Genomic DNA, 495,110 nt, shown 5'->3' on the forward strand with positions numbered 1-495,110 from the left:
ATAATTAAGGGGTTAACCTCGAAACGTTGCTATTTTTAAAGATATGGGTCTACAATAAAGATAACTTTTATACCTAACTGTACTGGTATCTTCGTATTTTGGACATTGCTATATGTGGATGGGTGTCTTCAGGTAAGTATGTTTTCATTACTTAAGACACTCTCAGCTATGGTTTGGCACTTTATGTATTTATATAAAGTTTTAAATATATGTATTCTACTTATATTTGCCATGATTCAGGTTTCAGTATATTTCCTTTTGCAGACTTTCATTTTCATATTTGTGAAATGCATTTTTTAGAAATGTATTTCTTACCTGGGGTGTAGTCTTTTTTCAATTGACTGTCATTTTTCTAAATTGCGGGCAGAATTAGGCTCGCGAGGGCGCAAAATGCTAAAGTTTATTGCGTCATTCTTGGCGCAAGATTTTTTTGGTGCGAAGTTACATTCGTTGATGCAAATTCGTAATTTCACAAGGTTGCGTCATCTATGACTCGAGTGTGTCGTTTCCTGACTTTTTTGGCGCCAAAACTTTTTTTGCTGTTTGTTGTGCGTCAGCCCCCAAATCCGCATGAAGGTGCGTCCCTCATTCCAGCTCATCTGGTAGGGGGGCAGATTAAATTTTTTTCAAAGATGTTTGGATTCGGTCCAAAATTATTGGATTCAGAGTATTGTCTCTCAGGGGTACAGAATAGGATTCAGAGTAAGACTGCCTGTGAGAAGATTTTTTCTCTCACACATTCCGGTAAACCCAGTAAAGGCTCAGGCTTTTCTGAAGTGTGTTTCAGACCTGGAGTTATCAGGGGTAATCATGCCAGTTCTGTTTCAGGAACAGGGTCTGGGGTTTTATTCAAATCTATTCATTGTCCCAAAGAAAGAGAATTCATTCAGACCAGTTTTGGATCTAAATATTTTGAATCGATATGTAAGAGTACCAACTTTCAAAATGGTGACTATAAGGACTATTTTGCCTTTTGTTTAGCAAGGGCATTATATGTCCACAATAGACTTACAGGATGCATATCATCATATTCCGATTCTTTCAGATCATTATCAGTTCCTGAGATTCTCTTTTCTAGACAAGCATTACCAATTTGTTGCTCTTCCTTTTGGCCTACCGACAGCTCCAAGAATCTTTTCAAAGGTTCTAGGTGCCCTACTCTCTGTAATCAGAGAGCGGGGTATTGCGGTGTTTCCTTATTTGGACGATATCTTGGTACTCGCTCAGTCTTTACGTTCTGCAGAATCTCACACAAATCAACTAGTGTTGTTTCTTCGAAGACATGGTTGGAGGATCAATTTACCAAAAAGTTCTTTGAATCTATGTGGAAACCTAAAAAGGTTACCCTTGTCTGAGTAATCAGTGTCCATGACTTTGTCTCTAACAGACAAGAGACATTTGAAATTGGTTGCAGCCTGTCAGAACCTTCAGTCTCAGTCATTCCCTTCAGTAGCTATGTGCATGGAAGTTTTAGGTCTCATGACTGCAGCATCGGACGCAATCCCCTTTGCTCGTTTTCATATGAGACCTCTCCAGCTTTGTATGCTGAACCAATGGTGCAGGGATTATACAAGGATATCACAAATAATGTTCGACTTTCTCTGACTTGGTGGTTAGATCACCATCGTATAATTTTAGGGGCCTCTTTCGTCCATCCAACCTGGATGGACGAAAGAGGTGAGATTACCAATCAAAATTTTGGAACTCCGTGCGATTCTTAGGACTCTTCAATTTTGGCCTCTGTTGAAGTGAGAACCGTTCATTTGTTTTCAGACAGACAATGTCACAACTGTGGCATATGTCAATCATCAGGGTGGGACTCACAGTCCTCAAGCTATGAAAGAAGTATCTTGGATACTTGTTTGGGCGGAATCCAGCCCCTGTCTAATTTCTGCAGTTCATATCCCAGGTATAGACAATTGGGAAGCGGATTATCTCAGTCGTCAGACTTTACATCCGGGAGAATGGTCTCTCCAGCCAGATGTGTTTTCTCATATTGTTCAGATGTGGGGGCTTCCAGAAGTAGATCTGATGGCATCTCATCAAAACAAAAAACTTCCCAGGTACCTGTCCAGGTCTAGGGATCCTCAGGCGGAAGCAGTAGATGCATTGATACTTCCTTGGTGTTATCAACCTGCTTATATTTTCCCGCCTCTAGTTCTTCTTCCAAGAGTGATCTCCAAGATCATCATGGAGCAATTGTTTGTGCTGCTGGTAGCTCCAGCATGGCCTCACAGGTTTTGGTATGTGGATCTTGTCTGGATGTCCAGTTGCCAACCTTGGCCACTTCCACTAAGGCCAGACCTTCTATCTCAAGGTCCGTTTTTCTATCAGGATCTCAAATCATTATATTTGAAGGTATGGAGATTGAACGCTTAGTGCTTAGTCATAGAGGTTTCTCTGATTCAGTGATAATTACTATGTTGCAGGCTAGTAAATCTGTTTCTAGAAAGATTTATTATTGTCAGGGTTTGCTGAAAACAAGTTTCCCTATCTTTTGATAATAGATAAAAAGTTAAGGACCACAACTGCTGAGAGAATGACTGTAGGCAATAGTTTGTTTTGCATGTGTGATAAGTTTGAATAATATATGAATAAACCTTGGCAACAATCATAAACTGGCAATCACTATGCAATGTTTAATATACAGGTAGGGATTACACATACACCCTATGGCTGCCACATGTATCAGGATTGACACTGTGATGGAAAAAATAATAGCAGCAGGGGTAGATGTTAATCTGTCCTGAGATACAGAGATTCATAACTGAGTGTATAGTAGCAGTAATATAAACCAAGACATACTCAGGGGATCACTGTGGAAATATAAAATACAGAGCAAAACAAAAATAAAACTGTCTCAGCTGATAAAGTAAAAAATAAAGTCTCAGTGCGGCAAAAAGAAGAAGGCAGGAAAATCGATTGATGCAATGAACTGAATAATTACTCACGAACTCCTAGATAAAGTACTGACTGGGAAGGTAGGAGGCAAAAGGAAACTCCGGAGTACTAGTAGGCTTCAGGCCTCCGGCGAGATGCAGAGTGAGTCGCAGCCGGCGATGACGTCACCGCGTTGCAATGTAGAGCAGAGGAGGAAGCAGGTATGGAGAGCGGGAGGCTTAAAGAGATATGCAGGGAACGGAGCAACAAGATCGTAAGACCTAGACAAAGTAATAACGGTTGAGCAGAGATTACAGGTTAAGGTACAAACGGTTATCATGTAGGATAAAAGGATATTAAATGCAGAAGCTGGTAGATGGAAACAGGACCAGGTAAAAATCCTTGTATGTAGTTTTCCAGGCAAGGCTCACAGAATTGAACAACTTCAGAACTGCAATACTAAGCAATGAGCTTTGCAAGGAGGAGCCTTAAATAGGCAGAGGAAGAGGTTATTGCAGATGTTAAAGGGACATTGAACTGTGAGCTAGATTCCTGACAGAATCCCCCCTTCAAGGAGCCACTCCGAGGCTCAAGGTTTAGGACGATCCGGATGGCGCTGGTGGAAAGAAGAGAGTAAACGCGGGGCCGAAATGTTGCCAGCAGGCTCCCAGGAATCTTCATCAGGAGTATACCCCTTCCAACGAACGAGATATTCTAGACGACCACGGCGGAAGCGGGAATCCAAAACGGAATGCACCTCATATTCCAAAGCAGGATCGATGGAGATCGGGGGAGTAGCAGCAAGGCTTCCAGAGTCCCTGAGAACCCGATAGGGTTTAAGGAGGGAGACGTGGAAGGTGGGATGAATTCTGAAGGTGTCAGGCAGTTTGAGACGTACAGTGTTGGCATTGATAACTGCTGAAACAGGATAAGGACCAATAAACAGGGGAGACATCTTTCTGGAGGGGGTGTTCAGATGTAAGTGTTTGGTAGAGAGCCAAACAAGATCACCTTCCTTATAGGTAGGAGGAGGACGTCTATGTCTGTCATAATACTTCTTATATACCTCCTTTGCGCTGTTTATTGCAGATTCAATGGCTTGGAAGTTAGATGAGATGTTATTCGATAGTTCTGATATTGTGGGTGAGAAGGTTTCAGACGGTTCAAACAAGTGGAAAACTGGATGGAAACCGTAGTTAGCAAAGAATGGGGAGATACCAGTGGCGGAATGAATAGTATTGTTATAACAGAATTCTGCATAAGGAAGAAAGTCTGACCAAGAATTCTGATTAGCAGAGCAAAAAAGTCTTAGAAATTGTTCCAGCCACTGGTTACATCTCTCAGTCTGACCATTACATTGAGGGTGGTAAGCAGTAGTCAGTTTCCTTTCTACAGAGAAAGTTTTGCAGAATTGGGACCAAAGTTTACTAGAGAATTGCGTCCCTCTGTCACTGAGTATGGACATGGGTAGACCATGAAGTTTAATGACATGATTAATGAGTAACTTTACGGTTTCCAATGCAGTAGGGAGTTTGGGGTAGGCAATGAAGTGACACATCTTTGTGAAAAGGTCAACAACAACTAAGATGGTATTATTCTTGGATGAGAGAGGTAAGTCAACTATAAAGTCTAGGGCGATCTCCGACCAGGGCTTCTTTGGTGTTGGTAAGGGTAGCAGAAGACCGTAGGGTGGTTGTTTGCCCTTTTTGGAAATAGTGCAGGTAGGACAAGAGGAAACATAATTCTTAACATCAGATGTAATGGTTGGCCACCAATGGTTCCGTTTCGCTAACTCTTGGGTCTTACGGAGACCTGGATGGCCAGCGAAAAGAGAGTCATGAACAGATCGTAGAAAAGGAGATCTGAGCGTAGGTGGGACATATAATTTTGTGTCATGAGAAAAGAGTCCCTGTGCATTTACTTGTAGGAGTTCTGTGGGTTTTGTCAGATCCTTCATTTGTTCTCTTTTTAAAACAGCAGTGGAATCTGTTACAAAAGATATGAAATTATCATCTGGCAAGAGAGAACTAACTGTCGGTGGACAAGAAGAATGACTGCTAAGTCTTGAAAGAGCGTCCGCCTTTTTGTTCTTACCAGCTGGTCGGTATGTGATCAAAAAATTAAAACGGGAAAAAAAAAAGATTCCACCGAACCTGTCTGGCTGATAAAGTACGAGTGGATTTTAAGTACTGGAGGTTTCTATGATCCGTGTATATGAGAGTTGGTAATGTAGTGCCCTCCAGGAGGTGACGCCAATGCTCCAAAGAAAGTTTGATGGCTAACAATTCTTTGTCACCGATAGGATAATTTTGTTCTGCTGAATTTAAAGTCTTCGAGTAATATGCCACAGGATGAAGTGGTTTTGTCAAACTCTCTCTTTGTGACAGGACTGCACCAATTGCATGATTGGATGCATCAACCTCCAAAATGAACTGTAACTTGGAGTCTGGGAAACGGAGTATGGGTGCAGAGGTAAACATTTGTTTGAATAAATCAAAAGCATACTGAGCTTGTTGTGTCCACTTAAAAGGAGTATGACCTTTAGTGAGGGAAGTGAGGGGTATTGCTATCTTAGAAAAGTTTTTTATAAATTTGCGGTAAAAATTTGCAAACCCCAAAAATGATTGAACTTGTCTAACATTTTTGGGTGTAGGCCAATTCAAGACTGCTTCAACCTTTTTGTTTTCCATTGAAATACCCGTGGGAGAAATTTCATACCCCAAAAAAGTGATAGACTGTGTGTTAAAAAGACATTTTTCTGCTTTAGCATATAAGTGGTTACCCCTGAGTCTAGATAGTACTTGTCTAACGTGAGAAATGTGTTGTTGGTATGTTTTGGAGTATATCAAGATATCGTCAAGATAAATGACAACGAAAATATCGAGTATATCTCTAAAAATGTCATTTATGAGGTGCTGAAACGTCGCGGGGGCATTACATAACCCAAAAGGCATTACGACATATTCGAACAACCCATAACGGGTTCGAAATGCCGTAAGCCACTCATCGCCAGATTTAATTCGGATGAGGTTATAGGCACCCCTTAAATCCAGTTTGGTGAAAAACTGTGCACCCTCCAGCCTCTCTATGAGCTCAGGAATAAGAGGTAACGGGTAACGGTTTTTAATCGTTATCTTGTTTAATTGTCGATAATCGACAATGGGTCTAAGTGAACCGTCTTTATTCTTTACGAAGAAAATCCCTGCACTAGCAGGTGAGGTAGATGGTCGGATGAAACCTTTTTTCAGATTTTCCTCTAAGTAAGACTTCAGGTGTGATAACTCTGGGTTGGAAAGTGGGTATATATGCCCTGTAGGGATTTCTGAACCAGGTATGATCTCTATAGGGCAATCATACTTCCTATGGGGCGGTAAGTTTTCAGATTCTGCTTTACTAAAAACGTCAGCAAAGTCCTGGTAAACCTCAGGAATCTTGGCAACGGGAGGAAGTTCAGTTGTATGTAAAGCAGTAGCTGGAAAACAAGTAGTAAGACAATACTTTGAATTAAAGGAAAGAGTGAAATTAGTCCAATCTATATTTGGGTTATGTGTGTGGAGCCAATTTATCCCTAGTACGATAGGTGAGATAGGGGAAGGGATAATATCAAATGTGATGTACTCCCTATGATGATCAGTGGAAGAAATAAGTAAGGGAATGGTCTGATATTCTACTGGACCATCTGGAATAGGATTACCATCAATTCCCCGTAATAACACAGGAGATTTTTTTTTGACTATAGGTATTTTATTTGTATGGGTAAACACACTATCAATGTATGATGCTGTAGCTCCAGAATCAATGATCGCGGAACCCATGACCCGGTGAGACTCCCACTGTAAGAGAAGAGAGAGTTGTAAATAAGGAGTGGGTGAATGTTGGGTGGTACAACAAAAAGGCTGAATATAAGTCTTACCCTTATTTTGTTTCTGCAAGGAAGGGCAATCTCTAACAGTATGTGACTCAGAAGCACAATAGAGACATAAGTTATTTGCTCTTCTTCTATTCTTTTCCTCTGTTGTGAGTGGGCCTTTAGTGAAACCTATGTCCATAGGTTCAGGAGTGGACTTAGTCACAGGAGGTGTGTAATGTTTTTTAGGATAATTTTCATGATAAGAGCGCTCCTGTTGTCTCTCCCTGAGACGCCTATCAATGGTGATGCTTAATGACATCAATTCCTCAAGGGTTTGGGGTAACTCAGAACGGGAAAGCTCATCCTTTATACCTTCTGAGAGGCCCAACCGAAACTGGTTTCTTAGTGACAGATTATTCCACTGTGTGTCCTTAGCCCATTTTTTAAACTCAGTGATATAATCTTCGACTAATCTTTTCCTTTGTTTAAGGTTTCTCATTGCATTCTCTGCTGTAATTTGCTTGTAGGGATCCTCATACAGGTTTCCCATGGCAAGAAAAAAATTGTCCAGAGAGTTTAGTATCTCATCGTTGTTTTCAAAGTAAGAGTTAGCCCAGGTACGGGGTTCACCTCTTAAATAGGAGATAACTGTGAGAACTCTAGCTCTGTCATTTGGATATGTATGAGGTTTTAAAGAAAATAGAAGAAGACAGGCATTCTTGAAATCTCTGTATTGAGACCTATCACCACTGAATTTCTCTGGGGTGCTAACCTGGGGCTCTAGTATGGGAACCCTCTTATCCACCACATCTCTAATGTACGCCTTCATGGTGTCATTTTCAACTTTCAGGGTGTTTAAAGCTTCAGTGAGTAAATCAACCCTCTGTGTGAGGTTCTGTAAATGGGTATTCATCCCAGCTGGATCCATGAGGAAGGCTTAGTATTATGTCAGGGTTTGCTGAAAACAAGTTTCCCTATCTTTTGATAATAGATAAAAAGTTAAGGACCACAACTGCTGAGAGAATGACTGCAGGCAATAGTTTGTTTTGCATGTGTGATAAGTTTGAATAATATATGAATAAACCTTGGCAACAATCATAAACTGGCAATCACTATGCAATGTTTAATATACAGGTAGGGATTACACATACACCCTATGGCTGCCACATGTATCAGGATTGACACTGTGATGGAAAAAATAATAGCAGCAGGGGTAGATGTTAATCTGTCCTGAGATACAGAGATTCATAACTGAGTGTATAGTAGCAGTAATATAAACCAAGACATACTCAGGGGATCACTGTGGAAATATAAAATACAGAGCAAAACAAAAATAAAACTGTATCAGCTGATAAAGTAAAAAATAAAGTCTCAGTGCGGCAAAAAGAAGAAGGCAGGAAAATCGATTGATGCAATGAACTGAATAGTTACTCACGAACTCCTAGATAAAGTACTGACTGGGAAGGTAGGAGGCAAAAGGAAACTCCGGAGTACTAGTAGGCTTCAGGCCTCCGGCGAGATGCAGAGTGAGTCGCAGCCGGCGATGACGTCACCGCGTTGCAATGTAGAGCAGAGGAGGAAGCAGGTATGGAGAGCGGGAGGCTTAAAGAGATATGCAGGGAACGGAGCAACAAGATCGTAAGACCTAGACAAAGTAATAACGGTTGAGCAGAGATTACAGGTTAAGGTACAAACGGTTATCATGTAGGATAAAAGGATATTAAATGCAGAAGCTGGTAGATGGAAACAGGACCAGGTAAAAATCCTTGTATGTAGTTTTCCAGGCAAGGCTCACAGAATTGAACAACTTCAGAACTGCAATACTAAGCAATGAGCTTAGCAAGGAGGAGCCTTAAATAGGCAGAGGAAGAGGTTATTGCAGATGTTAAAGGGACATTGAACTGTGAGCTAGATTCCTGACAATTATCGAGTTTGGAAGACTTACATTTCATGGTGTTCTCATAAATTCTCTTGGCATTCTTTTAGAATTCCTAGAATTTTACAGTTTCTTCAGGATGGTTTGGATAAAGGTTTGTCTGCAAGTTCCTTGAAAGGACAAATATCTGCTCTGTTTTATTTCACAGAAAGATTGCTAAACGTCCTGATATTCATTGTTTTGTGCAGGCTCGGGTTTGTACCAAGTCATTAAATCAATCCCTGGAGTCTTAATTTAGTTTTGAAGGCTTTGCAGGCTCCTCCGTTTGAGCCTATGCATACTTTGGACATTAAACTACTTTCTTGGAAAGTGTTGTTTCTTTTGGCCATCTCTTCTGCTAGAAGAGTTTCTGAATTATCCGCTCTCTCTTGTGAATCTCCTTTTCTGATTTTTCATCAGGATTAGGTGGTTTTGCGGAATTCATTTAAATTCTTACCTAAGGTTGCGAATTCTAACAACATTAATAGAGAAAGTGTTGTCCCTTCCTTGTTTCCTAATCCTAAGAATTCTTTGGAGAGATCCTTACATTCTTTGGATGTGGTAAGAGCTTTGAAATATTATGTTGAAGCTACTAAAGATTTCAGGAAGACTTCTACAGGCCCATTTATCAAGCTCCGTACGGAGCTTGAAGGGCCGTTTTTCTGGCGAGTCTTCAGACTCGCCAGAAACACAAGTTATGAAGCAGCGGTCTAAAGACCGCTGCTCCATAACCCTGTCCGCCTGCTCTGAGCAGGCGGACAGGAATCACCGGAAATCAACCCGATCGAATACGATCGGGTTGATTGACAGCTCCCTGCTGGCGGCCGATTGGCCGCGAGTCAGCAGGGGGCGGCGTTGCACCAGCAGCTCTTGTGAGCTGCTGGTGCAATGTTAAATGTGGAGAGCGTATTGCTCTCCGCATTTAGCGAGGTCTTGCGGACCTGATCCGCAGTGTCGGATCAGGTCCGCAAGCCCTTTGATAAATGGGCCCCCTAGTCTATTTGTTATATTTTCTGGTTCTAGGAAAGGTCAGAAGGCTTCTGCTGTTTCCTTGGCTTCGTGGTTAAAGTTTTTGATTCTTCAAGCTTATTTGGAGTCGGGTCAAGCCCCGCCTCAGAGAATTACAGCTCATTCTACAAGATCAGTCTCTACTTCATGGGCTTTTCAAAATGAAGCTTCAGTTGATCAGATTTGCAAAGCAACAACTTGGTCTTCTTTGCATACATTTACTAAATTCTACCGTTTTGATGTATTTGCTTCTTCAGGAGCAGTTTTTGGTAGAAAAGTTCTTCAGGCAGCTGTTTCAGTTTGATTCTTCTTCTTTTGATTTAATTTTTTTCCTTTCATTTATGAGGATAAATTTATTTTTTGGGTTGTGGATTAATTTTTTCAGCGGAAAATGGCTGTCTTTATTTTTATCCCTCCCTCTCTAGTGACTCTTGCGTGGAGTTCCACATCTTGGGTATTGCTTTCCCATACATCACTAGCTCATGGACTCTTGCCAATTACATGAAAGAAAATATAACTTATGTAAGAAATTACCTGATAAATTAATTTCTTTTATATTGGCAAGAGTCCATGAGGCCCACCCTTTTTATGGTGGTTATGATTTTTTTTTTTTATAAAGCACAATTATTTCCAAATTCCTTTGTTGATGCTTTTTACTCCTTTCTTAATCACCCCACTACTTGGCTATTCATTAAACTGAATTGTGGGTGTGGTGAGGGGTGTATTTATAGGCATTTTGAGGTTTGGGAAACTTTGCCCCTCCTGGTAGGATTGTATATCCCATACGTCACTAGCTCATGGGCTCTTGCCAATATGAAAGAAATGAATTTATTAGGTAAGTTCTTACATAAATTATGTTTTTCCACTGACATTTACAGATGCCCTGACAAGGTGTCCAAGACCCTAAAACTATTGAAAACAAATCAATTAACAACTTGATTATTAACTTTCTGCTAAGCCCTCCAGATGTATTCCTCTTTCTAAAGCCATTCTGGAAATTTCCATGGCATGGGTATAACAGGGATTCTTTGTTACTTCATCTTATAAGCTAATCAGGATGTTTCCTTTATCAGCTTCTCTTATAGATCTTTGGAAGTTTATTCCAAAGGTGGACGGAGTTATCTCCATGTTAGCTTGGAATTTGAACAGATAGAAAAACCTCTTTGCCAAAGAACTGAGTCTGTTTTTAATTCTCTTCTTCAGGCTAGGAAACCTGTTTCCAGACAGATCTTTTACAAAGTTTGGAAAGATTTTATTTGTTGTTGTTCTGATCATAATTTTGTTGGCATTCTTTTAGGATTCCCAGAATTCTTGAGTTTCTTCAGGATGGTTTGCAGGAAGGTCCTTCTGCCAGTTCCTTTAAGGGACACTGAACCAATTTTTTTTCTTTCATGATTCAGATAGAGCATGCAATTTTAAGCAACTTTCTAATTTACTCCTGTTATCAATTTTTCTTCATTCTCTTGGTATCTTTGAAAAGCAGGGATGTAAGCTTATGAGCCGGCCCATCTTTGGTTAGCACCTGGGTACAGCTTGCTGATTGGTAGCTAAATGTAGCTGCCAATCAGCAAGCGCTATCCAGGGTGCTGAACAAAATTTCCTTTACTTTTTAAAAATTTCCACATTTCCTTTACTTCCTCAGATGGCAAGGGTTGCACCAAAGCATATTGGGCAATTCTAATCCTCTGTTTAGCACCAATGGCGCAATAAAAGAGGTGAGATAAACCCTTTTTGTGATGCTTCTAAATATGCTTTACGATAGTGTAGGCCACCCTGTGTGCATAAAACGCCTTAAGGTTTAACCTTCTGGGAAATGAGTGCTCTACCAGCTTTGTTGTAGTTTAGGTAGGAGGGTTTAAGACCTTTCCTTAGATAAAAGTATCAAACTTTGCAGCTTCCTCTTTGTTCCTGATTCCAGTTCGAGTTTCCCTCCCTCCCTTCCGCCTTTTTCTCTGTTTCAGGTGAGGTGGCAGCACCAAGTTTTTTATGGCTTCCATAGGATTGCTACAGTTGCTGATTGCAGGGACTTGTTTAGTTGAATTGGCTTTGAGCTAGTACATAGCCTTTAATTTTTTCTGTTCCCTCCAGGATTGCTTGTTGGAAGCTTTTCCATGATGGGGTCCCTTTTGACTTGGAGTGTCTGTTTCCCCTTGATTGCAGGCAGAGGTCACAGCCTAAAACCTGGGTCTAGAGGGGGTGAGTTTGGGCCAATGGGGTGGTGAGCATGATACTTCAGGTTGGAGTCTGGGGTGCCTCCCCTGCAGGTCCGTTGTCCTGTGACCTCATAACGTAGCTGATCGTTGAAGGGCTGTGCACAGCAGGTGCTCAGCATTTACACCTAACTCGCAAAGAGTATCAGAGTTACATAGAAAACATAATTTATGTAAGAACTTACCTGATGAATTAATTTATTTCATGAAGGCAAGAGTCCACGAGCTGTTACTTAAGAGATATACATTCCTACCAGGAGAAGGCAAAGTTTCCCAAACCTCAAAAGCCTATAAATACACATCCTACCTCACACATAACTTAGTTTTATGAATAGCCAAGTGATGAGGTGTTTAAGGCGTAAAAGCCAAAAAGAGGATCAGAAAAAAAGATTCGCTTTAAACAAAAAAAATACAACCCCAAATGGGTGGGGCCTCTTGAACTCTCGCCACGATGAAAGAAATTAATTTATCAGGTAAGTTCTTACATATTTTGTTGGTCAGTACATATATTACTAGTAGAAGGTAACATATGAGCTGACCTTTTGCATTTATTTGAAGGGGGTAGTGCAGTGAGGGCCTTCTCAATGGCGGCAGCAATACACTTTTTAATTGCTGGGGGTAAGCCATCTGCCTGTGAGTGAGAAACAGGAGGTGCATTTGAACACATAGAAACATCATTATTATGTGATAAAAAATCTAAGCATGCGCCACATAAATGAGCTGAAGAAGCTACTTCAGTTGTTTTACATTAAGCACACTTAGCTTTGGTAGAAAGGTGTTCAACCAGCTCATTTCCTATGGTAACTTCAGGGACAGGTTCGGGCTGCTCCATTATGACAAACAAAACAAAAATTTAAAGTTGCAATTATACACTATTATACACCCCCAACATTGCGTGCAGCAGCAACCACAGCCTCCCAGACACTGTTCAGAGAGGTGTACTGTTTTCCCTCCTTGTAAATCTCACATTTGATGATGGGCCACAGGTTCTCAATGGGGTTCAGATCAGGTGAACAAGGAGGCCATGTCATTAGATTTTCTTCTTTTATACCCTTTCTTGCCAGCCACGCTGTGGAGTACTTGGACGCATGTGATGGAGCATTGTCCTGCATGAAAATCATGTTTTTCTTGAAGGATGCAGACTTCTTCCTGTACCACTGCTTGAAGAAGGTATCTTCCAGAAACTGTCAGTAGGACTGGGAGTTGAGCTTGACTCCATCCTCAACCCGAAAAGGCCCCACAAGCTCATCTTTGATGATACCAGCCCAAACCAGTACTCCACCTCCACCTTGCTGGCATCTGAGTCGGACTAGAGCTCTCTGCCCTTTACCAATCCAGCCACGGGCCCATCCATCTGGCCCATCAAGACTCACTCTCATTTCATCAGTCCATAAAACCTTAGAAAAATCAGTCTTGAGATATTTCTTGGCCCAGTCTTGACGTTTCAGCTTGTGTGTCTTGTTCAGTGGTGGTCGTCTTTCAGCCTTTCTTACCTTGGCCATGTCACTGAGTATTGCACACCTTGTGCTTTTGGGCACTCCAGTGATGTTGCAGCTCTGAAATATGGCCAAACTGGTGGCAAGTGGCATCTTGGCAGCTGCACGCTTGACTTTTCTCAGTTCATGGGCAATTATTTTGCGCCTTGGTTTTTCCACACGCTTCTTGCGACCCTGTTGACTATTTTGAATGAAACGCTTGATTGTTCGGTGATCACGCTTCAGAGTGCTGCATCCCTCTGCAAGATATCTCACTATTTTTTACTTTTCTGAGCCTGTCAAGTCCTTCTTTTGACCCATTTTGCCAAAGGAAAGGAAGTTGCCTAATAATTATGCACACCTGATATAGGGTGTTGATGTCATTAGACCACACCCCTTCTCATTACAGAGATGCACATCACCTAATATGCTTAATTGGTAGTAGGCTTTCGAGCCTATACAGCTTGGAGTAAGACAACATGCATAAAGAGGATGATGTGGTCAAAATACTCATTTGCCTAATAATTCTGCACTCCCTGTATAAGGTAGGTAAAATATTGTATTGCGATTTGCACCTTTACATAAAAAGGATGCACGTATAGCCCTATTATTGCGATACAGGGCAAGATATGTAGAGGGAGCAGGCCTTTTATAGGGATAAAATTGTAGCGAAAAAATGTGCGCTAAACAGTGCAAAATTACGACGGGTTATCCTATGTTTTAAAAGGATGCACATGCGCTAAGTAAGAAAAATACATTTTAAAGTATGCCTCACTGAGGCGGAGTCCAAGCTCTGCTAAAATGTTTGAGGAGTCTCTAAAAAAACTGTAAGGCCATAGATGATAACAATAACTGTGCCCAGTACATATTAAAAGAAGCCCTCTGATCGCTAATGATAGTAAAAAGATCTGATAAAAAAAAACTGCCTTATAATACTAGTTTAAAATTAAAAATGATTATGTACCCTGGCCCAGACTCTCCCATTAGATCGCTACAGAGACCCGACAACTCACTTAACCCCTAGTCCTATTCCGGGCACCAAAAAAAAGACTATTCTCATCTCGACAAATATAAATATTATTGATCTATGGCATTCTCGCAATCCCCTGGTTCGTGACTACACTTGTTTATCCAAAACATACCGGACTGTCTCGGATAGATTATTTTCTAGTATTCCCCTATTTGACTGTTAAAATTCCAAAAATAGGGATTACTCCTGTGACTATATCAGATCACGCCCCCATTTGGTTGCTGCTCCAACCCACCCCTCAAGATTCCTCACAAAAAAGTTAGAGATATCCTATATACCTATCACATAACATAGATTTTCAGAAACACACTTCCAGCCCCTATGGGCAGACAATATAATTAATAATGCACAACACAAAGAAAACATGGACCTATTTTGGCACGCCTCCAAGGTGGTTATGCAGGGCTAGGTCACTTCCTACGCACCTTAGTACAATAAGACTCGACTGCGCAACCCATCTCTATTTTTGACCAGATTAACTGACGCCTACAACACCTATTTGCAATCCCCGTGATCCAATCTCCTTCTGGTCTAAAATCAGATACTGAGACTATCCTGTCCGAATTTGCATCGTATTACCAATCTCTCTATAAAAAGCAGCCGATAGATAGAGTCTAACAGCAAAGATTTTGGGGAAAAATTTGTGTCCCTAAGTTGACTGATGACCACCGCAATCTTTTGAATGCCCCAAATTTGCCACTGGAAGTTTTCAGAGCCATTCAATTCTCTAAATCGGGTAAGGCGGCAGGGCCTGATAAGATACCCATTGAGTATTATAAATCTCTTAAAGCTGAGGTCTCCCCAGTGCTAGCCACCTTATTTACAGATTACCTGACAGGGTCTTCTACCCCCAGCAACACCTTCACTGAGGCTCACATATGTGTTATCCCTAAACCTGACCGAGACCCTACCCTCCTCCTATCGACCCATCTCGCTATTAAATAGCGACTACAAACTATATACCAAGATCCTAGCAGATCACTTAATCAAATTAATGGGACATATCATTGGAGAAGACCAAACGGGCTTCATAAAATCTCGTACTTCTGTTAGAAACATAAGAAGGACGTTGGCTGTAATATCCCACTTTTGGCAAAACCGACAGGGTACCCCATCACAGCCCCTGCCAGAAGCCTGCCTGTTAGCAGTAGACGCTGAGAAGGCGTTTTAATAGGATAGAGTGGGAACATTTATACACCTCTTTCGGAATCATAGGCAATTTCCTCCAATCTATCCGCAATTTATACAACCGTCCAACAGCATCTCTACTCATCAATAGAAGGATTTCCCCCACATTTATACTAGAAAGGGGAACCAGACAGGGCTGTCCCCTCTCCCCCCCTGTTGTTCGACGTGGCCATAGAACCCCTGGCATGTTATGTTAGGCAAAACTCTTCTAGTCTCAAGGTAGGAGACCATAGACTGCCCCTTTCCCTATATGCAGACAAACTCCTTCTTTAGTTGTCTGACCCAGACATAGGGATTCCCTCATCTCTTGAACATTTTTCTTGCATTCGGATCCTTTTCGGGATACAAGATCAATGTCGACAAGTCGGAGGTGACCTGGCTCAGCAACGCCCAGAACCTTAATATAGATTAATTATGTCTTAGAGTCACGGAAGGCTCTTTTAAATATCTAGGCATCACCTTACATACAAATCCAAACCTCATTTACCACTTAAATTTTCCCCAGAGTATAAAAGTTATCACAAACTTACTCAAAAACTGGAACAGCCTCCCCATTTCCCTTACAGGAAGGATAGGTCTAATGAAAATGATAGCCCTTACCAAGATCCTATACCCCCTTCAAATGCTTCCCCTCCTGCTTACTCATTGTGACATACACATAATTACATCTAGCATAACTCACTTCATATGGAAGGAGAAAAAAAAGAATTAGTGCTCTCAAACTGGCGCTACCTACAAACCGGGGTGGACTGAGATTACCACATATAGTGTGGTACAACTGGGCAAACTACCTAAATTGGTCATTGACTGGCTAGTGGGCACCAATTTATTTAGGGATTCACATCTGGAAAACCAACTTTTACCACATTACCACCCTGCTTTTCTCCCACACAGTAAACTTTCTTCTCTACCGTCATTTATAAGTCAAAATATACTATTCAGGGACCCTCTGAGAGCCTGGGTCAGGCTGTGCAGACTATGGAACACATCACAACATTTTAGCATTTACTTGCCTTTAACGGGAAATCCAGACTTCATACCGGGACATTCCACCCAAGTCTTTTTCCAGTGGAAAACCAGGGGTATTCTTAATATCTTGCACCTATTAAATCGCACCACTCGTCAACTACTCTCTTTCCAAGAACTTAGAGATAAATATAACCTGCCCACTAGAGATGCCTTTGCTTATTTTCAGAGTAGACATTACATCCGAGCACTCACAGCACAGGGCTTAGACTGCTGGGCCAACACGAATATAACCTCACTATGTACACTAGCCCGTCAAGGGACACATTCTATCACTCCTATATACTCCCTCATTATGGCACACTTTGAACCTACTGTTATGTCCCAAATGGAGGGCAAATGGAAAAACATTTTTAAAACTGACAATGCTGTTGAGAATCTACAGGAAAGTTTTTCTAGGGTTCATAGAGCAACAATTTCAGCAAGCTTGAGAGAGTCCCATTTTAAACTAATGCACTTAGCATATATCATTTCAAAACTGTGTAGTAAGTGGGTTCCCAATGCTCGGGGCATTTGGAATAAGGGTCAATTCATTTTACCTGACATCATACACCTAATATGACGTTGCCCTAAATTACAGAGATACTGGGGGAGAGTATCCTTCTGGCCCTCCAAGATATGTAGATATCGCATAACATTCATGTTAAACCAAATTCTATTTTTAGAACAAGAATGCACGCAGAAAACCCCTTCATACAGATGGTAATTTTACTGACGAGACAACTAATATTCAGATTTTGGATACATAACAAACCTCCACCATTCTCCCTTGTCCGGACTACTGTGCATTCATAATAATTGATTGAGCAGGCAGATGTAAAGGGGGATGTAGACAGAAGAATTACCAGATTCTTAAAGAGACACTGAACCCAAATTTTTTCATTCGTGATTCAGACAGAGCATGCAATTTTAAGCAACTTTCTAATTTACTCCTATTATCAAATTTTCTTCATTCTCTTGGTATGTTTATTTGAAAAGCAACCTGGGTTGTCCTTGCTGAATGGACAGCACCAATAAACAAGCACTGTCCATGGTTCTGAACCACAAATGTGCTGGCTCCTTAGCTTAGATGCCTTCTTTTTCAAATAAAGATAGCAAGAGAATGAAGAAAAATTGCTAATAGAAGTAAAATTGCATGCTCTATCTGAATCACGAAAAAGAAAAATATTGGGTTCAGTGTCCTTTTAACTAAATGGGAACCTTATCTACTAAGCCTGCCTGTTAATGTCAGAAACACGATCCTGGCCCCCTTCCGCAATAGTACATTCCTTATGTCGGAGAGTCTAAAGGGCAAGTAGTATACAGATTTGTGGCAATAAGGCAACAAGGAGAGAGAGGAGTGGCCCGCACAGAGCGCATTATACTGTACAATTGCCAGGTGCCCTCATAAGGTTGGGGCATTTGAGTTCTTTGCTATGTAGCTACTCTGTTTTATTTTTATGCATGTTTGTTGAGATGTGGGATGGCATCAGATGGCACAGAGGATGCCTTTCCACTGTTGTCTAGCAGGGTAAACGTCACCACCTTGCAAGCTTTCTCACTATTGTACTCACTTGTATCGAGGCTGGTCCACATTTTGGTATGGAAGCATGCTGTCTGATTGTCATTGCAATATCTCTGTTGCTTCCTTTTGATTTTTATTATTTTAGGTTATTATGTTTGACTGTTTAAAACTTTACAAAATGGCATCGGGCGGCAAATGAGACTATTCCGCATTATTTCCTAACCACATATTTGCTACTGTTATGTAATCTTGAATCTCTGTAATCACCTTGCTTGTGGAGAACTACTGTTTTTTTTCTTGGAACTTCATGTTAACTGCCTGTATGCTATTTAAATAAAGAATTAAAAAAAAAAAAAATATTATGTGCATGAATGGGAAAAGTGCCTGTCCCAGGGCTCTTATATATAATTAAATACATAGGAAGAACTTTTCTGAAAAGTGCCCAATCCATAGCTGTAAGTGTCTGATATAAAAGTAATTTAAATAAACTTACCCTTTAGACACTCGTCCACTGATAGCAGACAGTCAATACCAGTACTGATGTAGCACTTATGTGCCTCTCGGAGAGTTAACAGGTCATAATCTGGTTTATTATTGATGGTAAAATATTCAATAAGAGATTCTGTAATTTTTTAAGAATAATTGGATCAGATAGTAAAAAGTCATCCAAACACCATATTAAAGGGTGATTTTGCAGAATGGTCTGACCATGCTGTACGACTAATAATGGATTTAAAGACATTTTGGAGGCCAGTTTGATTGGTGAAAATATAATCAAGGCGGTAGTATGTATTATTTAAATGGAAAAAATGAGTAATTTTTTTTAAAGCCTTGAGGTATCATGCAGTGCCATATTGTGAATGAATGAATTTAATGTGACATGTGTGAGGATGAGTTAGAAGAGTCCAAGACTGTGTTAAAAGGGAAGTTCAGGTCTCTGCCTAAAATAATGGTACCTTGAGCAAAATACAGAATTCTAGTACAAATAGTTTTGAAAAAAAACCAGTAGTCTGCTTTGGGGCATAACTATTAACTATGAATAGGCATCCATTTAATAGACCCATGACTGCCAGATACATGCCCTCTCTTTCTCTATCAATCTTTTTTTCCAGAATGGGTATCCCTATTTTTTAAACTAATTTACTTATTTTATCAATTTCTTTGTTCTTTTGGTATCTTTAGTTGAAAAGCAGGGATGTAAGCTTAGGAGCCTGCCCATTTCTGGAGCACTACATGACAGCTGTTTTGCAAGAATGTTATTCATTTGCAAGAGCACTAGAGGGCAGCACTATTTTCTGCCATGTAATGCACCAAACACCTACCTAGATATCTCTTCAACAAAGAATATCATGGGAATGAAGTAAATTTGATAAATTAAGTAAATTGGAAACTTTTTAAAAATTGTATGCGGTCTGAATCATAAAGGAAACTTTGGGGGTTTCATAACCCTTTAATATCATATTACGTTTTCCCTTCTCTCCTGTAAGCATTACAGATTTAGGTCATTGAGCATTTCCAGGTAAAGTTTTATTTTTTAGGCCCTGTACCATTTTAGCACAGATTCCAGTTTGTGTTTATATCGTTCTGAAGATATGGCCTCCAAAACTACACCTAAATAGTGATTTGTAAAGTGGCATAAGAACCTAACTATTTCTGCTGCTAATACATCTACCTTTACAACCTAGCATTCTACTGGCCTTACTCTCTGTAATACTTCTTGTTTACTAACTTTTAAATCATCTGAAATTCCCAAGTCCTATTCCTCTTTTGTAATTAAGGTTTGGATTTTTTTTCCTAAATGCATAATTTTGCACTTTGCAATGTTAAGCTTTATTTCCTAGTCATTTGTTTAATTCTCCAATTTTCTTATATCACTTCTCATTTGAATCACCCCACCCAAAATTTTGGATCATCTGCAAACAGGCCTACTTCTTTCCACTGAAACCCTTTGCTGATATCACTGATAAATTTTAAATATGTGAAACAAAACAGCCCCCAGAACTAATGCCTGAGGAATACCAATTGTAACTGCCCCTCTACTGAATTCACTCCATTTACTAAGACACTCTGTTGTCTATCTTTAAGCCAGTATTCTACCAAGATCACAATTTTTAATTCCAAGGAGATACAGTTTATGAATTAGTTTGTTGTTTGGGACTATGCAAATGCTTTTATGAAATCTAAAAGAAGTAATTTAGATTAGGCTGGCTTTATCTTCCTGAAGTAAACCCACGCTGATTTTGGTCCTCTAAATTGTTTATCTTTATTCATAATTATTTTTTTAAGAGAGTTTATATTAATTTCCCTACTACCGAAGTTAAACTGACTGGCCTGTAGTTACCAAAGCCTACCCTACTGCAACTAGCACAGACCAAAGTTCCCTTTAAACTCTTGAATGAATATTATCAGGACCCACTGATTTTTTTATGTGTATTTTTGATAATGCCAATAAAAGAGTTGGGAACACTACTTTGTAATCTCTTATTTAGATAAATTATCAGTATAAAGCGTTAAAGCATATCTGTGAACTGTTTCATAGGTGGTAAATACTCAGAATATAATTTAGGCAATAGTTTTTTTTACATACATAACAGATCTTAAATACTACCTAGATATTCATTACCTGAATCAAGTTGGGAATCTTCAAAGAAAATGGATCAGTTCTACAACCATAATACCATTAATATCTATTAATAAGAGCTTTTCTTTCCTATGGCATGGAGAGTCCACAAAACATTCAAATTACTAGTGGGATATTCACTCCTGGCCAGCAGGAGGAGGCAAAGAGCACCCAAGCAGAGCTGTTACGTATCACTTCCCTTACCCATAACCCCCAGTCATTCTCTTTGCCTTGATCACATGAAGATGGAGAAGATGGTGTCTGAAGATTTTTTTAATCCTTTTATGGGTACTTCTCCCGGCAAGCAAGGATTGGGGTCTAGCTGTGTCCATGTCAATCTCTTTAGTAAGAGTAATGGTGGCTATTAGCAGTTAGAAGACGGCAAGGTGGTCTTTGCTTAAATTTTAACATTATTGCTACCCCTATTATAGAAAGCCAGGGTTGGTTACTCTGTTCTTTCCTTTCTAAAGGTACTGGTAGAAGTGGAGAAGCAAAAGTGCTTTCCCTTCTAGGTTAGAAGGTACCGGCACTATAGGGGTTAAATCCTTGTGGAAAGCATTTGAATACTGTTTTAGGGGCACTGCTTATATGTGAAGGAGGCATCATATTTTATTGGGTCACAGAGATGGAGAGTGTATGAAGTGTTTGATTTAAACTTGTTTGTGGGCAATCACTTTTCAGCTCAGCTTATTGGCCCAATCACTTTTTGCTGTGGATGCTGGTTTTCGTGCCGTTTTTGTTTGACGCAATTTGTTATCCTATTGCAGTCACATGACCGCTCCTCGCACTTCGTTTTTTTCTGCTTCTCTGTTCAGATCAGAGTTTGCCGCGGCGAGTGCGGAGGTTGGTTTCCTCTGCCTGCAGTTGTTTTTCAAGTGGATTTGGACTGTTCTGGTAACAAGGTGATCTTTGCTCCGGGTGTGTCCGGTTTTCTGTGCTAGTGGAATAGCAACTTCTGAGGGGTAAGACCTCAGCAGAACTGAGGGTTTTAGGTGTTTAATTATTAGGTATGTTTTTTTTTACTGCTTCCCATAAATAAACCTAATTTTTTCTTTTTGGCCTTTAAATTTTTGTTAATTGCTAGGAACGGATACCTAATTATGGACACTAATGCTGAAGTTGATTCTTTTGAAAAATGCTTATTGTGTTTGGAGGCTAAGATAATTCCTCCTGTACAGTTTTGCTCTTCATGTCTAAATAAAACTTTCATGTTTAAAGAAAAGATGTCTCTCCCTGAGCCTCCTGTCCTGACTCTCAGGATAGAGTTATCCTACAATGCCTCAGCTCTCCCCTCAAGTTTCCCAAGCTTCACATGCATTGCCCTGCAGTTCCTCTCAACAACCTCCTGGGGGTGTTTTTTACCTGGGGATTTCGCTGCGCAGATTACTTCTGCTCTTTCTGCAGCTTTATCAGCTTTTCCAAAGGTTACTAGTAAGCGTAAGAGGAAATCTAAACATATTGATGTTAGTAAAGCTGACTCCGCTAAGGCTGTGTTAGTCAGTTTGTTTCAGTTATCTGATGAGGATGATTCTTCAGTGGCTTCTGAGGGGGAATTGTCAGATTCTGATACTGTAGTGACCAATTCTGCAGATTCAGAGGAGATTAATTTCAGATTTAAGTTAGAACACCGAGTTCTTTTGAAGGAGGTTCTTGCTACTTTGGAAGAATCTGACACTTCTGTTGCAGAGAATCCAAAGATGTCAGGGTGCCAGGAATCAGACTGAGACGAAAAATGCAAAAATAATCACACCTTTATTAATAGCAAAAAATAATAAAAAGTCCACAAGTCAAATAACAAGCCAGGAATCAAAACCAGAGCTGGTAGTCAGACGAGCCGAGTCAGGAACCAAAGCAAGTAGTCAGACGAGCCGGAATCAGGAACAAGGAGAACAGCAGAGTAAGGAACAAGCCAGGGATCAGGAACCAGGAGGGACGTCAGACAGCCAGGTAATACACAGGAGCTCTCACAAACAGGCCTGAGACAACGCAAGGGCAAAGCATACTGAACAGAGGCCCTTTAAATAATAAGTGATGACATCACAATTCTGAGACTGCATCCTGTCTCACACCAGTCTGGCCATAAAAGGAAGTGCAGGAAATGAGCTGCATCACACAGTATGCACCAGAGTCAGCAAGAGAGGTGAGTAAAATGGCTGCCAGCAGCACATGGCAAACAAAACAGGGAAAAACCCTGACAGTACCCTCCCCTCAACGACCCCTCCCCTGCGGGAGGACAAAAGGCTTATTGGGGAAACGGGCATGGAAGGCACGGAGGAGGGCGGGAGCATGAACATCAGAGGAGGGAACCCATGAACGCTCCTCCGGACCGTAGCCCCTCCAGTGAACCAAATACTGTACGTGGCCCCTGGACATACGAGAGTCAATAATGCTGCTGATCTCATACTCCTCATGGTTGTCAACAAAGATAGGATGGGGACGAGGCAACACAATAGTAAACCGATTACAAACCAATGGTTTCAAGAGAGAGACATGAAAAACATTGAAGATGCGCATTTCAGGAGGAAGGTCAAGAGCGTAGGCCACAGGATTGACCTGTCGGAGTATTCGAAAAGGACCAACATAATGGGGAGCCAGTTTATTGGAAGGCACACGAAGATTCAATTTGCGGGAGAACAGCCAAACTCTCTCACCAACCTGGTAGGAAGGCGTTGGCAGACGCCTACGATCAGCCTGGAACTTTTGGCGCTGCATAGAATGATGAAGGCAATCCTGAATCTGCACCAACGTGGAACAGAGTTGCCGGAGATGCTCTTCCAAAGCCGGAATAACCTGAGACATGAATGAATCGGGCAACAAGGATGGTTGAAACCCATAATTCGCCATAAATGGGGATAACTTGGAGGAAGCATTAATAGCACTATTACAAGCAAACTCTGTCCAAGGTAACAGTTCAGACCAATTATTGTGGTGATCTGAGACATAGCAATGGAGGAACTGTTCCCCATTGGATTGAGGGTGATATGCAGAGGAGAAGGAAAGCTGGATCCCCATTTGAGCACAAAAGGAACGCCAAAATCTGAAAACAAACTGACTACCCCGGTCCAACACTATCTCCTTGGGTAACCCATGTAAACGGAAGACCTCCCGGGCAAAAATTTAAGCAAGCTCCTGAGTGGTAGGCAACTTCTTCAAGGGAATGCAATGTGACATTTTAGAAAAAAGTCCATGGAAAGATGTGTCCAAGGACGCTCACCATTAGCAATAGGTTGAAGAAGACCCACAGGAAGACGTTGAGGAGTCTTATTCTGTGCACAAACTGAGCAGAAGGCAACATACGCAGCAACATCAGAACGAAGACCTGGCCACCAGAATTGTTGAGTGACAGACCAAATCAATTGGTTCTTGCCTGGGTGACCTGCGGCTTTAGGATAGTGGTGTGTGCAAAAGTTTAGTTCGATGACACTTACCACTAGGTTTCTCAGGAGGTGCATTGGTTTGTGCAGCCAGGATCTCCTCCCCAAGGGAGAAGTCAAATTAGTATGTATGGTAGCCAAAATATGGTCAGGAGGTATAACTAGAGTAGGTACAGACTCCTCCTTGGACAGAGGTGAACATTTTTGAGAGGGCATCAGCCCTAACATTCTTACTACCAGGCAGGTAGGAGACCACATAATTAAACCGAGACAAAAATAGAGCCCATCTGGCTAGTAGGAGCGACAAACGTTTTGCTTCCGATAGATAAGTTAAATTCTTGAGGTCAGTAAGAATGAGCACTGGCACGCTAGTACCCTCGAGAAGATGCCTCCATTCCTTGAGTGCCAAAATTATGGCCAGTAATTCCCTGTCTGGGAGACAATTTCTTAGAGAACAAACCACACGGATGCAAGGAACCGTCAGGCATAGGACATTGAGACAAGAGGGCACCTACTCCAGTCTCAGATGCATCGACCTCAAGAACGAAAGGCAGGACAGGGTTAGGATGAGCCAGAACTGGAGCATCAGCAAAGGCAGTCTTAAGACTATCAAAGGCCTTAATGGCAGTAGGTGTTCAATGGAGTGGATCATTCTCTTTACGGGTCATGTCTGTGATAGGTTTGACCAAGGAAAAAAAGTTTTTAATAAACTTTCTATAGTAATTGGCGAACCCGAAAAAATGTTGAATAGACCGAAGACCCACTGGGCGAGGCCACTGCAAAACTGCAGATAACTTGTCAGGATCCAGGGAAAACCCTGCAATTGAGATAACATAACCTAGGAAGGTTACTTGAGTCTGATGGAACTCACATTTCTCGAGTTTACAAAACAGGCCGTTCTCACGTAGTCTCTGAAGAACCCATGTAACATCAGAACAATGAGCCTTAAGTGTGGGTGAGTGTATGAGGATGTTGTCCAAGTAAACCACAACACACTGTTGCAACAAATCTCGTAGGAAATCATTAATAAATTCCTGGAAAACAGCAGGAGCATTACATAGGCCAAAGGGCATTACAAGATACTCATAATGCCCGCTCCTGGTGTTAAATGCTGTTTTCCATTCGTGGCCCTCCTTGATCCTAACAAGATTGTACGCTCCTCTCAAATCAAGTTTAGTAAAGACCGTAGCTCCCTTGAGGCGGTCAAAGAGTTCCGTAATGAGCGGAATAGGGTAAGCATTCTTAATGGTAAGACGATTAAGACCCCTATAATCGATGCATGGTCTTTACTCGCCACCATTTTTCTTCACAAAGAAGAAGCCAGCCCCTGCAGGAGAGCAGGATTTGTGGATGATCCCCTGTGACAGAGCATCGGCTACATAATCCTCCATAGCACAATTCTCCGCAACAGACAGAGGGTAAACCCGGCCCCGAGGAGGAATGGCTCCGGGTTGCAGGTCTATGGCACAATCGTAAGACCGGTGAGGAGGCAACGTACCGGCACGCACCTTGTCAAAAAAGTCTACTCCTCTGGCACTTGAGATACCAAAGAAGTGCACAAGACTTTAACTGGTTTCCAAAGACAAGTGGAAATACGACAAAATTTCGGACCTGCGCCAGTCGAGACTGGGATTGTGCTTTTGGTGCCAGGGATAACCCAGAACAACCAGAAAATGCGGAGAGTTTATCACCTGGAACTGGAGGGTTTCAAAATGGAGAACCCCAACAGCCATGGATAACGGAGCAGTTTTGTGCGAGCTAAACGGGCCTGCCATCAATGGCCTCAATAGCAAGTGGAATGGACCGAGGCAAAACAGGAATTGAGTGCTTTGATACAAAAGCACTGTCAATGAAATAACCCGCAGCACCGGAGTCAACAAGAGCCTGGGTGCCTATGGAGGAGTCCACCCAGGAAAGGACAACCATGACCAAAGGTTTCTCCTTTAGCGGTTCCAGGGACAAGGATAAACCACCCAAGGTCTGCCCCCGACAGGACCTTAGGTGTGAGCTTTATCGGCCGTGTAGGACAAGACTTCAAAAGGTGGCCCTGTAACCCACAATAGAGGCAGAGCCCCTCCCTCCTCCTAAAGGCCCTCTCCGCAGCGGAGAAACGCATGAATCCCAACTGCATCAGCTCAGCAGTACCTGGTGACTCGGGACCAGGGGGCATGGGAGGAGAGGGAGGCATGGGTGGGAACGAACATGTAGGAGACAACGGAACAGGAGGCTTCCGCAAGTGCTCCTTGAAAGAGGGCCTCTCCCTTAGTCTGATGTCAATTAGGATAAAAAAAAAAAAAGACACCAATGCCTCGAGATCTTCTGGTAAATCTCTGGCAGCAACTTCATCTTTAATTGCATCAGAGAGCCCATGAAAGAAAGCGGCAACAAGGGCTTCATTGTTCCAACCTACCTGTGCAGCAAGCGTACGGAACTCAATGGCATACTGAGCAACAGATTTTGTACCTTGCTGAATGGACATGAGTCGTTTAGCAGCAGAGGAAGAGCGAGACAGGACATCAAATACCCTTCGAAAGGAGGCCACAAATTCATGGTAATTTGAAATCACAGGTTTATTAGTCTCCCATAAGGGATTAGCCCAGGCAAGAGCTGTGTTAGAGAGTAATGAGATGAGAAATCCCACCTTAGCTCTGTCAGAGGGAAACGCCTGAGGTAACATCTCAAAGTAAATGCCCACCTGGTTCAAAAACCCTCTGCACTGATTAGGATCACCTCCATAACGCTGAGGTAGAGATGCAGAACCGGACATGCTCCTGGTAGGACTAGGTGCAGCAGCGGAAACAGGAGCAGCCATAACTTGCGGGACACTTTGGTCCAAATGTGCAGTGCGAGTCAGCAGGGCCAGTGCAAATTGATCCAAGCGGTGATCCTGTTCATCCATCCTGGAAATTATGGCAAAGGTGGATTATTATTACCATCAGGATTCATGGCCCTTGTGTAATGTCAGGGTACCAGGAATCAGACTGAGACGAAAAGTGCAAAAATAATCACACCTTTATTAATAGCAAAAAATAATAAAAAGTCAAATAACAAGCCAGGAATCAAAACCAGAGCTAGAATCAGATGAGCCGAGTCAGGAGCCAAAGCGAGTAGTCGAATCAGGAACAAGGAGAACAGCAGAGTCAGGAACAAGCCAGGGATCAGGAACCAGGAGGGACGTCAGACAGCCAGGTAATACACAGGAGCTCTTACAAGCAGGTCTGAGACAACGCAAGGGCAAAGCATACTGAACAGAGGCCCTTTAAATAATAAGTGATGACATCACAATTCTGAGACTGCATCCTGTCTCACACGGATGATGTACACTAGTCTGGCCATAAAAGGAAGTGCAGGAAATGAGCAGCATCACACAGAATGCACCAGTCAGCAAGAGAGGTGAGTAAAATGGCTGCCAGCAGCACATGGCAAACAAAACAGGGAAAAACCCTGACAAAAGAGGTCTAGTAAGCATAAAAGGATATATAATGTACCCTCATCTGTGGAAGTGTTTCCAGTTCCAGACTACATGGGAAATATCACTCAAGAATGGGATAAACCAGGGATTCCTTTTTCCCCATCCCGTTTTTAAAAAGATGTTTCCTGTTGCTGATGCTATTCGTGACTCGTGGCGCATGGTGCCCAAAGTAGAGGGAGCTATCACTACTCTGGCTAAGAGAACTACTATTCCTATTAAATATAGTTGTTCTTTCAAGGATCCCATGGATAAGAAACTTGAGGCTTTTTTGAAGATGTACATTCATCAGGGATTTCAGTGGCAACCTGTTGCTAGTATTGCTACAGTTGCGAGAGCAGCATCTTATTGGTGCGATGACTTATCTAATCTTATCCTAGAGGGGACTACTATAGAAAAGATCCAAGACAGGATCAAGGCTCTCAAGTTAGCCAATACCTTTATTTGTGATGCCAACCTGCAAGTTGGCTGGGTGCTAAAATTTCTGGTTTTACTGTTTTAGCTCGCAGAGCTCTGTGGTTAAAATCTTGGTCTGCAGATGTCCAAGTCCAAGCTTTTATCTTTGAATTATAAGGGTAAGACCTTGTTTGGTCCAGGTCTGGCAGAAATAATATCTGACATTACAGGTGGAAAGGGGTTGTTTCCTACCTCAGGATGAAAAGAATAGACCTAAGGGTCGCAGATTTCTAATTTTAGTTCCTTTCTTAACTTTAAGGGAGAGAAGTCTTTCTTTTCCAAGTCGAATCAATCCAAGTCTTCATGGAGGTCCAGTCAGCCTTGGAAAAGGGGGAAGCGAGCCAAGAAGCCTTCTGTAGGTTCTAAATCAACATGAAGGGACCGCATCAGATCCTGTAGTGGATCAAGTGGGGGGCAGGCTATCTTTTTTTCGGCAGGCTTGGATATGCGATGTTCCAGATCCTTGGGCCATAGATATAGTTTCCCACGTTTACAGAATACGATTCAAATCTTGTCTTCCCAGGGGCAGATTCCACTTGTCAAGGTTATCTGCAAACCAGATAAAGAGAGATGCCTTCTTAAACTGCGTAAAGGACCTTTCATCCCTGGGAGTGATTGTTTCAGTTCCTCTAGAGGAGCAGGGTCTAAGATTCTATTCAAATCTATTTGTAGTTCCCAAAAAGGAGGCACTTTTCATCCTATTCTGGACCTAAAGTGTCTCAACCAATTCCTCAGGGTTCACTCCTTCAAGATGGAGACCATCCGTTCTATTCTTCTTTGGCTCAAGAGGGTCAGTTCATGACAACCATAGATTCGAAGGACGCATATCTTCATGTTCCCATTTACAGGGATCATTACCAGTATCTAAGGTTTTCCTTCCAGGACAAACATTTTCAGTTTGTTGCCCTTCCTTTTGGCCTTGCTACAGCTCGCAGAATTTTTACAAAGGTTCTAGGGGCTCTTCTGGCAGTGGTAAGATCCCAGGGTATTGCTGTGGCGCCTTATCTAGACGACATCCTAGTTCAAGGGCCATCTTTTCATCTAGCAAAATCTCATACCGAGATGTTGTTGTCTATACTACGTTCCCATGGGTGGAAAGTGAATCTGGGAAAGAGTTCCCTTGTACCAGAGACAAGGGTGTGTTTCTTGGGAACAATCAGATTCCCTCTCCATGGATATTTTTCTGACGGACATCAGAAAATCCAAACGTCATGTTTTTTGCCTCTCTCTCCAGTCTGCTATTCGTCCATCTGTGGCTCAATGCACTGATGGTTGCCTCCATGGACATCTTTCCTTTTGCTCAGTTCCATCTAAGACCTCTGCAACTATGCATGATCAGTCAATGGAAAGGGGACCATTCAGATCTCTCGCAGAAGATAAATTTGGATTACCCAACAAGAGTCCCTCTCTCCTGGTGGATTTCACAGGACCATCTGTCTCGGGGCACATGCTTCCTGAGGCCTTCCTGGGTGATTGTGACCACGGAAGCCAGCCTGTTGGGCTGGGGAGCGGTTTGGGGCTTCTTAAAAGCACAGGGTCTGTGGACTCCGGCGGAGTCGTCTCTTCCAATAAACATCTTGGAGTTGAGAGCAATTTTCTATGCTTTAATAGCTTGGCCTCAAACTAGCTTTGGGCCGATTTATCAAATTTCAGTAAGACAACATCACCTTGGTGGCCTACATCAACCAACTGGGAGGAACTTGGAGTTCCATGGCAATGAAGGAGGTGACTCACATTCTCCAGTGGGCGGAATCTCACGATTGCCATCTCTCTGCCATCCACATACCAGGGGTGGACAACTGGGAGGCAGATTTTCTGAGCAGGAAAACTTTCATCCTGGAGAGTGGGCTCCCCACCCAGAGGTTTTCACAATGATAACTCTCAGGTGGGGGGATCCAGAGTTGGATCTGAAGGCGTCTCGACAAAACGCCAAGCTTCCAAAGTACGGTTTAAGGTCAAGAGATCCTCAAGCCGTTCTGGTAGATGCTCTGGCAGGTTCATTGAAGTTTCAATCTAGCATACCTGTTTCCTTTGTTTACGTTGCTTCCATGAGTAATTGCTTGCATCAAACAGGAGAGAGCTTCTGTGATTCTAATAGCTCCTGCATGGCCCCACAGGATCTGATTCGCGGATCTGGTGAAAATGTCATCTCTTCCACCATGGAGGTTACCTTTCAGGAATGACCTTCTACTTCAGGGTCCCTTTCTTCATCCAAATCTAGTTTCTCTGAAGCTGACTGCTTGGAGATTGAATGTCTAAGTTTGGCTAGACGTGGCTTCTCTGAGAAAGTCATAGATACTATGCTTCAGGCTCGTAAACTGGTTACTCGAAGAATTTACCATAGGGTATGGTGTAAATATCTTCACTGGTGTGATTCAAGAGGTTTTACTTGAAACAAAGTAAGGGTTCCTCGAATTTTGGCTTTTTTCAGGAGGACCTGGAGAAGGGTTTGTCAGTACTTTGAAGGGTCAGATTTCTGCACTGTCTATTCTTCTGCATAAATGTCTGGCAGTTCTGCCAGATGTTCAGTCTTTTGTTCAGGCCTTGGTTAGAATTGGGCCTGTGTTTAAATCTGTTGCTCCCTTTGGAGCCTTAACCTTGTTCTTAGAGTTTTGCAGCAGACTCCGTTTGAGCCAAAGCATTCTGTTAATATTAAATTACTATTTTGGAAGGTTTTGTTTCTTCTTGCTATTTCTTCTGCTCGCAGAGTTTCCGAACTTTTGGCTCTGCAGTGTGATTCTCCTTACCTTATTTTTCATGCTGATAAGGCTTAGGGTTTCTCCCTAAAGTAGTGTTGGTTCGCAATATTAATCAGGAAATTGTTGTTCCCTCTTTTTGTCCTAACCCTTCTTCCCAGAAGGAAAGTCTTTTGCATAACTTGGATGTTGTGCGTGCTCTTAAATTTTATCTTCAAGCAACTAAGGATTTTCGGCAGTCTTCTGCCGTGTTTGTTGTTTTCTCTTTGTAAACGTAGGGGCCAGAAGGCCACTTCTACTTCTCTTTCTCTCTGGTTGAGAAGTGTTTTCCATTTAGCTTATGAGACAGCTGGGCAGCAGCGTCCTGAGAGAATTACGGCTCATTCCACTAGAGCCGTTTCATCTTCATAGGCTTTAATAAAATAAAGCTTCTGTGGAGCAAATCTGCAAGGCGGCCACTTGGTCCTCCATACATACTTTTTCTAAATCAGACAAATTTGATACTTTTGCCTCACCTGAGGCTTCTTCTGGAAGAAAAGTTCTTTAAGCGGTTGTGCCTTCAGTTTAGGTCCATCTATCTTGTTCTCCCTCCCTATTCATTCTGTGTCCTCTAGCTTGGGTATTGGTTCCCACTAGTAATTATGTTTCGTGGACTTTCCATGCCATAGGAAAGAAAACAAAATTTATGCTTTCCTGATAAATTTCTTTCATCTTTTCATGAAGAGTCCACGACCCGCCCTTATTCAAATTAAGACAGTTTTTTTTGTATAGTCCTCAGGCACCTCTATACCCTTGTGTTATCTTCTTTATTCATTTCCCTTTGGCCAAATTACTGGGGGTTTTGGGTAAGGGAAGTGTTACTTAACAGCTCTGCTGGGGTGCTCTTTGCCTCCTCCTGCTGGCCAGGAGTGAATATCCCACTAGTAATTAGAATGTTTCGTGGACTCAACATGCCCGGAAATAAATACATTTATCAGGTAAGCATACATTTTGTTTGTTTTTTATGATAATTAACAACATGCAGGATAAAGTTGTATTAGTGTTTACTTCACTACAACTTAAGAAAACAATTTCCACCCCCAGTCTATGCTTTTTCTGGTTTTGCTCGGATGCCGAAAATGCTGTTGCAAAACATGAGAAAAATGTTATTTATAATTCTGGTAAATCAATTTCCTACACAATTAGCAGCCCACAAATGATTATATATATCCTAGTGCCCACCGCTGTTGAGGTCTCATGTTCTTTACTCCCTTGTTTTCTTTCTCTCTGCCCATACAGTTTCTGTGCAACACATTGTATGCAATTATAGATACAATATCATTCAAGTGGATGGGCACCAGGGCCCTCTTCCAAGTAGGTCCACTACTGCTGTATACTTTAGATATTGGTCTCCATTTATAAAGCATTGTTTCAGGCTCGTAAGAGTTTCATGCTGCTGACACTTGCAATGCAAATCATGTCTGTGCAAGCATCCCTGTATAGTGGACCTGTGCACCACTACTCCAGTGTCAGTTAATTTTCCTGCAAGTCTATTGCATGAGATTTTCTTTTGGAAGACCAAGAAAAACCTCATATATAACAAGTCAAATGCATTAGGGGAAAATTAATTTTACAGTATACTGTCCATTTAAGGCCAGATCTAAACTGATTCTCCAGCACTCCAAAGCCCTACACAAGATTTTAGAAAGGCAAGTTTTGCTGTATCGTTCATAGGGCCCAAATCTCTAAAACTCTCTGGTATGGCAAAATTGTATAAAATGCCTTGTCAGTATAGTAAGGCCTTCTGGGATTGTTTTAGGCAATTTTCATCTTGTATCTCATTAAAAGGACAGTAAACACACTGATTTTTTTATATAAATTGTTTAGTTATGGATAATCAAACAACTTTACTTTATACTCTAACTGTTGATCCCTTTTCATGTAATTTAGCACTGAAAACTGAGAATTTCCTAATTCTTAGAACTTGAAAGCCACTCGGCTGACTTCTTGTCGCTAACCCTGCTACATATATTTCCCTAATTGGCTTTAACTGATATCATTTACAAAGCAATGTACTTTATACTAGCTAGCTTTGTCATCTGCAGACTAAACCTCAGATTGGCTTCTCCAAAAAAGGCCCAATGTTGGTTGACTTTGGCTATCGAAAAAACAATGGCAGTAAAAAGGATGTTAATCTGTATTAAAAGTGTTTAGACTTGGGTGATATGTTATTCTATAACAACACAAAAAATATCTTGCAATTACAGGTGTTTACTGTCACTTTAATAGTAGTTCACTAATACTCTTTATTTAAAGGAGACACTTACTTTGCAATATAGTGATCAGTAAAATAAGGGGTGTTCCCTATCTTCCTTTATGTGCTTTGTATTTCAATCAACTTTAGACTTTTCTTTGTTTTAATACATTTAAACATTATTTTGTGTTTTAATGCATTTATATACTGTTATATACAGTAGTGCTTTGAATGTTTGTATTTAACAAATATGAATTACATTCCAACTTCCTCTATTCACTTTGCTGCTCTCAAAGAGTTAAGTATTATATTTGCTATAAACTATCTTTTGATTAGCTTTATAGTTATTGGAATAAAGATTTTTTCCCCTGCAGTCTCTATTTATTCTTTATTATTATTCTTTTTTATTCATATATTTCCTCCTCATTATATATTTTACTAATTTCTGCTATTTCTCTATTGTCTATTTTTTCCTGTCAGTCATTTCTTATACTTGCTTATCCTGTCCCCCTTATCACCTACTTACTTAGCTTGCTAAATGTTTTCATTTTTCCTCCTCTTGCCTGTCTGGCTCCGTTTTTGTTATACATAAGCCTCCATTTCACACTTCTGTTTTAGCCACGCCCACTTTTGTCAGGTTTCCTCCCTGCTTGTGTCTGTGAGGTGCTGGTCTTCCCTCCCTCTCTTCCTGTCAGCACTTTACCTCAGAACGGTTTTGCTACATATTTGCTATCCCTATTGTGTTTAAATATTGTTACTGTGTATTTAGGACTTAATTTATTTAATATTGTTCTAGTAATTTTAAATTAATATTGTTTTTTTTGTTTAGTGCAAGGTTTAATCTTTCTGGGATAAAAATCTTATTCTGTCAGGCTAAGGTTTATTGTAATTTTGATAGTTTCAAGTTCTGTCAGCTTTATGTTTACATTTATCCCCAAACACCTTATGCTATCTGACAATTCAGACTCTTTTTCTGAGGAGTCTTTTATAGATAATATGGATAATACAATTAAAGATTATAGAAATAAATTGTAGACAGTTCCCAACACTGTCACTGAGAATGCTTATTCTCCTAGGAAAGTCAAAGCAAAGAAAAAAAATTAAATAAAAGATACAGAAATGTACTTTTGCAAAGAAAAATTAAAAAAGGAGTTTTCAGTCTGGACACCCCAGACATCAGAGTTAAGTCTCGTGTTAAAAAGAATAAAATTATCTCTTCTGATTCATTTAGAAGAAGCTACTCCTTCTAAAAAAGTTAATAAAAGAAAAGTAGATTTAATATCTACATCCGAGTCTTCGGACTCCATTATATCTAATGATGAGGATAACTCATGGCAATTCATTTATACTCAGGAATTGTCAGACAGCTCTTCTGACTATACCCCTAAAAAGAAAAAGTACAGAAGGTCTAATAAAAAAAGAGATTAATTGATAATGAAGGTCAAGAATATCTAGACCCTGAGGATTTACTACACCCTCGCTCCTCTAACTGGAGACCCTCTAAACGAGTGGCTAGATTTTTAGACCATTACTTAAGAAAGTCTTTATCGGCTAAAGCCAGATCCACTCTTAGGGCCGAATGCCTCAGACCTGATTTACCACACAAATCCTCCGCTACACCTGAAGTAGATGCTAATATTATTAAATTTGTTAGCACTAAGAACTTTAACATTAAGAGAGGTCCTGATAAATTTCTTAAGGCATGTCAGGATAGGTTTTTAGACACTCTAGGCCCTATTACCAGGATGTTTGAGCTTACTGAGGAAGCCATAGTTAATAAAGTTTTGCTTGATCCATATATAATTAAGACAATGGATTCAGAGGTCCATTTATTTGATGGGCGATGCTTATACAGCGTTGTCTACCCAGCGTAGAAGGATTATTTTACGCAGAATCGATCCGAAAATTTTGGATTTTGCCTCTACCGAAATGGGTCCCCAGGCTGGGGACTTATTATTTGGAGACTTAGGTTTAAAGGAGCTAAGTACTTATGTTAATACCTTTAACTCATTAAATAAGGCTAAAATTACTTCCAAGAAAATTTTTTACCCCTCTAATAACCGTGTTTTTGAATGGGCTGGGAAAGGAAGAGGTTGTTTTCCCGGCCGTCCTTACTCATCAAACAGACCTCAATTCCAAGCCTTCCCACCTTCAAACCCCTCCCTTACTAACTTCTACCCATCAAGAAGTCAGCCATGGAACCCAAGATTCTCCAGGGCTAGAGATCACATTCAAGACGCTTCTCAGGTAAGCTCCCTATTTTTACTCAACACAAATTTTTTCCCATACAAAGTTGGGGGACGATTATCCCTTTTCATAAAAAATTGGGAATCCATAACTTCAGACGTTTGGGTCATTCAGACTGTCTGCGGTCTCCTTCTAGACTTTGTCTCTCCTACATTTCAGACTCATTTCCCAAATCCGATAGTTTTCTCAAAAACAGATTCAAATCTCTTAGACACAGAGATAAATCTCCTTCTCTCCAAACAGGCTATAGAACTTGCCCTACACAACGAAAATTCTTTTTTCAGCAACATTTTTTTGTGAGGAAAAAAGAGGGTTCTCTTCGACCTGTTATAAATCTAAGGAATTTGAATGCCTTCCTGTCTTACAACCATTTCAAGATGGAGGGGATTCATCTTCTAAGAGATTGCCTTATGGACAAAGACTGGTTAGTAAGACTAGACCTTACAGACGCTTACCTGACAGTTCCCATCCATCAGTCTCATCACAATTTTCTCAGGTTCCTTTGGAGAAACAAAATTTGGCAGTTTACCTGTCTCCCTTTTGGACTCTCTTCAGCCCCTTGGGTATTCACAAAAATTTTAAAACCGGCAGTAGCCTGGTTGAGATTGAGGGGTGTTCGTCTAATTATTTATCTGGACAACATTCTTATAATGAATTAAGACCAATCTCTTCTTCTCTCTCATCTGAATCTAACTATGGATATGTTAAAAAACCTGGGTTTTCTTATCAATTCCAAGAAATCGGTTCTCACTCCTTCACAAAAAATAATATTTTTGGGTTTTCAAATAGACACCTCTCTTTCTACTTTGAGTCTTCCCTTGGAGAAGGTGAACAAAATCAAATTAGAAATTTCTCAATTGTTAAAGAAAAAGTTCTTTCCTATCAGAACTTTCGCTCGATTTGCGGGTCTTCTTTCGGCCTCAATTCAGGCAATTTTCCCAGCTCCCCATTACAGGGCTTTACAGAGATTAAAAATGTCTTATTTGAGGAAGGGTTTTTCCTATTCTCACAAAATCTCTTTGTCAGAAGATGCTCGGACAGAATTGACTTGGTGGCTTTCCAATATAGAAGCTTGGAATGGCAAAGCTATATTCGGAAAAGCTCCAGATATTATTATCGAATCGGATGCAAGCAATTTGGGCTGGGGTGCCAGATGTGGTTCCCAGATAACGGGAGGCAAATGGTCTCATTGGGAACGCAAACTGCATATGAATTGTCTAGAACTGATGGCAGGTTCCTTTGCGATAAAGAGCTTTATAAAGCAGCAATCTCCAATTTCGATTCTTTTACGCATGGACAATATTTCTGCAGTCATATATTCGAAATCGTTTGGGTGGCACTCAGTCCAAACAATTATCAGATATAACAAAAAATTTTGTTCATCAATGTCTCCACAACAATATCTCTGTTCGAGCAGAGTATATCCCAGGTCTCTCCAACATTGCAGCAGACTGGGGTTCTCAATATATTTCGGACTCAAGCAATTGGAGACTACACCCAGATATCTTTCACAAATTACAATCTATTAGAGGTCCCTTCTCGATAGATTTATTTGCTTTATGTCTGAATTACAACATTCTCCCTTTTTTCAGTTGGCGTCCAGATCCAGAGGCATTAGCAGTGGATGCCTTCTTTCAACCTTGGCCTACTCAGGGAGCCTACGCTTTTCCTCCTTTTTCAATGATCCCTTGAATACTGAATGTGATCAGGAGGAACAAGATCTCTCTGGTTTTGATATCCCCATTTTGGTCGACCCAATCGTGGTACCCATCTCTTCTGGAGATGTCTTTTCTCTTCCCAGTCCTTCTTCCACTTGTTCCCCATCTCCTATTAGACCCCTTAGGAGGGTTTCACGATCTTGTTCTTCAAGGATTGCTCCAGCTTATTGCTTGGACAATTTCCAGGGATCCTGGACTTCATGCATCAGCTAAATCTTTATTACAGGACGCCTGGGCTCCAGGAACCAAAGAAATGTTATCTATCCTCCTGGTCTAGATAGGCTAGCTGGTGCGATCAAAGACACTTGGATCCCATTTCAGCTTCTCTAGCTGAGATCTTGAATTTTCTCACTTCTTTATTTGATGACGGCTTAGCTTATAGATCTATCATTGTTTGTAGATCTGCTATTTCTGCCGGTCATGAATTAATCAACAATTTACCAATCGGCCAACATATTTCTATTTCCAGACTTATGAAATCTATCAAACTTAAAAGACCCCTTCTTCTAAATATTCTTCTTTTTGGGATGTTAACCTAATTTTTTTCTCTTTTCCAATTTTGTCCGGTTAACCAGTCTCTTTCTTTAAAACAGCTTTCTTGCAAATTAGATACTCTTCTTTGCCTTTTATCTTGTAGAAGAGTATCAGATGTGAAAGCTATCGATTTTTCTTCCAAAATGTTCTCTCCAAAAGGAGTCATTTTTAACATTTCTAGAACTAAATCCATGTCCTCTTCCATGTTTTACCTTTATTTTTCAGATTGGCCGTCCTTGTGTGTGGTTCTTTGCCTAAAAGAATACGAGAATCATACCTTACCCTTTAGAAATTCTGATTCTAATCAACTTTTAATTTATTTTTCTCCTCCTCATGCTCCTGTTTCTTCCACTTCTATTAGTAGATGTATTAAATGGGTCATGGACGAAGCAGGTATAAGATAAATCTTTTTATTCTCATTCAGTAAGGGGAGCTGCTGCTTCTAAAGCTTTCTGTAAATCAGCCTCCCTTCAAGAAATTCTAAATGCAGCAGACTGGTCATCCGATTCAGTCTTTAGACAGTTTTATGTCAAACCTATCAATTCTTTGCCTCAACGCCTTCTGGATTAAATTTATATATAGCTTTAAACTTGCAAAATAGGAGTCTCTGTCCTTGTAATAAAATTCCGATTATCCTAGCCTTGGTGAAGGAATAATCTAGATTTTATTAAAGAGACAGAGATGAGTATTTTCCCTCCCTTCCCATACCCTTGGGCAATTTTATTTAGTTACATAATTATAATTTATTTTCTGTTAAGTAATGTATTTGTATCTTTTCAGCTCCTGGTCCCTCTCATACATGATTTCAACCTTCTATATGAATATGAGGATAATCTTCGTGATCAAGATTCTCTCAGTCAAGCCTCTTCATTTTCTGCAGGACTTCAACCTCAGACTTCGTTTCTCCCAGATGATCTACGCGGAAAATGTTGTTTTCTTTTATTCCTATGGTTCCTGTTCATGTTTTTTCTGTTAACTTTTGGTCTTATTTCCAAAGATCCTTACAATATTTTTTCCAGCACCAAAGTTCAAAGAGGAAGTTGGAATGTAATTGGGACTGTTTATAACAGAATTAACTTCTCTGATTAGTCTGCCTTTGATCATACCATTCAAGCTTGTTTCTGATTGGTTACCATATTCATTTATTTTATTTCTATGTTAAACTTTTAATGTGTTTTTTGTTACTTTAAATAGCTGTTGAGCAGTAAAGGAAAAGGTTTTGCAAAATAGGAGTCTCTGTCTCTTTAATAAAATCTAGATTATTCCTTCACCAAGGCTAGGATAATCGGAATTATACTCCGTATATTTCTGTGCATCTTTTACAAACTACAATCTCTGTAAGTCTGTCAGGTTCAGAAAGTGGGAGGGACAAAGGAGTTACCTGGGTATGTTTGAAGTTACTTCACAGCCCTTAAATTCTCTAAACATTTTACACCTGCAGTTCTCACTGATTTATCTAACCAGTTGTATGCAAGTAAAGTCTGCTTAAAATACACATACTCAAGAGGCAATAACAGTCTTTATTTAAAAAGCAGGAATTTAAAGCTTATGAGCCAGCCCATTTTAGGTTCAGAATCATGGATAGTGCTTGCTTATTGGTGGCTACATTTAGCCATCAATAAAGCAAGCATAACCCAGGTTCTGAACCAAAAATGGGCTGGCTCCTAAGCTTTACATTCCTGCTTTTTAAGTAAAGATAGCAAGAGAACGAAGAAAGATTGCTAATAGGAGTAAAATTTGAAAGTTGCTTAAAACTGCTGCTCTATATGAATCATTAAAGAAAACATTTGGGTTTAGTATCCCTTTAAGCAACTTCTCTTGATGATGCCTGTGGAAGAAAGTTTTTGAGTGACTGTGGATGTCTGGGGAGCTTTGTCTGTGCATGTGGATGTCTGTGTTTTTTCTCTCGAATAGTGCAGCTTATGTGTGATGACAAGTGCTCAGTCTTGTCTGCTATTTTGAGTGATTGTGACTACACAGGCTAATGAGCAATAAGTGCTTATTCTTTATTAAAATGTGAACTTTTTTTATTATTTAATGACAACAAATTTACAAAATACAGTAACAGAGGGGTGTTACAAACTTTTAATGTTTTTGTAAATCAAACTAGCAGTTTTGGAGATATTGTTAAATAACAAAAAGGGGAGGGGAGCAGACTGCTCTGCTTTAAAATGTTCGAACCTATTTTTGGTCCTAGTCCATCCCTGGTTGGACAAATGCACAGCAATAATAAAAAAAAATCTTTACATTTTAGAATTCCTGAACTATCCTGCCTAATTTACAATTAATTAAACTTCTTTCTTATAAATAAAAAACCTAAATCAGGGCCTTTTCTTGAATTATTACTATATTGAAAAAATGTATAATTAGTGCAAAAATAAATATAAATAAAGTATTGCCAAAAGCAGTAAGGGTCAGAACCATAATATTACTATGTTAAAGACAATGATACTCTAGTACTCAAGGGTCCCAGATAGGACAAGAATTCTACAAAAGTACAGGAAAGTAAAATGGACTCAAACTATTCTTCAAAAATAGAACTCTGTCAAACATATTTTCTGGAGGATTGTAGCTGTACACTCCTTTTGTAAGTCTTCAACTCCTAAATAATAATAATAATCCAAAAAAGCCCTAGAAAGTGCAGGCAGCCAATCACAAACTACACCAATTAAATCTAATGTAAGAATATATGTAGTGTTTTTTCCTGGGGTTGCAAAACAGCTTTCACTAATGTAATGTAATGACAATACATACAGAAGTTGATCCATGCTCGTATATGTCAATTCACATAAACATACTTAGTGCCCCTGATTACATTAGAGTCCATTTATAATTCCATGCACACTTCTGTTCCATATCATTATTCCACACACATAACAGATGTTTTAAAAGTATAACCTAAAATTGGCAGCATAAGCCTACATTGCCCATGATGTGTGTATCTGAAGAATTTTAAAAAACAAACAAACCCCCCCCCCCAAAAAAAAAACCCAAACAGGTTTATGCCGATTCTTCTTCAAAAAGAATCTTGATTAACCCTTTGGCTGCTAAGCCATTTCCCACCTGGGTGCTAAGCTGGATTTTAGCTTTTTATTTTTTTTAATATATTTATTTTTAACTTAAATATTTTTTTTTCCAGATCCCCAAGACTTATATCCTTTAAAAGTTTAGACAATTACCATTCCAATGGTGGGTCTTGGGGGTCTGTAGCTGCTTAGATGCCTGAGATACAGGCTTCTAAGCAGCATGCCCCCATTTCCCTATATTGTCCATTGTTAATTTTAAATAAAGTTGTGCGGTGACGTCATCACGTCATTGTGCATGATGTCACTGCACGAATCGTGAAGCCCCCAGGTGGGAGCCCCCAGATTGCCCTCAAGGTGGGTGAGTGCTAGCGACGGTTCTGAGCCGTCGTCAGCACCTGACTGGGACAATTTGCGAATGGCTCAGTCGTTAGCACTCAAAGGGTTAACATACAATACAATATTCCATTTCCATTTCATTTAAATGAATTGGACATTGTAAAAAAAATAATAATTCTGAAATATATTTCAAGAGCGCATTTTGTATAGGTTACACTGTTTAAAACGTAGTGAGCACTGTGATTAAAAGCATAACAACTGTTATAAAAAATTCCCTTGCAGTGGAAGCACACATAATGAGAAAACAAAACACACTTTTGGAGCCAACTCAAATTTATGTAGTCCACAGTCTCACAGATAAAGTAGCCCTGTCAGTTTATTGTGTTTGGGGGAATGATACATGTGTGGCATCACAAGACTGCATGGAATAAGGATCCTTTCCTATTCCTTTTGTTAAATCTGTAGTGCCGGGATGATGTCGCTGTATGTGTTTTACTACTTGGAATTTTTGTTTGGCCCGGTAGGAGCAGTATTGGCAGAAGAAGGGTTGCTGGTTGGTATGGGTGAGGTAGTGATGACGCAGGCCAGCTGGCCAGCGAAACCCACGCTGGCACACAGTGCAGACATATGGCTTCTCCTCACTGTGCTTCTTCAGATGAGTTTTGAGAAGGAAGCGAGTTTTAAAGGCCTTGCCACACTGCTCACATATAAAGGCTCGTACATCCCTATGACGTGTCTCCCTGTGAACGCGAAGAGCATCAGCACGATTTGTACAGTAATCACACTCCTCACACTGATATGGCTTCAGACCTAGATGAAAACATACAAAAAACCCATAAAATTATACTTAACTGAATTTCATTTCCATCTGTACGAGGAGAGTCCATGGCTTCATTCAATACAGAACCTGGCCACCAGGAGGAGGGAAAGACACCCCAGCCAAACGCTTAAATACCTCCCCCACTCCCCTCATCCCCCAGTCATTCTGCCGAGGTAACAAGGAAAAGTAGGAGAAATATCAGGGTATAAATGGTGTCAGAAGAAAAACAAAAGAAATGGAGAACTAGGCGGGAGCCGTGGACTCTCCTCGTACAGATGGAAATGAAATTATCAGGTAAGCATAATTTATGTTTTCCATCTTAATACGAGGAGAGTCCACGGCTTCATTCATTACTTGTGGGAATACTCAAGCTTTAGAGGACACTGAATGAAAACGGGAGGGTAAAATAGAGGTGGACCCTAATCTGAGGGCACCACAGCCTGCAAAACCTGTCTCCCGAAAGCTGCTTCAGCCAAAGCAAAAAAGTCAAATTTGTAAAACTTTGCAAAAATTTGTAAGGAGGACCAAGTAGCCCCCTTACAAATCTGCTCCATAGAGGCCTCATTCTTGAAGGCCCAAGAAGAAGCTACAGCTCTAGTTGAGTGAGCCGTAATCCTCTGAGGAGGCTTATGTCCCGCTGTCTCATAAGCCAAGCGAATCATGCTCCTCAGCCAAAAAGATAGGGAAGTGGAAGAAGTCTTCTGCCCTCTACCCTTCCCTGAATAGACAACAAACAAAGCTGAAGTCTGTCTGAAATCCTTCGTAGCCTGAAGATAACATTTCAAAGCTCGAACCACATCCAAGTCATGAAGTAACCGTTCCTTTGAAGAAGAAGGGTTAGGACAGAAGGAAGGAACTACAATCTCCTGATTAATGTTGCATTCAAACACAACCTTAGGGAGAAATCCAAACCCAGTGCAAAGGACAGCCTTATCTGCATGAAAAACCAGGTAAGGAGGCTCACATTGCAAGGCCGCCAACTCAGAGACTCTGCGTGCCGAAGCAATAGCCAGTAGAAAAAGAACCTTCCAGTACAGTATCCTAACGTCAAGAGAATGCATAGGTTTAAACGGAGCCCTCTGTAAAACCCTAAGAACCAGATTCAAACTCCAAGGAGAAGCAGAATGTCTGTCTAAATACAGGCCTGATTCTGGATAGAGCCTGAACAAAAGACTGTATATCAGGAAGCACAGCAAGCTTCTTGTGTAGCAACACAGTAAGAGCCGAAATCTGTCCCTTTAAGGAACTGGTGGCAAGTCCTTTTTCCAAGCCGTCCGGGAGGAAGGAAAGTATACTGGATACCCTGACCTTGGGCCAGGAATATCCACGAGACTCACACCAGAGTAAGTAGGTTCTCCACACCTTATGATAGATGCGTCGGGTGACCGGCTTCCTGGCTTGAATGAGAGTATCAACCACACTCTAAGAAAACCCTCTCCTGGCTAAGACTAAGTGTTCAATCTCCACGCAGTGAGCCTCATAGAACCTAGATTTTGATGCACAAAGGGGCCCTGTACCAGCAGATCCCGGCCACAGGGCAACCTCCATGGAGAAGACAACGACATCCCCACCAGATCCGCAGACCACATACTCCGCGGCCACGACAGAGCAATCAGAATAGTTGATGCTTGATGTGCCACTACTCAAGGTAGAAGAGGTAACGGTGGATATATGAAGACTAGGTTGAATCCCCAAGGCACTGCTAAGGCATATATCAGTTCTGCCTGGGGATCCCTGGACTGTGAACCGTATCTGGGTAGCTTGAAGTTGAGTCTGGACGCCATAAGATCTATCTCCAGAGTCCCCCATCTGTTGCAAATCTCCGCAAACACTTCAGGATGAAGAGACAATCACCCCGGATGAAACTATTGTCTGCTGAGAAAATCTGCTTCCCAGTTGTCCACACCGGGGATGTGGATGCCGACAGCGAGCAGTTGTGGGTCTCCGCCCACTCCAGAATCTGAGATACTTCCCTCATGGCTAGGGAGCTTCTCGTTCCCCCCTAATGGTTGATGTAAGCCACCAAGGTAATGTTGTCGAACTGGAATCTGATGAACTGGGACAAACCCAGGAGGGGCCAAGCCCTCAGAGCATTGAAGATCGCTTAAACTTCCAGGATGTTGATCTGAAGAAGTGACTCCGTAGTCATAATCTCCCAGGATGGTCTCAGGAAGGATGTCCCCTGGGAGAGCTGATCTGGACGGATCAACCAAGAGAGGGATTCCGTCAACCGGATGTCCAGAGAGATAGATTGCCGTTCCATTGCACAACTGAAGAGGTCGTAGATGGAACCTGGCAAATAGAATGACATCTATACTGGATACCATGAGCCCAATCACCTCCATACACCGGACCACAGATGGCCTTGAGGAGGTCTGAAGGGCAAGACAGCTGGAGGCAATTTTGCAACGTCTCTGGTCTGTCAGGAATATCTTAATGGATATGGAGTCTATTATCGTGCCCAGGAACTCCACTCTGGTACTGAGAACCAGAGAACTCTTTCCTGAGTTTATCTTCCATCCATGAGACTGAAGAAGTAGAAGAGCTCTCGAATGGTCCTCTGCCAGCCGGCAGGACAGAGCCTGGACCAGGATGCCATCCAGATAAGGTGCTACTGCAAAACCTCTGGATCTGCCACCGTGAGCAAAGCTCCCAGAACCTTTGTAAAGACTCTTGGAGCAATTGCCAGACCAAAGGGGAGAGCTACAAACTGGAAGTGCTGGTCCAGAAAAGCGAATCTCAGGAAATTGAAGTGAACCATGTGCATTGGCACATGAAGGTAAGCATCCTTCAAGTCTATTGTAGTCATGAACTGACCCTCTTGAACTAAGCGCAGAATACACCTTATCGTCTCCATCTTGAACGATAGGACCGACAGAAACCTGTTTAACTTTAGGTCTAGAATTGGGTGAAACGTGCCCTCCTTCTTTGGGACCACAAAAAGGTTTGAATAGTACCCTAGACCTCTTTCTGCTAGAGGTACTGGTACAATTACTCCTAGAGAGGAAAGATCCCTCACGCACTCTAGGAAGGCATCTCGTTTCTCTGGTCTTGACGATATATTTGACAAGAGGAATCTGCCCCTGGGAGGGTGAGTTTTGAAACATATCCTGTAACCCTGGACAATAACCTCCAAAACCCAAGGATCTTGCACGTCTTTCATCCAAGCCTCCGTGAAAAGAGATAGGTCTGCCCCCTCCAAGATCCAGAAACGGATCGGGGCTGCCCCTTTATGACGATTTTGTCTCAGCGGGCTTCTTGCTCTGCTTGGCTTTATTCCAGGACTGAGATGGTCTCCAAGATCCCTTGGACTGCTCGGGCATCGTGGCAGGCTGCTGTTGTTGGGACTTGTCTAAACGAAAGGGACGAAAATTAGGACCTTTAGGTTTATTCTTCTTATCCTACGGAAGAAAGGCACCCTTGCCCCCCGTGACCGTGGATATGATAGAGACCAGGCCTGGACCGAAAAGAACCTTTCCCTTAGATGGAAGGGAAAGTAATCTAGATTTGGACGTCATGTCAGCGGACCACGACTTCAACCACAGGGCCCTCCGGGCCAGAACAGAAAAGCCTGATGTCTTGGCCTTCAAGCGAATAATCTGCATATTTGCATCACAGATAAACGAATTAGCTATGCTCAGGGCCTTAATTCTTTCCTGTATCTCATCAAGGTGAGTCTCCACTTCGATCATCTCTGACAGAGAGTCACACCAATAGGTAGAGGCTCCCGCCACCGCAGTGACCGCCGCTGCAGGCTGCAATACGAACCCATGTGCTGAAACATCTTTCTTAACAGGGTCTCTAATTTCTTATCCATGGGTTCCTTAAATGACGAACTATCCTCGAGTGGGATAATGGTGTGCTTAGCGAGTGTCACCTTAGGGACAGATCCCCACAATTCTAGCTGAGAATCAGGAACAATTTTTTTAAACGAAGAGGAAGGGGAGAAAGATGAACCAAGTCTCTCCCATTCATTCTTTATAATATTCGCCATCTTTACGGGAACTGGGAAAGTCTGGGGCACCACCCTGTCCTCATAGACTTTATCAAGCTTAGGAATAGATGGTTCCTCCGGTAACTTCAGTTCCGGAACCTCTAGAGTAGCTAACACCTCCTTTAATAAAAAGCCTAAGTGCTCCATCCTAAACCTAATGTCTGGTTCCTCCGCAGCCGGAGATTCCGACCCAGAGAAAGAGTCCTCCGAAGTATCGGAGTCCTCTGCATCAGCGGATAATCTAGTCTCAGATACATCCAACTGAGTAGATGACCCCTGGGAAGGATAGCATTGTTTAACCTTTCGCTTAGCAGTGCGAGGTAAAGCACTGAAGGCCGCAGACACCGTCATTTGCAACTGTTAGTAGTGCACTGGGGAGCTGCATGTGTAAACGGAGATCATTGTAGGTAACGCACCTCGCGGGACGGAGACCCCTCAGAGGTGGACGGCTCAGTGGTACTAAAACATCTTGTTCTTTTTAGATATCACTATTTTTTAAGGCATGTGGAACAGAGTTTAGCAGGCGGATATACCGTAGCCTCCTCACAATAAACACAGGCATTAGATTTTGGCAAAGAGGGAGTACCCTCTAACGCCTCAATGTCCTCCATAGCTTGCGCCTTTAATACGGACTATAGAAAAAAAAATGGCACCTTTATACCCCAATGGCCGGGGCACTCACCACTTCCTATGACACAGGCCCACAGAGAAACCTCTTTCGTCTCCTGCAATCGATGGTCAGGAAAAGGAAGATAATAAGGCCCCACAAGGTCATATGGAGTGCCATGCAGGACCGCCCCCTGCAGCTGAGAAAAAGTGTGCCAAACTAAACAGGCTGCACAGTAATCAAATGAAGTTAGAACTTGACTGTTCACACATTGCCAGAGCCACATCTCACACATGTCGCAGCAAAAAAAACACAAAGTTTTATATAAATCCCCCCCTGTTCAATAATCACCTTCCGGAGAAATTAACCCTTGATTCTATACATATAAAAGGAGTCACACTGTGACCCTGTCTTCTTGCGTTATCATTAGAGGTATAAAAAAATGAAACTATCTTACCAGAATCTATGCCGTGGAACAGGAACACGGCCTCTCAAGTTTGACAGTGTTGTAGCATCGCTCCTGACATTGACTTGAGTGATAGAAAGCAGGCAGTGAAACTCGGCAACACTGATTGCTTAAGGAGCTAATAATACGAGTCTGGATGGTTTCCCAGAAAGACTCTCCCTGCATATCCAGACCCTAACATTCGTCAATGCTCTCACTAAGAGGCTGACAAGACTACTTAAAACTCCAGTCCCATCCTGAAGGGTACTACCCTTCATAAGAGACGACCCTGAATCTTCCAACACTTCTCTGCTATCCTCCTGTGACAAAAGGCAAAGAATGACTGGGGGATGAGGGGAGTGGGGGAGGTATTCAAGCCTTTGGTTAGGGTGTCTTTGCCTCCTCCTGGTGGCCAGGTTCCGTATTCCCACAAGTAATGAATGAAGTCGTGGACTCTCCTCGTATTAAGATGGAATATATATATATATATATATATATATATATATATATATATATATATATATACACACACACACACACACATATAAAATAAAATTTGATTATATTTTTTTTTTTACTTGCAATGCTCTTAACACTACAAATGACTCATATTTTTAATATTTGGTACAAATAAATTATTAAATTTTACCTAATGACAAGTCTGTAACAGCTTTTTCTATAACAAATAACGGATGTCTATTTGCTTCTAAGTGGTGCTGAAGGCCACATCAAACCCCTTGGAAGACTGGATGTGGCGCCAAAACAAAAAACATAAGCATGTAATTTTCACTAAAAACTCTCTACACCTCTCCAATTCCTAGGTTATTCTATAAAGCTAAAACTCATATCTCTCAATTCTTTACTAAATTAGCTGCCTAGAATAATCTATAAAGTTGGTGAGACCAGTGGGAGCTTTCTGGTGATTCTGAAGAGCTTTGTTCAAAAGAACAATAAGCTGCGAGTACAAGATCATTAAATAGTTTCATCTAACTGCCATTACTGTTTATTTACCTGTGTGTTTGGTCATGTGATACTTTAGCTGGTTAACCCATTTGCATTTGTATCCACATTCGGGACACAGGTATTTCTTCTCATCCTTGTGGATACGCATGTGATGCTTATGGAGAGAACACAAAACATTTGTCAAATATTTAAAAAAACTGCACAATTTTTATTTATTTTCTAATATGCCTAACAATATTAAAAACACATAAGAGCAATGTTATAATGCAATGCTCAGTACAATCCTTTATCATTTCTAGACCCTATATGTGACTGTAAAGCAACTTCCAAAACACAACATTCACAATTTAAAAATCATGTCAAAATACTACAGCACACAAAGCAAATAACGGGGCAATGTTAAAAAGTAATGAAACTGTGCACATTTACTTTTAAACTAGTGTGAATGAATATTAACTGCATTATTCTCCCACTATGAAGCAAACAAACAAACTATGGAAATGCTGCTCTGTATTATGCACTTAAAGGACTATTAAATAAAGCAGAATTGCGCAAAACAGCTTACTTCTATTCTAGCGCAATTAGACTGTCACGCAAAAGAAAACCTATTCCCCCATAGAAGTGAATGGAGAAAAAAAAGTGCAAATAAACACCAGATTTGCGCGCTAACCCGAACTCATATTCTCATATGCGCTAACCCGACAAGAAAATATGAATATTTCACATTCCAATGTTCTGCACATAGCATATTATGTTCTATTTATTCTAAAATACACACACACATATATATATATATATATATATATATATATATGTGTGTGTGTGTGTACATATGTAGAATTGCATTGGAGCCTTTTGCAATTAAGTAGATGAAAACATGAAAAAAAAAAAAACATTTCTGCAATATACATTTTTAATAAAGCGTTAGTGTGTATTTACTGTAAATATTTTACATTCCAATGTTCTGAACATAGCAGAATATGTTCTATGTATTTATAAAGAGAAATTCCAATATTTGCATATGTCTACACACACACACACATATATATATATATATATATATATATATATATATATATATATATATATATATATACACACATACACACTGTATATATACACACACATATATATATATATATATATATATATATATATATATATATATACATACACACACACACATACATCTTTAGACTTGTATATGTATGTATCTCTATGTTAAAGCCCTTTGTCTGCGTTTATCTTTGAGCACTTAACTTTTGTGTGCAATATTTTAATTTTAATAAAAAACGGAAAACAGTTAACCACAGCTATGAGATTGCGTTTATCATTCTAGCGTAAATTGCGATTTTACTCAAGCGATTATGCTCAACTTGTAATATGAGCGCAATTTAACGTGCGCACAAACGTTTGCGAAAAAACCTGAGCAAAAACTTTTTCGCCTTAGTTGTAATCTAGCTCTTAATGTTTAACTTATATGTTGTAAAAAACAAAATTTATGCTTACCTGATAAATTTATTTCTCTTGTGGTGTATCCAATCCACGGGTTCATCCATTACTTGTGGGATATTCTCCTTCCCAACAGGAAGCTGCAAGAGGACACCCACAGCAGAGCTGTCTATATAGCTCCTCCCCTAACTGCCACCCCCAGTCATTCGACCGAAGACAAGCAAGAAAAAAAAGGAGAAACTATAGGGTGCAGTGGTGACTGTAGTTTAAAAATAAAAAAAAAAACACCTGCCTTAAAATGACAGGGCGGGCCGTGGACTGGATACACCACAAGAGAAATAAATTTATCAGGTAAGCATAAATTTTGTTTTCTCTTGTAACGGTGTATCCAGTCCACGGGTTCATCCATTACTTGTGGGATACCAATACCAAAGCTTTAGGACACGGATGAAGCCCTATTCTGCCCTTAATCTCCACAAGCAACCCTACTTCTCTACTCTTATCTCTAATCTTTCTTCAAACCCAAAACGTCTGTTCTCCACTTTCAATACTCTGCTCTGCCCTCCCCCACTTCCTAATACAACTTCTCTGTCAGCTCAAGACTTTGCCAGTCACTTCATTAACAAAATTGACTCCATCAGACATGAAATCAGCTCTCAACATAATTCCATTCTCTCCCCCCTCAAATGTTCTCACTCAACCACAACCCTCATAACCTGAAACTTAGTTCATTCTCCCCTGTTACTGATGAAGAAGTTTCGGCACTTATACTGCGCTCTCACCTCACTACCTGTCACCTTGACCCTATCCCCTCACAGCTACTCCCCTCCCTCTCTGCTACCCTTACCCCCTATACTAACACATATTTTCAACCTCTCCCTCAGCACTGGTACATTTCCCTCATCGATGAAACATGCACTGGTCACACCTATCCTCAAAAAACCTACCTCCCCATCCAACTACCGCCCTATTTCCCTCCTCCCTCTTGCTTCAAAGCTTCTCGAAAAACTAGTATATGCACGCCTATCCCATTTCCTTACGTTAAACTCCCTTCTTGAGCCGCTGCAATCTGGATTTTGTCCCTATCACTCCACAGAGACAGCTATTGTTAAGGTCACCAACGACCTACTTACAGCAAAATCAAAAGGTCACTTCTCTCTGCTTATCCTCCTTGATCTGTCTGCAGCCTTTGACACTGTCGACCACCCTCTTTTGCTCCAAACCCTGCAATTCTTCGGCATCTGTGACACAGCCCTTTCGTGGCTCTCTTCCTACCTATCAAACCGTACCTTCAGTGTAGCCTTCTCTGAGGCCTCCTCTGCCCCGTCACCACTTTCTGTCGGAGTACCGCAAGGCTCTGTCCTTGGTCCCCTTCTCTTTTCAATCTATACATCATCACTAGGCTCCCTAATTAAGTCCCACGGTTTCCAATATCATTTGTATGCCAATGACACCCAAATCTACTTCTCTGCACCAGACCTATCTCCTTCCTTGCTAACCAGTGTCACCAACTGTCTTTCTCACATCTCTTCCTGGATGTCCTCCCACTACCTCAAGCTAAATCTCTCCAAAACTGAGCTCCTCATTTTCCCCCCTTCTTCCAAAATCTCCACCCACAATATCTCTATAACTGTCGACAACTCCATCATTACCCCTACCCCGCATGCCCGATGTCTCGGGGTCACATTTGACTCCGATCTTTCCTTCACTCCTCACATTCAGTCCTTGGCTAAAGCCTGCTGCTTCCACCTTAAAAACATCTCCAAAATTAGACACTTCCTTACACAAGACACAACTAAGATTTTAATCCACTCTCTCATTCTTTCCCACCTTGATTACTGCAACTCCGTCCTCTCTGGTCTCCCCACCTGCCGCATAGCTCCCTTACAATCCATACTGAATGCCTCTGCCAGACTCATCTTCCTTACACGTCGCTCTTCATCTGCTGCTCCTCTCTGCCAATCCCTTCACTGGCTTCCTCTTATCTCTAGGATCAAACACAAAATTCTCCCTCTGACATACAAAGCCCTCAACTGCACTGCTCCCCCCTACATCTCAGACCTTGTCTCCAGATACTCTCCCTCCCGTCCCTTTCGCTCTGCTCATGACCTCCTACACTCCTCCTCTCTGGTTACCTCATCGCACTCCCGTTTACAGCACTTCTCCAGACTGGCTCCCATCTTGTGGAACTCTCTGCCTTGCCCCACAAGACTCTCCCCTAGTTTTGAAAGCTTCAAGCGCTCCCTAAAGACTCTGCTGTTCAAGGATGCATACAACCTATGCTAACCTTACTTTATACCAGTTCCACTCCTCCATTGCTATCCCCTGAACCCCCTTAGCATGTAAGCCTAAGAGCCCAGCTGTTTGTAGATCACCTTCTTAAGAGTGGATTACAACAGTGCAACTCTTGGCAGGGCCCTCTACCCACTTTATCCCTTAATTGTTTTATACTCCCCTTTGTTTATAGCGCTGCGGAATCTGTTGGCACTCTACAAATAACCGATAATAATAAAAAAAAAAAGGGAGGGACAAGGCAGGAACTTAAACGGAAGGCACCACTGCCTGTAAGACCTTTCTCCCAAAAATAGCCTCCAAAGAAGCAAAAGTATCAAATTTATAGAATTTAGAAAAGGTATGAAACGAAGACCAAGTCGCCGCCTTACAAATCTGTTCAACAGAGGCCTCATGTTTAAAAGCCCATGTGGAAGCTACTGCTCTAGTAGAATGAGCTGTAATTCTTTCAGGAGGCTGCTGGCCAGCAGTCTCATAAGCTAAGCGTATTATACTTCTTAGCCAAAAAGAAAGAGAAGTGCCCTCTCCTCTGTCCAGAGTAGACAACAAACAAAGCAGATGTTTGACGAAAATCCTTTGTAGCTTGTACATAAAATTTTAAAGCACGAACCACATCAAGATTGTGTAATAGACGTTCCTTCTTTGAAGAAGGATTAGGACATAGTGAAGGAACAACAATCTCCTGATTGATATTCTTATTAGATACCATCTTAGGAAGAAACCCAGGTTTGGTATGTAACACTACCTTATCTGCATGGAAAATCAGATAAGGGGAATCACATTGTAAAGCAACTAACTCCGAAACTCTTCGAGCCGAGGTAAAAGCTTAATTACTATGGAATGCAAAGGTTCAAACGGAACCCCTTGAAGAACCTTAAGAACTAAATTTAAACTCCATGGCGGAGCAACAGGTTTAAACACAGGCTTGATTCTAACTAAAGCCTGACAAAACGCCTGAACGTCTGGAACCTCAGCCAGACGTTTGTGCAAAAGAATAGACAGAGCAGAAATCTGTCCCATTAAGGAACGAGCTGACAAACCCTTCTCCAATCCTTCTTGGAGAAAAGATAATATCCTAGGAATCCTGACCTTACTCCTTGAGTAACCCTTGGATTCACACCAATGAAGATATTTACACCATATCTTATGATAGATTTTCCTGGTGACAGGCTTTCGAGCCTGAATTAAGGTATCAATGACCGATTCGGAAAAACCACGCTTTGATAGAATCAAGCGTTCAATCTCCAAGCAGTCAGACGTAGAGAAATTAGATTTGGATGTTTGAAGGGACCTTGAAGTAGAAGGTCCTGCCTTAGCGGCAGAGTCCATGGTGGAAAGGATGACATGTCCACCAGATCTGCATACCAAGTCCTGAGTGGCCACGCAGGGGCTATCAAGATCACCGAATCTCTCTCCTGCTTGATCTTGGCAATCAGACGAGGGAGCAGAGGAAACGGTGGAAACACATAAGCCATGCTGAAGGACCAGGGCGCTGCTAGAGCATCTATCAGCGCTGCCTTGGGAACCCTGGACCTGGACCCGTATCAAGGAAGCTTGGCGTTCTCACGAGACGCCATGAGATCCAGTTCTGGTTTGCCCCAAAGTTGGATCAACTGGGCAAATACCTCCGGATGGAGCTCCCACTCCCCAGGATGAAAAGTCTGCCGACTTAGAAAATCCACCTCCCAGTTCTCTACTCCTGGGATATGGATAGCTGAGAGATGGCAAGAGTGAACCTCTGCCCATAGAATTATCTTTGAAACCTCCAACATTGCCAGGGGGCTCCTTGTTCTCCCCTGATGGTTGATATAGGCTACAGTCGTGATGTTGTCCGACTGATATCTGATGAACCTGACCGCAGCTAGCTGAGGCCAAGCCTGAAGAGCATTGAATATCGCTCTTAGTTCCAGAATGTTTATCGGAAGGAAGGCCTCCTCCTGAGTCCACGAACCCTGAGAGCCTTCAGGGAATTCCAAACTGCACCCCAGCCCAGAAGGCTGGCATCTGTCGTTATTATAGTCCATTCTGGCCTGCGGAAACTCATTCCCTTGGACAGATGGACCTGAGACAGCCACCAGAGAAGAGAATCCCTGGTCTCTTGATCCAGATTTACTAGAGGGGACAAATCTGTGTAATCCCCATTCCACTGATTGAGCATGCAAAGTTGCAGTGGTCTGAGATGTAGGCGGGCAAAAGGAACAATGTCCATTGCCGCTACCATTAATCCGATTACCTCCATACACTGAGCCACTGACGGACTAGAAATGGAATAAAGAGCACGGCAGGAAGTTAGAAGTTTTGACAACCTGACCTCTGTCAGATAAATCTTCATTTCTACTGAATCTATAAGAGTTCCTAGGAAGGAAACTCTTGTGAGAGGTGAGAGAGAACTCTTTCCTTTGTTCACCTTCCACCCCTTAGGAATGCCAGAACAATGTCCGTATGGGACCTGGCGATTTGAAAAGTGGACGCCTGTATCAGGATGTCGTCTAGGTAAGGGGCTACTGCTATACCCTGCGGTCTTAGAACCGCCAGAAGGGACCCTAGAACCTTCGTAAAGATTCTTGGTGCCGTGGCTAACCCAAAGGGAAGAGCCACAAACTGGTAATGCCTGTCTAGGAAGGCGAAACTGAGAAACTGATGATGATCCCTGTGTATCGGAATATGTAGATAAGCATCCTTTAAATCCACGGTAGTCATATATTGACCCTCCTGGATCATAGGTAGGATGGTTCGAATAGTCTCCATCTTGAAGGATGGGACCCTGAGAAATTTGTTTAGGATCTTGAGATCCAAGATTGGTCTGAAAGTTCCCTCTTTCTTGGGAACTATAAACAGATTTGAATAGAAGCCCTGCCCCTGTTCCTCCTTTGGAACTGGGTGGATCACTCCCATAACTAGTAGGTCTTGAACGCAATGTAAGAATGCCTCTCTCTTTATCTGGTTTGCAGATAATTGTGAGAGATGAAATCTCCCCTTTGGAGATGAAGCTTTGAAATCCAGAAGATATCCCTGGGAAATAATCTCCAGAGCCCAGGGATCCTGGACGTCTCTTGCCCAAGCCTGGGTGAAGAGAGAAAGTCTGCCCCCCACTAGATCCGGTCCCGGATCGGGGGATACTCCTTCATGCTGTCTTAGAGGCAGCAGCAGGCTTTTTGGCCTTGTTTCCCCTTGTTCCAAGCCTGGTTAGGTCTCCAGACTAGCTTGGACTGGGCAAAATTTCCCTCTTGTTTTGTAGAAGAGGAAGATGAAGCTGCGCCACTCTTGAAGTTTCGAAAGGAACGAAAATTAGTCTGTTTGGTCCTTAACTTGTTGGACCTATCCTGGGGAAGGGCGTGGCCTTTTCCTCCAGTAATATCAGAAATGATCTCCTTCAGTCCTTTGAAGGGGATATTAGAGAAGTTTAGACTTTGAAGTGACATCAGATGACCAGGATTTAAGCCATAGCGCCCTATGTGCCTGAATGGCAAAACCTGAATTTTTAGCCGTTAGCTTGGTTAAATGAAAAACGGCGTCAGAAATAAATGAATTGGCTAACTTAAGAGCTTTAAGCCTGTCAAGGATATCATCCAACGGGGTCTCTACCTGTAAAGCCTCCTCCAGAGACTCAAACCAGAAAGCCGCTGCAGCAGTGACTGGGGCAATGCATGCAAGAGGCTGGAGAATAAAACCTTGTTGTATAAAGATTTTCTTAAGGAAACCCACTAATTTCTTATCCATAGGATCTAGGAAAGCACAACTGTCCTCGACAGGAATAGTTGTACGCTTAGCTAGGGTAGAGACTGCTCCCTCCACCTTAGGGACCGTCTGCCACAAGTCCCTGTAGCGGCATCTATAGGAAACATTTTCTTAAAAGCAGGAGGGGAGAGAATGGCACACCTGGTCTATCCCATTCCTTAGTAATAATTTCTGAAAACCTCTTAGGGATTGGAAAAACATCAGTGTAAACAGGCACTGCAAAGTATTTGTCCATTTTACACAATTTCTCTGGGACTACAATGGTGTCACAGTCATCCAGAGTCGCTAAAACTCCCTGAGCAACACGCGGAGGTGTTCAAGCTAAAATTTAAATGCTGTCATTTCAGAGTCAGACTGAAGTAACGCCTTCCCTGAATCAGAGAAGTCACCCACAGATAGAAGCTCTCCTGCTTCAACTTCTGCACATTGTGAGGGTATATCAGACATAGCTACTAAAGCGTCAGAGAGCTCTGTATTTGTTCTAGCCCCACAGCTGTCTCGCTTTCCTTGTAACCCTGGCAGTTTGGACAATACCTCAGTGAGGGTATGATTCATAACTGCCGCCATGTCTTGTAAAGTAAACGCAATGGACGCGCTAGATGTACTTGGCGTCCCTTAAGCGGGAGTTATAGGTTCTGACACAAGGGGAGAGCTAGATGGCATAACCTCCCTTTTGTCAGTCTCAGAAACCTCAGGTGATAAATCTTTAAAAGCCATAATATGGTCTTTATAACTTATAGAAAGGTCAGTGCATTTGGTACACTTTCTAAGAGGGGGTTCCACAATGGCTTCTAAACATAATGAACAGGGAGTTTCCTCTATGTCAGACATGTTTAACAGACTAGTAATGAGACCAGCAATCTTGGAAAACACTTTAATAAATGTGAAAAAGCAATAATAAAAAACGGTACTGTGCCTTTAAGACAAAAAAACTACCACATAAACTGCAAAACAGTGAAAAAAAGTAGTAAACTCTACGAAATTTTTACAGTGTGTATAAGGGACTAAAGCAGCATTGCACCCACTTGCAAATGGATGATTAACCCCTCAGGCCCAAAAAGGAATTAGAAAAACTTAAAACCTGTTAACAAACAGTCAAACACACTGCCACAGCCCTGCTGTGGCTCCTACCTGCCCTTAAAAATGATTTTTGCAGGAACAAAACCCTCTATAGAGGTCCTATAAGCCAGAGGACTACTTCAGGGAAGCTGGATGTCTCAGACGGAAAATGAAAATAGGCCCCTCCCACCATGCACTCAAAGTCAGAGGGCCTTAAAAAAGTACTCCTAGGAGTAATCTAACAAGCCATGTGGAAATTAGGCCCCAAATAAAGATTTATCACCCTTATTTATAAATCATGCAAACGTTTTTACACTAAGTAATATAGGTTTTAACATGAATATTATCCCTTTTTGCAAGCATGATCCCAGTTGTTGTTAAATCACTGTATCAGGCTTACCTTAAATATAACAGGCACTGTCAGCATTTTCTAGACCTTATCATCTCTCTCTATATATATATATATATACTGAACATACCTCAAAGCAGGCAATCTGCAGACCGTCCCCCCAACTGAAGTTTTCTTTCCATACTCTTCAGTTATGTGTGAGAACAGCAATGGACCTTAGTTACAAACCGCTAAGATCATCAAACCTCCAGGCAGAAGTCTTCTTCCAATTTCTGCCTGAGAGTAAAAACAGTACCACGCCGGTACCGATGAAAAATAACAAACTTTTGATTGAAGGTAAAAACTACACTAAGTCACCACATCTCTCTTGATACTTCCTTTCTTGTTGAGAGCTGCAAGAGAATGACTGGGGGTGGCAGTTAGGGGAGGAGCTATATAGACAGCTCTGCTGTGGGTGTCCTCTTGCAGCTTCCTGTTGGGAAGGAGAATATCCCACAAGTAATGGATGAACCCGTGGACTGGATACACCTTTACAAGAGAAATGTTGCACTTGCAGAACTTATTTTGTCCCCTTTTACTGTACATTAATTCTGAAAATTCCTGTTTAGTGTATAATGTCCCTATAAAAAGGCAAGAGCGGCCACTCATTTATTTGTCATAAAAATTAATTCACTTTTATGCGCTGTAGTTATTACAGGGCAACACACATTTTTATTTCTCTGATTAAATAACTACTGATTTTACAGTATTTAATTATCATTCGAGACAATATTTTGAAAAATCTGGCATAGTATGGGAAAACAGTTCAGACTTAAAATGTCCAAATACAATATTCATTAACTGAAAAATATAACCAAGGTTTACTAGTCAGGCGGAGAGGGAATACATTTTAATTTTGTTTACATGCATCTAGTTTTCATTATAACAATATTGTTCTATGTTCTTACTTTGAGACGTGAAGGGTCTGCGCAGGCATATGTGCAGAGGTGACACTTGTATGGCTTCTCACCAGTGTGGATGCGGCTATGCCAGGTGATTTTCTGTTTATTTCGGGTGCTGTATGCACAGTCTGAACACTTGTAAACACGTGTACCCCCGTGGCCTTTAACATGATGATCATACACAAGTTGGTGATGACAAGAAAAAGAGCAAAAAGGGCAGCGTAAAGGACCCTCTTCTCCCTCTGTGCCAGGCAGTGTTGATATTTCATGCTCCTCGGAGTAGTGGCGCACAAGCTGCTGCCTATCTTTAGCTGCATACTGGCACTGTTGACAGTGGTGGGCAAAATGTGACTTGCGATGTTCGTCCAATTGCTGACGTCGAGAGAAAATTTCTTTGCAGATGCCGCACTCAAGTTGAAGATGCTCCTTCTGGAGGTGGCACTTGAGGGTGGACAGGCTATGGCAGGAAAACTGGCATTGTGAGCATTCATGAGTGGCTTTCTCTTGATGCTTTCTCAAACTGTGTTGTTTCAGGGCAGCCTCAGAGCTGAAACTTGCTTGGCAGACTGAACATGGGAAAGAAAGCTCACCACTATGGCAACTTCCCATATGGCGGGCAATGTCATTTTGACTGTACCCACTATAATCACAGAGTCCACAGAAATGAGAAGGCTTCTTTTCATGTACGCGAAGTTGGTGTAGTCGCAGTTTAGAGTTTGTACCAAATGTGCGGGTGCAGGAATTGCAGGAGATGCGGCCAACCCCTGTGTGTAGAGACTCATGGGCATCAAGTCTATAGCGACGAGTAGTACTAAATTCACAGTATCGACAGCGGTGAGGTTTAACACCCTCATGACGTATCCGCACATGCTGTTTCATGCATCTTGGTTGTTTACAGGTAAAGTCACATTGCTTGCATTGAAGATGTACTCTATTTCGAGAATACTTCTTATGGAGATCCTGATGATGTTTTAAAGTTACTGTAGTCATACATCGAAATGAACACAAGGAGCACTGAAGCTCTCCAGGCCTTAAACACCCTTTCTTTTTGTGGGTTCTCATTGCTCGGTCCTGGGAACATGTAAAAGGACAGGTGGAACATGAAAGTCTGCAGCCACTAGACGTGACATTATTTGATTTGCAGGTGGTTTCAACTTCATCTCTGTTTCTGTCTTCGTCCTCTTCTGTATTCTGACTTTCCTCATCCACAGAGCTTTCAGAACATTTGTCACTTGTAAACAGCTCTCCATGCTGCTCCTGCTGATGCTTCCTCAAAGCTGCCTTGGAAGTTAAAACTGTTGAGCACAGAGCACAAAGGATTGTTTTTAACCCACGACAGCCTTCCTTTACATGGTTACTAATGGTGCATTCTCTGGAACATGAGAATGAACAGAACAGACAATGAAACTTTCCCTGTTCCAATTTGTATTTCTCACTGTGATCAACTGGCATCAAAGCAGCATCAGGGGGTTCTACAAATGGAAGAGATGAAAAGATTGTGCCAGCTTCTCCCTTATCTAGCGTAACCATTTTTTCTTTATATTCCTCACTAAGAAGGTCCTGACATGATGTTAGGTGTCCTACATCATTTAAAGAACTGCTTTCTAATATGTTAGGATCATGTGTTTCCAAAATCAGAACTTCATTAGAAATATTGTTTTCTTGATCATTCTCTCCAGTCTTCTCAAGAAGCAAATTCTTATTTGCTGTCTCTAAATCAACCGATGGCTCAGAAGAGGAAGCTGACCTGACAGCAACTATTTTTTTCTTACGGGTGGCAGGGCACTTCTTTAGTTGATGAGTATTCAATCCCCTCTGCTGTTTGAAGCTAGCTCCACAATCCATGCACACCAAAGAGGCTTTGCGCATTAGGCAGCCAGTCTTAGAGTGCTGAAGCATACAACCCTCTTTCCTGGTGATATATGAACACTTTTCACACTTGTAAACTTGCGCATTTGACTGGACTACCAACATCTGTACTCTGCCTTCCAGAACAAGAGTTTCTGCTTGCTCCTTGTCTTGTTTTCTTAAAGCTCTAAGAACAGATTCTGCTTGACCACTATCGTCTGGTTCTCCTTGATACACAGGTGAATTTTCTTCTTCAGGATGATCAGCATGAAGAAGGTCATTTGATTCACACACAATGGTTAACTGCAAACCCTCTTTCAATACACCTGTCCATGACTCCTGCATCTCCACAGGTAGATCATCAGCCTGGAGAGTCAGACTAGCACCAACATGTACAGGTAGTTCTTTTGATTTGTCATTAAGATTGCATAATATTGGCTCTTGATTGTACTCTTCTTCAGTAGAACAAAATGCATTTTCAAGTTTATCCTGATCTTTTGAAAGGGAGCTATGCTCATCTACAAAGTTTTGTTCACATATAACATTGTTCTCTACTGCTAAGGTCTCTGAAAAACAAAGCATTTCACCAGTCGTGGAAAGGGGCTCTTCGCATGTACCCTGTGGATCTATGGAAGATTCTTTAGATAACTCAGTGGGTGCAGACAGCTGGAGTTGAACAGGAAAGCCTTCCATTTCTATGCTGCAGGTCTCAACAGGCTCCAATGTTATAGTTGCCAAAAGAGATTCATCTGCCACTGAAATATTCTCATGTCCACCTGGCTCAGTAATCCCATCATGGAAGCTGTCGGCAACTGATCCATCCAAGTTGCTTTGCGTCTGAGAGTCTAACTCCACATGTTTAAGCATTTCAACAGGGCTACCATCAGATTCAAATTTTTCTGCACCAGAACTTGTACAACCTTTAGTTTTGTAGAGCAACAGTAGATCAGTCTCAAGCTCATGTTGTTTGTTGGCATATTTCTCCAGCCAATCTTTATCACCTGGAACATACCCATGTGACTTGCGCTTATGAAAAAAGAGGCTTGTGTTACTGAAGGTGCGATAGGGGCAGAGTGCACAGCAGAATTCTTTGTGCTTTGTATGCTTGCAATTCTCATGGTTTAAAAGAGATTGTTTATATTTTGTCTGGTAGCTGCAGTGTTGACACTGGTAAATTGTCATTTGAAAAGACTGGGAATGCTTAATTTTCATGTGTTTCTGGAGCTCATACTTGCGTTTGCAGCCAAATCCACAGACTTCACATATTATGTTCTTCCCCTGGTGCCTCAGCTTATGACTAGTAAGCTGGTCTGCACGGTGGCATCGATAAGAACATTGATTACACTGAAATCTAAGAGAAAAAGATTGATTTTATCTCATGGCAACTGACATCACGCAAACCAAATACTCTGGAAATTGTATAAGAATTTCATTAATTTAAAATGCAGAAATTTAAATTATCAGTTGATATTAAAAAGAAATACAGTTGGTCTATTGAACACAAGCCAGACAATATACAAACATTGAAAATCTGCATTTAAAGGGATAGTCTAGTCAAAAATAAACTTTCATGATTCAGATAGGGTATGCAATTTTAAACAAATTTCCAATTTACTTTTATCATCAATTTTTAGGTCATATGACAATTTCTTAGCCCTTGAAGGCCGCCTCTTATCTGAATGCATTTGACATTTTTCACAACTAGAGGACGCTAGTTCATGTGTGCCGTATAGATAACATTGTGCTCACACCCGTGGAGTTACCTAGGAGTCAGCACCGATTGGCTAAATGCAAGTCTGTCAAAAGAGTTGAAATAAGGGTGCAGTCTGCAGAGGCTTAGATACAAGTTAATCACAGTGGTAAAAGTATATTAATATAACTGTGTTGGTTATGCAAAACAGGATTGGGCAATAAAGAGATTATCTATCTTTCAGACATAGCGCTTAGGTTAAAAAGTCAAAACTTTATTCGTTACATATAAAATATGCTTAAAATCCACAATTTAGTCACAGCTCATCCCATTAGCTGTCTAACGCGTTTCGGCCCCCCTGGCCTTATTCATAGACATAAAAATACATTATAAATTCCCTCCTTATATACATGATAGCCAAAATGGCTCCTGGGATTTGCTGTGATTTCATTTGCCCGGATATTGATTGCTCTATTTAAAACACTTGTGTAGGATTAACCTTTTCACTTCTAGCTATCAAAAGAATTGCTATTAATTATGATTAAATTTACATATATTTGTCTACAAAGGATACTCTTGTTTAGCATCTGACAATTTAATCCTGTATCCAGACTATATGTATTCACATTAAGTTTCAATTTCGAAATCTAATTATTTAATGTGATGTATATTTGATTTAGAAATAGATTAGCTTTACTTGCTTTTCTAGTGTGCTGGTCCTCATTTTCAAAGCATTTATGAATGTTTAGGGAGTAAGACACTAATAACTTAAGCTCTTCACTCATTTAGACCCTTATCTATAATAGACAGTTAGCTAGCAGATTTTTTTTTAAAAAAAAAGTATTTACATAGCTGCTCAAATGATGATGTTTAGCAATGCAATTTTAATCCCAAAATATGTTGGGCTAGCTTGTTAATTATATTCTAGTAGTTAAAGTAAAGAGCTTGAAAGTAGTGAGCGACATTTTCCAGTAGCCTGACAGTAAAAAAAAATAGGACCCTTATTAGTATTAAAGGACAACGCATAGCCATATCATTGTTGGATCAAAGTCTACAATCAACTATCCATCTCCAATACTAACACAGTAAAACTCTATTCTGTTATTTGAGAAAGATCAAATTTGGGAAGCAGAATTTATGCTTACCTGATAAATTACTTTCTCCAACGGTGTGTCCGGTCCACGGCGTCATCCTTACTTGTGGGAAATATCTCTTCCCCAACAGGAAATGGCAAAGAGTCCCAGCAAAGCTGGCCATATAGTCCCTCCTAGGCTCCGCCCACCCCAGTCATTTGACCGACGGACAGGAGGAAATATATAGGAGAAACCATATGGTACCGTGGTGACTGTAGTTAGAGAAAATAATTCATCAGACCCGATTAAAAAACCAGGGCGGGCCGTGGACCGGACACACCGTTGGAGAAAGTAATTTATCAGGTAAGCATAAATTCTGTTTTCTCCAACATTGGTGTGTCCGGTCCACGGCGTCATCCTTACTTGTGGGAACCAATACCAAAGCTTTAGGACACGGATGAAGGGAGGGAGCAAATCAGGTTACCTAAACGGAAGGCACCACGGCTTGCAAAACCTTTCTCCCAAAAATAGCCTCCGAAGAAGCAAAAGTATCAAATTTGTAAAATTTGGCAAAAGTGTGCAGTGAAGACCAAGTCGCTGCCTTACATATCTGGTCAACAGAAGCCTCGTTCTTGAAGGCCCATGTGGAAGCCACAGCCCTAGTGGAGTGAGCTGTGATTCTTTCAGGAGGCTGCCATCCGGCAGTCTCATAAGCCAATCGGATGATGCTTTTAAGCCAAAAGGAAAGAGAGGTAGAAGTCGCTTTGTGACCTCTCCTTTTACCAGAATAAACAACAAACAAAGAAGATGTTTGTCTGAAATCTTTTGTAGCCTCTAAATAGAATTTTAGAGCACGGACTACGTCCAAATTGTGTAACAAACGTTCCTTCTTTGAAACTGGATTCGGACATAAAGAAGGTACAAATATCTCCTGGTTAATATTTTTGTTAGAAACAACCTTTGGAAGAAAACCAGGCTTAGTACGCAAAACCACCTTATCTGCATGGAACACCAGATAGGGCGGAGAACACTGCAGAGCAGATAACTCTGAAACTCTTCTAGCAGAAGAAATTGCAACCAAAAACAAAACTTTCCAAGATAGTAACTTAATATCTATGGAATGTAAAGGTTCAAACGGAACCCCTTGAAGAACTGAAAGAACTAGATTTAGACTCCAGGGAGGAGTCAAAGGTCTGTAAACAGGCTTGATCCTAACCAGAGCCTGAACAAATGCTTGAACATCTGGCACAGCTGCCAGTCTTTTGTGTAGTAAGACAGATAAAGCAGAGATCTGTCCCTTTAGAGAACTAGCAGATAATCCTTTCTCCAAACCTTCTTGTAGAAAGGAGAGAATCTTAGGAATTTTTATCTTATTCCATGGGAATCCTTTGGATTCACACCAACAGATATATCTTTTCCATATTTTATGGTAAATCTTTCTAGTTACCGGTTTTCTGGCCTGAACCAGAGTATCTATCACAGAATCTGAAAACCCACGCTTCGATAGAATCAAGCGTTCAATCTCCAAGCCGTCAGCTGGAGGGAGACCAGATTTGGATGTTCGAATGGACCCTGAACAAGAAGGTCCTGTCTCAAAGGTAGCTTCCATGGTGGAACCGATGACATATTCACCAGGTCTGCATACCAAGTCCTGCGTGGCCACGCAGGAGCTATCAAGATCACCAAGGCCCTCTCCTGATTGATCCTGGCTACCAGCCTGGGAATGAGAGGAAACGGTGGAAATACATAAGCTAGGTTGAAGGTCCAAGGTGCTACTAGTGCATCTACTAGAGTCGCCTTGGGATCCCTGGATCTGGACCCGTAGCAAGGAACCTTGAAGTTCTGACGAGACGCCATCAGATCCATGTCTGGAATGCCCCATAATTGAGTTATTTGGGCAAAGATCTCCGGGTGGAGTTCCCACTCCCCCGGATGGAATGTCTGACGACTCAGAAAATCCGCCTCCCAGTTTTCCACACCTGGGATGTAGATCGCAGACAGGTGGCAGGAGTGATCCTCCGCCCATTGAATTATTTTGGTCACTTCTTTCATCGCCAGGGAACTCCTTGTTCCCCCCTGATGATTGATATACGCAACGGTCGTCATGTTGTCTGATTGGAATCTTATGAATCTGGCCTTTGCTAGTTGAGGCCAAGCCCTGAGAGCATTGAATATCGCTCTCAGTTCCAGAATGTTTATCGGGAGAAGAGACTCTTCCCGAGACCATAGACCCTGAGCTTTCAGGGATTCCCAGACCGCGCCCCAGCCCACTAGACTGGCGTCGGTCGTGACAATGACCCACTCTGGTCTGCGGAAGCTCATTCCCTGGGACAGATGGTCCAGGGTCAGCCACCAACGGAGTGAATCTCTGGTCTCTGATCTACTTGAATCATTGGAGACAAGTCTGTATAGTCCCCATTCCACTGTTTGAGCATGCACAGTTGTAATGGTCTTAGATGAATTCGTGCAAAAGGAACTATGTCCATTGCTGCAACCATCAACCCTACTACTTCCATGCACTGCGCTATGGAAGGACGTGGAACAGAATGAAGAACTTGACAAGTGCTTAGAAGTTTTGACTTTCTGACCTCTGTCAGAAAAATCCTCATTTCTAAGGAATCTATTATTGTTCCCAAGAAGGGAACTCTTGTTGACGGAGACAGAGAACTCTTTTCTATGTTCACCTTCCATCCGTGTGATCTGAGAAAGGCCAGAACGATGTCTGTATGAGCCTTTGCTTTTGACAGGGACGACGCTTGTATTAGAATGTCGTCCAAGTAAGGTACTACTGCAATGCCCCTCGGTCTTAGAACCACTAGAAGGGAACCTAGTACCTTTGTGAAAATCCTTGGAGCAGTGGCTAACCCGAATGGGAGGGCCACAAACTGGTAATGTTTGTCCAGAAAGGCGAACCTTAGGAACTGATGATGTTCTTTGTGGATAGGAATATGTAGGTACGCATCCTTTAGATCCACGGTAGTCATAAATTGACCTTCCTGGATAGTGGGTAGAATCGTTCGAATGGTTTCCATCTTGAACGATGGTACCCTGAGAAATTTGTTTAGGATCTTCAAATCCAAAATTGGTCTGAAAGTTCCCTCTTTTTTGGGAACTACGAACAGATTGGAATAAAATCCCATTCCCTGTTCCTTTATTGGAACTGGGTGAATCACTCCCATCTTTAACAGGTCTTCTACGCAATGTAAGAACGCCTGTCTCTTTATTTGGTTTGAGGATAAGTGAGACATGTGGAACCTTCCCCTTGGGGGTAGTTCCCTGAATTCCAGGAGATAACCCTGAGAAACTATTTCTAGCGCCCAGGGATCCTGAACATCTCTTGCCCAAGCCTGAGCAAAGAGAGAGAGTCTGCCCCCTACTAGATCCGGTCCCGGATCGGGGGCTACTCCTTCATGCTGTTTTGTTAGCAGCAGCAGGCTTCTTGGCCTGCTTACCCTTGTTCCAGCCTTGCATCGGTTTCCAGGCTGGTTTGGGTTGTGAGGCATTACCCTCTTGCTTAGAGGATGCAGAATTAGAGGCCGGTCCGTTCCTGAAATTGCGAAAGGAACGAAAAACAGAATTTATGTTTACCTGATAAATTACTTTCTCCAACGGTGTGTCCGGTCCACGGCGTCATCCTTACTTGTGGGATATTCTCTTCCCCAACAGGAAATGGCAAAGAGCCCAGCAAAGCTGGTCACATGATCCCTCCTAGGCTCCGCCTTCCCCAGTCATTCGACCGACGTAAAGGAGGAATATTTGCATAGGAGAAATCATATGATACCGTGGTGACTGTAGTTAAAGAAAATAAATCATCAGACCTGATTAAAAAACCAGGGCGGGCCGTGGACCGGACACACCGTTGGAGAAAGTAATTTATCAGGTAAACATAAATTCTGTTTTCTCCAACATAGGTGTGTCCGGTCCACGGCGTCATCCTTACTTGTGGGAACCAATACCAAAGCTTTAGGACACGGATGATGGGAGGGAGCAAATCAGGTCACCTAGATGGAAGGCACCACGGTTTGCAAAACCTTTCTCCCAAAAATAGCCTCAGAAGAAGCAAAAGTATCAAATTTGTAAAATTTGGTAAAAGTGTGCAGTGAAGACCAAGTCGCTGCCTTACATATCTGATCAACAGAAGCCTCGTTCTTAAAGGCCCATGTGGAAGCCACGGCCCTAGTGGAATGAGCTGTGATTCTTTCAGGAGGCTGCCGTCCGGCAGTCTCATAAGCCAATCTGATGATGCTTTTAAGCCAAAAAGATAGAGAGGTAGAAGTTGCTTTTTGACCTCTCCTTTTACCAGAATAAACAACAAACAAGGAAGATGTTTGTCTGAAATCCTTTGTAGCATCTAAATAGAATTTTAGAGCACGAACTACATCCAAATTGTGCAACAAACGTTCCTTCTTTGAAACTGGATTCGGACACAAAGAAGGCACGACTATCTCCTGGTTAATGTTTTTGTTAGAAACAACTTTCGGAAGAAAACCAGGTTTAGTACGCAAAACCACCTTATCTGCATGGAACACCAGATAAGGAGGAGAACACTGCAGAGCAGATAACTCTGAAACTCTTCTAGCAGAAGAAATTGCAACCAAAAACAAAACTTTCCAAGATAATAACTTGATATCAACGGAATGTAGGGGCTCAAACGGAACCCCCTGAAGAACTGAAAGAACTAAATTGAGACTCCAAGGAGGAGTCAAAGGTTTGTAAACAGGCTTGATTCTAACCAGAGCCTGAACAAAAGCCTGAACATCTGGCACAGCCGCCAGCTTTTTGTGAAGTAAAACAGATAAAGCAGAAATCTGTCCCTTCAAAGAACTTGCAGATAATCCTTTCTCCAAACCTTCTTGAAGAAAGGATAGAATCTTAGGAATTTTTATCTTGTTCCATGGTAATCCTTTAGATTCACACCAACAGATATATTTTTTCCATATTTTATGGTAGATTTTTCTAGTTACAGGCTTTCTGGCCTGAACAAGAGTATCAATGACAGAATCTGAGAACCCTCGCTTTGATAAAATCAAGCGTTCAATCTCCAAGCAGTCAGTTGGAGTGAAACCAGATTCGGATGTTCGAACGGACCTTGAACAAGAAGGTCCTGTCTCAAAGGTAGCTTCCATGGTGGAGCCGATGACATATTCACCAGGTCTGCATACCAAGTCCTGCGTGGCCACGCAGGAGCTATCAAGATCACCGATGCCCTCTCCTGATTGATCCTGGCTACCAGCCTGGGGATGAGAGGAAACGGTGGGAATACATAAGCTAGGTTGAAGGTCCAAGGTGCTACTAGTGCATCTACTAGAGTCGCCTTGGGATCCCTGGATCTGGACCCGTAGCAAGGAACCTTGAAGTTCTGACGAGAGGCCATCAGATCCATGTCTGGAATGCCCCACAATTGAGTTATTTGGGCAAAGATTTCCGGATGGAGTTCCCACTCCCCCGGATGAAATGTCTGACGACTCAGAAAATCCGCTTCCCAATTTTCCACGCCTGGGATGTGGATTGCAGACAAGTGGCAGGAGTGAGTCTCCGCCCATTGAATGATTTTGGTCACTTCTTCCATCGCCAGGGAACTCCTTGTTCCCCCCTGATGGTTGATATACGCAACAGTCGTCATGTTGTCTGATTGAAACCGTATGAATTTGGCCTTTGCTAGCTGAGGCCAAGCCTTGAGAGCATTGAATATCGCTCTCAGTTCCAGAATGTTTATCGGGAGAAGAGATTCTTCCCGAGACCAAAGACCCTGAGCTTTCAGGGGTTCCCAGACCGCGCCCCAGCCTACCAGACTGGCGTCGGTCGTGACAATGACCCACTCTGGTCTGCGGAAGCTCATCCCCTGTGACAGGTTGTCCAGGGTTAGCCACCAACGGAGTGAATCTCTGGTCCTCTGATCTACTTGTATCGTCGGAGACAAGTCTGTATAATCCCCATTCCACTGACTGAGCATGCACAGTTGTAATGGTCTCAGATGAATTCGCGCAAAAGGAACTATGTCCATTGCCGCGACCATCAAACCTATTACTTCCATGCACTGTGCTATGGAAGGAAGAAGAACAGAATGAAGTACTTGACAAGAGCTTAGAAGTTTTGATTTTCTGGCCTCTGTCAGAAAAATCCTCATTTCTAAGGAGTCTATTATTGTTCCCAAGAAGGTAACTCTTGTTGACGGAGATAGAGAACTTTTTTCTACGTTCACTTTCCACCCGTGAGATCTGAGAAAGGCCAGGACAATGTCCGTATGAGCCTTTGCTTGTGGTAGGGACGACGCTTGAATCAGTATGTCGTCCAAGTAAGGTACTACTGCAATGTCCCTTGGTCGTAGCACCACTAGAAGGGACCCTAGTACCTTTGTGAAAATTCTTGGAGCAGTGGCTAATCCGAATGGAAGTGCCACAAACTGGTAATGCTTGTCCAGAAAGGCGAACCTTAGGAACCGATGATGTTCCTTGTGGATAGGAATATGTAGATACGCATCCTTTAAATCCACCGTGGTCATGAATTGACCTTCCTGGATGGAAGGAAGAATTGTCCGAATGGTTTCCATTTTGAACGATGGAACCTTGAGAAACTTGTTTAGGATCTTGAGATCTAAGATTGGTCTGAATGTTCCCTCTTTTTTGGGAACTATGAACAGATTGGAGTAGAATCCCATCCCTTGTTCTCCTAATGGAACAGGATGAATCACTCCCATTTTTAACAGGTCTTCTACACAATGTAAGAATGCCTGTCTTTTTATGTGGTCTGAAGACAATTGAGACCTGTGGAACCTCCCCCTTGGGGGAAGCTCCTTGAATTCCAGAAGATAACCTTGGGAGACTATTTCTAGCGCCCAAGGATCCAGAACATCTCTTGCCCAAGCCTGAGCGAAGAGAAAAAGTCTGCCCCCCACCAGATCCGGTCCCGGATCGGGGGCCAACATCTCATGCTGTCTTGGTAGCAGTGGCAGGTTTCTTGGCCTGCTTACCTTTGTTCCAGCCTTGCATTGGCCTCCAGGCTGGCTTGGTTTGAGAAGTATTACCCTCTTGCTTAGAGGATGTAGCACTTGGGGCTGGTCCGTTTCTGCGAAAGGGACGAAAATTTGGTTTATTTTTAGCCTTGAAAGACCTATCCTGAGGAAGGGCGTGGCCCTTACCCCCAGTGATATCAGAAATAATCTCTTTCAAGTCAGGGCCAAACAGCGTTTTCCCCTTGAAAGGTATGTTAAGCAATTTGTTCTTGGAAGACGCATCCGCTGACCAAGATTTTAGCCAAAGCGCTCTGCGCGCCACAATAGCAAACCCTGAATTTTTCGCCGCTAATCTAGCCAATTGCAAAGTGGCGTCTAAAGTAAAAGAGTTAGCCAATTTGAGAGCATGAATTCTGTCCATAATCTCCTCATAAGAAGAATCTTTATTGAGCGACTTTTCTAGTTCATCGAACCAGAAACACGCTGCTGTAGTGACAGGAACAATGCATGAAATTGGTTGTAGAAGGTAACCTTGCTGAACAAACATCTTTTTAAGCAAACCCTCTAATTTTTTATCCATAGGATCTTTGAAAGCACAACTATCTTCTATAGGGATAGTAGTGCGTCTGTTTAGAGTAGAAACCGCCCCCTCGACCTTGGGGACTGTCTGCCATAAGTCCTTTCTGGGGTCGACCATAGGAAACAATTTCTTAAATATAGGGGGAGGGACAAAAGGTATGCCGGGCCTTTCCCATTCTTTGTTTACAATGTCCGCCACCCGCTTGGGTATAGGAAAAGCTTCGGGGGGCCCCGGGACCTCTAGGAACTTGTCCATCTTACATAATTTCTCTGGAATGACCAAATTCTCACAATCATCCAGAGTAGATAACACCTCCTTAAGCAGAGCGCGGAGATGTAGCCATCTCCGTGGAGATGTTGCCTGTACAACGGCAAAGAGAATGACTGGGGAAGGCGGAGCCTAGGAGGGATCATGTGACCAGCTTTGCTGGGCTCTTTGCCATTTCCTGTTGGGGAAGAGAATATCCCACAAGTAAGGATGACGCCGTGGACCGGACACACCTATGTTGGAGAAATTAGACTTATTCTTGGCCTTGAAAGGCCTATCTTGTGGAAGGGCGTGGCCCTTTCCCCCAGTGATGTCTGAGATAATCTCTTTCAATTCTGGTCCAAATAGAGTTTTACCTTTGAAAGGGATGTTAAGCAATTTTGTCTTGGATGACACATCCGCTGACCAAGACTTTAGCCAAAGCGCTCTGCGCGCCACGATTGCAAACCCTGAATTTTTCGCCGCTAATCTAGCTAATTGCAAAGCGGCATCTAAAATAAAAGAGTTAGCCAACTTAAGTGCGTGAACTCTGTCCATAACCTCCTCATATGGAGTCTCTCTACTAAGCGAGTTTTCTAGTTCCTCGAACCAGAACCACGCTGCTGTAGTGACAGGAACAATGCACGAAATGGGTTGTAGAAGGTAACCTTGCTGTACAAAAATCTTTTTAAGCAAACCCTCCAATTTTATATCCATAGGATCTTTGAAAGCACAACTATCCTCGATAGGAATAGTAGTGCGTTTGTTTAGAGTAGAAACTGCCCCCTCGACCTTAGGGACTGTCTGCCACAAGTCCTTTCTGGGGTCGACCATAGGAAATAATTTCTTAAATATAGGGGGGGGGGAACAAAAGGTATGCCGGGCTTTTCCCACTCCTTATTCACTATGTCCGCCACCCGCTTGGGTATAGGAAAAGCGTCGGGGTGCACTGGAACCTCTAGGAACTTGTCCATCTTGCATAATTTCTCTGGAATGACCAAGTTGTCACAATCATCCAGAGTAGATAACACCTCCTTAAGCACTGCGCGGAGATGTTCTAATTTAAATTTAAATGTCACAACATCAGGTTCAGCTTGTTGAGAAATTTTTCCTGAATCTGAAATTTCCCCATCTGACAAAACCTCCCTCATGGCCACTTCAGATTGGTGTGAGGGTATGACAGAACAATTATCATCAGCGCCCTCCTGCTCTTCAGTGTTTAAAACAGAGTAATCGCGCTTTCTCTGATATGTAGGCATTTTGGATAAAATATTTGCTATGGAGTTATCCATTACAGCCGTTAATTGTTGCATGGTAATAAGCATTGGCGCGCTAGATGTACTAGGGGCCTCCTGCGTGGGCAAAACTGGTGTAGACACAGTAGGGGATGATGCAGTATCATGTTTACTCCCCTCATCTGAGGAATCATCTTGGGCAATTTCATTATCTGTGACAGTACTGTCCTTACTTTGTTTGGACGCTATGGCACAATTATCACACAAATTTAATTGGGGAGACACATTGGCTTTCATACATATAGAACATAGCTTATCTGAAGGCACAGACATGTTAAACAGGCTTAAACTTGTCAATAAAGCACAAAAAACCGTTTTAAAACAAAACCGTTACTGTCTCTTTAAATTTTAAACAGAAAACACTTTATTACTGAATATGTGAAAAAGTATGAAGGAAGTGTTCAAAAATTTCACCACAGTGTCTTAAAGCATTAAGAGTATTGCACACCAAATTTCAGAGCTTTAACCCTTAAAATAACGGAACCGGAGCCGTTTACAAATTTAACCCCTATACAGTCCCAGCTATAGCCTTTGCTGAGACCTAATCAAGCCCAGAGGGGAATACGATACCAAGTGACGCCTTCTAGAAACTTTTCCAGCAACTTTCAGATCCTCACACATGCATCTGCATGTCCTGCTCTCAAAAAACAACTGCGCAGTAATGGCGCGAAAATGAGGCTCAGCCTACAACTAGGAAGGTCCCCTGACTGGAAAAGGTGTCTAACATAGTGCCTGCCGTTTAATAAACGTTCCCCAAGTTTATAAATGTGAATTATCAGCATAAACATGAATAAAATGCCCAAATAAAGCAATCGATTTAGCCCATAAAAGTGTCTACCAGTTTTATAGCCCATATTAAGCCCTTTATTCTGTTTGTTAGACTAAGAAAATGGCTTACCGGTCCCCATGAGGGGAAATGACAGCCTTCCAGCATTACACAGTCTTGTTAGAAATATGGCTAGTCATACCTTAAGCAGAAAAGTCTGCTAACTGTTTCCCCCAACTGAAGTTACTTCATCTCAACAGTCCTATGTGGAAACAGCAATCGATTTTAGTTACTGTCTGCTAAAATCATCTTCCTCTCACAAACAGAAATCTTCATCCTTTTCTGTTTCAGAGTAAATAGTACATACCAGCACTATTTTAAAATAACAAACACTTGATAGAAGAATAAAAAACTACATTTAAACACCAAAAAACTCTTAACCATCTCCGTGGAGATGTTGCCTGTGCAACGGCAAAGAGAATGACTGGGGTGGGCGGAGCCTAGGAGGGACTATATGGCCAGCTTTGCTGGGACTCTTTGCCATTTCCTGTTGGGGAAGAGATATTTCCCACAAGTAAGGATGACGCCGTGGACCGGACACACCAATGTTGGAGAAATTATATTTAATTTCTTTTCCAGAAATTAATGACACCCCCCTCAATATTCAAGCCCAATGGTCTTCTAGTTTGTAACTGGAAGATCCAGAAAGCTTCTCTGTATAGGAGGTGACTATTTCTATCACCTCCTCTGGAGTTAGGTTTCACTATCTCTATAATTTGCCAACTAAATGAAGTGACGTCCTGATTGTGGCAATTAATAAAATGCCTTGACAAATCTGAACATTCAATCTTATTTTTAATATCATTTAGATGTTCCCTTACTCTTGTTCTGGCCTCCCTAGTGGTGCACCCTGTGTATTGCAACCTACAAAAGGTGCATTCAATGAGGTAAATAGCATACGTGCTGCGACAAGTACTGCAACTTTCATGGGTATAAACCTCATTGATTTAACCCGTTTGTTTATTGGGGTATAGTGTATTGAATGTATTTTAACCCCTTATTTATTAATTTAGATGTTATAGTATTATCTTCAATAACATGTTCTGTCACTTTAAGAAGCGGTTGCTGCTAATAAGCTAGAATAACATAATTTATGCTTACCTGATAAATTCCTTTCTTCTGTTGTGTGATCAGTCCACGGGTCATCATTACTTCTGGGATATAACTCCTCCCCAACAGGAAATGCAAGAGGATTCACCCAGCAGAGCTGCATATAGCTCCTCCCCTCTACGTCAGTCCCAGTCATTCGACCAAGAATCAACGAGAAAGGAGAAACCAAGGGTGAAGTGGTGACTGGAGTATAATTTAAAAGATATTTACCTGCCTTAAAAAACAGGGCGGGCCGTGGACTGATCACACAACAGAAGAAAGGAATTTATCAGGTAAGCATAAATTATGTTTTCTTCTGTTATGTGTGATCAGTCCACGGGTCATCATTACTTCTGGGATACCAATACCAAAGCAAAAGTACACGGATGACGGGAGGGATAGGCAGGCTCATTATACAGAAGGAACCACTGCCTGAAGAACCTTTCTCCCAAAAATAGCCTCAGAAGAAGCAAAAGTGTCAAATTTGTAAAATTTGGAAAAAGTATGAAGCGAAGACCAAGTTGCAGCCTTGCAAATCTGTTCAACAGAGGCCTCATTCTTAAAGGCCCAAGTGGAAGCCACAGCTCTAGTAGAATGAGCTGTAATTCTTTCAGGAGGCTGCTGTTCAGCAGTCTCATAGGCTAAACGAATTATGCTACGAAGCCAGAAGGAGAGAGAGGTAGCCGAAGCCCTATGACCTCTCCTCTGACCAGAGTACACGACAAACAGGGAAGACGTTTGTCGAAAATCCTTAGTTGCCTGCAAGTAGAACTTGAGGGCACGAACTACATCCAGATTGTGTAGAAGACGTTCCTTCTTTGAAGAAGGATTCGGGCACAGGGAAGGAACCACGATCTCTTGATTGATGTTCCTGTTAGTGACTACCTTAGGTAAGAACCCAGGTTTAGTACGCAGAACTACCTTATCTGAATGAAAAATCAAATAAGGAGAATCACAATGTAAAGCTGATAACTCAGAGACTCTCCGAGCCGAAGAAATAGCCATTAAAAATAACACTTTCCAAGATAACAACTTTATATCAATGGAATGAAGGGGTTCAAACGGAACTCCTTGTAGAACTTTAAGAACAAGGTTTAAACTCCATGGCGGAGCAACAGTTTTAAACACAGGCTTGATTCTAGCTAAAGCCTGACAAAAGGCCTGGACGTCTGGATTTTCTGACAGACGCCTGTGCAACAAGATGGACAGAGCTGAGATCTGTCCCTTTAATGAACTAGCCGATAAACCCTTTTCTAAACCTTCTTGTAGAAAGGACAATATCCTAGGAATCCTAACCTTACTCCAGGAGTAACCTTTGGATTCGCACCAGTATAGGTATTTACGCCATATCTTATGGTAAATCCTTCTGGTAACAGGCTTCCTAGCCTGTATCAGGGTATCAATAACCGACTCAGAAAAACCACGTTTTGATAAAATCAAGCGTTCAATTTCCAAGCAGTCAGCTTCAGAGAAGTTAGATTTTGATGTTTGAATGGACCCTGTATCAGAAGGTCCTGTCTTAGAGGTAGAGACCAAGGCGGACAGGATGACATGTCCACTAGATCTGCATACCAAGTCCTGCGTGGCCATGCAGGCGCTATTAGAATCACTGATGCTCTCTCCTGTTTGATTTTGGCAATCAATCGAGGAAGCAGCGGGAAGGGTGGAAACACATAAGCCATCCCGAAGTTCCAAGGTGCTGTCAAAGCATCTATCAGAACCGCTCCCGGATCCCTGGATCTGGACCCGTAGCGAGGAAGTTTGGCGTTCTGGCGAGACGCCATGAGATCTATCTCTGGTTTGCCCCAACGTCGAAGTATTTGGGCAAAGACCTCCGGATGAAGTTCCCACTCCCCCGGATGAAAAGTCTGGCGACTCAAGAAATCCGCCTCCCAGTTCTCCACTCCCGGGATGTGGATTGCTGACAGATGGCAAGAGTGAGACTCTGCCCAGCGAATTATCTTTGATACTTCCATCATTGCTAGGGAGCTTCTTGTCCCTCCTTGATGGTTGATGTAAGCTACAGTCGTGATGTTGTCCGACTGAAACCTGATGAACCCCCGAGTTTTTAACTGGGGCCAAGCCAGAAGGGCATTGAGAACTGCTCTCAATTCCAGAATGTTTATTGGTAGGAGACTTTCCTCCTGATTCCATAGTCCCTGAGCCTTCAGAGAATTCCAGACAGCGCCCCAACCTAGTAGGCTGGCGTCTGTTGTTACAATTGTCCAGTCCGGCCTGCTGAATGGCATCCCCCTGGACAGATGTGGCCGAGAAAGCCACCATAGAAGAGAGTTTCTGGTCTCTTGATCCAGATTCAGAGTAGGGGACAAGTCTGAGTAATCCCCATTCCACTGACTCAGCATGCACAATTGCAGCGGTCTGAGATGTAGACGTGCAAAGGGTACTATGTCCATTGCTGCTACCATTAAGCCGATCACCTCCATGCATTGAGCTACTGACGGGAGTTGAATGGAATGAAGGACACGGCATGCATTTAGAAGCTTTGTTAATCTGTCTTCTGTCAGATAAATCTTCATTTCTACAGAATCTATAAGAGTCCCCAAGAATGGAACTCTTGTGAGAGGAAAGAGAGAACTCTTCTTTTCGTTCACTTTCCATCCATGCGACCTTAGAAATGCCAGAACTAACTCTGTATGAGACTTGGCAGTTTGAAAGCTTGAAGCTTGTATCAGAATGTCGTCTAGGTACGGAGCTACCGAAATTCCTCGCGGTCTTAGTACCGCCAGAAGGGCACCCAGAACCTTTGTGAAGATTCTTGGAGCCGTAGCCAATCCGAATGGAAGAGCTACAAACTGGTAATGCCTGTCTAAGAAGGCAAACCTTAGATACCGGTAATGATCTTTGTGAATCGGTATGTGAAGGTAAGCATCCTTTAAATCCACTGTGGTCATGTACTGACCTTTTTGGATCATGGGTAAGATTGTCCGAATAGTTTCCATTTTGAACGATGGAACTCTTAGGAATTTGTTTAGGATCTTTAAATCCAAGATTGGCCTGAAAGTTCCCTCTTTTTTGGGAACCACAAACAGGTTTGAGTAAAACCCTTGTCCTTGTTCCGACCGCGGAACCGGATGGATCACTCCCATTAATAACAGATCTTGTACACAGCGTAGAAACGCTTCTTTCTTTATCTGGTTTGTTGACAACCTTGACAGATGAAATCTCCCTCTTGGGGGAGAGAATTTGAAGTCTAGAAGGTATCCCTGAGATATGATCTCTAGCGCCCAGGGATCCTGAACATCTCTTGCCCAAGCCTGGGCGAAGAGAGAGAGTCTGCCCCCCACTAGATCCGGTCCCGGATCGGGGGCCCTCGATTCATGCTGTCTTAGGGGCAGCAGCAGGTTTCCTGGCCTGCTTGCCCTTGTTCCAGGACTGGTTAGGTTTCCAGCCTTGTCTGTAACGAGCAACAGCTCCTTCCTGTTTTGGTGCAGTGGAAGTTGGTGCTGCTCCTGCTTTGAAATTCCGAAAGGGACGAAAATTAGACTGTCTAGCCTTAGCTTTGACTTTGTCTTGAGGCAGGGCGTGGCCCTTACCTCCTGTAATGTCAGCGATAATTTCTTTCAAACCGGGCCCAAATAAAGTTTGCCCCTTGAAAGGTATATTAAGTAATTTGGACTTAGAAGTTACATCAGCTGACCAGGATTTTAGCCACAGCGCCCTACGTGCCTGAATGGCGAATCCTGAGTTCTTAGCCGTAAGTTTGGTTAAATGTACTACGGCCTCCGAAATGAATGAATTAGCTAGTTTAAGGACTCTAAGCCTGTCCGTAATGTCGTCCAGCGTAGCTGAACTAAGGTTCTCTTCCAGAGACTCAATCCAAAATGCTGCCGCAGCCGTAATCGGCGCGATGCATGCAAGGGGTTGCAATATAAAACCTTGTTGAACAAACATTTTCTTAAGGTAACCCTCTAATTTTTTATCCATTGGATCTGAAAAAGCACAGCTATCCTCCACCGGGATAGTGGTACGCTTAGCTAAAGTAGAAACTGCTCCCTCCACCTTAGGGACCGTTTGCCATAAGTCCCGTGTGGTGGCGTCTATTGGAAACATCTTTCTAAATATTGGAGGGGGTGAGAACGGCACACCGGGTCTATCCCACTCCTTAGTAACAATTTCAGTTAGTCTCTTAGGTATAGGAAAAACGTCAGTACTCGCCGGTACCGCAAAGTATTTATCCAACCTACACAATTTCTCTGGTATTGCAACAGTGTTACAATCATTAAGAGCCGCTAAAACCTCCCCTAGTAATACACGGAGGTTCTCCAATTTAAATTTAAAATTTGAAATATCTGAATCCAATCTGTTTGGATCAGAACCGTCACCCACAGAATGAAGCTCTCCGTCCTCATGCTCTGCAAGCTGTGACGCAGTATCAGACATGGCTCTAGTATTATCAGCGCACTCTGTTCTCACCCCAGAGTGATCACGCTTGCCTCTTAGTTCTGGTAATTTAGCCAAAACTTCAGTCATAACAGTAGCCATATCTTGTAATGTTATCTGTAATGGCCGCCCAGATGTACTAGGCGCCACAATATCACGCACCTCCCGGGCGGGAGATGCAGGTACTGACACGTGAGGCGAGTTAGTCGGCATAACTCTCCCCTCGCTGTTTGGTGAAATTTGTTCAATTTGTACAGATTGGCTTTTATTTAAAGTAGCATCAATACAGTTAGTACATAAATTTCTATTGGGCTCCACCTTGGCATTGGAACAAATGACACAGGTATCTTCCTCTGAATCAGACATGTTTAACACACTAGCAAATAAACTTGCAACTTGGTTACAATCTTATTTAACAAAAACGTACTGTGCCTCAAAGAAGCACTAAACGATTAAATGACAGTTGAAATAATGAACTGAAAAACAGTTATAGCATCAATCCTTGAAAACAACACAACTTTTAGCAAAGGTTTGTTCCCATTAGTAAAGTTGAATTTGAAACATAAAAATTACAGAGCAACGTTTTTAATCACAGTCAATATATAAGTCTCACAGCTCTGCTGAGAGAATCTACCTCCCTTCAAAGAAGTTTGAAGACCCCTGAGTTCTGTTAGAGATGAACCGGATCATGCAGGAAATACAAGAGTAACTGACTGGAAATTCTTGATGCGTAGCAAAGAGCGCCAAAAACGGCCCCTCCCCCTCACACACAGCAGTGAGAGAGAAACGAAACTGTCACAGTTAAAACAAGCAACTGCCAAGTGGAAAAATAATGCCCAAACATTTATTCACTCAGTACCTCAGAAAATGCAAACGATTCTACATTCCAGCAAAAACGTTTAACATAATAAATACCTATTAAAAGGTTTAATGTACTTTTTACAGAGTAATTCCAGTGAAGTACCATCCCCAGAATACTGAAGTGTAGAGTATACATACATGTCATTATAACGGTATGGCAGGATTTTCTCATCAATTCCATTCAGAAAATAAAAACTGCTACATACCTCAATGCAGATTCATCTGCCCGCTGTCCCCTGATCTGAAGCTTTTACCTCCCTCAGATGGCCGAGAAACAGCAATATGATCTTAACTACTCCGGTTAAAATCATAGTAAAAACTCTGGTAGATTCTTCTTCAAACTCTGCCAGAGAGGCAATAACACGCTCCGGTGCTATTGTAAAATAACAAACTTTTGATTGAAGTTATAAAAACTAAGTATAATCACCATAGTCCTCTCACACATCCTATCTAGTCGTTGGGTGCAAGAGAATGACTGGGACTGACGTAGAGGGGAGGAGCTATATGCAGCTCTGCTGGGTGAATCCTCTTGCATTTCCTGTTGGGGAGGAGTTATATCCCAGAAGTAATGATGACCCGTGGACTGATCACACATAACAGAAGAAAGATAGTTTATTTATAGGAGCAGTTATCAACAATGTGGAAAATGTTGATCTCTATTCAAGATATGTACAAATCTAAAAAATCAAGAAGAAAAAAGTAAAGATCGAATTACGTAAAGTGAAGGAAGGGTTAACGAACAACCCTATATAGAGGAGGAGCTGGAAAAGAGGATCATCTTGACAAAGGCTCTGAGTAGCTGAAACGCGTAGACGTTCCATTTTCCAGCTCCACATTATCTGCATAACAACCTCGGATGAACTCCCATAACCACTTCATTGCAGTTGCCAAAGAATGAAGCGGTAGGAGTTTGAAGAAAAGACAAGGTATATTTGAATGAGTGTGCGCACTTCACTTCTTCGCATTGATTGGACAAAAGACACACAAATCAGTAACTGACTTTAGAGAGGTATTGTTCTTGCGAGGACGCCAAAGAAAAAGTGAGTACAATTTGTGTGAACGCAAGCAACATCGCTTATACCCAGAGGGGAGACTGCAACAATTGCAATACTTCTAAAGAAACACTTGCGGTTAATAACAATTGTATATCACTGACTTTGTATCCATCCATTTATATAGGATATCTGCACTGGTCATACTGGATGTTTTTATGATCATTAACAGTTTAACAGATATTGGAATAGACAACGATTTGCACTAAAGTCGCTTTGTAATCAATGCATAGCCGATTAAACAAATATTCTTAACATCAAGGGAAAGCCTAAACTAAAGGTTTATGAAATAGAAGAGAAATATACACTTGCTCATTGTGACTCCAACCAATGAACTCAATTTACAAATTGTGCACATAAGAGACTTTTTAACACAGCGTAATTAACTGCTCCTTAATCTAGTTTAGGTATATTCAGTTGTCATCCAGGATTTGATTACAAATCGATAATACATCTATAAATTGTGGATATATAGTCATTGCTAGAAATTTGATGTTTTTTTTATATATTAGCATATATAGATTTATTTTTTATATCTCAATTCATGTTTTTAAATAGTTAGAATATATTAAGACACTGGTGTCGAAATTTAAACTTAGCCAAGTTCAGCATATATTTTACCAAATTCGTAATAATTTTTTATTATCAATACATTTTTACGTTATATTTCCACATCACTATTTGCCTGTTATCTTGAAGGGGTTGAGATAAATATCTTATATAGATCTCTCATTTATAATACAAAATAAATAAGCAATATTTTAACAGAGGCCAAGAGGCGTCACCCACATCCTTACCTACAACTATTTTCTTGTTTTGATCGCACTCGGTGAGAAGTACGATCAATGGGAAGGCCAAGTACTGTGATCTTTTAGTTCAGCAGACACCACCGTTTTCACTTATCCAAATAAAACAGCTTTAACTTTGCCTTATTTTAATGCAAACAATATTTTAAATAGGATTTCTTTAAATAGTTCTTTTTCACATGAGTTTACTATACCTTTATTATTATGTATTATTATCCAAAAATAAGCAAATGAATCAGAAAAAAAAATATGTTCTCTGTTATTCAATATGAGTAACAAACAAATAATACAGTAAGATCATTTTCAGCTATATACAATATTGCATCCAATTTGAAAGAACTTTCCAATTTACTTCTATTATTGACTTTGCTTCATTCTCTTGTTATTCTTTATTAGAAGCATACCTAGGTAAGCACATACGCACCAATGCACTTCTGGGAGCTAGCGTCTGACTGGTGACTAAACATATATGCTTTTTGTCATTGGCTCGCCTAATGAATTCAGCTAGCTCCCAGTAGTGAGTAATGCATTGCTGATCCTTTAACAAAAGGATACAAAGACTAAAGCAAATTTGATAACAGAAGTAAATTGGAAAGTTGTTTAAAATTGTATTATCTGAATCATGAAAGGGGAAAAAAAAAAAAAAAAAAAAAAAAAAAAGGGTTTTGTGTTGCTTTAATCCCAAAAAGGATGCTGAAGTGTAAGGCAAAATAAAAGGCTTTATACCAAGTTTTCACTGGGTAAGACAATAGTAATAGGTGAGTTGGATGACGGTTATTTCCTTTCATATATTACAATCCAAAAGAGCACACACACAACAGGAGAAAATTAAATCAATCCTATATTATGTACAAAATAAATTAAATTTGTGTTTATAAATATTTTAGCTTTTTATGCAATTTCAATAGAATAACAATACATAGACATTTAAAAACCTCTCTGGCAAAAGGTTTTTTGTTTTTTTAACAAAAGAAAAATGATCAGAAATACAAATTTAGATGACATTGCTGTGTGCCTAGTGGAATCTTTATTGTACAGACCTGAGATCCCCACTGTGCTTGCGCATGTGCACGCTTAGATAATGCTTCCACTTGGTAACATAACCACATTCAGTACACATGTAGTTCTTGTCGGTGGAATGGGTCAGCATGTGTTTGGAGAGATAGCTGATGTCCCGGCATGTAAAATCACAAAGATTACATTTGTGAGGTTTCTCCCCTGGTGAAATTAGTGACATAAAAAGAGAAATCCCATAAGTTATCAAAGTCCACAAAATTTCTTAAAGTATATCATCATATAGTGTTGGTGGTGTGCACAGAGATTGCAGACCTTGTGGGGCGCAGTAATACATTGAAATGTTTTATTCTTTTAAAAATTATAATTAAAGATGAAAATTGGGCAACTGGTGTCATCAAAGCACTAAAAAAAAAAAGAAAATCTGCAACACAATGCAAATATCCATTTAAATGTGACAAAATGTACCCGTAAACAAACCAAACATAAATATACGTCTTTAAAAACAAGATGGTTTAGCAGAATGTATCTATTGTTTCTACAACATAAATAGATATCCGGTCTTTCCAAAGTATTCAATCCACTTTCACCACTTGGTGTCACTCCGCTCCAAAATGTGTTAAAGTGATGGTAAATCCTAGCGTTTCAGAAACGCAAGGATTTACCATCGCTTTTGGGAACTGTTTACAGGCGTTTTCAGTCTTAAATATGCTAAGTCAGTTAGCTCTAAATACTCTGCAGACACTATGAAACCTTATCCACATCGTTTGGTTTAGCACACCTTACAAAAAGAGTTTAACTACATCTTAGGGAGTGCAGCGAATGATACCAATTAGTTACACAAAACAGAGGGTATTGGCGCATATCCACTTGCAAATTAACAAAACATTTTTAAATGCTGCAAAAATACCTATGGTATTAAATTAAAATTGGGATCTTAGTCACACATATGGCCATATTGTGCGTAGCCAGTCACCAACTTAAACAATGTACCAATGTTTGAAAAAAAGAGGATAGGGTCCAATGGCACTACTTTCAATGTAATAAAATTATCCCCTTTATTCTTAATTAACTTATGTGCATACAGCACATTAGTATAGTAAAGGAAAACGGTGCTATGTAGTAGAGCAGAATTTAAGCAAAAAACTGACAGATAGGATATGTCACCCTATCTGAGATAGACTACATTTGTAGCACTCAGGGGATTGTTTAATTAAATAACTTGTGGTAACAGAGATAGACGTGCAAAGATGTGCAGAGAACAAAGACAAAACTGTCTGAGTAAACTAAATACCATTAAAAATTAACTTTTATTAAGGCTTGGTTAAAATTGGAAAACACACACTTAAAAACACTCTTAGGAGCCAAGATAATATTACTTGTTAATCGTATATTGGTTGGTGTGGTGGGTAAGAAATTATCTATGAATAGATAACTTGTAAGGTATGGGGGCTAGTAACAATTCTATATATTCAATATATACCGGAGGTGGCAACTCAAAATATGATTGATCAGTATGTTGTTGCTGGTAATTTATTGAATAGTTTTATACTTAGGTTCACTGCAGTTAAATTTTGTGAATTTGCTGTGGGATTAACTCAATACGTTACAGTACACTTGTACATATATAATTAAGAGGCTTAAGTAATTATACTCTTATATTCATTGTGCGTACAGTCAGGGACTTTATATATGATCCCTTTAGCTTTCACTTAATTTTCTATACGTATCTTGTATATGAGGCTATGTTCAAGCCTACACTACAAAAATAAAGGCTCAATGCTTTATATTTAATAATGTCTTTTATATTAGATATACAAAGTCCGGCGGGTATATACTTTGTTATATAGAGTATCTGTGATATTGGAGATCACCCCTTATTGTGGTGTTATCACCGTTAGTAGTAAGGTATTTCGATATTAATGTTTATTGCAGGGTGATAGACACTGGGTAAATAGCGTTCCTGTTCTTATATAGAGCAGACAGATCTAGTAACTTAGTTCAAGATATGCCTTTAAATAAATGGCAAATTATCAACTGCTCTAAGTGGTAACAAAAATGACCGCTATTTTATAAGCTGCACGGTACCTGCGTAATGTTATAACACTACAGACATATTTGGTAAAAAATATATATAAGATTTCAATTTAGCATAACAAAATGAGACATTATTAGTGCGGTATTGAGCCCTGTGTAGTCACAATTTACTACAAGTGGTGTGAGTACTGCTAACGGTTAAATTCTCCAGCAGCTTATGTGAACGTCAGCGTTCTGCCCCCATTAACCACTCACAACTGTTAAGGTATATAGCGGTTAAATTTATCTTAATCTATCGAGGTTCCTAAGGCTAGCTAAAAATACATGAGCTCCAAGGGCTCATCACCAGTACCCTAGCGTCCCTAACGTCCCTAACATGTTTCGCCTCGCGGCTTTTTCAAAAAGCCGCGAGGCGAAACATGTTAGGGACGTTAGGGACGCTAGGGTACTGGTGATGAGCCCTTGGAGCTCATGTATTTTTAGCTAGCCTTAGGAACCTCGATAGATTAAGATAAATTTAACCGCTATATACCTTAACAGTTGTGAGTGGTTAATGGGGGCAGAACGCTGACGTTCACATAAGCTGCTGGAGAATTTAACCGTTAGCAGTACTCACACCACTTGTAGTAAATTGTGACTACACAGGGCTCAATACCGCACTAATAATGTCTCATTTTGTTATGCTAAATTGAAATCTTATATATATTTTTTACCAAATATGTCTGTAGTGTTATAACATTACGCAGGTACCGTGCAGCTTATAAAATAGCGGTCATTTTTGTTACCACTTAGAGCAGTTGATAATTTGCCATTTACTTAAAGGCATATCTTGAACTAAGTTACTAGATCTGTCTGCTCTATATAAGAACAGGAACGCTATTTACCCAGTGTCTATCACCCTGCAATAAACATTAATATCGAAATACCTTACTACTAACGGTGATAACACCACAATAAGGGGTGATCTCCAATATCACAGACACTCTATATAACAAAGTATATACCCGCCGGACTTTGTATATCTAATATAAAAGACATTATTAAATATAAAGCATTGAGCCTTTATTTTTGTAGTGTAGGCTTGAACATAGCCTCATATACAAGATACGTATAGAAAATTAAGTGAAAGCTAAAGGGATCATATATAAAGTCCCTGACTGTACGCACAATGAATATAAGAGTATAATTACTTAAGCCTCTTAATTATATATGTACAAGTGTACTGTAACGTATTGAGTTAATCCCACAGCAAATTCACAAAATTTAACTGCAGTGAACCTAAGTATAAAACTATTCAATAAATTACCAGCAACAACATACTGATCAATCATATTTTGAGTTGCCACCTCCGGTATATATTGAATATATAGAATTGTTACTAGCCCCCATACCTTACAAGTTATCTATTCATAGATAATTTCTTACCCACCACACCAACCAATATACGATTAACAAGTAATATTATCTTGGCTCCTAAGAGTGTTTTTAAGTGTGTGTTTTCCAATTTTAACCAAGCCTTAATAAAAGTTAATTTTTAATGGTATTTAGTTTACTCAGACAGTTTTGTCTTTGTTCTCTGCACATCTTTGCACGTCTATCTCTGTTACCACAAGTTATTTAATTAAACAATCCCCTGAGTGCTACAAATGTACCAATGTTGACTGGTCCTAACACTACAGTACTTTGCAGTAGTAGCAAACAAGAGAACAGTCGCACCACCTCGATCCTATATTCCATCAATGAAACAGGAGCAGGTACAAAAATAACTATGTTTCGGGTTATACACCCTTAATCATGTTCAATACATTGTGTGTTCAATTTGCTTACTTATATACCTGTAGCCAGTTAAACCACTCCCCCTTAATTAACACATGAGAAGCACCTAGGTGTCCAAATCTTATACAATAGTGCCACCTTGTGGACAATCTCTAAAATTACAGAAAATTATCTAAACAAACAATGTAAAATACAGCAATACAGACAAGGAGGCAGTCCTTGTCCAAGCAGGATGAATACAGGCATGGCATATACATATCTCCTAACAACATTATATCCTCACAAATGTAATAAGTCTAAGCCACAAACTATTAGATGAACACATTCCACTATAATTCCCTATTAATTCCCTTTGGTAAAGGGACTCTAATCTATAAATCCAAAATGCCTCACATTTTTTCAGGATTGGCTCTCTAATGCAACCACGTCTAGGAATTGGAATATAATCTATAACCTGATACCTCAATTGTGAGATTGTATGACCATCTCCAAAAAAATGATGTGCAACCAGGGCATTTATATCCTTTGTTCTAATGTTGGATTTAGGTTGCAGGGTCCTGTCACGAACCCTATGTGTCGTCTCTCCTATATAAATTATGCCACACGGGCACTTAAATAAATAAATAACAAATGTGGCATTACAATTAAAATATCCCTTAGTTTTAAATTTCTGTCCTGTTTGTGGGTGCAAAAAAGTATCCCCTTTGATCATGTTATTGCAGTTTGAACAATTCAAACATGGTAAGCAACCCTTGTTTTTAGAGCTAATAAAACCCTGTTTAATGTTAGAGTTGGTAATCTAGTATAGGCTGGCATTGGTAACTGTTTAAATGCTTCAACTCCAGGGTTACACTCTCTTTGAATGTGCAAGTGTGTTCTCATTATTTTCTATATTCCTGGACTACAAACATTATACTCAGAGACAAAAAAACATTCTATTAGGGTCCCTTTTATCAGATATTTTCTTGTTAACAATCCTATTACTGGGCATACCTAAAATCTCCTTGATTACCTGTTCAATCATAGTACGTAGATAAGCCCCTCTCCATTAATCTATCACCCATTTCCTGTAGTCTGAGTTTTGCCAGTTTGTCATCCTTCACAATTCTTTTTACTCTTAACATTTAACTAAATGGAAGTGACCTGATCAAAGATGGAGAATGCGCACTTGTGTAGTGTATCAAATTGTTTCTCTCTGTTTCCTTTCTGTATAAATCAGTTTTAAGTAGACCACCAACTTTATACACCTTGGTGTCCAAGAAATTAATGGATTCCTCACTCCAGGACAACATAAAATTAATACTTTTAGATGCAGAGTTGAGTTCTTGCACAAACTCTTCAAGTGTACCAATGTCGCCCCACCAAATGCCAAAAATATAATCTGCCGCACAGAAGAAAGCATCTATTTTCAAACACAAATCTTTCTTCAAAGAAATTCATATACATATTTGCATATGTGGGTGCAAAGTTGGACCCCATAGCTGTTCCCTGTTTCTGTACAAAAAAAGTGTCCTGAAATAAAAAAAGTAGTTACAATATAAAATAATCTATAATAATTAAAGTATAAACTTTTGTTGCTGCACTGAAAACACTTTACTTTTGGCTAATGTATAACCAATAACATCAAGGCCACTAGTGTGGGGGATGAAGTATAAAGACTGACTATATCCAAACTATACAAAATACATTTCTCCATATAACCAGATAAATCATCCAATTTTTTTTAAAAAAAATTCATTGGTATCCTTTATAAATGACATGGACTGTGATACAAATGGTCTCAATAATTTATCAAGGTATATGGAGATATTTGTAAAGATGGAGTCTGTGCCTGCCACTATAGGACGTCCAGGGGGGGCTCTAAGTTTTTATGGACCTTTGGAAGTGTATAGAACGATGCAATTATAAATTCATCCTTAATTAAAAAATTCTTTGTCTCAGTATCAATTATCCCATGTATGAAGGATCTCTGTACACACCTCTTAAAATCAACCGTAATCTTTTTAGTTGGATAATATGGAAGGGGCATATATACCTCTAAATAAGACAGTTGTTCCTAAATTATATATAATATTTCTTGTCTAAAACTACTGTGACCCCTACTACAATACTTTGCCTTTATGGGCTGAATCATTCCTGCTTTTTTTCTTAATAATATAAATAAGACTCCCTGGCTTTATATACACAACTCCATTTTACGGTCATGAGTACACCTGAGCTTGGGTGGGGGGCTTTAACCAATAGAATAGGATGCACAAAACAGGGGGTATTAAATACTTGCAAATACACAACACACCTATGCTTTTATAATTAGTGCAGGCAGAAAACCTTTGTTCCAAACTGCTTTGGACCAGAAAAGGTTTGGATTTTGGAATATTTGCATCTATAAAATGGGACAGTCATATCATTTAGGCAATATTTACCTGTCATAATAAAGCTTATACATGTAACCTAAAGGTAGTTTTATATCATTTTTATTGCTTTTGTAGACATAGTACAGTACCGTAATCAGAAGGGCAATAGTTGTTTTAATTAAATAAAGACTATTTGCATTTTAGAACACAAAAAACAAACCAAAGACGTGCAGGAGTGTATAAGCTTCATTTATGCAACTCTGTTGGAGGGCAGTATATTGCGGTTTTATCCCACCCACCTGAGATGATTGTCCCATTACCACCTCCCACCCCATCCAGTGCATTTAACATTGCATAGGACAATGTGTACGGCACCCCATTCAACCAATAACATGTAAGCATGGGACTGATAGTCAGTGCAAGCAGGATGGTTACTGCTAGTAAAAAAGGTGGAGAGACTGAAAAAGCAGACATGCTTCCAGGTTAACTTTGTGGGCTCATTGCTTTAAGGCAAGTAAAGCTGCATGTATGTATAGATGAGCGAGTGTCCAGGAAAGCTTCAAACTTATGACAGTGTGACAATCTCTTCCCCTTGGAAAGAAACCCATACTACATTTATAAATAAATCTTATATCACACCCCAGGTGAAGGCTAGATGGGATAAAACAAGGGCACGCTGCCAGAAATGCAAGACTGAAAAAGCAGATTTATACCACTGTTTTTGCAATTGTATAAAAATCTAAAAGTTTTGATATAAAATAAATAATTGGGTCAAGAAAATTAATCAAAGTAATATACAAATAATTGATAAACATGTTTTTTTTTTATGTTGGTCAAAAAGAAATTCTGTTTAAAAATATTCGCCAGTTAAATATTATAATTATAACAAGTAGACTTTGATCCTGAAATATTGGAAATCTAGCAAAACACCAGGCCAGAGGGAGCTCATTCAGAAACTTAAAAAACAACTGATATTGGAACAACTTGATACTTCAGTAAGTTCAGATGCTCAAGTCAAACGCTTTTTTTTTTAAATTGAAAACTATAATTTTGAGTTTTCCCAGAGGAAATACAAGCACAACTAATTGCACCTTTTAGAGGTACTACCTACCTCAAATTGGCTATCGCAAATAATGAATATCCAGCGTAATAGAGGGATAGGGAGGGGGAGAGGTTTTTTTTTTTTTTTTGCTTTTGCATTTGTTGTATTTATTTTATGTTATTAGAAAAGCTACCATACAATATACAAATTATTCAATTGAGTTTAAGGTATAAAGGGAATTTTATAATGCAGTGTCAAAATATGCAAAAACTTACAAATGTTATTAATGTTATTATAATTATTATTGTTTTCTTCCCCTTGAAAGGGGTTACTAGTTGGCACGATAAGAGATACATGTTGTATATTTATCTAGCTAATACCAATGATGACAATTGTAAACAATTTTTCTTTCCTTTTCTTGATTGGATTGTCATGGAATTGTATTTTGTTATGGTACAGAAATAGTTGAGCGAGTGTGATACTGTATGCGAGAAAGTTCGTGTCATCATTTATTTGTAGAATGCCAACAGATTCCATAGCACTAAAAGTAAGTGGTGATGAGAATGTGTGGAGGTACATTTGCACAAACAGCAACATTTGAATTTGCCACAAGACTGCAGCTTTACATTTAAACTTTTCTTTTTATTATTTTTTTATTCAAAGCAAAGTGTGATTTTTTTTTTTTTTTTTTTTTAAATGTGGCACATTAGGACATACTGGCCTAGATTACAAGTGGAATTCAATTGACTGTGCTGAATTTTTGTGCTCCGTTATTGCTTAAAACTTGCACACAGTTACAAATAGTGCTTCCCAAATGCCATGACCCACTAATGGCAGTCATTTACGTTCTAAGTGTCTATTAGCATGCATGTTATAAATGGATGGCTATCCACTGCATGGGAACAACATAGGACATATGGGCAATTTCCACTGGATGGTTTCAAAATCCAAACCAAGCAAAACAAAAGAAAAAAAAAATGGGTCATTCTAATTGGATTTTTCAAAATCAGCAAATTCTACGAAAACAGGGCCCCTGTATAAGAAGAGACCAGAGCAAAGTCGTTCTGGTGCATGGGACAGTTCGAAGAAGATCCTGTTGAGCAGCGTGTCAATATGGCTGGAGCATTGGAGACAAAGGCAGCATTGAACAAGAATACCTGTTCAGAAGTAGAGACCCTACTCTATCTATCTATCTATCTATCTATCTATCTATCTATCTATCAAACACTATAGGTGCACTCTCACAAACAAATGTTCAATATACCAGGATGCCAGAGTAACAGCAATATCATATTAAAAAAATCTGTACTCACTGGATTTTACCAACTACAATATAGGTTGGCACTGTTTTTTATGAAATCTGTTCTAGCATCTGTATGATGATATTATTTTACCAACTACAATATAAGTTATACTATGGCTTGATGGTTTTGACTGCAACAGTTTTCATATTTTTGAGTTGGGATATAGTGCTTAATGTGTTTTTTTCCCTTTGATCCACATATATATTTAGACCTTTTCATTAATTAATATCTTATAAATCTAGCTATCTTTAAGCTCTAGTCTCTTCATTTATTGTACACTATATATTTATATTTTTTTAGATCTACAATCTAATAATTGTTTAGATCTACACTCTACTTTTTGGATCTAGACTATATATATATATATATATTATGTTCTTGAATAATAATCAGATGTAGCCCCTATGCTTTAAATCTAGCTCTGTACCTTTTGCCAGGATAGATAATGTCACTCAATCTTGGCTTCCCCCAGTTTACTTAATTTCTTTACATATATTTATCCCATAGGTCCTACATCCTCACTAAGTTTTGCTATGCTTATCAGTGGTTAACATGTCCCTTATATTTATGTTTTTTGCATATTCCTATGATATAAAGTTGTAAGTTTTAATAAGTCATCTAATGTGCAATAACAACAAGCATGTTTTACTGTAAAAAAATGAAAAATGAATATAATACACACAACAAATGATATGTAGTGTGAGGTAGGAGGTGTATTTTAAGTCGAAGATGACGTATACAGTGGCAACCTGGGAAGCTCTGGTGAACTCCATGCCCAAGAGGGTTAAGGCAGTGCTGGAAACTAATGGTGGCCACACAAAATATTGACACTTTGGGCCCACACCGTCCCCAGCAGTGCGTCTCCAAAAACACACCCCTTACTAAAGAAAGGGAACAAACTACCGTATTCTTCCACAAAGAAGAAAAGGAACGGAGAAAACATGATTGTACTTGTAAAGCGCGGCTAATCACCCTTAAAGTGAAGGTCAATTTTGATGAATTAGTGCCCGGTTTGTAATAATCCTATTAAAAACAAGGGCCTTTTAATTCATCAAAATTGACATTTCACTCTTTCTTCAAAAACTTACCTTTTCATTCTGGCAGTCGCTCCAGCGATTCCCATGGCCGTCGGAAGCCTCGGCAGACGTCAGAAATGATGAATCCGGCTTCCTCCAATCACGGCTCCCCCCCGGGGGGAATCTTGGCCTGATGCAACGCCGTGATTGGAGGAAGCCAGATTCGCCATTTTGGACCCGCAAAGACGGCTTGCGATGGGCGGAGGAAGTGCTGGAGCGGCTGCCAGAATGAAAAGGTAGGTTTTTGAAGAAAACGAGTGAAATGTCAATTTTGATGAATTAAAGTGCCCTTGCAGGATTCCGGCTAGCATAAGAAACTCCAGAAAAAAAACCCTATAAAGGGCACAACGAGTCCTAAATAAAAACAGAGCAAAAACCTGAGAAACCGGGTCAGGCAAACAGAGACCCAACCAGTCTCATAGAAACAAGGGGAGTCAATGCCCAGACCCCAGAAATACAGAAACCACGGGATAAGGCCGGAGTCTGAAACTGAGAGAAGATCTTCCCCTAACACAGTGCAACCGCACTCTAGAAAACAACTGAAGACGAAGGCCCCCAAGTCGCAAAAAGGTATCTCAGAATACAGAAATATTCAGAACGAAACCACGTGCAGCAAACTCAGATAGGTCTGACGAACAACACCTGAAGCAAAAACACTGCACGCTGCAGTCATCTAAAAGTGACTCTGAAACTTAAATACTTGCATGGCAAGTAAAAAGCAGCTGCAGATAGGATCCTTCAGATTGCCAAGTATCCACTAACCCGCGGATAAAGTCGCAGGCTATCTAAGAGCCGCCAGTCCTTCCCACATATCTTGAATGTGGATAAAGGAGAAACCTCAAAAAGGCTTACTGTACCTCGAATGTGCAGAGGACGAAATAGCAGAGCAACAGATCTCAGATCCTGCTCCAACACCAGACCAGCCCAAGCGACAGACATGTCTGATAGACAGGGGGACAGAAAGACCCCAACCACAAGCCCCCAGGGAATGGAAGAAAAAAAAGAAGGGACTCACCCACCCAAACAGAGCTCGGGTGCCAACCCAATTCGCTCCTCAAAATAAGGCACTCCCAAGGAAAACCCCCTATGACCTGAAACAGAGAAAAGTGCAATAGATCCGTAGAAAGACCTGTCACAACTCTCTTAGACAGTCTCTACGTAGAGAGATTAATTTCCAACAGGTGGAACAGAGCGTACAGAGCAGCAGATGCTGTCCCTTACAGAAATAAGCCACATGATCCAACCTCCAACACATAGGGCAGGACAAAGACCCTCCAGAGAGAGAAAACCCCAACTCATAAGGAAGATAAACTATCCCCTCCAAAGGAAAGGGCACAGATAAGAACAGCGTACATGTCCACAAGACATGAAGCCATAGTATGATCAAAACATGGACCGAATGAAAAATCATCCAGACACCACTGTTGACCCAACAGAGAGAAAAAAAAAACTCCCCATAGAGGAGCACACTCCGTCCGAAGGACAAGTCAGGCCTTAAAGTTTATAACCAGTACCCGAAGGTGGATAAGAACTGCTTGCAAGCCCAATGAATATGCAACAAAGTTTCACAGTTCAGTCAATAGGATTTTAGAGAGAGAGAGAGAGATGATTGTATAAATTAAAATATCATTTTATTGAATTCGTTAAAACAGACCTGGCACAGCACATAGAAATCCCCACTGCTGACGCGTTTCCTGCCTCACGGGCAGTTCATCAGAGCATACAGAGATCACCTGAAGCTGCTGTTTTAAACACACAGGTACACCAAAAAAGTCCAATCACATAGAAGCTAGGTAAGTGCAGAAAACACCCACCCTTTAACTCATTCCATCCCATTAACATATTATACATTATTTAAATGTGACTGAACCAATTGGGTTCCTAAAAGATAACAGCACAAAAAATAAAAATACAAAATAAAAAACAAAGTATGATTCAAAATATAAAATTCGAATGTTTAGAATAAACTCTTATTTGGGAACATTTTAAATCGTAACAATTTATCTAAAAGAGTTATGCCTATAATCTGATGTTAAAAATTGCTAAAGTTTAATAATAATAATAATGAAATAAAGGTGAGTTAACCCATTGCCGTTAGAGTATATAAGATAAATGCAAAATGTAGTATAAGGGTCATCACCAGGACTGTGTCAGTCAAAAAATGAACAAAGAAAAAGATGGATAAATAACTTTAAGCAAATAATTGAGCCAACAATTCAATGTTTGATGACATATTCCTGAAAAGGCACATACGAAGGAAGCATTAATTTTGAATTAGAAAGACACTAAATTCTGAAATTGCATAAATTGTAAAATGTTTGCAAGGGGTCAGACTGGCCAAAATAACACCTATCTTTCTGCAGTGTGTAATCGATAAATATAAATCAGCTCCTATCTATGAAAAGTTTGACATCGCTAATTTTATTTATTCCCAGTGGATTTTGTGATTTTGTCTTTGTTGAGAACCCAAGAGTACCGGTTTTCAAATGTTTACCAAAGATACATAAATCTTTGGTGAATCCCCCAGGGAGACCAATCATTTCTGCGATTGGCTCCCTGGGGGAGAAGTTAGGCCAATGGGTAGATGCCCAGTTGCAACCGATTGTGCAATCGCTACCTGGGTTTCTAAGAGATACCAAACATCTGATCAGGTTGATTCAAAATTTTGAATGGAAAAAGAGTTTTCTTTTTGTCACCATAGATGTAATCTCTTTATACTCATGTATTCCGCATAATTTGGGGCTAAATGCCATGAAAAAAATGCTGGAGAGATATTCTGGATATGATGCTGATTTGATAGAATTTATTCTAATGGCTACATCTTTTCTATTGAACAGAAACTTTTTCATTTTCAATGGAGAATTTTTCATTCAACTTAGGGGCACTGCGATGGGGGCAAAATTTGCCCCCTCGTATGCAAATCTCTATTTGGCAAATTTTAAAATTCTAAAGATTTTTAGTGAGAGTAACATCTTTCATAATAATATTAAGATGTATACCAGGTATATAGACGATATTTTGCTAGTGTGGGATGGCACTGAGGGAGAACTAAATCATTTCATAGACTATCTCAATTGCAATGATGGTAATCTCAGGTTCACCTTCAGTGCATCCCACAACAGCATTCCTTACCTTGATATATATCTTAGGAATGATGGTCAAACAATATTTACAGAATCATATAGGAAAGAAATAAGTGGTAACACTATCCTTAGGGCAGACTCCTCCCATCCCAAACATTTAAAAAAGGGGATACCAAAGGGCCAATATATTAGACTCAGACGCAACTGTACTAATCTAAGTGATTATTGGAAACATGCCAATGATTTAACAGAGCGCTTGGTAGCCAGAGGTTATGATTTAGAGGATTTAAAAAAACAGTCTAATTTGGTGTCAAGCTTTGATAGAAATAATTTACTAAAAGATCGCATTATTTCAAATTCTGATCAGGGAATGAAACAAAAAAAAGGTATTAATTTTGTCACCAAATACAGTAGACAGTTTGGAGACATCTGCAATATAATCAAAACAAGATTGCCATTGCTGGAGAGAGATGCTGATCTCAGGTTGATATCTGGTAATTGTAATTTTGTTGCTAGCAGATCTGATACTATAGGTGACAAAATAAGAAAGAATTTCTCTTCCAAAATCAAAACCAGGGAGAATACAAAAAATAACTGGCTACCAACTAATATTGGCTTTCATAAATGTAATACTAAACCTTGCAAGTGCTGTGACTATGCACTTGTAGGCAATAGCTTCATATCTATGCAGACTGGGATTTCCTATAAAATAAGAGAATCTATTAATTGTAATTCTGTGTATGTAATTTATCTTATAACTTGCTCATTTTGCAATTTTCAATACGTTGGCCTTACTTCAAGGAATCTCAAAGATCGAATAAGAGAGCATCTTTTGTCATTGGAAGCAGAGGTTCCAAAGACTCCAGTTGCAAAACATTTCTTTACACATACCAATGGACTCGCTCACTTTCTTTTTCAGGGGATTGAGCAAGTCACATTGGGAGCTAGAGGAGGAGATAGATATCAGGCCTTATCAAAAAGAGAAATTTTTTGGATTCACACTTTAAAAACGGGTCATCCACTGGGAATAAATAAAATTAGCGATGTCAAACTTTTCATAGATAGGAGCTGATTTATATTTATAGATTACACACTGCAGAAAGATAGGTGTTATTTTGGCCAGTCTGACCCCTTGCAAACATTTTACAATGTATGCAATTTCAGAATTTAGTGTCTTTCTAATTCAAAATTAATGCTTCCTTCGTATGTGCCTTTTCAGGAATATGTAATCAAACATTGAATTGTTGGCTCAATTATTTGCTTAGTTATTTATCCATCTTTTTCTTTGTTCATTTTTTGACTGACACAGTCCTGGTGATGACCCTTAGACTACATTTTGCATTTATCTTATATACTCTAACGGCAATGGGTTAACTCACCTTTATTTCATTATTATTATTATTAAACTTTAGCAATTTTTAACATCAGATTATAGGCGTAACTCTTTTAGATAAATTGTTACGATTTAAAATGTTCCCAAATAAGAGTTTATTCTAAACATTCGAATTTTATATTTTGAATCATACTTTGTTTTTTATTTTGTATTTTTATTTTTTGTGCTGTTATCTTTTAGGAACCCAATTGGTTCAGTCACATTTAAATAATGTATAATATGTTAATGGAATGGAATGAGTTAAAGGGTGGGTGTTTTCTGCACTTACCTAGCTTCTATGTGATTGGACTTTTTTGGTGTACCTGTGTGTTTAAAACAGCAGCTTCAGGTGATCTCTGTATGCTCTGATGAACTGCCCGTGAGGCAGGAAACGCGTCAGCAGTGGGGATTTCTATGTGCTGTGCCAGGTCTGTTTTAACGAATTCAATAAAATGATATTTTAATTTATACAATCATCTCTCTCTCTCTCTAAAATCCTATTGACTGAACTGTGAAACTTTGTTGCATATTTGTTGATATTTAATACGAGTTCAGGAGAGCTCTAACAGTTCTAGCATAGGACAGCATACGTCACAGGCACTCACCTGTTGAAATTAACAGTGAAGTATACACAGCGTTCATGCCGGAGCGCAGACGGTTTACTAACAAGCACATCTGAGTCATTTGTATCCGCTACCAAGCTGAAACTGTCTGAAACATACAGCTATCGATTGACACCGGAGTGGTAAGCACGCTGTTTATGCATTATATAAGTCTAAAGTGTATATTATAGGAACGGTTCCTTTACCTGTAAACTCTGTGATTTCCGCACTTGTTGGGGCCTCTAATGAGGGGTTGTTCACAAGAGTTATATGGATACTACTATTACACTGTACTAGTCGAACACAACACCTTGAAATATTGTTGCAAGCCCAATGAGCAAGCCCCTATGTCGCAACATAGGGTCCCTGAAAAAAACTGGGTTTGTTCCCGAACCAGTCCACCAGATCATAAGTCTCCAGACATCCAAGAAGGATCCAAGACAAGAACTCCGGACCCGGGACCCAGAATCGTCCTAGAACGAACAACACCCTCAGGAAACACAAGATACCCCGTCTGAAGCAATCAGACCTCACAGGGGATGAGAACCGGGAAACCAGGAGAACGGGTACAGGACTTACTCATAATTTCCATAGGCAAGAGAACACCCTTAGCCGGAGGTCAACACCCCCCAGCAAGGTACTAGGCCGCAACAAAGTCACACAATTTCTCTAGAGCCCAAAGGCCCCAAGGGAAGCACTAAGGGAAATGAAAACGAGACCAGAGTCATCCGAAAGAGAGTAGAAAGAAAGGCTAGTCTACATAATCCTTTCAGATTAACGTTCCAGAGGACCACAATGCAAAGCATCCCAAACCCAGGCAGAAAAACATCCCCTAAGCAAAAAGTTTGGAAAAAGAGACAACACCTCCTATCACCCCTGATATGAAGACGACTAACTCCCGAAGGAAGACAGAGCCTCAAGGCCTTCACTTACTATTTAAGCGGCCAAAGCTGCCAGAAAAACTGGATGAAGTCCAGAAAGTCTCAACCCAAAAGAAGAGAATCTCTAAAAGGAACAAGTCCTAAAAGTACACTTCCAAAGAGACCATGAAAGGCAAAACCGCAAGAATGGCGGTATGAAGGACCTAAATCCTCTAAGCCGGAGGAAACGACTGAGCATGTTGCCGCGGATCTCAACGGAGTCCCGACCCACTAGATTGAAAGGCGAATGAGGACTGAACCAATCCCCCATGCCCCTAAGCAACCACGGACCGTCGAGTCCTCTCAGGATGCTAGTTGAAGCTTGTAAAACAAGACAATCACACAAATCATATTGTGATCACTAGGCACCCTCACCGTACCAACCGGACATAAAAAGGTGCCACGTGTCTGAACTAGGCCTCAGAGGCAGAAGGATTTGTACCCAGTCAGGACCAGCCTACAACAAGGGCCCCAGCACTGTCAAGGCCACATAGAGTCTACCCCGATGATGGAGGGATAAAGAACAGTCAGACAGATTTTTGTAAACAGAGCGACCACAAAATCACAAGAATTAATTCCAGAGAGGAAAGTTCCCGAAGGAAACATCACACCACAACATGAGCTTTAAACCAAATAAAAATCATCCTCACAAGATGAAAATAAAAGATAAGTCTACCCGTAGGTTATCGCCCAGGCAGAACGGACAGACCCGCAGGACCAGCCTAACAGAGACTTCCAAGCTCAGAACTGGAAAAGGATACACAAATAACAAAGACTATAAGAAGATTACTTCATCCCCTTATGTCTATGTATGCAAGCCAGTCGAAGAGTAAGATTGAGAATCCCCAGATCCTCCAGCAACGCCAAATACGTACCTTAGTAGGACACGAAAGTGCGCCAGTCTATAAAGAAAGGCGCAACATACCTCCGCCGGGACAAAAGGAAACACCGGCCCTGAAGGTTGACCCCCTGAGGCCTCAGGGGCAGTCGCTCCCCCGGAAGGCTGAACTGAACCAGGCGATCCTGCGCCTGACGAGCACCGGGTTAACAAACATGGACAATATCGGGAGTACACTCCCGGAAGGTGCAGATGTGCCAGCGCCAAAGATATGGCAAAGCGGAACCGTGTCGTAACCTCCGGTGGGAACAGGCCACTCTCCCTAGAAAGAATAAGTAGCGTTTGGGTTACCTGCATGCGTAGTAAGAGTTGATGGTAGGGAACTCGTCTCGTGAGAAATAGAATCCCCCGAGACGGATGGCTCAGTGGGCACCCGATTCCCCGATCCCGAGCAACAGACCACTCTAAAACGGCATTCGGAACATAACTGATGGGCATGTATCACCCGGGCCAATTCATATTCTTCGCAAGAAGTAGAGTCTGAATCAGAGACATCCGCCTCCAAGAATCCTCCATAACTGGGACCCTGTCGCCTCCAGAGAACCAGAACACCAGCGGACCAGGATTTCTCCATTACCACGCTGTCTGAAAAACGGAAATGGGGTCACAAGGTAAACCGTGCAGTCCATGCGAAAGCGTGCCAGACCGAAAAGGCTGCGTCACTAGACATAGGCCTTTATGTTCCAAAATAGCCACGAGCCAAAGCAACACTACACACAGGCAGACAGAATCACATAACAAACATGATCATAAACCCCTCTGTTCAATAATCCCCCTCAGGAGCTATTAACCCTTGATTTCTAGATACAAAAAGAAGCCTCAGAGACCCTATGTTAAAGTTATCCCGAAAGGTTGTAGCCTCTCTCGGATAAACAGTTGAAATTATAATACATCCACGATGAAAGTAAAATGAAACTATCTTACCGGAATCTATGCCGTGGAACAGGAAAGCAGCCCTTCAAGTGTGGCAGATAGTAGCGTCGCCTCTGCCATGGACTTGAGAGAAAAAAGCAGGCAGCGAAACTCGTCAACACTGATTGCTTGTGGAGCTGTTAATATGAGTCGGGATGGTTTAGCAGAAAGACTCTCCCTGCATCTCCGGGCTCTAACTTTCATCCATGCTCTTACTAATAGGCTGACAGGACTACTTAAAACTCCAGTTCCATGCCGAAGAGTACTACCCTCCATAAGAGAATATCGAAAACTTCTGACATTTCTCTGCCAACCTCCTGGGACGAAAGGCAAAGAATGACTGGGGGATGAGGGAAGTGGGAGGAGTATTTAAGCCTTTGGCTGGGGTTTCTTTGCCTCCTCCTGGTGGCCAAGTTCTATTTTCCCAAAAGTAATGAATTCAGCTGTGGACTCTTTCCATTTATAAAGAAAATACTATTAAAAACAGGGGCACTTTCATTTATTAAAATTTACATTGAAGCATTTTTTTTTTTTTTTTTTAAATACTTACCAGACCGGCGAACCTCCGCCCGCAGATCCTCTGTATTTCCTGGCTTCCTCCAATCGTTGCGAGCACCCCAAGGCGTCCAGCTTGTGAGGCCACACAACGATTGGAGGAAGCCGGTTTCGTCATCGATATTTAAAGAAAAAAAAAAAGTCTTCAATGTAAATTTTAATGAATGAAAGTGCCACAGTTCTTAACAGTATTTTTAAAAAAAACTTTACATTCACTTTAAGTACAGGGCTGTTACTACAGACCTGTTCATTATTATCTAGTGTGTCTTTAAACTAATACAATATGACTGAATACAGACATATACAGCACATTTTACCTGTATGTAGCAACATATGACGTATCAGAACCCTCTTGTGTGCAGTGGCAAATTCACAGTCCTCACAGCGATGTATCTTCTCACTAGCATGCATTTTACTTAAATGATCTGAGAACTCCACTGGGTTAAAGCTTTTATACGGACAGAAGAGGCAGAACAGCTCCTCGGAACCTGGATGCCCACACTTCTTGTGCTTACGGAAGGCGTGCTTGTTGGAGCAGACAAAGTCACATTCCTGGCAGTGAAAGGCATAATGATTCTTACGGTGCTTTTCCATCTCCTCACGGTTTCTGAAGAGAAGAGAACAGGCATGGTATCGGCACTCTACAGCCCTGATTCCATGAGATTCCTTAAGATGCTTAAGAAATTCCTTGCGGTCTGATAAGGACTTGTTACATCCCTGATGAAAACAGGACAACATCTTCTGCTCTTCTCTGTGTCCTTTCAAATGTTCTTTAAGAGCTTGACTCAGTTTAAAAGTTTCCTGGCACACAGGGCATGAGTAAGTATCAGAGTATAAGTTAGACACACCCTCATGTATACTTGCCATGTGTCGATTGAGAGCATTCCTCTCCACAGAGCTGTACTCACAAAGTGGGCACTGGTGGGTCTTCTGACCAGACTCCCTCATCAAATGGATCTTTAACTTGCTGCGGCTGGTGAAGTATTTATCACAGTTTGGACACTGAAGGTTAGGGTCAGGAAAGTGCAAGTTGAGATGTTCAGCAAGGTGAGTCCGCTTTTTGAAGCAACGTTTGCACTCCGGGCACATATGGGTCTTGTACAAGTGCTCCTTGCCCATTTCTACTTTCCCTTAAATGAGAGTATTATTAACAGAAAACACCATTAAATACCAAGGAATTTAAACAGCAAGTCATGGTCCTAGTCTGAGCATTTAAAAACTAAAAAAACAAACAAACAATAAAACTGGCTGAAAAATTACTTAAATGGACAATAAAATAACGAAGGATAGCATTAAAAAAAAAAGTATGGTTTTCTTTTAAATTTATGCTCCTGTGCCTAGTAAAACTTCTTTTTGTTTGTATGCTTTCAGGTATGTCACTGCCAACCAACAAATACGTGGGAGTTGTCATCAGCCACAGAGAAATCTATCCCTAGGAATGAGTTACAATGGCCTTTGAAAACTTAAAAAGGGACATTAATGTCAAAATAACATTTTGATGATTCAGATTGAGCATGCAATTTTAAACAACTCTTCAATTTACTTTTATTCTCTATTTTGCTTAATTATTTTCATATCACATGTAGGGTCAGGAGTCCAGAGGCAGAATTGTGTTCACTTTCAGAAATGAGATTTTATTTTGTGAGATATTTACGTCTTTTTAAAATGAAATTCAATATTAAATTAGTCAGTTACACCAACACAATTGCAATGGAGATTAAAGCAATTTTTTAAGTCCATGATCCATTACTCATGTGAATTACCCTTCTCTACCACTAGGAGGAAGCAAAGAGTTCCAAACCCCAAGAGCTCTTTAACACCCCCTCCACCTCACACATACCTCAGTCCAAAGTATAGCCAAGCAAGCGAGGTAAGAAAAAGGAATAAGAACCAAAAAAAAAAAAAAAAAAAAAAAAAAAAAAGGAGCAGGGAAAAAAAGATGTGCTTGAGAAATAAAACTAACCACAGGAAAAAAAAAAAACACATAAGGTTGGGGTCTTGTGGACTCTCACTACCATGAAAGAAATGAATGTATCAGGTAAATATGAAATGATGTTCTGGGGTTGCTATGTTCCTTGTTCAGAAAAAGGAATTGCCTCGTATTTCAGTGCTGGACTGACCGTAATAGGCGGGATCAGACTGATATAATACAGGAAAGTTCTACACTGTGAAAAGTATTACTGGGCTAAAAGAAGCTGCACCCAGGTGGTAAATCAATGGTATTGAGCCGGTTGTTCGTTCCTGTGAGTGTGCTTCTCTCTGTGTTTGTGTATATATACAGTATATTAGGGCTGCACGATTAATCGAGGATGCGGTTTTAAACCGTGATTAATCGCTGAGGTTTTAAAACCGCAAGAGTACGCGATTTAAAAAAATAAATAAAAAAATAAAAAAAATCTTCAGATGTGTCTGTACTGCATTAATTTGTATGTGGTTTCTTGCAAACCAGCTCCATCTAGTGGTTGCTTTTAGCACACATTTGTAAAATGGCTGTTTCACTTTCACTTTCTGTTTGATCTCAGTAGCAGCCGATCAATCTAAAGAAGTCTAAAAGCAGAGCCCATGCAGGAGAGTGAAGAGGAAGGAAAGCCACTTACTTTTGAGTTTCATAATACATTATTAACTGGAAAGAACGTAACTAGGTATAAACATAGTTTAAATAATTATATTGGACAACCACTGTACTCTGAGGGGAAACAGGCCTCAACATAGAATGAAAACCCATTTCTCTAAAGATCACACGCACATCTTCATTCTTCAACCACCTTCAGTGGGGGCAAAATAAAGACTAAGGTATGTGTGAAGGGTTTTATAGAGCTCTTGGGGTTTGTGACCCTTTTTCTCCTTCATAGTGGTAGAAAAAGGTAATTCCCATGAGTAATGGATCGTTGACTCTCACCACCTGTATGAGAAATGATAATAGAAGTAAATTGGAAAGTTGTTTAAAATTGTATGCTATATCCAAATCATGAAAGAAAAATGTTGGGTTTTACATTCCTTAAAAAGGGATAGAAAGGTCAAAAATGAAATGTGCGTAATTTGAACTTGAAATATATATATATAAAAATTCAATATACTTCCATTAGCAAAAATGCTTCTAGTAAAAGTTATTACTGTTTTTCTGCAGCATTCACACATATCCTGTGAGCGCTGTGCACCAGTATTTGTACACCACACCTTCTCAGAGAGTCAACAGTGGCTTGTATGACACAATTTGGGCTAGATTACAAGTGGAGCTCAAATTAATCGCACTCCTGCAAACTGTTTGCTGGTGCGCGATAAATAACCAAACATTACAAGTGACTGATTATTGTTACCGCAAGCTCGGGGTAGCAAATAGCGCTTATAAAATTAACCGGAGATCAGATCCCTGGTTAAATTTTATAAATCATCCCCAAATGCCCCCAAAATACAGTGTAGTGTATTTTAATAAAATATAAAAATTGTAGCATTTTTACTTTTTAATAAAATAACTGCATTAGACAGTATTTTGGGGGAAGAATTGACAGGAGTGAAGTGTTAGTTAGAAAAAAAAAACGGCACTGAAAAGTGCCCTTTATAGTGCAGTATATATAATATCATATACGTATATATTTAATATTGCTACACTACTTACCCCCTTCGCTACGCTTAGGTTCTGTGCCGGCATCAGAACAAGGCTCCAATTGGAGGCTATGGAAGCACACTCTTGTGCTAGCGTGCGCTGGTATAACAGTGGAGAGCTGTCATGATCCCGCCTCTTGTGGGTGTATTATTCCAGCCAGCCTATAAAGACGCTCACTGTCACTCTTTGCTTGGTAACTTTCCCCTTCACTCTTAAGTGGAAACACTATGGCCATTTGATCCTATATAACCTTAATCAAGAAGTTGTAACTTACTTGATATTATTTAACTTTAATACTTATTCGTTGGTTGTTCGCATTATTGCCATTCCCCAGTCACTGTTATCCTGGAGTCTGTGTTTAGACTTTGCCTCTGCTGCGAGTATTCTGCTATCTAAAATCAGCTCCGTGATTGAGAACGTCTCTGCTGATGTTCTGACGTCATCAGCTACGGACGGACATCTCCTCTCACCTGGACGCATACAGCGGGACCCTCTTCCACATGCTGAACTTGTTACTATTCACTCGGACAGCCTGCACCAACAGGACCGTTTACTCTACTTGCCTACAGGCAGACATCAGACCTCCGCTCCACACGCTGCACATCAAAATTTTAACTTGAAGTGCCTGCAGGTAATTTCTAACCGGTTTTCCTAATTGACTCACAAGCTTCAGAAACCAGTTACTTTGTGCACATATAAAGTGAAGTTCTTAATTTCAAGCCTTAAGTTTATTCAGAATTCAGGTACCTATTTTTTTATTTTAAGTTGACAGATTCACTTGGGGTTGTGTTTGCAAACCGTTCACCTATTTACTGATAACATCTGTTAATCAGATTAATTACAGATTTCTGGATACCTGTGAATCAGTTTGTTCACAAGGTATAGACATCTGTTACATTTACAAATAATACTGTTCTTTAGAGTTTAGCAGCTGAGTTGTCCACACTTTGTTAAAATTGGTATTAACCCTTTCAGATACGTGACAAGCGCAAATAACGCTTTCAAAAAACCAATATTTAGAGCTCCACTTGTAATCTGGCCCATTATGTATTCAGAAGCAAAACACACCAGCGGCTGCACTCTAAAAAGGCGTGGTGTTTGAATGCTTGGGCCTTCACAGGATATGTGCGTACGCTGCAGAAAATCAGCAATACTTATTGGAAGTATTTTTGCTAATGTAAGTATACTGACATTTTTTTATATTTCAAATTGAAATTCACATTTCAATTTGAACCTTTCTATCCCTTTAAGTCCAAACATGGTAGCACCCATTACATTATAGAAACTCTGTGAAATTTAGAAAACAAACTAAATTACAGGAAAAGGGAACAACATCAAAATTTAAAAAAAAAATAAAAAAAATCAAAGTATCTTTTATAACTAAACATAAATTAAACATTTTATTACAACCCGATTACAACTATGTGAACATACATAGCAAGCATAGCAGCTCCCCATCAGGAAACCAGGCAGCCAATCAGTTGCACAACCCACCAATTATCTACCCTGTTCTGCTTGGGAGCTGTAAAAGTTTGCAACTAAAAAGGACTTCATTTTTGTGTGGCTTTGTGAGAGTTAGATGAATTTTTAAACACTAAATACATTTCCCTCTGATTATGGATGCCGAAATTTTAGAACCTTTGTTTCATTGCAGAAATCTGAAGGAGAGTTGCTGCACATGTGCAAACACATCTGCACTTGAATGAAGTAAAAGCTAGCTTTCAACATGGTGGCACCCATGACTACATTAGCTACAAAAAAAAAAAAATATTTTAAAGGATTGTGAATGACCTCATGATTAGACATGGTCAGTAATCTAAAGATTATTTTATTGTTTCCTTGGCAGTAAATCATACCAACAAAATAATGTTCTACCATTTTAATGAATAAACTGAAAAATACATTTGATTAGGGCTGCAATTAAAGGGGACAGTCTACTCTAGAATGTAGATTGTTTAAAAAGATAGCTAATCCCTTTATTACCCATTCCCCAGTTTTTGCATAACCAACACGGTTATATTAAAAGAATAGTCTAGTCAAAATTAAACTTTCATGATTCAGATAGAGCATGCAATTTTAAGCAACTTTCTAATTAACTCCTATTACCATTTTTTCGTTCTCTTGGTATCGCTATTTGAAAAAGCAATAATGTAAGCTTAGGAGCTGGCCCATTTTTGTTTCAGCACCTAGGTATTGCTTGCTGATTGGTGTATAAATTTAGACACCAATCAGCAAGCGCTACCCAGGGCGTTTATATTCTTGATTTTTCAAATAAAGATACCAAGAGAACAAAGACAATTTGATAATAGGAGTAAACTAGAAAGTTGCTTAAAATTGCCTGCTCTATCAGAATCATGAAAGTTTAATTTTGACTAGACTATCCCTTTAATATACTTTTTACCTCCATGATTACCTTGTATGTAAGCTTCTGCAGGCTGCCCGCTTATTTCAGTTCTTTTGACAGACTTGCATTTAAGCCAATCAGTGCAGACTCATAAATAACTCCACGGGAGTGAGCCCAATGTTATCTATATGGTACACATGAACTAGTGATGTCTAGCTTAAAAAAAAAAACTATCAGAATGCACTGAGATAAGATGCAACCTTCAAGGGCTTAAAATTTAACATATGAGCCTACCTAGGTTTAGATTTCAACAAAGCAAATTTGATGATAAGAGTAAATTGGAAAGTTTAAAATTGCATGCCATATCTGAATCATGAACGTTTAAACTTTTACTAAACTGTTCCTTTAAACCTGTATAAGAAACGTATAGGGCTGATACTGCTATGTCATCCGAATTGTTCTAACAAGGGATATATTAATTGGTATGGGTATAACAGCATGTATATTGTTTATGGAAACACTTGCCTGGCGGCTGCTGGCTCTCAGTTGCTTCCTCTCTAGCAGATTCACTTCTAGGCTGTTTGGATTCAAGGGCCTCTGTAGTTGATCGCTCTTCCTCAGAATGATCCTTCTTATGTTGACTGAACTGCTTAGTATTGGAGCTAACAAAATCACAGCGATTACAATGAAAAGGAAAGTGGCTGCGGAAGTGTACAGACATCTCGTTCTGACTCGCAAACAGTAAACGACAAGCACGCTGCGAACAAGCCACTGGCGTCACACTGTGTGTTCTTTTCAAGTGAGCTTGGAATTGCTTGCGGTCCTGTGACATAAAGGAACAGCCACTTTCCCAGCAGATAAATTCCTGATTATTGGGCCCATGATTTTTAAAATGTTCCTTTAATTCACTTGGTGACCTGTATTCATTATGGCAGATAGGGCAGGCAATGCTGTTTTCATCTTCCTGACAGGTTGTAGCTGACGCACTCATGCTGCAGTGCTGAGAATTGCTGTGCGTTTCCCGAGTCTTTCTATCATGAAGCAACAGGCAGGGTTCATTGGCAGAAATGGCTGAGGAGGGATAAAGCAAAATGTGAAGACTAGTACAGACAATAGTCATTGGTTTTGGTCAAAAATATAAAAACAGAATAAAGATAACGCTACCGTTATTATGAGAGGAATAAAGTAACAGAAAATGGTTTTATTCAGTACAGAAATACCCCCTTTACTATGCAATAAAAAAAATCTTTAATATCATGAGTTTTCTGAATATCTGTAATTCTTAAACTTATTACTATATTGGGTAAACATGTTCCTGATATTTGCATGCAGTATGACATTGACCTAATTTAGCTTTCAGTACTTCACGTCTCTCATTAAAGGAATATAAAACACATTTGTATGTATATGTGTAGTAAATATCAACAATTAAAAAACACTACAAAATATCTGCATTTAAACTGTCATTTTGTTAGAAAAAATGTACAGTGTTTTGCAACCCAGGAACAACCCCTTTCAAACAGCTATTACAGTACATTAAAAAGGGACACTCAAGTCAATTCATGATTCAGATAGAGCAGCAATTTTTAACAACTTTCCAGTTTACTTTCATTAACAAAATGATCAGTCTTTTTATGTTTACACTGAGCTCCTACTGAGTATGCCCAATTAGACAAAAAATATACATATATTTGTGATTGGTTAAAGACTTTGACATGATACAGAGGGAGTGGAAATAGACATAACAAATTTGTCAAAAAAAAAAAAATCTACTACTCATTTGAAGTTTAGACTAAGGCCTATTACGTTGTCTTTTTATCATTCTTTTGTTGATTATGCAAATCTACGGCATTTAATGTTCCTTTAAAACACCAATAATGTTCTTTAAATTACCAGCTGTAATTTAACTGTAGCAACAAAATACCTTTGATTTAAATATTCAAAATATAGAGCAGCCATATATACATTACCACATAACCAAATGAGTGTTCCGCTTCCAGAATTTCTTGTGGGTCATCTAAGAAGGATTTATCCACTATGCGCAAAGGTACAGGCCTCAAAATGTTATCTTCCTTTGTTCAAGAAAGTGTCCAAAAATGGCAGAGAATATACTTGGCACCAAAACCTGTGTATGTTTCTCTCCAAAAGTTATGCTTCTTTGAGTCTGTGTCCTTGTCTACTGTGTGTGGGTCTTTAGTCAAAATAAAGAATCCCTCCTCATTTTATTTAATCATTCCCACAAGAATTGGATAGGCCCTTACAAATGCTTGTCCCTGATTCGTCCTTGGATCTGTACATATTATTGATTATTTGGGAAACGCCTCCCTGATTCTAAATACCTTTTGGCTGTGATACCATTTTTGAACTATAGGTGGCAGCAGACAACCAGAAATGCAGTTTTACCATCAAATATTGCTGCAGTTAAAATATCTAAAAGAAAATGTTTATCAAAATACACTATTCCTTGATATTAATAAACCTGTCTGGTCACATATTTGTCCCATCTAATATAATCTAGCATGCATTCATACATACCAGACATGAGTATACTTCAATCCTATAATATTTTAGAAAATGCCTTTAAAAGTTGCATTTGGTTATTATCCCATATTAATACAAATACAGCACATTTCACATTCAATACATCTCTTGACAGTATCATTTTGAGTGCATGAAAAAACACAAATTTATATATAAATTTATATATAATTTCTGGGACAATTTACTGTTTTCTCCTCGGTCTGAAATTAAAGAAATAATGTTGTTATTCTGAAGTAAGTTGGTTAAACACTTAAAATATACAGTTATATATTCACTTTAGATTTAAAGGTATTTATGCGTTAGACACATCTCCCAGGTTTATATATATATATATATATATATGAGTATTTTAAATAGATTTGAAAATTATAGACAAATCATTTATATGACTTTTTAAGTATATATTCTGCTATTTTAAATCTAAGTTTTCACCACGTCTGGTAAACAGGAGATCCTGCGTGTCTAACTTAGCAGGGGATAATCAACTCTTGCATGCAAAGTGGTTCTCCCTGATGAAAAACCTGTTTCTTTTGCATATAGTTAGGCCTCAAAGAGTTCAGTCCCAGAGCCAGCGACTGTATATCTCCACATGGGGTCATTAATTTTATTACCCATCTTGGGCAGGATACCCATATATGGACATACACATCTGAGGGCTCCATAATGCTAATTTTTACTTTGAAGTTGCTCATTGGTCTTATCTATACAAAAGTCTAAATCCTTTGTTCTTGACTTGTCTTACGCATGAGAAGGCAGGGGCTACAGTGAGACCAATTCGTATCAAACTAGATATTAGCAAAAAATGAAATATAAGATTATGTGATACATCTGTAGTTTATTTAAAGGGACACTGAACCCAAATTTTTTCTTTCGTGGTTCAGATAGAGCATGCAATTTTAAGTAACTTTCTAATTTACTCATATTATTTTGGTTCAGCACTTGTTATTGGTCAGTTAAATCAATCCACAAATCAGCAAGAACAACCCAGGTTGTTCACCAAAAATGGGCCGGCATCTAAACTTACATTCTTGGTTTTCAATTACAGACACCAAGAGAATGAAGACAATTTGATAATCGGAGTAAATTAGAAAGTTGCTTAAAATTGCATGCTCGGTCTGAATCATGAAAGAAGAAATTTGGGTTCAGTGTCCCTTTAATGCTATTTCACAGGTACCATGACAGCATAAACCAACAACTCTCAGAATTAAATTTCAGGAAAGGAGGGGATACATTCTAAAAGTATAATCAGTCATGCAAAAAAAACCCATAATTTAAGTAAGAACTTACCTGATAAATTCATTTCTTTCATATTAGCAAGAGTCCATGAGCTAGTGACGTATGGGATATACATTCCTACCAGGAGGGGCAAAGTTTCCTAAACCTTAAAATGCCTATAAATACACCCCTCACCACACCCACAATTCAGTTTAACGAATAGCCAAGAAGTGGGGAGATAAAAAAGGAGCGAAAGCATAAAAAAAATAAGGAATTGGAATAATTGTGCTTTATACAAAAAAATCATAACCACCACAAAAAAGGGTGGGTCTCATGGACTCTTGCTAATATGAAAGAAATGAATTTATCAGGTAAGTTCTTACATAAATTATGTTTTCTTTCATGTAATTAGCAAGAGTCCATGAGCTAGTGACGTATGGGATAGCAGATACCCAAGATGTGGAACTTCCACGCAAGAGTCAGTAGAGAGGGAGGGATAAAATAAAGACAGCCAATTCCACTGAAAAAATAATCCACAACCCAAATCAAAAAGTTTTAATCTTTATAATGAAAAAAACTGAAATTATAAGCAGACGAATCAAACAGAAACAGCTGCCTGAAGTACTTTTCTACCAAAAACTGCTTCAGAAGAAGAAAACACATCAAAATGGTAGAATTTTGTAAAAGTATGCAAAGAAGACCAAGTCGCTGCTTTGCAAATCTGATCAACAGAAGCTTCATTCCTAAAAGCCCAGGAAGTAGAAACTGACCTAGTAGAATGAGCCGTAATCCTTTGAGGCGGGGACTTACCCGACTCCACATAAGCATGATGAATCAAAGACTTTAACCAAGATGCCAAAAAAATGGCGGAAGCCTTCTGACCTTTCCTGGAACCAGAAAAGATAACAAATAGACTGGAAGTCTTCCTAAAATCTTTAGTAGCTTCAATATAGTATTTCAAAGCTCTCACGACATCCAAAGAATGTAACGATCTTTCCTTAGAATTCTTAGGATTAGGACACAATGAAGGAACAACAATTTCTCTACTAATGTTAGAATTCACAACCTTAGGTAAAAATTGAAAAGAAGTCCGTAACACCGCCTTATCCTGATGAAAAATCTGAAAAGGAGATTCACAAGAAAGAGCAGATAACTCAGAAACTCTTCTAGCAGAAGAGATAGCCAAAAGGAACAATACTTTCCAGGAAAGTAATTTAATGTCCAGAGAATGCATAGGCTCAAACGGAGGAGCCTGCAAAGCTTTCAAAACCAAATTAAGACTCCAAGGAGGAGAGATCGACTTAATGACAGGTTTGATACGAGACAAAGCCTGTACAAAACAATGAATATCAGGAAGATTAGCAATCTTTCTGTGAAAAAGAACAGAAAGAGCAGAGATTTGTCCCTTCAAAGAACTTGCAGACAAACCTTTATCCAAACCATCCTGAAGAAATTGTAAAATTCTAGGAATTCTGAAAGAATGCCAGGAGAATTTATGAGAAGAACACCAAGAGATGTAAGTCTTCCAAACTCGATAATAAATCTTTCTAGAGACAGATTTACGAGCCTGTAACATAGTGTTAATCTGAGAAACCTCTATGACTGAAGATCAAGCGTTCAATCTCCATTCCTTCAAATTTAATGATTTGAGATCCTGATGGAAAAACGGGCCTTGAGATAGAAGGTCTGGTCTTAATGGAAGTGTCCAAGGATGGCAACTGGCCATCCGAATGAGATCCGCAAACCAAAACCTGTGTGGCCATGCTGGAGCCACCAGCAGTACGAATGAACGTTCCAATAGAATTTTGGAGATTACTTTTGGAAGAAGAACTAGAGGCGGAAAGATATAAGCAGGATGATAATTCCAAGGAAGTGACAACGCATCCACTGCTTCCGCCTGAGGATCCCGGGATCTGGACAGATACCTGGGAAGTTTCTTGTTCAGATGAGAGGCCATCAGATCTATTTCTGGAAGACCCCAGATTCGAACAATCTGAATAAAAACCTCTGGATGAAGAGACCATTCGCCCGGATGTAACGTCTTGCGACTGAGATAATCCGCTTCACAATTGTCTACACCTGGGATGTGAACCGCAGAAATTTTGCCCCTCCTGGTAGGAATGTATATCCCATACGTCACTAGCTCATGGACTCTTGCTAATTACATGAAAGAAAAAAAAATTATATTGTCTTTGAAATCTACACACAGTGCTTGACAAATGTGTTTAAGAATTAGGAGCCAGTAAGATAATTTCGGAGCCAGGTATATTTTAAGGAGCCAGACCATTGGATTTGTATATAGACATATGGAGAATAACCCAAAAAGATAGGAGCCAGGGGTAAAATTCTAGGAGCCAGTGGCTACCAGGCTCCTGGGTTTGTCGAGCCCTGTTAATTAACTCTCCAACTGTCCTTAATTCAAAATTTCTTCATATAAAATATTTCACTAATTCAAGTGGGGAACTCACATTGTAAATATTGCATAAAAATAACTTGTTATTTGGCAACTTTGCATGTAAATATTTAGGCTACAATTTTACCCGGGCGCAAATGTACAAAAAGGAGGAGGAGTTTTTAGGTAGATAAAGTATCATGACCTCTACAACCTATCACAACTCAGCCAGAAGAAGCCAGCTTACCCACGGGTGAAACGCGCATAGCTGTTTGCTTTGGATAGTCAGAGGGGTTACAGCTGTCCATCTCCAGACTAATCTTGGAGCTCCAAGGAGAAAATTACCCGATCCGATATTAAACCTGAAACTTGATCAAAGGCGATCCACGGACTTTACGCAGCCCTAAGCAATTTCTTGTGAGAGTTGCCCCTAACACATACTTAAGCCAACATCTGAACTTGAAGTAAATAAACCTCTATCCTGCACACCCAGTTTCTCTCCAGGATCACTGAACTTGGATATTACAATTTTCAATTCACGGATCTTTGCGCCTAATGAATGGGTTTAATCATGGCGTGTTCTCGCCCCACATTATATTTATGAACTAACGTTCTAGGTTGAAAACCGAACTGTGACCCCACATTTAGAGGCTATTTAGGGTATATTAACATATAGGATCATCCTCTTATATATGATCCTTATCTATTGGGACTCCAAAAACCATTTATATGTTGCCATTTAATGTATTATTTTTTTTAGTCTAAATTTATTTTCTTTATACCCCTATGTTGGTTAAGAATAGCTAATTTGTTCTTTTTTCACACACACACGTATATAGCGGTGACAAAGGTCCGAAACGTTGACTGACTGAATTGATGAACTATCAATACATTTTGTGTTAACTAAGTCCTGTGAGTGCCTCTTCTTTTCATGAAAGTTTCTGCCTATCTACCATAGAGTGCACCCAGGCAACACAACCTACAGTGAGTGTGTATATATATATATATATATATATATATATATATATATACACACATACACACACACACACACACACACACACACATCCATAAAGGGTCAGCACACAAGTTTTTTTTGTGTGAAACAGTTAACCAGAGCTCCAAGGATGCGGTAATCATTCTAGCGTAAATCACTATTGTGCTCAAGTGATCGCAATTATTTTCAGCTCGTGATACAAGCGGTAAGCCCGACGACCGCATACACCTGCGATAAACACCTTATCTTTGAGCTCCACTCGTAATCTGGCCCAATATCATTGAAATAACCGACTGTGCATATGCTGCACAATTATAGTGAAAAATATTGTGCCTTTAACCCTTTGAGTGCTAACGACGGCTCTGAACCGTCGCAGAGTTTCCAACTCTGGTGCTAGAGACGGCTCAGAGCCATCGCTAGCACTCTCCCACCTTGAGGGAGATCTGGGGTCTTCGCCCCCGACGATCGTGCCTGTATAGTGACAGGCATCGCCGGGGGTTCATGTTTTGCGTGGTGACGTCACTGCGCAACTTTATTAACAAAATGACAATGTTAAGTATAGGAAAAGGGGGCATGCTGCTTAGAAGCCTGTATCTCAGGCATCTAAGCAGCTACAGACCCCCAAGGCCCACTGTTGGAAAGGTAATCGCATAACCTTTCTAACAGTGTAAGTCTTGAAAAAAAAGAAAAAAAAAAAAAAAAAATTAAAACAGCTTAGCACCCAGGTGGGAAAGTGCTTAGCACTCACAGGGTTAAGAAACTATTTTACTTATGTATTTCTTAAAGAACCAGAATTGCATAATCAACAAATGCATTATAAAGAGACAATGTAATATAATTTCCTCTGAGCAGCAGAATTTTTTTTCTGTCTAATTTCAAAACCCTTTCATCATGTGACAGCCATCAACAAATCAGACTATACAGTGTATATTCAAAGATAAAAAAAACGAAAAAAAAAAACACAATTTTATTTAAATTAATTGCGTGCTCTATATGAATCATGAAAAATATAATTTATGCTTACCTGATAAATTCATTTCTCCTGTAGTGTAGTCAGTCCACAGGTCATCCATTACTTATGGGATTATAACTCCTCCCTAACAGGAAGTGCAAGAGGATCACCCAAGCAGAGCTGCTATATAGCTCCTCCCCTCTACGTCATATCCAGTCATTCGACCGAAACCATACGAGAAAGGAGAAACTATAGGGTGCAGTGGTGACTGGAGTTTAATTAAAATTTAGACCTGCCGTAAAAAACAGGGCGGGCCGTGGACTGACTACACTACAGGAGAAATGAATTTATCAGGTAAGCATAAATTATATTTTCTCCTGTTAAGTGTAGTCAGTCCACGGGTCATCCATTACTTATGGGATACCAATACCAAAGCTAAAAGTACACGGATGACGGGAGGGACAGGCAGGATCTTTACACGGAAGGAACCACTGCCTGTAGAACCTGTCTCCCAAAAACAGCCTCCGAAGAAGCAAAAGTGTCAAATTTGTAAAATTTTGAAAAAGTGTGAAGTGAAGACCAAGTTGCAGCCTTGCAAATCTGTTCAACAGAGGCCTCATTCTTAAAGGCCCAAGTGGAAGCCACAGCTCTAGTAGAATGAGCTGTAATCCTTTCAGGAGGCTGCTGTCCAGCAGTTTCATAGGTTAAACGTATTATGCTACGAAGCCAAAAAGAGAGAGAGGTAGCCGAAGCTTTTTGACCTCTCCTCTGTCCAGAATAAACGACAAACAGGGAAGAAGTTTGACGAAAATCTTTAGTTGCCTGCAAATAAAATTTCAGGGCACGGACGACGTCCAGATTGTGCAAAAGTCGTTCCTTCTTTGAAGAAGGGTTAGGGCACAATGATGGAACAACAATCTCTTGATTGATATTCTTGTTAGTGACTACCTTAGGTAAGAACCCAGGTTTAGTACGCAGAACTACCTTGTCTGAATGAAAAATCAGATAAGGAGAATCACAATGTAAGGCCGATAACTCAGAGACTCTTCGAGCCGAGGAAATAGCCATTAAAAACAGAACTTTCCAAGATAACAGCTTGATATCGATGGAATGAAGGGGTTCAAACGGAACACCTTGCAGAACCTTAAGAACTAAGTTTAAGCTCCACGGCGGAGCAACAGTCTTAAACACAGGCTTAATCCTAGCCAAAGCCTGACAAAAAGCCTGAACGTCTGGAACTTCTGCCATACGTTTGTGTAAAAGGATAGACAGAGCTGAAATCTGTCCCTTTAACGAACTAGCAGATATACCCTTTTCTAAACCCTCTTGTAGAAAAGACAATATCCTAGGAATCCTAACCTTACTCCATGAGTAACTCTTGGATTCGCACCAATATAAGTATTTACGCCATATTTTATGGTAAATTTTCCTGGTAACAGGTTTCCTAGCCTGTATTAAGGTATCAATCACTGACTCCGAGAATCCACGCATTGATAGAATCAAGCGTTCAATCTCCATGCAGTCAGCCTCAGAGAAATTAGATTTGGATGTTTGAAAGGACCCTGAATCAGAAGGTCCTGTCTCAGAGGCAGAGACCATGGTGGACAGGACGACATGTCCACTAGATCTGCATACCAGGTCCTGCGTGGCCACACAGGCGCTATTAGAATCACCGATGCTCTCTCCTGTTTGATCCTGGCAATCAATCGAGGAAGCATCGGGAAAGGTGGAAACACATAAGCCATGTTGAAGACCCAAGGTGCTGTCAGAGCATCTATCAGCACCGCTCCCGGGTCCCTGGACCTGGATCCGTAACAAGGAAGCTTTGCGTTCTGGCGAGACGCCATGAGATCCAGATCTGGTTTGCCCCAATGATGAAGCAGTTGGGCAAACACCTCCGGATGAAGTTCCCACTCCCCCGGATGAAAGGTCTGGCGACTTAGAAAATCCGCCTCCCAGTTCTCCACGCCTGGGATGTGGATCGCTGACAGGTGGCAAGAGTGAGACTCTGCCCAGCGAATTATCTTTGAGACTTCCATCATCGCTAGGGAACTCCTTGTTCCTCCTTGATGGTTGATGTAAGCCACAGTCGTGATGTTGTCCGACTGAAACCTGATGAACCTCAGAGTTGCTAACTGAGGCCAAGCCAGAAGAGCATTGAAAATTGCTCTTAATTCCAGAATGTTTATTGGAAGGAGCCTCTCCTCCTGAGTCCATGATCCCTGAGCCTTCAGGGAATTCCAGACTGCGCCCCAACCTAGAAGGCTGGCGTCTGTTGTTACAATCGTCCAATCTGGCCTGCGGAAGGGCATCCCCTTGGACAGATGTGGCCGAGAAAGCCACCATAGAAGAGAATCTCTGGTCTCTGGATCCAGATTTAGCAGAGGGGACAAATCTGAGTAATCCCCATTCCACTGACTTAGCATGCACAATTGCAGCGGTCTGAGATGCAGGCGCGCAAATGGTACTATGTCCATTGCCGCTACCATTAAGCCGATTACCTCCATGCACTGAGCCACTGACGGATGTTGAATGGAATGAAGGACACGGCAAGCATTTAGAAGTTTTGATAACCTGTCCTCCGTCAGGTAAATTTTCATTTCTACAGAATCTATAAGAGTCCCTAGAAAGGGAACTCTTGTGAGTGGCAATAGAGAACTCTTTTCTACGTTCACCTTCCACCCATGCGACCTTAGAAATGCCAGAACTAACTCTGTATGAGACTTGGCAGTTTGGAAACTTGACGCTTGTATCAGAATGTCGTCTAGGTACGGAGCTACCGCTATGCCTCGCGGTCTTAGTACCGCCAGAAGAGAGCCCAGAACCTTTGTAAAGATTCTTGGAGCCATAGCTAACCCGAAGGGAAGAGCTACAAACTGGTAATGCCTGTTTAGGAAGGCAAATCTTAGATACCGGTAATGATCCTTGTGAATCGGTATGTGAAGGTAGGCATCCTTTAAATCCACTGTGGTCATGTACTGACCCTCTTGGATCATGGGTAAGATGGTTCGAATAGTTTCCATTTTGAACGATGGAACTCTTAGGAATTTGTTTAGGATCTTTAAGTCCAAGATTGGTCTGAAGGTTCCCTCTTTTTTGGGAACCACAAACAGATTTGAATAGAATCCTTGCCCGTGTTCCGACCGCGGAACTGGGTGGATCACTCCCATTAGTAAGAGGTCTTGTACACAGCGTAGAAACGCCTCTTTCTTTATCTGGTTTGCTGATAACCTTGAAAGATGAAATCTCCCTTGTGGAGGAGAAGCTTTGAAGTCCAGAAGATATCCCTGAGATATGATTTCCAACGCCCAGGGATCCTGGACATCTCTTGCCCAAGCCTGGGCAAAGAGAGAAAGTCTGCCCCCCACTATATCCGTTTCCGGATCGGGGGCCCTCACTTCATGCTGTCTTAGGGGCAGCAGCAGGTTTTCTGGCCTGCTTGCCCTTGTTCCAGGACTGGCTAGGTTTCCAGCCCTGTCTGTAGCGAGCAACAGTTCCTTCCTGTTGATGCTGCTCCTGCCTTGAAAGTTACGAAAGGCACGAAAATTAGACTGTTTAGCCTTTGGTTTGGCCCTGTCTTAAGGCAGGGCATGGCCCTTACCTCCAGTAATGTCAGCGATAATTTCTTTCAAGCCGGGCCCGAATAATGTCTGCCCTTTGAAAGGAATATTAAGCAATTTAGATTTAGAAGTCACATCAGCTGACCAGGATTTAAGCCACAGCGCTCTGCGCGCTTGAATGGCGAATCCGGAGTTCTTAGCCGTAAGTTTGGTTAAGTGTACTACGGCATCAGAAATAAATGAATTAGCTAGCTTAAGGGCTTTAAGCTTGTTCATAATCTCATCCAATGGAGCTGTGCTAAGGGTCTCTTCCAGAGACTCAAACCAGAATGCCGCCGCAGCAGTGACAGGCGCGATGCATGCAAGGGGTTGTAATATAAAACCTTGCTGAACCAACATTTTCTTAAGGTAACCCTCTAACTTTTTATCCATTGGATCTGAAAAAGCACAGCTATCCTCCACCGGGATAGTGGTGCGCTTAGCCAGAGTAGAAACTGCTCCCTCCACCTTAGGGACCGTCTGCCATAGGTCCCGTGTGGTGGTGTCTATTGGAAACATTTTTCTAAATATAGGAGGGGGTGAAAAGGGCACACCGGGTCTATCCCACTCCTTGTTAACAATTTCTGTAAGCCTTTTAGGTACAGGAAAAACGTCAGTACACGCCGGTACCGCAAAATATTTATCTAGCCTACATACTTTCTCTGGAATTGCAACCGTGTTACAATCATTCAGAGCCGCTAATACCTCCCCTAGTAATACACAGAGGTTCTCAAGCTTAAATTTAAAATTTGAAATCTCTGAATCCAGTTTACTTGGATCAGATCCGTCACCCACAGAATGAAGCTCTCCGTTCTCATGTTCTGCAAATTGTGACGCAGTATCAGACATGGCTCTACTATTATCAGCGCACTCTGTTCTTACCCCAGAGTGATCGCGTTTACCTCTTAATTCTGGCAATTTAGATAGTACTTCAGTCATAACATTAGCCATGTCTTGCAAAGTGATTTGTATGGGCCGCCCTGATGTACTTGGCGCCACAATATCACGCACCTCCTGAGCGGGAGGCGAAGGTACTGACACGTGAGGAGAGTTAGACGGCATAACTTCCCCCTCGTTGTCTGGTGATATTTTTTTAACATATAAAGTTTGACTTTTATTCAAAGTAACATCTATACATTGAGTGCACAAATTTCTATTGGGCTCCACATTGGCCTTTAAACATAGTGAACAAACAGATTCATCTGTGTCAGACATGTTTAAACAGACTAGCAATAACACTAGCAAGCTTGGAAAAAACTTTTAAATAAATTTACAAGCTATATAAAAAACGCTACTGCGCCTTTAAGAAACATAAAAATGTGACACAGTTGAATTAACAATGAACCAAATATGTTAAAACAACCAAATTTTAACAGAAAATGTATAAAGTTAGCAGAGGATTGCACCCACCAGCAAAAGGATGATTAACCCCTTAATACCCAAAACGGATAACAGTTGAAATAATAAACGTTTTTATCACAGTCAAACACACTGTCACAGGTCTGCTGTGACTGATTACCTCCCTCAAAACTAGTTTTGGAGACCCCTGGGCTCTGTAGAGACGTCCTGGATCATGGAGGAAGAAATAGGAAGACTAAGACTAAATTTTTACTGCGCAATAAAGCGCTAAAATAGGCCCCTCCCACTCATATTACAACAGTGGGGAAGCTCAGTAAACTGTTTTTATGCAGAAAAAAACGACAGCCATGTGGTAAAAATCATGCCCATAAAGTTTTATCACCAAGTACCTCAGAAAAAAACGATTAACATGCCAGTAAACGTTTTAAAATTGAAAATTATGAAGTGTTATTAATAAGCCTGCTGCTAGTCGCTTTCACTGCAGTGCAGGCTCAAATATTACTTTAATATTGACAGTATTTTCTTAGTGAAATTCCATTCCCCAGAAATACCTCAGAGTATACATACATACATATCAGCCTGATACCAGTCGCTACTACTGCATTTAAGGCTGCACTTACATTACATCGGTATTAGCAGTATTTTCTCAGTCAATTCCATTCCTTAGAAAATAATTTACTGCACATACCTCCTTGCAGGTGGGCCCTGCATGCTATCCCCTGTTCTGAAGTTACCTCACTCCTCAGAATGGCCGAGAACAGCAAGTGGATCTTAGTTACGACCGCTAAGATCATAGAAAACTCAGGCAGATTCTTCTTCTAATGCTGCCTGAGAACAAACAACACACTCCGGTGCCGTTTAAAATAACAAACTTTTGATTGAAGAAATAAAAACTAAGTTTAACACACCACAGTCCTCTCACACGTCCTATCTTTAGTTAGGTGCAAGAGAATGACTGGATATGATGTAGAGGGGAGGAGCTATATAGCAGCTCTGCTTGGGTGATCCTCTTGCACTTCCTGTTAGGGAGGAGTTATAATCCCATAAGTAATGGATGACCCGTGGACTGACTACACTTAACAGGAGAAATGTTCTTTTAATGGACTGATGACAAATTATTACAAAATTTTCATTCTGTCATTAGCTCCATATCATACAATACACTGCTCTTTTTTTTTTAATTGATATTTTTTGTTGATGAACAGAGGCTGTAATTATATATATATATATATATATATATATATATATATATATATACACACACACACAAACATATATATATATATATATATAATGACTATGTGTTTAGCACACACAAAGGGGTTGAACGAATAAGTAAGTCCTGCTCTGGATACAATCTCTGAGCCAATCTAGACTAGCAATCACACGTCCCTGCAAAACACAGGTTGTATCCTGCTTGCAGCTCTGGAGTGGGACTTACCTATATATGTTTAAAGAGAACCACAATACCTGCTTGAAATATTTTAAAACAACTTTTTCTCATTATGCAAAATATACTGACTTTAATTCGGTATGCAGTTTTCATCTTACTGCATTCTGTTGTAGGTAAAAGCTTTATCATTTAAACATTGCTCTGCAGCCTTGTACTTGCAAAGTAAGCTGCCATATTGCAACGCACGTTCCACAACAGTGGGTCACGTGATGCACACGGCACCTTCTATTTCTAAAGGAAGCAGATTGAGCCCTGCAGTGTCTTAGAAGAACGCTTCAGGCAGACAGGCACTGTTATGTTTATAAATAGCACACGCAGGGAAGGAAGGGGGAGGAGAGGAATGCACAGGGGGAGGAGAGGAATGTACAGGGGGAAGAAAGTCTCCGGAGTAAATATGTAATGTAGATGAATGCAAATGTCTCCTTACAATCTTATATGCAGAGTGTTTGCTTTCTTTCCTCCCTCTCCTCCCCCTCACAATTGCTTCCCTGCTCGTGCTATTTTTAACTATAACAGTGCCTGTCTGCCTGAAGCCGTTCTTCTTAGACACTGCAGATCTCAATCTGCTTCCTCAGCTTTAGAAGTAGAAAGTGCCGTGTGCATCACGTGACCCACTGTTGTGGAACCAACTTTGCAATATGGCAGCTTACTTTGCAGGTACAAGGCTGAAGAGCAACGTTTAAATGATAAAGCTTTTATCTACAACAGAATGCAGTAAGATGAAAATACTGCATACAGAATAGTTTGTTAGTTTATTTTGCACAATTAATAAAAGTCAGTTTAAAACATGTCAAGCAGGTGTTGTGGTTCCCTTTAAACCTGTTGCAGATGTAGTAATCTACAAACAGGTGTTGACTACCATAGGTGATAGAGAACAGAGTTTGTATGTGCTTAGCAAACAGTAAGAACATGAGAGTATATATGCCCCTGAATCACTGTTCTGTGCTTTTAAGAACACTTCAAAATGTGCAGTTAATAATTCTCATTTGTTTCTGGCTTTTTAATCACTGAACAGAAAATTTAGACTAATAGTGTAGTTACATTTGCTAAATAGCTGTTTTGAGCCACTAAAAAGATCTTCCAAACCAACTACTGTATAAATATTTGTTTAATTGCTGTATTGTATTAATGTGAACATTATTAGACTAAAAGACAACCTTCAGGAACAGTACATTCTTTTTGTGAAGTTCTCTCAAGCATATGTTCTGTGCTTTGGTATCCAATGTCAGATTGTGAATGCAATAGCAACAATTGCCCAGATGGCTCATCTATCCAAGACCCTTGGAGCTCTTCATTTGCCATGTCCTAGACAGCAGCATGCCTGTCATCATCCCACAACTTGATGAGAACTCCTATAAACAGAAAAAGTAACATTACCTTAAACGGACATGAAACCCAATATTTTTCTTTCATGATTCAGATAAAAGCAAGCACATGCAATGTTGAACTTTCCAATGTACTTATATTTTTTAAAATCTGCATTATTCTCTTGGTATCCTTTGTTGAAGGATCGGCAATTCACTACTGTGAGCTAGCTTAACACATTGGTGAGCCAATGACAGGATACATTTATGTGCAAATCAGCAGCTAAATCCCAGTAGTGTGTTGTGCTCCTGGGCCTACCTAAATTTGCTTTTCAGCCAAGACAGTGGTTTTCAAAGTGTGATGCAGGCCTTCTTAGGGGGGCGCTAGAGCATATAAGGGGAGGCGCAGGAACAGTGACACTTTGCACTGTCTTACGGAAACCACAAGCAGCAGTTGACTTTGGCAAAATAGAGAACATTTGCCATGTTGTGATGGAATAAGCAAAAGTAACTTGCGTTTAACACACGAGTAACAAAATGCAAATTGAAACATGAATGAAGCACTCTTTTGGTTGAGCAGAATAAGTTCTTAAAGTGGAAGTCAACCCAAGCTTTTCACAAACTCTAGGATTGACTATTGAAACAAATAAAGGGGACTTTCATTCAAGAAGTATAAAATACTTCATGTAGAAAGCTCCTTTATTTATTTCAAGCGATCGCTTGCTTCTCTGAGCTGCCACGACAGCCCACGGCAGATTGCGGTTTTGCTGAGAAGTGATGTTTTCCCCTCCTAGTCAATAGCGTGTAGGAAATCCGGCGCCCACCCGGATTTACTGCACAGCTATTGGCTAAGAGATGAAAACGTCACCTCTCAAGCAAAACAGCGATCTGCTGTGGGCTGTCGTAGCAGCTCAGAGAAGCGATCGCTTTAAATAATAAAGTAAAGGAGCTTTCTAAGTATTTTATACTTCTTGAATGAAAGTCCCCTTTATTTGTTTCAATAGTCAATCCTAGAGTTTGTGAAACGCTAGGGTTGACTTTAACTTTAAGAGCTGTGTGTAAACCCTGGACGAGAAGTAAATTCCCCAAATTAAAACTAAATATTACAATTTTCTTTAAAGAGAAAAATAAATAAAAGTAGAGGCCCAGCACTTAAAGGGACATAAAACCCTAACATGTTCCTTCATGGTTCCGATAGACTAGGGCACTGGTTTTCAAACCTGTCCGCAGGCCTCCCTAATAGGCCAGATTTTGAGGATATATGAACTAGAGCACATGTGAAATAATCAGCTGATTTGTAAACATAGTTATTTTAACTGCTTTCACCCAAGGTAATCCTGAAAATCTGGCCTTTTAGGGAGGCCTGAGGACAGGTTTCAAAACCAGTGGACCAGAGCATACAATTTTAAACAACTTTTCAATTTACTTCTATTATCTAATTTTATAATTTGCTTAGTTCTCTTGGCATTCTTTGTTCAAAAGCACACCTAGGTAGGCTCGGGACCTGGGAGCTGCACATATTTACCTTTTGCCATTGACGTACCAATATGTACAGCTAGCTCCCAGTAGTGCATTGTTAATCCATCAACAACAGATCCCAAGAGAATGCAGCAAATTTGACAATAGAAGTACATTGGAAAGTTGTTTTAAAAATTAGTGCAGGTTTTATCTGAATTGTGAAATTTTAATGACTTTAGTTCCCCAACAGTTAGATAATTATTAATAGAGGGTCATCCCTGCCACAGGCATTTGCTAGTCATAGAATCAGTGTAAAACTTTGGATTAGTTGTATTTATTTTGAAAGCTACTTGGCAATCCTTTGTATAGTTTGTTCCTAAACTGCAATCTCCTTTAGTCTCAATATATTGTGGCATCAGTAATTGATAGGAAGCTGAAACCATAACTCCCTTGAGCATCATAACTGACTCACAAACTGATTCAATGCCCAAATCCTGTAATAAATGGGAGCATCTGAAATATGCACTAACCAGGCATTATCAATGTTTTTCCCCTGATTAGCATTGTACCCACTGACTCTTCATAAGAGTGTTGTAAAAATAACAGCTGTATCCTAATAACAGATGCTGGAAGTGTCCGTTATGTTTATGGCCATTTTTATTATTATTATTATTTTTTTTAAAGATTACAAATGGAAGCTTTTTGTGCAAGCCACAAAATCACCTTTTTGATGCATACATCGTAGTTGCCTCATGCTATATTAAAAAGATTAAAGGGACACTGAACCCAAGTTTTTTCTTTCATGATTCAGATAGAGCATGCAATTTGAAGCAACTTTCTAATTTACTCCTATTATCAATTTTTTTCGTTCTCTTGGTAGCTTTATTTGAAAAAGCAGGAATGTAACCTTACGAGCCGGCCCATCTTTGGTTCAGCACCTGGCTAGTGCTTTCGGATTGGTGGCTAAATGTAACCACCAATCAGCAACCGCTATCCAGAGTGCTGAACCAAAAATGGGCCAGCTTGTAAGCTTACATGTCTGTTTTTTTTTAAATAAAGATACCAAAAAGAATGAAGAAAAATTGATTAAAGGAATAAATTATAAAGTTGTGTAAAATTGCATGCAAAATCTGAATCATGAATTAAAAAAATCTGGGTTCAGTATCCCTTTAAGTATTTGTAAGAATTTTATCAGTAATTCTGAACATCAAGTGGCAGACAAATAATAAATCTATATTTCCGGGGAAAAAGCTTAAATAATTACATAATTTGTATTTATCTGGAGCCATAATTGTGGAAATATACAATTACTAAGCCCTGATAAAGCTTTCATTTCCCTAGTAGTTACTGAGCTATCCAAAAATATTTATATATTGGCTGTTATAGCAGATTATATAGTTTTGTCTATTTCTAGCTTTTCATTGATGCTACGTGTATATAGCACTATATTCTATCTTGAATCTAGTTGGATCTTGGGAGTTGTTTTCCAACCTGCAGGTTAACATCAGTTCATAGAACCTAATGGTGAAATTAAGTTTCAAGGTGTCCGTAACAATATTTGTATTTATTTTGTATAGTGCTATGTATACCAACAATGATAGAATGTATCATATTTACTCTAAATAGGAATTTTAGGCTTCATTATCTATTTCAGTGGTCGCCAACCAAAATCTCTCTTATATTTCATTTATTTTCTTCCCTTTACTTGTATCTGTAGTAGTTTTCCTAATACCTTCAGATGGACTGACATTACTGTCTGTCATCCTACCCTCCATCTTTTTTTTTTTTTTTAAATTAAATATTAATTGTTTTTTATTCTAATAATTTTATTCCACCTGAATTCCGGTAATTGACATCCAGCAAATCAGCCATATCCCACCAGTATTATAGTAATTGCCAGTAACATCAGTCATGGTTAGCTCACATCCATATTGAGGGCTTTCTGATATAAACTTAATGTCTGTCCATGATCATAAGTAGTTTTGAATAATTCCTAACTGGGGTGGTAACTTGGAAGTCTTGTGGTCCTTTTAAACATAATTATTTTTGTCCCACTTTCTGCCTCTCTGTTTCCAGCTTGCTTAAAAAAGTTGGTACTCACCCTTCATCTGTCATTTGGAAGTATTCTCACAGTTCTGTCATTCAATTAGTTAATTCCAAAAAATAATTCTTAAAAATGTGTAAATATATACATAATGTAAACTTAGCTATGGTTATACTAGTTATGTACAGTATATATATATATATATATATATATATATATATATTTTGTTAGTGATCCATGGGATTCAAAATTGTAAGTTTAGTAGTCCCTGAGGTTCTAAAGCTTGGCGACCCCTTATCTATTCTATTGCAATGCATTAATTACAAAATGCATTTGCTTCTATAGTTTGGGCTTGCCCAACATATTTGATGCATGCTCGAGTAACTAAAGCAGAGTGCCAAAATGAGCTCTGCTTAGTTTCAATATTTAATAGGGCATCTAACCTACTGTAGTGCCTGCTGGATCAGAAGAGGGGAAAAGGGAAAAAAAACTGGGGTGAGAGACCAGGCTTGGAAGTAAAACAGCACCCACAGAGGAGCTAAAAAGGCATTTAAATGTGATTTCACAAGCCTGGTTCTCTTCTAAAGGGTAGATGTACTTTACTATCATAGTACACAATGTTTACTGCCCATTTGAACAAACTAATAATATAACACTATGTATATACAAAAGTACTTCTTAAATAAGTTAACAATAAATATGTATGCAGTTTATTAGACTATTAATCGACCAATGGCTAATAATGGCAAATTCCACAAATATATTCAAGGACAGAGGCCTGCAATAATACACTTCTTATTCAGCACAGGAACATCTTTAAAGGAATAGTCTAGTTAAAATTAAACTTTCATGATTCAGATAGAGCATGCAATTTTAAGCAATTTCTAATTTAATCCTGTTATCAGTTATTCTTCGTTCTCTTGGTATCTTTATTTAAATGTAAGCTTAGAAGCTGGACCATTTATGGTTCAACACTTGGGAAGTGCTTGCTGATTGTTGGCTACATTTAGACAACAATCAGAAAGTGCTACCCAGGTGCTGAGCCAAAAATGGGCCGGCTCCTATGCTTACATTCTTACTTTTTCAAATAAAGATAGCAAGAGAACAAAGAAAATTGATAATATGAGTAAATTAGAACGTTGCTTAAAATTGCCAGCTCTATCTGAATCATGAAAGTTTAATTCTGAATAGACTATTCCTTTAATACATTTAAAATATATTCTAATGCAACAAAGAAACAATTACTTTAACATCCTCCTTTTAAACGACATGAAAAGCAATTTGTGACATCAGAACAACTGCATAAGGTGTTACATTTTTCTTTTTAAAACGGAGTTGCCCAATCCACTAATACAGCTGCAACAGCTGTTCCATCACTACACATAAATATTATTACTTTATGTTTTATGCATTTGATGCTAATTTCAGCATTAATATATAAAGAAGCTAATCTATCAACACGATCTGCAAACTTTGAGGTAAATACAATGTATTTCCTGTTTAGAATTAGAGCACATGATAATTCCGAGTATTGCACCTTTTCTTTGATAGGCAAATTAAATTAGATCGCTTAACCCCTGGGATACTACAGAGCCATGATAACTCAATGCCCTATCCAACTGGTTTGCTGGGCTTACATATTTATTATAAGGGAGAATGTGCTGATTAGCTTACCCATTGCCAATACGTCTCTGTAGTGTATGGGTGACTGAGTGTATAGGTGAATGACTTACTCCAGTGGCTGTATCAAAACATGTTACCTGAAAAGCCAACAGTACCTGCAGTACGAAGACCTCATCTCCATGTTTCCCGCGTTGGTGAAGATGACGGACGAATAACCAGCGGCACCCACCAGTTGTTGCTATATACTTACTGTATATTGTTGTCTAAATTTAACATCCTGACAAATAAGCCAAGGAAGGGTACCATGGGAACTTGGAACGCAACCGGAAGTGATGTATGGACCGCACAACTCCAATTCCATTCTTGAGGGGCGCATGCGCCGTATGCATTTGTTATCAGAATACGACGTCATTCGCTAGACTGAGGAATTCGCTCTTCTGACAAGACAATATTCATATTCACTTACAACATTAGTTTGAAATAGAGACATGGAACGCATATTTTTTGAAAACGAGACGTGATACGCACTAACTTCCTGTGCTAATGAGAGGTTTGGAACGCATTGAAAATGTAGTGGTTTAGGCATAGGAACGGGATTTAGCGGACAGCGTGTCCTCTGCAGCTTCGGTAACGTGCATTAATATGTTCAAATGCATTTGTTGTAGTGTATTTTTTCTGTAAGGAAAATAAGTAATACATTATCAGAAATATATGGCAACGTTTTAAATGCTTTGTGATTTTTTTCTTTTAATCTAGTATTCAAGAGATTTGCTCTAAGCATGTTTCAGTTAAAGTGTAAAGAACATTATGATTCTACTGGCGGTGAACAATGTGAATATTTGGCCGTAACATAGGAATCTATTACAATTCTTTATTGGAAAAACTTAAATGATTTCTAAAAAAATCCCTATATACTTTAATGGTGAGTTTCTGCAGAAAATTTATCAGGTGTTTTTTTTTTTTTGTAAAATATTTTAATCGACCCCACAATTGCACCGTTTTTATTAATGTTTTGTGAAGTCCAAAATTAGCTTTATTTGTAGAGAAAGCTGATTTGTGACGTATGCACACTTGAGCGACAGATTTATGTTTACAGAGTTTAGGTTTGTTAAACTAAGGTCAAATGTCACTGTAATGAAATACTTTTGAAATGTGACCCCTAACATATATTTTTCTTTATCTATTTTTTTTCTAGATTCAATTTAATACAATCCTATAGTAGTTTTATCTCAACTTAAAAATTAAGTAAATTAGAAACACAGTACTGCAGGTATAGAATCACTAATTTAGCCTTTTTGTATGTTCTAATATTGAGATGGTTTCTGGAGCATGTTGTATATAGAGCTGCTAAACCTGCACCGCCATCTGCCTTTAAGTGATAAACTTACCCCTTTATATAAACAGATCTGGAAAATTAGCAATATTTTAGGTGGAGTTTAATTCATCAGTTATAATGAAGATACGTTTTAACTTATATTTTTTAATGTAGCACTGAAATTCAAATCCCCCTACGCTCCGGCCGCCCAATTCAAAGAATTTGAATGGTTTGAATTTTCTTCCAGTTGGCTCTCTAGCCACACGACACTCGCACAATTTTTTTAAAATTTTATTTTGTAGCTAAAACACTAATTGGAGAAAAATTAAAACCATTAGCTCACAAAAAAATTACTTTTGAAGTGGGCCGCTGGAGCACAGGGTATTTGAATTTCAGTGCTACATTAAAAAGTAAGTTAAAGTGTTTTTAAATTACAACTGATTAATTAAACTCCATGTAAAATATGGCTAACATTCTGGATCTGTTTATACAAAGTGAAACGTTTACCATCACTTTAAAGGTGATGTCAGTGGGTTTATAATCCTTTTTCTCAATGTGGGTTTAGCTTGATGTGTATAGTCAATTCCGCAGAACTTTGACCAACAGGACCTCTCCACCTCAAAACTCCAGGTCACACTGCTCCTAGGTAGCTTCTATTGAGGTGTGGAGTGACTAAGGATGAGAGCTTTAGAGTGTGGAAAATCTTAGTATTGTACCTGTGAGTTTGCAGAAGATGGATCTATGTGGGATCTTCTGTATACTTCAGTCTCTTGTGGGGCGATGCTTTATAACAGACTCCTTTTGTGACAGAACATGCATTGGCTAGGGCATGTTCAGTGCCAGAGGAGTAGGTGAAGACAATAACTGCATGGAGTAGGGAAGCAGACAATATACAGGACACGTTGGTGCTTTCCCAAGGTTAGCGTTGTTAAAATGTCACCATAAACGGCACCTAATTAAACTTATTCCAGCACTACTGCATTTTTAGGTCACTATTTTGATGTTGCCATTATTATGGAATGTAACCTACATGTAGATTTTAGAAAATGCATTTGCCAAACAGTTGATAATTAGCAAGATGTATGTTTTTTTTCTGTTTGATCTAATTTAGTGCAGGGGCCATAGCATAATAATTGAACACACACGTTATAAATACATTCAATTGAACATGAAATGATCAATACAGCACAGGTGCTCTTGCATTGTTATAAACATTCCTATTTGGTATTAACACTTTTTGTAGTAATCTGGATATTTTTTTACAATTATGTTCCTTCATTAATCTGCAAAAAATTTGATATGAGGCACAGTATTCTCTATAGAACATTGAATACTAATATAAGGTGGCGCACACTAATGCCGACTTCCACTCAAATAAACCTGAGAGTGTTGTATATAAAAGTTTGGATGCCCTCTAGGGTAGATATCAAGGTATAAGGCAAGATGTATAATATATGACACCTTTTAGATAAAAAGGTTAACAATGTATGTTCCAAAATAACATTGGTATTAGATCGCTATATTGTTGTAGAATGTTTACTTTGTTGGTTATTCCTAATATGAAATATGCAGTGAGTTAAAGGGACAGTCAACACCAGAATTTTTATTGTTTTAAAAGATAGATAATCGCTTTATTACCCATTCCCCAGTTTTGCATAACCAACACAGTTATAATAATATACTTTTAACCTCTGATTATCTTGTATCTAAGCCTCTGCAAACTGCCCCTTTATTTCAGTTCTTTTGACATACTTGCAATTTAGCCAATCAGTGCCTGCTCTCAGATAACTTCACGTGCACGAGCACAGTGTTATCTATATGAAATACATGAACTAACACCCTCTAGTGGTGAAAAACTGTTAAAATGCATTCTGAAAAGAGGTGGCCTTCAAGGTTTAAGAAATTAGCATATGAACCTCCTAGGTTAAGCTTTCAACTAAGTATACCAAGAGAACAAAGCAAAATTGGTGATAAAACTAAATTGGAAAATTGTTTAAAATGACATGCTCTATCTGAATCATGAAAGTTTATTTTGGCCTAGACTGTCCCTTTATGGGTGAACTGTGATAATTTTATTATACAATATACTGCTTATTAAAAGATACAATACTAAAATGTATATATTATATATTATGTTGAATGGTATCACTCTAAATTAGATTTATATTACAATTGCTAATTATATCTCAAGCATACACACTTCCTTATAAAACATGTATGTCTTTGATACAATAAAAAAACATAAGAGTCCTTGATACAATAATGTTACTAAACGAGTAAATGTCTCTTGAAAAAACTCTCGTTTCGAGTGAACCCTCTGTTGATTAAGGTTAATATTGTCAAGGCTAAATTGCAATTCTTTTTAGGGCTTTAGTTAAAATCTTCACTTATAAATTATAAATTATCTTGTCATATTTAGGTAAGCGCTTTGACAAGAATAGCGGTTTACGGCTGAGCTGTACACATTTACGTGAAGCTGCCTATAGTATCCAATCTTCTTTGTTAAAGGCTTTGTAAAAAGGTTCAGCTGGACAATTGTGAATAGCTTGCTTTAGCTAATGGTATGTACATACGATTTTATTTGGCTTTTCGCGTTCCGTAAGGTCCCCTCTGGTTCAACAGTGCACTGTTTTGATGTTCTCCATTGTCGAACAGATGAATCCGGTGAAGTGCTGTGGCTTCCAGCCTCCATTTACCGGATGTTCCGATGGTTCTCCTCTTCAAGTGTTTACCACTTCTTGATTGCAGGAATCCGCTGCAATACACCTTCAGGGTTTTCCGAGTTTTCTGTTTGGAAGTCCCGGATTTATTTTCGGCTCGCTGGTGCTTTGCAGGTGCTCCAACTCGGCTAGTGCTTTCACTGGTTATTTGTCAGGAACCTCGTGTCTTTTGGACGATACTTTTCCTCTTTAGAGCCTCCTTGGATAGCAGGCTTTCACTGTCCTCCTTCGTATTAGTGGTTAGTAGTTTAGAATCAAGTTTCTATTTTTATTTATAGTTTGAGTGGAAGTCGGCATTAGTTTGCGCCACCTTATATTAGTATTTTATTTTATAAACCTATTGGGAAAGTTTTATAGGTGAGCAGTATTTACAAACATACCAGATTTGATAATCAACCCCAGACTTTTACATATTCTCTATAGAACATTTGTGAAGTGGCCAGGTGGGGAATAGTGTACTGCTTTGTAATATTATAACATTTTCTGTTATTTATAAATGTCAGTTAAAGGGATACTGAACCCAAATTATTTTTCATTATTCAGATAGCGCATGCAATTTTAAGCAACTTTCTAATTTACTCCTATTAATTTTTCTTCGTTGTCTTGCTATCTTTATTTGAAAAAGAAGGCATCTAGGCTAAGGAGCCAGCCATTTTTTGGTTCAGTTGGACAGCAATTGTTTGTTGGTGGGTGAATTTATCCACCAATCAGCAAGAACAACCCAGTTTGTTCACCAAAAATGGGCCGGCTTCTAAACTTACATTCTTGCTTTTCAAATAAAGCTACAAAGAGAATGAAGAAAATGTGATAATAGGAGTCAATTTAAAAGCCACTTAAAACTGCATGCTCTATCTGAATCACGAAAGAAAAAATGTGGGTTCAGTGTCCCTTTTAAGCTATCCAAAGTACAAATTCATTGCACAACTTATCATAAATTGATGCAAACACTAAAAAATAATTATTCGCAAATTTTGACTTAAAGGGACAGTCAACACCAGAATTTTTGTTGTTTTAAAAGATAGATAATCCCTTTATTACCCATTCCCCAGTTTTACATAAACACTATTATAATAATACACGTTTTACCTCTGTGATTACCTTGTATCTAAGCGTCTGCAGGTTGCCCCTTATTTCAGTTCTTTTGACAGACTTGCATTTTAGCCAATCAATGCTCACTCCTCTGTAAATTCACGTGCATAAGCTCAATGTTATCTATGTGAAACACATGAACTAACACCCTCTAGTGGTGAAAAACTGTCAACGGCAAAGGCGGCCTTCAAGGTCTAAGAAATTAACGTAAGAACCTCCTAGGTTTAGCTTTCAACTAAGAATACCAAGGGAACAAAGCAAAATTGGGGATAAAAGTAAATTGGAAAGTTGTTTAAAATTACATGCCCTATTTGAATCATGAAAGTGGGTTTTTTTTTGGACTTGACTGTCCCTTTAATAGTGGCTTAAATTTTAGCTGGGTCGTAAGTAAAATCAGCCTGGTTTTGTGCCCATTAAGTGTGTCCTGGGGAGAACACTGAAAAATGTATTTGCTTTATATATAACGTAGAAAAATAGCAGCATCTTTGTAATATTATTTGCATGCTTGCGTTTCCATTTTTTTTAATACTAAAGCACATGTGCTTGTTACATATTGATCTGTTGGCTTATATTTGTTATCATTTTGAAGTTTAAATTCTGCTTTAATTTCTCCCTGGAAGATTTTTGTCAGCAGTAAATTAAATGTTTTTCTTTGCGTTTACAGAATGGTTTCTTGGTTCCTTGTGTGCTTTATTCTCATATGCGCAGTGCTTGAATTAAACATCACTTCCTGGAGACAAACTAGCTGCAGCAATGCCATTTACAGACTTTGTTGCAGCTCTCAAAGACAATCCCTACTTTGGTGCCGGATTCGGTCTGGTTGGTATTGGCACAGCATTGGCTTTGGCCCGTAAAGGAGCACAATTTGGTATGATTGCATTTAGGAGGCACTGCATGATTACTCTGGAGGTTCCAAGTAAAGATAAAAGCTACCAGTGGCTACTCAGCTGGATTTCCCACCATGCTAAACATACTCAGCACTTGAGCGTAGAGACATCATATCTGCAGCATGAGAGTGGACGAATCAGTACTAAGTTTGACTTTGTTCCAAGTCCAGGAAACCATTTCATTTGGTAGGTGCAACAATGTTAAATATGGATTCAGATATGAGTTTCAATATTTTATTGAATTAAATATATTTTCATATTTTGTTTTTGTTTTCCTATGTCATGTAGTTCTTTGTGTGTGTGTGTGTATATCTATGCCGTAGCTTTAATGATTCCTGGGTGTCTCCTCCATAAAATTCAAATTTACTTCCACAAATGAGGGATCTCACAGTACTTGATTCTGTTCATATAAATATTCTTTATTTCATCAAAAATTCATCACCATGTAGTCGATGTTTAGACTAACTCCATTAGCTGTTGTCAAGACAATCTAAAATCATATACAAAATTTGTATCAATAATACACAACCATTTATAAAAAAAAAACCTTCCAAACCCTTTCTGTATCCCTCCACACTTAACACTGTGTACAATATATACAATGTGTCAAACAATGAACCGAATGCTCATTCATACATCTTATCACCAGAGTTTCCATTTGGAGGACACAAAATATCCAGTCATTCATATAATTGAAGTTCAAATATGGGTATGTGTGGATACTGCGCCTGGACCCTGTTACCTATAGCTTTGAACAGAGGCTACCTAGCTAGCCAGTAATTAGATAAAGATATATATTGATGTTCAAAGTGCCAATAAGGCAAGGTGTTGCTAATCTGTGTAGTGGGATAGAAACCTTATGGTCAGTTTGAATAAAATGTATTATAAAATACCTTATAATCTCTAGTGTGTAGCCATACTTGGCTAATAAAATAATGGATAAAAAACTTTCATACAGCTGCTGAAACAATATTATGTGGAACAATACGGTATGATGTTTAACAATGCCCCACTTAAAAATCACAAATAGAAATACAATTAGATGGACTTCTCAGATGAATGCACGTGCATTAAATTGAAAAAATAATAGGGAAAAAATTGTGAAAAAAGTGAAAAATTTAATGAATAAAAAATGAAAAAAATATCAAATTAAGGTATGTGTCTCTAAACAATAAAAAACAGTGATCCGTGCACAAATGTAATGGAATCCAGAAGTGTAAAAGCAAAGTCACAACTCTAATACATAAAATCCCATTGATGTTTAACAAAGGATAATAAAACAAACTTGTTTCCTGATGGTGAGAAATCCAGTGATAGTGATCCTGGGACAGTGCAAATTAAAGATGCTTTCCTAGTGGTGAGAATCCATGAGTCCTATTTAGACCATGATGAAATCTTCTTAAATTTCAATGTAAAGTCCTGTGAATGTATAAAAACAAATAGTGCAGAACGTCCAAATTCAATTATAAAGAGTGAAATTATGCTTACCAGCTGCTTGTCAACGCGTTTCGGCCAATAACTTGGCCTTTATCAAGACTGGTTTTTATTAGTGGCTGGCAGCTTTATATACCCCTTATAAAAGGTTGTTTGATTCCAAATGTCACAAGAAACCGGATGTTAAAAACACTCAATCTTTTATACATTTCATATCTCTTAGGTATTGAATCTATTTATAGGTTATATCTATTTCAGAATGTTGTACTATTAGCTTGATATGTTGTACTATATAAAATATATTCATATGTTAAGGAACTCGCTTAAGCCTCCTGCCGTAATTCAGCCTGTTTCCATTCCTCTCATTGGTTGGAGGACTTAAGCTGGCACATATTCTATTGGTTATCGGTGCATGGTGTGCAAACATATTTTAGACAGCTGATCGCCCAGCTTGTTTACTAAACCATGCTTGACGATACCACATCGTGATTGGTTGAAATGATTCACAATGTCACCGGTTTGTTAAACCCGTTCTTAATTTCGTGCTACACACTCTACAATTACCGATCTTTATTTAAGCTTGATTCAACTCGTAATTGCCAACTCCGGAGTTTAACATATATTTATGCTGTTGCTCCTGTATTTCTAAAGGATAAGATTCCTTACAACCTATGGTTTATCTCATTATTGGATGATTTGTCTAACATTTCCATTTCAATATGTGTTTAAACTTTTTTATTAAACCTATTTTACATATTCTACTAAAGATCTCTAGTATATATAACAACTTATATAGATCTTTCCTAAGAGAAGAAGTGATTTATAGAATCAACCTATTTGATAGTTATGGGATCTATATGTTAGAATCTGCTAGAGAGGAGGTCATTTCATATGTTCTATTAAAAAATCTTTAATAGATATGACAGTTTTAAGATTTAAGGAGGGGGTCTTTTCACATATTTGGTTAAAAATCTTTAGTATATAAGGCGACTTTAAATCTATGTATATGTGGATCTTGCTTAAGAAATTATGCAATTTATAGAATCAACCTATCTAATAATTATAGGTTATATATGCTAAAATCCCATAACTATCAAATAGGTTGATTCTATAAATCACATATTCTCTTAGGAAAGATCTATATAAGTTGTTATATATACTAGAGATCTTTAATAGAATATGTAAAATAGGTTTAATAACCAGTTTAAACACATATCGAAATGGACATGTTAGACAAATCATGCAATAATGCCAGATAAACCATAGGTTGTAAGGAATCTTATCCTTTAGTAATACAGTAGCAACAGCATAAATATATGTTAACAAACTCCGGAGTTTGCAATTACGAGTTGAATCAAGCTTAAAAAAGATCGCTAATTGTAGAGTGTGTAGCACGACATTAAGAACAGGTTTAACAAACCGGTGACATTGTGAATCATTTCAACCAATCACGATGCGGTATCGGCAAGCATGGTTTAGTAAACAAGCCGGGCGATCATCTGTCTAAGCTATGTTTGCACACCATGCGCCGATAACCAATAGAATATGTGCCAGCTTAAGTCCTCCAACCAATGAGAGGAATAGAAACAGGCTGAATTACGGCAGGAGGCTTAAAGGGACAGTATACACTCATTTTCATATAACTGCATGTAATAGACACTACTATAAAGAATAAGATGCACAGATACTGATATAAAAATCCAGTATAAAACTGTTTAAAAACGTACTTAGAAGCTTTCAGTTTAGCTCTGTTGAAAAGGCAGTTGGAAAGCCCACTGCAAGTGGGAAATAAGACACTCCCCCCTCCCCCTTCTTTTGCATATGAAAAGACCCTTTACACAAACAGGAGCAAGCTGGAGAAGGTAGCTGACGGTATTCAAATAAAACTTTGGGGCTTGGTTAGGAGTCTGAAAATCAGAGCAATGTTATTTAAAAATAAGCAAAATTATACATTTTTAAAAAAAAAAAAAACTTTATGGGCTTTTATAAATAGATCTACAAAACATTTATGCAAAGAAAAAATGAGTGTATAATGGCCTTTTAAGCGAGTTCCTTAACATATGAATATATTTAATATAGTACAACATATCAAGCTAATGGTACAACATTCTGAAATAGATATAACCTAAAAATAGATTATATACCTAAGAGATATGAAATGTATAAAAGATTGAGTGTTATTGACAATAAGCCAGTTTTTAACATCCGGTTTCTTGTGACATTTGGAATCAAACAACCTTTTAGAAGGGGTATATATAGCTGCCAGCCACTAATAAAAACCAGTCTTGATAAACGCCAAGTTATTGGCCGAAACGCGTTGACAAGCAGCTGGTAAGCATAATTTCACTCTTTATAATTGAATTTGGACGTTCCACACTATTTGTTTTTATACATTCACAGGACTTTACATTGAAATTTAAGAAGAATTCATAATGGTCTAAATAGGACTCATGGATTCTCACCACTAGGAAAGCATCTTTAATTTGCACTGTCCCAGGATCACCATCACTGGATTTCTCACCATCAGGAAACAAGTTTGTTTTATTATCCTTTTCACTATCCTTTGTTGAACATCAATGGGATTTTATGTATTAGAGTTGTAACTTTGCTTTTACACTTCTGGATTCCATTACATTTGTGCACGGATCACTGTTTTTTATTGTTTAGAGACACATACCCTTTTATATTTTTTATTTTTTTTTCATTAAATTTTTCATCTTTTCACAATTTTTTCCCTATTTTTTCAATTTAATGCACGTGCATTCATCTGTGACGTCCATCTAATTGTATTTCTATTTGTGATTTTGAAGTGGGGCATTGTTAAACACCATACCCTATTGTTTCAGCAGCTGTATGAAATTTTTTTTAACCATTATTTTATTAGCTACGGCTACACACTAGAGATTATAAGGTATTTTATAATAAATTTTATTCAAACTGACCATAAGGTTTCTATCCCACTACACAGATTAGCAACACCTTGCCTTATTGGCACTTTGAACATCAATATATATCTTTATATAATCTAAGTTCCCAGGCATAATAACTCATTAACATAGCAGCACATACTTTTGTTATAATCCTATATACTCAGCTTGTTAAACCGACATTCTGTAGTAGTGCATGTGCATATAACGCTTACGGTTTGTTTAAAACCACCCGCTACAACCTTATTGGTTCTGACATCACACCGGACGTAACAGGGGGCGTGTTATAAGATAACAAAGGTATGTGCTGCCATGTTAATGTGTTGTTATGCCTGGGAACTTAGATTATATGATGGTGAGAGTGCTTTTCCCTGGAGATATATATATATATATATATATATATATATATATATATATATATATATATATATATATATATATATATATATATATATATATATATATATATATATATATATATATATATATATATATATATAGATATATATAGATATAGATATAGATATATACAGATATAGATATAGATATAGATATAGATATAGATATAGATATAGATATAGATATAGATATAGATATAGATATAGATATAGATATAGATATAGATATAGATATAGATATAGATATAGATATAGATATAGATAGATATAGATATATATAGATATATATATAGAGAGAGAGATATATATATATATATATATATAGAGATATATATATATATATATATATATTATAGATATATATATATTATAGATATATATATATATAGATATATATATATATAATTTTATCAACTATGCAATGTTATCATATTAAAAATAAATGTCTGTCATATTATCTGTGATCTTAGCTTTTAAAAATGGTACAGATTTATCATTTTAGCATAGCTTTGTAAAATCAGTTCAATAAAACCATTTCTGCTGAGCAACACCTTTCTAATTTGAATTCAATGTATATTGTAAGAAATTTATGCAGTATGAAGTCTGAAAGAACAATAAAAATAACAATCCTTAAAAAATACATGCTGTAATTTTAAGACTATCAAACTTGTTCTACTGTGTGTTTTAATCCCTCAGATTAACTTCTGCTAACAACTGTCGTTCTATTCCTTGAATCTGAAGTTTTATGTCTACTGGCTAGTTCTATGTTTAGTTTCATTTTCTGATTGGGCCATGTTTTGTGATTTAGGTACAAAAGGAAATGGATCCGCATTGAAAGAAATAGAGAGAAGCAGATGATTGATCTACACACAGGAACCCCTTGGGAATCTGTCACCTTCACAGCAGTGGGGACCAAACGTGACATTTTCTTTAGCATTTTACAGGAAGGTATATCTGGATGTTCCAAGAAGTAAAATTGTTAATTTTAAGGGACAGTCTACTTGTTTTTATTATTGTTTTAAAAAAAAAAAAAAAAAAAAAAAAAAAAAAATATATATATATATATTTATATATATATATAATATACCTTTTTACTATCCATTCTCTAGATTTGCATAAACAACATTGTTATATTAATATACTTTATAGCCTCTAAGCTTCCCTGTTTCTAAGGCCCTTCAAAGCCACTCTTATCTCAGTGCTTTTTATTAGTTTTTTAAATCTTGCACAACAACCAGACAGTGCTAGTTCATGTGTGCCATATAGATTTCATTGTGCTCACTCTCCTGGAGAATAATGGTTGTACAAGAACCAGCACTGATAGGCTAAAATGCAAGATTTAAAAAAAAAAAAACACTTGAGATAAGGGGGCAGTCTGCAGGGGCTTAGAATACAGGTAATCACAGAGGTAAAAAGTAAGTAAGGGGTAATAAAGGGACTTATCTATCTTTTTAAACAATAACAATTTTCAAGTCGACTGTCCCTTTAAGTATTTTTTTAAATAAAATAAAAAATAAGTACAAGTAACTGGACAGTCAAAAAGCTGCACTGTATCAGTACATTAATTTATTTTTGATGATCCACCCCCTGCCAAATGTGTCTAGCTGCTGGTAAAGGATGTAGAAAATGATGTAATCGGGGCATGTGGGTGTTTTCCTCACAAAGAGATAAAGGGACATTAAACACAAATTGTAAACTACATAAATATGAACCTTCATATATAATAATAATTTTGCAATGAAAACTGTTGCTTTTGTCAGATGAGTATATTGTTTTATGTTTGTTCTTTTCACTGATTTACCTTTTTCCCAGAACAAAAGAACCCCTGCTAACCAATCAGAAACTAATATTTAGATATAGCACAAACTCTGTTTGCACTTGTGCAGACTGGGGTATCCTGTCTTTTAGCACTAGTTACCTTTGCAAAGAATGTGATTGCTGATGCAAAACTGATAATCCACATTTTTAATGCAAATGACACCACAGAAGCTTAGGAAGGGAGGGAAAAGTAAACAAAAGCTCACATAAATTGCCAAAAAGTATTAACCCAAGCCTCCCTGTTAGAAAGTCAAACAAACACAATTTTCAGATGTATTTAACAGCAAAAACCTGCAAAATAAATAATGTATATTGCAATAATGTTTCACTTGCAATAATGAAACATTTTATGCGTTGTTGAAATATCAAGTTTAAATGTCCTATATGACTGATTAAACCTTATAGGGGCTGCAGCAAATTTAATTTAGAATCCAAAGAATGGTTTGACAAAGGGTCTCTCTATGAGAAGACTGGCAGCACATGCACTATGGTTACTGCTCTCTGCTATGCCACCGGCGCAGAAACTGAGCATGTGTGACTCCTAAATGTCTTAATGGCTTCATATGGCTTATATGTAGAGTGCACTGTTTCTGTCTTCTCAAAAGTGAAAAATACACATACACTCAAAACTTTAATAATTAATGATATGCACAAAGACCAGTAACAAACAGAGGTATACATGCTCATACTCGCACAAACTAACACATTATTATTTTGTTTAAAGCTAGAGAGCTAGCTTTACGCCAGCAGGAAGGGAAAACTGTCATGTACACGGCAATGGGTGCAGAATGGAGGCTATTTGGATTCCCACGACGGAGACGGCCGTTGAGTTCTGTTGTTTTGGAAGAGGGGGTCTCTGAGAAAATTGTGCAAGATGTAAAAGATTTCATTGACAACCCCAAGTGGTACAGTGAAAGAGGTAAGGATGGCATCTTGTTTGATACTTCTGGTTCTTTGCCTTGTTCAGAAGTTGTTAGTACATTGCACTAGATACTGTATATTCTAAACATTAATTTATTGTCAGTACATGTACTAAAAATAATATATAAAGCATAAAATAAAGGCACATTTGTTTTCATGGTTGAGATCATTCGGTGTGCATGTTTAAAATTTTAATTTAGTAACTTTTTTTCAATTTCTGTTTTGCAGGAATCCCATACAGAAGAGGTTACCTTTTATATGGACCCCCTGGCTGTGGAAAGAGTAGTTTTATGTAAGAACTGAAATAATTTGTCATTTATTTTTATAATTACATTCTTGCTAAAGTAGCATTAAGTCGGATGCATACTTTTATGCATTGACTGGGCTACAATATCATTACTATTAAATTATATTGCTTAAATGTTCAATGCATAAGTGAAATGCAGCATAACTTTCAATGAAAGTGTCAATGCAGTACTACTTTTAGAATATGCTGCTATTCTTAAATTATTAAGTAAAATAATTGGTGAAATATTTATATACTAAATAGAAATTAATTATTCTGATAAAAGGTCTTTTGTCAAATTTGTTTCTCTGCCATAGAAGCAAGTGATAAAAAAATTATTATAAATCGCAGAATAAAGGACATTTTATTGTAAAATAGTCAAAGCATTTGCAGATTTCTACCAATCTTTATATACAGTACAAAAGAGCAGTTTAGGGGATGTCGATAGATTCTGGGCGAAAATTAACTTACCAAAAATAACAGATTCTCAATTAGAACTATTAAATAAACCTATAAACTCGGAAGAGATAAGACATAATTTTCTGCTGTTAGGAAAAGCAGCTGGTCCGGATGGCCTACCGGCTGAATTTTGTAAAATACTAATAAATAAAACTGTTCCTTCTCTATTTCAATTATTTCAATAATATTATATAAATGGAGACTTACCATCCCAAAACTTCAAATCAGCTAATATAATTGTAATTCCAAAACCAAATAAAGATGCTTCCCTATCCCAATCCTATAGGCCCATTTCACATGAATTACAAAATCCTAATGAAAATTCTATCACACAAATTAAAAACAATAATACCAAATCTTCTTGCAGTGGATCAAACGGGATTTGTCTCTGGAAGATCCTCCGTTACGAATTTAAGGAAAATGTTATTTGCTACAGAAAAATATGGCGAAAGAGATCAAGAAGATGGGTGCAGTAATCTGTCGGAGGCCTTTTTACAGAGAAGGCCTTCAACGGAATTGAATGACCCCATCTCTTTACCTCACTAGAGAATTTTGGTTTTAAGGGTGTGTTTTCTTTAGAATTTATTTAAAAAAATATATATATACAATTTCTGTAGAATACGTTTAATAAACGGAGAATCTTTAGAGCCAATACAGTTACAAGGCATTCAACAGGGATGCCCCCTTTCTCCACTGCTATTTTTAATATTTCTTTAGAACCCTTATTATTCTAAACCAGATTATTCCATGTATCTAAATTAGGAAGTGTAAAATGAAACTAGTATCTTATGCAGATGATTAATTGTTAGTAATTTCGGACCAAAAAAAAATTTAGAAAATATTTATTTTTTATGACGCGATGAGTCCACTGATCATCTTAATTACTAATAGGATATTCACCTCCTGGCCAGCAGGAGGCAGAAAAGAGCACCACAGCAGAGCTGTTAAATAGATCCTCCCTTCCCTCCCACCCCAGTCATTCTCTTTGCCTACGTTAGTGATAGGAAGTGGTAAAGTGAGGTGTTAGATTACATTCTTCAATCAAGAGTTTATTATTTTTAAAGTAGTGCAAGATTGTACTGCTTTGTCCTAGGGTGTAGCTGTAGTCCATATCAGTCTGTTCAGTAGAGCATTGGTGGCTTTAGAGCAATGGGAACTTGTGGGACATAATTTTCACTGCGCCTCCCATATTTCATGCTGCCCTAATCTTCTATAGTCTGAGTAATATGACTCAGTCTTTTGTTTTTCTACAGGTCGATGTGAGGAAGAGGACCTCTCAAACCTGTGCACTGCCTTGCTGTCAGGCAGTAATGTGAGGTAAGTGCTACTTTTATTTTCTGGGGCAGGAGAAACAACTCAGAAGGAAGTAAGCACATCATAGGTACCTTTCACACATTATAAAGTGACAAGATAAAAGGGGCACTTTATTATGGCTCATAAACTCTCCTAGTCTGGAGAGGACTGTGGACAGCATTATTAGCAGGCACTGGGGCTGGTAATACCGACAAGGGGAAGAGCAGAGATTGTTTTATTCATGGCTCTGGTGGTGTTTTTCTACTGTTGGGGTTAAAAATTCCCGGGAGAAATATTAGGCTTTTGGCTACGCCCACGATGGGCTTACCTCACTTACTGCGCACCACTTCTCTGCGCCTCAGTCTGGAGATCATATCGTAAAAGAGTTGGTCTATATTTGCTAGGAACGCATGGTCCGTGCTAGACATGCGTTCCTAGAACTAGGCTGTGTCTAAAATTCTCTGCAGCATTAACGGATCGTCTGCTGCGTAGGGGACAGATTCTCTTCTGTTTGTCAGTGAGGTAGGCGCCTTAGCAGCATAGCTGAGGTGTTTGTATTCTCATTTATCACTAATCTTCACACTCTGCAGTAAAAAAGTTAATGTTTAAATTTAAAGAAACAGTAACGTTTTTTTTTTTAAATGTGATATTTTTATTTGTCAATTGGGAACCAGTATGGATCAAGGGGCCCTGCAAAATGTTCTTTGCTCCTTGTGTTTTAATGTCATTGTGGAACCACCAATCCCTTTCTGTCCCTCATGTATTGAGAGGACCTTAAGTTATAAAGAAAAGATTTTTTCTGAGCCAACCTCTTCTAAAGCGGATGTTGTCCAGGAGTCTAATGTTGAGGTGAAATATATGCCGCAGCTTTCCCCTCAAGCGTCCCAGATTTTACCGCCCTCACAAGCAGTGCCCTGCGCCTTCTCTCTAACTCCTGCTGGAGTTACTTTAAGGGACATCGCATCTCTCAGGTCTTCTACAATTTCTGATGCGCTGTCTGCTTTTCCAATGTTACAGGGAAAGCGTAAGAGAAAAATCAGACACTCAGTAAGCGAGGTTTCTGATGCAATTGTTGCAGTTTCAGAGGTCCCCTCTCAGAAACCTGAGGAGGAGGAGACCGGTGTACCATCTGAAGGTAAAATTTCAGATTCAGAAAGTGTAATTCCTCTTGCTGATACTGAGGTTGTAACTTTTAGTTTTAAGCTAGAGCACCTCCGTCTATTACTTAAGGAGGTTTTAGCTACTTTAGATGACAGCGACTCCACTGTAGTTGTTGTTCCTAAGAAGTCCAGTAAACTGAACAGATATTTCGAGGTTCCTTCCTCGACAGACGTGTTTCTGGTCCCTGACAGAGCTTCTGAGATTATTACTAAGGAGTGGGAGAGACCTGGTATTCCTTTTTCTCCCTCTCCTATTTAAAAAAAAAATGTTTCCTGTAGCAGTTTCCATCAGGGAGGCTTGGCAAACAGTGCCCAAGGTGGAAGGGGCCATTTCCACCCTAACTAAGAGATCTACTATTACCATAGAGGATAGTTGTGCCTTAAAGATCCCATGGACAAGAAGTTAGAGGGTCTAATCAAAAGGTTGTATGTACACCAGGACCTGCTATAGCAGCCAGCTGTGTGCATTGCTACCGTCACTAGTGCGGCGGCATACTGGTTTGATGCGCTGTCTGATGCTATCAGGACAGAGACTTCTTTGGATGAGGTCCAAGATAGGATAAATGCTCTTAAGTTAGCTAATTCCTTTATTACGGATGTTTCCCTTCAAGTTATCAAACTGGGAGCCAAGATTTCGGGGTTTTCTATTCTGGCCCGCAGAGCCTTATGGTTGAAGCCTGAAGGTCTGCAGTTGTGTCCTCCTAAGTCTAAGCTTCTAGCTATTTCTTACAAGGGGAAGACCTTGTTTGGACCTGACCTGGCCGAAATTATCTCTGACATCACGGGAGGTAAAGGTCATCTTCTCCCTCAGGATAAGAGAAACAAACAAAAGGGACGACAAAGTAATTTTCGTTCCTTTCGAAATTTCAAGGGAAATTCTTCCTCTACTGCCTCCAAGCAGGAACAGTCCAAACCAGCATGGAGACCCAATCAGTCTTGGAATAAGGGAAAAACAATCCAAGAAGCCTGCTAGTGAATCCAAGACAGCATGAAGGGCATGCCCCCGATCCGTGACCGGATCTGGTAGGGGGCAGACTTTCCTTCTTCGATCAAACTTGGGTTCGGGATGTTCAGGATCCCTGGGCAATAGAAATAGTGTCTCAGGGATACAAACTGGAGTTCGAAAGTTTTCCTCCCAGAGGCAGGTTTTTACTTTCAAGATTATCTGCAGACCAGACAAAGAGAGAGGCGTTCTTACGCTGCGTAGGAGACATCTCCGCCCTGGGAGTGATTGTTCCCGTTCCAGTACAGGAACAGGGTCTGTGGTTTTATTCCATTCTGTTTGTGGTTCCCAAAAAAGGAGGGAACCTTCAGACCTCATGGCATCTCGACAGAATGCCAAGCTCCCGAGATACGGGTCGAGGTCCAGGAACCCCCAGGCGGAACTGATAGATGCTCTGGCGGTCCCTTGGACCTTCAGTCTAGCATACCTATTTCCTCCGTTTTGCTCTTCTTCCTCGGGTAATTGCTCGAATCAAACAGGAGAGGGCCTCAGTGATTCTCATAGCAACGGCCTGGCCTCGCAGGATTTGGTATGCAGATCTGGTGGAGATGGCATCTCTGCCACCTTGGAGACTTCCGTTGAGGAAGGACCTTCTGATTCAGGGGCCCTTCCTTCACCCAAATCTAGTTTCTCTGAAGCTGACTGCTTGGAGATTGAACGCCTAATTTTATCCAAGCGGGGGTTTTCTGACTCAGTCATAGAGACCATGATTCAGGCTTGTAAGCCTGTAACTAGGATTTACTATAAGATTTGGCGTAAATATCTCTTGGTGTGAATCCAAGGGCTACTCATGGAGTAGAGTTAGGATTCCTAGAATTTTGTCTTTTCTCCAAGAAGGTTTTTTAGAAAGGCTTATCGACTAGTTCCCTAAAGGGTCAAATATCGGCCTTATCTATTTTGTTGCACAAACGTCTGGCGGATGTCCCAGATGTACAATCTTTTTGTCAGGCCTTGGTCAGGATTAGGCCTGTGTTCAAACAAGTTACTCCTCCATGGTGTCTTAATTTAGTTCTCAGAGTTCAAGGTGCTCCGTTTGAGCCTATGCATTCCTTAGATACTAAGTTGTTATCTTGGAAGGTTTTATTTATTGTTGCTATTTCTTCTGCTCATAGAGTGTCAGAGCTCTCGGCATTGCAGTATGAGTCTCCTTACCTCATTTTCCATTCAGATAAGGTAGTTTTACGTACTAAATTAGGATTTCTTCCTAAGGTTGTTTCTGATAGGAACATTAATCAGGAGATTGTTGTTCCTTCTTTGTGTCCTAATCCTCCTCCTCAGAAAGAACGACTTCTGCACAATTTGGACGTGGTCCTTGCTTTAAAGTTTTACCTGCAGACGACTAAGGACTTTCGTCAGTCTTCCTCTTTGTTTGTGATTTTCTCTTCATACTTTTTCAAAGTTTTACAAATTTGACACTTTTGCATCGGCTGAGGCCGCTTTTGGGAGAAAGGTTCTTCAAGCAGTAGTGCCTTCCGTTTAGGTTCCCTGTCTTGTCCCTCCCGTATCATCTGTGTACTCTAGCTTGGGTATTAAATCCCATTAGTAATTAAGATGATCCGTGGACTCATTGTGTCATAAAAAAGTAAAGAAAATTTATGCTTACCTGATAAATTTTATTTCTTTTTTGTAAGACAGGTTGTGGGTTATTGTAAACTTGACACCTCTGCACCTTGGTTTTTCCTTTCTTTCCTTAACTTCGGTCGAATGACTGGAGTGGGAGGGAAGGGAGGAGCTATTTAACAGCTCTGCTGTGGTGCTCTTTGCCGCCTCCTGCTGACCAGGAGGTGAATATCCCATTAGTAATTAAGATGATCCGTGGACTCATCGTGCCAAAAAAAGAAATAAATTTATCAGGTAAGCATAAATTTTCTTTTTTAAAAACTATAGATCAATATAGTTATCTATCTTGGGTATAAGATCAACCTAGCAAAATCACAAATACTATGGTTATAAAAATCCTCTAAGGACTTAAACCTTCCCTTTCAGGATCTAGATTTACCTTTTGAAATATCTAGGTATTAAAATTGATTGTAAAATTCAAAATCTCTTATAAATTAAATGTTAAACCAGCTATGTACCATTATTTCTTCATGGAAAGATCCATCTAATAAAAACGATAATACTTCCAAGCATAATATATACTTTGCAGATGCTGCCATTAAAAATCTCTAAACTGGATATATTTCAAATAGAAAAATAAGAAAACAAGAATCAGCTTAAAAAAACTGTACTTGCCATATAAAAATGGGGGCATGGCTCTTCCAAATTTAGATTATTACAATACAGCAATACTAATGAAATATTGCCTAGACTAGCTTCTAGATAAAAAAACAAAATAATACTTACGACCTAGATCAAGAGAGGATAGGGAACATGAGTTTGATGTATATTGCATAAAATTACCGCAAAGGGTAAGATCAAGCCTTCTTTTTCAAGCTATATGCAGTGCTTGGTATAAAGATATATATATATATAGGGGCCGATTTTTCAAGGCCTGGATGGGTCCCAAATACATCTCTTTTCGCGTGAGCCTTCTTGCCTGAAACAGGAGTTAAGAAGCAGCGGTCTTAAGACCACTGCTCCTTTACTCGTCTGCCGTCTCTGAGGTGGCGGACAGCAATCCGCCTGACCGCATATGATCAGGTTGATTGACACCCCCTGCTAGCGGTCGGTTGGCCGCAAATCTGCAGGGGGCGGCATGGCACAAGCAGTTCACCAGAACTACAATGATAAATGCCGACAGCGTATTCTGTTGGTATTTATCGATGTCTGGCGGACATGATCGCTACAGCGGGAATTCTACACTGCATATATTAAACTCTTATATTATGGATGTATCTCAGTCATATTGTTTGTCTTGGATCTGGAATGTTCTTTGAATTTACTTCTGAAACTCTTGTGAATTGTGTTATTTTTATGTTGAAAGGTGTGTACATACACCTGCTTCTATGTTTGTTACGGATTAGTTTGTTCCAAACTTAATTAATTAATTAGCGTGTACACTTGTAATATACATTTTGATAATCAGTAAATATTCTATGCCACAAGATGGTGCTGTTATGTTATTACTATAAATACCTATCTTATAGTGCAACTCCCTTTTTGTTTTTATTGTGAATAATTTGAAGTAAGCATTCCAACCTTGTTTTCTCTCATAGTTTTCCCATAGATATATTGCCATCTGGGTTTTTACCTTTGACACTTGACTTGTGAAATCATATGTAGTCATTGGTAGATAGAAATATAACTTTGCATCAAAAGTAATGGATTCAATGTTTACATGTTATAAAAAAAAGTCTCAATGTAAGGTTCGGATAATAACATTCTGATATATATATATATATATATATATATATATATATAATTTCACAATGCATGCACCCACGTATATGTATAATAAAGAAATCTGTGTATACATTTATATAATGAAAAAACAATCATTTTGTTTATAAACATAATGCCGTGGAGCATGTTTACCTGCATAGAGTAAAAGCTATGATCACTTTTACTAGGAGTTTTGCTAAGACAACTGTATCACAGACATTCTATATTCATTTTATTTTTGTCTACCATCTCCCTTAATCTTTTTTTTTTTTTTTTTTTTTTATATAATATTTTTATTGAAAGATTATGCAAAGATACAGAAATTAATGCATAAGAAAACATAACATTATGTGAGGTACAGTTCAATGCAAAGTTAGGGCTTGTTTGCTCCTTCGGGCTATTTGCATTATTTTGTAAAGTGTCCAGGACAAAACATCTCAGCCCAGTGTCTTTATCAGTCTATTGTATGGTCCTGCCGACTCTGGGAGAGTGACGGACTTTTGCGATATATCCGGGGGGAAAGAAGAAGCAAAATAAAAAAGAAACAACCAAAAAAATTCTGTAGACCTAAATGTCATAAGATGCAAGCTTATTTTACAGTGCTTTTGTGTAATGACAGTTAAGTATATGTTCGTCCTCTCAACCTGTTTAATAATTGCTATTCAAATTGACTATATTCATCTATATTATTAATCTGTATTTAACTCTCTGGGTGTCGCCTGCTTGCGGTCCATCTCTCTTATCATGAGCTCATGTATGTCAACTGTTCCCTGTTGAACATGGTGGTATCTTTCTAAGTTGAGAAGTGTGTCTACTTGTCCTCTCCATTCCGCAACAGTAGGGACTACTCTAGATTTCCAATGTTTTGGTATCAATAGCTTGGCGCTATTTAGCATGAGCAACAGTAAGGCTTTGTTTGCTTTACATTCTAGTTTGGGTAATGTTAAGTATAGCAATGTTGTTATGCTATTTTGCAGTGGTTTTCCTATGGTGCGTTCCATGTGGCTAAGTATTCCCACCCAATAGTTGTCTAGTTTGTTGCAGTCCCACCATATGTGTGTTTTGGCGATCCCTCACCTCCGCAATCTCTCCAATATTTGCCCGAGGCAAGTTTGTATATACGCTGCAGTCTGCTCGGTGTCAGATACCATTGTGCAAGAAATTTTTAGCTTGATTCCTGCACTCAGTGAGATTGAAGTTGTTTTAGTTATTTGAAAGGCTAGTTGCCATTGTTTGAAGGAGATCTCTTTATGTAGTTCTTTTTCCCATTGTTTTGTATATGTAGGGAGTGTCTGAGGGTTTCCTTCAAGTAGGAGATTATATATTAGGGAGATTGCATGTGCTGTAGGTGAGTTCAGTGTGCACAGCTTTTCGAATGTTGTTAGTTGTCTCATTAAGCTAACTTTGTGTTTGTGTCGCTAGATAATGGCTTAATTGAGTATAAGTGAACCAATTCATGCTTTTATCAGGTAATTCTTCCGTGATGTCACAGGGTGCATTCTACAAAAGGTGTGTTGTAATCTGTCTCTTTATCCAAGCGGTTCCAGGGTATTGCAGCGTTTTGGTATATTGGTGTCAATGGGGAATATCTCGAGGACATGTTCGTGGAGGTGTTGATTATGTTGTCCCATTGTGTGTAAAAGTCTATTAACAAAGGGTATGTTGTCGTAATTACTGATCTATCTTTCTCATGGGTCCAGGCCTCCAAACCTGCATTTTTAGTATTCATAACATCACAGTCCAGTTGCACCCATACTTTGTTTGGGTCTTTGAGGCACCAGTCAAGGAGTCTGTGTAAAGTGATCGCTTGCTTGTATATTTGAATATTAGGTACCCCGAGGCCTCCTTTATCCCTGGGCATGTAGAGTGTTTTTCGGCTACTCTGGGTCTAATTCCTCCCCATATGTACTGTTCTATTAGGTTTTGTATCTTGTGTATATAGTTGCTAGGGAGTGGAATTTGTGTGGTTTGAAGTAGGTACAGCAACCTGGGGAGCACATTCATTTTGATTACATTAATTCTCCCCACCCATGAGATTGACTTGTTTTTCCATCTGGACAGATCAGCAATTAGTGTGTTTTCGAGTACTTTGTAATTTTCTTGGAATAAGACTTGGTGGTCTGGGGAGAGATTTATCCCTAAGTATTTCCTTTTTTCCTTTTGCTGTCTCAGTGTACAATCCTTTAGTGTCTCCTCTAGCTCCTGCGGGTTATATGTGATGTTCAGTAGCTCTGATTTAGTAATATTGAGGTGGAAGTTGGAGAAATACTCGTATTCCCCAAAGGTGGTCAGTGCTTTGTCAAGTGATTTGTCTACTTTGGTTAGTGTTAAGAGTACGTTGTCCGCATATAGTGCCAATTTGTGTTCGCATGTTTTAGTGGTTATCCCTGTGATAAACCTATCTTCGCGGATCCTCTGTTCCAAGACTTAAATTGTCATAGCAAAGAGGAGCGGCGACAGAGGGCAACCTTGTCTGGTACCGTTTCTTATTGTCAATTTATTGGACAGCAGGCCGTTCACTTTTACTCTGGCTGTGGGTTTTCTGTATAATGCAAAAATTCGTTCTGTAAAGGTATTGCTAAATTTCATTTTGGTCAGGACCGCTTTTAGAAATGGCCAATGTACCCGATCAAAAGCTTTTTCAGCGTCGGTCGAGACGAACACTGAGGTGATGTGTTGATGTTGTGCATATGCCATCAGCTGCAGCGCCTTTAGCGTATTGTCTCGCGCTTCCCTTCCCGGTATGAACCCCACCTGATCTGGATGTATTAATTTGGGTAAATATCTGTTGATTCTGTTGGCCAAAATTTTGGCGTATATTTTGATGTCCGAATTTAAAAGTGATATAGGACGGAAATCTGGTTTTTTTCCTGGCTTGGGAAGTACAGTGATGTTTGCCTCTATCATTTGGTCGGTAAACCCACCCTCCTTCAGCAGCGAGTTATAAAGGGATGTCAAGGGAACCAACAGCCGATGGATATAGGTTTTATAATCTTTTATTCCTAGACCGTCTGGGCCAGGGCTTTTGCCGTTTGGCATGCTTTTTATGGCTATTTTAATTTCCTCACTCGTGATTGGCCTATCCAAAGATTCAGTTTCTTCTGCCGTAAGCATGTGCAATCTGACTTCCTCTAAGTATTTGTCCAAGTCTGTCTGTGAACTGTCATTTCTAATGTTGTATAGTTTCTCATAATATAGTCTGAACGTCTCTGCTATTTTCTTACTGTCATTCTGCTTATCCCCTGCTGCGTCCGTTAGTGTGTATATGTGAGTGTTCAGATTTTTCCGTTTCAGTGCTTTAGCTAGCGAGGGCCCTATTTTGTCATTCACGTCAAAGTACTTTTGCTGTAATATTGAGGCCTTTCGTTGGTATTCTTTGATGAGGTGTTTAAGTCAGTCTTGATCTTGGTTAGTGCTTGCAGTGTGGCAGTGGAGGTGATTTTTTTTTTTTTTTTTTTTTTAAACTCTGTTTCCCAGTATCTAATTTGAGATAACGAGGAGTTTGTAAACTGGCGGTGCTCTTTAATCTCTCTTGCCTTATATTTGATGAATTCTCCTCGGACCACACATTTGTGGGCCTCCCAAATTGTGGTGTTGGGCATATTGTCTGAAGTATTTTCCTCAAAATAGTGTCCCAGTACTGAGTCTACTGCTATTTTTACTAAGGGGTATTCTAGGGTATGTTCGTCCAGTCTCCATGTGAAGGGGCGTGTGGGTATGTCAGGCCATGCTATTATGCATTGTACTGGTGCATGATCAGACCATGTAATGGGAAGTATGTTAGAGCTTTCTATCAATGATAGCCTTATCTGGTCTGCTATCAGGTAATCTATCCTGGTGTATACCTGGTGCGGGTGGGAATAGAAGGTGTAATCCTGTGTGTCTGGATTCAATGTCCTCCAGATATCGTATAATTTAAGGAATGGAGTTGTGTATTTATGGTTTTTATAACCTTTTGTGGTGTACTTGTTTTTCCAGTGGAGGTGTCTCGTGCGGGGTTAAAGTCCCCTGCTAGATATAGTATGCCAATTGTGTGCTCTAGTAGTAATTGCGCTATTTGTTTGAATTTCATTTGTTGCCCCTGATTAGGTAGGTAAATGTTAGCTAGCGTCACTTGCGAGTTGTACAAAGTACCCCTGATCAGTATGTAAGAGCCGTCAGGATTTCTCAGTATGAAGGTTGGTTTAAAAGGGATAGAGTTCTTGACAAAAATGCCTACCCCTCCTTTCTTAGCATTTCCAGACGCCAAATAGAAAGTTTTGTATCTATGGTTTATGAATCTAGGTTCCTTGCCTCTCTTGAAGTGTGTTTCTTGTATGCATAGAATATCACCTCCTTCTTTATACAATTGGGTGAATGCAATTGATCTCTTTTCTGGGTTTTTGAGGCCCTTTGCATTGATAGATATCAACTTAAGAGTGTGTGTTGGCATCTTGTCTGTTGGTGTTCAGCCTTAATGATATTGTTTTGAGTCTCTCGTTTTTGTGTGGTTTGGTTATCTAGGGGTGCTCACTGTTTTCTCATGTGCTAGATGTTTGTTGCCTTCTTTGTGTTGGTTTATGGGTAATCTATGTACCTGTCAAGCTTATCTAATCAGGTGAGAGGTACGAACTGCAAATGGTAATTCAAAATACAATAGACACGGTCTAAAAGCTGTGTGGTGAGTATAAACAGTATGATCAATAATAATACAGTATTAACAATCTTACAGAAAAAATAAACGGTGTGCAGGGTAATATCCCCGCTACCTAATCCAACATTTGAAATATCAACATTTTAGTTATTTATACGACCTGTTCTCCCAGTTCATTTGTTAGTGTCCCTTTGCTCCTGTGCCTGTGGGCTACCAAGTGCCCAAAGTGAGCTTTCCTGTTCGGCAGAAGTGTTTGTTGTATTGGATTGTGTTGCTGGTTCTTGTCTGGCATTCTTCCCCGATGTGGGTCGAATCCTGTCTTTGGTTATTTGCGGTGCAGGGTTGCTATCTTTCAGCTGCTCCCGTGACTTTATGCTGATCTGCAGTGTTTCGCAGAAATGTGAGAAGTCGTCCTGATTTTTATAAATTGCAGTGGTGTCTCCTCTAGTCGCAATGATGCTTACCGGAAAGCCCCACCTGTAGGGTATGTTGTTTTCTCTTAAACAAAAGGGAAAAAAAGAGGACAAATCCGGATAGATAGCCAGTGCAATAGAGTTTTATTCATCAGTAGGGTAGTTTAGCAAGGACGGCTTAAACTAACTGACATGTTTCGCGCATGTCTCATGCGCTTCTTCAGAGATGTTTTCTCTTAAGGCAGAAGTGATGTGACTTAGCTCCCATCGCTTCTGAAGTGTTGCGGGGCTGAGATCTGTAAAAATCTGAATGCCGTTCCCTGCGTGGGTTAAATCTTATTTTTGCCTTGAATGTTTTAGGATTTCTTTCTTATCTTTAAAATGGAGTAACTTTAGTATCACGTCACAAGGTGGTGCTTTGGATGTGGGTTTGGATCTTAAGGCGCGATGCGCTCGCTCTATAGATACTTCTGGTGCGCTGTTGTTCCCTTTTATTGTGCGAAATAAGTCCTGTAGGCAGCCTTCAAGGGCTCCTGGTTGTATAGATTCAGGAATTCCTCGCACCCTGAGATTGTTCCTCCTCCCCCTGTTGTCCAAATCTTCCACTTTTTCCAGTAAATTGTATATGGTTTCCTCCTGGTCGTATACCAAACGTGACGTGTTGTATGTCCTTGTAGGTTGTATTGTGATTTTCTTCTAAATTCGTGACTCATTGCGTCACACTTGACAAATCTCTCTTTAAGTCACCATACCAGTTTTTGAATTCAGATATTATTTCTTTGAGATCATCTTTAGTGCACAGTGATTTTAGGTCTTCTTTTGTTATGTTAGTGGTCTCGGGCAGCATAGGCGGTGGGTCTTGTGGCCTTTCTATTGGGGCTTGAGTCCCGTGGTCAGGGTTTGCAGGTGTTGGGCAACCTTTTTTTGGTTTTAGAAATTGCTGCATCGTTTTGGATTGTGAATTGTTATCTGGTTTTGCAGATCTGCGTCCAGGCATATTTGTGTGTATATATAGAAAGGGTAAATTTGTTTGCTAGCTCCTCGATTTTTCTTGTTTATTATTCTTTTAGTCCCTTTCTGTTGTATGCTTTATTTTAAGATGCTGTCTGCTGTTTGTTGAGGCAGGAGAGCTGTTGCTTTGCTTCTGAAGGGTTAATATTGCAGGAGCTGTTTATTGTGGATACACTGCCTTCTGACTGTGCGGAGCTATGTACTGTGTGCTTCGGTCAGTGTCAAGGCGTGTAGGCCGTGTTGCAGTTAGGCCTCTATTTATTTTCTTATATTACCTGCATTGTCCGTTTTTGCTGCGTATATCTTAACTACAGTGAGGATCCGGATGGATGTTTGTGTGCGTTGTGGTATTGCCCTGCGGCTTGAATGCGCTGCTTATTGCTCCGCCTGCCTTATCCTCCTGAGCCGTTTGTTTGTAGGCCCTGCTCGTGTTTTGCGTGCGGTGTGAGGCGCCCATTATTGCAGTAGAGCTGCTTACCCTTCAGTGAGTCTGCTGATGTGTTGTTCAGTCTGTGTGCAAGTCCTAGCTCTTTTACTTGTGTCTTCTTTCACCTCTGGACTGCAAGTGCCTAGGCCTTCACTCTGAGTCTGATGTGCGTTGCGCTTGCGGTGACTGCAATTTCGGCTGTCCGTTTTGGTACTCGGGAGCTTCGGTGACGTTCTGCTGGGTGTTAATGTGGTTTTTGGGACCTTGGTCTGTGATAGCTGCTGGTATTAGGTAGCGTGGGCCTAGGAGCTGTTTCTCTACACGGCCATGTTCTTGAACGGCCAAGCTCCGCCCCCCCCAACTCCCTTAATCTTATCATCTACATAGCGTGTAAAAAGTTATTTTAAAAAAAGGAATGAAATTACAATTTATATTAGTGACTTGAAATATTACCCATGGTCTTGTTACAATCACAGCCTAAGGATATTCTTAATATAATAAAAGCTAAATTCCACTTGTTTAAATCTATTAAAGTGAGGGTGTTGTTGATGGGTCAAATATATATTCAGCTGTATTTTTGTTTTATGCATTGAAATGTTTCATGCTCAACTAGAAATTATTGCATTTTTGGAAATGTTAATAGAACATAACAGCCTTCAGGCACTGTTAGGTTCACAATTCAGTAATTCCAAATGTTATGCTTATTTTGTTTATACATGTTTAATAGTATCGTCAAGTTATGATTTCTCAGACCAATGTTTGGATGGATGTACCTTGATGAATTTGCAGCCTCAAATATTCTCTTTTTCTTTTCTTTAAATAGCACAGCTCTTGCAGGAGAACTGGAATACAGCATATGCCTTATGAGTCTCAGTGATAGCAGCCTCTCTGATGATCGACTCAACCACCTCCTGAGTGTGGCTCCGCAGCAGAGCATAATCCTCCTGGAAGATGTAGATGCTGCATTCGTCAGCCGTGATCTAGCTAAGCAGAGTATGTATTGTATACCATGCCGGCACATTAGCTAGAGATTACTGCACCCAGGCCTATTTTTTTTTTTTTTTTTTTAAATATATATATAAACAGTGTAAATTTGCTGTCCCCTCAAAATAACTCAACACACAGCCATTAATGTTTAAACTGTTGGCAACAAAAGTGAGTACACCCCTAAGTGGAAATATCCAAATTGGACTCAATTAGCCATTTTTCCTCCTTGGTGTCATGTGACTCGTTAGTGTTACAAGGTCTCAGGTGTGAATGGGGAGCAGGTGTGTTAAATTTGGTGTTATCGCTCTCACACACTCTCCTACTGGTCACTGGAAGTTCAACATGGCACCTCATGGCAAAGAACTCTGAGGATCTGAAAAAAAGAATTGTTCCTCTACATAAAGATGGCCTAGGCTATAAGAAGATTGCCAAAACCCTGAAACTGAGCTGCAGCATGGTGGGCAAGACCATACAGCGGTTTCACAGGACAGGTTCCACTCAGGACAGACTTCGCCATGGTCGACCAAAGAAGTTGAGTGCACATGCTCAGCGTCATATCCAGAGGTTGTCTTTGGGAAATAGACGTATTAGTGCTGCTAGCATTGCTGCAGAGGTTGAAGGGGTGGGGGGTCAGCCTGTCAGTGCTCAGACCATACGCCGCACACTGCATCAAATTGGTCTGCATGGCTGTCGTCCCAGAAGGAAACCTCTTCTAAAGATGATGCACAAGAAAGCCCGCAAACCGTTTGCTGAAGACAAGCAGACTAAGGACATGGATTACTGGAACCATGTCCTGTGGTCCAGTGAGACCAAGATAAACTTGTTTGGTTCAGATGGTGTCAAGCGTGTGTGGCGGCAACCAGGTGAGGACTACAAAGACAAGTGTGTCTTGCCTACAGTCAAGCATGGTGGTGGAAGTTTCATGGTCTAGGTCTGCATGAGTGCTGCTGGCACTGGGGAGCTACAGTTCATTGAGGGAACCATGAATGCCAACATGTACTGTGACATACTGATGCAAAGCATGATCACCTCCCTTCTGAGACTGGGCCGCAGGTCAGTATTCCAACATAACGACCCCAAACACACCTCCAAGACGACCACTGCCATGCTGAAGAAGCTCAGGGTAAAGGTGATGGACTGGCCAAGCATGTCTCCAGACCTAACCCCTATTGAGCATCTGTGGGGCATCCTCAAACGGAAGGTGGGGGAACACAAGGTCTCTAACATCCACCAGCTCTGTGATGTTGTCATGGAGGAGTGGAAGAGGACTTCAGTGGCAACCTGTGAAGCTCTGGTGAACTCCATGTCCAAGATGGTTAAGGCAGTGCTGGAAAATAATGGTGGCCACACAAAATATTGACACTTTGTGCCCAATTTGGACATTTCCACTTAGGGGTGTACTCACTTTTGTTGCCAACGGTTTAGACATTAATGGCTGTGTGTTGAGTTATTTTGAGGGGACAGCAAATTTACACTGTTATACAGGTTGTACACTCACTACTTTACATTGTAGCAAAGTGTCATTTCTTCAGTGTTGTCACATGAAAACATAATAAAATATTTACAAAAATGTGAGGGGTGTACTCACTTTTGTGAGATACTGTGTATGTGTGTGTGTATGTGTATATATGTGCGCAGCATATCTGTTTAGAAAATTTAGATATTAATCACTTGATGACAGGGTTTTTTTTTTTTTTTTTTTAAATGTGATACATTATAAAATACCCTTTATTAAAGAACCAGTAAATGCAGTAGATTTGCATAATCAACAAATGCATGATAACAAGACATTGCAATAGCACTTAGTCTGAACTTCAAATAAGTAGTAGATTTTTTTTTTTTTCTATCAAATTTTAAAGTTAAGTCTATTTCTACTCCCTCTGTGTATCTTTTGACAGCCATCAGCCAATCACAAAGGCATGTACGTATATTCTGTAAATTCTTGCACAAGCTCAGTAGGAACTTGTGACTCAAAAAGTGTAAATATTAAGACTGTGCATATTTTGTTAATGGAAGTAAATTGGAAAGTGGTTTAAAACTGCATGCTCTTATCTGAATCATGAAAGTTTTAATTTTGACTTGGTAAATATTTAAACAACTAAGATAACTTTAAAAAAAATGCTTCTACGTATTTTCAATGTGTAAGTTTCTAATTTCTATAATTAGTTGCTATAAAGTAATGGGTGCTGTTAAAAACCTAGGTTTTCCTTACCTATTCTACTAGAACAATTAGCGCTAGCTAAAACGTGCAAATGGCTACTGTGTGTGGACTAAACTAATCTTAATGTATCTATATAACAGGGTTTGCACACTTTTGCTATTCCTAGCTGTCCTGACAATAATAGATAAGGGAAACCTGCGTGTCAGTATGGCAGCAACCATTGCTTTATAACTCGGGATTTAAATGCCCACAATTTTCAGCATTAAATTACAAAAAAGGGGGTAAAATAATTAATGCAAGTATAGTGCAGAGTATTTCTACTACACATAATTGAATATTTTATGTAATATAATGTCAGTGTTTTATGTCCCTTTTTAAAGGGACATGAAACCCAAAAAATGTATTTCATGATTCAGATAGAACATACAACTTTCCAATTTTTTCATATTGTCTATTTTGCTTCATTCTCTTGATAGCCTTTGTTGTGGAACAGTAATGCACTACTAGGAGCTAGCTGAAAGCTAATGAGAAGAGGGATATATGTGCAGCCACCAATCAGCAACCTCTAGGTATACATTTCAAAAAAAGATTCAAAGAAAATGAAACAAATTAGACAATAGAAATACATTGGAAAGTTATTTAAAATTGCATGCTCTATCTGAATCATAAAAGAAAAATGTGGGTTTCTTGTCCCTTTTAAGTGTTAAACAACTAATTGGATTTTCTTCTAAGTTAGATTATATTTTTTAGCATTGGCTAACACTAGGGTTGCCACCTCGGCCTTGTTTTCCTGGACACTTATGAGTTACACATGTTGCAGGGTGTGCAGGGAGGAACATGAATAGTGCGGTCCAGGGTCACTATTTTTATGCTGTCCAGCACCACAATGCTTGTTTCTCTCTGCACACCCTGCAGCATGTGTAACTCATAAGTGTCCAGGAAAACATGGCTGAGGTGGCAACCCTAGCTGACACGGAGATCTCAGAACGTTCAGTTTTCATATGTAGTGGTTTTATCCCACACTGCAATTGAATTAAATAAATTAGTGTTTCAAATCAGTCTTTTATTTGTACATGTTCTTACTATGAGATGTTATCAGTATTTTATTTAGTTAAAGCTTACTATCTTCTTTGAATAATCATTGTATTTTCATTTCAGTTCTTAAAATGCTTTATCTGCTATTTTCTTCTGTTTTTGGGTGTAAAAGGGTATTCTGTAACAGTTTTTCAACCTTTTCAGACCCCACTGCATATCAAGGCATGGGGCGTTTGACGTTCAGTGGCCTTTTAAATGCATTGGATGGTGTTGCTTCCACTGAGGCTCGAATAGTGTTCATGACAACCAATCACATTGACAGGTAATACTAAAAAGTAGCCTTTAAATTATTTTATTGCGCAGAAAACAGTTGCTGTTCAAGTCCATACTTATTGATAAATGATAAGATTCGTAAATGATCAACCATGTTTTTCTTTTTAACCAAATAGTCGAATGATAATATTGGTCAATTTTTTGTTTTCTCTTTATATGTATTAATAACACCATGTAAAGCTTTAAATTTCAATCTATTCACCAAATAGTTTTTTTCTTTATTAACCTCCCATTCACAACTTTAAAATCCTTTCATGAATATACCAACAACGTTTGTCCTAGGACTGCAACAAACATTAAACATTCTCACAACTCCAGATGCATCAGGTGAAAAATTAGATACACATACACATCCTACGTCCCAAATCCAACACAAGTATTCAAAACTCTATAATACAGATACTCTGCCGGCCAGCAAAATTTCACTGCAACACAGTGTTCGACATAGAACATAAGTAATCCAAATCACTGATGCAAGTAAGATTAATGTTAACATTAATCTGTAAGAGCTCAAATAGCGAATACGATAAACAGTACCTGTTGGAAGCGAGCATATGATATCTTATAAAGCTCAAACCATGCCTCATATGTGTAAGTGTGGCATCTGAAATACTATCCTGTGTCGTCAGAAGTGAGCAAGCATATCACATGATATAATAAACGCCAGACTATTAGGCCATGTTTCATCCAGTGTGGGCTGTATTAAATGTGAGACAGAAAGTTATCATACACCTAGCACTTTGCTTATTTCATGGATGACCATGTCAATTGGGTTTATGCAAGGTCCAATATTTTAGAACTGTGTGTATATTACTATATGTGTATATTACTATATATATTACTATATATATATATATATATATATATATATATATATATATAATCAATTTTAAATAACATTCCAATTTAATTATATTAGATTTTCTTTAATGAAAATCTAAACTTAGGAAGGATGATAGGAGCTTAGGATTGTGCACGTTTATAGACATTTCTCCAACATTGGTGTGTCCGGTCCACGGCGTCATCCTTACTTGTGGGATATTCTCTTCCCCAACAGGAAATGGCAAAGAGTCCCAGCAAAGCTGGCCATATAGTCCCTCCTAGGCTCCGCCCACCCCAGTCATTCTCTTTGCCGTTGCACAGGCAACATCTCCACGGAGATGGTTAAGAGTTTTTTTGGTGTTTAAATGTAGTTTTTATTCTTCTATCAAGTGTTTGTTATTTTAAAATAGTGCTGGTATGTACTATTTACTCTGAAACAGAAAAGGATGAAGATTTCTGTTTGTGAGAGGAAGATGATTTTAGCAGACAGTAACTAAAATCGATTGCTGTTTCCACATAGGACTGTTGAGATGAAGTAACTTCAGTTGGGGGAAACAGTTAGCAGACTTTTCTGCTTAAGGTATGACTAGCCATATTTCTAACAAGACGATGTAATGCTGGAAGGCTGTCATTTCCCCTCATGGGGACCGGTAAGCCATTTTCTTAGTCAAACAAACAGAATAAAGGGCTTATTATGGGCTAAAAAACTGGTAGACATTTTTATGGGCTAAATCGATTGCTTTATTTGGGCATTTTATTCATATTTATGCTGACAATTTGCATTTATAAACTTGGGGAACGTTTATTAAACGGCAGGCACTGTGTTAGACACCTTTTCCAGTCAGGGGGCCTTCCTAGTTGTAGACTGAGCCTCATTTTCGCGCCATTACTGAGCAGTTGTTTTTTGAGAACAGGGCATGCAGATGCATGTGTGAGGATCTAAAAATTGCTGGAAAAGCTTCTAGAAGGCGTCAATTGGTATCGTATTCCCCTCTGGGCTTGGTTGGGTCTCAGCAAAGACTATAGCTGGGACTGTATAGGGGTTAAATTTATAAACGGCTCCGGTTCCGTTATTTTAAGGGTTAAAGCTCTGAAATTTGGTGTGCAATACTATTAATGCTTTAAGACACTATCGTGAAATTTTGGTAATTTTTGAACAATTCCTTCATACTTTTTCACATATTCAGCAATAAAGTGTTTTCTGTTTAAAATTTAAAGAGACAGTAACGGTTTTGTTTTAAAACGTTTTTTGTGCTTTGTTGACAAGTTTAAGCCTGTTTAACATGTCTGTACCTTCAGATAAGCTATGTTCTATATGTATGAAAGCCAATGTGTCTCCCCATTTAAATTTATGTGATAATTGTGCCATAGCGTCCAAACAAAGTAAGGACAGTACTGCCACAGATAATGAAATTGCCCAAGATGATTCCTCAGATGAGGGGAGTAAACATGATACTACATCATCTCCTACTGTGTCTACACCAGTTTTGCCCACGCAGGAGGCCCCTAGTACATCTAGTGCGCCAATGCTTATTACCATGCAACAATTAACGGCTGTAATGGATAACTCCATAGCAAATATTTTATCCAAAATGCCTACTTATCAGAGAAAGCGCGATTGCTCTATTTTAAACACTGAAGAGCAGGAGGGCGCTGATGATAATTGTTCTGTCATACCCTCACACCAATCTGAAGGGGCCATGAGGGAGGTTTTGTCAGATGGAGAAATTTCAGATTCAGGAAAAATTTCTCAACAAGCTGAACCTGATGTTGTGACATTTAAATTTAAATTAGAACATCTCCGCGCACTGCTTAAGGAGGTGTTATCTACTCTGGATGATTGTGACAACTTGGTCATTCCAGAGAAATTATGCAAGATGGACAAGTTCCTAGAGGTTCCGGTGCACCCCAACGCTTTTCCTATACCCAAGCGGGTGGCGGACATAGTAAATAAGGAGTGGGAAAAGCCCAGCATACCTTTTGTTCCCCCCCCCCCTATATTTAAGAAATTATTTCCTATGGTCGACCCCAGAAAGGACTTATGGCAGACAGTCCCTAAGGTCGAGGGGGCAGTTTCTACTCTAAACAAACGCACTACTATTCCTATCGAAGATAGTTGTGCTTTCAAAGATCCTATGGATAAAAAATTGGAAGGTTTGCTTAAAAAGATTTTTGAACAGCAAGGTTACCTTCTACAACCAATTTCGTGCATTGTTCCTGTCACTACAGCAGCGTGGTTCTGGTTCGAGGAACTAGAAAAGTCGCTCAGTAGAGAGACTCCATATGAGGAGGTTATGGACAGAGTTCACACACTTAAATTGGCTAACTCTTTTATTTTAGATGCCGCTTTGCAATTAGCTAGATTAGTGGCGAAAAATTCAGGGTTTGCTATCGTGGCGCGCAGAGCGCTTTGGCTAAAGTCTTGGTCAGCGGATGTGTCATCCAAGACAAAATTGCTTAACATCCCTATCAAAGGTAAAACTCTATTTGGACCAGAATTGAAAGAGATTATTTCAGACATCACTGGGGGAAAGGGCACGCCCTTCCACAAGATAGGTCTTTCAAGGCTAAAAATAAGTCTAATTTTTGTTCCTTTCGCAATTTCAGGAACGGACCGGCCTCTAATTCTGCATCCTCTAAGCAAGAGGGTAATGCCTCACAACCCAAACCAGCCTGGAAACCGATGCAAGGCTGGAACAAGGGTAAGCAGGCCAAGAAGCCTGCCGCTGCTAACAAAACAGCATGAAGGAGTAGCCCCCGATCCGGGACCGGATCTAGTGAGGGGCAGACTCTCTCTCTTTGCTCAGGCTTGGGCAAGAGATGTTCAGGATCCCTTGGCGCTAGAAATAGTTTCTCAAGGTTATCTCCTGGAATTCAAGGAACTACCCCCAAGGGGAAGGTTCCACATGTCTCACTTATCCTCAAACCAAATAAAGAGACAGGCATTCTTACATTGTGTAGAAGACCTGTTAAAGATGGGAGTGATACACCCAGTTCCAATAAAGGAACAAGGAATGGGATTTTATTCCAATCTGTTCGTAGTTCCCAAAAAAGAGGGAACTTTCAGACCAATTTTGGATTTGAAGATCCTAAACAAATTTCTCAGGGTACCATCGTTCAAGATGGAAACCATTCGAATGATTCTACCCACTATCCAGGAAAGTCAATTTATGACTACCGTGGATCTAAAGGATGCGTACCTACATATTCCTATCCACAAAGAACATCATCAGTTCCTAAGGTTCGCTTTTCTGGACAAGCATTACCAGTTTGTGGCCCTCCCATTCGGGTTAGCCACTGCTCCAAGGATTTTCACAAAGGTGCTAGGGTCCCTTCTAGCGGTTCTAAGACCGAGGGGCATTGCAGTAGTACCTTACTTGGACGACATTCTAATACAAGCGTCGTTACTGTCAAAAGCAAAGGCTCATACAGACATCGTTCTAGCCTTTCTCAGATCACACGGATGGAAGGTGAACATAGAAAAAAGTTCTCTGTCTCCGTCAACAAGAGTTCCCTTCTTGGGAACAATAATAGATTCCTTAGAAATGAGGATTTTTCTGACAGAGGTCAGAAAATCAAAACTTCTAAGCTCTTGTCAAGTGCTTCATTCTGTTCCTCGTCCTTCCATAGCGCAGTGCATGGAAGTAGTAGGGTTGATGGTTGCAGCAATGGACATAGTTCCTTTTGCACGAATTCATCTAAGACCATTACAACTGTGCATGCTCAAACAGTGGAATGGGGACTATACAGACTTGTCTCCAATGATTCAAGTAGATCAGAAGACCAGAGATTCACTCCGTTGGTGGCTGACCCTGGACCATCTGTCCCAGGGAATGAGCTTCCGCAGACCAGAGTGGGTCATTGTCACGACCGACGCCAGTCTAGTGGGCTGGGGCGCGGTGTGGGAATCCCTGAAAGCTCAGGGTCTATGGTCTCGGGAAGAGTCTCTTCTCCCGATAAACATTCTGGAACTGAGAGCGATATTCAATGCTCTCAGGGCTTGGCCTCAGCTAGCAAAGGCCAGATTCATAAGGTTCCAATCAGACAACATGACGACCGTTGCGTATATCAATCATCAGGGGGGAACAAGGAGTTCCCTGGCGATGAAAGAAGTGACCAAAATAATTCAATGGGCGGAGGATCACTCCTGCCACCTGTCTGCGATCCACATCCCAGGTGTGGAAAACTGGGAGGCGGATTTTCTGAGTCGTCAGACATTCCATCCGGGGGAGTGGGAACTCCATCTGGAGATCTTTGCCCAAATAACTCAATTATGGGGCATTCCAGACATGGATCTGATGGCGTCTCGTCAGAACTTCAAGGTTCCTTGCTACGGGTCCAGATCCAGGGATCCCAAAGCGACTCTAATAGATGCACTAGTAGCACCTTGGACCTTCAACCTAGCTTATGTATTTCCACCGTTTCCTCTCATTCCCAGGCTGGTAGCCAGGATCAATCAGGAGAGGGCCTCGGTGATCTTGATAGCTCCTGCGTAGCCACGCAGGACTTGGTATGCAGACCTGGTGAATATGTCATCGGCTCCACCATTGAAGCTACCTTTGAGACAGGACCTTCTTGTTCAGGGTCCATTCGAACATCCAAATCTGGTCTCCCTCCAGCTGACGGCTTGGAGATTGAACGCTTGATTCTATTGAAGCGTGGGTTTTCAGATTCTGTGATAGATACTCTTTCAACACTTGTGGAAAGTCCTATACCGAGGACTCTCACTAATAATGTCCAGTAGCAAAAAGGTACGTCAACCGAGTGACAGGCAGCTGTCTCCAAAGTGTGTACGAAATATCTGGATGTCCTAGAAGACAAGAAAAAAGAGAGGCGCCCTTGGTGCAGCAAGTCCTAAACAGCATATAACAACTTCCAGCAATAGTGATTGAATACTCACAAATGTGCACATGCAGTGCAATAGTGTGCGGACCGAAACTTCAGAGCCGTTCGGCTGACTCCCCAATGGCTATATATATATATATATATATATATATATATATATATATATATATATATATATATATATATATATATATATATATATATATATATATATTCCACAGACTACAACGGATAAAGACAATTCGGTAAGATGTGAGATCTGTGATGCAGGTAGGAGCGGACAAAGTGTTTAGCTGTAGTGGCTCTGGCTGAGTGAAGAGGCAGCATGATGAGTTCTCATAAAAGCCTAATTTCACCACTATGCTTTGCTTGGTATTTTAGAATTCAGCAGGTTACGCTCCTGCATCCTCCTGAGTTACTTACTTCCTGTAACTCTTTGAGCCTCATCTAATCTCTGACAGTTACTTGCAGCGGACTTCATTGTGAGCATTCCCTCTGCTAACTACTGACCTTCTACTCAGAAATGAGCGTATCGGCTGTACTCCATTCTCAGCCGCATCTTCTTCCTGCTTGTGTCCGTTGCCGCCTCTTCAATCAGCCAGAGCCACTACAGCTAACCACTTTGTCTGCTCCTACCTGCATCACAGATCTCACATCTTACCGAATTGTCTTTATCTGTTGTAGTCTGTGGACTATATATATATCTCTCAGCTGAATGGCTCTGAAGTTTCGGTCCGCACACTATTGCACTGCATGTGCACGTTTGTGAGTATTCAATCACTATTGCTGGAAGTTGTTATATGCTGTTTAGGACTTGCTGCACCAAGGGTGCCTCTCTTTTTTCTTGTCTTCTAGGACATCCAGATATTTCATATTGTAACTTAAAGGGACAGTCAACACCAGCATTTTTGTGGTTTAAAAAAAATAGATAATCCCTTTATTAACCATTCCCCAGTTTTGCATAACCAACACAGTTATAATACACTTTTAACCTCTGTGATTACCTTGCATCTAAGCCTCTGCAAACTGCCCCCTTATTTCAGTTCTTTCAACACTTTCATTTTAGCCAACCAGTGCTTACTCCTAGGTAGCTTCACTTGCATGAGCTCAATGTTATCTTTATGACCCTCTAGTGGTGAAAAACTGTAAAAATGCATTCACATAAGCGGCGGCGGTGGCCTTCAAGGTCTAAGAAATTAGCATATGAGCCTACCTAGGTTTAGCTTTCAACTAAGAATACCAACAGAACAAAGCAAAATTGGTGATAAAAGTAAATTGGAAAGTTGAAAATGACATGCCTTATATCTGAATCATGAATATTTATTTGGGACTCGACTGTCCCTTTAAGTTACCTATTCTGCTGAGGCCAATTTGGAATGGTTATAAATGGCTTACTAGAGTGTGGAATATAGCTTTTTCTGTACTTAAAGGATTACTTTCTGTTATAATTTTTAAGCTAAACAACTAACATATTAAAGTTAATAAACATTAATTAAAACCTACTGACCTATATTTTCTCCAAAACGAAGTTTCATAACGTTCTAAAAGTTATATCTTTTATTCGCCGATGATGTCACGTTATCCTGCCCACTATTTTCAGCACTGCATGTTCTAAATACTTCAACCAATAACTTTGTGTTTAAAGCGCCATTTTGAAACCTAGGTATTGTAAACGGATTGGTACAGAGCAAAGGATACCCACGGAGTGGTTTTGGAAAACAATTAAATTTGCAGACAAGATTTCTGATATACGGTAGAGATATGTTAATGAAATGCTATTGATAAAAAGCGTATTTGGGGTATTTAGTTTGTAACAGGCATAGAAAATATTTACTTACAGTGGCCCTTTAACTGTGTCATGTTTAACATGAATTGGAAAAGCCCACAATATTCAGAATCAAATTACAGGAAAGGAGAAAAAAATTATAATGAAAGAATATTGCAAAGTTGTTTTAATACATGTAATAAAACAATTAAATTTATATCTTAAGGTGTTTAATGTCCCTTTAAGAGATATGACGAAGGCTGCCATGACTATTTTTTAGAAATGTTTTTTTGTATTCTGCAAAAAATATGCTTTAAAATGAGTTTAAAATGCACTTATTTGTGATGCCTATCTTTTCTTTGTCTTTTAATAGCAAACTTTTACATGTAACCTATTTAAACTAAAAATATTGGTTTGTGATTATAGTGAGAATTTTAAAGCTCATTGATACAGATCTGATGATGTACTCATCGTCACCTGTTAGATAGTATTTCTGTGCTGACACTATCTTTTGTTGCAGGTTAGACCCAGCTTTAGTTCGTCCAGGCCGTGTGGATTTGAAGCAGTATGTGGGACACTGTAGTCGGTGGCAGTTAGCGCAGATGTTCTTGCGCTTCTATCCTGAACAACCACTGGCAGCAGCAGAGGAATTTGCAGATGCAGCCCGAGCTTTCTCTGATAAACTCAGTGCTGCACAGGTGCAGGGACACTTCATGATGCATAAAACAGACCCTGAGGGGGCCATTCATAATATCAGCTCTGTGAGTGTCTAACTCCCAAAAGAAACAAAACTGTACGTCTGTGCTGCCACCTCTACCTACAGCACAAGGGTCCTTTCACAATCGGGAGGCCGTCCAAAATAAAGGGACATGATGATGAGCTTTGTCAAATAATCTTATTCAGATAAAGTTGTACTTTGGACAAAAACGTTATTGCCTCATACTGAGGTTATTTTTAAAAGGTAAAAAAAGTTCATGCTGCGTAAATGAAAGGCACGGTGTTAAGGTCACTACAATCTGTTTTTCTACCCAAAGTTTTAGTCAGCTGCAAATTGTTAAATTGAAATGATTAAAAAATATTAGTACAGCTCGGAATAAAGGAACAAACTTAAATATGGTGCTGTGTTTCCAGTATAATATTTACACTGCTTTGTACTCCTTGATGTCCTGCAGAATCCAAACTTTCTTTTAATACAATTAATGTGTTTTTAGAAGTACTTCTGCTTTTTATTTGCAGTTTATTACATACTAAATTTTTAGTATCAAAAGAAATTCTGTGATGCTAATTTTTCATTTTAAACCAGAAAGCTTTGTTCCTTTGAATAAAAATGATTTAATGGATAGCAGGTGTTATAGAACTGTATTATTTGCTAGAATTGTAGCAGCAGGTGTTGTAATGTCTACAAAGGATTAGGAAATAATAGACATCAAGGTGTTACTGTCACATGTACTGCATGTTTTGCAATAAATTAAAGGGACATAAAACCCTCCCCCCCCCATGATTCAGATAGAGAATACCATTTTAAACAACTTTCCTTTAAAAGAATCAAACGGTACACAAAAACACAGAGCTGCGCTCATGCCTAGCACTAACAATAACAGCTGAGCTGGGGTGATGCTGCTAAGCAAATCTATAAGAATAAATTAATTGATAAATCTAAGAATAATGAAAATTTAAAAAAGTATCTATAAATAAAGTCGTAATCACAATTAGTGTAATCCCTATGTGATGTGTAACGCTCCCCTATAGATGTCTCACATAAGATTCCAGGAATAATCATCACTTGTTGGTTCAGTTTGGAATGTCACAATCCTTAATGGATATTCCGTGAAAGAATCCAGGTTCAGCTCTCTGATTCACTCAGTAATGTAAGAAGCACTTGTCCAAAGAGAAGAAATTAAAAGATAAAAACACAAAGCGCACCTCGATTCAAAGTATATTAGATCCAATGTATTAGAGCACAAAAACAAATGCACTTACCAGACGATCCGTTTGTCTTGACAGTCGGCATAAGGACACACGGGATTTGTGAGTTAAGCTGTACCCCAATATCATGCAGTGTGGTACTTACGCAACAATGGATTGCTTTGAACGCTCAGACTGTGGACAGAGGGGCGGTGTTGTGAGAGCCACTTGTCTATTGAAGTCGAGTGAGACCGTATAGGAACAGTGGTTCCTGTGTTTGAGCCTTTTTATTACTATTATCTAGTAAGTGCATTTGTTTTTGTGCTCTAATAAATTGTATCTACTTTACATTGAGCTGCGCTGTGTTTTTATCTTAACTTTTCTTTGTACTTATCTACTTTGCTTAATTCTGCTGGTATCCTTTGTTGAAGAAGCAGCAGTGCACTACTGGGAGCCTATAACATGAGGCATACATGTGCAACCACCAATCTGCAGCCCCTGAGCCTACGTATCCTTTTTTTTAACAAAGGATACCAAGAGTACAAAATAAATTAGATAATAGAAATAAATTACATATTTTAAATCATATGCTGAATCATGAAAGAAAAAAATGGGTTTTATGTCCCTTTTAAGATCTCATCCTTGAGTTAAAATAAAAACGCAGAAGGTATAAAGTAAATTTCAGTGCAAACCAGACTTGTGAAAACGTAAGGAACTTATAAAAATTATTCTGTATCTTATTAAAATTTATTGTTTTTCCCAAAGGGGCCTTAATATATTGTAGACTACCAAATGAAAGCAATTTACAATGAAGACAAAACAATATAAACTTGGTACAACAGGATTCTGTAAAGAAACAAAGGTTGAATTTAAAATGCACAGCTGGGTGTTTCAGATATACATAGTGCTACAGATATGGCTCTAGGGTGTGTGCATATATTTTTGCCTCCTGCACAAGCATCTAGTGCTTCATGTGACGTCACTCGTGTGATGACACAAAGGTAGATGCATGAGCCCTACAGTTAACATATTTTACTCTAGCACTAATAACTTTTAATTTAAGCAATTTTTGTTCAGAAAAGCAAGTATATTCCAACAATGTTTCTACTAGTATTATGCACTGTATGCATAAATAGAATGTCTGTAAACACTACCAGGAGCATCATTTCGCTTGTGTTTGAGCAGGGATACCAATAATATTGCTTCATGTAAAATTGGTCACAACCCAAAGGTGTATGGCACAGGATTGTATGTACTTTGTGTATCACTTATGCATCTTAAGTGACACTCATCTATGTAATAAAGAGTACTTTCAGATAGCCAATATCCTGATCAAGCATTACTTTGTATTTTATCACACTATACTTTAGAGTATTTCACAAGAAGCAGAAATGGATCACAGTACATGAAGATGTCAGAAGGCAGTAAGAATTTTTGGTTTTAAAGACATTGGAATATATGAAGTGTACCACCAAAAAAAACCTAGATCGTCGTTATACAGTAAAAGTTACTTTATTAATCCATATTAGCAAGCTACAAAAGAAAGCGCTTATTATATTAATCTAATCAAACGGCTTTCAATATTACTTTACTTCTTTACAAGGAAGAAACCCCACCATAGAATATGTAAATCTGACTGTTACCCTTCTGTGTAAAGATCAGTGTCCTTAAACCCGTGGCATTTGTAGCTGAATATTTATTTGAGGGTCATCACTATGGGCAAGTAGTTATCTGGAGCAAATTCCTATTTGTTGTCTACAAAAATTATAAGAAGACTTTTTTTATTTTTTTACAAGCATGATATGAATCCGCTAGATCCAGCCTTCAAGCTCTCTCTGGAATATCCCCACTCCTAGCCAGAGATCTGTTTAGTGCCAGTTCCGCCCACTAATTAGAACTACAGCTATGATAAGGATTCGGTCAGCTGATCACTGCCGGTCTATAAACTGCAAGTTGACTGGACGATTTGCTACTAGGATCACTCTGTTTTTAGCTATTACTTCTCCCAGGTTGGGGTCAGGAATCACATGGAACAGCTTTATCATCTGCAGGATTAAATAAGAAGACAGGTGAAAACATTATTGCACAAATGTGCATGGTTGATGAAAATCATACATCATAAGAAACCGATTGGCTCACAATAATTTTGATACCTAGATACCTTTGTAATTTTAAGGGACATGAAAGTGAAAATTAAACATGCATTGTTCAGATAGAAAATGCAATTTTAAAAGTTTTCAAAATACTTCTATTATTAAATGTATTTAGTTATTGTGGTAGCATTTGTTGAAAATCATACCTACATAGGCTTAGGAGCTGCAATGCACTATTGGGATCTAGCTAGTGATTGCTGGCTACACACGTCTCTTGCCATTGGCTCACAAGATGTGTTTAGCTAGCTCCCAATAGTCCGTTGCTGCTCTGGAATTGAATAATGGTCTAATTTCCACTGCTGTTAAAGTGTAAACTGGTGGAATCATAAAACATTTCCATAGACTTTAATGGAGATACTTATTGTTACCAGCAGTTTACAACAGCGATGGAAACTGGGCCTATGCGTTTACAGGGATTAAACACACAGTTATATGCAAGCAACAATGCAATAATATAACACTAACTTTTTTTTTGTGTTTTTATGTCCCTTTAAGGAGCTTTGAGATTGATCAATATTGCCCAAAACTGCATTCAATATATATGGGAAATTTCAAACTTTGAATATTGTTCCGTGTCAAAGCTCAGAAAGTAGATGTCTATGTTGAGAAATAATGGTATTAGCTCATCTTTACAAGAAATAATAAATAATAATAATGCACTTATTTTACCTGAGAAAGTGCCAGGTGCATTTCCAGCTCAGCAATCCGACGACCCACACAGGATCGAACCCCAAATCCAAAAGGGATGGAGCTAAATGGGTGATGCTTCATTCCTGTATCCCGCAGCCAACGCTGAGGCAAGAACCTATCTGGCTCTGAGAAGCTGTTCTCATCTCGTGACATCACATAGTGACAAAGAATAAATGCAGTCTGAAATAAAGATGGGACATTTGTTATCTTCATGCCTGGTTATGTAGGTCACAATTGTTACAAATAGTTATTAGAATGTTGTTAAACAGTAAAGAGGTTGGAAAGTGTTTTGTAATATTGTTCAGAAGGATTTTAGTAGGAAGTCAGCAGTACTTTCTATAGGTCTTAAAGGCCATTTAACATTATCAAGCACCTCAATATGTAAGGCGAATACATCAAAAACATTTTATGTGTAACGCAATTTGTCTTTCATGATTCAGACAGAACATGCAATTTTAAACAACTTTCCAATTTACTTCTATTATAAAATGTTCTTTGTTTTCTTGTTATCCTTTGTTGATTAGCAGGGGAAGTTCAGGAGTGTGCACGTGTCTGCGGCACTATATGGCCGCAGTTTTGCAAAAATGTTCTACATTAGCAAGCGCACTAGATGGCAGCACTGTTATGTGTCGCGTATTTCTCCAGATGTGTGCACGCTATGTAACTAGATATCTCTTCAACAAAGAATAACAAAGCAAATTTGATAAGAGTAAATAGAAAACTTTTTTTAAAAATAGTTTTCTCTATCTGAATCATGAAAGAAAAAGTTGGGGTTTCATGTCCCTTCAAACTATAATAATTCAGATAGAGCATTGCATTTTTATCAACTTTCCAATTTACTTCTCTTATCTGTTTTGCCTAGTTCCCTTGGTATCATTTGTTAAAGAGTAATTCTAGGTAAGCTCAGGAGCGTGCATGTATCCTTAGCCATCTGGCAGCAGAGTTTTAAACAATGTTTATCATAGGGATTTGCATTCGGGCAGCCGCTGGCAGCATTTGGCTCTTTTCAGAGCTGGATTTTTTCTTGTGAAAGTACAACCCACTAAGATCTGGATTTGCACATATTTTAGTGTGTTGCACTTTTACTAGAAGAAATCTGAGTCCAAAAAAGAGACAAATGCTGCAAGCTTCTGCTTTCTTCTGCACTCGGCAGCTGATGAAAGTAGTTTATAGTAATGTTCTACATAGTTGCAAACTCTGCTGCTGCTGAGTGTCTGTATCATTCTATGGCAGCAGTGTTTGTAACTATGTAGAACATTACTATAAACATTGTTGCAACACTGCTGCCAGATGATGATACACATGCGTCTGAGCTCACTTATGTTTACTGTCTAGCAAAGTATACCAAGAGAACTAACCAAAATACAGTAAGATAATGTGAAATAAGTTTAGAATTTTGTTTACATTTATTAAAAGGACACTAAACCCAAATTTTTTCTTTAATGATTCAGATAGAGCGTGCAATTTTAAGCAATTTTCTAATTTACTCCTATTATCAATTTTTCTTCATTCTCTTGGTATCTTTAGTTAAAAAGCAGGAATGTAAAGCTTAAGAGACGGCCCATTTTTGGTTCAGAACCTGGGTTACGCTTGCTTATTGGTTTGCTAAATGTAGCCACCAATAAGCCAGCACTATCCAAGGTGCTGAACCTAAAATGGGCTGGCTCCTAAACTTTAAATTCCTGCTTTTTAAATAAAGATAGCAAGAGAACAAAGAAAAATTGATAGGAGTAAATTAAAAAGTTGCTTAAAATAGCATGCTCTATCTAAATTATGAAAGAAAAAAATTGGGTTTAGTATCCCTTTAATGTATTAAAATATGTGCAAATCATCATTTAATTAAAATCCTATGCAAAACTATTAGAACATTTGTGGGTTATATATATATAATATATGATTTATGAAGAAAAGATCACATCTGGACACAAATCATTGAACATTGCAACAGTAAAAACTCCATTTGCTAAAATTGTATCCCACATTTCATAGAGAATATAACATTATCTGCTCCCACAAAGGGTATATCTGTTTTTTTCAAAAATCAATGGGATAGCTAGGAAGACCTTCATAGTTTTCACACCTATTGTATTTTATTAAACAAAAGCACACGTTTCTGGTTGGCCATTGTACACCCTTGGGATATAAATGGAGACTAAGGACTTGCTTCCATTTAGGTGGTAAAGTTTGGAAACTGGTAATAAAAATATTTATCTCTATTAAAGTCTATGGAGAATTTTTATGTTACCACCAGTTTCCAAACTTTACCAACTTAATGGAAACTTGCCCTTAGCTGGCTAGGAAGAGTACTTCAAAGTATTCACACTCATGTGCTTATCTGACTGATCATTGTCTGGCTAGAATAAGAGACACGTTCCTTTTTTAGATTTGAGACTTTGGAATTACAAAGTAGGATAAACCCTTGTAATAATGACACTATCAATATTGCAGTTATGATTACCATTTTCTATCAGTGTCTTATAAAACACTACACATACTGGGTACACTCATAATCTGAAGAGAGTATTTATAACAGAGATGGTTTATGTATATAATTGGGTATATCTAAAAAAAATTCAGCCAGTATTAAATAAATAAATATATATATATATATATATATATATATATATATATTAATATATATATATTAATTAAAATTATTAGCAAGTATTAAAAATGTTATCAAATTATCATTAAATACATTTGTTAAATTATGCAAATAATTTGTGCTTTAGATAGCTAAAATGATATAATATTAGAACATATTTACCCCCATCCAGCTACTTAATGCCACCCAGCTGACAAATTATTTGTGGAGAATACTGCATCCCTATACCCATTGAACGTCCTACTTAAACAGAGACCTTTTTCCCTACTACAACTTTACTATTGGGTAAAGTATAAAGCAATTGCATATTATTATTTGTGTAATTGTTATATTTAAAATTTCTTCTAAAATAAGTATTAGACTTTTGAGAGAATTTCCATACTGGTATTACAAAACATTACAAATGCTAAATTCCAGCTGCAGAAGGAATTAAAAGTTTATTTGAATTTGGGCATACATTATTTATACTTAGGGTAGGAATTCTTATTATTGATAATTTTATACAATGTCTGGAATATAATTATTTGTATCAAGATAGTTAACTGACCAAACTCTTTTTTTTTAATCCATTAGTGGATTTATAATTAATGGGGTTTTTTTAATCCAATCTGATCTAGGAGGTTAAGAAGGTACATTGGTATATGTATACTGGACAGGTTCTTAAATCATTATAGTGGCCAACGAGGTGTGATTTAAAATTTCAGCATAATGGTGTGTGAAGTATTTTACATGTGGCTATTCTGATAATAATTCAAATATCTGTTTTATTGAACTAGTCTAATATCATAGAGTAAACTTGTTTATCTGTTGAGACTGAGGGGGTTCACATTGTTATAAAACTTTTTAATTGTTGTATTTGGTTTATAATTACTTGGTAATCATGACTTGGTAATAAGAATAATCATATTGTGTTTGTGAAATATAGTGTAACTGATAAATGGATTGAGATAAATATAATTTGAATTATTTGTAATTTGTCTGTATATTATTAATGTTTTATGAAACTTGTTATATTTTATTATAATCGAGTCCTTTAATTGCACAAACACTTCTGTTTTTATAGCACCATCTACCGAAAAGGACTTAAGAATTTGTTTTAAAGGGTTAAATTCTAATGTATATTTATTAATCATATTTTATTACTAATTATTACATTAATAACCCCTACAACACCAACCAATATTTAGATAAAGTTAAATATTTTTATTATTGGCCAATAAATCTATATTTAAAAAAAAAAAAAAAAAAAAAAGATTAACGCTGCACAGTTTTATTTTTATTTAACACAAACACATTTACAGGTATACTATCACATTAAATATTATTCATAAATTAAACAAATATACATACATTGACAAATTATTCTTTATTTTATATAAACACATGTGCACACATGTCAATGTAGAATGTACTTCCAGCAAAGGTGGTAAATGCTATAACAAAAAATAAAACCAACGTGTTTCTAAATATATATTACAGTTGTACTTATTACCATCTTTACTAGAAGTACATTCTATTGATCAACTGTACTTCTCATAAATAAATGCTTACACAAATTATCACATTTTCTTTGTTCTATTGAAATCTTTAATTGAAAAAGCAGGCATGTAAGCTTAGGAGCCGGCCCATTTTTGGTTCAGTATGCCGGGTAGCACTTGCTGATTGGTGGCTACATTTGGGGAGATTGTGAAGTAGCAGTATATAAGGGTCTTTTGGAACACTAACCTCTAGAATCCCGTCCGTAACCCCTAGTACATCGGACCAAAACTTTTTAATCTTTGGACATTGCCACCAGATATGCAGGACCAAACCCTCACACCCACAGCTCCGCCAACATTTGCTGTTTCATTTGATTGAGGAAATACATGGAAACCTTTCTAGCCATTAAACATACAGTTTTTCAAATGCAATAGTGTCTCTATAGAAGTGTATAAGATGTGTAGTTACATAGTGTTGTAGTTGTTAGTATTTATACTAGGAAGAAGAGATTTCAACAAGACAATCTGGCAAATATTCATGTGACACAATTTTGTCCCGCTCCAAAATAGTATACACAATACCTTGTTTCAGGTGGTAGCTACTATTCAGGCCCATCTTCTTATAGAAGAAGGGCAGATCTGGGTTTTCCAGGATTGGGGAAAAAATGTAGGAGCTAATGGATATCAGTTTGTCCCATTCTTTGTACAATGCTGTAACAATGGGCATCCCAATATTATGTTTGGTCTGGATCTAGCTGGCAGCCATACCAGTGATCCAACATTTCAATAGCCCAGTCTTTTTAGACTGAGTTGTGACTCAAATCAACTAAGCATTGTAGTATTATTGCTTGTCTATAGAGGGCAAGATTAGGAAGGCTTAGGTGACCCCTGTCACGCGGTAAATACAATGTTTGTCTGCTTACTCTAGGTTTTATCCCCAGCTATATCAAATTCTAAATTAGCCTTTGGTCTGGAACAGATAAAGGAGCCTGGGAAGGACATTCATTTTAAAAATCCCTATTCATCCTGGCCAGGAGATGGGTTTGTTTTTCCAAAGGAAAAAAATCAGGAGTAATTTATTTTTTATGAGTATAATTAAGGGTAAACATATCTGTTGATTTTTTTTACTAGGCTTTTGTCTTGCGCTGAACCAGATATGGCTGTATACAACGATCAGCTAAATCTACTTTTCCCATTTATTTGCTGTACTGAACAATGCACATTGTTTTTTGGATTTGTGCATCCTTTCCCCTGACAGGCACTGACATTGTACTTTCATCATACATTGTGGACAGCAAGTGCAGTGCACATCTTTTTATCCATGTACTGAAGGGCCAGCACTTCATCATATTGTGCCTCTACTGTTTTTGCTGTATATCAGCTAAGCAATTTTTGCACACTGTATGTAGCACAGGCTAGGGTTTTAAAATAAAATATTTTTTTAAATAAATCTATGCTGGTATAGTAGTTGTCCAGTAAAATATGGTAGCCTTTATTCTGCAAGGATAGGAGGAGATCCTACACAATCTTGCCCTTTATGCCAATAGAATCTGGGTAACCAGATGGATCAATATAGCTATCTTTCCTTTTATAAATCTGAAATGCTCAGGTTTAACCTGTAGTGCATTTGCACAATTTATAACATTTAATTCCATAGCATAAAAGCTTAGATGGGATATATTGCTTAAAAAGCAATCTTCCCTTAAATTTCATCAGAAATTCATCTACACAGATGTTCTTGTCAGGGATGTAATTTTCAGAAAACTTTTCAAACAGATGTTTAATTAGGGTTTGTATGTTGTATAGCCTGTAATGCAAAGGGTCATTTCTAGGGGGGGCACTGGGCCCCCCCTAGCTGTTCATATCTATCCCTCTTCATAATCCTTGAAAAAAGAGGGGTAGCCAGGAGGGGATGCTGGTGCCAATAGGAACGTATTTCACTATAATCTTTACCAAGGTCAGTGCCCAAAACATTTTAATTTCGGTTAGGTCAATGGGGTGCCAAGTGTTTTTTTTAATGTGGTGAGAGTTTGGATTAGCCAAAAGATTTTGGCTGGCATATAAATTTGTTTGAGTAGCTATATTCTCAAACATGTTGTCAGTGAGAAACAGGTTAAAATAATCTATTGGCTCACAAACTGAAAGGAGTTGCTGTAAATTGAGGTATTTCATGGGCAGTTAAATTTTAGGGTACACAATTTTCATCCAAAATTGTTGGATGCCTCCTTTTTAATGGTGGTAGGATGGGAGCACCATCACTAGAAGTCTCACTTAGGGGCTCTATATCTGATGCTGTTAAAGTGTCACTATAAGATAAAGCAAAGGTGTCACTCTCTGAATCCTGTGCGAGAATAGCATAAGCCTCTTCTGCGGAATAGTATGATGCCATGATGCAAAAGAGGAATTTTTTTTTTACTTCTAACTAACACTACCTCCTTCAACCCACCCACCAATTCCCACTTCCACTTTCAACAACATAAACCCTAAAACCACCTAAAAAAATAAAACAGTACTGATCACCGTAAAAAATACTGCCACCAGATGTAACTGAAAGGGTTATTTTGTTTTAACTCCCACCTATTAATAAATCCCTCAACCTTCCCCCAATTCCCCTTTCATCCCCCAATTCCCACTTCCACCAAACAAATTAAATCCTACACACCACTCAAAAAATAATCTAAAGGGCGGTGATCACAAACTGCAGGAAAGGGTTAAAAACTTAAACATTAATAAAAATGGCAAAAAGGGTTACATTTGAATAAAAAACAAAAATCAGGGGGCGGAGCCAGCACTCAAGAGAGATGGCTGCACCCGAGTGAGCTCTGGAGTACCAAGAGGGCTAGAAGCTTTAATTCCAGCAATAAAATCTCCAAGGCAAGCAGGAGATGTTGGGCTTTGGCTGAAGTCACAAACCGCAAGCTTATTATTCCCATATTGGCCTAGGAGGAAAGAGGAGAAGACCGAACACCGCCACTTCTCACATAAAGTGTGCACATACAGACATGGCATGCATGTAGGCCTCATCTGACCACAGATTAATAATAACAACGGCTAGTAATGACCCTATAACAGAGCACTAATGTTCAGGGGATAAGCCCTATACACATCAGCAGGGGCCAGAATCATAGCCAGCGGAGCATATATATTGATAAAGCGGATGTGGGGCTGCATACACTGAATACAGGCTATTAACAAATATAAAGTGCATCACAACTTTTAGACAGCATGCTAAAGCCGGATCCAGTATCAATGTACACCATCTTTAATATGTTGGCGAATCCTAACAGGACAGCTCCTTGAGAAATAAATCACATCTCGGATATATATAACGCGCACACAGAAGCGTACAAGAGGCATCTTATGAACTAATCAGATTCTAAGGACTCTAAATATAATGGACTGTGCGAGCAGATATATAGGTCTCACAGTTTGCAGGGCTGTATTGACAACTGTTAGAGACCTTAGGAGACTGGAGTATTTATTCCTACTACAATTTCTTCTATTTGAAAGTTACTACATATAATCTCTCTCCCCACTCAGGACTTTCAGACTGATATGCTTCAGGAAAGTTCTTCTCTGTGAAAGGCACATGTTGAGCAAAAAGAGGCTAGGGTGGTAACTAGCCATAGAACAAACTATTATGCTATTGTTTGTTCCCAGGTTGAGCGCTTCTCTCTTTTTATTTATGCAAATTATGACACTTAGTGAAGTCTCTCTAAGTGTGATGCGGGAATCCAGACGTGGACCCATTGCTCAGTGTGTCTAGAGGCTGCACCTCACTGACGAGGCCCACACTAGGCCGAAACGTACGTCTGGGGTTTTGCTGTTTCTCTCGTTAAGAGAGGTATTGCCTGGTATTTCGGGGCTGGACTGTACTGTTAAGTCAGGATCAGACTGATATGCTTCAGGAAAGTTCTTCTCTGTGAAAGGCACATGTTGAGCAAAAAGAGGCTGCTTCTTTGGTGGTAACTAGCTATAGAACAAGCTATTATGCTATTGTTCGTTCCCAGGTTGAGCGCTTCTCTCTTATTATTTATTATACATAACTCCAAAATCGCCATGTCTCCAAAGAAAGCTAATAAGGCGGACTGTTCAGCAAAGAAAAAGACAAACGCAGTGCCTTCTGTGAATAATTTTTTTAAATGCCTGGAGCCATCACAGAATTCTGTTGCACAAGACAAAGAAACAAGAACAAGAAATTATTCAATTTTATCAGAATATGAATATGATGGCCCAGCATCTGCCATGCCTATTCCCAAAGCGCTTCTGGACTTATTGTCTTCAAAAAAAGATTTATCCATGTTAATCCAACAGGTTAAACAATGCATCCGGGCGGAAATCTCAGAAATAAAGAAGAATCTGACAGAAGTGGGTCAGAGAGTGGAAAAATTGGAGGAAGATACAGCTCATCAAACTGCAACTATTGCAAGTTTTAATGACCAACTAGCCCAAAAAGAAAATACTATTCTGCTATTGGAAAATAAAATTGATGACCTGGAAAACAGGAGCTGCCAACACAACATTAGAATACATTGTATATCAGAAGCAGTGGCCCCAGAAGAATTAGAAAAATATGTTCAAAGTTTATTTGCCTATCAGATGAAGTGGAAGATACAACATTTGCACTAGACAGAGTTCATCGGGCCTTGAGGGCTAAACCCTCCGAAGATCAACCTCCTAGAAATGTGATAATAAAAGTCACAAGCTATCCAATCAAAGAAAAATCTAATGAAAAAAAGCGAGGCAAAAGCACCCAATAAAATTCAAAGGTACGGATTTACAACTTTTTGAAGAGCTGTCTCCAAGAACCCTTCAAAAAAGAAGAGACCTGAGGCTTTTAACAAATAAATTACACCAGCAAAACATTCCCTATAGATGGGGACATCCATTCAACCTACAAATACAATGGAGAGGCAAAAGAATATCATGTCATTCCCCAGAAACCACCACCTTTAGATGGCAACACTTCTGCTTCAAATAACAACAACTCCAAGATAATCCCACTTCCTCAAAGGCCAGAATGGCAAAGAGTGTCATCTAGAAGAAGTGATAAACCAACCCTCAGGCAGGCTACCCAGGTCGCTGAAGGACAAGAAGCCGCATAGTCAATGCATAAGTATCTTGTTTTTTCTTGAGTTATATGAGACATTTTGCTTCATGTTACAATGATTAGTCTCACCAAGTATGTTTCTCTAACCTGAAGTTGGGATAGTTAAAAGTCTAAAAAGTTACTTAGGGCAATTTACAGCCCACAAGTATGTCCTTCCCAACTCGAAATGCTGAAATGTTTACATTTTTTTCTCTCTATGTCTAGTCTAATGACAGTTTAGGCAAATTAGAGATGTGTGATTTATATCTGACAGTTAGCATATAATAACTTAAGTTGTTAATTGCTATATACTTCCCTTCCTTTTTTTAAAAGTTTTATGCTTTTGAATTACTGTTATTTAAATATTTTGAATGCTGTTTATTTGTTATGCCTAAGGATTGTAAATGTATGTTCTGAAGCCAATGTAGATCTGTCATCCATCTACAACAAGTTGTGTTTTTTAAATTGCTATGTCCACACACACTAATGTACAACACATATAATCACATAAAATGTGAAAGGGTTTAATTGCCTAAATAAAAGAGCTATTGCTCTGCAGGACTTACATAGGAGAGGAGGTAAAGTCCTACTTTTGCAGGAAACTCATTTTAAAGCCACTAAACTACCAAAGTATTTTACTACCCATTTTACACAACACTTCCATAGCACAAACCAACAAAAAAGGTAAATGGAGTGAGCATTCTCATTCACAAGTCTATTCCATTTAAAGTACTGCAAATAGATAAAGATAAGGAAGGAAGTTACTTGTGTATTTCAGGCTTACTATTCGGCAAACCCATCACATTTGTCAACCTTTACGTGCCTAATAAACACTAAGACTTTTTCATAAATAATATCACTCCTAGAATACTGGTTAATACTAAGGGCCCTTTGATTCTGGGAGGTGATCTAAACATTCCACTAGACCCCCCAATTGACAGTTCAAATCCCAAAACCCAAACAACACATAAAGCTCTTCAATCCATATCTCAAAACTCTTACCCTACATGACATGTGGTGTTACTTAAACCCCCTTAAGAAAAATTATACTTTCTTCTCCTATCCACATAAAAAAGTTATTCAAGACTTGATTATATTCTAGCAGATCACAATACACTTTCTTATATCAGACAATCCAATATAAAGCATACAACATGGTCTGACCATTCATTGGTAGAATTTTTTTAAACTGGCCATCTATGCCAATCTGTTGGAGCTTAGATGATACAGTATTATTGAATCCAAAAGAATTTTACTAAGCAGATGGAAACTTACTTCACAATAAATGCCACCCCAGACTCGAACCCAGATATAATTTGGGAAGCACACAAGGCCTATATGAGAGGCAAATTTATAAAATCCAGAGCTAACAAGCACAGAATAGACAGGAAAACATACACTTTATTAGCTCAAGAAATAGCTGAGCTATATTTTCTAGTAAAGATGACTTCCAATGACGAATCTCTCCAAAAAATGCTATGTGATAAGAGAAATAAACTAAATGAACACGTGCAAATTGAAACTCAACGAAAACAATTATTCTTGCAACAAAAATTTTATGGTGAGAGCAACAAAACAGGTAAACTATTAGCGAGGGAGCTTAAAAAACAACAATTAGGGGGGCGGAGCCAGCAGCCAACACAGAAAGACGTGCCATACCAGAGCTCCTGAGGTGTGAGCACAAAACTTTCATAAGTCTAGCATGTTAAAACTATGTATGCTTCTATATTCGATCATTCACATGGCATAAAGCCAGAGGACTCTTATTAGGGGACAATACTTGGCGATTCAATAAAGATAAAGACATTTGTGTCTACTGAGATCGTGACCGGGTGTGAGTCCGGAGCCGCCATCTTTGAGCCATCTTAGATACCTCCCTACTGCTCAAAGATATACTTCTGCTCTATAATAGCCTTGGCAGCTACAATATGGAGAGACAAATCGCTTTGGCATTTCTCCAATTGGAGCTTTTGCTGGACGATCACAAGCAGGCACTCATTAAAGAACTAAGAGATGCTATGGGCTCGCAACTGTCAGAGCCGCCACCGGTGGAAATAGAGGAGACTATCAACCACCATGACCCCAAAGAGTTACTTCGGAGAGTGATTTCAAATTGGGAAACAGAGGGAACCAGCGTCGCTACAACTAGAAATCCCAGCCCTGCGAAATCAATACGGCTAAGTAATGGCGGTCGATGCAGTAATACGCAGATCTCAGATGTACACACGGAATCTAAGCAGCATTATGTGAACCAGCTAGAGGTGACCCGGTATCCAGATAGTTATACCTGCGGATCGAGTGACAAGTCATATGCGGCAGTCAGCGGTCTTGGGCTCACCAAGTCTCCAGTTTGTGATGGCACAGCTAGAGCTCAGAACAGGAGACAACAGACTATGCAAGCTTTACAGAGATCCAGAGCCGTTGGAAAAGTAACGGCACAGCCCGCCACACAGCACAGATCACCATTCATGTTGAGCCACAGAGATAGACAGCTTATCGTGTCCCCTATAGTGGAATCTCAGAGATGTGGAGTAGGAGAAGGACTCCGAGTTGGAGTGGGGTAATTTTACACTGACTATGTTACTACCGCAGGTCCCCAACTCTTGCTGGTTCGTTATGGGACTTACAGCAATAATATGGTCTCCTCTGGGACTGTTGCTATATACCTGCGAGAATCCTTTTTCTTTATCATTATTTTATTTAACGTTTTACTGCTAGTCCTTTAGTACCTATATGTGTGTTTACACCATAACGTTTAACCTCACTTTGTATAATTTTCGTGATGTTCTTCCCCTTCAATAAATAGTTTCCAGGTTGTTTATCGCCACATAGGAGCTCAGTGCAGAGAGATTCCCTCACCCCATTCGAAAGGTTTAAATGGTTAGATAGTTATATTTAGTTACTCAGTGGCTCTGGAAACACAAATTTATGCCTATCTCATTATGGCACCTATAACCACTTTAGTTTACACTCAAGATCCCATACCCAGAGCCATAATCTTAACAATGATACTCTGCCTGAGCTATAGCTGTGTTATTATGGTTTTCTACTAACACCTTTGAGGGATAGTTCATAAAGGTGACTCTGTTGTTATTTAGTCCAGGACTGTCTAGTTTGTTTGCCATTTTTTAATTTGAGTTATGTACTCGCTACATTACATACTGTCTATCTACTGCAGTCTCTCCATACATGTATTTATAGATGCTGCTGGGCCGTGTCCACTGGGAAAGCACGGTCCAGCATATAAGTTCTTTGAGTTTGTTGTCATTACTTAACTATATCTCATAGATGCAGATAGCCCCCTACATCATGACCTAATCCTGCCTTACCCCACAGGCCTAACAAATTTTCCCATGTCATGCATGTTACACTAAGCTTTAGTTTGAGGTTTCTTAGTGTTTGGGTATCCTTTCCCTCACTTTGCAACTCTCTTTTCCTGAGTTAAAAGACCTAGTTAGATTCACTCCATTTTACTTCTTCTAGACAGATAGTTCACACGGCGCATATACACTATATCCCACTAGCATATCCGTGGTTTATCTTCCCTCATTAACATATCTTGGTCTTCCTATTTTCCGTAGTAATGTCAGTGAGCATACATGTAATCTAGACTCTCCCTAGTATATTCCGTTTTTTTATAATGTGTTTAATAACTATTGTTGTCTATGTGGATGCACGTGACCTCTCTTTTACCTAAGTGTTGTGTTATATTTATATGTGTTATTGACTATAATTCTCTGTGACTATACAACTGTAATCCCTAGTTTATCTATGTTCTCATTCACATCTCTAGCACATAATAGTTTTCTTGATTGAGCCTCTCTCCTCCCTTTCCCGCCGGTACTTATGCCTGCGGGTCATATCCCTTTTCCCTCTCCAACATCGCCTAGAGGTGGCACTTCCCCAGGAGAGGGGCTCACCCAGAAGTCCCCCAAGCCCCCTAATCTCTAATCTCCAATTAATATACCGCCCCCCCTCCATCTGACAATATATTATATGAATATGGTAATATTCATATTGAGTAATTATTCTCTAGTTCCAACTAAACTGGCTTCTGGGGCCGACATTCTAGCTGGCTCCACTCTCCATCCCCCTCCCTCCACCCTCCCCCTATTACATATTGAGCGGCTCTTGCCCGCTGCATCCCCCTCCCTTATAAATCTATAGAGTAACCTCCTCCCTAGTCTCACCCTTATCCGAATAGATATCTTACTTTTTTCTTTTTGTATATAGCTAGGAGAGGACCTTTTTGCTTGTATCACGTTTATGACACTCTATAACAAAACTGAAGTCTTTCTATGTGACAGCCCACATTTTCTGGTAATATTTGAGATGCTAGAATGCAACACTCTCACAACTATGCTATGTATACATTTATTTGTAAATGTTTTGGGGCATACCTTATACTCTGTATGTGCTTATGACTTCAATAAAAAATTATTTAAAAAAAACCCCAAAAAAAAACAACAATTAAAATCATATATTCACTCAATTATCTCAAAAAATGGAACCCAAGTAGAAGACACTTAACATATAGCTAAAATATTTCAAGAGTTCTACCACAAATTATATAATATACATATAGAGAGACCCTCAGAAACACATAAAGAAGCGTGTGACAGATATCTACACAATATCACTCTTCCCAGTCTATATGCAGATGAAGCCCAATCCTTAGAGACTCCAATATCTGCTGAGGAAATCTCAGAAACTATATCTAACATGAAACCTAGTAAGGCCCCAGGCCTGGACGGTTTTACTAATCTTTATTATAAAACCTTTAAAAACCAACTGATCCCACACTTGACATCTTTATTCAATTATATATCAGATTGCCACTTATACCCCTACATCATGCTTCAAGCACACAACAGTTTTACCAAAACCTGGGAACACCCCGGCCAACTTCAGACCTATATGTCTGCTAAATGCCAATCTAAAATATACGCTAAAGTCTTGGCTACTAGATTAAATAAATTATTGCCTTCCCTTTTAGATGGCAACCAAGTGGGTTTTGTACCAAAGCGAGAGGCTAAGGATAATATAAGTAAAGTCATCACCCTTTTAGACCACATTAAACACACCAAAATTCCTACAGTATTCCTATCAACGGATGCTGAAAAAGCCTTCGATAGATTAGACTGGACTTTTTTTACAATCTACACTAACTAAATTCGACTTCCCATCTAAATTTATTGCTCAAATTTTAGCTCTAAATTCTAACCCCTCAGTACGAATTCGGATTAACGGTACTCTGTTGGATGCTTTTAAAATCTGCAACGGTATGAGACAGAGGTACCCTTTATCTCCCCTCCTATTTGTTCTATCTTTAGAGCCTTTGGCAACTAAAATACAAAACAACCCTGAAATAATCGGAATTAATATCCAAGACTAAACACACAAAACTTGCAATGTTTGTAGATGACATCCTGTTAACTTTGTAATCTCCTCTAGAATCTCTGAAGTCAGTGCAGATTGAATTCCAAGAATACAGCAAGGTATCTAAACTTTTTAGTAAATCCGACCAAGTCAGAACTATATCCTATAAATATCACAACAGAAACCCTCAACACAATTAAATTAAACTGTCCCTTTAAAATTAACCTAAAAGCCTTGAAATACTTGGGTATCCATTTGTCCTTTAGCCTAGATGAACTTTGTAGACTAAACTATGGAAAACATTTGACTGAGTTTTAACTTTTAATGGCTGCCCAAGAATAATATCTCCTGGTTGGGAAGAATAGCAGCCGCAAAAATGACCTTATTGCCTAAGGTACTATATATTATGCAAGCACTCCCTATAACCGGAGTCTTTAGGGATATTCAAAAATTACAAACGGTAATAAACACATACATCTGGCAAAGGAAACAACCTAGATTATCTAAAAATATTATCTCTGCCCCTAGAGAGAAAGAAGGATTGGGGGTCCCTAATCTGAGTTGGTATAAACTGGCTATTTCAATGAGTAGAGTGGTAGACTGGTGCAGACAGGGTGAGCAATCATATAAGAAGGTAGTACAGTTGGAATCACGCTTGCTAAATGTTCCACATCTGTGGGGATTGTGCTGGGCCCCTTTGGACTCCACATTGAATATTGGTAAACCGTACCTTATTTTTAGTGAAACCTGGTCTGACTGGGTATCTCTTAGAAACAAATTCCCCGCACTCCCTACTAATGACCCTGCTCATGATCATGAATAGAGAGTTTGAGATAGGTAGAACACCCATGCATTTCATGTTCCATGTAAATTTCATGACCTAATCCCTATACATAATTTATTAGATAGGGGAAAGCTTCTTAATAGGGAAGAGTTACAGGAAATAGGCTACTCGCACTTCACATCTTGGTTTAAGTACCAACAGACGAGCCACTATTGTTAAGAAGGGTTAAACTGACAGATTGGAAGGGAAAAAGCTCACCTTTAAAAACGTTATCCCAAAGTTTCTAAAATGTATGCAGTATAAGGTGGCGCAACAGAAGTTGCTATTCCCAATTTTAGATAATTTTAAATGTTGTCACAATACTCAATAATTGCTATTATATATGAGAGGTGTTGGATATTATACATATACCAAAAATCTATATACTCCCATTGGGAAGAAAATAAATGTATATACAGTGATCATAGTATAAATTAATATTTATTAGTAAATATTTAAAACCTAACTTTACACAGAATCAATAAAAACATTCACTAATGTACTCTCATGTAAAATTAGACACCGGTGTCGGCTAAAATAGATCACTACGTAGTGTTAATGCGTTCTATTAGATAACCCGAATAAACAATAAGTTATACTTATAGATAACGACAATAAGTTATATTTGTATAACATCAATGGTTCATCAACATTACAATATGTAACCATGCATGTAATATTAGTTTTGAAAATACAGCTCAAATGAATTTCCAGCTTAATTTGCAACAATTATAATGTTAAGGTGCTAAAAAAGATATATACATATATAAGCCGCTCATGTAAATGTTAATATGTAACAATATTATAGCTGCTAAACATTGCTGATTGCACTAAGATCCTATCAAACAGTAACCATCAGTAATGTTTAGCAGCAACAACATTTAAAATTATCTAAAATTGGGAATAGCAACTTCTGTTGCGCCACCTTATACTGCAGACGAGCCACTATATAGTATCCCATAAAAATATTGGAGACTTTTTTAGACCTCTAACAGCCTTTGAAACATTATGTACTAACCAAAACTTCAAGAAAGGGACAGTGTCCTTCCTGTACCAACATCTTATGGAGTTATATCTTCCATCGAGGCCTACCTATGTTCATAAATGGGAAGTAGAAATGAATAGGCAGATAACACCTAAACAATGGAAACTTTGGTCATATGCTACTACAAAATCAGCACATTCCTCTTCTTTTCTTGAAACGAACATGAAAATTCTTACACGATGGTATTTGACACCCAACAAATTAAAACATATGTTTAGGAATGCAAGTAACAAATGTTGGAGAGGTTGCAACCAGGAAGGCACAATGTTGCATATATGGTGGGAATGTGGCAATCTAACTCCATTTGGAGAGATATCCACTCAGCAATTGATGAGGTCTTGGGCTTTGTCCCCAGATTCACCTCAGAGTGTTTCCTCTTTAATGATCTTTCGGACATTACCTGTAAACTCAGACGTAGTATTACCCAAATTATGATTAACGCTGCTAAAAAATGAATCCCTAAACTATGGAAAGTCATGCAAATACCTTCTCTTGATAGTTGGATACAGCAAGTAGATTATATGTTGAAAATGGTGAGATATTATTTCACCACAGGGAAATTAAATACATATCATGATATAATTTACCTGCGGAACAATACAAATATGCAAAAGCAATTTAAGATATATATTAGCCCCCTGGCCTCACTAATCAAGCTGTTACTTATATGTATCCCTATGAATCTTTGGAGGAGCGGGATCTAAATGTATGTACATGGACGGTTGGAAGTCATGACTTTGGATTATACAAATAGCTAGCTCATAAAACAAAACCATACCCTTAGGCAAGTTTGTTTAATTTTTGTTTCTGTTTAAATTACCAAACTTATCCTAGTTTTCCCCCAATCCCCTCCCCTTTCCCCCCCTATGAATACTATGAATATTAAAGAAAAGACTGTGTAGCCATGTGAAAAAGATGTATGTGTCATAGCTGAGGAATAGTCTGCTTACAACATGGAAAGAAAGACTCAAATGGAGAAAGACTCATTCCTTGTTTATCAAAGAATTTACTTTGTAGTCGTTATGTATTTCCTCTGGAACACAGTATTGTAAGACTATTGCATGAATATGTATGTTTTTGAATTTTTTCTCAATAAAGAAATAATAAAAAAATAAATAAAAAATAAATAATCATACCCCAAAAGTACTGAACAGTGACACTGTACTGATCAGAGTCAGAGTCATCACAGCAATAACACTGGGTTCAGCACTGAATGGGTTATTATTATTATTTTTTTTTAAATATATATTTTTTTTAATTATTACTACTGTATAGAACTGTGGGACATGAGATACTATGTAGCACTGATCTGATCGCGTGAGAGAGGAAGCAGAGACAGCCAATGATTCCACTCATTAGCTGTGACATTGTATCCGTGACTCATTATCACTGTGTCTATGCACTCATAAGTAAAAATAAATAAATAATAGAAACCAAAACTTACATTTTTTGGGAAAAAATATCCATCTAAGATCACATCATTTTCTACTGCAACTCTGCCATTTTCTGGAACGACTGGATACATACTTAAAAAGATTTTAAAAAAACAAAACACTACAATATTATTTCATTCATACAAAATCAATATTAAAGGAAACTTTAAACTTATAACCTACAAAGTAAAAAAAAAAAAGAACAATTTACTAGTACATTCTGCATATTTTTCTGTGCTTTGACCTTTCCTCTGCCCTGATATTCTCTTGGTAGTACCTATTTAATAACACAAATTGCACTAAGTTGAGATCAGGATAGATCAACATATTGCTTAATAGCACCGGATATCATTAATTCCTGTTGCTGGTCATTGACCCCTTATCTGTCATTAGCTGGAACAAATACAGAGATAAAAGTCAACATAGAGAGTTAGCTGTTCTGAAATGATGATGATTATTACCTTATTTGTCTGATAAAATATAAATGTAGTTACTCACCGAAGGGCTTCCTTAATCACAGCTCTTAATAAAGGCATTTGTGAAATATCAGCACTGCTTGGAATCTTTTCCCCTGGAACAACACTGATAACCTCCTGATACAGAGAGTCCTGTATTTCCGGGTTCTTTGCCAGTTCGTATAGTGCCCAGGTCAATGTGTTTGATGTCTGCAGATAGAAGATGATGAAGTAGATTGGCTTTATAAGGCAATCATGTTTATAGTCATTTAGATGTTAAACTACAATTTTTTTTTTAGTTTATGTGTGAGTCAGTGGTACAGACAGCAAATTATAGCTTCAGTGCATAAAGGCACATTAAATGGGCTGTTTCTGTGTTATTGACATGTACTTTGGGTAAGATTACAAGTGGAAACTAATGATAACGCAGGAGGTGATAAGCAGTATCACTGGACTGCGCTAAAATTAGAGCACAACTTGATATTACAAGTAAATAGTATATTAGATTTACCAGTGAATGTTTAGTGCATCCAAGATCGCTATAGCACACCCATTCCTTTCAATGGATATCTCGACCATGCTAAATAGCGTTGATATCACCAGTTGAAAATTATGGGTTGTGCTCGAGCGAAAGTCCAAATAGCGCTCAAAGAATTAGAGAGACTTGAGACCTGAAGTAAAAGTATATGGATTAAAGAAAAGTTTCCCAAAACATTTAAAAAACATATTAAAATAAAGCATTCCACTCATATACACTTTTTTATTGAGAAAATATCAGTTTAATACAGATAAAAAGATTTAAAAAGGGATATTGTATATGGCAAGGTGTTTGACTAGAAAGGGCTCCAATATGTCTATACATGAGTATTTATATGTTTATATGTGCACACATACATACATATATACACACATAAACACACATATACACATATATATATATATATATATATATATATATATACAGTATCTCACAAATGTGAGTACACCCCTCACATTTTTGTAAATATTTTATTATGGCCTAGATTTGGAGTTCGGCGGTAGCCGTCAAAACCAGCGTTAGAGGCTCCTAAGGCTGGTTTTGGCCGCCCGCTGGTATTTGGAGTCAGTGATTAAAGGGTCTAACGCTCACTTTTCAGCCGCGACTTTTCCATACCGCAGATCCCCCTACGCCATTTGCGTAGCCTATATTTTCAATGGGATCTTTCTAACGCTGGTATTTAGAGTCGTTTCTGAAGTGAGCGTTAGAGCTCTAACGACAAGATTCCAGCCGCCTGAAAATAGCAGGAGTTAAGAGCTTTCTGGCTAACGCCGGTTCATAAAGCTCTTAACTACTGTACCCTAAAGTACACTAACACCCATAAACTACCTATGTACCCCTAAACCGAGGTCCCCCCACACCGCCGCCACTCGATTAAAATTTTTAACCCCTAATCTGCCGACCGCCACCTACGTTATACTTATGTACCCCTAATCTGCTGCCCCTAACCCCGCCGACCCCTGTATTACATTTATTAACCCCTAACTTGCCCCCCACAACGTCGCCGCCAGCTACTTAAAATAATTAACCCCTAATCTTCCGACCGCAAATCGCCGCCACCTACGTTATCCCTATGTACCCCTAATCTGCTGCCCTAACATCGCCGACCCCTATATTATATTTATTAACCCCTAATCTGCCCCCCTCAACGTCGCCGACACCTGCCTACACTTATTAACCCCTAATCTGCCGAGCGGACTTGAGCGCTACTATAATAAAGTTATTAACCCCTAATCCGCCTCACTAACCCTATCATAAATAGTATTAACCCCTAATCTGCCCTCCCTAACATCGCCGACACCTAACTTCAATTATTAACCCCTAATCTGCCGACCGGAGCTCACCGCTATTCTAATAAATGTATTAACCCCTAAAGCTAAGTCTAACCCTAACACTAACACCCCCCTAAATTAAATATAATTTACATCTAACGAAATAAATTAACTCTTATTAAATAAATTATTCCTATTTAAAGCTAAATACTTACCTGTAAAATAAATCATAATATAGCTACAATATAAATTATAATTATATTATAGCTATTTTAGGATTAATATTTATTTTACAGGCAACTTTGTTATTATTTTAACCAGGTAAAATAGCTATTAAATAGTTAAGAACTATTTAATAGTTACCTAGTTAAAATAATAACAAATTTACCTGTAAAATAAATCCTAACCTAAGTTATAATTAAACCTAACACTACCCTATCAATAAAATAATTAAATAAACTACCTACAATTACCTACAATTAACCTAACACTACACTATCAATAAATTAATTAAACACAATTCCTACAAATAAATACAATTAAATAAACTAGCTAAAGTACAAAAAATAAAAAAGAACTAAGTTACAGAAAATAAAAAAATATTTACAAACATAAGAAAAATATTACAACAATTTTAAACTAATTACACCTACTCTAAGCCCCCTAATAAAATAACAAAGCCCCCCAAAATAAAAAATTCCCTACCCTATTCTAAATTAAAAAAGTTACAAGCTCTTTTACCTTACCAGCCCTGAACAGGGCCCTTTGCGGGGCATGCCCCAAGAATTTCAGCTCTTTTGCCTGTAAAAAAAAACATACAATACCCCCCCCCCCCCAACATTACAACCCACCACCCACATACCCCTAATCTAATCCGGATGGATGTTCCGCGCTGGAGGTCTTCAGGATCCTGCCGCTTCGCTCCGGATGGAAGAAGATAGAAGACGCCGCTTGGAGAAGATGTTTGCCGGTCCGGATGTCCTCTTCTTGCTGGATAGGAGGAAGACTTTGGAGCCTCTTCTGGACCGGATTATGGATCGCCAACCCCCGCTTGGGTTGGATGAAGATCTTGGAGCCAGGACGGATCGGTGATACCTGGATGGTGAAGACAAGGTAAGAAGATCTTCAGGGGCTTAGTTTTAGGTTTATTTAAGGGGGGTTTGGGTTAGATTAGGGGTATGTGGGTGGTGGGTTGTAATGTTGGGGGGGGGGGGGGTATTGTATGTTTTTTTTTACAGGCAAAAGAGCTGAAATTCTTGGGGCATGCCCCGCAAAGGGCCCTGTTCAGGGCTGGTAAGGTAAAAGAGCTTGTAACTTTTTTAATTTAGAATAGGGTAGGGAATTTTTTATTTTGGGGGGCTTTGTTATTTTATTAGGGGGCTTAGAGTAGGTGTAATTAGTTTAAAATTGTTGTAATATTTTTCTTATGTTTGTAAATATTTTTTTATTTTCTGTAACTTAGTTCTTTTTTATTTTTTGTACTTTAGCTAGTTTATTTAATTGTATTTATTTGTAGGAATTGTGTTTAATTAATTTATTGATAGTGTAGTGTTAGGTTAATTGTAGGTAATTGTAGGTAGTTTATTTAATTATTTTATTGATAGGGTAGTGTTAGGTTTAATTATAACTTAGGTTAGGATTTATTTTACAGGTAAATTTGTAATTATTTTAACTAGGTAACTATTAAATAGTTCTTAACTATTTAATAGCTATTGTACCTGGATAAAATAATTACAAAGTTGCCTGTAAAATAAATATTAATCCTAAAATAGCTATAATATAATTATAATTTATATTGTAGCTATATTAGGATTTATTTTACAGGTAAGTATTTAGCTTTAAATAGGAATAAGTTATTTAATAAGAGTTAATTTATTTCGTTAGATAAATATTATATTTAACTTAGGGGGGTGTTAGTGTTAGGGTTAGACTTAGCTTTAGGGGTTAATCCATTTATTAGAATAGCGGTGAGCTCCGATCGGAAGATTAGGGGTTAATAATTGAAGTTAGGTGTCGGCGATGTTAGGGAGGGCAGATTAGGGGTTAATACTATTTATGATAGGGTTAGTGAGGCGGATTAGGGGTTAATAACTTTATTATAGTAGCGCTCAGGTCCGCTCGGCAGATTAGGGGTTAATAAGTGTAGGCAGGTGTCGGCGATGTTGTGGGGGGCAGGTTAGGGGTTAATAAATATAATATAGGGGTCGGCGGTGTTAGGGGTAGCAGATTAGGGGTACATAGGGATAACGTAGGTGGCAGCGGTTTACGGAGCGGCAGATTAGGGGTTTAAAAAAATATGCAGGGGTCAGCGATAGCGGGGGCGGCAGATTAGGGGTTAATAAGTGTAAGGCTAGGGGTGTTTAGACTCGGGGTACATGTTAGAGTGTTAGGTGCAGACGTAGGAAGTGTTTCCCCATAGGAAACAATGGGGCTGCGTTAGGAGCTGAACGCTGCTTTTTTGCAGGTGTTAGGTTTTTTTTCAGCTCAAACAGCCCCATTGTTTCCTATGGGAGAATCGTGCACGAGCACGTTTTAGAGGCCGGCCGCGTCCGTAAGCAACTCTGGTATCGAGAGTTGCATTTGCGGTAAAAATGCTCTACGCTCCTTTTTTGGAGCCTAACGCAGCATTTGTTTGAACTCTCGATACCAGAGTTAATATTATGGTGCGGCCAGAAAAAAGCCCGCGGAGCGTTAACAGCCCTTTTACCGCCGAACTCCAAATCTAGGCCTTAATCTTTTGATGTGACAACAGTGAAGAAATGACACTTTGCTACAATGCAAAGTAGTGAGTGTACAATATGTATAACAGTGTAAATTTGCTGTTCCCTCAAAATAACTCATCACACAGCCATTAATGTCTAAACCATTGACAAAAAAAGTGAGTACACCCCTAAGTGGAAATGTCCAAATTGGGCACAAAGTGTCAATATTTTGTGTGTACCACCATTGTTTTCCAGCACTGCCTTAACCCTCTTGGGCATGGAGTTCACCAGAGCTTCACAGGTTGCCACTGGAGTCCTCTTCAACTCCTCCATGATGACATGCTTGGCCAGTCCATCACCTTTACCCTCAGCTTCTTTAGCAAGGCAGTGGTCATCTTGGAGGTGTGTTTGGGGTCGTTATCATGTTGGAATACTGCCCTGTGGCCCAGTCTACGAAAGGGAGGGGATCATGCTCCTGCTTCAGTATGTCACAGTACATGTTGGCATTCATGGTTCCCTCAATGAACTGTAGCTCCCCAGTGCTGGCAGCACTCATGCAGGCCCAGACCATGACACTCCCACCACCATGCTTGACTGTAGGCAAGACACACTTGTCTTTGTACTCCTCACCTGGTTGCGCCACGCATGCTTGACACCATCTGAACCAAATAAGTTTATCTTGGTCTCATCGGACCACAGGACATGGTTCCAGTAATCCATGTCCTTAGTCTGCTTGTCTTCAGCAAACTATTTGCAGGCTTTCTTGTGCATCATCTTTAGAAGAGGCTTCCTTCTGGGACGACAGCCATGCAGACCAACTTGATGCAGTGTGCGGCGTGTGGTCTGAGCACCGACAGGCTGACCCCCCACCCCTTCAACCTTTGCAACAATGCTGGCAGCACTCATATGTCTATTTCCCAAAGACAATCTCTGGATATGACGCTGAGCATGTGCACTCAACTTCTTTGGTCGACCATTGCAAGCCCTTTTTTAAGTGGAACCTGTCCTGTGAAACTACTGTATGGTCTTGCCCACTGTGCTTCAGCTCAGTTTCAGTGTCTTGGCAATCTTCTTATAGCCTAGGCCATCTTTATGTAGAGCAGCAATTCTTTTTTTCAGATCCTCAAAGAGTTCTTTGCCATGAGGTGCCAACTTCCAGTGACCAGGATGAGAGAGTGTGAGAGAGATAACATCAAATTTAACACACCTGCTCCCCATTCACACCTGAGACCTTGTAACACTAACGAGTCACATGACAGCCGGAAGGGAAAATGGCTAATTGGGCCCAATTTGGACATTTCCACTTAGGGTGTACTCACTTTTGTTGCTAACGGTTTAGACATTAATGGCTGTGTGTTGAGTTATTTTGAGGGGACAATAAATTTACACTGTTATACAGACTGTACACTCACTACGTTACATTGTAGCAAAGTTTCATTTCTTAAGTGTTATCACATGAAAAGATATAATAAAATATTTACAAAAATATGAGGGGTGTACTCATTTTTGTGAGATACTGTGTATATACATGCTTTTGAGCCGTTCCTAGTCAAATACTTTGAAATATGGAATATAATTTTTAATGTTTTTTAATAGAAATACTTGAAATTCCTATGTTTTTAACTTAGAAAAAACATGTTATTTTCATTTTTAAATATATATTGGTATATTAACCTGTATGTATATATATATATATATATACACACACACACACAGGTATACATATATATATATATATATATATATTTCACATATATATGTTACGTGCAAGTGATAAGGGGTTTATCATGGCTGATTGCACTCATCCGGTTTTTCATTTGTATTTAAAGTTGAAAGTAACTGCAATCGCTTGAGCGCCATTGAAGTTTAGGATTAGCGTGACCTCAGAGCTATGGTTAACTGTTTCGAGAAATAAAAAAGTCTCACAAAACACATCAAAAATACATTACAAAGTACAGCAACACTAAAAAAAACACCACCTAATAAAAATAATTAAAAAAAAAAAAAACATACTGGAGAAAAGAGTGCAACGCCACTCTAAGTGTAGTAAACAAGACACCAATTTAATTCATAAGTTTAAAAATACTCACACTCCGTCTAAGTAGTCCACAAATTATTATCTGGGGTATTAACCCAGTGTATGCTTTATTTAGCAATATTTATACCTCATAAACTGTTTTAGAGTGTTTTTATTCTTATGAATTAAATTGGTGACTTTTTAACTACATTTTTTTCTTCTGTATGTTTTTTTTCAAGAAGCAGTGATGGACTTGTTTTCTCTAACAGGACATGTTAAAGACAAACTACAGAACATTGCACAAGATTCACACCTGTATATCCTTGCTAAATTGTACTTTTAAATCATACAGATACTAATAAGTTGTCATTTGTAACTAGATTGACTGAAAAGGTTTGAATGAGATACATACTTTAAATGTGTACCATTTATTGTGACACTTTCTGTAACTATTTTTGATACATAGATTAAAAAAAATTACACAAAAAAGTTATAAGGCTCAAACATATGAGGTCTCAAGTGTTAGAAAAAACGGCAGACAAAGGGCTTTGATATTGAGCTATATACAGTACATGTCTAAAGATGTATATATACACTCACTGGCCACTTTATTAGGTACACCTTGCTAGTACCGGGTTGGACCCCCTTTTGCCTTCAGAACTGCCTTAATTCTTTGTGGCATAGTTTCAACAAGGTGTTGGAAACATTCCTTAAAAATGTTGGTCCATATTGACATGATAGCATCACCCAGTTGCTGCAGATTTGTTGGCTGCATCCATGATATAAATCTCCCATTCCGCCACATCCCAAAGGTGCTCTATTGGATTGAGATCTGGTGACTGTGGAGGCCATTGGAGTACAGTGAACTCATTGTCATGTTAAAAAAAAAAACAATTTGAGATGATTTGAGCTTTGTGACATAGTGCATTATCCTGCAAGAAGTATCAGAAGATGGGTACACTGTAGTCATAAAGGGATGGACATGGTCAGCAACACTACTCAGGTAGGCCATGGCATTTAAATGATGCTCAATTGGCACTAAGGGGCCCAAAGTGTGCCAAGAAAATATCCTCCACACTACACCACCACCACTAGCTTGAACGGTTGATACAAGGCAGGATGGATCCATGTTTTCATGTTGTTTACACCAAATTCTAATTCCACCATCTGAAAGTCGCAGCTGAAATCGAGACTCATCAGACCAGGCGACGTTTTTTCCAATCTTCTATCGTCCAATTTTGGTGAGCCTGTGCGAATTGTAGCCTCAGTTTCCTGTTCTTAGCTGACAGGAGTGGCACCCGGTGTGTCCTTCTGCTGCTGTAGCCCATCTGCTCCAAGGTTTGATGTGTTGTATGTTCAGAGATGGTATTCGGCATATCTTGGTTTTAACAAGTGGTTATTTGAGTTACTGTTGCCCTTCTATCATCTCAAACCAGTCTGCCCATTCTCCTCTGACCTCTGACATCAACAAGGCATTGTCTTCCACACAACTGCCGCTCACTGGGTATTTTCTCTTTTTCTGACCATTCTTTGTAAACCCTAAAGATAGTTATGCGTGAAAATCCAAGTAGTTTAGTAGTTTTTTAAATATTCAGGCCAGCCCGTCTGGCACCAACAACCATGCTACATTCAAAGTCACTTAAATCCCCTTTCTTCCCCATTCTAATGCTCGGTTTGAACTTCAGCAAGTCGTCTTCACCACGTCTAGATGCCTAAATGCATTGAGTTGCTGAAATGTGATTGGCTAATTAGCAATTTGTGTTACCAACCAATTGTACCTAATAAAGTGGCAGGTGAGTGTATATATATATATATATATATATATATATATGTATATATGTGTGTACATACTGTGTGTACATACTGTGTGTACTGTATGTATGTATTTAAATGTGTATATTTGTATTTACAGACATATATATATATATATATATATATATATATATATATATACACATAAAACATAAATACATATGTACACATATATAGACATATATAGAAGTGCATTGGAGCCCTTTGCAATTAAGCAGAGGAATACATGTAAAAACATATGTATGCAATATTCATATTTAGTAAAGTGTTATACTTTGTATTTACTGTACATATGTTACATTCCAATGTTTTAAACGTAGCACTATATGTTCTAAGTATTTATAAAAAGATAGTCCTCTATATCTCTGTATATATCTATACCTATATATAATCATCTATATATATATATATATATATATATATACTATATATATATATATATATATATATATATATGTATAGATATATAATGTACAAAAACAATTTTATATATATATATATATATATGTATTTATTGATAAACAAAACATATGCTTCTATGTGAAGGACATTGGAATGTGAAATATGTACAGTAAATAAAAAGTATAACACTTTATTAAATATGAATTCACATTTTCATGTCTGGTTAGCGCACTTGAGAAAATGTGATCGGGTTTGCGCGCGAGTAGGGTGTTAGTTTTTTTCCACTTGTTTTGCTCTATTGAGATCAGGATAAATCAACATGTTGCTTAATAGCTCCGGATATCATTAATTCCCTTTGCTGGTCAATGATCCCTTATCTGTCATTAGCTGTTACAAATATAGAGATAAAAGTCAACATAAAGAGTTAGCTGTTCTAAAATGAACTGCAAGGTATGATGATGATTATTACATTACTAGTCCTAAAGTCCATGTACACGGGCCATTATCCCCATCCACTTGGATCCCCTCTCCATCCCTCTTTCCCCTTTCTTGCCACTCTCAACATTTTTTTTATGCAGTGCAGTAGTTCCCTGCTTGCTCCCACCCCCTCCCTCTCTGCTGTCTGCTCCTTACGGCCTTTTGAAGTCTCGCTCAGACTTGTGCGCATTCACTGACTGATCCTTGCTTATGAGCAGGTATGTTTGTCTTGCGCTGCAGTTTCTACTGCGCATGACTGCATCGGACAAACATACCTGGCCTTTTATAATAACATAATTTATGCTTACCTGATAAATTTATTTCTCTTGTGATGTATCCAGTCCACGGATCATCCATTACTTGTGGGATATTCTCCTTCCCAACAGGAAGCTGCAAGAGGATCACCCACAGCAGAGCTGTCTATATAGCTCCTCCCCTAACTGCCACTACCATTTATTCGACCGAAGACAAGCAAGAGAAAGGAGAAACTATAGGGTGCAGTGGTGACTGTAGTTTAAAAATAAAAAACACCTGCCTTAAAATGACAGGGCGGGCCGTGGACTGGATACACCACAAGAGAAATAAATTGTGAGAGGGGATAGAGAACTCTTCTTTTCGTTCACTTTCCACCCATGAGACCTCAGGAATGCCAGAACAATGTCCGTATGGGACTTGGCAATTTGGAAATTCGACGCCTGTATCAGAATGTCGTCTAAGTAAGGGGCTACTGCTATGCCCCGCGGCCTTAGGACCGCCAGAAGTGACCCCAGAACCTTCGTAAAGATTCTTGGTGCCGTAGCTAACCCAAAGGGAAGAGCCACAAACTGGTAATGCCTGTCTAGGAAGGCGAACCTGAGAAACCGATGATGATCTTTGTGTATCGGAATGTGTAGATAAGCATCCTTTAAGTCCACGGTAGTCATGTATTGACCCTCCTGGATCATAGGTAGGATGGTTCGAATAGTCTCCATCTTGAAAGATGGGACCCTGAGAAATTTGTTTAGTATCTTGAGATCTAAGATTGGTCTGAAGGTTCCCTCTTTCTTGGGAACCACAAAGAGATTTGAATAGAAGCCTTGCCCCTGTTCCTCCTTTGGAACTGGGTGGATCACTCCCATAACTAGGAGGTCTTGAACACAATGTAAGAATGCCTCTCTCTTTATCTGGTCTGCAGATAATTGTGAGAGGTGAAATCTTCCTTTTGGGGAAGAAGCTTTGAAGTCCAGAAGATATCCCTGGGACACAAATTCCAACGCCCAGGGATCCTGGACATCTCTTGCCCAAGCCTGGGCGAAGAGAGAAAGTCTGCCCCCTACTAGATCCGTTACCGGATCAGGGGCTGATTTTTCATGCTGTCTTAGAGGCAGCAGCAGGCTTCTTGTCCTGCTTACCTTTATTCCAGGCCTGGTTAGGTCTCCAGACCGGCTTGGACTGGGCAAAATTTCCCTCTTGTTTTGCATTAGAGGGAGTTGATGCCGCGCTCATCTTAAAGTTTCGAAAGGCACGAAAATTAGTTTGTTTGGTCCTTAATTTATTAGACCTATCCTGAGGAAGGGCATGACCTTTTCCTCCAGTAATATCAGAAATGATCTCCTTCAGTCCAGGCCCGAATAGGGTCTGCCCCTTGAAGGGAATGTTGAGAAGCTTAGACTTTGAAGTAAAGTCAGCTGACCAGGATTTAAGCCATAGCGCCCTACGCGCCTGTATAGCAAAACCTGAGTTCTTAGCCGTTAGTTTGGTTAAATAAACAACGGCGTCAGAAACAAATGAATTGGCTAGCTTAAGCGCTTTAAGCTTGTCAAGTATATCATCTAATGGAGTTTCTACCTGTAAAGCCTCTTCCAGAGACTCAAACCAGAAGGCCGCAGCAGCAGTGACCGGGGCAATGCATGCAAGAGGCTGGAGAATAAAATCTTGTTGAATAAACATTTTCTTAAGGTAACCCTCTAACTTTTTATCCATTGGATCTAGGAAAGCACAACTGTCCTCGACGGGAATAGTTGTACGCTTAGCTAGGGTAGAAACTGCTCCCTCCACCTTAGGGACCTTTTGCCATAAGTCCTGTGTAGCGGCATCTATTGGAAACATTTTCTTAAAAATAGGAGGGGGAGAGAACGGTACACCTGGTCTATCCCATTCCTTAGTAATAATTTCTGAAAACCTTTTAGGTATTGGAAAAACATCAGTGTAAACAGGCACTGCATAGTATTTATCCAATCTACACAATTTCTCTGGCACTATAATGGTGTCACAGTCATCCAGAGTAGCTAAAACCTCCCTGAGCAACATGCGGAGGTGTTCAAGCTTAAATTTAAATGTAGACATATCAGAATCAGGTTGAAGCATCTTCCCTCAGTCAGAAAAATCACCCACAGAAAGAAGCTCTCCTGCCTCAGCTTCTGCATATTGTGAGGGGATATCAGACATAGCTACTAAAGCGTCAGAGAGCTCTGTATTTTGTCTAGTCCCAGAGCTGTCTCCCTTTCCTTGTAACCCTGGTAGTTTGGACAATACCGCTGTAAAGGGTATGATCCATAACTGCCGCCATGTTTTGTAAAGTAAATGCCATAAGCGCTAGATGTACTTGGCGCCACTTGAGCGGGAGTCCCTTAAGTGGGAGTCAAAGGTTCTGACACGTGGGGCGAGTTAGTCGGCATAACTTCCCCCTTTTTACTTTCCTCTGGTGATAAATCTTTTAAAGACAGAATATGATCTTTATAACTTAAAGTAAAATCAGTACATTTGATACACATTCTAAGAGGGGGTTCCACAATGGCTTCTAAACATAATGAACAAGGAGTTTCCTCTATGTCAGACATGTTTAAACAGACTAGCAATGAGACCAGCAAGCTTGGAAAACACTTTGATAAATGTAAACAAGCAAAAAATAAAAACGGTACTGTGCCTTTAAGAGAAACAAATTTTGTCAGAAATTGAAAAACAGTGATAAAAAGCAGTAAATCTTACGAAATTTTTACAGTGTGTATAATAGACTAACAGAGAATTGCACCCACTTGTAAATGGATGATTAACCCCTTAGTTTCAAAACCGGATAAAAAAACCCCGATATAAACGTTTTTTAACACTCACAACAAACTGCCACAACTCTGCTGTGGCCCTACCTGCCCATACAACAACTTTTGAAGGCACAAAAACCCTTTGTAGAGGTCCTAAGTCTCAAGCTGCAAAAACTACTGCACGATTTAGGCCTGAAATTAGGCCCCTCCCAACCTGTACTCACAGTGAGAGGGCCATAAAAAAACTATCCCTAGGCAAAATCTAGCCAGCCATGTGGAAAAAACTGGGCCCCAATAAAGTTTTATCACCAATATGTAGAAAAAAACGTTTAAACACTTCCAGCAAACGTTATCTTATTTTCAGTAATGTGAGAAAGTAATAAGAATATTACCTTTTACAGCAAGCATGATACTAGTCGTTATTAAATCACTGTAATCAGGCTTACCTTACATAAATCCGGTATTAACAGCATTTTCTAGCATATTCATTTCTCTAGAAAAATTTAAACTGCACATACCTCATAGCAGGAGACCCTGCACGCTATTCCCCCAGCTGAAGTTACCTCATCTCTTCAGTTATGTGTGAGAACAGCAATGGATCTTAGTTACAACCTGCTAAGATCATCAAAAACCACAGGCAGACTCTTCTTCAAATTTCTGCCTGAGACTAAAACAGTACAACTCCGGTACCATTTGAAAATAACAAACTTTTGATTGAAGATAAACTAAATAAACACCACATAGGATTTATTATTTAGAAAGGTTATGGGGATGATACTAACAGATGGGTAAATTACTATGGGTGCTAGTACAAGTGGTTGATGATTTCATTATCTATAGTTCATCATCCGTAGATGGCAAATACAAATAATACTCATACCAATTGTGTGAGTTGCAAAAGAAAAGGAAGTTGCACTTCACAGAAAAAAATGTCTTTTACCCATGGTAAATCACTGTGTTAGTGTTATTGCCATTGATGCTTCATTCATTTTGAATTTAATCTCATTTCTATCAAACCAACACACATACTAAGTTAAAATCACTTAGGTTAAACAGTTGCACTGGAAGGAATAATAGGGGGATATCCCTGAGACTGGAAATAAAGCTATCTGTGACCTGAGCGGCTAAACTTATTCTATAGCTGGAGTTGCATTATTTTTACCTTGCTCTGTTATAAATATATTTTCTGGCAATGTAGAGGATACAATTAACCAAACAAAATATTTTATGGTAAGTAAATCCCTCTTAATACAGAAGGTATGAGCTACTGTCAACTAAATAAGGTGATAGCCTCTGATCCAAAATATCATTTTTAACTGTTATCAGCAAGCTCATTAAAAATTGAGAGACACAGCTCTCTACAAAGACCCCTGAAGCGCGTTTTATGCTTCTTCAGAGGGGGTGCGCAACGGTTTAGAATCCTTTGATTTAAAGGTTTGCAAATTCCTCCTTCTGTTTTTGATTGGCATTTTTTTTTGGTAGGTGATTGGTTGTCAGATCGTTCAATCAGATAAAGATATAAATTGTCTGATCAGTGACATCTTAAGGTCCCGTGATCGCATATCACACCAATCCGATTTAACATCCACTTCCTGCTATAGTCTTATTAGCTGATCATTGTTTACCTGCCATCGTACAATAATTTGTTGCAATACCGATACTTATGTTTAATAAGTATCATCTAACTGTGACATTTTATACTTTCTGTAACAATTAGTTGAATAAAGAATGTAAGGTATATGTATCAGGATGCGGTTTGTGTGCAGTATACTGGTTTATCTTGTGTATCGTACTGGATTATGTGATGTTATTTATGCTGGATATCTTATTCAAGTTGAAAATGCACCTCTCATGTTCTTGTTAGAATTATTTATTATGTACTTTAGTGAAGCTCACAAATATAGTTATGCTTCTTGGGCATATTATTTTGGCAGATTGATGTTTTTATTATTATACCACTGTTATGCTTGTTCTTCTTAGATTTTAATGCTCTTGGACGTCTGCTTGTTTAATACTAGATGATGCAAGTAGACATTTTATATGTGAAAGCTAAATAATGTGTAATAGGCTTAAAACACTGAATGTGAGGTGAATGAAAGTGCTTATCTTAAGTTTTGGAAATAATTAAGGATAATAATAAATAGTGCTAAAACATAAATGTATTTATTTTAAATAAGTGATTTAGAGGTGATCATTTATATATATATGTTATCCTTATCTAATACAATAGTGACAAGACTTCTTTTGATTTGTCAGTGAGGATTTCTTATAAATAAAACAGATGGAAAAGCATATAAGAGTGAAGAAATTAAACATACAAATGTGAAAAATAGTGGCTAAAAATGTCATGTGATTTGTTGTATTTAGATTAAGTGTCATTTTTAGAGATATACAGAATAGTTGTTGTTGTCATTTAGACCATGAGGTTTGACTGCATTTAGTAGGTATATCCACTTGCATTCTGCTTGGAGGAGTAATTTTTCAATGTTGACACCTTTTATGCCAACATGCATTTTTTGGATTAGTGAATATTTGTAATATTTAGGTGAGCTATTATGATGTTGTTGGAAATGCTTAGATACAGTGGTAATTGTTTTACCATTTCTTTAATCTTTAGAGTCTGCTTTTTTAGGGATATGGACATAATGGCTCTGTACTAGCTGATCCTTTAGGTTTCTAGGTCTTTTATACCCTATTGTCATTTTAATACCGATCTGTTTGGCAAGGATTGGGTCACTTTGTAGAATGTGCCAATTGTTATTGATTATACTTCTTATCTGATACATTCGGGGGTTATAAGTTGCTATCAGTCTTGGGTATTGTTCTTCTGTCTTTTTAAATTTGGGCTGCAATAATGTATCTCTCTTAAGTTGTAATGCTTTCATTCTGGCTCTTTTAACCATCCTTTTACTGTAGCCCCTTTGGTACAAGTCTTTCTGTTAGTGCATGGTTTTCTTGTAAATAAATTTGCTGGAACAATTTCGACGCAATCTTAAAAATGATCTGTGTGCTATGGCTCTTATTGTTCTTTGGGGATGGGCACTTGTGCTGTGTAGCAGTGTGTTAGTCACTGTTGGTTTGTGATACATATTGGTACTAATCATACCTGTCTGATCTTTGGTAATGGTCAAATCCAGAAAATCAATTGTTGTTAAGTTAGCGTGATATGTTAATCTTATGTTTTTAGCATTGGTGTTCAGCTCAGAAATTAAGGTATCTAATTTTTCTCTTGTGCCTTCCCATATAAACAGGACATCGTCAATGTACCTGACCCACAATGGTATTAGATCAATAAATATTTCCATATAAGATGTTAATACATTTTTAGCTTCCCACAATCCAAGGAACTAATTGGCATATGTTCGGGCACACGCTGTGCCCATTGCCGTTCCTTGGATTTGCTGGTAGTATTGGTCTTTGAAGGTGAAAATAGTCAATACAAATCTTAACAGTTGGATAATGAAGGAATTATGTTCTTGGTTGTTACTTGAATTAGTGGATAGGTAGTACTGTACCGTAGTGACTCTACATCCATGGTTACCAACCAGGTGTTGTCTGATATTTGTAGATTCCTGAGTACTTTACGTTATTCTCTCAGTCTGAGATCAATATATTTGCTTGCTGCCTCAGCGAGTTTTTTATTGCCGGAGACTATGGGTCTACCCAGTGGATCAGTTTTTTTTTTTTGTATTTTAGGTATGAAGCATATTGTGGCCATTTTTATATTAGTTTGTAATAGAAATTCTTTTTTGGAGTTTTTCCACATCTCAGACTTCCTCTCAATTAGCAAACACCACCAGGAGGAACAAACGCAAGCAAACAGGCCCTGCCAGTCAATCCAACAGAAAGAGGGAAATTAGTCAATTTTCCAAGATCTGGGTCAAAAATTAAGAATGATAAATTTAATCTCATACATTAAATTATGAACATTAAGATGTATTATAAAAAGGGTAAATTTTCTGTCCCACTAATACTCTTAATAAATGTGAAGTAACAAAAGATATAAACCTATTCTGTAGGAAATTACTCCTTAAATTGAAAGTGTTAACCCTCTGGGTGATAGATTTTTGATCTTGATCTTTGTAAACTTGAATCTAAATACAAGGAATATGATGGCATTCTCAAAGACACTATTGCAGCACAAAAAAAAAAAGGATCTAATTAAAAACAAACAAGAAAAGTTTGCCTGTGACATGTCAGATTTCAATCAAGACAGAGTTTATATTTGGCAAAAAAGATCTAGGAGTAGATCTAAGAATAGAATCACTGGTCGTAGGTGGCAGAATAGGAACAATAAAGACAATACAAGCACTGTAGATGCAAATTTGTCTGGGCACACGGACTCGGTACAATTCAGATAACACTGATAATGAACTGCCAGAAAGAGTTGCACAAGACACTAGTGACAACACTGTTAAATCTATATTAAAACCTCAGCGACAACCAAAAAAGACAGTAGCCTTTAACAAGGGACTTGACAGCGTAAAAATAAACCCCAAAATATGTACCAGTAAACTAGGTCCAATACAAGGGACTAACCTTAATAATGCTGAAAGTAATATAAATGAAATAGAACAGGTTTTTCAGCTTCCCCTAGGAAACCCCGTAACCAACAAGCAGAGCAAATACCATCGGTAGAGTTGGGTAATAATGTCATCAATTTGACCGAATATGCTCTTAGTGACACTCAGAAGAGAGTCTTAAGCTTGGGCTTTATTCCGTCATCAAGATTCAACTTGTTTGAAACTCTTGTTGATGTTAAAAAACTTTTCTGACAGTTTACTTTAAGAAAACATTATTCCACTGATGGTGGTCCGGAAATAAGTCCATGCAGTGATGATCAGTTACAAAGTGTCAACTATCCCTTTTTGAAATTTTCAGAAGAGAGAGACCTGCATACTTTGGGCTTATTGGAACACGATAGCTCTCTTGAACAAGGTGGAATTAATTCTCACGTAGGTTTTAGACCTAAATAGGTCTTTTATCTGGTACAAAGCAGAGGTGACATATTGGTTCATTTCCAGAGGAGAATATAAGAAGACTGGGTCAATTTGTCTACTCAGCCAAAAAAAAGGTTTCCCTAATCTTTCCAAAGAGGATGCACTTAGAAGCAATGATGACTTGGTGATCAAGGCAGCGGATAAGGGGGGAAGTCTGGTTGTTTGGGATGTCAACTCCTATAGTAGAGACATTTTAAGACAAATATGCAATAGTGAGGATTATAGGATCCTAACGGGTAACCCTACACGTAGATTTCATGAGTTTAATTTCACAATATGAGTGACAGGTTAGTGAACATATACAGTTAAAGATTCACATAGTTTATGTCAGAAATTTCCTCCCTGAATTGAGATATTATGTGGTTGCAATAGGGTTTTTTCTTTGACAGCCCACTGTTTTTTTTATGTAATAACACAGACTGTGTGTAATAACACAGACTGTTACAAAAGACTGATCTTCAATCAGCATGCATCCTATATAGAACAGTACAACAAACTTATAACTAATGCATGGCAAAATAATATAATTACTAAGACTGAAAAACAATTTCTATTACAAACTAATCAAAAAATGGCTACAATATACTTCATACCTAAAATACATAATAACGAAACTGATCAACCCGGTAGACCCATAGAGGCATATTTAACAAAGGTCTGTCGGACCTGATCCGACAGTGCGGATCAAGTCCGACAGACATCACTGAATGCGGAGAGCAATACGCTCTCCGTATTCAGCATTGCACCAGCAGCTCACAAGAGCTGCTGGTGCAACGCCGCCCCCTGAAGACTCGCGGCCAATGGGCCACCAGCAGGGGGTGTAAATCAACACGATCGGGTTAAATTCCGGCGATTCCTGTCCGCCTGCTCAGAGCTGGGGGACAGGGATATGGAGCAGCGGTCTTTGTGACCGCTGCTTCATAACTGCTGTTTCTGGTGAGTCTGAAGACTCGCCAGAAACACGGGCCCTCAAGCTTTATTCGGAGCTTGATAGATAGGCCCCATAGTCTCTGGGAATGAAAATCTCACTGAGGCAGGAAGCAAATATATAGATCTCAGACTGATAGAATATCTATATACAAAGAGAGAAGCGCTCTACCAGGAACGAACAACAGCTCAGTGGCTTGTTCTATGGCGATTTACCACCCGGAAGCAGCCTCTTTTAGACCAGTGTGCTTTTCACAGAAGAAAACTTTCCTGAAGTATATCAGTCTGATCCTGCCAAGTAAGGTCAGTCCAGCCCCGAAATACCAGGCAATTCTCCTCTGAACAAGGAACATGACAACCCCAGACGATCGTTTCGGCCTCCTATGGGCCTCGTCAGTGAGGTGCAGCCACATTCCTCTAAGCACACTGGGCAAGGAGTCCACATCTGGTTTCCCCCATCACCCATAGGGAGACTTCCCCAGGGTCATAATAATTTGCATACAAAGAGAGAAGCGCTCTACCAGGAACGAACAACAGCTCAGTGGCTTGTTCTATGGCGATTTACCACCCGGAAGCAGCCTCTTTTAGACCAGTGTGCTTTTCACAGAAGAAAACTTTCCTGAAGTATATCAGTCTGATCCCGCCAAGTAAGGTCAGTCCAGCCCCGAAATACCAGGCAATTCTCCTCTGAACAAGGAACATGACAACCCCAGACGATTGTTTCGGCCTCCTATGGGCCTCGTCAGTGAGGTGCAGCCACATTCCTCTAAGCACACTGGGCAAGGAGTCCACGTCTGGTTTCCCCCATCACCCATAGGGAGACTTCCCCAGGGTCATAATAATTTGCATACAAAGAGAGAAGCGCTCTACCAGGAACGAACAACAGCTCAGTGGCTTGTTCTATGGCGATTTACCACCCGGAAGCAGCCTCTTTTAGACCAGTGTGCTTTTCACAGAAGAAAACTTTCCTGAAGTATATCAGTCTGATCCCGCCAAGTAAGGTCAGTCCAGCCCCGAAATACCAGGCAATTCTCCTCTGAACAAGGAACATGACAACCCCAGACGATCGTTTCGGCCTCCTATGGGCCTCGTCAGTGAGGTGCAGCCACATTCCTCTAAGCACACTGGGCAAGGAGTCCACGTCTGGTTTCCCCCATCACCCATAGGGAGACTTCCCCAGGGTCATAATAATTTGCATACAAAGAGAGAAGCGCTCTACCAGGAACGAACAACAGCTCAGTGGCTTGTTCTATGGCGATTTACCACCCGGAAGCAGCCTCTTTTAGACCAGTGTGCTTTTCACAGAAGAAAACTTTCCTGAAGTATATCAGTCTGATCCCGCCAAGTAAGGTCAGTCCAGCCCCGAAATACCAGGCAATTCTCCTCTGAACAAGGAACATGACAACCCCAGACGATCGTTTCGGCCTCCTATGGGCCTCGTCAGTGAGGTGCAGCCACATTCCTCTAAGCACACTGGGCAAGGAGTCCACGTCTGGTTTCCCCCATCACCCATAGGGAGACTTCCCCAGGGTCATAATAATTTGCATACAAAGAGAGAAGCGCTCTACCAGGAACGAACAACAGCTCAGTGGCTTGTTCTATGGCGATTTACCACCCGGAAGCAGCCTCTTTTAGACCAGTGTGCTTTTCACAGAAGAAAACTTTCCTGAAGTATATCAGTCTGATCCCGCCAAGTAAGGTCAGTCCAGCCCCGAAATACCAGGCAATTCTCCTCTGAACAAGGAACATGACAACCCCAGACGATCGTTTCGGCCTCCTATGGGCCTCGTCAGTGAGGTGCAGCCACATTCCTCTAAGCACACTGGGCAAGGAGTCCACGTCTGGTTTCCCCCATCACCCATAGGGAGACTTCCCCAGGGTCATAATAATTTGCATACAAAGAGAGAAGCGCTCTACCAGGAACGAACAACAGCTCAGTGGCTTGTTCTATGGCGATTTACCACCCGGAAGCAGCCTCTTTTAGACCAGTGTGCTTTTCACAGAAGAAAACTTTCCTGAAGTATATCAGTCTGATCCCGCCAAGTAAGGTCAGTCCAGCCCCGAAATTCCAGGCAATTCTCCTCTGAACAAGGAACATGACAACCCCAGATGATCGTTTCGGCCTCCTATGGGCCTCGTCAGTGAGGTGCAGCCACATTCCTCTAAGCACACTGGGCAAGGAGTCCACGTCTGGTTTCCCCCATCACCCATAGGGAGACTTCCCCAGGGTCATAATAATTTGCATACAAAGAGAGAAGCGCTCTACCAGGAACGAACAACAGCTCAGTGGCTTGTTCTATGGCGATATACCACCCGGAAGCAGCCTCTTTTAGACCAGTGTGCTTTTCACAGAAGAAAACTTTCCTGAAGTATATCAGTCTGATCCCGCCAAGTAAGGTCAGTCCAGCCCCGAAATACCAGGCAATTCTCCTCTGAACAAGGAACATGACAACCCCAGACGATCGTTTCGTAATTCTTTTATTAGAAAAATAATCATATATGCATATATACAAAATAAAATCATAATAACAAATGCAAACAATATATCTCTTGTTACAAAACTGAAATATTGACCCAAATTTTTGTCATCAGAAAAAAATCAAAATGCAAATATTAAACTTAAATAATCACACAAAATAAAATTAAACATATTTCAAATACAGACAAAAAAAAAACAAAAAAAAAAAAACTAAATAATCCAATCCTTCCACTTCTTTGTCTTCCAGATGCCTTCAGAATCTAATTCCCCATATCGCCTCCTATCAAAAGAAAAATACAAAAACAACTTCCCACGGATCATACCCACACAATTACCTACAGTAACTACCTCTTTCTTAAAAATCAAAATATTACGCACATCCCACAACACCTCCTTCACACAACATGCCAACAACCATATCAATCTTGCTTTCTCCTTTTCCACACCACTTCCACACAAACCATACATCATCATATTAAAAGTAAAAAACTGCACTCCAGTCAAACCCTTAATCATCCTTTTCAAACTTCTCCAAACATCCCTAGCATACTCACAATTCCAAAACAAATGAATAACACTCTCGCTTTGAAAACAACCATCTCTAGGACACACTTCTGAAGCCACTAAACGACGCATTCTCTGAAAATCCCTTGTTGGCAAACACTTATGCACACTCATCCAACTAATATCTTTCTGCCTATTCATCAAATACTTATTACACACATTTTTCCATACCAACACACATTCATTTTCATTCAAACCCCCAATCAACTCAAGACCTTCCTTCTTCTCCAACATTTTCAACACCATTCTGTTTGCACACCACATCTCCCTACTAACATTCTCCAAACCATATTTTTTAATCCAACATTCCACCCTTACATAAAACCACGGAACAGCAAAACATACCGGTTTCTTTCTATCAATCTCAAATAAACCATATCGTCTTAAAACATTTCCACAAGCATACTTTACCATACAACCAGCCATGCTATCCTTACCACTCAGAACCACACACCTACTAACATATTTCACAGCCAAAAATCTCTCCACATTTGGAAAACCCTTACCACCAACATTCTTACTCTTAACAACAACATCTCTTTTCAAACGCTCCATACCAGAACTCCAGAAAAAAGAAAACAACACTCTCAAAATTCTCCGAAAAATCCTCTCAGGTGGCGGAAAAACTAAAGCCAAATATAACATAATAGGAATCAAAACCGATTTAATAACTAACATTTTTCCTTCCAAAGATAAAGTCCTTAAAGACCAAAACTGAAGTTTTCTACTCACTTTATCAAAAACATTCTCCCAACTTTCCAAGCCTTTCAAATCCACATCAAATTTCACACCCAACACCTCAATTGCACCTTCAGTCACAGGCCATCCACAGGAATCAATCTCCCTATCATTACCAAAAACTTTAACTTTACACTTATTCCAATTAACTCTGAAACCACTTGCCATACAAAAACATTCAACTAAAGTTTTCACCCTCCTCAAACCAGCCTGAGTCTCACATACCACACTCACATCATCCATATACCCAATCACTTTTAAACACCTTCCATTACTACCAGGAACACTCACACCTCTAACTAATTTATCCTTCCTCAAACTAGTTAATAATGGCTCAATGACACATACAAATAACACAGGAGACAAAGGACATCCTTGACGCACTCCAGATTTAACACAAAATTCCTCAGTCAAAAAACCATTAACCTGGACTTGACTCACAATATCACTATACAAACATTTAAACCATCCAATAATCTTACCAGAAAAACCTAAACGTTCTAAAACATGAAACATAAAATCATGCACTACCCTATCATACGCTTTTTCAAAATCCACAATAGCAACAGCAACAGACCTCATCCTCTCCCTCACATACCACAGTACATCACGTAGTAACAACAAACTTTCAGAAATCTGACGCCCAGGAACAGCACACACTTGCTCTTCACCCACAACCTTACCAATCACTCCACGCATTCTATTTGCCAACACCTTTGCAATAACCTTATAGTCAACATTCAACAACGTAATCGGCCTCCAATTCCTCAAATCTCTCTTATCACCCTTTTTAAATAACAAAACAATCAAACCTTTCCTCATTGAAACAGGCAAAACATTCATTCTAAAAACAAACTTACAAACATCCAACATATCCACCCCAATCAAATTCCAAAAACAAGTATAAAATTCAACAGGCAAACCATCACAACCAGGTACCTTCCCATTCTTAAAACTCCTAACAACCTCTGCAATCTCATCCAAACTTAGATCCCTTTCTAACAAATCATTATCATATTTTTCCAACTTAACCTCAATGTTTTCCAACAACTCATTTTCCAATAAAACATCTCTTGTTTTTTCTTTATACAGCTCACTGTAAAACTCATGAACTTCACGCAAAACACCATCCGTACCATTAACTTCACACTCAACCTTATCAAAAACACTAACAAAACCAGTCTTTCCTTCAAAAGCTTTCTTAAAAAAATATTTACTACAAGACTCATCCTTTTCCATTTTCTCCAATCTTGCCATAAAAACAATTTTCTTTCCTTTTTCATGCATACACTTTTTAATTATCTTTCTTGCTTCAGCAATTTCCTCATGCACATCAATACCACAATTTCTCAATTCATACAAATACAACAACCTCAGATACCATTTATCATACAACTCCCTTTCCATTCTAGCTTTCTCACAGCCTTTCTTAATAAAAAACCTCTTTATTTCCACCTTCAACCATTCCCACCACATAAGCACATTACTAAAATCACATTTTCTTTCACGCCACCTTTCATACATCCAAACAAACTGACGCTTAAACTTCTCATCTTTTAACAAATCCACATTCAGTTTCCAAACACCCTTACCATACTTAATCTTCAAATCACAATTCACCTTACACATCAAAAGGGCATGATCCGTAAAGGGCATCCGCTTTAAAGAAAAATCATCAACACATAAAAATTTAGATAAAAAACAAAAATCAATTCGAGATTTTATCCCACCACTATCACTAAAGAAAGTAAAACCCTCCCCTGAAAAAGAAACAGACCCGAAGGCATCCTTCAAACCGAAAGATTTAAGCAAATCAAGTAAAAACTTCCCTGAGCTATCCACCCTACAATCACTCCCACCCTCTCTGTCCCCATTCTTAATAATACAATTAAAATCCCCAACCAAAAAAGTTGGCTCTCGACCTGGCAGAAAAAACTTTAAAGTTTCAAAATTAAGCAAACGTTCTACCCTATTTGGAGAAGCATATACATTAAACAAACGAAAAACAGTCCCACAAAAACTAAAACTAACCAAAAGTACCCGACCTGGGACAATATGAACTACATTAAGGATAGAAAAACTAAACCCCTTAAACAAAACTCCCACCCCCCCATTCCTATCAGAAGAACAAGACCATACTTTAGGACCATATTCCCAGTCAGCACATTTAGGATGTTCAGAGAGACCACATTCCTGCAAACAAAAAATATTAGCAGAACATACAGATAATAATTTAAAAATTGCAGCTCTCCTTGCTAAAGTTGTCATACACCTGACATTAAGGGAAGAAATGGTCAGAAACATCACAAAAATAAATTAAAGAAAAACAAAAAAAGAAATAACATCAGGACTTCTTCTTTCCTTTCTTTTTCTTAGGACTCAAAGGAGATCCTTTAAATCTGCCTCTGTGACGTTCCGACCTCCTAGGCTCCCCCTTGCCAGCCTCATAACCAGTAACTTCAGCAAGTTGGTTCACATCTCTTTTATCTAGATAACCAACAGAAGAGGCATCAGAAAAGTCACCTATACACTGGCTCGAGTCAGAAGGAACGTCTTTAGTAGAGACAGAAGGAAACTCTGAAATTAAAGAGTCAGCATCACTTGTAGTATCTGGATCTGCACCCTTAACTACTGGAAGATTCAAATCAGGACTCTCCCATCCATCAGAATCCGGATCTATTTTTCGCTTGGAGGCAGATTTTTTCCCTTCAGTGTCCATATCCTCCTCAGAACTAGAGGACACAACAGCAGACCAATCAATGTTCTCCCCTTCACCAAGAACAGCATCAGGAGCAACATCACAAGATGACTCAGTGAAGGAAACATTCTCTGTCCCAGGAACAGCAACAGTATCATCCACATTGGGCAACAGGGCTTCAAGAACATCTGAAGCAGCTATCACATTAGATGTAGCAAGATCCACTTCCTGAAGATGAGATTGGGCTTCCTCCACCTTCTCAGCCACAGGAACCACCACAGGAGCATCAGACACCTCTCCGACAGGGACCCCAAATGCAGATTTCTTGCACAAAAGAGGTAATATAGAGTTCAATGCCTCATCAGAGACCTCCTCCTCATTCACAGATGGCTCAACTGCAACTGAAGATGGTTTTTTTGCAACATCAGCATAGGAAGGCTTCACTCTATCAAGCCCCTGCAACATCATCAAAGGACACATCCTGCACAGATGACTTGAAGAACCACACAGGTCACAGGTCCGGCGTTTACTACAGTGGGCAACAAGATGATCCTCCTCACCGCAATTTCGACATCTGGCACCTGGGCAATTTTCAGCAATGTGACCAAACAGGTTGCAACTACGGCAAAAAAGAGGCATGTCATCATAGTATAGGAAACCTCTATTTCCACCAATGGCGAAAGTCTGTGGAGGGTGTTTCTTTCCACCAATACCTAATTCATCAGGCACAAACCGCACCCAGAACCTGCGCTTTCCATTGAAAGTCCCAAACTGATTCTTCAGCTTGCTACCTCCTTGAACATCATCAAAGTAGCGACAAAGAAACAGACGAATTTCCACATCAGTGACCCAAGGGTTGTACATATGTACTGTCACCGGGATTCTTCTCTCCCTCTGCACACAGGCAACAAATTTCATGCCAACCAACTCTGGAGCAGCAGCCATATCAATAGTCCGTTGATAGCAGGTCTGTAAATAATGCTCATCGGTGAAAGCCACATCAAAAATCCCTCTTGAAGGGAATGACTGAACACAATGCAAACTTGCTCTTGGCATCTTCAAAACACCCTCCAAAACCACCTGCTGGACATGAGCCAAACCAATCTTCTCTCGAAAGTCCTCAGAAATCAACACCCGAAGTGTATGGGGAACATTTGGCACATTGGTAGCCATATTTGCCCTATTGCCTCTTTAGGCTGGATTTCAGAGCGTCCCCCCAAAAGCAGCATGTGGCTGAAGTCCAGGGACGATGCCACAAGGCCAAGGGGACGGCCCTACTACCCAGTTGCTCTACGCCTAAGGAGTAGCCACCCCCCCAATAGCAGCAGGAGCCCAAACCCCAAAGGGAAAGGACCCCAGGCCGAAGGAGCAGGTCTCCAGGCAGCAAACCAAGACCAAGACCAAGCACAGAAAACTGCACTTGATCCAAGCCAAAGGCCCGAGAAGCAACCTCAGCTGATCGTTTCGGCCTTCTGTGGGCCTCGTCAGTGAGGTGCAGCCACATTCCTCTAAGCACACTGGGCAAGGAGTCCACGTCTGGTTTCCCCCATAACCCATAGGGAGACTTCCCCAGGGTCATAATAATTTGCATACAAAGAGAGAAGCGCTCTACCAGGAACGAACAACAGCTCAGTGGCTTGTTCTATGGCGATTTACCACCCGGAAGCAGCCTCTTTTAGACCAGTGTGCTTTTCACAGAAGAAAACTTTCCTGAAGTATATCAGTCTGATCCCGCCAAGTAAGGTCAGTCCAGCCCCGAAATACCAGGCAATTCTCCTCTGAACAAGGAACATGACAACCCCAGACGATTGTTTCGGCCTCCTATGGGCCTCGTCAGTGAGGTGCAGCCACATTCCTCTAAGCACACTGGGCAAGGAGTCCACGTCTGGTTTCCCCCATCACCCATAGGGAGACTTCCCCAGGGTCATAATAATTTGCATACAAAGAGAGAAGCGCTCTACCAGGAACGAACAACAGCTCAGTGGCTTGTTCTATGGCGATTTACCACCCGGAAGCAGCCTCTTTTAGACCAGTGTGCTTTTCACAGAAGAAAACTTTCCTGAAGTATATCAGTCTGATCCCGCCAAGTAAGGTCAGTCCAGCCCCGAAATACCAGGCAATTCTCCTCTGAACAAGGAACATGACAACCCCAGACGATCGTTTCGGCCTCCTATGGGCCTCGTCAGTGAGGTGCAGCCACATTCCTCTAAGCACACTGGGCAAGGAGTCCACGTCTGGTTTCCCCCATCACCCATAGGGAGACTTCCCCAGGGTCATAATAATTTGCATACAAAGAGAGAAGCGCTCTACCAGGAACGAACAACAGCTCAGTGGCTTGTTCTATGGCGATTTACCACCCGGAAGCAGCCTCTTTTAGACCAGTGTGCTTTTCACAGAAGAAAACTTTCCTGAAGTATATCAGTCTGATCCCGCCAAGTAAGGTCAGTCCAGCCCCGAAATACCAGGCAATTCTCCTCTGAACAAGGAACATGACAACCCCAGACGATCGTTTCGGCCTCCTATGGGCCTCGTCAGTGAGGTGCAGCCACATTCCTCTAAGCACACTGGGCAAGGAGTCCACGTCTGGTTTCCCCCATCACCCATAGGGAGACTTCCCCAGGGTCATAATAATTTGCATACAAAGAGAGAAGCGCTCTACCAGGAACGAACAACAGCTCAGTGGCTTGTTCTATGGCGATTTACCACCCGGAAGCAGCCTCTTTTAGACCAGTGTGCTTTTCACAGAAGAAAACTTTCCTGAAGTATATCAGTCTGATCCCGCCAAGTAAGGTCAGTCCAGCCCCGAAATACCAGGCAATTCTCCTCTGAACAAGGAACATGACAACCCCAGACGATCGTTTCGGCCTCCTATGGGCCTCGTCAGTGAGGTGCAGCCACATTCCTCTAAGCACACTGGGCAAGGAGTCCACGTCTGGTTTCCCCCATCACCCATAGGGAGACTTCCCCAGGGTCATAATAATTTGCATACAAAGAGAGAAGCGCTCTACCAGGAACGAACAACAGCTCAGTGGCTTGTTCTATGGCGATTTACCACCCGGAAGCAGCCTCTTTTAGACCAGTGTGCTTTTCACAGAAGAAAACTTTCCTGAAGTATATCAGTCTGATCCCGCCAAGTAAGGTCAGTCCAGCCCCGAAATACCAGGCAATTCTCCTCTGAACAAGGAACATGACAACCCCAGACGATCGTTTTGGCCTCCTATGGGCCTCGTCAGTGAGGTGCAGCCACATTCCTCTAAGCACACTGGGCAAGGAGTCCACGTCTGGTTTCCCCCATCACCCATAGGGAGACTTCCCCAGGGTCATAATAATTTGCATACAAAGAGAGAAGCGCTCTACCAGGAACGAACAACAGCTCAGTGGCTTGTTCTATGGCGATTTACCACCCGGAAGCAGCCTCTTTTAGACCAGTGTGCTTTTCACAGAAGAAAACTTTCCTGAAGTATATCAGTCTGATCCCGCCAAGTAAGGTCAGTCCAGCCCCGAAATACCAGGCAATTCTCCTCTGAACAAGGAACATGACAACCCCAGACGATCGTTTCGGCCTCCTATGGGCCTCGTCAGTGAGGTGCAGCCACATTCCTCTAAGCACACTGGGCAAGGAGTCCACGTCTGGTTTCCCCCATCACCCATAGGGAGACTTCCCCAGGGTCATAATAATTTGCATACAAAGAGAGAAGCGCTCTACCAGGAACGAACAACAGCTCAGTGGCTTGTTCTATGGCGATTTACCACCCGGAAGCAGCCTCTTTTAGACCAGTGTGCTTTTCACAGAAGAAAACTTTCCTGAAGTATATCAGTCTGATCCCGCCAAGTAAGGTCAGTCCAGCCCCGAAATACCAGGCAATTCTCCTCTGAACAAGGAACATGACAACCCCAGACGATCGTTTCGGCCTCCTATGGGCCTCGTCAGTGAGGTGCAGCCACATTCCTCTAAGCACACTGGGCAAGGAGTCCACGTCTGGTTTCCCCCATCACCCATAGGGAGACTTCCCCAGGGTCATAATAATTTGCATACAAAGAGAGAAGCGCTCTACCAGGAACGAACAACAGCTCAGTGGCTTGTTCTATGGCGATTTACCACCCAGAAGCAGCCTCTTTTAGACCAGTGTGCTTTTCACAGAAGAAGACTTTCCTGAAGTATATCAGTCTGATCCCGCCAAGTAAGGTCAGTCCAGCCCCGAAATACCAGGCAATTCTCCTCTGAACAAGGAACATGACAACCCCAGACGATCGTTTTGGCCTCCTATGGGCCTCGTCAGTGAGGTGCAGCCACATTCCTCTAAGCACACTGGGCAAGGAGTCCACGTCTGGTTTCCCCCATCACCCATAGGGAGACTTCCCCAGGGTCATAATAATTTGCATACAAAGAGAGATATTTGCACATATTGAGCAAAAAGAGGCTGCTTCTTGGGTGGTAACTAGCCATAGAACAAGCTATTATGCTATTGTTCGTTTCCAGGTTGAGCGCTTCTCTCTTTTTATTTATGCAAATTATGACATTTTGGGAAGTCTCCCTAAGTGTGATGCGGGAATCCAGACGTGGACCCGTTGCTCAGTGTGCCTAGAGGGATATGGCTGCACCTCACTGTCGAGGCCCACAATAGGCCGAAACGTACGTCTGGGGTTTTGCTGTTTCTCTTGTTCAGAGAAGAATTGCCTGGTATTTCGGGGCTGGACTGTACTGTGAAGTCAGGATCAGACTGATATGCTTCAGGAAAGTTTTTCTCTGTGAAAGGCACATATTGAGCAAAAAGAGGCTGCTTCTTGGGTGGTAACTAGCCATAGAACAAGCTATTATGCTATTGTTCGTTTCCAGGTTGAGCGCTTCTCTCTTTTTATTTATGCAAATTATGACATTTTGGGAAGTCTCCCTAAGTGTGATGCGGGAATCCAGACGTGGACCCGTTGCTCAGTGTGCCTAGAGGGATATGGCTGCACCTCACTGACGAGGCCCACAATAGGCCGAAACGTACGTCTGGGGTTTTGCTGTTTCTCTTGTTCAGAGAAGAATTGCCTGGTATTTCGGGGCTGGACTGTACTGTGAAGTCAGGATCAGACTGATATGCTTCAGGAAAGTTTTTCTCTGTGAAAGGCACATATTGAGCAAAAAGAGGCTGCTTCTTGGGTGGTAACTAGCCATAGAACAAGCTATTATGCTATTGTTCGTTTCCAGGTTGAGTGCTTCTCTCTTTTTATTTATGCATATTATGACATTTTGGGAAGTCTCCCTAAGTGTGATGCGGGAATCCAGACGTGGACCCGTTGCTCAGTGTGCCTAGAGGGATATGGCTGCACCTCACTGACGAGGCCCACAATAGGCCGAAACGTACGTCTGGGGTTTTGCTGTTTCTCTTGTTCAGAGAAGAATTGCCTGGTATTTCGGGGCTGGACTGTACTGTGAAGTCAGGATCAGACTGATATGCTTCAGGAAAGTTTTTCTCTGTGAAAGGCACATATTGAGCAAAAAGAGGCTGCTTCTTGGGTGGTAACTAGCCATAGAACAAGCTATTATGCTATTGTTCGTTTCCAGGTTGAGCGCTTCTCTCTTTTTATTTATGCAAATTATGACATTTTGGGAAGTCTCCCTAAGTGTGATGCGGGAATCCAGACGTGGACCCGTTGCTCAGTGTGCCTAGAGGGATATGGCTGCAGCTCACTGACGAGGCCCACAATAGGCCGAAACGTACGTCTGGGGTTTTGCTGTTTCTCTTGTTCAGAGAAGAATTGCCTGGTATTTCGGGGCTGGACTGTACTGTGAAGTCAGGATCAGACTGATATGCTTCAGGAAAGTTTTTCTCTGTGAAAGGCACATATTGAGCAAAAAGAGGCTGCTTCTTGGGTGGTAACTAGCCATAGAACAAGCTATTATGCTATTGTTCGTTTCCAGGTTGAGCGCTTCTCTCTTTTTATTTATGCAAATTATGACATTTTGGGAAGTCTCCCTAAGTGTGATGCGGGAATCCAGACGTGGACCCGTTGCTCAGTGTGCCTAGAGGGATATGGCTGCACCTCACTGACGAGGCCCACAATAGGCCGAAACGTACGTCTGGGGTTTTGCTGTTTCTCTTGTTCAGAGAAGAATTGCCTGGTATTTCGGGGCTGGACTGTACTGTGAAGTCAGGATCAGACTGATATGCTTCAGGAAAGTTTTTCTCTGTGAAAGGCACATATTGAGCAAAAAGAGGCTGCTTCTTGGGTGGTAACTAGCCATAGAACAAGCTATTATGCTATTGTTCGTTTCCAGGTTGAGCGCTTCTCTCTTTTTATTTATGCAAATTATGACATTTTGGGAAGTCTCCCTAAGTGTGATGCGGGAATCCAGACGTGGACCCGTTGCTCAGTGTGCCTAGAGGGATATGGCTGCACCTCACTGACGAGGCCCACAATAGGCCGAAACGTACGTCTGGGGTTTTGCTGTTTCTCTTGTTCAGAGAAGAATTGCCTGGTATTTCGGGGCTGGACTGTACTGTGAAGTCAGGATCAGACTGATATGCTTCAGGAAAGTTTTTCTCTGTGAAAGGCACATATTGAGCAAAAAGAGGCTGCTTCTTGGGTGGTAACTAGCCATAGAACAAGCTATTATGCTATTGTTCGTTTCCAGGTTGAGCGCTTCTCTCTTTTTATTTATGCAAATTATGACATTTTGGGAAGTCTCCCTAAGTGTGATGCGGGAATCCAGACGTGGACCCGTTGCTCAGTGTGCCTAGAGGGATATGGCTGCAGCTCACTGACGAGGCCCACAATAGGCCGAAACGTACGTCTGGGGTTTTGCTGTTTCTCTTGTTCAGAGAAGAATTGCCTGGTATTTCGGGGCTGGACTGTACTGTGAAGTCAGGATCAGACTGATATGCTTCAGGAAAGTTTTTCTCTGTGAAAGGCACATATTGAGCAAAAAGAGGCTGCTTCTTGGGTGGTAACTAGCCATAGAACAAGCTATTATGCTATTGTTCGTTTCCAGGTTGAGCGCTTCTCTCTTTTTATTTATGATAGAATATCTAACTTGCCTACCATCTTATATTTGCGACACCATGGAAATCTTACAAGTACTCAGGAATCTACAAATATCAGACAACACCTGGTTGGTAACCATGGATGTAGAGTCACTGTACACCAGCATTCAATATTCTGATGGTATTAAAGTGGTACAGTACTACCTATCCACTAATTCAAGTAACAACCAAGAACATAATTCCTTCATTATCCAACTGTTAAGATTTGTATTGACTCACAATATTTTTACCTTCAAAGACCAATACTACCTGCAAATCCAAGGAATGACAATGGGCACAGCGTGTGCCACAACATATGCCAATTTGTTCCTTGGATTGTGGGAAGCTAAAAATGTATTTACAACTGATATGGAAATATTTACTGATGTAATACCATTGTGGTTCTGGTACATTAATGATGTACTGTTCATATGGGAAGGCACAAGAGAAAAATGAGATACCTTCATTTCTGAGCTGAACACCAATGCTAAAAACATCAGATTAACATATCACGCTAACTTAACAAAAATTTATTTTTCGGATTTGACCATTACCAAAGATCAGACAGGTATGATTAGTACCAATATGTATTGCAAAACAACAGCAACTAACACACTGCTACATAGAACAAGCGCCCATCCTCAAAGTACAATAAGAGCCATACCTCAGGCAGAATTTTTAAGATTGCGACAAAATTGTTCCAGCAAACAAATTTATTTACAAGAAAGCCATGCACTAACAGAAAGACTTGTACCAAAGGGGCTATGGTAAAAGGATGGTTAAAAGAGCCAAAATGAAAGCATTACAACTAAACAGAGATACATTATTGCAGACCAAATTTAAAGAGACAGAAGAACAATACCAAAGACTGATAACAACTTATAACCCTCAAATGTATCAGATAAGAAGGATAATTAATGACAATTGGCACATTCTACAAAGTGACTCAATCCTTGCCAAACAGATCAGTACTACAATGACAGTAGGGTATAAAAAACCTAGAAACCTGAAGGATCAGCTAGTACTGAGCCATTATGTCCATATCCCTAAAAAAGCAGACTCTGACCCAGGAATGTATCTATGCGGCACCTGTTCTGCCTATCAATATGTAAATAAAATCAAAGAAATTCCTGACAACACAGGTAAAATACACAAACTTAAACAACACTATACATGCAGATCTTCAGGGGTTATATATACATTGAAATGCACTTGTCCCAGAGTCTATGTAGGAATGACGACAAGGGAAGCACAAACACAAATTTTAGAACATGCAAATAACATCAGGAATGCAGATAAAGATAAAAGAAATGGTAAAACAATTACCACTGTATCTAAGCATTTCCAACAACATCATCATAGCTCACATAAATATTTAAAATATTCACTAATCCCAAAAAGACATGTTGGCATAGGAGGTGGCAACATTGAAAAATTACTCCTCCAAGAAGAATGCAAATAGATATACCTACTAAATGCAGTCAAACCTCATGGTCTGAATGACAACAACAATTACTCCGTATATCTGTAAAAATGACACTTAATCTAAATACAACAAATCACATGACATTCTTTAGCCACTATTTTTTCACATTTTTATAAGAAATCCTCACTGACAAATCAAGAGAAGTCTTGTAGCTATTGTATTAGATAAGGATAACATAGATATCAGTGACGTGCGGTGACATCAGAGGCTGGTGAGGCATTGGCTATGATATGCCCAAGAAACACATATATATATACATACAAATAGTGAACTATGTACAGCCAGCTTCTTAAAATGACATAACCATATTATCAATTTTTCATCTTTCTCTTGATATCTTTATTTGAAAAAGCAGGAATGTAAGCTTAGGAGCTTGCCCACTTTTGGTTTAGTATCCCTTTAAGGGCAGCCCCTGCCCCTGTCAGTTTCTTACGCCATGTCCATTACACAAATGGAAAAAAACACATGCATATACATATACATTATATGTGTGCACACACCTGAGAGGGAAGAGTGCTTGAAGGAGCACAGGGGAGCTCTAGAGGTTAGTCACTTTGAAATTACACTGCTCAAAACCAGGGCAAAAAAATAAATAAATCCCTAATTGACCCCTGGCACAGCGGGCGGTTAGCCCAAGTCCAGCCCTATATTCTGCCATGCACATCGTACAAATATGTAAAGAAATACTCATTTAATATAATTAAATAATAGAAATATATAATAATAATTAAAATTCATTATGTACACAATGAACAGCACCTATTATTTCAACTGATAAAATTAAATTAAAAAGTGTAGCAACATGCATTAGTTCACATCTTATACTACTGCTTTTTATGAGAAACTAACTATGTACAATAGTCATGCTAATAATGCACTGCTGACACTGACATATTTTTGAGAATTCATAACCATGGGTGTGTTTAGCTACCTGCAATCTAGAGCATAACTTATCAGAAACCGTTAAAACAGACCTGCCGTATTTACCTGATCAAACAGCACGGGTCTACAACATGCCTATATTCTTTTCCAGATATCCTATAAATCTTTTTTTCCTTTGTGTGCAATCAGCTTAAAGTGAAGGTCAATTTTCATGTGAAAGTGCCCGTTTTTTAAAAAAACAGAATTTATGCTTACCTGATAAATTACTTTCTCCAACGGTGTGTCCGGTCCACGGCGTCATCCATAACTTGTGGGAATATTCTCTTCCCCAACAGGAAATGGCAAAGAGCACAGCAAAAGCTGTCCATATAGTCCCTCCCAGGCTCCGCCCCCCAGTCATTCGACTGACGGTTAGGAGAAAAAAAGGAGAAACTATAGGGTGCCGTGGTGACTGTAGTGTATAAAGAAAGACATTTTTCAAACCTGATTAAAAAACCAGGGCGGGCCGTGGACCGGACACACCGTAATTTATCAGGTAAGCATAAATTCTGTTTTCTCCAACATTGGTGTGTCCGGTCCACGGCATCATCCATAACTTGTGGGAACCAATACCAAAGCTTTAGGACACAGATGAAGGGAGGGAGCCAATCAGGTTACCTAAACAGAAGGCACCACGGCTTGCAAAACCTTTCTCCCAAAAACAGCCTCAGAAGAAGCAAAAGTATCAAATTTGTAGAATTTGGCAAAAGTGTGCAGAGAAGACCAAGTCGCTGCCTTACATATCTGATCAACAGAAGCCTCGTTCTTGAAGGCCCATGTGGAAGCCACAGCCCTAGTAGAGTGAGCTGTGATTCTTTCAGGAGGCTGCCGTCCGGCAGTCTCATAAGCCAATCGGATAATGCTTTTCAGCCAGAAAGAAAGAGAGGTAGCAGTAGCTTTTTGTCCTCTCCTCTTACCAGAATAAACGACAAACAAAGATGAAATTTGTCTAAAATCCTTTGTTGCTTCTAAATAGAACTTCAAAGCACGGACTACATCTAAATTGTGTAACAAACGTTCCTTCTTTGAAACTGGTTTCGGACCCAGAGAAGGAACAACTATTTCCTGGTTAATATTCTTGTTGGAAACAACTTTTGGAAGAAAAACAGGCTTGGTACGCAAAACAACCTTATCTGAATGGAACACCAGATAGGGTGGGTCACACTGCAAAGCAGATAATTCAGAAACTCTTCTAGCAGAAGAAATAGCAACCAAAAACAGAACTTTCCAAGATAATAACTTGATATCTATGGAATGTAAGGGTTCAAACGGAACCCCTTGAAGAACTGAAAGAACTAAATTTAGACTCCAGGGAGGAGTCAAAGGTCTGTAAACAGGCTTGATCCTGACCAAAGCCTGTACAAAAGCTTGAACATCTGGCACAGCTACCAGTCGTTTGTGTAACAAGACAGATAGAGCAGAAATCTGTCCCTTTAGAGAACTCGCTGACAATCCCTTATCCAAACCTTCTTGGAGAAAGGAGAGGATCCTGGGAATTTTAATCTTACTCCATGAGAATCCCTTGGATTCACACCAACAGATATATCTTTTCCATATTTTATGGTAAATCTTTCTAGTCACGGGTTTTCTGGCTTGGACCAAAGTATCTATCACTGAATCCGAAAACCCGCGCTTGGATAAAATCAAGCGTTCAATTTCCAAGCAGTCAGCTGGAGAGAAATTAGATTTGGATGTTCGAATGGACCTTGCACTAGAAGATCCTGTCTCAAAGGTAGCTTCCATGGTGGAGCCGATGACATATTCACCAGGTCTGCATACCAAGTCCTGCGTGGCCACGCAGGAGCTATCAGAATCACCGAGGCCTTCTCCTGTTTGATCCTGGCTACCAGCCTGGGAAGGAGAGGGAACGGTGGAAACGCATAAGCTAGGTTGAAGGACCAAGGCGCCACTAATGCATCCACTAGAGTCACCTTGGGATCCCTGGATCTGGACCCGTAGCAAGGAACCTTGAAAGTTCTGACGAGACACCAACAGATCCATGTCTGGAATTCCCCATAGTTGAGTTAACTGGGCAAAGACCTCCGGGTGAAGTTCCCACTCCCCCGGATGGAAAGTCTGATGACTCAGATAATCCGCCTCCCAGTTGTCTACACCTGGGATGTGGATCGCAGATAGATGGCAGGAGTGATCCTCCGCCCATTTGATGATTTTGGACACCTCTCTCATCGCCAGGGAACTCCTTGTTCCCCCCTGATGGTTGATGTAAGCAACAGTCGTCATGTTGTCTGACTGGAATCTTATGAATCTGGCCTTCGCTAGTTGAGGCCAAGCCCGGAGAGCATTGAATATCGCTCTCAGTTCCAGAATGTTTATCGGGAGAAGAGACTCTTCCCGAGACCATAGACCCTGAGCTTTCAGGGAATCCCAGACCGCACCTCAGCCTAATAGACTGGCGTCGGTCGTGATGATGACCCACTCTGGTCTGCGGAAGCTCATTCCCTGGGACAGGTGATCCTGGGTCAGCCACCAACGGAGTGAGTCTCTGGTCATCTGGTCTACTTGAATCCTTGGAGACAAGTCTGTATAGTCCCCATTCCACTGCTTGAGCATGCACAGTTGTAATGGTCTTAGATGAATTCGAGCAAAAGGAACTATGTCCATTGCTGCAACCATCAACCCTACAACTTCCATGCACTGAGCTATGGAAGGCTGCAGAATAGAGTGAAGAACTTGACAAGCGTTTAGAAGCTTTGACTTTCTGACATCTGTCAGGAAAATCTTAATTTCTAAAGAATCTATTATTGTTCCCAAGAAGGGAACTCTTGTCGACGGAGACAGAGAACTCTTTTCTACGTTCACCTTCCACCCGTGAGATCTGAGAAAGGCTAGAACAATGTCTGTATGAGCCTTTGCTTTGGAAAGGGACGACGCTTGGATTAGGATGTCGTCCAGGTAAGGTGCCACTGCAATACCCCTTGGTCTTAGAACCGCTAGAAGGAACCCGAGCACCTTTGTGAAAATCCTTGGAGCAGTGGCTAACCCGAATGGAAGAGCCACGAACTGGTAATGCTTGTCCAGAAAGGCGAACCTTAGGAACTGAAAATGATCTTTGTGGATAGGAATATGTAGATACGCATCCTTTTAAATCCACGGTAGTCATAAATTGACCCTCCTGGATTGTAGGTAAAATCGTTCGAATAGTTTCCATTTTGAACGATGGAACTCTGAGAAATTTGTTTAGAATCTTTAAATCCAGAATTGGTCTGAAAGTTCCCTCTTTTTTTGGGAACCACAAACAGATTTGAGTAAAACCCCTGACCTTGTTCCACATTTGGAACTGGGTGTATCACTCCCATCTTTAACAGGTCTTCTACACAATGTAAGAATGCCTGTCTCTTTATTTGGTTTGAAGATAAGTGAGACATGTGGAACCTTCCCTTTGGGGGTAGTTCCTTGAATTCTAGAAGATAACCCTGAGAGACTATTTCTAGTGCCCAGGGATCCTGAACATCTCTTGCCCAAGCCTGAGCAAAGAGAGAGAGTCTGCCCCCTACTAGATCCGGTCCCAGATCGGGGGCTACCCCTTCATGCTGTCTTGGTAGCAGCAACAGGATTCTTGGCCTGTTTACCCTTGTTCCAGCCTTGCATCGGTTTCCAAGCTGGTTTAGTCTGGGAAGCGTTACCCTCTTGTCTAAAGGCTGCAGAGTTGGAAGCCAGTCCGTTTCTGAAATTGCGAAAGGAACGAAAATTAGACTTATTCTTAGCCTTGAAAGGCCTATCTTGTGGGAGGGCATGGCCCTTACCCCCAGTGATGTCTGAAATAATTTCTTTCAATTCTGGCCCAAAAATGGTCTTACCTTTGAAAGGGATATTAAGTAATTTTGTCTTGGAAGATACATCCCCCGACCAAGACTTTAGCCAGAGCGCTCTGTGCGCCACAATTGCAAACCCTGAATTTTTCGCCGCTAATCTTGCTAACTGCAAAGCAGCATCTAAAATAAAGGAATTAGCTAACTTAAGTGCGTGAATTCTGTCCATAACTTCCTCATACGGAGTTTCCCTACTGAGCGATTTTTCTAGTTCTTCGAACCAGAACCATGCTGCTGTAGTGACAGGAATAATACACGAAATAGGTTGAAGGAGGTAACCTTGCTGTACAAAAATCTTTTTAAGCAAACGCTCCAATTTTTTATCCATAGGATCTTTGAAAGCACAATTGTCCTCAATAGGAATGGTCGTGCGTTTGGCTAGTGTAGAAACCGCCCCCTCGACCTTAGGGACTGTTTGCCATAAGTCCTTTCTGGGGTCGACCATAGGGAATAATTTCTTAAATATAGGAGGAGGGACAAAAGGTATGCCTGGCTTCTCCCACTCCTTATTCACTATGTCCGCCACCCGCTTGGGTATTGGAAAAGCGTCAGGGTGCACCGGGACCTCTAGGAACTTGTCCATCTTGCACAATTTTTCTGGGATGACCAGATTGTCACAGTCATCAAAAGTAGATAGCACCTCTTTAAGCAATGCTCGGAGATGCTCTAATTTAAATTTAAATGTCACAACATCAGGTTCTGCCTGCTGAGAAATTCTTCCTGTATCAGAAATTTCCCCATCTGACAAAACCTCCCTCATTGCCACTTCAGATTGGTGTGAGGGTATGACAGAAAAATTATCATCAGCGCACTCCTGCTCTACAGTGTTTAAAACAGAGCAATCGCGCTTTCTCTGAAATGCTGGCATTTTGGATAAAATATTTGCTATGGAGTTATCCATTACTGCCGTCAATTGTTGCATAGTAACAAGCATTGGCGCGCTAGAAGTACTAGGGGTCTCCTGCGTGGGCAAAACTGGTGTAGACACAGAAGGAGATGATGTAGAACTATGTCTACTTCCTTCATCTGAGGAATCATCTTGGGCAACTTTATTATCTGTGACAGTACTGTCCTTACTTTGTTTGGGCGCTATGGCACAATTATCACACATACTAGAAGGGGGAATCACATTGGCCTCCATACATACAGAACATGATCTATCTGAAGGCACAGACATGTTAAACAGGCTTAAACTGGTTAATAAAGCACACAAACCGTTTTAAAACAAAACCGTTACTGTCTCTTTAAATGTTAAACAGTGCACACTTTATTACTGAATATGTGAAAAACTATGAAGGAATTATCCAATCTTTACCACAGTGTCTTAAAGCATTCAAAGCATTGCACCCCAAATTTCAGGCTGTTAACCCTTAAAATGTGGAAACCGGATCCGTTTACAACTTTAACCCCCTTACAGTCCCAGCCCCAGCCTTTGCTGCGACTTCACCAATCCCAAGGGGGTATACGATACCAAATGAAGCCTTCCAGGAACCTTTTCAGTGAATTCCAGACCCACACACATGCAGCTGCATGTACTGTTCTCAAAAGTAACTGCGCAGTAATGGCGCAAAAATGAGGCTCTGCCTACTACAGAGAAAGGCCCTTCCTGACTGGGAAGGTGTCTAAATAAGTGCCTGGAGTAAAAAACGTTTCCCAAAGTTATAAAAGTGTGAAATTCAACTTCAAACTGTATATAATACCTAAATAAAGCAATCGATTTAGCCCATAAAAGTGTCTACCAGTTTATAGCCCATAATAAGCCCTTTATTCTGTTTGAGACTAAGAAAATGGCTTACCGGTCCCCATGAGGGGAAAAATGACAGCCTTCCAGCATTACACAGTCTTGTTAGAAAAATGGCTAGTCATACCTTAAGCAGAAAAGTCTGCAGACTGTTCCCCCCAACTGAAGTTCTCTCAGCTCAACAGTCCTGTGTGGGAACAGCAATCGATTTTAGTTACTGCTGCTAAAATCATCCTCCTCTTATAAACAGAACTCTTCATCTCTTTCTGTTTCAGAGTAAATAGTACATACCAGCACTATTTTAAAATAACAAACTCTTGATAGAAGAATAAAAAACTACAACTAAACACCACATACTCTTCACCATCTCTGTGAAGATGCTACTTGTTCAGAGCGGCAAAGAGAATGACTGGGGGGGGCGGAGCCTGGGAGGGACTATATGGACAGCTTTTGCTGTGCTCTTTGCCATTTCCTGTTGGGAAAGAGAATATTCCCACAAGTTATGGATGACGCAGTGGACCGGACACACCAATGTTGGAGAAAAACTATTAAAAACAGGAGCACTTTCATTCATGAAAATTGACATAGCACCGTATTTTAAAAATACTTACCTTGTTCTTCTGAAACACCCGATCGCCGTTCTGAAATGATGCCCCGCCTGCTTCTTCCTGGTTTACTTACACAGCAATAACGAAACCGGCTTCCTCCAATCACGGCGTTACCTCAGGCAATGATTACCCCGGGGGGAAGCCGTGATTGGATGCCGGAATCGTTATTGCTGACGTATGAAGAGGCTTGCTATGGGCTGGTGAAGCACTGGAGCGACTTCAAGAAGAAAAGGTAAGTATATTTTAAAAAAACGGCTGAAATGTCAATCTTTATCAATGAAGGTGCCCTTGTTTTTAATAGTTTTTTTAAAAATCGGGCACTTTCACATGAAAATTGACCTTCACTTTAACAAATGATCTTAGAGCACTAAAACACAAGCAAGCCATCACATAATTTTTCCCCCACAGCAGCAGTACTTACTAGTACAGTGTCAAAAGAATTTGATTGGGTTTTCATCTGCATTTTACTACTGGTCGTTCTCTGCCTGAAAATTAATAACCTGCCACTTCCTCTGTGATTACGTTCCTGTGAGTGTGCAATTTAGAGTGACCAAAAGATCACAATTTTCAAGTGAGGGGGAAGGCAATTTCTAGAAGTAACAGATAAGAGTAAAAGGTGTAAATCGCACACGGGTCAGACTTAGAGTAGAGAGAGGGAGGAGGGGTGTGAGTCAGAGGAGACAGTGCCAAGCACATTTACATATTTAATATATATATTAAATAACACATAGGCTAGTTTCCACTGAATCCACCTACTCAGGCTTTTGGCAATCTCCGGGGATCTGACACTACTAGGCAAAGTAGTCAGCACTGCTGTAGCACACTCAACTGGGGTACAAGCAGACAGAGGCACATAAGACAATGTGTGTGATTCTCAAAATGTATTTCCTGCAGCCTGCCCGAAACATAAATGAGCTAGCAGTTTCAGGCAGGCTGCGGGAAGTACATTTTGAGAATCACATACATTGTCCAACGTGCCTCTGCAACTTACAGCCCTGTTGAGTGTGTTAGAGGAGCGCTGACTACTTCACTAGTAGTGTCAGGAAAGGCATAGAAGGTCTTTAATTTTTTACTATTGACTGTGAATCACACAACTGTCCTAGCCCTACAAAGTAACTCATGCAGCTCTGCTATACCCATCTGTCTCGGGGCCACCTCTTGCGCTCACTGACACTCAGATATCCCAGATCCTAGCCGTCAGAATGTCAACTAACTTAGGGGGCTGGAGTTTAACACCGCTAATTCTAACATGCTGACAGTCAGTGCCACCCATGTGCCTGCTTGTCTGCCGGGCTATCTAAAACAAATTCACACAGACACACAGCCCTTCTTAATGCTCAATCTAACATTTGGAATTAGAGAAGCAGATGAAAGTAGGTTACACGTTCCAGTCCAGTGTAATAAATAGCATGCACAATCGGAAAAATATTTTACACTGGACTGGAACTTGTAACCTACTTTCATCTGCTTCTCTAATTCCAAATGTTAGATTGAGCATTAAGAAAGGCTGTGTGTCTGTGTGAATTTGTTTTAGATAGCCCGGCAGACAAGCAGGCTGATAGATTACATAATACATAATGCACAATCTATCAGTTGGAATAGGGGAGCAGATGAGTAGGTTAAAGTTTTACAACACAAGCTGAAGCTGCAAAGCACATAAGTGACTGTCAAATATTTTCTTCTCCTATCAGTTACTTACTGCTTTGTAGAATGTAACTGTAGGCAGTGTTGTGTAGGATGAGGGCTCAAGTGTATCAGGCAGGGCATCCGGGAAGCAGTCAGATGATGATTGCAAGATTTGAGCTCAGGAAGCAGATGTAGACACACTTCCCACAAGGCAGTTCCTCGCTATTTCTTTCTGGTGCTCCCTTGCACATGCGCAAGGAGCCCATCAGCGCCGGTCATGTTCTCCTGGTGCTGTCAATCACCAGGAGAACATGACCTTCTCTGATTGGCTCGAGACAGCATGAGGGATGCCTCCTATTGGTCAGTAATTTACTGCAAATAGTTTTAGGGTTGTTTTACAACCAGTGGGTGGTGCTGCTGCTATTGAAGAAATATATCCATGTTTCGCTATGGAGAGATGCAGTCCTGTATGATGCCTCTCCATAGCGTTACATGGATGGGGAAAAAAATAATTTATTTTTTTTTACAATTTTTTTTTTTTAATTCAAATTAATTTAATTCAACTTTGCCCCATATGCCTCCTATGACTGCACATACCTGATATATATATAAATTATCACCTCTAAGTCACTTATTTAAAATTAATACATTTATTTTTTAGCACTATTTATTATCCTTAATTCTTTCCAAAACTTAAGATAAGCCCTTTCATTCACCTCACATTCAGTGTTTTAAGCCTATTACACATTATTTAACTTTCACATATAAAATGTCTACTGGCATCATCTAAGAAGTCCAAGTGCATTAAAATCTAAGAAGAACAAGCATAACAGTGGTATAATCATAAAAACATCAATCTGCCGAAATAATATGCCCAGCATATTTAGTGAGCTTCACTAAAGTACATAATAAATAATTCTAACAAGAACAAGAGAGGTGCATTTTCAACTTGAATAAGATATCCAGCATAAATAACATCACATAATCCAGTACGATACACAAGATAAATCAGTATATTGCACACAAACCGCATCCTGATACATATACCTTACATTCTTTATTCAACTAATTGTTACAGAAAGTATAAAATGTCACAGTTAGATGATACTTATTAAACATAAGTATCGGTATTGCAACAAAGTATTGTACGATGGCAGGTAAACAATGATCAGCTAATAAGACTATAGCAGGAAGTGGATGTTAAATTGGATTGGTGTGACATGTGATCACGTGACCTTACGACGTCACTGATCAGACAATGGATATCTTTATCTGATTGAACGATCTGATAACCAATCACCTACTAAAAAAAAAATCCAATCAAAAACAGGAGGGCTTTGTAGACCTTTAAATCAAAGGATTCTAAACTGCACCCCCTCTGAAGAAGCATTACGTGAAACGCGCTTCATGGGTCTTTGTGCAGAGCTGTGTCTCTCAATTTTTAATGAGCTTGTTGATAACAGTTAAAAAATATATTTTGGATCAGAGGCTATCACCTTATTTATTTGACAGTAGCGCATGCCTTCTGTATTAAGAGGGATTTTTACTTACCCTAAAATATTTGGTTTGGTTAATTTTAACCTCTGCATTGCCAGAAAATATATTTATAACAGAGCAAGGTAAAGATAATACAACTCCCGCTATAGAAACAGTTTAGCTGCTCAGTGCACCGATAGCTTTATTTCCAGCCTCTGGGATATCCCCCTATTATTTCTTCCAGTGCAACTGTTCAACTTAAAGGGACATTATAGTCAAAATCAAACTTTCAAGATTCAGATAGGGCATGCAATTGTAAACAACTATCCAATTTACTTTTATCATCAAATTTGCTTTGTTCCCTTGGTAGTATTTTTAAAAAGCTAAACCTAGCTAGGCTCAAACTGATTTCTAAAACCATTCAAAACCGCCTCTTAGCTCAGAGCATTTTGAAAGTTAACAGTTAGACAGTGCTAGTTCATGTTTTTCATATAAATAAAATTGTGCTCACTCCCGTGGAGTTATTTAGGAGTCTGCACTGATTGCCTAAACTGCATGTCTGTCAAAAGCACTGAGATAAGGGGGCAGTTTGTAGAGGCTTAGATACAAGGTAATCACAGTGGTAATATGTGTATTAATATAACTGTATTGGTTATGCAAAACTGGGGAATGGGTAATAAAGGTATTATCTATCTTTTTAAACATTAAAAATTCTAGAGTAGACTGTCCCTTTAAGTGATTTTAACTTAGTATGTGTGTCGGTTTGATAGAAATGAGATATATTAAAGTTGAAATGAATGTAGCATGAATGGCAATAACACTAACACAGTGATTTACCCAGGGTAAAAGACATTTTTTTTCTGTGAGGTGCAACCTCCTTTTCTTTTGCAACTCACACAATAGGTATAATATAGGATTTGTCTGTCAAGAGATAGATGTAGTTGCTCATCAAAGGGCTTCCTTATCATAAAGCACACAATATTCTAAGTTCAGCTTTTTATGATCAACGGGTTAGTGCCGAAGCTAAAACAGTTTACTTTCAACTTGTAATATGCGAGTAACACGACGCGCACAAAATGTATAGGTCTAGCGCAGTTAACGCTTGAGCGGGAGCATTACATAACGCTCCACTTGTAATCTGGACCTAAGAAGGCCAAGTTGATTTGAAGACTAGAAATTTGACTTTTTTATTTAGGCATTACCTTTTAGCTTCTGGCAAATGGATGCACACACACAAAACTTATAATAAAGTATCTTTAGATACACAAGACATTTGATGCATACCGTATCCACGCCACCCTGGAGAATTTCTGCAATGCTGCCATATACCTCCGTTAAGCTCAACTTCCCATTGGATAGAAGATGGGTGAGGTATTCCCCTTCTACTTTTTCCCCTCTGTTTAAGCGTTCCTCAATGTCTTTCACCTTCTTATCTATTAATCGATTACCTATAATTGCATATCAAATCTTTTAAAAGATGATCCAGCATAAGGTGCTATAGATTATGTTCACAGAAAATATTTACAGCTACTGTACTCTTAATAAGTTTATAAAATTGATAAACACATCACAGTAAATTGACTGCTAAAGACACATAGGAGAACAAATTTACTTTTACAGGGGTTTCCCCCTTACATTTAACAACATTGTGACATAACTGCTTGTTGGCATTTTGATGCGGCCTGTAGGGGGCACTATTTGAAGTGGGCCTACACGGTGCAGACAGAGCCCGGCTAGGCCAGCAAGGTTTTGCCGGCCCTCAAGTGTTTACCACATCTCCTTTACAAAATATGCATTATCATGTACAATGTGTATTATATAAAGTATTGTAGATATCTTAAAAGGGATTTATTGTTGCTTGCTATTATTTAAAAAACTAAATATATATTTGAAAATATATGTTTAAAATAATAGAAAGCATAATTAAATACTATATATATATATATATATATATATATATATATATATATATATATATATATATATATATATATATTACTTAAAACAATATGATTGTACATGTCTATGCATATCATTTAAAAATTGTCACCTAAACTGCCATAACCTAATACTAACTGTAGAAGCTAAGGCTCTATACATAAATATTTATTAACTAAAATGATGCATTGTTATGTAGAATGCATATTATTGAAATATTTGCACATTAATTAAAATGTAATTAATGTTGCTTGTTGTGTTTATTATTTGTTATTAAAGACAGTATAATTACAATTATAGTTCTACATAATTGCATGCCTGTTATGTAAAAATATAATTTCATGCTACTGACTATTATAACATAAATATATATTAACATATCTAGTATATATATATATATATATTTTATCACTAATAAACACAACAAGCTAACATAAATACATTTAATTTATATGCAATACTTAAAACAATATGCAATATACATGACAATGCATACCATTTTAAATATTGAATATCAATGCAAGGCCAACCTACATTATATTTGAAAGTTTTAAATAAAATTCATGGTCATGTATACTGCATATTAGTTTAAGTATTGGATATAAATTAAAATGTAGATATTCTTGCTCGTTGTGTTTATTATTTTAAATATAAATATATGTTTAAATTATATATTTATTTTATAAAAGACAGTTGCATTATAAGTATAGCATTATATAACTGCATGCCTGTTATGTAATAAGACAATTGTAATACTAATTACTTTTGTAACAAACATACATTTAAAAAAATATATTTATGTTTACAATAAACACAAGAACAAATACATTTTTACTAAACTAAACCCTCTAAGTTACATGAAAATAAAAAAACGAAGTTACAAGAAATAATAAAAGCAGTATCCAAAATAAAAAAACACTATTATACCTAACACTAATCTACATGACCCATAAAAAAAACTCCCAAAGCAAAAAAAACAACAACTAAACCCTAACACTTAAATAAATTACAATAGCACTTAAAAAGGGCCTAAAAGATAATCCTTTTTTTTAAAAAAAAAATAATAAAAAAAAATTACAAGACCCCCCCCCTCTATAATATACGTAACTCCCAAAAATAATAAAGTCTACCTAAAAAAACCTATCCTAAAAAATAAAAATGATTGTAAATAAAATTTTAAATAAAAAAAATCTATTTTTCAAAATAAAAAAAACATCCCAAAAAAGCAGTAACTAACCCCAAAGTTTGTACTCACATGTGAAAATCCAGCTCTTCTTGATCCAATGATGGGCCCTCTTCATCCCGGGTCCAGGTGGTGGGGGCCCATCTTTAGAGCGGCAGAGGCTGGCTTTGGCGGCGTCTTCCACCACCTCTGCTCTGCATCTTCTTTCATGCCGGGGCCCTCTTCATTCCAGGTCCAGGCAATAGGTGCCTATCTTCGCAGCGGCAGAGCCGGACTTCAGTGGCCTTTTCTGCCGCCTTGGCTCTAGATCTTTTTGCACGCCAAGGCCATCTTCATCCCAGGTCCAGGCGCTACGGCCCATATTCGCGGCAATGGAGACGGCCGAATGTTTCTAGTCATGAAGCTGCTATGGCCTCAGAGGACAAGGTTTGATTTTCTTGATCAGGGGTCAACTTCTGATTATGAATCTGATATATATATATATATATATATATATATATATATATATATATATATATATATATATATATATATATATATATATATATATATAGATAAGCCAGTTTACTGTTTAAATCCTGTTTTTATTCCTATGGTTAAATCCCCTGATATATTTCCTATCCCTGATATAGTCTCTGAGATTATTCCAGAGTTTAGGCTTAACCAGGTATTTCTTTTTAATCATTTTACAAGGTATAAGAAAATTATACTTTTCCAGCTTCCAGTGTTACATTTTAGTAAACTATTCCCAAAGTGAATGGGGCTTTTTCTAATATCACTTTACATATCTCTATTTCCTTTGGGAGTTAGAATCCTTCCAAGGGAGGGTATTTTAAGCAGGTTACCTTTTTAGATCAGTAGTATCTATTTCTGATAATCTTTTTGGACAGTTATCTGGCTATTCTTCTGGTAAATATTTTTAAACCTTTTTGGTAAATGTGCTTATGCTTTCATTAAGTGTTATGCTAAAGCATGCATTTGGCAGTACTTTCAATAGCTTTTTATGTTAAGTCTTAGTCTGCTGATATGGTTTCTAAATCCAGACTGTTATCTTTTTCTTTCAGGGAAAGATGTCATTTGGTCTTGGTTTGGATTCTATTATCTCTAATATGATGGAAGGTAAAGGAGCTCAGGACTAGAAGTCTATGGGTAAATTTTATTCTCCTAATCATTTGTGTTCCTTTCTTCAGAACAGGGCAGACAGAATCTGATTCCTTCTCTCAGAGACTTTCCTCTCATTCTTTCTGGAAGCCAAGTTATAACTGGAACATGTCTGAGCAGTCTAATCTATTTCAGTTTGCTTGAAGGTGCGGATCTTGTTCCAGAGATAGGTTAAGATTATTTCTGGAAGTTTGGTTTCAGTCTGATTAGGGTCCCTGGGTTTTTAATATAGTCTCCTAGGTTTAATGAATAGGTTTCAGAATGAGGCCTTCCTGGGAAGTTTTTTTTTCTGTCCTATGTTTTGTGAATTACTGTGAAGGCTTAGCCCTTTTTTATTTATTTTTTATTTCAAATGTTTATTGAATATTATACAATTACAAAAAACATAGAAAATAAAGCGTAACACTATATTCAACACTTTCCATTGGTCAATATAGTATATAGCAAAGGATAAGTCCTGAGTTCCCGAGATTCTTTCAAGGTCTTGGTTCAGTTCTGGGCTCCTAGGGGCTTACACTTGATATTCAATTATGTATTGAACTTGTATCTAGACCTCTCTAGAGTTTTGGTAGTTAAATCCGGTTTTCCATATGACCCAATTACTGTCCTCTTTGTTTGGTAAAAACCTCTCTCCATTTTGGCAAAAAAGTTTACTGAGTCTATGATTATGGAGAAATCCGGAGGCCCAGTCTGTTTCTAGCACTGGATATACAGATTTTTGTTGCTACCAAAAATGAAGATCATCAATTGAGTAAGTGATTTTGGTGTTTAAATGGGTAGAATGTTGAGTAGGACAATATCTGGTTTTAATTGAAGGTGGACACCCATATCTTTGCAGAGTTGGAATATTTGTCTCCATGTAGGGATTAAACTGGGGCATGGCCACCATATGTGTAGATCCAACCCCCTTTCTCCAAATCCTTTTAGAGAGAGTTATGGCCTTGTTAAGTGTTTTACCTGGGATGGACCCGTTCCCAGTCTCTGAGTTGCCATATCTTTTCTGTTCCTGTGGAAGCCAAAATCACATTATAGTGCCAGGAAAGAGCTCTGGGCAGTCTGGTCTCCATACCCCAGAACTTCTCCCAGGTGGTAAAAGCTCCGATCTTGGGAAACCCCAGGACAGGAGAAGACTATAGAGTCTAGTGTACTCAAATGAAAACCATGGAGGGATGGGAGAAGTATCCAGGAGAAATTAGCCAGGGGGAGCAGTAAATCTCTAGAGTATAATTGGAAACAGTGGTGAGATCCCAAGATCGCCACTGGGTGTTATGGGAGTCAGGGAGGCCTCAGAACCATGGAAGTGCAGAACATAAAAATGCCCTAATGCCTACGTTTTTTTCTTAAAGGGCTCACCGGCACCTCCTTTGCTTGTGGGTGAGGAGGGTGACCTTTTTTCCCCTAGTGAATACTGTTTTTAGGTACTGTTGCCTAACTCAGAGCCGGAGCTCAGTGGTGATGCGACTGCTCGACTAAGTTGCTGGCTCCACCCTGGGTTAAGCTTTTTTAAATCAACTTTGGATGTAGATTTTTTTGGGAGTGATTGTTCCTGTTCCTTTGTTGATACAAGGAATAGGGTTTTATTCTAACCTCTTCTTTATTCCTTTATAGGAACTTTGAGACCAGTTTTGGATCTAAAGACTCTGAACTCATATTTAGAGTTTTTATTTCCTAAATAGTGACTATTTGAATTTTTCTGCCTTTTATTTTGCAAGATCAATTTATGTCCATAATAGTTTTATTGGATGTTTATCTTTATGTTCCTATTTTCTAGGAACATCATCAGTTGTAGGTATTAGGTGAATATTGTTTGCTGCCGGCTATTAATAAATTCAGAAATAATGCTGTAACAAGAGGACCTGTTAATATGTTGGATGTCAGATTGCGAGATTAAAGGTAATAAGCTAATACTCTATCTGTAATTATAAATTCCTTACTTGCACAGTTAACTTTAGCACAGCTATTCAGTGTAATAGATTCTGTCTGCTTAAGCCCCTTCTATAGCGGGGGCTAGATTAACGTTTAATTGACTTGTTTCTAACATAGCACAACGTCTGATCTCAGAATATAACACACATTTACAAGCTATTGGCAATCAACAGTTATCATAGAGAGTAAGCGGTTAAAAAATGAGAGTATGAACTCTCTGAAGCCAGACCCCTTATCATAGAGAGTAAGCAGTAAATACTAAGTTATATAGGAGCATTGCAAAAGTGTGAAACTTTTATTGAAATGAAAGTGGAATTGTGCGAACATGTTAGGATTGGTCAAGAAATGACTATAGCAAAATCTAAAATATATTTTATTATCATAGGTAATTTATGCATCATATGATTCTGGTATTGGCTCCTGTAATGACTTCGTCACCTGATTTTTAAAGACAACATCAGATGGTAATTATATACAATGTATGGACCAAGACGAGGGAGGGGGGATTTTGCCCAATGATCCATCATATGGCATACAATTAGTTTAAATGTATTTAGTTTAGACATTATTAGATTTTATATAGTCTTAAAGGGATAAATGCCACAGATAGCAGATAAAGGGATACTCTGAAGCACATTAGAATTGACAAAGTCATACATCAGAGGTTAAGTATGGACAATGTATGTGACTCGGCTTCACAATTTATTGTTATAACATAACACAAAAGAGGCTACATACACTTAGTAAGCTATTGATATAAATAATTTAGGAAATAGTTAGGGGGAGGGATGCAGAACTATGTACCATTTTATTAGATATTTGATTTACACTTTAATTTCTATTAGGGAGATTGACTTCATCTACAGACTGAAAGTGAGACAAAGACAAGTTCACATGGTAAGTGTACACAATATATGGACCGAGATGGGGGGGGGGATTTTGCCCAATGATCCATCATATGGCATACAATTAGTTGACATGTATTATTTAGTTTAGACATTATTAGATTTTAGATATTCTGAAAGGGATAAATGCCACAGATAGCAGATAAAGGAATAATCTGAAACACATAGAATTGGCAAAGTCATACATCAGAGGTTAAGTATGGACAATGTATGCGAGTCAGCTTCACAATTTATTGTTAGAACATAACACAAAAGGGGCTACATACACTTAGTAAGCTATTGATATAAATATTTTAGCGAGGTCCTCCAGACCTTGATAAATTGGGGCCAATGTCTGGAACAAGACTGGATACATCCTATAGGAAACACTTAGTTTCCTCATTTCTTTTAGATGGTATTTTACAATCCTCTATTTGGAAAGTGATAAATGTGACACGTAATGAAGATAAACTGATATTTTGAATAGAATCGACTTTTAAAGATCATACATCTAGGTTAGTTTGCACAATGCATGCTATTGGTAAGAATCATAAGAGGAATAATATGAAAATATTTCATAATATATTGAATGTGTAACAATTTTCACCATGTCCTATTTTTTAAGACGTTTATTTAATATACATTCCCCTACTTTGTGCTAGAGAGGACTCAGATTGTGATCGATCATACAGATAAAGGGATACATTTCATAGGTGACATTTAGGTATATTAGTTTTTGAAGGGACAGGAAATATTACATTCAACTATGTCCCTCATACAATTGAATAATTAGGAATTTTAGCACAAAATAGGATATTAGGCATTATTTTGACTAATTTTAAATGTTAATATGTAAGTAAAATCTTGATTAGATAATTTAATGTGATTAATTTCAAATTATGTATATATAGATATCCAGTCTCAATCTGGCTTTAATATCAGAACAAACAATAAATGTTAGAGCATAGACAGAAGATGACTTTACAATTATTATACTTACAGAATATTTTTTTTAGTCATGTGTTATGAAATAACATAATTGCTTTCAGATTCTAATTCTAATTATTGTTTTCTTTTTTTCCTACAGATTTAAAATTTTGCTAAATTCCCAAAAGAATATTTATTTATTGTTAGAATCTATTTTTTTTAAATACATATCTTTACATACTATATATTCTTTTATTTAAAGACATCTTTTATAATATATATATATATATATATATATATATATATATATATATATATATATATATATATATATATAATATCTCTATCCAAGTAAGATACTAACAAATACATCCTTCTAATATTAGGACATGTAAAGAAAAGAATAGTCCCATGACTGGTTGTTAAAGTATCTATTTTACAAGCACATGCCTGATATTAAATATTATACAGTTAAGTATTTCCCTTTTTTTTAATTTAAAATATCAACACAGCTCAAGCAGATAATGAGTGTTAAAGTCTTGTATTTTACAAAAGTTAAGGTGGAGTTAGATACAGCCATATAATTTTTGGTTGTGTGATTTAGACATGTACAAATCATAAAATGTTAATGACGAGGCTATGCAGTATAAAGTCTACATAACAACTTTGGTTATGTCACTTTTAAGAAATGTATAGGGTTAACTTGTTAGATTTAAGTGACAGTGTAGCTTAATTTTTTTTTCACATTCTAATATCTATCATTCAGGTTTTTTTTATAAAAGTTTAATATATTCTTAAAATAAATATAGCTTAGTTATTATGGTATCGTTATTTGCAAGGTAACCTAGGTAGATTAAATGATCTTTAAAGAAAACATGATAGCTAAGTTTATTTTCACATTTAGACAGAGCTAGTTAATATATGCCATATTGATGACTTTTCACTCTAGTGGAGTCATTTGAAGGGACAGTTAACTCAGATATTTCAAAATATAATTTCTCACAATTATCCTCTTTACCTGCTGGAGTGTATAAAATTGTTTACAAGTATTTCCGTTACCCTTATTTTTTATTTTAAAATTGTTTATTTCTCCTATGGTATCTCCACCTATTCATAATGTTTTTGGCCTTAAGGCAAAGCTGGGTAAACACAGCCATCATAAGATATTACACTCCCAGTGGGGCATACAATATAAGTTAATACAATGTAAATTATTTTTTTGGTTGATTGGTTTACAGATATAAGAAGTATGTATATGTACATAATGTGATAAAGTTAGGAGATCATATTATATCTACAAGCTCCACACATTTTATTTTGTTGTGGCTTCAAAACACAAAATAAGAATTCATATACAAACCATAAAAATATAATTTCATACATTATATACTCTGCTGCTGATTAAATAATAAGGAATTGAAAATACATTAAGTGAACAAAATATTATAGTATACTGTCCCTTTAAGAGTATGCACTGAATCATTAAAAAGCTCCATCAAAGCAGGGAGATAAGTGGCCAGTTTACATGCAAGGTCCTCACACAGGTCAAATGTATATTCATATAACAGGGTCGAGTATGACAAAATGTGTAATGTGTATTAAAGTAAATATCTATTTTTGGTTTACTGTCCATTTAAATGTATATAACCTTTCACGGGGTATACACTCAACTATTTAAATATATTATCATATTTAGACATGACTGCATTTTTTTTTTTTAAATTACCATTGCATATTTACTATTAGAATAGTGGGTATTACGTGCATTCATCAATGAGAAGAGCAATATTGTAAAAGTAAATATGTCAACTATTTATTTTTAGTTAATCACTTGTGATGGCTATTTCATTTGTAGTGAAAGGGACATGCAACCCAGAGCAGATTTGAATCAATTATGAGCAACAAAGCATTACTGGGAGATATCTGCTTATTTGTGGGTGGGCAACAATGCATAGTTGCAATGGTTAAACAGATGTCTTTAGATACTTCACACTATTGCATATCTGCTCCTTAACAATAAAGACACCATGAAAAAAAGAAAACTATGTGAACATTTCAGACAAAAACATGTTCTATTTGATTTTTATAAATAAGGACCAGAAACGTTTATTTTCCATTAAAAAAACTATGTCCCTTTATTTTCTTAAAGTAGCGTCCATTTTAAATACGAAGAAGGCATTTCACCATTATTGAACTATAGCATGGTAAACATATCTTTCAACACAAGATTCGCATTTATGAAAAGTTGAATATAATTTCACACACTGAACGTATCTTTCAACACGAGATTCGTATTTATGAAAAGTCGAATATAATTTCACACACTGTCACGTAGCACACAATTGATGAGCATTGTTGGGATTGTAAATACATTTAAAAGAGCACTGTCAATACTTTACAATGAGTCACAATATTTATTTAATAAACAATGAATACATACAATATTTAAATTTTTTAATCTAAAATATTTTTTTCACATTTTTAAATAACTTGAACATTGTTACACATCTATTGATCAATATTAAACATCGAAATGTGTCAAACATTTACTAATGTGACTGGATTATATTTACTATGGTGTTTAAAAATAAAATCTAGTTCAAATGTCAAAAAAATATATTATTATTTAACGGATTCTGTATATTATATATGCGTCCCATATACGCATTCCATTCTCATAAATTCTAAAGAAAATTCTACATGCCAAATGTAGTCATAGCACCCCTAGGAGGTATGTGTATGGAAGTTACAAATATATGAATCTATGAACCATTAAGTAACGGCCAATCAGAGTTAATCACACAAACATGACTATGGCCTCACAGACATGCTAACAAAATTACAGTATTTTATCCAATCAGATGTACAGATATCATGTCCCATGATGCATCTCATGTTTACTTCCCCATATAAAAGTCCATTACACGTTGCCCTTTTTGTCAGTTCTCTAATGCCTGTAGCCAGGATGTCTCCGAGGTTCACCAGAGAGGAAAGTGCTGCACTGCTGTAAACGGTCGAGGAGTTTTATCCGCAGCTGTATGGGGCTCAGAGGAGGTCGACGACTGGGGCGGTCAAAAGGGCCATCTGGTTGTCTGTCGCCCTTTCTGTGAATGTGGTGGTAGACGTCCAGAGGAGCCTGGAGCAAATGATCTGGGGATTCAAGGATATGAGGTTTGCGTCTGCGGAATAAAGTTCATCTCATGAGGGAGTGGACTAGTGCCCATCAGAGAGGTGAGGATCCGGACCCACCCCCACGGAAACTTGTCCTACAACCTCATGAGGAGACTTTATGCGCGCTCCTCAATCTCCGTTTCCCCCAGAGATTTGCTGCCCCTCGGTCCTTGGCCCCCTCCCAGTCCCCAGCTGCTGGTCCTGAAACTCCTGACCTGGAGGCCAGTGCAGCTCCAATCAGTGACCTGGGAGAAGGCAGTACAGAGGATGAACCAGGTAAAGATCAGACTTCATATCATATTTTAATATTTGAGTATATATTAAAGCAATGTGTATATAGTTATATATTCAACATATATAGATTGCACAACAGACGTTACCTATAATGGTAGACATCTGAATTTAAATTAGTCTGAGATCAAATAGGAATAATGCTTTTTTTGTGCTCTCACGAATATGCGTCACAGAGCTAAAATGAAAGTGCGCATCCGTGAAATCCCTATCCTCTGCCATTTCATACATTGAATATCGATTCATACAAAACTTAGAAATATTAATTTGTATCATAAAATCTTTACAATGATCCTAATAGAATATCGTAATACACACAATTGTAAATATATTCAAAAGCTTTAAAAGTTATACTCATCACACTACTAGATCCAAATCAATTCATAATCACGGAAGCACAATTACGCTTTTAAAATACAAAAGTGAGCTGTAAATTAAAAGTTCATATGTAAGGATATGTTTGTTCCTTTGGGAAGGGTCTCTCCACTTTTCTGCGATCCTCCATGTGTTCTCAAGGAAAAGGAAACAAAATAGGCAACATAGTGTAACTCTGTAACCACTTGAAATGAAACAGTTCTGCTTGTTTAACGAGTGATTACTCACATTTGTTGGAGCTTATGACCAAGCTCAGGGAAATGCGCACTCCTACTTTATACTGGTGGGAAAACAGTACTCTCAGGCAAATCTCTTAAAACAAATATTTATGAAAATACATAAAAAGCGTCACAAATGCCCCCAAAACACCTCTTACAAAGGGTAGCTGAGTAATAATAACTGTAAGATTATTCAAAAGAGTCAATACAATTCCTGGATGGAGATGGATGGGAAAGCAGAATCTTAACCGCTAAAACCACCACCTCTCAGTGCCAGTAAAGAAGGCTCCTCCCCCAGGTGTATAGGCAGATGTAAAGACGCACAAGAGAGTGTCAATTCTGACGTACGTTTCGCTAGATCAGCTTTTTCAAGGAATAAAGTGTGCATGTCCTTGAGTCCTTTTAAACCTCTAATTGATGACAAAAATGGAAACTTGAAGTCTGTTCCTCCATCTTGAAAATGGGCATCTTGTTTGAAATGTTGCTATAATACTAATTTCTACCAATGCGATGGATCTTTTACTCGATCAATATAGATCTTTGTACATATATATATATATATACACAATGGTTAAGGCAAAACAACATATTTAATACAAAATACTGTATATCGTAATATTATTTAGGATGTAAATTAGGACGTTAATTTACTGCTCATTCACTTCATTTCTAACTGACCCAGACTATTCTGAAATTCAGAATAGTCTGGGTCAGTTAGAAATGAAGTGGATACATATTATGGACAGCTTCATACCTAATGGACTAAATAAGAATTTCGAAATCCATCACTTTCTGTGAAAGTTTTTTCTGTAAACAGCATAGGAATCCCCTTTTTAGTTGTATTAATAAGAGGAACTAGAAAAGAAAAATATAATAATTGTGAATTATATATTTCTTGTATAAGATAGGTGCATGAACATTAATATAAATCTAGCAGTGTGTGTACATAAGAGTTAAATATGGATTCAAATTTAGTGTTATTACATAGATACATTGTTACCTTTGGATGATAAGAAAGTATGGATATATCCGGTTCAAAGTTATGCATTTGGTCCGAATATGTATATATGTATGACCTGGGCCTTAATACAAATATTCCAACATAAATATCTGGAACAACTAAGTTAATCACTTATTATAAAAACAATGTGCAAACTCAATATTCTGTGAATGAGCAGTAAATTAACGTCCTAATTTACATCCTAAATAATATTACGATATACAGTATTTTGTATTAACCTATTTATGTAATATGTTGTTTTGCCTTAACCATTGTATATATATATGTACAAAGATCTATATTGATCGAGTAAAAGATCCATCGCATTGGTAGAAATTAGTATTATAGCGACATTTCAAACAATATGCCCATTTTCAAGATGGAGGAACAGACTTCAAGTTTCCGTTTTTGTCATCAATTAGAGGTTTAAAAGGACTCACGGACATGCGCACTTTATTCCTTGAAAAAGCTGATCTAGCGAAACGTACATCGGAATTGACACTCTCTTGTGCGTCTTTACATCTGCCTATACACCTGGGGGAGGAGCGTTCTTTACTGGCACTGAGAGGTGGTGGTTTTAGCGGTTAAGATTCTGCTTTCCCATCCATCTCCATCCAGGACTTGTATCGACTCTTTTGAGTAATCTTACAGTTATTATTACTCAGCTACCCTTTGTAAGAGGTGTTTTGGGGGCATTTGTGATGCTTTTTATGTATTTTAATAAATATTTGTTTTAAGAGATTTGCCTGAGAGTACTGTTTTCCCACCAGTATAAAGTGGGAGTGCGCATTTCCCTGAGCTTGGTCATAAGCTCCAACAAATGTGAGTAATCACTCGTTAAACAAGCAGAACTGTTTCATTTCAAGTGGTTACAGAGTTACACTATGTTGCCTATTTTGTTTCCTTTTCCTTGAGAACACACGGAGGATCGCAGAAAAGTGGAGAGACCCTTCCCAAAGGAACAAACATATCCTTACATATGAACTTTTAATTTACTGCTCACTTTTGTATTTTATTGTCACATTTATTTTCACTTATTTTTTTGTTGTGATTATTGGTATATTTATTATATAGAATTACGCTTTTAATTATTGCGCAATGATCATGGAAGAAATAATTGCACAGAGACGTGAACATGGGTTTGCTGTTACAGTGGCATTACTTTAGACAAGTTGGTCAAATGTATACATCAATTAGCATAAATGTTAAAAATACAGTATCCTGATTTTCAATATTCTAAATTACAAAAGCTATACTAGCAATATAAAATTAAAAATTGACAGATCAATGTATAACAATTGATGACAATGCAAGAATACATAAAATGACTCAAGGAGACAGTCAACAAAATAAAAGCTTTTTAATAAACATACATGATCTCTTTATTTCTAAATACAGTTGGATTAATAAAATAAAGTTTATAATCCTAAATATATTTACTCTGTGATTAGCTTGTATATAAGGCATTGCAGACTGACCCCTTAATTTTTAATTGTGGACATGCTGATTTAACCTTCTAGTTTAATATTTCCTTGATAAATAGATCAGAGATTTAAAACATTGAATGAAATCGAAAATATCAATCATTTGTAAACATATATACCATTTTCATAAGATTTTTGATTAAGTTATCACTTAAAGGGACACTGAACCCAAATCTTTTCGTTCATGATTTAGATAGAACATGCAGTTTTAAGCAGCTTTCTAATTTACTCCTATTATCAATTTTTCATCATTCTCTTGCTATTTTTATTTTTAAATCATGAATGTAAATCTTAGCAGCCAGCCCATTTTCGGTTCAGCACCACGGATAGCACTTGCTTATTGGAGGCTGACATTTACCCATCAATAAGCAAACATAACTTAGGGTCTCAAACAAAAATGGGCTGGCTCCTATGCATCACATTCCTGCTTTTTAAATAATAAAGCAAGAGAACAATGAAAAATTTATAATAGGAGTAAATTACAAAAGTTGCATGCTATATCGGAATCATTAAAGAAAAAATATGTTTTCAGTGTCCCTTTAATGGGAAATACAAACTAGTAAATCAGCTCTTTTCATTTCTAAAAACATTTTAAAAAACAATGAACTCATGTAAATAATTAAGAATATGTTTTACTTTGTTAAAATGGAAAACAATGTGTGATTGTTCATGTTGAAGTTAAGATTTAAATAATGATATCCAATCCTGAATTAATATTTTACCGATACGGATGTTGGTGTTGGACCCTCAAGCTCGGGTTTGTCCCAGTCTGGTATATCTCATAATAGAAAGAAGTGAAACCGCAGCACTCGGCGTTCGTCAACGCTACCCGGAAGTCAAGCCCTCTAAAGTGGGTAAGCAAGGAAGTCTTGTGTTCACCCGGAGTGCCGTATCAGGAAAACGTTGGAAGAGGCCGCAAGTGTTGGCAAAAGAGAGACACAGGATGCAGGCACTACTCCAAAGCCCAAAGGTTTAAAAATTTAAAAAATCCTTTATTATATCATGTAAAAAGTTTGCAAACAGACATGGCAGGACAGATAAGAACAGTCTGATGCGTTTCGCGCCCCCTAGCGGCGCTTACTCATAGACTACTGTCTATGTTACAACCTAGTCTATTTATAGGCAGTGAGCAAGAGGTTAATCATTGCACTGCCTTATAATACAAACACAAAAAGTTTAAAAACATAGAATACCTTTATAGACACAGAATTTACTTAAACATGAAACAAAGGATACATAATTACCTGAAATACATTATTATACCCTTATTGACTATATTTGAAATCCTGAAAGGCAACTTAAACATTATTAAAATAGTAAAAGGAAATAACAGTGATGATATAAACATGTCACAAAAATTGAAAATTGACATATATCATTGCCACGGAATTAACTTTTACTACTAACACACAATATTGTTCTGCCCTCAAATAAGAGGATGACTCTGATTGGTAGAGGATTGGAATCAGAGGTGTGACTTAGGCGATAAATACCCTAAGACGCCGGCGCGTGTCACCTTTAGAAAAAGCCACCACTAAGACGGCGAAACATGTCAAGGGAGGGTGTTGAACCTCTTTTAACACCGAACTATTTTTAACTTTGCAATTAGATTTTGACTTCCACAAGGAGATAACTTAAAATGCATTACTTAATATAGATATACATAGTTCTAGACAACTATTTTAGATAAATATTGGGTACATCTAAACACTGGTTAACCGAGCAGCTCATAGCGAGTATGAGCAGCATTGAATAGACTCTCGCAGCTGACTTTACTATCCATATAATTTAAATAAGTTGGTTTTTAGGGTCCTGAATAATGGAATATAAATGATTACAGACATAAATTGATTACTGAAATACTAGTATATTGCTCCAGAACAAGAGTTAAGAATCAGTGAATAGCGAACTGTACTTTATATAGCAAGCATGACCAGCACGCTATGAACAACTAAATAGTTAATACCAGCATACGTGCACAAGTGTCTATCCACATTACTACTTGCAATCGGCTAGATTACGAGTTTTGCGGTAAGAGCTGCTCGGTACTAACTTGCAAGTTATTTTCACCGTTCACTTACCTACAGCGCTGGTATTACAGGTTTGCAAAAACCCAGCGTTAGCAGGCAAGAAGTGAGCGTAGAGCAAAATTGAGCTCCATACCGCACTAAAATACCAGCGCTGCGGTGAGCTGTGGTAAGCTGGTTTTATGAGCTCGTTCACGTTTTCCTTATAGACATCAATGGGGAGAGCCGACTGAAAAAAAGCCTAACACCTGCAATAAAGGAGCGTAAAGGTCCGTAACGCAGCCCCATTGATTCCTATGGGTAAAGGAAATTTATGTTTATACCCAACACCCTAACATAAACCCGAGTCTAAACACCCCTAATCTTACACTTATTAACCCCTAATCTGCTGCCCCCGACATCACCGACACCTGCATTATACTTATTAACCCCTAATCTGCCGCCCCCGACATTGCGGACACCTACATTATACTTATTAACCCCTAATCTGCTGTCTCTAACATTGCTGACACCTACATAATGTTATTAACCCCTAATCTTCTGCCCCCTACGTCATTGCCACTATACTAAATTTATTAACCCCTAAACCTAACCCTAAGTCTAACCCTAACCCTAACACCCACTTACTTTAATGTAATTACAATAAATCTACATAAAACCTACTATTAATAACGAAATAATTCCTATTTAAAACTAAATACTTACCTGTAAAATAAACCCTAAGCTAGCTACAATATAACTAATAGTTACATTGCAGCTAGCTTAGGTTTTATTTTTATTTCACAGCTAAGTTTGTATAAATGTAAATTTACCTGTAAAATAAAACCTAACCTGTCTTACACTAATACCAAACCTTACACTACAATTAAATAAATTACATAAATTAAATACAATTAACTAAATTACAAAAAAACCAAAACACTAAATTACACAAAGTAAAAAAAGAAATTATCAGATATTTAAAATAATTACACCTAATCTAATAGCCCTATGAAAAAAAACAAAAAACTAGCCTAAACTAAACTACCAATAGCCTTTAAAAGGGCCTTTTGCAGGGTATTTCCCCAAAGAATTCAGCTCTTTTACCCACCACCCACACAACCAACCCCCCAAATAAAATCCTTACTAAAAAACCTAAGCTCCCCATTGCCCTGAAAAGGGCATTTGGATGGGCATTGCTCTTAAAAGGGCATTTAGCTCTTTTTCTGCCCAAAACCTAATCTAAAAATAAAACCCACACAATAAACCCTTAAAAAAAACCTAAGACTAACCCCGGAAGATCCACTTACAGTTTTTGAAGATCCGACATCCATCCTCAACGAAGCCGGCAGAAGTTTTCAACGAAGTGGCAGAAGTCTTCATCCAACCAGGCAGAAGTCTTCATCCAACCTGGCAGAAGTCTTCATCCAGACGGCATCTTCTATCTTCATCCATCCAGCAAGGAGCGGGTCCATCTTCAAGACATCCGGCACAGAGCATCCTCATTAATCAACGTCTTCTTGAACAATGAATTCACCTTTAAATGACGTCATCCAAGATGGTGTCCCTTGAATTCTATCAGCCAATCGGAATTAAAGGTGAAAAAATCCAACTGGCTGATGCAATCAGCCAATAGAAATGAGCTTCAATCCTATTGGCTGATCCAATCAGCCAATAGGATTGAGCTTGCATTATATTGGCTGATTGGAACAGCCAATAGAATGCGAGCTCAATCCTATTGGCTGATTGCATCAGCCAATAGGATTTTTCACCTTTAATTCCAATTGGTTGATAGAATTCTATCAGCCAATCGGAATTCAAGGGACGCCATCTTGGATGACGTCATTTAAAAGGCAATTCATTGTTCAAGAAGACGTTGATTGAAGAGGATGCTCCGCGCCGGATGTCTTGAAGATGGACCCGCTTCCCATCGGATGGATGATGATAGAAGATGCCGTCTGAATGAAGACTTCTGCCCGGTTGGATGAAGACTTCTGCCCGGTCGGATGAAGACTTCTGCCGCTTCGTTGAGGACTTCTGCCGGCTTCGTTGAGGATGGATGTCGGATCTTCAAAAACTGTAAGTGTTAGGCTTTTTTAAGGGTTTATTGGGTGGGTTTTATTTTTAGATTAGGGTTTGAGCGGAAAAAGAGCTAAATGCCCTTTTAAGGGCAATGCCCATCCAAATGCCCTTTTCAGGGCAATGGGGAGCTTAGGTTTATTAGTTAGGATTTTATTTGGGGGGTTGGTTGTGTGGGTGGTGGGTTTTACTGTTGGGGGGTTGTTGGTATTTTTATTTACAGGTAAAAAAGCTGATTTCTTTGGGGCAATCCCCCGCAAAAGGCCCTTTTAAGGGCTATTGGTAGTTTAGTTTAGGCTAGGTTTTTTTTATTTTGGATGGGCTTTTTTATTTTGATAGGGCTATTAGGTTAGGTGTAATTAGTTTAAATATCTGATAATTTCTTTTTTATTTTGTGTAATTTATTGTTTTTTTGTTGTAATTTAGTTAATTGTATTTAATTAATGTAATTTATTTAATTGTAGTGTAAGGTTAGGTGTTAGTGTAACTCAAGTTAGGTTTTATTTTACAGGTAAATTTGTATAGCTAGGTAGTTAGTAAATAGTTAATAACTATTTAGTAACTATTCTACCTAGTTAAAATAAATACAAACTTAGCTGTGAAATAAAAATAAAATCTAAGATAGATAAAATGTAACTATTTGTTATATTGTAGCTTGCTTAGGGCTAGGGGTTAATAAATGTAGGTAGGTGGCGGCGATGTTAGGGGCAGCAGATTAGGGGTTAATAATATTTAACTAGTTTTTGTGATGCAGGAGTGCGGTGGTTTAGGGGTTAATATATTTATTCTAGTGGCAGCGATGTCCGGAGCAGCAGATTAAGGGTTAATAATTTTAGTGTTTGAGATGCGGGAGGGCCTCAGTTTAGGGGTTAATAGGTAGTTTATGGGTGTTAGTGTAATTTTTAGCACTTTAGTTATGAGTTTTATGGTACAGCTTTGTAGCATAAAACTTATAACTACTGACTTTCAGTTTACAGTAAGGATCTTGTAGTTTTAGGCTGTACCGCTCACTTTTTGGCCTCCCAGGCAGACTCATAATACCGGCGCTATGGAAGTCCCATTGAAAAAGGACTTTTTGAAAGCTGCGGTAGTTATGTTGCGTTACGGCCAAAAAAGTGTGCGGTACCCCTAAACCTGCAAGACTCGTAATACCAGCGGTAGTGAAAAAGAGCCTTAACGCTGCTTTTTCATTCATACCGCAAAACTCATAATCTAGCCTAAAGTTATTTAACTGCCATAGACCAATACAGAGTAAATCTTAATTTGTGATGAACCCGGCAGTGAAAAATTAGGTAAATCTAACCACTGGCTAACTAAGCTATGCGTAGCAAGCACGAGCAGTACTGAATAGACTCTTGTAACAGATTTTATTATGAATATAATCCAATATGTTGATTTACAAGGTTCTGAACAGTTGAAAATAAATGGTTGTAAATACAAACCGATTACCTGAATATCAGCATATCACTCCAGAACAATAGCCCCAATAAATCAGCTACCAGCAAACTGTATATTATATAGTGGGCACGATCAGCATGCCATGAACAACCAAAGAGTAAATACTAGCATTCGTATACCTATGTCTACCTAAAATAAAGTGCCAAAATAAAGGCAGAACGCACATGAATACACATTTATAAGTGGATATCACATGATTTATTGAACAGTATATCAGCCAATGTATAACTAATAAATTATATATTTAATCGAATACATAAGATACATTTAAAGTGGTTTTACCTGATGTTTAATGTTGCTACACAAGACATATAAATTGAACTACCACATATACAAGTATCCTTTGTTCGTAAAACAAGATATACATTTGCCAGCTGGCAATACTTTAAAGTAATATTATTTCAGGCGAAGACCGCTATAAGAAATAAAAACCAGGTTTATCCAGCACCTTTGAGTATACTACCCACATCATATATAATTCAGATGAACTCCTATGCAGTTTGGTCTAATAATACACCAACATATGAGTGTATACAAAATTAACAATGAGCCTATCTTTAGCTCCAAAGTAAATGGAAAATAATAATATCTGATAAATTGATTGTCTGTAACTGACACATATACATACAGTGTAAAACTGTGATACCACTTTTTCTGAATTTATGAAATTTTGCAATAACAATGAAATGGGCTTAAAATTTACCGGTGAATATAATGGAGAGCAGGTCAACTATTTGGACCTTACTCTCCAAGCTGTTGATAATGTTATTGTCACCAAGACATTTAGAAAACTGACGGCAGGGAATACAATACATGCCACTTCTCAGCACCCATGGCACCTGGTAGTATTTCATCTTAATCTAAGGAATTGTGATTTAGGTATTGATTCTAAGTCAAATAGTATTTATGAACAGCAATCTATAGAACTTAGCAATCTATAGAACAGATTGGTTAGAAGAGGATATAATTTTCAAAAGTTAGAAAAGTGTAGAAATATGGTTAAAACATATAGCCTACACAGTAACCACATTAAGTTTAGAGATGATAACTTTGAGAATGCTATTGTCTTCACTACGGAGTTCAGTCAACAAGATCATGACATTGTTAATTTTTAAAAAAAACATTTGCCTATTTTAGCTTCTGATGAGGTTTTACAAAAATATGTTCATAAATGCAAGTTTGTTCCAAAAAAATCTAGAACTTTAGCTCAAATGCTATCTCCCAGCTTGGTAAAAAATAAATGACATATTACAGCTAGGAATTGGTTATTTAATAGAGGTACTTTTAAATGTGGTATAAGAACATGCTACGCATGTTCCAGCATATTTCCAAGTAACTCATTTACTTGCACTACTGACAGGACCATATATAACATTATTTTTTATGCAAATTGTGGTACACAATATGCAGTATACCTCCTTACTTGTAATCTTTGCCTCTGCCAGTATGTTGGCAAAACTATCACATCAGAACCAGATTTAATGAACATGTTAGAGATGTCAAAAACTATAATCCAGATTTACAGTAGCTAACCACTTTAATTATTTACATTTCACCAATATAGCTAATTTGTCACTACAAGTAATTGACATTGCCACAACCCCTCTTAGAGGTGGCAATAAATCTAAAATTTTAGAAAAGAAAGAGCTATATTGGATTTTGAGATTACATACACGCCATCCATCTGGCATGAATAAAGAATGCAATATTAGTTTCTTTATAGATAATTGAGATCACATTCTGATTCTGGGTATTGCACACTGACATTGACATTGTCACTGTGTCTAGTATTATATGTATATATGCATACACTTTTTTGATAATAAATCTGTGGCAATGATATATGTCAATTTTCAATTTCTGCGACATGTTTATATCATCACTGTTATTTCCTTTTACTATTTTTAATAATGGCTAAGTTGCCTTTCAGGATTTCAAATATAGTCAACAAGGGTATAATAATGTATTTCAGTCATCTGTTAGGTAATTATGTATCCTTTGTATCATGTTTAAGTCAATTCTGTGTCTATAAAGGTATTCTATGTTTTTAACCTTTTTGTGTTTGTATTATAAGGCAGTGAAATGATTAACCTCTTGCTCACTACCTATAAATAGACTAGGTTGTAACATAGACAGTAGTCTATGAGTAAGCGCCGCTAGAGGGCGTGAAATGTGTCAGACTGTTCTTATCTGTCCTGCCATGTCCTTTGGGCTTTGGAGTAGTGCCTGCATCCTGTGTCTCTTTTGCTATGTCTCATTATACTTTACTTTTGGCTAACAAATTTGGACAACTTTGCCTAATACCTTCACATTGATCTATATTAACATGGATACTCTAATTAGATTTCAAGTGTATTTAAAAAGAAGAATCACGATTCAGAGATCAAATTCCATTGTAATCAAAATCACAATTTATTAGTATTTGAAGATATTCCTCAGAATCTTGCTATCTTTATTTGAATGTAATCTTAGGGTCTTGCCCATTTTGGATTCAGCACCTGGGTAGTGCTTGATGGTTGGTAGCTACATTTAGACAACACTAACACATTTTTACACATGTGCAGAATATAAAAATATACATCTCATATGCTTTGATATTTTATTCTTATCATTAAGATAGAAGGATAATTAAATATTCATGATGATAGGAGGAAATTATATATTTGATTGAAATTGCATGCTCTATCCGATTCATTACATCAACATATGGAATAGACTATTGCTTTAGAGTGACATTCTCAAATATTGATATTGTATTTATCTAAAGATACAAAATGTCTTTATTAATCATTACACTGTTTAGATGAAACAATACTGGGATTTAAATCAGATCTTTCACTCTCGGGTTACCTTTATATATAAGCATATTCTAACAGCACCATGATGACATAGTTAAAATATATCTTATGTCTTGCATTGTGATCAATATGTGTTGTGTCAGAAACCAGATTACTGTAAATTGCACATATTTATATATGTGCCACATGTATTATGCTCTAGTTGTTACCAGTTGTTATTCAAAGTGTTAATTTTCTGTCTGGATTTATTTTCGAAACAGGGACCAATAGTTATTTTTAGATATGCCATAGATAAATATGATAAGAATCGGATGTCTAATATTTTAAGAAATAGTACATATGTGAAAGACATAATTTTCTTTCCCTCACCTTGATGAACTAATAAATTTAATTTTCATATTAGTGGTCTAGTCTTCACATTTCAAAAGATATTATTTTATATAATAGTTTAGAATAATTTTATTTTATAATACCAAATATGTATATTTAAAGCTGATGTACAAATTGTGTTACATAATATTTATTTATATCATTAATAGTTGAAGTTAATTTGACAAGCCCGGAGGGATCCAGCACCGATGCAGACCTGCCTTTGCATTTACATTTTATGAAATTATCATCCTTATTTTTTATTATGTACATAATATTGCCTAGATGTTGGATATAAATTATGTATATATGCCAATATTTTGTATTTGTTATCACTGCCCTTTTCCCAGTGTGTCATAAACCAAAGAAATAATGTTTTGCTGATAGGCTTTTTAGTTTATTTAATATCTTAATGGTTTATCTATGAAGAACATATTTAATGTGTAATTCTTCTTCTCTATAGCATATTTTATTATAATCCTGATTTGTATTTTAATTAGTACAATGTCTCTTTACTATATTTTTATTATGTTCTGTAATTAATATCAATTTTTAATATTTGTTTTTGCTTAGGTTGTGACTCAGCATGGTTGATGCTAGAGGCTCTAGCACATTTGAAATGAACCATGCTGAGTTCACATCAGTTGCTGGGAAGGATGCATGACTCCATGGTTCTGCAACTGTGGCTTAATCGTCTTATATTGACACGGCTCATCCGTATGGATGCAAGTCATCAAGCTGCAGCTGTAGAACCTCAGGCCAAGAAAGGTGAGGATGATGCCCCAGTAAGTGGAGGATCAGGAGATGACCCGAGGGAGCATGATTAACTCCTCCATCCACATGATGTTATATTTGTTTCCCATTAGCTAATTTTATTTTCTATTTTTATTGTTGTTCCTGTTGCACTATTTCACCTTGTCAGATTTCTACTAAGGGGCTATGTTAGCCTTTGTTTACCCTTGTCAACTCCCTGAAAGGACTGTGATGCACTATGTCACCTTGTCAGATGGCTCCAAAGGGGCTATGCTGGCCTTTGTTTACCCTTGTCAACTTTCTCCAAGGACTGTGATGCATTATGTCACATTGTCAGATGGCTCCAAAGGTGCTATGCTGGTCTTTGTTTACCCTTGTCAACTCCCTCCAAGGACTGGGATGCACTATGTTACTTAGTCAGATGTCTCCAAAGGGGCTATGCTGGCCTTTGTTTACCCATGTCAACTTCTTGAAAGGACTGTGATGCACTATGTCACCTTGTCAGATGGCTCTAAAGGGGCTATGCTGGCCTTTGTTTACCCTTGTCAACTCCCTGAAAGCACTGTGATGCACTATGTCACCTTGTCAGATGGCTCCAAAGGGGCTATGCTGGCCTTTGTTTACCATTATCAACTGCCTGAAAGGAATGTGATGCACTATGTCACCTTGTTAGATGGCTCCAAAGGGGCTATGCTGGACTTTGTTTACCCTTATCAACTCCCTGAAAGGACTGTGATGCACTATGTTACCTTGTCAGATGGCTCCAAAGGGGCTATGCTGGCCTTTGTTTACCCTTGTCATCCCCCTTAAAGGACTGTGATGCACTATGTCACCTTGTCAGATGACTACAAAGGGGCTATGCTGGCCTTTGTTTACCCTTGTCAACTCCCTCCAAGGACTGGGATGCACTATGCTACTTAGTCAGATGTCTCCAAAGGGGCTATGCTGGCCTTTGTTTACCCTTGTCAACTTCTTGAAAGGACTGTGATGCACTATGTCACCTTGTCAGATGGCTCCAAGGGGGCTATGCTGGCCTTTGTTTACCCTTGTCAACTCCCTGAAAGCACTGTGATGCACTATGTCACCTTGTCAGATGGCTCCAAAGGGGCTGTGTTATCATTCTGACTTATTTGTCCTATTATCCTATTTATTTATATTTTTGGACCTTCATAAATCATATCATAATAAAAATAATAATGTAATTAAACTGTTATATTTCTTCTTTATTTATTAATGTAATTTGTAATAAAAGTGCTTTTATGTTAATAATCCTTAAATGATGCTGACCACAATTCTTAATTTGTGGATATGCATTCATAATGTACATTTTATTATTTTTGCTTTGGAAATCAACATACACATATAATATATTTAAAACAGACTATCAGACTATCTGAATGTTGGCAGCACATATATTCCAATTTTCCTTACATCTTATTGTAGTAGTATAACATAAGAAATCATGTATATATCATGTATAACATGTATATAGTAGCATTATTTCTATGTTAAACTCTGATGCTTCTTAAATATTTCCTAATCTTCCTATTCTAATGAAATATATATATTTTTTTACCAACAATGGATTATATTTCACATATCAGAGTATTATGTTATCTAGCGTTACATTTTGCAAAGCTGTGCATTACATAAAACAAACACGCTTGCTAGTTAACAATTTAGCACATGCTATTTTTTTAAATAGAAATACATTTTAGTTATTGACATGCAAAGGTGTTAAATCCGTCATTTGATTTGATTACGTTGCTCCGTGATATTGGATGCGCCATGTTGCATAAGACGCCACATGCAAAGGTGTTAAATCCATCTTTTGATTGGATTACATTGCTTCACGATAAGGGATGCGTCATGTTGTGTAAGACGTCACATGCAAAGGTGTTAAATCAGTCATTTAATTGGATTACGTTACTCCATGATAATGGATGTGACATGTTGCGTAAGACGTCACATGTAAAGGTGTTAAATCCGTCATTTGATTGGATTACATTACTCCGCGATATTGGATGTGCCATGTTGTGTAAGACGTCACATGCAAATGTGCTAAATTAGTACATTTTTTAGGTTTATGGATTGTGTCAATCATGTACATTGTTGAAACATAGATGATAAAGAGTAAACAAATATCTATTGATGGCTGTCTCGTGAAAGAAACAAATGAAGGCAATGTGTTGTTGATCCCGCATATATTTTGAGGCAAGCGCTAATCCATGAATGTTCATCGATGAATATACTCAATCTTGTTTAATATGTTTGTCAACAATATTTACACATTAACAAATAATTAATGTGTTGTGTTTAATTGTCTACATTGAAAATTCCTAAACATGCGCATTTGTATTTGATGTCATGTCTCAATATGCATTCACCTATATTATGATATAAATATGAGATTTATACTTTTTATAGATGTTATGTCCTGATATGTCAATGTCATGTCATGTATTGATTTCACATTGTTATTATCGAAATATAGTACTGTGAGTATGAATTTGAAATGTAACTCTTAAAGGGACATGAAACCCTAAATATATCTTTCATTAGTAATGTTAAACATACAATTTTAACCAGGTTTCCAATTCTCTTCTATTCTCAAATGTGCTTCAGTATCTTTGTATAATGTGTTGCATGAGCATCAATACACTACTCGTTTTTAAGTGAACACATGGGTGAGGTAATGACAATCGGTAGATATTTGCAGCCACGAATCAGCATATCGAAGCTATGTTTTTTACTGCTCCTGAGGTTTTCTAAATAAACCTTTCAGCAAAGGATAACGAATCAAAGAATATGAGTAAACGTGAATGTTGTTTAAAATGTTATGCTCTGTCAAAATCATGTAAGCAAATTTTCTGCTTTAATGCACCTTTTAAATGAAATATATTTCCCAAATAAGTAAAACACTTTAAGCTAGCTTTAAAAATATACACTTTATTTACCGTATTCAATGTTGTCAACACATCGAGAGAAATATGGCATACAGGCTTATTATAAAATACCAATATTTGCTTGATTTAACAAGCACGTGTAGATATATCAATAAGCCATAAGAATTAGTACATGTTAGCATATGTTCTTGTTTAAGCTATGTTGTTTACATCAACACAGTAATATGCCATCATGTATAATTGTAATGGTCATTGTTTTGTATTAGGAGAACACGTTTGGACATAACTGACACAAAAACCAATCAATCTAATCAACACGGACAGCATGTGATGATGTTGTCTCAACACACTTGTAAAACACACTCTGCAAACAATCTGCCTCCATCGACCTGGTCTCATAGAAGCCAATTAAATACAGAGTGTGTTCCACAAGTGTAAAAAGACAACACATTCAATTTAAATTAAGAAAAATAATACATAAACATAATTACGTCTTCCTCTTTCCCTTCTTCCCATGAGACTGAGGCTCTAGGGAGGCCAAATGCCCCCTCGGACGTGTCCTCATTGGAGATGGTTGGGGAAGAAGGGGAGGAGGAGTACTGTGAGTGGTTGGGGATTGACCAGGCAGAGTAGGAGATGGAGGAGGCAGAGTAGGAGATGGAGGAGTCACAGGAGCTGATGGTCCAGGAGTTGATGGTCCAGAAGTTGATGGTCCAGGCTCTTGTGGTCTTCTCATTTATGGATATGGTCTGCTTGCCAACTCCCGGAGGACCTGTAGTAAGTTATTTTGAACATTCAACATATTTGTTTGTCCTTCTATCAGGGTGTTCACTGCCTTGGTCAGAAACTGTGTGTGTACCTGTTGTGCCCTCTGGGATTTCCGCATTTCCTCCAGGAAGCTCCTCATTAACTCCACCTCTGGGATTTCAGGGGGGTATATTCTCCTCAGGGGGAGCTGCTGCATGGCGGGCTGCTGCTGCAGGGATATCTTCTGTGGGGGGCTGCTGCAGGGATATCTTCTGCAGGGGGCTGGTACAGGGATATCTTCTGCAGGGTTCTCCTCCAGTTCTCCCCAAGGGGGCCTATCATCTTCTGCACCAGTCTCATGCCTGGGTAAAGGAGTAGCATGTTCATGCTGTGTTTCCTCCTCATCGGCCTCAGACTCTGTATATTTGGAAATTAAAGAAATTAGAGACATTAGCACAGTTCCAAATAAAGATGTAAATGCTATATTTGAAAGTGTATTAATAAGGCTGCCTTCGTAATTCAATTGTAACCATAAGCATTCGATACGATTTACGTATTAGCAAACCCGTCTTTCAGATATCTAGATGGTCAATATGAATGTATTTTTGCGTGCTTCTTAAATCACACCTTATCTGTAGACTAGATACTAATGTGATGGCTTTTCTTCAAATCCAACTTTCTCAAGGTAATTTTGAATGTATTTACGTAATAATGTTTAAAAAAATGTAATTGCGTTAGTCATATCCCTAATTTATTTTGCGTGTAAATGGGTTATGAGGTGGATGTAAAGAGATTATTAAATGAGCTTACCATCAGATGAGAAGTGCAGGTTCCCAGTATCGAGTCCTCCTTCGATCCTGACTAGGGCCACCTCAGAGATGTTGGGACGCAACATTTCCTCCCAGCGGCAGTAGACAAATGTCTGCTCTGGGCCGCCACCGGTCCCTGCATTGTAGTTCCTCTCCCTCAACATTTTCTTCTTTAGCTTACTTTTGCAGTCCCGGTAGCGGTGCTGTATTGATTTTATATCCCTCCTGACCTCTCCCCCTTCCTCTCTAGTTCCTCTCCCCATTCCTCTCCCACTCCCTATCCCACTCTCCTGCCTCATCTCCTCCCTAACCTGCTGCCTAATAAGCGTCAACATCTCCTCACTGATCTTGAAAGAAAAGAAAGGAGATTACCAATGGCACTACCTAATAACAAATGTAAATATACCCTGTATTCACTCATAACTAATGTGAATTCATGCACATTAATGAAGTTAAGGAAATTGGTGCTATGTAGTGGGAGAATGTATAAACAAACTGCAAGATAGGCTGACTAAGCTTTATCTAGAAAAGACTACATATATATCACTCAGGGGAATGCTAGATTAAATCTTATTCGGGTAACAGAGAAAATCAAGCAAAAATGTACAAAGACCAAAGACAAAACTGTCTGGTAAAACTAGTCTAAATTAAAAATTAACTTTTATTAGAGGCAAAATTAAAAATTGGAAAACACACACTTAAAATCACTCTTAGGAGCCTAGCAATTTTTAGTAGAAAACCTGTAATCCTGGGTATAGCGGATATGTAACACCTCCAATAAATTTAATATGTGGTATTGGAACTAACAGCATACACTCTCATTAAATGTACACCAGTTATAGGATTGTGAAGTGAGGTGAATTGGTGTAACACTGCTGGTGAATTGGTACTTGTATTCACCTATGTGCAGTAATAGTAATATTATGGACTATATGTGGAATCCCTTTGAGATTAGTATTATTGGTGAATATCAGGATAGATATAAATATACAGCTATATTTTAACCTGTTGAGGGGTTAAAGTAGCAACATTTAAACGTAATTGAATTATTAGCACACCTGGAATAGGTTTATGCCTATAGGTTTAGAATGACATATCACTGAGTCATATCCATACCAGTTTATGCAACGTTCATGATATGCACTTTATCACAAAAATAGCATATTATTGCAACACCTTATATACTGAGACAAAAAAAATATATCAGTGTAATCAGAAGTTGCAATTTGTAATAATATTGCTACAAGTGGTCTTGTGTTCTAGATGTTATCATCAATCTATTGTGCCTTGTATCTATTTGGTATGATTCAGGAAAGATGTACTGCTTTAGTAGCTGTCCTCTTTATGTGTAATACAAGTTTGCACAAAGCTTGAGATATTATTGGTACAACATTCATGAGGTTCCACAGAATTCATTCATAAGAGTGACAAGGATGACAGATAATTAGAGCTGATACTTTATTAGTTAATATCTTTAGTGGTCAAATATGCTAAATTTATTGAGGATTCATATTTAAGATAACCAGTATCGGTGTCACTCCACTTTAACACATATTCTATATAGAAAGTTTTATCTTAATTTCTGTGACAAACTGTTGCTTTGAGTGAGTTTCTAGTAACACTTAACTCAATTAGATAGTTCCCTTTTAAAGATAACACTTGCTATAATATCTGTAATCCTGGTGTTAAAAAACTGACCGCTGCTACATAAACTTATCACTTACTCTGTAAGCGTAATCCATATAGCTTACACACAAAATTATATAGCTTTAATTAACTGGTGGTATCGTAGTATTCCAATCTACCAGCTATAACGAGTAAGAGAGAATACGTTAGCTGCGGTTGCAATGGAATACCATGTAAGTGAAATGCTTACCGCTATCAATAAGTGCTGCTTTAAATTAATATGGCTGCTACTATCAGTTCAGTATCAGTGAATCTAGTTTGAGAGCTGCCGTGATACAGGTTAGACCACAAGCTGTTGGAAATCAGCTGAGTGGATTCACGAGCGGCATACCCCTGTTACCTACGACCCAGTATTAAGTATAAATATTGCAGTAAAAGGTAATACATGTGTGGCTATAAGTTAATATGGCTGGTGCTTTTGTTCGGTATCAGTGAGTCTTATATGCTAGCTGCCGTGATACAGGTTAAGCTATAAGCTGTTGGCGATCAGCTGAGTAGATTCACCAGTAGTATACCCCAATTACCCACGACCCAGATTAAGTTTAATTATTGCGGTAAATAGTAAATACAAGATAAAGGTTCCTAAGGCTAACTAAAAATACATGAGCTCCAAGGGCTCATCACCAGTACCCTAGCGTCCCTAGCGTCCCTAACATGTTTCGCCTTTCGGCTTTTTCAAAGAGACTCTTTGAAAAATGACTCTTTTGAAAAGCCGAAAGGCGAAACATGTTAGGGACGCTAGGGACGCTAGGGTACTGGTGATGAGCCCTTGGAGCTCATGTATTTTTAGTTAGCCTTAGGAACCTTTATCTTGTATTTACTATTTACCGCAATAATTAAACTTAATCTGGGTCGTGGGTAATTGGGGTATACTACTGGTGAATCTACTCAGCTGATCGCCAACAGCTTATAGCTTAACCTGTATCACGGCAGCTAGCATATAAGACTCACTGATACCGAACAAAAGCACCAGCCATATTAACTTATAGCCACACATGTATTACCTTTTACTGCAATATTTATACTTAATACTGGGTCGTAGGTAACAGGGGTATGCTGCTCGTGAATCCACTCAGCTGATTTCCAACAGTTTGTGGTCTAACCTGTATCACGGAAGCTCTCAAACTAGATTCACTGATACTGAACTGATAGTAGCAGCCATATTAATTTAAAGCAGCACTTATTGATAGCGGTAAGCATTTCACTTACATGGTATTCCATTGCAACCGCAGCTAACGTATTCTCTCTTACTCGTTATAGCTGGTAGATTGGAATACTACGATACCACCAGTTAATTAAAGCTATATAATTTTGTGTGTAAGCTATATGGATTACGCTTCCAGAGTAAATGATAAGTTTATGTAGCAGCGGTCAGTTTTTTAACACCAGGATTACAGATATTATAGCAAGTGTTATCTTTAAAAGGGAACTATCTAATTGAGTTAAGTGTTACTAGAAACTCACTCAAAGCAACAGTTTGTCACAGAAATTAAGATAAAACTTTCTATATAGAATATGTGTTAAAGTGGAGTGACACCGATACTGGTTATCTTAAATATGAATCCTCAATAAATTTAACATATTTGACCACTAAAGATATTAACTAATAAAGTATCAGCTCTAATTATCTGTCATCCTTGTCACTCTTATGAATGAATTCTGTGGAACCTCATGAATGTTGTACCAATAATATCTCAAGCTTTGTGCAAACTTGTATTACACATAAAGAGGACAGCTACTAAAGCAGTACATCTTTCCTGAATCATGCCAAATAGATACAAGGCACAATAGATCGATGATAACATCTAGAACACAAGACCACTTGTAGCAATATTATTACAAATTGCAACTGCTGAACTGATATATTTTTTTGTCACAGTATATAAGGTGTTGCAATAATATGCTATTTTTGTGATAAAGTGCATATCATGAACGTTGCATAAACTGGTATGGATATGACTCAGTGATATGTCATTCTAAACCTATAGGCATAAACCTATTCCAGGTGTGCTAATAATTCAATTACGTTTAAATTTTGCTACTTTAGCCCCTCAATAGGTTAAAATATAGCTGTATATTTATATCTATCCTGATATTCACCAATAATACTAATCTCAAAGGGATTCCACATATAGTCCCTAATATTACTATTACTGCACATAGGTGAATACAAGTACCAATTCACCAGCAGTGTTACACCAATTCACCTCACTTGACAATCCTATAACTGGTGTACATTTAATGAGAGTGTATGCTGTTAGTTCCAATACCACATATTAAATTTATTGGTGGTGTTACATATCCGCTATACCCAGGATTACAGGTTTTCTACTAAGAATTTCTACGCTCCTAAGAGTGATTTTAAGTGTGTGTTTTCCAATTTTTAATTTTGCCTCTAATAAAAGTTAATTTTTAATTTAGACTAGTTTTACCAGACAGTTTTGTCTTTGGTCTTTGTACATTTTTGCTTGATTTTCTCTGTTACCCGAATAGGATTTAACCTAGCATTCCCCTGAGTGCTATATATGTAGTCTTTTCTAGATAAGGCTTACTCAGCCTATCTTTCATCTCCTCACTGATCTCCTGCCTCGGCTCTCCCCTAGTCCTCCTTCCCACCATACCCTTTCAAAAGGTAAAAGTGCACAAATGAAAGGGGTCAAAATAATTAAATAAAAGTAAAAAGTGCTCAAAGTATGAATGGGATTTATAAAATAGGGTAAGGGGTAGTAATAAACAGACAAACGTATACAAAAAAAGGAGTAAATGAGGGTATGTAAACAATAAGTTGGTGTAAATAAAACAAAATCTAACTATGGGATGGGTATAGGATTAAGGGGAAAGGGGTATGGAGTATATGTGTGTATGTGTATGTAATGTTACTGCTATGTATGTATTGAATGTGTTTGTGTGTTAATGAAAGTAAATGTTTTTAACTATATGTAAGTAATGGTGGGAAAAAGCAGCACTCGCACACTCACCCAGACAAATTCGTACACAAACTCTCTCTCTCACTAACTCTCACTAACTAACTCTCACTAACTAACACTCTCTCACTAACACTCTCTCACTAACACTCTCTCACTAACACTCTCTCACTAACACTCTCTCACTAACACTCTCTCACTAACACTCTCTCACTAACACTCTCTCACTAATTAACTAACTCTCTGTCTCTCACTAAGAGCTAGATTACGAGTTTTGCGTTATGGGTGAAAAAGCTTCATAACGCTGCTTTTTCTCTACCGCTGCTATTACGAGTTTTGCAGGTATAACTGTACCTAAACTGTATTAGGAATGTCTATCTTTAAGTACATAAAATGCACCCAGGTAGACCGAATAAAGTGGCTTCTAAATAGACTGAATATATAGTTATAGGCTGACAAATTATCAAATATTATTCAAAGCAATTACTAGCTAAACGGAGGATAAAACGGCAGTATCAGTTAAATATGAAGCTGTATTATTTACATATAATATGCAGTGCAAATTTATAAAAATTCACATTTAATCTCATAAAATAAAAAATTAAAGCATATAAACAATACAAAAATTCTTATATCATTAGTGATCACAATGTAACATATATAAATTCTAAAAAGTCCTTAGATTCTTGTGAGAAATTTGAGACAGGTCCAAATGTTTCCTGCAGTGAAAAAGAGTGACAAGGGGATCTTGTCAAAAGTATGCCAACGTTTTATACTTTAAGGTGCTCACTTTTACTTACACTATAAAGTTGGGATAGTTGGTTTAGAGCTGTTCCCAGTTGCATGTGTGGTCCGGTCTTTAGCCAGATCTCTGTCCGCTTTTCTTTCCAAATGTTGTTTGGAAGTGTGAACAAACAACGGATCGTCTCAGTGGACACAAATAGCGGTAAACCGCTTCTTTTTCCTTTCCCTGTGAAGCAGAGCTACGGAACTCGCTCAGGGTCAAATGCAGAACTAATAGAGTATCGCGTTTCGGCTGGGAAAGGAAAAAGAAGCGCTTGGTCATTTGTCAGCCTATAACTATATATTCAGTCTATTTAGACAGCACTTTATTTGGTCTACCTGGGTGCATTTTATGTACTTAAAGATAGACATTCCTAATACAGTTTGTGTTTTCTTTCTGGGAGTCCCTTGAGGAGAACTCCCCTATATTGTGGTATTGTATAGTTTTAAGCCTAGCGCCTTGCTTATTCTTACCCTTGTTTCAGGTATAGCTGTACCGCACACTTTTTTGGCCGTCACGCAACGTAACTACCGCAGCTTTCAAAAAGTCCTTTTTCAATGGGACTTCCATAGCGCTGGTATTACGAGTTTGCCTGTCTGGCCAAAAAGTGAGCGGTACAGCCCATAACTACAAGATCCGTACCGTAAACGGAAAGTCAGTAGTTATGGCTTTTATGTTACAAAGCCGTAACATAAAACTCATAACTAAAGTGCTAAAAAGTACACTAACACTCAAACTACCTATTAACCCCTAAACCAAGGCCCTCCCGCATCGCAAACACTAAAATAAAATTATTAACCCCTAATCTGCCGCTCCCGACATCGCTGCCACTATAATAAACATATTAACCCCTAAACCGCCCACATCGCAAACACTAGTTAAATATTATTAACCCCTAATCTGCTGTCCCTAAAATTGCCGCAACCTACATTACTGTTATTAACCCCTAATCTGCTGCCCCCAAAATCGCCACCACTATACTAAAGTTATTAGCCCCTAACCCTAGGTGTAACCCTAACACCCACTAACTTTAATATAATTAAAATAAATCTAAATAAATATTACTATCATTAACTAAATAATTCCTATTTAAAACTAAATACTTACCTATAAAATAAACCCTAAGCTAGCTACAATATAACTAATAGTTACATTGTAGCTAGCTTAGGTTTTATTTTTATTTCACAGGCAAGTTTGTATTTATTTTAACTAGGTAGACTAGTTAGTAAATAGTTATTAACTATTTACTAACTACCTAGCTAAAATAAATACAAATTTACCTGCAAAATAAAACCTAACCTGTCTTACACTAACACCTAACCTTACACTACAATTAAATAAATTACATTAATTAAATACAATTAACTAAATTACAACCCCCCCCCACTAAATTACACAAAATAAGAAAGAAATGATCAAATATTTAAACTAATTACACCTAATCGAATAGCCCTATCAAAATAAAAAAGCCCCCCAAAATAAAAAAAACCCTAGCCTACACTAAACTGCCAATAGCCCTTAAAAGGGCCTTTTGCAGGGAATTGCCCCAAAGAAATCAGCTCTTTTACCTGTAAAAAAAAAATACAACAACCCCCCCAACAGTAAAATCCACCACCCACACAAAACCCCCCCCAAATAAAATCCTATCTAAAAAACCAAAGCTCCCCATTGCCCTGAAAAGGGCATTTGGAAAGGCATTTAGCTCTTTTTCAGCCCAAAACCCTAAGCTAAAAATAAAACCCACCCAATAAACCCTTAAAAAACCTAACACTAACCCCCGAAGATCCACTTACAGTTTTTGAAGATCGGACATCCATCCTAAAAGAAGCCGGGAGAAGTCTTCATCCAAGCGGCAAGAAGTCCTCAAAGAAGTCGGGAGAAGTCTTTATCCAATCGGCAAGAAGTGGTCCTCCAGGCGGGCAGAAGTCTTCATCCAGATGACATCTTCTATCTTCATCCTTCCGATGCGGAGCGGCTCCATCTTCAAGACATCCGGCATGGAGCATCCTCTTCTGACGACGGCTACTGAAGAATGAAGGTTCCTTTAAGAGATGTCATCCAAGATGACGTCCCTTGAATTCCGATTGGCTGATAGAATTCTATCAGCCAATCGGAATTAAAGGTGAAAAAATCCTATTGGCTGAATTCAAGGGACACCATCTTGGATGACGTCCCTTAAAGGAACCTTCATTCTTCAGTACCCATCGTCAGAATAGGATGCTCCATGCCGGATGTCTTGAAGATGGAGCCGCTTTGCGTTGGAAGGATGAAGATAGAAGATGCCGTCCGGATGAAGACTTCTGCCCACCTGAAAGACCACTTCTTGCCGCTTGGATGAAGACTTCTCCCGGCTTCATTAAGGACTTCTTGCCGCTTGGATGAAGACTTCTCCCGGCTTCGTTGAGGATGGATGTCAGGTTTTCAAAAACTGTAAGTGGCTCTTCGGGGGTTAGTGTTAGGTTTTTTTAAGGGTTTATTGGGTGGGTTTTATTTTTAGCTTAGGATTTGGGCTGAAAAAGTGCTAAATGCCCTTTTAAGGGCAATACCCTTTTCAGGGCAATGGGGAGCTTAGGTTTTTTAGATAGGATTTTATTTGGGGGGTTTGGTTGTGTGAGTGGTGTTTATTTGGGGGGGTTTGGTTGTGTGGGTGGTGGGTTTTACTGTTGGGGGGGTGTTTGTATTTTTTTTTTCAGGTAAAAAAGCTGAATTATTTTGGGCAATGCCCCGCAAAAGGCCCTTTTAAGGGCCATTGGCAGTTTAGTTTAGACTAGGGTTTTTTTTTTTTGGGGGGGGGCTTTTTTATTTTGATAGGGCTATTAGATTAGGTGTAATTAGATATTTGATCATTTCTTTTTTATTTTGTGTAATTTAGTGTTTTTTTTTGTAATTTAGTTAATTGTATTTAATTAATGTAATTTATTTAATTGTAGTATAAGGTTAGATGTTAGTGTAACTCAGGTTAGGTTTTATTTTACAGGTAAATTTGTATTTATTTTAGCTAGGTAGCTAGTAAATAGTTAATAGCTATTTACTAACTAGTCTACCTAGTTAAAATAAATACAAACTTGCCTGTGAAATAAAAATAAAACCTAAGCTAACTACAATGTAACTATTAGTTATATTGTAGCTAGCTTAGGGTTTATTTTATAGGTGTTTCGTTTTAAATAGGAATTATTTAGGTATTAATTGTAATTTTTATTTAGATTTATTTTAATTATGTTCATGTTAGTGGGTGTTATGGTTAGGGTTAGACTTAGGGGTAGGGATTAATAACTTTAGTATAGTGGCTGTGACATTGGGGGCGGCAGATTAGGGGTTAATAAGTGTAGGTAGGTGGCGGCGATGTCGGGGGCGGCAGATTAGGGGTGTTTAAACTTGGGGTTTATGTTAGGTGTAAACATAACTTTTCTTTCCCCATAGGAATCAATGGGGCTGCGTTATGGAGCTTTACGCTCCTTTATTGCAGGTTTTAGGCTTTTTTTTAGCCGGCTCTCCCCATTGATGTCTATGGGGAAATCGTGCACGAGCACGTAAAACCAGCTCAAAGCAGCGCTGGTATTTGGGTGCGGTATGGAGCTCAATGAAGCTCAACGCTGCAATATTGCCTGCTAATGCCGGGTTTATGAAATTCTGTTATAGTAGCGCTATAGGGAGGTGAGAAGTGGAAATAACTTGCAAGTTAGTAGCAAGCCGCTCATAACGCAAAACTCATAATCTAGCCGTAACTCTCTGAAACCTCCAATGCCTAGACCTGCACCTATCTCAAAAAAGCAATACAGTCAAGGAAGCCATGTTTAGAGCGTGCTTATATACCCTATGTGAATGGTTAATGATGTGCCGGTTTGCTAAGTAAACGAGATCCAGGTGTGTTTTAGTGATGATTTGTATGTGTGCAATGTGGAGTAGTAGAATTTGCGCATGCTCATATATAGGCCTAGATTTGGAGTTTGGCGGTAGATGGGCTGTTAACGCTCCACGGGCTTTTTTCTGGCCGCAGCATAAAATTAACTCTGGTATCGAGAGTTCAAAAAAATGCTGCGTTAGGCTCCAAAAAAGGAGCGTAGAGCATTTTTACCGCAAATGCAACTCTCAATACCAGAGTTGCTTACGGACGCGGCCAGCCTCAAAAAACGTGCTCGTGCACGATTCTCCCATAGGAAACAATGGGGCTGTTTGAGCTGTAAAAAAACCTAACACCTGCAAAAAAGCAGCGTTCAGCTCCTAACGCAGCCCCATTGTTTCCTATGGGGAAACACTTCCTACGTCTGCACCTAACACTCTAACATGTACCCCGAGTCTAAACACCCCTAACCTTACACTTATTAACCCCTAATCTGCCGCCCCCGCTATCGCTGACCCCTGCATATTATTTTTAACCCCTAATCTTCCGCTCCGTACACCGCCGCAACCTATGTTATCCCTATGTACCCCTAATCTGCTGCCCCTAACACCGCCAACCCCTATATTATATTTATTAACCCCTAATCTGCCCCCCTCAACGTCGCAGACACCTGCCTACACTTATTAACCCCTAATCTGCCGAGCGGACCTGAGCGCTACTATAATAAAGTTATTAACCCCTAATCCGCCTCACTAACCCTATAATAAATAGTATTAACCCCTAATCTGCCCTCCCTAACATCGCCGACACCTAACTTCAATTATTAACCCCTAATCTGACGACCGGAGCTCACCGCTACTATAATAAATGGATTAACCCCTAAAGCTAAGTCTAACCCTAACACTAACACCCCCCTAAGTTAAATATAATTTAAATCTAACGAAATTCATTAACTCTTATTAAATAAATTATTCCTATTTAAAGCTAAATACTTACCTGTAAAATAAACCCTAATATAGCTACAATATAAATTATAATTATATTATAGCTATTTTAGGATTAATATTTATTTTACAGGCAACTTTGTATTTATTTTAACCAGGTACAATAGCTATTAAATAGTTAAGAACTATTTAATAGTTACCTAGTTAAAATAATAACAAAATTACCTGTAAAATAAGTCCTAACCTAAGTTATAATTAAACCTAACACTACCCTATCAATAAATTAATTAAATAAAATACCTACAATTACCTACAATAAAATCTAACACTACACTATCAATAAATAAATTAAATACAATTTCTACAAATAACTACAATTACATAAACTAACTAAAGTACAAAAAATAAAAAAGAACTAAGTTACAAAAAATAAAAAAATATTTACAAACATAAGAAAAATATTACAACAATTTTAAACTAATTACACCTACTCTAAGCCACCCTAATAAAATAACAAAGACCCCCAAAATAAAAAATTCCCTACCCTATTCTAAATTAATAAATGTAAAAGCTCTTTTACCTTACCAGCCCTGAACAGGGCCCTTTGCGGGGCATGCCCCAAGAAAATCAGCTCTTTTGCCTGTAAAAAAAAACATACAATACCCCCCCCCCCCCAACATTACAACCCACCACCCACATACCCCTAATCTAACCCAAACCCCCCTTAAATAAACCTAACACTAAGCCCCTGAAGATCTTCCTACCTTGTCTTCACCATCCAGGTATCACCGATCCGTCCTGGCATCCGGTGCTGAAGAGGTCCAGAAGAGGCTCCAAAGTCTTCCTCCTATCCGGCAAGAAGAGGACATCCGGACCGGCAAACATCTTCTCCAAGCGGCATCTTCGATCTTCTTCCATCCGGTGCGGAGCGGGTCCATCTTGAATCAGCCGACGCGGATCCATCCTCTTCTTTCTGTGTCTCCCGACGAATGACGGTTCCTTTAAGGGACGTCATCCAAGATGGCATCCCTCGAATTCCGATTGGCTGATAGGATTCTATCAGCCAATCGGAATTAAGGTAGGAATATTCTGATTGGCTGATGGAATCAGCCAATCAGAATCAAGTTCAATCCGATTGGCTGATCCAATCAGCCAATCAGATTGAGCTCGCATTCTATTGGCTGATCGGAACAGCCAATAGAATGCGAGCTCAATCTGATTGGCTGATTGGATCAGCCAATCGGATTGAACTTGATTCTGATTGGCTGATTCCATCAGCCAATCAGAATATTCCTACCTTAATTCCGATTGGCTGATAGAATCCTATCAGCCAATCGGAATTCGAGGGATGCCATCTTGGATGACGTCCCTTAAAGGAACCGTCATTCGTCGGGAGACACAGAAAGAAGAGGATGGATCCGCGTCGGCTGATTCAAGATGGACCCGCTCCGCACCGGATGGAAGAAGATCGAAGATGCCGCTTGGAGAAGATGTTTGCCGGTCCGGATGTCCTCTTCTTGCCGGATAGGAGGAAGACTTTGGAGCCTCTTCTGGACCTCTTCAGCACCGGATGCCAGGACGGATCGGTGATACCTGGATGGTGAAGACAAGGTAGGAAGATCTTCAGGGGCTTAGTGTTAGGTTTATTTAAGGGGGGTTTGGGTTAGATTAGGGGTATGTGGGTGGTGGGTTGTAATGTTGGGGGGGGGTATTGTATGTTTTTTTTTACAGGCAAAAGAGCTGATTTTCTTGGGGCATGCCCCGCAAAGGGCCCTGTTCAGGGCTGGTAAGGTAAAAGAGCTTTTACATTTATTAATTTAGAATAGGGTAGGGAATTTTTTATTTTGGGGGTCTTTGTTATTTTATTAGGGGGCTTAGAGTAGGTGTAATTAGTTTAAAATTGTTTTAATATTTTTCTTATGTTTGTAAATATTTTTTTATTTTTTGTAACTTAGTTCTTTTTTATTTTTTGTACTTTAGTTAGTTTATGTAATTGTAGTTATTTGTAGAAATTGTATTTAATTTATTTATTGATAGTGTAGTGTTAGGTTTTATTGTAGGTAATTGTAGGTATTTTATTTAATTAATTTATTGATAGGGTAGTGTTAGGTTTAATTATAACTTAGGTTAGGACTTATTTTACAGGTAATTTTGTTATTATTTTAACTAGGTAACTATTAAATAGTTCTTAACTATTTAATAGCTATTGTACCTGGTTAAAATAAATACAAAGTTGCCTGTAAAATAAATATTAATCCTAAAATAGCTATAATATAATTATAATTTATATTGTAGCTATATTAGGGTTTATTTTACAGGTAAGTATTTAGCTTTAAATAGGAATAATTTATTTAATAAGAGTTAATGAATTTCGTTAGATTTAAATTATATTTAATTTAGGGGGGTGTTAGTGTTAGGGTTAGACTTAGCTTTAGGGGTTAATCCATTTATTATAGTAGCGGTGAGCTCCGGTCGTCAGATTAGGGGTTAATAATTGAAGTTAGGTGTCGGCGATGTTAGGGAGGGCAGATTAGGGGTTAATACTATTTATGATAGGGTTAGTGAGGCGGATTAGGGGTTAATAACTTTATTATAGTAGCGCTCAGGTCCGCTCGGCAGATTAGGGGTTAATAAGTGTAGGCAGGTGTCGGCGACGTTGTGGGGGGCAGGTTAGGGGTTAATAAATATAATACAGGGGTTGGCGGGGTTAGGGGCAGCAGATTAGGGGTACATAAGTATAACGTAGGTGGCGGTCGGCAGATTAGGGGTTAAAAAATTTTAATCGAGTGGCGGCGATGTGGGGGGACCTCGGTTTAGGGGTACATAGGTAGTTTATGGGTGTTAGTGTACTTTAGGGTACAGTAGTTAAGAGCTTTATGAACCGGCGTTAGCCCAGAAAGCTCTTAACTCCTGCTATTTTCCGGCGGCTGGAGTTTTGTCGTTAGAGCTCTAACGCTCACTTCAGAAACGACTCTAAATACCGGCGTTAGAAAGATCCCATTGAAAAGATAGGATACGCAATTGACGTAAGGGGATCTGCAGTATGGAAAAGTCGCGGCTGAAAAGTGAGCGTTAGACCCTATTTTGAGTGACTCCAAATACCGGCGGTAGCCTAAAACCAGCGTTAGGAGCCTCTAACGCTGGTTTTCACGGCTACCGCCGAACTCTAAATCTAGGCCATAGTTTCTAAATGCACATATGTTTTTCTGGAATGTGTATAATGCGATGATGTCATAGTGATCATTTTGCATAACATTCTCCTAATTTAGTATCTCAAAATCCAAGTGATGATTTCTGTTCGTATCATATTTAAGTGTTGTAAATCTTTTTTTTTAATAATGTTTCCTAATCGCCAATGCTAATGTTTTGTTTGTGTATCAGTGTGAAATTTATTTTTGTTAAATTTTTCTTGTTGTTTTGTTCCGTGATGCAGAACTAAACGTATTTTCTGAATTCCCGTTTATTGTAAATGTTCTGTAGTATTTGTTGTTAACGATTGTGAATGTTGAATGTGGATGTGCTATGTTGTGTGAGCGATTGTTGGTTGTACATTTGAGCTGATTCTTTTTACTATCCATTATGTTGTATGTGTAATATGACAGAGCAGTGTGTAGTTCTCGCGATATTGAGTGTTAGATGAAAAATCTGTATATTCTTCAGTTTGCATTGATCTCTTTGGGAGAATCCATTACGCGTCCGTGATTACACTAGGGAAATAAACGCAGTACTCGTGTTACCACGATGCGTAACGAGGTTGTTTTCAGACTAGTAATACCTACATTATGAAGGGTGCGCAATGAAAATAACGCATGCGCTATTTCCGAACAGCCATTATGCAAAACTCGTAATCTAGGTGAAAGTGTTGATACTTCTGTCTGTATAACACAGGAATTTGCTGTTAAGGCTTCAAATTATTAAATTGACACAACTAAAGTTTTCATACAAACTTCTAATTTGTTTGTGTTCTTTTGTGGTTTCAGAAAAGAGCAGTACGCTTCTACCATTTCTTTGGGTTCTAGGTTGAGACTTCTGTTTCATAAGACTATTTTTTTGAGGCAGGTTTGCCTCCACTTTAGCTGATTACTGCTCATTCTGTTAGATCGATTGCCATTTCTTGGCCTTTTAGGAATGAGGCTTCAGTTATTCACCTTTGCAAGGCAGCTATTTTTTCTTAAATTCCCCCATTTTGGTGTTTTTGCTTCTTCTGACATGGCCTTTGGTAGGAAAGTCCTTCAGGTAGTTGTTTCAGGATGATTGTTTGCCTGTTGTTTATTTTTCATTGCATGGTTTTTGCCCTTTTTTGGGGTTTTATTGGGATTGTGGATTTAGTTTTTTCAGTGAAAATAGATGTTTCTCAAATCCCACCCCTTATGTTTTATTACTCGTGGACACCACTGCTTTGTTATTAGTTGTCCGGAGTAATGAATTGTAGACTCTCACCACCTGTATGAAATAAAAATAAAATTGTATACTTACCTGATAAATTCATTTCTTTAATGGTGGTGAGAGTCCACAAGACTCCATCCCGTGTTTTTCTGGTGTTATTTTTTTCTTACACACATCTTTTTTCCCTGCTCCTATTTGTATGCTTTTGATTCTTTTCCTACCTCCTTGGCTTGGCTATGCATGAGTTGCCAGTGAGGTGAAAGGGATTTTATAGAGTTCCTGGGCTTTGGGAATCTCTGCCTTCTCCTAACGGCAGTGAAGCGTAATTCCCAGGAGTAATGGATCTAATTGATCAGGTAACCATAATTTATGTTTTTCCTGCACTTTTATGACCCTTTAAGCTTTTTTAATAATTAAATCTCGTTGAAAACCTAATACCATTTGTGAAAGAATATATGTAAAGTAAAGTTAAAGGGACACTGAACCCAAAAAAATGTATTTCATGATTCAGATAGAGCATGCAATTTTAAGAAACTTTCAAATTTATTCCTATAATCAAATGTTCTTCATTATCTTGATATCCTTATTTGAAAAGCAAGAATGTAATTTTCGATGCAGGACCATTTTTGGTGAACAAACTGGGTTGTTCTTGCTGATTGGTGGATAAATTCACCCACCAATAAACAAGTGATGTTCAAGGTTGGAACCAAAAATTGTCTGGCTCCTTAGCTAAGATGCCTTCTTTTTCAAATAAAGATAGCAAGAGAACGATTTTTTTTTTGATAATAGGCATAAATTAGAAAGTTGCTTAAAATGTAATGCTCTATCTGAATCGCAAAAGAAAAAATTTGGGTTCAGTGTCCCTTTAAATACAATTTTGATTAAAATGTGGGTATTTTTAATGTATTTTTGTAAATATCTTGAACACTTTGTAGTTGTATTTAAAAAATATATACTAAAAAGTCCAGTTAATATTTAGTATAGAGTTATCTAAGAATATCACATTTCTGGTTTGTTTTAAAGATTTGACTTACCAAAAGTAAACAAAACATCCCATGCTTCCAAGAATCGACGCCAGTAGGGTAAGATATCCATGGTCCACTTAGGAAGTTTCTCAAGCTTCACTGAGTTTTCATGCATGATCCCAATTGATTTTATGAACTTTTGTGTTTCAGCTGGAATATCTTTCTGCAGACAGCCAAGTCGAGTCTCAAACAAGACAGTGCAGATACCTGGGTAAAGAGATTGTAAAATAAGCTTCTTGCTTTTCTTTTCTAGAACATCAGAGATGAAGCCCATTTACGGCATTGATTTACTAAAATTGTAATTTAATTCATAACCCATTATACTCTAAATGCTAGATTCCGAGTAGTGTACAAGTGATATGGGGATTTATCGTGGGTGTTTGCACGTGCTCAAGCCCAATTGAATTTAACACGGGTCAGGATAGCGCAACTTCAGGGCTCTGGTTAACTGTTATGCTTGAATAAAAAGTTTCACAAAACATATCAAATATACATTTAAAAGTACGGTTACACTCATAATAATACCATCTAATAAAACTTATTAAAAAATAAATGACATTCAAAAGTTATAAAGGCTATATATAAAGATATGAGGTCTCAAATGTTAGAAGAAAAAAAGGATTGCAAAAAACTTTAACCTCTTAACGACGCATGTCGTACAGGGCACATCACATACAAACTGGTCTTTAAAAGACCAGCGACATACCCTGTACGACATTAGGTCGCTTCCAGCTGCTTTCAAGGTATTGCTGTGATGCCTCGATATTGAGGCATCACTGCAATACCTTTTTTCCAAGACCGATGCAGAGAGAGCCACTCTGTGGCCCTCTCTGCACCGGTAGCGATGGAGCCAATCGTTGGTGGGTGGGAGCAGCTGCGGGGAGGCGGCCCATCGCTACCCGGCATACGGATCCTGAATGTGCAATGTGCACGCCGGGTACCGGGAGCGTGCAGGGGTCCTGCATGTGCGCGCAACAACCACTGCCACCAATGAATGGGAGAGTGGGAGAGAGGGAGGGGGGGAAATAATGATCAAAAGGATCTGGGAGGGGGAGAGGGAGGGGGTATTGAGGGGGGGCAGCTACACTACAGAAAAAATAAAATTACATAAAAAAATTTAAAAAAAAAAACTGTTTTGGGAGGCAAATTAGGTACTGGCAGACAGCTGCCAGTACCCAAGATGGCAGCAAATAGGTAGTGGGCGAGGGTTATAGAGCTGTTTGGGGGGGATCAGAGAGGTTGGGGGCTAAGGGGGGGGTCCATCACAGCTAAACAGATATTTAAAAAAAAAATTAATACAAAAAAAAAAGCCTTTTATTTTAGTACTGGCAGACTTTCTGCCAGTACTTTAGATGGCGGGGACAATTGTGGGGTGGGGGAGGGAAGAGAGATGTTTGGGAGGGATCAGGGGATGGGATGTGTCAGGTGGGAGGCTGATCTCTACACTAAAGCTAAAATTAACCCTTCAAGCTCCCTACAAGCTACCTAATTAACCCCGTCACTGCTGGGCATAATACAAGTGCGCAGCGGCATTTAGCAGCCTTCTATTTACCAAAAAGTAATGCCACAGCCATATATGTCTGCTATTTCTGAACAAAGGGGATCCCAGAGAAGCATTTACAACCATTTGTGCCATAATTGCACAAGCTGTTTGTAAATAATTTCAGTAAGAAACCCAAAGTTAGTGAAAAAGTGAACTTTTTTTTTTTATTTGATCGAATTTGGCGGTGAAATGGTGGCATGAAATATATCAAAATGGGCCTAGATCAATAATTTGGGTTGTCTACTACACTACCCTAAAGCTAAAATTAACCCTACAAGCTCCCTACAAGCTACCTAATTAACCCCTTCACTGCTGGGCATTATACACGTGTGGTGTGCAGCTGCATTCAGCGGCCTTCTAATTACCAAAAAGTAATGCCACAGCCATATATGTCTGCTATTTCTGAACAAAGTGGATTCCAGAGAAGCATTTAAAACCATTTGTGCCATAATTGCACAAGTTGTTTGTAAATAATTTCAGTGAGAAACCCAAAGTTTGTGAAACAGTTTGTGAAAAAAGTGAACGTTTTTTTTTATTTGATCGCATTTGGCGGTGAAATGGTGACATGAAATAGACCAAAATGGGCCTAGATCAATACTTTGGGTTGTCTACTAAAACAAAATATATACATGTCAAGGAATATTCAGGGATTTCTGAAAGATATCAGTGTCCCAATGTAACTATAGCTAATTTTGAAAAAAAAAAGGTTTGGAAATAGCAACGTGCTACTTGTATTTATTGCCCTATAACTTGATTAAAAAGCAAAGAACATGTAAACATTGGATATTTCTAAACTCAGGACAAAATTTTGAAACTATTTAGCATGGGTGTTTTTTGGTGGTTGTAGATGTGTAACAGATTTCGGGGGTCAAATTTAGAAAAAGTGTTTTTTTCCTTAATTTTTTCCTCATATTTTATAAACATTTTTATGGTAAATGATAAAATATGATGAAAATAATGGTATCTTTAGAAAGTCCATTTAATGGCGAGAAAAACGGTATAGAATATGTGTGGCTACAGTAAATGAGTAAGAGGAAAATTAAGGCTAAACACAAACAAAGCAGAAATGTAAAAATAGCCCTGGTCCTTAAGGGAAAGAAACTGGAAAATGGCCTTGTCCTTAAGGGGTTAACATAGATATATATATATATATATATATATATATATATATATATATATATATATATATACACATATATTTATATATAAAGCAGCAAAGAGGAAGTCACTCACAGGGTCTTGCAAAAAGATAAAGTATTTATTTTGACGTTTCGGGTGTTACCCCTTTCTCAAAAAACAGCACAGTGTGAAACAGTATACTCACCCCCCTTAAATACCCCTGCACAGCAAACAATCAGTGTGGTAAACACCCTGGCACCTGGAAGTAAAACCACGTCACATGACACAAGGTCAAGCCCCGTTGGCATAGCAACCAGACACTCAATAGTGTAAACCAAGTGAAAGTTAAAACATAGTGAAAGTTAAAAACATAGGCAAAACAGATTGTTAGGAGCAATATTTAAATACAAAGATGGGTTTAAACAAAAATGTTAACAACCAAACAAGCAGTAGTATATTATCATGCAGGGTGACCGTAATCCCACAGCATAAATACACATAGCCATATACAGCCTCAACCATATCATATCTTAAAGTACAGGTAATGAACTACCGGACAATTTGCGGAGCCCAGGTATAGAACTACCGATAGCTGTCTTCTTAAGTCCCCCCTGTCATTTCATGCAGGTAGAAGTAGCGAGGCATAGAGGCAAAACACACAAGCCTGGTTGAACCTGCAGTGATAGTCGTTATCACACACTCCATGCCACGGCACATAACCAATGCAGATACCCAAGGGAAGGTATCAGACAACTTAGCAAAGCAAAAAATAGGACAACTTAAACAAAGAACACTTCAAAGAACATAGTACACTTCAAAAAACATAACTAAAGAGAATACCCAAGAGAACGTAAACACATAGTTAGAGGCAGTCCCTTATATGGTGTACCTTACTTGATTACATAATGTCCGATAGAACCAAAGACAGGAACAGTCTTGAAAATAGAGAGGTGGTTCATTACAGAGTCTTGTCCCTATAAACAGCAGTGCCAGTTAATGTGGACATTGAGTCCCCGGGGGGTCATTGTCCCAAGATTGAAAATCCATATTGACTTTCTTTGTAAGAGAATTTTAGCCCTGTCACCCCCCCTACTTAGTGGGGGGATGTGGTCGATAATGATGTATTTAAGGTCGGTTACCTTGTGTCCTGCTTCCACGAAATGCCGTGCCACCGGCTGATCTGATGTACCTTTATCCAATGCTGCACGAATCGCGGATCAGTGGTTGGCCATTCTGGTCCTTAAGTCATCCACCGTTTTTCCTACATAAAACATCCCGCACACACAATGCAGGAGGTATACAATGAATGTTGTGGTACAGGTGACCCTGTGTCTGATTTTAAACTTTCTGGTGGAATACGGATGGATGAAGAAGCTACCTGTAGAGAGACCTCCACAGGTGGTGCAACCCAGGCACCTAAAACAACCTTTCTTAGTTTTAAGCCAGGTGTCATTGCTGTAACAGTTCCTGGGGTCAGTTTTTATTAGCTGATCCCTCAGTAAGGTAGCTTTGCGGTACCAAATTCTGGGTGGGGGCATGCATTTGAAAGTTAAGTCTTTATCAGATGATAAGAGTCCCCAGTTTTGCTTAAGGGTATCAGCAATCCTTTCTTTATTCTTTGTATAGGTGGTGGTAAACGTGAGTCTATCCTCAGGTGTGGTAGCATTAGTACCAGCTAGCAGGTCCTTTTGCGCTGTATCCGATACTGCCATTATACGGTTTGAGAGATTGTTGTGGTTGTATCCCCTCCGTCTGAATTTAGTCATCATGTCAACCAGTTGTGCTTCTTTCAGCTCCTCACTGGTATTATTCCTAGCTACCCTCTTGAATTGGGAGTGCATTCTTAAGGCTGGGTGGATGGCAACTGGTTGCATGAAGGACGGAATTCTTGTCCGTTGGTTTACTGAAGAGGGTAGTGTTTAACTTATCACCATGCTTGGAAATTCTTATGTCAAGGAAGTCTATTGCTTGTTTGTCATATGTAAGCTTGAACTTGACTGTCGGATGTACCTTGTTGAGTTCCTCAAACCAGGCTAGTAGTTGGTCATCTGTGTCTGTCCACAGCAGAAACAGGTCATCAATGTACCTCTTGAATATTGGCACTCTGTTGTCTTTGAATAGTTAGGTGCCTTGATCCTCAAACTCCGCCATGAACAGGTTGGCGTATGATGGGGCCATGTTGTAGGTAGAAAGATCTTTCGAAGCGGAAATAATTGAGTTCTAGACATAGTCTCAGCATTTCACATATGACATCCGGGGGGGGGGGGGGGGGCAACATACGGATACTTGAGAAGTTGTTGAATTGTGGCTGCTATGCCCTCCTGGTGAGGAATGACTGTGTAAAGACTGGTCACATCCAGATGACCAACTACTAGCCTGGTTCAAGGAACTCAACAAGGTACATCCGACAGTCAAGTTCAAGCTTACATATGACAAACAAGCAATAGACTTCCTTGTCATAAGAATTTTCAAGCATGGTGATAAGTTAAACACTACCCTCTTCAGTAAACCAACGGACAAGAATTCCGTCCTTCATGCAACCAGTTGCCATCCACCCAGCCTTAAGAAGGCACTCCCACTATCCCAATTCATGAGGGTAGCTAGGAATAATACCACTGAGGAGCTGAAAGAAGCACAACTGGTTGACATGATGACTAAATTCAGACGGAGGGGATTCAACCACAACAATCTCTTAAACAGTATAATGGCAGTATCGGATACAGCGCAAAAGGACCTGCTAGCTGGTACTAATGCTACCACACTTGAGGATAGACTCACGTTTACCACCACCTATACAAAGAATAAAGAAGGGATTGCTGATACCCTTAAGCAAAACTGGGGACTCTTATCATCTGATAAAGACTTACCTTTCAAATGCATGCCCCCACCCAGAATTGGGTACCGCAGAGCTACCTCACTGAGGGATCAGCTAATAAAAACTGACCCCAGGAACTGTTACAGCAATGACACCTGGCTTAAAACTAAGAAAGGTTGTTTTAGATGCCTGGGTTGTACCACCTGTGGAGGTCTCTCTACAGGTAGATTCTTCATCCATCCGTATTCTACCAGAAAGTTTAAAATCAGACACAGGGTCACCTGTACCACAACATTCATTGTATACCTCCTGCATTGTGTTCGGTGGATGACTTAAGGACCAGAATGGCTAACCACCGGTCTGCGATTCGTGCAGCATTGGATAAAGGTACATCAGATCAGCCGGTGGCACGGCATTTCGTGGAAGCAGGACACAAGGTAACCGACCTTAAATACATCATTATCGACCACATCCCCCCACTAAGTAGGGGGGGTGACAGGGCTAAAATTCTCTTACAAAAAGAGTCAAGATGGATTTTCAATCTTGGGATAATGACCCCCCAGGGACTCAATGTCCACCTTGACTGGCACTGCTGTTTATTGGGACAAGACTCTGTAATGAACCACCTCTCTATTTTCAAGATTGTTCCTGCCTTTGGTTCTATTGGACATTATGTAATCAAGTAAGGTACACCATATAAGGGACTGCCTCTAACTATGTGTTTATGTTCTCTTGGGTATTTTCTTTAGTTATGTTTTTTGAAGTGTACTACGTTCTTTGAAGTGTTCTTTGTTTAAGTTGTCATATTTTTTGCTTTGCTTAGTTGTCTGATACCTTCCCTTGGGTATCTGCATTGGTTATGTGCCGTGACATGGAGTGTGTGATAACGACTATCATTGCAGGTTCAACCAGGCTTGTGTGTTTTGCCTCTATGCCTCGCTAATTCTACCTGCATGAAATGACAGGGGGGACTTAAGAAGACCGCTATCGGTAGTTCTATACCTGGGCTCCGCAAATTGTCCAGTAGTTCATTACCTGTACTTTAAGATATGATATGGTTGAGGCTGTATATGGCTATGTGTATTTATGCTGTGGGATTACGGTCACCCTGGTGATTAACGCTATCTGCATGATAATATACTACTGCTTGTTTGGTTGTTAACATTTTTGTTTAAACCCATCTTTGTATTTATATATTGCTCCTAACAATCTGTTTTGCCTATGTTTTTAACTTTCACTTGGTTTACACTACTGAGTGTCTGGTTGCTATGCCAACGGGGCTTGAACTTGTGTCATGTGACGTGGATTTACTTCCAGGTGCCAGGGTGTTTACCACACTGATTGTTTGCTGTGCAGGGGTATTTAAGGGGGGTGAGTATACTGTTTCACACTGTGCTGTTTTTGAGAAAGGGGTAACACCCAAAACGTCAAAATAAATACTTTATCTTTTTGCAAGACCCTGTGAGTGACTTCCTCTTTGCTGCTTTATCTATACTCTTGAAGTGCACCCGGGGCAAGGAGAGCTAAACGGAGCTATTTGAAGCTGGAGTGCTACTACACCTTCTACATGTATATATATATATATATATATATATATATATATATATATATATATATATATATATATATATATATATATATATATAAATAAGCAAGCAAACATGAAGCACTCCAAAGGTCTTGTATATATTTCACTTTATTGTTACAATAAAGTGAAATATATACAAGACCTTTGGAGTGCTTCATGTTTGCTTGCTTATACTGGATTTGAATAGCACCCAAGGCTATTGCGGATCATGTTCTGGAGTTCACTCTGTTGAAAATATTAATATATATATATATATATATACACATACACACACACATACATGTATATGTGTGTACAGATGTACTGTATTTATGTATGTGTGTGTGTACATTGTAGCCCTTTGCAGTCAAGTAGCTGAAAACATGTAAAATCATATTTATGCAATATTTATATTTAATAAAGTGTTTAACTGTGTTTGTGCTGTTCACACACACACACATATATATATACACAGTATATATATGTGCTTAGAGGAAAGTGGTTGCACCTCACTGACGAGGCCCATAGGAGGCAGAAAAGATCGTCTGGGGTTGTCATGCTCCTTGTTCAGAGGTGATTTTGCCTGGTATTTCGGGGCTGGACTGACCTTACTTGGCGGATCAGACTGATATACTACAGGAAAGTTTTCCTTTGTGAAAAGCACATTGGTCTAAAAGAGGCTGCTCCTGGGTGGTAAATCGCCATAGAACTAGTTGATGAGCTGTTCATTCCCGGTAGAGCGATTCTCTCTTCGTATGCAAATTAATATGACCCTAGAGAGATCTCCCTATGGGTGATGGGGGAAACCAGACGTGGACTCCTTGCCCAGTGTGCTTAGAGGAATGTGGCTGCACCTCACTGACGAGGCCGAAATGATCATCTGGGGTTGTCATGTTCCTTGTTCAGAGGAGAATTGCCTGTTATTTCAGGGCTGTACTGACCTTACTTGGCTTGATCAGACTGATACACTATAGGAAAGTTTTCCTCTGTGAAAAGCAAATAGGGCTAAAAGAGGCTGCTCCTGGGTGGTAAATCGCCATAGAACTAGCTGATGAGCTGTTGTTCATTCCCGGTAGAGAGCTTCTCTCTTCGTATGCAAATAAATAATTGCATTCTAAGTTTGTGATATTCCTGTAATTTGTTATTAAACTCACCTGTATCAATTAACTTAATTAATTGTTCTCAAATCATCAGACAATTCTTTGCTGCTCTTTCTCTTCTCCATGCTCAGTGTGGCACACAGAGACACACAACAGAAAGATTGAGTCAATTGTTCTCCATTTTAACTGGTTGCCGGTGTGATTTCTATATTGTCAGCACCTGTTAATTGATACAGGTAAGTTTAATTACAAATTACAGGAGCATCACAAACTTGGAAAGCAATTATTTCTTACAATTTTGAGAAGGTGCCAATAATTGTGTCCAGACCATTTTTGGAGTTTTGCGTGGAATGTGTCAGATTTGCCTTTTTTTCTCCACTGTTTTGTGTCATACCAATACAAACAAAATAAATAAACAGGAGAATGCCTAAACATTTGTAATTGCAACAATTTTCTTTATGAAGTGGTGCATTATCTGACAAAAATGCAGAAAATATAGAAATATGTATTTAAATCTGCATCCATCTTCTATTGTTCTTTTGAGAACTCTATCTCCATATACAATAGGAAGATATTTCTTGACTATTGACATTCACCTAGATTACGAGTTTTGCGTTCGTGTTTTAATGCTGAAAAAAATGGCCATTTCAGCGTTAAAACAGCAACGCAGCCATTACGAGTCTTGTCAGTATAGCTATCAGCCAATAGGAATGAGAGCTGCTTAAATCCTATTGGCTGATTTGAACAGCCAATAGAATTTTAGCAGCATTAATTTCTATTGGCTGATTAAAAATTTTCAGCGAATAGGAATGCAACAGTACCCCCAGTATAAAAGGAGTACCTTGCATTTGAATCCTCAGTGTGGGCTGGACGATCGCATGAAGAGGACCTCCACGTCAGATCGATGGACCTCCACCTTGAACCTCCGCCTTGGACCTTCGCCTGGCCTCTGCGCATTGACCGCTCCGCTTCCGCAGGGATGAAGAAGATGCCGGTCCCTCGATGGATGAAGATGGAGCCGTCTGAATGAAGATGGAGCCGCTGGGATGAAAATCGTTCAAGCCGGACTTCAGCAACTGTGAGTACCTAAAGAGGGGTTAGTGTTAGGTTTTTTTTAAGGTTGTTTTGGGTGTTTTTTTTTTAGATTAGGGTTTGGGCTTTTCTTATTGGTAGCTTATTATAGATTAAGGTTCTTTTATTTTGGGATGTTTTTTTTAAAACGGGTAATAGAATAATTTTTATTATTTTGAATGTGTGTATGTGTAATTTTTTTTTCTTTTTGGGGTGTTTTCTTTTTTTTAGAATAGCCATTTTTTATTTTTAATGGGCAGCAAAAGAGCTGAATGCCTTTTTAAGGACAATGCCCATACAAATGCCCTTTTCAGGGAAATGGGTATATTAGGTTTAACTTTATTTTTATTGTGTGGGTTTGGGGGGTGGGGGTTTGTATACTGTTAGGGGGTGTTTGTTTTTCTTTTTTAGAAAAAGAGAAGATTTCTTAAAGTGTAAGTAAAGTTAAACTGACAGTTCGCTACCAATGCAAATAACATCAAAAATAAAGTATAGTTTCATTCATCGTTTTTTTTTAAATACCTTTTTTAATGCAGTAATTTAGTTATTTATTATCCCGTCTAATAACCTCCTTCCTCCACCCGCATAAAATTTTTTTTTCGGTTAGTAGTGACGTTCTCATCCGTATCTAACGGATTGGGTCCCCCACTGGCGTCTACATAGGAATTGATGACTCCCACTTCCTGTATTGCGCATGCGTTAGAGATTAATCTCTAGTACTCTGGATCTGCGCGTTCACAACTCCCGCATGCGCACTTTGAACAATCGATCGGCATCGGACCAAAACATTCTTCTTTCTGCAATCCCTTTTTCAAAGTAAGTTTAGATATAATAAAATGCAATTGATATATATATACACACTCTTAAAAAATATTTACATACTTATAAAGTTATACATTGATATACTGTATCGGAGTGTAGATGGCAGAATTGCGCATGCGCATAGTTCCAAACATCGAGAACGCGCACTCAGGAGGAGCGCATAAATCATTTAGAGAGACAAAGCAGGAAGAATGCAAGGGGGAGGAGGAAGCGGAGAAAATAGGGTATGAATAAATATAAGATTTACTTGAAAGCAATGGTGTTATTCAAAAAACAAAGTTAGCGACTAGGATGTTGGTCAGATTATATGTTATAAGATGCATTGCACTTAGAAAAACTTTACTTTCACTTTAAGGGCCCTTGGTAGTTTATTATAGATTAGGGTTTTTTATTTTGAGGTGCGTTTTTTTTTGTTTGTTTTTAATAATCTTTTATTGAGGTTTTTCAAGGCGAAATAACAGAACAAAATGCGGTACATTTTCTTAAAACAATGATGAGAACATTTCCATTCCATATGTTACAGTGATAAGAGAACAAAATAAGATGGTTAACCTTGTAAGAACTTCTGAAACCTCTATTTTATGAATTTACAAGCTCAAATGAGTAACTACTTAGCTGGCCTCTTATGGGCCAAGTGGTTTAGGTAACTAGTGATGTATGGTAGTCACATCTAAGACCCTAGTGGGTCTAGATATAGTGGGTAATCAGCGGGCGAGAGCCGCTTAGTGTTGGGGGGAAGGGAAAGGGGCAAGGAGGGACGGAGCTTTTTAACTAGAGGAGGTGCCATAGGGGTAGGAAAGTTGAACAATAAATTTTGATACGTGACAAAGTAAGTAGCTACGGGTTTACAAACAATGCTGAGATATAAAATATGATAAAAATAGTGACGTATGTAGATAAGTATAGTTTCCCTACCTCAATAAAATCATATTCTAATGATGAAACCAAACTGAATAACAATGGTTAGTAAAACATAGGTTAACAGTTAAATTTATATAATAAAATAATAAATTGAGCTACCATAGTGCTATAACCTTGTGTGCGTATACCTCGTCTCCTAATCTTTCAGCATATGCTAGAGAAATGGAACATGGAGTTAGCTAAAGATATAATACCCCATTTAAAGTTTGTATCATGCATAAGGAGGTACAAGACAAGCAGTTAGTAAGACACTCGTGTGAAACCCAGAAAAAGGTAATATTATTATGGTCCAAGTTGCCCTATTATTAGCTCGTGAAGTAGTCTATGTATGCAGAGGATAAATATAGAATGTGTTGTAAATCAGAAGCTGAGGCAGACCATATATTGTGGAGGGGGAAGTATATGGTAGAGTTCAGTATTCTGTGCTCCAGATTACGCAAGCGACACTCCAACCCTGGCCGCCGACAGAGCATCACACGCTCGTCCCCAACTAGCACAGAGCAACCGGAGAATGATAAATGTTAGCAGATCTATACAGGATTAATATACCTCAGCAACAGTGCTCTGAAGGAACAGACTTATTTAGTAATGGCTAACTGAGTCTACAGTAATATCTCCAATAACCACATTGGGCTAGGTTGTAAATATTTTGCTTATAGGAATTGGTTCTTATGTTAATTATAGTAGGATGTCTGTTAGGGATTGATTATCTTTCACACTTATTAAAGTCTCCTCCAATCATATAATGAGCGAAGAGTATCACTCTATTTAGTAGTGGTGCCAATCATCTACATGTACCTGCTGAGTGTCATTGTGTATAATCTCTCTGGGTTGGTACTAGTGGATTGCTCTTATATTAGTCTAGATGTGGAAAAAAAAATGTTACTAAATACATAACACTATAGATCAATTGGCTCTTAACATACACAAAGACAAGTTAACAAGTCAACTGATACAATAATGGCTCTTGTGAAACCACCAATATATCCTAATACAGGGCTAAGACAAACAAGTCATATCCTATAAACAAATCAGAGTCCCAGACATCAAACAACAGTGTTATCATTAAAGGCCTAAATATCCATAGCTAAGTGACCTGTTAAGGAGAAAGGTTCAAGTCGGACTGGGAAAGTGCTTCAAACCATTAAGTGTTAGGGTGTCCCATCCATAGTAGAATGCCATGTCACTTTACCCTACTCCAGACCTGGCCATGAATGTAGAGATCCTCTGTGTGAGCAAGGGAGCAGTGTAACCCAAACCCCATTTTGAAAAAGATATGTCCACAGGGGCCACCACCCAACCGAAACCCGAGATTTCTTCAATCAGAAAATTGGGTACATAGATGTTCTGGGGTAGCGTAGATAGTCCAGATGTGCTATTCTTTTGATCTGAAAAATGCATGTCCGCTGATATTGAAGCTGCTTCCGTACCGATTGGCACCTCCGCAATGCAGACAGACTGATATAGCTCTGCGACCATCTCCTCCTCCGCTTTGTAAGTTTCGCCATTGTCAGGCTCGAGCCCATGTGCCTGTTGAAGAGCGTGTGAAGTTTCAAAAGGAAAGGCATCCAAAGACACATGGCTTCCAGGCCGCAGCACATCCCTGCAAATCGCATGGTGCCGATCCAAGCGAATGGACAAATCATTCAGGAGGAAAATGATATGCTCCATTATAGAGGTATAGCAGGTACTGGTTATGCGCTAGCTTGGTATGAATCAGTGTGGGAACATGGGGATCTATAGGTTGTAATTCCCAGAGTAAGTCTGCGCAGCTTGGGTGTCGGGCAAGATGGCGGCCTTCTTGTCGTAAATGGGTCGCTACTGTAGCTTTTCGTTTTTGGATCGCCAGGTATCTGGCTGCTTCATGTCCTCAGATCACTCTAGAGTTTACAGCTGAGATCGCGACTAGGAGGGTAGCAGACATCGGTCACCACACAGACAGATCCCGGTAATGTAACCTCCGTTCATCCGTGCTCTGGAGACAAGCCTCTCAGCTACAAATACTCTGGGCAGTGTTGAGATCCATCTTCATTAAACTGGTATACATTTGGAGGAGTGTTTTGAAGAGGGTGGCTCTGCGTCGGCTGGATTGAAGATGGACCCGCTCCGCTCCGGATGGATGAAGATAAAAGATGCAGCTTGGATGAAGACTTCTGCCGCTTGGAGGACCTCTTCTGCCCGGATCCGATGAAGACTTCTTCCCCTCTGGAGGTCCACTTGTGCCCGGCTGGGTAAAGACGGCTCAAGGTAGGGAGATCTTCAGGGGGGTAGTGTTAGGTTTTTTAAGGGGGGATTGGGTGGGTTTTAGAGTAGGGTTGGGTGTGTGGGTGGTGGGTTTTAATGTTGGGGGGGTATTGTATTTTTTTTACAGGTGAAAGAGCTGATTACTTTGGGGCAATGCCCCGCAAAAGGCACTTTTAAGGGCTATTTGTAATTTAGTATAGGGTAGGGAATTTTATTATTTTGGGGGGATTTTTTATTTTATTAGGGGATTAGATTAGGTGTAATTAGTTTAAAATTCTTGTAATTCTTTTTTTTTCTGTAATTTAGTGTTTTTTTTTTCATAATTTAGTTTATTTAATTTAATTGTAGTTAATTATAGGTAGTTTAGGTAATATATTTAATGATAGTGTAGTGTTAGGTGTAATTGTAACTTAGGTTAGGATTTATTTTACAGGTAATTTTGTACTTATTTTAGCTAGGTAGTTATTAAATAGTTAATAACTATTGTACCTAGTTAAAATAAATACAAAGTTTCCTGTAAAATAAATATAAATCCTAAGCCAGCTACAATGTAACTATTAGTTATATTGTAGCTAGCTTAGGGTTTATTTTATAGGTAAGTATTTAGTTTTAAATAGGATTAATTTATTTAGTTATGTTAAATTTATTTCATTTAATTTAAATTATATTTAAGTTAGGGGGATGTTAGGGTTAGACTTAGGTTTAGGGGTTAATACCTTTAATATAGTAGCGGCAACGTTGGGGGTGGCAGATTAGGGGTTAATAAATGTAAGTAGGTGTCGGCGATGTTAGGGACGGCAGATTAGGGGTTAATAAAATTTAACTAGTGTTTGCGAGGCGGGAGTGCAGCGGTTTAGGGGTTAATATATTTATTAAAGTGGCAGCGATGTCCGATCGCCAGATTAGGGGTTAATATATTTATTTAAGTGTTTCCGATGTGGGGGGGGGGCTCGGTTTAGGGGTTAATAGGTAATTTATTGGTGTTAGTGTACTTTGTAGCACTTTAGTTAAGAGTTTTATGTTCCAGCGTTAGCCCATAAAACTCTTAACTACTGACTTTTAAATGTGGTAGGAGTCTTGACAGGAGAGGGTCTACCGCTCACGTCTTCCAGAACTTGTAATACCGGCGTTAGGCAAATCCCATTAAAAAGATAGGATACGCAATTGACGTAAGGGGATTTGCGGTAGCCTCGAGTCGCGGAAGAAAAGTGAGCGGTACACCTGTACCTGTCAGACTCGTAATACCAGCGGGTATTAAAAAGTAGCGTTGGGACCTCGTAATCTAGGCGTAACTTTGTGATGCTTCTGTAATTTGTTATTAAACTCACCTGAAGTGGTGCATTATCTGACAAAAATGCAGGGGTGACAATATTTTTGGCCATGACTGTGTATATATATATATATATATATATATATATATATATATATATATATATATATATATATATATATATATATATATATATTTATATTTATATTTATAGTTCAAGAAAAAGATTGCACTCACAGGTCTTTTCAAACAAAGTAAAATCACTTTTAATGTAACGTTTTCGGGGACAATATCCCCTTCATCAGCAATATCCCCTTATCAGAAGGGGATATTGTCCCCGAAAACGTTACATTAAAAGTGATTTTACTTTGTTTGAAAAGACCTGTGAGTGCAATCTTTTTCTTGAACCATAGCATTCTATCATTGCACCCAGGCAGGCGTCTGTAGGAGGGTCGGACTGAAGACAGGTCTAAAAAAATCAAAAATCAAATCTGCCCTAAAAACACCACGGGAAAGACTCCTACAATGCAAAGAAAATGAAAACAAAACAAGAACCCCTCTAGTAGTCACTTACAACCCTACTCTGGAAGGAGTGCGCAAAATTATTAAAGAACTACAACCACTAATTTCAGAGGACCCCCACACTCAAAAAAATATTTCCTTAACCCCCCATACTAGCATTCAAACAACCGCCTAACCTGAGACAGAGATTGGTCCGCAGCAAATTAACCACAGAACAGAAGCTTACACAGAATGGCACTGCACGATGCAACAAATCACTCTGCAAACTGTGTCAACATATATGTGACAGCAACACAGCCAGACACAACAGCGCTTCATACAATATTAAAGGATCCTATTCGTGCTCATCTGCTAATGTGTACATGATACAGTGTACAGTGTGTGACAGAGGTTGCTACATTGGAGAAACTGGCCTAAAGCTGCATCTCAGAATGAATGTACACAGACACTCGATCAAAAACCACAAGGAAAATGAATATTGTACCCCTGTTGGTCATCACTTCACCCAGACTGGTCACTCCATCCTTAACCTCAGGATTAAAATTCTTAAAGGGAATTTCAAAGACTCTCATGAACAAAAGACGTTTGAGATGAAAATGATCACACATTTCAATACCAGAAACGAAGGACTTAATGTAGACTCTGGCTTTCTCACACACTACCATAACTTTATATAATCTCTCATCTTATTGTCCTATATTGGTTTCTTTTTCCTTTTGTTTTTCCTCTCATCTGGCCTATTTACTCTCCTCTGTTTATTTATTCTTTCTGGCTATTCTCAGCTATTTTCTCCTTCAGACACATTCTCTGCTTTTATGACCCCCCTCTCACCCCCCTCCCTTCCATTTGTTGTATGTGATGTGTATCTATATCAGAATGATCAGTATTGCTTTAGACCTGAGGAAGAGAGGAAAACTCTCGAAAGCTTGTCTTTTAAATATTATGTTAGTCCAATAAAAAAGGTATCACTGCATACTGCAATACTTTGTTTTTTGAGCATCTATCTACTGGACTAACACGGCTACTCCAATCTTTAATATATATATATATATATATATATATATATATATATATATATAAATATATAAATATAAATACAAGTAGTAATCCTGGTGTACACCAAAGGAAAACCCCAAGATATAAGAGCGCTCCCAATATTAGTATTAAACACTTAATCTCAATATGTGATAAAGAGCTGATGCTAAACCACTTATATCACCTGCTGCTAAATTCTAAAATCAAAGAGATTCTCCTCAAAATCTCTTTTAACACTAATATCACATACAAGAGTATAGAAAGCGCTGGTTATTATAATAAGTTCAGAACCTTATGTTATACAAAAGGTATATGCATATGTGGGGAAATTTCACAAAATTATCATAATAATGTAGATATATGGTTGGAAAGAAAACACAGATGAATTTCAACAGTTCTCCTTCAGGTTGAAATGTGTCAGGCCGCTTGTTTAATCCCCTTTTGGGTGTCCACTTACTTAAAACTACCTCAATCGTTATGAGATAAGTTTTAGATGTATCCAGTGTATCTGCCCTCAAATAGATCTTCTCACAGGGACTTTAGGAAGGTGATGCCTTTTGTCAATGGTAGAAACCTCCAGGTTAAATAATTTTCCCAGATTGGTCACTGTGTATTCTTGTGATTCTCAGCAGCCCCACACGCCTGACAGCCATTTCACCAGAGCTTTTGCAAAAGGCGTCACCTTCCTAAAGTCCCTGTGAGAAGATCTATTTGAGGGCAGATACACTGGATACGTCTAAAACTTACCGGAGCAGCACTCATGGTTGGTAGCATGGTCATCCTGGGCCTACCGACATACTTTCTGGAATAAACCCGATGTCGCCTGGGGTCGGGAGTTAAGAAGGTTCAGAATGGGTCTCTATTCAAAATGTAATCTTCAATCATTTCTAAATGACATCAAGAACCTCCCCTGGCACAGATTAAACTTAATCCCAGATCTAGACTCTGCAGTTGAATTCTTTCAGTCTGAACTCCTACAAGTTTGGAATTTACATGCACCGCTGCGTAAGGTGAGAGTAAAAGGAGCACCCTTGAATTGGATCACAGCTGACCTCACTCAAATGTACCAATTTCGGGATTCATTGTGGTCAAAGTTCAAGCATACTGGCTCTATGAATGATCACTGTGTATATAGACAATGGCGAAATATATGTACTAAACAAACAAAATTGGCTAAGGCACAATATTTCTGTGAAAATCTGCACAATAATATATCTAACCCTAGAAAGTTTTGGAAACTCATAAATAACTTACAAAATCCACCAATCCACTCCCAACCCTCCACTGTCAATGTGGATAACCAAAACCTGCAACTCCCCTTAGAAGTAGCAAATGCCTTTAACAATTATTTTGTCGGATGCTCCACCACCCTGGTTGACAAACTAATAAATGGCACGCATCCTGAAGCTACAAATGTGGATCAGGCCCCACTAAAACAGCCAAGACCCAATATAGAAAAGTTCAATTTTAGACCTGTACCCTTCAATGTCATTAAGAAACACCTCAATAATCTAAAAATGAAAAACCAGTCAGGACCTGATCAAATCCCAGCAATGCTGTTGAAGCTCAGTGCGCCGGCAATTGTTAAGCCTGTCACAACCCTAATTAACGAATCCTTGGTGTCTGGATACATACCCAAACTCTGGAAAACTGCAAGAGTAGTGCCTATTCATAAAAGTGGGGAGTTAACCTTGGTTTCTAACTATCGTCCTATATCATTGCTCCCTGTATTGTCAAAAATCTTAGAAAAATGCGTCCATACGCAATTATGCGAGTATTATCAACTTTCTAACTATCTGACCCCTGATCAATCAGGTTTTAGACCGAATCACTCCACTACAACTGCCCTCCTAAAAGTTTGCAACGACATCCAAACTGGCATGGAACAAGGAGACCTAAAAGCAAAGGCTTTTGACACAGTGGACCATGACATACTACTTCTCAAACTAAAAAACTCTGGTATTGCTGATCGCCCGTTAACCTGGTTTAAATCATATGTATCGGATCGATCACAATATGTCTCTGTCTCTAACAGTGACTCCCTCCCTCTCCCAGTCACGTGTGGTGTTCCCCAAGGTTCCATTCTCGGCCCCCTACTATTCACATTATTTATAAACGATTTGCCTAATGTCTGCAAATCCTCAACTGTACACATGTACGCAGACGACACGGTAATCTATGCAAACAAATCTGATCTGCCGCAGCTTGAAGCAGTGCTCCAAGACCAGTTCACAGAGGTAGAAAAGTGGATCTCGAAAAAACAAACTCTTCCTAAACATTGACAAAACGGTCACAAGGATCTTTGGAACGGGACCTAAAATACAAAAATTACAAAATTCCCATCTTCGCATCAAAACAAAATCCAATTGCACGCTGACCGCAGTCCACTCTTTTAAATACTTAGGTATGTTGTTAGACCCCAATCTATCTTTTGGACTCCACATAGAAAAACTTGCCTCTAAACTTTATCCAAAACTAGGTGCCCTGTACAGAAACAAATCTTGCCTCAGCCCTACAGTAAAGGAAAAGATTGTACAGCAAATGCTGATGCCTATCTTTGATTATGGGGACATAGTATATGCACCTGCTCTGCAAACTCGTTTTAATAAACTAAATATGTTATATAACTCGTTCTGCCGCTTTGTGCTACAATGTAACTACAGGACCCACCATTGTGACATGCTAAAAGAACTAAACTGGCTGTCGCTGGAATCCAGACGCACCCTCCATCTTTCCTGCCTTGTCTTTAAGAGCCTTTCTGGGAAGCTCCCACCCTACCTGAGCAGAATGCTCTCCCCTGCTATTCCCACCTCCTATAACCTCCGATCCAATAACAGCACATTATTTAGCTTGCCTCAATACAAAAAGAAAGCAGATCGATCCTCCTTTTCCTACAGAGCGCCACAATTATGGAATGACCTCCCTCACACTTTAAAAACTTCCCCAAGCCTAAAATCCTTTAAGAGATCCCTCTATCCATATCTCAAAACAGAATGCTCCTGTCATGGTTGATTAAATATTTCGTACCTGCTCTATGTTAAATGTTTGCATATATTGTGTATTATTATTGTTTTTGTATTTTATTGTACCCTATTGTATCAATGCAATGTTTTGTGATCCCAGGACATACTTGAAAACGAGAGAAATCTCAATGTATCCTTCCTGGTAAAATATTTTATAAATAAATAAATCTTGTACATATCGTTTCTTACGATCTTCTAGTTACTTCAAACCAAAGTCTTCATTCTAAAACAGGCCTTAGTGGTGGGCGGCAACATCGCCCTTCATCCTGAATGACGTTCTTTCGTGCCATTTCCCCTTCAGATACACTGTGCAATAGTTGTGTGAGAGAGCTATGGCATCGTAACTTGGCTGGCCTGAAGGTGGTATTACGCCCTGAATGGGACTATCAAGGGGACAGTTTTGTGTGTGGACCGAATATCCCTCTGTGCTTTTCATGATATCTGCTTCAATTATAATCACAGTGAGTCCAACACAGTTCTGCTCCTTTTGTCTCTCATATGTTCTGAGATCGTACTCAAGAGGCCCAGAAGGTCAGACTGCGACTGAGGCTCCAGGTTCATCATCTGTAGTGGATCCCACTGGGATATCCAAGCCCTCTCCTATGGGTTGTATACCTGCCCCACAGTCCTAGTGGTAGGTTTTGGTTGCTCAAGGGTTTGGTGGAGAGAATGACTCAACTCTGACTGGGGTGAGAATGCTTGTTGACGACCTTATGGTCCGTATATGTGTGGATGTATCAGATGCGTTAAGTGATGACCAAGTATAAGTCTTTAACTTGGGGGAGATGGTATTCGTATCTCCGGTTGGTAGCCAGGTGTGGCGATAGCCACTAAAGCTGTTAATTCTGGGAGGACTTCTGAAGGGGATCCTTCAGTTGCTTTCGAGAGGGACTTTGCTTCCTTTAACCCTGTAGCAGGTGAGTCAGAGGACTCTGTGGACGGGATGACTAGGTTTGATGTGAAGCAGTTCCGGACTCTTCTGGATAGGGTCTTGTCTACCCTGAAGATCCAGGTGACTTCATTGTCTGGAGAAGAACTTTTTCTAGTATGGACTCGGGGCCTGGTCCTAGGCCGAGAAACCTGGATGTTTTCCCTGTTTGATCTATTATTGATTAAATCATTTCTAGGGAAAATGAGGGGATAGGCTGTCCATTTGTTTCTTCTTAGGCTTTCAACAGCTTGTTTCCTGTCCCAGAGGAACACACAGAGGTTCCTTCCATAGATAGCACAATGTGCCCTACAGCTAAACTCAGGGAGTTCAAGGTTTCTATGTCCTGTTCCCCGGTGGGGGCTTAGAGGAATATCTCAGGGTGCTGTCCTTTCAGTCTGGTGCTTTGTTTAATCCGGCAGTGGGCATTTCTGCAGTCTCGGAAGCTGCAAAATTCTGGTCTGATTCAATATCGAAGAGGATTAGGATGATTTCCCTGGAGGAGATCCAGGACCAGGTCAGTTTTTTTGGATTAGCTAACGATTACATCAGGAAAGCTATCCTGCATATTGTTCTTATAACCGCGAGGATCTCCAGTGTTACAAATTTGGCTAGACAAGCTCTGTGGTTTCTGTCACAGCCGGTGGATCATGTTCCTGAGTATGACCTCTTATCTTCACCTATTAGGAGCAGGGCCTTAGCTGGTCAGACTTTAAACAACCCTGTCAACTCAGTCAGGGGTGACAGTGGGATTTCCATAGGACAGAGTCCATCAAGTAAACTGGTGGAGAAGTGTGCGAACGCGCATTAGTCCGTATTTCATAGGGCACCCAGAGAGTCTCCTGGTGATGCTTTTGAACTGGGAGACTCAGAGGATAACCTGAGTCTGTTAGACATAAGGAGAGAGTTGATCCTGATCAGGCAACAGGTCGCGTAGGGGACAGACTTTCTCTCTATCAGAAGGATTAGGCCCGGTCAGTCTGGGACCCATGGGTGATGGATATTATCCATCAGGACTACAGGCTCTGTTTAGGTCATCAAGGGTTTTGGATGATTCTGTCAGCAGGGAGGCTCTCTTTCATTGTGTGGAAGACCTCATATTGAAGACCTCCTATGGGAGCTATAGTCTCTGTTCCGAAGTCTAAGAGGGGAAGCAGTTTTTACTCTATCCTCTATGTGGATTCAGAGGAGGAAGGAGGATTCTGTCCTATTTTGGACTTGAAGGATTTAAACAGGTCTGTTTAAGTTCTGATCTTTAAGACAAAATTGTTAAAATCTTTTCTTCTCCTAGCAGAGGACGGTCAATCTGTTTCTACCATTTTCCTAAATTATGCTTTCCTTCACATCCCAGTGCATTGCAGTGCAAGGATTATTTACGTTTCTTGCATTTTGCTGTTCTAAATCAAGTTTGTAGCGCTTCCAGTAGGTCTAGCTACAGCCCCTCAAGTCCTTACCAAGGTGCTGGGAGCTCTTTTGGCAGGGCTTCATCTACAGGGGATTGCAGTGGCTTCAAGCTCCATCCTTGGATTTTTTGGTTCAAACTCCATCCTTGCGGGTGGCCCCGGACCACACTCAAAAGATTTTCTCTTGCCTTTGGGCACATGGTTGGAGTATTAACTTGGAAATGAGTTCCCTTGTTCCATCTACGAGGGTTTGCCTTCGGGATTAGTTACAGACGCTATCAGCATGAGTCTTTATCTCTCTGATCTATGCAGGGATGCACTTCAGGAGGTATGTTCCTGGCTTCTCTCTAATGTTCATTCGTCAGTGGCACTATGCATGGTGGTGGTAGCTCAAATGATGGCAACATCTGATGCTGTGCCATTTGCTTGGTTTTATCTGCACCCCCTTCAGCTGTGCATGCTTTGATAGTGGAATAGGGATCATTCAGACTTGTCACAGAAAGTTTTTATGGATGGTCGGATGAGGGAGAGTCTTCATTGGTGGATATCCTCCTCGTCAGTTAGTTTAGGACTTTTTGTTGTCCTTCCTGGGTTGTAATCTCAGTGGATGCAAGCCCATCTGGCTGGGTCGCTTCTTGTGGTTCTCTTGAAGCAAAATGTCACTAATACTAGTTTAGAAGAAAACTAAAAAATTCTTTATATAATAATATGTGTATAATTGTATAGAATGTAATCTAAATATTAAATCTCTCCTAAATAACTTTACATCATTAATATAGTGAAGGAATGTAGGAATCACATGAATTTGAGAAAATAATCACATAGCAGAGAGGTAGACTTACTGAACAAAATCTACTCTCTAGAACAAAAAAAAAAAAAAGGAAAAAAAGATGATTAGTACTGGAAGTACTAAAGTCCAGTTATGAACTGAAATACAAGTTAAGCTTAAATAGGAAGCTGGACGTTAGAGGGCAGGAAGATCAAGTGATCCAGAGGTAGAAAAACTGTAAATTCACAGTGGTGAATAGAAGGTTAATCTCCCATGCTATTTACAATAAAAATATGCAGCATAGAGGAAAAATTAATATCCTTGAGTTTTTACCTTAAGGTTGAGAAAAACTTTCTTTGCACAAGTCGATCCGGAGTAACTGGCATGATGAAAACTATACCTCAATAAGAGCGGAGCTGGCTATTGTCTCACTTGATGCCGGAGGGTTTATCCAGTTATTGGGGCGTGCAGCTGACTGGCGTCAGATTCAGTATTGCTGGAAATAGATTTGGACATAAATACTATCGGCAACAAGGTAGTTAGTATGGATTTGAAAAGGTAGGAGACTTTTAGAGTATCCGATGCCAAACAGACCTAGGAGAGAATGAGAGGCAAACTATATCAGCTTCTACCTTATGCAGCTGCTCCAATTTCCAAAAGGCATGAGAGTTGGTAGGTATTGTGGACAGGACCAGCAATAAAAATGATAGGTGTGGTTCACAGCAAGGTATGTCGTAGCTTGACGATATCCAATCACCTCCCTCAAGGTGCTTCAGACTTTTATTGACAGAGTCAGGTAAGGTTGGAGGATGACACACAAGGCTCTTGGGATCAAATGAAAATGTCTCTCCCTATCAATATTCTGGAGTTAAGGGCTATTTATAATGCGCTTTTAGATTGCCTAATTTGCCTTACTCTTGATTTATTCAGTTCCATTCAGGAAACGTCACATCTGTAACCTATATCAACTTGGTCTACCTGTTCCCTCCTATTGTTCTTCTTGAATGAGTGGTGGCTCGGATTAAACAGAAATGTGTTCCTGCTATTCTAATTGCTCCTGCATGGAGGCGCAGGCTTTGGTTTGCTGATTTGATGAAAATGTCTTCTGCTCCTCCTTGGCGACAGCCTCTTTGTGGGATTTGTTATCTCAGGGTCCTTTCTTTTATTAGGATCTTGATACCTTGCAGTTAACTACCTGGAGATTGACCGGTTGAGAGATGGTTCTTTTACAGTATGTTTATCTCCTTTTAGGTCGGCTGATCTGTTTTTTCTTTTAGTTCTTGTTCTCTTGATCAAGGTTATTTGTTTAGTGGAGAGTGTTTCTCTTCACATTTCTCTTCGTCTTTCAGAAGGTTTTGGAGTTGGACCAATATATCTGTTTGCTCAATGACCATTTTTGGTCCTTTTCTCTGTTTGATTGAATGGTTGCATTGGGCTGATGTTCATCCTCCTTTGTTATTAGTTGTTTCTTAGAGGGCATATTCATTTCAGTGTTTGTGAAGATTATTTGAGCTTTTGTTTTATACAATAACTTCTTCTCGGAGACTGTGTTCGTTGGAATTGTCCTGTATTTTCCTGAGGCATGAATCTGCTTCTTGGGACCACTTGTAATCTGACCCATATTGTGTAAATCAGTGCATTAGGATAATTTATAATTCTTGTTAATTTCATCAGATTTTTTTAGTTTTGATTTATTACTCTGTATTTATTACTCGGTTTTTCGCATTTCAGCCTGTGCTCAAACCTCTTCTGCTTTCAGCAGCCAGCTCTAATCCTTATCTCCAGCTTCTCTGCATTGCTGCTGATTTGCCCCTTTACTTTGTTCCCTGCAAGAGAATTCTGGTCAACAAAGTATACAATGGGAACAAAGACAATTTGATAATAGAACTAAATTTGAAAGAAAAAAAAATCAAATTGTATGCTATGTCTGAATCACAAAAGAAAATGTTGGGGTTTCATATCCCTTTAAAGTAAATTTGAAAGAAAAAAAAATCAAATTGTATGCTATGTCTGAATCACAAAAGAAAATGTTGGGGTTTCATATCCCTTTAAGGTAGAGAGGCTAATCTTCAAATAATCTTCACAAACACTGAAATGAATATGCCCTCTAAGAAACAACTAATAACAAAGGAGGATGAACATCAGCCCAATGCAACCATTCAATCAAACAGAGAAAAGGACCAAAAATGGTCATTGAGCAAACAGATATATTGGTCCAACTCCAAAACCTTCTGAAAGACGAAGAGAAATGTGAAGAGAAACACTCTCCACTAAACAAATAACCTTGATCTCTCTACCTTAAAGGGATATGAAACCCCAACATTTTCTTTTGTGATTCAGACATAGCATACAATTTGATTTTTTTTTCTTTCAAATTTACTTTAAAGGGATATGAAACCCCAACATTTTCTTTTGTGATTCAGACATAGCATACAATTTGATTTTTTTTTCTTTCAAATTTACTTCTATTATCAAATTGTCTTTGTTCCCATTGTATACTTTGTTGAAGAGATACCTAGGTAGGTGTCTGAGCTCTACCTGGCAGGAAATAGTGCTTGAAAATGGTTGCAAAAATGCTGCGATATAATGCTCCGAACACATGCACGCTCCTGAGCTTAAGTCCCTGCTTGTCAACAAAAGATACCAAAAGAACAAAGAAAATTTGATTATAGAAGTAAATTAGAAAGTTTAAAACTGTATGCTCTAACTGAATCATGAGAGAAAAATGTAGGGTTTCATATCTCTTTAATAATGCTTGTTTTGTCTGCTCTGCTATCTGCAAGGCAACTCTTTTGAACACTGCACAAACCTATTTAAAGTTAGACCTGATTGGCTACAATCAAGGGAGATTAGATAATGTAATTGATGTGCAGGATTTTAAAGTATTCATAGGTTACAGTTTGTTTGTTTTCTGCCAATTCTAGAACAAGTAAATTTTTTAACAGCAGAAACAAGTAAATAAAATAAATAATCAGTGTATAATTCAATCTTATGAAGTGAAGGTTATGTAGGGGGCGCCACAGGCAATCTGTTTTTTCTTAAATTCTATGTTTAGAGAAAGAATCTGTGGTTTTGGTATTGATATGAATTGTCTAATCTCTTTATCTAATTTTAGTGCAAATGTTATTGTGAAATAATTGTGATGAATAAAGCAGAGAACGTTCTAATGGTGATTCTACACTTATTATATTCTCTTGTTATAGGATAAACTAAAAGCCCTTAAAATAATTTTGGATATATAAAATCACAAATGGACAACGTATACAGATTATATATATATATTTATTTAACATGTATTAAAAGACAATTTAAATGGTTCAATTTCTTCAACCTACTCAATGCAGTGTATTCTTGTAAAGAAGATAAAAAAGTGTGTGAACGCTTGGACTTTAACTATTAGTTCCTTAAAAAATGACACCGGTGTCAAAAATCGTTAAAAAAAGATAAAATACCCAGTTTGATATTTTTCAGTGGACAATATATGAAAGTTGTTACATAATTTTGGCCATTAATACAGATGTCAATATTGCGCCTTACACATATATATTATTGCTCAGTTTCTATTTTAAGACAACTAGTTTTTTAGCTAACAGTAATTTTGTAGCCAGTAGATCAGATACAAACGCCAAGTTTGTTGCAAATGTAAACACCAAGTGTGTTGCAAATGTAAACAGTTCCGTTCACTTCTACGGTCATTCAGAGGTGTCAGTGATTTTACTTCACCTTATAAAACATCCTGTGTAACACTGTACCTTATTGTATATTGAAATGTTTTTTTTTGTTGTCCTTTTCTTTGTTGTGGCATCTCTAGCCGTTAGAATTCTGTTTCCAAATTCAGAGCCTTGGTCACATGAGCCCCATGGACCAATAGGGACCAGCTCGATGTTCGTGAGTGTGCACACTTTCTAAGTTAATTCAAAAGAATTCTTCTTTGCTCCTACCGCTATTCCGCAAAGTCCCTCCGTATATGCAATATAATACGGCAGGTGTTATGGTAGCTGTGTTCTATAGTTGGAGCTATTAAGTTGTATAATTCAATCTTGTTTTATTAAAATTGATTATTTTATAAGTTATTTGCTTAGATACCACTAACATAAGATTAGATGTACTTACTTTCAAAGGAAAATTTGTACAGCAGGTTGGCAAGATCCTCCACAGTCTTCCCTGATGAACTCTCTGCTCTAAATTCCTTTATCTTTGTAATCAGGTCAGAAATAACCTCATTAAAAGAATCTGTATAAAGCACAGCTTCTGATGGCTTCAGCATCTTTTGGTTCAGCACAGTACGTAGAATGTGCCAGCGATGGCCCTCCCTATGCAGAATGATAAGAAATTGTTACTGTATACAATCAACCAAATAATGTATCCCAGACAGGGATAGGCACAGACAAAGGATACAATAACCAGCCCTCCTCTGGCTATACCCATGTGCCAGTGTCACTACTGTGTCATTATATAGTGCTGGGTGTTATTATACTGCTGCAGATACCACTGATCCTATAACCAGCCCTCCTCTGGCTATACCCATGTGCCAGTGTCACTACTATGTCATTATATAGTGCTTGGTGTTATTATACTGATGCAGATACCAGTGATCCTATAACCAGCCCTCCTCTGGCTATACCCATGTGCCAGTGTCACTACTGTGTCATTATATAGTGCTTGGTGTTATTATACTGATGCAGATACCACTGATCCTATAACCAGCCCTCCTCTGGCTATACCCATGAGCCAGTGTCACTACTGTGTCATTATATAGCGCTGGGTGTTATACTGATGCAGATACCACTGACCCTATAACCAGCTTTTGTCTGGCTATATGCATGTGCCAGTGTCACTACTGTGTCTTTGTATAGAGCTGGGTGTTATTATACTGATGCACATCCAGTATTTCACCCAGGCTTTATTTATTCCATAACTTATCACCCAGTATCGCTAGCAGTTTCTTGACAAGCCACTAACTTTACTCACACTACATATATATTTTTTAATTCCTATTATTTAATCAGAAAGAAAAGATATACTAAGGTTGTGGAGGACACTGCAAGGGCTAGTCACGGACACCTTGCCTATCCCTGATCTGAGATCTTCCATAGTTATTTCAAGTAGCAGTTAAAAGTATATGACTTGGGATATGGAATAATCATTAAGAATAATTTTGTATCCAGTTTCAGCACAGTATGTAAGAGTATAAGACTTTATAACTGCAGGCATTTTGGCCCGAAAATATATACATAAATAATATGTTATGCAGCACATACAAAATACATGTTTTAAAGGCCTTTAACACTGTGAGTATGGTGGCTAAATTTGCTTTATTTTGTAGTTGTGGCTGTAGCCAGTAATGAATGCTTGCAATGATCAAACAATCACTGTGTAAAATATCCCAGGGTTCTGCATCTTGCAGTAGACACTCAGGCTTCCCTCTTTTAGGATCAGTGGAAACCCAAATGTTTTAGATTTTAATTACAGGAAAGCAAGTAAAACAATTCTTACTATTTATCATATAAAGGGCTAGATTACAAGTAGAACGCTAATTAATCGTGCCTCCTTTAAACTGTCAAATTCTCCCGTTTACGGGGCACAATACATAACCAGCCATTACAAGTGGCTGGTTAATGCTACCGTTAGCTCGCAGTAGCAATTAGCTCTCTGAAAATTAACCAGAGATCAGATTTCTGGTTAACTTTAAAAATGTCCCACAATTGCCCCCAAAATACCCCAAATGAAATCGTATGGTGCCTTTAAAAAAAAAAAAAAAAAAAAAAAAAAAAAGTAGCATCTTTAATAATTAAAATAAAAAATGCACAAAGCAGTTTTTAGGGTTAAAGTTAGGGGATGTGAGTTGTTAGAAAAAAAAAACGGACTGAAAAGTGCCTTTACATTGCGGTCTATGGTGACTGTATGTCTACTGTAAATAGATATGCTTATATACATATATATTTATGTGTAATATGTGTATATACACATATAGACACATAAATATATACGTATATATTCATATACATAGGTTCTACATTTGCTGCCCATCGCTGCGCGATTTGCCCCTTCACTGTGCTAGGTTCTCTGCCGTGTCTGTCAGCATGAGAATGAGGCTCCTATTGGAGCCTATGGAAGAGCGCTCTCGTGAGTGCCAAGCTTCCTTGCAATGCAAACATATGACGGGTAAAATGGGGGAGCTTGAGCTCTTATTTACAGAAGAGGACTATGATATCAGTATAACTGTATAACTAAAACTTGGTGGGACAATTCAAATGAATAGAGAGTTAACTTAGAGGGTTATACTTTATTTAGGAGGGACAGGAGTAATAAAAAAGGGTGGAGGAATTTGCATGTATATTAAACCTGACCTTAAACCTACAATAAGGTAAGACATTTATTAAACAGGTGATAATGTATAGACCCTGTGGGTTGAAATAAGAATTGGGAAAAAAAATCCTAAACCAAATATTACTAAATACATGCTACGAGCCCCACCAACATTAGTAACACGGAGGAAACTCAACTTCTAATGAAAATAGGAAAGGCTGCTAATACTAGTGCTGCAATTATGTGAGATTTTATCTACCCCAACATAACCATGGAAAATGAAACTAGTAATACTGCTAAGGGAGATGTTCTCGGGGATAACTTCTTGTCACAATTAATAGAAGAGCTAACTAGAAATGAATCTAAAATTAGGAAAAAAACATAGTGTACTTAAATTATTAAAAAAAAATAGTACAGACTCAACATTCCAAATATATAAGGAATGTAACAAAGCATGCAAAAAAATGCAAAAAAACCCCAATCAAATTAGCCAAAATTTAAAATAAAGGTTAATTGCAAAGGATTCTAAGTCAAACCTTAAAAGTTTTTTTTAAGTACATATATGGCAAAAAATGTAAGAAGGACAATACATGTACATTCAAATGTGTGAAGGGTAGCATAATTAACAGTGACAGGAAAAATGCTGGGTATTCAATCAGTTCTTTTCTTCAGTATACACAAGAGAAGATCCAATGGAAGATACTTTGAAACAAACTAAAACACACAAGCCCATGTTATGAAATGGGCTCTCTCTAGAGGATATCAGGGGGGAAAACGGGATAATATTAAGGTAAATTAAACTCCAGGCCCAGATGGAATGCACCCAAGGGTTTTATGGAAACTTAGCACTGTTATAGCCAAACCTCTACTCTTAATTTTTCAAGACTCATTATCCTCAGGCATAGTACCCCAGAACTGGCATAAAGCTGAAGGGGTACCACTTTTTAAAAATAGAAGCAGGGCTGATCCAGTAAGCTATAGACCAGTTAGTCTGACATCAATACTGGGGAAGATACTTGAAGGGATTATATTGATGAGTATATTCATGTAAACAAGATTATGAGTTCAAATCAGCATGGTTTTATGAGGAACATACTTGGATTTTGCAAAGGCGTTTTATACTGTACCACGAGTAATAAATGTACACAAGTGGTGAGTTAAATTACCATAAGAAATTCAACAAAGTGCATTTGCATGGCAGACATACATCCAAATAGGGCATGCATCTTAGCACTTATTGTCTAACTCCATGTAGGCAACTCCCCTGCATATTGCGATGAGTGTCAGCCAAAGTACAAAATGTGCCCACCTCACATTAAGCAAAATGTGGAAAAAAGTTATTTACTCATACACAAATACACGAACGCTCATACATAAACACACTCCAAACACACACATATGCTCACAGTACATTACCAAATCTTGTGGGAACCCCCAAAAATTTTAAGGAACCCAACAGAGGGAGCCAAACCCCATTTTAAGAAGCACTGCTGTATAGGAATCAGGTAAGAAGGGGAGCATATTTGAGAAAAAATAGGCTAGTGTGCTGAGGTTGTAAAGTAAATAGATGATATGGTTAATAATATGAGGGCAGGATTAGAGTTTATAACTAGCACACATATGGAAAACTGTTCTGATGATTCCAAAATTAAACTGTTGGGCTATAGCACAAAATAAGCACATATACACACCCACATGCATCTGATCTTGGGCTCTGAGTGAGGCAGCATATACTCAACATAATGAGGTTGTGGGGGGATTGAAAAGCAGATTAGGGGTTCTAGATTGGTATATATTGAGCTTAAAGGGACAGTCTACTCAAGAATTTGTATTGCTTAAAAAGATAGCATATCTATATGGCATACATGAACTAGCACGGTCTAACTTTGAAAAACTGTCAAAATGCACTGAGATAAGAGGTGCCCTTCAAGAGCTTAAACATTTGCATATAAGCAGACCTAGGTTTAGCTTTTAACAAAGAATACCAAGAGAACAAAGCAAATTTGATGATACAAGTAAATTGGAAAGTTGCTTAAAATTGCATGTCCTATCTGAATCATGAAAGTTTAATTTTGACTAGACTACCTCTTTAAGGGACATTGCGGGCATGCATCTTAGGTTGCTGTGTATTTAATCTGAGTGCTGATGTAGCATATGCTTATTATAATGAGGTCTGATCTGCTGGACTGGCAGGTTTGGAGTCTATTCTGTTGCATTTGCTGCTCATGAGGGCTGCCACTTACAAAATGTGTCTGAGGAATGATCCGATTCATGTCATTTGCTCTGGGATCTGTTTAATTCTAAAAAAGTATGATATTGCTAAATGCCTGTTTATTTATGATTGCTCACTGGTCTTTCCATCAAGAATACTGAGCAAACAACACACTTCTTAGGAGCCAGTCAATAGTGTTTGTATACTGTATAGATATAAGCAGAACATTAAAAAAGGTGATAAACCAAAAGTAACATTTCCTGAAGCTGTGACTTCAAGGCTCATGGGATTTATCAAACCTCGACCTATATGCAATTTGCGCAAATTAATTGATTGCATTTTTTGTTTTTTCCTTCTAGGGGCCTCATATCTAAGCTTTGCCTACAGACCTAATGACTCTACAGCCTTCTCTGATTCTTCCCATTAAAAGTAATAAGAAGCACAAACACTTGTTACTAGTTACTGTGAGGGTTTGGTTAAATATTTTTGCTCCAGGAATGTGATATATCCTAAGTAGCCAATATTTATATTAAATCTGATTTTCACACACAAATTAGAGAAATAACTGAAATCTGGTCAGTGTAAATCTGCAGCCACATTATTCAGCTCATCCAAACAGTAAGGCACTGTGAAAGGCTTTAAAAATACAGGCTAGAAACTGTTCACATGGAACCAGGAACTTCCTTTTAATATTGTCTCTCATCCAAGTACTTTCTCTTTAATAACTCTGGATAATCACCATCAGGTTATTGTGTAAACTACCCATTGATCTGTATTTGGTAAGTTTAATCTCCATATATCTGGCTCTTGTTAGGTTTCTGCCTTAAGTCTTGGTAACTGTTATGTACAGTTACTAAATGTACCAAAAATGTTTAAATGATGATGTCTCTCTTTATAAATGTGCATCCACACTTAATTACTTTATACTCACTCTGTTAAAGGACCATATGAAAAGTTTCTTTTATTCCTGTGTTCCCTCCATAGATACATGTCAGCCCTCATAGGATATTTTCCCTCTTGTCTACACACCGACTCCAGAATCTCAGGACTGGCAACATTCACTAACTCGTGTTTTCCTATTTTGGTTTTCCACATGGGTCCATATTTCTTCTTCTGAATCCTCTGGAAAAACAAACAATGTGAGCTATAGCTGAATGTGTGTGTTTCTGTGCTGCTTTGTATAAAATCAAATATTTTAAATACAAATATTTGAAGACATAGTTACAGAGTTTATTTTGATATTGCTCCTCATATCTGCTATATTAATCTTGTTTACTTCTGGACTAATTGTGGATTGTAATTTGTTACATTTAGGGTCATATAATTTAGTGCGTGTTAAACAGTCCTACTAATGATATGTTATTGTGATTATGTTCTAATGAAATTTGGATACTGTTTTTATTGAGTGCTATACATTTTAGTTATCATTCAAGTTTTTTTGCATATATTTGTTAACTATTTGGGTAATTCCTAGCAATTTGCTTAAACCCTAGACAAGGACATAATCAGGAACAAGATAATCAGGAAAACAACTGTGCACTCTAGAATAAACTATCACAAACAGTAGCCAAACAAACGAAATTCATCATAGACAGAAGCCATATTATAAAATAAAAAGTTTGCGAGACATGATACAAAAAGCTGCATCTATAATAAAACAATAGCCACAATGCAGAAAATGCTCATGCCATGGAGACTTAAAAGTAAACAAAGATGCTTTCGGCTAAAGTGCTCCTTTGTGGACATAAACGTTTGGTTGGTTTGTCATGATGATTAGCCTTAAAGGGCCACTAAACACAAAATCTTTCTTTCATGATTCAGATAGAACATACAGATTTAAACAACATTACAATATACTTCTATTATTCATTTTGCTTCATTGTTTAGATATCCTTATTTGAAGAAAAAGCAATGCACATGGGTGAGCCAATCACACAAGGCTTCTATGTGCAGCAACCAATCAGCAGCTACTGAGCATATCTAGATATGCTTTTCAGCAAAGAATATCAAGAGAATAAAACAAATTAGATAATAGAAGTAAATTAGAAATATGTTTAAAATTGCATTCTCTTTCTAAATCATGAAAGGAAAAATGTGGGTTTCATGTCCCTTTAACTAAATATAGGAAGGCATACAAACGTATCCACCCATCAACAGCCATGTCTTGCACAGGAATAGCATGGGAGTGCAACAGGTATGCTGGGGTTAAACATATACTATAGCAATGACTTGATCAATTATTTTTTTACACTATAATGTCCTTCAAATTAGTCCCCAGCCTTAAATGCTACCAGAGGCTTCTCCCTTTACAAACATGTCATAGCCTTTAAAGATGGCCACTGCCACAAAGAAGAGACATTGAGCGTGTGCATTTTTGTTACAATGTTGTAGTTGATGTACAATGTTCATGGTAGTAGCCATCTTGGAATGGTTTTTGCCATATTTATAAAGGAGGAAGTCATTGATGAAAGCAATTTCAAAAGTGAATAACCAAAAGTAGGTAACTAGTAAAAGTAGGTAAGTAGGTAGCAATCAATACTGGCATCCAAAGAGGCTTCAACAACTGTTATTGGAAACTAAGGAGTTAAGAGTTCACTGCTGAATGTGTGATGCTGCCATTGGAGATGTAAACAAAGTTACATGAGTGCATTATTGACATTGAGAATTTAAAAACACTGCAGCCTATGCATTAGTGACATGGGAGTAAAAAAAAATGCTTTTTGTGCTTTACTGGCATGGGAGGTTTAAAAACTTGATATGTACATTACTGTCATTAAAGGGTAAAATGAATCACTACTATGTGGGCATTACTTGCATGGGGGGTAAAAACAATGCACTGCTGGGTGTGCATGACTAGTATAAAAACATTTGGGGAGGTTAAAGGGACATTGTAGTTAATATAATATGTAATAAGGCAATATATATATATATATATATATATATATATATATATATATATATATATATATATATAATAATAATAATAATAATAATAATAATAATAATAATAATAATAAGCAGGGGCATAAGCAGATACTACTGGGTTCCAGGGCTCCAGTCTGAAAAAGTAACATAGTAGTTAAGGTTAAAAGAAGACAGAAGTTCATATAGTTAAACCTATACAGATCCTACTTGATTTGTAATAAAGAAGTTCCAGTTGAGCTTAAATTAACACCATTTAAAAAGCTGACCCACTTAAAGTTATGGTAAATCCTAGCATTACAAAAATGCTAGGGTTTACCAGTGCTATACATAAAGGTGACTTTCTGCCATGAAGTATAAAACAAATGCAGGGTGAGAGAAAGTACATTTATTTGGCTGCAAGCCTCTGCCTAAACTAAACGCGTCGGGCTGCCCACAGCAATTTCAGCAAAAGTATTTTTTTTTTCCAATAAGGTGACATTTTAACCTCTTAGCCAATAATCGTTTAAGCCACATGGCTAAGAGGTGAAAAGTTCACCTTGTTGGAAAAAAAAGACATTTGCCGAGGGTGGCTGGAGGAACTCAGTTTAGGCAGAAGATGGCAACCAAATAAAGGTACTTTAAGGTCTGCATTTCTTTTTATATATTTAATGACAGAACATCAGCTTGTTCATAGCACTCACAAATCCTAGCGTTTATTAAACGCTAGAATTTACCATTACTTTAACACAAGCAATCATATTCCTGAATTTCGTTTGTAGCCAAAAATGTATCTAAGGTATTGGCAGTCTCTAACTCCTTAGGCAAGGAGTCCCAAAATGCTATTGCTCTTACAATGAAAAAACGTTTACGTTGCTGGAGATTAAATCTTATCACCTCCCAACCACCTTTTTTCTAGAGTCTCAAAGTCTAAATCCTCCATTCCTTTTATAAGTTTTGTGGCCCTTCTCTGAACTTTTTCTAATTCTGCAATGTCTTCTTTTGAAATTGGTCCCCAAAACTGCACTCCATATTCAAGGTGAGGTCTTACCTGGGATTTATATAGCCACAAAATGATGCTACACTTGCATCAATGCCTCTTTTAACACATGCTAGTATCTTATTAGCCTTAGAAGCCACTGCCTTGCATTACACACTCATTTTTAGCTTGCTTTTAATAAAGTATGCCTAAATCTCTTTCCTACTCTGTTTTGCTGAGTCAAGTCCAATTTAAATAATAGGTTGCTTATTTTTACTTCCAAAATGTAGAAACTTACATTTACCAATATTAAATCTCATTTGCCATTTACTCGCCCATTCTACCAAAGTTTGTAAATCCCCTTGCAAATCAATTACATCCTGCACTGACTTTACACAACTTTGTATCATCTGTAAATATATAGAAGTCTATTTAATCCTTCCTCTAAGTCATTAATAAAAATATTAAAAAGGCCCAGTAACGATCCTTGATTCCCTGGGGGACAAACTTTTCACCACCACTGCCTGCTAGAAAATATAGGGTTATTGCCTCAGAGCTAGCTTGACATATTGTAGTTCTGGCCCATTGTGCTTCTTTTCTGTGAGGTCTCTGCTGCTTTTTTTCCAAATGCTGTCTCCTCTGGGAAGCAGCATACTGTAACCCCATGTTCTGCACAGTGTGTTGTTAAAGGGACAGTAAAGACAAAATTAAACTTAAATCGATTAGAGCATTAAATGTTAAACAACTTTCCAATTTACTGCTATAATTAATTTTTTCTTGGTGTCCGCTGTTAAACAGTAATCATAGGTGAGCTCAGGAGCGTGCACGTGTATTAAGCCATCTGGCAGCAGTGTTTGCAACAATGTTTAAAGCAATGTTATACATATTTGTAAGCACTGCTGCCATAAAATGCTATAGATCTGTGCACACTTTTAAGCTTCTATTAGACTTACTAGGTTTACTCTTTAAGAAAGGATACCAAGAAAACAAAGCACATCTGAGAATAGAAGTAATTTGGAAAGTTACAGTTGTAATCAAAATTATTCAACTCCCATTGCAAATTAGGTTTATTGCCAAAATTTACAGACTCAGCTGTTTGCAATGGACAAATCAAACAAAAGCAATTGAAATAGATCAACACAACGAATACTTCAAGTGGTTTCCCAAACTTCAACTGAAAATGCAACTTTGAATAATTTTGAGACTGCAGAATTTATTAAATGCCCTGAATAGAATCCCTCACAGCACAAATATGTAAAACAGGTGTTGTCCCAAGCATACCTGATGCAACTAATCAAGGGCTTCATTAGTGGCACCAGGTGGGCTTAAGCTAGAATACATGAAATACCTGAACTGGCTAGAGGTTTGTTTAGTGTCACGTTTGACTGCAAGTTAGCATTATGGCTAAGTCAAAAGAATGGTCCAAAAAGTTAAGAGAAGAGATCACCCTTCACAAACAAGGAACATGATACAAAAAGATAGCAAAGACACTAACGTCTAGATTACGAGTTCTGCGTTAGCCTTAAAAAGCGGCGTTAAGGGGCCCTAACGCTGCTTTTTAACGCCCGCTGGTATTACGAGTTTGGCAGGTAAAGGTGTACCACTCACTTTTCTTTTGCGACTTTTGGCTACCGCAAATCCCCTTACTTCAATTGCGTATCCTATCTTTTTAATGGGATTTTCCTAACGCTGGTATTACAAGTCTTGGAAGAAGTGAGCGGTGGACCCTCTCCTGTCAAGACTTCTACCGCATTTAAAGGGACAGTCTAGTATAAATTAAACTTTCATTATTCAGATAAGACTTTTAATTTTAATCAACTTTCCAATTTACTTTTATCATCAAATTTGCTTTTTTCTCTTGGTATTCTTAGTTTAAACTAAACCTAGGTAGGCTCATATGCTAATTTCTAAGCCTTTGAGGGCTGCCTCTTATCACATGCTTTTTAAATCTCTTTTCAGCACAAAGATACAGAAAGTACACGTGGGCCATATAGATAACACTGTGTTCAGGCACAGAAAGTTATTTAAGATCTAGCACAATACAATGCTAAATTTAAGACAATAGATAATAAACAGTCACAGTCATGTGATCAGGGGGCTGGAAGAAGGTTCCTAGATACAAGGTAATCACAGAGGTAAAAAGTATATTAATATAACTGTGTTGGTTATGCAAAACTGGGCAATAGGTAATAAAGGGATTATCTATCTTTTAAAACAATAACAATTCTATGGTAGACTGTCCATTTAAATGTCAGTAGTTAAGAGCTTTATGGGCTAACGCCGGAACATAAAGCTCTTAACTAAAGTGCTACAAAGTACACTAACACCCATAAACTACCTATGAACCCCTAAACCGAGGCCCCCCCACATCGCAAACACTATAATAAAAAAATGTAACCCCTAATCTGCCGACCGGACATCGCTGCCACTATATTAAATGTATTAACCCCTAAATCGCCGCACTCCCGCCTCGCAAACACTATAAATTTTTTTATTAACCCCTAATCTGCTGTCCCTAACATCACCGCCACCTACCTACAATTATTAACCCCTAATCTGCTGCCCCCAACGTCGCCGCTACTATATTAATTGTATTAACCCCTAAACCTAATTCTAGTTTAGTTAATTTAATTGTATTTAATTGTAGGTAGTTTAGCTAATTAATTTAATTATAGAGTAGTGTTAGGTGTAATTGTAACTTAGGTTAGGGTTTATTTTACAGGTACTTTTGTATTTATTTTAGCTAGGTAGTTATTAAATAGTTAATACATATTTAATAACTTTTCTACCTAGTTAAAATAAATACAAAGTTGCCTGTTAAATAAAAATAAATCCTAAAATAGCTATAATGTAATTATTATTTATATTGTAGCTATCTTATGGTTTATTTTATAGGTAAGTATTTAGTTTTAAATAGGAATAATTTATTTAATTATAGTAATTTTATTTAGATTTATTTAAAATAGATTTAAGTTAGGGGGGTGTTAGGGTTAGACTTAGGTTTAGGGGTTAATACATTTAATATAGTAGCGGCGACGTTGGGGGCAGCAGATTAGGGGTTAATAATTGTAGGTAAGTGGCAGGGACGTTGGGGGCGGAAGATTAGGGGTTAATAAATATAATGTAGGTGTCTTCGGTGTTTGGGGCAGAAGATTAGGGGTTCATAGGTATAATGTAGGTGGCGGCGGTGTCCGGAGCGGCAGATTAGGGGTTAATATTATAATGCAGGTGGCGACGAGATTAGGGGTTAATAAGTGTAAGGTTAGGGGTGTTTAGACTCGGGGTTCATGTTAGGGTGTTAGGTGTAGACATAAAAAGTATTTCCCCATAGGAAATAATGGAGCTGCGTTAGAAGCTGGACGCTGCTTTTTTGCAGGTGTTAGGTTTTATTTCATCCGTCTCAACCCCATTGTTTCCTATGGGGAAATCGTGCACAAGCACGTTTTTAGCCAGCTTACCGCTACCGTAGCAATGCTGGTATTACAGTGAGAAGTGGAGCTAAATTTGCTCAACGCTCACTTTTCTGAAGCTAACGCAGCCATTCAGAAAACTTGTAATACCAGCGTTGTTTAAAGTCAGCGCTGGAAAAAAATGGAGCGTTAGCACCGCAAGTCTTACCGAAAAAAAAACTTGTAATCTAGCCATAAATGTTCCTAGAGACACCGTTGGAAGCATAATTCGCAAGTTCAAAGTTGAAGGAACAGTGGTTACATTACCTGGATGAAGCAGAAAAAGGAAGCTTCCAATGGCTGCAACCAGATTTCTGAGAAGGCAGAGAAAAACCCTTGAGTGACTGCAAATCACCTGCAGCAAGACGTGGTGGCAACAGGCAATGAGGTTTCAGTTTGCACAGTAAGGCTCTGTCACCCTCTAGTTTTAAATTAAGTTTGTTAAACACAACTGCTGAGTATGTTTTCATATAACTTTAAATAATATGTATATGAATATGGGTTTTGTAAGCAAAGATTTTTAGATAGGATTTTATAGAAGTAAAAACCTACAAAGTAAATGTCCGCTGAGTTAATATATATCAATGGTTGAATAAAGCAAATACAACTTACACTGTAATGCAGAAAACATATTGGGAATATATACACCAAAGAGGTAAGTATAAGTATTGACTGAGTAGTAATATTGCCCCAAGAGGTATTCAGTGGAATTGCAGGAACAAGCTTGCACAGAGCAAACTGTGAAACAGATCATTACAGAAGACAGATGCAGCTGCTTAGCAATTAGGATGTAAATGGACAGAAACAAGTAATGTCTTTAGTATTCACAGAGTAAATGATTATGATGAGTTGCTATAGTAATGACAATACCACACTTGAACAAGTAATGCCTTTTGTGTAGTAGCTAGCAGACGTTGCGGTAGGTATGCAGATTAACAGCTGACAAGATGTGAGCACAAGCACAAGAGTGAAACACAATCCAAAAGTAAATTAGTAACAATGTTTCCTTGAAAGTTGAACAAACACTAGTAAACAGGTAGTACTTGCAATGATACTTCCAGCATGCGAATAGCATCCGAAGCTAGAGAGAAGTAGATACACAGGCAGAGAGATCTGTAGTCTGAGTAGAAAGTGAATCAATAATCAAGCAACCTAGATAGGTGCACCTGTTTTTCATTGGAAATAGTAAGGTTTAATCCATGTTAAAGGGTCAGGAGGAAAGTATAAGTTAAAGGGGTAGAGGAAAATATATGACAGTACCCCTCCTCAAGGAGGCCCTCCGGGCTTACTAGGATGAGCCAAATTAAACCTTTTCAACAACCGAGGAGCATTGAGGTCAGAAGCAGCAATACATGAGTCATTCTCTTCATAACCTTACCATCTGACTAGGTATTGAAGTTGATGATATCGAAGTCTGGAATAAAGAATCTGTGCTACTTCATATTCTTTTTGTCTATCAATAAGTACTGGAGGAGGTGGAGGAGACACACACAATCAGGGAAAGGATTGTCTTTAAAAGGCTTAATCAGAGAGACTTGAAAAGTAGAAAGGATACGATATGTTGGTGGTAATTAGAGTTTAACTGCGTTAGCATTAATGATCTTTGTTATTTATAAGGGTCCGATGTAGAGAGAACTCAATTTCCTTGAAGGAGTATTCAATCTAAAATTCTTAGTAGAGAGCCAAACCTGATCCCTACCTTATAGTTAGGAGGAGCAAGTTTGCGTAAATCATAATAAGGCTTCTGTTTAAGTTCAGCTGCTTTGATATTATTATGTAGGATACTTAACCCTTCTTGATTAGTTTGTAAAGTATCGGTAACTGCAGGAAAGTTGGATGAGGAGAGAGATAGAAATTGAAAAGTTGGATGGTATCCATAGTTGGCATAAAATGGTGTACATTTAGTTTTTTAACTAATGGTATTGTTGTAGGCAAATTCCGCAAGTGGTAAGAGATCGATCCAGTTGTCCTGTAGATGTGTTGTGAAACAACAAAGATATTGCTCCAGCCACTGGTTTGTCTCTTCTGATAAGCCATTAGTATGAGGGTAATAAGCACTGCTCAATTTCAATTCGACTGAAAGAGTTCTACATAACTCCTTCCAGAAATTGGAAGTGAACTGTACTCCTTTGTCAGTAGTGAGGCTTGTGGGTAGACCGTGTAACTTGACAATATTGTTAATAAAAAATTCAGATGACTTAGGTGCAGAAGGAGTCCCCTTGGCTGGAAGATAACGTGCCATCTTTGTTAATTGATCAACAACCACTAAAATAGTAAGCACTATGTGGAGGTAATGCCTATGATTCTTTCTTGCTAAAGACATCTTGAAATTCATTGTTTTGAGGAGGAAAGTAGAAATACTGAGCTGTAATAATGGATTGTGTTGAAAACAAGTGTTAGTGCAATAATTGGATTTAAATTCTAAATGCATATCACTCCAAGAAATTGTAGGGGAGTGTATTTGTAACTAAGGAATTCCTAGAACAGTGAATACAAAGGTGAAGGTATAACTTAAAGATATAAACTCCATGAGGCCCATTTATCAAGCTCTAAAGACCGCTGCTCCATAACCCTGTCCGCCTACTCTTGATGAGGCGGACCATACTTGATCGGGTTGTATTGTGGCGATTCCTATCGGGTTGATTGACACCTCCCTGCTGGCGGCCCATTGGTCACGAGTCTGCAGGGGGTGGCGCTGCACCAGCAGCTCACAAGAGCTGAATACAGAGCAATGCTGAATATGGAGAGTGTATTGCTCTCTGCATTCAATGATGTCTGTCGGACCTGATCTGCATTGTCAGATCAGGTCCAACAGACATATGATAATCCAGCCTCCATATGTCCTTCATGAGTAGAGATTTGTATGGGTATGGTTTCATGGGTAATTGATCTAAAACTCTTATGGTAATAGGATTGCATTTTGCTTTACAAGGTATTTTATTCTTAGTAACCAGAGATGAGTCGTTGAAATTTCCACAGGCACCAGAATCTATAATAGCATCAGCTTGTAAGTGAGTGTGGTCCCACTGTAGAGTTAAAGGTAATATGCAGTTAGAAGAAGATTTAACTTGGAGAGATAAACAATTTTTTGAGGAATATTTCTTTCCGGACGTAGACTTCTTTAAAGATGGGCAATTCTTCACAATATGTTCTTTTTTTGCACAATATAAACACAAGTTTAAATTCTTCCTTCTAATTTTTTATTTTAGGCTTAAAGGGACACTGAACCCAATTCTTTTCTTTCGTGATTCAGATAGAGCATGACATTTTAAGCAACTTTCTAATTTATTCCTATTATCACATTTTCTTCATTCTCTTGGTATCTTTATTTGAAATGCAAGAATGTAAGCTTAAATGCCGGCCCATTTTTATTAAACAACCTGGGTTGTTCTTGCTGATTGGATAAATTCATCCACCAATAAAAAAGTGCTGTCCATAGGTCTGAACCAAAAAAAAGCTTAGATGCCTTCTTTTTCAAATAAAGATAGCAAGAGAACGAAGAAAAATTGATAATAGGAGTAAATTAGAAAGTTGCTTAAAATTGCATGCTCTATCTGAATCACAAAAGAAAAAATTTGGGTTAAGTGTCACTTTAAAGGACCTCTAATGACTCTTATTTCCATAGGTTCTGAGAGAGTATTGGTAAGGGTTGGAACAGAATCAGTGCTTTGAGATTTCTTGTGAAGATTTTCCGTATGAGCTCGCTATGCTCTTCTTTCCCTTAACCTTCTGTCAATAGAAATGCTTAGTTTCAGTTATTGTTCCTAAGTGCCAGGTAATTCTATGCATGATAATTCATATTTCAAAGCTTCAGATAAACCTAAACGGAATTGATTCCTGAGAATACCATCTGTTAAACTCCACTATGAAATCTTCAACAGGTTTTTTGCCTTGCCTGAGGTTTCTTAATACATTTTCTGCAGTTAGCTGGGTGTTTGTGTCAACATAGATGGAAGACATAGTGGTAAAAAAAAAAAAATCGATCAAGTGAATTCAGAATAGGATCATCAGTCTCTTGAAATGTATTAGTCCAGGTTCTAGGTTCTCCCTGGAGATAAGAAATGACTGTAATTACTTTTTTTCTGTCTGAGGAGTAAGTCCTGGGTTTTAAAGTAAGCATTAAAGTGATGGTCAATACTATGCAACGTGACATGCATAAATCCCATTGATATGTCTATACTAGTTGAAATGCTAGTTTATTTTTTTATTTTATACTTGCTATTTCTTAGTTTTTTTATAGTATTATCTTGACCCGTTATGCTATAGAACTCCATCCCATGATATTGTGCTTGTTCTTCTCTGTGACTTGTGCAAAGGTTCCACTCGCTGTATACCTCACTCTCTAAGGGCGCTCCCGATATTGATATCAAATAGCTCATGCGCAAATTAATAACATCATTAGTTAGAAATGTTAATAAACCTTTCTTTGGAAATCATTTTTAACGTTCCCATTAAGACTTAGAATAAAAATAAGATACAGGAATACTTACTGGTTTTAAACCAGGGAAACAATGAATCGATGTGTCGAAAATGATTCAATGTTTACTCTGGCGTAGCCAGACATTTGCGATTCTGAGACCTACGCATGCGCTAAACAATTGTGCATGCGCATAGTATATGACTCCCTGCTTCTTCTTGATTTGCTCGCCGTAATGAAAAATGTTTGCGCATGCGCATAAGAAACAGATACGATAGTTGCGTTGCATCATGACAAACATAAACAAGCCCGTAGACACGTATTTTGATTGGACGCTAGTGAGGAATAGATTTCTTCTAGCAAGGGAGGCCGGTGGTGGAGCGCAACCAGGGTCGGCTCCAGAATGAATGAAATTTTTTTTTGTGCTATGCAGTGCACTAAAACAGAGCGATTAAACTTGAGACCCCCAGTTCAATAGCTCCTTAAAAACAATTCACCCCTTATTCACCATGATCCAAAACCGTTAAACTCATTCTCAAATCTCAATCATGTCCCATAAACAGCCATGCACCCCAAACCCCCCAATGCAATTAACCCCTTTGTTTGCAATAGCAGAGAGGATACTAAGTTTTCTGGTACTGGTAATTTTGTAGATTAGATTTAGCTATACCTGTTTCGCAATAACTAACAGATATCAGGCTACCTAATACAACTTATGTACTGTGAACCTATAAGAAAATGATTGTATCATATAAATATAAGTCTAGAAATTGCTACCGGCTTCAATCAAAGCATTTTTACATTCCCTTTAAAGGGATGTGTCTCCAAAAAATGTTCAGGAGGACTAACTATTGGCTCAGGAGGGTCATGTGAACCCTGTTTGCCAGTAGTTTATTTGTAATAATAGCTTTTAAATTTTGGTTTTCATTCTGTAGATCCTGAAAACCTTGTGAGTAGTGATGTCCCGAATAGTTCGCCGGCGAATAGTTCCCGGTAAACATAGCTTGTTCGCGTTCGCCCCAGCTGGCGAACATATGCGATGTTCGGTCTGCCCCCTATTCGTCATCAATGAGTAAACTTTGACCCTGTACCTCACAGTCAGCAGACACATTCCAGCAGACCCTCCCTCCCAGACCCTCCCACCTCCTGGACAACATCCATTTTAGATTAATTCGGAAGCTGCATTCTTAGTGAGAGGAGGGACAGTGTAGCTGCTGCTGATTTAATAGGGAAATCGATAGCTAGGCTAGTGTATTCAGTGTCCACTACAGTCCTGAAGGACACATCTGATCTCTGCTGTAAGGACAGCACCCCAAAAAACCCTTTTTAGGGCTAGAACATCAGTCTGCTTTTTTTTTTTTTTTTCCTGTGTAATCTAATTGCAGTTGCCTGCCTGCCAGCGTGTGTGTCAGGCTCACAGCATATACAGTGCCCACTTGCCCAGTGCCACCACTCATATCTGGTGTAACAGTAGTGTACATTTAAAAAAAAAAAAAAACACTTTTTTGACTGTAAAATAATAGCAGTCAGTTTCCTTCACACGTGTGCATTTCAGGGCCTGCCAGGGCACAGTGTCACACCAGTGCAACTCATATCTGGTGTAACAGTAGTGTACATTAACCCCTTAATGACCATAGCACTTTTCCATTTTCTGTCCGTTTGGGACCAGGGCTATTTTTACATTTCTGCGGTGTTTGAGTTTAGCTGTAATTTTCCTCTTGCTCGTTTACTGTACCCACACATATTATATACCGTTTTTCTCGCCATTAAATGGACTTTCTAAAGATACCATTATTTTCATCATATCCTATAATTTACTATAAAAATTTTTTATAAAATAAGAGGAAAAAATGGGAAAAAAAAACACTTTTTCTAACTTTGACCCCCAAAATCTGTTACTCATCTACAACCACCAAAAACACCCATGCTAAATAGTTTCTAAATTTTGTCCTGAGTTTAGAAATACCCAATGTTTACATGTTCTTTGCAAGTTATAGGGCCATAAATACAAGTAGCACTTTGCTGTTTCCAAAATTAGCCCTAGTTACATTGGAACACTAATATCTGTCAGGAATCCCTGAATAGCCATTGACATGTATATATATTTTTTTTAGAAGACCTCCCAAAGTATTGATCTAGGCCCATTTTGGTATATTTCAAGCCACCATTTCACCACCAAATGCGATCAAATAAAAAAAATTGTTCACTTTTTCACAAACTTTAGGTTTCTCACTGAAATTATTTACAAATAGCTTGTGCAATTATGGCATAAATGGTTGTACATTTTTCTCTGGGATCCCTTTGTTCAGAAATAGCAGACATATATGGCTTTGACGTTGCTTTTTGATAATTAGAAGGCCGCTAAATGCCACTGCGCACCACACTTGTATTATGTCCAGCAGTGAAGGGGCTAATTAGGGAGCTTTTTGGGGTAATTTTAGCTTTAGTGTAGTGTAGTAGACAACCCAAAGTATTGATCTAGGCCCATCTTGGTATATTTCATGCCACCATTTCACCTCCAAATGCGATCAAATAAAAAAAAAAAACGTTCCATTTTTCCAAATTTTAGGTTTCTCACTGAAATCATTTACAAACATTTTGTGCAATTATGGCACAAATGGTTGTAAATGCTTCTCTGGGATCCCCTTTTTTCAGAAATAGAAGACATATATGGCTTTGGCATTGCTTTTTGGTAATTAGAAGGCCGCTAAATGCCGCTGCGCACCACACGTGTATTATGCTCAGCAGTGCAGGGGTTAATTAGGGAGCTTGTAGGGTTAATTTTAGCTTTAGTGTAGTTTAGTAGACAACCCCAAGTATTGATCTAGGCCCATTTTGGTATATTTCATGCCACCATTTCACCGCCAAATGCGATCAAATTAAAAAAAAATAGTCAACTTTTTCACAAACTTTAGGTTTCTCACTGAAATTATTTACAAACAGCTTGTGCAATTATGGCACAAATGGTTGTAAATGCTTCTCTGGGATCCCCTTTGTTCAGAAATAGCAGATATATATGGCTTTGGCGTTGCTTTTTGGTAGTTAGAAGGCCACTAAATGCAACTGCGCACAATACATGAATTATGCCCAGCAGTGAAGGGGTTAATTAGGTAGCTTGTAGGGAGCTTGCAGGGTTAATTTTAGCTTTAATGTAGAGATCAGCTTCCCACCTGACACATCAGACCCCCTGATCCCTCCCAAAGAGCTCTCTTCCCTCCCCCACCCCACAATTGTCCCCGTCATCTTAAGTACTGGCAGAAAGTCTGCCAGTACTAAAATAAAAGGTATCTTTTTTATATATATATATATATATATATATTTTTTTAGCATATTTATATATGCTGTTGTGTAGGATCCCCCCCTTAGCCCCCAACCTCCCTGATCCCCCCCAAAACAGCTTCCTAACCCTCCCCCTCTGCCAGTACCCAGTTTGCAAATAAAATGTTTTTTTGTTTTTTTTAATTTAAGTTTTCTGTAGTGTAGCTTCCCCCCCAAGACCAATCCCCCACCCGCTCCCAGATCACTTAGTACTAAATATTTTGCACCCCTTTCTCCCACTTATAAAAACATTTTTTTCTGTAGTGTTCTGAAAAAAGAAGAGGAACAGAGGCGCCAAGCATGGCCTAGTAACGTCAAAACACCAGAGCACACAGGACCAACAGATAGAATATACTCACAAGTGAGGCACACCCTTGTGGTGCTATTGTAGCAGACTGGAACTATAAACGTGGTCCAGCTCTCGTCACTACCAATTAGAAATCCCTGGCGGTGCTTCGCCTCTTGTAAGTGCAACTTTTAAATATTCTATCCTCCTGGCCTAAACAGTACTGGGCTATGTTTTTGCCTTGTTTTATTCCAGGATTCAACCAATAGGCCATCCAAAGGATCATCTGGTTTCGGATTTCTAATTGGAAGTGATGTGAGCTGGACCACGTTTATAGTTCCAGTCTGCTACAATAGCACCACAAGGGTGCGCCTCACTTGTGAGTATATTCTATCTGTTGGTCCTGTGTGCTCTGGTGTTTTGACGTTACTAGGCCATGCTTGGCGCCTCTGTTCCTCTTTTTTCAGACCACGTTACCACAGGATGACCGTCCTATGACAGACAGCTGCCTCTATCCTTGTTGTTTTTTCAAGATCTGTTGTGGACTTTGTGTGATATCTGCATACACTCATATGCCCATTTCTACTCATTTGGGTTTGATTTTTTTGATTGTATCATTGTTAACAGTCTTAGTTACACTTATATGTTTTGTTTTGTTGCTGTAGATGTTATATACTAGATAGCGACCCCTTAGAGTGTGGTGTGTACTGTGTGCACACCACCCTCTCTATTTCTTGTTTTTCTGTAGTGTAGCGGTTCCCACCCGCTCCCTCCCCATGCACGCGCCCGCCCGCCTCCCGTGCATGCGTGCGCGCCCCCGGCGATCCCGCCCCCTCTCTGACAAGGACCGCATCGATGGCCGCCCACCCGCCCCCCACTTCAGCTCCCACCCACAAACGAATGCGGCCATCGATGCCCGGTGCAGAGAGGGCCACAGAGTGGCTCTCGCTGCACCGGAGGGGTAAAATTTGTTATTGCAGGATGCCTCGATACCGAGGCATCCTGCAATAACCGGAAAGCAGCTGGAAGCGATCAGGATCGCTTCCAGCTGCTTTCCAAACCGAGGACGTACGCCATACGTCCTCAGGCGTTAACTGTATTTTTTCTGAGGACGTATGGCGTACGTCCTCGGTCATTAAGGGGTTAAAAAAAACTAGAAATTTGACTGTGAAATAATAGCAGTCAGTTTCTTTCACACGTGTGCGTTTCAGGGCCTGCCAGGGCACAGTGTCACACCAGTGCAACTCATATCTGGTGTAACAGTAGTGTACATTAAAAAAAAACTAGAAATTTGACTGTGAAATAATAGCAGTCAGTTTCCTTCACACGTGTGCGTTTCAGGGCCTGCCAGGGCACAATGTCACACCAGTGCAACTCATATCTGGTGTAACAGTAGTGTACATTAAAAAAAACTAGAAATTTGACTGTGAAATAATAGCAGTCAGTTTCCTTCACACGTGTGCGTTTCAGGGCCTGCCAGGGCACAGTGTCACACCAGTGCAACTCATATCTGGTGTAACAGTAGTGTACATTTAAAAAAAAAAAAAAAAATTTGACTGTAATAGATTGAATAGCAGTTAGTTGTCTGCAAGCGTGTGTGTCAGGCTTACAGCATCTACTCTGCCAACTTCTGCCAGTGCCACTCATATCTGGCGTCACAGTAGCTTGCACGCATAGTACCACTAATCGAAAAAAAAATGACAGGCAGAGGCAGGCCACCCCGCAGGGGCCGTCGTGGTCATGGTGCTGTGATTCTCTTTGGCCCTAGAATAATGCCCAGTGTTCAGAGGCCACATACCCTGAACTCGAAAAGTTCTGAGGACATAGTTGACTGGCTAACACAGGACCCCCAATCTTCTACAGCTTCCGCTCGGAACCTTGACGCACCATCCTCCTCCAGCTTAGCTTCGGGCACCTCTCAAGTTACCACTCGCCCGCCTGCCGCCACCACCAACACTAACACCACAGCCACTTCACTTGATCTGTCAGAGGAGTTATTTACACATCAGTTGGAAGAAATGAGTGATGCGCAACCATTATTGCCAGAGGATGTAGATAACAGGGATATGTCTCAGTCAGTCAGCATTACACACATGGACGTACGGTGTGATGAGATGATGATGATGATGTTGTACCCGCTGTTGCTTCCTTTGCTGAGTTGTCAGATACAAGTGAAGCGGTTGATGATGACGATGCGTCCGTGGATGTCACGTGGGTGCCCTCTAGAAGAGAAGAAGAACAGGGGGAAAGTTCAGATGGGGAGACAGAGAGGAGACTAGTTGGAAGCAGGGGGAGGTCGTCGCAAGGAGCTAGTGGCACAGTCAGACAGCATGCATCGGCACCCGGGGTCAGCCAGACAGCACGCCAATCAACGCATGCTGTTGCCACCACCAGAATGCCGTCATTGCAGAGCTCAGCAGTGTGGCATTTTTTTTGTGTGTCTGCCTCTGACAACAGCGATGCCATTTGCAACCTGTGCCAAAAGAAACTGAGTCGTGGGAAGTCCAACACCCACCTAGGTACAACTGCTTTGCGAAGGCACATCACAAACGCCTATGGGATCAACACATGAGTAAAAGCAGCACACAAACTCAAAGCCGCCATCCTCCTCCTGGTCCAGCATCTTTAGCCACGTCAACCACTGCTGTCCTCCTTGCCCCCTCTCAACCGTCCGCCACTCCCTCTCTCGCCTTGAGCAGTTCCTGCTCATCTGCCCACAGTCAGGTGTCTGTCAAGGACATGTTTCAGCGTAAGAAGCCAATGTCACAAAGTTACCCCCTTGCCCGGCATCTGACAGCTGGCTTGTCTGAACTCTTAGCCCGCCAGCTTTTACCATACAAGCTGGTGGAGTCTGAGGCGTTCCAAAAATTTGTAGCTATTGGGACACCACAGTGGAAGGTACCCGGCCGAAATATCTTTGCACAAAAGGCAATCCCCAACCTGTACTCGATTGTGCAAAAGGAAGTAATGGCATGTCTGGCACACAGTGTTGGGGCAAGGGTCCATCTGACCACTGATATCTGGTCTGCAAAGCATGGTCAGGGCAGGTATATCACCTACACTGCACATTGGGTAAATCTGCTGACGGCTGCCAAGCATGGAATGCGTGGCTCTGCAGAGGAGTTGGTGACACAGCCACGACTTGCAGGCAGGCCTGCTGCCACCTCCTCTACTCCTCCTACTCCATCCTCTTCCATAACCTCCTCAGCTGAGTCCTCTTCTGCTGCTGCGTCTTTCTCTACATCAACGGCACCCCCCCAGATCCCCAGGTACTATTCCACATCCCGGATACGGCAGTGTCATGCCATCTTGGGGTCGACTTGCCTGAAAGCAGAGAGTCACACAGGACCAGCACTCCTGTCCGCCCTGAACACACAGGTGGATCAGTGGCTGACTCCGCACCAAATGGCGATGGAGATTGGCAAAGTGGTTTGTGACAACGGAAGAAATTTGTTGGCGGCATTGAATTTGGGCAAGTTGACACATGTGCCGTGCATGGCACATGTGTGTAATCTGATCGTACAACGCTTTGTGCATAAGTACCCAGGCTTACAGGACATCCTGAAGCAGGCCAGGAAGGTGTGTGGCCATTTCAGGCGTTCCTACATGGCCATGGCGCACTTTTCAGATATCCAGTGGCGAAACAACATGCCAGTGAGGCGCTTGATTTGCGACAGCCCGACACGTTGGAATTCAACACTCCTAATGTTCGACCGCCTGCTCCAACAAGAAAAAGACGTTAACAACTATTTGTATGACCGGGGTGCTGGGACAGCCTCTGCGGAGCTGGGAATTTTTTTGCCACGTTACTGGATGCTCATGCGCAATGCCTGTAGGCTCATGTGTCCTTTTGAGGAGGTGACAAACCTAGTCAGTCACACCGAAGGCACCATCAGCGACATCATACCATTTGTTTTCTTCCTGGAGCGTGCCCTGCGAAGAGTGCTGGATCAGGCTGTAGATGAGCATGAAGAGGAAGAGTTGTTGTCACCATCACCACCAGAAACAGCCTTATCAGCATCGCTTGCTGGACCTGCGGCAACGCTGGAAGAGGATTGTGAGGAAGAGGAGTGAGAGGAGGAATGTGGCTTTGAGGAGGAGGAAGACCAACCACAACAGGCATCCCAGGGTGCTCGTTGTCACCTATCTGGTACCCGTGGTGTTGTATGTGTCTGGGGGGGAAGAACATACCTTCAGTGAGATCACTGAGGACAAGGAATGGGACATGAGTAGCTCGGCATCCAACCTTGTGCAAATGGGGTCTTTCATGCCGTCGTGCCTCTTGAGGGACCCTCGTATAAAAAGGCTGAAGGAGAACAACCTGTACTGGGTGTCCACGCTACTAGACCCCCCGGTATAAGCAGAAAGTGCCTGAAATGTTACCGAATTACCGCAAGTCGGAAAGGATGCAGCAGTTCCAAAATAAATGAAAAAGTATGCTTTACACAGCGTATAAGGGTGATGTCACAGCACAACGGGAATCTAACAGGGGAAGAGTTGAAAGTAATCCTCCTCCTCCCACGACCACGCCGGCAAGGACAGGACGCTTTACAGACGTGTTGTTGTTGATGGAGGACATGCAGAGCTTTTTAAGTCCTACGCATCGCCACAGCCCTTCGGGGTCCACCCTCAGAGAATGACTTGACCGACAGGTAGCAGACTACCTTGCCTTAACTGCAGATCTCGACACTCTGAGGAGCGATGAACCCCTTGACTACTGGGTGTGCAGGCTTGACCTGTGGCCTGAGCTATCCCAATTTGCGATAGAACTTCTGGCCTGCCCCGCTTCAAGTGTCCTGTCAGAAAGGACCTTCAGTGCAGCAGGAGGTATTGTCACTGAGAAGAGAAGTCGCCTAGGTCAAAAAAGTCTAGATTACCTCACCTTTATTAAGATGAATGAGGGATGGATCCCGAAGCGACTGACAGTGGGCGATACATTTGACTAAAAAAGGCCTGATGAGATGAGCTGCCTTGGGCTAAAAATGGTCCACACGCTGCTGTATTTTATCTCTGAATGCCGGATTGCGTGACTTATCCGCCACCAACTAGGGTTCAAGCCGCAATATTTTAGGGCACTTTCTGCCTGGGAAACAAACATCAATTTTTCTGGCCACTGCTACAGCAGCGGCTGCAACAATACCTCATTTTTCAGGCATGTGTACATGCCTAATTTTTCTGGCCTCTGGTGCTGCACTGTGGCTTCAAAAATCAAACGAAAAAAAAAGGCACATAACAGGCATTAAACTGATAGGAATAGTACTACTTAACACAACTTATAAAAACGCAGAGAGAGGCAACGCAGAGAGAGGAGTCTGAAGAAGAGGAGTCAGAGGAGGAAGGTGGCTTTGAGGAGGTGGAAGACCAAACACAGCAGGCGTCCCAGGGGGCTTGTTGTCACCTTTCGGGGACCCTTGGTGTTGTACGTGGCTGGGTGGAGGAAGAGACCTTCAATGACATCAGTGAGGACAAGAAATGGGACATGGCTAGCTTGGTATCCAACCTTGTGCAAATGGGGAGTTTGCGGTTGTGCAAATGGACTGTTTGCGGTGCATTAAATGGGAGTTTGGTCTGTCACTGTGAAGCCGGCGTAACCCTTACACTACCTGATCGATACAACATCATACCTGATGTTTTAAAGCACGTTATTCCAAACAATTTAGGAATGTTAGGTGATTTATGCCCTTTATGGATTAAAACCAGACTCTGCATCAACTATGTAATTTTCCATTGGAGTTTTGCCATGGATCCCCCTCCGGCATGCCACAGTCCAGGTGTTAGTCCCCTTGAAACAACTTTTCCATCACTATTGTGGCCAGAAAGAGTCCCTGTGGGTTTTAAAATTTGCCTGCCTATTGAAGTCTATGGTGGTTCGCCCGTTCGCGAACATTTGTGGAAATTCGCGTTCGCCGTTCTCGAACGGAAAATTTTATGTTCGTGACATCACTACTTGTGAGAGGTAATCTATTCTTTGAGGCAAATTAATTATATGGGTAGCCATCTCAGCTGGCTCCATATTAATGGCTTGATTATTCTGTCACTCTCTAGTTTTAAATTTAGATTGTGGAACACAACGGCTGAGTATGTTTTCATATAACTTTAAATAATATGTTTATGAATATGGGTTTTGTAAGCAGAGATTTTGAGATAGAATTTTATAGAAGTAAAAACCTACAAAGTAAATGTCTGCTGATTTAATATACATCAATGGTTGAATAAAGCAAATACAACTTACACTGTAATGCACAAGACAGAAGACAGATGCAGCTGCTCAGCAATTAGGATGTAAATGCACATAAACAAGTAATGTCTTTAGTATTCACAGAGTAAATGGTTATGATGAGTTGCTGTAGTAATGACAATAACAGACTTGAACAAGTAATGCCTTTTGACTAGTAGTTATCAGAAGTTGCAGTAGGTACACAGACGAACAACTGACAAGCTGTGATCACAAGCATGAGAGTGAAACACAATCCAAAAGTGAATAACAATGTTATCTTGAAAGTTGAACAAGCACTGTAGTAAACAGGTAGTATTTGTACAATGATACTTCCAACATGCGTATTGCATCCGAAGCTAGAGATGAGTTGATACAATGGCAGAGAGACACAGGGAGATCTGTAGCCTGAGTAAAAATTGAATCAATAATCAAGCAACCTAGATATGTGGAGCTGCTATTTATTGAAAAAGGAGGTGGTGTGCAAAATGGTAAGGTGAATCCATGTTAAAGGGACAAAAGGAAAGTATAAGTTAAAGGGGTAGAGGAAAATATAGGACATTCATGTACTAAACACAGAAGGTTTCCATGCCAGAACTCCAAGATATACACCACTTATATAAATAAGTCACATACGTTTTGGGATTCTGTTCTGTGGACCGATGAAACAAAACCTTTCAGCCCAATGGATTGGCGGTATGTCTGGAGGAAGAAGAATGAAGCATAACTGAAAAGAACACTCTGCTTACAGTTAAGTCTGGTGGTGGCTCGGTGATGCTCTGGGGCTGCTTTGCATCTTCTAGCACTGGAAACCTGCAGCGTGTGGAAGACAAGATGGATTCATTGAAGTATCAGGAAATCCTAGGAGAAATTGTCATGCCGTCTGTGGGGAAGCTGAAGCATGGGCATCATTGGACTTTACAACAGGACAATTATCCCAAGCATACCTCAAATTTCACCAAGGCTTGGTTGTAGAAGAAGTCCTAGAAGATTCTACAGTGGCCATTACAGTCACCTGACTTGAACCCTATAGAAAAGTCTTGTGGCATTCTAAGAAGGCTGTTGCAACCACTGTTCCCTCTAAGACCAGTTTTTGTGTGCGGCCCAGCAGTGAAACAGTTAATCAAGTAACCACACCCAGCAATTAGCAAACATTGCACAATGCAGACTGGAAGGTATGGTTCTCTTATTAACCGTTTCACTGCTGGGCTGCAAGCAAAACTGGCCTTAGAGGGAACACTGGTTGCAACACGCAAACTCAAGAATATTACTGAACTGGAGGCTATTGCTCATGAAGATTCCTCAGGAACGCCGCCAGAAGCTGGTGTCTGGCTCTGCATCTCATTTGCAGCAGGTCATAACAGCAAAATGGTGCTCTTCTAAGTACTAAAGATGCTTGCCATGAAGGGGTTAAATAATTTTGAGACTGCAGAATTCATTAAAAGTTGCATTTTTAGTTGAATTTGGGGAAATCACTTGAAGCATACATTTTGTTGAGCTATTTCAATTGCTTTTGTTTGATTTGTTCATTACAAACAACTGAAAGTCTGTAAATTTTGACAATAAACCTGATTTGCAATGGGGATTTGATTACAACTGTATTTAAAATTACATGTTCTATCTGAATCATGAAAGTTTAATCTTGACTTTACTGCCCCTTTAAACAAGTCTTCTACAGTTCGGAATTATATAAATTGGAATGCATAAATTTCACAGAAAACAAAGTATTATGTTTTACAATAGGATTAAACAAAATATATCAACTTACAGTGTAGAAATCTCCTATTTAATCATCACACAAAACAATGTAAAAATATATGTAACAAGATACTTGCACTTATCATGTGAGTGGGTTGGTATAAAGCCACAGGGAATCTGACACCTGAGGATGGGGCTTGGTTCTGAAATTGGTCTGCCAGCTGCACTGTTGCTATATATCGGTCCGCTCACAGGATAAGTGCAAGTATCTTGTTACATAGATTTTTTATTATTTTGGGCTAGATTACGAGTGGAGAGCAAAATTGCCCTTTTGGCGAATGCAATATTTGTGCTCCACTCAGTAATACCGGCGCAGGCAAATGTGAAAAAGGTTACTAAAAGCAGTTTAATTTTAAAAAGAAACTAAGAGGAAGTGAATGATTTTGTACAGCCGAGTGCCAGGAATCACTGGTTGATAGGGAAAACACCCATAGAAAATGGTTGCGTTTAATACAGGAATATCTACTTTTCAAAAATAGCAGTGATTCATTTTAAAATATTCTCTTTTAGATGGCCAATAGAACAATTTTGAGTTTCATATATTTTTAATGGTACATTTTGTAGAAAAACCAACAACAAAAAACTTGTAAATGTTTCTAAAGGATGTTACTTTAGCTCCAGATACAGTTTTAAAGGGATAGGAAAGTCAAAATTAAAATTGCATGATTCAGATAGAGCAGGTCATTTAAGACATTTTTAAATTCACTTCTATTTTCAAATGTGCTTTGTTCTTTTAGTATCCCTTGTTGAAAGGGAGTATGCTTAGAAGAGTGTAAGAGATAACGAAAATGGGGATCTGAGGAAGGGGAGTATTCCCCGAAATGTCACTTAATAAATCTGCCTATTATTAAGACCAGAGAGTGCTGTCTCCTACTTTCTATATCTTACTCACATTCTAGCACCCTGGCATGTGATGAACTGTTTGTGAGAGTGCACCTGTCTCCTGGCTTATTTATATATATATATATATATATATATATATATATATATATATATATATATATATATATATATATATATATATTTATATATATATATATATATGTGTACATATGTATTTATATGTGTACATATGTATTTAAATGTGTACATATGTATTTAGAAACATATATAATTATTATTATTATTATACTTTATTTATAAAGTGCCAACACATTCCGCAGCGCTGTCCAGTACTATTCATTTAGATAAGACAATGATATAAAACTTGTAAGAGACAAGACAAAATGTTACACATACAGGAGGAATTGTGGGCCCTATTCCTGTGGGAACTTACAATCTAGAAGGGTATGAGGTTGAGAAAAAGGAGGTGAGGACTGCAAGATTGAGAAAGATGTTAATACAGAGTTAGATGAGGGAATTATTAGGTGAGTTGAATTAATTTATTATTGAGTTGGGTGGTAGGCTTCTCTGAACAGAAAAGTCTTCAGGGAGCATTTAAATGAAGAAAGATTTGAGGAAAGCCTGACAGGACGAGGGAGAGTGTTCCAGAGGGTAGGTGCTGCACAACAGAAGTCCTGCAGTCTAGCATGGGAAGAGCTGATAGTCGCAGATGCAAGGAGCAGGTCATTGTTGGATCTTAGTGGGTGGGCTGGAGAATACTTGTTGACTAGAGAGAATAGGTAGTGGGGAGCAGCGTTGGTGAGAGCTTTGTATGTAAGGGTGAGGATTTTGAATTTAATTCTGCTGTGAATGGGGAGACAATGAAGGGACTCGCAGAGAGGTGCAGCACACACAGAGCAACGGGAAAGGTGGATTAGCCTTGCAGAGGCATTTAGGATGGATTGAAGAGGGGAGAGGAGGGAGGGAGAGAGAGAGAAAGGCCAGTAAGTAGGTTGTTGCAGTAGTCAAGTCGGGAAATAACAAGGGAGGGGATTATTAGCTTTGTGGTGATATACACAAATAAACAAATAAGTACATATGTACACATATATAGACATATATATAAGTGCATTGGAGCCTTTTGCCATTAAGTAGATTAAAACATGTAGTAGAATATTTATTCAATATTCATATTTAATAAAGGTTTTAACTATGTACTTACTGTAAATATTTAACATTCCATTGTTCTGTACATAGCAAAATATGTTCTAAGTATTTCTAAATAGATATTCCTTATATATATAGCTGTATATATCTATACCTTTATATAATTTATATATATATATATATATATATATATATATATATCCAAAATACTATCAGATATATGTAGAAATATGTATTTATGAATAAATAGAATATATTATGATATGTACAGAACATTGGAATGTTTTCCATGTCGGGTTAGCGCACATGAGAATATGCAATTGGGTTTGTGTGAGAGTGAGGTGTTTTCCCCCCACTTTTATTTCTCTTTTGACTTCTATGCGGGAGTACATGAATGCAAACGCAATATTCTAACTTCGGATTTTTGACAAGCGCAAAAATCTTAATTCTAGCGCAAACGCTCAAGCGGGAGCTTTTATTTGCGCTCTACTCGTAATCTAGCCCTTAATAGAGACTGAGACAGGTTATTATGTTTATGCAGCACATTTCAATGGCCAAATGAAAAGAATGGGATTTTAATGTCACTTTAAAAACAGATCTAATAAACTTTGCAAAATATTTTGTACCATAATATGTAAGTAGCTTAAAGGATTACTTTCTGTTATAATTTAATTTAAGCTAAACTACTAACATATTAAAGTTAATAAACATTAATTAAAACCTACTGACCTATATTTTCTCCAAAACGAAGTTTCATAACGTTCTAAAAGTTATATCTTTTATTCGCCGATGATGTCACGTTATCCTGCCCACTATTTTCAGCACTGCATGTTCAAAATACTTAAACCAATAACTTTGTGTTTAAAGCGCCATTTTGAAACCTAGGTATTGTAAACGGATTGGTACAGAGCAAAGGATACCCACGGAGTGGGTTTGGAAAACAATTAAATTTGCAGACAAGATTTTTGATATACGGTAGAGATCTGTTAATGAAATGCTATTGATAAAAAGCGTATTTGGGGTAGTTAGTTAGTAACAGGCATAGAAAATATTTACTTACAGTGGCCCTTTAAATAACAGAAAGGTGATTAGTAATCATCAGTGACAGAATAGGAACCGTTTGGCACTATTACAGTCCATCATGAAGAAAACGTTTTTCATAAATGCATCCATTATCAAACAAAAATGTTACAGTTTATGAAGTTCACTATTATGTGCATATCACAATTGTTATTTGTTTTAATGTAGATTAAAACATCTATGGAAAAAAAATAACCTCTACAAAATAAAGTCTACCCATATGTTTTTAAAGGAACATAGTCAAAATTGCATCTTATATATGAAAGGGTAGCAGTTAAACATGTTAAAAAAGGTTACTACAAGCAGTTTAATTTTAAAAGGAAACTAACAGGAAGTGAATGATTTTGTACAGCCGACTGCCAGGAATCACTGGTTGATAGGGAAAACTCCAATAGAAAATGGTTGCCTGTAATACAGGAATATCCACTTTTCAATAAATAGCAGTGATTCATTTGAAATATTCTCTTAATTTTTGAGTTTCATATATTTTTAATGGTAAATTTTGTAGAAAAACAACAAAATACTTGTAAACATTTCTAAAGGATTTTACTTCATCTCCAGATACAGTTTTAAAGGGATAGCAAAGTCAAAATAAAAACTTGCATGATTCAGATAGAACTTGTAATTGTAAGACATTTTTAAATTCACTTCTATTTTCAAATGTGCTTTGTTCTCTTAGTATCCCTTGTTGAAAAAGAATACACACATATCCTACACTAGTGGAAGCTAACTGCTTTTTGGTGCCAAAGGGTAACAAGAGAATGAAGCAAATTTCATAATAGTAGTAAATTGATTAAAATGGTATGTTTCATACAAATCACGCAATCAATTTTTAGAGTTTCCTATCCCTTGAAAGACTTTGATAGTATTTTTCAACTATTTTTATAATGGTGAGTATATTAATTTGTCACCATATAAATACATGTACTATAGGTATTTGCATTACTAGCTCAACAGTTCTTACTACGTATTACTACGGACACAGAAGAAGATGTTTTTACATGTTGCATCCTGACCTCTTACCTCCAGCTCATGTAATTTAAACAGATATCCTTTCACAAAAATCCAGTACAGGCTGCTTATCTGACTAGGTCCTGGCAAGTCATCAATAGTCTTAAGAGCCTTTTCTCCTTCCAGAGATGGCTGTGTAAGTCCCAGGGTTGCCTTGGCTCTCTCATATCCAGCACTCACTCTGCATGCTTGCTGCAGCAGACTTGGCAGCCCTTTTCCTAGCCTCTGAGATAGCATGGCCATAATTACCTGTTGTTTGTAGTGTAGAACAGTCTTATACTAGAGCAAGCAGCCAAAAACCCTCCCACTTAGATAATTGCAAGGAATGTTGCCAAACATATCACATTTAGTGTTTGCTATCCAGTGACCTATGCAGTGTACTGAGAGCTGTCATATTGTTTGACTCACAATTTGAAATCTGTTCTCCAGGTTAAAACTATGGATCAGTAAAATAACATTATCAAGTAAATATAATCAGATGTACAAATATTTTCCTATTTGTTCAACCAGGTTAGGGCATCTGCAGCAAGTTTACATTTCCCAATGTAGTTCTGTCTTATTAAAATATTAAACGGCTAATTAACATTACAAAAATAAGTACGTTTATGTCTCTTGTCATTGCCTCCCCTGAAATGTTCAGCTAACTCCCAGTAGTGCATTGCATTCAAGAAAATAAAAAAAGAGGGAAGACAAGGAAGACCTTCTTTAGTCACCTGGGCACTAATAACTGGAACTGGTCCCCATGAAAATGGGACAAAGCATCTGCAATCACATTATTAACCCCAAGATCATGACAGGCCATAAAATGAATATAGGTAGCCCTCAGTTTACGCCGGGGTTAGGTTCCAGAAGGAATGGTTGTAAATTTAAACCGTTGTAAATTGAAACCCAGTTTATAATGTAAGTCAATGGGAAGTGAGGGAGTTAGGTTCCAGGCCCCTCTCAAAATTGTCATAAATAACACCTAATACATTATTTTTAAAGCTTTGAAATGAAGACTTTAAATGGTAAACAGCATTATAAACCTAAAAATATACTGTAGATCAGGGGTGTCCAAACTTTGCTCTCAAGAGGTTTTGGAACTACATTTCCCATGATGCTCAGCTAGATAAAATGCTAGCTGGGCATCATGGGAAATGTAGTTCCAAAACCTCTGGAGAGCAAAGTTTGGACACCCCTGCTGTAGATTGTATCATCATCAAACTAAGTTTAATAAACAAAAACATTTGCTAAACCGCACCTAATGAAATTATCACACAAACACAGACTGTATCATCATCAATCTAAGTTTAATGAACAAAAACAAAATCACACAACAGACTGTATCATCATCAAACTAAGTTTAATGTAGAAAAACGTTTTTTTACTTGCATTTTTCTGCAGCTAAGGGAAGTGGCTGCTAGATCTTGTTCCTTTAAAAACAGATCCATTGCTCAGGTCTGGTTATCCACTGATTAGCCTGCCTGTGTTTAATCACACAACAGACTGCATCAAAATAAAACTAAGTTTAATGAACAAAAACGTTTTTTACTTGCCTTTTTCTGCAAACAGTTCTCTGCATTGAGTCTGCAGCTAAGGGAAGTGGCTGCTAGATCTTGTTCCTTTGAAAGCTGATCCATTGATCATGTCTGGCTTGCTTTTCTTTGCATGTGTTTGCTGCAACACAAGCAGACAGCTCCACCTACTGGCTATTTTAATGTATGCATGTGCTAATGCTTTTAATAGCAATCAATGCTTTTCAATAGCAAAAAAACCAAAATTTATGCTTACCTGATAAATTTCTTTCTCTTGTGGTGTATCCAGTCCACGGGTTCATCCATTACTTGTGGGATATTCTCCTTCCCAACAGGAAGTTGCAAGAGGACACCCACAGCAGAGCTGTCTATATAGCTCCTCCCCTAACCCCCACCTCCAGTCATTCGACCAAAGACAAGTAAGAAAAAGGAGAAAATATAGGGTGCAGTGGTGACTGTAGTTTAAAAAATAAAAACACCTGCCTTAAAGTGACAGGGCGGGCCGTGGACTGGATACACCACAAGAGAAAGAAATTTATCAGGTAAGCATAAATTTTGTTTTCTCTTGTAAGGTGTATCCAGTCCACGGGTTCATCCATTACTTGTGGGATACCAATACCAAAGCTTTAGGACACGGATGAAGGGAGGGACAAGGCAGGTACTTAAACAGAAGGCACCACTGCCTGTAAGACCTTTCTCCCAAAAACAGCCTCCGAGGAAGCAAAAATATCAAATTTGTAGAATTTAGAAAAAGTATGAAGCGAAGACCAAGTCGCCGCCTTACAAATCTGTTCAACAGAGGCCTCATGTTTAAAAGCCCATGTGGAAGCTACCGCTCTAGTAGAATGAGCTGTAATTCTTTCAGGAGGCTGCTGACCAGCAGTCTCATAAGCTAAACGAATTATGCTTCTCAGCCAAAAAGAAAGAGAAGTTGCCGAAGCCTTTTGGCCTCTCCTCTTTCCAGAGTAGACAACAAACAATGCAGATGTTTGACGAAGATCATTAGTAGCTTGCAAATAAAACTTTAAAGCACGAACCACGTCAAGATTGTGTAACAGACTTTCCTTCTTTGAAGAAGGATTAGGACACAGTGACGGAACAACAATTTCCTGATTGATATTCCTATTAGATACTTCCTTAGGAAGAAACCCAGGTTTGGTACGCAAAACTACCTTATCTGCATGGAAGACACTGCAAGGCAGATAACTCTGAAACTCTTCGAGCCGAAGAGATAGCTACTAAAAACAGAACTTTCCAAGATAAAAGCTTGATATCTATGGAATGCAAGGGTTCAAACGGAACCCCATGAAGAACCTTAAGAACTAAATTTAAACTCCATGGCAGAGCAACAGGTTTAAACACAGGCCTGATTCTAACCAAAGCCTGACAAAACGCCTGAACGTCTGGAACATCAGCCAGGCGCTTGTGCAGAAGAATAGAAAGAGCAGAAATCTGTCCCTTTAAGGAACTAGCCGATAATCCCTTTTCCAATGCTTCTTGGAGAAAATATAGTATCCTGGGAATCCTGACCTTACTCCACGAGTAACCCTTGGATTCACACCAATGAAGATATTTACACCATATCTTATGATAGATTTTCCTGATGACAGGCTTTCGAGCCTGAATCAAGGTATCAATGACCGACTCGGAGAAACCACGTTTTGATCAAATCAAACTTTCAATCTCCAAGCAGTCAGACGCAGAGAAACTAAATTTGGATGTCCATGGTGGAAAGGATGACATGTCCACCAGATCTGCATACCAAGTCCTGCGTGGCCACGCAGGTGCTATCAAAATCTCCGAAGCTCTCTCCTGCTTGATCTTGGCAATCAGACGAGGGAGGAGAGGAAACGGAGGAAACACATAAGCCAGGCTGAAGGACCAGGGCACTGCTAGAGCATCTATCAGCGTTGCCTGGGGATCCCTTGACCTGGACCCATAACGAGGAAGCTTGGTGTTCTGACGAGAGGCCATCAGATCCAGTTCTGGTTTGCCCCATAATTGAACCAGCTGGGCAAATACCTCCGGATGGAGCTCTCACTCCCCCGGATGAAAAGTCTGCTGACTTAGAAAATGCGCCTCCCAGTTCTCTACTCCTGGGATATGGATAGCAGATAGATGGCAGGAGTGAACCTCCGCCCATAGAATTATCTGGGAAACTTCCATCATTGCCAGGGGACTCCTTGTTCCCCCCTGATGGTTGATATAGGCTACAGTTGTGATATTGTCTGACTGAAATCTGATGAACTTGATCGCAGCTAGCTGAGGGTAAGCCTGAAGAGCATTGAATATCGCTGTGAGTTCCAGAATGTTTATTGGAAGGAGGGCTTCCTCCCGAGTCCACGAAACCTGAGCCTTCAGGGAGTTCCAGACCGTGCAAGGTTGCAGTGGTCTGAGATGTAGGCGGGCAAACAGAACTATGTCCATTGCCGCTACCATTAGGCCAATCTTATCCATACACTGAGCCACTGACGGCTGAGAAGTGGAATGAAGAGCACGGCAGGAAGTTAGAAGCTTTGATATCCTGACCTCCGTCAGAAAAATCTTAATTTCTACTGAATCTATCAGAGTTCCTAGGAAGGAAACTCTTGTGGAGGGAGAAAGAGAACTCTTTTCTCTGTTCACTTTCCACCCGTGAGACCTCAGAAAGGCCAGAACAGTGTCCGTATGGGACTTGGCCGTTTGAAAAGTCGACGCCTGAATCAGAATGTCGTCTAGGTAAGGAGCCACCGCTATGCCCCACGGCCTTAGGACCGCCAGAAGGGACCCTAGAACCTTCGTAAAGACTCTTGGCACTGTGGCTAACCCGAAGGGAAGAGCCACAAACTGGTAATGCCTGTCTAGGAAGGCCAACCTTAGGAACTGATGATGCTCTCTGTGAATCGGAATGTGTAGATAAGCATCCTTTAAGTCCACGGTAGTCATATATTGACCCTCCTGGATCATAGGGAGGATGGGTCGGATTGTCTCCATTTTGAAGGATGGGACCCTGAGAAATTTGTTCAGGATTTTGAGATCCAAGATTGGTCTGAAAGTTCCCTCTTTTTTGGGAACTATAAACAGGTTTGAATAGAAACCCTGTCCCTGTTCCTCTCTTGGAACTGGGTGGATCACTCCCATAACCAGTAGGTCTTAAACGCAACGTAAGAATGCCTCTCTCTTTATCTGGTTTTCAGATAATTGTGAAAGATGAAATCTCCCCTTTGGAGATGAACCTTTGAATTCCAGAAGATAACCCTGGGAAACAATCTCTAGTGCCCAGGGATCCTGGACGTCTCTTGCCCAAGCCTGGGTGAAGAGAGAAAGTCTTCCCCCTACTAGATCCGGTCCCGGATCGGGGGCTACCCCTTCATGCTGTCTTAGAGGCAGCAGCAGGCTTCTTGGCCTGCTTCCCTTTGTTCCAAGTCTGGTTAGGTCTCCAGACTGGTTTGGACTGGGTGAAATTTCCCTCTTGTTTTGCATTAGAGGAAACCAAAGCTGCTCCACCCTTGAAGTTTCGAAAGGAACGAAAATTATTCTGCTTGGTCCTTAATTTGCTGGACCTATCCTGAGGAAGGGCTGACCCTTTCCTCCAGTAATGTCAGAGATGATCTCCTTCAGACCAGGCCCGAATAGGGTCTGTCCCTTGAAGGGGATGTTAAGAAGCTTAGACTTTGAAGTAACGTCTGCTGTCCAGGACTTAAGCCATAGCGCCCTGCACGCCAGAATGGCAAAACCTGAATTCTTAGCCGTTAGCTTGGTTAAATGAAAAACGGCATCAGAAATAAAGGAATTAGCTAACTTAAGAGCTTTAATCCCGTCTAAAATATCATCTAATGGGGTCTCCACCTGTAGAGCCTCTTCAAGAGACTCGAACCAGAAAGCCGCTGCAGCAGTAACTGGGGCAATGCATGCAAGAGGCTGGAGAATAAAACCTTGATGTATAAAAATTTTCTTAAGGAGACAGTCCAATTATTTATCCATAGGATCTAGGAAAGCACAACTGTCCTCGACGGGGATAGTTGTATGCTTCGCTAGGGTAGAGACTGCTCCCTCCACCTTAGGGACCGTCTGCCACGAGTCCCGTATGGCGGCATCTATGGGAAACATCTTTTTAAAAGCAGGAGGGGGAGAGAACGGCACACCTGGTCTATCCCATTCCTTAGTAATAATTTCTGAAAACCTCTTAGGGACTGGAAAAACATCAGTGTAAACAGGCACTGCAAAGTACTTGTCCATCTTACACAATTTCTCTGGAACTACAATGGGTTCACAGTCATTCAGAGTCGCTAAAACCTCCCTAAGCAATAAGCGGAGGTGTTCGAGCTTAAATTTAAACGCTGTCATTTCAGAATCAGACTGAAGCAACGCCTTCCCTGATTCTGAAATGTCACCCACAGATAGAAGCTCTCCTGCCTCAGCTTCTGAGTATTGTGAGGGTATATCGGACACAGGTATTAAAGCGTCAGAAAGCTCTGTATTAGTTCTGACCCCAGAGCTGTCTCGCTTTCCTTGTAACCCTGGCAGTTTGGACAATAACTCTGTAAGGGTATTAGTCATAACTGCCGCCATGTCCTGTAAGGTAAAAGAATTAGATGCGCTAGATGTACTTGGCGTCACTTGAGCGGGAGTTATAGGTTCTGACACATGGGGAGAGCTAGATGGCATAATCTCCCTTTTTTCAGTCAGAGAATCCTCTGGAGATAAATCTTTAAGCGCCATAATATGGTCTTTATAGTTTATAGAAATTTCAGTACATTTGGTACACATTCTAAGAGGGGGTTCCACCATGGCTTCCAAACATATTGAACAAGGAGTTTCCTCTATGTCAGACATGTTTAACAGACTAGTAATGAGACAAGCAAGCTTGGAAAACACTTTAATAAAGGTGAAATAGCAATTAAACAAAAACGTTACTGTGCCTTTAAGAGAAAAAAACTAGCACTTAAACTGCAAAACAGTGTAAAAATATAGTAAAGTCTTCAAAATTTTTACAGTGTGTGTAAGGGACTAAAGCAACATTGCACCCACTTGCAAATGGATGATTAACCCCTTAGCCCCCAAACCAGATTCAAAAACGTCAACCACCAGTAAAAAAACAGTTGTGCACCTGCCACAGCTCTGCTGAGGCTTCTACCTGCCCTCAAATACGATTTGGTGAAGGAATAAACCCCTTATAATGGTCCTCAGATGCCAAAGGACTCCTCTAGGGAAGCTGGATGTCTCAGTCTGAATTAAAACTGCGCAGCAATAGCGCTAAAATAGGCCCCTCCCACCATATACTGGATGTCAGAGGGGCCTTAAGAAAATACTCCTAGGAGTATCTGACTAGCCATGTGGAAAACTAGGCCCCAAATAAAGATTTATCTCCCTCAGAGAAAAAACGTTCTATTTATGAAAACATGTAAACGTTTTGACACTAAATAATATTAACATGAGTATTACCCTGTTTTGTAAGCATGATCCCAGTCGTTGTTAAATCACTACATCAGGCTTACCTCAAATACACAGGGCTCTGTCAGCATTTTCTAGAACTTATTCATCTCTCTAGAAATAAAAATATTGAACATACCTCAAAGCAGGTAATCTGCAGACCGTTCCCCCAACTGAAGCTTTCTTCCATACTCTTCAGTTATGTGTGAGAACAGCAATGGACCTTAGTTACAAACCGCTAAGATCATCAACCTCCAGGCAGAACTCTTCATCTAATTTCTGCCTGAGAGTAAAACAGTACAACGCCGGTACCGTTTAAAAATAACAAACTCTTGATTGAAGGTAAAACTACACTAAGTCACCACTTGTCTCTTGATACTTCCCTTGTCGAGAGTTGCAAGAGAATGACTGGAGGTGGCAGTTGGGGGAGGAGCTATATAGACAGCTCTGCTGTGGGTGTCCTCTTGCAACTTCCTGTTGGGAAGGAGAATATCCCACAAGTAATGGATGAACCCGTGGACTGGATACACCTTACAAGAGAAAAGGGCGTTATTCTGAAACGGCGCAAATTGAACCGTCGTAAACCGAGGGCCACCTGTATTATGCTAACCAATACAAATACCAAACCGCTATTAATGTTATATTTCTTTTTTTTTAGGGCTATTACTTGAAGAGATGTGAACTTTGTACAGTCTACTTCAAGAAATGAACGCCTAGATTTAGAGTTCTGCAGCCAAAGGGGTGCGTTAGCTACGCGTGCTTTTTTCTGGCCGCACCTTTTAAATACCGCTGGTATTTAGAGTTCACAGAAGGGCTGCGTTAGGCTCCAAAAAAGGAGCGTATAGCATATTTACCGCAACTGCAACTCTCGATACCAGCGGTGCTTACGGACGCGGCCAGCTTCAAAAACGTGCTCGTGCACGATTCCCCCATAGGAAACAATGGGGCAGTTTGAGCTGAAAAAACCTAACACCTGCAAAAAAGCAGCGTTCAGCTCCTAACGCGGCCCCATTGTTTCCTATGGGGAAACACTTCCTACGTTGGATCAGCCAATCAGATTGAGCTCGCATTCTATTGGCTGTTCCGATCAGCCAATAGAATGCGAGCTCAATCTGATTGGCTGATCCAATCAGCCAATCGGATTGAACTTGAATCTGATTGGCTGATTCCATCAGCCAATCAGAATTTTCCTACCTTAATTCCGATTGGCTGATAGAATCCTATCAGCCAATCGGAATTCGAGGGACGCCATCTTAGATGACGTCCCTTAAAGGAACCTTCATTCTTCAGTTGGACGTCGGAAGAAGAGGATGGATCCGCGTCGGAGGTCTTCAAGATGGAGTCGTTCGTCATCGGATGAAGATAGAAGATGCCGCTTGGATCAAGATGGTTGCCGGTCCGGATCTCCTCTTCTTCCCGGATAGGATGAAGACTTTGGAGCCTCTTCTGGACCTCTTCAGCCGCCGCTTGATGGAAGACTTCAGCCGGATTATGGATTGCCAGCCCCCGCTTGGGCTTGGATGAAGACTTCGGAGGACGGATCGGTGAACCTGGCATGGTGAAGATAAGGTAGGAAGATCTTCAGGGGCTTAGTGTTAGGTTTATTTAAGGGGGGTTTGGGTTAGATTAGGGGTATGTGGGTGGTGGGTTGTAATGTTGGGGGGGGGTATTGTATGTTTTTTTTTACAGGCAAAAGAGCTGAATTATTTGGGGCATGCCCCGCAAATGGCCCTTTTCAGGGCTGGTAAGGTAAAAGAGCTTTGAACTTTTTTAATTTAGAATAGGGTAGGGCATTTTTTTATTTTGGGGGTCTTTGTTATTTTATTAGGGGGCTTAGAGTAGGTGTAATTAGTTTAAAATTGTTGTAATATTTTTCTAATGTTTGTAAATATTTTTTTATTTTTTGTAACTTAGTTCTTTTTTATTTTTTGTACTTTAGTTAGTTTATTTAATTGTAGTTATTTGTAGGTATTTTATTTAATTAATTTATTGATAGTGTAGTGTTAGGTTTAATTGTAACTTAGGTTAGGATTTATTTTACAGGTAATTTTGTAATTATTTTAACTATTTTAGCTATTAAATAGTTCTTAACTATTTAATAGCTATTGTACCTGGTTAAAATAAATACAAAGTTGCCTGTAAAATAAATATTAATCCTAAAATAGCTACAATATAATTATTCGTTATATTGTAGCTATATTAGGGTTTATTTTACAGGTAAGTATTTATCTTTAAATAGGAATAATTTATTTAATAAGAGTTAATTTATTTCGTTAGATTTAAATTATATTTAATTTAGGGGGGTGTTAGTGTTAGGGTTAGACTTAGCTTTAGGGGTTAATCCATTTATTAGAGTAGCGGCGAGATCCGGTCGGAAGATTAGGGGTTAATAATTGAAGTTAGGTGTCGGTGATGTTAGGGAGGGCAGATTAGGGGTTAATACTATTTCTTATAGGGTTATTGAGGCGGGAGTGAGGCGGATTAGGGGTTAATAACTTTATTATAGTAGCGGTGAGATGCGGTCGGCAGATTAGGGGTTAATAATTGTAGGTAGCTGGCAGCGACATTGTGGGGGGCAGATTAGGGGTTAATAAATATAATATAGGGGTCGGCGGTGTTAGGGGCAGCAGATTAGGGATACATAGGGATAACGTAGGTTGCGGCGGTGTACGGAGCGGCAGATTAGGGGTTAATAATAAAATTCAGGGGTCAGCGATAGCGGGGGCGGCAGATTAGGGGTTAATAAATATTATTTAGGTGTCTGCGGTATTAGGGGCAGCAGATTAGGGGTACATAGGGATAACGTAGGTGGCGGCGGTTTGCGGTCGGCAGATTAGGGGTTAAAATTTTTTAATAGAGTGGCGGCGATGTGGGGGGGCCTCGGTTTAGGGGTGCATAGGTAGTTTATGGGTGTTAGTGTATTTTAGAGCACAGTAGTTAAGAGCTTTATGAACCGGCGTTAGCCCAGAAAGCTCTTAACTACTGACTTTTTTCTGCGGCTGGAGTTTTGTCGTTAAATTTCTAACGCTCACTTCAGCCAAGACTCTAAATACCGGCGTTAGAAAGATCCCATTGAAAAGATAGGATACGCAATTGGCGTAGGGGGATCTGCGGTATGGAAAAGTCGCGGCTGCAAAGTGAGCGTCAGACCCTTTTCTGACTGACTCTAAATACCGACGGTAGCCCAAAACCAGCGTTAGGAGCCTCTAACGCTGGTTTTGACGGCTAACGCCAAACTCTAAATCTAGGTCTAAGGGTTTTGTAATTGTTTATTTTTAGTCACAGGTTGCTATTCATGAATAAAATGTTTATAGTATAAAGAAATACATTTCCCCCTTTTTCTTAAAGACCACGTGGTACTTTATGATGAGCTCATCAGTTACATAAATGTAATATAGCCAAAATGAATTGTTTGCAAACAATTGATCATAACCAATTTATTTTAAAAGTCATGGTTTCAATGTGCACAAGTACTGTTTTATATATCTATGTTCTTTTGTTTGTGTTACTTAATGTCATGAACTAACAATTCTGATTACTTACAGAAGCAACCTATACCATCACCCAAAGAAGACATTTTTTTATTTTGGGGGGCTTTGTTATTTTATTAGGGGGCTTAGATTATGTGTAATTAGCTTAAAATTCTTGCAATCTTTTTTTATTTTTTGTAATTTAGTGGGGTTTTTTTGTAATATAGTTTAGATAATTGTAGTTTATTTAATTAATTTATTGATAGTGTAGGTATATTTGTAACTTAGGTTAGGATTTATTTTACAGGTAATTTGGTAATTATTTTAACTAGGTAGCTATTAAATAGTTAATAACTATTTAATAGCTATTGTACCTAGTTAAAATAAATACCAAGTTACCTGTAAAATAAATATAAACCCTAATAGCTACAATGTAATTATTAATTATATTGTAGCTATCTTAGGGTTTATTTTATTGGTAAGTATTTAGATTTAAATAGGAATAAATTAGTTAATATTATTAATATAATTTAGATTTATTTTAATAATAATTACGTTAGGGGGTGTTAGGGTTAGACTTAGGTTTAGTGGTTAATATATCTAATATAGGTGGCGGCGGTGTAGGGGGATTAGATTAGGGGTTAATAATTTTAATATAGGTGGCGGCGGTGTAGGCGGCTCACGTTAGGGGGTTATCACTTTAATGTAGGTGGTGGCAGGGTAGGGGCTCACATTAGGGGGTTATCCCTTTAATGTAGGTGGCGGCGGGGTAGGGGCTCACATTAGGGGGTAATAATTTTAATATAGGTTGCGGCGGGGTAGGGGCTCACATTAGGGGGTTATCACTTTAATGTAGGTGGCGGCGGGGTAGGGGCTCACATTAGGAGGTAATAATTTTAATATAGGTGGCGGCGGTGTAGGGGGATCAGATTAGTGGGTTAGACATTTAATGTAGCTGGCGGCGGTGTAGGGGGATCAGATTAGAGGTTAATATATATAATATAGGTGGCGGCGGTGTAGGGGGCTCAGATTAGCACTTTAGCAACTGCCGGCGCCGTATATGAAATAGCTCCCTGTGCAAGCTGAAACTACGTGTGGCGCAGGTTTCCATGCTTGAGCCGAAACCTGCGCCGTATATCGGATCGCGCCCCTAAATGGAATAATTAAGCAGATTTGTTCTTCTTTAGGAAATGACTGTATACATTTCCTCCATTTACCAAGAAAGCGCTTTATTTGACTTTCTGAGTTTAAAGTGAAGGTAAATTTTCAAGAATACTATTAAAAACACGGGCACTTTCATTCATGAACGTTTACATTTCACCCATTTTCTTAAAATACTTACCTTTTCTTCTTGAAGCCGCTCCAGCGCTTCACCAGCCCATCGCAAGCCTCTTCCTACTTCAGCAATGACGACTCCAGCATCCTCCAATCACGGCTTCCCCCCCAGTGGAATCATTGCCTGAGGCAACACCGTGATTGGAGGAAGCCATTTTCGTCATTGCTGGGTAGGTTAACCAGGAAGAAGCAGGCGGGGGCATCGTTTCAGAACGGTGATCCAGCGTTTCAGAAGAAAAAGGTAAGTATTTTTAAAATCTGGTGCAATGTCAATTTTATTGAATTAAAGTGCCCCTGATTTTAATTGTTTTTTTAAAAACCGGGCACGAAAATTGACATTCACTTTAAAGAAGTGCCATACTGTTCCACAATTAATTGTACATTCTACCAAGCTGGGACTCTTCTTAGACTTCCAATATTTTAAAATTAGAGATCCTCCTATTAAAATTACCGTATTTACAAACTATCGCCTAGATTTAGAGTTCTGCGTTAGCCGTCAAAACCAGCGTTAGGGGGTTCTAACGCTGGTTTTGGCCGCCCGATGGTATTTAGAGTCAGTCAGGAAAGGGTCTAACGCTCACTTTCCAGCCGCGACTTTTCCATACCACAGATCCCCCTACGCCATTTGCGTATCCTATCTTTTCAATGGGATCTTTCTAATGCCGGTATTTAGAGTCTTGGCTGAAGTGAGCATTAGAAATCTAACGACAAGACTCCAGCCGCAGAGAAAAGCCAGGAGTTAAGAGCTTTCTGGGCTAACGCCGGTTCATAAAGCTCTTAACTACTGTGCTCTAAAGTACACTAACACCCATAAACTACCTATGTACCCCTAAACCGAGGCCCCCCACATCGCCGCCACTCTATAATTTTTTTTTAACCCCTAATCTGCCGACCGCACACTGCCGCAACCTACATTATCCCTATGTACCCCTAATCTGTTGCCCCTAAAATCGCCGACCCCTATATTATATTTATTAACCCCTAATCTGCCCCCCCCAACGTCGCCGCTACCTACCTACAATTATTAACCCCTAATCTGCCGACCGGACCTCACTGCTACTCTAATAAAGTTATTAACCACTAATCCGCCTCACTCCCGCCTCAAAAACCCTATAATAAATAGTATTAACCCCTAATCTGCCCTCCCTAACATCGCCGACACCTAACTTCAAGTATTAACCCCTAATCTGCCGACCGGACCTTGCCACTACTCTAATAAATGTATTAACCCCTAAAGCTAAGTCTAACCCTAACCCTAACACCCCCCTAAGTTAAATATAATTGAAATCTAACAAAATAAAATAAATCTTATTAAATAAATTATTCCTATTTAAAGCTAAATACTTACCTGTAAAATAAACCCTAATATAGCTACAATATAAATAATAATTATATTGTAGCTATTTTAGGATTTATATTTATTTTACAGACAACTTTGTATTTATTTTAACCATATACAATAGCTATTAAATAGTTAATAACTATTTAATAGCTACCTAGTTAAAATAAATACAAAATTACCTGTAAAATAAATCCTAACCTAAGTTAAAATTAAACCTAACACTACACTATCAATAAATAAATAAACTAAACTATCTACAATTATCTACAATTAAATACAAATAAATACACTAAGTTACAAAAAATTAAAAAATAATTTACAAACATTATAAAAATATTACAACAATTTTAAGCTAATTACACCTACTCTAAGCCCCCTAATAAAATAACAAAGCCCCCCAAAATAAAAAAAATGCCCTACCCTATTCTAAAATAAAAATTGTAAAGCTCTTTTACCTTACCAGCCCTTTAAAAGGGGCTTTTGCAGGGCTTGCCCCAAAGAATTCTGCTCTTTTGCCTGTAAAAAAAAACATACAATACCCCCCCAACATTACAACACACCACCCACATACCCCTAATCTAACCCAAACCCCCCTTAAATAAACCTAATACTTATCCCCTGAAGATCTTCCTACCTTGTCTTCACCACGCCGGGTATCACCGATCCGTCCAGAAGAGGGTCCAAAGTCTTCATCGTATCCGGCAAGAAGAGCTCCTCCAGAGGGTCCAAAGTCTTCCTCCTATCCGGGCAGAAGAGGACATCCGGACCGGCAGACATCTTGATCCAAGCGGTATCTTCTATCTTCTTCCATCTGGCGCGGAGTGGGTCCATCTTCAAGCAGCCGACGCGGAGCCATCCTTCCTCACCGACGTCCTAAGTCCGAATGAAGGTTCCTTTAAGGGACGTCATCCAAGATGGTGTCCCTCGAATTCCGATTGGCTGATAGGATTCTATCAGCCAATCGGAATTAAGATAGGAATAATCTGATTGGCTGATTACTTTGGGGCAATGCCCCGCAAAAAGCCCTTTTCTTTTTACCCATAATACAGTACAAACAGGAAGTGGGTGGCCCAAAAAGTAACGGTTTTGGTGCCAAAATTCACTTTGTTTGATTGCTTACCCTATATAAGGCCAATTGTGTCACACAATTGTATGTCTTGAAAAAGGCCTTATTGGGGCCGAAACGCGTCAATACTGGGTAAGCAAAATTCTAATTATTGTTATTTTATCTATATCATCTACACTATGTTATTTTATTTTTTATAGGACACTACATTGAATAGGATTAACAGACACAACCACTATTAGGACTACTTCTGGAGGATTGTGTTTTTTGGTCTCACTTTTTTCTCACATTTTTCAACATATCTTTTTGGTTAATACATTTTTTCCACCACCTTTTTACACTAACATTTTTAACCATTTGTTTTGTGTTTTTATATATATATATATATATATATATATATATATATATATATATATAGTCACTTATTTTTCTTATTTTTTCCAATTGATTTTTTCAAGAATTTTCACGTTTTTTCACATATATTTTTCACACATCTTCACATTTTTTCATTGTTTTTATCACTTCAGCTTTACCATTGTCAACACCTGGAGGACAATTTTTTGTGACTGTGTGACTTTTACTTATTGGATAACAAGTACCTCTTGGAATTTACCCGTAGGACATTTTTTGGACATTCATTGAACATTTTATGGAGATTTATTAGATCCAGATTTTATTATCTCATTAACATTGTACTTTATTTGTTTTTATATTTGCTTTTATGTTATTATAATTTGTAATAAATTAACATTTTATACATTTTTAACCCTATTTAACTTGTATTATGGGCCTTTATACCTCTATTTAATTTATTAAGTACTTTTATTGGTGTCTGGTCAGTACATTGGGCCAGTTATTACCCAGCCTTTTTAGGCGCTTTATACACATTTTTTACTATTTGACAGTTCACCCGAGGCCAGCTAGGAGGCCTCACGTATAAAGCTTAAGGGTACTCACCTGTGGCGCTTATTCTATCTGTTCTATTTAATAACTATTGTACCTAGTTAAAATAAATACAAAGTTGCCTGTAAAATAAAAATAAACCCTAAGCAAGCTACAATGTAACTATTAGTTATATTGTAGCTATCTTAGGGTTTATTTTATAGGTAAGTATTTAGTTTTAAATAGGAATAATGTAGTTAATTGTAGTAATTTTATTTAGATTTATTTAAATTATATTTAAGTTAGGGGGGTTAGGGTTAGTTTTAGGGGTTAATAACTTTAATATAGTGGCGGCGACGTTGGGGGCGGCAGATTTGGGGTTAATAATATAATGTAGGTGTTGGCGATGTCGAGGGCGGCAGATTAGGGGTTAATAAGTGTAATATTAGGGGTGTTTAGACTCGGGGTTCATGTTAGGGTGTTAGGTGTAGACATAAAATGTATTTCCCTATAAGAATCAATGGGGCTGCGTTAGGAGCTGAACGCTGCTTTTTTGCAGGTGTTTTTTTCACCCGGCTCTCCCCCATTGATTCCTATGGGGAAATCGTGCACGAGCACGTTTAGCCAGCTCACCGCTACCGTAAGCAGCGCTGGTATTGAGGTGAGATGTGGAGCAAAATTTTGCTCTCCGCTCACTTTTCTGCGGTTAACGTCGGGTTTGTAAAAACCCGTAATACCAGCGTTTTCTGTAGGTGAGCGGTGACTGAAAACTGCTTGTTAGCACTGCACAGCTTTACTGACAAAACTCGTAATCTAGCCGTATGACTGACTAGCTGATGGTAATACACTGGTGACTGTCCCTGTTGAGCAAGGTAAAGAGCCTACTGTAACTGTAACTATTAATGGGGAACAGCATCCATTTTTAATAAACACTGGAGCCACTAGATCTACATTATCTAACACTTTGTCCTCAAATATTCAGGTAGCTAACCAAAAACCTGTATCCCACTGGTGTGGGAAATAAATGCTTACCACATCCAATCTTAAAATCCCTTAATGTGACCATAGGCCCACTAACAGAGCAACATGCCTTTTTGTTAAGCCCCACTTGCCCTGTAAATTACTTGGGAAAGACTTATTGTATAAATTAGGATGTACTATATATTGCACCCCTGATGGAGTCTTTCTAGATGTGCCTGATAAGATACAGAACAAAGTGTATGCCACTTTAGAAAAACAGATGGTGGGAGACACTTAATCCCCTCTGCCAATTCAATTTGAACAGTTACCTGAATTGCTATGGGCGAAAAGAGAGCGATGACATTGGTCTAATAAAATCTACAGGGGAAATTGTTATAGAATTAAAGGAAAATGCTTAATTGCCTAAAATCCCACAGTATCCCCTAAGCAAGGAAGCACTGTAAGTCATTAAGCCTGTATTACAACAGCTTCTGAAGCAGGGTGTCTTAGTAGAGACCTTTAGTACCTGCAATACTCCAATCTCCCAGTTAGCAAACCAAACAGTAACCCCCCTTTATACAGGTTTGTGCAAGATTTAAGAGCCCTGAATGCAGCTGTAAAAGCTTCATTCCTAGTGGTGCCTAACCTTGCTTCCTTGTTTTGCCAATCTTGCAAGAGGAGGGCGAGTATAACGACTGTATAGAATTGACAGAAACCATAGAGACTGTGCGACCTGACCTACAGGAAACCCCCCTGACAAACCCAGAGCTGTCCTATGTAGATGGTTCTTGCTATTACACAGATGAAAGGAAAAAGGTAGCAGGCTAGGCAGTAGTTTCTGACTCTGAAGTAATAGAATCAGGCCCCATACAGGTTGTATCAGCCCAAGTGGCTTAGTTAATTGCCCTTACCTGCGCATGCAAGATAGCACCAGGTAAATCTGCCAACATCTACAAAGACTCGTACTATGCTTTTGGAGTAGTGCATGACTTTGGAGCATTGTGAAAACATATGTCAGAGATCTGCTACATGCCCTCTTGTTACCATCCTCTTTAGCTGTCATAAAGGTAGCTGCACACAAAAAGGGAACAGATGACATTACAAAGGGAAATGCACAAGCAGACTTAGCTGCAATGCAAGCTACTGTTCACGGCCCAGGGTCATACGTGGTCTTACCTGATGTAGACCCCCAGGAAAGTCCGCTAATATGTTTGGAGACTTTCTATGAGGGTATGATACAGGAAGAAATTGACAAATGGTGTGAGTTGGGGGCTACGCAAAAGTAGTGATGTCGCAAACCTAAAATTTTCGGTTCGCGAACGGCGGACTCGAGCTTCCGGTTGTGTTTGCGAACCGCCATTGAATTCAATAGGCAGGCGAACTTTAAAACCTACAAGGACTCTTTATGGCCACAATAGTGATGGAAATGTTGTTTCAAGAGTACTAACACCTGAACTGTGGCATGCTGGAGGGGGATCCCTGGCAAAACTCCCATGGAAAATTACATAGTTTATGCAGAGTCTGCTTTTAACCCATAATGGGCCTAAATCAACTAACATTCCCAAATTGTTTGCAATAACGTGCTTTAAAACATCAGTTATGATGTCATATCTATCAGGTAGTGTAACGGTTACGGCCGCATCACAGTGACAGAGCAAACTCCAAGTGTTACGCACCGCAATCAACCGCAAACAGTCCACTTGCACAACCACGAGATATATAGATTTGATAGATAGATACATAGATAACATAGCTCAATCGATGCAATATACATATGATCGATACACTGTACATAGCTCAATAGATGCAATATACATTCGATCGATACGAATTACATCGATCAATAGATGCAATATACATTTTATAGATACGAATGACATCAACCAAAATATGTAATATACATTTTATAGATACGAATTACATTGATCAATAGATGCAATCTACATTTGATCGATACGTTTGATATATAAATAAATGGATTTGAAATATATATAATTTCCCTGACAGAGTATAACAATAAGACATGTGGTCTGTGACCCGTGGTGTGTTAAGTAGTAATATTCTTAACATTTTACTACAACCTGTTACTCCCCCTATCAGATGAGGTCTATATGGCCTTCATTTGTGGAACCGGGAGATGGAAGAAGATGCTTGTTCTGTCCTCCTACTTCAAATTTGTCAGAAACACAAGTGGCTGTCTCAAAACATCCCGGACAGAAGATAGATTGATAGATAGGATAGATAGATATACATAGATTGATAGTTAGATAGAATCGATAGAAGAGAAATAGATAGATTTGTTAGATATATAATTACCCTGATAAAGTCTAATAATTAAACATGCGTTCTTGGACCCAACTAGGTTGTGTTAAGTAGTACTGTTCTTCGCACTTTCAGCCCTGTAACTCCCCCTATTGGTGGAGGTCTATATGGCGGTTATGATTACCCTGACAAAGTATAACAACAAGACACGCGGTCTGGGACCCATGGTAATTTTGTTGTGTTAAGTAAAACTTTTCTTATCACTTGAATCCCTCTTACCCCCCCCTTTTGTTGGAGCTCTATATGGCCTGCATGATTAGCCTGACAAAGTATAATAATAAAACATCTGGTCTTGGACCCATGGTAATTAGGTTGTGTTTAAGTAGTACTATTCTTATAACTGTAATCCCTGTTACTCCCCCTATCAAGGGACGTCTATATGGCCTGCATGATTACCCTGACAAAGTATAACATCAAGACACACGGTGTTGGACCCATGATAACTAGCTTGTGTTAATTAGTACTTTTCTTAGCACTTTAATCCCTGTTACCCCCCTATCGGGGGTGGTCTATATGGCCTGCCTGATTACCCTGAAAAAATATAATAATAAGACATGCGGTCTGGTACCCATTTTAACTAGGTTGTGTTTTACGTACTACCATTCTTAGCACTTTAATCTCTGTAACTCCCCCTATTTCGTGAGATCTATATGGCCTGGATGATTACCCATACAAAATATAATAATAAGACATCTGCTCTTGGTCTGCGACTGTCAGGATTTATGTCTTGCCGTATCCTGTAAGGCAAGGAATTTATTTTCAAGAACCACAACTGCTGAGTAAAAAGGAAAAAACTTTAAATAGTATGTGTGTTGTTCAAAGAATACTGGGAATTATCATTAATTACTATCAGAGTAAAAGATAATCCCAGACATCATAGTTCAGTTATTAGCAGGGGTTAATGGTGATTACACTACAGCTGCCACCTGTGAGTAAACACTAAACAATTGCAGCAGTGTAACACATAGAAACCCCAGTATGGATACATAGAAAAATATATTTACAAACTAGTTTGGAATTTCAGTAGTACTGGCAATAAAAAGAGATCAGGCAAAAGGCTAAATAATAAGTAACTAACTTTAGTGAGCATTATTAAGATAGCTAGTTAAAGTTGGCTCAGATGGATTTAGCAATTGCATATACATATGATAAACAAAAGTCAGGTATGCTCATATATTATTTGAGTCACAGGAGAGTGAATGTTGAGAGCAGGTCTTACTTGAGAAATTATTTGAGGGTCCGCAGGAATTAGGAGCTTGCAAGTCCTGGCAGTCTGGGAGACAGTGCAGCTGAACAGTGTGTTGCTGCTGTGTGAAGCAGAAAGGCGTGTGACGTCACCGCTCTGTGAAATCCGGTACTGACAGGCAAAAAAGGCAGAGGCAGACTTGTTTTGCAGAGAAGGTAGGCTTGGCTGTAGCAGTCCTATAGCAAAAGACTCCAATACTAAGCAACTAGGAGAGTGTGGTAAGGAGTTATATAGAGCTGAAGCAGGATAGACACTCCCATATTTAAAGGGACATGACATGACACCCCCCTCAAGGAGCAGCTCCGCGGCTCATGGATGCGGGCAATCAGGATTCCGCTGATGGAACCTAGAGATCAACCGGGGAGCAGAAATGTTAGCAGCGGGTTCCCAGGAATCTTCGTCAGGAGAATACCCTTTCCATCTGACAAGGTATTGAAGAGTACCTCTCATCTGTCTGGAGTCCAATATGTCTTGGACCTCGTATTCCGTATCAGGGTCCACAGTTACTGGAGTAAGTGGAACTTGGTCAGGAGGTGATCTAAGGGCTCGATACGGTTTCAGTAAGGAAACATGGAAGGTAGGGTGTACACGTATCGTAGGTGGTAACCTTAATCTCATAGCGTTCTCATTTATAATACGATCTATTGGATACGGCCCAACGTAGAGGACCGACAATTTCTTAGAAGGAGTGGTTAACTTCAGATGTTTCGTGGAGAGCCAAACTAGATCTCCAATGGAATACTTTGGTGCAGGAGTTCTCCTCTTGTCATAATGTAGCTTGTGTATTCGCTTAGCATCATCAATAGCAGAGCGGACAGATGAGAAATTAGTTGCAATGTCATTAGTAATCTGTGTGACAGATGGAGATGAAGAGTAATTGTCAGGTAGAAGATGGAAGGTGGGATGGAACCCATAATTAACAAAAAAACGGAGTGAGCTTGGTAGTAGAGTGTACTGTGTTATTATAAGTAAACTCTGCGTAAGGAAGGAAAGATGACCATTGATGTTGCTGATCACTACAGAATCCTCTGAGAAATTGCTCCAACCATTGGTTGCATCTCTCGGTCTGCCCATTTGTCTGAGGGTGGTAAGCTGTAGACAATCTTTTCTCTATTTGAAAAGCCTTGCAGAATTCCAGCCAAAACTTACTCGTGAATTGGGTTCCCCGATCTGTTAGAATAGTCTTAGGTAATCCATGATGTTTAAAAACATGAGTGAGCAGTAATTGTAAGGTTTCTGCAGCAGTGGGTAACTTCCGATATGGTATAAAATGACACATCTTACTGAACAAGTCTACCACAACAAGGATTGTGGTATCAGTTCCTGAGCGTGGTAAATCCACAATATAATCCAAGGCAATTTCTTCCCAAGGTCTACTTGGTGTTGCTACCGGCATAAGTAATCCATAGTGAGGCTGTTTGCTTCTTTTAGATAAGGTACAAACTCCACAGGAAGAGATATAATCTGAGATATCCTTATGCATTGTCGGCCACCAGAAAGATCTATTAGCTAAATCTTGTGTTTTACGAAGTCCTGTATGCCCTGCTAAGGGTGCGTCATGTATAGAGTGTAAAACCATCTGCCTGGTGGATGGGGGAATATATAACTTGTCTTGATGATAATGTAAACCATCCGAGCCCCGTTGCATAACACTTAGTGGTTTGGTAATATCTTTCTCTTGTTCTTCCTTAAGGAATGATGTGGAATCAAATGAAAAGGCAACAAACTTTTCTGTTGGAATGACAGTATCCTTACTAAGTAGGTTTGGTGGTTTCTTGTATTGTCTTGATAAGGCATCAGCCTTGCCATTCCGTGAGGAAGGTCTGTATGTGATAAGAAAATTGAACCTGGAAAAATATAAATTCCACCTTACTTGTCGTGCGGTGAGAGTCTTGGTGGATTGGAGGAATTGAAGGTTTCGGTGATCCGTGAAAATAATGATAGGCAGAATGGTACCTTCCAACAAGTGTTGCCAATGTTCAAGGGAGACCTTGATTGCTAACAGCTCCTTATCCCCAATGGGGTAATGTATTTCAGATGGAGTCATGATACGAGAGTAGAAGGCAACTGGATGTAACGGTTTCTTGAGAGAGAGTCTCTGTGATAGAATGGCGCCCACAGCATAATCCGAGGCGTTGACCTCTAATATATATTGTAGTTCAGGATCTGGTATACTAAGAATAGGTGCAGAGGTAAACTGTGCTTTAAACAATTCAAAAGTCTTTTGACTATCTGGGGTCCAACGAAATGGAACATTTGCTTTAGTGAGGTTTGTTAATGGTCTTGATAAGGAGGCAAAATTTTTGATGAATTTGCGGTAGAAATTGGTGAACCCCATGAATCTTTGAATGTCTTTTTTACATTCAGGGGTAGGCCAATTCTTAACAGCATCTATCTTATTATCCTCCATGCTAATGCCCGAAGCACTGATGCAATAACCAAGGAAAGTTATGCTATTGGAGTTGAAGATGCACTTCTCAGCCTTGGCATATAAGGAGTTGCTTCTCAATCTGCTAAGGACTTGTCTGACATGTGATATATGTTCAGGTAGGGTCTTGGAATAGATTAATATGTCATCCAAGTAAATAACAAGATAGACATCCAGGATATCCTTAAAGATATCATTAATCAAATACTGGAAATTGGCGGGAGCATTACAGAGTCCGAATGGCATGACGGTGTATTCAAACAACCCGTAACGGGTCCGGAACGCCGTCAGCCATTCGTCTCCAGATCTTACTCGAATTAAATTATAGGCTCCTCTAAGGTCAAGCTTGGTAAAGAATTTAGCTCCCTGTAGTCTCTCAATAAGCTCCGGAATCAGTGGGAGAGGATAACGATTCTTTACTGTCCTTTTATTTAGTTGTCTATAATCGATTATCGGGCGTAAAGATCCCGCTCCTGCTGGGGATGTAGAAGGACGGATAAAGCCTTTCCTTAGGTTATCATCAAGGTATGTTTTCAAGTGGTCTAGTTCAGGTTTTGACAATGGAAAGATGTGTCCATAAGGGATATCTGATCCTGGGAGGAGCTTGATAGGACAGTCATACTTCCTATGTGGAGGAAGTTTTTCAGACTCTTTTTTACTAAAAACGTCATTGAAGTCAGCATACTCCTGAGGTATGTCAAATTCTAAAGGGTTCTCTATAGTATGCAGTATAAGTGGTGGGAAACAAGTTGTCTTACAGTAGTGAGAGTTAAAACAAATGGAGAATGGTGACCAGACTATACAGGGGTTGTGTAGTGATAGCCAGTTTAACCCTAGAATGATGGGTACAATGGGGGATGAAATGACATCAAAGGTTTGAAATTCCCTATGATGGTCTTGTGTCACTACAAGTAAAGGTACAGTTTCATACATTACGGGGCCTGAGGCCATATTATTACCATCAATAACTCGCAAATACACAGGAGTCTGCTTTTTCACCAAAGGTATTTTATTATCCTTAGTATATTGTACATCAATATAGTTTGCAGTTGCTCCTGAATCAATGATCCCACTGGCGTTGAGGCGACATTGGTCCCACTGTAAAAGAAGTGGGAATTTATGGTAGGTTGTAGCAGAGGTATAACTACCAAAACATTCAGTATGTGACATTGTCTTACCGCAGTTCTGTCGCTGAAGCGCAGGACAGTCCTTAACCCCATGTTCCTCTGCTGCACAATACATGCAGAGATTTTGACTGCGGCGTCTTAGTTTCTCCTGTGCTGTAAGCGGTCCTTTCACAAACCCAATGTCCATGGGCTCAGTGGGGGGCTTTATTGGTGGTATGTGTGCAGGGGTATGGGTATGACGTTTTTGAGTGGTGTCCTGGTAAGACCTTTCCTGTTGCCTTTCCCTAAGGCGTATATCAATAGTGATACTGAGATTTATTAATTCTTCTAAGTTAGGGGGGAAGGTCAACTCGAGATAACTCATCTTTAATACCATCAGACAAGCCTAGTCGAAATTGATTCCTTAGAGAAAGGTTATTCCATTGGCTATCTTTTGCCCATTTCTTAAATTCAGTGATATACTCCTCTACATATCTTTTCTTTTGCTTCAATGACCTCATGGCATTTTCGGCAGTCATTTGTTTATAAGGATCATCATACAACTGGGCTAAGGCGGTAAAGAAAGCATCTAATGAATTGAGTATGTTATCATTTGTTTCAAAAAAACTGTTTGCCCAGCTCCTGGGCTCACCTCTAAGAAAAGATATGGTTGTTAGAACCTTTACTCTATCTGTGGGATATGTCTGTGGTTTTAGGGTAAACAAAAGAAAACATGCATTTCTAAAATCTCTGAATTGTGTTCTATCACCTTTAAATAATTCAGGGAGACTGACTTGTGGTTCTATAGCATGAATTTTTGTTTCTACAATATCTTTAATATAAGCTTTTAAATTATCATTTTCTGCCTTTAGGGTATTTAACCCATCAGTGAGTAAATCTACCCTATGACTAAGGGTTTGCATGTGTGCAGTTAACTCAGCTGGGTCCATGCTTATTTTTTCTGGCGTAGTATTCTGTCAGGATTTATGTCTTGCCGTATCCTGTAAGGCAAGGAATTTATTTTCAAGAACCACAACTGCTGAGTAAAAAGGAAAAAACTTTAAATAGTATGGGCGCGATCCGATATCGATCGCAGTTTTAGCTTGCAACTGGAGCTATCCTATATAAGTCGCCGTCAGATGCTAACGTGCCGTAAGTCTGACAAACCAGCGATATCCAGAAATCTGCGCAAGTACAAATTTCTGGCGTCGCCAGTGACTTGCGGCACGTTAGAAACTGCCGGCGCCTATAAAACCTGACTAAAGTCTAAAACACCCGCACTGTCTAACACGCCTCCCTAACATAGCCCGACAAGTCTAACACGCCTCCCTAACAAAGCCCGACACGTCTAACCCTCTATCCGCTATCCCCCCTCACTATCCTAACAATAAAAAAGCTATTAACCCCTAAACCGCCGCTCCCGTACCCCGCCGCAACCTAATAAAGTTATTAACCCCTAAACCGTCGCTCCCGTACCCCGCCGCCAGCTATATTATATCTATAACCCCCTAAAGTGAGCCCCTAACACTGCCCCCATCTATATTAAAATTATTAACCCCTAATGTAAGCCCCTTACACCGCCGCCATCTCTATTAAAATGATTAACCCCTAATTTAATCTACCTACCCCGCCGCCAGCTATATTATCTCTATTAACCCTAAGTATATTATAGTTAATATAGGTATTACATTATATATATTAACTATATTAACCCTAATTATATTAGGGTTAATATAGTTAATATAGTTACTATAGTATTTATATTAACTATATTAACTCTATCTAACCCTAACACCCCTAACTAAATTTATATTAAATTAATCTAATTCATTTATAAACTAAAATGTTCCTATTTAAATCTAAATACTTACCTATAAAATAAACCCTAAGATAGCTACAATATAATTAATAATTACATTGTAGCTATGTTAGGGTTAATATTTATTTTACAGGTAAATTGCTAATTATTTTAACTAGGTATAATAGCTATTAAATAGTTATTAACTATTTAATATCTACCTAGTTAAAATAATTACCCAATTACCTGTAAAATAAATCCTAACCTAAGTTACAAATACACCTACACTATCAATAAATTAAATAAACTACAAACATCTATCTAAAAATACAATTAAATTAACTAAACTAAATTACAAAAAAAACAAACACTAAATTACAAAAAATAAAAAAAGATTACAAGATTTTTAAGCTAATTACACCTATTCTAAGCCCCCTAATAAAATAATAAACCCCCAAAATAAAAAAAAATTCCCTGCCCTATTCTAAATTAAACAAATTTCAAAGCTCTTTACCTTACCAGCCCTTAAAAGGGCCTTTTGTGGGGCATGCCCCAAAGAATTCAGCTCTTTTGCATACAAATACAATACCCCCCCCCATTACAACCCACCACCCACATACCCCTATTCTAAAACCACCCAAACCCCCCTTAAAAAAGCCTAACACTACCCCCCTGAAGATCTCCCTACCTTGTCTTCACCACACCGGGCCGAACTCCTGATCTGATCCGGGCGATGTCTTCCTCCAAGCGGCAAAGAAGAATTCTTCCTCCGGCGATGTCTTCCTCCAAGCGGCAAAGAAGAATTCTTCCTCCGGCGACGTCTTCCTCCAAGCGGCAGCAAAGTCTTCATTCTTCCGGCGGCATCTTCAATCTTCTTTCTTCGCTCCGCCGCCGCGGAGCATCCATCCCGGCCGACTACTGAACTACGAATGAGGTACCTTTAAATGACGTCATCCAAGATGGCGTCCGCCGAATTCCGATTGGCTGATAGGATTCTATCAGCCAATCGGAATTAAGTTAGAAAAATCTGATTGGCTGATTGAATCAGCCAATCAGATTCAAGTTCAATCCGATTGGCTGATCCAATCAGCCAATCAGATTGAGCTCGCATTCTATTGGCTGTTCCGATCAGCCAATAGAATGCGAGCTCAATCTGATTGGCTGATTGGATCAGCCAATCGGATTGAACTTGAATCTGATTGGCTGATTCAATCAGCCAATCAGATTTTTCTAACTTAATTCCGATTGGCTGATAGAATCCTATCAGCCAATCGGAATTCGGCGGACGCCATCTTGGATGACGTCATTTAAAGGTACCTCATTCGTAGTTCAGTAGTCGGCCGGGATGGATGCTCCGCGGTGGCGGAGCGAAGAAAGAAGATTGAAGATGCCGCCGGAAGAATGAAGACTTTGCTGCCGCTTGGAGGAAGACGTCGCCGGAGGAAGAATTCTTCTTTGCCGCTTGGAGGAAGACATCGCCGGAGGAAGAATTCTTCTTTGCCGCTTGGAGGAAGACATCGCCCGGATCGGATCAGGAGTTCGGCCCGGTGTGGTGAGACAAGGTAGGGAGATCTTCAGGGGGGTAGTGTTAGGCTTTTTTAAGGGGGGTTTGGGTGGTTTTAGAATAGGGGTATGTGGGTGGTGGGTTGTAATGGGGGGGGGGGTATTGTATTTGTATGCAAAAGAGCTGAATTCTTTGGGGCATGCCCCACAAAAGGCCCTTTTAAGGGCTGGTAAGGTAAAGAGCTTTGAAATTTGTTTAATTTAGAATAGGGCAGGGAATTTTTTTTATTTTGGGGGTTTATTATTTTATTAGGGGGCTTAGAATAGGTGTAATTAGCTTAAAAATCTTTTTTTTATTTTTTGTAATTTAGTGTTTGTTTGTTTTTTTTGTAATTTAGTTTAGTTAATTTAATTGTATTTTTAGATAGATGTTTGTAGTTTATTTAATTTATTGATAGTGTAGGTGTATTTGTAATTTAGGTTAGGATTTATTTTACAGGTAATTGGGTAATTATTTTAACTAGGTAGATATTAAATAGTTAATAACTATTTAATAGCTATTATACCTAGTTAAAATAATTAACAATTTACCTGTAAAATAAATATTAACCCTAACATAGCTACAATGTAATTATTAATTATATTGTAGCTATCTTAGGGTTTATTTTATAGGTAAGTATTTAGATTTAAATAGGAACATTTTAGTTTATAAATGAATTAGATTAATTTAATATAAATTTAGTTAGGGGTGTTAGGGTTAGATAGAGTTAATATAGTAACTATATTAACTATATTAACCCTAATATAATTAGGGTTAATATAGTTAATATATATAATGTAATACCTATATTAACTATAATATACTTAGGGTTAATATAGATAATATAGCTGGCGGCGGGGTAGGTAGATTAAATAAGGGGTTAATCATTTTAATAGAGATGGCGGCGGTGTAAGTGGCTTACATTAGGGGTTAATAATATTAATATAGCTGGCGGCGGTATAGGGGGATTAGATTAGGGGTTAATCATTTTTATATAGGTGGCGGCGGTGTAAGGGGTCAGATTAGGGGATAGATAAGGTAGATGACAGCGGTGTAAGGGGTTCTAATTAGGGGATAGATAAGGTAGATGGCGGCGGTTTTAGGGGCTCACAGTAGGGGGTTAGTTTATGTAGATGGCGGCGGGGTCCGGGAGCGGCTGTTTAGGGGTTAATAACTTTATTAGGGATTTCGGGGGGGGGGGTCGCGGTTGACAGGTAGATAGACATTGCGCATGCGTTAGGTGTTAGGTTTATTTTAGAAGATCGCGGTTGACAGGGAGATAGACATTGCGCATGCGTTAGGTGTTAGGTTTATTTTAGCAGCCAGTTTAGGGAGTTACGGGGCTCCAATAGTCAGCGTAAGGCTTCTTACGGCTGCTTTTTGTGGCGAGGTGAAAATGGAGTAAGTTTTCTCCATTTTCGCCACGTAAGTCCTTACGCTGCATATTGGATACCAAACTGCGCTGGTTTGGTATACCTGCCTATAGCCCAAAAAACTACGGGCCGTATATATGTGATACCAAACCCGCGCAAATATTGGCGTCGCCTGCTTTTGCGGGCGACGATTTTTATCGGATCGACCCCTATGTGTGTTGTTCAAAGAATACTGGGAATTATCATTAATTACTATCAGAGTAAAAGATAATCCCAGACATCATAGTTCAGTTATTAGCAGGGGTTAATGGTGATTACCCTACAGCTGCCACCTGTGAGTAAACACTAAACAATTGCAGCAGTGTAACACATAGAAACCCCAGTATGGATACATAGAAAAATATATTTACAAACTAGTTTGGAATTTCAGTAGTACTGGCAATAAAAAGAGATCAGGCAAAAGGCTAAATAATAAGTAACTAACTTTAGTGAGCATTATTAAGATAGCTAGTTAAAGTTGGCTCAGATGGATTTAGCAATTGCATATACATATGATAAACAAAAGTCAGGTATGCTCATATATTATTTGAGTCACAGGAGAGTGAATGTTGAGAGCAGGTCTTACTTGAGAAATTATTTGAGGGTCCGCAGGAATTAGGAGCTTGCAAGTCCTGGCAGTCTGGGAGACAGTGCAGCTGAACAGTGTGTTGCTGCTGTGTGAAGCAGAAAGGCGTGTGACGTCACCGCTCTGTGAAATCCGGTACTGACAGGCAAAAAAGGCAGAGGCAGACTTGTTTTGCAGAGAAGGTAGGCTTGGCTGTAGCAGTCCTATAGCAAAAGACTCCAATACTAAGCAACTAGGAGAGTGTGGTAAGGAGTTATATAGAGCTGAAGCAGGATAGACACTCCCATATTTAAAGGGACATGACAGCGACCCATGGTAACTATGTTGTGTTAATTAGTAATGTCCTTAGCATTTTAATAGCTGTTACTCATACTCACCCTATCGGTGGAGGTCTATATGGCCTGCATGATTACCCTTACAAAATATAATAACCAAACATATGCTCTGGGACCCATGGTAAGTAGGTTGTGTTAAGTAGTACTGTTCTTTGCAGTTTAATACCTGTTACAACACCAAATGGTGGCAGGTCTATCTGGCCTTCATGATTAGATGCCAACCCCAAAAAAAGCTGAGTGGTCTTAGACTAACACCCATGGCTAACTCAGTTGTTTCAATTAGTACTATTCTTAGCACTTTAATCCCTGTTACGGGTGGTCTACATGGCCATCATGATTAGCCGAACAGAATACTACAATCCAACCTTTGCTCAGTCTTCATAGGCCCTTCATTGGCTGTATTTTGATAGTACAGTTCTTATTATTTTTATAGCTGATACAACACCGAATGGTGGCAGCTCTATATGGCCTGCATGATTAGCCACACCCAAAACAAAAATAAATCCAAGCGGTCTTGGATTAACACCCATGGCTAACTCTGTTGTTTCATGTAGTACTATTCTTAGCACTTTCATCTCATCATCCCTGTTACTTCAAGGACTCTCAGTGGTGGTCTACATGGCCATCATGATTAGCCTAACCAAATACTACAATCCAACCTTGGCTCAGTCTTCATAAGGCCCTTCATTGGCTGTATTTTGGTAGTACTGTTCTTATTAGTTTAATACTTGATACAACACCGAATGGTGGCAGCTCTTTATGGCCTGCATGATTAGCCGCACCCAAAGCCAAAAAAAAAGCCAAGCGGTCTTGCACTAACACCCATGGCTAACTCTGTTGTTTCAAGTTGTACTATTCTTAGAACTTTCATCTCATCCCTGTTACTTCCAGGACTCTCGGTGGTGGTCTACATGGCCATCATGATTACCCTCACCAAAATATAACAATACGTGCGTGCAGGGAACCATCGTAAGGTTACTTCCTTTCGCAAAATTGAGTATAACAGTTGCAGGCAGAGGTTCTGACCCTGCATTATGGCTGCACCTCTACCTAAAAGAGGCATGCGTTACAGAGTCTGTGGCAGGGTCGGCTCCAGAACAAATGAAATGGGGGGGCATTTTTTTTTCACGAGGGGGCACACATTTACAAAGCATGTATGAGAGTCAAAATAAGAGCAGACCTACATATTCTGCAGGAAAGTGTAGCTTCTGACTGGCTTATCCCCCACTATTAACATTTGGAGAATATGTGCTAAATCCCTAGGTAAAAGAATGAAGTCTAAATCCTATGCAGTGCACTAAAACAGAGCCATTAAACTTGAGACCCCCAGTGCAATAGCTCCTTAAAAACAATTCACCCCTTAATCACCCTGATCTCAAATCTCAATCATGTCCCCTAAACAGCCATGCACCCCAAACCCCCCAATGCAATTAACTCCTTTGTTTGCAATAGCAGTGAGGATACTAGGTTTTCAGGTACTGGAAATTTTGTAGATTAGATATGAGAAAAAAAAAAAAAAAAAAAAATATATATATATATATATATATATATATATATATATTTATATAAAAAGACAGTTTATGGCCTTGCAAGACAAATTGTTAGGATGTGTTTATTCAGCTGCATTAAAAGCATTTCCGAGTGTCACTAACAAAACATGTCAAGCAATTCAGACTCTCAATAATAATGAAATGGCATCCAATCCATCAGCTGACAGCACACACAAGCAATAGGACACATGAATAACACAGGTATGTGCACATACATCCTACAGGCAATATAATGAGCCAAGCTGCACACAGTTATGTATTCAAGCACATACAGTAAATGGCAAATTCCTGATACCTTTAACAAACCTTAGAGCTGACACGTAACATCCCTATTAGATCACAATGTACTATAGCAATGCTTATGCTTTTTGTATTATTATTATTTAGGAACCAACTTTCTAACCAATAAATACCAGGACAAGACATTAAAATTAAATTCATATAAATGGGATATGGGATGAAGTCAGCCTGCAATGTTTTATTTTGTTTTTTGAATCAGCCCTAAGCCCTTGCATGTGGGAGGAAAGTTTGCAACAGAGGAGAGGGAGAGCTGGAACTCATTAACTTGCCTTACATAGCTGGGCTGGGGGTAACAGAGACAGCACATAGTGTGATAACAAGAGACTGCCCTGAGCACAGACAGCACATAGTGTGATAACAAGAGACTGCCCTGAGCACAGACAGCACATAGTGTGATAACAAGAGACTGCCCTGAGCACAGACAGCACATAGTGTGATAACAAGAGACTGCCCTGAGCACAGACAGCACATAGTGTGATAACAAGAGACTGCCCTGAGCACAGACAGCACATAGTGTGATAACAAGAGACTGCCCTGAGCACAGACAGCACATAGTGTGATAACAAGAGACTGCCCTGAGCACAGACAGCACATAGTGTGATAACAAGAGACTGCCCTGAGCACAGACAGCACATAGACAAAGCAATGTGAGATCTCCATAATAACATATAGTGATTTCTTATTAAAAGGAGACTGCAGAGAAGTGAAAGTAACTACTGAAGACAATTAGTACTGAAATTAATAAGTGGATTTACATTATACAGAGGCAGGGGCTGCTTGTAAAAGGCAACACAGTTACCTGACATCAGATGGTCACAGAGAGAGAGAGAACTATGCCCTGATAGTAATGGGAGAAAAGAACAGCTATACACAGGAAAGAAACAGGACCCACATACCAAAGCTTAGACCTGCTGAGCTCAATACACATGATTCTAGGCAGCACCTCGCTCAGGGCACACCACCAGCAATACCAGAGAGGACTGGAGTTGGGAGAGCAGTGATAGAGAGGCACTCAGGTACAGAAACTAAAGAAAATAAACAAACAGAGGGCGGGGGAGTGGGACAGATACAACAAATATGTGATCGATCACATATTTGTTGTATCTGTCCCACTCCCCCGCCCTCTGTTTGTTTATTTTCTTTGGTTTCCGTGGATCTGTTAGTAAGTGCAGGCAGGGAGGGTGACCGGCTGTGACCCGCACTAAATAAGTAATGACACTGACAGGCACGCATTCAGCTAAGCATAAGGTGACCAGATTTTTAAAATGAAATCCGGGGATATTTTTATTTTTTTAATTGGCAAATGGTAAAAAACTATTTTATTAGCATATTTATAAGTTATTTATTAAACTGACAACTGAGTTGTAACCAGGGGTCAAGTCATAGAAAAAAATTGTGGAAATTCACCAGGATTTCCTCACACTCATAGTTAATATTGTTTTATACACAACTTTGTCAAGAGTGTTGATGGTCTAGTATGTTGCTGTCTATTTAAATGTAAACACACACACACATTCTCACTCCCCCCCCCACACACACACACTCTCACTCTCTTCCACACACACATTTTCACTCTCCCACACACACTCTCCAACACACTCTCTCACACGCACACACTCTCTCCCGCACACACTCGCTCTCCCTCCACCACACACTCTCTCCTCCACACACACACACTCCCCCACACACACACACTCTCCCACACACACACACACACACTCTCCCACACACACACACACACTCTCCCACACACACACACACACTCTCCCACACACACACACACACTCTCCCACACACACACACACACTCTCCCACACACACACACACACTCTCCCACACACACACTCTCCCCCACACACTCTCCCCCACACACTCTCCCCCACACACACACACACTCTCCCACACACACACACTCTCCCACACACTCTCCCACACACACACACACTCTCTCTCTCTCCCACACACACAAACTCACACACATTTCCTAGACAACAATTGATTATGCAAAATAATGCAAGAACCTAAACTTTAATACCAAATCTTCAATTAATTGAAACTAAGTACTGCAATTTAAAAGAATGAAGAAAACCTTGGCTTTGGGAGTATTCATGAGCACTATGAGTTTAGTGGGGGGATTTTATATGCCAAAAGCCCCCTTTTATTGGTGTCAGCAAAAGTTTCTGTTTTAAAAAATAAAAGCCCCTGTTTTCATTGGAGTGGCACGTGGAAGGGGTGTTCATTTGCTGATCCTCACATTTATGGAACCCACATTCCTCTCATCAGAAGAAAAATACTAATGCCTGATTTTTCCTTTTTTTTTTTTTTGTACATTTATTATATTTGGTATTTGTTGTCATATGTATACCTATTGGAAATACTAATTAATACCACAATATATTCAGACTTAGCTGGTGTAGCCTCAGCTAATGTGTATTAAATTCTGCTTGCTAGCCAATGAATCATCAGGGGACCTCTCCCAGAGTATAGCCCTTCTCATTTTACAATATATTTAAACAAACAAAAGACAAACAGGGAGCACAGGTATAGAGCTAGCCTCAGCATAGACAGATCACACAAATGTAGTATGCAGCAGCACAACATCAATGTTTTCTTCACAGACAGCTTCTTGATTAATGATGATGACCTGTGCACTCTGAAGTAGGCAGAGTTTGTAGTATCCGTTTTCAGGGCAGCAAGAGAATAACAGACTTAACCCCTGCAAAGGGATTCTACTCACCCCCAGCACAATGTTCCCGCGCACCTTAGTGAAGCAAACAGTTTTCAGAAGCTACACACTGCAGGGTGGATCACATGACCGCAATAACAGGCAAGCTAAAGGGGAGGGGATTGCCCTCATTACAAAACCACATCAAGCAATTACCATGTCAGCTCAGTATAACTAGCTGCAAAGCCTGTGACACTTTCTTATGTAAACAGTAAACACTTTTAGTTGTGACAGTGTTCTCACTAAGCTGAGCACATTTCAGAATTGTTTGCTTGCATAAACATACTTATGTGTGCTTCAGTGTCTTAGCCAGGGTGCTGCCATCGCAAATCTACCTGCTCTGTGCTTCTTGCTGGGTGAGGGGAAAGCCAGGGAGGGAAGCAGAGTGCACAGCGAGTGGAATAGTCTCAGCTAGTTCTGTAGCAGTTAACTACGCCCCTTTTTAAGGTAGCACCAGTCACTCTGAATGTTCTCTGCACGCTTCTGGAGTAAGGGAGTTTACGTTTCCTGTCCTGTGTACCCTGACATGTGGCAACACTCAGGGGGCTGTCTTCCCGGGGACATAATTTGTCAGGGGACAGTATCCTCAATCCGGGCACGTCTGGTCACCCTAGCTAAGCAGGAGGGAGTATTAGAGGACTTGGGGAGGGAGGCTAATAATAGCTCTTACCTTATCATCTGTTGATGCCTGTTTCCTAAAATTCCTCTGCTCCAGCACGGCTGTCTGCGTGCAGTCAGGGCTCAGACTCAGAGCAAATGTGCGCGCCAAAAGTAGCCAGCCAATAGGAAAAGCTTCTGGCTGAGCTGCACCAATGAATCTATTTTTTGATGAGCTGAAGCAATGGGCTGAGAGTCTGAGACCTGACTGACTGCACATTGTGACATTTGAGCATGCACAAGGGCCCCGCCCCCAGAAAAGTTGCGGGGCAAAAAAAATAAAAATAAATTAAGTAAAACAATTTAAAAAAAATAATTTTAACAAATCCTGTGTTTTGAGGGGGCACAGCATTCCATTTGGGTGGGCATTGCCCCCCAAAGCCCCCCCTTGGAGCCGACCCTGGTCTGTGGGCATGTATGCAAAGAGCTGGCCTGCCTAAAAAGAGGAGCAAGGCTTTACAGGTTGTTCTCCTTCAGCCGTTTTATAAGCTGTCCCACGGCCACGACCCTCAACAACCACAACAGAATGAAACACCACATATGCCATCCTTTTGAACAACAGAGTACAGGTATGTCATTGATTTTAGTTACACGGCGATATTTATTATGAACCGTGAAATTGAAAAAAAAAACATGATTGGACACCCAGTACAGTACAGGTCGTTCTCCTTCGGCCTTTTTAGAATAATTAATTTTAATTAGTAACTATACTGTGACAACAATTATGATTGGTGTAAATAGTTGGCAAGACGGCCTGGCACAAAAGGCTGGCAGGCAGGAGGTAAATGCAATTCAAGGACACTAGGAGACTGAATACTGACAGTCAAAACAGTGATGATTGACAATTTTTGCAATACTGTTAAAAGAAATATGATTGCTGGCAATAATTGGCTAGGTGGGCCTGGCACACAGCAGGCTGCAAGGCAGGAGGAAAGTGCAATTCAATGGAACGAGCAAACTGAGGATTCAGAACAAATATTACCAAAAATTTTAAATTTTAATTATTAAGAATACTGTGACAACAAATATGATTGGTGTAAATATTTTGAAAGTAGGCCTGGCACACAGGCTTGGAAGGCAGTAGAAAAGTGCAATTCAATGGCACGAGCAAACTGAGGATTAAGATCAACAATCAAATTTTTTTTAATTTTAATTAGTAACTATACTGTGACAACAATTATGATTGGTGTAAATAGTTGGCTAGACAGCCTGGCACAAAACGCTGGCAGGCAGGAGGTAAATGCAATTCAATGGCACTAGGAGACTGAATATTTGCAGTCCAAAAAATTATGATTTTTATTTTTTTATATACTGTTACAAGAATTATGATTGGTTCCACTAAAAGGCTAGTTGGGCCTGGAAAACACGCTGGCAGGCAGTAGGAAAGTGCAATTCAATGGCACGAGCAAACTGAGGAATCACAAGCGATCAATTTGGAATTTTAAAGATTAACAATACTTTTACAAAAACTAGGATTGGTGGCACTAATTGGCTAGTTTGTGCCTGGCACACAGGCTGCCAGGCAGGAGGAAACTGCAATTCAATGGCACTAGTAGACTGAATATTTGAAGTACAAAAAATTATGATTTTTAATTTTTTGGATACTGTTACAAGAATTATGATTGGTGCCACTAATTGGCTAGTTGGGCCTGGCAGATATGAGTTGTGGATGGTAGGTAGGGCAGCAATTTAACACAGTATGCTGTGTAAGTGACAAAAACACAGGCCTGATAGAAAATTAAGTTATATTACACTAGCAAAATATTTTAAAATTTTAGATTTTAATATTAAAATTATGTTAAGAAGTGCAATGCACATATGAGTGGTCGCACTGGCTGGCTGCTACGTAGGGCAGCAATTAACAACAGTATGCTGTGTAAATCAGACAGTTAGACACAGGCCTGATAGAAAATAAAATTAGATTACACTAGCATAATGATTTAAAGACTTTTTTTTGGGAATTTAAAGAAAAAGGTTAAGCACATACATATGAGTCGTGGCTGATAGCCTTGGAAGGGCAGCTATTAAAAACAGTAGGCTCTGTAAGTCAGATATACACACACGCCTGATAGAAAATACTATTAGATTACACTAGAAAAATTATTTAAATTATTTTTGGGGGGGGGAAATTAAAAAAAGGTTAAACACATATGAGTCGTGGCTCATAGACTAGGGAGGGCAGCAAGTAAACACAGTAGGCTCTGTATGTCAGCAAAACACACAGGCCTGATAGAAAATTATATTAGATTACACTATCAAACAAATTTAAACTTTTTTTTTATATATTTAAATTAAGGTGAAGAAGATATGAGTGCTGGGTGGCTGCCTGGCACAGACCAATTAACCAAAAGACTGAAAAAAAATGAGGTATATTAATGCTGAGTGACAGACACAGGCCTAATAGTAAATGTAATTAGATTACACTAGCAAAATATTTTTTTTATTTTTTTTTAAATTTAAAATAATGTTATAAATGGATATTAACACTGGTGGCTGGCACAGAGCAATGAACCAGAGTATATGCTGTGTGACACAGGCCTGATAGAAAATGAAAAAACATTACACTAGCAAAATAATTAAAAATTTTGGTTAGTTAAATTTAAACTAATGTTGTTAGGGAGATATCAGTGGTGGCAGTAATCACACCATATGCTGTGAGCCTTAAACACACAGCCTGAAAGCCAGGCAAATGCTAATAAAAAAAAATACGAAAAAAAAAAAAAAAATGGCACGAAATATAGCCCTAAAAAGGGCTTTTTGGGGTGCTGTGCTTGCAGCAGAGATGCGTGGAGTCCTTCTGGACTGTAGTGGACACTAAATACACTAGCCTAGCTATGTTTTCCTATTAATGTCAGGAGCAAAAACACAACACGTCCTCTCATTAAGAAAGCAAGGTCGTTATGAGTATAAAATGGCAGATTCCGAGTAGCTGGGAGGGTCTGTGAGGGAGTGTCTGATGTTGATTGGCTCTAATGTGTCAGACGGCTGTGACATACAGGGTCAAAGTTTCCTCAATGATGACACATAGGGGCGGATCGCCATGTGTTCGCCCACAAACGCGAACGCGAACAAGCTATGTTCGCTGTGATCCGTTCGCGGGCGAACAGTTCGGGACATCACTACACAAAAGAAGGGTAGGTGGTATGGCCCCAACAATTTGCCTGCTCTCCCAGCATCATTGATGCTATCAGTGGCATCACTAGGATTGGTGTCACCCGGCGCGGTACGTTATAGTTTCACCCCCCTCCCCCCAGAAAGCAGACACACACAAACACAAAAACACAGGCACACACACATACAAACACTCAGACACACTCAGACACACTTAAAAACACACTCAGATGCACAAACAAACACTCGGAAACACACTCAGACACACGCACAAAACACTGACATACACACAAAAATACTCAGGCACACACACAAACACTTAGACACACACACACACACACACACAAACACTCAGGCACACACACAGAAACACTCAGGCACACACACAAAAACACTCAGACACACACACAAAAACTCAGACACACACACATACAAAATATGTAAACTGCACTGCATTAATTATAAAGCTCATGCCTAGAGATGCTCCCTGGCTCAGCAGAGCATCAAATGAAAGATAAACAGAGCACTCTAAAAATAAATCACTAAAGAAAAGGTTTAGGCGCGCAAACTAAGAAAATTCTGCTCTCTGACTCTGTTCCAAGTCTGTCTGTGCACAGCCCCGGGCTGCGTGTCTACCGCTTCTTATGGCCAAGCACCTCTGCTCTCTGCCCCACCCCCAGACCCCCGCCTGCCCTCCCCTCCTACCTCTTCAGTGTGAACTTAGTGTACCGTAACCGAACCGGTCTGGTGGGCATCATACATGGCTCCTTTGCTTTAGAGACAGTGTCAGACAGTCATGCGGTCAGGTGCCAGGCATCCCCCTCATGATTTCCCAGTTCCCGATTAGAGAGACAGCACAGCAGTGAGTGACTCCACTGCTCCACACGCCACTGAGCAGTGAGCACAGATAGGCAGGCAGGTTTAGGCTAGCAGCGCAACTTCGCAAGCCCCACGGCACGTCCACAATATTCATACTGAAATTGGACAGTGGAGGAGCAAAATACAAACAAGCAAAAGCAGCCGGGAAAACTATTTGTGGAAATTGCAACGCTGGCTCAAAAAAATAAAGTGTCTACATTTCCAGCAGTTCCACTAATGTTCACAAATGCTGGCCCCTCTAATAAAAAAAAATATATGCATCTCTACATTGTATTTCTTTGAATTTCAATAAAATATAAATATAAATATATATATATATATATATATATATATATTTTGTGTGGTGTCACCCCCTGGAGGGTGTCACCCAGGTGCGGCCCACACCCCCTGCACCCCCCTAGTGACGCCACTGGAGGCTATACATAGTGAGGCTCACTCATGGAGTTTCACATGTGAACAGGGACAGCATGCATGAAATATTCACATCACAATGGTGGGCCCCTGGAGACAGACATGCAGTTGAAGCTGTGTGCTCTGCTTGCGTGATCTGTCTCCAGCAAAATCTAGGGATTTTGTGGAGATGCCAAAGGTCACACATTACAAATACGTCCTACTAGACACATTCTCAGGGTGGGTGGAAGCTTTTCCTTGCTAAAACAATTGCAAAAAGGCTGCTACAGGAGTTTATCCCCAGATATGGGTTATGTAGAATCTGCTAACTTTTAGTTACTGTTTCCTCACTAATATCTTTATCTTAGGAAATCAGGACGCTGCTTGATGAAATTATTTATTTTATTATACAGAAAATAAGTATTTACATAGAAACAAGTTACTGACTAATGTAAGGGAAGTAAAGGGAAGGGGGAGAGAGCGATGGAAGACATTATACCTATGAACCCCTAATATGCTGCCCCTAACATCGCCGACACCTACATAATATTTATTAACCCATAATCTGCCAATCAGATTCAAGTTCAGTCCGATTGGCTGATTTTTCCTACCCTAATTCCGATTGGCTGATAGAATCCTATCAGCCAATCGGAATTCGAGGGACGCCATCTTGGATGACGTCATTTAAAGGAAACTTCATTCGTCTAGTCGTCGGTCAAGAAGGATGTTCCGCACCAGAGGTCTTGAAGATGGAGCCGCTCCTAGTCGGATGGATGAAGATAGAAGATGCCGCTTGGATGAAGATGTCTGCCGGTCCGGATGTCCTCTTCTGCCCGGATAGGATGAAGACTTCTGCCGGTCTGGATGTCCTCTTCTGCCCCATCGGATGAAGACTTTGGCCCGGCTGGGTGAACACGACTCAAGGTAGGGAGATCTTCAAGGGGGTAGTGTTGTTTATTTAAGGGGGGTTTGGGTTAGAGTAGGGGTATGTTGGTGGTGGGTTTTAATGTTGGGGTGTTGCATTTTTTTTAAAGGCAAAAGAGCTGATTATTTTGGGGCATGCCCCACAAAAAGCCCTTTTAAGAGCTGGTAAAAGAGCTGGTTACATTTTAATTTAGAATAGGGTAGGGACCTTTATTATTTTGGGGGGCTTTTTTATTTTATTAGGGGGCTTAGAGTTGGTGTAATTAGCCTAATATTCTTGTAATCTTTTTTTATTTTTTGTAATTTAGTGTTTGTTTGTTTTTTGCAATTTAGTTTAGTTTATTTAATTGTATGTAATTGTAGGTAATTTATTTAATTAATTTAATGATAGTGTAGTGTTAGGTTTAATTGTAACTTAGGTTAGGATTTATTTTACAGGAAATTTTGTAATTATTTTAACTAGGTAGCTATTAAATAGTTAATAACTATTTAATAGCTATTGTACCTAGTTAAAATAAATACAAAGTTGCCTGTAAAATAAATATAAATCCTAAAATAGCTACAATATAATTATTTGTTATATTGTAGCTATATTAGGGTTTATTTTACAGGTAAGTATTTAGTTTTAAATAGGAATACTTTAGTTAATAAGATTTAATTTATTTAGTTAGATTAAAATTATATTTAATTTAGGGGGGTGTTAGGGTTAGGGTTAGACTTAGCTTTAGGGGTTAATACATTTATTAGAGTAGCGGCGAGGTCCGGTCGGCAGATTAGGGGTTAATAAGTGTAGTTAGGTAGCGGCGACGTTGGGGGAGCAGATTAGGGGTTAATAAATATAATATAGGGGTCAGCGGTGTAAGGGGCAGCAGATTAGGGGTTCCTAGGGATAATGTAGGTGGCGGCGGTGTCCGGAGTGACAGATTAGGGGTTAATAATAAAATGCAGGTGTCAGCGATAGCGGGGGCGGCAGATTAGGGGTTATTAAGTGTAAAGTTAGGGGTGTTTAGACTCAAGGTTCATGTTAGGGTGTTAGGTGCAGACTTAGAAACTGTTTCCCCATAGGAAACAATGGGGCTGCGTTAGGAGCTGAACGCTGCTTTTTTGCAGGTGTTAGTTTTTTTTTCAGCCCAAACTGCCCCATTGTTTCCTATGGGGGAATCGTGCACTAGCACGTTTTTAGCTGCTTACCGCTAACGTAAGCAACGCTGGTATTGAGGGTTGAAGTGGAGCTAAGTTAGACTCAACGCACCCTTTTTTGAGCCTAATGCAGCCCCTCAGACAACTCTAAATACCAGCGTTGTTGGAAGGGTGCGTTGGGAAAAAAAGCTGCGTTAGGTACGTTAGTCTTATATATTCCTTTGCTGCTATATGTATACAGCTATTTCCACAGCATATATACAAGGAGAAGAAGACTGGAAAATGACAACCATTAATAGTTATCTGCAATGTAGCTATTTTCTTGTAATGTCTCTTCAAGTTTCTTTATATAAAAGATAGCAAACTTAATCTTATATATTCCTTTGCTGCTATATGTATACAGCTATTTCCACAGCATAGATAAGTATGCATCTATTTCCCCCACACAATGTGATTATTTTCTTGCAGTGTCTCTTCTGGTAACTCACAAAGTTAATATTTTCTATAAATGTCTTTATATATGTGGAGGGCTAATAGTACCCACAAAGTAGCCACCAGAATATGCAGTTATTTCCACAGCAGGTACATAAATAAATCAATTTGCCCAAGTAGTGTTATAATTATTAACCATTTAAGATTGTTCAAATTATTGTTCTTTTAGTGGTGTCAGCATATAGTAATACCAGCAGAGAAACTTTAAATCAACAACGTAAGATGGTTATTAATAATTGTCTGTTTCTTCACTGGGGGAGCTAACCTCCTGTCACTCTTTGTTACACCTTATAGGGATGTTGTTCATTACCTCTTTTTCAAAGCTTATACAAGCTTGCTCAGGGTGTACTTGCCGATGCCTGCTGTTATCACAGTCTGTTTCACTGTACTCATGGGTTTTTTTTTCCCCACCGGGTCCCCGGTGTATAGTCGGTGCAAGTAATTTAACTAAAGCTCTCCCCCAGACTCGCCGCTCCTTTTGTCAATCCTTCTGTTCCCGAGCTGGTATTGAGCTCCGATGCTGCGATGATAGTCAGAACTGATTAAGGCTCCCCTTGAGAGAAAAGTGAGGGTGCACAAGACGCCTCTGTGGCAGGTGAAGACAGCAGACCTTGTCCACTTCTCTGCTTTCCGGCCCAAAGTGATCCGGCCACTTATCGAGCACACACTTCCTGTGCTCTTTGTATCGCTGCCTTCTCTGCTCCACCTCTCTTCAGCGGAGTCCGCCCGGCTAGAACATCCTCTGCCCAGCCAAGGGCCCTGTGGTCAGCGTTTTTTTTTTTCAGTGCTGCGCACTGTCTATAGAGACCCGATGCTACGGCTCCCTCTAGTCCCTCCCACCATAACTCACGTCAGGGCTGGTCCAATTAGAAAGATCATTAAATATTTTCACAAATATTTGGGGATATTTTCCTGCATACCATTTGTTTGGGTCTCTAGTTAACTTAATACACAAATATTTGAGTTCTTCATTTGTCTCTTTGAATGGACAATTTGTGTAACTATCCAAAAAAAATCGGATTTATTTATATTAACTTTATATCCTGAAAATGCACTAAATGTTTCCAGAACCTGTATTGTGTGTCCCTCACAAAAACTAATAAATCATCTGCATAAAGTAACAATCCAATTTTCCTTTTCCCCAGCCAAATGCCCTCAATTACCTTTCTGAGATAGAAAGCAAGGTGTTTGATAGCAAAGTTGAACAGATAAGGAGATAAGGGACACCCTTGTCTGGTTCCTTTCTGCAGGACAAAATTGGGAGGAATGCATCCATTAACTAGTATGTTGGCTAGGTTTTTTTTTTTATAAATCAGTTGAACCATTTTAAGAAACTGATCTGTAATCCCAAATTTTTCTGTTGCCGTGAACAGATGATACCATATGATCCTATCGAATGCTTTTTCTGCATCAATAGATGTAATAGCCATATCAAATTTAGATAGAGCACCCTTTCTATTTATTTAATGGCAATAATAATCAGTTGTCAACTGTAATTCCCTCATATTAGATGTTAAATTTCTTTTTGGTATAAAACCAACTTGATCTTTGTGTATTAGTGTGCTCATCACTATTTTTAGTCTTTGTGCAATAATACTCATACATTTTTTATAGTCATTATTTAACAATGAAATAGGTCTATACACACTTAAATCTTTTGGATCCTTATCTTTCTTTAAAACTAATGAAATAGTTGAAGCAGTAAAATATTTAGAATATATTACCTCACATATAAATTGTATTATATAGGGCTTCTAAAGTTGGGGTTATTTCTTCTCCTGACATTTTATAGAGCTCTATTGGAATCTGGTCCAGGTGCTACGCGCTTTATTTGATGCTGTTGCTTTGATTACTTTTGTCCTTGTCTAGTTTAGTTAACCTAATCTTCTCCCAAAATTGTGTCTTTGTTTCCTGACATATATTCTCTTCTGCATAGACTTTTTGATAATAGTCAAATATATGTTTAATTATCTCCTTAATATTTACTTATCTCTCTTTCCCTACTTTAATTGCCTCAATGCAATTTCTTTTCTTTTTGAGTTTAACTATGTTGGCCAAAAACTTTCCTGCTTTACCACTGTGCCTATAATAAAAAGCTTTTGTACGTAATTTTTCCTGTCTCATTTTTTTGCGTGAGAAAGATTTCTCTCTCCCTCTTAGCCCAAATATACCTTTCCCACAGATTCTCTGAGGGATCAATTAAAAATGTAGTATAACAATTACGCACATGAATAGAAAGTTGCAAATCCTTGCACCGTGTTTCACATTTTTTCCCAATTAAATATGAGTTTAATTAACCTTTAATCACTGATTTAAAATTTTCCCCAAAAATTTCACACCTATCTTTATATTCCTGGTCAAAAAAGCAAAAATCAGTCCATTTCTGTCTTAACCAGTTATTAAACTGTATATTTAAGAAGAGAGATATGTGGGAAAATAAAATTTAGCAAAACTGTTCCCCTTAGAATTTTAATTTGTAATTTAAGGGATAAGATATCATGGTCAGATAAGATAATTTCTTTTATATCTTTTGACATCTCCATACCCAGTGGGTTTTCCGACACTAGGAATGCATAAATTCTTGACATTGTTTTGTGGCTCTGCGATACACATGAAAATGTTCTAAAATCTGGATTTTGAATTATCCATATATCTTTAACTCTTAAAACTTTGAAAAAATTCTTGAGGAGCTTCGCCTCTTGTCTGCTGTTGTTATTTGAAGATGGCTTTAATCTGTCAAGAGTTGGATGCATTACCATGTTTAGGTCACCCGCCAGGATGATATTCCCTGGGATATAGTTCATTAATTTAATTTGGATTCTTTTCCAAAAAAACCCTATCTACAGGGAGTGCAGAATTATTAGGCAAGTTGTATTTTTGAGGATTAATTTTATTATTGAACAACAACCATGTTCTCAATGAACCCAAAAAACTCATTAATATCAAAGCTGAATATTTTTGGAAGTAGTTTTTAGTTTATTTTTATTTTTAGCTATTTTAGGGGGATATCTGTGTGTGCAGGTGACCATTACTGTGCATAATTATTAGGCAACTTAACAAAAAACAAATATATACCCATTTCAATTATTTATTTTTACCAGTGAAACCAATATAACATCTCAACATTCACAAATATACATTTCTGACATTCAAAAACAAAACAAAAATAAATCAGTGACCAATATAGCCACCTTTCTTTGCAAGGACACTCAAAAGCCTGCCATCCATGGATTCTGTCAGTGTTTTGATCTGTTCACCATCAACATTGCGTGCAGCAGCAACCACAGCCTCCCAGACACTGTTCAGAGAGGTGTACTGTTTTCCCTCCTTGTAAATCTCACATTTGATGATGGACCACAGGTTCTCAATGGGGTTCAGATCAGGTGAACAAGGAGGCCATGTCATTAGATTTTCTTCTTTTATACCCTTTCTTGCCAGCCACGCTGTGGAGTACTTGGACGCGTGTGATGGAGCATTGTCCTGCATGAAAATCATGTTTTTCTTGAAGGATGCAGACTTCTTCCTGTACCACTGCTTGAAGAAGGTGTCTTCCAGAAACTGGCAGTAGGACTGGGAGTTGAGCTTGACTCCATCCTCAACCCGAAAAGGCCCCACAAGCTCATCTTTGATGATACCAGCCCAAACCAGTACTCCACCTCCACCTTGCTGGCGTCTGAGTCGGACTGGAGCTCTCTGCCCTTTACCAATCCAGCCACGGGCCCATCCATCTGGCCCATCAAGAGTCACTCTCATTTCATCAGTCCATAAAACCTTAGAAAAATCAGTCTTGAGATATTTCTTGGCCCAGTCTTGACGTTTCAGCTTGTGTGTCTTGTTCAGTGGTGGGCGTCTTTCAGCCTTTCTTACCTTGGCCATGTCTCTGAGTATTGCACACCTTGTGCTTTTGGGCACTCCAGTGATGTTGCCGCTCTGAAATATGGCCAAACTGGTGGCAAGTGGCATCTTGGCAGCTGCACGCTTGACTTTTCTCAGTTCATGGGCAGTTATTTTGCGCCTTGGTTTTTCCACACGCTTCTTGCGACCCTGTTGACTATTTTGAATGAAACGCTTGATTGTTCAATGATCACGCTTCAGAAGCTTTGCAATTTTAAGAGTGCTGCATCCCTCTGCAAGATATCTCACTATTTTTGACTTTTCTGAGCCTGTCAAGTCCTTCTTTTGACCCATTTTGCCAAAGGAAAGGAAGTTGCCTAATAATTATGCACACCTGATATAGGGTGTTGATGTCATTAGACCACACCCCTTCTCATTACAGAGATGCACATCACCTAATATGCTTAATTGGTAGTAGGCTTTCGAGCCTATACAGCTTGGAGTAAGACAACATGCATAAAGAGGATGATGTGGTCAAAATACTAATTTGCCTAATAATTCTGCACTCCCTGTATACTAGTAGGTCTGTAAATATTGCATAAGGTCAATAACCTTCCCTCAATTTCAACCTGTAGGATTATATACCTCCCATTGATATCTTATTCTCTTGCTGTAATCTTATATTCCAAATCTTTGTTAAAAAGGATTGCAACTCATTTTTTTCTGTTTAAACATGGTGTTGCAATAACTTCCCCGACCCACCCCATTTGCAGTTTGCTAATTTCTTGTTGTTTCAAGTGTGTCTCTTGGATCATAGCAATATCCACATTATATTCTTTGTGTTGTTTTAAAATATTTTTCATTTTACTTGGGGAGGATAACCCCCCCCCCTCACATTCCATGAGGCAAATTTAACCTGCTCTTTCATTTTGTAGTATAGTTAAAAAGGGCTTTATAAGGGGAACTCCATCCTTGGCCCATGAACAAGCACAGACAGTCTAGACAGAAAAAGGGGGGGAGGAGGGAAAAAAAACCCCATTGGGGGGTTACCGTATCCTATATTATTTGTAGGACATTCCTTTATCATCCCTGTATACATTGGCAACATGAAATACAAGACCAAAAGAGCAATGTGTGAACCATACAGCGTTCCTTTTTAAACATTCTATTTTTTACACTTGTTATCTTCCCCTAGTATCATTCTGCTCAGCTTGTCTTTTGTTCAAATACTCTTTGGCATCTTCAAAGTTATTTAGTAATACATTCCCCTGATCGTTAAATATCTTAATCTTAGCAGGATACATAACAGTGGCTTTCAACCCCAATTTAATTACGCTTGTGCAACTTGGAGCCATTTCTTTTCTTTTTTTTTTATGTTTCCACTGAAAAATCTTGAAAATTTGTATACGTTTATCTCCAATTATGACTGGAATTTTTGTTTATATTGTCTCATTATGTTTAGCTTATCTTGAAAATTAAGATATTTAACAATGATTGGCCTGCTTCTAGCATTGCCATCTGGATAATTCCTGATATTGCCTATTCTATGGGCTCTCTCCACTTGTAGACCCTGTTGTGGTATTTGTAAACCCAACATTTGTGGTAATTGATGTGAGGTAAATTTGAGCAGATCTTGGAATTCTATCGCTTCTGGCAGCCCTACAATTCTTAGATTATTACGCCTTGAGCGATCTTCTAACTCTTCCAGTTTATTTTGCAAACTAGATATTTGCATGGTTTGTTCATTAATTATTACATCTTGTCTATTATTGGTGTCTTCCAGACAGGGCCGTTTCTAGAGAATCTGGCTCCCAGGGCAAAATTCCAAAATGAGCCCCCCCCACAGATTCTAAAGTCCCCCTCCTAGACCTTGCATGTCACTCTGTCATTTAGAGGTCAGCTCCAAAACAGCAGTGCACTACTGGGACCTAGCTGAACACATCTGGTGAGCAAATATCAAGAGATAAATTTGTGTTGCGGCCAACCACCAGTTAGCTACTAGTAGTGCATTGCTGCTGCTAAGGATATGTACATATGCTTTTCAACAATGGATACCAATATATCAAGAATAATAGAATTGTCTTAATTTGTTTTGGTGTATCTTGAATTATGAAAGTTTAATTTTGACTTTCCTATCCCTTTAAATATGTCCTTTTGGGGGGCGGAGCCTGACCGAGCTCAGAGATGGCTGCTTAATCTCTGAGCTCCGGGAGCTAGAATTATAAAAAGTGAAGATAGCCTGTCTGGACAGTAGCCCTGAGCCTAAGAGACATTTATGCAAGATAGGGGCATAGCCCCTGATGATTGAGGGCTTACACACTGCAGAGCTGCATCGCTACTTGCGGACACACGACCCGACATGTGAGGCCTACATGTTCACTGCTATGGTGAAGCGCTCCGTGAGCCACAGAGGTAACGTGTCACAAGCACCTCTGAGTGACTAGCGCCGGCTGGTTTGGGCGATCGGTCATAATAGCAAGAGGTGAGCTGACATAGGAGGTGCCGGGCATAGCCCGCAATACTTACAAACTCAGGCGCAGTAAATACAGTCACTAGACACAGATGGCAAATGGCGGTGTGACGCAGCATTCTCCTCCTCACCCACAACAATAAGCACGATACACAGAGCCATGGATGCTGTGTGGAATATAGAATAAATGATGGATGCAGCTGTATGGGATATATTTAAAAAGATTAAGGGGCTATAAAACTAGAATTCTTGAGACTAAAAAAAAATCACATATGCTGGACACTTTGTGAAAACTTATTTTTCAATATCGACCTGTGCACATAAAGGCTAAGCAACAAAATAAAGTAAAATTACACCAGAGTCTTTCCTCTTTGAGGATTCAGGGGCCATACTGTGTGACATATTAGTAACTTATTGCACTACTCTGATACCTGTAAAAGTTAAATACAAAGTTGCAGCAACAAGCAAAAACTATAATATCTCTCAACTAAGTTAAAAGCTATTCAAGATGTCTGCTAAAAAACTGACTAAAGCGGATAAAGCCTCTAAAATGCAGAATATAAACCCATACTTCAGACCCTCTAAAACAAATAAACCTATAAATGAAAATATTAGAGAAGAAGAAGGGGACTCTGAGCAGTACGCAGAATCTCTCACTAATGAAGGTGACCAGACACCAGTAACAAGGGCGGACTTGAGCTTGTTGGTATCTAAACAGGATATCTCTGCAAATTTTGAACGCCTTTGGGACAAGATAGACTCTATGCACACAGCTGTTACTACTAGCCTCACTGATTTGAAGTCAGATATTGCCGAACTTGGAGGCAGAATCAAAACATTGGAGGAACACAGAGATGCTGTATCAGAGGACCTCACCACCATCTCCGAAACGGTCAATTCTCAACAACAATCCATTATTGAGCTCCAGGATAAAATCGAAGACCTCGAAAATAGAGGTAGACACAATAACATTAGGATGAAAGGCATTCCAGAATCGGTCCTCAATAAGGACCTTCAAAATTATTTACAACAATTGTTTAGAGCCATCACTGGTGACAAGGATGACCCTACTTACAACATCGAAAGGGCCCACAGAGCTCTCAGAGCTAGGCCTAAGGAAGATGCGCCCCCAAGAGATGTCATTGTGAAGCTTTTGGTTTTCCAAGAAAAGGAGAAGATTCTATCTGCATCCCGACAAAACCCAACTTTCAAGTTTCAGGGCACGATTGTGCAATTTTTTCAGGACCTGAGTCTCAGGACTCTTCAGAGAAGATCCCAGCTACGTCCTTTTACAGCTATATTACGAAAGCATCAAATCCAATACCGCTGGGGATTCCCCTTTGCGCTGTACATCATTAGAGATGGGCAGACACTCACTGTGAAAGATGAAGAAGAAATACCTAATGCATGCAGGATACTGGGTTTGGACCCTCCAGCAGCACCAGCGGACAATCCAACTAAACCCCATAGAGGCCTTCAGGTATCTCAGAGAGACAACAAGCAGCCTAAATGGCAACCTATTAACAAAAGAAAAATTAAAAATAGATGACTCTTATCTTCAGACCTTAATGTAAAGACCCTGAATAGAAGGTGTGTCCAGGACTTGAAAGTTTGATATAAGATTTATTGCTGTACACTCCATGGCCCAAACATACAAGAATGGGTAAAGTATAGAATGCACAGTTTTGCTAGATATGCTAGAACCCCATGCTTATTACCTTTAATTGTTAAACTCACTGTTTTCAGACAGGTTATAACCTTAGACTTTGCTCCTTTGAGACTGATTATTATGAGATCTGTTTTCTCTCTTTTTAAGGGAGACAAGGTTATTGTATTTTTTTCCCTCTATTTATACTGTTTACTGTTGTTATTTTCAACTGTTTTATTTGTTTTATTGATGGTACACTGTGGTTCCGAGTCACACTATACACTGAACAGAAGGGTGATGGGATATGGGAGGGAGGGGGGAAATATTATAGATCCTCAAGTGGAGACTAAACTCAGCCACAATTCAGGGGACATAGCTAAGCAGATAACACACATTTTTAATGCCTAAGATACATCTAGTTTCTCACAATGTGAGAGGATTCAATTCCGACATCAAAAGAAGGGTGGCTATGGCCTATTATCTCAGACTCCACGCTAATGTTCTTTTTTTACAAGAGACTCACCTAACACAAGCAAATATACCCAAGTACTGGTCTCGGGTGTTCCCGCAGCATTACCATGCGACAACGGAAACAAAAAAAAGGGGAGTGTCAATTCTCATTCACTCTTCTTTAAACTTTAAACATGAATATACTTTGGCGGACCCGGAGGGTAGATACTTGTTGGTGAAGGGACAAATAGGCGACTCAGATATCATCCTTTGCAACATTTATGCCCCAAATGATAACCAACACACATTCTTTAAAAATATCTCTCACCTACTAACAAATTGGTCTCAACATAGGATGATAGTGGCGGGGGATTTCAACATTAATCTCAAATCTTTCTCCATCTCACGGTTAAACAATAAACAAAACCGCCATAACAAGATGGTTAAATCTATCCGGGACACATTTGCCCCTCACACTCTCCAAGATACTTGGAAATTTTTATACGGGGACACTAACGACACTACATTCTATTCGGCTGCGCATAAATCATACACGAGAATAGACTACATATTAGCTAGCCAAATTCTGCTTCCACTAATCCTGTCGTCAGATATTCATACCTGTACATGGTCAGACCATTCCCCAATTTCAATTCAAATGGACGGGGTCCAGGACCCCAAGAGAACTAAAACCTGGACTTTTGATCAGGGCTTACTTAGGGACAAACAGACCTTGGATAAAACTAATGAATTGCTGACTGAGTTTTGGAGGATTAACAATCACTCCACTACTAACCCCTTATATACTTGGGCAGCCCATAAGGCGTACATGAGAGGACTTCTAATCCAAACTAAATCCCGTTCATTCACTCATAAAAGCACTTTGCTATCTCAGCTTCAAGGGGAAATAAAAATCTTAGAAACTCAACATAAACGCACACAAAACTCATCTATTATAAAAGAACTCACTAAAAAAAGAGATCAATTAAATGACATTTTAAATTCTATGGCAGCGAGGGCAATTTTGAAACTGAAGACACAATATTACGTGTTTGCTAACAAACCAGATAAATTCCTAGCTCACAAAATACGCGAACGATGTAAGGCCTCGACCATTCCGAGTATCATTAACACGCAAGGCGTTTCCGTATCCCATCCCCAAGAAATTGTTGACACTTTTGCAGAATTTTATGGGAAATTGTATGACGGCAAAAAGGTAATACACACACCACAGATTAGCTCCGACACTACAGATTTTCTCACAGAAGCTAAACTAAAGGTAATATCAGACGATGATAGAAAACTATTGAATTCCCAGATATCACCTTTGGAGGTATCTTTAGCTATTAAAGACCTTAAAAAAGGCAAGGCCCCTGGCCCAGACGGTTTTCCAGGGGAGTATTACAAATTATTTAAGTCTAATTTAATTCCCCAGTTAACCGATTTTTGTAATCAGATTCTGGGGGGGGCGCCCAATTCCCCCTGAACTACTAATGGCCAAGATTGTGGTAATCCCCAAACCGGGCAGAAATCCAAAATATTGTTCAAACTACCGTCCCATTTCCCTTATCAATCAGGATCTCAAAATCTTTACCAAAATTCTTGCCAACCGTCTTAAAACAATATTGCCCCGTCTGATTCATCCGGATCAGGTTGGTTTTATAAAGGATAGAGAGGCCCCAGATAATATCAGGCGCATGGTAGACTCCATACATTACTTAACTGAGTCCAAAACGCCTTCTCTGCTCCTCTCTTTGGACGCAGAGAAGGCGTTTGATAGAATCGATTGGAAGTATCTATTACAAGTGCTTCACAGCATGGGATTCAGAGGTCCTTTCATAACTGCAATTGAGATGATATATTCAAACCCCGCAGCGCAGGTAACGTCAACAGGGTACAAGTCTAAAATCTTCCCCATCCTAAACGGAACTAGGCAGGGATGCCCCCTGTCACCCCTCCTGTTTGCCCTATGTATCGAGCCTTTGGCAGCACAGATAAGAGATTCCCCAGATATTTCAGGATTCAAACTTAGATCCACTGAATATAAACTCACGTTGTTTGCTGATGACATTTTGCTAACAGTCACCAAACCATTGATTTCCCTTCCAAATTTATATCAATTATTAGATAGATTTTCATCTATCTCAGGTTATAAGATTAACCTAGAAAAATGTGAAGTTCTCCCTATTCTTTTGCCACCCCACACCCGAAAGCTAATAGAGTTAAATTTCACCATGAAATGGGCCACCCAAACTATTAAATATCTAGGCATACACCTAACAACCCAATTTAACCAACTGTATAAATCTAATTACTTACCATTATTTAAAGAGATCCGCCAAGACCTCCAACAATGGTCGCAATATTCCTTTTCCTGGTACGGACGAAAAGCTGCGGTTAAGATGAACATTCTACCACGCTTATTATATCTTTTTAGGGCACTTCCAGTTAAAATACCACTCACAGAATTAGCGCAGGTCCAATCAGATCTGATAAGATTTATCAGAGGGAAAAAATCTCCTAGAATTCCAGCAAATATTTTGACAAGACACAGAGCTTTAGGGGGGATTGGGGTCCCCAACCTAATTGACTATTACAGGGCAGCGAGATTGGCTCAAACAGCACTTCTAGACAACCCCAATATCGATACTATTTGGCCAACTCTCGAAGCTGAAATGGGAGGCTGGAATCAACCTGCAGACATTATATGGGAAGATAGGACACACACATTTACCACACAACAAGTCAAACCCCCCACTTTGGACTCCACACTGGTGTCTTGGAATAAAGTTGCCAAAATGACTAAGCTAAGACCAATGCATTCCAAAAATACGCCAATCAGATACCTCCTACCTCGGGATTACCGATTATTAATAGATAAATGGCGTAATAAGGGCCTCTACAGAGTCGCTGATCTAATACATAATAATGTAATTTTAACATTTAATCAGTTACAAGATAAAATTTCACCTCTTACATTAAACTGGTTCCTATACCTCCAGATATTATCAGCTCTAAGAGAATTTCAAAAGACCTATACAGTCCAGAACACCACAATACTAGAGACTATATGTAAGGCTCCACACAGAACGAAACATACCATTTCGAGGTTGTACTCAGCTATTCAATCAATCCACACACAGGTTAAATCTCAATTAATTTTAAATTGGGAAAGGGATTTGGGAGTGGAGCTGGACGCACAGAAATGGAGTGACATCTTTAGTGAGATAGATAGAGGACTTCTTAGTGTAGACCTAAGGGAAAATGCACTCAAAACTGCTTACAGATGGTATCTAACACCACTACAGACAGCACACATGACCCCCACAGGGAATAGGTCATGCTATAGAGGATGCAATGCCCTAGGTACTTATACACACTTATGGTGGGAATGCGACAAAGTTAAACAGGTTTGGGACAATCTCTCTCTCCTGATAAGCTACACTCTAGATGTTAATATCCAACTCACCCAGGCACAGGCTTTACTCCATACTCGACTCCCTAGGTTCAATAAACCAATAAACACATATATTAAGATTCTGTGTACAGTTACAAGATCCTGTATAGCCAAATACTGGAAAACGGGATCCCTTACATGGCAGGAAGTATTGAATAAAATCAAGACGACATACTCTATGTGTGATTCAGCTTCCTGGATTCTAGATAACAAGGAGGTAGTGGACAAAATCTGGTTTTACTGGATACTAAAGGGGGGGTCCAACATCACCTACAACTCCACATAAGGAACTGATTTCAATCCTACTGTTAATGCTCTAATCCCGTATCATCTATGCAAAGATACTGTATACACTCTTAACTGAAATGTTATAAAGAATGTAATACCTACTGATTCACACATGTGGTACCTTTGTATTATTTTCTTTTTTTTTTTTTTTTTTCTCCTCAGTGATTTTTCATCACATGTTTTTCCTTTTTCTCTTTTTTCCACTAAGTTTGATGTTTATTATTCCAATGTACAATTGTTGATGTACTGAAAATATTGTCCAATAAAAACATTTCAACATAAATATGTCCTTTTTCTACTACAATGTTTTTTTCCAAACATATTGTTATTATCTAAAAATATCTTTATATCTTTTACTAATTGCCATTATATTTATACTTTTCTTATAGCTATGCATATTTATTTGTTTAATGCCTAATCAATCCCTTTAAATTCATATCCAATATGTATCTACAAAACTTCCAATAGACTTTAAAGTTGAACTTTGCCAAAAAGTCATCAGGTAAGATTTTCTAAAGGATTGCAATATGTCAATGGATATATTTGTAACATATTTGGGGGTCTATTATAATTATTTAGAAAAGTTATAACATTTTTTTTACAAAATTCACTATTAAGGTCTGAGATTTTTGCACATAAATAATTTGATAAAGAACTGTAATAGCTGTTTAATTTTCAAATATACTATACACACAGGCAGTAATATACAGATACATGCACTCACAGACAGTAATAGACAGAGATATGCACTCACAGACAGTAATAGACAGAGACATGCACACAAAGGCAGTAACAGACAGAGCCATGCACACACAGGCAGTAACAGACAGAGACATTCACTCACAGGCAGTAATAGACAGAGACATGCACACACAGGGAGTAATAGACAGTTCCATGCACACACAGGTAGTATTAGACAGAGACATGCACACACAGGCAGTAATAGACAGAGACATGCACAGACAGGTAGTAATAGACAGAGACATGCACAAACAGTTAGTAATAGACAGAGCCATGCACTCACAGGCAGTAACAGACAGAGACATGCACACACAGGTAGTAATAGACAGAGACATGCACAAACAGTTAGTAATAGACAGAGCCATGCACTCACAGCAGGGGCGGACTGACAAGTCGGGCAAATCGGCCCTGGCCCGAGGGCCCGACTTCTTAACGGGCCCTGCCCCATGCATCATAGTAGTAGCTTTTTTTTTTCTATTAAAAAAATCTGATTTTTTTTTGGCCTTTATTATTTTTTATTTTTTTTGCAAGGGAGGGTGGGGTGGCAGCATATGATATTGTGACGTTCACTTTTAGTCCTGTGTGTGTCCGACTCTCACTCTCTCTCTGCACTCCGCACACACACTCACTCTGTCTGCACTCCACTCCGTCTCTCCAGTCTCAGTCAGTCAGTGTGTGAGATTGATGAAAAAGACTGGACTGGAGCAGTGCAGCTGAGTCCGAGGCGAGGCAGCTTGTATGCAAAGCAAAGGAATGCTGCAAAATGCAAATCCGGTCCACATATTACTCCGTCTCCCACTGTGACTTGCCCTGACTGCTTAGCTCCGCCTCCACACGCCGTGCGCACACAATTTTAACTGCACAAGAGGCTCAGGCGGCAGGAGCTGCAGCAGACCTTGTGTGGCCACGTGAGAGCCAAGGAGGACGACAGGAGACGAGGCAGGACGGCTAAGGCGGCGCCGGCAATAAGCAACAACATACGACGACGAGACGACTAAGCCAGGTAAGTGCACTGTCCTGACACTGTGAAGGAGCCGCCGAGCCTGTTGCTGCTGGAGGGGGGGGGGCTGGCCCCGGGGGCTGAGTAGTGTACGGTGTCTCTCTGTAGGCTGTTGTAGCCTAAGCCTGCCTACTACTAGTACTTAACCTTTTATATATATATATATATATATATATATATATATATGTCCAGTCCATATGCGCTCTGAGATTGGTGCAGGGCAGGGGCCTCAATAAGAATCAAATATCACAGGAAAAAAATGGGAGGATTTCTTCTCTTAAAACATATGACACACTTTTTTGAAAACATTATGCTGAGAGGCAAAATAGGGTCTGTGTTGTAGTATGGGATTTTTATTTGACTCTATGGTTACAACACTTAACCTATAAGGAACTGGGGAGGGGTCTGTGACAGAGGGAACCTCAATAATATAAATATTATAAGGAACTGGGGAGGGGGTCTGTGTGTGTGTGAGACAGAGGGAACCTCTCTATAATATGATATATCTGTATATAAGGTACTGGCGAGGGGTCAGTGTGTGTGAGACAGAGGGACCCTCTCTATAATATTATATATCTGTATATAAGGTACTGAGGAGGGGCTGTGTGTGTGTGACAGAGGGAATCTCTCTACTGTATAAAATGATATATCTGTATATAAGTTACTGGGGAGGGGTCAGTGTGTGTAAGACAGAGGGACCCTCTCTATAATATTATATATCTGTATATAAGGTACTGAGGAGGGGCTGTGTGTGTGTGACAGAGGGAATCTCTCTACTGTATAAAATGATATATCTGTATATAAGTTACTGGGGAGGGGTCAGTGTGTGTAAGACAGAGGGACCCTCTCTATAATATTATATATCTGTATATAAGGAACTGGGGAGGGGGCTGTATGTGTGACAGAAGGAACCTCTCTATAATATTATATATCTGTATATAATGGGATTTTTATTTGATTCTATGGTTACACTGAACCTATAAGGAACTGTGGAGGGGTCTGTGTCCTTTGTTATAAGGAACTGGGGAAGGGATTTGTGTGTTTCACAGAGGGAAGAACCTCTCTCTATAATATGATATATCTGTATATAAGGTACTGGGGAGGGGTCAGTGTGTGTGAGACAGAGGTGACCTCTCTATAATATTATATATTTGTATATAAGGTACTGGGGAGGGGCTGTGTGTGTGTGAGAGAGACAGAGGGAACCTCTCTATCATATAATATATATGTATATAAGGTACTGGAGAGGGGGCTGTGTGTGTGACAGAGGGGACCTCCCTATAATATTATAAATCTGAATAAAAGGTACTGGACAGTAGGCTGTGTGTGTGTGAGACAGAGGGACCCTCTCTATAATATTATATATCTGTATATAAGGAACTGGGGAGGGTCTGTGACAGAAGGAACCTCAATAATATAAATCTTTATTATAAGGAACTGGGGAGGGGGTCTGTGTGTGTGTGACAGAGGGAACCTCTCTATAATATGATATATCTGTATATAAGGTACTGGGGAGGGGTCAGTGTGTGTGAGACAGAGGTGACCTCTCTATAATATTATATATCTGTATATAAGGTACTGGAGAGGGGGCTGTGTGTGTGTGAGACAGAGGGACCCTCTCTATAATATTATATATCTGTATATAAGGTACTGGGGAGGGGCTGTGTGTGTGAGAGAGACAGAGGGAACCTCTCTATGATATTATATATATGTATATAAGGTACTGGGGAGGGGGGGGGGTGTGTGTGTGTGTGTGACAGAGGGGACCTCCCTATAATATAATAAATCTGTATATAAGGTACTGGAGAGGGGGCTGTGTGTGTGTGAGACAGAGGGACCCTCTGTATAATATTATATATCTGTATATAAGGAACTGGGGAGGGGGCTGTATGTGTGACAGAAGGAACCTCTCTATAATATTATATATTTGTATATAATGGGATTTTTATTTGACTCTATGGTTACAACACTGAACCTATAAGGAACTGGGGAGGGGTCTGTGACAGAGGGAACCTCAATAATATAAATCTTTGTTATAAGGAACTGGGGAGGGGGTTTGTGTGTGTGTGACAGAAGGAACCTCTCTATAATATGATATATCTGTATATAAGGTACTGGAAAGGGGGCTGTGTGTGTGTGAGATAGAGGGAACCTCTCTATGATATTATATATCTGTATATAAGGTACTGGGGAGGGGGCTGCGTGTGTGACAGAGGGAACCTCTACATTGTTTTAAATTTGTATTAATTAGGTTTTGGCGGGCGTTAGACCTCTCTATAGTAATGTATATCATGAGATGCTGTAGGAGGGGAGCAGCAATGTTCTACTGGGAGCTAGCTGAACATGTTGGGTGAGCCAATAACAAGAGACATATATGTGCATCCACCAATCTTCAGCTAAATCCCAGTAGTCCATTGCTGCTTCTGAACCTACCCAGGTATGCTTTTCAACCAATGATAGGAAGTGAATTAAGCAACTTAGATAATAGAAGTAAATTGTAATGAATGGTGTTTAAAATTGTATGTTCAATTTGATTCATTAAAGGGATAGTAAAGTCATAATTAGACATTCATGATTTAGACAGAGCATAACATTTTAAACAACTTTCCAATTTACTTATATTATTTAATTTTCGTACTTCTCTTGTTATCCATTGCTGAAAGGTCTAGGTAAGATCAGGAGCAGCAAAGAACCTAGGTTATAGCTGCTGATTGGTGGCTGCATATATATATATATATACACCGATTGTCATTAGCTCACCCAAGCGTTCACTTAGAAACCAGTAGTGCATTGCTGCTCCTTCAGCAAATGATACCAAGAGAATGAAGCAAATTAGATAGTAGAAGTAAACTGGAAAGTTGTTTAAAATTGTTCTGCCTAATTCATTAAAGAAATTGTTTGGGTTTCATGTCCCTTTAAAGTTTAATTTTGACTTTACTCTCCATTTAAAATTGATTTCTCTAAACCTGCCCTGGTTTCAGTGAAAATGGAGATAGTTTTATCTTTATTTAGTATAGACGCATAGTTATATGATCATGTATCTCTTATTTAAAGGAAATTATACAAATGAATGATTTTTACGTCTTTAGCTGCCAGTAAGTGATTTTACCCCCTTGTTGGCCCCTCATTACTTTCTGCTCCATACTGTAGTGCATATAGGCATGGGGATTATTTTTTTTTTTCTTGGCATAAGTACTTGCTAATTTACAATATTTAGTTCTTATTAAAAATATTTAAGAAAAAAAATTGTCTCTTTATATAGTAATTAAAAACATGGTGTGGGAGGGGCAAGGGAGGTGGGAGGGGCACATGAGATGGGGGGGAATAGGTGGAGGAGGGGCAGATGAGGTAGGTAGGTGGAGCAAAGAGGGGGTGGGGGGCCCTGCCACACTTTTGCCCGGGGGCCCTGGTTGGTCTCAGTCCGCCCCTGACTCACAGGCAGTAACAGACAGAGACATGCACACACAGGTAGTAATAGACAGATACATGCACACACACACAGGTAGTATTAGACAGAGACATGCACACACAGGCAGTAATAGACAGAGACATGCACAGACAGGTAGTAATAGACAGAGACATGCACAAACAGGTAGTAATAGACAGAGCCATGCACTCACAGGCAGTAACAGACAGAGACATGCACACACAGGCAGTAATAGACAGAGACATTCACAAACAGGCAGTAATAGACAGAGACATGCACAAACACACAAAAATAGGCAGATACATGCACACACAGACAATAATAGGCAGATACATGCACTCACAGGCAGTAATAGACAGAGACATGCACACACAGGTAGTAATAGACAGAGACATGCACACACAGGCAGTAATAGACAGAGATATGCACACACAGGTAGTAATAGACAGAGACATGCACACACAGGTAGTAATAGACAGAGACATGCACACACAGGTAGTAATAGACAGAGACATGCACACACAGGCAGTAATAGACAGAGACATGCACACACAGGTAGTAATAGACAGAGACATGCACACACAGGCAGTAATAGACAGATACATGCACACAAGCAGGGATAGATAGGCATACACACACACACACTCAAGCAGTAATAGCAGACACACACACAGGCTGGGATAGATAAGCATACACACACACTCAGGCAGTAATAGGCAGATACACACACACACACAGGTAGTAATAGGCAGATACGCACACAGGCAGGGATAGATAGGCACACACACACACAGTCAGGCAGTAATAGCAGACACAAGCACTCGCATTTGAGTTTGTGAAAACTTGCCATTGTTATTATGGAGTAAATGACACATACACACACCCATCACTATTAAGCATTTGTAAACAATGAGTAAATAAATAAAAAAAAAGGCATAATGTCAAAAAGATGTTTTTTTTTAATTCAACAGTCATTAACAGAAAACCTATTCCTTAGTATGTGGAAACCCAATTTTTATAAAGCACCTTTTTTAATTAGCTCAGTAAAATAAAAACATATGTACATATCATTATGTAAAGAGCATGAATAATTTGTCATATGCATAAAACATCCCCTCGAGTCTTTAGTGACACAGATCAGTGAGATAGGAGACTGCTTTCCTCAGGGTGATTCCTCTCCTTTTTACTTTCAGTTTTAGCACTAAGTAGTTATCCGGTCTTAACACGCGCCCTTTGTGATCTTGTTGCTCCATTAGTATGATTGACATCCAATGCAGCCAATTAATATAACAGCTTCCTTTTATATATATATATATATATATATATATATATATATATATATATATATATAAATTCACAGAAGAAATGTCCAGGCACTCCACCGGATAAGACTTTAAAAATATACTTTTATTTGATAGAAGATCATTGTAAAAACAGGTAAGTCAACAATTAAGAACACTAAGACTTGCAGCAAAATACACAGAAAAGTGCAGAGAAGGTTAGCTGGGTTCCCATGCGGCAGACATGTTTCGTGCCTGTATGCACTTGTTCACTGCTCATGGGAATCCCAGTATATCCCAGCTTAAATAGGCACAACCATAAAACGGTGTAAATTTGCATAATTAGTTAATTAATTAATTGTATACCTCTCTCTCTATGCACATTTTAAGGATTATATATAACAGTATTAATTAAAGCTTTAAATACAATCTATATGGATGAGGATTGATAATCATATATATATACATCCCCACATTTAGTCCTAAAGTGATCACAAAAGTAACCCTATACAAGCAGACTCAACACCAATATGTACATTCATTTTAAAACTTAGTATTTTAGATGTTAAATGCAATTGTTAATTTAAATTCAAATTTATAATTTTTTGATTTTAAAATTTTATATTTTCATCCATATAGGAGTGTCATTAATATTTATTTGATGTAATACTAAAAAACATTGTCATTTACAATAAATTATACACAAAGATCAATGTCTCGTCTGAAATTTAATCCATATGGTACACTGCTGTTTAGGGTAAAGATCCAGAATATTTCTCTGATACCCAATTTGGTTTCTCTATCACCCCCCCTTTTCCATATTGGGACATGGTCAATTGCCTGTACTGTTAGCAATTTAGTATTAGAATTATGATTTTCTCTGAAGTGTCGTGCTATGGGAGTGTCTGATTATGTGTCCTCAATGGACCTAAGATGGGCTAAGAACCTGTCCTTTAGGGGTCTCTTTGTTTTTCCAACATACTGTTTGGAGCACCCCCTGCAGGTCAACAAGTATATTACATGTGTAGTTGCACAATTGATATAAAACTTGTGGAGGTAAAATGATCCCCCTCTACAACATATTCACATGTCTTACAGATGTTGCACCTGCATCGAAAAAATCCTTTTCTTTGTTTAAGCCAACATTGGTTATGTGTTTTACTTGAACAATCTGATGGAGATGTGAAGTTACCTATTGTTTTACCCTTTCTAGGTATAAACTCACATCCTTCTTGTATGATACCTTTAAGTATGGGGTCTGTGTACAGAATAGGAATGCTTTCTCTTACTATAAGAGGAATGCTTTCTCTTACTATATTACATATAGCTCTGAACTCCAAGCTATAGGTAGTGATGAATTTTGGTCTTACTTTTTGTTTTCCCTTTGAGCCCTTAGCCCTACCTTTGTATTTCAAAAACTCCATTCTGGGTATCCTGTCCACCTCTTCCCTGATCTTTGTGAGGGTTTGTTCCACATATCCCCTGTTTATCAAACGTTCAGTGATTATGTCAGCCTGCTTGACATAGTCCTCAGTCTTTGTACAGTTTTGTGTCGCTCTTATGTATTGTCCCTTAGGAATACCCTGTAAGGTGTGTTTTGGATGGCATGAGCTATAATCAAGTATTGTGATCCCTGATGTAGGCTTCCTGTACAGTTCAGTCTCTATTTGGCCAGTGTCGCTATTTCATCTGATGATTACATCTAGGAAACATACATTGTGTTAATTTTGTTCCCCTATCAATTTTATCCCACTGTTATTTTGATTTAGATATTCACAGAATAATTCTACATTCTGTTCATCACTGTCTATAATAAAGAACAGGTCATCTATGAATCTGGCATACATAATGATCTTATCCTGTAGTGGGTTTCTGTCTCCAAAGACGTGGAACCGCTCCCACCATCCCATAAAGAGATTGGCGTAACAGGGGGCAAACTTGGCCCCTTTTTTTTTTTTTTTTTTAAATATATCTTTATTATCCAATTCAACATAACATTTCATTAAACAAAGACAGGTAAGGATTACCGAGGAGAAACCTCAGGGTTCCTTATAAGTGCATTACAATCAACACAATTATTAACAGTACCACAATATATTACATAGTCATACATACATTGGTTCAGATACTGCGTATTGGACCAAAAAGGAAATTATTCTACAACACGAGTACCTCAGGTATCCCTGAAGATGTAATACAAACGATACACTTAGTCATAATGTCATATCATCATATTATTATGCATAAATTTAAAAACACCTTGCTCCAAACATTTAGATATATGTATCTAAATATATTAACAGAAAATAAAAGAAAAGTATTTCTATGAAGTCAATAATTGTTACTAAGGCCTTATTTGCATGATGAAATTGGGATTTTCTTATATCATAAAAATAAAAAGTAAAGAGAAAAGGGAAGGGAGAGAGAGGAGAGAAGAAAAGAAATGAGACGAGAAGAGAAGAGAAAAGAAGAGAAAAAAAAAAAAAAAAGGGAATTTATCCTCCCGGTCCCCCCCACCAACCTCCAATGGTTAACTACATAGGGTATTCCTTATTCGCTATGGCTTGTTCCATGTATATTGTACCTCTGAAGGGTGCAATTACCTGTCTCTGCATATTTTCTGGTAGGCTAGTAATTACACTTTTCCATTTGTAAAAAAACTTCTTAACTTGAGCTTCTGAGTTTACACACGTGTCAATTTGTTCTAAAATAATTTGGTTTTGAAGCTTTTGCTTGAATTCTTTCAAGCTTGGGGCCTTTTTAGATTTCCAGTATTTTAAAATTAAAAGCCTTCCCGTGATAATTATGTTATTCAATTGGCGGATGTTTTTAAGAACTGTCTCTTCTTGATTGATAAAAAGGAAGACATTCTTATCTGTTATTTGAAAATTACATTGGTTAATTTTAGTAATCCAGTCACCTATCTTGTACCAAAATCTTTTAATTTTATAACAATGCCAGAAACAATGCTGTAGATCCGCGCTATTACTCTTACACTTCTGGCATGGTGTCATAGATTTGTCCCATTTGGCCTTTACTTGTGGGGTAATATAGGCTCTGTTTATAAATTTGGTATGTGTCTCCCTCCATGAGGAGGAGACTGTTGCTCTATCTATAAGTCTAAAACTTTCTTGGATTCTTTCTGGTGGCGTCAGCCAAATTTCTGCTAGTTTTTGTAGATTACTGGTACCGTTATTAGAGATAATCAGTCTATATATTGTTGAAATACTATGCCTACCTGCCTTGAAGAGCTTTAAGATGGGTTCTATAGGGTCCCAGGCGTCTATTGCCAGGTTATTTTGTAGTATTTCTTGTAGATAATGCCTAATTTGTAGGAAGGCATAGAATTCTTTGTTTTTTATCTCATAATCTTCCTTTATTTTAGCAAAGGTCTTACAGGTCCATGTATCTTTATCTATAAGTTGAAATACATTGGTAATCCCTTTTTGAGCCCAGTTCTTAAATATACTTGTATCCAATGCTGGTACAAAGTTAGGGTTTCCCACTATAGGTAAATAGTTAGAAAAAGAGCTGTCAATATCTAAGGTGTGTAATATTTTTTGCCATGCAGTAATTACCATCTGTATGACGGGTAGGTCCCTAATTTTATGAGGTCTTTTATCTCTGGGGATATGCAGAAGAGCATTGAGGGAAAATGGGTATACTAGGACTCTTTCTAATGGAAGGGCTGCATAATAGTCAGTTTCTGTCAGCCAATCTAAGGCGATCTTACCAATACAGACTAAGTTGTACGTTTCTATATCAGGTAACCCTAACCCACCTTCTGTTCTGAGCAACATAAGTTTTTTATACGAGATTGCCTTCCTTTTTTCCCCCCAGAGAAATTGTATACACTCCTGTTTAAACCTAATAAGGTCCTTTTTTTTAATTATTATTGGTAAATTTTGCATTAGGTACAACAGTTTGGGGAATAGGAGCATTTTAATTAAATTAACTTTGCCTGTTAACGTAAGCTTAAATTTTGCCCACTTTTCCATATAGTATTTTATTTTAAGAAAGATTGGTGGGTAGTTAAGGTCATACCAATCTTCAAAATGAATTGACAGTTTGATGCCCAAATACGTGAAGTGGTCTTTTGTTTCTCTAAAAGGGGAAATTTGTAGTGAGTCCTTGTTTTTTTTGAGCCAATAAATTTCTGTTTTTGTAAGGTTTACTTTATAACCCGAAAATACCCCGAAATCTCGTAGTATTTGGTTTAAAGTAGGAATATTTTTTTTTGTATTGGATAACAACACCAATAGGTTATCCGCGTATAACAATGTTGTTATCTTTCTTTTACCTATTTTGATCCCTTCCAATTCTTTCCTGAGCTGAATAGCCAGAGGCTCGAGCGCTAGATTGAATAAATAGGGAGACAATGGGCAACCCTGCCTTGAGCCCTTATATAGAGGAAAATAATCTGTAATAGTGTCATTGATAATAACTGCAGCAGACGATAGCTGGTATATTGCTTGTATAAATTGAAAGAAAGGGCCCTCGACTCCATATTTTTTTAATGCAGTAAATAGATGGTCCCAAGTTATGGAGTCGAAGGCCTTCTCTGCATCAATTGATACTATTGCTGCATCTAAATCTGTGGTATATAGCTCCGTTTTTACTTGTTTATGATATATATTGAGTACTAGCTGTAGTTTACGTAAATTGCGTGATGAGTTTCTGCCTGGCATGAAGCCCACCTGATCTTTGTGTATAAGGGATCCAATAACGTGTTTAAATCTTTGTGCAATTATAGACATTAGAAGCTTATAATCACTATTTAATAGTGAGATCGGCCTATATGAGCCTATTTCCTCTGGGTTTTTGTTTTTTTTAAGAATCAAAGTAATAAGTGATGCAGCAAAATATTTTGAACGTAAATTATTTTTGATAAAGAATTGATTAAATAAGGAGACTAGTAAAGGTGCAATGTCCTCCGCTAACAATTTGTAGAGTTCTGCAGGGAGTTGGTCTGGTCCAGCGGCTTTATTAGATGCCAGTTTTTTAATTGCATTAGTTACTTCAAGTAAGGTGATAGGAAGGTTTAATTCGTCCAGACTTGATTTTTCTAGTCTTGGGACCCCGATTTTACCCCAGAACTCATTTTTAGCTTGTGTATCGACTACTGTCTCGGAATAGACTTCCTTAAAATATTTACATATATAACTTTGAATTGCTGAGTTATTTATAATACAGCTTTCTGTAGTCTTAATGGCTGTAATTGGCTCTTTTTTCTTTTTGGCTCTAGTTAAATTAGCTAGGGCTTTGCCTGCTTTACCCCCATGTCTATAAAAAAAAAACCTCTTCCTAAGATCATCTTGTGCCACCTTTTGTGTCAGAAATAATTCCCTTTCTTTTTTAACTTTTTGATATGATAGCCAAAGTACCTCAGATGGATCACTAATGTAAGAATTAAACACGTTACGTAACTGTGAGGCAAGCTCCAGATCCCTAGCCATTTGCTTTCTCTTTTGTACTACAAGATATGCTTTTATTTCGCCCCTAATCACGGCCTTAAAGGTCTCCCAAAGTAATTCTGTTTTAATTTCACTTGTTTCATTAGTCTGTTTGAATTCTATCCATTTTAGTCTTAGCCATGCCTTAAATTGTACATTTGACACAAGATGTCTAGGAAAGAACAACCTGCCCAAATTCATTTCTTGTGGGTTGCGTATTTTAATATGTAATGTGATAATAGCATGGTCTGAAATGAGTATTTCTTGTATTTCGGGTTTCAAATCTAGTCGCAGCATTTTGTCACTTACTAAGAAATAATCTAACCTAGACAATGTACGATGTGTGTGAGACTCACAGGAAAAATTTTTCAAGTCTGGATTTTGAATCCGCCAAATATCGTTAAGGTGTAGTAAGTTAGAGAAGTTCTTAAATATTTTAGCTTCTTGTTTACTATTTTTATTTAGTGATGGCTTCAATCTGTCTAATGTGGGGTATTTAACTATATTTAAGTCGCCTGCCACAATTAAGTTTTCTGAGAAGTAGGGTAGTAATTTTCTTTGTAACTTTCCCCAGAAGGCATTATCTGTTTTATTAGGGCCGTAGATATTGCAAAATGTAAATTTCGTCCCAGCTATTTCAAGTAGCATGATGAGATATCTCTCATCTTGGTCTATCTCCGTGTTAAGTATTTTAAATTGGATTTTTTTATGAAACAGAAAGGCGACCCCCTTTTTTCTATTCGAACAAGGTGTCCCCACTACTTTGCCTACCCAGTCAGTTTTAAGTTTGCCTAGCTCAATTTCATTCAAATGCGTTTCTTGAAGAAAAGCAATATCTACTTTTAACTGTTTTAATATCTTTTTACGTTTCTGTGGCGAAGTTATCCCCCCCACATTCCAGGAGGCGAGATTAAGCTTATTGTTCATTTTTACATAGATATATTATCTGATAATGTAGCCTTTCCACGAGAGGAGGGGGAGTAGTGGGGGAAGAGGGGCGGGGAGGAGGAGAGAGGAAAGGAAAGAAAGGAGAGAAGAAAATAAAAAAAAAAAAAAAAAAAAAAAAAGGGGAAAAAAGAAAAACAACCAAACACAATACAATTAAAAAAACAATAATACTGGACCGTATCGGTCTCCTTAGCCGAATTCAGTGCAAAAGGTATTGTAATTAAACATTCCATATTAACATATTCTTAAATGATTAGATATCAATCTATTTATTCCTAGTTGGTTTAAAGTGTGATATTTTTCAGTTTAGCAAATTCTTTAGCTTCCTCTGGAGTGTTAAATATCTTATTTTCTCCCTCTGTTAAAATCTTAATCTTTGCTGGGTATATGACTGTGGCTTTAATCCCTGCCTGAATTAATTTCGTACATATTGGAGTTACTTCTTTCCGTTTTTGTGATGTCTCAGATGAGTAATCCTGAAACATTAAGATAGATTTACCTTCAAAGATTAATGGCGCTTTTTGTCTGTAACATTGCATAAATTTTACCTTATCCTGAAAGTTTAAGAATCTGGCTATAATTGGTCTTGCTTTAACTGTTCCATCTGGTGAGGTCCTAATTGGCCCTAGGCGATGGGCTCTTTCCACTATTAATGGTAGTAAATTAGGTGTTATTCCAAGTCTCTGGGGTATTAACAGTGAGACCAGGTGTATTAAGTCTTGGGGTTCGCTCGCTTCGGGTATACCCAAAATTCTTACATTGTTACGACGCGAGCGATCTTCTAAATCAGTTAATTTATATTGTAGGCTTTCTATCTGTGTGTTCTGTTCCTTCATTATATGCTCTTGCATTATCTTAGCGTCTTCTAAATCGGATATACGTTGTTCCGCTTCATTAAGTCTTAATTCAAATTGTTTAATTTCTGTTGTCAGATTATTTATATCTGTTTTGATTTGCTCAAATTGTGGTAGCATAAGCTCCGCAATCTGTTTGACTATGTCCTGCGGCTCTGTGCTAGCAGGATCTACTGTAGGAGATATTAGAGGCAGATTCCCTGCATTATCAATGCTGGTTCTGTTTTTTTTATCTCTAGCTTTAACTGGCATATTTGGAGATTGTGTCTTGTAGTTAGTTATAAATCTCTCCATATGCTAAAAATTTAATGCAGTATGATATTACTTTAAAGAAAGAAAAATAGGGGAAAGAAGGCGAAAAAACAGTGCAAATAAGTGCTTAAATGGCAACTTTAAACAATAAGAGATTGTGAGTACATGTATTGGCCTATATCTTATATGTGTGTTTGTAGATAACTATACATGCCTATACATTCCCTTTTACACATGCAGATCAGTTGTCTTTATATATATTTATCAGAGCAATTTATCTCAAATCTATAGCTATTTCCAGCCCTAGTAAGCCTACGTTTTACTCTTCTCAGGCCTTTTTGTTCTGTGCAAGAAAATATAAATAACTTATAGAGAACCTTTAGAGAAATATATGCAAAAAAGAAGATGTTATATGCATACCATAAGAATCAATAAAATGATCCCATACAGATGTTAACCCCGCAGTACCTGCTACAAATACTCTCTAGGTATTATATCTTAATTCTAAATTTAATTTCAATCTTAGTAAACCTAGGTTTCAATCTCTCAGGCCTTCTCTTTTGGTACAGTGAATAAATGTAAATAGCCTATGAGGGACCTTTAGCAAGTTATATACAATAAAAAGAAAATTTGTGCTAGTAAATCTAGTTGCAATAAGGTGGACCCCGCACAAAAAGAGAAAGAGGAAAATTTCCCCCCCCCTTCTTTTTTTTTTCCCTTCTGGGGTTACTATCTCTGGTTAGGAGTGCAGGGTATGCCGGGTGTGTACAGCATGTAACTAAATTTTAGGAGACCCTTTTGTTGCTTTGCATTTAACCAGTCATAATCATTCAAAAAAAGAAAAAAAGTAAATAAAAAAGCATTGAAAAAAAAAAAAAATTTTTAGATTAATCTTTTTGGCAACAATACACAAATAATTGTTCAGCTTAGGATGTAGCCTTATTTAGGTAAGACTGCCAAGGTTAAAGTTCATCGTGCACACATGAGATCTTCGTAAGACATATTTGTCCCTGTCTGTGTATGTAGCTGTCAGATCAAGGCAGTGTGTTTCCCTTAATTGATGCAGGAGATTGTTCCGTGGGGAAAAACCTTTTGAATTTTTAGCCAGAGTTTTGACCGTTAAACAGTTCCAGGGTCTAGGATTGGTATTGCTGGAGAAAACCCTTTTGTATTTTTAGCCGGAATTTTAACAGTTAAGCAGTTCCTGCATCTAAGATTAATATTGCTGCAAGTTCCCTGTAAATTCCCCAGAATGACAGTACTCTGATCCCCCAAATATTCCTTTCTGAACCACCACCAAGGCTAATTATTGCTTTTAAGCCTTTCTCTGTAAACGTTGTGTAAGTGTCTCACTTCTCTGCAGCTTTTCGCCCTTCACCAGCTCTCTTGCTAATGTCCATCAATTGCGGATGGGCTACTTAGTTCTGCAGTGTCTTTGGCAAGTTGCAGCTTTCTTATCTTATAACGTACCCCCCTCTGGTTACCTTACCAGAGTCCACCAGGTCGCGGTTGGGATACCTCTTTATCACGGTAGGGCTCCAATCTTGTCATGCTGTTAGCGTTGCCATTCAGACAGTTTCCACCACTCACGTGCCTGTTGTTTCCAAGCCTTTGGTCTCACTGTTGTTTGCCCTGTAGCGCTGTGTCACCTTATGACCTCCTCAGTGATGTTTTAGCATCGGGCCCGACATCGGTCAGCATAGGCCTGGGGAAAAGGCCTCATACCCCTGCAATTGGTCCGGGATGCAAGCTGCTCTCTGCCAGAGCAGTATCCGCCGGCCGTCTAAAGAAAACCACGGCCCCAAGGATAGCTTGCCGGTGTGTTGGGGAGCGGCTGTACTCCTTCCCGCTCAGAATACCTCCACGCTAACACCGTGCGTGACTCCGCCCCTTCCGCTCCTACTTGGCCCCTTTAGCGGTCCCACGTCTTTGGAGAAAGAAACCCCCCTCAAACATAAAAAAGTTGTGTGTGAGGAGCAGTGACGTGCAGTGACGTCAGAGGCTGGTGAGGCAGTGGCAGGATACGCCTTCATTCTTTAGATATCCTTTGTTGAAGAAATAGCAATGCACATGGGTGAGCCAATCACATGAGGTATCTATGTGCAGCCACCAATCAGCAGCTACTGAGCATATTTAGATATGATTTTCAACAAAGGACATCAAAAGAATGAAGAAAATTAGATATTAGATTAAATTGGAAAGTTATTTAAATTTGCATATGGGTTTCATGTCCCTTTAAATGGTGTCTTGGAAAACTGGTCAACTTAGTAAACATCTGATTTTAGTCTAAAAGGATTGTAACAGAAACTCTTGCCAGATAACACAATGCTTGCTCTGATTATGAGATATAGAAATCCATGCCCATTAAAATATGTTTAAAACATACTTTTTACTTTAATGCTGTAAATTATGCTTATAGATTCTTTCATTACATAAGGGATGAGAGTCAGAAGGGGAGGAAGAGAGAGAGAGAAAGAGACCATGGGGGAGAACAACACATAAGGAGAGAGATGGATAGATAGAGAGAGAGAGAGACACACACACACAAGGGGGGGGAGAGAGGGACCACTGCATTTTAAGTAATAAAACAGCAGAGCTACAGAGAGTTCATAAAATTAGTCTATAATTTAGTGTGAAGTACAGAGGCAAGCTGCTAAGTTAGTGGGTGTAAAGTTTGAGTAAACAAAATACAAAAACGACCCTGCTGTAAAGAGTAAAAAAACACTAAACCACATTCATTAAATTATCATTTTCACTAACAGAATCCCTTTCAGTAAAATCTTACTTTAATAAGATGTGGCTGAAACACTGCTCTCTGTGCCTCTTTTCCTGCTCTGTAAGGATTCAGGAAGTGACAGTGGCACATTCCACTGCACTTAGAGGGGAAGAACAGAACTCTCTTTTTCACTTTAGCAAAGCTAGCAGGTTCACAGGACAGCAACAAAATATATGAAAGTTGTTTTTTTCCGTTTTTGTTTTGTTTTATATGATTTAACATCCAGCCCCAACCCTATGTTCCACTTACTAATGCCTCTCGCTGGATTGGTTCAGCCCAAATAGGACTGCCTCAAATAAGCAGTTAATGGGCCATGCAATGATCTTAACCACTTGCATCCAGTAGGTGGCGCAGCATGTTGTGTAATGGTGGGCAGACCTGCTTGTGCCTCTTCATTGCACAACATATAGCTGTGAGAGAAAAAAATGCCGGGAAAAAAAAATTATTTTTTTTTTAAAGCTAATAAAAAAATATATATTTTTGCCCATATGAGAGGTGAAACACTGCCCCACCTGCCTCTAGTGACTGCACATCACTGGTGAGGAGATATTCAATAGCATTTATAATAAACTGTTTAGTTGGTATGTTGTAATTGCTACAATGTTCCAAAAAGAAATCAATAGCCTGTACACCTTTCTCATGAATAATAGAAGTATACAGAGATGCCACATCCACTACCAGAAATCTGTAACTGGACTTCGATTTTATTGTTTCCAACTTCAATAGTAGAGATGTGGTATCCTGTATATAACTTGGTAATTTTAAGACCAAGGGTTGAAGAAAGCTGTCAATTATGTTCGAAAGGGGTTCATTCAATGAGTTGATCCCTGCAATTATGGGACGCCCCGGGGGATTTTTTATGTCCTTGTGGACTTTAGGGAAGTAGTGGAAAATTGGGTTTATAGGTTTTTCAGGAACTAACATTTCTTCTGTAGTGCGAGTGATGACATTGTTGTATCTAACAGTTTTAACAATATCAATCAATATCTTGGTATATTGTCTGGTAGGATTATCTCTCAATCTGCTATATACTTCAGTGTCATGTAGTTGTCTGAATGCTTCTTTCCTATAGGCTTCTCTGTCTAGCACAACCACATTTCCTCCTTTGTCAGAGGACCTCACCACTTTCCTATTGTCTTCTGTTAGTTTTTTCAGGGCCTCTTTTTCCTTCAATTACAAATTTTGTTTGTGTTTTTTCGTTATATTATTATTTAACCCCCTCAATTTCTCTTCTACAACTTTCTGAAAGATTTCTACTGCTTGTGTTCTTGAGTTAACTGGATAAAAATTGCTCTTTTTTCTAAATTCAGTTAGATCAACATCCTTCTCTGTTACCAAGTGATCTAGATCCTCTTCATTTTCTCTAAGTAAATCCTGTAGATTCATAACAGTACAAATTTCAGAGAACTCAAGATTATCCTTTATCAAATTGCTCTCAGTCTCTTCCTCATTAGTTTGTTCCCTCTCAGCATTAATAAAATGTTTGCGAAGTATCAATTTTCTTACAAATCTGTTAGTGTCTAGTATGGTATTGAAAATATTAAAATGCTGAGAAGGAACAAAGTTTAAGCCCTTTGATAAAACCCGTACTTCAGATTCACTTAATTCTATACATGATAAATTCAATACATTATTACTATTCATGCATATTTCTTGTTCTGTTTTCCTGATCTCGTGGTGTATGTCCTTTGTGATGTGGTATTGTTTGGTTTGGCTCCCCCCTCCTTTGTTTCCATTTCTCTTTCTTTTTCCTCTCTTTCCCCTATGTATTTTTTTCTTTGGGAAAAGTCTTTGCCTGTTTGTTTTTTGACTCCTTATTCCTGGGTAATTCAAAGGAAGCCTGTAACACTGTGGGTACAGATTCTTCTATGTTACTCTCGCCATCTGACGACTCCACTTCATACTCAGTGTCTGAGAATGTTACTTGCTTCCCTTTTTTGTGCGGTTATTGAACCACCTTCTACCCTTTCTGGGTTCTTTGCCAAAACCATCATTACCCCATCTATATACTGTGTGATGGTTATAATCATATTTGTCCCTTGATAATTTTCTAGACTTGAATTCCCACAGATCCTGACGAAAAGAAATCATATTTTTCTCAAATTGTTTGTCATATGACTTAAACTCAGGGTCTTTTTGGACTGCTTTAAGTTTTTCCTGTATTACCTTCATTTCTTCCAATAGCTGAACTCTTTGTTGCTGCTTATACTCTATTAATAAATCAATTAGAGCAAAGGAGCAAGTATCTAAAATTGCATTCCATTTGGAAATAAATTCAGCCTCCAATACCCTGAATGATGGAAATTTTCGTATCCTTAGCCCTCTGGGTATATGTTTGTTACATTTGTATATTCTGAAAGTTTTGATGTCTAATTCCAGTTTAATATCCTTTTTTCTTAAAGTGTCAATATAAAAAAACAGGCTATCAATTGTATAGACTGGGGCTTCATCTATATCATATATATCAGTCCTTTTTCCAAAGTCTGTTAAGACATAGGAGATTTCCTCTGATTCATCCATTATGCCGGATCTCACTTTTGTTATTGTGTCACCAAATAGATGTTAAAATAAAATAAAAACATATTTACATATCATTATGTAAAGAGCATGAATAATTTGTCATATGCATAAAATATCCCCTCTTTAGTGACAAAGATCAGTGAGATATGAGACTGGGTGATTCCTCTCCTTTTTTACTATCAGTTTTAGCACTAAGTAGTTATCCGGTCTTAACACGCGCCCTTTGTGATCTTGTTGCTCCATTAGTATGATTGACATCCAATGCAGCCAATTAATATAACAGCTTCCTTTTATATATTTATATATATATATATATATATATATATATATATATATATATAAAAATTTTAAAGTGCTCCCTATTGCGCCCCTGGCCACTGCTCGGTCTGCCCGCCCCCAGAAATGGCCCTGCTTCCAGATCAGATATCCTGTTTTCTAACCTATTTGAAAACTGTTCAACTTATTGAGATAGTGTTGAGTTCTCTTTTTTTAACCTGGTCAAATTGTGGTATCATTAGGTCTGAGATTTGTTTAACCAGCTCATGTGAATCTATAGAGTTTAAACTTATGTTCGTAACCTCCGCTGGATTATCATTTACATTATCATTACCTGTTCTAGTTTTTTTCTCTTTTTTCTCTTTAGCCTTGTGAAATCTTTCCATGTGCACCAAGACAAATTGGATGGAAAGAAAAGGGACCAGCTGGGCCCCTTAATGTGTGAAAACTATCTTCACTCGTGGTAGTGATTTGGAGGTTAAAAAAAAAAAAACCTTCTATGTGCAATATTGTGTAAATGTGGTATTAAGAAAAAAAGAAAAATGGGGGGGACCCCAAAGGGGGAAGTGAGGGCGGGCTAGAGTGTTTAGTGATACTAGCCATCTAAGTAAATCTCTCTAAAACATTAAGTTACACTAGTATAGCTAATGTAAAATAGACCAATTTACCTTTACACCAAAAAGTGTTATTAATCAAGGTAATCTGAATTCAGATCTAGTCGCAGTTTACTATCCTCAAATATCTTTAATTGCTGGTATAGGTAATAATCTTTTCTTTACCAAAATCCCTTCTTTAGATAAGTATCTTATTGTGCAATCTAGTCAATGCCACTTAATGGTCCAAACACTCTGATAGATCAGCCATTTATATCTTATTTACACATAAACGCTAGTAAGTTAAATCTCACTTTTAACTCTGGTAATTAGGACTGTTACAGGCACCGTAAACTCATTATCAATGCTAAATCTATTATAATGTCTAACAGAGAATAAAATTCAAGGCATTGCAAACCATCAACCAAGGCAACATTCACAGCATGTTACAATTGTTTATCTTTTGTTTAAACAAGGAGAAATCTGTGCATTTGATATAGTCTAAATGAGATCTTCCACTAACAGCTTGAAATAGCACCAGATCTCAATGTAGTGTCTTCATATTTGGTACCACACAAATGCACATATTTCACAGCACAGCAGATTGATTAGATGACCAAATATATGTATATACTGTCCAGTGATAGGCTACAAAGATCAGTCCCAGGTGACACAACTTGTAAGTTCACTTTCATTGGCCCAAAATAAGCAAGAGTATTTAGCCAAAACTTATATCTGCAACACACAATAAGCTATACCTTCCTAATGCCACCGTTGTAGCAAATTTTCCAGCTAAAAATATATTTTAGGAGATTGTCCCAGTTAGCCCATCATTTTCAAGGGCCAGTTCTGTGCACAGCAATATTACAGTGTCTTCAGACAGAATAATTCTGCTTGTGCTCTTTCTAGTGACTTCAGCTCCAATCACAGAAGATAATTATAGCTTTGCTTTAATAAAAAGCTTTGTTCTTATTATGGCGAAACCTGGAAAATAAACCACATCATGTGGGTCCACTTTCTCATAGAAAACAGGTGACCTCCTTATCATTATTATTGGCAACCAGACTTAAGTTCAGCCAAATTGTAGCCAAGCATTTACCCACACCAGCGGTACTTGGCTCAAACACTAGAGCAAATAGACAACTTGAACCATACAGTATTAGATTATCCTTAGCGGTTCAAAAGCCCAACAACTTCTGCTCTTATAATACAGGGATGAAATTTGAACTGCTCCAGCAGCGTAAACGCCTCTCAATAACCCTCCCCGTTTTTTCAGCAGTAAATAATTAAATGAACATACACATAAGTCCCCTTATTGTGATGTATATAAAGGGTTGAATACATCTGCACTCCTTTCCCACAAGTATATTCCACTTCAACAACAGACCCACAGTCCTTGCTGTACAAATCTTCCCAGTCAGGAGCTGTATAGATATATGTAGGGAACAGGCACAGACAGATTGGCTGAATCTTCCAAGATATGTAGGTACCAGTTTCCCTGTCAAAATGACACACACAGAAACCTTCACACACACACATTCACTCAAACACAAACACACACACAGAACCCTCACACACACTCACACAAAAAAAAACCACACCGAAACCCTCACACACATTTACACACACAGAGAAACCATCACACACACATTCAGACACACACAGAAACGCTCACACAGTGAAACACTGTCAGAACCACTCACACAGAAACACACACACACAGAAACACTTTTTCTTTGAGTATAGGTGATTTGAAGAACGCTGGTGAGATGTTGCATATTTAATTTTTAACATTATAAAGACATTTCTCAAAGTTACAAGGGCAGGACATAAAAGCTACACTTTTTCAAAGGGCTTAGACACTGAAAACACATCAATATACATAAACCACAAATTTTTACAAAGAATGACATATATATATAAACCCCAGCACTCAAGTGAGTAGATAAAAAAAGGAAAAAATAATCCATACTAAAGAATACCAAAATATACAAAATCTTTATGAGTTGATCATCTAAGCTCTTTGCTATAATATTTCAAAACAATAAGCTGAGTGTCCAGAATCTTTTAAAAACAATAAAATAGAACAGTTCTAGATATTGCACAAGATTCCATCAAATACATAATTAAATGTTGCACATATACAGTGGGTATTGAAAATATTTACCCCCTTAAAAATATTAACATTTTGTTGCTTTGCAGCCTGAAATAAAGGCCAACACATTTTTTGTTTATCTAGTTGTAATTACCCAGTGTAACTTATAACATCCAAGTGAAAGAAATAACACCAACATGACAGGCAAAAATAAACGCCTAGATTACGAGTCTTCCGTTAGCCTTAAAAAGCAGCGTTGAGAGCTCCCAACGCTGCTTTTTAACGCCCGCTCGTATTACGAGTCTTGCAGGTACAGGTGTACCGCTCACTTTTTTGGCGCGACTCGAAAATACCGCAAATCCACTTACGCCAATTGAGTATCCTATCTAGTCAATGGGATTTTCCTAACACCGGTATTACGAGTCTTCCTAAAAGTGAGCGGTACACCCTCTCCTGTCAAGACTCCTACCGCACTTGAAAGTCAGTAGTTAAGAGTTTTAAATTTATTAACCCCTAAACCTAAGTCTAACCCTTACCCTAACCCCCCCATAACTTAAATATAATTTAAATAAATCTAAATAAAATTACTATTATTAACTAAATTATTCCTATTTAAAACTAAATACTTACCTGTAAAATAAACCCTAAGCTAGATACAATATAACTAATAGTTACATTGTAGCTAGCTTAGGCTTTATTTTTATTTTACAGGCAACTTTGTATTTTTTTTAACTAGGTAGAATAGTTATTAAATAGTTATTAACTATTTAATAACTACCTAGTTAAAATAAATACAAATTTACCTGTAAAATAAAACCTAACCTAAGTGGGGGGCGGAGCTTGCCAGCAAAGGGAACAGACGTGTGTACTAGGAGCTCCTCAGCTTAAACTGTTTAACAATGGGGAAAGTGCTATTATTTTAGAAAATTCAACTGCTAAAACGACTCTAGAGACTGGAGATCACTATAATGTATAATCCTTTAAGGAATGAAAGTCTACTTTCTGCTGATTTCGATGTTTTTGCAGCAACCTTAATGGTGTAGACTTATAATGGCTGACAAGTCTGCTTCGGGGCTCCTTCCCTATAATAACCACTACAGAGGTATGGAGGCTGCGCTGCATGGGTTTGAGAGCCATGTCTGTGGGCTTTTGGAGAGCCACTACTCAGAGCTGAGCTTTTTACTAACACAACTACGCAAAGATGTCGCTATTGCTTATGACACCCAAGATGGCGTTATGGGGCCTTGATTTAATGTCGACGGTCTGGAGGCCTTAACAATCCCTGCTAGTCCTCAAAGTCAGCTCCCTACACTCAACGGGACAAAGCTAACAGAAAACTCAGGGTATCATGAGAAGGGACATCTAGAAGTACCGGAAGCTATAACCCGCTCACAGCCCTTCTACATGGTGGAGAAAAATGTGCCTTTAATAGACATGGACACCCAGGCAGGAGAGAGCATACTTCCCCACAGCCTGAAACACGGAGGACAGTCTCTCTTTGCCACCTACAGGAGCATCGGGTCCGATTTCGTAGAGCTGGGACCTACCGCAGCTGTTCCGGCATGGAGCGTCATCACATGTCCATACAATTTGCAGAAATTACAGATCCCTGTACCGATGGGAATTAGAAATGGAGTGGGGTAAACTTATAATAACTGCCCCACACTGCAAGTGCCTAACTCTCGCTGGTCTGAGATAGGACTTATTGCAGACACGTAGTTGCTTGGGTGGCTTGTGCCCAACACGTATGGGTAACTTTTTATTTTGTATTACTTTTTTTTCAATTGGTATCACTCAGACCATGAGCTTTCAGACTCTAGCTGTGCATATTAGGATGCTTTACCTGGTTCTATACCATTGTCATGGCGATCACTCCCTGCAACGCATGACATACAGACACTGATGGGTTAACTTAGCATCAGCAAGAGATGATATACTACGCGGTGCCTTGTGCTCCCAATAATGGGAGTAGGTTAAAAGACTTAGCCGTCACCCCCAACATCATACTGGACACTAAATTATGCTTACTAGGCATCTTGGTTTGTTTGTTAGCCGTTACTTGTTTTAGTATATATGATATGATATATGTTTTAGTTCTTGGCTTGTTAGTTACTGGTGAGTAACCCTAGATGCCTCTCAATATATTTACTAGATTTATGATTTTACCAGATTAGGTCACCAGCTAATGTTCCTGAAACTATCCCTATAGCATGTCTATTACTGAGACCTTAGGAGCTGAGGCCTAGGATGTGATCAGCAGGCAATTCAGAGCTACCAAAATAGCTACCCACCCTGCATAAAGTATGTATTAGTGGATGGTCTGTATTTATCTAATGTTCACTTTAGTGCTGGGAGGGCCTTTCTGATAGGCACTCACATCCCTATATACTCTATGTATACTTCAGAGTACATGACTAGGTGTATCCATCAGTGATGGTTCACATCTAGAAGGAACCTGACCCTCCTTAGCTCCCCTCCTATAAGTTAGAGGCTCTCATTAATAGTCTAACCTTATCTATGTCTGTCATCTAACAATACCATTAGAATATGTACATCATGTAGTAGAGGGAGGTATAAATTGGTTATTAATGTTAATGCCTGTGATATGCCTGTTAACCGGAGCCTATATACCTTTGGGCTTGACTTCTAAACTTAATAATACAGCTCTCCTTCATACGATACAGTTCGTATGTTCTACAATATGTAACTGCACTTCAACCTATTGCAGCCTATTACTCCAGCTAGAATTTCTGTCATTATCACCTGTCTTTTGTTATACGTTGCATTTAGCCTTTGTCTAATATTTCTTGTTAATCGAGCATGCTCACCCTAGTTATGTGCCTCTCTTTACCTGAGCTCAAAGACCTGCTTAGAATTGCCCACCTCCCATCCCTATCCACAGCTATTTCTACCTAGCTAAACTACTCCTCTGACAACATCCAGATGTTTTATTATGGGGTACATCTCACAGTCCCAAACCTCATCTGCCTCAACTTAGTTATCAATATGCTACCACAAACCTGTTATCACAGTCCTAAGTGCGATCTGTTATATGCATCATTGTTATGCATTGTGTTATGTGAAGACCTATGTAAGTTTTGTCTCTTGGCTTATAGTTATGTCTTCCCTTTCATGCAAATGCTCTGAATGTATACACCACAGATGTTGAGGTGTTTATATTTCGCTAAGGAAACTTCTATATTTATCGAATTCAACATAGGGGGCAGTCATATCATATGATCTAAACTGTTATTAGTGCAAATTATCTACTCCTACTGAGCTCCTCTCCTCCCTTTCCCGCCGGTACTTACTGCCTGCGGGTCATACCCCCACTCCTTTCTCCCACATCGCCTATAGCTGGCAATCCCCCAGGAGAGGAGCTCACTCAGAAGTCATTTATATGTCATATAATGTAGGTCTGAACTCCCAGTACATTTACAAATTTGATATTCTAACTGGCTCCGCCCTCCACCCCCCCCACCCCTTTTACTCTATTTTGAGCGGCTCTTGCCCGCTGCATCCCCCTCCCCCATAAAACTATAGAGCTCCCTCCTCCCTGGCCCTAACCTTTTTTTTTTTGGAATAGTTATCTTAATCTTCTTCTCATATAGCTAGGGGAGGACCTTTCTTCGTTATATTTCATTTACCATATTCTATAATGAAACTGAAGTCTATTTATGAGACAGCCCACACTTTATAGTAACGGTTGGGATATTTGAATACATTGCATTGCTAATTACATAAAGTTTACATTGTTCTGTATATGTTTTGGGGCTTACCCTATATTCTGTATTTGTCTATGACTTCAATAAAAATTATTAAAAAAAAAAAAAACCTAACCTAAGTTACAATTACACCTAACACTACACTATAATTAAATCAATTACCTAAATTAAATTAAATTAATTACAATTTAATAAAATTAACTAAAGTACAAAACCCCCCCCCCACTAATTTACAGAAAATAATAAAATAATTACAAGTTTTTTAAACTAATTACACCTAATCTAATCCCCCTAATAAAATAAAAAAGCCCCCCAAAATAATAAAAAGCCCTACCCTATACTAAATTACAAATAGCCCTTCAAAGGGCCTTTTGCGGGGCATTGACCCAAAGTAATCAGCTCTTTTACCTGTAAAAAAAAAAGTACAATACCCCCCCAACATTTACAACCCACCACCCACGCACCCAACCCTACTCTAAAACCCACCCAATACCCCCTTAATAAAACCTAACACTAACCCCCTGAAGATCACCCTACCTTGAGAAGTCTTCACCCAACCGGGCCGAAGTCCTCAATGAAGCCGGGCGAAGTTATCCTCCAGACGGGCAGAAGTCTTCATCGAAGCCGGGCAGAAGAGGTCCTCCAGTTGGGCAGAAGTCTTCATCCAGATGGCATCTTCTATGTTCCTCAATCCCGGCCAGAGCGGCTCCATCTTCAAGACATCCGACGTGGAGCTGTTCCAATCAGCCAATAGAATGTGAGCTTAATCCTATTGGCTGTTCCAATCAGCCAATAGGATTGAACTTCAATCCTATTGGCTGATTGCATCAGCCAATAGGATGTTTTCTACCTTAATTCCAATTGGCTGATATAATTCTATCAGCCAATCGGAATTCAAGGGACGCCATCTTGGATGACGTCATTTAAAGGACCCGTCATTATTCCAGAAGCCGTCGGATGAAGAGGATGCTCTGTGTCAGATGTCTTGAAGATGGACCCGCTCTGCGCCGGATGGATGAAGATAGAAGATGCCGTCTGGATGAAGACTTCTGCCCGTCTGGAGGACCTCTTCTGCTCGGCTTCGATGAAGACTTCAGCCCGTCTGGAGGACCACTTCGCCCGGCTTCATTTTGGACTTCGGCCCGGTTGGGTGAAGACTTCTCAAGGTAGGGTGATCTTCAAGGGGTTAGTGTAAGGTTTTATTAAAGGGGTATTGGGTGGGTTTTAGAGTAGGGTTGGGTGTGTGGGTGGTGGGTTGTAATGTTGGGTGGGTATTGTACTTTTTTTTCACAGGTAAAAGAGCTGATTACTTTGGGGCAATGCCCCGCAAAAGGCCCTTTTAAGGGATATTTGTAATTTAGTATAGGGTAGGGCTTTTTATTATTTTGGTGGGCTTTTTTATTTTATTAGGGGGATTAGATTAGGTGTAATTAGTTTAAAAAACTTGTAATTATTTTATTATTTTCTGTAATTTAGTGTTTGTTTGTTTTTGTACTTTAGTTAATTTTATTTAATTGTAATTCATTTAATTTAATGTAGGTAATTAATTTAATTGGAGTGTAGTGTTAGGTATAATTGTAACTTAGGTTAGGTTTTATTTTACAGGTAAATTTGTATTTATTTTAACTAGGTAGCTATTAAATAGTTAATAACTATTTAATAACTATTCTACCTAGTTAAAATAAATACAAACTTGCCTGTAAAATAAAAATAAACCCTGAGATAGCTACAATGTAACCATTAGTTATATTGTAGCTAGTTTAGGGGTTATTTTACAGGTAAGTATTTAGTTTTAAATAGGAATCATTTAGTTAATTGTAGTAATTTTATTTAGATTTATTTAAATTATATTTAAGTTAGGGGGTGTTAGGGTTAGGTTTAGGGGTTAATAACTTTATTATAGTGGTGTCGACGTTGGGGGCGGCAGATTAGGGGTTAATAAATATAATGTAGGTGTCGGCGATATTAGGGGCAGCAGATTAGGGTTTCATACATATAATGTAGGTGGCGGCGGTGTCTGGAGCGGTAGATTAGGGGTTAATAAGTGTAAGAATAGGGGTGTTTAGACTCGGGGTTCATGTTAAGGTGTTAGGTGTAGACATAAAATGTATTTCCCCATAGGAGTCAATGGGGCTGCGTTTTTGCAGGTGTTAGGTTTTTTTCAGCAGGCTCTCCCCCATTGATTCCTATGGGGAAATCGTGCACGAGCACGTTTAGCCAGCTCACCGCTACCGTAAGCAGCACTGGTATTACAGTGAGATGTGGAGCTAAATTTTGCTCTCCGCTCACTTTTCTGCGGCTAACGCCGGGTTTGAAAAAACTCGTAATACCAGCATTGTTTGTAGGTGAGCGGTGAGCATAAACTGCTCGTTAGCACTGCACGGCTTTACCGACAAAACTTGTAATCTACCCGAAAGTCAATTCAAAAACAGAATCAATCACTGAGTTGGAAAAAGGATCACACCCTTGTGTCAGTATTTTGTTGAATCACCTTTTGCTTTAACTACAACCTCTAGTCTGTTGGGATATGTCTCTACTAACTTTGCACATCTAGACTTTGCAAAATTTGCCCACTCTTCTTTGCAGAACTGCTCCAGTTCCGTTACATTTAATGGTGACCGTTTGTGCACTGCAGTCTTCAAGTCATGCCACAGATATTCAGTGGGGTTTAAGTTTGGGCTCTGACTAGGCCATGCAAGGACATTCACCTTTTTCTCCTGCAACCACTGTGTGGTAATGTTTGCTGTGTGCTTTGGGTCATTGTCATGTTGGAAGGTAAACCTTCTTCCCATTGACAACTTCCTTGGAGAGGGCAGCAGATTTTCCTCAAGAATTTGATGGTATTTTGCCCCATACATTATTCCTTCTATCCTGAGAAGTGCTCCAGTGCCTGCTGCAGAGAAACACTCCCATAACAGGATATTACCAGCTCCATGCTTTACTGTAGGTATGGTGTTATTTGGATAGTGAGCTGTATTGGATTTCCTCCTGTCAGTATATTTATGAAAATCTTAGCAGTATTCTCTAAACAATGTGTAAGTATATGGCAGGGAATATATTTAACAATCTTCCTTTAAACTAAACCTGCAATTAAACATACATTTGCTAAGACAATAAAATTAATCTAAATATCTGAATTCTTTATTATTAGTAAATAACTATGAACATCTTGATACGTAAATATTTGTAATGATTAGAATATGAGTGAATATTATATGCGTTAAAACAAAACTATTTAAAATATGCTATGCAAAGCTAATGCCAATTTACTTTAAAACCAATCTTTCATTCAGAGCTGCATTTAAAATATTACAATAAGACCTAAAATAGCAGTTACAAACATTCAGCAATATGATTTACAGTGCTAATTTAAGCAATAGTACAATATACACTTCTATTAAAAACTTCAGAAATTGTATATATTATTTATGTAAAGACCCAATTCTGAGTTATAACTCTACAGTTATATAGATAAAACAATTTAGCATCAAGGATATGTATTTAACAATATACAGACTGAATATAAACTACAGCTATTATGCATATATCTGTGTTAAAATATTAATTTCAACCCTCTTTCTTTTTATATATATATATATATATATATATATATATATATATATATATATATATATATATATACGTTACCAAAATAGATAGTTCAGTTACCAAGGATTCCTTGTTTCATCTCAGAAAATATATAAGTACATTTTTGCAATCACTGAGAAAAAGGTAGATCAGCTTGTTTAGAATGAATGTATTTTGGACGCCCAGCAGTGTATCATTCAAGTCAGCAAAATCTGTCCTAATTCTCCTTCATGCGTTCACTTAAATAACTTTTTCATTCATTGATGAAACCATGGGAGTGGCCCTACGAGATCTGACCATCCCATTGGTTAGGTGAGATGTCTATTTGGAATGGCCCTTGGTCACCACGGAAACGCATCCTTTAAGCAGTTAAATCTCAACTGCTATACCGGTATCGGCCCTTAGGTGGCATCATTATGATCAGACATAGCAACATTTGAAACAACTTAAATCACTATTTCTATGAAATGGTTATTCATTTTATCATAATTTACTGCAACAACTATTCACAGTATTTGTTTTGGATAAGTTATATCTTAATGAATTTATATAAACATTTATTTCACATTCATATGATATGATATATTTCATTTCATGCAGGCATTCCATCTCTTTCTAATTGCATAGATTGATGCCCATGACCAATGGTTGTCTGCAATAAAAATAGAAATAATTATTAGAAGTGATCCAAGCGTTCATATGTCTAGGGTCCATCTGAAATAAGATTCAGTATCATCAATTATTTCTTTCCAGGTTCACAAGTATTTATTTACACAGAGGCTAAGTAAGATATTTTATGTTTTCAAAACCTGTATGTCTTGTATTTATTTTCCTAGTATATTTTATTTGAAATCTAACTACAGTTGTTTTCAATTCATGTGCTGTTATCCTAACGTTCTAACTGCCCTTTCAGTAACTTCAGACTCCCTGTCTCCCACTCCACATGGGGTCCCCTGCACCAAAGGGCAAATGCTGAAAATATCACATGACTTGTCACCTGAGCTAGATTCCTAGGTATATTGGGAGGGGTAAATAAATTTTATCTCACATTCCCAAGCAATCATACATTTGGTTTTCTGAAACTGTGGCTACATTTTAATTAAACCAAATGTTGTATTGTCAAGCCTTTGGAGACATCCTGGAGATGTGTATTCAGAATTTTACCTGTGTTAATTGAAGAAGTGGGGGAGAACTCTTAGAAATAATCCTTTGTTTTACAGACCATGTGCACATCCACAGCTTTATTAAATAAAGATAAATATACTTCTATATATTATTTAATAATATTTCAAATACCTTGACATAAATCCCCCTTTCCAATTCAAAAATAGGTATGACACATGTATTTGAATTGGATCAAAGTTAGTGGTATTTGGTGAGGATGTTGACCGTACACGTCATGGACAGTCTTCTATGTAGAAAGTTTGTTATTTTGAGCCTTCATGTTTATCAGTTAGGCATATTTAAACTACAGCATGTCTTTAGTTCATTTGGGGATATGACACTTCATTCTCCCTCTAAGACTTGTAGTTGGGATCTGGGATGACATGCCCGCAATTGATTGATATGGACCCATTTATCTATGAAACTTTCATTTTTGGGGATCCTTATTTTATAGGCTACTGGAGATATTTTGTCAGTAATGACAAAAGGACCTTTCCATGAGGGAAGAAATTTCTTCTCCCTAACCTGATCTCTTCCAAAGTTATAAAGATAAACTTTATCATTTATTTCGTATTCCTTTTTGGACGCTTTGAGATCATAGTATGTTTTAGTGGCAGTTGCGGCTCTTTCTAAATTGCTTTGAGCAAATGGAAATGCATATTGCAGGTGTTTTCTTAAGTTCTCCACATATTGATGTGTATTGGCAGCGTTTATCAAGTTTTGGTCTGATGTACGGTATAGCAGATGCTGAGGTAGAACCATTCTTCTACCAGTCATCAGTTCAAAAGATGACATCTTGGTAGCACTACTTGGAGTTGCTCTTAATGCCATTAAGACTAGAGGTAGTTTTACATCCCAGTCTTTACCCGTTTCACTCACAAACTTTTTGAGGATTTTAACAATGGACTGGTTGTAACGCTCTACACCACCACTTGAGGCAGCTCTATAAGCAATATGGAACTTTCTTTTAACCCCTAGTATTTTCCACATTTTGGTCATCACTTCGCTAGTGAAGTGGGTCCCCCAATCTGATTCGATTCTTTGGGGCAAACCAAATCTGGAAAATACATGGTTGATGAGCAATGCTGCACATGTTTCAGCACTATTGTTAGGTGCCCTAATGCACTCTACCCATTTAGTGAACAGGCATGTCACTGTTAACATGTACTTGTTACCTCTTGATGACCTTTTTACCGGACCAATAAAATCAATTTGTAGATCTGACCATGGCATTACCATCCCCCTTTTCTGCAATGTCGCTCTATGCGTTGGTGCAGTGGGTTGGAACTGTGGGCAGATTAAACACCCTTGACAGTAGGTTTGAACATCTTTCAACATGTGTGGCCAAAAAGCATAATCACGTAATATTTCATACCTGAGTTTGGCACCACGATGACCAGATGTGGGAGCATCATGGGCATGTTGAAGCATTAGACCTCTGAACTTGATGGGTACTACCCACTGCTGGATGCCAGTTTTGGAAGTTCTAATTAACAAACCATCCTGTAACTTGAATTGTGATCTAGATTTTATTAAGAATCTAAGATCTTCTTTGCCAATGCAATCATCTTTTGAGATGGGGTTGCTTTCAGGATCTTCTATGTGTTTATAGAAGATGCCTACAATGGGGTCTTCTTTTTGACTAGTGATCAGGTCCTCACTAGGAGAATCCTGACTCCATTGTACCAAGTTAGGCTAATTCTGTTGTTTTGCCTGGTTTCTGGTAATGACTTCTACCTGAATTGCACCCATTAAGTGGTCAATATTAAGGAGTTCTCCAGTTATGGCTCCTTGTTTGGCTAATGAATCCGCAAGGTCATTGCCTTCCTTATCAGGACCTAGAACTCTGGAATGACCCTTGGTCTTTTTCCAGTGTATGGTTAAATCATTGGATACTACCAGATTATCAATCTCGCAGAACAACTTGCCATGCTTGACTGGTTTGTTATTGCTTTTCTGCATGCCATTTCTTTTCCAAGTTGGCAGGTATTCAACAAAACTGTCACGCACATAATTTGAGTCAGTTATGATCACAAATTCATGAATACCATGCTCAATAGCCATTTCAATGGTTTTGAAAACAGCAGTTAGTTCTGCAACCTGACTTGATCTTGGTCCAATGTTGAAACCTATAGACATATTTGGGAATCCATTTGTCCCAGTTATACCAATGCCAGCGACTAATCTGCGCTCATTACCAATAGTGGCATGGTAAGAACAACCATCAACATATACCCAAGGTAATGTTTGACAATGGTCCTCATTGTACATTTTATATGGGGAAAGCAATTGTTCTTCCAGAAAATCATCTTCTGATAATTCTTCCCCAGGATCTCTAGCAGTAAAGTCGTGGAGCTCAGCAAGCCCTTGTGCGACTGGATTCTTTTTATTCTGCTTGTAGCAAATTTCTAAGGGCCAGCCTTGTAAGGAAAGAGTCCACGCTGTTATGCGGCTATTAGACAAATTCCCATCTCTTATTCTTTCACTTTGCAGATATAGCAAAGGTTGGTGGGCCGTTTCTACAATAATTTTCTCGCCATGTATATAGCTGCGGAAATTTTGTAGAGCCCATACAGTAGAAAAGAGGGCTTTTTCACAATCGTTAAACTTTATTTCTACTGGGGATAGATTTTTGCTCGCATAAGCAATGGCTTTGTTCAAATTATCATGTTTTTGGTATAAAACAGCACTCATGCTTATATCTGTGTAACCTGTCTCTAAGAAGAAAGGTTTACCACCTTCAGGGTATGCTAAGCAGTTTTCTCTTCAGCTCTCTGATGGCTGTCTCTTGAGACTCACTCCAGTGCCATTTCACATCTTTCTTTAGAAGAAGTAGTAGTGGATTAGCTAATTCCGCATAATTATCAATGAATTTGCAAGAATAATTTGTCATACCCAGGAATGATCTCAATTCCTTTAAGTTAGTTGGGTTTTTAGAATTTACTATAGCTTCCACCTTTTTCTTTTGGGGATTTAATCCTTCAGAGGTAACTTCATGTCCCAAGAAGTTTACACGAGTGCGGCACCATTGAGCTTTTTGTAGGGATAATTTGACACCTGCCCTTTTAAGTTGGCTGAGGACGTGTTTAAGCTCTGCGATGTGTTTTTCAAAGTCTGTGCTTTTTGATTAAAACATCATCAACATAAGATAAGGTCCCCCTTTCCAGTGCATCAGGCATAGCCTTATGCATGAATACAGCAAATTCATGTCCAGAATTTATGTATCCAAAAGGAAGTCTTTGAAATGCATATTGGACCTTTTGGAAGGAGAATGCTAGCTTATATTGGTCCTCTTCATGTACCTTTATGGTCCAATATCCCTGTGCACAATCAATGGCAGTGAATATTTTGGATCCCTGCATTTGTGCTAGGCACTGGTCAATGTATGGTACAGGCCAGCCAGACATGTACACTCGTTTGTTTAGCTGTCTTAAATCAGCACACAAACGCCATTGTCCATTGGGCTTAAGGACACCTAGAATAGGATTATTATAAGAGCTGTGCACCTGTCGTATAATACCTCTTTCTTCCAAATTCCTTATGATCTCTGCCAGAGAATCATATGAGGTTAAGGGAAGTCTGCATTGTTTGACAAATACAGGTGGCGCATCGGGATCTGTTTGTATTCTTGCAATGTGCAAGTCTGTAGTACCACAGTTATAAGAATCCTTAGCGAAAATATCCTTGTATTCCATTAGGAGTTCTCGCAGCTGTTGGCGTTCGTCATCGCTGGAACAGCCATTAGCTAAGGATATTTGCTCTTCGACTATTTGTTGAAATCCTGGAAAGATTTCAGGCTGTCATATTTCATAGGCTTCTTCCAACCTGGAGGTGAGATCCCCTTGATTATAGTTTACATTATTCCCATGACTCTGGGTATTGGGGTAATCTTGCTGTTTGATTGGCTGATCAAACACTAGAGAGGCTTCTTCAATTTTACAGATGCCTTCCTCTGAGCTGAAGGGATAAATAGACTGAACATTAAATAGACCCTCTGGCATAGATGCAAAGGATTGTTCTATTAATTGTTCTTCAGTTAGGTATCCTTCAGGTATTAGCCCAATTACATTATTCTGGAATCCAAAAGTGTAATAACTTGATTCCAGTGCATATGCTATGGTAGTTCCCTTGGATAATGTTATATCCTGTGGGGTCATGTTATGCACAACAATATGTATTGGAACAGCTCCAATATTCACCATAGGAGTGTAGGTTACTGTGACACCCAGATTTTGTATTCTATGGGAGAGGCAAATTAGTGTTTCAGAAGTTTTTAATTTCTGACCTCTCTTTACCTGTAAGGGTAAAAGAAATTTATCAGCCCCAGCAGGAATTATAACATCGCTAGATACCTGCATATTCACGGCATATGGCAATTGCTGGTTTGATTTTAGGGCTGCATTTTCATCCTGAAATACTTCAGGGTCCCCCTTTAACCTGCTCCAGAGGCAAGAATTAATCAAATCTATTTGCATGGCATATCTATGTAAGATATCATTGCCAATGTATATTTGATTATGGGGAGTATTTAAAACTAAAAACAGGTGCTTCACTGACTTATTGCCAATAGAGATAGATAATAAGCACTTAGCTGTGATGTTATAGCTTTCAGACCTGTCATCCAGGCCGTTGACACAGTGGTCTTGGGGAAAAAGATATTTAATCACTTTAGGTTCAGCTATTTGCGCTAATAAACCTTCACTTATATAGCTAGCTTCCTGTTTTAAGTTTATTTTAGCATTCTTGGTTTTACCAAGGTCATGTACTTGTATAGGGATAAATAGATCCTCTTTAACTCTCTCAATCCCTGTGAGGTATTGAGCGTGGCCTCCCCCCTTAGGGATTTTATGATCCCCCTTGTGGAGTGATATGGTTAATACATCGCCATCTAGGGAAATATTTGCTATTTTTCCAGACGAAATTTTAAAAGTATTACCATCAGAGCCACTAAAAGGAGTCTGATCATCTATTTGTAGAATAGTGATTTCAGGTATAGAGTTATTTCTGAAATGAATCTCCACAGCATCTGGTTTCTCTTCCACCACGTGACAGCTATGTCGGGTGCGAGATATATCAGATTTTTCATAATTGATAGGCCGTTTAACTTGCGACCAAATTACATTATTTATGCAATCAATTATGGTGCTTAATCGCTTCAGGAGATCACTACCAATAATTAAACGATCAGTTGGCAGATCCACTATAATGACAGGGTGTCTTATGACCCTGTTCCCCAGTTTAAATTTTAACCAGGCAGTACCGTAGACTCTTAGGGAGTCACCCCCAACACCTTTTAGAGAACCGTCAAATTCTTTTATTTTAGGTTTGTGGGGTGTTAGCTCATTTAGCTGTGTGTAGTACCTGTGGGATAAGATAGTTGCCTGTGACCCAGTGTCAATTAATCCCCTGATAGGGTTGGAGACTGAATCTTGCAGCTCAACTAATACATAATATCTTCCTGCAGTTTCTACCATTTCACACATAAAATTTGCATTCTCACACATCTGTGGGCTTCGCCACGTGTTACCTGAATTCGCCACGTTTTCCTGTGCAGAGGAAGCTTCATACCTACCTGTTTGCTCTATGACAGGGTCGGCTGGATTCTTGTGTACTGCATCTGTGGAGATAAGGTTAGGAGAGAGCTGCAAGGGAAGAGTTTTGTTAATTTTTCCCGGATGAGGTTGCCTGTTATCACGGCTAAATCGTCCGTTTCCGGTCTGTGGGGAGAGAACATGATTAGTATCATTGACATTTATTATTTCATTTTGTATATCTCTTCCCTCCCTTTCAGGTGATACCGCAGTGTTTATGACTGTGCCTGTGGTCCACTGCTGACCACTGGCTGTACCCCTAAAAAAGTATTGTTCGGTTGCTGAGCCGTACGTTTTTGACTCATATTAGCGACTTGTTCACTCAACCGAATTAGCTGGGTACTAAGCTGATCTACTTGATTGTACAAGTTACCCCTACTCCTGGGCCTATCTCTTGATGCCCCATAATAATGATTCTTGGACCATTGGTTCCCCTCAGAATTAGAGCTGCTATTTCTATCCTGGCGTGGTTGTTCCTGGGGTGCAATTTGTTCAGCATTATTATTTTGGGGAGCATTATTTACTTGGGGTGTCTGGTTATCCTGAGAATACCTTTGCCGTCTATTGTATCTACCTTTGCGGGGGTACACATTATTCTGTGGGTATTCTCTTTGGGCGTAATAATTCGCCTGAGTATGTCCCCCGCTTTGGCTATAGTCTCTCTGCGCCTCATCCCGTGTTGGGGGAGGGGTAGAGTTAAACCTCTGTGGAGGTGGCCCGTTTTCTCTGGCCACTTCTGCATAGGTTTTCTTTTTAGACTCCAAATTTAGGGGTTCAGGTGACACCCTAGTTTCGGACACTATTTTAGGATTGGGCTTTTTCTCCCTTTTATCCCCCTGTTCACTGGACTGCTGAATAGAGTATAACTTCGTACTCTCTTTGATCAGCCATTCCAATGAACAGTTCTCCTCAAAATCTCTAGCTAAGTTGATTTTGATGGGTGTGGGTAGTGCTTCAAAAAATATATTCACAAACTCTGAACCTTCAAATATGGGATCATCTGCAGCCATGCTGTGCGCATTCTTCAATACAGAAAGGAACTCGATTGGACTTTGATTCGCACTACATTTTAAACCATATACAGCTATTCTCGCTGCCGTTTTAGTGCGATGTTGGCCGAATTTTTTTTCTGCATTGTCGTTTTGTTTCACTCCAGGAACGAATATTCATATCCTTTAGTGAAGCAAAGAATTTGTGATGCTTACTTTCAAATACCCAGGGTAGAAATTCAATTTTTAATTGCTCACTTGTAACACTCATTATAGATAATGCATTTTCAAAGGCCTCTAAGTGGTCAATTATGGAAGTGGCCCCCCCTTTAGAAAATGGGCATACTGTATTCTTTAGGAATTTAATTATTGTGGGGGTGTCATACACTTTATTTGGTATATCACTGGACCTTACTGGGGACTTATTGTTTGAGCTAGAGTGCCTTTCATCTGAGGCATAATAATTTTCTGGTCCCCCAGAGTTATGTAGTTGCCTAGGGGAAAAAGTTACCTCTGGGCCTGAATTAGGGCTATAGTTTGGGTATCTTTGTCTATCCTCCCGCCTGGGATCTTGACTCTCATTTCTGTCCCAGTCCTTATAGCTGCTAATTTGTCTCTGTAATTTATTTATTGCCTGCTCGTATGCTTTTTCAGCCTCATGATATCTAACTTTTAAAGTTTTATTTTCATCTTGGCACTTTTTATATTCTTCTTCGAAAGTTTTAAAATCAGCCATTAGTTCCTGATTATATTTATCTAAATCAGAAGCCTTTTGGCTAATATGGAAAACCTCTGTCTTTGTCTGAATAAAGGCATCTTGAAATTCTCGTAATGAATTATTTTCATCCCTTAGCCGCCCTAATTGTCTGTTCTGTCCTGCCATTTTGTTAGACATTTCACAGCTCAAATACATTAGGATCGGCCAAGTTTCGAAAATTAACTCATCACGCCCCCCAAGTTCCGTGCATCTATTAAGTTGCAGTAACATTTGGTATAATTCCCCATCTTCAAACCACATATCTTTAACTAAATCTTTGGCCTTATCTTTACACGCATTAATATAACTGGAGACATCGTCCCCAACATCAAGTCTAGTCATGATGTGATTCATGGCGTCTAATTTGAGCGTTTTTTTCTGAATCACTTCATTGACGGAGGACATTGGGGAGGACACAATTTCATCTTGCACAGAAACGCTAGCATTACTTTTTGCTGAAGACATCGTTATTTTAGGGTTGTACTTAATAAGATAAAACGCTAATACAATTTTGACCAATAAGAGAGAGAGAAAAATATAAAAATTATATCTTCAAAATATCAATATCAATTTTGAAATATGAAAAATTAATATTTTTATGAATTTTGAAATATGAAAAATTAATATTTTTGATTAATTTCGAAATATGAAAAATTAATATTTTTATGAATTTTGAAATATGAAAAATTTATATTTTTATGAATTTTGAAATATGAAAAATTAATATTTTTATGAATTTTGAAATATGAAAATTAATATTTATCAATTTAAAAAAAAAAAAAAAAAACTTTTATATTTTCAAAATATCAATTTGAAATATGAAATTTCTTCTCTCTTCTATAATAATTTCTATTTACCACAAATATACTATATCAATATGATAATTATTTATAATATCTTATGCAAGTGCCTCCAATTTTTATGTCAGTATATTTATGAAAATCTTAGCAGCATTCTCTAAACAATGTGTAAGTATATGGCAGGGAATATATTTAACAATCTTCCTTTAAACTAAACCTGCAATCAAACATACATTTGCTAAGACAATAAAATCAATCTAAATATCTGAATTCTTTATTATTAGTAAATAACTATGAACATCTTGATACGTAAATATTTGTAATGATTAGAATATGAGTCAATATTATATGCGTTAAAACAAAACTATTTAAAATATGCTATGCAAAGCTCATGCCAATTTACATTAAAACCAATCTTTCATTCAGAGCTGCATTTAAAATATTACAATAAGACCTAAAATAGCAGTTACAAACATTCAGCAATATGATTTACAGTGCTAATTTAAGCAATAGTACAATATACACTTCTATTAAAAACTTCAGAAATTGTATATATTATTTATGTAAAGACCCAATTCTGAGTTATAACTCTACAGTTATATAGATAAAACAATTTAGCATCAAGGATATGTATTTAACAATATACAGACTGAATATAAACTACAGCTATTATGCATATATCTGTGTTAAAATATTAATTTCAACCCTCTTTCTTTTTTTATATATATATATATATATATATATATATATATATATACATTACCAAAATAGATAGTTCAGTTACCAAGGATTCCTTGTTTCATCTCAGAAAATATATAAGTACATTTTTGCAATCACTGAGAAAAAGGTAGATCAGCTTGTTTAGAATGAATGTATTTTGGACGCCCAGCAGTGTATCATTCAAGTCAGCAAAATCTGTCCTAATTCTCCTTCATGCGTTCACTTAAATAACTTTTTCATTCATTGATGAAACCATGGGAGTGGCCCTACGAGATCTGACCATCCCATTGGTTAGGTGAGATGTCTATTTGGAATGGCCCTTGGTCACCACGGAAACGCATCCTTTAAGCAGTTAAATCTCAACTGCTATACCGGTATCGGCCCTTAGGTGGCATCATTATAATCAGACATAGCAACATTTGAAACAACTTAAATCACTATTTCTATGAAATGGTTATTCATTTTATCATAATTTACTGCAACAACTATTCACAATATTTGTTTTGGATAAGTTATATGTTAATGAATTTTCTGATCATTTTGATATGAAACATCACATATATCTAACATTATATTCAAATAATTTATATTTCATTTAGCCTAACAAATTTTTTTTTATATTTCATAGTCATATCACATCAAAGTAATTTCCATATCTTCATCTCACTATATTTTACAAGATGTATTTAAAACTTTATGAACATTTATTTCACATTCATATGATATGATTTATTTCATTTCATGCAGGCATTCCATCTCTTTCTAAGTGCATAGATTGATGCCCATGTCCAATGGTTGTCTGCAATAAAAATAGAAATATTTATTAGAAGTGATCCAAGCGTTCATATGTCTAGGGTCCATCTGAAATAAGATTCAGTATCATCAATTATTTCTTTCCAGGTTCACAAGTATTTATTTATATTCTTAAAAACACAGAGGCTAAGTAAGATCTTTTATGTTTTCAAAACCTGTATGTCTTGTATTTATTTTCCTAGTATATTTTATTTGAAATCTAACTACAGTTGTTTTCAATTCATGTGCTGTTATCCTAACGTTCTAACTGCCCTTTCAGTAACTTCAGACTCCCTGTCTCCCACTCCACATGGGGTCCCCTGCACCAAAGGGCAAATGCTGAAAATCTCACATGACTTGTCACCTGAGCTAGATTCCTAGGTATATTGGGAGGGGTAAATAGATTTTATCTCACATTCCCAAGCAATCATACATTTGGTTTTCTGAAACTGTGGCTACATTTTAATTAAACCAAATGTTGTATTGTCAAGCCTTTGGAGACATCTTGGAGATGTGTATTCAGAATTTTACCTGTGTTAATTGAAGAAGTGGTGGAGAACTCTTAGAAATAATCCTTTGTTTTACAGACCATGTGCACATCCACAGCTTTATTAAATAAAGATAAATATACTTCTATATATTATTTAATAATATTTCAAATACCTTGACACTCCAGACATATCGTTTGTTGTTGAGGCCAAATAAATAAATTTTAGTCTCATCTGACCATAGCACCTTTTTCCATGTGGCCTCAGAATCTCCTAGGTGTGTTATGGCAAAGCTCAGTCGTGACTGCATGTGGCCTTTCTTGAGGATTGGCTTTTTTCTTGCAACCCTCCAATACAAGCCACGTTTGTAGGGAATTTGTGATATTGTTGTTACATGCACACAATGACCACTCTTTGCCATAAATTCCTGCGATTGCTTCAGAGTTGCTCTGGGCCTCTTAGTAGCCTCTCTGACCAGTTTCCTCCTGGCTCTTTCATCCAGTTTGGAGCAACATCCTGATCCAGAGAGGGTCTGTGTTGTACCAAATACCTTCCACTTCTTAATAATAGACTTCACTGTGCTTTTAGGCATTGATAAAGCCTTTGATATTTTATTGTATCCATCTCCTGACTTGTGCCTGTCCACAACATTATCCCAGAGATCTTTTGACAGTGCCTTGCCACCCATAGTTGATTGTTTGCTTCATTTGCACTACCAGGGACTGTGATGCTCCAGGAAAGCACTTTTCATGCTGAGCTAATCAATATGCCCACAGTTGAAGGTCAAATGGCTTTGTGTGTGCCATTGAGAAGGTAATTAGCTACACCTGATTGAGTTTACAAGTAATTTTAGGAGGGGTAATCCTTTTTCCACCTCAGTGATTCTGTTTTTGAATTGTATTTATTTTTGCCTGACCTGTTGGTGTTATATCTTTCACTTGGATGTTATAAGTTGCACTGAATAATTACAACTGGATAAACACAAAGCAACAAAATATGATTATTTTCACGGGGGTGCTCATTTTCAATGGGGTGATTATTTTTAATACCCACTATATTACATCAACATATAGCATTTTCTCCAACTTCTTGGTTAGTATGCACATTGATTTTAATCTGGATTTTAAGGGTACAAACCCACCAGACTTTAAGACAATATCAAGGAGTAACATTTGTAAAAGAAATAACTTCAGGGAGTCCCTAAATGAATTAGTTCCCACCATATGAGTATGTAGCAAGGGCACTTAAGGGTTAATACACTACCATGTAAACTTCAGCATATAAAAGAAAGTCTTCCAGGGGGCATGTCTGGGCTGCTGTCATGGCTGGCAGCATTTTCTATACTGGCAAAGAACTATCCTGATAATCCACCGAATATCAGCCAACTTGCTATCTATGCATGAAAAAGGCATATTGTGATGTGTAAAGATCACGGCAATGATTGACTTCAATTCTATGAGAAATATCAGTGTGGAAAAATGTGGTGGTCACACATGTAAAGGCCTCAACACTCCCCCCCCCCTCCTATAACGGGGTAATCTAGAGAACTACCATCGCTCTGGAAACGTTAACTCATCATGGCTGTAACCAGAGATTGAAGCTACATAAAAATACAGATGCTTTTAGGTGAGCTTGATCGAAAATTGACGATGCGCAATAACAGTTTATTAGCTCTCCTAAAACCCAGCAGTATAGATCAAGCCTTTACGGCACGCACAGATGAGATGTATGCAGACTCACTAGACCGGCAGGAGAATATGCTAAAACCGCCCCACAAACACATTTACACAAACAGAGAAACCCTTACACACACATTCACACAAACACAGAAACCCTCACACACACATTTACACACACAGAGAAACCCTCAAACACATTCACACACACACACACACACACACACAGAAAACCTCATGCACATTCACACACACACAGAAACCCTCACACACACATTCACACACAAACACACAGAACCCTCACACACACACAGAAACCCCCACACACACCCAAAACCCTCACACACATTTACACACACACAGAAACCTTTACACACACATTCACACACACTCAGAAACCCTCACACACACACACACACACACACACAAACGATCACACAGAGAAACACTGACAGAACCACTCACACAGAAACACACACGCACACAGAAACACTTTTTCTTTGAGTATAGGTGTTTTGAAGAAATGCTGAGATGTTGCATTCTTAATTTTTTACATTATAAAGACATTTCTCAAAGTTACAAGGGCAGGGCATAAAAGTTACACTTTCTCAAATGGCTTAGACACTGAAAACACATCAACAGACTGAACCACACATTTTACAAAGAATGACATATATATAAACCCCAGCACTCAAGTTAATAGATCCAAAATAAAGAAAAAAATACTCCATACCAAAGAATACCAAAATATACAAAATCTTTATGAGTTCATCATCCAAGTTCCTTGCTTAAATATTTAAAATTAATAAGCTGAGTGTCCACAATCTTTTAAAAACAATAAAATAGAACAGCTCTAGATATTGCACAAGATTCTATCTAATATATTATTAAATATTGCACAGAATCACATATATTACATCAACATATAACCTGTTCTCCAACTTCTTGGTTAGCATCAAGGAGTAACATTTGTCAAAGAAAGAACTTCAGGGAGTCCCAAATGAATTAGTTCCCACCATGTGAGTAGGTAGTAAGGGCACTTAATGGGTTAGTCCTTCCGCCCATGTCATTACCATGTAAATTTCAGCATATAAAAGAAAGTCTTCCCTTTCAAACAATTCAGCTGAATCATACAGGCGTATTTAAATTCAAGTTACTATTCCCATAAACAAATATAGTTGCCAAACCCCGACTTAACATCAGTTGTAGCATCGACAATCTCTGACGTGTTAATGAGAGCAGTAAATCATACCTTTAAGCCATAGGGTCATATAAGGGATGCCATACAATCTCAAGGTCTGTGCTGTGGCAACTGTTTGCATGGATCTTGAGAGGTTAAGGTACATTCCCTTTGAAGCCTGCTGAGTCCCACATTTCTGCTAAGCGAGAGAGTGTTTTGCTTGTCTCACCTCCGACTTTAAGCTCCAACACCATCCTCTGCAGTCTCTGCACGTCAGTCGCGCTGGGGCCGTAGTTAGGTTAGTGCAAAAAAAACAAACCTTATTTAAAAACTTTGTTCACAAGTCAGTGCAAAAAAACTACTATTAAAAAAAAAAAGCTGTGCACATTTTTAAAAGTTGTGCGCGGTACCATGGTAAAAGTTTTGAGAACAGTGGCTGCAAAGCATCTTGGTCACAGACAAGACAGATGGGCATTTATTTTGCCATCACTTCCCACCCTGGATCAAAGAACTAGAAGGCTCATGCGTTGTCCATAATTCCTAAAGCGTCTCTAGAGTCTACATTACAGGAGGATACTACTCTTCAGATGAGATATTTTTATTTGTTGCACTGTTCTTTGCTGGATAAGATAAAGCCTGTAGTTTTCCTCCCCCTCCTCTGATGTTCTTCCTTTGATAGTTGGCTTCCTGTTTACTAAGATTTTTTCTTCCTGGTCCAGTTCATCTGGAAGTTCTTCAGGCTTACCACAATTTGCCAGCTGTTGGGAAGGAGGCATCAAAAGGACTATGAACTTTATAACAATACAATTTTGGTGGCCTGGATTGATGAAAGATGTTTGTAAATTTGATTTATCTTGTGACACCTCTGTCAGGATTATACATTCTACCTTGGCTCCAGTGGGCCCACTCCATTCTTTGCCTTTTCCTGATGCTCCCTGGTTTACTATCCTTGACAGGTTAACTTGAACTTCCAATTATCCACAAATATGGAAGTGATATGCAATGTAAGCAATTTATTCATTTAATTGCAAAAATAATCAGAGGTGTTTTTCCCAATGTTAAAAAAAAAATCAACCTTTAGAGGCATTATGGTTAATGGGTCTGAAAACTGCACCCCAACAGAACATGCAAATATTTAGGATTGTATGTTTTTGAAGGAGAAATATAAGAAATGTTGGGCACATTTGCACTTGAAAGCGCTGCTTTGTTTAACGTACAGAGGCACAGCCTAGATTTCTGGCTTAGGAACAAATGGTGCTGCAAACATGGCCGGCCATAAGCCTGGATCGGATAGGCTATTCAGATGAAAGATATCTGCCCTCAGATCATTAATATTTACTGTGTGGCTCATTGATTGCAACTTGCAATTTTGGATGTCTACAAAAAAAAGGACAAAGAAGTACCTTATTTAAAACAGTTGATTAAGTTGTTTGGAGAAATTTTAAATATTACCATGGCACAGACAAAATCCTGCACAAGATGCATGAAACTGCAAATAATGTGAGCAAAGAGATTCTAAAGCTTTACAATGTTCTTGCAGTGCGCTGGTTGTGCAGCAAGTTAATGCTTTACGTGCTTTACCAGAATTGGAAAACTGTGGTTACACATTTTGAATACATTTCAGCTGAAAGATCACAGGATTCTACAAGATTAAAGGGTATATTGAAAGACCTAGAGCAACTGAAGTATGTGAAACTGCTACATTCCTTGTTAAATTTTTATGGGAAGATGAAACCAAGAAATGACATAATTTGCCATATGCAATCAAAGATATAACATTCAATTAATGTTATTCAGAGTTTGTAAGAGGAAAGGGGAAAATGTGAGCTTGAACTGTTAAACAAAATTACAACTGAAGGAAACTACATGAGGTGCAACAAACCTAGAACCTAGTGAAAGAGAATGTCAGTCCATACCACATTTAGTGTTAGCAAAGGCAGAAACATATTTATTTCAAATACTTTCCTCCGTTTCCCCAGATGTAGTACAGTCTTAAACTATATTTGACAGATTATCCTGGCCAGGCAAGATGCAGATCCCCAGATACAGAGTGAAGGAGTTACCCATAGTAAGGAAGCACCTCTATAATGATTTTTTTTACATTTTTTATTGAGGTTCTTAAACATACAAAGTAAAGAGAAGAAAAAAAGAAAAAATATTGTATACAAGTTACATACTTATAGTCTAGTACATATGAAAACTAGAAAATGATATTGTATACAAGTTACATACTTAGAGTCTAGTACATATGAAAACTAGAAAATGATATTGTATACAGGTTACATAGTTATAGTCTAGTACATATGAAAACTAGAAAATGATATTGTATACAGGTTACATAGTTATAGTCTAGTACATATGAAAACTAGAAAATGATATTGTATACAGGTTACATAGTTATAGTCTAGTACATATGAAAACTAGAAAATGATATTGTATACAGGTTACATAGTTATAGTCTAGTACATATGAAAACTAGAAAATGATATTGTATACAGGTTACATAGTTATAGTCTAGTACATACAGAAACTAGATTTATAGCAATCAAAAATATGACATACAATATTATCTGAAACCTCATTTTCCTTTTTTAAGTATACCTTCTTTTCAGAACCAGTTGGGGCACTCTTGGACCCTTGATCACTTATGGGAATAAGCAGCAGAAGGTAGAAGATGCAAGACCATTTTTGGGCCTTTATAGAACTAAGCTTGAAAGTAAATATATAATTCAAATATGATGTACAAAGCAAACAAGTATATTGGTTAATACTGTATCAACAGATATGCCTGTGTTATTAACTTTATAAAATGGTATATATAAATTGTATGGAGAGTAAAGGAGTATTAGTAGAGAGGTGGCAAGTATATACCAAAGAAACAATAAAACCTAACCCTATCTATTATATCAAGTAGTATGAGGGATGTGGACTTCACTGTAGGGATATTTACATTACTGGGTTGAGACTAACATAGAAGACTCAGATTATAAAAGACTGTGTGTATATCTTAAATCACCTAGTGAGCTTGGGCGGTGTTATGAGACATCATGTAGTCTGCAGGGATTATAGCCTGTGGGTAAATCTTCAGGGTCACTTCTTTTATGTAATGTCTAGGGTCTTAAAGATTTGTGTAGCAGCTCATAGGGCTAGATATGTATTGTGGTATCAACTGCAAGGAGTTTATGAACAGCCTTTTAGGAACCTTTTGTCTTATTGCCACGGTCGTTAGACAAAGAACATTTGTCAGTTTGCATATAAAATGAAACTTAAATAGGGGCTATACTCGTATATCTAGATATTTTCTATCAGGTTCAGACCTATAGTATTGTCAAGTAAACCTCTATAGCTAGAAAAATAGTTAATAACCAATTGGTTACTGATAGATTTATAATACTGTTTTCCTAATAACTTTGATTAAAACAAATCTTAATTCTAAGAACGAATAAAAAAACCATGTAGTAACTGTCTGAAAAGAGGAATTAAATTATTTTCATGTCCCATTTGGTAGTGGAAATAACTAGTATACATCGCAGTTAGAATTGAATCAAAAGCTTCCCACTCTAAAGAAGGATTAAGATAGCATGTGTAAAAGTTGAAAGAAAATATTAAAGGAAACAGACCAAAAATCTGGAATACATATCCTTATAAATAGTTGTGCTAATATTAACCTCCCAAGTAAGCTCAGTACCGTGAATAGTACAAAACATATCAGGTCATACCCCATATATAAACCAATTAACGTAAAAAACTGAATAATAGGTATACAACTAGACTAATAAAACTCTGAATTCACTGTTATACATATACATATTTTTGTATTCGATTATTTTGGAAGTACTCATTTTAACCCACTCCAGACCTGTTCATGTCCTCTAATACTCCCTCAATTCGAAATAGGGGAAATGTTCCACATTGAGTAATGTCGGTTCTATCACAACCAAATGTAACAGAGATTCCCTTGTAGATAACACTATGCACATCGATCATCTTAGCAGCCAGGGATTGTGTTCCAAGATGTAAGATCCTCTTCTTTTGCCCAATCGCTGGAGAATGCTTAAACAATTGTACCTTTTGCCGGTCATTTGGTAGCAGTGAAACTCTTTGCACAGAATCTCCTAGAGTGTCTGGAGTTGTAGTTTTCTTGGGGGTCTGCTCTCTGTAAGGACCAGGCTCTGTGGGTATCACCGCTCTGTCAGTCATGTCCCTAATGGCAGCTGAGGGCTGAATCACGGTAATCCGTGGATCTACGGTGTAGTCCTTCAACAATTCTTCAGGATTTCTGGTCTCACTATGAGTATAGAGATCGTTCCCCACTCGAACATACCCATTCTGTAACCGGGCATATGTCCTCTCCCCCAGTGATCTAGTATTTGAAGGTGCAAATGACGGCAAGTGCCGGGGTCTCAGGGCCTCACCGTCACCACCTGGTTTACTGGTATAGTTCATCCAGGGAGCCTCCTTGTGTGAATTCTTGATAGGGTAGCCACACGTTGAGTCAAGGGTCTCTGCAAAGGTTTTATAGAATTCGGTGAGAAGAGTTCCAATTTCTCAGTAGTATATGATTCTCCATATTAGGCATATACATTATATCTGCCATGTTGTTGCTAAGTATAGATTATAAGTATCTCCTTACTTTGTAACCCAGAGATTTGGGGGGGATAAATGCGACAGCCTTAGCCACATCGAGCTTCACTAAAAGTATGTTTCAAGATCTAAACAATGGCGGTTCCATGTGGCGTTCCTAAAGAGCATAGGCCAGGGTCGCAATCTGAATATCCGTCCTCATAGCTTGCCAACAAATATAACCGACTTTCCAGCTTCTGAATGTTTAAATTACACCTAAATAGAGTTATTATTTTATAGGGAATATTCAACAAATCTAAGCTAGATCCGAGAGCTTCATGAAGATGCGTTGTGCCGCTTCAGGAGTCGCCCCCCTCTATAATGATTTTAATGAGGGCTCATTTCCACTGAGCCGTAATTAGGTTTGCATGCACTCTCAAACCGTTAAATATGCTGTTGGAAGCAATATCATTCACTGACTGCTTCCAACGGTCGTTATACCTCAATTTCTATTTCTATTTTTTTTTCTGTAGCCTGATGAAACAGCAGTTAAGCCGAGAAACGCGTTGCAAAGCAGACGTTTAATGTTTTTAATAAAAGTGTTTTTATTAGCTCTACCTTGCCTATGACCAAATCATTTCATCCTCACATGTCTGGGGACCCATCAGTTTTAAGCCGCTCAAACAATACAGACTAAGAAAGCCTGATCAAAATATAAGCGGTTACTATACTGTGGAACAGCAGCTGCAGGTCAGAGAACCCCTTCTGCTCATCTTTGGAACAGCTGATTTGCCTTTGGAGAGTCAGCCGAACGGCTCTGAAGTTTTGGCTTGTCTGATATTGCACTGTCTGTGCAAGTTCCCTTGTGAGTATCTTTCCATTGCTTCACGTTGTTGTGTCCCATAGCATCAGTACTCTCTGCACCAAGGGCGCATTCCCCTTTTTTGTATTCCAGACATATATCACATTGGACGTTTTGAGGATCCGCAGCGGTCCCACTCAGCAGACCGGCTAGGATTGAGTCAGCCGAACGGCTCTGAAGCTTCGGCTTGCTAGATATTGCACTGCATGTGCAATTACACCTGTGAGTATCTTTTCTATCACCAATACCAGTGTTACTATATTCAGTCTTAGGGTCGTCTGCACCAAGAGCGCCTCTTTCTTTTTTGTCTTATAGGACTTGTCATATTTATCTTATATACGGAGAGAGCAGCTATTTGATGGGGATCATCTGATGTTATTTTCAAGAAGGTCACCATATCGAGTGGATTGCACATTTGGACTCTGATTGAACATTTATATGTTACAGGTTTTAAACTAAGGATTGCCTTAGGAATTATATAAATTATCACATATCCTGTAAAATATATATTTTATCTATAGTTTATATTGGATGTTTTATATCAAAACTAAACAGAATTCCATATTAACACTAACTTCTACACTCCCATTGGAGGATTTGGAATAGTATAGTTCCCCACATTTTATATATTATTATAGTGAGCAGCATAAAATAGGCGCACCTTTTTTTCTGTGGACACAACTCACTACTGTGATTTGTGTGTGGTTCCACTATTTGTTGTTTTATTTTACAGGTAAGTATTTAGTTTTAAATAGGAATTATTTAGGTAATGATAGTAGGTTTTATTTAGATTTATTTTAATTATATTTAAGTTAGGGGGTGTTAGGGTTAGGGTTAGGACTTAGTTTAGGGGTGAATAAATTTAGTATAGTGGTGGCGACGTTGGGTGCGGCAGATTAGGGGTTAATAAATGTAGGTAGGTGGGGGCGATGTTAGGGGCGGCAGATAAGGGTTAATAATATTTAACTAGTGTTTGTGATGCAGGAATGCGGTTTAGGGGTTAATGTTTATTATAGTGTCGGCGATGTCTGGAGCAGCAGATTAGGGGTTAATAGGTATAATGTAGGTATTGGCAATGTCGAGGACGGCAGATTAGGGGTTAATAAGTGTAAGATTAGGGGTGTTTAGACTCGGGGTTCATGTTAGGGTGTTAGGTGTAAACATAAATTTTGTTTCCCCATAGGAATCAATGGGGCTGCGTTATGAAGCTTTACTTTTTTTCAGCCGGCTCTCCCAATTGATGTCTATGGGGAAATCGTGCACGAGCACGTAAAACCATCTTACCGCAGCTTTCATCAGCACTGGTATTGTAGTGCGGTATGGAGCTCAATTTTGCTTTACACTCACTTCTTGCCTGCTAACGCCGGGTTTATGAAAACCTGTAATACCATCGCTATAGGGAAGTGAGCGGTGACAATAACTTGCAAGTTAGTACCGCACCGCTCATAACGCAAAACTCTTAATCTAGCCGAAAGTTACTCTAGGGCTTTGTCCATGTTAAACAGGCGGTTTAAGGCTGATCACTGTTGAGACACTGGCGGCTAGACCCTTTTGTTATTTTCTTTTCCCTGATGGCCTTGTCAGCCCTGGTTAAATAATCAGGTAAATAGCCCCGGTAACTTAAGGACACTTCTCAGCCAGTTATTTAATATAAATGCCAGTCACCATTGTATTGTACAAGCAAGAAAGCTCTTACCGGCTTGTCATCTCACGGGTCAAGAGGCTTCTCTTGAAAGACCCACAACCGAAAGAGCGATATTGATTAATAATGACTAGGGTTAGCTCCTGATCACTCTCAGCATCCACAGAGGCATGTGTCGTCTGGTGAGTTTCACCCTTCAGCTGTCCCTTGCCTTTTACAGCCACTCTCCAATCGCTGGAGCCTGTTGGTTGTCAATCATATCAATATTAACTGTTGCACAGACCAGAGATTGTGCTATTGTTATAGTCAAAATGAGAGCATATGAATACCTGAGTCCAAGTTTAATACTTCCTAACTAATCTTTCTCCCATTTCCTCACTTTAAACCCCCCTTTAAACCCCCCTCTCTAAGAGCCTCTCGTTATCCATGTTCTCTTATTTTAACCCCTTCGAAGCACATAATTTGGTGCTCTCATCATACGCCTGTAGGCCCTTCGCGTCATGCAGGAGGATAACTGATTAAACCATTTTTACAGCGATCCCCATCACTGCAGGCCAGGAATGGTTGATGGTCTGGCACTCCTAGGCTTCATGTGAGTGCTGGTGACGTCACCATGTAAGCACTGGATGAAGTCACAATGAGGCTGAACCAGGAAGGAGCTGGAAGCTGCAAGGGAGCTGGATGGTGTGTGTGGGGGGGGGGTGTTTGAAACTTCTCAATCTCAGCTCCCACAGAAGCTACAAACCTCCAAGACCCCTAATTTGAAAGAGAATTGCCTGCTCTTTCAAATGATTTTTTAAAAATGAAGTAAAACAAACACATGGGTTTTGCTTGGGGAAGTTACATTACATGCACAATAAAAAAAGCTGGTATGTCTAGAGACCCCTAATAAGTTTATAAGGTTCATTTTCTAGTAGACCCTCTCTTAAAAAAATATGAACTTTGTCTGTATAGTCAAGTGATCACTGTGGTAAGCGATCACCTTGCAAGAAAAAAAGGGCTTTTATTTCTGTACTGTACAATGGGGTCTTTCTAACCTATATCATTAAACCCCCAAAAGCCTGTTTGGGCCTTTATTTCCTGTGTGGCTACTCTTGATGACAATTTAAGTCTAGATTACGAGTGGAAGGCTATTTGGCACTCCTGCTTGCACATTAACTTTGCTAGATGGAGACTTTTTGGGTGCGATCACATTATGAGTTAAAAGTAAAAAAAATTAATGCGAGTGAAAACCTGATACGCTCAAAAAGTAGAACTTCGAATATTGCAACCGCATTAATGCATTCTCCCATATACTTCAATAGAGCATTCAAACTACATATGTATTTATGTGTTTATATGTGTATATATGTCTGTAAATACATATAGGATGCAAAAATACGAAGGATTCACCACAAAGTAAAAATACAAAAGTTTATTAAAACATAGTTAAAATAAGATACATCATCTTAGGAGGATGCTGCAGTATGCAGCAGATACATGCATGCAGTGTGGCACTCAATTTACCCATTGAGTGCCACACTACATGCATGTATCTGCTGCATACGGCAGCATCCTCCTAAAATTATGTATCTTATTTTAACTATGTTCTAATAAATGTTTGTATTTTTACTTTATGGCTAATTCTTCGTATTTTTGCATTCTGATTCACTACCAGCTGATTCGCCAAACTCTTTACTGGCTTTTGTGGGATTGAAGCAGGTGTCTGGTTGCCAATTCAGATTGCATGAGAACTGCTGTACGTTACCATTTGCACTTGGTCTGTGGATGGGAGGAGTCGAAAGACGTAATGGATCCATGAGGACATCAGCCGCACTAGAGAAGTCCCTAGAACCCTCAGAGAGGCAGGAGATGATTGCCCGTGTTCGATAGGAGACCGTATACAAACCAGTAAGAAGGCATAAGGGCCAGTGGATTACAAATAACCCCATCCTGACATTTGTGCATTTACTACACTACGGATTGCACATTGTTTATAAATGTCAGTATTTTGCAGCACCAAACACCTATATAGGACACCATAATAGGACACTTGTTAATTTGATGACATTAGGAGTTATTAGTTTTCTCTGCTTGTTACTCATGTGTAAATACATATATACACATAAATATATACAAACATAAACATACAGTATATATACTGTATATTAGGGATGGGAGACTATTTCTAAAATTTTTAAATTTAAAACGAATTGTGATACATTTGTTCATTCAAATCGAATTTCGAATGTTTATATAACATTTTAACATTCTATTTTCGAATTTTCGTTTTTGAATTTTTCAATAAAACTCTAAACAATTCGTTCGAATAATAGAATGTTTAGCTATATATTTATTCAATTTTCGAAATGTAATATTCAAATTCGAAATAGTATTTCTAGTCTAATATTGTGTTTTTTAAATGTAATATTCAAATTCGCATGTGACATTCAAATTCAAAATAGTATTTCTAGTTTACAACTGTGTTTAATAAATGTAATATTCGAATTTGAATGCTACATTCGAATTTGAATGTAACATTCAAATTTGAAATATTATTTCTAGTCTAATACTGTGTTTCATAAATGTAATATTCGAATTTGAATGTGACATTCAAATTCGAATGTGACATTCAAATTTGAAATAGTATTTCTAGTCTAATACTGTGTTTTATAAATGTAATATTCTAATTCGAATGTGACATTCAAATTTGAATGTGACATTCAAATTTGAAATAGTATTTCTAGTCTAATACTGTGTTTTATAAATGTAATATTCGGATTCGAATGTGACATTCAAATTTGAATGTGACATTCAAATTTGAAATAGTATTTCTAGTCTAATACTGTGTTTTATAAATGTAATATTCGAATTTGAATGCGACATTCGAATTCAAAATAGTATTTCTAGTCTACAATTGTGTTTTATAAATGTAAAATTCGAATTTGAATGTGACCTTCGGATGTGACTTTTGAATTCGAATGTGACATTCGAATTATAATGTCACATTCGAATTCAAAAGTTACATTCGAAAACTTAAATAACATTCGGTAATAGAATTTTTAAGAATATTCGTTCTTATCAACATTCTATTATGTAAATCGAATTTCTACAATAACATTCAAATTCGAATATAAACACATTCGCCCATCCCTACTGTATATATACAGTATATATATATATATATATATATATATATATATATATATATAAAATATATAATATTTTTTTTATTGAGGTTTAAAAAATTACAAAACATTCAGTTTGCTCAGTTAGCATACAGAGTTCACATGTCAGGAAGATGATATGACAAGTTCAGAGATATGACTACATCAATGTACATGGAGAATATTAGTTTATCACAGTACAAAAATAAACCAATCTTCAAATATTTAAAGAGCAAACCCATGAGCACTCCCCTTTTTTACCCTCATTAACAACAGAGGCCACTTTTGGACCCCAAGTAACCTAGATCTCTAAACTGAGGGTTTTTAGGTGACACATGCCACTTTTGGACCTGTACATTCACTATATACAGGGAGTGCAGAATTATTAGGCAAGTTGTATTTTTGAGGATTAATTTTATTATTGAACAACAACCATGTTCTCAATGAACCCAAAAAATTCATTAATATCAAAGCTGAATATTTTTGGAAGTAGTTTTTAGTTTGTTTTTAGTTTTAGCTATTTTAGGGGGATATCTGTGTGTGCAGGTGACTATTACTGTGCATAATTATTAGGCAACTTAACAAAAAACAAATATATACCCATTTCAATTATTTATTTTTACCAGTGAAACCAATATAACATCTCAACATTCACAAATATACGTTTCTGACAAGGAGGCCATGTCATTAGATTTTCTTCTTTTATACCCTTTCTTGCCAGCCACGCTGTGGAGTACTTGGACGCGTCTGATGAAGCATTGTCCTGCATGAAAATCATGTTTTTCTTGAAGGATGCAGACTTCTTCCTGTACCACTGCTTGAAGAAGGTGTCTTCCAGAAACTGGCAGTAGGACTGGGAGTTGAGCTTGACTCCATCCTCAACCCAAAAAGGCCCCACAAGCTCATCTTTGATGATACCAGCCCAAACCAGTACTCCACCTCCACCTTGCTGGCGTCTGAGTCGGACTGGAGCTCTCTGCCCTTTACCAATCCAGCCACGGGCCCATCCATCTGGCCCATCAAGACTCACTCTCATTTCATCAGTCCATAAAACCTTAGAAAAATCAGTCTTGAGATATTTCTTGGCCCAGTCTTGACGTTTCAGCTTGTGTGTCTTATTCAGTGGTGGTCGTCTTTCAGCCTTTCTTACCTTGGCCATGTCTCTGAGTATTGCACACCTTGTGCTTTTGGGCACTCCAGTGATGTTGCAGCTCTGAAATATGGCCAAACTGGTGGCAAGGGGCATCTTGGCAGCTGCACGCTTGACTTTTCTCAGTTCATGGGCAGTTATTTTGCGCCTTGGTTTTTCCACACGCTTCTTGCGACCCTGTTGACTATTTTGAATGAAACGCTTGATTGTTCGATGATCACGCTTCAGAAGCTTTGCAATTTTAAGAGTGCTGCATCCCTCTGCAAGATATCTCACTATTTTTTACTTTTCTGAGCCTGTCAAGTCCTTCTTTTGACCCATTTTGCCAAAGGAAAGGAAGTTGCCTAATAATTATGCACACCTGATACAGGGTGTTGATGTCATTAGACCACACCCCTTCTCATTACAGAGATGCACATCACCTAATATGCTTAATTGGTAGTAGGCTTTCGAGCCTATACAGCTTGGAGTAAGACAACATGCATAAAGAGGATGATGTGGTCAAAATACTCATTTGCCTAATAATTCTGCACTTCCTGTATATGTAAAAAGTATAAAAGTTTCTAAAACTATAGATAATAAGAAAAAAAAAAAGCTATGGTAGATATATTAAAAGTATAATTATAAAATATATAACTCCAACCCCAGGGCCGGCCTTAGAGCAAGGCGAGAGAGGCGGCAGCCTTGTGTTCTGTGGTTAGGGGCCTCGCCGCGCAGAATCAAACAAAAAACATTTTTAGAATTTTTTTTTTGCCGCCATTTTTATTTTCATTTTTGGGAGCAATTTTTTGCCCATGCACAGCTGAGGGACAGGCACTGCGCGAGTGGGCGACTGTTACACATTTTATGATCTGAATGATTGGAGGATTATACTATTATTCAGTTCCTGTCACGCCACGCCGCTCTAGCTGTTGCTAGGAACACGGCGCCTGCTGTGCTGATTGTTGCCTAGGGGGGAGTCGGCTCCTGTCTGCGTGCGGCAGTGACGTCATCAGCCGCACGCTCCCTCCATTCTGAAGCCGGTCAGGATCTCCTATGGTGCGAAACCTGTGCCTATGTAAGTTACTCACTTGCTACCTATCACTGCCCAAGTAAAGGTTTTACTCTGCTTGATTAACCCCTATTGTTCTGGATTGCCTCTCTGTTGCTAAACCCTGCCTGCCTGACCATCCTACAGGTTTACCTCTGGACTGCTTTACCCTTGCCAAACCCTGCCTGCCTGACCATTCTAGTTGTTTACCTCTGGACTGCTTTACCACTGCCAAACCCTGTGTGCCTGACCATTCTAGTGGTTTACCCCTGAACTGCCTTTCTCTGATTTCCTGCCTGTTGCCACCGAATACTATCCTGCCTGTGGTGAGTGCCGCTTACCTCATCTTGTGAACTTTCTCTGCTCTGTGATATTCCCTATCATTCTGGCTCAACGCCGGGATAAGGAGACTACTGGCCGAGTTTGGTCTGATAGTGGAATATCCCACGATCATTACATTATACTTGGGCCATGGAGCCAAATGAGGTAGCAAGAGCAATTTATCTTTAAGGACAGATGTTGGGAACCCATACCACATAGTTGCAGAGTGTGAATTCCAAACTAGAGGCTATAACCACTCAACTCTCTGCACTAGTTGCAGCAAGGAATACCGCTCCTGTTGTTGTATGGCCAGTCTCTGCTCCTAGTACTGCAGCTTCTTCCCCTGCTTCTAGACGCATTCCCCAGATACCATTGCCTGACAAATATGAAGGTACTATTGATTGTAGGGGTTTTCTTAACCAGTGCAGGCTGTAACGATCCTCACACCTTTCAGTCTCACCAATCAAGGGTCACCTTTATCATATCCTTACTGAAAAACAAGGCCCTAGCCTGGGTCTCCCCCCTTTTGGAACAGAACGCTCCACTCCTGCATGATGCTGATGCCTTAATTTCTGCATTTTCTTCTGTGTTTGGCCGTACTTCTGCTGCAGAATTTTCTCTTCTGGACCTCCGCCAGGGCAATAGAACTGTGGCACAATTCGCCATTGAGTTTCGCACCTTGGCACTTGAAACCACTTGGGATAGCAGTGCTCTCAAGGCAGCCTTTAGGAGGGGTCTGCATGAACGCATCAAAGATTGACTCACTTATCGTGATATTCCTTCTTCCTTTATAACGCTTTGTATCAGTCTGGACTCTTGTTTCCAGGAGAGACAAGCCGAGAGACAGAACTCGGAGGGTTCTTCCCTCCCGTCCTTCTAGTCATCCGGTTTCTGCAGTATCCTTTACCTCTTCAACAGCTTCAGTTACCCCAGTGGAGGAACCCATGGATCTCTCCTCCTTCAAAACCTCAAAGTCTGAAAGACAGAGAAGAAGGTGATTGAGACTATGCTTTTATTGTGGATCTAACACCCACCAACTACAGAATTGTGACATTCGGCCGGGAAAAGCCAATGCTTAGGAGATAACACTGGAGTACCTCTAAGCATGATCACTACTAAATCCCCTCACTCGCCTCGGATTCTGGTACCTGTTACCCTTATCTTCCTTCAGAATACTGTCCACACTCAAGCCTTCATTGATTCAGGGGCAGCTGGAAACTTTCTGGATCACCGTTTTATGATTCAAGCTGGCTTGCCTCTTCTGCAGAAAATACATTGTCTCAAAATAACTACTCTGGATGGCATCCCCCTTGGTTCAGGGTTGATCCATTTTGAATCAGCACCCCTGACCCTGACTGTGGGAGTCCTTCATACCAAACAGCTGCAGTTCGAGGTAATTTATTCCCCAGCACAGCCTGCCATCCTTGGTCTACCTTGGCTTCGTATACACAATCAACAGTTCGAATGGGCTGAAGGACAACTGGCCTCATGGGGTACCTACTGTTTCCACTCCTGCCTTGCTAAAGTCACTCCTCTGCTCCGCATCCCTATAGCCAATATACAGACTCCTCCAAACCTTCCCTCAGTATATTCGGACTTCACAGATGTGTTTGAGAAAAAAGCAACTGACGTGCTGCCACCCCACCGTCCTTATGACTGCAAAATTGACCTCTTTCCCAGAGCCCTACTTCCTAAAGGGAGGACTTATCCCCTCTCCAAAGCTGAAGCCAAATCCATGGAGGAGTACATCCAAGAGAACCTAGCTAAAGGTTTCATTCACCCTTCCTCCTCTCCTGCTGGGGCAGGCTTCTTTTTTGTCAGTAAGAAGGATGGTGGGCTCAGACCCTGCATCAACTACAGTGCCTTGAACAACATAACTATGAATTATCGCTATCCCATTCCTTTGCTCACCGAACTGTATGACTCACTCCAGAATGCTAGCTTCTTCACCAAGCTGGACTTACGTGGGGCATACAATCTGATTCGTATCTTCCCAGGCCACGAATGGAAGACCGCCTTCAACACAAGATCAGGGCATTATGAATACCTTGTATTGCCCTTTGGGCTTTTTTAACGCCCCTGCAGTCTTCCAGGCATTTGTCAATGATGTCTTCCATGACCTCCTCAATCGCACTGTTATAGTCTAACTGGATGACATCCTTATTTTCTCTTCCACTCTGGAGGAGCATCATAAGCATGTGAGACAGGTACTTCAATGTCTCAGAGACAATTCTTTGGTAGCCAAACTAGAAAAATGTCAGTTTGACCAAGTCCAGATATAGTTCCTTGGTTATGTCATCTCGAAAGAAGTTTTTGCCATGGATCCTGCTAAACTGCATTAAAGGAACTAGAGAGATTCTTGGGGTTCTCCAATTATTACCGCAAGTTTATAAAGAACTTTTCTCAAACAGTCACTCCACTCATGGAATGTTCAATACAGAAAAAAGACTGAGGCCATATATGCCTTAACTCTTCTAAAGAAGGCTTTCTGTTCTGCTCCTGTGCTCTGCCATCCTGATCCTGACCTAAAGTTAACTTTAGAGGTTGATGCTTCCGAGATAGGGGCTGGAGCAGTTGTAACCCAAAGGGATCCTTTAACCTCCAAGTCGCACCCTGTAGCCCTTTTTTACAAACGCTTTACTCTTGCAGAGAGGAATTACAATGTGGGTAATTGCGAACTCTTAGCCATTAAGATGGCCTTGACTGAATGGTGTCATTGGTTAGAAGGCACCACCAATCCCATTCAGATTCTCACAACCTCAAGAATCTGACTTACCTAGAGACTGCTCATCGACTCAATACTCGACAGGCCAGGTGGGCCTTGTTCTTTTCCTGTTTTAACTTTGTGGTTTCTTATTTTCCTGGGACCAAAAACAAGACGGCTGACGCCCTTTCCCGTCAGTTTCCTCATTCAAGTGATTCCTCTGAAGCTCCTATTGAACACAGCATACCTCCCTCCTGTGTGGTTGCTCAACTGAATACCACCCTTCTTCAAAGATTGCAACGTGCCCAGTCTAGTAAACCTCCTGAAGCCCCCGTGGCTTCCAAAAATTTTTTTGTACCTCTGAACCTACGCACTCCTGTGCTGTTCTGGGCTCATGATAGTAAACTCTCAGGACATCCTGGTTTGACAAGGACTTTTAAGTGCCTTTCCCAACAACTTTTGCTGCCAACAAAACTCCCCGATCCTTGCTTCCCAGCTTGCTCCAACTATTGTCCATTCCCAAACAACCATGGACACACATAACAATAGATTTCATTGTGGACCTTTCTCCTTCTGACCACCATACAGTTATCTGGGTTGTGATGGATTACTTTTCCAGACTGGCTCATTTTGTACCCCTAACAAAACTGCCTTCTGCCCAAGAATTATCGTCTCTTTTTCTCTTGCATGTAGTGCGACTTCATGGCATTCCTGTGAATATTGTTTCTGACAGAGGTCCACAGTTCATCTCTAACTTTTGGAGAGCCTTTTGTAAGTTGATTGGAACCACTGTTTCCTTGTCTTCTGGCTACCATCCTCAAACCAATGGTCTAACTGAGAGAGTAAACCACGATCTCGAGGCCTACCTTAAAGCCTTTGTCGACACTCTCTATACCAACTGGTCTGAGTTGTTAACCCTAGCTGAGCTGGCAAGAAACACTTATTGGCACTCTTCTCTTCGATGCATTCCATTTCAAGCCGCAGCAGGGTATAAACCTCATGTCTTCCCTCTTTCTGCTCAGTCCACTGGGGTTCCTGCTGCAGACCGACATGTCACTGAATTCACCACTCATTGGCAACGTATTCACTCTCAGCTACGTTCAGCTGTCTCTAGATACAAAAAGTTTGCTGATCGTCATAGAGCTTCTGTATGTGCCATCTCAGTAGGTGAACGTGTTTGGGTCTCTACTCGACTTATTCGTCTAAGTCAACCTTGTCACAAATTAGGGCCTAGGTTTATCAGTCCTTACAAAGTCCTGAAAAGACTGTCTCCTGTTGCCTACATAGTGGCCTTGCCCAAAACCCTGCGCATACACCCAATCTTCTTCCACATCTCACTACTCAAGCCTTACATCAAGAATAGATATTCCCGGCTCCAAGCTCCTCCCCCTCCGCTCCTGGTCCGTGGTGACCCTGAATATGAGGTTGCTAAGATCCTGGACTCCAGATACAGGCACAGACAACTGCAGTATCTGATACATTGGAAGGGTTACTCTGTGGCGGATCATTCCTGAGTTCCTGCCTGTGATGTGCATGCTCAATCTTTGGTCTCCATATTCCATGCTGCTCATCCTTTGAAGCCAACTCTGGTTCCCGGAGGGAACCCTTGAGAGGGGTGCTATGTTGTGCCGTGCCGCTCTAGCTGTTGCTAGGGACGCGGTGCCTGCTGTTCTGCTCGTTGCCTAGGGGGGAGTCGGCTCCTGTCTATATGCAGTGGTGACATCATTGCCGCCCGCTCCCTCCTTTCTGAAGCCGGTCAGGATCTCCTATGGCACGAATCCTGCGCCTATGTAAGTTACTATAAAGGTGGTGTATATCCTGCGCAAAGAACAGGTGGGGAAGGGGGGTGGGGGATGCCTCTAGCTCTCCTCGATGGGTACCCTAGCGTGCCCAATGTGTAAAAGATATATGCAAGGTAGAGGTGAGCGCCAATAGAAGGCTGAGGGTAGGGTGGGGAACGCTAAAATAGGCTAAAATTAGCTGATAGAATGTAAAATTAAAAATTACAAATTTTTTTATTCCATACAATAATTATAATAATAAAAAAGAACAATATACACTGATAGTTGTTCATGGATCCATGTTACAAATGGTAGCAAATTACAGTGTTAGGTAAAATACAATACAATATAATAATAAAAACAATTGTAAATACTGATAAATTCAGTGGCTGATGATATAGCCTTTTATGCTGAGTATCTGTTAAATGATTAACACCTTGGTTGAGTCCAGTAAGTGTAAGATGCTCCTGGTAGATAGTGTAGGGTTAATTGTAATCCAATATTGTGCAGGAGAAAAAAGTAGCAAGATTTGGGTGTGATCAGTGTCCAATACAACAATTTAGAAAAAAGTGGTAGAAAAAATGTGTGTTCACTCTATGTGATGAAAAAATGATGATAAAAAATGATGAAATCCCTCCAAAAAAATGTTATAAAAAAATGAAAAAAGGTGAAAAAGGATAAAATAGGATAAAAAAATAGTGTCAATTTCGAAATCCGAAGTGATGTTGGTGATGTCAGTGCAAATCAATCAATCAGTGGTTCAGTATTGATGCAATGTTTTGAAAAAATAAGATTATGCAAAAAGAAAAAATCCTGAAAAAAAGAAAACAAACAATACTCTAATATATGCAATCTGTACAATAGATATATCAGTATTATGCTTACTCAGATCTGTCGACGCGTTTCGGCCATATACCTCTGGCCTTTATCAAGACTGATAAACTGAGTAAGCATAATACTGATATATCTATTGTACAGATTGCATATATTAGAGTATTGTTTGTTTTCTTTTTTTCAGGATTTTTTCTTTTTGCATAATCTTATTTTTTCAAAACATTGCATCAATACTGAACCACTGATTGATTGATTTGCACTGACATCACCAACATCACTTCGGATTTCGAAATTGACACTATTTTTTTATCCTATTTTATCCTTTTTCACCTTTTTTCATTTTTTTATAACATTTTTTTGGAGGGATTTCATCATTTTTTATCATCATTTTTTCATCACATAGAGTGAACACACATTTTTTCTACCACTTTTTTCTAAATTGTTGTATTGGACACTGATCACACCCAAATCTTGCTACTTTTTTCTCCTGCACAATATTGGATTACAATTAACCCTACACTATCTACCAGGAGCATCTTACACTTACTGGACTCAACCAAGGTGTTAATCATTTAACAGATACTCAGCATAAAAGGCTATATCATCAGCCACTGAATTTATCAGTATTTACAATTGTTTTTATTATTATATTGTATTGTATTTTACCTAACACTGTAATTTGCTACCATTTGTAACATGGATCCATGAACAACTATCAGTGTATATTGTTCTTTTTTATTATTATAATTATTGTATGGAATAAAAAAATTTTTAATTTTTAATTTTACATTCTATCAGCTAATTTTAGCCTATGTAAGTTACTCACTTGCTACCTATCACTGCCCAAGTATAGGTGTTACTTAGTTTCATCCTTTCTGTTATTGTTGCTGTATGCTGGACTGTTATATTGTTGCTGACCTCTGCTTGCCTGACCACTCTGCCTGTTTACCCCTAAACTGCTGGATTGATATACTGCTGCTGAACTCTGCTTGTCTGACCACTCTGTCTGTTTACCCCTAAACTGCTGGATTGATATACTATAGCTGAACCCTGCCTGTCTGACTACTCTGCTTGATTAATTCCTATTGTTCTGGATTGCCTCTCTGTTGCCAAACCCTGCCTGCCTGACCATCCTAGTGGTTTACCTCTGGACTACTTTACCGTTGCCAAACCTCCTGCCTGCCTGACCATCCTAGTGGTTTACCTCTGGACTGGTTTACCATTGCCAAACCCTGCCTGCCTGACCATTCTAGTGGTTTACCCCTGAAATGGCTGATTGCATCAGCCAATAGGATTTTTCCTACCTTAATTCCGATTGGCTGATAGAATCCTATCAGCCAATCGGAATTCAAGGGACGCCATCTTGGATGAAAACTTCTGCCCCTCTGGAGGACCACTTGTGCCCAGCTGGGTGAAGACGTCTCAAGGTAGGGTGATCTTCAAGGGGTTAGTGTTAGGTTTTATTAAGGAGGGATTGGGTGGGTTTTAGAGTAGGGTTTGGTGTGTGGGTGGTGGGTTTTAATATGGAGGGGCTATTGTATTTTTTGTTTTTACAGGTAAAAGAGCTGATTACTTTGGGGCAATGCCCCGCAAAAAGCCCTTTTAAGGGCTATTTGTAATTTAGTGTAGGGTAGGGATTTTTTTTTTTTTGGGGGGGCTTTTTTATTTTTTTTAGGGGGATTAGATTAGATGTAATTAGTTTAAAAATGTGTAATTTTTTTTATTTTCTGTAATTTAGTGGGGGGGTTTTCTCGTAGTTTAGTTTATTTAATTTAATTGAAATTTATTGTAGTTAGTTTAGGTAATTAATTTAATGATAGTGTAGTGTTAGGTGTAATTGTAGCTTAGATTAGGGTTTATTTTACAGGTAAATTTTTATTTATTTTAACTAGGAAGTTATTAAATAGTTAATAACTATTTAATAACTATTGTACCTAGTTAAAATAAACACAAAGTATTAGTTATATTGTAGCTATCTTAGGGTTTATTTTATAGGTAAGTATTTAGTTTTAAATAGGAATAATTTAGTTAATACTAGTAAATTTATTTAGATGTATTTAAATTATATTTAAGTTAGGGGGGTGTTAGGGTTAGACTTAGGTTTAGGGGTTAATAACTTTATTATAGTGGCGGCGACGTTGGCGGTGGCGGCAGATTAGGGGTTAATAAATATAATATAGTTGCGGTGACGTTGGGGGGGGCAGATTAGGGGTTAATAACTATAATATAGGTGTCGGCGATGTTGGGGGCAGCAGATTAGGGGTTCATAGGTATAATGTAGGTGGCGGCGGTGTCCGGTGCAGCAGATTAGGGGTTAATAATATAATGTAGGTTGCGGCAATGTCGGGGGCGGCAGATTAGGGGTTAATAAGTGTAAGATTAGGGGTGTTTAGACACGGGGTTCATGTTAGGGTGTTAGGTGCAGACATAAAATGTATTTCCCCATAGGAAACAATGGGGCTGCTTTAGGAACTGAACTCTGCTTTTTTGCAGGTGTTAGGTTTTTTTTCAGCCGAATCTGCCCCATTGTTTCCTATGGGGAAATCGTGCACGAGCACATTTTTCCAGCTCACCGCTACCGTAAGCAGCGCTGGTATTGAGGTGAGATGTGGAGCTAAATTTTGCTCTCCGCTCACTTATTAGAGGCTATCGCCGGGTCGAAAAAAATCTGTAATACCAGCGTTGTTTGTAGGTGAGCTGGAACTGAATGTTAGCAACGCAAAGCTTTACCGACAAAACTCGTAATCTAGCCATATGTTAATTATTATTGCATAAATGTTTATCATAAATATACAGTACAGTATTCTCGCTACCAGTGTAAACTCCCAGTCACTTTGCAATGCATCATGTTCCTTTTTTATATGCAGGAAAACAAGATTATACAGTGTGATAGTTCATTACTACTGTATACATGCTCAGTATTATTATAGAGCACTGAAATGATTACCAGTGTATATTTAGGTGTCTCCAGTAACAATATATTGCTGGGGTACTCAGTCAAATGTAGAGGCACTAATACTTATCAATGCCAAAGACTTACTTATGAATTAATAATGCATTATTATGAATGTACATTAATATACATTTCCAGCACTATGTGATTCCAGCTGGGGGCCACACAGAGATGCTTTATATAGGTAGTCATTATATTCATTTTATAGCACAGGGTGGATACTAATCACCTTTTTTGCATTATTGATGTAAAACAATTATTTGGAGCAATATTAAATTTAATATATTTTGTTGTGCATATGAAAGAGCACTTTTTAACCATGTTAGAATATGTTTACAAGAAAAATGTTTAATGAATCTATTTGTTTTGATTTTGAAACTGACTGGTTATTAGCCTAGATTCAATAAAATCCATTTCTGAATTGCAACTTGAAAAATTATAAATTAAGAGATATGTACCTGCCCTTGTAACAGCCTTAAACTGACATGAACCTTGTAACAGCCTTAAACTGACATGAAACCCAACATTTTTCTTTTATGATTTAGGTAGAACATACAATTTTAAACAACTTTCCAGTTAACTTCTATTATCAAATTTGCTTCATTCTCTTGGTATCATTTGTTGAAGGAGCAGCAATGCACTACTGGTTTCTAACTGAACACATGGGTGAGCCAATGAAAATTTGTATATATATGCAGAGACCAATCAGCAGCTAGAACCTAGGTTCTTTGCTGTTCCTGAGCTTTCCGAGATAAACCTTTTAGCAAAGGATAACAAGAGAAAGAAGCTAATTAAATAATAAAAGTAAATTGGAAAGTTGTTTAAAGGGACAGTCTAGGCCAAAATAAACTTTCATGATTCAGATAGAGCATGCAATTTTAAACAATTTTCCAATTTACTTTTATCACCAATTTTGCTTTGTTCTCTTGGTATTCTTAGTTGAAAGCTTAACCTAGGAGGTTCATATGCTAATTTCTTAGACCTTGAAGCCCACCTCTTTCAGATTGCATTTTAACAGTTTTTCACCACTAGAGGGTGTTAGTTCACATATTTCATATAGATAACACTGTGCTCGTGCACGTGAAGTAATCTGGGAGCAGGCACTGATTGGCTAGACTGCAAGTCTGTCAAAGAACTTAAAAAAGGGGCAGTTTGCAGAGGCTTAGATACAAGATAATTACAGAGGTTAAAAGTATATTATTATAACTGTGTTGGTTATGCAAAACTGGGAAATGGGTAATAAAGGGATTATCTATCTTTTAAAACAATAAAAATTCTGGTGTAGACTGTCCCTTTAAAATTGTATGCTCTGTCTAAATCATGAATGTCTAATTATGACTTTGTTGTCCCTTTAAGTTGCAAATTCAGCTTCTTTATATTGAATGGATCCAAGTTGGGGGGCCCTTCTTGGATTCTTGAACCCGGGCCCTGTGGTTTCTAGCTACGCCTCTGAGTAGCAGAACAGTATGGACAGAGCGGTATAGAGAGCCGAGAGTGCACACATAGTGCCAAGTGTGTGTGTGTGTGGGGGGGGGGGGGTGGCGCTTTTCCCAATAAGTCAAGTGTGTAGTGAGAGTCACGACTAGTTATATTAATAATGGAGTGTCAGTGATAGAGAATGTTGGCATTCCTGCAGTATAGGATGGCTTGGAGCCAACATGGTGCTATTACAGTATTGTAAGTTATTTTACATGTGTTCTGATTCACCATAACATGGACATTGAAGCTATCCTAGCTTTTGAATTAAAAACCAACTTTGAGTAGCCTGTTTTCAGTGTGGTTATATCAGCCATTAAATGCTTCTTAGTTGTTTATCATAAAAAAAAATATATGATTTGACTGTCCTCCTTGGCCACTGACTCCTATTGGTGTGGTGCATGTTAAGTGAGGTGTCACTAATAAAAGCTCAATACACAGCTTGGCATCCCATCATGTGTCACAATACCTCAAGTTATGGATTTAAAATTATATAAAGTAAATACCACACAACTGTAATTTGTAGCTAACCAGATTTCCTTATTTACAGTAAGTACCTGCAACTAAGTTTAAGCAATTGACATCATTTCAGTTGCTTCCCATTTCTATACATTTTTGCGTTGGGTTTTCATGGTATTAACATCTGTAAGATTATGTGAATATTGGACACCAATTTCTAATGTCTACAGCAAAGAATGTAACTGCAAAGGTATTTTTTGTTTAAATGTAATGCCAGATTGTTTTCAGTTGCATATAAAATGCACACTTATGACAAGGCATGCCAATGTACACTACCTAACTGCTTTATATAATGGCTGGAGCTATGAATCAAACCTTATTACAACAGGTAGCTGCCGTATATGGTATTCTAAATAAAGCATTAACATCTTTAAAAAAAATAAAAAAAAATGTTTACAAGTATTTCATTGTCATTGTGGTGTGTGTGCTGTCTGTATTGTCTCTGTGTGTGTGTGTGTGTGTGGGCTATTAATTAAATGTGTGCCAGATTCTTTACCACATTTACAGAGGGTTTCTCCTGCTTCTGTGTGTGTGGGTTGTGTGTGTGTGTGTGGGCTGTGTGTATGTGTGTGGGCTGTGTGTATGTGGGCTGTGTGTGTGTGTGTGTGTGTGTGTGGGCTGTGTGTGTGCGTGTGTGTGTGGGGGGGGGCTGTGTGTGTGTGTAGGCTCTGTGTGTGTGTGTGGGCTCTGTGTGTGTGTGTGTGTGTGTGGACTGTCTGTGTGTGTGTGTGGGGTCTGTCTGTGTGTGTACACCTGTGTATGTATATATTTGTGTACCTGTGTATGTGTCTGAGTGTGTGGATGTATGTGTATATAAGTATCTCTGTGTGTGTATTATATATGTGTGTTTGTGTGGAAGAGTGCATTGCCCCATTTCTTTTAAGTATTTTTTGTTCTGAGGCCCCGCGCTGTCATTCTGCCTAGGGACCTGCATTTGCTAGGACCGGCTCTGGCATCTCTGTAATGTTCTTATTATCATAAGAAAACACTTAAAAATAAGGCCCAGTTCAACTTAACTGTTCCTAATTATCAGCATAATTCTTCATTATATACATAAACAGTTGTTCCAATAGTACAAATTGTATATTGCAATATATACAATGTTATAGTGCTCCACATTTGTGGATTTATATGTTTTTTTATATAAAATGCTGTGCATGACCTTAAATGATTTTTCTCCCATTTTTTTTTTTTTAATTTTAAAAGCTGTGGGTGCAAGGTTGGCGGGGCTGGGGGTAGAGATTGGGCGGGGTTGGAGCGGAGATTGGGTGAGGTTAGAGGCGGGTTTGGAGGCAGGGAGAAAGGGGGCCCCATTTTGTCATCCCGCCTTGGACTCCGCAATGGCTAGGGCTGGCCCTGTCCAACCTAACTGAAGTCACTTTTGGGCTTCTGGTAATATTAGGACAACTAAGTAGGCCACTTTTGGACCTCTGTAAATATGATGCACTAAAACTGTTTGTTTTACATATTTAGTGGTAGCTAACACACTTCTCAGGCTTGTAAGGAGCAATTAAATATAAGCTGTTATACATACAGTATGTTAGCGGTAGGTAACACACTTCTCTGACTTGTAAGAAGCAATTAAATACAGGTAATTATAAAGATTTTAGCGGTAGGTAACACACTACTCAGGCTAGTAAATAGCAATTAAAAACAAGCTATTATACAAATTTTAGCGGTAGGTAACACACTTCTCAGGCTTATAGGAGCAATTAAATATAAGCTATTATACAGATTTTAGCAGTAGGTAACACACTTCTCAGGCTTATAGGAGCAATTAAATACAGGCAATTATACAGATTTTAGCGGTAGGTAACACACTTCTCAGGCTTGTAAGGAGCAATTAAATACAGGCAATTATACAGATTTTAGCGGTAGGTAACACAGTTCTCAGGCTTAAAGGAGCAATTAAATACAGGCAATTATACAGATTTTAGCGGTAGGTAACACACTTCTCAGGCTTGTAAGGAGCAATTAAATATAAGCTGTTATACATACAGTATGTTAGCGGTAGGTAACACACTTCTCTGACTTGTAAGAAGCAATTAAATACAGGTAATTATAAAGATTTTAGCGGTAGGTAACACACTACTCAGGGTAGTAAATAGCAATTAAAAACAAGCTATTATACAAATTTTAGCGGTAGGTAACACACTTCTCAGGCTTATAGGAGCAATTAAATATAAGCTATTATACAGATTTTAGCAGTAGGTAACACACTTCTCAGGCTTATAGGAGCAATTAAATACAGGCAATTATACAGATTTTAGCGGTAGGTAACATACTTCTCAGGCTTATAGAAGCAATTAAATACAGGCAATTATACAGATTTTAGCGGTAGGTAACACACTTCTCAGGCTTATAGGAGCAATTAAATACAGGCAATTATACAGATTTTAGCGGTAGGTAACACACTTCTCAGGCTAGTAAAAAGCAATTAAAAACAAGCTATTATACAGATTTTAGCGGTAGGTAACACACTTCTCAGGCTAGTAAAAAGCAATTAAAAACAAGCTATTATACAGATTTTAGCGGTAGGTAACAAACTTCTCAGGCTAGTAAAAAGCCTTTAAAAACAAGCTATTATACAGATTTTAGCAGTAGGTAACACACTTCTCAGGCTAGTAAAAAGCAATTAAAAACAAGCTATTATACAGATTTTAGCGGTAGGTAACACACTTCTCAGGCTAGTAAAAAGCAATTAAAAACAAGCTATTATACAGATTTTAGCGGTAGGTAACACACTTCACAGGCTAGTAAAGAGCAATTAAAAACAAGCTATTATACAGATTTTAGCGGTAGGTAACCCACATCTCAGGCTAGTAAAGAGCCCAAAGACAGACGGCTAGATTTAGAGTTCTGCGGCCAAAGGGGTGCGTTAGCTACGCATGCTTTTTTTCCCCCGCACCTTTTAAATACCCCTGGTATTTAGAGTTCACAGAAGGGCTGCGTTAGGCTCCAAAAAAGGGAGCGTAGAGCATATTTACTGCCACTGCAACTCTAAATACCAGCGTTGCTTACGGACGCGGCCAGCTTCAAAAACGTGCTCGTACATGATTCCCCCATAGAAAACAATGGGGCTGTTTGAGCTGAAAAAAAACCTAACACCTGCAAAAAAGCAGCGTTCAGTTCCTAACGCAGCCCCATTGTTTCCTATGGGGAAACACTTCCTACGTCTGCACCTAACACCCTAACATGTACCCCAAGTCTAAACACCCCTAACCTTATGCTTATTAACCCCTAATCTGCCGCCCCCGCTATCGCTGACCCCTGCATATTATTATTAACCCCTAATCTGCCGCTCTGTACACCGCCGCAACCTACGTTATCCCTATGTACCCCTAACCTGCTGCCCCTAACACCGCCGACCCCTATATTATATTTATTAACCCCTAATCTGTCGCCCCCAACGTCGCCTCCACCTACCTACAATAATTAACCCCTAATCTGCCGACCGGATCTCACCGCTACTCTAATAAATGTATTAACCCCTAAAGCTAACTCTAACCCGAACCCTAACACCCCCCTAAGTTAAATATAATTTAAATCTAACGAAATAAATTAACTCTTATTAAATAAATTATTCCTATTTAAAGCTAAATACTTACCTGTAAAATAAACCCTAATATAGCTACAATATAAATTATAATTATATTGTAGCTATTTTAGGATTAATATTTATTTACAGGTAACTTTGTATTTATTTTAACCAGGTACAATAGCTATTAAATAGTTAACAGTTACCTAGTTAAAAAATTACAAAATTAACAGTAAAATAAATCCTAACCTAAGTTACAATTAAACCTAACACTACACTATCAATAAATAAATTAAATTAAATACCTACAATTATCTACAATTAAACCTAACACTACACTATCATTAAATTAATTAAATACAAAACCTACAAATAAACACAATGAAATAAACTACCTAAAGTACAAAAAATAAAAAAGAACTAAGTTACAAAAAATAAAAAAATATTTACAGGGGGGCGGAGCCGGCCAACGTCTGTGATGGCCGCATGATTTCTAGCTCCGGTTAAAGGAGCTATTTCCACGGCACATTAAGGGGACACCCAGGCCACTATAAAGCTGGAAAAGGCAACTTGGCCTCAAGCGAAGTTCCGGAGCACCGAATGCAATGCCCAGATCGCTAAACTGAGAAGGTTGGCGACGGAACCAGATCCCAGAGCACAGCGGGCCTAAGTGCGCACCACGCCACAGTGAAAAGACAGTACACGCGCCATTGCTACAAGGGGTAAGAGTGAAACACTTAGTGCCCCAACGATCGCACATCAACCTATCGATTGCCCCCTCTGAGGAAAATGACCTGTAGCCCTGTCGCTAGCACAATTTAACTCCTAGAAACGGCCGTACAATACACTCCATAGCAAAACCTATTTAGGCCTTACCGGACAGACTATCATTAGCTACTGGGGCAGAAACATCACATTCCCTGCAACTACAGCCCTTTAGACAACACTTAAAGCACAGTGCGGAGACGAACAGCTGCTTATGGTGTACTATCTTTAAACATGTGAGCAGTCCCTAACAGAAACCGCATTAAACAGCTTAAAACGACATCGATCTATAGGAGTACACAAGCTTAAAAGTTTACAAGCCACTTCACTAATAGTTGTGCTTAAACAGATCGACACAGATTGACAGCATACAACTGGTAAAGATACCATTTTTCATCGCATCTAAATGGGACATTTGTTTATTTCTTTAATATCTTCATCCTGAGCTGGAATAATCTGTGCTACCTTTACACTGCAAAGTGACTAAGCTAAATTATAGCTTGGAGATTGAAACTCGCCAGACACACTAACATTGCAAAGCCAGAAATGGCATCCAGACGCACACCTAGGCCAGATAAAAATATTAAGAGCCTAGCACCTTCCAATGCAAAAATGGACAATTTTTTTAAAGTTCTAGAATCCTCCATGTCAGCTACAGCCGATCCAACAGACACTGAACAAACCACCTCTGACGTGGACTCTCCTGCTCTCCTCACTAAAGCAGACATACAAAATCTACCGACTAAGGCAGACTTTGCATCCTTTTTCACCCAAGTGGGGAAACTTATTAAAGAAGGACTATCTGAAGTCAGGAAAGATCTCTCAGACTTGGGGGATAGAGTTTTACAGACAGAAGAGGATTTGGAACAATTTTCAAATACTACAGAACTCCAGAACCGTACTCTTCAAGTGCATGATGACATGATACAGCAGCTTCAAAACCAAGTCGAGGATTTGGATAACAGAGGGAGACGGCAGAATCTAAGAATAAGAGGCATCTCAGAGAAAGTTACAACCTCCCAAATCCAGCAACACCTACAGCAGATGTTCCAACACATCCTACAAGAAGACGTTTCAGCCATCCCTCTAGACAGAGCCCACCGGGCACTACGCCCGAAACCTACAGACGATATGCCGCCTAGAGATATAATCCTGCGATTTCAAAATTTCAAAGACAAGGAGAAAATAATGACAGCCTCGCGGAAAACCCGCCAAATCCTGTTAGAAGGAGATACAGTACAAATATATGCAGATCTGAGTAACATCACACTCTCCAAACGCAGAGAGGCGAGATACCTCACTACACACCTGCAAGACTTAAAAATACCCTATAGATGGGGTTTCCCATTCTGCATTAAAGTACTACATAACTCTCAGATTGTCACATATAGCCACCCAGACGACCTCAAGCAATTTTGTGACAGCCTAAAAATTCCACCTCCATCTACACGCTCGACACTCACTCCACTGTCAGGAGATAATCTACCATCACTGGCACCGAAGCAACAGAGACTTGCCTGGACAAGAGTCTCCAGGAAAACTAACCAAGGGAGCCAGAAAGCAGCCCGACAAGAAGAAGGACTGACCTGAAAATAAAGAGCTAAGAGACTGGTTACACTTACAAATGTTTATTACCCGATATAATAATATGTCAGAAACCTAGAAATACCTGGTAACATATATAGAAAATGTTTTATACCTAAATTTAGATAATTGTATTGTTACATCAAAATAGATTGATGCTAACTGACCAAGCCCTATCCATCCCCTAGCTAGGCCCTCCCCCTATAACACGTTTAAGCTCCAAATGGAAATGCTCCGTCATGGTAACTTCCTTTATTTACTATGATCCCTCCATCCTTTTTGAAATACTGTTTTAAGTATTGTTGTTATATTGTTAGTTATGATGTGTTATTGTTAATGTTTTATTTGTTTTACTTACATTCTTTATTTCTTCTAGCGGATCCTCGTACTAAAGGGGATTGCTACTCCCTATACAACTTCTCTTTTCCCTCCTACCCTTTTTCCGACAGAGACGAAACTGAAAGGTACCAACAACAGACACCCAAGCTCAGGTACTGTAACATACAACTCGTACACGCTTACATTGAATCAGTAGTAACCCCCTCCACATTAAACATAGCATTCTACAGGATATACAAGCAACATTACGCAAACATCACTATACATAACACATATGGCGGTCACTGATCTTTTGTTAATCTCCCAAAATGTTAAAGGCCTAAATTCACCCACCAAAAAATCCATTGCCCTCAATTGGTTTCACAAACATAAGGGAGAGGTGATTTTCCTACAAGAAACCCATTTTTGCAAACATATAATACCGAAATGCTCCTCTAAACAATTCCCAGTAGGATACTTTAATTCAGCCCCTGCTAAACGAAACGGAGTGAGTATACTATTTAGACATAGTGTCCCTTTTCAGCTCACCCAGCAGCATACAGACAATGAGGGACGATTCTTGATCCTAGTGGGCACACTCTACAACCGCCAAATCACTTTTGCAACATATTATGCACCAAACACGGGCCAGGCTCGTTTCTTCAAAAAGCTAATCAGAACATTACTAGAGGTGACACAAGGTACACTGATTCTGACAGGAGATAGCAATGTGGCAATGGAACCACCATTAGATTGTTCTAATAAAAAAAGCTCAATGCCCAGGAGTTCTTTAAGTGTCATCTCAAGGGTCCTACGCAGTGCAACACTCTTAGATACCTGGAGAATCCAACACCCCACACAAAAGAAATATACTTTCTATTCAAACCCCCAAAAGTCATATTCCAGAATAGACCACATATTCATAGACCAGAGGAGCTTACCCCTAATGAAACATACGGAAATTTTACCGACCCCATGGTCTGACCATTCGATGGTAACGCTATCTTTAGCCCTACCAGACAAGCCCCTTACTGACCCACATTGGCGACTAGACGAGACACTGCTATTGCAACCACAAATTAAAGATAAAATTATGCGCTCACTTAAAGACTACTTCTTGCATAATGCAATCCCAGATACATCTCCTGCCCTAGTCTGGGAAGCACACAAAGCAGTAATTAGAGGGGAATTTCTGAAACAGAAATCTATAATGAGGAAAAACTATAACAAACAATACAACATGCTGATTCATCAACTCCGAGATATAGAGAGGTTACATATGCAAACCCCAACTAATGAACAATACATAACTCAATTAGCGAAGACTAGACGCAAATTAAATGAACTGCTCAGCAGAGAAGCGCAGAGAAAGGCAATATATCTAAACAAACTATATTTCATAGAAGGCAATAAGGCAGGTCCACTATTGGCTAGAACCCTTAAAACTCGCACGAACACTCAATTTATCCACAAATTGTCACAGCCAGCCACACCAGGGGAATACACACATGACAGTAAAACAATCGCAAAGGTCTTTAGAGATTACTACAAAAAATATCCCTGCGACCCCATACTCCTCGGACCATGGGGCAATAGATTCTTACATACAGAAAGCCAATATTCCAACTCTACCCGAACACGTCTCGAAACAAATGGAGGACCCCATATCCCCCCAAGAGGTCATTGCAGCCATAAAGAATACACCACTACGTAAAAGCCCCGGCCCAGACGGCCTATCGGCCTCATACTATAAACAGTTCCAATCCATTTTGGCCCCTCACCTTACTAATCTTTTCAACTCTCTTGATAAAGATGGACTGCTCTCCCCTAACCTCCTGGAAGCCCATATATCTGTTATACCCAAACCAGGTAAACCCCCCACAGAACCAAGTAACTATCGCCCAATATCCCTATTAAATGGGGATATAAAAATATACGCCAAGATACTGGCAAACCGGATCAGTAAAATACTTCCAACTTTGGTGCATGTAGACCAGGCCGGCTTCGTGCCACTCAGGGAGGCCAGAGACAATACGATTCGGGTTCTCCATTTAATGGAATACGTTAAAACAAAACAGATCCCTGCCGTCCTGGCCTCCACTGATGCAGAGAAGGCTTTTGATAGGCTGAATTGACCTTTTCTGCATAGTACACTAAGACACTTCGGGTTTGGGGAACTAATGATCAAACAAATTTTCCATCTATATAATGGCCCCTCTGCAAAGGTCCGCGCAAATGGGGTCCTATCACACAGTTTTAACATAAATAACGGGACTAGACAGGGTTGTCCACTATCACCCATTCTCTTTGTCCTTACGATGGAGATCTTAGCTTGTCATATCAGGAAAAACCCAGAAATACACGGCATCCCAATCGGTCCAGACTCCCATAAGTTAGCTATGTTTGCAGATGACGTGTTGGTCACACTGACTCTTCCCGACATCTCACTGCCCAACCTGACCCTGGAATTTGATAATTTCAGTAAATTCTCGCATTTCCATATCAATTATTCAAAGTCTGAACTCCTAAATATCTCAATGACCGCCAGTACCTTCGCAGCTTTCACGCCATCATGTCCGTTTAAAATCCAATATTCACATCTAAAATACTTAGGCATAATGCTATCCTCCAATTCCTCGAAATGGTTTGCCCTAAACTACCGGCCCCTCCTGCACTCTATACAACACTCCCTATCCTCCTGGAAGGAAAAGCCCCTGTCGTGGTGGGGCAGGATACAATCAATCAAAATGACAATACTCCCCAAAATCTTATATATATTACAAGCGATGCCAATCACACTTCCTAAGACATTCATACAACAACTTCAAAAAGCCATAAATACTTTTGTGTGGGGGAGGTCACGCCCAAGGATAGCTCGAGGAACAATGTATAGATCCCTCCAAAATGGGGGACTGGGCCTACCAGAGTTAAACCTATATTATCATGCATCAGTATTGCAGAGAATCCTGGATTGGCACTGTAGAAGAGACTCCAAAGCATGGGTGGCGATTGACTCCCAGCTACTTAAATCCCCCAACCCAGGCCCCCTATGCTGGCTCCCTAAAGCCAGGCGCACCCCTGCTTGCCAATCATCCACACTTTACCGGCACATATTTAGCACATGGGATCACTTAATTAAAACTACACCAGCCCTGTCCACACTTGTGTCCCCGCTTACCCCAATTTTTCCCAACATAGAACTGATGGGGGGATACGAGAACAGGAGAAAAGACACACCAATTACTGAACTATTAGACTCTGTCCCCATGGCACTCCTGCTTACACAAGGCAAACTAAAACCCAGGGAGGAACTCTCACCAATTTTATTTGGCTCCTTTGCCCCATGGCTAAAATATGCACAATTACGACACTTTATACAGACTACTCCCAATAAAGAAGACCTTATTAGATTACCGACACTTTTTGAGCAAACGTGCTTAATGGGGAGCACTACTAGAGGCACATTTTCACTTGCTAAGGGCATGCTCCAAAATGCACAATCCCCTCCACTCCCTCCATATACAGCTAAATGGCATAAAGAACTAGGCAAAGACATGGATGCTAAACAATGGCTACAAATTTATAGAAACACACGTACCTCCTCCACCTCACCTAAAGTAATTGAACTCAATTACAAAGTGCTTATGCGCTGGTACTTGACACCAGTTAGGCTAAATAACATTTACCCTACCTCCTCACCCTCGTGCTGGAGAGGTTGCACTGAGCGAGGCACCACATTACATATGTGGTGGTCATGCCCCAAACTACACTCATTTTGGAAGGGAATAGAATCCACATTGGGGAAACTAGCAGAGACAGACTTCCTTTTAAACCCGAAATTGATCCTCCTAAACGAGACCCCCCCACTCCACTGTAAAATTAGAAAGACACTGATACGAATAGGACTCAATAGCGCCAAAACACTGATCGCCCTACACTGGAAGTCCTCTTTAATACCTTCACAGGATAGCTGGTTACAAAATACTGACAAGATGCTTTCATGTGAAGAATATGGATACTTTAAAAGAGGTAAATCTGCATTTTATGCAGATGTTCGATTCTACTGGGATTCTATCACTATCACGCAACCACATAGGATCCCCCATATGATAAATACACCACTAGAATAGGGAAGCTATGAACATATTACTGAACATATTTTGCCTCATACACTGTTGATTGCGATTGCCCCACTACCTTATTGCAAGCTACAGTTCAGGGATGTCTCTGTCGGATATCACCCTTTTCCCTTTCTCCCCCCTCTCCCCATTTATTTTCTTTTTATACTTTCTTATGGTTCAATTTAGAAATGATTGTAGGTTCAGAGCAATGTAATTGCAATCCTTTGTAATAGCTCCACTTTAACTGATATACCTGGGCAAGGAGAAGACCAACACTTACAGAGAGCGAATATGGACAATAAAGAACTCTATTAAGGTCTACAATTGCCAGGCAGCTCAATTTCCAGAAGCCCACACTTCAGGCATCAGATGCCTGGAGTTTATGGTCAATGTTGTGGATAATAGATCAAACATTGTGAACTTTATGATTTTGTGTGCGCAGATCGCACTTTTGTGACTTCTTTTCTTTTGTTAAACTGGTTATTTGTTGACAAAACCAATAAAAAATTTAATTTTAAATAAAAAAATATTTACAAATATTAGAAAAATATTACAACAATGTTAAACTAATTACACCTACTCTAAGCACCCTAATAAAATAAGAAAGACCCCCAAAATAAAAAAATGCCCTACCCTATTCTAAAATTAAAATAGAAAAGCTCTTTTACCTTACCAGCCCTGAAAAGGGCCCTTTGCGGGGCATGCCCCAAAGAATTAATCTCTTTTGCCTGTAAAAAAAACCATACAATACCCCCCCCAACATTACAACCCACCACCCACATACCCCTAATCTAACCCAAACCCCCCTTAAATAAACCTAACACTAAGCCCCTGAAGATCTTCCTACCTTATCTTCACCACGCCGGGTTCACCGATCGATCCAGAAGAGCCTCCGATGTCTTGATCCAAGCCCAAGCGGGGGCTGAAGATGTCCATGATCTGGCTGAAGTCTTCATCCAAGCGGGAGCTGAAGAGGTCCATGATCCGGCTGAAGTCTTCATCCAAGCGGGAGCTGAAGAGGTCCATGATCGGGCTGAAGTCTTCTATCAAGCGGCATCTTCAATCTTCTTTCTTCCGGATCCATGTTCATCCCGCCGACGCGGAACATCCTCTTCACCGACAACTTCCCGACTAATGACGGTTCCTCTAAGGGACGTCATCCAAGATGGCGTCCCTTGAATTCCGATTGGCTGATAGGATTCTATCAGCCAATCGGAATTAAGGTAGGAAAATTCTGATTGGCTGATGGAATCAGCCAATCAGAATCAAGTTCAATCCGATTGGCTGATCTGATCAGCCAATCAGATTGAGCTCGCATTCTATTGGCTGTTCCGATCAGCCAATACAATGCGAGCTCAATCTGATTGGCTGATCGTATCAGCCAATCGGATTGAACTTGATTCTTCAGCCAATCGGGGGACTTGATCGTATTCAGCCAATCGGAATTCGAGGGACGCCATCTTGGATGACGTCCCTTAAAGGAACCGTCATTCGTCAGGAAGTCGTCGGTGAAGATGGATGTTCCGCGTCAGCGGGATGAACATGGATCCGGAAGAAAGAAGATTGAAGATGCCGCTTGATAGAAGACTTCAGTCGGATCATGGATATCTTCAGCCCCCCGCTTGGGCTTGGATCAAGACATCGGAGGAGCTCTTCTGGATTGATCGGTGAACCCGGCGTGGTGAAGACAAGGTAGGGAGATCTTCAGGGGCTTAGTGTTAGGTTTATTTAAAGGGGGGTTTGGGTTAGATTAGGGGTATGTGGGTGGTGGGTTGTAATGTTGGGGAGGGGGGTATTGTATGTTTTTTTTTTACAGGCAAAAGAGCTGAATTCTTTGGGGCATGCTCCGCAAAGGGCCCTTTTAAGGGCTGGTAAGGTAAAAGAGCTTTTCTATTTTAATTTTAGAATAGGGTAGGGCATTTTTTTATTTTGGGGGTCTTTGTTATTTTATTAGGGGGCTTAGAGTAGGTGTAATTAGTTTAAAATTGTTGTAATATTTTTCTAAGGTTTGTAAATATTTTTTTATTTTTTGTAACTTAGTTCTTTTTTATTTTTGTACTTTAGTTAGTTTATTTAATTGTATTTATTTGTGGGTATTGTATTTAATTAATTTATTGATAGTGTAGTGTTAGGTTTAATTGTAGTTATTTGTAGGTATTTTATTTAATTTATTTATTGATAGTGTAGTGTTAGGTTTAATTGTAGATAATTGTAGGTATTTTATTTAATTAATTTATTAATAGTGTAGTGTTAGGTTTAATTGTAGATAATTGTAGGCATTTTATTTAATTAATTTATTGATAGTGTAGTGTTAGGTTTAATTGTAACTTAGGTTAGGATTTATTTTACAGGTAATTTTGTAATTATTTTAACTAGGTAGCTATTAAATAGTTATTAACTATTTAATAGCTATTGTACCTAGTTAAAATAAAAACAAAGTTGCCTGTAAAATAAATATTAATCCTAAAATAGCTACAATATAATTATTATTTATATTGTAGCTATATTAGGGTTTATTTTACAGGTATTTAGCTTTAAATAGGAATAATTTATTTAATAAGAGTTAATTTATTTCGTTAGATAAAAATTATATTTAACTTAGGGGGGTGTTAGGGTTAGAATTAGCTTTAGGGGTTAAAAAATGTATTAGAGTAGCGGTGAGCTCCGATCGGCAGATTAGGGGTTAATGCTTGAAGTTAGGTGTCGGCAATGTTAGGGAGGGCAGATTAGGGGTTAATACTATTTATTATAGGGTTATTGAGGCGGGAGTGAGGCAGAATAGGGGTTAATACATTTATTACAGTAGCGGTGCGGTCCGGTCGGCAGATTAGGGGTTAATAAGTGTAGGTAGGTGGCGGCGACGTTGGGGGCGGCAGATTAGGGGTTAATAAATATTATGTAGGTGTCTGCCATGTTAGGGGCAGCAGATTAGGGGTACATAGGGATAACGTAGGTGGCGGCGGTGTACGGAGTGGCAGATTAGGGGTTAAAAAATTTTAATAGAGTGGCGGCTATGTGGGGGGGCCTCTGTTTAGGGGTACATAGGTAGTTTATGGGTGTTAGTGTACTTTAGAGCACAGTAGTTAAGAGCTTTATAAACCGGCGTTAGCCCAGAAAGCTCTTAACTACTGACTTTTTTCTGCGGCTGGAGTTTTGTCGTTAGATTTCTAACGCTCACTTCAGCCACGACTCTAAATACCAGCGTTAGAAAGATCCAATTGAAAAGATAGGATACGCAAATGGCGTAGGGGGATCTGCGGTATGGAAAAGTCGTGGCTGCAAAGTGAGCGTTAGACCCTTTCCTGACTGACTCCAAATACCAGTGGGCGGTAAAAAACAGCGTTAGGAGCCTCTAATGCTGGTTTTAACGGCTACCGCCAAACTCTAAATCTAGGCCAGAACTTTTTTCACTTTCTGCGATGAGATTTTTTTTAGCGAAAACCTTTCTGCAGGTTATTTAAAAAAAAAAAAAAAAAACATTTTAAATTAGGTAATTACACTAAAGCAGCAGCTCAGGTGCAATGTGTTGGTTAACTGAAGAATAAACCATTTTTTCAAGTTTTATAATATATTGCAGCAGTTGAAAATTAAATTGCAAATTAATAAATTTGTTTCCTTTCCACTACATAGAAATGTAGTAATAAAAAAATGTGCATTGCTCATTAGAATGTCTAGACAAAAACAACATTGACTTGGAAAGGCGAGGGGGCGGATTTGAAAAAATATGAGAGCCATTCAACAATCAATGTGCTACTGCTTTGCAGCTCTACAAAGCTCTGTTTGAAGAAAACAGCCTGATGTGGAGCAGCACTGCAAAGTTAAAGCACAGATCCTGCATATGTCTTGATCTTTTTGCAGACATGATGCATTTTCAGAGATGACATCTCAGATCACTGTATGTTCTGCCTTGGGGGTAAAGAGTAATTAAATATAAGCTATTATACAGATTTTAGCGGTAGGTAACACTTCTCAGCCTTAAAGGAGTAATTAAATACAGGCAATTATAAAGATTTTAGCGGTAGGTAACACACTTCTCAGGCTAGTAAAAAGCAATTAAAAACAAGCTATTATACAGATTTTAGCGGTAGGTAACCCACATCTCAGGCTAGTAAAGAGCCCAAAGACAGACGGCTAGATTTAGAGTTCTGCGGCCAAAGGGGTGCGTTAGCTACGCATGCTTTTTTTCCCCCGCACCTTTTAAATACCCCTGGTATTTAGAGTTCACAGAAGGGCTGCGTTAGGCTCCAAAAAAGGGAGCGTAGAGCATATTTACTGCCACTGCAACTCTAAATACCAGCGTTGCTTACGGACGCGGCCAGCTTCAAAAACGTGCTCGTACATGATTCCCCCATAGAAAACAATGGGGCTGTTTGAGCTGAAAAAAAACCTAACACCTGCAAAAAAGCAGCGTTCAGTTCCTAACGCAGCCCCATTGTTTCCTATGGGGAAACACTTCCTACGTCTGCACCTAACACCCTAACATGTACCCCAAGTCTAAACACCCCTAACCTTATGCTTATTAACCCCTAATCTGCCGCCCCCGCTATCGCTGACCCCTGCATATTATTATTAACCCCTAATCTGCCGCTCTGTACACCGCCGCAACCTACGTTATCCCTATGTACCCCTAACCTGCTGCCCCTAACACCGCCGACCCCTATATTATATTTATTAACCCCTAATCTGTCGCCCCCAACGTCGCCTCCACCTACCTACAATAATTAACCCCTAATCTGCCGACCGGATCTCACCGCTACTCTAATAAATGTATTAACCCCTAAAGCTAACTCTAACCCGAACCCTAACACCCCCCTAAGTTAAATATAATTTAAATCTAACGAAATAAATTAACTCTTATTAAATAAATTATTCCTATTTAAAGCTAAATACTTACCTGTAAAATAAACCCTAATATATCTACAATATAAATTATAATTATATTGTAGCTATTTTAGGATTAATATTTATTTACAGGTAACTTTGTATTTATTTTAACCAGGTACAATAGCTATTAAATAGTTAACAGTTACCTAGTTAAAAAATTACAAAATTAACAGTAAAATAAATCCTAACCTAAGTTACAATTAAACCTAACACTACACTATCAATAAATAAATTAAATTAAATACCTACAATTATCTACAATTAAACCTAACACTACACTATCATTAAATACAAAACCTACAAATAAACACAATAAAATAAACTACCTAAAGTACAAAAAATAAAAAAGAACTAAGTTACAAAAAATAAAAAAATATTTACAGGGGGGCGGAGCCGGCCAACGTCTGTGATGGCCGCATGATTTCTAGCTCCGGTTAAAGGAGCTATTTCCACGGCACATTAAGGGGACACCCAGGCCACTATAAAGCTGGAAAAGGCAACTTGGCCTCAAGCGAAGTTCCGGAGCACCGAATGCAATGCCCAGATCGCTAAACTGAGAAGGTTGGCGACGGAACCAGATCCCAGAGCACAGCGGGCCTAAGTGCGCACCACGCCACAGTGAAAAGACAGTACACGCGCCATTGCTACAAGGGGTAAGAGTGAAACACTTAGTGCCCCAACGATCGCACATCAACCTATCGATTGCCCCCTCTGAGGAAAATGACCTGTAGCCCTGTCGCTAGCACAATTTAACTCCTAGAAACGGCCGTACAATACACTCCATAGCAAAACCTATTTAGGCCTTACCGGACAGACTATCATTAGCTACTGGGGCAGAAACATCACATTCCCTGCAACTACAGCCCTTTAGACAACACTTAAAGCACAGTGCGGAGACGAACAGCTGCTTATGGTGTACTATCTTTAAACATGTGAGCAGTCCCTAACAGAAACCGCATTAAACAGCTTAAAACGACATCGATCTATAGGAGTACACAAGCTTAAAAGTTTACAAGCCACTTCACTAATAGTTGTGCTTAAACAGATCGACACAGATTGACAGCATACAACTGGTAAAGATACCATTTTTCATCGCATCTAAATGGGACATTTGTTTATTTCTTTAAAATCTTCATCCTGAGCTGGAATAATCTGTGCTACCTTTACACTGCAAAGTGACTAAGCTAAATTATAGCTTGGAGATTGAAACTCGCCAGACACACTAACATTGCAAAGCCAGAAATGGCATCCAGACGCACACCTAGGCCAGATAAAAATATTAAAAGCCTAGCACCTTCCAATGCAAAAATGGACAATTTTTTTAAAGTTCTAGAATCCTCCATGTCAGCTACAGCCGATCCAACAGACACTGAACAAACCACCTCTGACGTGGACTCTCCTGCTCTCCTCACTAAAGCAGACATACAAAATCTACCGACTAAGGCAGACTTTGCATCCTTTTTCACCCAAGTGGGGAAACTTATTAAAGAAGGACTATCTGAAGTCAGGAAAGATCTCTCAGACTTGGGGGATAGAGTTTTACAGACAGAAGAGGATTTGGAACAATTTTCAAATACTACAGAACTCCAGAACCGTACTCTTCAAGTGCATGATGACATGATACAGCAGCTTCAAAACCAAGTCGAGGATTTGGATAACAGAGGGAGACGGCAGAATCTAAGAATAAGAGGCATCTCAGAGAAAGTTACAACCTCCCAAATCCAGCAACACCTACAGCAGATGTTCCAACACATCCTACAAGAAGACGTTTCAGCCATCCCTCTAGACAGAGCCCACCGGGCACTACGCCCGAAACCTACAGACGATATGCCGCCTAGAGATATAATCCTGCGATTTCAAAATTTCAAAGACAAGGAGAAAATAATGACAGCCTCGCGGAAAACCCGCCAAATCCTGTTAGAAGGAGATACAGTACAAATATATGCAGATCTGAGTAACATCACACTCTCCAAACGCAGAGAGGCGAGATACCTCACTACACACCTGCAAGACTTAAAAATACCCTATAGATGGGGTTTCCCATTCTGCATTAAAGTACTACATAACTCTCAGATTGTCACATATAGCCACCCAGACGACCTCAAGCAATTTTGTGACAGCCTAAAAATTCCACCTCCATCTACACGCTCGACACTCACTCCACTGTCAGGAGATAATCTACCATCACTGGCACCGAAGCAACAGAGACTTGCCTGGACAAGAGTCTCCAGGAAAACTAACCAAGGGAGCCAGAAAGCAGCCCGACAAGAAGAAGGACTGACCTGAAAATAAAGAGCTAAGAGACTGGTTACACTTACAAATGTTTATTACCCGATATAATAATATGTCAGAAACCTAGAAATACCTGGTAACATATATAGAAAATGTTTTATACCTAAATTTAGATAATTGTATTGTTACATCAAAATAGATTGATGCTAACTGACCAAGCCCTATCCATCCCCTAGCTAGGCCCTCCCCCTATAACACGTTTAAGCTCCAAATGGAAATGCTCCGTCATGGTAACTTCCTTTATTTACTATGATCCCTCCATCCTTTTTGAAATACTGTTTTAAGTATTGTTGTTATATTGTTAGTTATGATGTGTTATTGTTAATGTTTTATTTGTTTTACTTACATTCTTTATTTCTTCTAGCGGATCCTCGTACTAAAGGGGATTGCTACTCCCTATACAACTTCTCTTTTCCCTCCTACCCTTTTTCCGACAGAGACGAAACTGAAAGGTACCAACAACAGACACCCAAGCTCAGGTACTGTAACATACAACTCGTACACGCTTACATTGAATCAGTAGTAACCCCCTCCACATTAAACATAGCATTCTACAGGATATACAAGCAACATTACGCAAACATCACTATACATAACACATATGGCGGTCACTGATCTTTTGTTAATCTCCCAAAATGTTAAAGGCCTAAATTCACCCACCAAAAAATCCATTGCCCTCAATTGGTTTCACAAACATAAGGGAGAGGTGATTTTCCTACAAGAAACCCATTTTTGCAAACATATAATACCGAAATGCTCCTCTAAACAATTCCCAGTAGGATACTTTAATTCAGCCCCTGCTAAACGAAACGGAGTGAGTATACTATTTAGACATAGTGTCCCTTTTCAGCTCACCCAGCAGCATACAGACAATGAGGGACGATTCTTGATCCTAGTGGGCACACTCTACAACCGCCAAATCACTTTTGCAACATATTATGCACCAAACACGGGCCAGGCTCGTTTCTTCAAAAAGCTAATCAGAACATTACTAGAGGTGACACAAGGTACACTGATTCTGACAGGAGATAGCAATGTGGCAATGGAACCACCATTAGATTGTTCTAATAAAAAAAGCTCAATGCCCAGGAGTTCTTTAAGTGTCATCTCAAGGGTCCTACGCAGTGCAGCACTCTTAGATACCTGGAGAATCCAACACCCCACACAAAAGACATATACTTTCTATTCAAACCCCCAAAAGTCATATTCCAGAATAGACCACATATTCATAGACCAGAGGAGCTTACCCCTAATGAAACATACGGAAATTTTACCGACCCCATGGTCTGACCATTCGATGGTAACGCTATCTTTAGCCCTACCAGACAAGCCCCTTACTGACCCACATTGGCGACTAGACGAGACACTGCTATTGCAACCACAAATTAAAGATAAAATTATGCGCTCACTTAAAGACTACTTCTTGCATAATGCAATCCCAGATACATCTCCTGCCCTAGTCTGGGAAGCACACAAAGCAGTAATTAGAGGGGAATTTCTGAAACAGAAATCTATAATGAGGAAAAACTATAACAAACAATACAACATGCTGATTCATCAACTCCGAGATATAGAGAGGTTACATATGCAAACCCCAACTAATGAACAATACATAACTCAATTAGCGAAGACTAGACGCAAATTAAATGAACTGCTCAGCAGAGAAGCGCAGAGAAAGGCAATATATCTAAACAAACTATATTTCATAGAAGGCAATAAGGCAGGTCCACTATTGGCTAGAACCCTTAAAACTCGCACGAACACTCAATTTATCCACAAATTGTCACAGCCAGCCACACCAGGGGAATACACACATGACAGTAAAACAATCGCAAAGGTCTTTAGAGATTACTACAAAAAATATCCCTGCGACCCCATACTCCTCGGACCATGGGGCAATAGATTCTTACATACAGAAAGCCAATATTCCAACTCTACCCGAACACGTCTCGAAACAAATGGAGGACCCCATATCCCCCCAAGAGGTCATTGCAGCCATAAAGAATATACCACTACGTAAAAGCCCCGGCCCAGACGGCCTATCGGCCTCATACTATAAACAGTTCCAATCCATTTTGGCCCCTCACCTTACTAATCTTTTCAACTCTCTTGATAAAGATGGACTGCTCTCCCCTAACCTCCTGGAAGCCCATATATCTGTTATACCCAAACCAGGTAAACCCCCCACAGAACCAAGTAACTATCGCCCAATATCCCTATTAAATGGGGATATAAAAATATACGCCAAGATACTGGCAAACCGGATCAGTAAAATACTTCCAACTTTGGTGCATGTAGACCAGGCCGGCTTCGTGCCACTCAGGGAGGCCAGAGACAATACGATTCGGGTTCTCCATTTAATGGAATACGTTAAAACAAAACAGATCCCTGCCGTCCTGGCCTCCACTGATGCAGAGAAGGCTTTTGATAGGCTGAATTGACCTTTTCTGCATAGTACACTAAGACACTTCGGGTTTGGGGAACTAATGATCAAACAAATTTTCCATCTATATAATGGCCCCTCTGCAAAGGTCCGCGCAAATGGGGTCCTATCACACAGTTTTAACATAAATAACGGGACTAGACAGGGTTGTCCACTATCACCCATTCTCTTTGTCCTTACGATGGAGATCTTAGCTTGTCATATCAGGAAAAACCCAGAAATACACGGCATCCCAATCGGTCCAGACTCCCATAAGTTAGCTATGTTTGCAGATGACGTGTTGGTCACACTGACTCTTCCCGACATCTCACTGCCCAACCTGACCCTGGAATTTGATAATTTCAGTAAATTCTCGCATTTCCATATCAATTATTCAAAGTCTGAACTCCTAAATATCTCAATGACCGCCAGTACCTTCGCAGCTTTCACGCCATCATGTCCGTTTAAAATCCAATATTCACATCTAAAATACTTAGGCATAATGCTATCCTCCAATTCCTCGAAATGGTTTGCCCTAAACTACCGGCCCCTCCTGCACTCTATACAACACTCCCTATCCTCCTGGAAGGAAAAGCCCCTGTCGTGGTGGGGCAGGATACAATCAATCAAAATGACAATACTCCCCAAAATCTTATATATATTACAAGCGATGCCAATCACACTTCCTAAGACATTCATACAACAACTTCAAAAAGCCATAAATACTTTTGTGTGGGGGAGCTCGAGGAACAATGTATAGATCCCTCCAAAATGGGGGACTGGGCCTACCAGAGTTAAACCTATATTATCATGCATCAGTATTGCAGAGAATCCTGGATTGGCACTGTAGAAGAGACTCCAAAGCATGGGTGGCGATTGACTCCCAGCTACTTAAATCCCCCAACCCAGGCCCCCTATGCTGGCTCCCTAAAGCCAGGCGCACCCCTGCTTGCCAATCATCCACACTTTACCGGCACATATTTAGCACATGGGATCACTTAATTAAAACTACACCAGCCCTGTCCACACTTGTGTCCCCGCTTACCCCAATTTTTCCCAACATAGAACTGATGGGGGGATACGAGAACAGGAGAAAAGACACACCAATTACTGAACTATTAGACTCTGTCCCCATGGCACTCCTGCTTACACAAGGCAAACTAAAACCCAGGGAGGAACTCTCACCAATTTTATTTGGCTCCTTTGCCCCATGGCTAAAATATGCACAATTACGACACTTTATACAGACTACTCCCAATAAAGAAGACCTTATTAGATTACCGACACTTTTTGAGCAAACGTGCTTAATGGGGAGCACTACTAGAGGCACATTTTCACTTGCTAAGGGCATGCTCCAAAATGCACAATCCCCTCCACTCCCTCCATATACAGCTAAATGGCATAAAGAACTAGGCAAAGACATGGATGCTAAACAATGGCTACAAATTTATAGAAACACACGTACCTCCTCCACCTCACCTAAAGTAATTGAACTCAATTACAAAGTGCTTATGCGCTGGTACTTGACACCAGTTAGGCTAAATAACATTTACCCTACCTCCTCACCCTCGTGCTGGAGAGGTTGCACTGAGCGAGGCACCACATTACATATGTGGTGGTCATGCCCCAAACTACACTCATTTTGGAAGGGAATAGAATCCACATTGGGGAAACTAGCAGAGACAGACTTCCTTTTAAACCCGAAATTGATCCTCCTAAACGAGACCCCCCCACTCCACTGTAAAATTAGAAAGACACTGATACGAATAGGACTCAATAGCGCCAAAACACTGATCGCCCTACACTGGAAGTCCTCTTTAATACCTTCACAGGATAGCTGGTTACAAAATACTGACAAGATGCTTTCATGTGAAGAATATGGATACTTTAAAAGAGGTAAATCTGCATTTTATGCAGATGTTCGATTCTACTGGGATTCTATCACTATCACGCAACCACATAGGATCCCCCATATGATAAATACACCACTAGAATAGGGAAGCTATGAACATATTACTGAACATATTTTGCCTCATACACTGTTGATTGCGATTGCCCCACTACCTTATTGCAAGCTACAGTTCAGGGATGTCTCTGTCGGATATCACCCTTTTCCCTTTCTCCCCCCTCTCCCCATTTATTTTCTTTTTATACTTTCTTATGGTTCAATTTAGAAATGATTGTAGGTTCAGAGCAATGTAATTGCAATCCTTTGTAATAGCTCCACTTTAACTGATATACCTGGGCAAGGAGAAGACCAACACTTACAGAGAGCGAATATGGACAATAAAGAACTCTATTAAGGTCTACAATTGCCAGGCAGCTCAATTTCCAGAAGCCCACACTTCAGGCATCAGATGCCTGGAGTTTATGGTCAATGTTGTGGATAATAGATCAAACATTGTGAACTTTATGATTTTGTGTGCGCAGATCGCACTTTTGTGACTTCTTTTCTTTTGTTAAACTGGTTATTTGTTGACAAAACCAATAAAAAATTTAATTTTAAATAAAAAAATATTTACAAATATTAGAAAAATATTACAACAATGTTAAACTAATTACACCTACTCTAAGCACCCTAATAAAATAAGAAAGACCCCCAAAATAAAAAAATGCCCTACCCTATTCTAAAATTAAAATAGAAAAGCTCTTTTACCTTACCAGCCCTGAAAAGGGCCCTTTGCGGGGCATGCCCCAAAGAATTCATCTCTTTTGCCTGTAAAAAAAACCATACAATACCCCCCCCAACATTACAACCCACCACCCACATACCCCTAATCTAACCCAAACCCCCCTTAAATAAACCTAACACTAAGCCCCTGAAGATCTTCCTACCTTATCTTCACCACGCCGGGTTCACTGATCGATCCAGAAGAGCCTCCGATGTCTTGATCCAAGCCCAAGCGGGGGCTGAAGATGTCCATGATCTGGCTGAAGTCTTCATCCAAGCGGGAGCTGAAGAGGTCCATGATCCGGCTGAAGTCTTCATCCAAGCGGGAGCTGAAGAGGTCCATGATCGGGCTGAAGTCTTCTATCAAGCGGCATCTTCAATCTTCTTTCTTCCGGATCCATGTTCATCCCGCCGACGCGGAACATCCTCTTCACCGACAACTTCCCGACTAATGACGGTTCCTCTAAGGGACGTCATCCAAGATGGCGTCCCTTGAATTCCGATTGGCTGATAGGATTCTATCAGCCAATCGGAATTAAGGTAGGAAAATTCTGATTGGCTGATGGAATCAGCCAATCAGAATCAAGTTCAATCCGATTGGCTGATCTGATCAGCCAATCAGATTGAGCTCGCATTCTATTGGCTGTTCCGATCAGCCAATACAATGCGAGCTCAATCTGATTGGCTGATCGTATCAGCCAATCGGATTGAACTTGATTCTTCAGCCAATCGGGGGACTTGATCGTATTCAGCCAATCGGAATTCGAGGGACGCCATCTTGGATGACGTCCCTTAAAGGAACCGTCATTCGTCGGGAAGTCGTCGGTGAAGATGGATGTTCCGCGTCAGCGGGATGAACATGGATCCGGAAGAAAGAAGATTGAAGATGCCGCTTGATAGAAGACTTCAGTCGGATCATGGATATCTTCAGCCCCCCGCTTGGGCTTGGATCAAGACATCGGAGGAGCTCTTCTGGATTGATCGGTGAACCCGGCGTGGTGAAGGCAAGGTAGGGAGATCTTCAGGGGCTTAGTGTTAGGTTTATTTAAAGGGGGGTTTGGGTTAGATTAGGGGTATGTGGGTGGTGGGTTGTAATGTTGGGGAGGGGGGTATTGTATGTTTTTTTTTTTTACAGGCAAAAGAGCTGAATTCTTTGGGGCATGCTCCGCAAAGGGCCCTTTTAAGGGCTGGTAAGGTAAAAGAGCTTTTCTATTTTAATTTTAGAATAGGGTAGGGCATTTTTTTATTTTGGGGGTCTTTGTTATTTTATTAGGGGGCTTAGAGTAGGTGTAATTAGTTTAAAATTGTTGTAATATTTTTCTAAGGTTTGTAAATATTTTTTTATTTTTTGTAACTTAGTTCTTTTTTATTTTTGTACTTTAGTTAGTTTATTTAATTGTATTTATTTGTGGGTATTGTATTTAATTAATTTATTGATAGTGTAGTGTTAGGTTTAATTGTAGTTATTTGTAGGTATTTTATTTAATTTATTTATTGATAGTGTAGTGTTAGGTTTAATTGTAGATAATTGTAGGTATTTTATTTAATTAATTTATTAATAGTGTAGTGTTAGGTTTAATTGTAGATAATTGTAGGCATTTTATTTAATTAATTTATTGATAGTGTAGTGTTAGGTTTAATTGTAACTTAGGTTAGGATTTATTTTACAGGTAATTTTGTAATTATTTTAACTAGGTAGCTATTAAATAGTTATTAACTATTTAATAGCTATTGTACCTAGTTAAAATAAAAACAAAGTTGCCTGTAAAATAAATATTAATCCTAAAATAGCTACAATATAATTATTATTTATATTGTAGCTATATTAGGGTTTATTTTACAGGTATTTAGCTTTAAATAGGAATAATTTATTTAATAAGAGTTAATTTATTTCGTTAGATAAAAATTATATTTAACTTAGGGGGGTGTTAGGGTTAGAATTAGCTTTAGGGGTTAAAAAATGTATTAGAGTAGCGGTGAGCTCCGATCGGCAGATTAGGGGTTAATGCTTGAAGTTAGGTGTCGGCAATGTTAGGGAGGGCAGATTAGGGGTTAATACTATTTATTATAGGGTTATTGAGGCGGGAGTGAGGCAGATTAGGGGTTAATACATTTATTACAGTAGCGGTGCGGTCGGCAGATTAGGGGTTAATAAGTGTAGGTAGGTGGCGGCGACGTTGGGGGCGGCAGATTAGAGGTTAATAAATATTATGTAGGTGTCTGCCATGTTAGGGGCAGCAGATTAGGGGTACATAGGGATAACGTAGGTGGCGGCGGTGTACGGAGTGGCAGATTAGGGGTTAAAAAATTTTAATAGAGTGGCGGCTATGTGGGGGGGCCTCTGTTTAGGGGTACATAGGTAGTTTATGGGTGTTAGTGTACTTTAGAGCACAGTAGTTAAGAGCTTTATAAACCGGCGTTAGCCCAGAAAGCTCTTAACTACTGACTTTTTTCTGCGGCTGGAGTTTTGTCGTTAGATTTCTAACGCTCACTTCAGCCACGACTCTAAATACCAGCGTTAGAAAAATCCAATTGAAAAGATAGGATGCGCAAATGGCGTAGGGGGATCTGCGGTATGGAAAAGTCGTGGCTGCAAAGTGAGCGTTAGACCCTTTCCTGACTGACTCCAAATACCAGTGGGCGGTAAAAAACAGCGTTAGGAGCCTCTAATGCTGGTTTTAACGGCTACCGCCAAACTCTAAATCTAGGCCAGAACTTTTTTCACTTTCTGCGATGAGATTTTTTTTAGCGAAAACATTTCTGCAGGTTATTTAAAAAAAAAAAAAAAAAAACATTTTAAATTAGGTAATTACACTAAAGCAGCAGCTCAGGTGCAATGTGTTGGTTAACTGAAGAATAAACCATTTTTTCAAGTTTTATAATATATTGCAGCAGTTGAAAATTAAATTGCAAATTAATAAATTTGTTTCCTTTCCACTACATAGAAATGTAGTAATAAAAAAATGTGCATTGCTCATTAGAATGTCTAGACAAAAACAACATTGACTTGGAAAGGCGAGGGGGCGGATTTGAAAAAATATGAGAGCCATTCAACAATCAATGTGCTACTGCTTTGCAGCTCTACAAAGCTCTGTTTGAAGAAAACAGCCTGATGTGGAGCAGCACTGCAAAGTTAAAGCACAGATCCTGCATATGTCTTGATCTTTTTGCAGACATGATGCATTTTCAGAGATGACATCTCAGATCACTGTATGTTCTGCCTTGGGGGTAAAGAGTAATTAAATATAAGCTATTATACAGATTTTAGCGGTAGGTAACACTTCTCAGCCTTAAAGGAGTAATTAAATACAGGCAATTATAAAGATTTTAGCGGTAGGTAACACACTTCTCAGGCTAGTAAAAAGCAATTAAAAACAAGCTATTATACAGATTTTAGCGGTAGGTAACACACTTCTCAGGCTAGTAAAAAGCAATTAAAAACAAGCTATTATACAGATTTTAGCGGTAGGTAACAAACTTCTCAGGCTAGTAAAAAGCAATTAAAAACAAGCTATTATACAGATTTTAGCGGTAGGTAACACACTTCTCAGGCTAGTAAAAAGCAATTAAAAACAAGCTATTATACAGATTTTAGCGGTAGGTAACACACTTCTCAGGCTAGTAAAAAGCAATTAAAAACAAGCTATTATACAGATTTTAGCGGTAGGTAACACACTTCTCAGGCTAGTAAAAAGCAATTAAAAACAAGCTATTATACAGATTTTAGCGGTAGGTAACACACTTCTCAGGCTAGTAAAAAGCAATTAAAAACAAGCTATTATACAGATTTTAGCGGTAGGTAACACACTTCTCAGGCTAGTAAAGAGCAATTAAATATAAGCTATTATAAAGATTTTAGCGGTAGGTAACACTTCTCAGGCTTAAAGGAGTAATTAATTACAGGCAATTATAAAGATTTTAGCAGTAGGTAACACAGTTCTCCGGCTCAAAGGAGCAATTAAGTAATGTAATGTGCCTGTAGCTTGTTAATAAATAAGGATTAGATAATACATAGTGAAGCCCATTTTTTGACAGTCATTATGGCCCAGTATGCATCTAGTGTGTTTATGATGACATAGTACTCCACAAGATTACTAAGCTATACACTATATTAACACAACTAATTTTAGGAATACAACTAGGAGCAAGCCATATATCACTCTGTGGGACCCCTAGGCTGTAGATAAGGCAAATATATAGGGCTGGGTGGGCCCAAATATGAGTTAACAGTCTCATTTAAACCACCTAAGCTGAAGCTATGTGTTAAATGGGCCATGGGAGGTTATTATAGTTATACCCTAAGTGTGAAAAAGGATATTTATACATGACAAACCTAAGAATACAAACAACACCACATCTATGCTGAACAAATAAACATAAGCAGTTCTTATAACACACTGTGTAACCCATAAACTATAAAATAAGGATGGTTAAGTTTCTGTTGCTAATGAACCTCTATAAAGCACTTTAATAAATGCAATCTTAAAATCAACTGAAGTAACAGACCTCTCTCAAGTCTGAATATTATTGAACACAATATTCTGTCTACAGCAACCCTCTTTATACAGCGATGTAAAGTGATGTGGTATGGGAAAGTCCACCACATTTTCTTAACTGCTGCCCCCATACAGAGATGCACTTTAAACTCTAGGTGAGTCTCAGATCCAAAGATCCACATAAGCCAGAGTTAATTTTGAAGAAAATAGAGGCAGTGAGGCTCTCACCCTAGTCTATCCCACACCAGTCCTAATATATCCATGGGTATTCGCTCCCCAAGGAGTGACAGGCAATATCACAGCTTCCAAACAGTCTCCGGGTGTGGAGGCGCTAATTCCTGCACTATTAGGCCTAGATGGAGATGGGACAGGATCTGTGAGATCATCCAGTAGTACCTCTATCTGTAGTCTCGGACCATGTAGAATTGCCCGGGTCCCATTCTTAACCAGCACATCAAGATGGCTGTGCAGCCCATCAGACAAGCTCTTGTATTCCAAGAGTGTGGTTTGCTCATGCGGGCCTATCCCGCTGCCTCAATCCAGAAGGCTGGCTGCTTCCCTCCAGGCAGGGACGATTTAAGTAAAGTAGCCAGAGACATATCCAGTAACGGGCAGGCAGGATCCTACGCTGTGCGAGACTGCTCAATTGATACTAGATTGGGCTGCAGCGGCTCCACAGTTTTTGCTTCCTCCTCCAGTGAAGCTGCCGGAGTGACTCTCTCAATAATCACATTTTCCACAAGAGATTGGAGACTTTTGAATCTAGCAGCAAGCTTGAGCTCCTGCTCCTCCAAAAGATTCTGTAAAGTTATATAAACTTCTTCCATTTCTGAAAATATCAATACGTGTTGCAACACACCCTTGGTGTTGTGCTACGGCAGAGACCTCAGGGCACTCTGTCAGGGGGTGGGTGGGAGGCCGCAGCCTCAATATTAGCTCCGGTGATTAGCTTGCTTGTAAAATATAGGATTTCATGTCAGATGGCACATTGTTGAGGTATTTTATCAAGTTTAATCTTCTAGGCAGAAGCAGCACTCAAAACTGCAACCTATTATGGCCGCCACCCAGAAGTTCCTTCGCAAACAACATATTTATACAGAAATCATAATTATCATGTGAATACTGAACGAGATATGTTAGCTATAATATAAAACAGTAATAAGGTTACAAAACATTCATAGATGCACATAGTTGATAAGTGACAGACCCAACATTTATGTTAAACCACTTAGACACATCCTAAAACGAAATTATTATGTGGCACCAACACTTATTTATCTCAGATACTATGTTGAGCCTAATATGTAAACATGTGTTTTCTTACATCAGATGGGACTATAAAAATGGTATAGAGCAATATGAATTACAAATAATCGTCATTTTTAAGGCCTTCTCCACAGATTAATGACATCACCGTCAATGTTAAACCCATGGGGTCTTCTTGTCCTTAATTTGAAGATCCAGAATACTTCACACAGCACTATTGGTAATATGGTAGCCATAAGCATGCTTAGGAGCAATAGTGGTGATAAGAGTAGTTGGCTTAGTGTAAGATGTCACTATAAATGCCATTGTCATTGCTCGACGAGCAGCACTGTTGCGACTTCCAGGAGCTGTCAGTTTCAGTGTCACGTTGCCTAGCATCATGATGCGCATTCTCGGCCACCCCGCTCTGATGACGTCAGACGGGCTATATCCTCCCAGCCTTCTGAATTCTTGGTGCCCGTTTATTGAACTCTGTTCTGTTTGTGGCGTTTTCTGCTAAGTGAGTTTATTTGTCTTCTAGTTACCTGACCTCTGCTTGCCTGACACTGCCTTTTGTTTAACCCTTTACTGCCTACTCTAAAGTTACCGGACCTCTGCTTGCCTGACACTGCCTTTTGTTTAACCCATTATTGCCTGCTCTAAAGTTACCGGACCTCTGCATGCCTGACACTGCCTTTTGATTTACCCATTGATGCCTAAAGTTTCCGGACCTCTACCTGCCTGACACTGCCTCTGATTAAACCTTTACAGCCTGCTATGTTACCGGATCTTTGCCTGTCTGTCCAGTATTGTGAGTGCCAGTTTACATCTGCTTTAATCTACCTATTGTTTCAGTTCAGTGCTGCTGTACCTGTGCCTTGTTACCTGTCGCAGTTGTGGGTCATGTCCTGGATAATACTCAGTGTGCTAGCGAGTGTATCTTAATTCATCCTAGCATTTGGGTCTATTCTGGATAGATACCGTGTCTTCTGACATTACAAATGGGCCAATATTATGGACCCCACTGAGTTAGACAGGGCTGTGATCCACCAGGGACAGCTACTAGGATAAATAAAAAGAGAGAAGCGCTCAACCTGGGAACGAACAATGGCATAATAGCTTGTTCTATGGCTAGTTACCACCCAAGAAGCAGCCTCTTTTTGTTCAATGTGTGCCTTTCACAGAGAAGAACTTTCCTGTAGCATATCAGTCTGATCCTGACTTACCAGTACAGTCCAGCCCTGAAATACCAGGCAATCCCTTTCTGAATGAGAGAAACGGCAAAACCCCAGACGTATGTTTTGGCCTAGTGTGGGCTTCGTCAGTGAGGTGCAGTCATATCTGTCTAAGCACACTGAGCAACAGGTCCATGTCTGTATTCCCGCATCACACTTAGGGAGACTTCCCTAAGAGTCATAATTTGCATAAATAAAAAGAGAGAAGCGATCAACCTGGGAATGAACAATAGCATAATAGCTTGTTCTATGGCTAGTTACCATCCAAGAAGCAACCTCTTTTTGCTCAACATGTGCCTTTCACAGAGAAGAACTTTCCTGACTTAGTACAGTCCAGCCCCGAAATACCAGGCAATCCCTCTTTGAACGAGAGAAACGGCAAAACCCCAAACATACCTTTTGGCCTAGTGTGGGCCTCCTCAGTGAGGTGCAGCCATACCCCTCTAAGCACACTGAGCAACGTCTCCACATCTGGATTCCTGCATCACACTTAGGGAGACTTCCCTAAGAGTCATAATTTGCATAAATAAAAAGAGCGAAGTGCTCAACCTGGGAACGAACAATAGCATAATAGCTTGTTCTATGGCTAGTTAACACCCAATAAGCTGTGTCTTTTTGCTCAACATGTGCCTTTCACAGAGAAGAACTTTCCTTCTCTGTGACGAGGCCCATAGAAGGCCGAAACGATCGTCTCGGGTTGTCATGTTCCTTGTTCAAAGGAGAATTGCCTGGTATTTCGGGGCTGGACTGACCTTACTTGGCGGGATAAGACATATACTTCAGGAAAGTTTCCCTCTGTGAAAAGCACAACTGGGCTAAAAGAGGCTGCTCCTAGGTGGTAACTCGCCATAGAACAAGCCACTGAGCTGTTGTTCATTCCTGGTAGAGCGCTTCTCTCTTTGTATGCAAATTTGTAGGACCCTGGGGAGGTCTCCCTAAGGGTGATGGGGGAAACCAGATGTGGACTTCTTGCCAAGTGTGCTTAGAGGAATATGACTGCACCTCACTGACAAGGCCCATAGTAGGCCGAAACGATTGTCTGGGGTTGTCATGTTTCTTGTTCAAAGGAGAATTGCCTGGTATTTCGGGGCTGGACTGACCTTACTTGGCGGGATCAGACTGATATACTTCAGGAAAGTTTCCCTCTGTGAAAAGCAAAACTGGGCTAAAAGAGGCTGCTCCTAGGTGGTAACTCATCATAGAACAAACCACTAAGCTGTTGTTCGTTCCTGGTAGAGTGATTCTCTCTTCGTATGCAAATTTTTAGGACCCTGGGGAGGTCTCCCTAAGGGTGATGGGGGAGACCAGACATTGGTTCCTTGCCCAGTGTGCTTAGAGGAATATGACTGCCCCTCACTGACGAGTCCCATAGAAGGCCGAAACGATTATCTGGGGTTGTCATGTTCCTTGTTCAAAGGAGAATTGCCTGGTATTTAAGGACTGGACTGACCTTACTTGACGGGATCAGACTGATATACTTCAGGAAAGTTTCCCTCTGTAACAAGCACAACTGGGCTAAAAGAGGCTGCTCCTAGGTGGTAACTCGCCATAGAACAAGCCACTGAGCTGATGTTCGCTCCTGGTAGAGCGCTTCTCTCTTTGTATGCAAATTTTTAAGACCCTGGGGAGATCTCCCTAAGGGTGATGGGGGAAACCAGATGTAGACTCCTTGCCCAGTGTGCTTAGAGGAATATGGCTGCACATCACTGATGAGGCCCATAGAAGGCCAAAACGATTGTCTGGGGTTGTCATGTTCCTTGTTCAAAGGAGAATTGCCTGGTATTTTGGGGCTGGACTGACCTTACTTGGCGGGATCAGACTGATATACTTCAGGAAAGTTTTCCTCTGTGAAAAGCATAACTGGGCTAAAATAGGCTGCTCTTAGGTGGTAACTCGCCATAGAAGAAGCCACTGAGCTGTTGTTCGTTCCTGGTAGAGCGCTTCTCTCTTCATATACAGCTAGTAAGGTCCCATGCAGCATAGCTGCAGTCCTTGGACTCAAAATTGGACCAGATAGCTGCACTTCTACAAACCTTAGCAGCTCCTGCTCAGACCGGCCCTTCTGTGGTCGGCCCCACTGCTACTACTTCTGCATCTGCAAGTTCCACCACACAATCTATAGAACATTCTATTCCTAGAATTGCTCTACCTGATAAGTATGATGGAAATCCTGAAGACTGTCGTGGATTCTTAAATTAGTGTCGCCTTTACTTCAGAAACAATCCACAGATGTTCTCCAACCCATCCTCTAAGACCACCTTTCTCATCTCTCTTATGAAAGGAAAGGCTTTGGCATGGGGTTCAACCCTGCTTGAAAAGAATAACCCTCTACTGAACAATGTGGATCCTTTTATTTCTACTTTTTCTTCTGTGTTTGATAAGCCAGGAAGATCTGCTGCCGCGGAAGCTAGATAATTGGATCTACATGAAGGTAACCTTTCGGTCTTACTTTAGCTGCTGAAACTTCCTGGAATCAAGGAGATTTAAGTGCAGCCTTTCGTAAGGGTCTGTCAGAACGGATGAAGGATAAACTTGTCTTCCGTGACCTACCTGAATCTTTGAAAGATCTTATCAATTTGTGCATCAGGGTTGATGCCCGGTTTTTTGAACATCACCAAGAAAGGGATCGAAGCCAGAGACCTTTGACTAAGACATCCTTTCGTCTGGCTCCCCGATTTTCTAACCCTGCTCCACTGAATCCCCCTCCCTCTGAGTCTGTGGAACCCATGAAAGTGGGTGCTATAAAATTAATGGAAACTGAACGCCTGGGAAGACGTACCTTGGGTCTTTGTTTGTATTGTGGGTTGAAGGGTCATATACTAAAAGACTGTCCTACTAGGCAAGTAAAAGCCAGGGCTTAACTCCTGAGTTTAGCCAAACCATTTATTCATTCCTCACTTCCAAGCTCTTTGTTCCCGTAACTCTTCTCCTCAGAAACTACAAGTTCCATACTCGAGCCCTTATTGATTCTGGTGCTGCTGGTGTCTTCATCGGTTCTTCCTTTGCCTCTTCACTACAAATTCCTCTCCATTCCAAGAATCACTTGATTAGAGTCTCCACTGTCAGTGGTCAACCATTGGGCTCAGGTATTATTCATTTTGCCACTGAACCTCTACTTATGTCAGTGGGTGTTCTTCACTCTGAACCCATCAATTTTGATGTTATTACCTGTCCACTGTTTCCTCTGATTCAGGTTATAGATTCATAATCCAGTATTCTCCTGATTTCAGGGGGAACTTATTTTTTGGGGAGCTACCTGTTTCAGTTACTGTCTACAAAATGCTTCCAAACCTACTCTTTCTACTATTACCATGTTGGATATGCCTGCTGCCCTACCTGTTCAATATCATACCTTCTTAGATGTGTTCTCTAAAAAGGAAGCTGAATGCCTACCTCCTCATTGGGCTTTTGACTGCCCTATCTATCTTCTGCCTGGAGCTCCTCTTCCACGGTATTTTGGAATGGCCCAGACCTACTTCCCTTAAAGCCTTGCAGAGATTCCTTGGGTTCTCAAACTATTACAAGAAATTTATTAAAGGCTTTGCTACTATCTCTGCTCCTCTCAAAACACTAACAAAAAAGGGGCAGAATTGTAAATGACTGGCCTGTTCAGGGTCTGGAGGCATTTGAGACTCTCAAAACTGCATTTTCTTCTGCACCTATATGACGTCATCCAAAACCTAATTTTCAATTTATCCTTGAAGTGGACACTTCCTCTATAGCGGCTGGAGCCGTACTCTCTCAACCCAATCCTGTCTCAGGAAAAATACACCCTCTGGTATTTTTCTCCAAAAGATTCGGTCCTGCCGAATTAAATTATGATGTCGGTAACAAAGAGCTTCTTGCCATCAAAATGGCTTTGGATGAATGGAGACATTGGCTTCAAGGCACTAAACTACCATTTTCCATCCTGACAGATCACAAGAACCTTCTATATTTCCAAACAGCCAAACGTCTTAACTCTAGACAGGCTAGATAGTCTTTATACTTCTCTAGATTCAATTTTGTCCTATCTTACATCCTTGGAACTAAAAATATCAAAACAGATGCTCTGTCAAGGCAGTTTCAATCTATAAGTTCCATACAACAAGAACCTAACACCATACTCAACCCTCTTAAGATTATCGCTCAAATATCTACTTCTACTCTTCAAGATTTACAGCCTACCCAAACTACTATACCTCCGGCATGTACTCCTCCTTCTGGTCTTCTGTTTGTACCTAAAATCTTTGCCTCAAGATGTTACTCTGGGCTCCTGACAACGTACTTGCTGGACATCCTGGAATAAACATTACTATTTGGAAGCTTAAGCAGTATGTCTGGTGGCCTTCCATGGAAAAAGATGTTAAAGAATACGTTTTCACTTGCACCTCCTATGCCTCTAATAAACCTTCCCATAATTTGCCTCCTGGCCTTTACCCATTCCACATCAACCCTGGACCCACATCTCCATGGATTTCATCACAACCATGTGGGTTGTGGTCGATAGATTTTCTAAGTCCGCTCACTTTATTCCTCTACCTGGCTTACCCTCTCTGCTCAGAGACTTTCTGAATTATATATTCTTCATATCGCCCGACTGCATGGGTTCCCTCTTGACATAGTCTCTGACAGGGGAGTTCAATATGTCTCTTGATTCGGGAGATCCCTCTGTAAACAATTGGGTACCACTTTTTCCTTATCAACTTCTCATCACCCTCAATCCAATGGCCAAACTGAGCGAGTGAATCAGTGTCTTGAGACCTTTCTCAAACACTATATCAACCACCATCAGTCTAATTGGACCCGACTGTTACCTTTAGCTGAACTGGCTCATAACTCCCATTTCAACTCCTCTTTAAAAACTACTCCTTTCAAGGCAGCCTATGGATTTGACCCCAGAAACTTCCCTTTGGCTACTTCTGTTACTGGTGTTCCTGCTGCCGACCTTGTTGCCAGAAATCTTTGTTGACATTGGCAGAACATCCGCCACATACTTCTTTGTGCCTCCAAAAGATTTAAACTATTCGCTGACCAAAGACAGAAAAAGGCACCTAAATAACGTAGTGGGGAAAAAGTATGGATTTCCCCCAAATTCCTTTGTCTCAAACAACCTTGTGCTAAATTGGGTCCTTGATATATTGGTCCTTTTCAAGTTGTCAACCAGGTCTGTTCTATTGCTTATCGAGTGGCTCTACCTAAAACTCTTAAGATCCACCCGGTCTTTCATGTTTCCCTTCTGAAACCTGTCATCCAAAATAAATACTCCAGCAAGATTACATCTCCTCCTCCCTTACTGGTAGATGGTAGCCCTGAATTTGAGGTTGGCCAGATTCTGGACTTAAAATTGTGTGGCAACAAGTTTCTGCCATGCGCAAAAAGCTTGCGCACTATAGTTAGTGCCATAAGTAATCTAAACCTTAGTAATGGGATCACAGTAACAGCAGTAGTTGCTGGGCCATTATAATATTATTTATTAAAATCTACACAAAAATTATACATTTTTTATAGTTCCTGCAGCAGCTATTTCACATGCCATGAGTTATAAAAATAATAATAAAATATTGTGAATCTGCCGAGCCTGCTGAAAAAAACAATATATCATTTGTGTGGGTCATTCACTGAAATTTGATTTGCAATAGGGTTTAAATGTAGGTAGCAAACAAAAAAAGCTCAAAACTGTCTCAGCACGGGGGTGCAAAAGGTTTAGCACTATTATTTGTCTAGATATACAGGGTACTGTATGTGAAGGAGAGACACATACATAATAATATAATGCTCAAAAAGCTCTCCAAAGATTTTGTGCTATTACTTTGATTATCAGGCCCAAAGTGTTACTGCATTGTCTTTTTATTATGCATTTGTTGATTATGCAATTCTTTTTCTCTCTCTCTAATAGTGGGCTAGGGTCAGAAGAGACTGAGAAAGAAAAAGAGACTACATGTTGTCCTCTATAGTAGGATTTGTATAAATATAGCAACACAATATGACATTATTTACTGAATCAGCATTTATTTTTAGTAATTAAATTAAATCAAATACAATCAAAAGAGAACAAGACTGAGGTAGTATTACATACAAGTTAATTCTTTTTATATATAGACAGAAAGATTTAAAATCATTTTGTAAGAAAAGAAGGTAAAGTCATCAAATGATTACACATTTTATGGTCTGTGAGCAATGTTAGTATAAAAAATATATATATATGTATTATCTATCGCATGTAGTCTTATTTGAAGACGAGTGAAATGTGTTTACAAAGTGATGCAAATGGAAGTTTGAGTTCCTGTTGCCAGTTCCCTGATCTAAATCTTTGCCCTTTTATATTAATATTTAATCTTTTTTTTTTATCTCAGACAATAAACAAAATCTATGCTGGAATCACTCCATGTTTGATAAAGAAATATGCCCTTAGGCAGAACATGAACTTAACCTTTTATTTCAAATTCCACTTCTTGTTGTATTCCATGTTTGATAAGGTAATATGCCTTTAGAACCAGAACTCATCAACCCTTTATTTCAAAATTCACCTTTTTTATATCAACCTTTTTACCTGAAATTAGTTTGTTTCCTATAGAATTTCCTAGTGAATGTGGGCTATTAAAGAGACACAAATGGATTAGATAATAAACTTGAATTATTTCTGCAATGATTATAAGGTCAGAATCAAACCATAATTCTTACATGCTTCTATAATTTGTATTTTGCTCATGGTGAAAATGTATCACTTTATCACAGTAATATAATGTGAATAAAAAATACTCCAGAGTTACTTCCTGATTATCAAGCACCTCCATTCTCTGACTCTTGTTAGTAAAACAGTCAATTACTTTACAAGCTCACTTGCAAATGTTGGAAAGCAAGACTCAGAATTGAAATGTTGCTCTGCAACAGAATGTGCCGAAAAAGCAACATGAGATTTTAAAGTAGTCATATAACAATTATTTTACACAACCAAATGTGCTTGTTAATGTCCCTTTAAATCATTCTCTTATCTACTTTATAATATGAATATTAAAAAGGCTGTTATATGTGGCTTTATGCTATAGGGCACCCAGTGGTTTAATATATATTTATAATCTAATAAACTGGGAACCCATTGCCTTCAAAACTGCATGAAGACATCTCAAGTTGTTTTTAACACATTGGCATGTGAAATATTCATATTTTCATGTCGTGTTAGCAGGGTCGGCTCCAAGGGGGGGCTTTGGGGGGCAATGCCCACCCAAATGGAATGCTGTGCCCCCTCAAAACACAGGATTTGTTAAAATTATTTTTTTTAAATTGTTTTACTTAATTTATTTTTATTTTTTTTGCCCCGCAACTTTTCTGGGGGCGGGGCCCTTGTGCATGCTCAAATGTCACAATGTGCAGTCAGTCAGGTCTCAGACTCTCAGCCCATTGCTTCAGCTCATCAAAAAATAGATTCATTGGTGCAGCTCAGCCAGAAGCTTTTCCTATTGGCTGGCTACTTTTGGCGCGCACATTTGCTCTGAGTCTGAGCCCTGACTGCACGCAGACAGCCGTGCTGGAGCAGAGGAATTTTAGGAAACAGGCATCAACAGATGATAAGGTAAGAGCTATTATTAGCCTCCCTCCCCAAGTCCTCTAATACTCCCTCCTGCTTAGCTAGGGTGACCAGACGTGCCCGGATTGAGGATACTGTCCCCTGACAAATTATGTCCCCGGGAAGACAGCCCCCTGAGTGTTGCCACATGTCAGGGTACACAGGACAGGAAACGTAAACTCCCTTACTCCAGAAGCGTGCAGAGAACATTCAGAGTGACTGGTGCTACCTTAAAAAGGGGCGTAGTTAACTGCTACAGAACTAGCTGAGACTATTCCACTCGCTGTGCACTCTGCTTCCCTCCCTGGCTTTCCCCTCACCCAGCAAGATCCGGTGCATCTACACTTAGAAGCACAGAGCAGGTAGATTTGCGATGGCAGCACCCTGGCTAAGACACTGAAGCACACATAAGTATGTTTATGCAAGCAAACAATTCTGAAATGTGCTCAGCTTAGTGAGAACACTGTCACAACTAAAAGTGTTTACTGTTTACATAAGAAAGTGTCACGGGCTTTGCAGCTAGTTATACTGAGCTGACATGGTAATTGCTTGATGTGGTTTTGTAATGAGGGCAATCCCCTCCCCTTTAGCTTGCCTGTTATTGCGGTCATGTGATCCACCCTGCAGTGTGTAGCTTCTGAAAACTGTTTGCTTCACTAAGGTGCGCGGGAACATTGTGCTGGGGGTGAGTAGAATCCCTTTGCAGGGGTTAAGTCTGTTATTCTCTTGCTGCCCTGAAAACGGATACTACAAACTCTGCCTACTTCAGAGTGCACAGGTCATCATCATTAATCAAGAAGCTGTCTGTGAAGAAAACATTGATGTTGTGCTGCTGCATACTACATTTGTGTGATCTGTCTATGCTGAGGCTAGCTCTATACCTGTGCTCCCTGTTTGTCTTTTGTTTGTTTAAATATATTGTAAAATGAGAAGGGCTATACTCTGGGAGAGGTCCCCTGATGATTCATTGGCTAGCAAGCAGAATTTAATACACATTAGCTGAGGCTACACCAGCTAAGTCTGAATATATTGTGGTATTAATTAGTATTTCCAATAGGTATACATATGACAACAAATACCAAATATAATAAATGTACAAAAAAAAAAAAAAAGGAAAAATCAGGCATTAGTATTTTTCTTCTGATGAGAGGAATGTGGGTTCCATAAATGTGAGGATCAGCAAATGAACACCCCTTCCACGTGCCACTCCAATGAAAACAGGGGCTTTTATTTTTTAAAACAGAAACTTTTGCTGACACCAATAAAAGGGGGCTTTTGGCATATAAAATCCCCCCACTAAACTCATAGTGCTCATGAATACTCCCAAAGCCAAGGTTTTCTTCATTCTTTTAAATTGCAGTACTTAGTTTCAATTAATTGAAGATTTGGTATTAAAGTTTAGGTTCTTGCATTATTTTGCATAATCAATTGTTGTCTAGGAAATGTGTGTGAGTTTGTGTGTGTGGGAGAGAGAGAGAGAGTGTGTGTGTGTGGGAGAGTGTGTGGGAGAGTGTGTGTGTGTGGGAGAGTGTGTGTGTGTGTGGGGGAGAGTGTGTGGGGGAGAGTGTGTGTGGGGGAGAGTGTGTGTGTGGGAGAGTGTGTGTGTGTGTGTGTGGGAGAGTGTGTGTGTGTGTGTGGGAGAGTGTGTGTGTGTGTGTGGGAGAGTGTGTGTGTGTGTGTGGGAGAGTGTGTGTGTGTGTGGGAGAGTGTGTGTGGGAGAGTGTGTGTGTGTGGGAGAGTGTGTGTGTGTGGGAGAGTGTGTGTGTGTGGGGGAGTGTGTGTGTGTGGAGGAGAGAGTGTGTGGTGGAGGGAGAGCGAGTGTGTGCGGGAGAGAGTGTGTGCGTGTGAGAGAGTGTGTTGGAGAGTGTGTGTGGGAGAGTGAAAATGTGTGTGTGGAAGAGAGTGAGAGTGTGTGTGTGTGTGGGGGGGAGTGAGAATGTGTGTGTGTGTTTACATTTAAATAGACAGCAACATACTAGACCATCAACACTCTTGACAAAGTTGTGTATAAAACAATATTAACTATGAGTGTGAGGAAATCCTGGTGAATTTCCACAATTTTTTTCTATGACTTGACCCCTGGTTACAACTCAGTTGTCAGTTTAATAAATAACTTATAAATATGCTAATAAAATAGTTTTTTACCATTTGCCAATTAAAAAAATAAAAAATATCCCCGGATTTCATTTTAAAAATCTGGTCACCTTATGCTTAGCTGAATGCGTGCCTGTCAGTGTCATTACTTATTTAGTGCGGGTCACAGCCGGTCACCCTCCCTGCCTGCACTTACTAACAGATCCACGGAAACCAAAGAAAATAAACAAACAGAGGGCGGGGGAGTGGGACAGATACAACAAATATGTGATCGATCACATATTTGTTGTATCTGTCCCACTCCCCCGCCCTCTGTTTGTTTATTTTCTTTAGTTTCTGTACCTGAGTGCCTCTCTATCACTGCTCTCCCAACTCCAGTCCTCTCTGGTATTGCTGGTGGTGTGCCCTGAGCGAGGTGCTGCCTAGAATCATGTGTATTGAGCTCAGCAGGTCTAAGCTTTGGTATGTGGGTCCTGTTTCTTTCCTGTGTATAGCTGTTCTTTTCTCCCATTACTATCAGGGCATAGTTCTCTCTCTCTCTGTGACCATCTGATGTCAGGTAACTGTGTTGCCTTTTACAAGCAGCCCCTGCCTCTGTATAATGTAAATCCACTTATTAATTTCAGTACTAATTGTCTTCAGTAGTTACTTTCACTTCTCTGCAGTCTCCTTTTAATAAGAAATCACTATATGTTATTATGGAGATCTCACATTGCTTTGTCTATGTGCTGTCTGTGCTCAGGGCAGTCTCTTGTTATCACACTATGTGCTGTCTGTGCTCAGGGCAGTCTCTTGTTATCACACTATGTGCTGTCTGTGCTCAGGGCAGTCTCTTGTTATCACACTATGTGCTGTCTGTGCTCAGGGCAGTCTCTTGTTATCACACTATGTGCTGTCTGTGCTCAGGGCAGTCTCTTGTTATCACACTATGTGCTGTCTGTGCTCAGGGCAGTCTCTTGTTATCACACTATGTGCTGTCTGTGCTCAGGGCAGTCTCTTGTTATCACACTATGTGCTGTCTGTGCTCAGGGCAGTCTCTTGTTATCACACTATGTGCTGTCTCTGTTACCCCCAGCCCAGCTATGTAAGGCAAGTTAATGAGTTCCAGCTCTCCCTCTCCTCTGTTGCAAACTTTCCTCCCACATGCAAGGGCTTAGGGCTGATTCAAAAAACAAAATAAAACATTGCAGGCTGACTTCATCCCATATCCCATTTATATGAATTTAATTTTAATGTCTTGTCCTGGTATTTATTGGTTAGAAAGTTGGTTCCTAAATAATAATAATACAAAAAGCATAAGCATTGCTATAGTACATTGTGATCTAATAGGGATGTTACGTGTCAGCTCTAAGGTTTGTTAAAGGTATCAGGAATTTGCCATTTACTGTATGTGCTTGAATACATAACTGTGTGCAGCTTGGCTCATTATATTGCCTGTAGGATGTATGTGCACATACCTGTGTTATTCATGTGTCCTATTGCTTGTGTGTGCTGTCAGCTGATGGATTGGATGCCATTTCATTATTATTGAGAGTCTGAATTGCTTGACATGTTTTGTTAGTGACACTCGGAAATGCTTTTAATGCAGCTGAATAAACACATCCTAACAATTTGTCTTGCAAGGCCATAAACTGTCTTTTTATATAAATATATATATATATATATATATATATATATTTTTATTTTTTTTCTCATATCTAATCTACAAAATTTCCAGTACCTGAAAACCTAGTATCCTCACTGCTATTGCAAACAAAGGAGTTAATTGCATTGGGGGGTTTGGGGTGCATGGCTGTTTAGGGGACATGATTGAGATTTGAGATCAGGGTGATTAAGGGGTGAATTGTTTTTAAGGAGCTATTGCACTGGGGGTCTCAAGTTTAATGGCTCTGTTTTAGTGCACTGCATAGGATTTAGACTTCATTCTTTTACCTAGGGATTTAGCACATATTCTCCAAATGTTAATAGTGGGGGATAAGCCAGTCAGAAGCTACACTTTCCTGCAGAATATGTAGGTCTGCTCTTATTTTGACTCTCATACATGCTTTGTAAATGTGTGCCCCCTCGTGAAAAAAAAATGCCCCCCCATTTCATTTGTTCTGGAGCCGACCCTGCGTGTTAGCGCATATGAGAATATGCGTTTGGGTT

General features: G+C 39.2%; 3 protein-coding genes across 8 annotated transcripts; 1 reads left to right on the forward strand and 2 right to left on the reverse strand.

Moving 5' to 3' along the window:
• Nucleotides 1-41,110: 41,110 nt before the first annotated feature.
• Nucleotides 41,111-126,342, reverse strand: ZNF142 (zinc finger protein 142). Of its 3 annotated transcripts, none has more exons than XM_053698135.1 (8): nucleotides 126,255-126,342; nucleotides 120,733-120,927; nucleotides 105,593-106,138; nucleotides 99,437-100,249; nucleotides 81,215-81,392; nucleotides 57,462-60,654; nucleotides 47,673-47,778; nucleotides 41,111-41,605 (listed from the first exon to the last, which is right to left on the reverse strand). In XM_053698135.1, exons 2-8 carry the CDS (start codon nucleotides 120,875-120,877, stop codon nucleotides 41,172-41,174), a joined length of 5,415 nt encoding a protein of 1,804 aa, XP_053554110.1. In that variant the 5' UTR covers nucleotides 120,878-120,927; nucleotides 126,255-126,342; the 3' UTR covers nucleotides 41,111-41,171. The 3 variants fall into 3 exon arrangements, with proteins under 3 accessions (XP_053554110.1, XP_053554111.1, XP_053554109.1); XM_053698136.1 differs by having other exon boundaries at nucleotides 120,748-120,927; nucleotides 126,160-126,333; XM_053698134.1 differs by having other exon boundaries at nucleotides 126,160-126,333.
• Nucleotides 126,343-126,413: 71 nt separating this feature from the next.
• LOC128645280 (mitochondrial chaperone BCS1) lies at nucleotides 126,414-168,707 on the forward strand. 2 transcript variants are annotated; one of them, XM_053698142.1, is made up of 9 exons: nucleotides 126,414-126,631; nucleotides 126,761-126,926; nucleotides 131,793-132,201; nucleotides 137,583-137,722; nucleotides 139,317-139,511; nucleotides 139,742-139,805; nucleotides 154,346-154,515; nucleotides 157,910-158,027; nucleotides 165,991-168,707. In XM_053698142.1, exons 3-9 carry the CDS (start codon nucleotides 131,882-131,884, stop codon nucleotides 166,241-166,243), a joined length of 1,260 nt encoding a protein of 419 aa, XP_053554117.1. In that variant the 5' UTR covers nucleotides 126,414-126,631; nucleotides 126,761-126,926; nucleotides 131,793-131,881; the 3' UTR covers nucleotides 166,244-168,707. The 2 variants fall into 2 exon arrangements, with proteins under 2 accessions (XP_053554117.1, XP_053554116.1); XM_053698141.1 differs by lacking the exon at nucleotides 126,761-126,926.
• Nucleotides 168,708-168,868: 161 nt separating this feature from the next.
• LOC128645279 (sterol 26-hydroxylase, mitochondrial) lies at nucleotides 168,869-368,237 on the reverse strand. 3 transcript variants are annotated; one of them, XM_053698138.1, is made up of 9 exons: nucleotides 368,016-368,237; nucleotides 307,543-307,733; nucleotides 302,204-302,403; nucleotides 275,948-276,145; nucleotides 233,150-233,313; nucleotides 188,569-188,735; nucleotides 188,082-188,163; nucleotides 170,198-170,398; nucleotides 168,869-169,420 (listed from the first exon to the last, which is right to left on the reverse strand). In XM_053698138.1, the coding sequence occupies exons 1-9, from the start codon at nucleotides 368,220-368,222 to the stop codon at nucleotides 169,304-169,306; spliced, it is 1,527 nt and encodes a 508-aa protein (XP_053554113.1). In that variant the 5' UTR covers nucleotides 368,223-368,237; the 3' UTR covers nucleotides 168,869-169,303. The 3 variants fall into 3 exon arrangements, with proteins under 3 accessions (XP_053554113.1, XP_053554115.1, XP_053554112.1); XM_053698140.1 differs by lacking the exon at nucleotides 368,016-368,237 and adding an exon at nucleotides 367,632-367,675; XM_053698137.1 differs by lacking the exon at nucleotides 368,016-368,237 and adding an exon at nucleotides 334,026-334,275.
• Nucleotides 368,238-495,110: the final 126,873 nt, after the last annotated feature.

Source organism: Bombina bombina, chromosome 1 (genome assembly GCF_027579735.1).
Source record: "Bombina bombina isolate aBomBom1 chromosome 1, aBomBom1.pri, whole genome shotgun sequence".
Lineage (NCBI taxonomy): Eukaryota > Metazoa > Chordata > Amphibia > Anura > Bombinatoridae > Bombina > Bombina bombina.

Excerpts from the sequence above, each read along its gene's own strand:
- LOC128645279 (XM_053698137.1), bottom strand. The coding sequence starts at position 334,256 with ATGGCCATGCTATCTCAGAGGCTAGGAAAAGGGCTGCCAAGTCTGCTG. Across the intron at positions 188,164-188,568 it reads GTGATTAAGGAAGCCCTTCG|TATGTATCCAGTCGTTCCAG; the intron begins GTGAGTAACTAC and ends AATCTTTTTAAG. Across the intron at positions 169,421-170,197 it reads TGCACCTGGCACTTTCTCAG|ATGATAAAGCTGTTCCATGT; the intron begins GTAAAATAAGTG and ends TTAATCCTGCAG.
- ZNF142 (XM_053698135.1), bottom strand. The coding sequence starts at position 120,877 with ATGGCAAATGAAGAGCTCCAAGGGTCTTGGATAGATGAGCCATCTGGG. Across the intron at positions 60,655-81,214 it reads AAGCACAGTGGGGATCTCAG|ATTTCAGTGTAATCAATGTT; the intron begins GTCTGTACAATA and ends TTTTTCTCTTAG. Across the intron at positions 47,779-57,461 it reads CAGACCCTTCACGTCTCAAA|CATCACATGCGTATCCACAA; the intron begins GTAAGAACATAG and ends TCTCTCCATAAG.
- LOC128645280 (XM_053698142.1), top strand. The coding sequence starts at position 131,882 with ATGCCATTTACAGACTTTGTTGCAGCTCTCAAAGACAATCCCTACTTT. Across the intron at positions 139,512-139,741 it reads CAAGTGGTACAGTGAAAGAG|GAATCCCATACAGAAGAGGT; the intron begins GTAAGGATGGCA and ends TCTGTTTTGCAG. Across the intron at positions 158,028-165,990 it reads ACAACCAATCACATTGACAG|GTTAGACCCAGCTTTAGTTC; the intron begins GTAATACTAAAA and ends CTTTTGTTGCAG.